Source organism: Lactuca virosa, chromosome 7, assembly GCF_052849685.1.
Source record: "Lactuca virosa cultivar CGN04683 chromosome 7, Lactuca_virosa_CGN04683_v6, whole genome shotgun sequence".
In the NCBI taxonomy this organism is placed as follows: domain Eukaryota; kingdom Viridiplantae; phylum Streptophyta; class Magnoliopsida; order Asterales; family Asteraceae; genus Lactuca; species Lactuca virosa.
The window spans coordinates 228,472,764-229,049,479 of record NC_136432.1 but is presented as its reverse complement, the minus strand read 5'-3'; the positions used below and the strand labels follow the sequence as shown (position 1 = coordinate 229,049,479).

Sequence of the window (576,716 nt, the reverse complement as noted above, 5' to 3'; positions counted from 1 at the left end):
GGTTCAATGACCTTACGGTCATAAGGTTTACGGTTCTTGGGTTCACGGTCATGGAGTTCACGGTCTAAGGAGATTCAACCGCAAACTCACCAAATCTTTCACAAATGATGGTTTTCAAGGGCTTCAATCAAAGGTATCGGATTCTAGGGACCATGCTTAGCCTTAGGAAGGGTAAAGGCTATAAGAACACTCTTTATAAGGGTTTACGGTCTATGAAGATTCACTAGACCGTAAACACCTTTTGTTCTTGAGTTTCTTGATGTTTTCTAAGTGTTTAACAAGTGATTCAAGCATATATCAAGCTAAGGGTAGTGTACTTACTTATTAGAAGCTTGTAAGGGTGATTAGGATCCAAAACACAACCGTGTTCTTGAATATTTGGAAGCAAAAGTTTATGCTTTTTGAGAGAAAATCGGTTCTAAGGCTTGAAAGAGGGAAAAGAATGGCTGAAGTGATCACCCTCCATATATATAGGGATGGGTTTACGGTCACCATGACCGTAAACTCATGGTCTCGACCGTAAACTCCTTTTTGAGGAGGTTTACGGTTGCTAGGTAGTTTAGAACTTAAACTGACACTTCCAAATACTAATTCCTTTGATTCACTAGAGTTAGAATACTCAAAATAGGTTCCAAACAGTGATAACTGGAAGCAAAATGAGTCTAACACTGATAAATTTGAATGTTTACACAAGTTAGAAATTTCGGGTTGTCACATCATCCCCCCGTTAGAGGGAATTTCGTCCCGAAATTAGAGTTTAAGCAACTAAGTTATTACAAATAACTAAGTAAAAATATGAGGATATTTCACTTTCATTTGATCCTCGCGCTCGCAAGTGAATTCAGGTCCTCGCTTGGCGTTCCAGCGAACCTTCACTATTGGGATACGGCTTTGCTTCGTTTGCTTGACCTCTCGGTCCATGATTTCTACAGGTTCTTCCACGAAGTTGAGGCTCTCGTCGATCTCGATCTCTTCGAGTGGGATAACAAGAGTCTCGTTGGACAGACACTTTTTCAATTTTGAGACGTGGAAAACAGGATGTATGTTACTTAGTTCTTAAGGTAGACTGAGTTTGTAAGCTACGGGACCGATTCTAGCGAGAATCTCGAATGGTCCTATGTACCTTGGATTTAACTTGTCATGCTTTCCAAAGCGTATCATGCCTTTACAGGGTGAGACCTTCAACATGACGCGGTCACCAACCTGAAACTCCAAAGGTTTTCTTCTTTTGTCAGCGTAGCTTTTCTGTCTATCTCTGGAAGCTTTAAGTCGCTCCCGGATTTGTACGATTTTCTCTGTGGTTTCGCGAATGATTTTCGGACCAGTGAGGGCACCGTCAGGAACTTGACTTTTAGCTAACTGCGTATCACCCACTTCAGCCCAACACAGAGGGGATCTGCACTTACGACCATAGAGAGCTTCGAAAGGAGCAACCTTTATGCTAGTGTGATAACTATTGTTGTAAGAGAATTCGACAAGGGGTAAATGAGTATCCCATGCCTTACCAAAGTCTATCACGCAAGTTCGCAACATATCTTCTAAAGTTTGAATTGTCCTCTCACTTTGTCCGTGAGTCTGAGGATGGTAGGCTGTACTCATGTCCAGCCTAGTTCCCAAAGATTTTTGTAAAGACTGCCAGAAACGAGAAGTAAATCTACTATCTCGGTCGGAAATAATAGATATTGGAACACCATGCAGTTTAACGATTTCTTTGAGATAAGTTCTTGTTAGCTTCTCCATCTTGTCTGACTCTTTGATTGGTAAGAAGTGTGCAGATTTGGTTAATCTATCGACGATTACCCAAATAGTATCATAACCACCCGATGTCTTGGGTAACTTGGTTATGAAATCCATTGTAATCCGCTCCCACTTCCATTCAGGGATTTCAGGTTGTTGCAATAAACCTGAAGGTTTCTAGTATTCTACCTTCACCTTGGCACAAGTAAGGCATTTGCCCACAAAGGTAGCAATTTCGGCCTTCATGTTTGGCCACCAGTATAGTTTCTTGAGGTCCAGGTACATCTTGTCTGAACCTGGATGAATGGAGTATATGGTTTTATGGGCTTCATTCATGACTACTTCTCTGTAACCACCAAACTTAGGTGTCCAGATCTGGTTCATGAAACAATAGACTCCATCATCCCTGACTTTGAAATTTTTATCCATTCCTCTCAAAGTTTCACCTGCCACGTTTTCAGGTTTTAAGGCCTCGAGTTGAGCCTCTCTGATCTGTGTGGACATATGTGAATGGATTGTCATGGTCAACGACTTTACTCGGCGTCCCGAGTATTCTTTTCTGCTAAGGGCGTCAACTACAACGTTAGCTTTACCAGGGTGATAAAGAATCTCACAATCATAGTCGTTCAGTGGCTCCACCCACTGTCGTTGTCTCATGTTCAACTCTTTTTGATTGAAGATGTGCTGGAGACTTTTATGGTCCGTGAATACTGTGCATTTCGTGCCATATAAGTAATGTCTCCAGATCTTCAGAGCGAATACCACTGCTCCTAGCTCAAGATCATGTGTTGTATAGTTGACTTCATGTGTCTTTAGTTGTCTTGAGGCATAGGATATCACCTTTCCTCTTTGCATAAGAACACATCCAAGCCCTTGATTTGAAGCATCACAGTACACTACAAAATCCTCTGTCCCGTCAGGGAGAGACATGATTGGTCCACTACACAAGGCTCGTTTTAGCGTTTGGAATGTTGTTTCTTGTTTTTCTCCCCAGCTAAAAGTTACACCCTTTTGCGTCAGAGTGGTAAGAGGTTTAGCTATTCGAGAGAAATTCTGGATGAATCTGCGATAATAGCCAGCAAGACCTAAGAATTGACGAATTTATGTAGGTGTTTTGGGTGCTGACCAGTTTTCAATTGCCTTTATTTTGGAAGGGTCGAAGTGTATTCCTTCTGAACTGACCACATGACCTAGGAAATCAACCTTCCTGATCCAAAATTCACACTTTGAAAACTTCACATAAAGTTTCTCTGTTCTAAGAGTTTGCAAAACTTGACGAAGATGTTGGCTATGATCCTCTTCACTTCTTGAGTAGATAAGGATGTCGTCAATGAAAACTTTGACGAATTTGTCCAAGAATGGACGACACACTCTGTTCATTAAATCCATGAACACAGCAGGTGCATTCGTCAATCCGAATGGCATCACTACGAATTCATAATGACCATAACGAGTTCTGAACGCGGTTTTGGGAATGTCATTCTCCAAAATTCGTAACTGGTGATACCCGGATCTTAAGTCTATTTTTGAGAAGTAGCTCGCACCTTGAAGTTGGTCGAATAGATCGTCTATGCGAGGCAGAGGGTATCGATTCTTAATGGTAAGTTTATTCAGCTCGCGGTAGTCTATGCACATACGGAACGATCCATCCTTCTTCTTCACGAACAAAACCGATGCTCCCCAGGGTGAGAAGCTTGGTCTTATGAAACCTTTGCTAAGGAGTTCGTTAAGCTGGCTGGACAATTCCTACATTTCTGAAGGTGCAAGACGATAAGGAGATTTGGCGACAGGGGTAGCCCCTGGAATTAAATCGATTCTGAATTCGACTTTGTCGTTCGGGAGGTACTCCTGGAAGATCATTGGGATAAAAGTCGAGAAAGTTACAGACTTCAGGAATTTTCGCGATATCTTTCACTTCTTGCTTTTTGTCTACCACGTGAGCTAAGAAAGCACAGTACTCTTTGCGAAGGTACTTCTGTGCCTTAATGCAAGAAATGATATGGAGGTTCGTTCCAGGTTTGTCGCCATAAATAACAAGAGTTTCATTAGTTGGCAAGTTCAGACGAATGTCTTTTTCATAACATAAGATGTCAGCACGGTTAGGACACAACCAATCCATACCTATTATTACGTCAAAACTCTTGATAGAGACCGGCATAAGGTCAATTGGGAACGAAAAGTTATTCAAGGTAAGAGTACATCCTATGTATATTTCGTTGGTGGATTCGGATTTCCCGTTAGCCATTTCGACTGTGAATGTTTCTTTTAATGGTTGGGAGTTTTGATTTAGCAAGTGTTTGAAATTATGGCTCACAAAGCTCTTCTCAGCACCATAATCAAATAGAATGCATGCATAAGTGTTGTTGAGAAGGAACGTACCCGTAACTACTGCGGGACTTGCCACTGCTTCTTCCTGGCCCAAAGCTAAAATTCTCCCCACTCCACCTACATTTCCAGCTTTAGGACAATCTCTCTTGAAATGCCCCACTTCACCACACTGATAACATGCTTGACCAACTCCAGCCTCAGGTACTTGGTTAAGTGGTTGGGGTGGTGCTCTACAAAATCGGGCGGTATGCCCTTTTCTGTTGCAGTTACGACACTGCATTTCCCTGCAATTTCCATTATGGTGAAAATTGCACTTGTTGCACTTCGCAAGATTACCAGCATAAGGCTTGGCTGGTGCTGGATTAACAGGAACAGCAGCAGGTACAGTAGCAGCGTTGACTGTAGTCAGCTGTTGTTTCTTTGAGGAATCCTGTGAAAACTTGCCCTTCCTCTTGTTCCGACCCTTCTTGTTGTTGTTGTTGTTATTGTTATTGTTGTTGTTTCCCTTTGGTTGTTCTGGTGTAGCAACCACCGAGTGTTGATGGATTCCATGATCAATAAGAGATTGTGCCAGCTCTTTGGCACTGTCAAAAGTAACAGGCCTTGAAGCTAAAACACTAGATTGAATTTGGGGCGACAGTCCCCAAATATATCTCTCAATCTTTTTGCTCTCTAGAGCAACCATATCCGGGCAAAGAATTGCCAGATCACAAAATCTAGTAGTATAGGTTGATATATCAGAACCAACCATTGAGAGACCCCAGAGCTCCTCCTCAAGTTTCTGAACTTCGCCTCGCGGACAATACTCCCGCATAAGCATACCCTTGAAGTTCTCCCAGCTGATCGAATTATCCACTACCAGAGTAAGTGACTTAACGTGACCATTCCACCACGTCAAAGCTCTTTCCGAAAAAGTGCAAGCAGCGAACTTGACTTTGCTGTTGTCAGGACAGGAGCAAATTTCGAAAATTGCTTTTGTCTTCTCTATCCACTGCCTTAATGCCATAACTCCTCCAGTTCCATTAAAGGTCCTGGGTTTGGCATTGGTAAAATCTTTATAAGTGTCGCGAATGCCCATGACCTTCACCCTGGTTAGGGGGATTTATACCAGCTCCAGACCCACTAGCACCAGAAGTATTGATCTGAGCCATAGCAGCAGCTACTGCCGCCGTGACCGCCGCTTGGAACACAGTGGGGTCGAACTGAGGAGGTGATGGTGGAGGTGGTACCGGTGGTTCATTAACATTTTGACGTCTTGGATTTCTACGAGGAGGCATCTTTTTCTATAAAAGTCAAAAGATACAAGGATGATAAAATATTGTTAGATGCATTTCATGCATTCATTTTGTAGTTTTAGTTCATAAAAGTGCATTGCATTTAGGTTTAAACTCATGCATTTTGCATATTTTTCGGGATTTTTCATGATGCAATTCCATTCACACACTTTTATGATATTTCAGGGACTTTTGAAGGTTGGATCTTGATGGAGGAAGTTAAAAAGAGTAGGAGACAAAGTTTCAGAAGTTTTGGAGCATTGAAGAGAGAGAGAATGAAGAAATGAAGATTTGAGCCTTTCAGACATTTACACGGCCGTGTAAATGATGGCTTATAATTTACACGGGCCGTATAAACGCATATGCAAGAGCATTCTACTTCGAAGGCCTGGAAGGATTGAGCATTCTACTTTTCTTGTTTACACGGTCGTGTAAATGGCACCCTTTAATTTACACGGGCCGTGTAAACGTCTCGACAGTTTTTAAAGTAGTTTTACTCTCATATAATGGGGACAATCAGTTTTGTTTTGAGGGTTAGGTCGGATTTTGGGCAGAGAGAAGGCGATTTTCAGAGCTTTTGGAAGTAGATTAACACTTGGAAACACTTTAATTTCCTTTTTGTAAGTCAATTTGAAGTTTGAACTTGTTTGATTTGTAGTTTAACCTAGACATGTGTGGTTGATTTCATTATCATTTCCGAATCTGAATTCTTAAGTATGTGTTGTTAGGTTGTAACTTGAACTTGATTTGTGTTTAACATCTAGTAATCTTTGATTTGATCTTAATCATGTGTTTGGTTAGTTCTCTTTTTCACTTGATCAATGAACTAGGGTTCTTATCAATCTAGTTAATCAAATTATGAAATTCGTATATGTTTTATGATTTGATGTTAGTAACACACACTTACTTGGTTGTAATTAGATCAAAATTAGTGCAATCAAAGATTAAATGTTTATATTCCCAAGCTTAAGAGGAATGTTAAACATTGTTGGTAATTAGTGCAAAAACTTAATGTCATTTAATGATTTGATGCAAGAACTTATTTGAATTGAATCAATTAAATGAAGTTTTATTTGAAGAGCTTGTTTTGAATAAAATACTTTTGCCAATTTGGATATTAGAGTTTATTAATATCTAACTTACCAACCTAGATTGAACATGAGTTATAATCATATTACATCTTTCAACATAATACATGTATAAGAGTCAGAATCGGAAATGTACTTCTTTTACTGTGTTTTGTTATCAATCTTTCTTATTTATGAAGTTTAATTAAAGTTCAAACACAATCCCCCATTTTAATATTATTTGTATTATGTGTGAAAATATGGCAAGATAAGAAGTCCTGTATTCCTGTGGACCGACCCTGCTTACTCTATACTATCTTTAGTATAAGAAATAGCAGTGACTTGAGCTTTATTAATATTATTTTATCCCATTATTTGTTGGTTTGACACCCAAACAAATTGGCGCCGTTGCCGGGGATACGGTAGTACTAATTGTTTATGCCAAGATCTTTTCACACAGGTACACCTTTACCAGTTGATTTGGAGATAGAGAAATCTGCAAAACAAAGAAGGAAGCAAGCTAAACTTTTAAAGAAACAACAATTCGGAGCTTCTTTATCAAATCCATCAACCACATCTTCACCAACATCCAAAAGTACCACCCCACCATCTTCACCTACTCCTACTATGGCAGACAACCATGGAGGAAACCCACCTCCAAACCCACCACCTGAACAAACCTTTAGACAATGGGCCACTCAAGATGTCACCCAACAACCTTTGTGCATAAATTACCCTGCAGCAATCAACTTTGAACTCAAGTCTGGACTCATCCATTTGTTACCCTCATTCCGTGGTCTTGAGAATGAAGACCCACATAAATTCCTTAAGGAATTTCATGTTGTTTGTGTGGGTATGAAGCCACATGAAGTCACAGAAGATCAAATCAAGTTAAGGGCATTCCCCTTTGCTTTACAAGATTCAGCCAAGGAGTGGTTATATGACTTACCACCGGGGTCAGTCACAACATGGAATGAACTTGCAAGGATGTTTCTGGATAAATATTTTCCAGAAATGAGAGCTTCAGCTTTACGCAGAGAGATAATTGGTATCAAGCAACAAAAGAGAGAAGCCTTGCATACATATTGGGAACGGTTCAAGAAATTGTGTTCAAGATGTCGAAAACATGGGATTACAGAATATCAGTTGTTGCAGTATTTTTGTGAAGGAATGTCATCTTGGGATAGGAGATTACTCAATGCATCAAGTGGTGGATCTATAGCTGATAAGACTCCAACAGAAATCAGAGTTCTTATCAAGAACATGGCAGAAGAATCCAAGCATACAGTCCAAGAAGAAGAATGGTACATGGATGCACCCCGAGGTGTAAAGGAGGTCCAAACTCCTCAAATTGAAGCTCAATTGTCCGAGCTTACGAAAGTGGTTATGATGCTAGCCAAAGACAAAGGTGTGCAACCCACACCCCGTCCATGCGGTATTTGTACTAAAGTGGGGCATCCAACCGACATGTGCCCTCAACTTCAAGAGGAAGATTATGAAGAAGCAAAAGCCATGGGAGGTTTTCTTGGGTCTAATCAAAGGGAATATGAGCAGCCACGAGGTGATCAAAGATGGAAAAACAATCAAGGTTGGGGAGGAAATCAACAAGGGAACTATCAACCAAGTCAACCACATCAATACCAACAAAGACCACCTTTTCCACCACAAAACTTTCAGCCAAGGCAACCATAACACCCTCCTCAACAAGCGGGTTCATCAAGTATGTCCTTAGAGGACATAGTGAAGAGTTTGGCAACTAGTACACAAGCTTTCCAACAAGAGACAAAAGCAAGCATAAAGAACTTAGAGAAACAAGTTTCACAGCTTGCCACTTCCGTAAGCAAACTAGAATCTCAAGGAAAGTTACCTGCACAAACTGAAACAAACCCAAGGCACAACGTGTGTGCCATCACATTGAGAGGAGGAAAGAGCTATGATGATCCAAAAGTGTCGGTTGATAAAAAGGAAGAAGAAATAGTGGTCGAAGAGGCAACCAAAGAAGAGAAGGAGGAAGAGAAAACAATCGAAAAGAAGCACTTCATCACTGAGTCTAAAGCCACACCTGCTCCATTTCCCGAAAGATTAAAGAGCACGAAGAAAGAACGGGAGGAGAATGAGATCATGCAAATGTTCAAGAGAGTTCAAATTAACATTCCACTCCTCGAGGTCATCAAGCAGGTACCTAGATACGCAAGGTTCCTTAAGGATCTTTGTGTATCTAAAAAGAAATTAAAAGGAAATCAAGTCGTAACAGTTGGGGAGCATGTATCCGCGGTTTTGCAAAAGAGGATGCCCCCAAAGTGCAAGGATCCCGGTGTCTTTACCGTGCCTTGAAAGTTGGGGAATCTTTATGTACCCCGAGCTATGCTTGATCTAGGTGCATCCGTAAATGTCCTACCATATTCTCTTTTCAAATCAATTGGTGTAGGAACATTGAGCAAAACCGGTGTGATCATCCAACTTGCTGACCGGTCTTTGGTACACCCAAAGGGAGTATTAGAGGACGTGTTAGTGCAAGTCGATGAATTTGTCTTCCCGGCTGATTTTTATGTCTTAGATATGGGAGATGATGACCCTCCAAGTTCAAGTTCCATACTTTTGGGTAGACCTTTTCTTAAAACTTCTAAAACAAAAATTGATGTCTACAATGGAACTTTGAGTATGGAATTTGATGGTGAAGTTATCAACTTCAATGTGTATGAAGCAAAAAAGACTCCTTTTGATGTTCAATCTGTTAATTTTGTCAATTTGATCTAGCCCTCAACAAAAAAGGGTTTGAACTTGTCTAACAATGAATTTCTAGAGTTAGTTTTGTCACGAAAACTAGATAGGGACAAAGCCAAAGAGCTTGCAAAGAAATTTGATATGGATAATGAAGTGTTGGAGATTTTAGAGTTTATTGATGACAAGAAGCATGTGAGGAGTGATGATATAAAACCCAAGCCATCCACCAAAGTCAAAATCCTTCCACCGGTGGAACAAGCACAAAATTCAGGAGCAAAAACTCCACTGGATCCCTTAAAGAATATACATCTCAAGAAGGAGATGGCGAAGAGGTTGATGTGTTGGAGAGGCCCACGTATCAAGACTGAAGCACAAATAGTTGGGGCAAAGTCGAGCCGACGACATTAAAAAGGGGCGGCTAACCGGGAGGCAACCCGGGGGTATTTTTGTCATTTCTTATATTTTCATTGTATTTTCTTTGTTTTCAAACTTCCAAGTTGTTTTTCATGCTAAAAGAGGGTTAAAAATCATTTTTCGGGCAGTAGAGGTTTAGAGGGTTGCAAATTCGAAAAGTGAAAAAATCAATTTTTTTTTGGCCTTCTCAGAAGTTTGCACGGCCGTGTAAACCTATGCCTATAGTTTCCACGGGCCGTGTAAACGACCAGATCAGAGTTGATCAGACGCAGAGTTTACACGGGCCGTGTAAATTCTACTCTTTAATTTACACGGGCCGTGTAAACGTAAAAACAGAGCTGGTCGATTTTAAGGCTAAAACTCGATTTTTTATCTCATTCTTTTCACATAACCTGCGATTTTTCTTCTCCCTACTGCCCCTTCGAAAAAACCCTTCAAAATACTCAATATTCCTCAATTTTGCATCAAAAATCAAGCTCCAAGGTATGAAATTCTTCTCTTTTCTTCATCTTCTTTGTCTTCCACCTCTATTCCACCCTTTTCATGGCCGATTTTGGGGCTTTTGAGCAAAACCCTAGAATTTTTGAACTTCAAATCTCGACCTAATGCTTGAAATTTCTTGTAGGATAAGCTTGGGGAAGCATTGGATATCACCCTACCACCATTTTCAAGCACAAATTGGTATAATTGTTCCAACTCTTTACGTGTGCATATACTTAGATTTTGGGGTGATTTTGGTGATATTGCTGTTTATTTTTGTGCATACTCTTGAGTTTAAATTGTCCTACACTGTGTGCAAAACTTTGTTGAATCCAATTTGACCATGGCCTCCCGTGGAAAAAGGGCTAGAATTGGGACCTCACATATGGGTGGTCAAGAGTCTAATGATGAATAAGACCAACATCCCATGGAAAACCCATATGAATTTGGTCTTATTTTTGAGACCAATCAACAAAACATTTTGTATGCAAGCCTTATTGGAAGAGTAATGGCAGCTCAAAAATTTGTGGACATCCAAGCCCTCAAAGATCTTCATATCTATAAAGGTGTCCACAAGCTCTTCAAGAACATTGGTTGGGAAGGGCTATTGAATCTACATGCAGTCAGTTATCAAACACCTATGTTGGAATTCTTGTCATCCATCACTTTTGATTACCAAACACACATCCTCACTTTCCGTTTGCTCAATCAATCACATAGAATTCATGCTGATACTCTCTGTGATATTATTGGTGCCCCAAAAGCGAAAAGAGATGTATATATAGCAAAAGGAAGAAGAAATGCTGTATTTGAGCGCGAGTGTGGAACGTTTTGGAGAACTATCTCTTGTGAAGATGAGTTTCAGTCAGGCATAGCAAAAGCTTCTAGCATTATTCATCCGGTTCTGAAGGTCACCCACCGAATTATTGCTTCTCTCTTATTTCCTCAATAAGAGATTAGCAAAGCAAACAAAAAAGAATTAGAAGTTTTGTGGTGCATGATTAACAAGCCCGAGGAAGTCCCTCATTTTGGGTGTTGGGTAGTTCAGAAAATGCTCAGAAATGCCTTGAGCAATGGTGGCCAGCTACATTGTGGAGGCATGGTATCTATTATAGCTGAACATCTTGGCCTCCATCTACCCAACAATCCAACCAATATAATTCCGGGCCGCACTCGTTTATCACTTGAGGTTTTGGAAATCATGCATCTCTTTCACCGCCATCCCAATGGGGATGTTCATTGGACAGTCGATGGTAAAGAATATTTACGCGTCGATAACCGAAATAAGAAGATATTAGTCTTGGCCAATGACATCCCTTCTACCAATTGGCACCTCCAATCCAACTTGGGTGTTACTGCTGCCCGTAGACCTTCAACCACCACTTCTACTCCTCCTGCTCCTACTGCTGGTGCCTCTAGCTCATCTCGCCCCATTCCTTTTCCTGAACACAATCTTTACATGGGCGAGTTTGCACGCTTGAACTACCGTTACACCAGCATACAACAGGAAGTCGGAGAAATTTATACGGGTGTCGCTGAAATCACTTCTGAATTTCAGGACTACCGTAACTTGCAAGAAGAGCGTTGGGCCCAACAAGAACTGCGGTGGGCTGAGCAGGATCAGAGATGGATCGCTCAAGAGCAGCATAACCGCAACGTTCATCATTTGATGAGCGATATCCATCGAGTTCTTGTGCTCCCCACACAGCAGCAGCAACCATCATCATCCCAACCCCAATGGCCTCCATACTATCCTGCAGATTATCCTTCGCAGTTCCCTCCATATCCACCGCCCGGTCCTCAATAGGCCGGCTATGCCTCTCTCCAAGCATCGAGGACGATGCTTATTTTAAGCTTGGGGAGGGGCATCCATCCATGTATTATCCCGTTGCATGTAGGTTGCATGTAATTTTGTACATATTGCATTGCATTGCATTATTTTTCTTTGTCATTTTTAGAAAAAAAAAAAATTTCAAAAACCAAAAAGATTTTCTTTCTATTCTAATTTTTATTATTTTCTTTGTATCTAAACATCTAAATTTTTGCATTGCATTGATCTTAAAAAAAAAAAAAAAAAAAAAGATCCAATCCCAAGCAACCGAATCTTTTCGAAACAGTTGAGCTGGTAAATGAGTCATGTGCCTTGAGATTAGACTTGCTCTTTTTGTTGAAAATCTAAAAGCAAGTTAATCGCACACGAACACACCTCCCGAAGCTACTTGTGCAAAACAGAAAGTGAGAAGATTGTCAACATTTGAGCATAACAGCAGGTATGAGTCGATTCTTTGGGACATATGACTGGTCTTATGAGTAGTAAGTGCTCAATTGAACTTAAAATGCCAAATAAAAAAAAAGAATGCAAAATTTCAATGTCCCGAGCCTTCCAGCGCTCTAAAAAGTCCTTTCTACTCATTCCCTTTTATATACCCTGCTTGGGGACATAGCTTTCAACTATACTTACGGGTCTTTGCATGTTAATCTTTAGTCCCCTGAAAAATGTCTTAGAAGTCCTCACGGTAATAGACCGTGAGATGTCCTACAATAGAAAAGTCAAGGACGAAAATATAAAGAAATTGGCCAAATAAATAAATAAATTAATAAGAGTGTTATGTGTTAACTTAGTTATTTGTATTTGTGTTACTTAAAAAAAAAAACTATTATTAAGTTAATCTGTGACCTTTGGGATTCGAACAAGTAAACTCTGAGGGGTGTTTTACACCTAATCGCCTAAAGCTAAATTGTTTGGGACTGATTGAGTTGAAAATTCGTTACATGGGTTCCATAGAAAGTCATGAACTTAATAATAGCAAATAAAGCTAATCTGTGGCCTTTGAGGTTCGGGCAAGTAAACCCGAGGGATCTCTTTAAATCTAGCACACTAAGGTCATTTGATTTGGATGTGTTGGTTGGAAGCCCGTTACACGGATTTCAAAGAAAGCCATGAGCTTTATTTGTAAAAAAAAATTTAATTAAGAAGTTTGTATATAATTGTGTTTACAGTTTAATTGAATATTGTGTTTAGGAAAAATACTTGGCTGTCAAAAGATTCCCTTGGACTTGGATTTGAATTTATGACATTGGACTGAATGTTAATTACTTTGGCTGGTGTAAGTGGTTTGAAGTTTGTAACCAATCTGGATAAATATTAGGGAATTTTTTAGAAAAGATTTTTTCAGAAAAAGATTGTTGTTGACCAACAAGTAGCTGGAATCGGACATTGTTATATTTTATGAAACAAAGATGGTTGAGCATGTTTTGTCACATATAATTTCACGAGAGTAAGACCATAATTTGTTCCAAGAATTGACTTGATGATATTGAAAAAAAAAAAGTGTTGTGATCTTTGATTCTGTTGAGTTGTATTAGGGAGTGGCTAAAGTCTTATTTCTATTATCATATAATATTTTGAGACTAAAGCCAAGTTAACTCAAGGCATGACAGGTACATTCTCAACTATGGTACAAAACAGGGTAATTGGGTTGGATCTTTTCATGTTTGTTTTGATTTCATGCATTAAGTTTCAAATAGTTTTAACTTTAATTTTCTTTTCTTCTATTCTATTTTATTTTCTCTAGTTTAAATCTTCTTGCTCTTTCTTGAGGACAAGAAAGGTTCAAGCTTGGGGAGATTTGTTAGATGCATTTCATGCATTCATTTTGTAGTTTTAGTTCATAAAAGTGCATTGCATTTAGGTTTAAACTCATGCATTTTGCATATTTTTCGGGATGTTTCATGATGCAATTCCATTCACACACTTTTATGATATTTCAGGGACTTTTGAAGGTTGGATCTTGATGGAGGAAGTTAAAAAGAGTTGGAGACAAAGTTTCAGAAGTTTTGGAGCATTGAAGAGAGAGAGAATGAAGAAATGAAGATTTGAGCCTTTCAGACATTTACACGGCCGTGTAAATGATGGCTTATAATTTACACGGGTCGTGTAAACGCATATGCAAGAGCATTCTACTTCGAAGGCCTGGAAGGATTGAGCATTCTACTTTTCTTGTTTACACGGTCGTGTAAATGGCACCCTTTAATTTACACGGGCCGTGTAAACGTCTCGACAGTTTTTAAAGTAGTTTTACTCTCATATAATGGGGACAATCAGTTTTGTTTTGAGGGTTAGTGTCACACCCCGCTAAAGCGGAAACGCAAGATATGACAGCGATAACGGTTTCATTGCAAAAGATAAAGATACATCATAGCAATATTCAAAAGTTTACAACCCATAGCTTAATAGAAACAAGTACAAGTTTTTCCAAAATAACATTGTTCAAAATATAACTTCATAAATAACTTCAACACGATGCAGCATGCTCTATGATGATGAATCTTTATATCCACTTACTAATTATTTCCTGAAAAAGCATGTAAAACGAGCGTCAACTATGAAAATAGTTGGTGAGTTCACAAGTTTATAAAATCAAGATTTGGAATAAGGCTTTTCATAAATACAAGTACAATGCTTTAATGAGAAACAAAGTTGATTGCTATGATTGATAACAAGTTTATTGCTATAACGAGAAACGAGTTTGTATGTGTATGAGCAAACAATGAGTCTCAACCAAACCTATGACTAAAGCCCTATCAAGATCTATGCTTATCGTTCCATAGATGAATATGGTATCATGCACTCCAGCAATAGGGCGAGTGAGGAGTTGTCAATTCCTAATAGCGCTATCCATAATGACCATTGGCTCAAAGAGTTAATGGTTAGAGATAAGGGAAGGGCCTTAGTACGATAAGTTCTCATGTTCCGTGTTGCATAGACATACATAGAGAGACATAGCAATAAAATAGCAATCATGTTTGATACAAATCAATTTAAATACAACATTCAAATAATAATTTTTCGGGACATGCTTTTCCACCCCAAAACAAAAAAAAAAAAAAAAAAAAACTGAAAATAGGGGAGTGCGTGAATACTCACGATGTTTCGAGTAGATACAAGTGGTGCCTTGGAATACACCAACGTCTTAATGCCGGGATCCTACGACATCAAACACACACTAGTGAGTTTCCATGTCGAATTCTAATGCTAATATACTAAACTCTACATATAGTGAAATGCCAATTTATGTTCTAATATTGGATTTTATATTAATTGGTTACAATTTTTCTGAAATGATGAAATTCTACAAGTCATGCGATAAATACAACTTTGGGATATTAATTTTCCAGATTTAGTAATATAAATTTAAGGGTGTTTCAACACATTTAAAGGTGTTTTAATTTCCTAAAAATGTAAAATATTATCAAATAGTTTCCAAAAATTGTCAAACCTCGTATTTTTCATTCTAAATACAATAGAGGTTTTCCAGAAAATTTTCCTTGGATTTTTGATATGGTTAACTATTTTCCAAATTTTTAAGCCTTCATAACAACATAAATTCACGAAAAATAGCATTCAAAGAATAAAAATTCTCAAACTTTTTATTTTACTGTTATTACACATTACTCAGCTGGGAAAAATATAAAAATGGATTTCCAAGCTGTTTAATTATATTTTACCATTTTTGAGCATTTATTCCAATAAAAATTGAAATAAATAGAAAACAGTTTCCAAAATTACCCAAACTTTTTATTTAACTGTTATTATACATTACTAAGCTGGGAAAAATATAAAAATGGATTTGCAAGCTGTTTAATTATATTTTATGATTTTTGAGCATTTATTCTAATAAAAATTGAAATAAATAGAAAACAGTTTCCAAAATTACTCAAACTTTTTATTTGACTGTTATTATACATAACTAGGCTGGGAAAAATATAAAAGATATTTTTCAGTGGTTATTTCTATTTTTCCTTGTTTTATCCCCTTAAATAATCATTAATTGAAGAATAAATAACAAACAGTTAAACTAAATTACCAAAAATTTTTGTAACATCATTTACGGTGTAAGTAATCTGGGAAAAATACCAAAAGTGGTTTTCATATTGTATAATCCGGTTTTGGGTATTTATGTGTATTTAAGTGTATTTAACCTTAGAAAATAGGAGAAAAATAGTATACAGTAGAGGAAAATCATCAAAATTGTTATGTAACCTCCTAATGTACAACATGATGTTCTGGTAAATTTTCATGAATTTTGGATAATCAGAACTATTTTTCCTATTTTTAGGCCATTATAACTACCAAAAATTAGGAAAAATAGAAAGGCATGATGAAAAATTCTGAAATTATTTTTCTAAGTCTCCCACCACAGGTAAGAGCTGCGAAAATTGTTAGATACAATTTTCACACTCTTTAAAGTGGTTTTGTGATTTATTGCACCCAAACAAAAAGAAAATCGAAAATCATACTAAACAGCAACATAAATCGATAAAATTTAATGAGAGGTCATTATTCACCATAGGGGTCATCCATGAATTTATTCCGGATTTATAGACCTCTGGAAGTATTTTATGTGATTTATGCCCTTGTTTTCTTGCAACAATTTTAATAAATCAAGGAAACGATAAAAACTCTTGGGATTTTCCAGATATTCATATTACCTTAATGGGAATCTGGAAAAATTTTGATTTGAGCAGAAAAGAACTTTTAGATATTTTTCTAGACAAAATCATTTACATGCACTATTAACAATGTACTTTGATCATCAAGCTCTTTAGCTTGGTGTTCTTCACATGCATCACGGTTTGAAGACCATGCATGGACATATGTTTGTTATAGTGATGTTTTTAAAGGAAATACTTGAATGCATAAGGTGTATGAGCCTTTAAAACTTGTAAAAATCCGAACCTTAGTGTTTGACATAGGTTTTGGTCCTTGGATTTCACCATTAAACAACATGCATGTTGTTCTTGGGTGAAACCCTACCACCATCATCATCAAACACGACATTCATGAACATGTTCATGAATGTTCATAAAGAATGGTGTAGAAGGAGGAGAAGTACAAGAAAACCCTTTAAAACAAGAAAGAAAAGTAAGGGAAAATGAAGGATTTTCGTGAATACCTTGAAGAACAACCTTAGAAGATGAAGATTTGAGTGTGGAGAGGTGTTCTTCGCTGATGATTTTCGTGGGTTTGGAGAGAGGAAGAGAGAGTTTGAGTGTTGTAAAGAGTGGAGTGTGAGAGAGAGTGAAGGGGAAGTTGAAGTGTAAGAGAGGGATAAAATGATTAAGATTTTTGGGGAAAAGAGAGCATGGGAGAGAGTATGGACGAAATTTATGAGTATAAGAGAGGTCCTCTCTCTCCTAATTCACATTTATATAATTTCCCCTTAATTTTTATAAAACCCCAACTTTTATAAAAAGGCTTCTTTATTTAATTCTTGATTTATTAAAAATCTTTGTTTTTAACTAATAAATTATGATTAATGTTTGATAATTAAATTTTTATGTCTTTCATTATATCCCATAATTTGATTATTAAAATTTGATATTAGGAAGTTTATAGCAAGTTTTATAGAGTTTTTAAGTTTTAAAGTTTATAAATTTGGATTTTTGGGCTCTTTAGAGTTTTTGGAACATTGTTTGATATTCACCATCATATTGGGATGAAATTAGAATATTTTAATTTATTTTTAGGGTTTTATACCCTTTTTCAATTGTAACAAAGTTTGAAGTTTTATTCTAATTCGGGTATTGGCATTTCCTATTGTAGTTAAACAACTTACTAGAACCGTAAGAGTCAAGTATATTAGTCCTAGATCTTAGTTGGATCCTAGTTTATGCAAGATTTTGACCTAATTTATACTACTAGGCCATGGCATGTTGTGCATGAATGGTTTTTATAAAGATGCATTAGTCCGAGAATGACCTGAATTGACAGTTGTCACAGTATCCCCCACTTAAAAAGAATTTCGTCCTGAAATTCATTCTATGTCATCGTTTGTCATCGCATGGGAAAAGTTGTGGATACTTTTCCTTCATGAAGTCCTCACGCTCCCAGGTGTACTCCGACCCGCGTTTTGAGTTCCATCGAACTTTCACAATCGGAATCTTACTCCGCTTAAGTTGTTTCACCTCCTTGTCAAGGATTTCTATCGGTTCCTCAACAAAGTTTAGCTTATCATTGATCTTAATTTCCTCCAGAGGTACTATCAATGCTTCGTCGGCTAAACATTTCTTAAGATTGGAGACGTGGAATGTGTCGTGAATGACGCTTAACTCTTGGGGTAATCGGAGTTTTTATGCCACCGGACCAATCCTTTCAATGATCTCGAAGGGTCCAACATATCTTGGGCTTAGTTTTCCTTTCTTACCAAAACGTACAAGCCCTTTCCAAGGCGACACCTTTAGAAGTACCTTGTCTCTAACTTGGAATTCTAATGGTTTTCGACGATTATCCGCATAACGTTTCTGACGATCTCTGGCGGCTTTAAGCCTATCTTTGATGATAGCAATCTTGTCAGTTGTTTCCTGGATAAGGTCGAGTCTAGTCAATTGTCTGTCTCCGATTTCTGTCCAGCATAAGGGCGAACGACACTTGCGTCCATACAATGCTTCATATGGAGCACATTGGATACTCGTGTGGTAACTGTTATTGTAGGAGAACTCAACCAGAGGCAAATGAGTATCCCAATTTCCTTTGAACTCAATGACACACGCTCGTAGCATGTCTTCTAATGTTTGTATTGTTCTCTCTGTTTGCCCATCTGTCTGAGGGTGGTAAGCTGTGCTCAAATTTATCTTGGTTCCTAGTGCCTTCTGTAACATCCACCAAAATCGTGATGTAAAACGACTATCTCTATCAGAAATGATAGATAGGGGTATACCATGCAGATAAACAATTTTGTCGATGTAGATTTGGGCAAATTTTTCCATCTTGAAGTCTTCCCGAATGGGGAGAAAGTGAGCAGATTTCGTCAGTCGATCCACTATGACCCAAATTGAGTCGTGGCCTTTAGAAGTTCTAGGAAGTTGTCCGGACAGTTCTTGCATCTCGGATGGCGCGAGGCGATATGGTGCTTTTGCTACCGGTGCCGCTCCGGGAATTAAGTCTATCCGAAATTCGACCTGTCTGTGAGGGGGTAGACCGGGTAATTCCTCCGGAAACACTTCGGGATAGTTTTGAACCACTGGAATCTCCTTGAGTTTCTTAGCTTCGGGTTCTCTTTCTAGCACGTGGGCCATGAATGCAATACAATTCTTCTTCAGGTACTTGTGAATCTTCATGCTTGATACAATGTTTAAACTTCTTCCTGGCTTCTCACCGTGTATGATAAGGGTTTCTCCATTGGGGAGAGGTACCCTAATGACTTTCTCGTAACAACCAATGTCCGCTCTATTTTTGGATAACCAATCCATTCCTACTATTACATCAAAACTACCTAGCTCTATAGGAATTAGGTCAATGCTAAAGAGTTTATCAGCTAAATTCAGAGTACAGCCAGGAATTATTTCATTAGCCCTAATTTCATACCCATCAGCAAGTTCAATAGTATAAGTATTCCTCATCTTTCTTGATTTCAAGTCAATTAACGGTCTAAATGCTAAAGAAACGAAACTCCTATCTGCTCCCGCATCGAATATTACTGATGCAAAATGATTGTTCAGGAGAAACGTACCTGTTATCACTTCAGGGTTCTGACGAGCTTCTTCTGCACCAATCAAAAAGGCTACACCTCTTGGCCGCCCACCTAGATTTCCTTGGAAATTTTGCCTAGCTTGGCCTTGTCCATTGTTACCAGGCCCCTTGTTCAGTTTGGGACAAGCACTACGGAGATGATCAGCACTCCCGCACTCGTAACATGCCCTTTTTCCATCCTTATTCAGCTTACAATACTTCGAGTAATGGCCTGTTTGTTGAAAGTTTTGGCACACTGGGAAAGCTCCCTTGTGATGGAAGTTACACTTATTGCACTTCGGAAACGGTCCTGAGTACTGCTTTCGCTCCTGCACTTCCATGACTTCCGGTTCCTGAGTTTTCACTGGTTCTTGCTCCTGGGCTCTTACCATAAAGTTTCTTGAGACTTTCTGCTTCCTCCCTGACTTGCCTCCATACTTCTTCTCTCCCTGATCTGCTGGCTTCCTCTTGCTACTAGAGTTTTCCTTTGTCGATGCTCCCATCCTTATCACATCATTGGTTAGTCGATTTGCTAGACTTACTGTACTTTGAATGGTAGTTGGGTTTGCTGAAGTAACCATTCCCCGAATCTCTGGTGCCAGACCCCAGATGTAACGATCTATCCGTTTCTCCTCAGGAGTAACCATGTGAGGTACCAGTTTTGCTAGTTCATGAAATTGGACTGAGTACTTCTCTATTTGTGTTCCAACCATAGAATGGTTCCAGAACTCAGATTCAAGCTTCTGAATTTCATCCTTGGGACAATACTCCTCTATCAGTAGCTTCTTCAGGTCTTCCCAAGTTAGCTGATATGCCGCTGCACGACCTCGGGTTTGCAATAGAGTATTCCACCAGGTCAATGCCCTATCTTGGAGTAGACAAGTTGCATACTCAACTTTTTTGCGCTCGAGGCATTTGCTAATGTGAAGGACCGACTCCATGCTGTCAATCCATTTCAGCAACCCGACCGCACCTTCCTTTCCATGGAATTCCTTAGGTTTACAGGCCATAAAGGACTTGTAGTTGCATTCTCTTTCATTGTTTCCCCGGTTTCCTCCACTACTTCCTTGGTTAGCATTAAGTCCCGTAGTTACTTGAGTAACAATGTTTGGGATTGCTTCCAAGAGCTGTTGTGCTACAATTTGAGCAACATCGGGTGTTTCGTTCTGTGGGCGCCCGCGATTAGGCCTTCCTGACATGGTTCTAAGACACAAGAGAAGAAATACGTATGAATACATAAAATAATCTATAAAATTTTTTTTTAGTTCACTACTATTTTGAAAACCATAAGTGTTGTCAAATTAATGGTTTGCATTAATACTATGCACATAGATTTGAGAAAGGAAAGAAAAAGAAAAATCTTTTTATTCAACTATTGACTAAATAAGTTCTAGGGTTTGACCTCATAGTAAAAGTTTTCAAACATAAAATAAACTTCTTCATTACCATTTGAAATAGTCTTAAAACCAAAACAATACTTCAATCCCAAAATAAAGTTTTAATGTCTTTCCCCAAAAGATACCCAACATGGGTTTTCATTTCATGACACAATAAAATACTAAAATCAGAACCAAGTACGAATCGCTATCCCAACAAGAAACATCCACACCACAATCAGTAACAGCCCTCCAAACACATAACATGCGGTCATCGCACGACCTGCCACTCGTCTAGCAGCACTAGCAGTGTCAGCAGTCTCCATCGAATGCTGAAACAGGATTTCCATCCTTGTCAACACTTCATCTAAAACTTCCCGATGCTCAGCTATCACAGCAAGACTGTGATGTAGGCCCGCTGCCATCGAATGCATCCTCCGGGACTCCTCCGGGGTCATACCTGACCGCCTGACATGTATCCCTATAACTCGCTGAGGTGGGGGTGCTCTCGGTCCTGCCATGCTGGGTCCTACCCGACTGGTTCCAGCCGTGCCAAGTCCTGCTGTACTGGTTGCTATCCTTCCCGGGATAGGGACACTCTTCCTTGCTGTCCTCCGAATACGAAGCCCATAAAGTGGTGGTTGTGGCAACACCGATGCAGGCGATGCCTCAGATTGCTGACTCGGGGCGTTGTCATTGCTGATCTCCACCGAGTTTCCTGTATCTTCTGTGTCTTCCGAGGGGTCTTCCTCCACCGAGGCGGGGGGATCACGTCGAGGAATAACAGTGACGTAGCCGGACTCATCAGCTGAGGCGGTAGCGCGAGAAGATGACGATGTCGACATAGTGGACTGAGACATAGATTCAATGAGATATGAAATAAACGACAATGCATGCCTATAATATGCAATGCTTACACACACCAAAATTAACCTTTTTGAATTTTTTGAAATAAAGTTTTCTAAAAAATTTTGTTGAACATATTCCCATTATAATTAGCTCAAGCTTTGTATAAATCTTTCCTTAATTAAACATAGGTGATCAGGCTATGTTTAATTGAGGTCCAACGATACAATTCCCGACCTAATTATATTAGTAATATGTTTGATGTAAAAAGAATTTTTATAAGTTTTGGTTATAGGTTGTGTTTTCTTAAAGGAAAACTGATGTTCTCTATAACTTTAGCTCTGATACCACTTCTGTCACACCCCGCTAAAGCGGAAACGCAAGATATGACAGCGATAACGGTTTCATTGCAAAAGATAAAGATACATCACCATAGCAATATTCAAAAGTTTACAACCCATAGCTTAATAGAAACAAGTACAAGTTTTTCCAAAATAACATTGTTCAAAATATAACTTCATAAATAACTTCAACACGATGCAGCATGCTCTATGATGATGAATCTTTATATCCACTTACTAATTATTTCCTGAAAAAGCATGTAAAACGAGCGTCAACTATGAAAATAGTTGGTGAGTTCACAAGTTTATAAAATCAAGATTTGGAATAAGGCTTTTCATAAATACAAGTACAATGCTTTAATGAGAAACAAAGTTGATTGCTATGATTGATAACAAGTTTATTGCTATAACGAGAAACGAGTTTGTATGTGTATGAGCAAACAATGAGTCTCAACCAAACCTATGACTGAAGCCCTATCAAGATCTATGCTTATCGTTCCATAGATGAATATGGTATCATGCACTCCAGCAATAGGGCGAGTGAGGAGTTGTCAATTCCTAATAGCGCTATCCATAATGACCATTGGCTCAAAGAGTTAATGGTTAGAGATAAGGGAAGGGCCTTAGTACGATAAGTTCTCATGTTCCGTGTTGCATAGACATACATAGAGAGACATAGCAATAAAATAGCAATCATGTTTGATACAAATCAATTTAAATACAACATTCAAATAATAATTTTTCGGGACATGCTTTTCCACCCCAAAACAAAAAAAAAAAAAAAAACTGAAAATAGGGGAGTGCGTGAATACTCACGATGTTTCGAGTAGATACAAGTGGTGCCTTGGAATACACCAACGTCTTAATGCCGGGATCCTACGACATCAAACACACACTAGTGAGTTTCCATGTCGAATTCTAATGCTAATATACTAAACTCTACATATAGTGAAATGCCAATTTATGTTCTAATATTGGATTTTATATTAATTGGTTACAATTTTTCTGAAATGATGAAATTCTACAAGTCATGCGATAAATACAACTTTGGGATATTAATTTTCCAGATTTAGTAATATAAATTTAAGGATGTTTCAACACATTTAAAGGTGTTTTAAATTCCTAAAAATGTAAAATATTATCAAATAGTTTCCAAAAATTGTCAAACCTCGTATTTTTCATTCTAAATACAATAGAGGTTTTCCAGCAAATTTTCCTTGAATTTTTGATATGGTTAACTATTTTCCAAATTTTTAAGCCTTCATAACAACATAAATTCACGAAAAATAGCATTCAAAGAATAAAAATTCTCAAACTTTTTATTTTACTGTTATTACACATTACTCAGCTGGGAAAAATATAAAAATGGATTTCCAAGCTGTTTAATTATATTTTACCATTTTTGAGCATTTATTCCAATAAAAATTGAAATAAATAGAAAACAGTTTCCAAAATTACCCAAACTTTTTATTTAACTGTTATTATACATTACTAAGCTGGGAAAAATATAAAAATGGATTTGCAAGCTGTTTAATTATATTTTATGATTTTTGAGCATTTATTCTAATAAAAATTGAAATAAATAGAAAACAGTTTCCAAAATTACTCAAACTTTTTATTTGACTGTTATTATACATAACTAGGCTGGGAAAAATATAAAAGATATTTTTCAGTGGTTATTTCTATTTTTCCTTGTTTTATCCCCTTAAATAATCATTAATTGAAGAATAAATAACAAACAGTTAAACTAATTACCAAAAATTTTTGTAACATCATTTACGGTGTAAGTAATCTGGGAAAAATACCAAAAGTGGTTTTCATATTGTATAATCCGGTTTTGGGTATTTATGTGTATTTAAGTGTATTTAACCTTAGAAAATAGGAGAAAAATAGTATACAGTAGAGGAAAATCATCAAAATTGTTATGTAACCTCCTAATGTACAACATGATGTTCTGGTAAATTTTCATGAATTTTGGATAATCAGAACTATTTTTCCTATTTTTAGGCCATTATAACTACCAAAAATTAGGAAAAATAGAAAGGCATGATGAAAAATTCTGAAATTATTTTTCTGAGTCTCCCACCACAGGTAAGAGCTGCGAAAATTGTTAGATACAATTTTCACACTCTTTAAAGTGGTTTTGTGATTTATTGCACCCAAACAAAAAGAAAATCGAAAATCATACTAAACAGCAACATAAATCGATAAAATTTAATGAGAGGTCATTATTCACCATAGGGGTCATCCATGAATTTATTCCGGATTTATAGACCTCTGGAAGTATTTTATGTGATTTATGCCCTTGTTTTCTTGCAACAATTTTAATAAATCAAGGAAATGATAAAAACTCTTGGGATTTTCCAGATATTCATATTACCTTAATGGGAATCTGGAAAAATTTTGATTTGAGCAGAAAAGAACTTTTAGATATTTTTCTAGACAAAATCATTTACATGCACTATTAACAATGTACTTTGATCATCAAGCTCTTTAGCTTGGTGTTCTTCACATGCATCACGGTTTGAAGACCATGCATGGACATATGTTTGTTATAGTGATGTTTTTAAATGAAATACTTGAATGCATAAGGTGTATGAGCCTTTAAAACTTGTAAAAATCCGAACCTTAGTGTTTGACATAGGTTTTGGTCCTTGGATTTCACCATTAAACAACATGCATGTTGTTCTTGGGTGAAACCCTACCACCATCATCATCAAACACGACATTCATGAACATGTTCATGAATGTTCATAAAGAATGGTGTAGAAGGAGGAGAAGTACAAGAAAACCCTTTAAAACAAGAAAGAAAAGTAAGGGAAAATGAAGGATTTTCGTGAATACCTTGAAGAACAACCTTAGAAGATGAAGATTTGAGTGTGGAGAGGTGTTCTTCGCTGATGATTTTCGTGGGTTTGGAGAGAGGAAGAGAGAGTTTGAGTGTTGTAAAGAGTGGAGTGTGAGAGAGAGTGAAGGGGAAGTTGAAGTGTAAGAGAGGGATAAAATGATTAAGATTTTTGGGGAAAAGAGAGCATGGGAGAGAGTATGGACGAAATTTATGAGTATAAGAGAGGTCCTCTCTCTCCTAATTCACATTTATATAATTTCCCCTTAATTTTTATAAAACCCCAACTTTTATAAAAAGGCTTCTTTATTTAATTCTTGATTTATTAAAAATCTTTGTTTTTAACTAATAAATTATGATTAATGTTTGATAATTAAATTTTTATGTCTTTCATTATATCCCATAATTTGATTATTAAAATTTGATATTAGGAAGTTTATAGCAAATTTTATAGAGTTTTTAAGTTTTAAAGTTTATAAATTTGGATTTTTGGGCTCTTTAGAGTTTTTGGAACATTGTTTGATATTCACCATCATATTGGGATGAAATTAGAATATTTTAATTTATTTTTAGGGTTTTATACCCTTTTTCAATTGTAACAAAGTTTGAAGTTTTATTCTAATTCGGGTATTGGCATTTCCTATTGTAGTTAAACAACTTACTAGAACCGTAAGAGTCAAGTATATTAGTCCTAGATCTTAGTTGGATCCTAGTTTATGCAAGATTTTGACCTAATTTATACTACTAGGCCATGGCATGTTGTGCATGAATGGTTTTTATAAAGATGCATGAGTCCGAGAATGACCTGAATTGACAGTTGTCACAGTATCCCCCACTTAAAAAGAATTTCGTCCTGAAATTCATTCTATGTCATCGTTTGTCATCACATGGGAAAAGTTGTGGATACTTTTCCTTCATGAAGTCCTCACGCTCCCAGGTGTACTCCGGCCCGCGTTTTGAGTTCCATCGAACTTTCACAATCGGAATCTTACTCCGCTTAAGTTGTTTCACCTCCTTGTCAAGGATTTCTATCGGTTCCTCAACAAAGTTTAGCTTATCATTGATCTTAATTTCCTCTAGAGGTACTATCAATGCTTCGTCGGCTAAACATTTCTTAAGATTGGAGACGTGGAATGTGTCGTGAATGGCGCTTAACTCTTGGGGTAATCGGAGTTTATATGCCACCGGACCAATCCTTTCAATGATCTCGAAGGGTCCAACATATCTTGGGCTTAGTTTTCCTTTCTTACCAAAACGTACAAGCCCTTTCCAAGGCGACACCTTTAGAAGTACCTTGTCTCTAACTTGGAATTCTAATGGTTTTCGACGATTATCCGCATAACGTTTCTGACGATCTCTGGCGGCTTTAAGCCTATCTTTGATGATAGCAATCTTGTCAGTTGTTTCCTGGATAAGGTCGAGTCTAGTCAATTGTCTGTCTCCGATTTCTGTCCAGCATAAGGGCGAACGACACTTGCGTCCATACAATGCTTCATATGGAGCACATTGGATACTCGTGTGGTAACTGTTATTGTAGGAGAACTCAACCAGAGGCAAATGAGTATCCCAATTTCCTTTGAACTCAATGACACACGCTCGTAGCATGTCTTCTAATGTTTGTATTGTTCTCTCTGTTTGCCCATCTGTCTGAGGGTGGTAAGCTGTGCTCAAATTTATCTTGGTTCCTAGTGCCTTCTGTAACATCCACCAAAATCGTGATGTAAAACGACTATCTCTATCAGAAATGATAGATAGGGGTATACCATGCAGATAAACAATTTTGTCGATGTAGATTTGGGCCAATTTTTCCATCTTGAAGTCTTCCCGAATGGGGAGAAAGTGAGCAGATTTCGTCAGTCGATCCACTATGACCCAAATTGAGTCGTGGCCTTTAGAAGTTCTAGGAAGTTGTCCGGACAGTTCTTGCATCTCGGATGGCGCGAGGCGATATGGTGCTTTTGCTACCGGTGCCGCTCCGGGAATTAAGTCTATCCGAAATTCGACCTGTCTGTGAGGGGGTAGACCGGGTAATTCCTCCGGAAACACTTCGGGATAGTTTTGAACCACTGGAATCTCCTTGAGTTTCTTAGCTTCGGGTTCTCTTTCTAGCACGTGGGCCATGAATGCAATACAATTCTTCTTCAGGTACTTGTGAATCTTCATGCTTGATACAATGTTTAAACTTCTTCCTGGCTTCTCACCGTGTATGATAAGGGTTTCTCCATTGGGGAGAGGTACCCTAATGACTTTCTCGTAACAACCAATGTCCGCTCTATTTTTGGATAACCAATCCATTCCTACTATTACATCAAAACTACCTAGCTTTATAGGAATTAGGTCAATGCTAAAGAGTTTATCAGCTAAATTCAGATTACAGCCAGGAATTATTTCATTAGCCCTAATTTCATACCCATCAGCAAGTTCAATAGTATAAGTATTCCTCATCTTTCTTGATTTCAAGTCAATTAACGGTCTAAATGCTAAAGAAACGAAACTCCTATCTGCTCCCGCATCGAATATTACTGATGCAAAATGATTGTTCAGGAGAAACGTACCTGTTATCACTTCAGGGTTCTGACGAGCTTCTTCTGCACCAATCAAAAAGGCTACACCTCTTGGCCGCCCACCTAGATTTCCTTGGAAATTTTGCCTAGCTTGGCCTTGTCCATTGTTACCAGGCCCCTTGTTCAGTTTGGGACAAGCACTACGGAGATGATCAGCACTCCCGCACTCGTAACATGCCCTTTTTCCATCCTTATTCAGCTTACAATACTTCGAGTAATGGCCTGTTTGTTGACAGTTTTGGCACACTGGGCAAGCTCCCTTGTGATGGAAGTTACACTTATTGCACTTCGGAAGCGGTCCTGAGTACTGCTGTCGCTCCTACACTTAGTCCTAGATCTTAGTTGGATCCTAGTTTATGCAATATTTTGACCTAATTTATACTACTAGGCCATGGCATGTTGTGCATGAATGGTTTTTATAAAGATGCATGAGTCCGAGAATGACCTGAATTGACAGTTGTCACAGTTAGGTCGGATTTTGGGCAGAGAGAAGGCGATTTTCAGAGCTTTTGGAAGTAGATTAACACTTGGAAACACTTTAATTTCCTTTTTGTAAGTCAATTTGAAGTTTGAACTTGTTTGATTTGTAGTTTAACCTAGACATGTGTGGTTGATTTCATTATCATTTCCGAATCTGAATTCTTAAGTATGTGTTGTTAGGTTGTAACTTGAACTTGATTTGTGTTTAACATCTAGTAATCTTTGATTTGATCTTAATCATGTGTTTGGTTAGTTCTCTTTTTCACTTGATCAATGAACTAGGGTTCTTATCAATCTAGTTAATCAAATTATGAAATTCGTATATGTTTTATGATTTGATGTTAGTAACACACACTTACTTGGTTGTAATTAGATCAAAATTAGTGCAATCAAAGATTAAATGTTTATATTCCCAAGCTTAAGAGGAATGTTAAACATTGTTGGTAATTAGTGCAAAAACTTAATGTCATTTAATGATTTGATGCAAGAACTTATTTGAATTGAATCAATTAAATGAAGTTTTATTTGAAGAGCTTGTTTTGAATAAAATACTTTTGCCAATTTGGATATTAGAGTTTATTAATATCTAACTTACCAACCTAGATTGAACATGAGTTATAATCATATTACATCTTTCAACATAATACATGTATAAGAGTCAGAATCGGAAATGTACTTCTTTTACTTTGTTTTGTTATCAATCTTTCTTATTTATGAAGTTTAATTAAAGTTCAAACACAATCCCCCATTTTAATATTATTTGTATTATGTGTGAAAATATGGCAAGATAAGAAGTCCTGTATTCCTGTGGACCGACCCTGCTTACTCTATACTATCTTTAGTATAAGAAATAGCAGTGACTTGAGCTTTATTAATATTATTTTATCCCATTATTTGTTGGTTTGACACCCAAACAGATATCAAGAGTAAATATGAATTATGATATCTCTGAACTAAAACATATAGTTCGATATGAATCTTGGAATGAATTGGAAATAGAAGTCTATGACAAGTACAACTTGTAACTGAATAATATGATAGTGAATGGTTATTTTTCAATTACTAAGAAAATGCATGTCGATTACATTGGCATATTGAATACATATGTGTGGAAAACTTGACCCTAGACAGGTCTACAATACTCCAAATTCTGAGAAAAATATCGACATCATACAGACATATCGAAAATAAAATTTTCGTGGTCTTACTGAAAAACCTGAAAAATAACACTAAAACCTATCCATAGACTTAACTATAACCAAAATAGTGAAATAGGAAACGAGTAGAGTATTTCCTAATGGCGACGGGTATCATTTGGATGAAACCTCAACTCAGCCATTGTTATCTAAGCGAGAATAGGAATAAGAGATATAGAATATAGCTAGTAACGATTGACTACAAAAGAGACCTATAGTTATCAAGTAATGTATTATGTATGACTTTTTCTTAGGTATTTCTATAACTATAAAGTGTATACTAATTATATATAACTTGGGTATAACCGACTTTCGATTATATGACCCGGCTCTAAATCCACAACCAAACAAGGAACAGAAAATGAAGCTAAATCACATATTCTAAGTCTATATAACTTTAATTATATATAATTTTAATATACCCTTAATATTTATAGTTCTACCCTTAATTGTTCTATTGTTTTCACATGTTTGTTATTAGTATATAGTGCCTAAAATACCCCTATAGTATTTTAATCTTTATGTTCTGAACTAAAGTTCTTCTGAGTATGTATGGTAAGTTTTAGACATGCCACAACACCACTATCACTCTCAAACACATGTTGGTCATATCTCAAATCAATATAGTTGATCAGGCTATATTAATCCCAGATATGATTACATAACTATCCAGGTTTGACTGCAGTGTTCAACATCCAAATACTTTTAAGTTCTTATGACTGTGATACTATACTTGTAGGTATGAGTGTTAGTATACTTCTTGTAAAAATACTTAAATTTTTAAAAGTATACTTGTAGTCAGAGCTCTTAGCCCCAAATGTATTTATAGTTTGTATATCTTTTATGGATTGATATACTGAGTTCACTATAAACATTTCTCTGATACCAATCTGTCACACCCCCAAACCAGACGGCGGAAACGTCCGAGGGTGGAGGACTTCATTTGTAGTATCACAACACATGTAATATAGTAATCAAAGTACAAACAACCATTGTATTAAAAAGTAAAAATATTTACATGTGTTTCACATTGTATACTGAAACTAAAAAGTTGTACAAAAGAAGAAGACAAGACATAAATAGCTCCATCTTCTCAAAAGCTTGGGGTGTACCTGTGTACTGGTTCCCTGAGAATACAAGTAATTTGAAAAGAGAGTATCAACATAAAGTTGAGTGAGTGCATAAGTTTTTATGTATGTAAGAATATCTTCTGTTTCTTGAATATGTAAATTATTTCCAGAAAATCCTATATTTTCTGTTGTATATGAAAAGTAGTTGTATTTGTATAAAACTGTTCTATTTGTAAACCAATTATCTGTATTTGTAATCTTTATGTAAACTTGTATCTTGTTAACTGTATCTTGTTAACTGTATCTCGTAAACTGTATCTTGTAAACTAGTACTTTGAAAATGTACTTAAGTTTAGTCAATTATACACTAATGTATTGTTAATATCTTTTAAATGAGTTATTATAACCATACTGACTAGATGGCCTGACCCAACGCTATGAATGCGCTGAAAGTTGATGATAACAATTGTCACTCACAGGCGTGTATGCCTGACTGTAGCTATCAGTCCGAGTGCGGGATTGTCAATCCCAATATAGATCTATACACCCATTGTTTCGATCCCTTGCTGGAGACTCTGGTTATAATATCAGGACTTTACTATATTGTTTAAAATGAATTAAACAAACTGTACTACTTGTCTCATAAAAGCATATAAACGTTACATGTATATTAGTTATGAAAAGCCAATCATTCTGAAGTAAATGATTGATAGTATGCTCTTGAATTAGTACTCTTAACATGTATCTGAAAGAATGTATATCCTTGAATAGTTTTGAATCAATCTTTGTTCTTGTAAAACAATGTACTCTAGTATGCTTGAATCATGAATTATTGTTTTGTGAATCATAAATTATACCTATTATAATTTATATGTACTTTCTGATTTGATAACGAGTATTCATGAAAGGAATCATTTGCTCAACGTGTTACAAAGGGTAATCGAATCTAATTGAATAAACTTTTATACTTGTATACATATACAATTATATATAACTAAAATTTAAATGACACTTGGACAAACAACGGATACTTGTAATCCCACATCCAAATAAGGAAAAGGAACCAAAGTGGGTTGTCAGTCCTAAATCTTTTAAATCTTATTTATATAAATATATGTATACTAGTATGGTTTTTGGGGAAAAATATAAGTTTATAAAATATTTAAAAGAAGTTTCATATTTTGAAATCCATTTTGGTGACTTGACGTCTTTTTGAAACAATCACTTAAAACCACTTCATTTGATGATACTGAAATTCATTTTGATAATATGTTTGAAACCATTTGTTTTGATAACTGTAATCCATTTGAAATCATTTGTTATAATAACTGTAATCCATTTGAAATCATTTGTTATAACACAAAATCTTTGTGTTAGACTTGTATTCCCCCCCTTAAAACAGTAAAAACTATGAAAATACGGGAATATGAACTCAGTTGTAGTGAGTGATACAGAAGTATGTTTGGAAATAGGATGTAGAGTGTCAGGTGTAACATTGAGCACACAAAGATCCTAATAAACATATAATGATACATATAAGCATATAATTAATGTTTATAAAACTAATCATGAAAGGAACACCCTAGGACATAGGATACACTTAGATTTAAGTGCTATAATCACATGTGATTTCATACCAAAAGTGCATGGCCACCCTAAGGAGTTTACGGTCAAAGTGGCATGACCATAAGAGTTTACGGTCAAAGTGACATGACCATAAGAGTTTACGGTCAAAGTGGTTCACGGTCCTATGTGTTTACGGTTCAATGGGTTTTCGGTCCAATGGCTTTACGGTCCCATGGGTTCACGGTTCAATGACCTTACGGTCATAAGGTTTATGGTTCTTGGGTTCACGGTCATGGAGTTCACGGTCTAAGGAGATTCAACCGCAAACTCACCAAATCTTTCACAAATGATGGTTTTCAAGGGCTTCAATCAAAGGTATCGGATTCTAGGGACCATGCTTAGCCTTAGGAAGGGTAAAGGCTATAAGAACACTCTTTATAAGGGTTTACGGTCTATGAAGATTCACTAGACCGTAAACACCTTTTGTTCTTGAGTTTCTTGATGTTTTCTAAGTGTTTAACAAGTGATTCAAGCATATATCAAGCTAAGGGTAGTGTACTTACTTATTAGAAGCTTGTAAGGGTGATTATGATCCAAAACACAACCGTGTTCTTGAAGATTTGGAAGCAAAAGTTTATGCTTTTTGAGAGAAAATCGGTTCTAAGGCTTGAAAGAGGGAAAAGAATGGCTGAAGTGATCACCCTCCATATATATAGGGATGGGTTTACGGTCACCATGACCGTAAACTCAAGGTCTCGAACGTAAACTCCTTTTTGAGGAGGTTTACGGTTGCTAGGTAGTTTAGAACTTAAACTGACACTTCCAAATACTAATTACTTTGATTCACTAGAGTTAGAATACTCAAAACAGGTGCCAAACAGTGATAACTGGAAGCAAAATGAGTCTAACACTGATAAATTTAAATGTTTACACAAGTTAGAAATTTCGGGTTGTCACAATTATACTAGGATTTTCATCCATGTATGTTTTCACCTTTGAAATATCACTTACTCTTTATAGTCTTACTATATCGAGGAAGATTAATCAAGCCCGTACTTGATTATCATACATGAATGCATCTCGATGTGTTCTATTATTTTCTGATAAACTATTGAACAGATTCAACGACTGTTAAAAAACTTGCTAGTTCCAAACTATAATGCATTTAGTTTCTGGTTCTTTAGCCCTAAAGTTCCGTATTGTTCCCACTTAGAAGTTTTTTTTGTAAGTATATGTCTTTTGGAATGACAATTAATGGGATCGTAGAAACTTCATCCTAAACAGTCATTTAGGATATATGTATATATATATATATATATATATATATATATATTAGTATATTGATAATTTATTGAATTTAAATTAACCCGAAAAAGCATGAATTTATCGGTATCACTTATATATATATATATATATATATATATATATATATATATATATATATATATATATATATATATATATATATATATATATATATATATATATATATATATATATATATATATATATATATATATATATATAGAAAGGATCATTTGAGAACCTATATATTCATGAGAACCCGAGAACTAAATTAGGATCGTCAGATCAAAATAATAGAAGGTCAAGATGTCTTATGGCATTTTTGTAAATAATAGAAGAAAAAAGACACGGGGGTATGTTTATAATATGACACAAGGGACATTTTAGGAACAACATAATTCATATCCCTTTAATCAGATTAATCCCCGATTTACATCAAACTAACCTAAACTTGTAATCTCATCTTTCGTCTTCTCACTCTCTCTCAAGACACGATCTGTCATCATCGTCCGATGAATCGCCTCCGACAAATTGATATCTAGTTGATCGTCATTGTATTCTCTATTCAAAATCCTTTGTTCTTTACCTACTGGAATCTGTAGCAGCAAACCCTAGGGTGGACGAGTTATGGATTTGTTTGGTAGTTCCAGAAATAGAAGTTCATGAGAATCAAACGATTTGAAAAAGTTTATTGCAATCAATCTATGTTATTATCGAGGTCAAACTCATGATCTCTTGTGTATATTCCGAACGACAGAAGTTTACATCGATCAGATCAACTACAATCTCTAAACTCGAAAAGCTATAATGAAATCGTGAACTCACACACACACACACACACACACACACACTCTCTCTCTCTCTCTCTCTCTCTCTCTCTCTCTCTTTCTCCACTAAAATTCATTCATGATTTAAGTTTCATTTGATCTCTTCGTCGTCAATCATCTTCCCCCATAGAATGAATCTTCAATTGGCTACCATATCCTCTGCTTCACTTGCCCGCTCCTCCGCTCCACCTCTTCAGGTATACACAAACTACTGTAAAAATGTCTTCGTTTCTTGATTATATGTGTTCTATCGAGTTTATTTTGGAAAAAATTCGATACCTTAGATGTTAAAATGTCTCTGTGTCTTAATTATATGTTTTAACATGTCTCAGATTCTTTACCTTGATGTTAACCATTCGTACAGGGTTGTTACTTTAATTTTAAGGTCCAGTAACGTGCAATGATCCGTGTTTATGTTTTATAGGAAGACATCTTAATTGCAATCCAAGTAAGGAGAATGGAGTTTATGATATGACACTAGGAATCAGAGAGATTAAATGACATTCCATTTCATGGCTAATTGATGATGTATTAGAAGCCTAAAATGCAACAGTTGTCAGATCATGAAAAATGAAACTCTAAATCATATTTATCGTCTTTAAAATGATGATTAAAAATTATTCTTATTTTATTGGGTGTTCAGGTGTGCGATCAGCCTCATCTTTTACATGTGAAAATATGGTATGGAATGTTGTAGAAGGAAAATTTGATGATGCTGTTGGATTAGGTGTCTAAGCCCATAACTATAATTGGTATGTACTTGACCCGACAGTAGATGTTCAATTTGGGTTGAATATCACCAGGACAATTTGATAGGATGAACTTTTGAGAAGAAGTTATTTATGATTTATTAATATATTATAAGTTCTAATATATTAATATGAAATCATATTATTTAATTAGTATTGATCAAGAATTAATTTGGAATTAATTTTGTGATCAAAAGAGACTAATTAAATATATGCGGAATTATTTGGTAAATCATTCATTCTTATGGTGTGGGTCAATGATCCATGATTCTTTAGGTTGGGTTAAACGAATGTTACAACCCATGGATGATCCATGGGGGTTTAAACCCATGGAGCCTAAGGAATATGAAAGGTCATGCACATTAGGGTTTACATGGTGTAACCCTAATCTTGCCACACTATATAAGAAGGTCATTAGCATCCAAAGTCTACTACTAGACACACTAGTGTTCTTGGAGACCATTGAGCCGATTTTGGTGTAAGAATATTCTCTCAAAAGTTATCCTTTGTCCAAGGTGTGTTGTGATTCCATTTGAGGCATTAACACTATTGGTGCTAAGTTCTTAAAGGCCAAACTCAAGAAGTTCTACAAGTTACAACAAGGAGGTAATTCTATAACTCATTTCTATGTTGATTATGTCAATTATATGCTAGTTGTAGGCTTAATTCTTTGGAAACAATATTGCATGTATAATTAGAGAAAACATAGATCCAAAGCATTTAGGGTTGTATGTGCACCATAGGGTGTTGTAGTATACTAAAACCCTTCATTGGTATCAGAGCCTAGGATTGTTTTCTATTATACTTGATGTTTTAGTGGTTTTCAAAGTAAAAAAAAAAATCGATTTTTCTGTCTTCTGCCCAGTGAACTCGGTCCACTGGGTGACTTGTCGAGTCCCCTCCTTAAATGACCAACTCGCTGAGTCCACTGGGGGACTCGCCGAGTCCACTCAGAAAAAGTCCAACTCGACGAGTCCATTTCATGTACTCGCCGAGTTGGTGCTCCAGTGGGCAGTTTTTCGAGTTTTTTGGGCCTGTTTTGGATTAGAATCATTACCACAAAATGTTTTAGTTCATAAAATTTGATTTTGTTGATATGGTAATTTTTATTCTCATCCAAATAAAAGATAATTGACAAAGTTTCATGATTTGTATTAGTTTATATGATTAGGCAAATTTCTTGAAACTGGTTTGATATGAATTATCTTAACTTATGAGTTTAATTAGATCATTGACAAATTGTTTGATTTTGTTAGTTATAATTTTTGATGTAAATGTTTTTGATGAAATCCATAACTTGTCCTCAAGTTATGGAAAGTGAAAAGTCTCATTTTTAAATGTCATCATAAAATGGTTTTAAGTCTTTCATAACTTATCCTCTAGTTATGGAACTTGAAGAGTCTTTTACATAAATGTTTTTATGAACTCCATAACTTGTCCTCAAGTTATGGAATGTCAAGAGTCTTTTCATAAAACCTATATTAAACTCATAAGTTATGGATTCCAAACGTTTTTGAATAGTTCAAAACTTGCCCTCAAGTTTTGGAATTTGTAAATGCAAAGTCTCACTTTGAAACATTTAGTTCCAAACCCTAGAATTTTAGAAGTGTAAAACTCAACCCTTATACTATTATAATATTATAGGTTTAATATATATATATATATATATATATATATATATATATATATATATATATAAGAGTAAAGTCAGTCTTACCGTTAGTAGGCCTCATTCACGAAGCCGGTCTATAAGGGGCGTATAAGGTTACTGCCTATAAAATGGCAGTTTAATGGGTGTCCACTGTCACCCACCGCTTCCTTGACTGGTGGAGGGTCGTTAGCCGAACGGGTTTGACAGGACATTTAAATTCTCATTAAAACTATAATGAAATACTAAGTAACTAAACACTTATAAATTCTCAATCTTAGTTACTTAGGAAAAATGTGAATTTGGTGCTAACCCATGAAATTGCACTTTGCACCTTGTTAAGTCGTTAGTGGAGCGCGTGTGGTTAACCGGCACACTAATCTGGGACTAACAGTGCGTGGAAAAGGGTAGCTTGATGTTAATCATAGATCAATGGAGCGTGTGTGGTTAACCGGCACATTGATTAGGTGGTTGTAACATTGGGTGTACCAAGCTATTTTTCATGGTTATTCATACCTTGTTAGTGATCCTCGGCATCCCAGTCACAAACTTAAAGGGCACAATCGAGATTTAAACATGCCATTGAAAATTTCAATGAATCTCAAAGGATCTAGGAATTTCAATCCATTTAAAACTTAGTTATCAATTTCGTTTTTCATGGTGGAAATTTTTAAATCGTCATTTACCTACCTTCAAATATTTTGCAATTTGGATTACGACATCCCTCTTCCGAATTGTAAATTATTGTGTTGGGTCCTAGCCTTAATATTTCATTTGGGTGTTATATTAAGGACTAAAATCAACTAAACATGAATTTCTCCCATTATAGATGTCTAGTTCAGACAACTATGGTCTTCCCGAATCTTTTGAAAAAAACTTTCTTTATAAAGACGATTTTCCACAAGGCGATCAATGTGAAAGATTAATCCCTTATTCGTGCTGTAGTGGAACTTCACTTCCTTGACCTCCTCCAATAATTCTCCCTAACCCACAAGTTCAAGGTCACTCAAAACCCTATTGGCAGGAAGGAAAGTCTGTATGTGCTCGCGTCTTGGAGATGAAGTTACATATTGACAAGCTGGGAGAGTTGGGTGTCGAAGTCTCGAGGAAGTTGGCTGTTGACTGGGTTCTTTAATCACTTCCTGAGTCATATAGTGAGTTCATTAAGGACTACTATGTGACAGACCACGACATGACCCTTATTGATCTTACCTATTTGCTTGTTGCTGCTGAATCAGCAATGATTTGGCGCACTGGTAAAGCAAATTTGATTGGCAGAATCTACTTCCCAAACTTCCATGGACATTAATAATGGTTACATTAGAAGTCTAGGATAGCTTTCTCTTCCCAATGGAAAGGGATCAGCCATGGTCAAGTCATTTGACCAAATGGTAAAGAGAAAGGCTAACTCTGAGATAGTCCTATGTACCAAAGAGTCCATATGTTTTTATTGCCAAGAGAAGGGGCACCGGTTGCGAAGCTGCCAGATTTACTTGAAAGATCGCAAGGATGGTAAAGTAAAAATTTTTGACACTACTTCAGGTAAAATCCACTATCTAACTCTATTAAGTTCCTATTTGGAGATTCTTATTACATGATGTAATGTAATTACATTTTGATGTTTTGAGGAATCGAAGAAATGAAAGGAAGCTTAAAGGAAGAGTATGTTGAGTCTGATCGCGAAGAGATGGATTTCGATCACATGGTTCGATGATCAGATTTGTGAGCTGCTGCTTAAGAGTTATGATAGATTGCTTAGGAATAGATAACAACATATTTTCACTTATATTTGCATTGTAAGGATAAGTTTTCCGCAATTTTTATAATAAAGAAATTTTTTGAAATTTATCTTATTTTTAAAATTTCCTTACAATGGCATTTGTGAAAAATTGTTGCTTATATGTTTCCATTGATAGCAATATTGGAAAATGGATTTGATTCTTTCGTTTGTGGTAGTGTTATAATTTACCAAATAAGGAAAGATTCTCATCACCCAAGTTTCAATTGGATAGAAACTTGGAATCATGCAACTTGCAGTGTGTGATGAATGAGAACTTTTGGGAAATTAAGACTAATTCCTTGTTCACATGTATATGTGAGTCAAGTGAAGGACTAGGGGATTGGGTACACTGGGTGTGCGCTGGTAAGGTCCACCACAAAGAATGATAAGACTATTCACCATAATTTACTAAAGTTTAGTAAATGTGATTATGCTTACAAGTTTAAGTATAATTCTGAACATTGGAAAAGTTTCAATGTATGACAGAACGAATGGGAAGAATCAAATTAGGCAGAAAGATAAAAGTTTCTCCAATCTGAAAAGATGGGAGAGTACTTGAGTATCGTGTTTTATGATTATCTTTGTGATTATAAGACCATATCTCAATTGATCCTCTAAGGACACCTTAGTGCACTTGTATGGCTAAGAAGAGGAATCGTGAATTGTTGAAATGGTTAAATCAAAAGGTGAATCATACTTCGTTCCAAAATCAAATCTTAGAGTCACACTCCAAGATTGTAACCTTGAGTGATATAATCTTAAGGAAGGTTTAAAACACTCATCAAATGTATAGTAAAATGTTTTTTACTCTTGTACATTTTAAATTGGTAAGTTGTGATGTCTTGGTAAGGACAAAGACCAACTAAGACCAATTATGTAAAGTGTTTGTCTTGATAAGAAACCCAACTAACTCTTGAATATTTGTTTGTCAAGTAATGTTCCTTGACAAAGTGAATCTTATATGTCAAGATGTAACATCCCAAAATACGAGCCAAAAAAAATTTCATTTTTGAAACATATACTTAGCAAACATTAGAAATAAAACATTCACTGATCATATCATTTCATAAAAATGTCGCGTGTCCGGAAACCATTTTATAAAAACATAATAATGTCAGAGTACAAATCCCAGAATAACTCATGATGCGGAAATCAATGTGTGTGTATGATGTGCCGCTACCGCGCCAGCTCCTTCCCCTTCGACGAAGAGGTACCTGAAAATAAAACTATAAACTGTAAGCACAAAGCTTAGTGGGTTCCCCCATCATACCACCTACCATACAGTTACATAACATACATATATTGTCCGGCATATCTGGGTGCCCGACCTACCCCTTCGGTCCTCCCGACCGGATACTGTCTAGCATATCTGGGAGCTGGCCTCCCCTTCGGTCCTCTCGACCGGGTTCTGACTAGCATATCTGGGTGCTGGTCTCCCCTTCGGTCCTCTCGACCGGGTACTGTCTAACATATCTGGGAGCTGGCCTCCCCTTCGGTCCTCTCGACCGGGTACTGACTAGCATATATGGGCGCTGGTCTCCCCTTCGGTCCTCTCGACCGGGTACTGGGGACTATTTCACCCCCTTACTACTACCACATAACACATTTATCACATAATCTATCTAGCATGGCTGGCCACGACCGCCCCTTCGACCCTATTGGCCGGTAATCTGGGGACTATCTCCCCCTACAGTCACTAGTACATAGCATCATGTCATTTTAGCATATAAACATATCACAGGTAGTAACAACCCTAGATGAATATCACAGAGACAATCATCTATCATGCAACTCCTATTGGTGGGCCGGCATTGTGGCCGTAGACCCACCGCTACTGGAAGGTAACTCACCTCAAAGTGGCTGCTAATCTGCGTGGGAACTGACTGACTTCTGCTGCTGCTGCTCCGGAAATCCTCCGGCTATAATTCCCATAAAAACACTCAGTCAAATACTGCTAACCGCCCTCAGGGTAAAATGACAATTTACCCCTAACTAAACCAAGAGTCAAAATCAAAGTCAACTTCCAGTTGACCCGACTCGTCGAGTTGGCTTGCCAACTCGCCGAGTCCCTATCCACTCGATTGACCATAATCTCCTCTCTACTCGTCGAGTTAGGCATTGACTCGACGAGTTCCCTTCTAAGCCGATGACCACTAGTCCTTCATCCTACTCGCCGAGTTGTATGAACAACTCGCCGAGTCTGTTCTTGAGGCTCGCCGAGTCAGGGCATTGACTCGCCGAGTTCCTCCATGAGTGAGTCTGGCTTTCGACTCACTGAGTCACCCCCCCATGACTCACGACTCCACTCAGCAACACGAAAAGGGGAAAACTCGAGGACTCGCGACTCGACTCGCCGAGTCCGATGAGCGACTCGCCGAGTCGGCCACATGCCACTAATATATACTCGATTTTGCTTGGATCCAGCTCATTCCATACGTAGATCTCGGTTCCTAGGGCTTGATTAACACGTAAAGTTTCCAACTTTACGTGTAAATAAACACCAATGAAGGTTTTAGGGCTCAAAATGCACTAAAAGAGTAGATCTAGGCCTTTCATGCAATATGGCTTCATAAAGGCAGTGGATCCGAGCTCCTAGAGCTCAATCATGCCTAGATCTAAAGGTTGATCGGCTTATCACAGACCCTAGTTCATACCCAAGCTTGGAAATGGCTCAAGAAGGACTTTAATGGAGCTCTAAGGGACTATAAGCATGAGAACAGAGGGAAACTGAGTTATACCTCAAGGAAATCTCTGAAATAACACCAAGATGCCTGACCTCCTTCCTCTCCTCTTGATCTACTCTCCTTTCTCTCTCAAAGTCTTCAAGAAATCACACCAAGCACTTCAATTTCACAAGGAACGATGTTAGAACGATATATGGGGCTCAGAGGGTGAATGGGGGCGAGCTTGGGGCGCATAAGGTTGGTTTAAATAGGGTGCAAACCCTTGGAATTAGGGTTTCACCAGACAGCGGGGACTCGCCGAGTCCAGAATATGGACTCGCCGAGTCGCCAACTTAAATGTGTTCCATGTCCCGGCTCTACTCGGCGAGTCGGGCCTACAACTCGCCGAGTCCAAGGCTAAAAATGCAAAATACTTAGATAAATTTACATACCAGGAACCAGGTGCTACAAATCTCCCCCACTTATTTTAGACTTCGTCCTCGAAGTCTGCTGCTCGGTCCTGAAATAGCTCGGGGTAATGCTCCATCATTTCTTCCACCGGCTCCCAAGTCCACTCTGAAGCCTTTCGGTGCTTCCATTGCACCTTCACTAATTCCACCCTCTTGTTCCTCAGATCCTTCGACTTCCGGTCGAGGATTGCGACTGGGCGCTCAATGTAATTCAGGCTGTCGTCAACCTGGATATCCTCTAACGGCACCACCGCTGAATCATCCACTAGGCACTTCCGCAGCTGGGAGACATGGAAGGTGTTGTGGATCTGACTGAGCTCGGCTGGCAGATCCAGCCTATATGCCACCTTGCCCACCCGGGCCAGAACCCTGAAGGGTCCAATGTACCTGGGGCCCAATTTGCCCCGTTTCCTGAATCGGATGACACCCTTCCATGGTGACACCTTCAGGAGGACCATATCCCCGACCTGGAACTCCAGGTCTGATCGGCGCTTGTCAGCATAACTTTTCTGCCGACTCTGTGCAGTCTGAAGCCTGCTCCGAACCTGCTGGATCCTCTCGGTCGTCTTGAGCACCACTTCGGTGTTCCCCATGACCCTCTGGCCTACCTCACCCCAGCATATCGGGGTCCTGCACCTCCTCCCGTACAACATCTCGAAGGGAGGTCGGTCGATACTCGCGTGGTAGCTGTTGTTGTACGAAAACTTAGCTAGAGGAAGATAGGTATCCCAGCTACCACCGAAGTCTAGTACGCACGCCCGCAATATATCCTCCAGAGTCTGGATGGTCCGCTCACTCTGACCATCGGTCTGCGGGTGAAAAGCGGTGCTAAAATGTAGACGAGTACCCAGCTCGTCATGGAACTTCTTCCAAAACCTGGAAGTAAACCGTACATCTCTGTCTGAAATCACGGAGACTGGCACTCCGTGCCGCGCCACCACCTCTCGGATGTAGATTTTGGCCAACTTCTCTGCCGAGATACTCTCCTGGATCGGTATGAAGTGAGCGCTCTTGGTCAACCGATCCACGATGACCCATATAGAATCCACTCCCCGTGCGGTCCTGGGAAGCTTGGTGATAAAATCCATCGTGATGTCTTCCCATTTCCACAGCGGGATATCCAACGGCTGCATCTTGCCGTGTGGCCTCTGGTGCTCGGCCTTGACCTTCCTGCAGGTCAAGTACCGCTCAACATACCATGCTACATCCCGCTTCATGCAGGGCCACCAATAGTCTAGACGAAGTTCTCTATACATCTTCGTTGCCCCGGGATGAATGGAGAATCGGGATTTGTGCGCCTCCTCCATCAGAACCTGACGCACACCCCCGTGATACGGTACCCACACCCTACGGTGTAGTGTCAATAACCCTCGACTATCATAGTCGAAGGAGGAAACCTGTCCCACAATCCGCTCGCTCTTCCGATGTTCCTCCTTCATAGCCTCCTGCTGAGCCTCCCGGATCCGCTCCAAAAGCGGAGTCACCACTGTCATCCTCAGACAGATATCCCTGATCGGTGCCGCCTTGCGGCTAAGCACATCGGCCACCACGTTGGCCTTTCCCGGATGGTAAAGGATCTCGCAGTCGTAATCCTTTACCACGTCCAACCACCGACGCTGCCTCATGTTCAGATTCGGCTGATCCATGAGGTACCTCAAGCTCTTGTGGTCCGTGTAAATCGTACATCGAACCCCATAGAGGTAATGTCGCCATATCTTGAGGGCGAACACAACAGCCCCCAACTCCAAATCATGCGTCGGGTAGTTCGCCTTGTGAGGCTTCAGCTGCCTCGACGCGTAGGAGATGACGTGCCCTCTCTGCATCAATACTGCGCCCAAACCTGAGATGGACGCATCACAGTACACAACAAAATCCTCAATGCCCTCTGGCAGGGCTAAGATTGGCGCCTCGTATAATCTCTGCCTCAGTGTCTCGAACGCTGCCTGCTGCTCAGGCCCCCAACGAAAGACCACAGCCTTCCTCGTTAGCCTGGTCAGGGGTAATGTTATCTTGGAGAAATCCTGGATGAATCTCCGATAGTAGCCAGCTAATCCCAGGAAACTCCGAATCTCAGATGGAGACTTCGGAACCTCCTATCTCATCACGGCCTCTACCTTGGCCGGATCTACCGAAATCCCGTTCTGGTTGACAAGGTGCCCAAGAAACTGCACCTCGCGCAACCAGAAATCACACTTGGAGAACTTGGCGTACAAGTTCTCCCTCCTCAAGGTCTCTAGAACCTCTCGCAGATGCTCCTTATGCTCCTCCTGCGTCTTGGAGTAAACCAAGATATCATCAATAAACACTATCACAAACCGGTCTAACATCGATCTGCACACGCGGTTCATGAGGTCCATGAACGCGGCAGGAGCATTGGTGAGCCCGAAAGGCATCACCACAAACTCATAGTGGCCATAACGCGTCCGAAACGCCGTCTTCTGCACATCCTCCTCCCTAACCCTCATCTGATGATACCCTGAACGCAAATCTATCTTGGAGAACCAAGATGCTCCCTGAAGCTGGTCAAAGAGGTCGTCAATCCTCGGGAGTGGGTAACGGTTCTTCACCGTTACCTTGTTCAGCTCCCTATAGTCTATACACATACGATGCGACCCATCCTTCTTCTTCACAAACAGAATCGGGGCTCCCCAGGGTGAACTGCTCGGTCGAATGAAACCCTTGTCTAACAACTCCTGAAGCTGTGTAGACAACTCCTGCATCTCAGGAGGAGCCAACCGATATGGTGCATTGGTTATCGGAGCCACACCAGGGACTAGGTCGATCCTGAACTCCACCTGTCGCTCCGGAGGTATCCCTGGCAACTCCTCGGGGAATACATCCGCGAATTCTCGTACTACGGGCACATTGCCCACCGTCGCCCTACCCGCCTCCCGGGTATCCATAACATACGCGACATAACCTGCGCAACCCTGCTGAAGATAACGCCTAGCTCTCGCTGCTGAACATAAGGCCGGTCCTCGCTGTGGCCTCTCGCCCTGAATCACCAGCTCTCCCCCACTTGGGGTCCTGATCCGCACCAACTGCCGCGCGCAGTCGACACTGCCCCATTAGGGCTGAGCCAATCCATGCCTATAATCACCTTGTTCCCACGCAATGGAATGGGAACCAAGTCTACCAAGTAGCGCTCCTCAAATAACCTCAGCACACAATCTCGGAAGACCTCAGATGCTCGCACTGATCGGTCGTCCGCAATCTCGACCTCTAGAGGGCAATCCAACATACCCGAAGACTCAGAAAACTTCTTGCTAAGCGCAAGAGAAACGAATGATCGGGTAGCGCCCGAATCAAAGAGTACCTATACTGGGATACCGTTCACATGGAACGATCCTAAACAGAGCACATATCAATAACATAAACGTCATAAAAATAAACCAGAGGGAAAGAATCATACCCGTCACTACATCGGGTGCAGCGCGTGCCTCCTCGGTAGTCAACTGAAATGCCCGACTCCTCACCACTGGAGCCTCTGCCTTGCCCTGCCGGCCATCGGTAATCCACAGGGTCGCTGGAGCTGGCGCCTTTACTGGCGCTGCTGCTGTCAACTGGGGGCAATTGGCCTTCTTGTGGCCCCTCTGGTTGCAGTGGAAACACAACAACTCTGACGTCTGTAACACGGGTGCAGGGGCGGTACAATCCCTGCTGAAGTGCCCTAACTTGCCGCACTTGTAGCAGCCTGACGATCCCAACTTGCACGCTCCCTCGTGCGTCTTGCCGCATTTCCTGCAGCGGCCCCGTCCCTGTTGGCCTTTCGGCCCCGCATCTGGTCCCTTGGGCTTCTTCCCCGAAGCCCCCATAACATGCCCCTCTTCCGCCTTTCTCTTCCGAATGTGCTCCAGGTCTATCTCCCTCTCCCTTGCCCTAGCAACCATAGAGTCCAGGGTAGGGCAAGCTGAAAAACTGACATGCTCCCGAATGTCAGCTCGTAGCATGTCATGATAGCGGGTCCTCCTCATATCCTCATCACCCGCGTACTGGGGCACCAGTAACGCTCTCTCCCGGAACTTGGCGGTGATTTCCGCCACAGTCTCCGTCGTCTGTCTCATATCTAGGAACTCCCTGGCCAGCTGCTGAAGCTCGACAGCCGGCGCAAACTCTGCCCTGAACCTGGTCACGAAGTCCGACCAGGTCATAGCCTCGACAGCCGAGGCTCCCAACGAGTCACCAACGGATTCCCACCAATCCCTAGCTCGATCTCTCAAACATCCTGCTGCAAATCTCACCTTTGACCCCTCGGGGCAGAAGCTAGTCAACTGTGCAGACTCAATGTTTGCAATCCATCGCCTGGCAGCTATGGGGTCCTTCGCCCCGTGAAAATCCGGCGCACCACTGCCCTGGAAGTCCTTGAAGGACAGTGTGCGAGATCCTGACTGGCCAGATGCCATGTCGCTCCTGAATGCCCTGAGGCGATCATCCATCAACTCCACTATCCCTTCCTTGATCGACCCGAAGATAATGAGAGTCGAATCAAGGATGCCTCTGGTGATCTCTGACGCGATGAACTCGCGTAGCCTCTCGTCTATTGGCTCGGAACCTGATCCCGAACCCGATCCCTCTCCTGAACTGCTAACTGCTGGCCTCGAGCGTAGTACCACCATTCTGCAATACATAATGACAACTGTCAGTGGTACTGATACATCTAAAGGGATCACGTCTACTGCAAGGTTCCTGGTCTCGCCTCAGCCTCCCTTAATTCAAGTACGGATCCTCTGCTTTCAGTAGTACGGGCCCATACTACCTTCCACATCTATCCGTACTTTCCTCAAGAACTGCCTCGACTCCACCAAGTCCCTACTACTACTGTTGATCTCATGCTAATCTCATCCTAGGCTCGCGCTAGGAAGTCGCCAACCCACTCTCCGCCCTCAGCTGCATAAGAAGTCCCTGCTTTCTTCCCCTAACTAGCTTGTGAATACTATTACATATTACTCAGACTAGATAATTCTTCGAATAAGGGATCCTACCCTACAACGGTTGGACTCAAACAAGAGCTGCGAAATAGGGCTAGACCCAACCCTCTGAAATTATTTAGTCCTTGCAATATGTATATTAACCTATTCGTTTACTAGTTAGTGAAAGACAACTAGAACTCCTAAAAGCACATAGCAAGCAGCATTCGGACATTGAGTACACATAATCAAGTATGTACTACTCTGGCTATCATATCGACTGATCTGTACTAGCATACACTGCTAAGCTCATACTATCAGGCATAACCTAAACAGGCTATCCTACTACTGTCTACTCGGTACTAGCATGCAATTCTCATAAAGCTGGAACACATAAAGCAGGCACATAAGGCATCATTCCTAGATCCTTAGTCCTATTCTAGCATGTTGTTCTACTGAAACTGAAACTGATAATCATAACATAAACTTGTATGGGTACTTTGGGGAAAACTTACTTGAGCTCGGCCGGTCGCGCACATCACACACCTCGTTCTTTCTCGAAACACTTTTACCCAGTCTTTAGAAAATCGTTTCTTTATAAAAATCTTTTAATCCCTCGATTTGAGTCCAGACATCCCCCGAAGGTGTGTCCGAATCCCTCAAACCAGGGCTCTGATACCAACTTGTAACATCCCAAAATACGAGCCAAAAAAAATTTCATTTTTGAAACATATACTTAGCAAACATTAGAAATAAAACATTCACTGATCATATCATTTCATAAAAATGTCGCGTGTCCGGAAACCATTTTATAAAAACATAATAATGTCAGAGTACAAATTCCAGAATAACTCATGATGCGGAAATCAATGTGTGTGTATGATGTGCCGCTACCGCGCCAGCTCCTTCCCCTTCGACGAAGAGGTACCTGAAAATAAAACTATAAACTGTAAGCACAAATCTTAGTGGGTTCCCCCATCATACCACCTACCATACAGTTACATAACATACATATATTGTCCGGCATATCTGGGTGCCCGACCTACCCCTTCGGTCCTCCCGACCGGATACTGTCTAGCATATCTGGGAGCTGGCCTCCCCTTCAGTCCTCTCGACCGGGTTCTGACTAGCATATCTGGGTGCTGGTCTCCCCTTCAGTCCTCTCGACCGGGTACTGTCTAACATATCTGGGAGCTGGCCTCCCCTTCGGTCCTCTCGACCGGGTACTGACTAGCATATATGGGCGCTGGTCTCCCCTTCGGTCCTCTCGACCGGGTACTGGGGACTATTTCACCCCCTTACTACTACCACATAACACATTTATCACATAATCTATCTAGCATGGCTGGGCAGGACCGCCCCTTCGACCCTATTGGCCGGTAATCTGGGGACTATCTCCCCCTACAGTCACTAGTACATAGCATCATGTCATTTTAGCACATAAACATATCACAGGTAGTAACAACCCTAGATGAATATCACAGAGACAATCATCTATCATGCAACTCCTATTGGTGGGCCGGCATTGTGGTCGTAGACCCACCGCTACTGGAAGGTAACTCACCTCAAAGTGGCTGCTAATCTGCGTGGGAACTGACTGACTTCTGCTGCTGCTGCTGCTCCGGAAATCCTCCGGCTATAATTCCCACAAAAACACTCAGTCAAATACTGCTAACCGCCCTCAGGGTAAAATGACCATTTACCCCTAACTAAACCAAGAGTCAAAATCAAAGTCAACTTCCAGTTGACCCGACTCGCCGAGTTGGCTTGCCAACTCGCCGAGTCCCTATCCACTCGATTGACCATAATCTCGTCTCTACTCGTCGAGTTAGGCATTGACTCGACGAGTTCCCTTCTAAGCCGATGACCACTAGTCCTTCATCCTACTCGCCGAGTTGTATGAACAACTCGCCGAGTCTGTTCTTGAGGCTCGCCGAGTCAGGGCATTGACTCGTCGAGTTCCTCCATGAGTGAGTCTGGCTTTCGACTCACTGAGTCACCCCCCCATGACTCACGACTCCACTCAGCAACACGAAAAGGGGAAAACTCGAGGACTCGCGACTCGACTCGCCGAGTCCGATGAACGACTCGCCGAGTCGGCCACATGCCACTAATATATACTCGATTTTGCTTGGATCCAGCTCATTCCATATGTAGATCTCGGTTCCTAGGGCTTGATTAACACGTAAAGTTTCCAACTTTACGTGTAAATAAACACCAATGAAGGTTTTAGGGCTCAAAATGCACTAAAAGAGTAGATCTAGGGCTTTCATGCAATATGGCTTCATAAAGGCAGTGGATCCGAGCTCCTAGAGCTCAATCATGCCTAGATCTAAAGGTTGATCGGCTTATCACAGACCCTAGTTCATACCCAAGCTTGGAAATGGCTCAAGAAGGACTTTAATGGAGCTCTAAGGGACTATAAGCATGAGAACAGAGGGAAACTGAGTTATACCTCAAGGAAATCTCTGAAATAACACCAAGATGCCTGACCTCCTTCCTCTCCTCTTGATCTACTCTCCTTTCTCTCTCAAAGTCTTCAAGAAATCACACCAAGCACTTCAATTTCACAAGGAACGATGTTAGAACGATATAGGGGGCTCTGAGGGTGAATGGGGGCGAGCTTGGGGCGCATAAGGTTGGTTTAAATAGGGTGCAAACCCTTGGAATTAGGGTTTCACCAGACAGTGGGGACTCGCCGAGTCCAGAATATGGACTCGCCGAGTCGCCAACTTAAACGTGTTCCATGTCCCGGCTCTACTCGGCGAGTCGGGCCTACAACTCGCCGAGTCCAAGGCTAAAAATGCAAAATACTTAGATAAATTTACATACCAGGAACCAGGTGCTACACAAGAGGTCAGTGGGAGTCTTAAAGATCTTGGAAGTTTCAAGAACTAATCAAGAGTAAACCTATTGTTAAACACTAGCACACGACTTGAAGTTTGTAACCTATCGTGTTGACATATTCTTGTTTTTGTGCCCATTCCAGTTAAAGTTAACTATGCATATGAGTTCTATGAGTTCTCAGTTGTTTGCATAACAACCTTGGAAGCGATGGTATGCCCTTGTGCTGCCAAGTGGCAAGAACTTAAGATTGAACAAATTCAGTCCATATGTGTTTGGATTTGTCGCTAACCATGTCTTGTGATTATGGTTATGACAAATTCACATGGATAGGAACACATATACCATAAAATCTAAGTGTCATAAGGTTTCTCTCCAATTCATGAAAATGATTGTGAGGAAATGCTTTCACTAAGTAGATTTTAAGGAGATAGAAATTGTGATATTTGCATTCTCAAATTCGATTATGATTACGACATCCCTCTTCATAACCCGAATTGTGAGAAATGGAAAAGGTTTAAACATTTCAGACTTATGACTGTAGGTTCTAAAGTTGTTTAGACAAACATGTGAGCTATCTAAGGAAAGGTGTATGAGTTTGAGAAGCCTAGATAAAGTCTTATCGAAGCATCCCGTATCGGAAATCCGAACTTTGGTATTGAAAGTCAATAAGTATTGATTTCTAGAAGTCCAACTGATTTCAGAGTGCATGTCAAAGCTAGTGGGAGCATAAGTGTTATGCTAGTAAGATAATAATTATTATGCTAGTGGGTGCATAATTATTATGGTAAGTGTTGCAAGTTAGCAATGTTAATTATAGAAAACAAAGGTTTCAATTCGCAAGTTGTAGGGTTTCAAAAGTTGTTTTGCTATAATTAAGGGAAAGGAATTTATACTTCATTTCATTTCTAAAAGCTTAGATTGAGTTTTAATCAAATTTAGTCAAGGAAATATATGAATGTTATGTTGAAAAAGATTCGACATAAGGAAATTCTATATGGAAATGTTGATTGCGTTCTCAAAATTCAATTATGATTACGACATCCCTCTTCATAATTTAAATTGTGAGAACATGGCAAATAGAAATATTATAGCCAAAGGTGATCAAGTATCATGTCTTTATGTTAGACATTATGAATCGCATCCCATATGCTTCGGGTATAGGATCGATTGCATATGCTATAATATTCTTGTGTTCTAATTTTCCAAATGCCTAGGGCATTAAGAGGGAAAAAGGAATAGAACCGGATATGACTAAAGTGGTTAAACAACTGTTAAGGACAATCTAAGGTTCGCCAAATATTGGTCGCTTAAGGACAGCTGGAAGTATAGTAATGGATGGATCATATTGACATTATTATGAATAGACAAGATTTTATTGATAATGAGTTGTCGTGTGGCAAATATGGAATGTTTCCATATTAGGAGTTGGATGTTAAGAATAGATCAGAAAGTTAGAAACTTTTATGCAAGAAGGATGTTCAGAGGAATGTACTTTGAATCTGATGGAATTGTCTTGTAACAATCTCCAAAGGAATATTTTGTAATATTGTTGGTCAAGTGTCTGTGACTTTTGGTACCTAGACATTACAGAAGATTCATTGCATGATAGTTTAGAATCTAACACTTTCTAGCAGTGACAAGAATTTGGAATTCTTACACTTGCAATAAAGATTTGGAATTGTGAAATGAGCATCATTGAAATGTTTTTCAATTGATCTATTTCACAAAGTCAGGACCATAGACAAACATAGTGTGCATGCTTGGAGCATGGCATAACTATTGTTTTAATTCAAGTATTAAGTTGATAAATCAAAACATTATACAATGAATAATGAGTAATCAATATGACACTCAAAAGTTTTGGGGCCATATAGGATTAGTATTATTCTTGTGTTTCACTTTGCATGTTTTGACTTCTCGGATAACTAGGTTATTCAAACCGTCCACAGTCGATCATACTTTGGAAGTAGGTATTGAGGCAAGACTGTCGTGAATGAGTCTGTAGTTTGTCTAGGTGTTTTAGACATAGCTGCAGTGTTCATGAGTATTCCTGGAATAAGATTCGAGTATTGGATTCAACCCACACTCATCTGAATCACTTCATGGATTTTATCACGAGTGATTGTGAGACGATAATATCTTATATTCTTCAAACGGAGACATGTGAGTTGTAGTTGCAAGTCGGTTGCACATTGACATATGTACACGCACCAGTAACTTGGTGTTATAAAACATATCGTTCTGTGTGATTTGATGAGTAAGTAAAAGCGAGCATTTGGGTCGAAGTTTATCCGTTCCTTTTACCCCATGTGGGTAAAAGCGATATCTGTGGGCCCCTCGATGATTTAGTGATGACAAACCTAAGCGCTTGGCCAAGCCTGGACTGATTTGATTTGTTCAATTAGTCAGTCGTCATAAATCGTAAATCGGGAAACAACAGATGGACAGAGAGAATGATTACAATCCATGTCTCAATCCATATGATATCTAGAATGGAGGAATACATAATCCCTTATCTAATGGACGCGTCATTGACTAGGTCAGAGTTCGACAACGAATTTTAAGAACTACGATTGCTAGTCGGGTTGTGGAGTCGTACTTGCAATAATAGTTATTAGACTTATCCAAGTGGGAGACTGTTGGATTAGGTGTCTAAGCCCATAACTATAATTGGTATGTACTTGACTCGAGAGTAGCATGGTCCATTTGGGTTGCATATCACCAGGACAATTTGATAGGATGGACTTTTGAGAAAAAGTTATTTATGATTTATTAATATATTATAAGTTCTAATATATTAATATGAAATCATATTATTTAATTAGTATTGATCAAGAATTAATTTGGAATTAATTTTGTGATCAAAAGAGACTAATTAAATATATGGGGATTGATTTGGTAAATCATTCATTCTTATGGTATGGGCCAATGATCCATGATTCTGTAGGTTGGGCTAAACCAATGTTACAACCCATGGATGATCCATGGGGGTTTAAACCCATGGAGCCTAAGGAATATGGAAGGTCATGCACATTAGGGTTTACATGGTGTAACGCTAATCTTCCCACACTATATAAGAAGCCCCTTAGCATCCAAAGTTGACTACTAGACACACTAGTGTTCATGGAGACCATTGAGCTGATTTTGGTGTAAGAATATTCTCTCAAAAGTTATCCTTTGTCCAAGGTGTGTTGTGATTCCATTTGAGGCATTCACACTATTGGTGCTAAGTTCTTAAACGTCAAACTCAAGAAGTTCTACAAGGTACAACAAGGAGGTAATTCTATAACTCATTTCTATGTTGATTATGTCAATTATATGCTAGTTGTAGGCTTAATTCTTTGGAAACATATTGCATGTATAATTAGAGAAAACATAGATCCAAAGCATTTAGGGTTGTATGTGCACCATAGGATGTTGTAGTATACTAAAACCCTTCAGATGCTTGTTCTGGTCTGAAGCAGCTTTATGATTTTGGATATTCACCAAATGATGTCATCACTACCCTTTTCAGAATCATAAAGAATCATGACATGGCAGAGTATCTGAAACCGGAATTTATGAAGGTAAGAACTTCAGTTTTTATAAATTTTAAAAGCTTTATTTATAAAATATAAAAAATTCAAGGGAACTAGATTTGCACATATGAGGATTTGTGAGGGAGTTGGTTCATATCTTCAACTATGTGGTCTGCTTTCAAAGCTCTCTATTGTTTGTATTACACCTAAAGCAACATAAGAGCAAGGCAATGACAAAAAAACCTTTCTTTCATGTACTTTCTTTATTTTTTTATTTGACATTGATTCTTTTTCGAACGTCTGTAAGTGATCTCAAACTCTAAATCAAGATTTTATTTATACAAAATGAATACCGCAGATTGCTGCAACATTAACATTTATGGATTTTGTTCCCTCAACAAAGACTATTGCTTCATTCAAACTCCCTGATTTTACATCTCTCAAGGTATAGTGACTATATTCATTATCTGTTTATTCATTTCTTGATTTAATATTAGAGTTTTGACTTTTGACTTTTTTTCTCACAGCTTGGGATTCATTACTTCCATTATCATGCTACTTTAATGTTTGCAGTTGTTTTGACTTATCATCGAATAACTGCAGGAGCTTACAATCTTCTTGCTGTGGTTTTGTATCATATTGGAGACTTCAACCATGTCATGATTTATTATTATTATTATTAATAAATAATGTAGATATACTATTTTGTTGTTTTGTCTATCTTTCAAGTTCTCAAAATCTTTGGATGGAATTGTAGGCTACAATCTACTAACAGAAAGCTTTAGACATCAATGAGAGAGAACTGGGATTGGATCATCCTCACACCATGAAAAGTTATAGTGACTTGTTATGTTCTATTATCGCCTTCAACATACAAAGTTGGCTCTCAAGTATGTTTTATTTTTATATTTATGTCCCCTTTATACAACTTGGTTTTCTTACTTACTACAATATTAGGTATGTAGTGATTCACATGTAAATCACAAGTGAATCATATATGAATTACATGTGATTCACATGTAAATCACACGTGATTCACATGTAAATCACACGTGATTCACATGTAAATCACACGTGTTTCACATGTGAATCACACGTGTTTCACATGTGAATCACATGTGATTCACATGTAATTCACATATGACTCACATGTAATTCACATGTAAATCACAAGTAAGTCAAATATGAATTACATGTGTTTCAAATGTAAATAACATGTGAATTACATTTATATGCACACATGCATTTTGTGCGAGTGTTCTTCGCTTAAATATTTTTTAAAATTTTCTTGTGAATTTCACATTTGAATCTTAAAAGATACTATCACATGCAAAATATACATTATATAATCACATGTGAATCTTACATGATATAATCACATGTGAATCTTATATTATATATTCACATGAAATTTGTGAATCTTACATTATATATTCATATGAAATTTTATGAGTGTTTTTGCATTTATAATTTTTTTTTAATGTTTTTGTAGATTTAAAAGAATTTGTGGAAAATATTGAAGAGGTGAAAAGTGATAAATTGAAGAAATATGAAAATCATGACACGAAGAAATGATAACACTTTCAATCTTTGTAGAATTTTTTATATATATTTAATTTTGTATCGAATAAAATACTTGTACTATTGTATTTATAATTAGTAAATAAAACTGATTTTTATTTTATTTTATTTTTATTTTTTTACTTATGAATATTATAGTATAAGAAATATGCATATATGCACTTGAAAAAAATATGTATGTATGTACTTGAAAAAATATGTATATACGCTCTTGAAATGTTAATTTTTTTGGTTAAATTATATATATATATATATATATATATATATATATATATATATATATATATATATATATTAAATATTCCAATTATTTTTAAATGTACTGATTTTTAAAAATTTACTGTTTTTAGAAAAATTGCAGACTTAAAAAAATATTTTTTTTTTCAATTTTGTTTTAAAAAAATTCATACTTTCTAAAAAAATAAAAAAAATCTGCATTTTTTAAAAACATTGAAAATTACTACTTTTATAAAAAATCCGAAAATTTGATTTATTGTGTTAATTAGACATTTTTATTAATAATTCCACTAACGCAAATAATTAAAAATTAAATGAGATTGCAAACTTGACGATCATACCCTTAATGGGTTGATTTTGATATAATGTTCCACCTTTAGTTCTCAGGTTCTCGGGAAACTATGATTTCTAAATGGATCACACATATATAAATATATATATATATATATATATATATATATATATATATATATATATATATATATATATATATATATATATATTGCTCCGTATACCAATATCAAATTATGTTTTGCATCCCTAATTCAAAGAGTATTACTTAGCAAACCAGACACATTATCCCTCACATGTGATACAAATAGTTTAAAATGAATTATAGATGCTCAACATTATCAATTTTATTGTAATTAAAAGTAAATTAAATTTAAATGTTATGCCCAAAATGTAAATAAACATCATGCATGCTGAATTTAGTAAGATAACTGAAAAGTAAGAAGGAAAGAATTTTCTATATTGAATGGATTGGGTTTGTTTTGATGATTGTTAAATTTTATGATCAATGAAAACACAAATATATTATTACTTATGGTTTTGGTTGCTTATTATATATATATATATATATATATATATATATATATATATATATATATATATATATATATATATATATATATATATATATATATATATATAGGGAAGGGTTATTTGGAAAACAAAAAAACCCTAAAAAAAACCCTAAAAATCATAAAAATGCATAAAAAATACCTAGAGATCACAAAACTTTTTTTTGATTTTTTTTATGAAAAAATCGCAGGTTTTTAAAGAAATTCGTTGAAAAAAAAATTTGAATGTTTTTTTATAATAAAAAATTGATTTTTTTTCCAGTGAATTTTAATAAAAAGCTGCGATTTTTTATAAAAAAAAATTCAAAAAAAAGTTTTGTGATCTCTAAGTATTTTTTTATGCCTTTTTATGATTTTTAAGGTTTTTTTAGGGTTTTTGTTTTCCATAGAACCTAAAGCTATATATATATATATATATATATATATATATATATATATATATATATATATATATATATATATATATATATATATATATATATATATATATATATATATATATATATAAAGGAAAGAATTTTCTATATTGAATGGATTGGGTTTGTTTTGATGATTGTTAAATTTTATAATCAATGAAAACACAAATGTATTATTACTTATGGTTTTGGTTGCTTATATATATATATATATATATATATATATATATATATATATATATATATATATATATATATATATATATATATATATATATTGCGTAAGTTGAATTTTTTATATTGATACATAGTTTGAACTAGTATGGTGACCGATTCCCGGTTCATCCATGTTTCTAGAATTGTCATGTTTTGTCTTATTTTTCTGCACACACAAACACACAAGTTTAAACATTAGAAACACATATTAAAACACGTTTAAACATTAAAAATACACATGAAAACAAGTTGTAAATCACCTCAAAACATTAAAAAAATACAAAACCATAAGTTTTACATCAATCAATATACATAAAAAAAAATATAATATTGAAAAGAAATATTGTTTTAGATGAATACATACGCTTCAAAAAGTTTCATAACATTTGAATGTGACTAAGAAGGATGTGGTGATCTCTATTGCAATGACGGTGCTGTAAGTCTCGAGATTGGAATGTTTTGCTCTAACACCCTTTGAACTTGTAATTTTTATTTTGGTTTGGTTTACTAGTTTTTTGCTAGCTTTGTTTTTTTTTTTCAAATATACATGCCGTTCAAAAAAAAAATTAAGAGAAGTCTAAAGAGATGTGAAAAGGCCACCAAATATTGTCATGCAAAATGTTTCATTTTCACGTGTTTTTATTCAGTTTAACAGGTTTAATTAGACTTCTCTTAATCTTTAGACTTCATTTTCATGTGTTTTTTTTTCAGTATTAATTTGAAGATCTAAAAAGCATGCGTTTAATTAAACATATTGTTTTTCCGGTAACTAAATAAAAAGCATGTGAAAACGCATGCTTTTTAGATCTTCAAATTAAAACTGAAAAAAAAAACGAAAACTAAAAACCAAAAACGACAAATGGAAAATAAAAATTGTTTTTCGGTAACTAAAATCAACCTTCTTTTTTTCTAGAACTATAATTTGTACATTTTGTGTACGGTGATTGAAGTTAAATAGAACATTTATTAAACAAGGTTTCAAAAATTAAAAAACAAACAATATAGCAGCAAAACATCTTGATATAATTATTGTGTATTCAGCCACAGTCGTCGTAAATCGTAACTTTTTTGCAACACATTAACCACTAGCAACGAAATGCAGTGTTCATTTTCTGATCAATAGCACCTCACTAACTAATTTATCAAAGTTGAGATAAGAAGATCCACCAATAGCAACAGCTTCTTCGGCTTTCTTCTTCCACTCTGAGGCCTTGCTTTTCATCATCTTCCCTTTCTTCCCATCCATCATCTCCCTCACCTGAGCCTCCACCTCCTCTCTCTTCACATCTGTGTCAATTTCCATTCCTATCCCCCATTCTACACAACTATATCGACAATTTGTTTGCTGTTCTGCAAAAAACGGCCAACAAATCACTGGAACACCGCTGCTAATACTCTCAATAGTTGAGTTCCATCCACTATGTGTCAAGAATCCCCCAATTGCTGGGTGCTTTAAAACCTTCATACGTAGATCAATCAAACGACTTTTCAGTATTCAGATTATACATTATGCATGTCATGATTAAAAGGTGCACACAAAACCATGCTCATATGATGACTTAAGTTTTTTTTTTTTTTTTTTTTTTTTTTTTTTTTTTTTTTTTTTTTTTTAATAGAACGGCAAATCTACACTACTCCTAATACCACCTATGTCTCCAATAAAACTTGAACCCTCAACCTCTAGGAGGGAGGGCAACACGGGTACCGCTGGGCTAGAAGCCGTTTGGTATATGATGACTTAAGTACTCTCCTTAATTTATTCTTCTTATTTTTTTTTATTTACTTTTCTAGTATTGCATGTGTAATTCCGAAACAAAGTTGATGTCACAAATCACAATTTGCAATGGGGTCGCCGTTTTTTGTCCTGTTTCTTTTTCAACGAGATGGTTCTTTTTGTTTTATTTGTTGAATACCAACATGGATAAGAATCATGATGGTACGTGATCGTTTATCGTCTTATTCACTTTTATATCGAAGAAACTAAGTGGTAACAAAAAACTTATAGATATGTAATTTATCTACTAATACTATTACTTTTTATACTCTAGAACATATATTTTGTCTGTAGTACCTGTTCTTGAGGGCACCAACTGGTCATCATGGCTCTCTCTTTGGTCTCATCAACGAATTCAGGTGGCATCATGGCTTCATTGCCACCCACGATGTCTGGCCTCGTTACCCACAAGAAATCCTTCTTGCTATTAGCAAGTCCCCACCCAAACTCAGTGAGTTGTTCTTTCGTCATAACTGTAATACTTCCAAAGTTGACAAAAACAACTGATCCAGGATCTTTCGTGTCAAGCCAATTGATGCAGCTCACATCTTCCTTCCACAGATTGGACCCAATTTGTTTGAGTCGTTCATCATGCACATGTTCTTGCATCAGGTGAAGTGGGCCTATGGTGAATGTTCGTGGGTTCATGGCAAGTATGGGATTAACGCTGTCTTGTTCTAAGGCATCAAATGTGTTAAGGACCACAGCAGAGCCTCTAGGGAGAGTCTCAGCTTCCGTCATGAGATAGTTGAGCATGATGTCGTTTATATCTGTGGTTCGAATGAAGCTTGGGAAGTCCCTTAATTTGATGTTTTTCATCCCAGGAACCCAATCTAACGTTGTTTCTAAATATCCATTTGTTACGTAGCTCATATCTAGTTAACATTCAGATACGTGAGATAACTAGCATTGAGTAATTAAATAAAGTGAAATTCAGAAATATTATACAAAATAAAATAAATAATAGTCTAAAAGCAATATATCAAATTAGTGTTGAGTAATTATTTGTAGAAAGTTTATGATATCCAATTTAACACATAATCATCTAAGCCAAATATTGAGGATAATATATTATATATCCTGATCCTGATGTGCAATTAAAAAGAAATGTCTACGAAAGACTATTTTTGTAATTAGTAAAATCATGATATATATCTTACATTTTTAATTTAATTTAATTTTTTTTAAACGGTAAATACAGTATAATCATAAACTATTCCTAAATCCACCTATGTCTCCAACGAGATTTGAACCCTCACCGTTACTCAACCTTAAGGAAGAAGGGCAACATCTGATACCGTTGAACTAGAAACCCTTTGATATAATTCAAATAAATTCTAGACTTTCTAACATTTCACAATAATCTTTCAATGATTTGATCACCTAGATTTTCAACCATATATAGATAATGATAACCTAGATTTTCAACCATATATAGATAAGGGACAAAAGAATTCAATTAAGATCCAAAATAGTGGTCCAATTAATGGGTTATGTGAAATAAATGACAATAATTGCGATTTTTATGGTGAAAACGTACGTGCATTTTCTTTCTTTGTTTTTTTTTCCAAAAATATAAATAAATAAATTTAGAGTGGACAAAACCATGTCATATAAATTGAACATGTTTTTTTTTATTCTGGATTTTTTTTTTTATAAAACTACATGAAATTTTGTTGAAAATAACAACCAGCTATTAAAAATGTTTATATTAGCCACATTATACTAGCTTGTTTCATCTACTTGTTTGTGATTGTTTTTTGAAAATACTTATGAGGATGTCAATTTTTTTTTTAATTTTATTTTAATGTTGGAATTGTGGAAAAAACTTTATAATTGTAAATGACTAAAAGGTGCATAAGAAAAGGGAAGTAACGAAAACGAAAAATCAAAAAGTTCATTAAAGATAATATAAACATTTTATCTAAAAAGTCATAATTAGTTAATTAAAAAAGTCTATACTCTTTAAATAACTATTTTTTAAGGTATTAAAAATTGTTTTCAAAAAATACTTCTAAATTTGTCAAACATTTTTTTAATAGGCAAATTAAATACCCTTCTTAATTTTTATTCATACCTATGCTTCTATCATTTTTAGATGATATCAAACATAAAAAAAAATATTAATTTAATTAAATATGACAGATATCATAATAGAAATATAATCTTGTATCACAATCTAAAATCTACTATAATAAATGAAAATAATTTTGTCATATGTCAATCTCTAATAAGTTTTGACAGTTGTTATTTTGTGATTTTTTCAAATAAACAATATCCACATGTCAATTTATGGTTTTTTGCAATTTTTAAAATTAAAAAGTCGCATAAACTTATACCTATATATGTAAATTATCAAATGTAATAAATATTATACTAAATTGCAATTAATATGTTTCTTCATTTCTTATATCGAAATTTTATTTTAAAAAATACTTATTAATTACATTTAATATTTTATTTTTCTTTAATGAAAATGTGTAATAAATATTTGATTTTTTTTAATAAGTTAGAAAAACAATCCCAAACACCCTATAATTAAATATTAAAAAGATTTCGATGTTCGCAACAAATCAAAGACCATCATGCATACACAAAATTTAACGTTATTTATCTAAACCTTAAGTTTATTATAACTACAAAAAATGAAGATTATATAAAAAACCGAGAAAAGGAAGAAATATATGAGAACAGAAACAGTACTTTAATTTATGGTTTTACCTTTGAGCGGAGTATACTCCTTTCGAACAAATTCGCGATAGTGAGTGTAAGCCAAAAGCCCACAAGCACTTGTCGTCCAGAATAGCACCTCAGGCAGCCCAAATCTCTTTGCAGCTTCAAGTGTAAAGCTCATGCATCCGTCGGAAATTATACAGCTCACCGGCAGCACACAGTTAAGCTTGGTAATCAGCTCACAGAATGGTTCCAGACTGTGTTTAGGAACAGATTCACAGAGGTCAGGGATTGACTGGGTGGCTTCTGCGTCAGATGGCGGAAGACCATCGGGAATGGAGTGAAAACGAAAATCTGGGAGGCCGTCGAGGGAGGAAGGACCTCGGGATCGGAGCAGGCGCTTATGGTTGTAGTGGGTGTTGACGAAGGAGATATGGAAGCCCTTAAAGTGAAGGAGCTTCGCAAGTTTCATCATGGGATTGATGTGGCCTTGTGCTGGATAGGGGATACATATGGCATGTGGCTTTTCCATTGCTCCAATGGTACCCATTTAATGCTCTGTGTATGTGTGTTTGTGTATTTGTGTGTAGCTACGGTGATATTATAATTGAGCTGGAAGCGGGTAGAAGGGAAGAGTGGTTGCCTGTATTTATAGCTTAGGAGAGAGCAAAAAGGGAATTGTATTGTGATACATTATTTTTATTTGGAACGATACATTTGTTTTCTTGATATTTAAATTTACATACTTATTTTTCAACAACAACTAGATATTTAGATCACATGAATTAGGGGATTGTGTATCATGATTTCGAACATATATAATTTACAAAGTTAGAAAGGAAAACAGATGAACATATATAATTTACAAAATTAGAAAAGGAAACAGATATTTTATCAGGATTGTTGTGGTGCATAATTGCTCTATATCTTGATTAAATATTCAACAAATGCAAGTTGATCCCTTTTTTTATCCTTCATGTACCTGGGTTTCCGAATCAAGTCAGATGATATCATCTATTAATAATATTGTCTTTAACGCTAAAAATAAACAATCATATTTTTTTCTCATAATCTTTACAAATTGTGTGAACCAAAGACATACATGTTGTACGTAGTAAATGTCTAGTTACGTTGACCTCTTTTTTAAGTCAATACCAAGTAAAGTTTCCAATACTTTTTATGACGATATTAATAACTATTAGAATTGAATATTGACTTCACTTTCTCAAGAGAACCTCAGTAACTAATTTATCAAAGTTGAGATAAGACGACCCCTCAATAGCAACTGCTTCTTCCGCTTTCTTCTTCCATTCCAAAGCCTTATGTTTCATCATTTTCCCTTTCTTCCCATCCATCATCTCCCTCACCTGAGCTTCCACCTCCTCTCTCTTTACATTGGAATCAATTTCCATTCCAATCCCCCATTCTACACAACTATAACGACAATTCGTTTGTTGCTCTGCAAAAAACGGCCAACAAATCACTGGAACACCGCTGCTAATACTCTCAATAGTCGAGTTCCATCCACTATGAGTCAAGAATGCTCCAATTGCTGGGTGCTTTAAAACCTTCAAATATAGACCAATAAAGAAACTTTTTAGTGACAGATTTAAATTTATGCGTGATATGGTAAGCATATTTCCATCAAGGCTAAATCTTGAACTCCTTCTTAAATGATGCTTCTGAACTATTTAAATATTTTGTATATAGTTTTGGTTTTATTACTCAGTGATTAGAAAGAATAAACATCACCTGTTCTTGAGGGCACCAACTAGTCACCATGCCTCTCCCTTTTGTCTCGTCAACAAACTCCGGTGGCATCATGGCCTCATCGCCTCCGACAATGTCGGGCCTTGTAATCCACAAGAAATCTTTCTTGCTATTCGCCAGTCCCCACCCAAACTCGATGAGTTGTTCTTTTGTCATGACTGTAATGCTTCCAAAGTTAACGTAAACAACTGAACCAGGGTCTTTTGTGTCAAGCCAACTGATGCAACTCTCATCTTCCTTCCAGAGGTTGGAGCCAATGTGTTTGACTCGGTCATTTTCAATATGTTGTTGCATCAAGTGTAGTGGGCCTATGGTGAAGGTTCTTGGATTTAAGGCAATTAAAGGGTTAACACTATCTTGTTCTAAAGCATCGAAAGTGTTGAGCACCACAGCGGAGCCGCTAGGGATAGCTGCAGTTTCGGTGATGAGATAGTTCAACATGGTGTCGTGCATGTCTGTGGTTCGAATGAAACTGGGGAAATCCTTTAATTGGATGTTATTCATTCCAGGAATCCAATCTAAGTTTGTCTCTAAGTACCCATTTGTTATCTCGCTCATATCTGTATCATTACAGCAGTTACTATTTATAAGTATCTAAATGTAGAAACTAGAAAGGTAAAACCAAATTTATTTATAGGAAATAATATATACTATATAAATGAAAATCTATTTTGTTACGTGTCAACCTCTGACTTTTGATACTTATCAATATTTTTGAACTAAATAATATTTACATGTCAATTTCAGTTTTTTTTTTAATTTTTAAAATTAAAAAGCCACATAATACTTATATTTATATATGCAAAGTATTAAACTTAATAAATATCAGAAGAAATTGCAATTAATCATTTTTTATTTCGAAATTTAATTTTAAAAAATATATTGTTTAGAATTTGAATTTAATCATTTTTTAATCAATCCGTGTAATACACGAGTTTTACCTAGTTCATATGAAAACTTAATTAATAGATAAGTGTATATATAAAGTGACAATTAAAAAGAAAATGCTTATTATCGTTTTTATTAAATCTATTGACAAGAAAAGGTTTTAGGGTCTTGTTATATATATATATATATATATATATATATATATATATATATATATATATATATATATATATATATATATATATATATATATATATATTTTGGTGTTCCAAAAAAATTATATATAAAATGATGTCAACAAGTAAGACAAATGACATCGCTATATATGCATTATTTAGGTTGTCTTTTGACAAAGTAGGCATTGAAATATAATAAAACCGTTATAATGAAATAGCAAAACTTATAGTACAAAATAATAATATCATTGGAAAAGATAAACAAGTTCAATCATTTGACAGGAAAAGGCCAGTGATCACAGTGACACAAATATGGTTTTGGGAATTTGGAACTCAAGAAAACAAGTACAATTAGGATAGTAATTTCACCTTTGAGGGGAGTATAACCCTTTTCAACAAGATCATGATAGTGAGTGTAAGCCAAAACTCCGCAAGTACTCGGCGTCCAGAATAATACTTCTGGCAACCCAAACTTTTGGGCAACTTTAAGCGTAAAGCTCATGCACCCATCGGATATTATACAGGTTGGAGGTGGCACGTCAGACTCCTCGCCACCTTTAAGCATATTAATCAGCTCACAGAAAGGTTCGAAACTGTGCTTAGGAACAGATTCACAGAGGGCCGGGATGGACTGGGTGGCTTCAGCATCAGATGGCGGAAGACCGTCGGGGATGGCGTAGAAACGAAAATCAGGCAGACCATCAAGGGATGAAGGACCTCGGGATCGGAGCAGGCGGCTATGGTTGTAGTGGGTGTTGACGAAGGAAATATGGAAGCCCTTAAAATGAAGGAGCTTGGCAAGTTTCATCATTGGGTTGATGTGGCCTTGTGCTGGATAGGGGATACATATAGCATGTGGCTTCTCCATTTCTGCTATGGAACCCATCTTCTCCGGTATGTATTTTATGTGTATTGAGGGAGAAAGAAAGAAGCGGTGGTAGTATTTATAGGAGAAAAATTAAAAGCATAAATGGAAGGTTAGCTTAATTACAATTAGGCTAAGGGGAGTCGTAACACTCCTAACACCTTGCCACATAAGATCTTTGACTGACACATCATTTTTCACTATTTAATACCTAATCTTAACATTTGGTATGGAGTGGTAACACTTCTAGCATTTTATTTTTTTTATTTTCTTTTTCTAATTTAATTAAATTATTTTATTTTAATATATAAATATTTTTTGTGCATAAATATTAAACAATTTTTATTTTTTTAAACAAAAAACAATTAATATAATATAAATAGTATTTATAGAGGTTGGATTGAATATTTTGATTCTTATTTTATAAAAGTGTTTTTTTTAATACAAGTTGGTATAACTAGAGGAAACAAAAATATCTTTTATAAAAATTTAATATAAAGAATATGTTAGCAGATCTTTTTAATCCAATTCATTTTAATTATTAAAAAAATTAGCTCAGGTATTAGCCCATCTTGAAGCCCAATCCACCCCATATAAATACCTCAAAACCCCAATTGATTCCTCAGCCTCCACTCCAAAAATCGATCATCTCTCTACATCAACCAAACCCCAAATCTCAATTCTAGTGTCCACTGATTTAATCACATTTTCTCAATGGTTAAGTTGCAGGCCTGTTAGCAACCCTCCTAACGAGTTGTAGGGGGCGGTGTAAGAAGATTGCTAGCGAGCTTAGCGAGGTCGGTGGCGACCTCCACTCCGTTTAGCCTTACCTATTACTATTATCAAAGGGTTTCTAACCCAACTGAATCAGATGTCTTTTCTTTCTTGAAGTTGAGTATCTAAGTTACGGTGAGCATATTTTGGTTTGGTACGGTTTTTTACTAAAATCGAAACTGAACCGATAATTTCCATTTTTTATTTTAGAAAAACCAAATCATGTTTTTTTTATTCAGTTTCGGTTTTTTCAGTTTCTATCGGTTTTTCGATTTTTTTTTTTTATTTTGGTTTTCGGTTTTTTCCTTTAACAAATAACATAAATACAACTTTTGGTGGGCATCAACATATACTCTCCCTATATGTTTATGAACTATTTGAAATACTTTTTAATTTACGTCGAAACTTCTTTCATATGTTAGAATGACTCACTAATATCTAATATGTAACTAGACAACGTTGCAAGTTGTGTACATTTCTTATACTTTCTTTCTTTTTACTTTACTTATAACTTCAACAAAAATGAGACAGTTTTATACAAGTATTACACAATATATGTTCAATTTATATACGTGTAACGTGCTTATAAATATTTTATTAAAGTATAATATAAAAATAATTTGGATATTATAAATACTTTAATGCAAGAAATCGAACGGATGTTTGATAAAAAAAATATCGTTGTAGTTTTTTGAAGAACATCACAGTAACATTTTCATAAAAAAAAACATTACAATCAAAGCAATTGTCGGAGTAAACTAAAACATATATATTGGTAGTTCAATTTTTTTGGTTTTTATATTTAAAAAACAAAACAAAACGAACCGAAAGAAATCGGTTTTTATAAAAAGCAAAAACCAAACCGTAGGTTTTTCAAATGGTTTGGTTTTTCGGTTTCAATTATTTGGTTTTTTTCTGCTTTTGGTTCGGTTTTGGTTATTGTACACACCTCTAGTTCAAATTTTGTTGTTGACATTAGGGCCGGCAAGATTGTACCATGAACAACCAACTAACATGTTACCAACCGAACCAAGAAAGTTGATAGCCAATATAGTTGGTAGCCAACATGCTTGGTTGGTAGTACCATACCAATTGAGCGATGTTGGTACGGTAATGGTATAAAAGTTAGAATACTATGGTAATACTGTACCAACCAATTCTTTTGTTATATATATATATATATATATATATATATATATATATATATATATATATATAAACAAAATCGTATATTTCATCTGCTAATTGTGTTTAGTGTTTACATTTTTAAAAACATTATACAATTCATTTGGTCGCATTAGTCAATAGTTACTACCACGTTAAAGCACAAAAGGAAAACGTTACTTTAACGTTAGTTCAATAGAATTCTTTTATAAACTAAAAGAATTATGAAACTATTTTCTATATTAAACATCAAAAGTACTCAATGTATTTGCTTATTTTTAAATCTTACAATAGAAATTAAAAGAAATTGGTATATATCATTACCAATTTGTACCAACCAAACTTGTTGGTAGCCAACTATATTGGTACCAAGTATACTTGGTACGGTACCGGTAGCATTTTTTTGTTACCAATTATAGTTGGTACGGTACACGGTTTAGAGAAAAATAAAATGATACCGTACCAATTCCACCCCTAGTTGACATAGATGAAATTAGATGTTAGCTTAATAGTAAATTAGATTTGCTGGTTAAAAAAATATTGATAAATAAAAATAAAAAAATTAATTCCTAGTTTGACCTAATTTTATTCGCCATGTGATATTTTATGTACCCAATAAAAATATAGCATGTTTCCAGTTACCGAAAATTTCTTATAACTAATTGTGGGCGGCTCCAAAAATGAAGCCACAACTTCAAAATTAAGTCGGCGTTACTATTCATTAATGCTTTTTACACACTTTCGATTGTTAAATTATTAAAATTACAAATAAGTTTAATAAGATACAACAAAAGACAAAGAAGTTTCACCTCTTTATCTTTTTTAGAAGTTGCACCGCTTTATTCTTTTGGACATTGGAGGAAAGAATCTGGGGTGCCAAATACCTGCAAATCACAACAAACACTATAATAATCATATCCATATCCAATTTGACTACTTTTTGGTGGGATTAGATTGAGATGAATGTGTAGCAGCCTTAGACTTCCATAGTGAGATGGATTTAAGAAGGGCAAATAATGATCCAATCAAATCCTAACTCACGACAACTTGCATCATACAAACATATTTTAATTATTAAAAGAGATTACAACACTAAAAAAGCTCAATACAAAAGTTAATATATTATTTATTTATAAAGAAATTTCATTAAATAACCATATCTTAAGGGGTGTTTTCACATTTTAAACATAAAGTTTTGAAATTTGTAAAATGATCATCAGATCCGCAGAGGGTGCTCTGTGGATCTATTTACCCTTCTGAGGATCTTAGCACACCTCTGCGGAAATGAGGTGTCAGCACTAAATGACAAAAATTTTCAAGTGTTTTTAAGGTTTTGCAGAGGTAGCTCTAAGGATCGCTTAATGACTATGAGGATCGGTTAATCGCTCTGAGGATCTGTTCTTGAGCAAAACATAGTGTCAAAATCAACAAATCTATTTTTTTAAATAACTTTTGTTACTTAATAATCCTTTTTAATAATTTTTGTTACTTAATAATCCTTTTTGCATATAAAATCAAACAAAAAAATTAATAATTTCGCTGAGATGAACATCGATCCTCAGAGGGGGCTATGTGGATCTGTTCGTGAGCAAAACACATATACGGATCTGTTCTTTGCCGAAACGATATTTCCATGGCAAAAATCGGGCAAAAATTTGGGATTTACTAATCACTAAACTATCATACACCCTAACAACATACAGTTAACTCAAAAAACGGGCAATTGCGTTTTCATACCTAAAAATTTGGCATTATGCGTAACATCCCAATTTTCAAGGCTAAAAATTCCATTTTTAATTAAGTAACATGTAAAATCATTTGTCAAAACATTGCTAATAGTATATTAATTCATAAAACCATTACGTCGCGTCTCAAAAACATATCATCGAATAATAATAAAATCAGAGTACGATCCCAGAAAACTCAATGCGGAAATCATGCGTGTGTGGGATGTGTCGCTACCGCACCGGCTCCTTCCCCTTCGCTGAAGAGGTACCTGAAACAAAACTGAAAACTGTAAGCATGAAGCTTAGTGAGTTCCCCCATCATACCACATACCATACAAACACATAACATACATACTGCCAGACATATCTGGGTGCCCGACCTACCCCTTCGGTCCTCTCGACCGGTGACCTTGCCTAGCATATCTGGGTGCTGGCCTACCCCTTCAGTCCTCTCGACCGGTCTATCACATACTATCACGTAATCATAATCTAGCATAGTTGGGTACTAAACTACCCCTTCGGCCATATCGGCCGGTAACTTGGGGACTATCTCCCCCTACTACTACCACCATCACGTAACATCATATCATGCTAGCACATAAAACATAACAGGTAGCAGCAAACCTAGATGAATATCACAAAGACAATCATCTAACATACAACTCCTACAAGTGGGCCCGCATTGTGGCCGTAGACTCACCACTACTGTGAGGTAACTCACCTCAATGTCGCGTAGTGTCTGCACTGATCTCGATGTGGAAATCGACTCACCCCGACTCCTCAATCCCTGTACGACAACTCTTCCAAATTATCAACTCATACTCATACTCGTAACCCTTACCAGGGTCAACCCAATCCCAATCCATGTCCAAGTCAAATCCATGGTCAAAGTCAACTTTGGTCAAAGCCAACATCTGGTTGACTCGACTCACCGAGTTGGCCAGCCAACTCGTCGAGTCCGCATAATCACAAAATGTCTTAATCTCGTCCCTACCCGTCGAGTCTAGCAAGAGCCCGACGATTTCGCCTTCAACAACACATCGAACAATCTTCAACCGACTCGTCGAGTTTGTTCTTGAACTCGCCGAGTTCATCTTCATCCATAAGAAGATGTTCAGTCTATGACTCGCCGAGTTCCTCTTGAACTCGACGAGTCCGTCTTCATAAGTTGGGAGATTGCCTTGGACTCACCGAGTCTGTTCATACACTCGCCGAGTCCTATGATTTCCAAATCCAAAACAACCCCTAGCAGGCTGAGTGTTCCTTCCACTCAACCAAAACCATTTCCAGAAGTCGTTTTTGGGGGATAAAGCGTCCCGACTCACCGAGTCACCCAAGTGACTCGCCGAGTCCCTCTTTGTCCAACACTATACAGTCGATTATAATGGGTCTTAACACGTCAAAACCATAGATCTGGCCTCCTAGGGTCCATTTTATACGTAAAGCTACGAGCTTGATGTCCATGCATGGGGTTTTTGGCTCAAAAGGCTATAAAATGGGGTCTATAAGATGCATGGGCTTCCCATAGCCATAAATTTGGCACCTTTATGCCATGGGAGCCCTTAATGGTTCCAGATCTGAAGCACACACCCACATATACAAGCAAATCTGAGCATAGCCTCTCAAAAGCTTAGAAAATGTAAAAAATAGCCCCAAAACAAGATCTAGGAGATAGATGGTCAAGGTTCAAGCTTTTTACCTTGAATGAATTGAGAATGAAGCAAAACCTCTGGATCTATTAGCTTCCACTTCAACTCCTAAGCTTTCTTTTTCTCCTCCAACTTCAAATGCACAAAAAGTCACCAACAAGCTTCAAGAACACTCAATAATGGTTTAGGGTTTCAATCTAGGGTTTCTCTGAGTTGGGAGGGTGATGGAGGCTGGTTTGGGACGAGATAAAGTGTTTAAATAGGGTGAAAACCCTAAATATTAGGGTTTTGTCCAGACAGCTCCTACTCGTCGAGTTGGTCTTCCGACTCGTCGAGTAGGTCACTTAAACCCCCGATCCAACAGTCGAGTCTACTCGGCGAGTTGGGCCCCCAACTCACCGAGTCCCAGAGTAAATTTCCACATTTCTATGAAATTAAACACGTACTAGGAATCGGTTGCTACAAATCTCCCCCACTTATTTTAGACTTCGTCCTCGAAGTCTGCTGCTGATTCTGGAAAAAGCTCGGGGTAGTGCTCCCTCATCTCTTCCTCCGGTTCCCAAGTCCATTCTGATCCCTTGCGGTGCTTCCATTGCACCTTCACCAGCTCCACCCTCTTGTTCCTCAGGTCCTTCGACTTCCTGTCGAGGATCACTACTGGCCGATCGATGTAATTCAGGCTGTCATCCACCTGAATATCCTCCAAGGGTACCACTGCTGAGTCGTCCACCAGGCACTTCCGTAACTGGGAGACGTGAAACGTACTGTGAATCTAACTGAGTTCGGCTGACAGGTACAACCTATATGCCACCTTGCCCACCCGGGCTACAACCTTAAAAGGTCCAATGTACCTGGGGCCCAACTTGCCCCGCTTCCTGAATCGGATGATGCCTTTCCAAGGCGACACCTTCAGGAGGACCATATCCCCGACCTGGAACTCCAGGTCTGAGCGGCGCTTGTCGGCGTAACTTTTCTGCCGACTCTGAGCAGTCTGAAGCCTGCTCCTAACCTGCTGAATCCTCTCTGTCATCTTGAGCACCACTTCGGTGCTCCCCATGACCCTCTGTCCGACTTCGCCCCAACATATCGGGGTCCTGCACTTCCTCCCGTACAACATCTTGAAGGGAGGACGATCGATACTCGCGTGATAGCTGTTGTTGTAGGAGAACTCAGCTAATGGAAGGTAGGTATCCCAGTTACCACCAAAGTCTAGAACACATGCCCGCATCATATCCCCCAAAGTCTGGATAGTCCGCTCACTCTGACCATCCGTCTGTAGGTGGAACGCTGTGCTGAAATGCAGACGAGTACCCAAATCATCGTGAAACTTCTTCCAGAACCTGGAAGTAAACCGCACATCTCGGTCCGAAATCACCGAAATTGGAACTCTGTGCCGAGCTACTACCTCTTGGATGTAGATATTGGCCAACTTCTCGGCCGAGATGCTCTCCTGGATCGGTATGAAATGGGCACTCTTGGTCAACCGATCCACGATGACCCAAATCGAATCCACTCCCCGCGCGGTCCTGGGAAGCTTTGTGATGAAATCCATAGTAATATCTTCCCATTTCCACATAGGGATATCCAACGGCTGCATCTTTCCGTGAGGCCTTTGGTTCTCGGCCTTGACCTTCCTACAGGTCAGGCATCTCTCAACATACCAGGCTACATCCCGCTTCATGCATGGCCACCAATAATCAGGACGAAGATCTCTGTACATCTTCGTCGCCCCGGGATGAATGGAAAATCGGGATTTGTACGCCTCTTCCATCAGAACCTGGCGCACATCCCCGTGGTATGGAACCCACACCCTGCGGTGTAGCGTCAATAATACACGGCTATCATAGTCGAAGGAGGAAACCTGTCCCACAATACACTCGCTCTTCCGATGTTCCTCCTTTATATCCTCCTACTGGGCCTCTCGGATCTGCTCCAAAAGATGAGTCACCACCGTCATACTCATGCATACGTCTCTGATCGGCGCTGCCTTGCGGCTAAGGGCATCGACCACGACATTAGCCTTCCCCGGGTGGTAGAGGATCTCACAATCGTAATCCTTCACCACATCTAACCACCGACGCTGCCTCATGTTTAGATTCGGTTGATCCATGAGGTACCTCAAACTCTTGTGGTCTGTGTAGATGGTACAACGGACCCCATAGAGGTAGTGTCGCCAAATCTTGAGGGCGAAGACGACCACCCCCAACTCCAAATCATGCGTCGGGTAGTTCGCCTCGTGAGACTTCAGCTGCCTCGAGGCGTAGGCGATGACATGCCATCTCTGCATCAAAACTGCGCCCAAACCTGAAATGGACGCATCACAGTATACCACAAAATCTTCCACACCCTCTGGCAGGGCGAGGATCGGCGCCTCGCACAGTCTCTGTCTCAATATCTCAAACGCTGCCTGTTGATCAGGCCCCCAGCGAAAAACAACGGCTTTCTTCGTCAGCCGGGTCAGAGGTACGGCTATCTTGGATAAGTCCTGAATGAATCTCTGATAATAGCCTACCAATCCGAGGAAACTCCGAATCGCAGATGGAGATTTCGGAACCTCCCATCTCATCACAGCCTCCACCTTGGCCGGGTCAACCAATATCCCGTTCTGGTTGACAAGGTGCCCAAGAAACTGCACCTCGCGCAACCAGAACTCGCACTTGGAGAACTTGGCATACAAGCTCTCCTTCCTCAAGGTATCCAAAACCTCCCGTAGATGCTCCTCATGCTGCTCCCGCGTCTTGGAGTAAACCAAAATGTCATCAATGAAAACTATTGTTGGGTTATGAGCATTCTAACACTCCTAAGTGTACATGCAACCCTAAATACCTTGGATCTATGTTTTCTCTATTATACATACAATTATGAACATCCAAGGTATTATCCTAATCTAGCATACAAAATAATAAATATAACAAGATAGAATACATACCTCTTTGATGTAGAATGTCTTCATGAAGCTTGAGTGCCTAGTGCCCCAAGTGTGACACCTCAAATGGTTCACACAACACCAAATACACTTGGAATAACTTGAGATAAACTTGAACACTCCTTGAAATCGTCTAGCCCTCACACTCACACATTAGTGCACGATTTCTTGAGCCATGGGATTCTTTTATATGGTGACTATTAGGGTTACACCATGTAACTCATAACTTTACCCATTCCTTATGCTCCATGGATTTTAACCTCCATGGAGTATCCATGGGTCACCCCATGGACTTAGTCCAACATAAGGAATCTTGGATCACAAGCCCACTTATATAAAAATGAATGATTTACAAAATCAACCCATATATTTAATTAGTCTCCTTTTGATCACTTAATTAATTCCAAATTAATTCTTGATCAATACTAATTAAATAACCTTATTAATATATTAGAACTTATAATATATTAACCAACCTTAAGTGTTATTTCTCTCATTATAGTCTATCCAAATGCATGATGCCATGCAACCCAAATGGACCATGCCGGGTCGGGTCAAGTCTTACCAATTATAGTTATGGACTTAGACATTAATCCAACAGTCTCCCACTTGGATAAGTCTAAAACTATTATTACGTATGACTTCAGGAACCGATCAGCAATCGTAGCTCTCAAAAGCTTCTGTCGAACTCTGACCTTGTCGATGAACTCTGACCTTTATCAATGACTTGTCCATTAGATAAGGGATCATATATTCCTCCATTCTAGATATCATATGGACTGAGACATGGATTATCAACCATTCTCTCTGTCCATTTGTTGTTTCCCGATTTCCGATTCATGATGACTGACTGATTGAACAAATCAAATCAGTCCTGGCTTGGCCAAGCACTCACATGTATCATCTTTAAATCATCGAGGGGCCCACAGATATCGCTTTTATCCCAAAGGTAAAAGGAATGGATAAACTTCGACTCATATGGCTTGTTCTACTACTTGTTGAATCATACACAAAGGCACGTTTTATAACATCGAGTTACCAATGCGTTTTCGTGCAATCAATGTATAACCAACTCATAGTAACAACTCATATCTCTAGGTTTGAAGAATATAAGATATTATCGTCTCATGATCACTCGTGATAAAATCCATGAAGTGATTCAAATGAGCGCGGGTTGAATCCAATACTCAGAACTTATGAGCACTCATGAGTGTTGTAGCACCACTTTGTCCACCAACTTGGACCTCTACAAACCAACCCATGACAGTCTTGATTCATATCTACTTCCAACATATGACCGACTGTGGATGGTTTGAATAACTTAATCATTCAGGAAGAGCGACTTAGTTATTCTGGAAGTCAAAACATGCAAAGTGAAACACAAGAATAAATGAATCAAATATGGTATCAAACCCTATGAATATAAATAAACACTTTTATTTATCACCATACTGATTACTCATTATTCATTGTTTCGGTTTTATCAACTTTATACTTGAATTTAAAACAATAGTTGTCCCATGCTCCAAGCATGTACACTATGTTTTCTAAACACTAGTCATGCCATACACCAAGTATGCATACTATGTTTGTCTATGATCTTTACTTTGTAAAATAGATAAATTGAACATCACTCCAATGATCCTCTTTTCACAGTCCCAAATCCTTACTGCAAATGCAAGAATTCCAAATTCATGCCATTTACTGAAATCTGTTAGATTCTAAACTTATATGCATTGATCCTCTTAATGATTATGCACAAAGTCAGAAAGACTTGACAACAGTCATTACAGAGCATTCCAAAGGAGATCAGCTCCTTGGAAACATCCTTCTTTCATTAAGTTTCCTAATCTTACACAGATTGAATAATTTCTAACTTTGAAACATTTCCATATTCCATTTTGACTATCACTTCTGAACAAGAGTTGCCTCCTTACAGATTATGTCAATATGGTCCTTCCAGAAATAATATTATACTTCCAACTGTCCTTGAGCAACCAATCTTTGGTAAACCTTAGATTGTCCTCGACAATTGCTTAATCATTTTAGTCATATCCAATTCTAGACCTTTTCCCTTCATAATGCCCCAGGCATTTGGAAAACTTTAGAAAGGATGAATATAGCACATGTAATCGATCCTATATCCGAAGCATATGGGACACGATTCATGATGTCTCACATAAAGACTAAACCAGTCTTTTGCTATAATATTTCCATTTCAATTTGCCAAGTTCTCAAAATTCAGATTATGAAAAGGGATGCCGTAATCATAATCGAATTTTAGAACGCAAATAATGGACCCATATATAGAATTTCCTTATGTTGAGCCATTCCAACATGAAATTCATATATATATCCTTGATTAAATACGATTAAAATCTCAATCTAAGCTTTTAGAATTGAAATGAAGTATAATTTCCTCTCCCTTAATTATAACAAAACAACTTTTTCAACCCCTGCAACCTCACGAATTGAAACTTTTGTTTTCTATAATAAACATTGCTAACTTGCAACCTTTGTCATAATTATCATGATCCCACTAACATGATGATTATTAGCATAACACTTATGCTCCCACTAGCTTTGACATGTACTCAGAAATCAGCTGACTTTCTTACCAAAGTTCAGATTTCTGATACTAGATTGTTTTGATAAAACTTTATCAAAATCATACACCTCTCTTAGATAGCTCACATGTGTGTCTAAACAATTTTAGAACTATGAAAAGGGATGCCGTAATCATATTCTCAATTGTTTAGACCTTTGACACTTCTCACAAGTCCATGTTAGTGTGCCGGTAAACCACACACGCTCCACTAACGACTTTGAGAATGCAAATATCACAATTGCTATCTAGCTAAAATCTACTTAGTGAAAGTGTTTCCTCACCATCATTTTCATGAATCGGAGAGAAACCTTATGACACTTAGATTTAATAGTGTATGTGTTCTTATCCATGTGAATTTGTCAAAACCATAATCACAAGACAAGGTTAGTGACAAATCCAAACTCATATTGATTAAACTTGTGCAATCTTAAATTCTTGCCATTTGGCAGCTCAGGTGCCTGCCATTGCTTCCAAGTAGTTGTGCAACCAATTGAGAACTCTCAGAACTCTTATGCAAAGCCAACTTGAATAGGCACAAAAATTTCAACATGATAGGTTATAAACCTCAAGTCGTGTGCTAGTGAAGGACTTTAGGTTTTATTCTTGATTAAGTCTTGAAACTTTCAAGAGCTTTAAGACTCCCACTGTCCTCTTGACATATAAGACTCCCTTGTCAAATATTCAAGAGATAGTGCGGATTCTTTATCAAGACTAACACTTTACACAATTGGCCTAAGTTGGTCTCTGTTTTATCCAAAACATCACAACTTACCAATTTCAAATGTACAAGAGTAGATAACATTTTACTCTTACATTTGACTAGTGTTAACAAACCCTCTTTAAGATATGTCACTCAAGTTACAATCTTGGAGTATGACTCTAAGAATTGTTTTGGAACGAAGTATGACTCATCTTTTTGATTTAACCATTTCAACAATTCATGACTCCTCTTCTTAGTCATAAGAATGCACTAAGATGACTTTAGAGGACCAATTGTGATATGGTATCTTAATCATTAAGATGATCATAAACATGATACTAAAGTACTCTCCCATCTTTTCAGATTTGAGAAACTTTTATCTTTCTGCCATACTTTGATTCTTCTTATTCGTTCTGTCTCACATTGAAACTTCTCCAATGCTACAGACTTATACTTAAACTTATAAGTATAACCCTATTTACTGAACTTAAGTAAATCATGACGAATAGTCTTCTTGATCTTTTGTGGTGGACTTGACTAGTGCACAAGAATGTGTACTCGATCCCTTAGTCCTTTCCTTATTCACATAAGGAATTAGTCTTAATTTTCCAAGCTGAAAGTTCTCATTCATCATACTATACAACTTGCATGATTCCAAGTTTCGGTCCAGTTGAACCTTGGGTGATGAGAATCTTTCCTTATTTGGTAATATTAGACACTACCACAACCGAAAGAATCAAATCCATTTTTCCAATATTGCTATCAATGGAATCTTATAAGCAACAACTTTTCACAAATGCCATTGTAAGGATACTTAAAATAAATAAAATCAAAACCTTTTTCTTTTATTTTAAAACTTTGCGAAAAAACTTATCCTTACAATCCATATGAAAACCTTGTTGTTATCTATTAATAAGCAATATAAATATCATAACTCTTAAGTAATAGCCCAAAATTCTGATCACCGAACCATGCGATTGAAATCCATCTTCGCGATCAGAATGAGTATGTACTTAATAGAGTTAGACAATGGACTTTACCTAAAGTAGAGCCAAACTTATTGACTTTAACATCCTTAGGAAAATTTGGCAGCTTCGTAACCAATGCCCCTTCCTTTGGCAATAGTTACCTATGGACCCTTGATAATGAGACTATCTCAGACTTCGCCTCTCTCTTTACCATTGTGTCAACCGAGTTGACTATGGTCGATCCCTTTCCATTGGGAAGAGAGAGCTTTACTGGATATCCAATGTCATCATTATCAATGTCCATAGCGTTTTAGGAAGTTGATCTTAGCAAATAGATAAGATCATTAAGGGTCTTGTCTTAGTCTGTTTCATAGGATTCCCAAAAGAACTCACTATGTGACTTAGAAAGTAGTTGAGCCACCAACTTTCTCAAGACTTTGACACCCAACTCTCCCGGCTTGTCAATATGTGACTACATCTCCAAGATGTGATCACACCTAGACCTTGCCTTGCCAATAGGGCTTGAGTGGCCTTAAACTTTTTAGGAACTTGTGGGTTAGGGAGAATAATTGGAGGAGGTGAAAGAAGTATGATATCCATGGGACATCATCTTCATTTAGGAAAGCTTGTTTCAAGAGATTTGGGAAGATCATAAATGTCTAGACCAGACATCTTTTTGGGAGATATTCAAGATAGTTGATTTAAAATCCTTAATATGACACCCAATATGAAATATTAAGGCTAGGACCCAACAAACTATTTTATAACTTAGAAGAGGGATGCCGTAATCCAAGCTATAAAATATTTGAAGGTAGGTGAATGACGATTCACCAATTTCCACCATGAAAAACGAAATAATTTATTAGGTTTTAATTGGATTTGAAAGTCCTAGATCTTTGAGATTCATTGAACTGTTCAAAGGCATGTTTCAATCTCGAGTGTGCCCTTCAGGTTTTGTGACTGGGATGCCGAGGATCACAAAACAAGGTGTGAATAACCATGCAAATATACTTGGTACCCTTAATATTTACCCCTTAATCAGTGTGCCGGTTAACCACACACGCTCCACCGATACTATGATAAATATTAAGTTACCCTTTGCCTACCTTGTTAAGTCCAGGTTAGTGTGCCGGTTAACCACACATGCTCCACTAACGACTTAAGCAAAGTGCAAAGTGTAATTTCATGGGTTAGCACCAAATTCACATTTTCCTAAGTAACTAAGATTGGGTATTAATAAGAGTTTAGTTACTTAGTATTTATCATTAATACTTTTAATGAAAGGAGAATTATAGTCCTTGTCCTACCCGTTCGGCTAACGACCCTCCACCAGTCAAGGAAGCGGTGGGTGAGAGTGGACACCCATTAAATTGCCATTTTATAGGCAGTAACCTTATACCCCCCTTATAGACCGGCTTCGTGAATGAGGCCTAATAACGGTAAGACTGACTTTACTCTTATACATATATATAAATATTATTAACTTATAATATTATAAAGTATAAGGGTTGAATTTTAACTTTTAAAATTCTAAGGGCTAACTTGGAATTAAAGTATTCATAAGTGAAAACTTTTCAAATTCCAAAACTTGAGGGCAAGTTTTGAAACTATTCAAAACTAATTAATTCCATAATTTATGAGTTTAAATTAGTTTTAATTAAAAAAAAAACTCTTCAAGTTCCATAACTTGAGGACAAGTTATGGAAGACTTTAAACTAATTAATAAAAAAAATAACTTTTTTTTATTGTAACTTATGGAACTAATTAAGGTTACACTTTTTTTTAATTTAATGAAGAGACTCTTGAACCTCCATAACTTGAGGACAAGTTATGGAGTCATAAAACCATTTAATTAGAACTAGACTCTTCATTTTGTAACATTTTCCAAGTTTTATGAGTTTTATGATTCTTAAATGTGACTTTTCATATAACTTGAGGACAAGTTACAAAAACACACTTTGGAATCAACTCTTAGATTAAAATGGATTGAAAACAACTATTTCACACAACTTTTCTATTAATCTAAGAACCTCATAAGAACAAGATAATTCAAATCATCAATCTTCAAGAAATTAGCATGAACATACAAACTAATACAAATCTTGAAATTATGACAATTATCTTAGAAATTGGATTAGCATGAACATTACCACATCAAAAACAAGTTTATAAGTCCAAAAACATCTTAGGGTAATGTTCCTAGTCCAATTCCAGCCAAAACAATCGAATATATGCATCCAACTCGATTTTTCAGCTACTTTTGCAAGTATAACAAGAAAACAAGCCTAGGCTCTGATACCACTGTTGGGTTATGAGCATTCTAACACTCCTAAGTGTACATGCAACCCTAAATACCTTGGATCTATGTTTTCTCTATTATACATACAATTATGAACATCCAAGGTATTATCCTAATCTAGCATACAAAATAATAAATATAACAAGATAGAATACATACCTCTTTGATGTAGAATGTCTTCATGAAGCTTGAGTGCCTAGTGCCCCAAGTGTGACACCTCAAATGGTTCACACAACACCAAATACACTTGGAATAACTTGAGAGAAACTTGAACACTCCTTGAAATCGTCTAGCCCTCACACTCACACATTAGTGCACGATTTCTTGAGCCATGGGATTCTTTTATATGGTGGCTATTAGGGTTACACCATGTAACTCATAACTTTACCTATTCCTTATGCTCCATGGATTTTAACCTCCATGGAGTATCCATGGGTCACCCCATGGACTTAGTCCAACATAAGGAATCTTGGATCACAAGCCCACATATATAAGAATGAATGATTTACACAATCAACCCATATATTTAATTAGTCTCCTTTTGATCACTTAATTAATTCCAAATTAATTCTTGATCAATACTAATTAAATAACCTTATTAATATATTAGAACTTATAATATATTAACCAACCTTAAGTGTTATTTCTCTCATTATAGTCTATCCAAATGCATGATGTCATGCAACCCAAATGGACCATGCCGGGTCGGGTCAAGTCTTACCAATTATAGTTATGGACTTAGACATTAATCCAACAACTATCACAGACCGATCTAGCATCGGTCTGCACACGCGGTTCATGAGGTCCATGAACGCGGCAGGAGCATTGGTGAGCCCGAAGGGCATCACCACGAACTCGTAGTGACCATAGCGAGTCCAGAAAGCAGTCTTCTGTATATCCTCATCCCTGACCCTCATCTGATGGTAGCCTGACCGCAAGTCAATATTGGAAAACCAAGATGCTCCCTGAAGCTGTTCGAACAAGTCATCTATCCTCGGGAGTGGGTAACGGTTCTTCACCGTTACCTTGTTATCTCCCGGTAATCTATGCACATGCGATGCGACCCGTCCTTCTTCTTGACAAACAGGATCGGGGCTCCCCAAGGCGAACTACTCGGCCTGATAAATCCCTTGTCTAACAACTCCTGCAGCTGCGTAGACAACTCCTGTATCTCGGGAGGAGCCAACCGATATGGTGCCTTGGCTATCGGAGCCGCACCAGGGACTAGGTCAATCCTGAACTCCACCTTTCGCTCTGGAGGTATCCCAGGCAGCTCCTCTGGGAATACATCCGCGTAATCTCGCACCACCGGAACATCTTTCACTGTCGTCTTACCCGCCTCCCGGGTATCCATAACATAGGCGACATACCCAGTGCAGCCCTACTGAAGATAGCGCCTAGCCCTCGCTGCTGAACATAGTACTGGTCCGCGCTGTGGCCTCTCGCCCTGAATCACCAGCTCTCCCCCACTCGGGGTTCTGATCCGAACCAACTGCTGCGCGCAGTCGATCACTGCCCCGTTGGGGCTCAACCAATCCATGCCTATAATCACTTTGTTCCCACGCAATGGAATGGGAACCAAGTATACCAAATAACACTCCTCGAACAACCTCAAAACACAGTCCCTGAAAACCTCTGACGCTCGCACTGATCGATCATCTGCAATCTCAACCTCTAGAGGGCAACCCAACATGCCCGAAGACTCAAGGAACCTCTTGCTAAGCGCAAGAGAGACAAATTATTGGGTAGCACCCGAATCAAACAACACCTGAACTGGGATACCGTTCACATGGAACGATCCTAAACAAGACATATCATATGGCAGATCAATATCATAAGCAACATAAAATAAAAGCTAGAGAGAAGAAATCATACACGTCACCACATCGGGTGCGGCGCGTGCCTCCTCGCTAGTAAACTGGAAGGCTCGGCTCCTCACCACTGGAGCCTCTGTCTTTCCCTTCCGACCATCAGTGATTCGCAGGGTCGCTGGGGCTGGCGCCTTCACTGGCGCTGCTGCTGTCAACTGAGGGCAATTGGCCTTTTTATGGCCTCGCTGGTTGCAGTGGAAGCACATCAACTCTGATGTCTAGAAGGTGGGCGCTGGGGCGGTACAATCCCTGCTAAAGTGCCCCAACTTGCCACACTTGTAGCAGCTCGATAATCCCAACCGACAAACCCCCTTGTGAGTCTTGCCGCACTTTCCGCAGTGGCCACGGCCCTGCTGGCCCTTCGACCTAGAGTCGGATCCCTTGGGCTTCTTCCCCGAAGCCCCAGTAACATGCCCCTCTTCCGCCTTCCTCTTCCTGAGGTGCTCCAAGTCTATCTCCCTCTCCCTCGCCCTGGCAATCATGGAATCCAAGGTCGGGCATGCCGAGAAGTTGACATGCTCCCGGATGTCTGCCCTCAACATATCATGATAGCGGGTTTTCCGCAAATCCTCGTCTCCCGCATACTGGGGCACCAACAATGTCCTCTCCCGGAATTTGGCGGTAATCTCCGCCACTGACTCCGTCGTCTGCATTATATCCAAAAACTCCATGGCCAGCTGCTGAAGCTCTACAGCTGGCGCACACTCAGACCTGAACCTGATCACAAAGTCCGACCAAGTCATAGCCTCAATCGCCGAGGCTCCCAACGAGTCACCAACCGACTCCCACCAATCCCTGGACCGGTCTCTCAAACAACCCGCAGCATATCGCACCTTCGACCCCTCAGGGCGGAAGCTCGTCAGCTGTGCAGACTCAATGTCTGAAATCCATCTCCTGGCTACGATGGGGTCCTTAGCCCCATGGAAATCCGGCGCACCACTACTCCTGAAGTCCTTGAAGGACAGTGTGTGTGATCCTGACTGATTGAATGTCATATCGCTCCTGAATGCCCTGAGGTGATCCTCCATCAACTCAATGATCCCTTCCTTGATCGACCCGAAAATTACCGGGTCGACTCAAGGATACCTCTCGTGATCTCAGACGCGATAAACTCGCGTAATCCCTCGTCCACTGGCTCGTAACCTGCCCCCATGCCCGATCCTAAACTGGATCCTGTCCCTGAACCTCCTCCTCCGTGACGTGTGATCATCACCATTCTGAAACATAATCATATAACTGTCAGAATCATACATAAACCTCGGGAGGTATCATACACTCTACAAGTTTCCTGGTTCAATCTCGGCCCTCCTTGGTTCGAGTACGGATCCTCTGCTTTCAGTAGTACGGGCCCATACTACCTTCCACATCTATCCGTACTTTCCTCAAGGATTGCTTTGACTTCACCAAGTCCCTTCTACTACTGTTGCACTCTTTTCCAATCTCGTCCTAGGCTTACCCTAGGGTAACTCTCCGACCTACTCTTCGCCATCAGCTGCATAAGGAACCCCTGCTACCTTTACCTAACTAGCTTGCGAATACCACTACATATTACTGAGACCAGATAATTCTTCGAATGAAAGGTCCTACCCCACAACAGTTGGACTCAAACAAGAGCTGCTCAGTAGGGCTAGACCTAACCTTCTTGAATTATTTCGTCCTCGCAATATGTAACTGAACGTATTCGTTTACTAGTTAGCTAAGGATAACTAGGACACCCGAAGCACAAAGCAACAACATTCGGGCATTGAGTAACCCAATCCAATCATACTCTATCCAAGCTATCATATAACTGACTAATCAGTAACATCTTGCAGCTCAAAAACACATATAGCAGGCACATCAGGCATCTTCCTAGATCCTTAGCCCTAATTGTTGGATTAGTGTCTAAGTCCATAACTATAATTGGTATGTACTTGACCCGACTCGGCATGGTCCATTTGGGTTGCATGGCATCGGAACATTTGGATAGACCGTTTATGAGGAAAAGACATTTTGTGACATATTAATATATTATAAGTTCTAATATATTAATATGAAATCATGTTATTTAATTAGTGTTGATCAAGAATTAATTTGCACTTAATTTAGTGATCAAAAAGAGACTAATTAAATATATGGGGATTGATTGTGTAAATCATTCATTCTTATATATGTGGGCTTATGATCCAAGATTCCTTTATGTTGGGTTTAACCCATGTGGTGATCCATGGATACTCCATGGAGGTTAAAACCCATGGAGCATAAGGAATGGGTAAAGTCATGAGTTACATGGTGTAACCCTAATAGCCACACTATATAAGAACCCCTTTAGTTCAAGAAATTGGCACTAGTGATACATATTTTGAGGGCTAGCCGATTTGAACATTTATGTCTTCTTCTCATGGTTATTCCAAGAGTTCATGATGTTGTGTGAACCATTTGAGGTGTCACACTTGGGGCACTAGGCTCTCAAGCTTCATGGAGTCAAGCAACAACAACAAGGTATGTATTCTATCTATTTTAGTATCCTAGTATCAATGTTTTGGTATGCTAGTTAGGATAATACCTTGGATAATCATATTTGCATGTATAATAGAGAAAACATAGATCCAAGGTATTTAGGGTTTCATGTACACTTAGGAGTGTTAGAATGCTCAAAACCCATCAGTGGTATCAGAGCCTAGGCATGTTTTCAATTATACTTGATGCAAATTGCTGAAAAATGCTGAAAAAGTCGAATTTCGGGCATTCTGGGCACTGGACTCGCCGAGTTCACTGATGAACTCGCCGAGTCCATGAAGAAAATCATCCTACTCGGCGAGTAGGTTGATACACTCGACGAGTAGGAGCCCCTGACAGCATATCTTCGAGTTTTTTGGCTAGAAATGGACTAGGAACATTACCATAAGCTGTTTTTGAACCTATAATCCTGTTTTTGATGTGGTAATGTTCATACTAATCCAATTTCAAAGATAATTGTCAATAGATTCATGTTTTGTATTAGTTTAGTGATTAGGCTAATTACATGAAAAAGTTTGATTAAATTATCTTGTTCTTATGAGTTGCTTAGATTAATAGAAAAGTTAATTGATTATGTGTTTTCAATCCATTTTAATCTAAGAGTTGATTCTAAAATGTGTTTTTGTAACTTGTCCTCAAGTTATATGAAAAGTCACATTTAAGTTTCATAAAACTCATAAAAGTTGGTAATGGTTACAAAAATGAAGAGTCTTGTCCTCAAGTTATGGAGGTTCAAGAGTCACTTCATTAAGTAATAAAATGTGTAACCTTAATTAATTCCATAAATTACAAAATAAAGAAAAGTTACATTCTTTTATTAGTTTAAAGTCTTCCATAAGTTGTCCTCAAGTTATGGAACTTGAAGAGTTTTTTTTTTTAATTAAAACTACTTTAAACACATAAGTTATGGAATTAATTAGTTTTGAATAGTTTCAAAACTTGCCCTCAAGTTTTGGAATTTGAAAAGTTTTCTCTTATGAATACTTTAATTCCAAGTTAGCCCTTAGAATTTTAAAAGTTAAAATTCAAACCCTTATACTATTATTATAATTTTAATTATATAGATATGTATAAGATAAAGTCAATCTTACCGTTAGTAGGCCTCATTCACAAAGCCGGTCTATAAGGGGGGTATAAGGTTACTACCTATAAAATGGCAGTTTAATGGGTGTCCACTCTCACCCACCGCTTCCTTGACTGGTGGAGGGTCGTTAGCCGAACGGGTAGGAAAGGACTATAATTCTCCCTTCATTAAAAGTATTAATGATAAATACTAAGTAACTAAACACTTGTACATTCCCAATCTTAGTTACTTAGGAAAATGTGAAAAGGTGCTAACCCATGAAATTACACTTTGTACCTTACCAAGTCATTAGTGGAGCGTGTGTGGTTAACCGGCACACTAATAAGGACTAGTAAGAGTGGCAAAGGGTAACTTGACTCTATTGTAGATCGATGGAGCGTGTGTGGTTAACCGGCACATCCATTAGGTGATAAAGTTAAGGGTACCAAGTCAATTTGCATGGTTATTCACACCTTGTTTGTGATCATCGGCATCCCAGTCACAAACTTGAGAGGGCACAATCGAGATTCAAACATGCCATTGAAAGTTCAATGTATCTCAAAAGATCTAGGAGTTTCAAATCCAATTAAAACTTAATTATATTTCATTTTTCATGGTGGAAATTGGTAAATCGTCATTTACCTACCTTCAACTATTTTATAACTTGGATTACGGCATCCCTCTTCCAGTTATAAATAGGTTGTTGGGTCCTAGCCTTAATATTTCATATTGGGTGTTATATTAAGGACTTTAAATCAACTCTCTTGAATATCTCCCAAAAGATGATCTTCCCAAATCTCTTGAAATAAGCTTTCCTAAATGAAGATGATGTCCCATGGAAATCATACTTCTTTCACCTCCTCCAATTATTCTCCCTAACCCACAAGTTCCTGAAAAGTTTAAGGTCACTCAAGCAAAGGTCTATATGTGATCACATCTTGGAGATGTAGTCAGATATTGACAAGCCGGGAGAGTTGGGTGTCAAAGTCTTGAGAAAGTTGGTGACTCAACTATTTTCTAAGTCACATAGTGAGTTCCTTTGGGACTCCTATGAAACAGACTATGACAAGACCCTTAATGATCTTATCTATTTGCTAAGATCAACTTCCTAAAACTTTATGGTCATTGACAATGATGACATTGGATATCCAGTAAAGCTCTCTCTTCCCAATGGAAAGGGATCGGCCATAGTCAACTCGGTTGACCAAATGGTAAAGAGAACGACTAAGTCTGAGATAGTCCCATTATCAAGGGTCTATTGCCAAAGAAAGGGGCATTGGTTGTGAAGCTGCCAAATTTACCTAAGGATATTAAAGTCAATAAGTTTGACTCTACTTCGGGTAAAGTCCACTATCTAACTCTGCTAAGTTTCTATTCTGAGATTCTTGATACATGATGTGACTGGGTCACATGTTGATGTTTTAAGAATCAAAGAAAAAGTGAAGAAACTTAAAGAAAGAATATGCTGAATCTGATGGCATAGATGGATTTCTATCGCATAGTTTGAAGATCGGATTCTTGAGCTACTTCTTAAGAGTTATGATATATTGCTTAGGAATAAATAACAACAAAGTTTTCATGTGCTTTTGCATTGTAAGGATAGTTTTTCCGCAAAGTTTTAAAATAAAAGAAATTTTTTTTTTGATTTTATTTATTTTAAAATATCCTTACAATGGCATTTGTGAAAACTTTTATTGCTTATAAGATTCCATTAAGAGCAAGAGTGGAAATATGAATTTGATTCTTTCATTTGTGGTAGTGTCTAAATTTACCAAATAAGGAAAGATTCTCATCACCTAAGTTTCAGTTGGATAGAAACTTGGAATCATGCAAGTTGTATAGCATGATGAATAAGAACTTTCAACCATTGGAAAAATTAAGACTAACTACTTGTTCACATGGATGTGTGAGTCAAGTAAAGGATCGAGTACACATTCTTGTGCACTGATCAAGCCCACCACAAATAATCGTTAAGTCTATTCGTCATTATTTACTAAAATTCAGTAAATATGGTTATACTTACAAGCTTAAGTGTAATTCTGAGACATTGGAAAAGGTTTCAATGTATGGCAGAACGAATAAGAAGAATCAACTTACGCAGAAAGATAAAAGTTTCTCAAATCTGAAAAGATGGGAGAGTACTTTAGTATCATGTTTATGATCATCTTAATGATTAAGATACCATATCACAATTCATCCTCTAAGTGCATTCTGGTAGCTAAGAAGAGGAGCTATGAATTGTTGAAGTGGTTAAATCAAGAAGATGATTTATACTTCGTTCCAAAAACAATTCTTAGAGTTATACTCTAAGATTGTAACTTGAGTGACATGTCTTAAAGAAGGTTTAAAACACTTGTCGAATGTAAGAGTAAAAGTTTTCTACTCTTGTACATTTGAAATTGGTAAGTTGTGATATTTTGGATAAAACAAAGACCAACTAAGGCCAATTGTGTGAAGTGTTTGTCTTGATTAGAATCCACACTATCTCTTGAATATCTGAAAAGAAAGTCTTATATGTCAAGAGGACAGTGGGAGTCTTAAAGGTCTTGAAAGTCTCAAGAACTAATCAAGAATAAAACCTGAAGTTCTTCACTAGCACACGACTTGAGGTTTATAACCTATTGTGTCGACATGTCTGTGCCTATTCAAGTTGGCTTTGCATAGGAGTTCTGAGAGTTCTCAATTGGTTGCACAGCTACTTGGAAGCAATGGCAGACCCTTGAGATGCCAAATGGCAAGAATTTAAGATTGCACAAGTTTAATCCATGTAAGTGTGGATTTGTCAGTAACCTTGTCTTGTGATTATGGTTTTGACAAAATTCATATGGATAGGAACTCATACACCATAAAATCTAAGTGTCATAAGGTTTCTCTCCGATTCATGAAAATGATGGTGAGGAAACACTTTCACTAAGTAGATTTTAGCTAGATAGCAATTGTGATATTTGCATTCTCAAAGTCGTTAGTGGAGCGTGTGTGGTTAACCAGCACACTAACATGGACTTGTGAGAAGTGGTAAAGGTCTAAACAATTGAGACTATGATTACGGCATCCCTTTTCATAGTTCTTAAAATTGTTTAGACACACCTGTGAGCTATCTAAGATAAGGTGTATGATATTGATAAAGTTTTATCAAAGCAATCTAGTATCAAAAATCTGAACTTTGGTAAGAAAGTCAATAAAGTATTGATTTCTAGAAGTCCAGCTGATTTCTGATTACATGTCGAAGCTAGTGGGAGCATGAGTGTTATTCTAATAATCATCATGTTAGTGGGAGCATGATAATTATGATAAAGATTGCAAGTTAACAATGTTAATTATAGAAAACAAAAGTTTCAATTCGTGAGGCTGCAGGGGTTGAAAAAGTTGTTTTGCTATAATTAAGGGAGATGAAATTATACTTCATTTCAATTCTAAAAGCTTAGATTGAGGTTTTAAGTCGTATTTAGTCAAGGATATATATATGAATTTCATGTTGGAATGACTCAACATAAGGAATTCTATATATGGGTCCATTATTTGCGTTCTAAAATTCGATTATGATTACGGCATCCCTTTTCATAATCTGAATTATGAGAGCTTGGCAAATAGAAATGGAAATGTTATAGCAAAAGACTGGTTTAGTCTTTATGTGAGACATCATGACTCGTGTCCCATATGCTTCGGATATAGGATCGATTACATGTGCTATATTTATCCTTTCTAAAATTTTCCAAATGCCTGGGGCATTAAGAAGGGAAAAGGTCTAGAACTGGATACGACTAAAAGGATTAAGCAATTGTCGAGGACAATCTAAGGTTTACCAAAGATTGGTTGCTCAAGGACAGTTGGAAGTATAGTGTTAATTCTGGAAGGACCATATTGACATAATCTGTAAGGAGGCAACTCTTGTTCAGAAGTGATAGTCAAAATGGAATATGGAAATGTTTCAAAGTTGGAAATTATTCAATCTGTGTAAGATTAGGAAAATTAATGCAAGAAGGATGTTTCCAAGGAGTTGATCTCCTTGGAATGCTCTGTAATGGTTGTTGTCAAGTCTTTCTGACTCTGTGCATAATGATTACAGGAGGATCAATGCATATAAGTTTAGAATCTAACAGATTTTAGTAAATGGCATGAATTTGGAATTCTTGCATTTGCAGTAAGGATTTGGGACTGTGAAAGAGGATCATTGGAGTTATGTTCAATTGATCTAATTCACAAAGTGAAGATCATAGACAAACATAGTATGCATACTTGGTGTATGGCATGACTAGTGTTTAGAAAACATAGTGTACATGCTTGGAGCATGGGACAACTATTGTTTTAAATTCAAGAATAAAGTTGATAGCTGAAACAGTATACAATGAATAATGTGTAATCATATGGTGATAAATAAAAGGTGTTTTATTTATGTTCATAGGTTTTGATACCATATTAGATTCTATTATTATTGTGTTTCATTTTGCATGTTTTGACTTCCAAAATAACTAGGTCGTTCTTCCTGATTGACTAAGTTATTCAAACTATCCACAGTCGGTCATATGTTGGAAGTAGATATGAATCAAGACTGTCATGGGTTGGCTTGTAGAGGTCTAAGATGTTGGACAAGGGGCTACAACACTCATGAGTGCTCATAAGTTCTGAGTATTGGATTCAAACCGCGCTCATTGGAATCACTTCATGGATTTTATCACGAGTGATCATGAGACGATAATATCTTATATTCTTCAAACCTAGAGATATGAGTTGTTACTATGAGTTGGTTGTACATTGATTGCACGAAAACACATTCGGTAACTCGGTGTTATAAAACGTGCCTTTGTGTATGATTCAACAAGTAGTAGAACAAGCCATATGAGTCGAAGTTTATCCATTCCTTTTACCTTCGGGATAAAAGCGATATCTGTGGGCCCCTCGATGATTTTATGATGACAAATGGAAGTGCTCGGCCGAGCCAGGACTGATTTGATTTGTTCAATTAGTCAGTCGTCATAAATCGGAAATCGGGAAACAACAAATGGACAGAGAGAATGATTATAATCCATGTCTCAGTCCATATGATATCTAGAATGGAGGAATATATGATCCCTTATCTAATGGACAAGTCATTGACAAAGGTCAGAGTTCATCTACAAGGTCAGAGTTCGACAGCGGCTTTTGAGAGCTACGATTGCCAGTTGGTTCCTGAAGTCATACACAATAATAGTTTTAGACTTATCCAAGTGGGAGACTGTTGGATTAGTGTCTAAGTCCATAACTATAACTGGTATGTACTTGACCCGACTCGGCATGGTCCATTTGGGTTGCATGGCATCGGAACATTTGGATAGACCGTTTATGAGGAAAAGACATTTTGTGACATATTAATATATTATAAGTTCTAATATATTAATATGAAATCATGTTATTTAATTAGTATTGATCAAGAATTAATTTGGAATTAATTTAGTGATCAAAAAGAGACTAATTAAATATATGGGGATTGATTGTGTAAATCATTCATTCTTATATATGTGGGCTTATGATCCAAGATTCCTTTATGTTGGGTTTAACCCATGTGGTGATCCATGGATACTCCATGGAGGTTAAAACCCATGGAGCATAAGGAATGGGTAAAGTCATGAGTTACATGGTGTAACCCTAATAGCCACACTATATAAGAACCCCTTTAGTTCAAGAAATTGGCACTAGTGATACATATTTTGAGGGCTAGCCGATTTGAACATGTATGTCTTCTTCTCATGGTTATTCCAAGAGTTCATGATGTTGTGTGAACCATTTGAGGTGTCACACTTGGGGCACTAGGCTCTCAAGCTTCATGGAGTCAAGCAAAAACAACAAGGTATGTATTCTATCTATTTTAGTATCCTAGTATCAATGTTTTGGTATGCTAGTTAGGATAATACCTTGGATAATCATATTTGCATGTATAATAGAGAAAACATAGATCCAAGGTATTTAGGGTTGCATGTACACTTAGGAGTGTTAGAATGCTCAAAACCCATCACTAATCTAGCATGCAATTCTCATAATCATATCATATCATAACATAACGTGTATGGGTATATTGGAGAAAACTTACTTGAGCTCGGCCGGTCGCGCACATCACACATCTTGTTCTTTTTCAAAGTTCCTTTTTCTCTTTTCAAACTTCTTTTCATAAAATGATTTTATTTTTGAAAATTTTCATACCAAGTCCTCAGTTTGAGTTCAGACACACCCGAGAGTGTATCCGAATCACTCAAACTAAGGCTCTGATACCAACTTGTAACATCCCAATTTTCAAGGCTAAAAATTTCATTTTTTAATTAAGTAACATGTAAAATCATTTGTCAAAACATTGCTAATATTATATTAATTCACAAAACCATTATGTCGCGTCTCGAAAACATATCATCAAATAATAATAAAATCAGAGTACGATCCCAGAAAACTCAATGCGGAAATCATGTGTGTGTGTGATGTGCCGCTACCGCGCCGGCTCCTTCCCCTTCGCTGAAGAGGTACCTGAAACAAAACTAAAAACTGTAAGCATGAAGCTTAGTGAGTTCCCCCATCATACCACATACCATACAAACACATAACATACATACTGCCAGGCATATCTGGGTGCCCGACCTACCCCTTCGGTCCTCTCGACCGGTGACCTTGCCTAGCATACCTGGGTGCTGGCCTACCCCTTTGGTCCACTTGACCGGTGACCTTGCCTAGCATACCTGGGTGCTGGCCTACCCCTTCGGTCCTCTCGACCGGTCTATCACATACTATCACGTAATCATAATCTAGCATAGTTGGGTACTAAACTACCCCTTCGGCCATATCGGCCGGTAACTTGGGGACTATCTCCCCCTGCGACTACCACCATCACGTAACATCATATCATGCTAGCACATAAAACATAACAGGTAGCAGCAAACCTATATGAATATCACAAAGACAATCATCTAACATACAACTCCTACTAGTGGGCCGACATTGTGGCCGTAGACCCACCACTAGTGTGAGGTAACTCACCTCAATGTCGCGTAGTTTCTGCACTGATCTCGATGTGGAAATCGACTCCCCCCGACTCCTCAATCCCTGTACGACAACTCTTCCAAATTATCAACTCATACTCATACTGGTAACCATTACCAGGGTCAACCCAATCCCAATCCATGTCTAAGTCAAATCCATGGTCAATGTCAGCTTTGGTCAAAGTTAACATCTGGTTGACTCGACTCGCCGAGTTGGCCAGCCAACTCGTCGAGTCCCCATAATCACAAAATGTCTTAATCCCGTCCCTACCCGTCGAGTCTAGCAAGAGCCCGACGAGTTCACCTTTAACAACACATCGGATAATCTTCAACCGACTCGCCGAGTTCGTTCTTGAACTCGACGAGTTCATCTTCATCCATAAGAAGATGTTCAGTCTATGACTCGCTGAGTTCCTCTTGAACTCGCCGAGTCCGTCTTCATAAGTTGGGAGATTGACTTGGACTCACCGAGTCTGTTCATACACTCGCCGAGTCCTATGATTTCTAGATCCAAAACAACCCCTAGCAGGCTGAGTGTTCCTTCCATTCAACCAAAACCATTTCCAGAAGTCGTTTTTGGGGGATAAAGCGTCCCGACTCACCAAGTCACCCAAGTGACTCGCCGAGTCCCTCTTTGTCCAACACTACATAGTTGGTTATAATGGGTCTTAACACGTCAAAACCATAGATCTGGCCTCCTAGGGTCCATTTTATACGTAAAGCTACGAACTTGATGTCCTTGCATGGGGTTTTTGGCTCAAAAGGCTATAAAATGGGGTCTATAAGATGCATGGGCTTCCCATGGCCATAAAGTTGGCACCTTTATGCCATGGGAACCCTCAATGGTTCCAGATCTGAAGCACACACCCACATATACAAGCAAATCTGAGCATAGCCTCTCAAAAGATTAGAAACGGTAGAAAATAGCCCCAAAAAAAGATCTAGGAGATAGATGGTCAAGGTTCAAGCTTTTTACCTTGAATGAACTAAGAATGAAGCAAAACCTCTGGATCTATTAGCTTCCACTTCAACGCCTAAGATTTATTCTTCTCCTCCAACTTCAAATGCACAAAAAGTCACCAACAAGCTTCAAGAACACTCAATAATGGTTTAGGGTTTCAATATAGGGTTTCTCTGAGTTGGGTGGGTGATGGAGGCTGGTTTGGGACGAGATAAAGTGTTTAAATAGGTTGCAAACCCTAAATATTAGGGTTTTGTCCAGACAGCTCCTACTCGTCGAGTCGGTCTTCTGACTCGTCGAGTAGGTCACTTAAACCCCCGATCCAACAGTCGAGTCTACTCGACGAGTTCGGCCCCCAACTCGCCGAGTCCTAGAGTAAATTGCCATATTTCTATGAAATTAAACATGTACCAGGAATCGGGTGCTACACTATGTTTTGCTCAAGAACAGATCCTTAGAACCATTAAGCGATCCTCAGAGCCATTAAGCGATCCTCAGAGCACCCTCCGCAGATCTGATGGTCATTTTATGAATTTTGGAATTTTACGGTTAAAAGGGGAAAACTGAAGGGGTTTGACCATTCTAGCACTCCTATGGTGTACATGCAACCTATAAACCTTGGATCTATGTTTTCTCTATTATACATGCAAATATTCAATATTCCAAGCTTTCATCCTAACTAGCATAATAAGAAGTAACTATACTACAAGAATCTAGTACAATGACATACCTTTTGATATTGTAGCTTGATTCCATGGAGCTTAAGAGCCTAGTGCCTCAAGTGTGACACCTCAAATGGTTCACACAACACCAAGAACCCTTGGAATAACTAGAGAATAAGGATACTTAGGTTCACACTCTTGAAATCGGTTTGCCCTCTTTGTGTACACACACTAGTGCTTAGTACTCAACAACCATTTCATGAACCATAGCCCTCTTTATATAGTGTGGAGGATTAGGGTTACATTCATGTAAACCCTAATACCCATGACCTTTCATTTCCATAGGATCCATAGGTTAAACACTCCATGGACTATCCATGAAAGCTTAGCCCAACCTAAATGAACTTGGTCCACCACATATATATATATATATATATATATATATATATATATATATATATATATATATATATATATATATATATATATATATATATATATATATATAAGAGTCCATATTTAATTAGTTCCTTTTTTATCACTAGATTAATTCTAAATTAATTCTTGATCAATACTAATTAAATAATATGATTTCATATTAATATATTAGAACTTATAATATATTAATATAAATCATAAGTATCCTTTTTCTCATTTTGTCTATCCTTTTTCTCATTTTGTCTATCCAATTGTTCTGATGCCATGCAACCCAAATGGACCATGCCAAATTGGGTCAAGTACATACCAATTATAGTTATGGACTTAGACACTAATCCAACAGTCTCCCACTTGAATAAGTCTAAAACTATTATTGCGTATGACTCCAAAACCCGACTGGCAATCGTAGCTCTTAAAAGCTGCTGTCGAACTCTGAACCAATCAATGACGCGTCCATTAGATAAGGGATCATATATTCCTCCATTCTAGATATCATATGGACTGAGACATGGATTATAATCATTCTCTCTGTCCATTTGTTGTTTCCCGATTTCCGATTTATGACGACTGACTAATTGAACAAATAGTCCAGGCTTGGCCAAGCACTTCGGGGTGTCATCACTAAATCATCGAGGGGCCCAATATCGCTTTTATCCCATCAAGGGTAAAAGGAATGGATAAACTTCGACTCATATGCTTGTTCTACTACTTTTTGAATCATACACAAAGGCACGTTTTATAACATCGAGTTACCAATGAGTTTTCGTACAATCAATGTATAACCAACTCATAGGCAACAACTCATATCTCTAGGTTTGAAGAATATAAGATGTTATCGTCTCATGATCACTCGTGATAAAATCCATGTAGTGAGTCAAATGAGCGTGGGTTTAATCCAATACTCAGAACTTATGAGTAGTCATGAATGTTGTAGCAACTCTTGCTATGTCCAATACCTTGGACATCTACAAACCAGCTTCATGACAGTCTTGCCTTAATACCTACTTCCAACGTATTATCGATTGTGGATGGTTTCAATAACTTATTCATTCAGGAAGAATGACCTAGTTATTCTGGAAGTCAAAACATGCAAAGTGAAACACAAGAATAATCGAATCCAATATGGTCTCAGAACTTATGAATATAAATAGAACACCTTTTATTTATCACCATATTGATTACACATCATTCATTGTATACTGTTTCAAATTATCAACTTTATACTTGAATTAAAACAATAGTTGTCCCATGCTCCAAGCATGTACACTATGTTTTCTAAACAATAGTCATGCCATAAACCAAGTATGCATACTATGTTTATCTATGATCTTTACTTTGTGGAATAGATCGATTGAACATAATTCCAATGATTCTTATTTCACAATCCCAAATCCTTACCGCAAATGCAAGAATTCCAAATTCCTGCCATTTACCGAAATCTGTTAGATTTTAAACTTATATGCACTGATCCTCTGTAATGATTATGCACAAAGTCACAAAGACTTGTCAACAGACATTACAGAGTATTCCAATGGAGAACAACTCCATGAAAACGAAGTCTCATATTCAAAGTACATTGCTTTGAACATCCTTCTCGCATTAAGTTTTCTAATCTTACACAGATTGAATAGTTTCTACCCATGGAGACATTTCCATATTCCCATTTTGACTATCACTTCTGAACACGAGTTGCCTCTTTTTCAGAATATGTCAATATGATCCTTCCAAAATTAACAATATACTTCCAACTCTCCATGAGCAACCAATCTTTGGTAAACCGTAGATTGTTCTCGACAATTTCTTAATTATTTTAGTCATATCCAATTCTAGACTTTTCCCCTCTTAATGCCCTGAGCATTTGGAAACTTTAGAAAGGATGAATATTATAGAACATGCAATCGATCCTATATCCGAAGCATATGGGATACGATTCATGATGTCTCACATAAATACATGATACTAGACTAGTCTTTTTGCTATAATATTTCTATTTTCCATGTTCTCATAATTCAGATTATGAAAAGGGATGCCGTAATCATAATCGAATTTTAGAACGCAAATAATGTTCCCATATATAGAATTTCCTTATGTTGAACCATTCCAACATAACATTCATATATATACTTGACTAAATTTGATTAAAATCTCACGATCTAAGCTTTTAGATTTGAAATGAAGTATAATTTCCTCTCCCTTAATTATAGCAAAACAACTTTCCCCAATTGAAACTTTTGTTTTCTATAATTAACATTGCTAACTACCAACACTTATTATAATTATCATGCTCCCACTTGCATGATGATTATTAGCATAACACTTATGCTCCCACTAGCTTTGACATGTACTCAGAAATCAGCTGGACTTCTAGAAATCAATACTTTATTGACTTTCTTACCAAAGTTCAGATTTCTAATACGAGATACTTTGATAAAACTTTATCAAAATCATACACCTTTCCTTAGATAGCACACATGTGTGTCTAAACAATTTCAGAACTATGAAAAGGGATGCCGTAATCATAGTCTCAATTGTTTAGACCTTTGCCATTTCTCACAAGTCCATGTTAGTGTGTCGGTTAACCACACACACTCCACTAACGACTTTGAGAATGCAAATATCACAATTTCTATCTATTTAAAATCTACTTAGTGAAAGCGTTTCCTCACCATCATTTTCATGAATCGGAGAGAAACCTTATGACACTTAGATTTTATGGTGTATTTGTTCCTATCCATGTGAATTTTTCAAAACCATAATCACATGACAAGGTTAGTGACAAATCCAAACTCATATGGACTGAACTTGTGCAGCCTTAACTTCTTGCCACCTAGCAGCACAAGGGCCTGCTATTGCTTCCAAGTAGTTGTCCCAACACTGACAACTTGTAGAACTCAGATGTATAGTCAACTTTAACTGGAATGGGCACAGAAATAAGAGTATGTCAACACGATAGGTTACAAACCTCAAGTCGTGCGCTGGTGATAAACTACAGGTTTTATTCTTGATTAGACTCTTTCAAGATCTTTTAGACTCCCACTGTCCTCTTGACATATAAGACTCTCTTTCCAAGACCCATTGCTTGACAAACAAATATTCAAGAGATAGTGCAGACTCTTATCAAGACAAACACTTCACACAATTGGCCTAAGTTGGTCTCTGTTTTATCCAAAACATCACAACTTACCAATTTCAAATGTACAAGAGTAGGACACATTTTACTCTTACATTTGATAAGTGTTAATAAACCTTCTTGAAGATGTATCACTCAAATTACAATCTTGGAGCATGACTCTAAGACTTGTTTTGGAACGAAGTATGTATCACCTTCTTGATTTAACCATTTCAATAATTACTCCTCTTCTTAGCCATAAGAATGCACTAAGATGTCCCTAGAGGATGAATTGTGATATGGTCTCACAATCATTAAGATGATCATAAAACATGATACTAAAGTACTCTCCCATCTTTTCAGATTTGAGAAACTTTTATCTTTCTGCCAAATTTAATTCTTCTCATTCGTTTTGCCATACATCGAAACTTTTCCAATGCTTCAGAATTATACTTAAACTTGTAAGTATAACCATATTTACTAAACTTTAGTAAATCTCGACGAATAGTCTTATCGATCTTTTGTGGTGGACTTGACCAGTGCACAAGAATGTGTACTCGATCCCTTAGTCCTTCACTTGACTCACATATACATGTGAACAAGGAACTAGTCTTAATTTTCCAAAGATGAAAATTCTCATTCACCATACAATACAACTTGCATAATTCCAAGTTTCTATCCAACTGAAACTTGGTTGATGAGAATCTTTCCTTATTTGGTAAATTATGACACTACCACAAACGAAAGAATCAAATCCATTTTCCAATGTTGCTATCAATGGAATCATATAAACAACAATTTTTCGACAAATGCCACTGTAAGGATATTTCAAATAAATAAAAAGGAAACTTTTCTTTTATTTAAAACTTGCGGAAAAACTTATCCTTACAATGCAAATGCATATGAAAACTATATTGTTATCTATTCCTAAGAAATCTATCACAACTCTTAAGAAACAGCTCAAAAATTCTGATCACCGAACCATGCGATCGAAATCCATCTTCGCGATCAGAATCAGCTTACTCTTATTTAAGCTTCCTCTCTTTTCTTTGATTCTTAAAACTTCAACATGTGACCCAGTCACATCATGTAATAAGAATCTCCAAATAGGAACTTAACAGAGTTAGATAGTGGACTTTTCCCGAAGTAGACTTAAACTTTGACTTTTACCATCATAGTGAACTTTCAGGTAAATAGGGAAGCTTCGCAACCAATGCCCCTTCTTTTGGAAATAGAAACTTATGGACTCTTTAGTCATGGTACACGGGACTATCTCAGACTCACCCTTTGTCTTTACCATTTGGTCAACCGAGTTGACTATGGCCGATCCCTTTCCATTGGGAAGAGAAAGCTTTTTTGGATTTCCAATGTCACCATTGTCAATTTCCATAGAAGTTTGGGAAGTTGATCTTCCAATCAAATTTGCGTTACCAGTGCTTCAAATCATTGCTGATAAAGTAGCATCAAGCAAATAGGTAAGATCATTAAGGGTCATGTCATAGTCTGTTTCATAGTAGTCCCAAAGGAAACTCACTATGTGACTTAGAAAGTGATTGAACAACCAACTTTCTCAAGACTTTGACACCCAACTCTCCCGGCTTGTCAATATGTGACTTCATCTCCAAGATTTGAGCACACATGGACCTTGCTTGCCAATAGGGCTTGAGTGAACTTGAACTATTTAAGAACTTGTGGGTTAGGGAGAATAATTGGAGGAGGTGAAGGAAGAGAAGTATGATTTCCATGAACCAACCATGGGACATCATCTTCATTAGGAAAGCTTGTTCCAAGGGATTTGGGAAGATCATAGATGTCTAAACTAGACATCTAATATATGAGATATTCAAGTCAGTTGATTTAAGTCCTTAATATAACACCCAATATGAAATATTAAGTCTAGGACCCAACACAATACTTTTATAACTTGGAAGAGGGATGTCGTAATCCAAGCTATAAAATATTTGAAGGTAGGCGAAGGACGATTCACCAATTTCCACCAAGAAAAACGAAATAATTTATTAGGTTTTTAATCGGATTTGAAATTCCTAGATCTTTTGAGATTCATTGAACTTTTCAATGACATGTTTCAATCTTGATTGTGCCCTCTCAAGCTTTGTGACTGGGATGCCGAGGATCACAAAACAAGGTGTGAATAACTATGCAAATATACTTGGTACCCTTAATATTTATCACTTAATCGATGTGCCGGTTAACCACACGCGCTTCACCGATCCTATGATAAACATTAAGTTACCCTTTGCCTACCTTGTTAAATCCAAGTTAGTGTGCCGGTTAACCACACACGCTTCACTAACGACTTAAACAAAGTGCAAAGTTTAATTTCATGGGTTAGCACCAAATTCACATTTTCCTAAAGTAACTAAGAAAAGGTTTAGTTACTTTATATTTATCATTATACTTATAATGAAGGGAGAATTATAGTCCTTGTCCTACCCGTTCGGCTAACGACCCTCCACCAATCAAGGAAGCGGTGGGTGAGAGTGGACACCCATTAAACTGCCATTTTATAGGCAGTAACCTTATACCCCTCCCCCCCCCCCCCCTTATAGATCGACTTCGTGAATGAGGCCTACTAACGGTAAGACTGACTTTGATCTTATACATATATATATATATATATATATATATATATATATATATATATATATATATATATATATTATTCACTTATAATACTATAAAGTGTAAGGGTTGAATTTTAACTTTTAAAATTCTAAGGGTTTAACTTGGAATTAAAATATTCATAAGGGAAAACTTTACAAATTCCAAAACTTGAGGGAAAGTTTTGAACTATTCAAAAATTTTTGGATTTTCATAACTTATGAGTTTAATTAAGGTTTTAAAAACTTTAATGAAGAGACACTTGAACATCCATAACTTGAGGACAAGTTATGGAGTTCATAAACAAAAAGACTATTCAATTTTGTAACCTATGCATTTTAATGGATATTTAAAAGAAATGACTTTTGGTAATCCATAACTTGAGGACAAATTATGGACTCCATTAAAAACACATTTAGACTAAGGATTAACTAACAAACAATTTTGCAAATAATTCCTATGATCTACCAAAACTCATAAGTGTATGAACAATCATATCAAGAATTTCAAGAATTGCATAAACACACATAAAACTTGAAATTTTGATTACAACCTTGAAATTGGTTTACCATAATCATTACCACATCAAAAATAGGTTTATAAGTTCAAAAACAGCTTAGGGTAATGATTCTAGTCCAATTTCATCCAAAAACATCGAAAATCTGCAAACTGGAAGACCAACTCGTTGAGTTCTCTAAGGAACTCGTCGACTTCATGCTTTAACTCATGAACTCGTCGAGTTTTTGGCCAGAACTCGTCGAGTTTTTAGTCTGGGCAGATTCTTGGTTTTGAAAAATAAGTTGCATCAAGTATAAATGAAAACAAGCCTAGGCTCTGATACCACTGAAGGGTTTTGAGCATTCTAATACTCTCATGGCGTACATGCAACCCTATAAACCTTAGATCTATGTTTTCTCTATTATACATGCAAATATTCAATATTCCAAGCTTTCATCCTAACTAGCATAATAAGAAGTAACTATACTACAAGAATCTAGTAGAATGACATACCTTTTGATGTTGTAGCTTGATTCCATGGAGCTTAAGAGCCTAGTGCCTCAAGTGTGACACCTCAAATGGTTCACACAACACCAAGAACCCTTGGAATAACTAGAGAATAAGGATACTTAGGTTCACACTCATGAAATCGGTTTGCCCTCTTTGTGTACACACACTAGTGCTTAGTACTCAACAACCATTTCATGAACCATAGCCTTCTTTATATAGTGTGGATGATTAGGGTTACATTCATGTAAACCCTAATACCCATGACCTTTCATTTCCATAGGATCCATGGGTTAAACACTCTATGGACTATCCATGAAAGCTTAGCCCAACCTAAATGAACTTGGTCCACCACACACACACACACACACACACACACATATATATATATATATATATATATATATATATATATATATATATATATATATATATATATAAGAGTCCATATTTAATTAGTTCCTTTTTTATCATTAGATTAATTCTAAATTAATTCTTGATCAATACTAATTAAATAATATGATTTCATATTAATATATTAGAACTTATAATATATTAATATAAATTATAAGTATCATTTTTCTCATTTTGTCTATCCAATTGTTCCGATGTCATGCAACCCAAATGGACCATGCCAAATCGGGTCAAGTACATACCAATTATAGTTATGGACTTAGACACTAATCCAACAAAAACACCCCTTAAGATATGGTTATTTCATGAAATTTCTATTATTTATATTATAAGATTAAGAAGCAACATGAAAATTATTATTTATTGTTAAATTTCATCAAGTTATCCAGCAAACGGAAAAATTTTGGTATATCGAAACAAACTCAGTTTACCATTGCTTCTAATCAAGTCCTTGATGATGGAATGTGTTGTGGGACCCACGTTAAGTTCCTACAACATCGTGATTATTAATTAATAGATAGTAATTAATAATATAAATACATGAGCAATTTCCTCGACAGAGACGGTCTGCTCTCCTATTCAAAGTAGTCAAATGTTGTTGACCCGATCTGGTCCCATGTCCCCAACGCTTCCAATTGGTATGTGTTGATGGTTGCTGCACAGAGCTCTTCAAAAGTCCATCTTCCTGTAAGACAGGGGTGCCATCTACAAGACCACACCACACATTAATCATTAATTATCCATCCTATCATTCTAATTCTATCATATAAAGTAAACCCAAGGTTAGATGACCGACCGCATTTAGAATATCAGGGACCCTGGACTCCTTCATCACATCTGTAGCATTCCGCAGGAGAGCTTGAATCCAAGCACCAAATGAAATAAATGGATATTATTATTATTATTATTATTATTATTATTATTATTATTATTTATGTTCTTTTCTGTTTTGTTTACCATTCTGAAGTTGTCAAGTGATACACTACATCCTTGTTTGGTTCCAAAGGCATAAAATGAGCTCTTAGGTAAACCAATTCATCATGTGTCAGGGCTTTCGAGAGTGCCTTCCAGTTCAAACAAATAAAATATTCAAAAAGCAAAAATAAAGACACCAAAATCCAATTAAATTAATATATTCACTGTAGCCCGTCTGAATGGAGATGCATGAAGATACGACTTCACCAATTTATATATCCATATATCTAACGAAATTGGATGGTTTTCGCTCGACACCCATGGATGAGATGCTGGTGTGGTGGTGTTAGTTTTCAAAAGATTGGAAATAGTAATAATAATAATAATAAAATTTGTAAAAACTTACTCAGCTTGAGCGGTACTAATTCTCTTTCGGTTGTCTTTATTCAAGAGCCTTTCAACAAAATCTTTGGCTTCCGGTGATACAGAATGCCATGGGGTAAAATGGTCATGTAGTGTCATCATCACAGTTTATAAAAAGTAAAGTTCCGAGTCTTTTAAAGCAAATGGAATTTCAACTATTCTTTTTGGAAACTTCTCCACAGTTCCAAGGTGAGATAAATCTCCATCATATTGTCTTAACTTCATTTCTCTTCTACAGTTGGTGTCATTTTCGACAATGTTTAAATAAAGTGTACTTGGAGCTCATTTCCTAACAAAAATGCATCATTATGAAAGTATATTTAACCTAATAAAAACGCATCATATGAAATTGCAACGTATTTTTTTACTGATATGGGCAAAATATTTTAGAGTTTACTCATAATAACAACGCACTATGATTACAATCATTTTTACAATGAATTTTTTTTTCAACTTTTTTAGGTTATGTAGCATGCAACATATGATTATAGAAATTATAAAAAATGCAGTATAGCTCATATAATGAAACTCTGCTTCGTTATAATAGAGATTTGGGGATCGATCCCCCACATCTCTATTACTTCATTATAAATTACTTCGTAATGCTTTGAATAATGATTTGACATTTATATTGCTAAAATGATCATTGACTGAATGCCACATAAACAAAAAGTTAAGGTTACTGCACCATCTACTTTGCATTCTGGAAATACAAAACTGATTCAGTGATCATATACTCACATTTTAAGGTTACTGCAAAGTGTTTATACAAGCTATTTCTGTTAGGGAAGATATAAAAGCTTCATTTAAAAAGTAGACACAATGATATATATATATATATATATATATATATATATATATATATATATATATATATATATATATATATATAGAGGTTCAACTATTCTAACTAATTATTATGTGGATGTATGATTGATTGTGGACTCATTATTTGTTAGCTATAATTATTTATGGTAATTGTTAAATTAATTAACAACCCTTTTAAATGGAAATCAATTTTAGTTCACCCATGGTTCATCTTTATTAACATTTAACCCTACCCGCCGATGATTGAAGAAGATAAGAGGGTTGTAAATCAATTTCAATCTCCTATTCTCTCCTAAACCATTACCCTTTCCAAATATACAAGGAGGAATTAATCGGCTGTGGACATCGGATTTCAAGAAACAAGTCCAAGCATCACCCGTCGACTTCAAGCAACAAGTCGCCATTGCCAATCCTTAAATTGATCGATTCAAGGTATCAAGAAATACCCGTCTCGATGAATAATTGTTAAGGTTTGATATCCATTTATATTTTTATTGTTGTTAACTTTGACCACAATCTGATAATTGATGAATATTGGTTAGGGGTTTGACATCTCTATATAATAGTTTATTAATTATTAATTGTTGTATGTCTAAACTGAATTGACGTATTGGAAAACAAAAGTATACATGAATATATATGATCAAGCGAATGACAATCTTTATCGATTTATTGATAAATTAATTGTATTATTAATGATTTTTCATGTTCAAACTTTTGATAATTTAAGCACAAATACGAAGACCGAGATTCAAGATCCAATTTATAAAAGTTAAGTTATACAATTTGAATCTCGTTTCAAATGATAAAAAATCAATTACTAAAATGGTTATAAAAAATGAATTACGAACATGGTTAAGAACTACAAACAACAGAAAAACTAGCAAATAAAAGCCATGTTTTCCATTGCATAAGCAGCAGCTTTAATTCCTTATTCCATTCATCATTCATTCTTACGATTCCCATTTTTTTTAACATTTTCTGATTTTTAAAGCTAATTTAGTATTTGATCATTTTGTCTTTTCATAGTGAATTTCGTTCTTTGGTTTGTTTTATTCTAGAGTAATGAAATTATTTTATTTACCTGATGAATGTTATTTAAAACCTGTAAATATTTTTTCAGGATAACGAAGACTTTAGAATGAGGAAGGCCCTTATTTTGTAGAATACGAAATGGCAATATTCTTTAGGTCCTCAACATGTGAAACATAACAATTGTATTCTTACATTGTGGATTAGTAGTAGAATCTTTTAGAATGGGTTGACAACAATATTCTCTGAGAATGTAATAGTGTTTTACCTAGATTTCAATGTTTTTATTTGATTTTAAACCATGCTCAGTTTTATTCTTTAAGAATAAATGTAATTGTTAACAATTATTAGTTATATTCTTTCAGAATGAATGTAATTTATGTTCATAGTTGTATTCTTTATGAATAAATGTAATCAGTGATTCTAAAATATTAAAATTCATTTCATTTCATTAAAAATTAATAATTTAGATAATATATGTTTATTAGGGGTGTTCGCGGTGCGGTTTGGTGCGGTTTAGAGTTGAAACCGCAAACCGCACCGCACATGCGGTTTGAGTTTTTTGGAAACCGCAAACCGCATTATGCGGTGCGGTTTCATGCGGGCGGTTTGTGCGGTTTATGTGCGGTTTATTCGGTTTGATAAGTTGTTTCAATTTATAACTTTGGTTGTTATTTATTCCATTTAAACACTTTCAAAATTTATTAATTATATTGCATACCCTTTAAAAGGCATAGATATTGCATACAAAAAAACCACATAATGTTTTGCTAAATTGTTATGACTTATGAAATTTGATATCATAGTCTTTTAAGTATTTAATTACCATATTTAACCATCGGAAAAAAGTTATTGGACAGTATGAAGTATTTGGTGATTGGAAACTTTAATATATATATATATATATATATATATATATATATATATATATATATATATATATATATATATATATATATATATATATATATATATATATATATATATATATATATATACGACGCGGTGCGGTTTGAACTGCGGTTTGGTAACTATAAACCGCAAACCGCACTGCATAGTGCGGTTTGACAAAATTACGAACCGCAAACTGCACTGCGAAATTCTAAACCGCATTATGCGGTGCGGTTTGGTGCGGTATGGGCGGTTTGTGCGGTTTATGCGGTTTTTTGCACACCCTTAATGTTTATAGTATTCTGTTAGAATATAATGTATTTTCAAGATAATCATGAACACATTATTCTAGAATGTCCGAATTAATATAATTATTATCAAGAAAAATCATAATTTTAAAGTTTAGAGAATTACTTATCCCTAAAATCTGGAATTTTTCTTTTTTAAATTTATGTTAATTGACTAAAATACTCTTACAACGAAATTAGATGGTATATTTCAATTATCTTTAATTCAATAATATTAATTATTCACTTTCTTAAAATAACCAAAATGAATGGTCCACAATCAACCATACATCCACACAATAGATAGTTAAAATACAATATCTAAGCCTATATATATATATATATATATATATATATATATATATATATATATATATATATATATATATATATATATATATATTAGTAACTATTGTGTGCCAGAATGCACAGATCTGGACCATCGGATGGAATAGAATCAAAGGTTGATCTGAAGGTCTATGATATTACAATAGAGTAACATGTACCATATAATCACACAAATTTCAGCATAAGAGCATTTTAGTCAATTAACTTATATTAAAAAAGGAAAATTTCGGATTTTTAGGGATAATTAATTCATTTATTTTTAAAAATCTGAATATTTTAAATTAATTCAAATTTAAAAATCCAATTTTATTCTGTCAGAATGACAGAATGCCAACCATAAACTAGTAAATATATTTTTGATATTATTCTTGCAGAATATATTTCCAATGAAGATATTTTTGATAATTAACTTGATTTAAGAATTCTAGATATTATTCATATACATCGAAGTTGGGTCTATGATTTTATTCTTAATACACGTCTGAAAATAAAATACAAATTCATACATATTCTTACAAACTAATATCGTTATCCATTTTAATATAGTTATACATATTCTAATAGAATATCATAAAAAATGAATACAATTCTTAAAAAATAGCATTCTTGAATATAATCCACTTGATCTTCGCATATATGCTTGTTGTTGAACTCGATTCCAAATATTTCTCTTGTATGATCAATATTGAATTCCTTCTCCATGCAATTCTGAAAGAATAAGATACATTACTCGTTGATATTACCAGTTAAACAAATATACTTGTTGTTAACAAACATTCTCAAAAGACAATCTAACAGAATGCATTTATATAAATAAATTCTAACAGAATACATTACATAATGCACTTAAATCATAGTCTTTTGTTCTATATGCATAAACATTCTAAAGCATGTATAAATGTATTCTGTCAGAATTACTAGCAACACATGTTTTATGTAATATTTATATTCTCATAGAATGAACATGTGTTTGCATTCTGATATAAAAAAAATCCCCAACTTAACCCTTTTCATCAAAGACAAATTTAGAACAATCAAGTATCAAAAACAAAGTAGTATATACTTTAATTCTAACAGAATACTTCAACACAAGTATAAACATATTACTGTAATTCTAACAAAATAGTATATTGTTTACCTTAACATATTCTGACAGAATTTCCCAGATTATCACAAAATAGTATACTGTAATTTCGCCATGTTTTCTCTCTTTTCCATATCAGAATGCAAAAATCTGTTCATTCCATGGGAATATAAAAATATTACATAAAACATGTGTTGCTAGTAATTCTGACAGAATGCTTACCATATTGTTAGATTTTTTAGATTCTCTTTCAGGCATTTCAACAAACACTTGTTAGGCATTATCATAATCGGATTATCAATTGTCAAATATTGACACTGATTTACAAAATTACATAATTAGAGATGTGAATCAAATAAATTGGGATATAAGATATATGAATCCTGAGAAGGGCATATACAAAGGAGATATCGATTTTGATTTAATGAAATTGTAAGAACTGATCAGGAAAGGAAAAGAAATTTACCGTTTCATTGGAAATGGAATCCCCAGTCGATTGAACAATGTACGATCGCCTTGATTACTTGAAGAACGAAAGTCGCAAAATATGGGTTAATTATTAGGTTACCCGTATTATGTTAAGTATCCCTTCTCCTGTACTTGTACGCTCTTCTCTTCTACGATTCATGCTCAAAATATGGGCCTATATATTGTATATGTAAACTGGACCAGACTTGGATGAGAGTATTTGACGAAGAAGAAAAGAATGGGAGCAAGACGATTGTGTATTAGATGAAGAAGACGATAATGGATGTTTGTGGGGTGAAAAACTAACGCATGTTGATGGTGATGAGGATTCAGTGTTTTTGTAGGGTTGAGAATTCCCCTAATTTAAGGGATAATAAACTTTTTTAATATTTACCATAATTAAATGTAGCAAGATTACTATTATACCCTTTTTATTATTTATTATTGAATTTATTTTTCTTAATTTTGATTGGTTGTTAGAGGCACACAATAGTTGCTAGAAACATTTGAACCTAGCTCTCTCTCTCTCTCTATATATATATATATATATATATATATATATATATATATATATATATATATATATATATATATATATAGATCCAGAAACATTTGCTTGACTGAGCCCACCATTAGTAAGCACAAGCTAATAGCCTCGAGTTTCCTGTGAAGTTGAGATCATTAACTAAGTGGAAAAAGAATTAATCTTTTTAATACATTTAAAAAGAAAAATAGACGTTCCTAACCTAATACATAGTAACATACATACATACACACATATGCACACAACTCAAAACAGATACACACACCTACGCATACTTCAACTACTGTAAGTTATAATTAAGCTTTATACGGTTCTTAAGCTATATGGAAGCAGATAAAAATATATCTTTAAGTCATTTTGTTCTTAATCAAAAAATAGAGTTTAAATAATTTCTAGAATATATGCTTACTTTGTTTCCAAGTGCTACTAACCCATCTTCCTTTAAATAAGAATCATTTCAAAAACGCACCTTTACTCATGATCTTGTTCCTGTTATATTTGGATCAAAAGGAAACAAATCCATAAGCTTTGTAGAAAAAAATCACTAATTTTATGGTTCATCAGCAATAGTTTTATATCATAACACCACAATTAACCTAGTTGATGGCTTTGGGGCATTACATCAATCTTATGGTGCACATGCAAACCCTAAAGCTTTCGATCTAGTTTTCTCTATTGTACATGCAAATCATCCAAAGCTTATAAACCCTAATTCTAGGATACTAAAATTGAAATCTATAACTAAACAGGTTTAGATGATTACCTTTCAATAGTAGCAAGAATCTTAAACCTTCAAGTGCTTGAGTATCATAAATGTAATACCTGTAATCGATCACAAACACCAAAGAAAGTTGGATGATCTTGGAGAGAGGGGAAGGAGGCTCAAAATTGGCTCTAGATCTCTAGGGTTTCTTTGGTAGCCGATTTCTGATGCCCTAGGGTTCCTTTTATAGGTGAGCTACTAGGGTTTCAGTCAAAACCCTAATTGGGTAGCTTAGACCTTAAGCAGTCCAAAGGAACCTTCTAGAATAAGGCCCTGAACGAATTCAAGGTGGGCTTCCTCCTTAATTTCGTCCATCCCATTTGCTAAGGATCCACAACCCAAAATTCAATTATCTTATAATTGCAATTCCAGTCCCCTAAGTTCAATTAATATCTTTTGATCACAAAATTAATTCTTAATTAATTCTTAATTAATTCTTGACCAATATTAATTAATCAATATGATTTCTCTTTTAATATATTATTCATATAAGATATTAATAAACCATAATATCCCCTTTCTCCACTAATCATCCAGTCAAGTTGCTTTGGTGAAGGCAACCCAAAAGGACCATGCTACTATCGGGTCAAGTACATACCAAATATAGTTATGGGCTTAGACACCTAATCAAATAGTCTCCCACTTGGATAAGTCTAATAGCTATAATTGCAAGTACGACTTCAAAATCCGATTAGCAATCGTAGCTCTCAAAAGCCGTTGTCAACTCTGACCTAGTCAAATGACACGTCCTCTAGATAAGGGATAGTATAGTCCTCTGTTCTCAAGATATCGTGTGGACAATCACATGGAACATAGTCATACTTATTGTCCAGCAGTTTGATTCTCGATCACTGATTTGTCTGACATAGAACTTAATTGAACACATCAACTTAGTACTGACCGGGCCCGGCACATAAGTCAAACCAAATCATTGAGGGGCCCAAGATATCACTTTTATCCTTGTGGGACAAAAGGAACAGATAAACTTCGACTCATATGCTTGTACTATTTGCTCATCGAATTGTACACAACAATACATTTTATAACATCAAGTTACTGATGCGTTTACACATTATCAATGCACAACCAACTCGCAAACAACAACTCATATATCTAGGTTTAAAGACTATATGATATTATCGTCTTACAATCACTCGTGATTAAATTCCATGAAGTGATTCAGGTAAGCGCGAGTTTAATCCAATACTCAATTCTCTTTTCAGGAGCACTCATGAACGTTGCATCAATCTTTTGCTATGTCCAAACACTTTATATAGTCTACAAGCCAATTCATGACAGTGTTCTTTCATACCTACTTCCAATGTATGATCGACTGCAGATGGTTCGAATAATCTTATTATTTAGGAAGTCAAAACATGCAAAGTGAAACAATAGTAAATAATTAACACAAGACAGTAACTTTACTTATAAATAAAACACCTTTTATTTAATCATCAAATGTTAATTACAATTTATCTATTACAAGTTTCTAAAAACTATCTAATCACAAAAACTAATATCGTCCTTCAGCCCAATGCTCCTAGCGTGCTGTAAGTGCTTAAACCTACTCAGTCCCTTTGTAAGGGGATCTGTTGGATTATCCTCTGACGATACCCTCTTCACTACGAGGAGTCCCTCTTCTACGTAATGTCTAATAAAGTGATATTTCCTGTCGATATGCCTGGATCTGCCATGATCCCTTGGTTCCTTGGTCAAGGCAACCACACCTTCGTTATCGCAGAAAATCTCCATAGGCTCCTTTATGGCAGGTACAACTCCAAGGTCTCCGATGAAGTTCTTTAGCCATATTGCCTCCTTTGACGCTTCACTCGCTGCAATGTACTCTGATTCGTACGTTGAATCAGCCACAGTTTCCTACTAGGAACTTTTCCAAGTCACTGCCCCTCCATTAAGAGTAAAGACCCAGCCTGACTGAGATCGGTAATTATCTCGGTCTGTCTGAAAACTGGCGTCACTGTACCCTCGTACTCTAAAGTCATCACTCCTACCGAGGATAAGAAACCATTCCTTGGTCCTTCGTAGGTACTTAAGAATATTCTTGATGTTGGATAAGGTGTCTAAGTCCATAACTATATTTGGTATGTACTTGACCTGATAGTAGCATGGTCCATTTGGGTTGCACTTCCCGGGACAATTTGAAGGATGGACTTTTGAGAAGAGGTTATTTTGATTTATTAATATATTATAAGTTCTAATATATTAATATGAAATCATATTATTTAATTAGTATTGATCAAGAATTAATTTTGTGATCAAAAGACACTAATTAAATATATGGGGATTGATTGTGTAAGTCATTCATTCTTATGAAGTGGGCAAATGATCCATGATTCCTTATGTTGGGCTAAACCCATGTGGTAACCCATGGATACTCCATTGAGGGTTAAAACCCATGGAGCATGAGGAATGTGGAAAGTCATGCACATTAGGGTTTGCATGGGGTAACCCTAATTAAGCCACACTATATAAGAACCCCTCTAGCTAGCAAAATCGGCACTAAGCATACACACAAGAATGCTAGCCGAAATTGAGTACAAGTAATACTCTCTCAATTTCATCCATTTTTTGGTGGTGATTTGTGGTTCCATTTGAGGCATTCACATTATTGGTGCTACGCTTTTAAAGGCTTAATGAATCAAGCTACAAGAAAAGGTATGTCATTCTACTAGATTTTTGTATTACATATACTTCATGGTATGCTAGTTAGGATGAAACCTTGGAAAATGAAAGTTTACATGTATAATAAAGAAAACATAGATCCAATGTTTCTAGGGTTGCATGTACACTGTAGGAGTGTTAGAATGCTCAAAACCAATCAGTGGTATCAGAGCCTAGGCTTGTTTTTAGTTATACTTGATGCTACTTGTTTTCAAAGCTTGAAAAAATCGATTTTCTGTTGTCTGAACAGTGAACTCGTCGAGTCCACTGACAGACTCGCCGAGTCCACCTTAAAAACTGATCAACTTGCTGAGTCAGTTCATGCACTCGACGAGTTGGTGCTCCTGGATGCAGAATTTCGAGTTTTAAAGATGGAATTGGACTAGAGTCATTACCCTAAACTGTTTTTGAACAAATAAACCTGTTTTTGATGTGGTAATGATTGTGCTTATCCAATTTCAAAGATAATTGTCAAAGTTTCAAGTTTTATATTAGTTTATATGATTTTGAAAATTGTTGATGTGAATTATCCATGCTTATGAGTTTTGCTAGATCATAGATATTATTTGACATTTCTTGTTAGTTTAATTATTGATCTAAATGCCTTTGAATGGACTCCATAACTTGTCCTCAAGTTATGGAATTCCAAAAGTCTTTTCCTTAAAAGTCATTAAAACTCATAAGTTATAGAAATGAAAGGTTTTGAATAGTTTCAAAACTTGCCCTCCAGTTTTGGAATTTGTAAAGTCACTTTAAAATACTTTAATTCCAAACCCTAGAATTTTAAAAGCTTAAAATTCAACCCTTATACTTTATAGTATTATAAGTTAATAATATATATATGTGTGTATAAGATCAAGTCAGTCTTACCGTTAGTAGGCCTCATTTATGAAGCTGGTCTATAAAAGGGGTATAAGGTTACTGCCTATAAAATGGCAGTTTAATGGGTGTCCACTCTCACCCACCGCTTCCTTGACTTGTGAAGGGTCGTTAGCCGAACGGGTAGGACAAAGACTATAATTCTCATTAAAAGTGTAATGATAACTATAAAGTAACTAAACCTTTTATAAACTCCCAATCTTAGTTACTTTAGGAAAATGTGAAATTGATGCTAATCCATGAAATTACACTTTGCACCGTACCAAGTCGTTAATGGAGCGTGTGTGGTTAACCGACACATTAACTTGGACTAGTAAGGGTGGCAAATGGTAGCTTAATGTTTATCATAAGGTCAATGGAGCGTGTGTAGTTAACCGACACATTGATAATTGACATTGAGAGTACCAAGTACATTTGCATGGTTATTCACACCTTGTTTGTGATCCTCGGTATCCCAATCACAAACCTGAAGGACATAATCGAGATTTAAACATGCCATTGAATTGTTCAATGAATCTCAAAGGATCTAGGAATTTTAATCCAATTAAAACTTAATAACTATTTCGTTTTTTCATGGTGGAAATTGGTAAATCGTCATTTACCTACCTTCAAATATTTTGCAAGTTAGATTACGGCATCCCTCTTGCAAATTGTAAAATATTGTGTTGGGTCCTAGCCTTAATATTTCATTTTGGGTGTTATATTAAGGACTCTTTATCTAATCTAAACTTTGTCTTTCTTCCTTTTCAGATGTCTCCCAACACTGCTTCTGGCTCAAACCCTACCGACTCCTTCTTTCTCATGAACCTTTGTGGGAGAGTCATCTTTGATGGGACTAATTTAATTGATTGGATTAGGAACATCAGGATGGTCACTCGCTACAAGGACAAGGAATAAGTCCTCGACAAGGAGCTCAAGGAAATAGATGAGTCTACTGCTACTCCTCAGGAGATTGCTAATTTCAGGGCACATGAGAAAGATGCCACCAATGTAGCTTGTATCATGCTTGCCATCATGTCTCCTGAACTCCAAAAGTCATATGAGGACTTCTACCCTTTTGATATGCACCAGGACCTGATGGAAAGATACCATCAGAGTGCTCGTCAAGAGCAGTATGAAATCATCTGCTCCATGATTACAACAAAGATGAAGGATGGTGAACCCATCACGGGCCACTTGCAGAAAATGCAAAGGTTTGTGGGCCGTCTGCTCAAATTGAATGTGAAGTTTGATGAGGAGTTGGCTATATATATATATATATATATATATATATATATATATATATATATATATATATATATATATATATATATATATATATATATATATATATATATATATATATATATATATATATATATATATATATATATATGTGTGTGTGTATGTGTGTGTGTGTATATATATATATATATATATATATATATATATATATATATATATATATATATATATATATATGTGTGTGTGTATATATATATATATATATATATATATATATGTGTGTGTGTATATATATATATATATATATATATATATATATATATATATATATATATATATTATTCTACACTCCTTACCTCCATGTTATGATCAGTTTCGCATGAGTTATCATATGAACAAAGAGGAAGTCACTCTGAGAAAGCTTCAGGGCCTTTTGAGGACTGCCGAAAGTGGTCTCAAAGGTAAATCTGTTGTAACCACTCCTATTGCTAATGCCCCTGTTCTGGAAATTGGGCAAGGTAAGGGGAAGAAGAGGAAGGCTCCTTCCAAGAGCCGCACGGGAAAGTCTCTTGATGGATCCTCTTCAAGTGGAACCAAAGGAGGTTCTGCTACTCCCACGGCCATCCCAAAAGAAGCAGAGTGTTTCTATTGCCATGAAAAGGGGCACTGGAAGCGAAGATGCCCGAAGTACTTGCAGGATGTTAAGGATGGGAAGGTTAAACCCACCCATGCAGGTATTTACACTATTCTATCTAAAAACTCATCACATTCTAACTCTTGGGTTCTTGACACAGGTTGTGGAATTCACATTTGTTCTTATGTGCAGGGCCTAAAAAGAAGTAAGGATGTGGAGCACGGGAAGATAAACTTGATCATGGGGAATAAGAAGGTTTCACCAGTCACCAAGATTGGAGTTTACTCTTTATTGCTTAGTAGTGGGTTAGAAATAGATTTGAATAATTGTTGCTTCTCATCTGAAATGGCGAGAAATGTTATTTCCTTTCATGGTTTGTACAAACAAGGTTTCAGATTTTCGTTTGATAATGAAATTGGTGCTATTAATTCTGATTATAATGGTGTTTTTTATTTTAGAGCATTACCTTGTAATGGTGTATATGAAACTGTGATGGTTGTAGACAATTTAGGAAATAATATGTTACATATCGATTCTTCTAATGATTTGGATAAGGCATCCTTGTCGCATGTCGTCTTGGACATGTCAACAAGAAGCGCATAGACCAACTCCAGAAGGCAGGAGTTTTGGAGTCATTCGACTTAAGGTCGAATGACACTTGCGAGTCTTGTTTGCTTGGAAAAATGACTAAGTCACCCTTCACTAGTACTTGTGAAAGGGGTGAAGGTTTGTTGGATCTCATACACACCGATGTATGTGGACCCTTCAGAACCACCACAAGGGATGCTAACCGCTTCTATGTGACTTTTACTGATGATTACAACAGATATGGCTATATCTACTTAATCAAGCATAAGTCAGAAACCTTTGAGAAATTCAAAGAGTTTAAGCAAGAAGTGGAGAATCAGTTGGTCAGGAAGATAAAGATGCTCCGATTCGATCGGGGTGGTGAGTATCTTAGTATCGAGTTCCTGGACTATCTTAAGGAGTGTGGAATTGTTTCACAGTTGACGCCACCTATGACACCACAGCTTAATGGTGTGGCTGAGAGCCGCAACCGAACCTTGTTAGACATGGTTCGTTCCATGATGAGTCGAGCTTTGTTACCAATCTCATTATAGGGGTATGCCTTGGAGACTGTCGCCCATATCCTTAATCGAGTCCCAACTAAAAAGGTTTCCAAAACACCTCACGAGATGTGGATAGGGAAGGCTCCCTCGTTAGCACACTTCAAGGTTTGGGGTTGCAAGGCTTTCGTGAGGCGCGAGACTCACGAAAAGCTCGAACCTCGGAGTGAGCGGTGTATTTTCATCGGCTACCCGTAAAAGTCCTTTTGTTATCTCTTCTATAGAACGAGCGACAATGTTGTCTTCATTGCGAGGAGAGGGGTTTTCCGAGAGAGGGAACTTATATTCCAAGGGGACAGTGGGAGGAATATTGACCTTGAAGAACTTCGAGAGTTAACCGATGAAGGAACCTCAAACACTAGCGATCAACCTGAGGAGGAAACTCATGTCGATCCAATTGACGAGTCCGTACTTCTGAGACGTTCCAGTAGAGTTAGTGTTCCACCTGTGTTATATGGTTTCATATAACATCTGAGGGTGATACATTTATCAGTGATAGCACACTGATAAATTTGGATGAACCTAACAACTACAAGGAAGCCATGGCAGGCCCCGAGTCTGCTAAATGGAAAGAGGCTATGGACAGCGAGATTCAGTACATGTATGACAATCAAGTTTGGAACTTGGTTGACAATGTACCGGGTCGTAAGACAGTCAGGTGCAGATGGATCTTCAAGAAGAAGACCGACATGGATGGGAAGGTACACACTTATAAGGCGTGACTGGTTGCGAAGGGCTTTACTCAAACTCCGGGAGTTGACTATGATGAGACCTTCTCACCAGTAGCAAAAATTAAGTCTATTAGGGTTATGCTAGCCATTGCTGCATTTCATGACTATGAAATATGGCAAATGGATGTCAAAATCGCTTTCCTTAATGGGAAGTTGGCTGAGGATGTTTACATGAATCAGCCAGAGGGTTTTGTCAATGCAGAGTTCCCTAATAGAGTGTGTAAGCTTGAGAAATCCATTTATGGATTGAAACAAGCATCTCACAGATGGAATATTTGTTTCGATGAGAAAGTCAAAGAGTTTGGCTTTTCGAGAAGTGAGGATGAGTCCTGTGTATATGTCAGAGCTAGTGGGAGTATAGTTAGCTTTTTGGTACTGTATGTGGATGACATACTACTCATAGGAAATGACATCCCAACCTTGCAGGAGGTGAAATTCTGGCTTGGGAAGTGTTTCGCTATGAAGGACCTTGGAGAAGCTGCCTATATCCTAGGGATAAGGATATTGAGAGACAAGAGTAAGAGACTAATTGGACTTAGTCAAAGTACCTACTTGGACAAGGTGTTGAAAAGGTTCAACATGCATAATTCCAAGAAAGGTGACATACCGATCCAGAGCAATGCCAAATTGTGCAAGGCTCAGAGTCCGAGTATAGAGGTTGAGATAGCTGAGATGAGTCGATTACCATATGCTTCCGCTATTGCCTCGATCATGTATGCTATGACTTATACTCGCCCTGATGTGGCCTTTGCTTTGAGCATGGTTAGCATATATCAAAGGAATCCTAGCAAGGCTCACTAGACTGCGGTGAAAAACATTCTCAAGTACCCGCGGAGAACTAAGGACTGGGTCCTTACCCTCGGTGGGAGTGATGACTTGAGAGTGGTGGGGTATAGTGACGCCAACTTTCAAACCGACAGAGATAATTTCCGCTCTCAGTCGGGCTGGGTGTTTACCCTGAATGAAGGAGAAATTAATTGGAAAAGTTCCAAGCAGGAGACTGTAGCTGATTCAACGTGCGAATCAGAGTACATAGCAGCAAGCGAAGCGACGAAGGAGGCGATATGGCTGAAGAACTTCATCGGAGACCTTGGAGTTGTACCAGCTATAAAAGAGCACGTGGAGATTTTCTGTGACAGCGATAGTGCGGTTGCCTTCGCCAAGGAACTAAGGGATCATGGCATGTCCAGACACATCGACAGGAAATATCACTTCATAAGACATAAGATAGAAGAAGGACTCCTCGTGGAAAAGAGGGTATCATCAGATGAGAACCTGACAGATCCCCTCACGAAGGGATTGAGTAGGGTTAAGCATTTACAGCATGCGAGGCGCATTGGGCTGAGGGATAATATTAGTTTTAATTATTAGATAGCTATTTCGAAACTTGTAATAGATAAACAGTAATTGACATTTGATTCTTAAATAAAAGGTGTTTTTATTTACTAGCATGGTACTGTCTCATGTCAATTGTTTTACTATTGTTTCATTTTTGCATATTTTGACTCTAGAATAATTGGATTATTCAAACCATCCACAGTCGATCATACTTTGGAAGTTGGTATTGAAGCAAGATTGTCATGAATTTGGCTTGTAGATTGTCAGAAATGGTTAGACATTGCTATGACATTCATGATTGCTCATAAGGTCTGAGTATTGGATTTAACCCACGCTCACTTGTATCACTTCATGGAATTTATCTCGAGTGATCGTGAAACGATAATATCATATAATCTTCAAACCTAGATATATGAGTTGTTGACTATGAGTTGGTCGTACATTAACAGTACGAAAACGCATCGGTAACTCGATGTTATAAAATGTGCTGTTGTGTATGGTTCAGTGAATAGTTAGTACAAGCATATACTGTCAAAGTTTATCTGTTCCTTTTAGTCATTGGAGGATTAAATGCGATATCTTGGGCCCCTCGATGATTTTGTTTTGACTTATGTGTCGGGCCTGGTCAGAACTAAACTGCTGTGTTCGATTAAGTTCTATGTCAAACGAATCAGAAATCGGGAAACAAACTGCTGGACAATAAGATTGACTGTGTTCCATGTGTTTGTCCGGCTGATATCTTAAGAACAGAGGATTCTATGATCACTTATCTAAAATGGTACGTCTGAGTTCGACAAACGCATTCAAGATCCACGATTGCTAGTCGGATCTTGAAGTTATACTCACAAATATAGTTGCAAGACTTATCCAAGTGGGAGACTATTGGATAAGGTGTCTAAGTCCATAACTATATTTGGTATTTACTTGACCCGAAAGTAGCATGGTCCATTTGGGTTGCACTTCACCGGGACAATTTGAAGGATGGACTTTTGAGAAGAGGTTATTTATGATTTATTAATATATTATAAGTTCTACTATATTAATATGAAATCATATTATTTAATTAGTATTGATCAAGAATTAATTTGGAATTAATTTTGTGATCAAAAGAGACTAATTAAATATATGGGGATTGATTGTGTAAATCATTCATTCTTATGAAGTGGGCTAATGATCCATGATTCCTTATGTTTGGCTAAACCCATGTGGTAACCCATGGATACTCCATTTAGGGTTAAAACCCATGGAGCATGAGGAATGTGGAAAGTCATGCACATTAGGGTTTTCATGGTGTAACCCTAATTAAGCCACACTATATAAGAACCCCTCTAGCTAGCAAAATTGGAACTAAGCATACACACAAGAGTGCTAGCCGAAATTGAGTGCAAGTAATACTCTCTCAAGTTCATCCATTTGTTGGTGGTGATTTGTGGTTCCATTTGAGGCATTCACATTATTGGTGCTAGGCTCTTAAAGGCTTAAGGAATCAAGCTACAAGAAAAGGTATGTCATTCTACTAGATTTTTGTATTACATATACTTCATGGTATGCTAGATAGGATGAAACCTTGGAAAATGAAAGTTTGCATGTATAATAGAGAAAACATAGATCCAAGGTTTCTAGGGTTGTATGTACACTGTAGGAGTGTTAGAATGCTCAAAACCCATCACTTGACTGCGGTCCAATGGGCTCTACCAGGGTTCCCTTGATATCTGCTGACCATGCTCAAAGGGAAGGCCACGTCAGGGCGAGTACAAGTCATAGCATACATGATTGAGCGAACTGCAGAAGCGTATGGCAATCAACTCAACTCTGCTATCTCAGTCTCTGTACTCGGGCTCCGAGTCTTACTCAGTTTGGTATTGCTTTGGATTGGAAACTCCACTTTCTTCGAGTTCTCCATGCAGAAACGTTTCAGCACTTTATCCAAGTATGTACTTTGACTAAGTCCTATTAGTCTATTACTCCTATTTCTTATTATCCTTATCCCTAAAATATAGGTAGCTTCTCCGAGGTCCTTCATAGCGAAGCACTTCCCAAGCCAGGACTTAACCTCCTGCAAGGTTGGGATGTCGTTTCCTATGAGAAGTATGTCATCCACATACAACACGAGAAAACTAACTATGCTCTCACTAGCTTTGACATATACGCATGACTCATCCTCGCTCCTTGTAAAGCCAAACTCTTTGACTTTCTTATCAAAACAAAGATTCCATCTGCGAGATTCTTGTTTCAATCCGTAAATGGATTTATCAAGCTTTCACACTCTATTAGGATGCTTCGCATCGACAAAATCCTCTGGCTGACTCATGTAAACATCCTCAACCAACTTCCCATTAAGGAAAGCGGTTTTGACATCCATCTGCCATATTTCATAGTCATGAAACGCAGCTATGGCTAGCATCATCCTAATAGACTTTATCTTCGCAACTAGTGAGAGGTATCATCATAGTCAACTCCAGGATTTTGAGTGAAGCCCTTCGCGACCAATCGCGCCTTATATGTGTGCATTTTCTTATCTATGTTGGTCTTCTTCTTGAAGATCCACTTGCACCCAACCCTCTTACAACCTGGTACATTGTCAACCAAGTTCCAAACTTGATTGTCATACATGAACTGAATCTCGCTGTACATCGCCTCTTTCCACTTCGCAGACTCCGGGCCTGCCATGGCTTCCTTGTAGCTGTTAGGTTCATCCAAATTTACTAGTGTACTATCACTAATAAACATATCACCCTCATTAGTGATATGGAAACCATAAAACTCAGGTGGAACACTAACTCTACTGGAACTTGTAAGAGGTAAGGACTCGTCAACTAGTTCAACAGGAGTTTCCTCCTCGGGTTGATTGCTAGTGTTAGAGGTTCCTTCATCGCTTGACTCTTGAAGCTCTTCAAGATCAATCTGCCTCCCACTGCCCTCTTGGCATATGAGTTCTCTCTCGCGAAAGACTCCTCTCCTCGCAACGAAGACAACATTATCACTTGGTCTATACAAGAGATATCCAAAGTACTTCTGTAGATAGCCGATGAAAATACACTGCTCACTACGAGGTTCGAGCTTGTGGTGAGTCTCTCGTCTTATGAAAGCCTCGCAACCCCAAACCTTGATATGTGCCAACGAGGGAGATTTCCCTGTCCACATCTCGTGAGGTGTTTTGGCAACCTTCTTGGTAGGGACTAGGTTAAGGATATGGGCGGCAGTCTCTAAGGCATACCCCCAGAATGAGATAGGTAGCAAAGCACGACTCATCATGGAACGAACCATGTCCAACAAGGTCCGATTGCGTCTCTCAGCCACACCATTGAGTTGTGGTGTCCTAGGTGGCATCAGTTGTGAAACTATTCCACATTCCTTTAGATACTCGAGAAAATCGATACTAAGATACTCACCTCCCCGATCGGAGTGTGGCATCTTTATCTTCCTGCCCAACTGATTCTCCACTTCTTGTTTAAACTCTTTGAATTTTTCAAAAGTTTCTGACTTATACTTGATTAAGTAGATATACCCATATCTACTATAATCATCAGTAAAAGTCACATAGAAGCGACAAGCGTCCCTTGTGGTGGATCTGAAGGGCCCACATACATCAGTATGTATGAGATCCAACAAACCCTCACCCCTTTCACAAGTACCAGTGAAGGGTGACTTGGTCATCTTTCCAAGTAAACAAGACTCGCAAGTGTCATCTGATTTTAGGTCAAACGATTCTAACACTCCATCCTTTTGGAGTTGGGCGATGCGTTTCTTGTTGACATGTCCAAGACGACAATGCCACAAGCATGCTTTGTCCAAACCATTGGACGAATCGATTTGCAATACATTATTTCCTAGGTTATCAACAATCATCACAGTTTCATATATTCCATTACAAGGAAATGCTTCAAAATAGAAAACACCATTCAAATAAGCATTAACAGAACTAATTTCATTATTAAATGAAAATCTAAAACCTTGTTTATACAAACCATGAAAAGAAATAATGTTTCTCGCCATATCAGACGAGTAGCAACAATTATTCAAATCTAATCCTAACCCACTACTAAGCACTAAAGAGTAAACCCCAATCTTGGTGACAGACGACACTTTCCTATTCCCCATGATCAGGTTCATCTTCCTATGCTCCACATCCCTACTTCTTCTTAGACCCTGCAAATCAGAACAAATGTGAAAACCACATCCTGTATCAAGGACCCAAGAACTAGCATGTGATGAGTTATTAGGTTGAATAGTATAAATACCTGCGGAGGTGGGCTTTATCTTCCCATCCTTGATATCCTGCAAGTACTTTGGGCAGCTTTGCTTCCAATGCCCTTTGTCGTGGCAGTAGAAGCACTTTGCTTCTTTAGGGTTGGTGGAGGGGTAGTAGAACCAACTTTGGTCCCATTAGAAGAGGATCCATCATGAGGCTTGCACTTGAAGCTCTTAGAAGGAGCCTTCCTCTTCTTCCCTTTACCTTGCCCAATAGCCAGAACAGGGGCAGCAGCAGCAGGCGTTGATGCAATAGACATACCTTTTAAACTGCTCTCAACAGTTCGTAAGAGACCTTGAAGCTTGCTAAGTGTAACCTCCTCTTTTTTCATGTGATGGGTCATACGAAACTGGTCGTAGCAAGGAGGTAAGGAGTGGAGAATGATATCAATCGCCAGCTCCTCATCGAAGTTGACATTTAACTTCAGCAAGCGGTCCACATATCTTTGAATCTTTTGTAAGTCGGCTGTGATGGACTCTCAATCCTTCATTTTGGTAGTGATCATCGAGGCGATGATCTCATACCTCTCTTTCCTGGCACTTTGATGGTACCTTTCCATCAAGTCCTAGTGCATCTCATAGGGATAGTAGTCCTCATAGGACTTCTGGAGTTCAGTAGTCATAGTAGCTAGCATGATGCAATGGACTTTCGTTGCATCCCTTTCATGTGCCACGTAGGCAGCTATTTCTTCAGGAGTGGCAGTATTGACATAAAATCCTTGAGCTCCTTATCGAGGACATATTCTTTGTCCTCGTATCTAGTCACCATTCGTATGTTACGAATCCAGTCGTTAAAGTTGGTGCCATTAAAGATCACTCTCCCACAAAGGTTCATAAGAGAGAAGGAGCCAGAGGCGTTAGAGCCTGAAGCGTTGTTGTTGTTTTGATTAGACATCTGAAAAAAAAGAGACAAAGTTTTGATTAGATATGAATCCCCAATTAAACACCCAAATGAGAAACTATGGCTAGGATCCAACAACATTATTTACAATTCAGAAAAGGGATGTCGTAATCTAATTGCAAATAATTTGAAGGTAGGTAAATGACGATTTACCAATTTCCGCCATGAAAAACGAAAAAAAACTTTAAGTTTTAAATGAATTGAAATTCCTATATTCTTTTGAGATTCATTGAACTTTTCAATGGCATGTTTAAATCTCGATTATACCCTTCAAGTTTGTGACTGGGATACCGAGGATCACAAACAAGGTGTGAATAACCATGCAAATGTGTTTGGTGCTCTCGATGTCATTTACCACCTAACCAATGTGTCGGTTAACCACACACGCTCCATTAGTCTATGATAAACATCGAGCCACCCTTTGCCACCCAAGCTAGTCCCAAATTAGTGTGTCGGTTAGCCACGCACGCTCCACTAATGACTTGGCAAGGTGCAAAGTGCAATTTCATGGAATAACATACAATTTCACATTTTTCCTAAAGTAACTAAGATTGGGAATTTTATAAAAAACATTTAGTTACTTTATTAACCATTATACTTTTAACGAGGAATTAGTTGCCCTATACTACCCGTTCGGCTAACGACCCTCCACCAATCAAGGAAGCGGTAGGTGAGAGTGGGCACCCATTAAACTGCCATTTTATAGGCAGCAACCTTATACCCCCCTTATAGATCAGATTCGTGAATGAGGCCTACTAACAATAAGACTAGCTTAATCTTATACATATATATATATATATATATATATATATATATATATATATATATATATATATTATAAATCTTATAATATCATAATAGTATAAGGGTTGAATTTTAAATTTGTAAAATTCTAGGGTTTAGAATTTAAATATTTCAAAATTAAACTTTTAATCAAAAATTTAAATTCCAAAACTTGAGGGCAAGTTTTTGAAACTTTTCAAAACTATTTAGATCAAATTACAAATAATTTAATTAAACAATTAATTAGTGATTATCTAAATTTGACTTAATTCAATTTTATGGCAAGATAATTCAATCAAATAATTCAAATAATTAAAGTTATTATATAAGGCAATGATTATCCAATTAATTAACAATTATCTTCTATTTTGATAAGGATAATTATATCAATTTAATAAAAATCGAATTTTATTAAACAAAAACGTTTTTGGTAATTATCCCAACTCAAAACAGGTCAAAATCCCGAAGTATCTGCTCTCTGACTCTCCGACTCGCCGAGTCACTGTCTGGACTCGTCGAGTTCATCTGACTTGTCGAGTTCATCAGGTGACTCGACGAGTTTATCAGTCAGAAGGCAGAAATTTCGATTTCAAGCAAAGAATGATCATACAAGGCATTAAATACAATAGAAAACAGTCTAGGCTGTGATACCACTGATGGGTTTGGGGCATTACATCAATCCTATGGTGCACATGCAAACCCTAAAGCTTTGGATCTAGTTTTCTCTATTGTACATGCAAATCATCCAAAGCTTATAAACCCTAATTCTAGCATACTAAAATCGAAATCTATAACTAAACAGGTTTAGATGATTACCTTTCAATAGTAGCAAGAATCTTCAACCTTCAAGAGTTTGAGTATCACAAATGTAATACCTCTAATCGATCATAAACACCAAAGCAAGTTGGATGATCTTGGAGAGAGGGGAAGGAGGCTCAAAATCGGCTCTAGATCTCTAAGGTTTCTCTGGTAGCCGATTTCTGATGCCCTAGGGTTCCTTTTATAGGTGAGCTACTAGGGTTTCAGTCAAAACCCTAATTGGATAGCTTATACCTTAAGCAGTCCAAAGGAACCTTCTAGAATAAGGCCCTGGATGAATTCAAGGTCGGCTTCCTCCTTAATTTCGTCCATCCCCTTTTCTAAGGATCCACAAACCAAAATTCAATTATCTTATAATTGCAATTCCAGTCCCCTAAGTTCAGTTAATATCTTTTGATCACAAAATTAATTCTTAATTAATTCTTCACCAATATTAATTAATCAATATGATTTCTCTTTTAGCATATTATACATATAATATATTAATAAACCTTAATATCCTCTTTCTCCACTAATCATCCAGTCAAGCTGCTTTAGTGAAGGCAACCCAAAAGGACCATGCTACTATCGGGTCAAGTACATACCAAATATAGTTATGGGCTTAGACGCCTAATCCAACACTAGTAACTAAAAACAAACAAAAACTTACAAAATTGGTGGCTCTTAATCATCTTCATCTCTTATGAATTATCTTCATCTCATGTGATGAAATCCCCTGTAATCAAGAACAATTAAAAAAATAAACATAAAGAAATTGGAAATCAAACAAAAATAACGAACCCTAAGCATCTTCAAAACATACATCATTGATTATGGTTATTGGTTTGATCTTGCTGTAATACCGATTTCTTTCTCCATAACACTCCACAAAATCCTTATTTATTACAAAAAAAAAAGCAAGTCAAAACCTCATTAGGAGAAGATATTAATCCAAATGAAAAAAATAGAAACAAAATCATACGCAAATTAACAATAGCTCTCTTTAAGTCCAAAATTAGACCTTACTTCCATCTCTCTTCTGATATACAGAAGCAAATGAAAAAAATGAAAAAATGATTGTGATTTGTTTGGAAGGAGAATGATTCTATGAAGAACTGCCCGATTTGTAACGAGTGCAGATGGGTGGACGCAACCACAAAGGGGAAGAAAGTACCACAAAAAGTGTTGTGGTACTTTCCTTTGACTCCAAGGCCTTGACGAATGTATAGCTCTAGATCCACAACTAAAGATATGGGTTGGCATAATAATGGACGCTCAGTGGATGGTATGATGCGTCATCCGGTTGATGGGAAATCATGGCAAGAGTGGAGAGAAATAACCACGAGGTTAGAGTGGAGAGAAATGGGTGCAAGTATAAGGACTTTATGACTTGCAAGCCATCAACCTTCACTGGAAAAGAAGATCATGTCGGAGTAATGGATTGGATCTCGGAAATGGAATTGGCTTTCATGACTTGTGATTGCCAAGGAAAGTTACAAACCACCTTTGCAGTGCGTCAATTCAGGGGTAGTGCTGCTCGTTGGTGGAACACTTTGGGGAAAACCCTAAGACCTAATGAGCCACTGCAACTGACTTGGGCAGAGTTCTTGGTGCACTTCAAGCGCAAGTACTGCTCGGCCCAAAACGTACTTGAGTTAGAAAACCAATTTCTAACGTTGAAGAAGGAGAGTATGACCGTTGACGAATATACGAATAACTTCACAGACAAAATGGAGTTTGCTTTACGTATTGTCCCAGATGAGTTGGCAAAAATTGACAGGTACACAAAGGGACTTCCATGGGAGTACGCGGTGCCAGTACGTCAGACACTTACTTTGGAGGCAGCTATCTGGGCTGCCAAGTCTGTTGAAGATATGATAAAGGGGAGAGCCGCCAGCAAGGTTGAAGTTGGCGAAAAGAGAAAGTTTGAAGGAAATTTAGGTTCCAATAAAAAGAACAAGTTCTCGAAGACTCGTTCGAGAAAATCCGGAGGAGGAGCCGAAGCCAAGTGGTGTGACAAGTGTAAGAAGAAACATGCTGGGAAGTGCAGCGTGGAAGTCACTTGTTACTAGTGTGGAAAGCCAGGGCATTATGCCAATGAATGCACCTTCGATAAGAACGTTTGTTATGGGTGCCATGAAGAAGGGCATATTTTGAGGGATTACCCGAAGAAGAAGGATGCAGCAAAACCCAATCTTCCACCAAAGCCGAAGGCGAGAGCCTTTCAGATGACACTCGAATCTGCGAAAGAAAAAGCCGATGTCGCTTCAGGTACCTTTCTCATAAATGAATTGCCTGCCCAAATTTTGTTTGATTCTGGAGCCAATTACTCCTTTATTTCGCATGAATTTGGTAGAAAACTAGATTTGCCTGTAGATAGACTAGTTAATGCTATAATAGTCGAGATTGCTAGTGGCAAGTTTGTACCTGTTAGCCATCGTATGAAAAACATTTTCATTGACTTGGATGGGAATAAGTTCCACGAGGAATTATTGCCTATCGAGTTAAATGGATTCGACATAGTTTTAGGAATGGATTGGCTTAGCGCCAATGATGCCGAAATATTGTGTAGGAAGAAGATGGTAAAAGTAAACCCGCCAGGGAAAGAGTCGTTTATGGTGTATGGAGACAAACGCAGAGTAAATTCTGGAATCATTTCCCTAATGAAAGCCAGAAAGTGTTTGGCCAAGGCGTGTACATCATATCTAGCGTTCGTGATCGATGCTACGAAGGAAAAGAAGGAGGTGCAGGATATTCCGGTGGTGTGTGATTATCCGGAAGTCTTTCCCGAAGATCTTCCCGGATTGCCCCTGATCGACAAGTAGAATTCCGTATCGACTTGTTACCAGGAACGACGCCGATAGCAAAATCACTGTATCGATTAGCACCAACAGAGATGAAAGAACTTATGACACAACTTCAGGAGTTATTGGACAAAGGTTTCATTCGACCTAGTTCATCACCCTGGGGAGCCCCTATGTTATTTGTAAAGAAGAAAGACGGGAGCATGAGAATGTGCATCGATTACAGAGAGCTGAATAAAGCAACAATAAAGAACAAGTACCCGTTGCCGAGGATCGATGACCTGTTCGACCAGTTGCAAGGTTCGAGCTATTTCTCAAAGATCGATCTTAGGTCTGGATACCATCAACTAAAGGTGAGAGAGCAGGATATCGAGAAGACTGCGTTCAGAACAAGATATGGACACTATGAATTTTCGGTTATGTCGTTCGGACTAACCAATGCCCCAACAGCTTTCATGGATTTGATGAACAGGGTTTGTAAACCATACCTTGATAAATCCAGGATAGTATTCATAGACGATATCTTGATCTATTCGAAAAGCAAGCAGGAGCATGAGAAGCATCTGCGCGAAGTGCTAGAAGTTCTGAAAAAGGAGAAGCTGTATGCAAAGTTCTCCAAATGTGAATTTTGGATTCAAGAAGTCCAATTTTTAGGTCATGTGGTTAACCAAGAAGGAATAATGGTTGACCAAGCAAATATTGAAGCTGTAATGAAGTGGGAACAACCAAAAAGTCCTACGGAGATTCAAAGCTTTTTAGGATTAGCCGGATATTATCGCCGATTTATCCAAGGCTTTTCTTCGATTGCTACTCCATTAACAGCTTTGACCCACAAAGGAGCTACTTATGCTTGGAATGAAAAGCATAAGGAAGCCTTTGAAAAGTTAAAGAAGAGATTGTGTGAAGCACCGATTCTTTCGTTACCTGAAGGAGTTGATGACTTCGCAGTTTATAGTGATGCCTCTGGAGTTGGGTTAGGATTTGTTCTGACCTAAAGGGATAAAGTGATAGTGTATGCATCGAGGCAATTGAAAGAGCATGAAAAGAACTACCCCACTCATGATCTGGAGTTGGCAGCGGTAGTATTCGCCTTAAAGATATGGAGGCATTATCTTTATGGTACTAAATGCAAACTTTTCACTGATCATAAGAGTCTTCAATATCTCTTTAATCAGAAGGAATTGAACATGAGGCAACAGCGCTGGCTGGAGTTACTCAAGGACTACGACTGTGAGATACTTTACCACCCTGGTAAAGCAAATGTTGTTGCTGATGCTCTCAGTCGGAAGGTGAATCTTGAAAAGAAAAGGCCAAGAGCATTGAGGATTGAAGTTGTCTCTACAATTGTGGAAAGTATAAAGAAAGTTCAGGAGGAAGCTTTAGAGAAAAATGACCGGAAGGAGGAACGTTTGGGCAAAACGTTGGGGTTTGATACAAACGGTCAAGGACTGAAGGTATTCAAAGATAGGATTTAGGTACCTAAGACGGGAGGAGTAAGAGATCTTCTGATGGAAGAAGCTCACAAGACCATATACTCGATTCATCCCAGCAGTACGAAAATGTATAGGGATCTAAAACCCTATTACTGGTGGCCGACGATGAAGCTTGATGTTGCTAAGTATGTGGCCGAGTGTGTAACTTGTGCTAGGGTTAAGGCACAACATCAGAAACCATATGGGAGTTTAGAACCTTTACCTGTACCCATGGGTAAATGGGAGGACATCACCATGGATTTTATGACTAAACTGCCCAGAACAAGGAACGGTCACGACATGATTTGGGTGGTCGTTGATCGCTTCACTAAGAGTGCGCATTTCATAGCCGCTAACGAGAAATGGTCTATGGATAAACTTACGAATTCTTATGTGAAGGAAATTGTGAGGCTTCACGGTGTTCCGTTAACGATTGTATCCGATCGTGACAGCCGTTTTACCTCAAGGTTTTGGAGGAGTCTACAAGAGGAATTGGGTACCAAGTTGTGTTTGAGTACAGCTTACCATCCTCAAACCGATGGTCAAAGCGAATGAACGATTCAAACATTGGAGGATATGCTGAGAGCATGTACCCTAGAATTCCAAGGTAACTGGGATGAACACTTACCTCTAGTAGAATTTTCCTATAATAATAGTTTCCACTCAAGCATCAAGATGGTACCTTATCACGCCTTGTATGGAGAAAAGTGTCTAACGCCATCATGTTAGTTGGAAGCTGGGGAAAAGCAGTTTATGGGACCTGAAATAGTCCATCAGACTGCTGAAAAGTTGAAAGTGATAAGGGAAAGGATGTTAGCTGCTCAAGATCGACAAAAGAGTTATGCTGACAAGAAAAGACAACCGATATCCTTCGAAGTTGGAGATTCGGTTTTACTTAAAGTCTCGCCGTGGAAGGGACTTATAAGATTTGGTAAAAGGGGAAAGTTGAGTCCAAAGTTAATTGGACCATTTAAAGTTCTTCAGAGGATCGGGAAACAAGCTTACAAGTTAGAATTACCGGAAGAACTGGAGGGTATTCATAACACTTTTCATGTGTGTTATTTGAGAAAGTTCACGGGAGATGTGCCCGACATAATTCCGATTTCTGAATTAAGGGTGGATGAAAACAAGAGGTTGATTGATGAACCTGAGGCAATCGTTGACCGTAAGACTAAGAAGTTGGGACGCAAGATGGTCGATTTAGTGCTTATGCGTTGGAAACATACGAATGGGCCAAATCTCACCTGGGAAACGGAGAGTGACATAATGAGTCGCTACCCGCAGCTGTTTGGTGATATGTGATTCTGGGGACGGAATCATCCTAAGGGGGAGAGAATTGTAATGCCCGTGTTTCTAGGCTAGCCATTAATATTGATATGATAGTCTAGGTTAACCTTTGTAACTCATTTTGAAAAAATGAAAAGGAATTATGTGAATATTATGTGTTTTATGTGTTTTATGCTTAATTACTAGGAGTTAATTAATTAAGAATAAAAATGAGCGTCGAAAATAAATATTAGATAAAGCGGATATCTATTAAGAAAGTTGTAGTGGTCGTGACAAGGATTACAGATATATAAAGAATACCAAAATCCGAGTTATAACGAAGAAGTTATGACCTGTCGAAGTTTCACGACAAAACCGGCACGATGCTGAATGTCGTAAAAAGTGAGTTTTTGATAAACTAATTTTTAGCCTTAGTGATCTAAACAAAACTCGTATTGTTCGTTAAACCGAGAGTAGGTATAAAAAGAATGCCCAAATCTGACTTCGTATGAGGAAGTTATGATTTTTCGAAGTTTCAGCTTAGCAGTAGACAGCTAAAAACTCGAATTTTAGATCGAGCGATTTTAGCCGACACGACCTAAACGAGAATCGAAGTTCTCGTCAATAGTAGCACAACGGTAAAAAGACAGACGAAAACGGATGTCGGATGAAGAAGTTATGAATTTTTAACGGATTTCCTGTCCCGGTCTGTTAAAAATAATAATTTAAAAATAAAAGTCAAAATTAGCTGACGAAGTCTAAACGAAAGTTGTAGAGCGTAATTTTACCTACGCGTGCACATAAAGAACGTCAAAAACGGAGCTCGTATGCGAAAGTAATGGATTTTAGAAGTTTTGGCTCGAAAATCGAGAAAACTCCCCAAAACCGAGAAATCACGCATACGTGGACTTCGGCCACGTGTCCTCGCTTCGCATCCGACGCGTGTCCGAGAGTGGCTGGGTCATCCGAGCAGCTGGCAGACACGTGTTCGAATCCGGAGAGCTGTCCGAAGCCGCCTCGCCTACGTCCTACGCGTGTACAGTGACTCAGCGCATCCGAGCCTTCGCATGAGCCACGAGCCCCCCTCATCGGATCCGGAATTCGGTCCAATCAGAAGCTGCCACCGGACCCCTCGCATGCGCAGCCCATGTGACCCCTTCTCGTATCTGATGCCACCTGGAGGCTTCTCAACCGTTGGATCAGGAGGCTCGCACCTATAAATAGGAGGTTGCGAGACCTCCCAGGTATATTTTGGAAAAGTGACACTTTTAGCCCCTAAACCCATATTTCTTTCATTCCAACTTCCTCCAAAGCCCCGGTATCGATTATAACCCCCAGAATACGCCACGAAGTGCCTGAGAAGCCTGCAAAATTTATCTTTTCGGTTTCGAAGCCCGAGCTTCGCAGAGCTCGGTTTCTCAATAAAAAACTCCCGGTTTTATTAGAAACGATCGTTTTAGGAAACGAATTGCTGCCCGATTTTCATCAAAACACGTGAGTGTGTAGTTACTTTCACTTTACACATAAATATGAAGTATTTACCTTAAAATATGTGCTATGTGTAAATATATTAATTGTTTATTTGAGGTGACTGTTGAACATATGTTTTATGCAAGTTTTAAACTGTATATGTATTTTATCTACAAATATGTTGGGTAGAACATGGGTAGATGAAATAGTCGATGGGTGTTAAAATGATGAGAGGCCTCGATGTTGTTGTTGTTGTTGTTGTTGTTGTAGTCATCTAGCAGAGTATAGATGACGATCACAGACCTTTCTAGACAGTCCAGTGGTACACTAGCAAGTTCACAACTTGTAGGTGTTGATGAACTATATGTTCATTGGCGTACTCCAATCCCCCTCATGGTTGCCTTTAGGACATGTATGGCTGAGGAAACCCCTTAGCAGTAGTGTCCATCCCGATGATATTCCTTAGGCTAGGTCCCTTGTGATAGGTGTTTAGGGACGTAAAGTGAGGACAAGGGGAATGGGTAATCAGGGTGATTGTTGATTGGTGAACTTAATAACTTTATTATTATTGTGGGTTGAAAACCCAATATGCTTACCAGGCTCCCAAGCCTGACCCACTCAGCTTTTTATGTTACAGGTAGTGGACCCCGAGCATAGTCGGAGGACGATGAGAGATTTTTTATTATAGGCCATTAGTTGTAAATAACTGTTGTAAGGCTTATAGTGTCTTGTTTATGCTTTTGATCTGTATCGGAACATGACATCCTGAGATTTTGATATGAAATGAAACTATACATTTCTTAAAGAAAGGTTTTGATAAACTTTTATCATGTTTTGTTTTGGGGACCTATTCCGCAACATCTTTTGAAAAGATTTCTCTGATTTTAGTTTAAAAAGCATAAATTAAATCGGTCTTTTCTGGCCGAGAAATTAGGGGATGTAACATATATATATATATATATATATATATATATATATATATATATATATATATATATATATATATATATATATATATATATATATATATATATATATATATATATATAACAGATAAACATATAATTAACCAGCCAATCAGGATAACAATCCAAAAGGGCCGGCCTTGGTGCCTTCGACCTAAAAGTACAGTGAGGAACACTCACCTCACACTGCTGAATAACACTGAAAGTCTTCGGCTGCCAGCTCACTAAAATCCTGTGACAACCGTCAAAATTGAGTCAAGTCAAAGTCAAACAAAGTCAACAAGTCAAAACCAATCGACTCAATTAACCCTTGTATATTAGGGTTTACACTATGTAATTACTGTACAATGCAATATTTTAATAAGAGAAACATTATTTGGAAAGTTCGTGTGTTGAATTTCCTAAGTCTCAAATGCAGTAAACATTGAACCAAAACGATAAAAAAAATTATTGCACACTCATCGGGAGTGTGTACGACACTAAAACACGGTTTAACGGGGTTTACGAACCTTGCGTTGTGAAGCCGGACACTCAAATCAACACACTTCCTACCGATAAAAGAAACCGACAAAAGAAACCGATTTACGAACCTTGAGTGGAAGTGGGAACGAATAACCATGGACTTCATAACCAAGCTGCCTAAGACATCGGGCGGGCTTGACACCATATGGGTAATCGTAGACAGATTGACCAAATCAACACACTTCCTACCGATAAAAGAAACCGACAAGATGGAGAAGCTGACTAGAATGTACATCAAAGAGATTGTACGACTCCATGGTATGCCGATATCCATTATCTCCGATAGAGATAGTAGATTTACCTCACGGTTTTGGCAGTCTCTACAAAAATCCTTGGGAACTAGGCTTGACATGAGTACGGCCTACCACCCACAAACCGACGGACAGAGCGAACGAACCATTCAAACGTTGGAAGACATGTTAAGAGCTTGTGTGATAGACTTCGGTAAAGCATGGGATACCCATCTACCGCTTATCGAATTCTCCTACAATAACAGCTATCATACTAGCATCAAAGTCGCTCCATTCGAAGCTCTTTATGGTCGCAAATGCAGATCACCCATGTGTTGGGCTGAGGTGGGGGATACACAGCTAGCTAGAGGACAAGTCTCTAATAGCACCCTCACTGGCCCTGAAATCATAAGGGAAAAGAGTCTCGAGATCGGCAAAAGAGTTACGCAGACAAACAACGCAAACCCTTGGAATTCCAGGTGGGTGATCGTGTACTACTAAACGTTTCCCCTTGGAAAGGAATGATACGATTCGGCAAACGCGGGAAACTAAATCCAAGGTACATCGGGCCATTCGAAATCCTTGCTAGGATTAGGCCAGTAGCATACAAACTTCGATTACCTCAGGAACTCGACAAAGTACATCCCACATTTCACGTGTCGAACCTAAAGAAGTGTTTGTCTGGTGAGACACTCGTAATACCACTCGACGAAATCGAAGTTAACAAAAATCTCCACTTCGTGGAGGAACCAGTCAAAATCATGGATCGGGAAATCAAACGAACGAAACAAAGTCGTATTCCCATCGTGAAGGTCCGTTGGAACGCTAAACGAGGGCCTGAGTTCACCTGGGAACGCGAAGATCAAATGAAACAAAAATACCCACATCTTTTCCCAAACTCTTGATGTCCCAGTCAAATGCAAATTTCGGGACGAAATTCCTTCTAACGGGGGGATGATGTGACAACCGTCAAAATTGAGTCAAGTCAAAGTCAAACAAAGTCAACAAGTCAAAACCAATCGACTCAATTAACCCTTGTATATTAGGGTTTACACTATGTAATTACTGTACAATGCAATATTTTAATGAGAGAAACATTATTTGGAAAGTTCGTGTGTTGAATTTCCTAAGTCTCAAATGCAGTAAACATTGAACCAAAACGATAAAAAAATTATTGCACACTCATCGGGAGTGTGTACGACACTAAAACACGTTTTAACGGGGTTTACGAACCTTGCGTTGTGAAGCCGGACACTCAAATTAATCACAAACGAAACCTCTCTAAATCGTTTTCACTCTATCTCTTTCTATTTGAAATCTCTCCCAAATCTCTCTCAAAAGTTACTTTAACTTTTTGTAATCATTCGGGCCATCCCGACCCTTAACCGGGTCAAAAACCACTTGAAACGGGGTAAAAACGGGTAAAATAACCTTAAGGAACCAAAACCCTTCTATTAGAAGCGAAAACTCTCATGAGAAGCCTCTCAGGACCGAAGCCTCTCAGGACCGAAGCCTCTCATGAGAAGCCTCTCAGGACCGAAGCCTCTCATTAGAAGCCTCTCAGGACAGAAGCCTCGCATGAGAAGCCTCTCAGACAGCCCATGCGAGAGGTCTCGCAGACGACCCTTTTTTACCGGTTTTTCGACTACGACTTCGTTTTAACTCCGTTTTTCATTATTTTAACGTGGGATTTTCACCCAAAACTTTATTTTATAAACTAAGGCCACAAAATATATAAATCTCCAGGGTTTTTATAAAAATGTATTAAAAGAATTGGTGGTTGGACTAATTATTGAGGGAATATTTGCTTTTCCTTATTTTATGACAAAAGCAAGCCACCACCACCTCACTCTATGATCAACCATTCTTTCCAACCACCCCTTGTCTCCTTGGGGGACCTTTACACCCTATCTCCAGCTCTTCCCATGTTCTAAGAGCTGGAGGATTGGTCCTCTCTCCTCATTCTCCTTAAAAGCCTTTTCATTCTACACTTAGCAACCAAGAACACTCTCCAAAATTTTCTCATCTTTTCTCTCAACTCCAAGAACTTCAAGGCTTTCTCCAGGGATTTCTTTCTTCAATTAGTAAGTATCTTCATCATTCACATAATTATTAAACTCCATTCTACTCAAATCATTGATATCTTACACAAATTCTATCTTATTCGGTGTTAGATTCTCGAATCATCAAGACATCTTCTTCGTGTTCTTGGGTTGAACACTTCCTCTCTCTCACTTTCATCTACTGAAACCACATAAGGTGAGTTCATACCCCTACATTTACATGTTTTTCTTAAGTTTTAAGGGGGGGATACAAGTAAAATCATCAAGAACACAATTAAACTTTTTCTATCAGATTACATCAGAAAAGATAAACTTCGATCACGGACTGTTTTGGTCAACGTAAATATTTTAGTTTTCAAAACTGTTCCAGGTGAAAGTAGTTCAAACTCTTAGCTTTAAAATGGCTACTTGCACATCTCCATATGATTTTTCTACAATTTATGGTGATTTTTACAAAACTGCCTATCATTTCAGAGGGAAACCCGGACCAGTCTGTGATTATGAACATTTTCACCTCTGTTAGAGATCACTAAAAATCATGATAACATTTACGAACAAACTAGACTCATATTCCAAACTCTCAGAATTTGCGGATTTGGATTTAGAGCTTTGATGATTTTTCTATAAATTTTCTAAGAACAGTAACCGAAACTGTATACAACAAAAAGTTGATGTCAATTTCATTTCACCTTGTAACATGTTGAGCAAGGTGTATATCTTTATGTGATTATATGTTATTGCAATATATGACATTTTATCTTAATATTTAGACACACATCAGTTTACAAATGGATTTGGACATATAAAATATAAAGAATAACAAGTGATTATAATCAAAGTACAACCGATACATTCAAACATTTAATAAACTATTTTGAATATAGTTTGCATACATTACTACGTACTACCCTTGGTTGATAAACTATAATAGGTATAGTTTATGATACATTACATAATACATACATTTAAAAAGGGTACATTTATACAAAGGATATTTTCATTAAGCAAGGTACGGCCATACGGTACCAAGTTTTCATAACACGTAATTCCGTTAATGACTTTATGAAACATTACATAACACATACATTTAAAAAGGGTACATTTATACAAAGGATATTTTCATTAAGCAAGGTACGGCCATACGGTACCAAGTTTTCATTACACTACACGTAAATTCGTTAATGACTTCTGTGAGACATTCGATTCAATTTACAAATAAGTCTTGTATTATAACCAGAGTCTCCTCGAGGGAGAGCGTGATACTTGTGTATAGATCTATATTGGGTTTGACAAACCCACACCTAAACTGCATGCAACAGTTAGACCGATAGGTCTGGGGTGACAAATGTCATAACATTTCCGACGCCTGAAGAACGTCGTTTCAGGCCAACTAGGTCATAGCATGGTTATAATAACTCACATGTGGTATTAACAAACATAGAATTTACGGGGATTTCACTAAAATCAAACGAGTTTATGTCGATTTAAACTTGCATTGTTTTACTATAAGGAACGAACACTACTTGTACATTTCGGTCTTTGGGTTTTAAGACTACATTTACACATTAAGGAAAATATTGGATTTTTTGGAACGAACACTACTTTTACAAGAAAAGGCTTTAATAAACTCACATAAAGTATTAATGAATATTGGAATTTACGGGAACTTCATTAAAATTAAACGAGTTTATGTCGATTTAAACTTACATTATTTATTATAAGTAAGAAAAGTTACTTATACATTTCGGTCTTTGGATTTAAGACTACATATACATTTTAAGGAAAATATTGGATTTTTCTAAAACAAATACTACTTTTACAAACGAAAGGCTTTTAATAATACCAAACAAAAGCTTATGAACTCACCAACCTTTGTGTTGACACTTTTTCAAACAACTTGTATTCTCAGGAAATCATTAAACAGGTAACCAAGTGCTTTTGAGGATGGGACGCTAAGGCGTCTACTATTTCATATTTTGTCAACATATTGTAATTGATTCGTAAACATGTAATTCATACAATGATGTAACTTTTTCAATTATATATATGTTGGTTGTGTTTGCTTGAATTACTATTACAATTGTTGTTATGATACTATACATGAAGTCCTCCACCCCCGGACATTTCCGCCATCCTTGGTTTGGGGGTGTGACAGATTGGTATCAGAGCACAGTTTATAGTGAATTAAGTATATCAAACCACATAAGATATACAAACTATAAACACAATTGGGACTAATAGTCTCTGATTTGTGCATTTTTCAAATAAATATACTTTTAGAAAATAAATGATTTTCTTGATTAAAGTATACATACATACATTACATGCTCGCATGGTATCATAACTAGCGAAAACATAAAGCAAAAGAAGAAGAGTTGAACATTTTGAGTATGCCTTAGTATATGTGGATTAAGTCTGGGAAGGATATAGCCTGATCAACTATATATGTCCGGGAATTGACTTGCATATACCGAGGGATGGTCAGGATGGGCAACAAATCTAACAAACCTAATAACATACTACAAAGGATACTTTAAGAACTCAAAACTAAACATTTACAAATACTATAGGAGTATTTTGTGTTACTATAATAAATTATCTGAGAATTAAATAGGTCTTTATTTATAGATCAATAGCTGCTAAGTGGATGCGCTAAGGTCATATGTAACTAAGATGCTATAGACTTAGAATTTATGTATCTTTGTTTCACTTCCTGTCCTTGTTTGGTTGTGGTCTTGGAGTTAGGGTCATCTATTCGAAGGACTATTATATCTTAATCACATATGACTGGTATGCACTTTGCAACTAATGAAGTAACCGATAAAGATCTTTTTAAAACATAAATATATTAATTATGTCCCGACTAAATTAGTATGTGTGAAACTTTTACAAACGGTCATATACTTGGAAACAAGAAGCTGCTTTCCAAATGTTAAAACAAGCCCTATGCAGAGCACCGATCTTGTCTCTCCCAGAGGGAACCGAAGACTTCGTAGTGTACTGTGATGCTTCGAATCAAGGCCTCGGATGTGTGCTCATGCAGAGAGGGAAGGTTATCGCGTATGCATCAAGAAAGCTTAAGACGCACGAGGTTAATTATACTACGCACGACCTGGAATTAGGAGCAGTAGTATTCGCTTTGAAGATCTGGAGACACTACCTCTATGGCACGAAATGCACTATCTTCACTGATCACAAAAGTCTTCAGCATATCCTCAATCAGAAAGAGCTCAACATGCGACAGAGGAGATGGGTAGAGTTGCTGAATGACTACGAGTGCGAAATTCGTTATCATCTGGGCAAGGCCAATGTAGTGGCCGATGCTCTAAGCAGGAAGGAGTACTCGGGCCGCCGAGTAAAATCCTTAACAATGACAATCCATTCCCACCTGACCATACAAATCAAGGAAGCCCAACTGGAAGCTTTGAAACCAGAAAAGGTGGCAGGAGAGACATTAAGGGGAATGGATAAAAACTTAGAAGTCAAGGATGATGGAGCACGTTATCTCATGAACCGGATTTGGACACCGAAGTTCGGTGGACTCCGAGACGTCGTCATGAATGAAGCACACAAGACTCGATACTCCATCCATCCCGGGTCGGATAAGATGTATCTGGACCTCAAGAAATTATACTGGTGGCCGAACATGAAAGCTGAGATTGCTACCTATGTGAGCAAGTGCCTGACTTGCGCCAAGGTCAAAATCGAATACCAGAAACCATCCGGGCTATTACAACAGCCGGATATACCTGAGTGGAAGTGGGAACGAATAACCATGGACTTCATAACCAAGCTGCCTAATACATCGGGCGGGCTTGACACCATATGGGTAATCGTAGACAGATTGACCAAATCAACACACTTCCTACCGATAAAAGAAACCGACAAGATGGAGAAGCTGACTAGAATGTACATCAAAGAGATTGTACGACTCCATGGTATGCCGATATCCATTATCTCCGATAGAGATAGTAGATTTACCTCACGGTTTTGGCAGTCTCTACAAAAATCCTTGGGAACTAGGCTTGACATGAGTACGGCCTACCACCCACAAACCGACGGACAGAGCGAACGAACCATTCAAACGTTGGAAGACATGTTAAGAGCTTGTGTGATAGACTTCGGTAAAGCATGGGATACCCATCTACCGCTTATCGAATTCTCCTACAATAACAGCTATCATACTAGCATCAAAGTCGCTCCATTCGAAGCTCTTTATGGTCGCAAATGCAGATCACCCCTGTGTTGGGCTGAGGTGGGGGATACACAGCTAGCTAGAGGACAAGTCTCTAATAGCACCCTCACTGGCCCTGAAATCATAAGGGAAAAGAGTCTCGAGATCGGCAAAAGAGTTACGCAGACAAACAACGCAAACCCTTGGAATTCCAGGTGGGTGATCGTGTACTACTAAACGTTTCCCCTTGGAAAGGAATGATACGATTCGGCAAACGCGGGAAACTAAATCCAAGGTACATCGGGCCATTCGAAATCCTTGCTAGGATTAGGCCAGTAGCATACAAACTTCGATTACCTCAGGAACTCGACAAAGTACATCCCACATTTCACGTGTCGAACCTAAAGAAGTGTTTGTCTGGTGAGACACTCGTAATACCACTCGACGAAATCGAAGTTAACAAAAATCTCCACTTCGTGGAGGAACCAGTCAAAATCATGGATCGGGAAATCAAACGAACGAAACAAAGTCGTATTCCCATCGTGAAGGTCCGTTGGAACGCTAAACGAGGGCCTGAGTTCACCTGGGAACGCGAAGATCAAATGAAACAAAAATACCCACATCTTTTCCCAAACTCTTGATGTCCCAGTCAAATGCAAATTTCGGGACGAAATTCCTTCTAACGGGGGGATGATGTGACAACCGTCAAAATTGAGTCAAGTCAAAGTCAAACAAAGTCAACAAGTCAAAACCAATCGACTCAATTAACCCTTGTATATTAGGGTTTACACTATGTAATTACTGTACAATGCAATATTTTAATGAGAGAAACATTATTTGGAAAGTTCGTGTGTTGAATTTCCTAAGTCTCAAATGCAGTAAACATTGAACCAAAACGATAAAAAAATTATTGCACACTCATCGGGAGTGTGTACGACACTAAAACACGGTTTAACGGGGTTTACGAACCTTGCGTTGTGAAGCCGGACACTCAAATTAATCACAAACGAAACCTCTCTAAATCGTTTTCACTCTATCTCTTTCTATTTGAAATCTCTCCCAAATCTCTCTCAAAAGTTACTTTAACTTTTTGTAATCATTCGGGCCATCCCGACCCTTAACCGGGTCAAAAACCACTTGAAACGGGGTAAAAACGGGTAAAATAACCTTAAGGAACCAAAACCCTCCTATTAGAAGCGAAAACTCTCATGAGAAGCCTCTCAGGACCGAAGCCTCTCAGGACCGAAGCCTCTCATGAGAAGCCTCTCAGGACCGAAGCCTCTCATTAGAAGCCTCGCATGAGAAGCCTCTCAGACAGCCCATGCGAGAGGTCTCGCAGACGACCCTTTTTTACCGGTTTTTCGACTACGACTTCGTTTTAACTCCGTTTTTCATTATTTTAACGTGAGATTTTCACCCAAAACTTTATTTTATAAACTAAGGCCCCAAAATATATAAATCTCCAGGGTTTTTATAAAAATGTATTAAAAGAATTGGTGGTTGGACTAATTATTGAGGGAATATTTGCTTTTCCTTATTTTATGACAAAAGCAAGCCACCACCACCTCACTCTATGATCAGCCATTCTTTCCAACCACCCCTTGTCTCCTTGGGGGACCTTTACACCCTATCTCCAGCTCTTCCCACGTTCTAAGAGCTGGAGGATTGGTCCTCTCTCCTCATTCTCCTTAAAAGCCTTTTCATTCTACACTTAGCAACCAAGAACACTCTCCAAAATTTTCTCATCTTTTCTCTCAACTCCAAGAACTTCAAGGCTTTCTCCAGGAATTTCTTTCTTCAATTAGTAAGTATCTTCATCATTCACATAATTATTAAACTCCATTCTACTCAAATCATTGATATCTTACACAAATTCCATCTTATTCGGTGTTAGATTCTCGAATCATCAAGACATCTTCTTCGTGTTCTTGGGTTGAACACTTCCTCTCTCTCACTTTCATCTACTGAAACCACATAAGGTGAGTTCATACCCCTACATTTACATGTTTTTCTTAAGTTTTAAGGGGGGGATACAAGTAAAATCATCAAGAACACAATTAAACTTTTTCTATCAGATTACATCAGAAAAGATAAACTTCGATCACGGACTGTTTTGGTCAACGTAAATATTTTAGTTTTCAAAACTGTTCCAGGTGAAAGTAGTTCAAACTCTTAGCTTTAAAATGGCTACTTGCACATCTCCATATGATTTTTCTACAATTTATGGTGATTTTTACAAAACTGCCTATCATTTCAGAGGGAAACCCGGACCAGTCTGTGATTATGAGCATTTTCACCTCTGTTAGAGATCACTAAAAATCATGATAACATTTACGAACAAACTAGACTCATATTCCAAACTCTCAGAATTTGCGGATTTGGATTTAGAGCTTTGATGATTTTTCTATAAATTTTCTAAGAACAGTAACCGAAACTGTATACAACAAAAAGTTGATGTCAATTTCATTTCACCTTGTAACATGTTGAGCAAGGTGTATATCTTTATGTGATTATATGTTATTGCAATATATGAAATTTTATCTTAATATTTAGACACACATCAGTTTACAAATGGATTTGGACATATAAAATATAAAGAATAACAAGTGATTATAATCAAAGTACAACCGATACATTCAAACATTTAATAAACTATTTTGAATATAGTTTGCATACATTACTACGTACTACCCTTGGTTGATAAACTATAATAGGTATAGTTTATGATACATTACATAATACATACATTTAAAAAGGGTACATTTATACAAAGGATATTTTCATTAAGCAAGGTACGGCCATACGGTACCAAGTTTTCATAACACGTAATTCCGTTAATGACTTTATGAAACATTACATAACACATACATTTAAAAAGGGTACATTTATACAAAGGATATTTTCATTAAGCAAGGTACGGCCATACGGTACCAAGTTTTCATTACACTACACGTAAATTCGTTAATGACTTCTGTGAGACATTCGATTCAATTTACAAATAAGTCTTGTATTATAACCAGAGTCTCCTCGAGGGAGAGCGTGATACTTGTGTATAGATCTATATTGGGTTTGACAAACCCACACCTAAACTGCATGCAACAGTTAGACCGATAGGTCTGGGGTGACAAATGTCATAACATTTCCGACGCCTGAAGAACGTCGTTTCAGGCCAACTAGGTCATAGCATGGTTATAATAACTCACATGTGGTATTAACAAACATAGAATTTACGGGGATTTCACTAAAATCAAACGAGTTTATGTCGATTTAAACTTGCATTGTTTTACTATAAGGAACGAACACTACTTGTACATTTCGGTCTTTGGGTTATAAGACTACATTTACACATTAAGGAAAATATTGGATTTTCTGGAACGAACACTACTTTTACAAGAAAAGGCTTTAATAAACTCACATAAAGTATTAATGAATATTGGAATTTACGGGAACTTCATTAAAATTAAACGAGTTTATGTCGATTTAAACTTACATTATTTATTATAAGTAAGAAAAGTTACTTATACATTTCGGTCTTTGGATTTAAGACTACATATACATTTTAAGGAAAATATTGGATTTTTCTAAAACAAATACTACTTTTACAAACGAAAGGCTTTTAATAATACCAAACAAAAGCTTATGAACTCACCAACCTTTGTGTTGACACTTTTTCAAACAACTTGTATTCTCAGGAAATCATTAAACAGGTAACCAAGTGCTTTTGAGGATGGGACGCTAAGGCGTCTACTATTTCATATTTTGTCAACATATTGTAATTGATTCGTAAACATGTAATTCATACAATGATGTAACTTTTTCAATTATATATATGTTGGTTGTGTTTGCTTGAATTACTATTACAATTGTTGTTATGATACTATACATGAAGTCCTCCACCCCCGGACATTTCCGCCATCCTTGGTTTGGGGGTGTGACAGATCCCCGCACTATCACAACATAAAATTCATCCAATTAACACACTTGCTTTTGGTTTAGGAATGTTACTGGGACTCGATTGAATCGGAGAAAGCGGGTTTTCAGCCAAGTTCACCACTTAGGAGGGTTTGCGGCCGTGAAGGGGATTACGGCCGTGAACAGCCCCTTGAAGGGTTTACGGTCGTGAACGGTGTTCTTGAAGGAAATACGAACTTTTGAAGGGTGTACGGCCGTAAACGGTTTGCGGCCCTTGAAGGCTTGAAGATTTGAAGGGTGTACGACCGTAAACTCAAAAACAGCAACACTTGATCTGACGAAAAACTGATGTTTTGATGCTCCCCAACGAGTTCTAAGGTGGGTAGAGTGATAGATGAAGAGAAATCTTGAGTTTTCTTTGGTTTTCGGGTGGGGGTTTCTAGAGAGAGGGAGTGTGTTCGCGGCCAGAAAAGTTCAAATCAGGGTGGGAGTCTCGTATATATAGGCTGTGGGGGGTATGATCGGTGGTGGGGTCCAGCCATGAACGGACCACCAGCCGTGAACGGTTTACGGCCATGATCGGGTTCACGGCCGTGAAAACCAGTCACGCCGGGAACTGTTGATTTTCGACGGAAACTCGAGTTTTTTTTCACGCGATTTTGGTTCCGCCTCTTATATAAATTTAATTATATAAAACTTAAATGACTTTCCAAAGCATAGAATTTGACGGAACAAATAAAATGTGAAATTTATTTAACAGAAAACGGCTAACTTTAACGGAAAAAGGTTCGGGTTGTCACATCATCCCCTCGATAGAGGGAATTTCGTCCCGAAATTCAAACGTAGAATACACTCATGGACTCGGAAAAAGATGCGGGTACTTCTGTTTCATCTGATCTTCGCGCTCCCAGGTGAATTCAGGTTCCCGCTTGGCATTCCAGCGGACCTTCACTATCGGTATGCGACTTTATTTCGTTCGTTTGACTTCCCGATCCGTGATGTCGACTGGTTCTTCCACGAAATTAAGTTTCTCATTGATCTCGATATCATCAAGAGGGATCACTAACGTTTCATCGGATAAACACTTTTTAAGGTTCGACACGTGAAAGACAAGATGAATGTTGCTAAGTTCTTGGGGTAAACGAAGTTTGTATGCTACGGGACCGATCCTAGCGATCATGCCTTTCAGGTGATTGTCATATCAAATTGTGAATCCTTGGAATTCTCAAGATCGAATGAAAGGACCGATTCAAGCCAATGTGTGCTTGGAGATTCAATTACCTCCTTCAGAAGTTTTTCCATCGTCCACAGAGGGAACATAGATTTCCTTCGTTTTAATGTATCGTTCGCTTCTTTTTGTTTCCTCTCCCTTTCAGCTTCTTCATTTGCTTTACGAAGCTTTTCCTCAAGCTCTCGATCAGTTCACTTGATTTTGAGGTCTTCGATTTTGGAAGCTTTTTCTTCAGTTTCAACTACATCTTCGATTTCAACCTCATCATTATCACCAATTTTCTTCTTTCGTTTGTCCTTCATACTGCCCGAAGCTTCATTACCCTTCGGTTCAGTAGTGACTTTTGGTTGGGTGATGGGTTTTCTTTTTGGAGGTTATTGAGGTTGACCCTGGCTGACATCTTCTCCCCCTTGTTTCGGAGGGACAACGGTCTCCGGAACTCCTTCAATCCTTCTTAGAATGTCTAGAGCAGGTCTCAATTTCTCAGCCAAGTGGCGTCGAACCGAGATAGTAAGGACCGAGTGATGTGCGTCCAGAAGATGTAAAAGAATGGAATGCACATCACCAACGTAGCTTTTGATGACTGCTCGCTCAGACTTAAGTTCATCAATTTCCTTGGTCGCCATAGTGAGCTTCAAGTTCCGATTTTTGAGCTGAGCAGTGCGACGCTCCAACTCATCCATTATCTTGTTTTCCACAGCTAGTTCGGCTTCGAGTTGAGTAAGACGAGCATCAACAGATGTGTGAAGCTCGGTGTTGGCAGACTGGATAGCTTGGCGTGCCTCCTCAAAGTGCTTCTTTTTAGCTTGAAGCGAGCTTGTAAGATTATCAACAGAAGCATTCACCATTTGAGCATTCTTCTGAGCTGCAGCCTGAAGAGAATCAAGAAAAACTTGAGCATCAGAAATTAGTTTTTCGACTTTTGCGGTTGCTTGCTTGCAATCTTTGGTGGATTCTTCAACTGTAATAGAAGCTTTCTGGCATGAGGAAGTGGAAGCATCTATATCTTTGACATATTTAGAAATGGAAGTGTCATGCTCCTTGACAAAGGTTGCCAACAGAGCCTTGATTGCGGCTTCAGAGTATGCCCCACTTGGAGTAGAAAAGGAAGAAGAAAGCAATTGGTCGAGCTTGTCATTCAGATCCTTTAAATGCCTCTTCGTGACAGGAGCGTCCTCATCATCATCATCGCTCTGAACTCGATATGGGCTAAAATAGACGGAATCAAATTCCATTTCTGCTCCGCCAAGAACAGTGTCAGATTCGTGTGAGGGAGGTGGGGATAGAGGTTTTGAGGTAATTGGGGGTTCAGATTCGAAAGTAGGTGCCCCCATATCAGATATGTTGACACGAACTTGAGGTTCGGTTGTAGTAGTAGTAGTTGTGGTAACTTCGGTGAATAAAGGGGTGGGAATTGGAATTGAGGTTGTAGTTGAAGATGATATGGGAGGTAGGCACGGAGCAATGGTAATAGGAAACGGTTGTGTAGGAGAAGGAGGAGGTGAGTTTTGGTTACCTTCATGAGCTGGTGAGGGTGGAGGCGAATTACCTCGAAGCGAACTCTCGTTTTGAGAAACGTCATCATCAGTAGACTCTAGTTCGGGCTGTTGGTTAGATAGAACGTAGTCAGAATCACTTGAAGAAGGAGCCTTCGGCTTGTGTGCCTTCTTCTTGGTCTTGCGTTTCTTTGGAGCAGAAGGAGCTGCTTGTTCAGACTTTCGCTTCTTGGGAGTAGAAACTTTATAGGATTGACCTTCCTTCTCCCCTTTTCTTTCAGGCTTCTTCCCTCGTGTTGCTGGTTTATCTGCTGTATCTAGGGAGCTTTGCATTTCGGGAGTAAGCTGTCTTGGTCCTGAAGGAGGTAGCTTCTTGTACTCATTCATCAATTTGCTTTCACTAGAAGCACACCTGTACATGGATTCCGAAACCGAACCAATAAACATAAACTTCGATGGATCAGAAACTATTATCTTCGTCGTGTGGAAGGTAGCAATAGACGACATCAATGAGTCTGCCATTGTTGGAACTTGAAGCTTCTCCATCGCCCATTGAGTAACAAGAGTCCAAAACCTAGCACAAGATATGTCAGAGTAGTGTGAAGTAGAACTAAGACTTTGAACCAGTTGAGACCATAAGATAGACCCAAAGTCCATGTTGACCCCATGGTACATACCGTAGAGAAGGGTCATGAACGCCTTGCTCGCCCTATCAGACCCTACAACCCTCTCCGATAAACCCTTAAAGAGGAGGGTAAAAAGCCCATTCCATTGAGGAGGAAGGCATGATTTCTTGAACTTTGTGACAGTGGTGAGAATCTCAGTGTACCCCATATCATAGAACATTGTGAAGAGTTGATTGGTGGTAATGGAATCAGGGTTGATCATGGAGTCGTCGATAGCAATCCTTAGCAACAAAAAAAACCTAGTTTTTGAAATCGACGCCTTTTGATTGAAGATCTCAAAGAAAATTCTCTCCTTGACATTATCGTAGACAGCTCATTTTCAGTGACTTTGTGAGTTTTGTAGAAATCTCAAAAACAAAAATAAACTGGATCTTATGGGAAGAAAAGCCTTGGTGTCAGACAATTTCATAAAGATCGCACAAAAATTAAAAAGAGATTTCTTGGTACCTTCCACTAAAGTGGTTTCGTTAATACTTGGGTGAAAACTAAAACGCTTGATTGTTCACCGTCAATTAGTTATAGGTATTGGATTTTGGGTTTCACTTAGCACGTGGTGAAACGAAGCTAAGATCATTAACACAGATGTTGTGTAACCATAAACCTCAGTGGTAAATTCTGAGAGTCTCAAGGGTTACAATTATGAACTGAAGTGTGATGGAGAAAAGTGATAAGGAGGTTAAAGAACCGAAAGTACCTCTGCTATATAGTAAGGACCGAGCAGACAACTCTTAACTCAATGTGAGACGAGTAAGGTAGCTCATGACATAAGTGATTTTATTAGCCTGATTGGGAAGAATTGATTTGTGTATATCAAATCAGTAAGGCTTCACTTGAAGTCTTTGAGGCTTTGGTCAACATACAACAGCATGCTTCTAGGGACACTTAACTAGTACAAAGATAAAGAGATTTATACCTGTCCCAGCTCCATCATTTGAATGATCCATGATACCTTTCAGTGATATCTTTGGTATTTCTAATTTTTGATAAAAAGCAACAAAAACAACAAAAAAAATTGGATTTTATGAATTTTCTGAAAAAGAAATAAAAACAAAAAGGAAAATATTTTTGAGTTTTATGAATTTTCTGAAAAAGAAATAAAAACAGAAAGGAAAATATTTTTGAATTTTATGAAAAGAAATGAATTAAGAAAAGATATACATATTTTACAAAGTATACAACCGAAACTTCACCTAAAAGTAGTGAAGCGAAATGGACCGAGCGTTCGGTTCATTTCGGTTCCCGAAAAATCTGGAGCCGAAATAGACCGAGCGTTCGCTCTATTTCGCTTGTTCAGTTTTAATGAGGCGAAAGTAGTTTCGGTACTGATTCAGCTTCCATCATTCCTAAGCCTTGGAGTATTTTATTAAAACTTACTTCAGGTAAGGCTTTCGTGAAGATGTCAGCTAGTTAATCAGCAGATCTAACAAAGTGGATTTCCACATTACCTTCTTCAACGTGATCTTTGATGAAGTGGTATCTCAGTGCTATATGTTTCGTTTTGGAGTGTTGCACTGGATTGTGACATATCCGAATAGCGCTTTCTGAGTCACAATAAAGTGGAATTTTCTTCATGTTTAGGCCATAGTCTCTAAGTTGGCTTTGTATCCAAATGACCTGTGAAGTACAAGATGCAGCATCAATATACTCAGCTTCAGCTGTAAAAAGAGACACACATGTTTGCTTCTTGGATTTCCAGCTAACGAGTTTTCCATCAAGGAATTGACACCCGCCAGTTGTGCTCTTTTGGTCTAAACCACATCCTCCAAGACCAGCGTCAGAGAAAGCTTGAAGAAAGAAGCCGGATTTCGCCGGGTACCAAAGACCGAGAGATGAGGTTCGCTTCAAATACTGGAAGATATTTTTCATAGCAACCATATGAGGTTCTCGTGGATTAGCTTGGAACCTGGCACAATAGCAGACAGAAAACATGATATCTGGTCTACTAGCTGTTAGATACATAAAAGACCCAATCATTTGACGATAGAGAGTCATATCAGCAGCCGGTTTCTCCAGAGATGGTGTTAGTTTCGTTCTGAATGCCATTAGAACCTTCACTTTAGAATCTCCCAACATACCGAACTTCGCCAGTAGTGTCTTAGTATAAGCCTCCTGATTGATGAATATGCCTTCGGGTCCCTTTCTTATATTCAGTCCAAGGAAAAAGTTAACCGGACCCATTGAGCTCATCTCAAATTTAGTCTCCATAAACTTCCGGAATTCAGCTGTTAAGCTAGGATTCGTGGAACCGAAGATGATGTCATCGACATAAATTTGGACGATCATTAGGTGTTCGCCCTCTTTCTTGCGAAAGAAGGTTGGGTCAACCGAACCTTATTTGAATTTAGACATGTTCAGAAAACGAGTTAATGTTTCATACCAGGCTCTCGGCGCTTGCTTCAGACCGTAAACTGCCTTGTCCAGGATGTAGCAATGATTGGGAAACTTTTTGTTCACAAACCCAGGAGGTTGCTCGACGTACACTGTCTCTTCCAGTTCTCCATTCAAGAAGGCACATTTGACGTCCATTTGAAAAACTTCAAAATTCTTGTGAACAACGTATGCCAGAAAGATCCGAACGGATTCTAACCTTGCTATAGGAGCGAAGGTTTCTTCGTAATATATACCTTCTTCCTGACAATATCCCTTAACAACCAGCCTTGCCTTGTTGCAAATTACGTTCCCTTCTTTATCCATCTTGTTCCTGAATACCCATTTCAATCCAACCACAGATGCATCCTTTGGTGTGGGAATTAGTCTTCAGACTCGATTTCGCTCAAACTCATTGAGTTCGTCTTGCATGGCCTGTACCCAATCGGAGTGATCAAATGCAGTATTCACTGTTTTTGGCTCAATCTTGGAAACAAACGAATTAAACATGCAGAATTCTAGTTGAGAGAATAAAGCAGTTTGCTTCTCTTTCAGTTGAGAACATGTGAGAACTCCCTCAGATGATTCGCTAATTACTTGAGTTTTTGGATGATCGCGTGTCCATTTTACAAGTGGAGGATAATCTGGATCATAAGCAGGATCCAATTCAACATTTATTTCTTCTTCGAATTCTGATTGAGAATCTTCGTCATTTGTATTGTTATTCTCCCCTTCGAATGACGAAACAATCTCAACATCCGGTTCAGAATTTTCCCCCTCGATTGGACTTTCATGGGTCATTGTTGGAGATGGGTTCTCCCCCTGGAATGGCAAGTCAGATCACCTTGGTGTAGATGAACTCTCCCCCTGAAGTTTAGAACATCTATGAGTAGGATTGCTCGAGCTTTGGGGTTCGCCTTGATCTTGAGGTTCGCTTGAGCTTTGAGGTTCGCTTTGATCTTGAGGTTCGCTTGAGCTTTGAGGTTCGCTTTCCATGTCTTGGGCCGCTTTGTTTATTATCTCTTTCAGGTTGTCAACTTTATTATCTGCTGATTTTGCTTCAGAGAGAATAGCCTTCTCCATTTCATTAAAGAGCATTATGTACTCTTCAAACAGATTTGATATTGGAACCGTGACATAACCTTTTTGTAGAAAGATCTCCCTCATTGGACTTTCCCTTTATTGAAGTTTCTTCACGTAACTATCATCGAATGTGACATAATAGGTTTTTTCAATCTTCTTTGATTTTCTATTCAAAATCTTATATGCCTTGGAGGTCAGAGAGTAGCCAAGAAAGATCCCTTCATCTGCCTTCACATCAAACTTGTTTTGGTTCTCTTTAGAATTGAAGATGAAGCACCTACAACTGAAGACATGGAAGAATTTCACATTAGGCTTGCGATTATTCAGAATTTCATACGGTGTGATTGAAAATCGCTTATTGAGGAAGGTTCGGTTCTGGGTATAGCAGGCAGCTACAATTGCATCAGCCCAGAAGTATAGAGGTAGGGAAGCGAAACTGAGCATAGTTCAGGCCGCTTCACACAACGAACGGTTTCGCCTTTCAACTACACCATTTTGTTGTCGAGTATAGGGAGCAGAGAAGTTGTGAGACACTCCCTTTTCAGTGAGAAATTCTTCAAACTCTTGGTTTTTGAATTCCAGCCCATTGTCACTTCGGACATTTCTAACCACCTTTCGCAGTTGAAGCTCCACTTGCTTAATAAAGTTCTTGAGCTTTGGAGTCGCCTCTGATTTCTGTTTAAGAAAGAAAACCCAGGTGAAGAGTGAAAAGCATCAACTATAACGAGAATGTACTTACTACCACCAATGCTTTCTATGACAGAAGGACCACATAGATCGATGTGAAGAAGCTCAAGAGGTTCGATGATCTTTGTGTTGACAATTGTGGGATGACTCTTTCGGATTTACTTTCCCATTTCACATGCAGCACACAGATGTTCCTTGTCAAACTTTAGAAGTGGCAATCCTCGCACATGATCACCAAGAACTAACTTGTTGATGTCTTTGAAGTTAAGGTGCGAAAGTCGTCGATGCCACAGCCAGCTTTCATCAGAATGAGCTTTCGTTAGGAGACATACAGCAGGCTTTCCACGTATCGGGTTCAGATTTAATGGATACATTTCGCCTTTACGCTGTGACTTCAGCAGAACCGTCTTAGTTTTCTTCTCAATGATCTCTGATCCTTCATCATCAAATGAGACCTTCAAGCCAGTCCCTACAACAAATTGTGAGACACTGATGAGATTGTGTTGCAATCCTTCCACGTATGCCACCTTTCGAATCGAGAAATCTCCGTTTGTGATCATTCCATAGCCTTTTATTGTGCCATATGAGTTGTTACCATATTTGACACATCCAACATCTTTTAGACCCCGAAACTCCCTCAGCTCTTCCTTTCTTCCTGTCATATGACGCGATCAGCCACTATCTATGTACCATTCGTCGTCGAACTGCTCGTCACTGATAACCTGCAAAAATCAAGCAGATTTAGGAACCCAAAGTTGCTTTGGTCCACGTGAGCCTTTTTACAGAACAGGGAATAGCAATTGAAAGATCAACCATATAAGTTCTTTTTATTAGAGTGGTTTCGTCTTTCCTTTTGATGGTAAAGACCTTGAGTTTGTTTAAATCAGGTTGAGGATTTTTATTTTGATTCTTAGCGGACTTGATTTCGTGTTTCCTAGGGTTGGCTGACGTGTTCTTTGTTTGCGTTTTGTCTTTAGAGACGAGCTTCCCTTTTCCCTTTCCATCCTTGACATCCTTGTTAGGATTCTGCTTTGGTCGAGAATGAGGAGGATGGGGTTTAGGACCGAAGTTGGGCTTTCGGTTCTTGTCACCACTTGATCTGGGACCGAAACTTCTTTTTCGGTTCATCTGACTGCAAGATTGGCAATGAGTGCATGGACCAAAATTATCCTTTGATCCTGCTTTCGCCTTGAGAGTTGATGCCTTTTCTGTGCGAACATAATTGGACCTTTGGTATTGCCAAAACTGCTTCCTTTCATTGAGATTCTTTTGATATCTCCTGTTTCGCTGGCGTTTTTGTTCAGCAAGTTGCTTTTGAGAGTTGTGAATATTTACTTTCGCCTTTGGTCTCTCAGCATGAGGTTCACACTTCATTGAAGATGTTTCGCTTGTCACCTTCGCAGGTTTGCTTGGAATTTCTTTAGTACCACTTGTGCTTGGTACATTAAAGCTTGTAGGCTTATTGAGTGGTTCTGCCACGTATCTGCCTTTAACCCTCCATGAGGTTCTCTCTGATAAACCGACAGTCTCATCTGCATTGTCGATTGGAGCGGACCAGAAATGATCATCACAGCCACCAGCGTTGTCTTCGTTTACTATGGTTGTAAGTTCGGTTGTGTGTTTCTGAGTAACTCCTGTGGTGGTGTATACCTGATTTGGTAGTGTTTGTACTTTTTGATAAACCACTATCTTCGGTTTCAGAACTTTGGATTTATCTTGGGATATTCGAGCGAACTCAACTGAATTTTCAGATATAAGACCTTTGGTAGGTTCGGTTTTGACAAATTCTAAGCAGTCAACCACATCCTGTATAGAAATTTCACTCATATCACTGTCCTCCTCAAATTCAGAAGTGTTTTCAATGTTTATTTTGTTTTCTGAACTTAACTTGGCATTCAATGAGTCAAATTTATGCATGGTTTCGGTCTTTATTTTCAATTTATCATTTTCGTCCAAAAGGTTTTTAAGCATGTCCTTATGGTCTTTGGATTTAACAAAAGACTTGATTTTGTCCAGACCAATCTTATAGGCGTCAGAGATTTTATCTGAAGAAACAATAGATTCACAGTTATAACCATCAATATCAACTTCGTCCTCCTTTAACTCCAGGAAGAGCAAAATCATTTAGTGAATCTTTTTGTCAATTTCACAGTCTAAATGCAATTGAGTGATATTAGTATATAAACGTTTAGCAATTAAGCAAAAAATGTTTCTTTGTTTCAAAAGCTTCAAGTTATCACATTGCAAATAAATAACTTCATCTTTCGCCCTAACTAACTCTACCTCCTTCTGCTCTATCCAAATTCTTCTTTCCTCACTCTTTGAAGACACCTTGCTGATTTGATCAGTTAGGTTAGAATTTTCTAGGCGATTTTGTTTTAGACTACCACTTAAACTAGAAAACTTGAATTTTAAATCATTTAATTCCTTTTCATAGCTATTAACTGGTATTTTCAGAGACTCGAGGATAGATTGTACCTTCTTGATCAACTTATCACATTGGTTGATCTGTTCTCCCATTGGTTTGGCTGCGAAGCACTTGTCTTCTCTTTCCTTCTCTTCCTCACCTTCTCCTTCGGTTGTATAGCCTCTCATCTGTGACACTCCAGCAGTCACCATCAAACATCTTCCACCAAGCTCAGAGTTTCCTTCCTTCGCCACAAAAGTTCTGCCATGTGTGGGCTTACGAACTTCTTCATCTTCAGAGTCTGCAGACCAGACTTCTACACCACCGAACTCATCATCAGCAATGTTTCCCTGCACAATCAAAGCATTAATAGTTTTGTTAGATGTTTTCTTCTTCTTTATTTCCTCCAGCGTGCGTGAATAGTATGCTTCATCATCTTCTCCATCCTTCTTCTCAGCCAGCTTTCTCAACATGCAATCTTTGGCAAAGTGATTTTTGTCGTGGCAGAAATTGCAATCATATCCGGAGTCACCAACAAGCTTGTTCTCCTTCTTCGTTTCTTCATGCTGAGGAGCGCTTTTAGGTTCCTCTTTCGCCTTTTCGTAGTTGTAGCTACCCTGCTAGTTTCGGTTCTTAATGGTAGGGAACTTTTTGCGAGCAAACTTTTTGGGATTGGAGACCATTAAAGCATATTCATCATTCGTCAGATCACATTCAGAGAGATCCAACTCTTCTTCTTCTTCATCCACATTCTTTCCTTTGGAAAGAAGAGCCAACGATCCCATGCTAGAGATCACATTTGTTTCCTTAGTCACAACGCTTTCGTGTGATTTCAGTATTCCCACAAGTTTCGCCAACGAATAGGATTTGAACTGTTCATGGGCTTTTACAGTCGAAACCACCGCCATCCATTCGGGTCTTAGGCCATTCATAAAGGTGACCTTCTGCTCAATTACTTCTCTGCCAATTCCATGCTTGATCATTTTGCTGAGGAGATGATTGAATCGATCAAAGGCCTGGATGAGTTTTTCTTCAGGCTTCTGCTTGAAATCACCGAACTCAGAGAGCAAAAGAATTTGTATTGAATGCTCTAAATCTTCATCTGTAGAATAAAGCTCTTTAATTCTATCCCAGATTTGTTTCGTTGTTGTGCATGTACTAACCAGACGAAAGGTATCTGATTGCAATGGAAATCTGATCATTCTCATAGCTTTAATGTTGCAAAGCAGCTTGTCCTTCTCGTCTTTAGCAACATCTTTCACGTCAATCATCAGCTGGTTGTACTCCTTTTGAGTCTTGATGACTCTTTCGGTTCCAGTATGAGAAAAAGGACCCACGGTGATCGCTTCCCATATTAGATAACCATTGTCTTCTGAACCAAGAACATAGTCTTCAAAGTGATGCGTCCAAACTTTGTAATCTTGAGTATACAAGATTGGGATTCTCGTAGTAGATCCAATGTTGTTGGATATGTTGATGGGTTTGGTTTGTGAATCATCGAGAGACATGACGACCTGTTTAGAATGTTTGTCAAGAATCAGACTTGTAAAGATTGAATAGAGTAATATCGAGATCTATGAACAACGTCAATGAAGGAATGACGGCTCAACAGATTCAATAAAAGCGGAAACCCTAAGAAAATTCTTCAAACATAAGAGATGCGTATGATTTACACAGCCTCCTGCTCTGATACCAATTGATGAGTTGAAAACTCTTTTAAGATCGATAAGATTCTTAACAAATAAAATAGAAAGCAAACCAAAGAACAAACACAAAATGAATCAAACGGATGTCGAATGATTAAAACAGCAACACCTCAGAAGAGCTCGATGAAGAACTTCTACTGTAGAGGTGTGCTAGGGTTACAGTACTGTTAAAGAAAATATTCAAGAACATTTCTAATGTGATGCATGCATGCACCATAAATACTAAACCCCAAAAAAAATACACGGTTGGACAGGCCCAAACCGTGAATACATTGGACTAAACTAACGAAGCCTAATGGTGCAACCCATAGACTCAACAGTATATCATCAATGAATACTATCACGAACTTGTCTAGGAAAGGGCGGCACACCCGATTCTTCAGATCCATGAATACTGCGGGTGCGTTGGTTAGACCAAAGGGCATTACTACAAACTCGTAGTGATCATAGCGAGTTCGAAATGTTGTCTTGGGAACATCACTCTCATGAACTCGCAACTGGTGGTACCCTGATCTCAGGTCTATCTTTGAGAAATAGCCGGCTCCTTGGAGTTGATCGAAGAGGCCGTCGATTATGGGTAGGGGATAACGGTTTTTGATGGTAAGCTTGTTCAGTTCACGATAATCTATGCCCATCCGAAAGGATCCATATTTCTTTTTCACAAACAAGACCGGGGCTCCCCAGGGTGAGGAACTTGGTTTGATGAATCCCTTGCTGAGTAGGTCATCGAGCTGGCTGGATAACTCTTGCATTTCTAACGGCGCTAGACGGTATGGGGATTTAGCTACAGGAGTAGCTTCGCGGATTAAGTCGATACGAAACTCGACTTGGCACTCGGGAGGGATTCCGGGAAGATCTTCGGGAAAGACATCAGGAATGTTGCAGACTTCGGGGATGCTCTCGAGGTCTTTAACTTACTGCTTCTCATTGACGACATGAGCTAGGAATGCATGGCACTCCTTTCGTAGATACTTCTGGGCTTTGATGCATGAGATGATACGAAGGTTTGAGCTAAGTTTATCACCGTAAATAACGAGGGCTTCGCCAGATGGCAGATTGAGACGAATGGCTTTTTCATAACAAAGGATATCAGCACGATTGGGGCTCAACCAATCCATGCCAATGATGACATTGAAGCTTTTTATGGAAACTGGCATAAGGTCGATTTGAAAGGAATGATCGTTTAAGGTAAGGGTACAGCCTATGAATACGTCGTTAGTGCTCTCTTTCTTTCCGTTAGCCATCTCGACGGTAAATGTTTCAGTTAAAGGTTGGGATTCATATTTGAGAGGATGCTTAAATGCATGACTAACAAAACTTCTCTCATAAGAGTTGTCGAGGAGGAACGTACCCATAATAACGGTGGGATCAGCAACTGCCTCCTCTTGGCCCATTGCTAGCACTCTCCCTGTGTTGGCAGATGTTGTTGTCTTGGGGCAATTCCTCTTGAAGTGCCCAATCTCCCCACAGCCATAACAGTCTTGACCAACGCCCGCTCCAGGAGCCTGTGGTTGGGCTGGCGTTTTAAAAAATCGAGTTGTGTGTCCCTTCTTACCACAGCTATTGCACAACATCTCACGACATTGCCCATGATGATGAAAGTTGCACTTGTCGCACCTTGGAAGAGTACCATCATAACTACTGGCAGGTGTTGGCAGCTGTTGTTGTCTTGGGGCAATTCCTCTTGAAGTGCCCAATCTCCCCACAGCCATAACAGGCTTGACCAACGCCCGCTCCAGGAGCCTGTGGTTGGGCTGGCGTTTTAAAAAATCGAGTTGTGTGTCCCTTCTTACCACAGCTATTGCACAACATCTCACGACACTGCCCATGATGATGAAAGTTGCACTTGTCGCACCTTGGAAGAGTACCATCATAACTACTGGCAGGTGCTTGAGCTGCAGGAACAGCTGCAGGAGTGGTAGCAGCATGAACTGCCACTACTTGTGCAGTGTTATTGAATCATAAAATACTCCTATAGTATTTTAACTATTTGTTCTATTAGTATAAGATTTGGTGAGTTTTAGACTCGTCGCACACCACAGTCACTCCCAAACACATGTTGGTCATATCTCGGACAAATATAGTTGATCATGTTATATTGGCCCCACATATGACTACATAACTATTCAGGTTTAACCGTAGTGTCCAACTCGTCCTAAATACTTTTATGTAGTTCTTACTCTGTTATAGCTTCTTGTACATATGTATACTTGTATACTTTTTGTAAAAATACTTGTATTTTTAAAGTATACATTTAGTTTCAGAGCACTTCGGCCCATTTAGTGTTTATAGTTGTATACCATGTAAGGTTCGGTATACTTAGTTCAATATAAACAATAGCTCTGATACCAATCTTTCACACCCCCAAACCGGAACGGCGGAAACATTCGGGGGTGGATGACGTCATATGTAGTATCACAACAATTGCATCATAGTAATCAAAGTAAACACAACCATTACATTGAATATATATATATATATATATATATATATATATATATATATATATATATATAAAGGTATTTACATCTGTTTGATTCATGTTTATATACATCAAAAGCAACAAAATAAATACGTGACTCTATATGCTCCGTATTCTCAAAAGTCTGCTGAGGTACCTGTCTACAGATTTCCTGAGAATACAAGCGGTTTTGAAAAGAATATCAGCATTAAGCTGGTGAGTTCATAAGCATGTTTTTGTAATGAAATCTTGTTAATGAATCAGTAAAAGCTGTTTACATATTTCCAAGAAAATCTAATATTTTCTAACATATGAGTTTGTTACAACGTTCCATAAAGTACTAGTTTGATTTCCTGTTTACCATCAGATGAATTGTATAAAACTGTTTTGAATGTAAAACCCCTTTTTGTATGAATAACCATGGTTATCACCAATATGTATAGAATGCTCTGTTGGAAAACCCTGGTTACCACCAGTATAATGTATAGTAGTTCTATTAGTTAAAATAAAACTAATGAAGAATGAAATCCCGTAAACAAAAGATTAGTTTATACAATTGTGAGTCGTATAACCATGCTTGATATGACATAGTGACCTTTACGACGTTCTTCAACATTTGTCACCCCAGGCATGCCTGCCTAACTGTAGCTAGCAGTTCAGGTGTGGGATTATCAGTCCCGAATAGATCTATTCACAAATCTCACGCTCTCCCTCCAGGAGACTCTGGTTATATTATGATAGGATTTAGTTCAGTACACCAAAGGGTACAAATTTGAAGTAGAGTCTCACAATTCTATATAATCTAGTTTACGTGCAGTTCTGTATTGATCTATTATATTTAAACCAGTGTGCATACTTTATAGAGTAATAATTATACTTAAATAATTATATAATAAAGTATCCTTGTTACCCGAGTATGTCATAAACTACGTCTGTCATAGTTTATATGTTAAACAATGTACTAACTCTGACTTTGTGATGCTGAATTTTGAAATCCCAAACTATACCTATTATAGTTTGCATGAATATTATGTATTTGGTTCATGAATTAATCTGAAAACTATGCAATTTGGCCGTGAGTCGAAAAACATCCCTTATGCTCAGCATAATACAAAAGAGATAAAATATCTAATATTTTATGAAATATGGAAACCATATGACTATATACATTGCATCAGTTTTCAAGTGTTTTGAAATCCTTTTGTATAAGTGCACAAAATCATTTGTGTTTGGCTTGTACTCTCCCCCCGAAAACATTAAAACAATAAAAGCATAGGGGTATGAACTCACCGTTAGTTGCGGGAAAGTGTCGGACAACGAAACGGTGAATGGAAATCCTCGGGCTAGTGTATGCAGCACTTAACGGAATCCTGATAACTATTAAATACATATATGTATTTTATTAGCGAAACCATTATTTATAGTGTTGGAAACACACTTGCTTTTGGTTTAGGAATGTTACCGAGACTCGATTGAATCGGAGAAAGCGGGTTTTCAGCCAAGTTCACCACTTAGGAGGGTTTGCGACCGTGAAGGGGATTACGGTCGTGAACTGTTCTCGGCCGTGAACAGCCCCTTGAAGGGTTTACGGCTGTGAACGGTGTTCTTGAAGGAAATACAAACTTTTTAAGGGTGTACGGCCGTAAACGGTTTGCGGCCCTTGAAGGTTTGAATATTTGAAGGGTGTACGGCCGTAAACTCAAAAACAGCAACACTTGATTTGACGAAAAACTGATGTTTTGATGCTCCCCAACGAGTTCTAAGGCGGGTAGAGTGATAGATGAAGAGAAATCTTGAGTTTTCTTGGGTTTTCGGGTGGGGGTTTCTAAAGAGAGGGAGTGTGTTCGCGGCTAGAAAAGTTTAAATAAGGGTGGGAGTCTCGTATATATAGGCTGGGGGGAGTATGGTCGGTGGTGGGGTCCAGTCGTAAACGGCCCACCAGCCGTGAACGGTTTACGGCCGTGATTGGGTTCACGGCCGTGAACACCAGTCAGGCCGGGAACTGTTGATTTTCGACAGAAACTCGAGTTTTTTTTTCACGCGATTTTGGCTCCGCCTCTTATATAAATTTAATTATACAACACTTAAATGACTTTCCAAACCATAGAATTTGGCGGAACAAATAAAATGTGAAATTTATTTAACAGAAAACGGCTAACTTTAACGGAAAAAGGTTCGGGTTGTCACAATATGTATGCTAGATCTAAGGTTCATAAGTCATGGATGAATTGCATGTACAATAGAGAAACCTAGATCCAAGATTTTAGGGTTTTGCATGTGCACATAGGATGTTCTTTTGCTCAAAACCATCAGTGGTATCAAAGCTTTGATTGGTTTCTATTGTATTTGATGCATTGTATGATTATTCATTGCTTGAATTCGTTTTTTTTACCTTCTGTCTGACAGACTCGTCGAGTCCCAAAGAGGACTCGCCGAGTAGGATGAACTCGACGAGTCCAGTAAGGGACTCGACGAGTCGAGCAGTCAGACAGAGGAAATTTCGGGATGTTGCTTAATTTTGACTTGGGATAATTACCATATGTGTTTCTAATTGATAAAATCCGAATTTTATTAATTCTATGTGATTATCCTTGCCAAAATAAAAGATAATGTCAAATTAATTGAATAATTATTTGCTTATATGATAAATGTTAATTGTTTGAATTATTTGGACAGTTATCTTGCATGAAATTGGATTAGGTCAAAATTAGATAATCACCAAAATTAATTGTTTAATTATTTATTTGAATTTTGATCTAGATAGTTTTGAAATGTTTCAAAACTTGCTCTCAAGTTTTGGAATTTAAATTTTTGGATTAAAAGTTTAATTTTGAAATAATTAAATTCCAAACCCTAGAATTTTACAAGTTTAAAATTCACCCCCATACTATTATAATATTATAAGAATAATTATTATATATGTATAAGTTAAATGCTAGTCTTACCGTTAGTAGGCCTCATTCACGAAGCCGATCTATAAAGGGGGGTATAAGGTTATGGCCAATAAAATGGCCGTTTAATGGGTGTCCACTCTCACCCACCGCTTCCTTGATTGGTGGAGGGTCGTTAGCCGAACGGTTAGGATAGGGCAACCTAATTCCTCATTAAAAGTATAATGATTAATAAAGTAACTAAATGTTTTTACAAAATTCTCAATCTTAGTTACTTTAGGCAAAATTTGAATTTAATGCTATTCCATGAAATTACACTTTTTACCCTTGCAAAGACGTTAGTGAAGCGTGTGTGGTTAACCGGCACACTAATTTGGCTCTAAGCAAAGGTGGCAAAGGGTGACTCGATGTTTGTCATAGATCGATGGAGCGTGTGTGGTTAACCGGCACATCGATTAGGTGACTGTAACATTGGGGGCACCATGTATATTTGCATGGTTATTCACACCTTGTTTGTGATCCTCGGTATCCCAATCACAAACTTGAGGGGCATATCAAGATTTAACATGCCATTGAAAAGTTCAATGAATCTCAAAAGATGTAGGAGTTTTCAATACATTTAAAACTTAATTCTCTTTTGTTTTTCATGGTGGAAATTAGTGAATCGTCATTCACTTACCTTCAAATTATTTGCAATTTAAATTACGACATCCCACTTTTAAGTTGTAAATAATGTTGTTGGATCCTAGCCCTAATTTCTCATTTGGGTGTTTCATTGGGGATTCTTATCTAATCAAACTTTGTCTCTTTTCTTTTCAGATGTCTAACTCGAACAACAACAACGCTTCTGGATCAACCTCTTCAGGCTCATTCTCACTCATTAATTTGTATGGGAGGGTAATTTTCGATGGGACCAATTTCAATGATTGGATCCGCAACATTCGAATGGTTACCCGCTACGAGGTCAAATAATATGTCCTCGACAAGGAGCTGAAGGAGGTGAATGTCAACACTGCTACTCCAGAATTGTTGCTATTCGCCAGAAATGGCTAGAAACATCATTTCTTTTCATGGTTTGTATAGACAAGGATTTAGATATTCATTTGATAATGAAAAGGGTTCTATTAATGCTTATCTTAATGGTATTTTCTATTTTTAAGCATTGCCTTGTAATGGAATATATGAAACTGTGATGGTTATAGACAATTTAGGAAATGATGTATTTCATATCGATTCTTCCAATGATTTGGATAAAGCATTCTTGTGGCATTGTCGTCTTGGACATGTCAACAAGAAACGCATAGCGTAACTCCAAAAGGATGGAGTGTTGGAGTCATTCGACCTTAGGGACGATGACGTGAGCGAGTATTGTTTACTTGAAAAGATGACCAAGTCACCCTTCACTGGTTCTTCTGAAAGGGGTGAGGGTTTATTGGATCTCATATATACAGATGTATGTGGACCCTTTAGATCCACCACAAGGGATGGAAGACGCTTCTACGTGACTTTTACCGATGATTATAGCAGATATGGCTATATCTACTTAATCAGGCATAAGTCAGAAACCTTTGAAAAGTTCAAAGAGTTCAAGCAAGAAATGGAGAATCAGTTGGGCAGGAAAATCAAGATGCTTCGATCTGATCGAGGTGGAGAGTACCTAAGTCTTGAATTCCATGACTACCTCAAGGAATGCGGAATCGTTTCGCAATTGATGCCACCTAGGACACCGTAGTTGAATGGTGTAGCTGAGAGGCGCAATCGAACCTTGCTGGACATGGTTCGTTCCATGATGAGTCGTGCTTCGCTACCTATCTCATTCTGGGGGTATGCCTTAGAGACTGCCGCCCATATCCTTAACTTAGTCCCTACGAAGAAGGTTGCCAAAACACCTCACGAGATGTGGACAGGGAAAGCTCCCTCGTTGACACATATGAAGGTTTGGGGTTGCGAGGCTTTCGTAAGAGGAGAGACTCATGACAAGCTCGAACCTCGTAGTGAGCGATGTATTTTCATCGGCTACCCGCAGAAGTCCTTTGGATATCTCTTCTACAGACCGAGTGACAATGTTGTCTTCGTTGCGAGGAGAGGGGTTTTCCAAGAACGAGAACTTATAAGCCAAGGAGATAGTGGGAGGCATATCGATCTTAAAGAGCTTCAAGAATCGAACGATGAAGGAACCTCCAACACTAGCGCTCAACCTGAGGAGGAAACTCCTGTTGAACGGATTGACGAGTCCCTACCTCTTAGACATTCCAGTAGATTTAGTGTTCCACTTGTGTTATATGTTTTTCATATAACAAGTGAAGGTGATACGTTTATTAGTGACAGTACACTGATAAATTTGGATGAACCTAACAGCTACAAGGAAGCCATGGCATGCCCAGAGTCTGCGAAATGGAAAGAGGCTATGGACATGTATGACAACCAAGTTTGGAATTTGGTTGACAATGTGCCAGGTCGTAAGACGGTCGGGTGCAAGTGGATCTTCAAGAAGAATACAGACATGGATGGGAAAGTACACACTTATAAGGCACGATTGGTTGCGAAGGGCTTTACTCAAACTCCAGGAGTTGACTATGATGATACCTTCTCACCAGTTGCGAAGATAAAGTCTATTAGGGTGATTCTAGCTATTGTTGCATTTCATGACTATGAAATATGGCACATGGATGTCAAAACCGCTTTCCTTAACAGGAAGTTGGCTGAGGATGTTTACATGAGTCAGCCAGAGGGTTTTGTCGATGCGAAGCATCCTAATAGAGTGTGTAAGCTTGAGAAATCCATTTATGGATGGAAACAAGCGTCTTGCAGATGGAATCTTTGTTTCGATGAGAAAGTCAAAGAGTTTGGCTTCCTGCGAAGCGAGGATGAGTCATGTGTATATGTCAAAGCCAGTGGGAGTATAGTTAGCTTCCTCGTATTGTATGTCGATGACATACTGCTCATAGGAAATGACATCCCGACCCTGCAGGAGGTTAAGTCCTGACTTAGGAAGTGTTTCGCTATGAAGGACCTCGGAGAGGCTACCTATATTTTGGGAATAAGGATAGTGAGAAACAGGAGTAAGAGACTAATAGGACTTAGTCAGAATACTTACTTAGATAAAGTACTAAAACGTTTTACTATAAAGAGAATTCTAAGAAAGGGGAGTTACCAATCCAAAGCAATGCCAAACTGAGTAAGACTCAAAGTCCGAGTACCGAAGTCGAGATAGCAGGGATGAGCCGAGTACCTTACGCTTCTGTAGTTGGCTCGATCATGTATGCTATGACTTATACTCGCCCTGATGTGGCCTTCGCTTTGAGAATGGTCAGCAGATATCAGGGAAACCCTAGCAGAGCACTTTGGACCGCAGTCAAGAATATTCTTAAGTACCTTTGGAGGACCAAGGAATGGTTTCTAGTCCTCGGTCGGAGTGATGACTTAAGGGTGCGAGGGTATAGTGACGCCAGTTTTCAGACAGACCGAGATAATTATCGATCTAAGTCAGGCTGGGTCTTTACCCTAAATGGAGGAGCAGTGACTTGGAAAAGTTCCAAGCAGGAGACCGTAGCAGATTCAATGTGCGAATCAGAGTACATAGCGGCGAGCGAAGCGTCAAAGGAGGCGATATGGTTGAAGAACTTCATTGGAGACCTTGGAGTTGTGCCAGCCATAAAGGAGCCTATGGAGATTTTCTGTGATAATGAAGGAGCGGTTGCCTTAACCAAGGAACCGAGGGATTATGGCAGATCTCGACATATCGATAGAAAATATCACTTTATTAGACATCGGGTAGAATAGGGACTCCTCGTAGTGAAGAGGGTATCGTCATAAGATAACCCAGCAGACCCCCTTACGAAGGGACTGAGTAGGGTTAAACACTTGCAGCACGCTAGGAGCATTGGGCTGAAGGACGATATTAGTTTAGATTAGATAGCTTCGAAACGTGTAATAGATAAATTGTATTAACATTTGATGATTAAATAAAGGCATATTATTTATAAGTAAAGTTACTGTCTCGTGTTAATCATTTACCTATTGTTTCACTTTGCATGTTTTGACTTCCTGAATAATAAGATTATTCGAACAGTCCATAGTCGCTCGTACTTTGGAAGTAGGTATGAAAGAAGACTGTCATGAATTGGCTTGTAGATTGTCTGAAGTGTATTAGACATAGCAAAAGTTTGCTACAACGTTCATGAGTGCTTATGAACTAGGATTTGAGGATTGCATTAAACCCGCGCTTGCTAGTATCACTTCATGGAATTTGTCACGAGTGATCGCAGGACGATAATATCATATAGTCTTTAAACCTAGATATATGGTTTATTGTTTGCAAGTTGGTTGTGCATTGATAATGCGTAAACGCATCAGTAACTTGATGTTATAAAACGCATTGTTGTGTATAATTTGATGAGTGAATAGTGAATGCATATAAGTCGAAGTTTATCTGTTCCTTTTATCCTAAGAGGGTAAAAGCGATATCTGGGCCCCTCGATGATTTGGTTTGACTTATGTGCCGGGCCCGGTCAGGACTGAATTGATGTGTTCAATTAAGTTCTATGTCAGACGAATCAAAGATCAAGAAACAAACTGTTGGACAATAAGTATAACTATGTTCCATGTATTTGTCCGCACGATATCTTGAACGGAGGATTATACGATCCCTTATCTAAAGGACAGGTTACTGATAAGATCAGAGTTCGACAGCGTCTTTGATAGCTACGATTGCTAATCGGATCCTAAAGTCGTAGTTGCATTTATAGTTACTAGACTTATCCAAGTGGGAGACTGTTGGATTAGTGTCTAAGCCCGTAACTATATTTGGTATGTACTTGACCCGGTTGTGCATGGTCCTTTTGGGTTGCCTTCACCGAAGCAACTGGATAGGATGATTTACGGAGAGAGAGAGAGAGAGGTTATTATGGTTTATTAATATATTATATGAATAATATAGTAAAGGAGAAATAATATAGTTTAATTAATATTAGTCAAGAATTAATTAAGAATTAATTTTGTGGCTAAAAGAGATTAATTAAATAAAGGGGACTGGAACTGCCAGTTGTGTGATAGTTAGTTATTGGGCTGAGAATCCTTATGGATTAGGGCATGGATGAAATTAAGATGGAGTCCATCTTGAATTCGTCCAATGAGGCCTTATTCCAGAAGGTTCCTTGGACTGCTTAAGGCCTAAGCTGTCCATTAGGGTTTTGAATGAAACCCTAGCAGCACAAGTATAAATAGAACCCTAAGGGCATCAGATTTCGGACACTTGAAAACCCTAAAGAGTTCATAGCCGAAATTGTGCCTCCTTCCCTTCTCTCCAATATCATCCTCTTGCTTGTGGTGTTTGTAAACCATTAGATGTGTGACATTTGTGACACCAAGCTCCAAGAGTTGAAGATTCAAGCTATTCAAAAAAGGTAATCTTCTAGATCTGATATATTAGGTTAATTTCGAAATATGTATGCTAGATCTAAGGTTCATAAGTCTTGGATGAATTGCATGTACAATAGAGAAACCTAGATCCAAGCTTTTAGGGTTTTGCATGTGCACATAGGATGTTCTTTTGCTCAAAACCCATCAGGTTCTTCAAATATGGACCAAAACAACACAAATTTCTCTTCAAAAGCTCAAAGATGCAAGAATTGAGTCTAAGGGGACGTTTAGGGTTTTCTAGAGGTTTAGGGACAAGAAATAAGGCCAATCCTAAAGGTTAAGGATGAATATATAGGGTGCAACACCCCAAATTAGGGTTTCTGGAAGGCACACGTACGCCCATCGTACATAAGCGTAAGCCCAACATATGCACCTACTGTCCCGATCCAACTCTAGCCAGTACGCTAAGCGCACCAAGTGCCCCGCATACCAGCTTAATGGGCGAAAATGCAAATCTTGATAATTGAAGGGGCAAAAGCATGCATACCAAGATCGGGGAGTTACAATCTATTTTTTAATGGTGAACCTTAGACAAGACCACATCCAAGACGATTCAATAATGCAGCTATATTAAAGAAACTAACTCGTCTCCCTGATCGTATTCTAGGGAAACATCCTGAGCATAGTGGTGAAAAAATAAGGCGCGAAGATGAAAGAAAAAAAGAGTTGAATTAGAATAAACGGAGTATTTTCTTTGAGCTTGTGTATTGGTCTTCCCTCGATCTAAAACGCAATATGGATGTTATGTACGTGGAGAAAAATGTGAGTGATAGTGTGATGATACTACACTGATGAACGAAAAAACCAAATACACAAAAGGAGCAAGAGATGACTTCAAAAAAAATTGGCATTTAGCCAGATCAATGGCCAAAAGAGAAAGTCAACAACAAGAAGAAAGAAAATACTACCACATATTGATAACACTTTCAGAACAATTGATCGACAACGAAATTGTCAATTCATTAATGAGTGAGACTACCTGATGGTTTTGGATTGAACTTTAAGAAGAAGGTTTTTGATACTAAATCAAATATGGTTAGGCTAAGGTCTCACAATCATCACATCCTCATGCAACAATTGCTACCTATAGGGTTTTAAGCAGGTCTCACAACAAATTTTTCAACAAAAATCATTGACATGTGTACATTCTTTCAAAAAATTTGTGCACTGTCATTGGATGTTTTTTTTTTCGAAAGAGCATTGCCATTGGATGTTAACGACATGAGAAATGCAAAACCGGAACTGGTAAAGATATTAGGCAATCTTGAGTTGATATATCCTCTAACATTTTTTGACATAATAATTCATCTAGTTCTTCATTTACCTGAAGAATCCATTTCTTGGAGGGCTTGTACACATAAGATGGATGTACCCATTTGAAAGATAGATGAAAAAACTTAAAAATTATGTCAGAAAGAAAAGCCATGCCAGAAGGTTCAATAGAACAAGGCTATGTTGCAGACGAAGCTCTGGAATTCTCCTCTATGTATCTTGAGGGCATGTAAACAAAATTAAACAATGTTGATAGAAATGATAATCTCAGCTTTCTAAAAAGGCAATTTTTTGTGTTCTCATCACAATGTTGAGCAATGTCCACTAAGAAACTCGTCAAACTTTGTAAATAGGCCAAAAAATCATTGCAATGGTTTGTACTAAACAACTGTGATGAGGATGAGATGAAAGGATACAAATCGTAAGTTTTGTGATCTATTAACTACATTTTCGATAGTGTTATAATATATTTAAACTATTCTAATTGTTTTGTCCCACATCTAACGAATTCGAATCTAAATCGCCTGAAAGTGATTTCAAAATGGAATTTCCTTCATGGTTCGAAATAAAGCTAAATACCTTATAAATTTATAATGTAAAAATAATTTATATTATTACTTAAATGTATAATGTTATATTTTCTTACAGATTTATCGTCTCAAAAATGATATGCATTCAGATCGTACTGACGAATTAAAGGTGTTGGCATATGCTCCGTTGAATGCATAATCTTTCACTGCGTGCATAGAAATGGTGTTCAATTTTTCATGCGTAGTCGTGATCTACAATACACTACTCAAAATAGTGGTGTTGTAAAATTAGGAGAAGACGGTACACCATTCTATGGTAAACTGGAGGACATCATAGAGTTGTAATATTTAAATGGTTACTAAGTTGTACAATTTTGTGGTAAATGGTTCAATGCGCAATTAAGTAATGAACGTTTAATTACTAAAAAGAATATGGTTGTCATCGATACCAGTAATGAATGGTATGTTGGTAAAACATGGTATGATGTTTCACAATACATCTTAGCCACACACGCTAAACAAGTGTTTTATCTCCAAGATCCTACACGAAACAATAACTGGAGAGCTGTGAACGAAACTCAATCCACATATTTTACCTTGGTTGTCAACTTTGGCACCTTACCTATGAAGACGACTTTAGGTGAAGTATGTGAATCATGTGTGGCCGCTAAGAGGAATGTTGCTCATACTATAAATGGTGACGATTTCATTAATGATGATGATGACGGTGGTGATACGTACTCTTTAGATAATGATGATGATTTCATTAATGATGATGGTGTACATGTATATTGTTCTAGTGATGATTATGATTAACAAAATGTTACGGTTATTATATATTCTGATTTCTTATAATATTTGTTAAATTTTCAAGTGTTGTTTATTAGTTTTGTTTAAAGTATGTTTATTATATATTTTGAATGTTTATAATATTTTTTTAAACAGATGCCAGAACATGTCGCGAGGGGACATGGAAGAGATAGGGAGGAAAGACCTCCACACGGGGGTGCACACAAAATATAGCTGCGGCTTGAGAATCTTGTAAGTTACATGAAATTCTTAATTATTGGATATATTTTTAAAGTTCTAAATTTATAAATTTCCAATTCTATATGTCAATGTAGCAAACCAAAAGAAAGTGTGTGGCAAAGGAAGAATTTGAATATGTATGAGGTGTATAGAAACAACGGTGAGAAGCCTTTACCCGTGCAGATTGATACCACTGGGGAGACCTTTCGATTCCTAGGAAAAACGAAAAAAACGTTAGCGAGGTTAATCTAAAATAAAAGGTGGCATAAAATGTATCACTCCATTATAGGTCTTGGCAGCGTGTTCTTGTCTAGTACAATGAATCTATATATCTTGAGTTAGAAGTAAGTATACAATACTTTTTAAATGTATTAAATTTTATACTTTTAAATATATTTTTTTACTAATCAAATATGTTTTATTTTCCAGACCTATTTTGATCTTCATAACTACAAGGTACAAATTTGTGGTAATCCATGTGAGCGGGTATCCAAGCCGATTGACAAAGAACATATAAAGAACACAAGCATAAGGCGAAATGTCACTTGACAAAGTCGGTGGATATGTGGATGTGGAAACTGCAAGAAGACATCCACCACGTGATTAGGACGCCAATACTTGAAAATGAATTTGTTGATCAACTGTTTTTTACCTCGACTTATATAATCAATCCACAAAAGGTAAATAAAGTAAGGCGTAACTTCCGCGTACAAGTGTTCATGGTTGTAGGTCATATACGGAAAGATGCCATATAGAGGTAATAAAATTTATTTGTATTATATAAATTTTTTATTAACTCTTATATAAATATATTAATTGTTTTTGGCTTATTATAGGAAGAGCAAGGACATAAGCCACACCATATTTAGGGTTGGAAACAAATGCGCTTCAAGATTGAGTAAGTAATAAATGAAGTTAATACATTGTTTAAATATGTTACTATTATTATATTTTTTGTTTAAGGCATATTATTATTATTTTAGTATTTAAATTTAGTTTTTTGTTATAATTAATTTATGTTTATCATTATCTTTATTTTAGGAAAAAATTCAAGAGGAGTTTAGGAAAATGCAAGAAAAGGTCGCAGAGGGCGAAGATGTAAATGAGTCTCAATGTCTCACGTGCCCTCGGTGAGAGACGCAGACATACTCGTAGAGTTGGAAGGAAACCAAGAAACAATAATTTATATCCAAATCAACCCTCTGCCACATGGTCCCAATCTCAATCCCAAAATATGAGTGATTCCTAATTTGTTGCATTAACCAACAAATGCAACACAATTAGCAACAAACGCATCAAGGGTATATAATGACCCGTTAGCGGCCGCAATTCCTAACTACCAACCACCACCAATCTCACAATTTCAATACGGTCTCAATATGTTTAAAATAAATTCCGCTGAACAAACCGACGAGACCAATGAAACCGAGGAGACGGAAGAAGGTAATGATGATTGATATTATTTGTCATTTTGAACAATGTTTCTGAACAAACTGACGAGACCAATGAAATCGAGGAGACTTTAAGTCTTGAATTCGAACTATGTGAGTTTGTTATGTTTATTTAGTTATGAAATTATACTGCATATTGTCTGGTTTTGTTTTAAAAAACAAGTGTGGTAATTACAAAATCTGTAGAAAATATTTAAAAAAAATAGGCTATACCAACGACTTGTCGTATATAGGTCTTAACTATAAAACGGATTTGACCTATACCGATGACATGTCGTCACTATAGCTCAAACTGTAAAAACGATTACAAACTTGTGTCGATGACATGTCGTCGCTATAGAGTCGACCTATCCTGATGACATGTCGTCGGTATAGAGTTGACATATGGCGACAGCTTGTCGCATGTACAATAAATAATAACTTTATTTTTTTCAAAAATATGTCCTGGCGGAGCCTGTGCAGACGACATGTCGTCGATATAGGGGTGTCTATCCCGACGACTTTTTCCATTTCCACCGACGAGGCTATGACGACGACTTGTTGTCGGTATAGGCTTTCTCGGCGACTTGTCGTCGGCATAGGGTTTGTAAAAGTCGTCAGCATAGGCTTTCCCGACGACTTGTCGTCGGCCTATGGGAAGGCGTGGGTGGTAATTTTCATAATGGTTTTGAAAAAAATGGCTTTATTTAAGAGGTTTTAAGAAATATACAAAAAGAATTTATATGGACATGTTACATATGAACTGGACGACTTTTGCCACATAATATGGAGCTAACACTCCCATGTAATCATTTTACCCGCAAAAATTTGAAAAATAAGAATATAAGAAATTTCATAAATGATCTTATATTTTGGTCTCGTAATTGATTTAGTCATTATATACTTTTTTTATTAAGTTATGTCCCAAAAACTAACAACTGTATTCATTTTGACCTTTTTGTCCGGTCAACAGGTTACCCCACTTTCAAATTTCATACTTTTGGCTTATAATTTAAATTTTATTACAAATTTGGTCCAAAATTTACATTTTTGGCCTATATTTCAAAATTTTGTTACGAATTCATCATAAATCTAGTTTTTCCATATATTTTTTTTCAAAATTATTTTCGAATATGTTTTTTTGTTGTATAAAATCATGTTTATACAAAAAAAACATATTTTCACATAAAAATCCTTTTTTGTTCTATATAAAATTGTTTTTTAAAAAGTATTTTTGTATGCGGAATATATATATATATATATATATATATATATATATATATATATATATATTAAATGCCTATTTTCAAAAACTTAGTTATGTAAGAATGTATGCATATAAATACATAAATATATAAAAAAAATCCATTTTTATAAAAAATATATATAAACACCTATTTTATAATAAATGCATTTGTATACAAACACATTTAAAAAAAATATATGTATACAAACATGTATTTATTAAAATATATACAAACACGTTTTTATAAAAAAATGTATACAAACACCTATTTCATTGTAAATGTATTTGCATATATTTATGTATTTATATGCACACAAATAGGTGTTTATATATATATTTTTTAATAAAAACGTATTTGTATATACTTTTTATAAATACCTATTTTATAATAAATGTCTTTTTATACAAACACGTTTTTATAAAAAATTGTATACAAACACGTGTTTACTAAAAATGTATACAAACGCATTTTTATAAATAGTTATTTAAAATAAAAAAATTTATAAATATGTATTTTGCATACAAAAATGTTTTTTTCAAATTATATAGAAAAAAGAAGGTTTTTTATGTAAAATATGTTTTTTATAAATATGAATTTATATAGAAGAAAACATATTCGAAATAAAATTTTGAAAATAAAGATGTAAAAAAACAAAAATGAGGATGAATTTGTAATAAAGTGTTGAAATCTGAGCCAAAAGTGTAAATTTTGGACCAAATTTGTAATAAAATTTAAAAAATCCAAGTCAAAAGTGTTAATTCTGAAAGTGGGATAATCTATTGACCGATTAAAATGAATACAATTGTCGTTTTTTAGAACTAATTGAATAAAAAAATATATAAAAATTAAATCAATAATGAGACATAAATATAAAGACTTTTATAGAGTTTCATAAAAATATGGATATAATTAATATGTCACCGATATATTTCATGGTCTAAAAGAAAACAAAATTTAAAGGTTTCCTAAAAATACTTTTATATAATTAATACTTTTATAGAGTTTCCTTTTCTTTTATATAATTAATACTTTTATAGAGTTTCCTAAAAATATGGATACAATTAATATGTCAAAAAGAAAACAAACTTAAAGGTTTTTGTGTTGGGTTGAGGTCTTATGACCACTTTTGAAGATATGCTATTATATTAGAGCTTTTAATTTGTATGTTTGTTATACTAATTCGTTTTTATATTTTCTTCATTTATGGATTATTGTAATACATTTGTTGTATATTGTAGTTTAATCGTTAATATATTGATCATATATTATATAGGGTGATGTCGAAAATATTTAATTAAATATTTTAAATATGTTTTTTTTTGTTTTGTAATTGTACCGTTTCAAAAAGATAATTAATTAAAACTCATACATATGTTATACTTTCCATCTCTCTCTCTCTCTCTTTCTCTCTCCCTCTATATATATATATATATATATATATATATATATATATATATATATATATATATATATTAATAGAGGTGAAGACACTTCAACTAAAATTCATTTAAAATCTAATATTTCAAATGCTTTTTAATAATGATTGTAAAAATTTCAACATGTGTTAATTGATTGATTAATAAAAATATTAATGTTTTGAAACTCCTAACTCTTAAACTTATATTATTTAATTTGTTAGTTAACTAAACTATTTTTCCTACATAAAGATAATATTTTTTTTGTTTGGTTACTCATATTTGTTTATGTAATTAGAAAACAAGGTGTACATAGAATGACTACTACAATTTCACATAGGAATCAATACCACTAGAGAGGTATGTTGTCTTTAACCGGTGGTAGGAGATACACATACCTTTTTTAATTATTTATATTAATGCTTAGTAATATCTATTTTATATTCCTATTCACCTTAATTTTTTAGGTATAGATTAAGGAAGAGGATTCTCTGCGCACCAACATAAAGTCAAACGTACGCCTTGCAAAATATGTAATTAAAATTAAATATCATATTTACTAATCGACTTATTTTAAAACTCTTGATGACATTTATGTATAATGATATATTTTGTATGACTTCATTCTTAATTTCAATGTTTAATATTTGAAAGTTCATATATGAAACATTGGATGTTTTGGTGTAATATAAATAGTGTAATACAAAGTTTATTAGTTCAATATTGTTTATTAATAGCTCATTCAAAACAACTTATTTATTATTTTATCCAAAAAAATATTATCGAACATAAGAAAAGTAGATTATATTAATGTTATACAAAAACTTATAATATATATTGGATATTATAAAAGTAAAAGTAAATTTTATAAGGTATGGACTATATTAGATAGTATCAAAATATAAGTTGATGGATTTTTTTGTTATTTGATAATTCGGTTAACGCCCAAAACATGACTAAAAATGTAAATTTCAACATATTTCTATTTTTTCCCATAATTATTTTAACCACTTAAATGCATTCTTGCGCAACGCGCGAGGTTACGCCTAGTATACTTATAAAGGAAACATTTTTCCTTTCACCACATTCATTTGAAACTCTCATGTATTTTTCCTTTCACCACATTCATTTGAAACTCCCATGACTTTTCAATTTCTTTCTAATAATGATTATAAGTTGGTTAATAAGATTAAATAAATATCAAACCTAAAGTATAATCATATATAAACTAAATTTCAATATTAAAAAAAAATCTTTACTTCTACATATAAAGTTATGTTTTTTAACTTTTAACATATTATACTTAATTTATTAGTTTTAATAAATTATTAGATGTAAACCATTGTCATTTTAAAGCTACAACTTTTGAACAATTTGTAAAAAATACTTAAATTATAAATTTAAATATAACATTATAGGATAAACTTAAACTAAATTTTGGTTTAACTTAAACAATCCAAAGAATATTTTGTAAATAGTTAAAAGTGATAAATTGTACTGTCTTTCTAATAATGGTTATAAGTTGGTTAATAAGGTTAAATAAATATCAAACCTAAAGTGTAATCATAAATAAACTAAATTTCAATATTAAAATAATATATTTACTTCTACTTATAAAGTTATATATTTAACTTTTAACATATTATACTTAATTTATTAGATTTAATATGTTGTTGTATGTAAACCATTATCACTTTAAAGCTACAACTTTTGAACAGTTTGGAAAAAATACTTAAATTGTTAATTTAAATATAACATTACAGTGCCAACTTAAATATAAATTTCAGTTCCACTTAAAAATCTCAATGAATATTTTGTGAATAGTTAAAAGTGATAAATTGTAGTGCTAAATGCAAAAACAAAATTATAATCTCAAATTAACTAAAATATTTCCTAAAGATATTTATATAATCGTTAAAAGTTTTCAAATAAGTAGCTTAAAATAACTTCCTATAACAATATTTAAAAATAATTCTATTTAAATGATTATATTGTTACCTTTAAAATCAAAAAACAATGCTTGATGTTTTAAATAATTATATACTTAAAAGGAAGCATTTTTCCTTTTACCATATTCATTTGAAACTCTCATGCATTTTTCCTTTCACCACATTCATTTGAAACTCTCATTACTTTTCAATTTCTTTCTAATAATGATTATAAGTTGATTAATAAGATTAAATAAATATAAATCCTAAAGTATAGTCATATATAAACTAAATTTCAATATTAAAAGAATATCTTTACTTCTACATATAAAGTTATGTTTTTTAAGTTTTAACATATTAAACTTAGTTTATTAGTTTTAATATATTATCAGATGTAAACCATTATCATTTTAAAGCTACAACTTTTGAACAATTTGTATAAAATACTTAAATTATAAAATTAAATATAACACTATAGGATCAACTTAAACTAAGTTTTTGTTTAACTTAAACAACCCAAAGAATATATTTTGTAAATAGTTAAAAGTGATAAATTGTAGTGTATTTCTAATAATGATTATAAGTTGGTTGATAAGGTTAAATAAATATCAAACCTAAAGTGTAATCATAAATAAACTATATTTCATTATTAAAATAATATATTTACTTCTACTTATAAAGTTATGTTTTTAACTTTTAACATATTATACTTAATTTATTAGATTTAATATGTTGTTGTATGTAAACCATTATCAATTTAAAGCTACAACTTTTGAAAAGTTTGGAAAAAAATACTTAAATTGTTAACTTAAATATAACATTACAGTGTCAAATTAAATATAAATTTTAGTTCCACTTAAAAAACCCAATGAATACTTAAATTATTAATTTAAATATAACATTACAGTGTCAACTTAAATATAAATTTTAATTCCACTTAAAAATCCCAATGAATATTTTGTGAATAGTTAAAAGTGATAAATTGTAGTGCTAAATGCAAAAACAAAATTATAAACTCAAATTAACTAAAAATTTTCCTAAAGATATTTATATAATCGTTAAAAATTTTCAAATAAGTAGCTTAAAATAACTTATAAACAATATTTAAAATAACTCTATTTTAATGATTATATTGTTACCTTTAAAATCAAAAAAACAATGCTTGATGTTTTAAATAATTATATACTTAAAAGGAAGCATTTTTCCTTTCACCATATTCATTTGAAACTCTCATGCATTTTTCCTTTCACCACATTCATTTGAAACTCTCATGACTTTTCAATTTCTTTCTAATAATGATTATAAGTTGATTAATAAGATTAAATAAATATAAATCCTAAAGTATAGTCATATATAAACTAAATTTCAATATTAAAAGAATATCTTTACTTCTACATACAAAGTTATGTTTTTTTAACTTTTAACATATTCAACTTAGTTTATTAGTTTTAATATATTATTAGATGTAAACCATTATCATTTTAAAGCTACAACTTTTGAACAATTTGTATAAAATACTTATATTATAAAATTAAATATAACATTATAGGATCAACTTAAACTAAGTTTTGGTTTAACTTAAATAACCCAAAGAATATATTTTGTAAATAGTTAAAAGTGATAAATTGTAGTGTCTTTCTAATAATGATTATAAGTTGGTTGATAAGGTTAAATAAATATCAAACCTAAAGTGTAATCATAAATACACTATATTTCAATATTAAAGTAATATATTTACTTCTACTTATAAAGTTATGACTTTAAGTTTTAACATATTATACTTAATTTATTAGATTTAATATGTTGTTGTATGTAAACCATTATCAATTTAAAGCTACAACTTTTGAAAAATTTGGAAAAAATACTTAAATTGTTAACTTAAATATAACATTACAGTGTCAACTTAAATATAAATTTCAGTTCCACTTAAAAAACCCAATAAATATTTTGTGAATAGTTAAAAGTGATAAATTGTAGTGCTAAATGCAAAAACAAAATTATAATCTCAAATTAACTAAAATATTTCCTAAAGATATTTGTATAATCGTTAAAAGTTTTCAAATAAGTAACTTAAAATAACTTACAATAACATATTTAAAAATAACTCAATATAAATGATTATATTGTTATCTTTAAAATCAAAAAACAATGTTTGATGGTTTAAATAATTATAGTGATAGAAATTAAAACGTTAAGCAAATAAATTTTAAAAAATTAATTAACAATAACAACAACTATAAATAACATTAAACCATATATTATATTTAATTTTTTCCATGAATAACTCACGGGTAGAATCATTCAAACGGTTGAGATTATGCAGTTATAATAGATGTATATATTATCATATAATTCAAAATAATCAATATATTATATCAATTTAGTATACGAATTATTATATCAAATTTAACAACAAAGTTATTGTTATATTGAAAAAAAAAACATATGTTTGTAAAGATTTTAACTATATAGGTGTTTCTGCGCAACGCGCGGGCACTCGCCTAGTACTATATTATAAAGGAAACATTTTTTCTTTCACCACATTCATTTGAAACTCTTATCTATTTTTTCTTTCACCACATTCATTTGAAACTCCCATGACGTTTCAATTTCTTTCTAATAATGATTATAAGTTGGTTAATAAGATTAAATAAATATCAAACCTAAAGTGTAATCATATATAAACTAAATTTCAATATTAAAAGAATATCTTTACTTCTACTTATAGAGTTATGTTTTTTAACTTTTTACATATTATACTTAATTTATTAGTTTTAATATATTGTTGGATGTAAACCATTATCATTTTAAAGCTACAACTTTTGAACAATTTGTGTAAAATATTTAAATTATAAATTTAAATATAACATTACAGGACCAACTTAAATATAATTTTTTTTTAACTTAAACAACCCACATAATATTTTGTAAATAGTTAAAAGTGATAAATTGTAATGTCATTCTAATAATGATTATAATTTGGTTAATAAGGTTAAATAAACATCAAACCTAAAGTGTAATCATAAATAAACTAAATTACAATATTAAAATAATATTTTTAGTTATACTTATAAAGTTATGTTTTTAACTTTTTACATATTATACTTAGTTTATTAAATTTAATATGTTGTTGTATTTAACCATTGTCAATTTAAAGCTACAACTTTTGAACAGTTCGGACAAAATATTTAAACTGTTAATTTAAATATAACATTTAAGTGTCAACTTAAATATAAATTTCAGTCCACTTAACAAACCCAATAAATATTTTGTGAATAGTTAAAAGTGATAAATTGTAGTGTTAAATGCAGAAACTAAATTATAATCTCAATTTAACTAAAATATTTTCTAAAGATATTTGTATAATCGTTAAAAGTTTTCAAATAAGTAGTTTAAAATAATTTGCAATAACAATAGTTAAAAATAAATTTATATAAATAATTATATTGTTACCTTTAAAATCAAAAAACAATGTCTGATGTTTTAAATAATTATAACGATAGAAAGTAAAATGTTAAGAAAATAAAATTAAAAAAATTAATTAACAATAACAAAAACTATAAATAACATTAAGCCATATATTATGTTTAATTTTATTCATGATTAACTCGCGGGTAGAAGTCATTCAAACGGTTGAGATTATATATTTATAATAGATGTATATATTATCCTATAATTCAAAATAATCAATATATTATATTAATTTAGTATACGGATTATTATATCAAATTTAAAAACAACGTTATTGTTATATTTAAAAAAAACATATATTTGTAAAGATTTCAACTATATAGGTATTTCTGCGCAACGCGCGGGCATTAGCCTAGTATACTTATAAATGAAGCATTTTTTTTCCTTTCACCACATTCATTTGAAACTCCTATGTATTTTTGTTTTCACCACATTCATTTGAAACTCCCATGAATTTTCAATTTCTTTCTAATAATGATTATAATTTGGTTAATAATGTTAAATAAATATCAAAACCTAAAGTGTAATCATATATAAACTAAATTCAATATTAAAAAAATATCTTTACTTCTACTTATAAAGTTATGTTTTTTAAACTTTTAACATATTATATTTAATTTATTAGTTTTAATATAATGTTGGATGTAAACCATTATCATTTTAAAGCTACAACTTTTGAACAATTTGTATAAAATACTTAAATTATTAATTTAAATATAATATTACAAGGTCAACTTAAATATAAATTTTAGTTGAATTTAAACAACCCAAAGAATATTTTTGTAAATAGTTAAAAGTGATAAATTGTAGAGTCTTTCTAATAATGATTATAAGTTGGTTAATAAGGTTAAATAAATATCAAACCTAAAGTGTAAACATAAATAAACTAAATTTCAATATTAAAATAATATATTTACTTATATTTATAACGTTATGTCTTTAACTTTTAACATATTATACTTAATTTATTAGATATAATATGTTGTTGTATGTAAACCATTATCAATTTAAAGATACGACTTTTGAATAGTTTGGACAAAATACTTAAACTGTTAATTTAAATATAACATTACAGTGTCAACTTAAATATAAATTTCATTCCACTTAAAAAAACCCAAAGAATATTTTGTGAGTAGTTAAAAGTGATAAATTGTAGTGCTAAATGCAAAACTAAATTGTAATCTTAATTTCACTAAAATATTTCCTAAAGATATTTTTATAATCGTTAAAAGTTTTCAAATAAGTAGCTTAAAATAACTTATAATAACAATAGTTAAAAATAAATTTGTATAAATTATTATATTGTTACCTTTAAATCAAAAAATAATGTTTGATGTTTTGAATAATTATAATGATAGAAATTAAAACGTTAAGCAAATAAATTTTAAAAAATTAATTAACAATAACAACAACTATAAATAACATTAAATCATATATTATATTTAATTTTATTCATGAGTAACTCGCGGGTAGAAGTCATTCAAACGATTGAGAATATGTAGTTATAATAGATGTATATATTATCATATAATTCAAAATAATCAATATAGTATATCAATTTAGCATACGAATTATTATATCAAATTTAATAACAACACTATTGTTATATTTACAAAAAACATATATTTGTAAATATTTCAACTATATATGTGTTTCTGCGCAACGCGCGGGCATTCATCTATATCATACATACTTATAAAGCTAGCATTTTTTCTTGAATCTCATGCATTTGAAACTCCCTTTTATTAACTTCCTTTCACCACATTCATTTGAAACTTCCATGACTTTTCAATTTCTTTACAATAATATTATAAATAAGTTGAATAATGTTCAATAAACAAGAAAGGGTGTTTTATTACAATGTCTTCATCCCACATCGATGGTGAGAGTAAACAAGAGAATGTTTCCTCTTCTATAAATAGGAAAGGTTGTGAAATGTTTCAAAGGGACCAAACCATGAGAACTTCCTCATGCCTACCTTTGTAGGATTTTGAAGGTATTATTTGGTGAGATTGTCTATATTGGCAAGTGTCCAGTTAACTTTTAGATTTCCAAAAATGGTTTTGAACCGAATTTTTTCAGGTTTAAACCGTGTTTCAGTTAGAAAAAAATTTGTGTAGTTGGGTATATTGAGTTGAACCGGATCTGGATCAATTTGGACTGATAAAGGAATCATTTTCCTTTCACAACAAACATTTGAAACTCCCATGATTTTTTGAATTATTTCTAATCATATTATAAATAAGTTACATAATTTTATATAAATATAAAAAAACATCTACCTAAACCTAAAATTATAACTGTTTGAAAAATCACTTTGATTTAAAAACACAAAATATATACAAACCGGGTTTCACTAGAAAAAAAATATGTAGTTTGGTATATGTAGTTGAATCGGTCCGAGTTTGATCTATTTGGACCATAAAAGAAGCATTTTCCTTTCACTACATACATTTGAAACTCCCATGATTTTTTAAATTGTTTCCAATGATATTTTAAAAAAGTTACATAATGTTATATAAATATAAAAAAACATCTACCTAAACATAAAATTATAATTGTTTGAAAATTCGATTTGATCAAAAGCACGAAATATATACGCAGATTATATTTTATAAATGAATTCTTTTTATAATGAACTTTTGAATCTTGAAAATGCATATAAACAAACTTTCTATATTAAGTACCTAACTGAATTTATGATTTTAGAATTGAACAAAAAGTTATTCACTAAAAACTTATTTTTTTGGATAGCAACTTACGAGATTATAGAAAAATGGAACTATTGAACAATAAAGAAAGGGTAAACAAGAGAAAGGGTGTTTTACTAAATAAGTTGAATAATGTTTTATAAACAAGAAAGCGTGTTTTATTACAATGTCTTCATCCCACATCGATGGTGAGAGTAAACAAGAGAACGTTTCCTCTTCTATAAATAGGAAAGGTTGTGAAATGTTTCAAAGGGACCAAACCATGAGAACTTCCTTATGCCTACCTTTTTAGGATGTTGAGGGTATTCTTTGGTGAGATTGTCTTTATTGGCAACTGTCCATTTAAGTTTTAGAATCCCGAAAATGGTTTTGAACAAGATTTTTTTAGGTTCAAACAGAGTTTCAGTTGAAAAACCGTTATATAGTTTGGTATATTGAGTTGAATCGGTCTGAGTTTGATCAATTTGGACCGATAGAGGAAGCATTTTCCTTTCAGCACATACATTTGAAACTCTCATGATTTTTCAAATTGTTTCTAATAATATTATAAATAAGTTACCTAAATATAAAATTATAATTGTTTGAAAAATAAATTTGATTCAAAAACACAAAATATATACAAACCGGGTTTCAATAGAAAAAACGTTATGTAGTTTGGTATATTAAGCTGAATCGGTCCGAGTTTGATCAATTTGGACCGATAAATGAAACATTTTCCTTTCACCACATACATTTGAAACTCCCATGATTATTCAAATTGTTTATAATAATATTATAAGTTACATAATGTTATATAAATATAAAAAAAATCTAACTAAACATAAAATTATAATTGTTTGAAAAATCACTTTGATTCAAAAGCACGAAATATATACTCGATTATATTTTATAAATGAATTCATTTTATAATGACATTTTGAATCATGAAAATACATATAAACAAACTTTCTATATTAAGTACCTAACTGAATTTATGATTTTAGAATTTAACAAAAAGTTATTCAATAAAAACTTAATTTTTTATAGCAACTTACGAGATTACTGAAAAATGGAACTATTGAACAATAAATTTTCTGGATAACGTTTTATTTTTATTATTTAATATTTTATTTAACAAAATGAAATTATTGGCAAATAAAGAAATGAGTTTAATTAAAATGTATTCATCCCATATTGATCGTGATAGTAAACAAGAGAATGTATCCTCCTCTATAAATAGGAAAGGTTGTGAAATATTTCAAAGGGACTAAGCCATGAGATCTTCCTTGCATCTAATTTTGTAGGACGTTGAGTGTATTCTTTGGTGAGATTGTCTTTGTCGACAAGTGACCAATTAAATTTCAGAATTTCAAAAATGATTTTGGACCGTATTTTTTAGATTTGGATTGAGTTTAATAAGGATCCGAGTGTCTTCTGGCTGAGTTAGGCAAACTCGCTTCCATTGGAGGCCGAATTTAAGTAACATGCCGAATATTTGGTTGTGTTAGACAAATTTTACAACCCTGTATGTAATACAATTTAAAGTTTTAACCTTATAAAAGACGTCACTATTATCATATGCTCTACATAATTATGGTAATATTTATGATACAAAACATTTTTTTTTTACTATTTAAGATAAAAAGTTGTCTCTATTATCATATGTTGTATAGAATGATAAAATTTAAGATAGATAAAAAGATGTCTCTATTATCGTATTTTCTACATAATGATAATATTTAATATAAACGTTTTAATTTAATATGAAATTATTATTTAATAGATAACAATAACGATTTATTTATTTTTAAAAAATAATTTTTTTTTCTGTTTTAATCATATAACTTTGTATATGCAAAACAACTTCAAGTTCCAACCTTATCTCTTATAATATAGTTCAACATAATAACAATACTAAAAATCATTTTTTATATTTTTTATTAAATTATTATTTAATTGTTAATAACAATGATTTAGTTATTTTTAATATAAAATATTTTTTTTATATCCCACGCAACGCGCGAGCATTCGTCTAGTATACTTATAAAAGAAACATTTTTCCTTTCACCACATTCATTTGAAACTCTCATGAGGCATTTTTACTCAAACTATATTTATTTGAAACCTCCTATTTGAATGAATACTATTTAAAAGTCTCTTAATAATGATTTACCATTCAAAAAATTTATAACTTATATAATATGTTTAATAAGCAATTAATGGATAGTATACTATAAAAGACCAATCTGTTTGAGTAGACACACAAATACCAATCATATACAAAATTCACAAAGAAAACAAATTTAAAGGTTTTTGTGTTGGTTTGAGGGCTTTGGACCATTTTTCGAGCCATATTATTATGTTAAAGTTTTTAATTTGTAAGTTTGTTATATACTAATTCTTTTTTTTTCTTGATTTAAGTATTCTTTTAAGACAATCATTGTATGTTGTGGTTGAAATTTTAATGTAAATTAGATTAGATTCATGTTATCGATCATATGTTATGGAATATTATATATATTATTTAATTAAATATTGTGTATATGTTTGTATGTTTGTTTTGCATTAAAGCAATAATTAATTAAAAGTCATAGATATGTCATATTATCCATATTATCCATGTAAGTCTCTTTAATAATGCAAATTGTCTATCTTATTACTTTATATTTTAGTATATGTTTAACATTTTAAGTATAATAATAATTGTTTTTTAAAAGTTTTCTTTTACTTATTAATAATAATAAGTGGTTTTAAAATTAACGACCAATAGTTATAAATAACAAAATCAAATTATAAAAATCATAAATATGTCATATGCAAGTCTCTTTTAAAATGCAAATTGTCAATCTTATCACTTTATTATTTAGTATATGTTTCATATTTGAATAATAATATTAAGTGTTTCTTAAAAGTTTTCTTTTAACTTATTAATAATAATAAGTGGTTTAAAATTAATGATCAATAATTTTAAATGATAATAACATCAAATTATAAATTACATAACGTTAACTACATACAAATAATTTTATTTTAAATGAACATCATTAATGAAATTAGAAAATAATTGCATAAGTAAAAATTTAAATTAATCAATCATAACAATTGTTAAAAATAATATTAAATAGATAATTATATTTAATTTTATTAATGAGGAAGGTAGGTTGATGTCAATGAATATTATTGTTCAAAATAGTTGAAATTATATATATATATATATATATATATATATATATATATATATATATAAGTTAGTCTAATAATATTATGTCAAAGTTAATGTGAATAACGTAACCATTATAAACATATATTTTTCAACATTATAACAATATATTCTTAACCTGCGTTACGCAACTCATGGAAATTCGTTTATTTAGTATTATATAAAGGGGAAAAATACAAATGTAGCGAAAATCTTTAATTACTTAACAAAAATTAGCCAAAAAAAACCACTTAGCCAAAAATAGCCCACAAAAGAGTAGTCAACTGTAGGTTGACTACTGTTTCGCCAAATCGTCTACTGTTTCGTTTTTGTATAATTTTTTTTTTTCATTTTTAGGATACAAAACCTTAGGTTTTAAAAAACCTACGCTTTCCTCTCGAAACCTACGGTTTCCCCAAAACAGTAGTTAAAACCCCCAAAACAGTAGATTTAAAAAAAAAAAAACGTATTTTTTCACCCAAAACCGTAGGTATGGTTTGGGAAACTGTAGGTTTCGAGAGGAAACCAAGGTTTTAAAAAACCTACGGTTTTGTATCCTAAAAATGAAAAAAAAAAAAATTATACAAAACACGAAACAGTAGACGATTTGGCGAAACAGTTGACGAATATCAAAACCTACGGTTTCGTGGGCTATAATTGGACATTTACAAATTTTTGGCTATAAATTGCTAATGACTTCCTTAATTTGGCTAGATTAGTAATTGTCCCTTATATAAATAGAAGAGAAACTTTAGCTTGTAATTTTAGAACCTTTTTAGCTAGGTCCTTACCACTGACTTGCATTTAAGGGTTTGTGCCCTTTTTCTAATATATCATTGCCGTTAAAATACAAAAAAGGTAACATCTTCAATTTATTTACTTATATTCAGTAATCAAATAAAGATACGCTTATACACCAAAGTCAAAACTAACATGTCTACACCACACAGTGCAACAGATAATATACAAAAGTAGTTATTTTATTTTGAGCTATTAAAAGTTTTGGCCGGTTGCTCGTGATTCTTGAGTTACGCATAAACAATAATTATAGCCAGGTCTTTTGGATTGGAAATGGAAGAGAACATAAAATATAGTTGGTGATTTGAACCTCATCCTTATTAATATTAAGAGTAAATTACACGAATGGTCCCCTATGGTTTGAGGTAGTTTAAACACTTGGTCCCTAACTTATTTTTTTAATTCGGAAGGTCCCTACTGTTGTTTTTGTTACAAATTTGGTCCCTAATGTTTGATTTTGTTATACGTTTGGTTCCTATCTTATCTAAAAAGACTATTATTTGAATAGGGAAAAATAGTATGGTAGGTAAGGTAAGGTGAGAGGGTGGGATTGGATGTATGTTTACTTTAATAAATCAAAAAATCAATGGCAAAATAGTCTTTTTAGGTAAGACAGGGACCAAACGCGTAACAAAAACAAACAGTAGCGACCTTTCAAATTAAAAAAATAAGTTAGGGACCAAATACGCAAATTAACCTAAACGATAAGGACTAGTCATGTAATTTACTCTAATATTAAATGCCTACAAATCAATACACGCATACTATTCCATTGTATCCGCATTGTGTATCGATCGAAAGAACAATTAATTTTATTTTATTTTTCAACGGCAAAAAGAGGTGATATAATAATAATATTAATATTATAATAATATACACAACACAAGACTAAGTACAAATGGATAGCTCAACGGACACAAAAGAACACGACAAATTACAAAAAAAAAACTCAAAGGAGAGAGACACCACACCTACCACGATCCACGGACCATGGGTCAATATTTGGAATTTCCCCTCTGTGTTAATACATACTCTTGAATAGATATATTTTTAGGTCTAAGCAAATCTTTTTAGTTGAATGGACCCTAAAAACAGTTTAATTTACCAAAAAATATTGGTTTTTCCGGTAAGATGTCTTTTCCAAAAAAAACCTAAAAACTATATCTTTAATGGGTCGGAAAGATAATTATATCTAAACCTCATCTTTCTTTTTTGGATTATTAATTTATTTTAAATAATTTTTAAAATTTTTTTTTTTGGATTATTATTTTTTACTGGATTATTATATATTAATAAATATTATTTTTAATATATAATACTTATGTATTAATAAATATTACTTTATTGGATTATTAATTTCTTTTAAATAATTCTTTTTTTAATTTTCTTTTTATGGATTAATTATTTTTATATTGGATTACTATATATTAATAAATATTATTTTTAATATATAATATTTATTTATTAATAAATATTAATTTATTGGATTATTATTATTTTTTAATTCATTTTTATTGGATTTTTTGGGACAACATCACCATCATCTTAATTTATTTTAAAATTTTTCATCAATTCCACCACTATCGGACATAAATCGGGTCAAGAATCATACGTTGGGTTATAAAAAAACTAAAATGGCTAGAAAGAATAACAATATAACATCAACTTGAAAAACAAATAACTAAAAACAACCTAATCAACATTCTATTTGGATTTTAATTGATTTATGTTAAATTAATTTGTTTGGAAATTTGATTTTTTGAATTTTTAAATGATTATTGCGTAATTTTGATTTTGTATGACAATTTGTATGTTTTTATAATTACTCAGCAACTTCATCCATCACAGCATAGAATAAAAGGATAATATGGTAATTTTTCTTCATTTATCACAGTCAGTCAGATGTACAATCAAACATCATGATTTCTTTACCAGTCAGAAAACTTTTTCAGACAATACTTTTTTCATACAACATTTTCCCGGATAGCAACTATCAAACGAGACCTATATCCATTTTGGATGATATTTGTGTGGGTCTTGTTATAAATAATTAATATGAGTTATTCATTTGATATTAATTAATTTTTACAATAGTTTTTTTAATGTAACTAATTTATCATTATTAATCTAAAATGTTCTATAAAATTCTTTAATATAATTAGTCATTTTTACATATACATCATCTAAAATGTCACAAAAGAATAAAAATATAGATATAACTATGCCGAGACTTCATTTTGTAAACATAAAATATGAAAAAAAATTATAAGGTTATAGTTATAAAAAATTAAAAATGTTATATGATCGTTATAAAACTTATATTTTATGAAATATCATTAAATATTTAATAGAATTACTTAATTAGTAAAAACAATATAATTAAAGGAGGAGGGTTAGATGTAAAAACATAAAAGTAACGGTGGCACACATGTTTTGTCGTGTCGTTTGTCTCGGATTGAAAATACTTATATAGATTGAGATAGTTTGACTAACGCGACACGTTTAATTATCACGTCGTGTCAAGTTGTTTATTTTCGTGTCGGGTTGGCATGTTTAAAGTTTAGACATTGTAACATGCCGTGTCGTGTTAGATTGATACGCAAAATAGGTTGAAAGAGTAAGAGTTAAAGAGGTGAAAAAGAAAAAAAGTGAAAAACATAAAGTAGTAGTTTGAGAGGCGGAGGAGCGAAATTCATAATAAGTTTAGAGGATGGAAGTCACATTGAAGGGGAAGTGGGCGAATGAGATTGTGAACCAGGAGATATTAATGAAAAAGTGAAAATCTAAATATAAGTATGGAGCGGGGCAACTAATTTGTAGATTCGAGATTACCAAACAACCCAACTCAAATTTTTGTTTTTCTATTTGGTTTTGGTTTTCAGATTACCTAAATATTAAAAAAAGTTGCATATGAATAAAGATGTCATTTTTGTGTTCGAATTTTGATTCGTAACTTTACCGTTTAATTTTCATGTTATGACGTGTCAAACCGTTTAATCACACGGGTCAAAATCTCTTGCCCAAACTTGTTATTTGAGTGATAGATTCTATCATGTTTCGTGTCGTGTCGAGCGGTCACCCATACATAAAAGTATATTGACTACGCAATATAAATTGAATGTTCAATAAAGAAAAGAAAAATACGTTCAAATGGTATTGAATGATTAATTAAAAAAATATGAATTAATTATAGAAAAAACTCTTAGTTGTAAGTCCCATCTATAATTAATTATGTTAAAAAATAGAGTTATGTATATGAAATAATTGGACAACATAGAATTAAGAAAATTAATGCTATAAGTACCCATTCTTTTCCAATTCCACCCATGTGACTTTTTTTGTTTTTTGTTGTTTTTTTTTGTTTTTTTCCCTATTTTGTTTTTTTGTTGTTTTTAATTTTTTAATTTATTATTATTATTATTATTATTATAAATTTCGATAGCCGTATAAAATTCGGACAACATTTTAAAATTGGGATGACATTTTAAAATTCGGACGATATTATAAATTTGGACGACATAATAAAATTTGAACGACTATATAAAATGGAACAAAAACAAAGTTTGTCTTTATTTATCACAGATATTAATTGGTTCGTTATTACAGTTATGTGGTGCGTTACGAGGATTGAAAGCATTTAGTCAAACAATTGTATACCCATGTTGCCTAATGTTCTGATTTGTATGTACGGAGAAGCCTGGACAAAACATCAGACATCAGATATGCTCCTTGTAAATCAACCATTACATAATGGTCAGGATGAATTGCAATTTATCAACAGACGATAATGGTATCAGTTTGTTTCTAAAATAAAGACAAATTTTGCTTTTGTTCCATTTTATATAGTTGTTTGAATTTTATAATGTCGTCCGAATTTATAATGTTGTTGTCCGAATTTCAAAATGTCATCCGAATTTTAAAATATTGTCCGAATTTATATGGTTATCGGAATTTATAATAATAATAATAATAATTGTTGGGTTTAAAGGGTTGCGCCATTGGGCCTTAGTAGTTCGGTCCATTTTGTATTCTCGGTTTGGGCCTGTCCAACCGTGCTTATCTTTCTAGGGTTTAGTATATAAGATGCATGCATGCATTCTTATCATTAACTCTTTCATTAATTATTTTATCAAGTGTACTGTAAACCGTTGCACACCTCTACAGTAGAATTTCTTAATCGAGCTCTGCTGAGATGTGACTACATTTTAATCATTCGACATACGGATTGATTCATTGTGTGTTCCAGTATTTATTGTTCTTGCTTATTTACATGTTAAAGATCTATCGATCTAAAGAGTTTTTGACTCATCAATAATAATAATATATAAAAGAAAAGAAAAGAAAAAACAGCAAAAAAACAAAAATAGAAAAAAAGGGAAAGAAAAAAAATGATGTCAAATCAAAAGTAAGTGATTAATTTGATTGATATTAGGGGGGTAAAATTGGTTAAGGGGATACTTATAGCACAACCCTATAGTTATTTATAATAAAATAATTGGATGATATACAATGGTTGAAAGTCATATGTCAACTCAAAATACTAAAATTCGAGGAACTCAAGGAGATAGACAGCTCAACGTTCTTCCATTAAATTTGAATCGTAAAAGACCAAGAGTCATTCGTGATATTATATGGATGATAAGGGTAGCTTATTGAGCCAATTAGAATGCAGCGTGAATTTTCCTTGGGGTTGTTTGATACTTTACAGATCGGGTCCGGTTAACATGTTTTTCATATGTTTTTAATCGATTATGACCCGGCTGGCATTTATTATTATTATTATTATTTATTTCTTTATTTATTTTTTTGAAAAAGGAAATAAGTATATAAATGATCAAAACCAAACAAAGCAAGATGCTATGTTTGAGGGTACAAAAACATAAAGTGTGAAAACATGAAAATTGAGAAAAAGAAATTATAAAGAACAAATACTCCGGTCTACCCAATTTATTCCATTTCTACCCATTCGTTTATGCCATTCAAAAGTTTGAGTGATTATTATATAAGCGATTTTGGTCGGATGGATCACCGCTTTCTTGAAAACTTTTTCATTTCTTGCTCGCCAGATATTCCACATTGTCCGATAAAATATCATATACCCGGCTGAGTTGGGCCTAAAGAAAAAAGAGACTGATCGAGCCATTTTATGGAATCTGACATTTGTTCCCTGATAAAACATAAAGTTTCCTCCTTCAACCCATCGGACCTCCTCATCGTACTCAAGCAGAGCCACTAGAAGCAGCCGACCATCACCTTGGCAACGCTCCCCTTTTCTTCTCCTTTCCCTAGACGCCTTCTTCTACTCCTTGCCTGACTTCCGACAATGCTCCTCCCTTCTCTATCTCCCATATCTACGCCACTCCTCGCACCTCTGACCTACAGGCATCGCCGCCGTCCAACACCATCCAACTTCACTCCTCCATCTTGAATGAAAACCCACACCAACTGCTTCACCTTCGACATACTTCCATCTTGTCGATTATTAGTGAGTTTTTTCCTGTAAATTGGGGTTTGAATTGGAAATTTCTAGATATAATTAGTTCTAATCTAGCATTTTCCTATTAATGTGGGTATTTTAATTTGGTAGATTTCAGTTTCTTTTTGATTGACAATGCTTGGAGTGGAAGCATTAATTGAGTTCGATGATGGAAGAAAAGGATGAAGAGGCAGGAGATGATCAGGGCTTCAGATAGCTGCAAGTGGAAAAGGTGTGGTAATCTTTAGAAATAATCAATTTAAGGTTTACCCATCTTCAAATGGTGTGTTATTCGAAAGATATGTTATTTATGATTAGCTTTAAATGAAATATGTGTATTGGTTTCCATCGTTGAACTTCGTTATCATCGTTGTTAATTAATGATTTGTATCGGTAGCATATTCATGTTAATGTAATGATGTATGAAGTTTTTAGGCTTTTCTTTAGGCTTCTCTATTGCTTGGTTACATAATCATGGTGAAAATTATAAAGTTAACCGTTTTAAAGAATCAATATTCTTTATGGTGTCTCATTATGTTCATGAAAGATTTGTTTACATTTTATCAAACTAATAACAATGTATTAATAATTCCTATCAAAATTGAGGCAATTGTACTTTGGTGGATTACTAAAGGTGAAGTTCTACTTTCATTTTTCTTCAAAATTCAAGCCTCCCCTTGAGGACTCAAAGACTACAAAGGTTTTTATCTTCTTCTTCTTCCTCTTTGGTTGTTGCTTTCTTTCCAAAATTTTGAAGAAGATCCTTGGTGGGTTTAAACTGGTTTTAAGTTTATGCAAATTTTAAAGTTTTCTGTTTGCTAAAATATTGAGTTTTTGAAACTATTTTTGAATAAAAACTCAACAATTGGTATTAGAGTCATCCTTGTAAGTTTGGTTAGATTTTATGTTATTTGGAAATCTTGTTTTTTTTTTTGGAAAATATGGATAACTTGTTTTTGTAAGAAAATGAGTTCATACATATTTCCATGACAACTTTACAATTGTTATTTTATGTGACAAAAGTTTTCATGTATATTTTATCATAAAAGTTTTCTTAGAAAAACAAAGCTTGTTTTATATGTTAGATGTATTTTAGAATGCATAAACAAGCCGTGAACCTTATTTACGTTGTTATTTTATGTGGACTTTTAAAATGGTTTGTAATATTCTTTTATTCGTAAAGTATGTAATAAAAAATGTAGCTAGTTTTTCATATTTTTTATTTATGTAATAGATTAGTTTTATACAAGATTCATTTTATATAAATGTAACAAGATGAAGATGAAGGCCTCTTTGAAGATCAAAGATCATACCCACGGTTTTATAAGAAGTTTATAAAAGTTCATAACTTTTATAAAAGTATTATAAAATTGCAACAATGTTGGTTCTTATTGCATGTGGGAGCTTGAAGTCTACATGAAGTCCACATGAAGATTATTTGGTATCCTTCTCCCTTTAGGAAAGGACTTGACACTTTTGTGTTGGCTCACAAAAGTGTTAACTAGATCATAGCTTGTTTCAGTCTTAATGCATACATGTGTTTGTTTATTTTCATGTAAACTGTTTGTGTGGTTTATAAATTAGCTTTTCTCAAACTCAAACTTTTTTGGACAAAATAAACATCACATGGAGTTTGGTTTTCAAAATTTACAATGTGAACACAAGATGTAACAAGTTATAGTTTTAAAATAAAATCTGGTTTTATAAAAATGTTAATAACAACAAATTTTGAAATACTAAAATTATAAGTCATAAAATAGTGATTTTTTTGCAAATTATACAAACTCCTATATCTAAATAATAAAAGGAAGTTTGATTAAAGATATAAAGGTTCTAAAGCACTAAAACTCAAAACTAATATTGGTTATTAAAATTAAAATTGAACTGCGTCAAATTATATAAAAACTAGCTTCTTATATAGAACCATAAAAGTGATTTCTTTTAAAAATTGGTACCATGGCTTAATATATACATGTAATAACCATGATATCATATGTTTTTAGAACTAAAATTGTAAAACATATTAAATGTGACTCGAGCATTTAGATCATGTTCATGGAGCATTTGGATCATGTTCATGGAGCATTTGGAGCACTTAGAACTAAATGGAGCACTTAAGGTTCATGGAGCATGTGACAAAGGAACAGATCAACTTAGAAAGGAATGTACCGTCTGATATAGGAGCGGATCAAGTGCCAAAGGAACGAATTGTACAGAAGGGGGTTTGGAGCACCTGGAAGAGGTTTGGGGCACTTGGGAGTGATATGGAGCAACAAGGGAACCTTGTTGCGCCATATGTTGAAGGGATGGGCCAAGAAGGATGCTGTTGCGCCAAGTGCATTCCTTCTTGCGCCATTATACTCCCTCTTACGCCATGATGAGTTCCTCTTACGCCATGAGGATCCCTCTTGCGCCATGGGGTACTCCTGTAGAGCCATGGAGTATGCTCTTTTGCCATGCATGGCCTTGTTGTGCCATGTATGTTCCTATTGCGCCAAGGTGGTGTTGTTACTCCAATATTGATGTTCTCGTGCCACACTTGAAGCCTGTTGCGCCGTCCATACACTTGTTGCGCCATCATGGTGCAAGTTGGACCATCTTGGTCCTTGATGAGCCAACTATGTTATGAAGTCGTCTATGATGTTCAAGAATGTTCCAGAAGATGCTGCATGGTGGAGTATGATTGATTGCCTCCATAGGGTTTTAGGTATGATCCCTCAAGTATAAATAGGGATGCATCCTAGGTCATTTTTCTATCTTGAATTCTAGAGTGATATGCGAATATCTGTGTAATTTTAATTGTAACCCTTGTTTGAGAGCATTGAAATAAAAGAATACTCCCCTCCTACCCGTGGACGTAGATCAACTTGACCAAACCACGTAAATACTGTGTCTTGTGTGCTTATAGTTTTACTAGCTATCCGCTTTACTTCCTAACAAGTGGTATCAGAGCTGTGGTTTGTATTCCTGTGATTGAAGATGTCTACTCATAAGTTTGATTTGGAGAAATTTAATGGTTCAAATGACTTCACATTGTGGAAAGTGAAGATGAATGCTCTTCTGGTTTAACAAGGATGTGCAGCGGCACTGGAAGAAGAAGCGAAATTGCCAAAGGACATGGTGGATGAAAAGAAGGTGGACATTCTGACGAAGGCACATAGTGCCATTCTATTGAGCTTAACAGATGAAGTACTGAGGGAGGTCCTGGATTAAACAACTGCTTCTGGCTCTGGGATAAACTTTGTGACAAGCACCAAAATAACTCACTGACTAACAGGTTATATCAGAAGCAAAGGTTGTACACTCTCATAATGTCTGAAAGTACCCAAGTGAAAGATTATATGGATAACTTCAATCACATAATCTTGGATCTACAAGGGGTTTATGTGAAGATTGAAGATGGAGATCAGACGCTAATTCTCTTATGTTCTCTTTCAAACTTATACGAGAATTTCGTTGATACCATGCTCTATGGTAGGACAACGATCACTTTGAATGATGTGAAGGACTCTCTGATGTCTAAGGAACTGAAAAGAAAAGTTTTAGTTGGAGAGGAGGTGTCCAGTTCTGGTTTTTTCTCATGAAGAGGAAGGACAGACGAGAGGAAGGGGGAAACAGAGGGAGATCACGTTCTAAATCAAAGTCTAAAGGTTCATCGAATGCCAAGTGTTATAACTATAAAGAGAAAGGGCACTTCAAGAGAAATTATCCACAACTGAAGAATAGGAAGTCTAAGAGTGAATCAAGCAGCAATAACACTGTTGTTGTGGTTCAGGAATGTTCTGATGAAGGGGATAATGGTGATGTATTGGTTGTATTTACATCAAGTTCTGTTGATGCTTGGGTCTTGGATTCTGGAGCATCCTATCACATGACATATAATCGTGACTAGTTCGACTCCTTCACAGAGTGGGATGACACAGTCAAGATGGGTGATGATTGGGTGAGAAATATCTAAGGTAGTGGCACGGTTCATATCAAGAAGCACAATGTCATGGTCAGGAAGTTCGATTGATGGTACGTTCCTGAAATTTGGAAGAATTTAATTTCTCTTCTAACATTGGCTAAGAATGGGATGACGTCCGCTGGTGAAGGTGACTGGGTCAAAGTGACCAAAGGATCTCTGGTTATAATAAAAGGAAATATGAATCGTGGAGGAATCTATATCCTAGAAGGCAGTATGGTTATGGGAACGATGGCTATCTCCCAATCCTTGAATGAAGGTGATGATAAGACGAAGTTATGGCATCATAGGTTGGGGCGCATGAGTAAGAAAGGCATGTCAGTTCTAAGTAAAAAATGACTGCTTTGTGGAGAGGCTATTGGAACGATAAAGTTTTGTGAAGCTTGCGTCAAGGGAAAGCATCACAAAGTGAAGTACGGTACCGGTCAACACACAAGCAAGGAAATCCTAGAGTATGTTCACTCAGATCTGTGGGGTCCTGCACTAGTGAAGTCTTAAGGAGGATGCTCATACTCTGTGACGTTCATTGATGATTATTCAAGGAATATTTGGTTGTACTGAGGTTTTTGGGAAGTTCAAGGAGTGGAAGACCATGGTTGAGAAAAGGACTGGAAAACAAGTCAAGACTCTAAGGCCTGACAATGGTTTGGAATTCTGCAATGCTCCATTTGATAATTTCTGCCAGGCAGAAGGTATAGTCAGGCATCGCATTGTACGACACACACCATATAAAAATGGAGTGGAAGACTGGATACACCAAACTCTCATGCATCATGCAAGGAGCATGCATATATTTGCTAACTTATCCAAGCAATTCTAGACAGAAGTAGTTAACACTGCTTGCTATTTGGTGAACATATCACCATTAACTGCAATAAACTTGAAAACTCCTCATGAGGTATGGTCCGGGAAACCCTCTAACTATTCTGGTTTACGTATATTTAGATGTCCCACATATGCTCATATGAATGATGGTAAACTTGAGCCAAGAGCAATGAAGTGCATATTTATAGGATATGCGACAGGAGTAAAAGGTTATCGACTGTGGAGTACAGAAGAAGGAAGACCTCCTAAATTTATCTTGAGCAGAGATTTAACCTTTGATGAATCTGCCATGGGTAACCAGTGATGAGGTGATACAAGTCAAGCATGGAACAAAGATCAGGGTGCTAGCCAGAAGGTGGATTTTTCAACTCAAACTACAGACAAAGTTATGATAAGTGACAATGAGCAAGGGGGCAATGAACAACCTGGACAAGATGAAACGCAAGAGCAACCCATGGGATTTTCTTCTAGTAGTGTTGATGCCGGGAAGGATGATGGGTCAAAATCAATAGCAAAGAGAAGATCAAGGAGGGTCATTCGACAACCTAATAGATATATGGGATGTGTGAATTCAGGTGAACTTGAATCCATTGATTTTTCTTTAGAAACTGGAGAAGACATTGATACTGAGGATCCTCAATCATATAAAGAGGCTGTGGCGAGTAAAGAAGCAAATGACTGGTTGATGGCCATGAATGAAGAAATGCAATCTTTAAAGAAGAATGAAACATGGGATCTTGTTCCATTACCAAAGGGAGCGAAGCCAGTGGGATGAAAATAGATCTTTAAGAAGAAGGAAGGGATACCAGGAGTTGAACTGGCTAGGTTCAAGGCATGGTTGGTGGTGAAAGGGTTTTCTTATAAATAAGGAATTGATTACCACGAGCTGTTCTCACCGGTCGTGAAGCACAAGACAATTTGGGTTCTTTTGGCAATGGTGAGTGCATTTGATCTGGAGCTTGAACAACTTGATGTGAAAACTGCATTTCTTCATGGGAACTTAGAAGAGAAGATTTATATTGTTGGATTAGATGTCTAAGCCCATAACTATTATTGGTATGTACTCCACCCGAGAGTAGCATGGTCCATTTGGGTTGCATAACATCAGGACAATTTGTTAGGATGGACTTTTGAGAAGAGGTTATATATGATTTATTAATATATTATAAGTTCTAATATATTAATATAAAATCATATGATTTAATTAGTATTGATAAAGAATTAGTTTGGAATTAATTTAGTGATCAAAAGAGACTAATTAAATATATGGGGACTAATTATGGTAATTGGTTATATTTATATGTGTTGGGCTTATGATCCATATTGGACTAAGTTTATGTATGGATACATAAAGAGTTGGGCCACATGAACCATGGATCATAAAACCCATGGGTATGGATTTGGGTTATACCCATGACTCTTGGAATCCTACATATAAATATAAGCTCCATAACCTAAAAACTACTTCTAGTTCTTGGAGTTTATGGAGGTGTTTTTGGTGCATGGAAATTCTCTCTCAAGAGTCACCTTTGTCCTAGGTGAGTTGTGATTCCATTTGAGGTGCAACACTTGGGGCACTAAGCTCTTAAGGCCAAATACAACAAGGTTTTAAGCTACATAAAAGGTATGTCATCCTAACTAGTATTATATATTGTTTATGTCAATTGCATGCTAGTTATAGGTTTAATGGTTTGGAAACAGCATTACATGTATAATTAGAGAAAACATAGATCCAAGGCATTTAGGGTTGTATGTGCACCATATGATGTTGTAGTATACCAAAACCCAATAGTGGTATCAGAGCCATGGGTTGTTTTGTATTATATTTGATGTTATTATTGGTTTTCGAAGCACAAAAATCGTATTTTCTGCATTCTGTTAGCAGGACTCACCGAGTCCACTGGGTGACTCGACGAGTTGCTTGAAGATACTCTTGGACTCGTCGAGTGCATCAAAGGGACTCGACGAGTTGGCTGTCCTGAGTGCAGATTTTCGAGTTTTTTTGGCCTGTTTTGGATTTAGAATCATTACCACAAAATGTTTTTGTTCATAAAATTTGATTTTGATGCTATGGTAATGATTATCCTCATCCAAATAAAGGATAATTGTCAAAGTTTCAAGAGTTGTGTTAGTTTATGTGATTAGCTAAGTTCTTGAAAATTGTTGATATGAATTATCTTTACTTATGAGTTTGATCTAGATCATAGAATAAATTATTTGATTATTATGTTAATTGAAATAATTGATTTTAATGGTTTTTATGAACTCCATAACTTGTCCTCAAGTTATTAAAAATGAAGAGTTTTTCCTTTTAAAAGATTCATTAAAGTTCATAGGTTATGAAAAATGAAAGGTCTTATTTTTTTTAAATGTCATCATAAAATAGTTTTATGTCTTCCATAACTTGTCCTCAAGTTATGGAACTTGAAAAGTCTTCCATAAAAACCATATTAAACCCATAAGTTATGGAAACCAAAAGTTTTTGAATTGTTCAAAACTTTCCCTCAAGTTTTGGAATTTGTAAAAGTAACCCTCCCATGTATACTTTAATTCCAAACCCTTAGAATTTTAAAAACCCTTATACTATTATAATATTATAGGTTTAATATTTATATATATATGTATAAAAGTAAGTCAGTCTTACCGTTAGTAGGCCTCATTCACGAAGCCAGTCTATAAGGAGGGTATAAGGTTACTGCTTATAAAATGGCAGTTTAATGGGTGTCCATTCTCACCCACCGCTTCCTTGACTGGTGGAGGGTCGTTAGCCGAACGGGTAGGATAGGACATTAATTCTCCCTTCATTAAAAGTATAATGATAAATATAAAGTAACTACACTTTATTAAATTCCCAATCTTAGTTACTTTAGGAAAATGTGAATTTGGGGCTAACCCATGAAATTGCACTTTGCACCTTGTTAAGTCGTTAGTGGAGCGTGTGTGGTTAACCGACACACTAATCTGAGACTGAAAATGTGTGGCAAAGGGTAGCTTGATGTTAATCATAGATCAATGGAGCGTGTGTGGTTAACCGGCACATTGATTAAGTGGTTGTAACATTAAGTGTACCAAGTTAATTTGCATGGTTATTCACTCATTGTTTGTGATCCTCGGCATCCCAGTCACAAACTTGAAGGGCACAATCGAGATTTAAACATGCCATTGAATAGTTCAATGAATCTCAAAAGATCTAGGAGTTTTAATTCATTTAGAACCTAATGTTAAATTTCGTTTTTCATGGTGGAAATTAGTAAATCGTCATTTACCTGCCTCAAATATTTTGTAGCTTGGATTACGGCATCCCTCTTCCAATTTATAAAATATTGTGTTGGGTCCTAGCCTTAATATTTCATATTGGGTGTTATATTAAGGGCTTAAATCAACTAAACTTGAATTTCTCCCTCATAGATGTCTAGTTATGACAACTATGGTCTTCCTTATCCTTTTGGATAAAGCTATCCTAATTAAGAAGATATCCCAAATGGTGATCAAGGTGAAAGATTAATCCCTTTGTTGTGCATTAATGGTACTGGAAATCATACTTCACTTCCTCTACCTCTTCCAATTGTTCTCCCTAACCCACAAGTTCCTGAAAAGTTCAAGGTCACTCAATCCCTATTGGCAAGCAGTGTCTATATGTACTCACATCTTGGAGATGAAGTCTCATATTGACAAGCTGAGAAAGTTGGGTGTCGAAGTCTCAAGGAAGTTGACTGTTGACTGGGTTCTTCAATCACTTTTCGAGTCATATATTGAGTTCATTAAGGGCTACTATGTGAAAGACCACGACATGACCCTTAATGATCTTTCCTATTTGCTTGGTGCTGCTGAATCAGCAATGATTTGGAGCACTGGTAAAGCAAAATTTGATTGGAAGATCTACTTCCCAAACTTACATGGACATTGACAATGGAAACATTGGACGTCCAGAAAAGTCTTCTCTTCCCAATGGAAAGGGATCGGCCATAGTCAACTCGGTTGGCCAAATGGTAAAGAGAAAGGCTAAGTCTGAGATAGTCCCATGTACCATTACTAAAGAATCCATATGTTTTATTGCCAAAAGAGGGGGCATTAGTTGCGAAGCTGCCATATTTACCTGAAAGTTCACTAGGATGGTAAAAGTCAAAAATTTGACTATGCTTCAGGTAAAGTCCACTATCTAACTTTATTAAGTTCCTATTTGGAGATTCTTATTACATGATGTGACTAGGTTGCATTTTGATGTTTTGTAGAATCGGAAAAAGAGAGGAAGCTTAGAAGAAGAGTATGCTGAATCTAATTGCGAAAATGGATTTCGAATTGCATGATTCGAAGATCAAGATTTGTGAGCTGCTGCTTAAGATTTATGGATTTGATTCTTTCATTTGTGGTAGTGTCATAATTTACCAAATAAGGAATGATTCTCATCACCCAAGTTTCAGTTGGATAGAAAGTTGGAATCATGCAACCTATGTTGTATGATGAATGAGAATTTTCATCCTTGAGAAATTAAGACTAATTCCTTGTTCACATGTATATGTGAATCAAGTGAAGGACTGAGAGACGGGGTACACTTGGTTGTGCGCTGATCAGGTCCACCACAAAGAACGATAAGGTTGTTCGTCATGATTTACTAAAGTTTAGTAAATATGGTTATGCTTACAAGTTTAAGTATAATTCTGGAACATTGGAAAAGAAGAACCAAATTAGGCAGAAAGATAAAAGTTTCTCCAATCTGAAAAGATGGGAGAGTACTTTAGTATCATGTTTATGATCATCTTAATGGTTATGGAAAACCATATCACAATTGATCCTCTAAAGACATCTTAGTGCATTTGTATGGCTAAGAAGAGGAATCGTGAATTGTTGAAATGGTTAAATCAAGAAGATGAGTCATACTTTGTTCCCAAAACAAGTCTTAGAGTCATACTCCAAGATTGTAACCTTGAGTGACATAATCTTAAGAAGGTTTAAAACACTTGTCAAATGTAGAGTAAAATGCTTTCTACTCTTGTACATTTGAGATTGGTAAGTTGTGATGTTTTGGATAAAACAAAGACCAACTAAGGCCAATTGTGTGAAGTGTTTGTCTTGATTAGAATCCGCACTAACTCTTGAATATTTGTTTTTCAAGTAATGTTCATTGACAAAGTGAATCATATATGTCAAGAGGTCAGTGGGAGTCTTAAAGATCTTGACAAGTTTCAAGAAGTTATCAAGAATAAACCTATTGTTTATCACTAGCACACGACTTGAGGTTTATAGCTAGTTGTGTTGACATATTCTTATTTCTATGCCCATTCCAGTTAAAGTTGACTATGCATGTGAGTTCTATGAGTTCTCTGTTGTTTGCATAACTACTTGGAAGCAATGGTAGGCCCTTGTGCTGCCAGGTGGCAAGAAATTAAGATTGAACAAGTTCAGTCCATATGAGTTTGGATTTGTCACTAACCTTGTCTTATGATTATGGTTATGACAAATTCACATGGATAGGAACACATACACCATAAAATCTAAGTGTCATAAGGTTTCTCTTCGATTCATGAAAATGATGGTGAGGAAACGCTTTCACTAAGTAGATTTTAAAGAAATAGCAGTTGTGATATTTGCATTCTCAAATTTGATTATGATTACGACATACCTTTTCATAATTCGAATTGTGAGGAATGGCAAAAGGTCTAAACATTTGAGACTTATTGCTGTAAGTTCTTAAATTGTTTAGACACACATGTGAGCAATCTAAGGAAATGTGTATGAGTTTGAGAAGCCTAGATAAAGTCTTATCAAAACATCTCGTATCAGAAATCTGAACTTTGGTAATGAAAGTCAATAAGTATTGATTTCTAGAAGTCCAGCTGATTTCTAGGTACATGTCAAAGCTAGTGGGAGCATAAATGTTATGCTAGTAAAAGGAATGATTATTATGCTAGTGGGAGCATAATCAATTATGATGGATGTTGCAAGTTAGCAATGTTAATTATAGAAAAAAAGTTTCAATTTTCAAGTTGCAGAGTTTGAAAAGTTGTTTTGCTATAATTAAGGGAGAGGAATTTATACTTTATTTCAATTCTAAAAGCTTAAATTGAAATTTTAATCAATTTAGTCAAGTATATATATGAATGTTATGTTGGAATGGTTCAACATAAGGAAATTCTGTATATTGAAATATTATTTGCGTTCTAAATTTCGATTATGATTACGGCATCCCTTTTCATAATTCGAATTATGAGAACATGGAAAATAGAAATATTATAGAAAAAGACTGGTCTAGTATCATGTCTTTATGTGAGACATCATGAATCGCGTCCCATATGCTTCATATTTAGGATCGATTACATGTGTTGTGATATTCATCCGTTCTAATTTTTCCAAATGCCTAGGGCATTAAGAGGGAAAAAGTAATAGAACTGGATATGACTAAAATGATTAAGCAATTGTCGAGGACAATCCGAGGTTTACCAAAGATTGGTTGCTCATGGACAGTTGGAAGTATGGTGTAAATTTTGGAAGGACCATATTGACATATTCTGAAAAGAGGCAACTCTTGTTCAGAAGTGATAGTCAAAATGGGAATATGGAAATATTTCCATAAGTGGAAGTTATTCTTTAAATCTATGTAAGATTAGAAAACTTAATGCAAGAAGGATGTTCAAAGGAATGTACTTTGAATGTGATACTTCGTTTCCATGGAATTTCTCTCCATTGGAATACTTTGTAATGTCTGTAGCCAAGTCTTTGTCACTTTTTGTGCATAGTCATTACAAGAGGATCATTGCATATAAGTTTAGAATCTAACAGATTGGGAAAGAATCTTGTATTCTTATATTTGTCATAAGGATTTGGAATTGTGAAATGAGAATCATTGAAATGTTTTCAATTGATCTATTCCACAAAGAAAGGACCATAGACAAACATAGTGTGCATTCTTGGAGCATGGCATAGCTATTGTTTTAATTCATGTATTAAGTTGATTATTTGAAACATATACAATGAATAATGAGTAATCAATATGACTCAAAAGTCTTGGGGCCATATAGGATTAGTATTATTCTTGTCTTTCACTTTGCATGTTTTGACTTACCGAATAACTAGATTATTCAAATCGTACACAGTCGATCATACTTTGGAAGTAGGTATTGAGGCAAGACTGTCATGAATGGGTCTGTAGTATGTCTTGGTGTTTTAGACATAGCTGCAGTATTCATGAGTGCTCCTGGAATATGATTCGAGTATTGGATTAAACCCACGCTCATTTGAATCACTTCATGGATTTTATCACAAGTGATCATGAGACGATAATATCTTATATTCTTCAAACGGAGACGTGTGAGTTGTAGTTGCGAGTCGGTTGCACATTGACATATGTAAACACACCAGTAACTTGGATGTTATAAAACATATCGTTGGTGTAATTTGATGAGTGAGTACAAGCGAGCATTTGGGTCGAAGTTTATCCATTCCTTTTATCCCATGTGGATAAAAGCGATATTTGTGGGCCCCTCGATGATTTAGTGATGACAACCCTAAGTGCTCGGACGGGCCTAGACTGATTTGATTTGTTAAATTAGTCGGTCGTCATAAATCAGAAATCGGGAAACAACAGATGGACAGAGAGAATGATTATAATCCATGTCTCAGTCCATATGATATCTCGAATGGAGGAATATATGATCCCTTATCTAATGGACACGTCATTGACTAGATCAGAGTTCGACAGCGGCTTTTAAGAGCTACACTTGCTAGTCGGGATTTTGGAGTCATATTTGCAATAATAGTTTTAGACTTATCTAAGTGGGAGACTGTTAGATTAGATGTCTAAGCCCATAACTATTATTGGTATGTACTCGACTCGAGAGTAGCATGGTCCATTTGGGTTGCATAACATAAGGACAATTTGTTAGGATGGACTTTTGAGAAGAGGTTATATATGATTTATTAATATATTATAAGTTCTAATATATTAATATAAAATCATATGATTTAATTAGTATTGATCAAGAATTAGTTTGGAATTAATTTAGTGATCAAAAGAGACTAATTAAATCTATGGGGACTAATTATGGTAATTGGTTATATTTATATGTGTTGGGCTTATGATCCATATTGGACTAAGTTTATGTATGGATACATAAAGAGTTGGGCCACATGAACCATGGATCATAAAACCCATGACTCTTAGAATCCTTGGAATCCTAAAACCATGGATTTGGGTTATACCCATGACTCTTGGAATCCTACATATAAATATAAGCTCCATAACCTAAAAACTACTTCTAGTTCTTGGAGTTTATGGAGGTTTTTTTGGTGCATGGAAATTCTCTCTCAAGAGTCACCTTTGTCCTAGGTGAGTTGTGATTCCATTTGAGGTGCAACACTTGGGGCACTAAGCTCTTAAGGCCAAATACAACAAGGTTTCAAGCTACATAAAAGGTATGTCATCCTAACTAGTATTATATATTGTTTATGTCAATTGCATGCTAGTTATAGGTTTAATGCTTTGGAAACACCATTACATGTATAATTAGTGAAACCATAGATCCAAGGCATTTAGGGTTGTATGTGAACCATAGGATATTGTAGTATACCAAAACCCAAAATATATGTCCCAGCCAGAAGGTTCATGTATGTTTGCTGAAGAAATCCCTGTATGGGTTGAACCAGTCTCCAAGACAATGGTACAAGAGATTTGATTCATTCATGATCTCGAATGGCTATACTCGGAACTAGTTTGACAATTGTGTTTCCTCAAAGGAATTGTCAAAAGATTCCCACATATGTCTGTTGCTATATGTTGATGATATGCTCATCGCAACCAAAGACAAGGCTGGAATAAATGGCTTGAAGGCGACCCTGAAGAGTGAGTTTCGGATGAAGGATTTGGGAGCAGCAAAGAAGATAATGGGAATGGAGATTCAAATGGACAGAAGATCGGGGTGGTTATGTATTTCTCAACTAAAGTACATTGAGAAAGTTCTGCAGTCCTTCAATTGTGATCAATCCAAGCCAGTTGGAACTCCTTTGGAAGCTAACTTGAAACTTGATCCAAGCACTATCTCCCACTACTAATGAAGAAAGGAAGTATATGAGCAGGGTTCCATACTCAAGTGTTGTTGGAAGTCTCATGTATGATATGGTCTGTACTAGACCTGATTTTGCTCATATAGTTAGTGTGGTTAGCGGGTTATGAGTAATCCAGGGAAGACTCATTGGGAAGCTGTAAAGTGGATCTTGCGATACTTGAAAGGAACAAAAGATGTTTGCTTGGTGTATGGAGCTAATACGGAGAGTGACTTAGTGGGATATGTTGACTCTGATTATGGTGGTGACTTGTTGAAGCACAGGTCACATACATGCTACATATTCACTTTATTCGGATGTGTCATCAGTTACAAGTCAACGTTACAAGATATGGTTGCTTTGTCTACAACTGAATCTGAGTACATGTCCATGACGGAAGGAATAAAGGAGGAGATACGGTTGAAAGGGATTATTTAGAGTCTTCGTCTGAAGGTGAAGAAGCATGTCATGTATTGTGAAAGTCAAAGTGCTTTGAGTCTTGCAAAGAACCCTGTGTATCACGAGAAAATGAAGCACATTGATGTCTGGCTGAATTTCATTCGGGATATTCTGGAAGGAGACAAGTTTTCAATACTGATGATTGATACCAAGGTCAACCCACCAGATATGTTGACAAAGTCTTTGCCTACGGAGAAGTTCAAGCTTTGCTTGGACTTGGTTGATGGTCGTAGGAGGTAGGTCCCTTTGGGGAGGGATGGCAGGAAGGGATAAGAAGTTATTGTTCGAGTTGGAGCTTAGAGGATGCTCAAGTCAAGGTGGAGATTGTTAAATGTGACTCGAGCATTTGGATCATGTTCATGGAGCATATGGATCATGTTTATGGTGCATTTGGAGCACTTGGAACTCAATGGAGCACTTGGGGTTCATGGAGCATGTGACAAAGGAACAAATCATCTGAAAAGGAATTGATCATCTGATAAAGGAACGGATCAAGTTCCAAAGGAACGAATCGTACAGAAGGGGGTTTGGAGTAACTGGAAGAGGTTTGGAGCACTTGGTAGTGATATGGAGTAACAAGGGAACCTTGTTGCTCCATATGTTGAAGGGATGGGACAAGAAGGATGCTGTTGCGCCAAGGGAATTCCTTCTTACGCCATTATACTCCCTCTTGCACCATGAGGAGTTCCTCTTGCGCCATGGGGTACTCCTGTTGAGCCATAGAGTATGCTCTTGTGCCATGCATGGCCTTGTTGTCCTATGTATGTTCCTGTTGCGCCAAGTGTTGCTCCAATTTTGATGTTCTTGTGCCACACTTGAAGCCTGTTGCGCCATCCATACATTTATTGCGCCATCATGGTGTAAGTTAGACCATCTTGGTCCTTGATGAGCCAAATATACTATGAAGTCCTCTATGATGCTCAAAAATGTTCCAGAAGATGTTGCATGGCGGAATATGACAAGTTGCCTCCATTCATGGGCCTATGGGCTAATGGGCTTGGATCATTAGGGTTTTAGGTCTCATCCCTCAAGTATAAATAAGGATGTATGCTAGGTTATTTTGTATCTTGAATTCTAGAGTGATAGGCGAATCTCTGTGTAGTTTTGCTTGTAACCTCTATTTGAGATCTCTGAAATAAAAGAGTACTCCCCTCCTGCCCATGGACGTAGGTCACCTTGACCGAACCATGTAGATAATGTGTCTTGTGTTCTTATAGTTTTGCTAGTTATCCGCTTTACTTCCTAACAAAACATAAAAAGACCCCTTATAAACCTCAAATATGTGCCATCCTTTTTGAAAGCACTCGCACATCTCTTGATACGCTAGTGGAATAAATGATATCTAACCGCTTAGTGTTATCTTTTGATGGTTGGGGTGTATTCGTGATTTCTATAACCAAGTTATGGGCCGATTACACTAGTTTTTCATATTGGATGGTTTGATAGGAAATCTTTTGTGATGAAGGATACATAAGCAAGAGAATTCAGAGCCATAGATGGGATCAAACATGTCTGTTAAAATTTGTTATTAGCGACCCCATAAAACTATGAATTATATAGTAGAATATAATTGATAATTGATATCTACCTAGTTGAATTCAAATGAATGGGATAAAGGATAACTAACATTTTTTTTCAACTTGGATCCTAGACTTTGATAATTAATGTTTTTTGGAAACCAAAAGGGTATTAATTATTAAAGATTTAAATATCGAAAATATTAAATGAAGTTTGTTAAAATTTTGTAGATAAATAATCCATTTTCATTACCATAAATCGTCGTTTCTTTAAATGATGTAACTAACAATAACATTCAATTGATACAATTTCAATGAATGGGTTTATGTCTTGAGAGACCGGAAATTGTACACTCATAAAGGACATATTACTAAACCATCTACTTTGAGCAATATACCTAAACATAATACTTGGTAGAGGCATAACTGTGATGCTTAAGATGATTCTAACATCATACTAGGAATACTTATTCCTAACTTCCAGGAAGTCTTGGATAATTTAAATGTATATCTGATGATATAGCACGTTAAACAAATATTCGAACAATACAATGATATTTTGTGATATTTTGTTTTAAGCAAGTGCAAACAATGGATTAATACAAGGCTGAAAATAGTCACCCTGTGTGATTTAAGAGGCCCATAGTTTATGGAATGAATACGTTTAGGCACAAGAAATCCAAAAGGCCCACATAGATGGATCTTGTTAGTTTTATGGAGAAACAGGATACTGGAACAAGGATATGCTCCTTTGTCTGAAAACAAAGTTTGGGAGAGACTAGTACTTCAGGTATCTACTGTCACACCCCCAAAACGGAGTGGCGGAAACGTCCGGGGGTGGATGACTTCATGTTTAAGTATCACAACACATGCATCATAGTAATCAAAGTACAACAACCATTGTATAAAAGAAATAATAGTTTTACATGTGTGTTCAATCATTGTATATTGACACCAAAACAAATATAACAAAACAAAAGACGCAACTCTGTACTGATCCGTCTTCAAAAGCTTGGAATATTCCTGTTTATTGATTCCCTGGGAATACAAGTATTTTGAAAAAGATAGTATCAACATTTAAGTTGAGTGAGTGCATAAGTATTTATGTTTAAAAGTTTGCTATCTGATCCTTGAAAGAGAGAGTATTTATATTGTTCCAGAAAATCCAATATTTTCTGATGTAACAGAAAAGTAGTTTTAATCCCATAAAACCGTAAAAAGAATGTTTTCTGTATTGTTTACGTTTTTCCCAGTTTTGTAATTGTATTCTTTAAAAAGCCTGTAAAAGTGAGTATGCTTGGCTCCACCAGCTGTAAACTGTAATGTAATACTATAAATCGTATTATTGTAAAACCAGTACTTTGTATTCGTACTCTTTGGTTTAATTAATTATACACTAATCGTATTTGTTCATATCTTTTTAGTGAGTTATTATAACCATACTATGATTGGCTGGCCTAAAAAGACGCTTTAAAGGCGTCAGAACTGTTAACGATATTTGTCACTCATAGGCATGCCTGCCTAACTGTAGCTAACAGTATGAGTGCGGGATTGTCAATACCGTATAGATCTATACACATTTATCTCGCTCTCTATCTGGAGATTCTGGTTATAATATCAGAACTTTAACTGTATTGCTTAAATGAATAAGCAACTAAACATTGTCTCACAAAAAGCATATTGACGATTATGTATATAACAAATGATGAAAATTCATTCTGAAGTAAATGAACTGATAATATGATATTTCTTTAGTATTCTTGAACGTCAAGTATTTGTACAATAGTAATATGTTAATCTTTGTATAACTGATTCATGAAAATAGTTTGAGAGTTCCATAAATTATACCTATTATAATTTATATGTGTATTCTGTTTGATATGTAATATTCATGAAAGTATCCCCTTTGCTCGACATGTTACAAGGGGAATATGAATCTGATTGAAACAACTTTTATATATATATATATATATATATATATATATATATATATATATATAAAATTAAAATAGAAACGACATTCGGACAAATAATTCTACCCTGAGCCCACATCCAAATAAGGAAAAGGGAAATAAAGCGAATTATTAGTCCTAAGCCCTTTAAACCTTATTTATATAAATATATACATATATATATATATATATATATATATATATATATATATATATATATGAATATGATTTTTTGGCAAAATATAAGTGAAAAAGAGTTTTTAAAATATTTAAAAGAGTTTGACAATATTTAAAAGAATTTTAGTAGTTTAAAATCGTTTTAGAAATATTTAGAAATCATTTGATTGTAAACACAATATTCTTGTGTTAGACTTGTATCCCCCCTAAAACAGTGAAAAATAGTAAAAATGCAGGGGTATGAACTCACCTTTTGGGTGAGTTCGTGACTATTTGTGTAGATCACCGGGTTAGAACTTGTGACAATACCGAATCCTAATTTATATTAATATTAAAATCAAATATAAATTAGATGTTATAATGATGTTTAAAGTTTTTAACAACACTAAATTATTGTAAGAAGACTTACAATAATACTTAGAATATCGTTTGGGCGTTTTTCAGGTTCTTCGTGTTCTTCGCGTTCTTCGTGTTTTTCGTGAAAACTATTGATTTTATAAGTTGTCGGCCCAATTTAAGATGATTGGAAGGTGTTTGTAAACTGATTACAAGATCAAGGTATGATACTTGCAAGATTCTAAGATGAATCAAGTGATTTTCGTGTGTTCTTGAGAGGAGAGGGGAGGCTTCGCATGTTCTTGAGGAGAGAGGAGGAAGTTTTCGATCAGCTTCTTTGAGAGAGAATGGGTAGTTTTCGGCTGATATGAAAAGAAATGAGAGAAAAATTCGGACTTCTCATATATATACCTACGAGGGTTTTCGACCGTAAATAGTTCTCGACCGAAAACACAAAACGAGGAGATAAGATGCGAGGGTTTGCAGCCGAGAACACATACCGAGGCTTTGGTTTTCGACTGTGAACTTAAACCGAGGAGATAAGTCTTCTAGAAACCACCTCACAGTTTGCGGTCTGAATGGTTTGTGGCCGAAAGCTGTTTGCGGCTGCGAAGGCTGTTTGCGGTCCGAGGAAAGAAAGGAAAAAGCGAGGGTTTTCGGTCATGCGAGAATTCTCGGATTTTTGTGTGATTCAACTTCTAATTTCTACAACACTTTTACTAAGTGTTTATACTGATGGCATCAGCTACTTTGATCTTTGCGGACAAATGTGAATGGATAGTCATGGTCAACGACTTTACTCGACGTCCCGAGTATTCTTTTCTACTGATGGCATCAGCTACTACATTGGCTTTAACAGGGTGATAAAAAATTTCGCATTCGTAATCATTTAGTAGTTCCACCCAACGTCGTTGTTTCATGTTCAGATCTTTCTGATCGAAGATATGCTGAAGACTTTTATGGTCTGTGAATATTGTGCATTTCGTACCATATAAATAGTGTCTCCAGATCTTCAGAGCAAATATCACTGCTCCCAGTTCAAGGTCGTGAGTTGTATAGTTGACATCGTGTGTCTTAAGCTGTATCGAGGCATAGGATATGACCTTTCCTCGCTGCATAAGAACATAGCCTAGCCCTTGGTTAGATGCATCGCAGTACACTACGGAGTCTTCTATTCCTTCCGGAAGGGACAAGATAGGTGCACTGCACAGAGCTTGTTTTAGTGTTTGGAATGCTGTTTCTTGTTTCTCTCCCCAACTAAAAGTTACACCCTTTTGAGTCAGGGTGGTAAGTGGCTTAGCAATTCGGGAGAAATTCTGAATGAATCTGCGACAGTAGCCATCAAGGCCTAAGAATTGGCGAATTTCTGTAGGCGTTTTGGGTGCTGACCAGTTCTCGATTGCCTTTATTTTGGGTGGGTCCATGTGTATTCCCTCTTCACTGATCACATGACCTAGGAAACCTACCTTCCTAATCCAAAAATCGCACTTTGAGAACATCGCATATAACTTCTCTGCCCTCAATGTTTTCAAGATTTGTCGGAGATGTTGGCTATGCTCCTCCTCACTTCATGAGTAGATAAGGATATCGTCTATGAAGACTATTACGAATTTGTCCAGGTAATGACAACACACTCTGTTCATCAAATCCATGAACACTGCAGGTGCATTCATTAATCCGAAAGGCATCACTACAAACTCGGAGTGACCATAACGAGTTCGGAAGGCTGTTTTGGGAATATCTTCCTCTAAAACTCGTAACTGGTGATACCCGGATCTTAAGTCAATTTTTGAGAAGTAGTTTGCTCCTTGAAGTTGGTCGAACAAGTCGTCTATCCGTGGTAGAGGGTATCGGTTTTGATGGTAAGTTTGTTTAGCTCGCGATAGTCTATGCACATGCGGAAAGATCCATCCTTCTTCTTCACGAATAAGACCGGTGCTCCCCAAAGTGAGAAGCTTGGTCTAATGAATCCTTTCCTAAGGAGTTCGTTCAGCTGGCTGGATAGTTCCTGCATTTCTGCTGGTGCAAGACGATAAGGTGATTTGGCTACGGGGGTAGCTCCAAGAATTAAGTCGATTCTGAATTCGACTTGTCTTTCAAGAGGGACTCCTAGAAGATCATCGGGAAAAATGTCGGGGAAATTACAGACTTCAGGAATGCTCTCGAAGTATTTCACTTCTTGATTCTTATCTACCACATGAGTTAGAAAAGCACAGTATTCCTTACGAAGATACTTTTGCACCTTGATACAAGAGATGATTTGTAGGTTCGCTCCGGATTTGTCGCCGTAAACGATAAGAGTTTCGTTACTGGGTAGGTTAAGGCGAATGACTTTCTCGTAACATAGGAAGTCGGCACGATTAGGACTTAACCAATCCATACCAATGATGACGTCGAAACCTTTTATGGAAACCGACATCAGGTTGATTGGGAAGCAAAAGTTATTTAGAGTAAGGGTACATCCTATGTATATATTGTTAGTGTTCTCGGTTTTCCCATTGGCCATTTCTACAGTGAAATTATCTTTTAGTGGTTGAGAATTTTGTTTAAGTTGGTGTTCGAATTTATAACTCACAAAGCTTTTCTCTGCACCACTATCAAATAGAATGCATGCGTATGAATTGTTGAGAAGAAACGTACCCATGACTACAGTAGGATCTGCCACGGATTCCTCATGACCAATGGCTAGTATTCTTCCCACACCACCGACATTCTTCAGCTTTGGACAATCCTTTTTGAAGTGCCGAATTTCACCGCATTCATAACATGCCCGACTTACTCCAACGCCAGGAACTTGAGAGACCGGTTGCGGAGGTGACCTACAGAATTGAGTTGTGTGTCCTTTTCTGTTGCAGTTCCTACATTGCATATCACGGAAATTTCCATTGTGATGGAAATTACACTTGTTGCACTTCGGTAATTTACCAGCATACTGCTTTGCTGGTGTAGGAGTAGCAGGAATGGAAGTAGGAGCAGTAGCAGTATGGACTGCCACTATCTGTTGTTTCTTGGAAGGCTCTTGGGAAGATTGACCCTTCCGTTTGTTCCATGGCTTTTTCTTGTTGTTGTTGTTTTTTTTATTGTTGTTGTTGTTGTTGTTGTTGTTGTTTGTTTTGGGTTGTTCTGGAACAGCAGTCATGAAACCCTGACGAACTCCATGATCTACTAGAGAATGTGCTAGTTGTTTGGCACTATCGAAAGTAACAGGCTTAGAAGCTAACGCACTTCCTTGGATCTGAGGTGATAACCCCCAGATATACCTTTCGATTTTCTTGCTCTCCAAAGGAACCATTCCATGACATAAGATCGCTGAACCTATTGGTATAGGATACTATGTCTGTACCAGTCATGGTAAGACCCCAGAGCTCTTGCTCGAGCTTTTTTACTTCACCCCTCGGGCAGTACTCTTGCATCATCAATGATTTTAATTGTTCCCAGCTCATTGAATTAACAACTGTAAGAGTCAGTGACTTAACATGGCCATTCCACCATGTGAGAGCTCGATCAGAAAAAGTGCAGGCAGCAAATTTCACCTTGCTACCTTTAGGGCACGAACAGATTTCAAAAACTGCTTCAGTTTTCTCTATCCATTGAGTTAGAGCCAAAACTCCTCCAGTCCCATTAAAGGTCCTAGGTTTGGCATTTGTGAAGTCCTTATATGTACACTCCCTTGGGCGTCCATGACTTTCACCATGATTTAAGGGATGAGCACCACTCCCAGATCTGCTGGCACCGGTTGTATTTATGTGTGACATGGCGGCTGCCACAACTGCTATGACCGTTGACTGAAACATATTAGCGTCAAATTGTGGAGGTGGCGGCGGAGGAGGTGGAGGTGGTGTTGGTGCTGTGTTGACATTTATACGTTGTGAATTTCTTCTCGGAGGCATCTTTTGCTTTAACATTTAAAAGATGAAAAGATAGTAAGAGATCACTAGTGATTATAAATAAGATGTCTATGAACTAATTACATTAATTCAGCATGTATTCTAAAAGAATTTATATAAGTCTACCACAAGGAATGACTTGTAAAGTGATAACATGAAATTGAATAGTGATTTTTCAAAGGAAATAAGATGCCTGTCAATTTTCATTGGTATTTTAGACACATAGAGTTCGGAAAATGTGACCTTGAAATAGGTCTACACCATACCACCTTAACAGAAAAATTGACAGCATACCGACCTATCGAAAGTGAAATTTCGAGATTATAATATGTACATGAAAACATCACTAGTGTATATATATAGACTTAAACAATATACAAAAGAGTGAGTAGCGTATGCTCTACTCGCGAGGAGTGTTGTTTGATTTCCTACTAGATTCAGCCTCAGATCTAGCCAACTGGCGTTCTGTTGCAAACACACGCTTGTCTAATGTCACTTGGTGTTCTCGAAGTTCTCCGATTTCAGTTCGATTTGTAGCCAGTTCTCTTCGCAAGGCTTCGTCATGATTCCTAGTTGTTCCATGGTTTTCAATAACGTGATGTAGGCACACTGTGTTAACTCTAGTGGTAGCATCAATCTGTAAGACTCAGTCGATGGTAGCTCTTTCTTGTTCATCGTTACGCGCAACACGACAGATTATCACAGGGAGGGCTCTATCTGCTGAGCCTCGTTTATTAAGGTTGTAGAAACTTCGGTATCCATTTTAAGGGCGGTTCTGACCCTGCTCATGACTCCACCTGTCTAAGTTCACTGCCCACTGCGGTGTCAGACCTTGGAAGTTCTGACGGGGGTTGAGATTTTGGGCAATTTGAGGTGGATTATAGACTTCAGAATCTGAGTTAGAATCTTCTGAAGAATCTTCTTCGAATTCTTCTTCAATCCAACCATTGTTTTCTTGGTTAGGAAAGTACGGGTCTCCTGGTAGATGAAATCCAACAATGTTATATATGCGAGAAATAAGGGTGTAAGAAGCATCTAATGGATTTATTTAAGACGAGTAAATACTTTCAAATTTCTATATAAGATAACTTACAGTTAACAGTTAATGTATTCTGTATGGTGTAACTCATATTGGATCCTCCTATAATCACAAAGTGCATACCAATTATATATAATTTGGGTCAAATAGACCTTCGAATTAATGATCCTATTCTACCCCCACATCCAAACAAGGAAAAGGGAAGTAAAGTTAAACCACACCTTCCAAGTATATAAAACCTTAATTATATATAGTCGTAATATATACACTTAGTGCTTATAGATCTACCAGCAGGAGTTCTTTGTTTTCACATAGTTGATTCTTAGTATTATAGTGTCTAAAATACTCCTATAGTATTTTAACTTTATGTTCTGTTCTAGAATTTTTCTGTATATGCAGAGTTGGTAAGTTTTAGACTTATTGCAACACTACTATCACTCCCAAACACATGTTGGTCGTATCTCAAATAAATATAGTTGATCAGGTTATATTTATCCCATATATGATTACATAACTATCCAGGTTTAACTGCAGTGTCCAACATCCAATTACTTTTATGTTGTTATGACTATGATGTTGTTCTTGTATGTATGAGTGTTAGTATACTTCTTATGAAATACTTATATTTTAAAAGTATACTTGTAGTAAGAGCTCTTTAGCCCCAATGTATTTATAATTGTATATTTTTTATGTGTTGATATACTGAGTTCACTATAAACAATGCTCTGATACCAATCTGTCACACCCCCAAACCGAAGCGGCGGAAACGTCCGGGGGTGGATGACTTCATGTTTAAGTATCACAACACATGCATCATAGTAATCAAAGTACAACAACCATTGTATTAAAGAAATAATAGTTTTACATGTGTGTTTAATAAATGTATATTGACACCAAAATAGATATAACAACACAAAAGACGCAACTATGTACTGCTCCGTCTTCAAAAGCTTGGGAATATTCCTATTTATTGATTCCCTGAGAATACAAGTATTTTGAAAAAGAGAGTATCAACATTTAAGTTGAGTGAGTGCATACGTATTTATGTTTAAAAGCTTGCTATCTGATCCTTGAAAGAGAGAGTATGTATATTGTTCCATAAAATCCAATATTTTCTGATGTAACTGAAAAGTAGTTTTAATCCCATAAAATCGTAGAAAGAATGTTTTCTGTATTGTTTACGTTTTTCCCAATTTTGTAATTGTATTCTTTGAAAACCCTGTAAAAGTGAGTAAGCCTGGCTCCACCAGCTGTAAACTGTAATGTAATACTGTAAATCGTATTATTGTAAAACCAGTAATTTGTATTTGTACTCTTTGGTTTAATTAATTATACACTAATCGTATTTATTCATATCTTCTTAGTGAGTTATTATAACCATACTATGACTGGCTGGCCTGAAAAGACGCTTTAAAGGCGTCAGAACTGTTAACGATATTTGTCACTCATAGACATGCCTGCCCAACTGTAGCTAACAGTCTGAGTGCGAGATTGTCAATCCCGTATAGATCTATACACATTTGTCTCGCTCTCTATCTGGAGATTCTGGTTATAATATCAGGACTTTAACTGTATTGCTTAAATGAATAAGCAACTAAACATTGTCTCACAAAAAGCATATTGACGATTATGTATATAACAAATGATGAAAAGTCATTTTGAAGTAAATGAACTAATAATATGATCTTTCTCTAGTATTCTTGAATGTAAAGTATTTGTACAAAAGTAATCTGTTAATCTTTGTATAACTGATTCATGAAAATAGTTTGAGAGTTCCATAAATTATACCTATTATAATTTATATGTTTATTCTGTTTGATATGTAATATTCATGAAAGTATCCCCTTTTCTCGACATGTTACAAAGGGAATATGAATCTAATTGAAATAACTTTTATGTTCATATATATATATATATATATATATATATATATATATATATATATATATATATATATATATATATATATATATATATATATAATTAAAATTGAAATGACATTCGAATAAATAATTCTACCCTTAGCCCAAATCCAAACAAGGAAAAGAGAAATAAAGCGAATTATTAGTCCTAAGCGCTTGAAACCTTATATATATATATATATATATATATATATATATATATATATATATATATATATATATATATATATATATATATATATGTGTGTGTGTGTGTGTGTCACACCCCCAAACCGGAACGACGGAAACGTTCGGGGGTGGATGACGTCATGTGTAGTATCACAACCATTGTATCATAGCAATCATAGTAAACACAACCATTACATTGAATACATATATAAAAAAGATTACATCTGTTTAAGTCTTGTTTGAATACATCAAAAGTGTAAGTAAAATATAAAGACATGACTTTAATCACTCCGACTTCTCAAAACTCCAGGAGATACCTGTCTACTGATTTCCTGAGAATACAAGCAGTTTTGAAAGAGTATCAGCATAAAGCTGGTGAGTTCATAAGCGATATTTGTGTATTGAAAACCTGTTGATGACTTTGTAAAATGTTTGCATGATTCCAAGAAAATCCAATATTTTCTTTTGTAAAAATGAGACAATGTTAGTAAAAATGTTTGTATGATTGGATTACTACTAGATGTAACGTATGATGAACTTTGTATGAAAAATCCCTGTATGAAGTGTTCCGTTTGAAAACCCTGGTTACTACCAGCATGTATAGTATATTACTACGTAAATATATTGGTGTTATCTACATTGCGAGCTTTATGACCATACATTAACTTGATATGGTGCGAATCGGGCACCAGTATCCTTTATGACTTTGTCACCCGTAGACCTGCCGGTCCTACTGTAGCTAGCAGTAAGGTGCGGGATAGTCAGTCCCGTATAGATCTATACACAAAAATCACGCTCTCCCTCGGGGAGATTCTGGATCATAAGGGGTAGTCCTCCACTTAGTTAAGTTTGTAAGCGCCCAAGGACGTGTCTCCAAACTATACCTAATATAGTTTGTGTGTTTCTATATGTATAACCTTGTATGTATCCCCCAAACTATACCTATTATAGTTTGTATGTTTGTATATGTATAACCTTGTATGTATTCCCAAACTATACTTAATATAGTTCGTGTGTATGTATATGTATAACCTTGTATGAATTCCCAAACTATACCTATTATAGTTTGTGTGTTTGTATATGTATAAACTTGTATGAATTCCCAAACTATACCTTTTATAGTTTGTGTGTTTGTATATGTATAACTTTGTATTGATCTGAAAACTGTACGGTTAACTTGTAAGTTGAAAATGTCCCTTATGCTCAGCACAAAAGAGAAGGGATAAAATATCTAAATATTTTGTAAAACTGTAGAAACTGTGTGCTTGTATTGATTGTATCCGTTTTAAGTTTATTGAAATCCTTTTGTAAAAGTTTCATAAACTCACTTATGTTTGGCTTGTATTCCCCCCTGAAAACATTAAAAATTCGAAAAAATGTAGGGGTATGAACTCACCTCGAGTGAGTGGTTTGTATGAAAGGCCGATATGAGTTGCTGAGTGTCAAGTGAAACCTCGAACACAATTGGATCCTATTTAACATGTAATAACACATATATGATTCAAATTAGGGTATTTCTCAACTAGACATGATAGGAAACCACCCTAAGGACTTGGAAACACTTGAACTAAGTGTTAAAACCATATGAGATTGAGTGAGGGAGGTGTACGGCCACCCTAAGGGTGTGTACGGCCATGGGTGTGCGGCCCATGAGTGTACGGCCGTACACTCATGATGAGATGTGCTTTTGAGGTGTTTCCAAGGTTCTAACTAGCATCCAAGGAGTGTTCTAGGTCCCATGCTTAGCTGTAATGCAAGTTTGAGGCCTAATATGATCATCAAAGTGGGTTTACGGCCCTAAGAGGTGTGTACGGCCGTACAAAGGGGTGTGTGGCCGTACACCCTTCATGTTCATGCCAAATTTGTCGACTTTAAGGTGTATCAAGGCTAGGATCATGTCCAACTAGAAGATAGGGGCCAAACTCTCACTTTGGAGGGCCTTTAAGGGGTGTACGGCCAACCTTATGAAGGTGTGCGGCCGTACTCCTTCAAAGGATGAAGAACATGATGAAACTTTGAAGAATCAAGGCTTAGATCAAGAGGTCTTTCAAGTATAACAAGCTAGAGGATGGAATACTCACGTTTTTGAAGCCTTGGAGGGTTCACGGTTGAATAAGCTTAAGAGAAAAGGAAGTAGTGTGCAGCCAAGAGGAGAAAGGAATGAAGGAAGCGAAGTCCACTCATATATATAGGGGTGGGTGACCCACCACCTTGGGTGTGCGGCCATGAGGGGGTGTACGGCCGTACATCCATGTGTACGGCCGTACACTCCTCCTAAAAGAGTGTATGGCCCGAAATGCTACTTTACGACCTCGTTAACTCATCCCTAAACTCAAAATTGGTTGTACTCAAGCTTAGAACACTTAAACGAACCCTTAAACAGTGCTAAAAGATAACAGAAATGAGTTTAACATTGATTGAACTGAATAGATGTACAAGATAGGGGTTTCGGGTTGTCACAATATGAATATGATTTTTGGCAAAATATAAGTTAAAAAGAGTTTTTAAAATATTTAAAAGAGTTTAACAATATTTAAAAGATTTTCAGTAGTTTAAAATCGTTTTAGAAATATTTAGAAATCATTTGATTGTAAACACAATATTCTTGTGTTAGACTTGTATCCCCCCTAAAATAGTGAAAAATACTAAAACTGCGGGGGTATGAATTCACCTTTTGTGTGAGTTCCTGACTATTTGTGTAGATCACCGGGTTAGAACTCGTGACAATACCGAATCCTAATTTATATTAATATTAAAATCAAATATAAATTAGATGTTATAATGATGTTTAAAGTGTTTTACAACACTAAATTATCGTAAGAAGACTTACAATAATACTTGGAATATCGTTTGGGCGTTTTTCGGGTTCTTCGTGTTCTTTGTGAAAAATATTGATTTTATAAGTTTTCGACCCAACTTAAGATGATTGGAAGGTGTTTGTGAACTGATTACAAGATCAAGGTATGATACTTGCAAGATTCTAATCTCCAGAACAAACTACTGATTTTTTGATTTGTGCATTTCGGAAATCCTGTGTAAGCATCCAATTAGCAATTTCACACCTCCTGATTCGAGAATCACCCTCTCCACCACCTCCTTTGGCTCTTCTTTCTGTTAACAAATTAAAAAGATTACCACAAATCAAACTTCAAATAACGAAAATCAAGTTGAAAATTAAGTTCAGGGATTAGGTAAGGCAATCTTGTTCTTACTTCGAGATCTTTGAACTCGAAATAAGCTCTCCAACAACTATTTGATGGGTCTCCTTCAAGTGTTGAACATTAATCTGATCACCAAGGAGATAAACTTCAATAATTAGAATGAAACAAATGGAAATTAAAGTTGATCTACCAAATCCGGTGGCTTTTAGGGTTAAACAGCGAACTGCAATCCGTTTTGCTTCATCGTGACTCAAAATCAATTATTATAATTAAAAAAGAGTACCTGTTATATCGTTTTCAGATTTCTGGATTAACGGGGGATCCTTAACGATTATCTCAGGCTTGCTCCAGCTAAACTATTCGAGTTTAGCATCGCAGTGCACAAAATATACACATGGGCTTTCGGAAACTGTTGACTATCAAAAAGTCAATGTCCACATAAGCAATATAACCGGTAACCTGCTAACTTTAAATAAAATGGTATTTTAGACAGGTAAATTTCAAGTTTAATGATCTAATCGGTCCAAAAAAAGTTAGATGGTCATTTCAAGCCAATGGTGAAACTTTGATGTGTTGTTATGACAATAACCCTAAATTATAATAGAGCATGTAAGATTTTATAAAAGTCCGACCTCTTTTATTTCTTAAAAACCGTAGGCATGCATGACTTGTGCATGCATGGCCATTTGATTATTTGAAGTATACGAGTTCATGGCTTAAGGGGCATGGGAGACAATTAGACCTTAAGCACATGATGTGCTTAAAGTTTTAAGGACTTATGGTTAAAATGAATGCTTTATGTGAAAGCTTTCACTCTCTTTTGGCTTATTCACTCCAAAACGGTAACATGCACTAGAGTGCATGTTCTCTCTAGTTTTTGGTTCTTCACATGAAAGAATACTTGAATTTTTACTCTCTTGAAGTTCAAACTATGGTTATAAACTTTAAGCTTAAGAGCTTAAGAGTTTAGGACTACCATCTACATCAAGTCAATGCATTGTTGGTGGATTACTAAAGGGGAAGTTCTACTTTCATTCTTCTTTAACATTAAAGTCTTCTCTTGAGGACTTAAAGACTACAAAGGTTTTTATCTTCTTCTTCTTCCTCTTTGGTTGTTTTTTTCTTTATAAAATTTTCAAGAAGATCATTGTTGGGTTTAAACCACTTTTAAGTTTATTCAAATTTTAAAGTCTTCCGTTTGCTAAAACATTAAGTTTTTGAAACTATTTTTAAATAAAAACCCAACAGTATAAGCATCGTTAGAATCATGTGATATTTTATCTCGCATCCAATGTCAAAAATAAGTTTCGAAAATCAAGTTAGTAAGTGTGAAAGGAATCCTATAATGAAGTTGAAGATGTTTTTGTTCTTATTGAATTCTCTCATTATGATTTCCTTTCATGTAATTCAAGTTGCATGTTGGTAACAATATGTATTGAATAGGCTGTGGACAATGGTCATTGACAAGCTCACAACCAAACATTTATATTGGAAAGTTGAAACCTTGTGTATGGGTAGTCCAATTAATCTCCTAAAGTTGGTTTTGGGGTATTGGAGTTTATTATATGTCAATTTTCAAAAGCGCCACTAATGGTCATTAGCATGTGGAATGTCTTTGAAGTTGTTTATTTTGTGGAGGTGATTTTAAGGAGAACTAATTATTAACAAATTATCTTCCACGAAATGGAAGAATGTTATTGTTTGTAAAGAAGTAAAATTGGTGTTGGAAGTTTATCTGAATTTCATAACTCTTCTTTTTAAATATATATATGATGTTTTATTAGAAGTAAGTAGTAATTTAAGACTGTCATGGAGTACTAGTAGATTGTCCATAGTGATTTGACATGGCATAGAATTTGCGACTAACACTCATGAGTACTTAATTCATATTTAAGTATTGGAACAACCCGTAATTAGAGATTACTTTATGGAGAAAGTCACAAGTAATTTTAAGATGAAAATATTTACTATTCTTCAAATAGATATACCCGAGGCTTTTTGCCTGTCAAATCTGTTATGCATTGGTATGCTCTAACGTAATCTATAAATGGAAGTAATAAAGAGTATGTCCATGTATGACATCATGAGTAGATGAAAACTATATAGTCGAAGTATATTTGTTCCTTTTTTCCTAATAGGAGAAGCGATATCTATGGGGCCCTCGATGATTTGGTGCTGACATCTAAAGTGATTGGCCGTGCTCTAACTAAAAGTGATGTGTTTAATTTAGTAGTCTGATGTGGTCATCCCAAATCTTTATTCTGTCACACCCCCAAACAGGAAGGCGGAAACGTCCGGGGTGGAGGACTTTATTTGTAGTATCACAACATATGCATTATAGTAATCAGAGTACAAACAACCAATGTATTTAAAAAGTATAAGTATTTACATGTGTTTCATCATTGTATACTGAAACCAAATAGTTATACAAAAGAAGAAGACAAGACATAAATAGCTCCATCTTCTCAAAAGCACGGGGAGTACCTGTCTACTGGTTCCCTGAGAATACAAGTAATTTGAAAAGAGAGTATCAACATAAAGTTGAGTGAGTGCATAAGTATTTATGTTTGAAAGAATGTTTTCTGTTTCTTGAATATGTAAACTGTTCGAGAAAATCCTATATTTTCTGTTGTATATGAAAAGTAGTTTTAGTTACATAAAACTGTACTATTTGTTAACCATTGTTCTGTATTTGTAATCCTTTTGTAAACTTGTATCTGAGAGTGTACCTGGTTTCATCAACTGTTATTGTAAACTGTAATGTAATACTGTAAATTGTATCTTGTAAACTAGTACTTTGAAAAATGTACTTATGTTTAGTTAATTATACACTAACGTATTGATAATATCTTTTATATGAGTTATTATAACCATACTGACTAGATGGTCTGACCGAACGCTATGAATGCGTTGAAAGTTGTTGATAACAACTGTCACTCGTAGGCGTGTATGCCTGACTGTAGCTAGCAGTCTGAGTGTGGGGTTGTCAATCCCAATATAGATCTATACGCGCATTGTTTCGATCCCCGGCTGCAGATTCTAGTTATAATGTCAGGATTTTAAGTATATTTTTTAAATGAATTAAACAACCTGTATCAACTGACCCATAAAAAGCATATAAACGTTACATGTATAATATTTATGAAAACCCAATCATTCAGAGATAATGATTGGCAATATGTTCTTGAATTAGTATTCTTAACATGTATCTGAAAGATGTATATCCTTGATTAGTTTTGAATCAAACCTTTGTTCTTGTAAAACAATGTACTTTAGTATACTTGAATCGTGAATTAATGTTCCGTGAATCATAAATTATACTTATTATAATTTATATGTACTTTCTGAATTGATAACGAGTATTCATGAATGCAACCCCTTGCTCAACATGTTACAAAGGGTAGTTGAACTTAATGAACTAACTTTTATACTTGTATACATATACAAATATATATAAGTAAAGTTTAAATGACACTCGAACAAATAACTGATACTTATAATCTCACATCCAAACAAGGAAAAGGAACCAAAGTGGGTTATCAGTCCTAAGCCTTTTAAATCTTATTTATATAAATATATATATATATATATATATATATATATATATATATATATATATATATATATATATATATATATATATATATATATATATATATATATATATGTAAACAAATATGATTTTTGGGAGAAATATAAGTTTATAAAACCATTTAAAAGAAGCTTGATATTTTGAAATTCATTTTGGTGACTTGATGTCATTTTGATACAATCATTGAAAACCATTTGATTTGATGATAACTGAAATCCATTTTGATAAGATATTAGAAACCATTTGTTTATAACACAAAATCTTTGTGTTAGACTTGTATTCCCCCCCTTAAAACAGTAAAAACTGTGAAAATACGGGGGTATGAACTCACTTGTAGTGAGTGATTCAAATGTAAGATCGATGTAGGATGCTAAGTGTCAAGTGAAGTCTCGAGCACAAACGAATCCTATTAAGCATATAATGACACATATATGGATATAATTAGTGTATATAACAACTAATTATGATAGGAAACCACTTTAGGGACTAGGAAACACTTGAATTGAAGTGTTACAATCACATGTGATTGCATTAAAGAGGTTCACGGCCACACAAATGTGTATACGACCAAGATGTGTACGGCCCATGGAGTGTACGGCCATTGAGTGCACGGTCATGGAGTGTACGACCGTACACTCATGGAAGAAACATAAAAAAACGGTTGTTTGATCCATGGAGAAACTAGTGTGTCATATGTACAACAAGAAGATGAACAAAACTCTCATTTTGGAGGGTCTTTAGGTGTGTACAGTCATGGATCTATGAAGGGTGTACAGCCTTACTCCCTTCGAGATCATGAAAGGATGTTGAAACATGATAAATTAAGGCTTGGATCAAAGGGTCTTCAAGTATAACAAGGTACATGAAGAATCACTTACCACTTTTGAAGATTAGAAGGAGTGTTCTTGATTGTAGTTGAGAGAGAATGGAAGTTCTTGAGGTGAAAGTGTGAGAAAGTGTGAAAGAATGAGGGAAAAGCTTATATATGGGTTTGGGTTCACGGCCACCTTGGGTGTACGGCCGTACACCCATGTGTACGGCCGTACACTCCTCTTGAAGGAGTGTTTGGCCCGAATGAAATACGAAGAACATAAGATAACTCATCTTTAAACCCAAACCTTGAATGTACTAGGCTTAGAACACTCAAACAGACCCTAAAGAATGCTAAAAGATAGCAGAAACGAGTCTAACTTTGATTGAATTGAATGATTGTACAAGATACAAATTTTGGGTTGTTACATATTGGGAAACATAATCTTCAACATTGAGATTTACCCTCATCCATGTCTCACATTTCTCCCAACTCCACCGACATTTCCAGCTTTTGGACAATCTCTCTTGAAATGCCCCACATCACCACATTGGTAGCATGCTTGACCTACTCCAGCGGCAGGTACTTGGTTAATTGGTTGAGGTGGTGATCTACATAATCGGGCAGTATGCCCTTTTCTGTTGCAGTTACAACACTGCATTTCCCTGCAATTTCCATTATGGTGATAATTGCACTTGTTGCACTTGGGGAGGTTACCAACATAAGGCTTAGCTGCTGCACGATTAGCAGGAACAACAATAGGTACAGTAGCAGCATTGAGTGCAACTAGTTGTTGCTTCTTTGAGGATTCCTGTGAAGACTTTCCCTTCCTCTTGTTCCAACCCTTCTTCTTGCTGTTGTTGTTGTTGTTTCCATTCGGTTGTTCTGGTGCAGCAACCACTGAGTTTTGAAGGACTCCGTGGTCAATAAGAGATTGTGCCAGCTCTTTGGCGCTGTCAAAAGTAACAGGCCTTGAAGCTAAAACACTTGACTGAATTTGGGGCGACAGACCCCAAATATATCTCTCAATATTTTTTCTCTCCAGAGCAACCATATCCGGACAAAGAATTGCCAAATCACAGAATCTACGAGTTTCTGAACTTCCCCTCGCGGATAGTACTCCCGCATTAGCATGGCTTTTAAGTTCTCCCAGCTTATCGAGTTAGCCACTAACAGAGTAAGTGACTTAACATGGTCATTCCACCACGTTAAAGCTCTATCCAAAAAGGTACAAGCAGCGAATTTGACTTTGCTGCTCTCTTGACAGGAGCAGATTTCGAAAATTGCTTCTGTCTTCTCAATCCACTGCCTTAATGCCATAACTCCTCCAGTCCCATTAAAGGTCCTAGGTTTGGCATTCGAAAAATCTTTGTAAGTACACTCTCGCGAGTGCTCATGACTCTCGCCATGGTTAGAAGGATGTGCACCAGCTCCCGACCCACTACTACCAGGAGTATTGATATGAGACATGGTAGCCGCAACCGCTGCCGTGACCGCCGCTTGAAACATAGCGGCGTTGAATTGAGGAGGTGGTGGCGGAAGTGGCGTCGGTGCTTCATTAACAGTGTTGCGTCTAGGATTTCTACGAGGAGGCATCTTTCTCTATAAAAGTTAAAAGATACAAAGATGGTAAGATATCAAGAGTGAATATGAATTTTGATATCTCTGAACTAAAACATTTAGTTCAACATGAATCTAGTAATGAACTGGAAATAGAAGTCTATGACAAGTACAACTTGTAACAGGATGATATGGAATTGAGTGGTTATTTTTCAAAAAGTATGAAAATACATGTCGATTATATTAGCATATTGAATATATAAAGTCTGGAAAACTTGACCCTAAACAGGTCTACAATATACCAAATTCTGGGAAAAACATCGACATCATACTGACCTACCGAAAATGAAAATTTTCGCGGTCTTACTGAAAAACATGAAAAATAACGCTAAAATAGGGATAAGAGATATAGAATATAGTGATTTTCTTGATTTTCTTCTGACTTTGCATCTTGTCCTTGACCGGGGAAGTACGGGTCTCCAGGTAAGTGAAATCCAGTCATTGTTATCTAAGCGAGAATAGGGATAAGAGATATAGAATATAGTTAATAACGATAGGTTAAGGATACAGTTTCTACAAGAGAGACTTACATTTAACAAGTAAAGTATTCTTTATGACTTGTTCAAGGTATTAATATAACTATAAAGTGTATACTAATTATATATAACTTGGGTATAACTGACCTTCGATTAAATGACCCGGCTCTAAATCCACAACCGAACAAGGAACAAGAAATGAAGCTAGACCACATATTCTAAGTCCATATAACTTTAATTATATATAACTGTAATATACCCTTAATATTTATAGTTCTACCCTCAATTGTTCTATTGTTTTCACATGTTTGTTATTAGTATATAGTGCCTAAAATACCCCTATAGTATTTTAATCTTTATGTTCTGTTCTAGAGTTCTTCTGAATATGTATGGTTGGTAAGTTTTAGACAGGCTGCAACACCACTATCACTCCCAAACACATGTTGGTCATATCTCAAATCAATATAGTTGATCAGGCTATATTAATCCCATATATGATTACATAACTGCCCAGGTTTGACTGTAATGTCCAACATCCAAATACTTTTAAGTTCTTATGACTGTAATATTGTACTTGTAGGTATGAGTGTTAGTATACTTTTTGTAAAAATACTTAAAATTTTTAAAAAGTATACTTGTAGCCAGAGCTCTTAGCCCCAAATGTATTTATAGTTTGTAAATCTTTTATGGATTGATATACTAAGTTCACTATAAACAATGCTCTGATACCAATCTGTCACACCCCCAAACCAGACGGCGGAAACGTCCGGGGGTGGAGGACTTCATTTGTAGTATCACAACACATGCATTATAGTAATCAGAGTACAAACAACCACTGTATTTAAAAAGTATAAGTATTTACATGTGTTTCATCATTGTATACTGAAACCAAATAGTTATACAAAAGAAGAAGACATGACATAAATAGCTCCATCTTCTCAAAAGCACGGGGAGTACCTGTCTACTGGTTCCCTGAGAATACAAGTAATTTGAAAAGAGAGTATCAACATAAAGTTGAGTGAGTGCATAAGTATTTAGGTTTGAAAGAATGTTTTCTGTTTCTTGAATATGTAAACTGTTCGAGAAAATCCTATATTTTCTGTTGTATATGAAAAGTAGTTTTAGTTACATAAAACTGTACTATTTGTTAACCATTGTTCTGTATTTGTAATCCTTTTGTAAACTTGTATCTGAGAGTGTACCTGGTTTCATCAACTGCTATTGTAAACTATAATGTAATACTGTAAATTGTATCTTGTAAACTAGTACTTTAAAAAATGTACTTATGTTTAGTTAATTATACACTAACATATTGATAATATCTTTTATATGAGTAATTATAACCATACTGACTAGATGGCCTGACCGAACGCTATGAATGCATTGAAAGATGTTGACAACAACTGTCACTTGTAGGCGTGTATGCCTGACGGTAGCTAGCAGTCTGAGTGCATGGTTGTCAATCCCAATATAGATCTATACACACATTGTTTTGATCCCCGACTGGAGATTCTGGTTATAATGTCAGGACTTTAACTATATTGTTTAAATGAATTAAACAACCTGTATCAACTGACTCATAAAAAGCATATAAACGTTACATGTATAATAGTTATGAAAACCCAATCATTCTGAAATAATGATTGACAGTATGTTCTTGAATTAGTATTCTTAACATGTATCTGAAAGATGTATATTCTTGGTTAGTTTTGAATCAAACCTTTGTTCTTGTAAAACAATGTACTTTAGTATACTTGAATCGTGAATTAATGTTCCGTGAATCATAAATTATACTTATTATAATTTATATGTACTTTCTGAATTGATAACGGGTATTCATGAATGCAACCCCTTGCTCAACATGTTACAAAGGGTAGTTGAACTTAATGAACTAACTTTTATACTTGTATACATATACAAATATATATAAGTAAAGTTTAAATGACACTCGGACAAATAACTGATACTTATAATCTCACATCCAAACAAGGAAAAGGAACCAAAGTGGGTTATCAGTCCTAAGCCTTTTAAATCTTATTTATACAAATATATATATATATATATATATATATATATATATATATATATGATTTTTGGGAGAAATATAAGTTTATAAAAACATCAAAAGAAACTTGATATTTTGAAATTCATTTTGGTGACTTGATGTCATTTTGATACAATCATTGAAAACCATTTGATTTGATGATAACTGAAATCCATTTTGATAAGATATTATAAACCATTTGTTTATAACACAAAATCTATATGTTAGAATTGTATTCCCCCCCCCCCCCCCCTTAAAATAGTAAAAACTATGAAAATACGGGGGTATGAACTCACCTGTAGTGAGTGATTCAAATGTAAGATCGATGTAGGATGCTAAGTGTCAAGTGAAGTCTCGAGCACAAACGGATCCTATTAAGCATATAATGACACATATATGGATATAATTAGTGTATATAACAACTAATTATGATAGGAAACCACTTTAGGGACTAGGAAACACTTGAATTGAAGTGTTACAATCACATGTGATTGCATTAAAGGGGTTCACGACCACACAAAGGTGTGTACGGCCAAGATGTGTACGGCCCATGGAGTGTACGACCATTGAGTGTATGGTCATGGAGTGTACGGTGGTACACTCATGGAAGAAACATGCAAAAATGGTTGTTTGGTCCATGGAGAAACTAGTGTGTCATATGTACAACAAGAAGATGAACAAAACTCTCATTTTGGAGGGTCTTTAGGTGTCTACGGTCATGGATCTATGAAGGGTGTAGGGCCGTACTCCCTTAAAGATCATGAAAGGATGTTGAAACATGATGAATTAAGGCTTGGATCAAAGGGCCTTTCAAGTATAACAAGGTACATGAAGAATCACTTACCACTTTTGAAGATTAGAAGGAGTGTTCTTGATTGTAGTTATGGAAGTTCTTGAGGTGAAAGTGTGAGAAGTGTGAAAGAATGAGGGAAAAGCTTATATATGGGTTTGGGTTCACGGACACCTTGGGTGTACGGTCGTACACCCATGTGTACGACCGTACAGTCCTCTGAAAGGAGTGTTTGGCCCGAATGAAATACGAAGAACATAAGATAACTCATCTTTAAACCCAAACCTTGAATGTACTAGGCTTAGAACACTCAAACAGACCCTAAACAATGCTAAAAGATAGCAGAAATGAGTCTGACTTTGATTGAATTGAATGATTGTACAAGATAGAAATTTCGGGTTGTTACATATTGGGAAACATAATCTTCAACATTGATATTTACCCTCATCCATGTCTCACATTTATACAAATATCTTGTGGAACAAAGGAATAATTGATAACTTATCTAAAGGATGAATCTTGATATTGTCAGAGTTCAACAGTTGCTTTGGATGGCATACTCTATGTTGATTATTTGAGAAGTATTAGACCTTGTATAGTTAATGACTTGTCCAAGTGGGAGGCTGTTGGAAAGAGTGTCCATGGTCATTATGTATTGGTAATATTTCTAATAACAACAAGGTCCTTTTGGGTTTCCTTAAAAACCAATTTGAGCAATCAAACTACATAAAAATATAGGAGAAATTAGTTTATTAATTTGTCATGTTTTGTTAAATTAATTAGAAACTGTTTTGGAATAAATTTGGAATTAATTAAATAAAGGGGTTGAATGTTAATTATTTAAAATTTATTTAATTGAACATTCCAGAACACTCAAAATAGGGTGGATGAATTTGTTAAGGATTCCCTAGGGTTTTGGAGTTGCTTTAGGACTAAGCAACTAAAACCTATAAATAGGGAGATAGGGATCAAACCCTAGATGCTCATTTTTCCCTTGTAAATTTTGTTTTCTGGAGCTATTTGTAACACCCATTTCCCGGTTTGTTCCTTGTGGTAAATGTGAAAATTCAATTTTGGGTCTACACCACACGTAGTTCTAAACCTTGCATAGGTGTATGTGGCGTGTAGGTTTAGCTACGCCACACGTAGCCGCTGTTTTCATGAAGCCCTAATTTTGGGATTTAGGCACTATATAATTACCTTAACTCCTACTGTTTGGTGCCGTTCTCAGTCTCCATCCTATGAAAATGAAACCCTAGCCTCCCTCTCTTGTGTTCTTGAATTTTGAGTATTAAAACCTTATTTTTTGTGCTTGAAGAAGAAGAAAGACTTTGGTGGTGCGTAGAAGTTTGATTAACTAAATATCCAACTTTTCTATGTGCTTCTATAGCTTTGTAAGTCATAGTTCTCTACTTTGTTCAAATCCATGTAGAGGTTAACACTTTGGTTGGGTTTTGGTCGCTTTTGGTCCTTTATACTTGATGTTCATGGAGTTTGAGAAAATCCAAAACCTTAGAATGGATATGAGTTATTTTCTCATCATATGAAAATAAAAAAAAACTATGTGACTGGATTCCCTTTGAGCGACAAATATGTGAATTTTATGAACCTATTTTGCATGTTTAATTCCTTTATTTCATTGCATTTTACTTCTTAATTCTTGCATTTAGTTAATAGTTGGGACGCTTCCATGTTTTAATCATAATGCATGTTACTTCATTAGTTTTGAATTATTTCATGGGCATTGCGAGTATGCAAAGCAAGGAGCTTGGAGGCGAGAATGGAGCTTGGATGATGGAACTAGGAGTATGGATCTTGTAGCATTGGAGCATGAAGAGATGATGGACCGGTCGCTTCACGGAAGAAAACTTGAAGACATAACCCGAGTCATTGCACTTCATGATAGCAAATGACTACATTCAAATGCGATCCATGTTACACCAACATGGGTCATGTTTTTCCTTTTCATCATTTATTTGAGCAACATGACTTGGGTTGAAGATAAAATGAAGGCATAATGAAAATCAAAGGTCAATTGAAGTTTTAGCAAAAGCGCAGCCTACTGCAAAAACTCATGGCCATGAATTCTGAAACTCATACGCATGATTCAAAAGGCACAATGTGGTGCAATCCCGTGCGTTTCACTCTATAGTAGTTACCAATTGTGCTAGAGTTGAGGAATTTGGCTCATTGTTGATATGAATGGTTTTTGGAACAACTAGGGGCAATTTTTGGCGATTTTTAGAGGATTTTGAAGACTTATAATTATTGGAAACACTTATAATTTCAATTTGTAAGCATTCAACATTTCCAATTTCATATCTTTGTTTAAATTGTTTTTAACCATGTGTCGCTAAAAACCCTAGTTTCTAGTTCTTGTCCAAAACATGTTGATTGTTTGACTTGAAAGATATGTCTTGATGTTTAGTTTATGATTCTATTCTTGTGATTATGTTCTTGTTTAAACTAGAATTCTTCAATTTGATTTTAGTTTGATTGGCTACTTATAAGAATTGATTTCTTGTGTAGTTAATTGAATTATTTTTGACACCTAATCTCCTTATAGATTTAATGATAGGTAACAAGCAATAGGTTTTGTTATTGTAGAACATTTATCACATGTTTTCACACTTTGGGGCGTATGAGAATAAATGAACATTGTTGGGAAGCTTGTAGCAAAATTAATGCGAATTTTCAATACAATCTAAGAGTGTGTTTATGTTGAATTAGTAAAGCTATGTTTAGTCAAAGAGTTGGTCTTGATTAGATAACTTGGCAAGCGAGAGGTATTAGAGTGTGTTAATATCTTTCATTAACAACTTAAAATAGTAATCATGAACTTCGTCAAGGCATAATCAAGTTAAATGAAAACATTGAGAACTGGAACTAGAAACATTTAATTTATTGTTTATGATTTTATTTCAATTTTTTCATGTTTTCAAAGGAGATTTTTATTTACATTACTTAACATTTTGCATACAAAACCTCCATTGTGACCAAAGTAACTTACGCAAAGAGGTATATACATTAGCCTTGTGTCTCTGTGGATCGACCCTGCTTGCCTTGTACTACTTTTAGTACATTATATCACTGTGTTTGGAGGCTATTTTACCCCTATTATTTGTTGGGTTTGACACCCTAACAGCCACGCACAAGATATTGACAATTTTTAGGACACTTTTAAGTTAGGTTATAGATTGGGATTGTTTGAGCCATTGATCTAGATGAATTTGAAAAGTTTATCCATTAAGACACTTAAATGATTGACATCTGGAACTTTGCACCACCAGTTTAATGGATTAAGGACTTAATGAGATTTGAATATGGCTACTCTATGATATGCGTATATCGAATCTACGCAATCCATATGGTGTGTATCCCACATTTGTTTTGTCCTATAGTGCTACACTTCATATAGGTTGAAGCTATGCCATGCGTAGCATGAGACCGTTGACTTTTATACCAATTTGACTTTTGATCAACATTGCGTAAATTTAGTGTTTTAGACATAAGATTGACCCTTTGTTGGTTTGGTTTACTAACCTATGCGTAATGATGATCTAGGATGTTTGTGAAATCGATTTCCTATGAGTATGTGCATGTAGTTGTGATTCCTCAGCTTTCGGTTCAGGTGACTCTTCTCATTATATTACTTATTTCATGTTTCAATTCTCTATGTGTTGAATGCATGTGTGATACTATGACATGTTAATATGCTTAACTAGACCAACACAGTCTTGGTTATGGATTGTAGTTTGATGCTTATTGATTGGTATATTATGTGCTTTGTTGGGCTGATGACAAGATTAGGATAGGCCGTGAGTCATATAGTGCTTGGTGGGTTGATGATGAGATCGAGGTAGGCCATAAGTCAAAGAGTACCCAATTGGGATGATAGTGAGACCGAGATCGGTCATGAGCTAAATAGACCCAATACTTTCATATATATATATATATATATATATATATATATATATATATATATATATATATATATATATATATTATTGTGATGTTTGTGATAGTTTGGGGAACTCATTAAGCTTTGTGCTTACAATTGTGGATTAAATATTTTCAGGTTGTGCTTTTGGCAGTAGGAAAGCACCAGCTTGATCTTGACGCATGCGGATCTCCCATCTATTATGTTAGTTGGCTTCCACATTTTCTGATACATTTTACTAGTTTATCTTGATTTTAACCTTTGGTACTTGGGATTTTTATGAAATATGGTGTCACGCCCGCAAATTTGGGCTGGACGTTTAAAGTATAATAATAATTATTATTATTATACATTTTATCGAACAATTAAATTCCTTGAATAAGGTAATTGTTTTTCATATGCATTACGAGCTAATAAATATTTATGGTATACACATTATCTGGACAAATATTATGAGTATATAATATTTGTAGAAAATATTAATATAAAAATTATCGTTAAGTGATAAAATAACATTAAAATAAAAGAATATTTAGGATAAATAATCTTAAGCAAAGTTGTACTAGTCATGATCACGAGCACGGGAATATAATGAATGCTTAAATATGACTTCATATGAGGAAGTTATGATTTTTCGATGTTTCGCAACCACCCTGCACGACAACGTGTGTCATAATATATGAATCAGAGACAAGTTGCTTATTAGCCTAAGTGATCTAAACAAAAGTCTTAGTAATTGTAATTATGAAAGCGTGCATGTAAAGAATGACTAAATCTGACTTTATATGATGAAGTTATGATTCTTCGAAGTTTTGGTGTGACACAATACAGCAGTGTGCAACATAGAAAACGAAATAAAAATCGGTTGATTGTTAGCCAAAAGAATCTAAACAAAAGTCGGAGTTCTCATAATTATGAAACCGTCGATATAGAGAACGTCGAGAACAGAGTTTGTATGAAGAAGTTATGAATTTCAAAACGTCTTTCGTAGTGTAATCTTTATAGGTTTGTAAATTTAAAATAGAATGAGAATCAGCTTACGAATTCTGAATGAAAGTAGTAGTACTCAACGATATGAAAATAGGGATATAAAGAACGTTGAAAACGGAGCTCTTAGGCGAAAGATATGATTTTTTAAAATTTTCAAGAAATACTTGCGAATACCATGTATCAACACATGTAACGCCCGTAAGTTAGGGCTAGATGTTTTAGTCATAGTTATTCATTTTATTGAATTATTAAAATCCAAAAATAGGATGATTGTTAGTTATACACGTTATCGACCTTTTATCACTAAGTGATAAAACTAATATTTTTTATATGAGATTATTTAGGATAAATAATCTTGATAAAAGTTGTAGTAGTCATAATAAGGATGACGTGAGTATAAATAATGCTCAAATCTGACTTCGTATGAAGAAGTTATGATTGTTCAAAGTTTCGCGTTCAGCCTTATACGACAACGTGTGTCATAAAATATGAATCGGAGATAGGATGCTTATTATCCTAAGTAATCTAAATGAAGTTTTAGTAATCGTAATTCCGAGAGCGTTCATATAAAGAACGTCTAAATCTGACTTCGTATGAAGAAATTATGATTTTTTGAAGTTTCGGTGCAGCAGCGTGCTACATAGAAATCGAAATTAAAATTGGTTGAGTGTTAGCCAAAGCAATGTAAATGAGAGTTAAACAACTCTTAAATACCAATCCATCGATATAAAGAACATTGAGAACGGATTTAATACGAGGAAGTTATGAATTTTACACGGTCTTTTGCAGTATAATTTTCATAGACTGTTAAATTTAAGATAGGATGAGAATTAGCCTACAGAGCCTAAATGAAAGTTGTAGTACTCATCGATAGCTACGCATGGAAAAATAAAACTTCTAAAACGGAGCTCGTATGAAATAGATACAATTTTTAGAAGATTGGTCTCTTTACCTGATGATTGTGACATTGCACCACTGCGCGTCTGCCACGCGTCAGCTTTTCAATTGAGGGATGGCCTACCTACCGCAGACGCAGCGTGAACTGGGTTGGTGGCGTGGTGCGCCTCCCCATAATTCAACCTATAAATAACAGGTAAGGGCACATCATTTCTCACATCCAACTTCTTTCTCTCTGAATTTTTCTCAGATTATAAGCTCGAGTTTTTCTAGTTATTAGGAGTATTTAGCAAGGCTATATGCATCAGAGAGCCTGGAAATAGAAGCTTTTGGGTCAGAGTTCTGCCTGCAAACTTGCTGGTTTTCAGTAGAATTTTTTGTAAGTTAAGTTGCACTTATTATACTTTTAGTGTAACTTATATTTATATTCGTAGTCGTTATAATGAATTAATAAATAAGATTTCTCAATGATTCCATATCATAATACTGATTGATCTACTTACGAGAGTGATTTCTGGGCTAGATCTAGCGAGGTGTTTAAAGTGGATTTTCCAAACATTATGTATTATATATATACCAAGCGGATCCTACCTCCGATATGATCTTACCTAGTTATTCCTTATTTAACAGATCTTGATGTATTTATTCAGATTGTTGAGGAATTCGGGAAATAGTATAAATATGAACGAATACTAAAGCATAGTAATATTCATATTTAGGTTGTTTAAAAAGGATAAAGCTGAAGTATTAGCCAAGAAGCTAGCTTTCCTAAGGATATTCGACCTCAATCAAGTGAGTGCATTATTGCTTTCATGAACATGATTTTAATACAAGTATTATTAAAAGTATTAGAAATCTGTAGAAAGTTATATGTGAAATATATGCCTATTGCCTGAAATATGTGTTGGAGGTATATTTGATGATATTCATTGTGTGAACCAGATATGGTTCTGTATGTTCTTAGATGTATATATGATATTATCACATGATATTAATAATAGAAGTATTATTACTGATAGGGTGAACCTAATACTCCGTGTTAAATATGTACACTAAACTAGCATAGTGTTGCCTATGTAGAGTTGGTATTGGAAGTTGATTTTAAGCATTGTAGTTTTGTATAGTTTTGGGATAAGGCTTACAAAGGATGCTTAGTTTTGAGTTAAGTTGAAGAAATTTTAGAGGTAACCTATGTTGTAAAGATATTATATAAGCAAGAACTTCATGATGATTTTGGGTATTACAATATTGTTTAGTTATAACCTAAGACTTAAAAGGGATGCTTATTTAGATTAAGTATGGATATTGGGTAGCATCTTACAAAGGGATACTTGTGAGATGGGAACGGAGAGTAGAACTCTGTTCGATGATATTGATGATCGGTGGGGTATGTTTTACGTACACGAGTATTATATTTGTATTCCCCCTCCTAAAATAGTGTTGGATGAAATTGATGATTGTTTGCGCGTGTTTCACGAACAGGAGTTCTATATTAGTATTCCCATTCCGTTTATTTTTTATAAGCTTGCGTGTCATCGTTTCCATTTACGAAGTGAGCGGATGAGCTTCGTGTGTTATCGTTTCCATTCATGAAGTAACTGAGGGAACTTCGTAGTCTTCCAAATAGGGTTTGCCTGTATTAGAACACTACTAGGTATGCTTGATGTTATCTGCCATATAGGGTGGTTCTGAGAATGGAGAACTGTACAATAACACTTGGGATCATACCACTATAATCATATAAGGGAGTATAGATGACCACTCCTGACTTAACTGTCATATGGTGTTATTGAATTATTCTAATCCAGTGATGAGGATTATATGTTCATTCGGGTACTCCATTCCCCTCATTTGTTGTCTTTATTGATCCTCGTTCACTGTTAGGGAATCCCTGAAGCAGCATATTCAATTCTTTATTGTCAAATGATCCATCAAGATAGATTTCATAGGATCATTGTTATAGGAATAATGTGTGAGGATCGATGGGATGGGGTAGATTGTTTTCTGTAATTGATGACAGTTTGTTTTGTAGGTTTGAGATATATGATAATATCATAATAACATTGTAGGATTGAAAACACTATGTATCTCACCGGGTTTCCCAACCTGACCCACTCATTTTTATACATCACATGTAGCGGTGTTTAGATTGCTGAAGATTTAGGATGTTGAGTGATTAAAGAGAAGACATGGAATAGTGTTCAGGACCGTTAGATCTCTAGGCTGTAACATATGTTGTGTATCGATTATGTAATCCTTAGGATTTTGTTATTACAAACAATCATTTGTACTTAAAAGAATTTAATGTAACTAGGATTTTCCACAAATAACAGATATTATGATTTTCAAAGCGTAAAGAAAATATATTTTTTTGGCTCCGAAAATAGGGGATGTCACAGAACCACAAGAAAACTTGCTCCATACGTTGAAGACACAGTGCACTATAGGTGTGGCACGCCCTCCCTCCAGCCTCCTATAAATAGAAATCCAAGCCTCCTTCATTTCTTGCTCATTCCATTCTTGAGTTTCTCTCTCTAGAAACTGCTTTCTCTTTCTAGAATTCTGGTTTTTTGAGCCCCAAAGTATTCATGATGAAGTGATGCAGCAATGGAAAGCCGACAGGAAGAAGTCTTCGGTGTCGAAGTTCTATACACGACTTTCCTAGTTTTGCGCTAGTAAACCTGTAAGTTTTCACATACTTACTGTGCTTTAACTATAACTTATATTTATTTTCATAATCTTTATTATGAACTTGTAAATAAGATTTATCAGTAATATCGATCATTATACTGATTGAGCTACTTACGGGAGTGATGTCAAGGCTAGATCTATGAGGTGTTTAAAGTGGATTTTCCAAACAGTGTATCTCTATATGCCAAAGGGATCCTACCTCTTATACGATCTTAGTTGGACATTCCTTATCATCTATAAGTAAATGTTCTTTGGGATTATTGATAAATCTAAGAAAAACATTATCATGATTAAACTTTATAAATACAAACGAATACTAAAGCTTAGTAATATTCGTTTTTAGGTCGTTTTAAAGAGAAAATTTAAGTGTCAGTCAAATAGCCTACTTTCCCGCGAGTCTTCCACCTAAATCAGGTGAGTGCATAGTTACTTTCATTAAAATTATTTTAATACAAAGTATTTTTTAAAAAAGTATTAAATATCTATTGAAAGTTTATATTAAATGTTATGCTTAGTATTTGGATTATTTTTTAAATGTATATTTGATAACATGTACTGTGTGAACCAAATATGGTTATATATATATATATATATATATATATATATATATATATATATATATGTCTGTGTGTGTGTATGTTAAATGGTATTATTACCTGATAATCTTAATAAAAGTATTATTACTTAAAATATCAATGTATATTAAAGACTTGATACTCTATGTTAAATATATACACAAAATAATATAATGTTGTCTAAACATGGTCAGTATTGGAAGTTGATTACAAGGATTGTAATCTTGTCTAAGTTTTAAACTGATACGTATAAAGGATTTTTAAATCCAATTAAGTGTGATAATAGTATAGACATACTCTATAGTGCGATAGTATTGTGAGGACTTTATTGATAATGAATAGTGAACTGGTCTAGTTACAAACTATGGTTTATCAAGGATATTTCGTTTAAATTGAGTTAAAGGAATACTTAGTCATAATATTGTTATAATGCTATTACACTAACATGGAATCCTTACTGAAAGTTGACTATTTATATTATAGTCGGATCTAGTTATACCCTAAAGACATACAAGGATGCTTAGTTCAAATAAGTTGGATATTGGGTAGTCTCAATCTTGGGTAAGATGTGATATTAAAGCGGAGTGTTGTATTCCTCCTCCTTCTAGTCAAGCAGAAATGGTGGGTCTGTATCAAGCAACCGGGGGGTATGTATGGTCATCTATTAGAGTAAGATGACAACACTTGATCATTCTAGACACTCTTGCGAATCACGGTACTAGTGTGGACTTATAACCTACATACATAGATAAAATGGGATACCATATTTATCAAATACTCTGAAGGCTCGGGTGCCTTTATGATTTTCACTAGCCAAGGACTCCCCTAGCTGTGTAGTCAACCATTATTCTAAACGACTCATCAGGTAAGGTGTTTCTTCTAGATTATCGTGGACTAGGATTTGTGAGAATCTATTGGGATGAGTATGTATGGTTGTAGTGGCTTATAGATAGCTTCGTTGGATTATATATATATATATATATATATATATATATATATATATATATATATATATATTGTGTGGTAATAGTTGGTTTTGCAGGTTTGATAATTATGGATTATTATCATAATAATATTGTGGGATTGAAAACCCTATGTGTCTCACCAGGTTTCGCAACATGACCCACACATATTATATGTATCACATGTAATAAAGCTAAAGTTGCTACAACTTGATTAGGATGTCGGGTGATTAAGAGACAACCTGGAATGTCGTTTAGACGATTATGTCTTTACGTTGTAACATATGTTGTGTATTGATTATGAAATCCTTAAGGTTTTTTATTTTGAAACAACATCTTTACTCAAGTTATTTTAATAAAACGAGAGAGTTTCCGCAAAAAGTTTTATTGTATTGGGATTTTCCTCAAACAAAGATATTGTAAATTTTTAAAGCGTAATGAAAATATATATATTTTTTTGTTCTGAAAAATAGGGGATGTCACAGTTGGTATCAGATGATTAGTTTAAGAGAACTAGGAATAGTGATTATTTTTAGACTTAAACTTAGAAGCTAAGTGATGATGGTGAGTGGTGTGTGTAGTATATTTTTGGTTGAATACCTAAATTAATATTATATAGACACAAGCACTAGAATATTTTAGGGTATATGCCTTGATTGTTATTATGTGCTAGTAGATTTATATCATGCTTTAGGTTATGTACCTTACTTGTTATTATGTGCAATAGAATACTTTAGGAGAGATGCCTTATATGCCAATATGTGCTAACTAACATGTATTAGAGCATGCCTTAGGTTTCCTACCTAGATTGCTATTACTTGAAGAAATTTGAGGTTTCTTTCTGAACATGATATGGAAAAGGAACTGTTATGTGTACATGATTCTAAACGTTTAATTACTATATTATAACTGGCATGTAACTTTTCTAGAAGATAAGGAAAATAACGATAGTTTACATCAGTAACCTTGTAAATAGTGTCTTAATACCTATAGAGTGGTATCGTACTTTAGAGTATGCTTGGTAAAAATAATAGTACCTTTGGTGGAGTATTGTACGAATAAACTACATTTTCAATTGGCGGGATAATAGAACTTTGGTGTGATCCATGAAGTAATCCTACCACCTGGCAATTTCGCCGTCGACCAAATTGAAGCAGTAATTGCTTACGGAGTTAGAAGTATTGAATATAGTGATAAATACTTCAACAATATTGAAATTGGAGTTATATGGGATGCTATGAAGAACTCAGAGAATTTGAGAAAGACAAAAGGAAAGGGCGATAGAGTTTTCTTACTAATTAGGACGAGACGTTGTCTATCTTTATGATGTAGTATGCAGTTCGAGTGGTGTGTTGAGCGTTTATACGTACCATATATATGGTGCTTTGACTTGGTATTTAATAATATTGAGTGACAATTGACTTCTCTTACATCCTTACAAGAATTCCATGGTGTGTTAATCCGAATTTAACACACATGGCTAGGATGGTGAAAATAGTCATTGGTTTGTGAAGTGTTGATGAACTTGCTTGTTTAAGTAAAGTTAGAACATTTAGCCGAAGACGGGATACATCTATAGTATTGCACGCGGAGAAATCTTAATTTCAGGATATGACAAAGAACTAAGTGACAGGTAGGGAAACATGCTTAGATGTAGCCTAGAGGCAGGTTTTTAGGATTGAAAACTATAAAGTAAAGGATGATGAAGTGAAGAGATAGAACGATATGCATGGTGACTTGCATATGTCGACAAGTGGTACAAATAAGTTGAAGAGTACTTATCTCCATACTACCAGAATAAATTTAGATGTATTATGCCCTACAAACTGAGCACTATACTGGAAGGAATTTATACGAAGAGTTTGGAGGAGGAGTTCCTAGCAAACTGAGAAAAAAGTGTTAGAATATGCTAGATCGAGCATATGCGCGAGAAGAATTCTTGAATATTAGTCTAGTAAATTTAGAATGTGTTTCATAAAGCACATGGTTGTTGTTAGAGCCCTTGGTAGAGACGTGAAAAATCCTAGTAGAGTCTATTACAAGTTTGTTGCATGCACTCCCTTGTAACGCCCACATTTCTTGTTAGAAATAGCCATATTCTGTAATCATTTTGGTCAACTATTTTAATCTTGTTATGAATGAATAAGAAATGATTATTGATGTATTGAATAATAATTAGTACAAATAACCTTAATTGAATAATAATTAGTACGAATAACATTAATGAAATAAGAATTAGTTGCGATGAGAATTCTGGAGATATAAGGAACGCTCAATCCGACTTAGAATGAAGAAGTTATGCTTCTTCGAAATTCCGCGATTAAATCGGCACGGCTCTGCGTATCGTAAAAAGTGAAATTTTGAAAAATTACTTTTTAGCCTAAGTAATCTAAACGAAAGTCATAGTAGTCATTAAACCGAGAGTGTGCATATAAAGAACACCCAAATCTGACTTTATATAAGGAAGTTATGATTTTTTGAAGTTTCAGGGTAGTTGTGTTAGCAAAGAAATTGAATTTTAGATCAGTCGATTTTTAGCAAAGACAATCTAAACGAAAATTGAAGATATCGTTAATAGGAGTCCAACGATATAAAGACAGTCGAAAACAGACGCCGGATGAGAAAGTTATGCATTTTATACGAGCTTTATCAGTCTAAGCCTGTGTGAAATAAATAAATTCAAAATTAGCCAACATAGTCTAAATGAATGTTGTAGATCCCATCAATAGCTATGCGCAAATATAAAGAATATCACAAATGGAGCTCGTATGAAGACGTTACATAATTTTGAAAATCTAAAAATCGGTACGCGTGCGGCGCGCATAGTTTTCCAGAAGCTAGCCACGCAGCCCCACCCAGTTTAGGACACGTATCAACAGCTCCATGGGGCCACGTCACTAGGCATGGTGTGCTTTTCAAAAAGTACTATAAATATCCCTCATTCCATATATGTTGCTCATATCTAGCCCATACTTTCTCTCTCTGAAAGTTCTCTCAGTTTTAGCCCATTTTTCTCTTAAGTTTTGTGCACTTTGGCGAAGCCCTGAGATCCCTAAGTGCTCGAAAAGTATTAGTTGTCAAGTAGAAACTCTGCCAGTGCAATGTCTGGACTTTTGTCTAGGAAATGTCTGTATGTTAAATTACACTCAACGTTATTTTAGTGTGTATATATTTATAGTCATAAGTCGTTATTATGAACCTATAAATAAGATTTGTCAGTGATTCCAAGTCGTTATACTGATTGATCTATTTATGGGAATAATGCCTAGGATGGATTTAATGAGGTGTTTAAAGTGGGATTTCCAAACTGTATACTCTGTATACCAAACGAACCCTACCTCCGATATGATCATACCTGGTTATTCCTTATTTGATAGATCTTAAGGTAGATATTGGGAGTGTTGAGGAATCTAAACCATTAGGATAATAGAAACCGAACTAAGACTTAGTGTTATGTACATATAGGTCTTTTGGAAAAGTGTTAAGGCGAAGCGCTGCCCTAACCCCGATTCATCTTCTTTTGTCAGGTGAGTGCATAGTTACTTTCAAGAACATAATTTAATAAAAGTATTTATTAAATGCTATTTGTATTAATTATACTATGTGCTAGTTGTATAACTATATTAGTACTGCTTATTAGGAACTATATCAGAATTAAAATTGCCTTTAGATATAGTGTGGGTTAGTTATGGATTTATAAAATTTACTTCGTTCTAAATAAGATTGATATTGGTTAGGTCTCATTCTGAGGGTAGAGTGTGTGATCAGAGCAAAGTGTAGTAGTCCTCCTCTTTCTTAAATAACCAGAAATTGTGGATCCAGATCAGACAAGTGACAAGAATGTCTCGGTCATCGACCAGAGTAGATGACAACATTTGACTATTCTAGGCGGCCTAGTGAATTACGTTGCTAGTATGGACTTATAAACCACACACGCAGGTAGAATGGGATAACATATCTATTAATTGTCTGAACATTGGTTGCCTTTATATGACTTACACTAGCCAAGGACTCCCCTAGCTATGTAGTCAAGCAGTTGCTCAAACGATTTATCAGGTTGTGTGATGTTAGATCTATATGCCCAAGAATCATTATTGAGTGACATTGCTAATTACATATGATCCTATAGGGTCACACCTTAATCAAGTTGGTACTTACTGAATATTTATTAAGTAATTTGTTATTAATAAATAAATTCAACTCTTATATTTAATTAGAGAAAAATTATTGTTTTATGAAAACAATATTGTAAGAAGTCAAAAAAATAGTCCTTATATGATAAGGTATCATATAATAAGTCATGTACAAAGTTTTGGACACTTTGGTTAACCATGATTAAATCAAAGGCTTACTCTACCATGGTTAAAAGACTAGTAAACAATTTTTGTCCTCTTTAGGGCCTATGGCTGAAAGTTATAGAGGAATGGAGGTTGCTTGTCAACCTCCATAATCTTGTTCCCCATGCCTCCGTTTTATAGCCCATACTTTTGAATATTAATTCAAGAGGCCATGCTTGCATGGGGTTATAAATAGAGGGTCTCTTACATGGAGAAGTTGCTAGTTTTTTGGTCTAAAAAATTTCTTCTTCCTTTCTCTCAAAACTGTGAGCATCTAAGAGCTTGGAGCTCTTTCCTCTTTTGAAGACATTACTTGATTTTAGTGTTTACTTTGTGTCTTCCTTCTAGTTTTTAATTAATTAAGCACATAATGCTTAAAGAACAAAGTTGTACAAGATGAAATCTAGCAGTTTTGGTACCTTATTCTTGTTGGTGGATTACTTGTAGAGAAGATCAAGCTTCTTGTTCTTGCCATCTACTTCAACACCCCAATTCAAAGAGGGTCCAAAGGCGACAAAGGTTGTTATTTTTAAACACCCTATGGTTGTTGTAATATCATTCTAATCTCTTTAAAAGGATCCTTGATGGTTTGTGTTGTTGTCACACTCAAAATTTGTAAGAACTTTTAAAGCTTCTGTTGCCGGTTTTTGTGGAAAACTATTTACTTATGCAACAAAACCCATCAGTGGTATCAAAGCCATCTTTTAAATGTTAGAATGATTTTCATGTTATGATAATCTTTGGTTTTTGGAAAAAAGCATGGATTTCTGTTTGGCTAAAGAAATGTCCACATTTGTTTTCTTTGGCAACTTGTAGTAAAAGGTGTTTATTTTTATTATAACCATTTTTCCATGCATTTTGGTTATATAAAAGTTTCCTTAGAAAAAACAAAGTGTTGTTTATATTTATATGTTTTTTGTGTATAAATAAGCCATTAGGACATTTGTAGTTTGTATTTATTTATTCATATGATGATGTAATAGATAAATAAGTATTATTTCATTTGTTCATCTTTATATGTAATAAATTAGTTTTTAGACTAGTTGTATTTTATTTTTATAAAAATGTAACAAAATGGAGCAAGAAGTTCTTATGAAGACATGGAGCCTTTTGAAGACCTTGAAGTGTCCTAATAAGTCCTCTAGGAAATGACTTAATATTTGTTGTGATGGGTCACAATAATTATTAATAGAAAATGGCTTTGTTTATACACTTTAAATGCATGCTTGTGATGATTAATTTTGTTGTTATAAAATGTTGTATGTATGAAAATTTGTTTGCCATGCTAAAAACATTTTCAAAAAAAAATAACATCAAACTTGGGGTTTAGAGTTTTATATAAAAGTTTCAACATAAGATGTCAAAATTGAGTTTTTCGTTAAAAAGAGTTTTTGAATTTTTAAACTCTAAAGTAGCCAAACTTTTAAAGATATAAAAAGTTTAGAATATTTTTTTAAACTTAATCTAAACTCCATAAATCAATAATAAAAGGTTGTTTTATTTACAAAGTTAGAAACCAATTCCAATCCGTATAACGTCGAATTGCAATTGAATATAAATTATAATCGGTAAAATTTTATATGTAATAAATTCAACTTTATGTTTTTTGGAACACTTTGAATGTACCATGAAATATTTTATGCATGAAATATTCATGATACAAAATGTTTTAAAATGCTAGAATAAAAAAACATTGACAAAAAACCATTATTTAAAAAACTTCAAATTTATTCAATCCATATAAAAATCACTTGAGATTTTTGTGCAATTCATGTGGATTTTAGGGTCACCTTATTCATCCGAGTTGTCGAAAATAGTCAAGGTGTTTTAGTATTTGCTTATGAGATAAAGGTCACCTAACCATTTGTGAAATATAACTGACATGTTTTTTAAATGGATGATTTGATCAATTTCTTATGTGATAAGGGTCACCCAAGCATAAGAGTTTTGAGGCATAGATGGGATGAACATGCCATTTAAAAAACAAAGTAATGTTTTTGGATCCCATAAATCTAAGAATTACATAAGAGTTGTAATTGGTTATCGTAACCTACCGATCAACAAAATCACTTGAGTAGTGGGTCACCTCCTCAAGTTGGGTGATGTGGATCTTAGCTTTTCAAAATTTAATTTGAAGCGTAATTATTTTTCAAAAAAAATTATATCAAATATATTAAAATGAATCTTATTATTTTGTAGATGACTACCCCAACTGTAACCACCTCATCACTCACCATCCAATCCATCCTCGAAAAGGAAAAACTAAGTGAACCCAACTTTCTTGATTGGTTCAGACAACTGAGAATTGTCCTCAAGCTTGAGAAAAAGGTATGTCATTGATGAACCTATCTCAGAAGAGCTCCCAGCTAATGCTGCCAAAGCATCGAAAGATGCCCGGGCAATACATGTTAATGATTCAACCGAAGTGGCTTGCATTATGCTTGCAACTATGACTCCTGAACTTCAGAAAACTTTTGAGTTTCATGAAGCATTTGAAATGATTGAACAACTGAGATTCATGTTTCAAGTTCAGGCTAAGCAAGAGAGGTTTGAGACCTTGGATGCTTTCATTGGTTGCAAGATGGCCGAGGGATCTTCTGTGAGTGGCCATGTACTCAAAATGAAAGCTTATGCTGAGCAACTTTCCCGCCTCGGATTCCCATTTGGGGATGAGCTAGCGACCAATTTGATCCTAGCCTCATTTCCTAAGTCATTTAACCTATTTGTGATGAACTTCACAATGAATAACTGGGAGAGGATCATCAATGAGCTTCATAACATGCTCAAAAATGTTGAGGCAAACATCAAGAAGTCTGGGAACAATCAAGTGTTGATGATCCGTGAGGGTCAAATCTCCAAGAAGAAAATCGGTAATAATACCGGTAAGGGGAAAGGCAAAGCTGCCAAAAAAGGCAAGGACAAAGGAAAGGGTAAAGGGAAGCCTCCTTGTACTAACCCAACTCCTAAACCCAAGCCTGCTGCTGACTCGGATTGCTTTCACGGTAATGAAAGGGACACTGGAAACGCAACTATCCCACATACCTAGAGGAACTTAAGAAGATCAAGGCCAACCAGGTTGGCACCTTAGGTATATATGTGATTGAATTACATGTATTCCGTACTAATTCTTGGGTATTCGATACTGGAAGTGGTACTAACATCTAGAATGATTTGCAGGGACAAAAGAATGTTATAGAACTAAGAGATGGTGATTTGGAACTTCATGTTGGCAATGTCAATCGAGTAACTGTCAAAGCCATAGGACAATATCATCTTTTGCTTCCAAGTGGCCTTAATCTTATTTTGAACAATTGTTTTTATGTACCTAGTATAACTAGGAATATTATCTCTATTTCTCGCTTGTATAAACAAGGTTTTTGTTATAAGTTTGACTTTGATTCTGAAAAAATTTATGTGTTTAAAGATAATGTGTTCTATTTTGAGACTAGTCCCAAAAATGGAATATATGAAATCGATTTAAATGGTTCATACACAAAGGATAATTCAATGTTCAACTTAAATAAGAAGACAAAGTTAGACTCAAATAAAACTTATTTATGGAATTGTCGACTTGGGCACATTAGTAAAACTCACATTGCTAAGCTCCAAAAGGATGAGATCTTAGAGTCAACAGGCTCTAAGTCTTTTGATGTATGTGAATCATGTCTATGTGGCAAGATGACCAAAGCTCCTTTTACCGGTGTTGGTGAAAGAGCTTCGGATCTATTAGGACTCATACATACTGATGTATGTGGACCTTTTAGAACAATAACCAGAAGCGGTGAAAGATACTTCATTAAATTTACTGATGATTACAGTAGATTTGGATATGTGTATATCATGAAACATAAATATGAAGCATTCAATGTCTTCAAGGTTTTCCAAATTGAAGTACATAATCAACTTGGTAAAAAGACTAAAACCATACGATCATATCGTGGTGCTGAAAATTTGAGCTATAAGTTTGATGAACATATGAAGAATTGTGGCATAGTGTCACAACTCACTCCACCGGGAACACCTTAGCATAATGGTGTCTCAGAAAGGAGAAATCGTACTCTACTTGATATGGTGTGATCGATGATGAGTCATACTTCCCTTCCTCATTCATTTTGAGGTTATGCCCTTGAAACCGCAGCTTGAACTGTAAACATGGTCCCAACTAAAAAGGTTAGTAAGACTCCCTACGAGTTATGGCATGGAAAGGTTCCATCAATGTCTTACTTAAAGATATGGGGTTGTGAAGAATATGTTAAAAGAGAAACTTCTGAAAAGCTTGACCCTATATCTCAAAAGTGTATCTTTGTGGGATACCCAAAAGAAACCATGGGTTATTACTTCTTCCGGAAATATGAATACCAGGTGTTTATAGCTCGTAAAGCAATGTTTTTTGAAATTGACTTTATCTCGCATAAAGTAAATGGGAGCCCCATTTACCTTGAAGAAATTCGAGAGACACAACCTTTAGTTGAGAATGATAATCAACAATGCATTATTGAACCTGAAATTATTGTTCATATGCCGGAAACCACACCAGCTGTATGATGCTCCAGTAGAACTCGTCAGGAACCTAACAGATTTGGATTTGTCATTCCTGAAGAGGAAGTCTTCTTGATGGATCAATGTGAGCCCATCAATTACAAGGCTGCTACTGCAGACCCAACATCTGACAAATGGCTTGAAGCCATGAGAACTAAAATTCAATCCGTGAATGACAATCAAGTATGGGACTTGGTTTACTTACCTCCTACCAGCAGGGCTGTTGGAAGCAAGTGGATCTTCAAGAAGAAGATCGACATGGATGGAACTAATTTCAAAGCATGACTTGTTGTGTAAGGATATACTCAAATTAGGGTGTTGACTATGAAGATACTTTCTTTCCAGTTGCTAAGATTAAGTCTATTAGGATTATCATGGCCATAACTACATATTATGATTATAAGATATGGCAAATGGATGTCAAAACCACTTTCCTTAACGGATATCTTGAGGAAGATGTTTATATGGAACAACTAGAATGTTTTGTTAAACCGGATAACCTAAAGAAGGTGTGTAAACTGAAGAAGCCCATTTATGGATTGAAACAAGCATCTAGGTCCTGGTATCATTGTTTTGATGAAGACATCAAAAAGTTTGGTTTCTCAGAAAGTCCCGATGAACCATGTGTATACATCAAAGCAAGTGGGATCCATATTGTTTTTCTAATTTTATATGTTGATGACATATTATTGATCGGGAAAGATATCCCGACATTGAAAGAGACTAAGGCCTACCTTAGTAAGTCCTTTCAAATGAAAGATCTAGAGGATGCTACATACATACTCGATATTAGGATCTATAGATATAGATCCTAAAGACTCATTGGTTTGAGTCAGAGTACATACATTGACAAAATCTTAAAAGGTTTTTCAATGGATAAGTCGAAACGAGGAATTGTTCCCATACTGTCTAGAACCATTCTTTCTAAGGATGACAACCCTAGTACTGAAGATGAGATCAAAAGAATGAAATGCATACTGTATGCTTCAGTAGTAGGTTCAATTATGTATGCCATGACATATACAAGGCTGGATATAGCTTATGCTATTAGTATAACTAGTAGGTATCAAGATAATCCTGGCGAAAAACATTGGGTGGCTGTTAAGAACATACTTAAGTACTTAAGAAGAACTAAAGATATGTTTCTGGTCTATGGAGGAGTTGAAGAAGAGCTTACTGTAAGATGTTACACTGAAGCTGGTTTCAACACTGATCGAGATAACTCACGATCACAGTCGGGATATGTGTTCACACTTAATGAAGGAGCCATTGTCTGGAAAAGTTCAAAGAAAGAAGTAGTTGCACTTTCTACAACAGAATCAGAGTACATAGTTGTGTGTGAAGCGGATCAAGAATTTGATTGAAATAAGAAATTCATCGGTGATCTGGGTGTTCCAAGCATCAAAAATGCCATTGAGATGCTTTGTGAGAACACTGGTGCCATCGCTATCACAAAAGACCCGATGATTACCAACAAGACTAGACACATTCAACGAAAATTCAATTTCATTCGTCAGGAATTCGAATTGGGAAATGTACGCATTGAAAGATTCATACGGATGATAATCTAGCAGATCCGTTCACAAAGGCTCTACCTCAAAGAAAGTTTGAGAGTCATCCAAAAGGAATCGGTCTACGATTAGCTAGTGATTGGATTTAAATATGTACTTGACTAATATCTGGATATTCAGAACTATATAGCAATGATATGTAATCTCCTCTAAATATGAGACATCACTTTTGTGTTGAATATTATTGTGTTCTATATTAGCATGTTACTCAATCCTTGAATAATGTAATTATTCAAAATTTTTCCATAGTCAGGCACTGTTGCGGGAGCAACTGTGAATTAAGACTAATATGAATCGTCTTGGTTGATTTCAAGAGGTGAAATAGCAAGGTGTTGTATCTAAATTCATATGTACTTGTTTGAGAGCAACTATTGGAAATGACCCGCATCAAGAGCCACTTCATGGATCAATATCATAAGTCAATCTTGATCACATGTAATATCTTTATGTCTGTCGACCTGAGATGCATATTGGAGAACTCAAGTATGGGGATTGCTATACTTTGACATGGTTAAACGCTGTTCGTAACCATGTAGTTATAAAAGCCTTCGTTGGGTAGAGCATGAACTATATGAGAGTATGTAAGTAGTCAAGATGGGATTTGTTCCTCTTATGTGTTGAGAGTTAGACATCTAAGGCGCCTTTCTTATAATTTGGATGACAAATGAGGATGATCACGTTCCATGTCTCATATCCAACATGATGTCTGTAACAAAGAGAATATTGATACACTTACCTTATACTTCAATTGTAGCTAGTGAGCTCCTGTAATTGGATGTTTATTGATGGCACCCCTTCGTGTGTTATTAGGGGTAGTAGCCCGTTGCTAGATGCCAACTACTGTCTATGTCAGTCTATAATGAATCTTGTGCAAGTGGGAGATTGTTAAATCTATATGCCCAAGAATCATTATTGAGTGATATTGCTAATGACATATGATCCTATAGGGTCACACCTTAATCAAGTTCGTACTTATTGAATATTTATTAAGTAATTTGTTATTAATAAATAAATTCAACTCTTGTATTTAATTAGAGTAAAATTATTGTTCTATGAAAAAAATATTGTAAGAAGTAAAAAAATAGTCTTTATAAGATAAGTATCATATAATAATTCATGTACAAAGTTTTGGACACTTTGGTTAACCATGATTAAATCAAAGGCTTACTCTACCATGGTTAAACAACTAGTAAACACTTTTTGTCCTCTTTAGGTCCTATAACCAAAAGTTGTAGAGGAATGGAGGTTGCTTGTCAACCTCCATCATCTTGTTCCCCATGCCTATCTTTTATATCCCATACTTTTGAATATTATATTCAAGAGGCCATGCTTGCATGAGGTTATAAATAGAGGGTCTCTTACATGGAGAAGTTGCTAGTTTTTTGGTCTAAAAAATCTCTTCTTCCTTTCTCTCAAAACCGTGAGCATCTAAGAGCTTGGAGCTCTTTCCTCTTTTGAATACATTACTTGCTTTTAGTGTTTACTTTGTGTCTTCCTTCTAGTGTTTAATTAATTAAGCACTTAAGGCTTAAAGAACAAAGTTGTACATGAAGAAATCTAGTAATTTTGGTACCTTATTCTTGTTGGTGGATTACTTGCATAGAAGATCAAGCTTTTTGTTCTTGCCATCTACTTCAACACCCCAAATCCAAGAGGGTCCAAAGGCTACACAGATTGTTATTTATAAACACCTTATGGTTGTTGTAATATCATTCTAACCTCTTTAAATTTATCCTTAATGGTTTGTGTTGTTGTCACACTCGAAATTTGTAAGAAATTTTAAATCTTCCGTTGCCGGTTTTTGTGAAAAACTATTTACTTATGCAACAAAACCCATCATGTGATTCCTCCAGATAATAGTTGCTTTAGGATTTGTGAGATTCGATTGGGAAGGGTAGGTGGTCTTATATCAGATTATACCTATATTGTTTGTTTGCAGGTATGTTATTATATATTATTATTAACATATTATGGGCTTGAAAACCCTATGGATCTCACCAGGTTTCCCAATCCTAGCCCACTCATTTTATGTGCATCACAGGTAGTGGATGAAAGACTATCGAAATCTAGTTAGTATGATGAGTGGAATAAAGAGATGTGCATGTAATAAGTAGTTTCAGGACATATTATATTTATGCTATAATGTACGTTTGGATATGAATGATGACATCCTCAAAGTTTTAATAAAATGAAATAACTTTTGTTATCTCCTAAATGTTTTATTTAACTGGGAATTTCCGCATCTCGATTTATTAAAGCCTAAAGAAAATGATTTAATTGGTTCTGAAAAATAGGAGATGTGACAGTTGGTATTAAAGCATTAGTTTTAGCAGACTAGGAATTTAAATAAATTCTAGACTTAAACTTAGAAGCTAAGTATGATCGGTAAGTTGTGCGATAGAATGCTTTAGGATTGATGCCTAAATTGCTATAGACATAAGCTTTAGCAAGATATAGGAAGATGCCTTAATTGCTAAAGTGCCTTCGCTACTATCTATGTATGTATGTGTGTATGTATGTATATATATATATATATATATATATATATATATATATATATATATATATATATATATATATATATATATATATATATATATATATATATATCGCCATATTGAACTACTCGCCTCTACGACTATAGAGCGACATGACGATCGCAAGGAGTGACAGAGTCATCGATAATGAAGGAGGTCCAACACCTCAGAACGACGAAGCAAGAGCATCTCAAATTTCGATAAATGAAGCACTAGAGATGATGCCAGATCTTCTCGATAAACAACGAATTGAGTTTAGGAATCTACTAACTCAGGAGCTAGCAAATTCTAGAGGCGGAGCGACAGTGGTCAATGAACTAATACTCGTCGAGCAAGTCAACAATGGATCGGTTCCCTCTTATCCAACAATAGTCCAGGTAGGAAATAATGACTCTGAGAGTTATCAGGGTCTAGAAGAACAAGAGGTCCATAGGAATGATGAAACTAAAGACTATTGCAAGTATAAGAATTTCATGACTTGCAAGTCGTTATCATTCAATGAGGAGGATCCAACGGGAATAATGGACTGGATCTCAGAAATGGAGCTAACTTTTGTCATATGTGGTTGCACTGGCAAGATTCAAACCATCTACAATGTGAGGCAATTTAAGGGTTCAACGATCCGTTGGTGGAACACGTTGGGGAAGACGCTAAGCCCTAAAAAGTTGTTGCAACTGACATGAGAAGATTTTTTTGACATACTTCAAGAGGAAGTTTTGTTCAGCTGAAGATATGTTGGAGTTGGAGAATCTGCTCCTAATGTTGAAAAAGGGAAGCATGACGGTTGAAGAGTACACTAATGCTTTCACTGATAAAATGGAGTTTGCACCACGTGTGGTCCCCGACGAGCTGGCTAAGATTGATAGGTACTCCAAAGGATTTCCATGGGAGTATTCTATGCCAGTTAAGCAAGAATCGACTTTTAAGGTAGTTATCTGGGATGCGAATTCTGTGGAGAATATGATTAAGAAGAGGACTGCCAACAAAGCTGAAATCGGTGAGAAGAGGAAAGCTGATGGGTCCTCAGGAAACAATAACAACAACATCAAGAAGAAGAAGAGGTTTTCGAAGTCAAACAACAAGCCTGGAAGTAACCAAGAAGGGAAGTGGTGCGATCAGTGCAAGAAAAATCACTTCGACGAATGTGTCGTCCGCTACATGTGCAAGAAGCCGGAGCATATTTCTACAAATTGCCCAGTGAAAGGAAAAATTTGTTTCAATTATAGAGAGGAAGTGCACATGAAGGTGGAGTGCCTAATAGCTGAGAAACCAATCCCAAGGATCATGCCGACAAAGTCCAAGGGTCGAAGTTAACAGATGACCCTCAATGAAGCAAAGGAAGAGACTGATGTTGCTTCAGTACATTCTTAGTTAATCGAATTCCTGCTAAGCTATTATTTGATTACGGATTAGATCATTGCTTTATATCACACGAATTTGGTAGAAAACATAGATTATCACCACTTAGACTAAATACCCCTATTTTAGTAGAAGTAGTTGGTGGTAGGAATGTATTTGTTAGCAATAGGTTAGAGGCCGTAACCATCAATTTGAACGGAAACAATTTTAATCGAGAGCTTTTACCTTTCGAGTTAAGTGAGTTCGATGTAATTCTCGGAATGAATTGGTTGGGAGAAAACTTCGCGGATATTTTATGCAGAAGGAAGATGGTGCGTATCAATCCCCGTGGAGAGTGCCATTCATAGTATACGGAGATAAGAGTAGAGTGAAGTCTGGAATCATCACGATGATGAAAGCCAGAAAATGCCTAGTCCAGGGATGTACAACATTCTTAGCATATGTGACAGACGCGAAGAACGAGAAGAAGGCAATAACTTATATACCTGTGGTGCGAGATTTTCCTGAGGTATTTCCAGATAAATTACCAGGATTACCACCTGATAGGCAGATAGAAATCAAAATTGACTAATTGCCCGACACGACGATGATTGCGAAAGCACCGTATCGTTTAGCGCCGACAGAGATGAAAGATTCGATGACACAACTCCAAGAATTGATGGAAAAATGGTGGTTGTCGAGACCACCAAATAAAAAAAAAACTAAATACGATTACATACAAAACGAATTGTAGTATCGGTAATAGAGATTGAATCCTCAGGGATTGGTTTAAATCAAATCTATGCATTCAGTTTCTATATAATAAAAAAATAAAATGAAAGGCGAGTTTTCTTATACCGTTAAATGCGATGAAAACTATTATACAAAAATAACTAAAATGGAAAAATACAAAATCTATAAAACAAAACTATCAAATGTCGGGATGAATCGTAAGTTCAACTATTTAACTAATCATCATAATTTTGTGGTGCAATGAGTTTGATAGATCTTAATTTGGCTATAGCAATCTAAGATGTTAGAGATCACCTAGACTTTTCTTAGTTAATACAATGGTTAGAGAAGCTCATAATACATTTTCTTAGTTAAAGTCACAATTCCCATGAAACATGCAATTAATGAAAATTAACTAGCATTAATATTTAAAAGTCACGAAATACAAATGAGTCAAAATGTTTTCACTGCCATGTTGGAGAAAATAATTTTATGATTATGTGAAAGGAAAACAATCATAAAAACCATTTTGTTGCTTGTTAATTTGAAGATCTATTACGTAATTAAGAAATTAACCAACTAATTAAACATTCATATATCTAAACTCATATGAACATAAATAGATATTTTACTGGATAAATCATTACAATAGTAATACAAAATTTAACATAATCTAATCTAAAGATAAATCATTAAAATATTAATATCATTAAAAATATATTAATGTTCCAAAGAAAGGAGACACCTAGAGGTGCCGTCCCTTCTTTTCTTTCCAGCCGGCGAATATAAAAATGTGATGCCCTACTCCTTTTTGATTGCTGCGTTGATTCCACATCCCACACACAAGATCAATGGGCCAACATTTAATTTAAAGGTGCTGCTAGAAAAATTGAAGTTGGGCTGCCGTATTTCTTGAAAGGAATCTAGACAATGGGCTTCTATAATCAAAGCTGGCAGCATTCTGTACTTCTGTTCATGAGGCCAAAAATCGTATTAAAACATATCCGAATCAATTCTTTTTATGTGTGATGAAAGATCAACGAGTTCGGAAGACTCATGTAAATTTTCAGCTCAATTGGACATCGTTTGCCCTTCTGTCCCAACGCTTCAATGCTGCCAAAAATCCAAAAATTAATATATATTGTTTTGTTTTTCTTTTCGTTCATGGATTTTGCTATGAGACTTCAATCGTGGTTGCAAGACATCCTATATGACTTTAACGATGCTCCAAAATACCATCTTGCTCATACAAATCTACACAAAAATAGCTTAAACGAGTAAAAATATTCAAAACAATAAATCTAAAAATTTAATGCAAAAAGAATATTAAAAATGCTAAAACTAAAAGAAAACGGATGCTAAAATATATACAAAAAACCAAACTATCAAAATCCCCCACGCTTAACATTTCTTTATCCTCGAGGAAGATAATACGGAAACTCAAACCGAAGAAAAACAACAACAAAAAAAATATAACAAATACTAATTCATCAAGGCTAATAAAAAAAATCTATTTTCTTTAATACTTCGTCATGAAAAAAAAAATCCAACTTATACCCAATTGTTGATAAAAAAAAAACGGAAATCAAAAATTTCAACAAAACGGAGACAAGCAACATAACCACTAAGCCTAACATGTCAATTTCAACAAACATAAACTAGTTAAATAAACTTAAAGTATCATAAAACAAAAATTATCATACTAATGCCACATAAGAATGCTAAAAAATTGTTTTTTTTTTATCATATAAAAACATGAAATTAACTAAATACAATGCATAAAAAAACTATTCTAAATGAAAAAAATTATAATAATAAAAATAAAACATCATCCCCCAAGCATTAACTTTTACTTGTTCTCAAGGAAAACAAGAACGGGACAAACCGGAAATGACAAAACAAACAAAATAAAAAGAATGAACATCTTCAGTAGCAAATCAAAACAACATCATTTGGAAATAAAAACCTTCAATTTAGATTTAAGAATCACTTTAAGGGACGAACATTTGTTACATTTCTAGCAAAGAGACACATATAAAAGAGATATAAAGCTACCTATGCATACTTCACTAATATGAGGCACATGACACAATTTATGGTCCGAGCTAGCCTTCACATCACAAGAGGTTGTCCCCCATTTGCATGCCACTAACCATTCACAATTCTCTTCCAAATCAAGGAATAAGACAAGAAAACAACTCTATCTAAACGAAAAAAAGAGAAAACAAGCTATAAACAAAGGTTGTCAAAACTGTACTCATCTAAAAGTACTAGTGCTACTAACAAAATGAGATCTATGTAAACTGAATGCTCGCACAAAAGATGATCATGTAATGCTATCGTAGTTGCCAACAAAAGATAAACTTCAAACTAAAAATACATCAAAATAGAAATGAACAAGATGAAATCCAAAATAATCTAAACATCTAATGAACGAAAAAGATACAACAAAACCCCAAAGATACAATTACAAATACAAATGCTTAAGCTACTAACAAAAAATCTATAAAAACGGAGAAAATACTAAAAACATCTAACTATATTCATATTTTATGTCACAATAATATTCGATTTTTCTAAATTTTTAAAGATTTTTAAAGACTAAAATCAACAAAAATGAACTTAAAACTTTACATAAGATCAAAACTTGACTTTTCTAACAAAAATAAAAACATATCAAACTTCACATAACACATACTAAATACTAGGCTTCTTCCAAAAATTGTCGAAAATTAGCCGAACAACAATTTAAAACAACTAGTATTTAATTTACAAAAACACAAAAATAACTACATAGACACTTACATAAAAACTGAACAATACTAAAAAGGGGTAGTTGTCTTTTTTTTTTTTCTTTTTTTTTTTACAATTTTTTTTCTTTTATTTTTTCATTTTTTTTGTTTTTTTAGGCTCACTTTTTTGGTGTACCAAAAAGTTTTACAAATATCACATCAAATAAATATACAAAACACAACTATATACAAGCTATAACTAACAAAACTAACTAACAAAGGTAAGCACAAAAACTAAGTAAAAATTAAATTGAAATCAAATCGGAAAATGTGTCTATATCATGAAGTAGTTTGACATGGAATGTAATAGCTAGACACGAAAGATCTCAAAATAGCAACGTTCTAGTTCTTGTTACCTTCTTTGGAATATCGGTATTCTTAATAAGTAATATGCTCGTCGGGGACGGATTCTAAGACTTTAGGGATAACTTCTCCCACACGTCATGTCATGCTTGAAATAAATTGATTTATTTTCATAAATTGCTTGTACTCTATCCTATGTGTGTTATAAGAAGATGTGACAAATGAATGTCTCTAAGAGCAATTCTATTGTATTAAAAAGATTACACATTTGGCATATTAAAACTTGCAATTAAAGATGTTCGGCGGTGAGAATAAAGAGACAACAAAAATGCATGAGAATGAACCTAAACTAAATATTATGCTATAATAAAAATTTGATAAAAATAAACTAAAATATTTTTGGGTTTTCGATAAAAATAAGAAAAATGCATGCAACACTTAAGCTAAATACAATGCTAAAATTAAAATCTAAAAAATAAAATAATTTTTTTTTTCTTTTTGGGGATTATCTATATAAAATGCTCTAAAATGGAAACTAAAAATTCGAATATATATATATATATATATATATATATATATATATATATATATATATATATATATATATATATATAACCTAGAATACATAAAAACAAAAATAATAATAGAAGAAAGAGAAACATAAAAAATATATACATATAGAAACTTGAGTATAGAAAAAAAATCAATCAAAGATAACCAATCTCCGACAACGACTTAAAAAATTTGGTGACTGTCGAAACCATCAAATAAAAAAAAAAATCTAAATACGACGACATACAAAACGAATTGTAGTAACGGTAATAGGGATCGAATCCTCAGGGATGGATTCGAATCAAATATATGCATTCAGTTCCTATAAAATAAAAATATAAAATGAAAGACGAGTTTTCTTATAACGCTAAATGCGATAAAAACTATTTTACAAAAATAACTAAAATGGAAAAAATACTATATCTATAAAACAAAACGTTCCAATGTTGGGATGAATCGTATGTTCAACTATTTGACTAATCATCATAGTTTTGTGGTGCAATGAGTTTGATGGATCCTAATTTGACTATAACAATCTAAGATGCTAGACATCACTTAGACTTTTTTTAGTTAATACAATGGTTAGAGAAGCTCATAACATATTTTCTTAGTTAAAGTCACAATTCCCATGAAGCATGCAAGTAATGAAAATTAACTAGCATGAAGATTTAAAAGTCACCAAATACAAGATGAGTCAAAATGTTTTCACTGCCATGTTGGAGAAAATAATTTCATGATTATGTAAAAGGAAAACAATCACAAGAGCCATTTTGTTGCTTGTTAATTTGAAGATCTATTACGTAATCAAGAAATTAACCAACTAACTAAACATTTAAATATCTAAACTCATGATTAAAGACATGAACATAAATAGATATTTGACTAGAAAATATTTTCATAGAATACAATCAAAACCATGTAAAATTTTTCCTAATCAATTAAATGTTCTATAGATTCACCAAATATTGGACATATAAACTAACTAGACAAAATAATAATAACCATAAAAAATATAGAAATTATACCAATATCGATTACGAAACGAAGATGACAAAAGCTTCTTGAAATCGTTACTTTTTGTTGCTCAAAAAACTCTATCCATAATCAAAATATTAATAAAAATCTTAACCTAGAAAATAATTACAATAATAATATCATGAACGATATATCAATGTTCCAAAAATATGAAGTAGCAAAAGAAAGGAGACACCAAGAAGGGCCGTTCCTTCTTTTCTTTCCTGCTAGTGAATATGAAAATGTGATGCCCTACTCCTATTTGATTGTTGCGTTGATTCCACAGCCCACACACAAGATAATTAGGCCAATATTTAATTTAAAAGCGCTGCTGGAAAAATTGAAGTTGAGCTGCCATATTTCTTAAATGGATTCTAGACATTGGGTTGCCATAATTAAAGCTGGCAGCTTTCTACACATCTGTTCATGAGGCCAAAAATCATATCAATAAATAACTGAATCAATTCATTTTTTGTGTGATCGAATATCAACGAGTTGGGGAGACTCTTGTGGCTGCTGGAAAAATTGAAGTTGGGTTGCCATATTTCTTGAATGGACTCTAGACAATGGTCTGCCATAATTAAAGCTGACAGCTTTCTGCATTTCTGTTCACGAGGCCAAAAATTGTATCAAACAATATGCGAATCAATTTATTTTTTGTGTGTCGAAGATCAATGAGTTGGGAAGACTCGTGTAAATTTTCAGTTCAATTGGGCATCGTTTGCCTCTCTGTCTCATCGCTTGAAGAAAGTCGTGCAATGCTTGCCAAAAATCAAAATATTAATTTATATAGTTTTGTTTTTCTTTTCGCTCATGGATTTTGCTACGAGACTTCAATCGTGGTTGCAAGGTATTCTATATGGCTTTAACGATGCTCTAAAATACCATATTGCTCGTACAAATCTACACAAAAGTAGCTTAAACGAGTAAAAATATCCAAAACAATAAATCTAACGGTTTAATGCAAAAAAAAATATTAAAAATGCTAATACTTAAAGAAAACGAATGCTAAAATATATACAAAAAACCAAACTATCAAAATCTCTCAAGCTTAACATTTCCTTATCCTCAAAGGAAAACGATACGGAAAACTCTAACCAAAGAAAAACAACAAAAAGAAAAATATACAAATACAAATTCATCAAGACTAATAATTTTTTTTTAATTCTTCATAAAAAAACTAGACCAAGATTATGTAAGTTGTAACTAAGACACCGGTTTAATAGTCATGAAAAAAATCCAACTTATATCCAATTGTTGAAAAAAAAAACGAAAATTAGAAATTTCAACAAAATGGAGACAAACAATATAACCATTAAGGCTAACATGTCAATTTCAACAAACATAAACTAGCTAAATAAACTTAAAGTATCGTAAAACAAAAATTATCATATTAATGCCACATGAGTATGCTAAAAAAAGGGCTTTTTGACATATAACAACAAGAAATTAATTAAATACAATGCATAAAAAAACTATCCTAAATGAAAAAATAATAATAATAAAAATAAAACATCATCCCTCAAGCTTGAACTTTTACCTTTCCTCAAGGAAAACAAGAACGGGAGAAATCGGGAATGACAAAACAAACAAAATAAAAAGATTGAATATCTTCAGTAGCAAATCAAAACATCATCATTTAGAAACAAAAACTTTCATTTTAGATTTAAGAATCACTTTAAAGGACGGACATTTGTCACACTTCTAACAAAGGTTATATAGCCAAGAATATTAAAAATGCTAAAACTAAAAGAAAATGAATGCTAAAATATATACAAAAATCCAAACTATCAACAAAGGTTTTATAAGACGTAGTTCATCACCCTGGGGAGCTCCCGTATTGTTCGTAAAGAAGAAGGACAGTACGATGAAAATGTGCATTGATTATAGAGAGCTAAACAACGATACGATAAAGAATCGCTACCCCCAACCTAGGATAGATGACTTGTTCGATTAATTGCAGGGAGCAACCATATTCTCCACGATTGATCTCAGGTCATGCTATCACTAGTTGAAGATAAGGGAGCAAGACATTAAAAAGAGAGCCTTTAGAACAAGGTATGGAAACTATGAATTCCTTGTTATGTCCTTTGGACTAACAAATGCTCCAGCGACATTCATGGATCTGATGCATCGATTTTGTAAACCTTTCCTTTATAAATCAGTAATAGTGTTCATTGATGATATCTTGATTTACTGCAAAACAATCAAGATCATGGTAAAATATCTCTAAGAAGTATTAGAAGTCCTAAAGAGAGAGAAGCTTTATGTAAAGTTCTCCAAATGTGACTTTTGGATACGGGAGATACAATTCTTAGGTCATATTTTTAACCAGGAAGGCATTATGGCTGACCCAACAAAAATAGAAGCCATTCTGAAATGGGAAAAGCCAAAGAGTCAGATAGAAATTCGTAGTTTTTTGGGATTGACAGGCTATACTAGCGAAGGTTCATCCAAAATTTCTCTTATATCGTGGCTCCATTGACAACCCTGAACAAAAAGGGAGTTTCCTATACTTGGAGCGAGAAGTAAAAAAAAGCTTTTTGGTGAATTGAAGAAGAGGTTGTGTGAAGCACCAATCCTCGTCCTAGCAGAAGGAACTAATCACTTTTTCGGTTTTCAGTGATGCTTCTAAGATTGGATTGGGATGTGTACTTACCTAAAGAGACAAAGTAGTAGATTACGCCTCGAGACAATTGAAACCTCGCGAGCAGAATTTCTAACTCATGATCTAGAGCTTGCAGTAGTGGTTTTTGCCCTAAAGATTTGGATACACTATCTTTATGGAACCAAATCAAAACTATATAAGGATCATAAAAGGCTTAAATATCTCATTGCTCAGAAAGAATTGAACATGAGACAAAGGAGATGGATGCAGCTACACAAGGACTACGATTGCGAGATATGTTACCACCTAGGTAAAGCGAATATCATAGCCGATGCCTTAAGTAGAAAGGTGATTCCGCAAGGGAAAAGCGCTAGATCATTGAAGATTAAAGTGATCTCAACGATTGTGGAAAGGATCAAAGAAGCTCAAACAAGGGCTCTAACAAAAGGCGATAAGAAGGAAGAACGTCTAGGCAAGACGTTAGTATTTGGAGAAGACAAGCAAGGGTTAAAGACGTTTAAGGATCGCATTTGGCTGCAAAATTTGGGTGGTATATGAGATCTTCTTATGGAAGAATCTCATAAGACCATGTATTCTATACACCCAGGCAACACCAAAATGTACTTGGACTTAAAACCCTATTACTGGTGGCTGACAATGAAGGTTGATGTGGCAACTTACGTAGCGGAATGCGTAAATTGTGCAAGGGTAAAGGCTTCAGAAGCCATATGTGGAATTGGAACCCTTACCGGCACCCATGGGGGAAGTGGGATGATGTTACCATGGACTTTATAACCAAGCTGCCAAAGAGGAAGAGAGGTCACAACATGATTTGGGTTGTAGTAGACCGATTTAAAAAAGTGCGCATTTCATAGCCGCATGAGAGAATTGGTCCATGGAGAAGTTTCCAGAGACCTATGTAAAGGAAATCGTCATTATACATGGAGTACCCTTATCTATCGTGTCAGATAGGGACAGTCGATTCACTTCCAGATTCTAGAAGAGTTTGGAGGAAGTAATGGGCACGAAGTAGTGTTTGTGTACTGCATATCATACACAAACGGATGGACAGAGTTAGAGAACTATCCAAACCTTGGAAGATATGTTGTGGGCATGTGCCTTAGAATTTCCTAGTAGCTGGGATGACCACCTATCACTGGACGAGTTTTCCTATGACAATAGTTGCCACTCGACCATCAAGATGCTTTCGTATGAAACAATGTACGGAATGAAGTGTTGAACGTCATCGTGTTGGTTAGAAGCAGGAGAGAAACACTTTGTGGGTCTATAGGTAGTGCATCAGACCACCGAAAAGCTAAAAATCATTAGGGAAAGGATGCTAGTTGCTCAAAGTCATCAGAAAAGCTGCGTAGACAGTACGTAGCGACCGATAACATTTGATGTGGGTGATCAAGTGTTACTTAAAGTCTGACCATGGAAGGGAGTTATTTGATTCGAAAAGCATGGAAATTTGAGTCCTCATTTTATAGGACCATTCAAAGTACTTCAAAGGATAGGGAATCAAGCATACAAGCTTGAATTTCCCGTTGAACTGGAAGGTGTCCATAATACCTTTCACGTTTGTTAGTTGAGGAAGTACTCTAGATAAGAATTTGATATGATCCCACTTTAAAAATTAAGGATCGCTGAAGATAGAAGGCTAGTTGAAGAGCCCGAATTAATCATTGATTATAAGAAGAAGAAATTACGCCATAAGCTGATTGAATTGTGCTAGTGCGATGGAAACACACGATAGGGCCAAATCTCACATAGGAAACAGAAAGCGAAATGAAGAGTCGCTATCCTCATCTGTTTCCTAAAGATGAGATAATTTTAACACCCGTTTTTCCTTCTAGAAATAGCCATATTCTGTAATCACTTTGGTCAACTATTGTAATCTTTTTATGAATAAATAACAAACGATTATTCATGTATTTTAGTGCTTATGTATTTTATATGATGTTTTGTATATATTATATATGTATTTAATAATATAAAAAATAAGATTAAAACATGTGTCAAACTAGAATAATAATTATGATGAATAACCTTAATGAAAGAAGTGGTTACAATGAGGATTCTGGAGATATAAGGAACGCTCAAATCCGACTTAGAATGAAGAAGTTATGCTTCTTTGAAATTTTGCGATTAAACTAACACGACTCTGCGTATCGTACTAAGTAAAATTTTGATAAATTACTTTTTAGCCTAAGTAATCTAAACTAAATTTGTAGTAGTCGTTAAACCGAGAGCATGCATATAAAGAATGCCCAAATCTGAGTTCATTTGAGGAAGTTATGATTTTTGGAAGTTTCAACATAGATGTGTTAGCACAAAAATCGAATTTTAGATCGGACGATTTCTAGCCAAAACAATCTAACGAGAATTAAAGATCTCGTTAATAAGACTCAAACAATATAAAGACAGTCGAAAACGGACGTCGAATGAGAAAGTTAAGTAGTTTATACGGGCTTTAACAGTCTAAGTCCGTGTGAAATAAATAAAGTCAAAATTAGCCGACTGAGTCTAAATGAAAGTTGTAGATGTAATTGATAGCTATGAGTTGATATAAAGAACGTAAAAAATGAATCTCGTATGAAGAAGTTACACAATTTTGAAAATCTTAAAATCGGTACACGCGCGATGCGCGACGTGCATAATGTTTCAGAAGCCTGCCACACAGCCCCACCTGGTTTAGGACACATGTCAACAGCTCCATGGGGGCAACGTCACCGGCATGGCACGATTTTCAAAAAGTACTATAAATAGCCCTCATTCCGTATGTGTTGCTCATATCTCGCCCCTACACCCTCTCTCTCAAAGTTCTCTCTCTTTTATCCCATTTTCCCTTAAGTTTTCTGCATTCCGGCGAGCCCTGAGATCCCTGAGTGCTCGACATGTAGTAGCTATCAAGTAGAAGCTCTGCCAGTGCATTTTCTAGACTTTTTTCTAGGAAATCTATGTAAGTTCAATTACACTCAACCTATTTTAGTGTAATTTATATTTATCGTCATAATTCGTTATTATGAACCTATAAATAAGATTTATCAGTGATTCTAAGTCGTTATACTAATTGATCTACTTATGGGAGTAATGCCTAGGCTGGATTTAGTGAGGTGTTTAGAGTGAGATTTGAAAACAATATACTATGTATACCAAACGAACGTTACCTCTGATATGATCATACATGGTTATTCCTTATTTGATAGATCTTAAGGTAGATATTGGAATCGTTGAGGAATCCAAACCATTGGGATAATAGGAACTGGACTAAGACTTAGCGTTATGTACGTCTAACTCTTTAGGAAAAGTGTTAAGGCGATGCACTAGCCTAACCCCGAGTCATCTTCTTTTGTTAGGTGAGTGCGTAGTTATTTTCAAGAGCATAATTTATAAAAGTATTTATTTAATGCTATTTGTATTAATTATACTGTATGCTACTTCTATAACTATAATAGTACTACTTATTAGGAACTATGTAAGAATCAAAATTTCCTTTAGATATAGTCTGGGTTAGTTAAGGACTTATAAAAGGTACTTAGTTCTAAATAATGTGGATATTGGTTAGGTCTCATTCTGAGGATAAAGTTTGTGATTAGAGCGGAGTGTAGTAGTCCTCCTCTTTCTTGTATGACCAGAAATGGTGGGTCCAGATGAAACAACTAGCAAGTATGTCGGGGTCATTGACCCGCGTAGATGACACCAATTCACTATTCTAGGCGGTCTAGTGAATTACATTGCTAGTGTGGACTTATAATCCACATATGTAGGTAGAATGGGATACCATATCTATCAATTACAATGAATTTTTTTTGCCTTTATATGACTTACATTGGCCAAAGACTCCCTAGCTGTGTGGTTAAGCAGTTGCTCAAACGATTCATCAGGTTGGGTGATTACTCCATATAATCGTTGCTTTAGGATTTGTGAGAATTAGTTGGGCAGGGTAGATGGTCTTATATCATATTATACCTATATTGTTCGTTTGCAGGAATGTTATTATATATTATTATTAACATATTATGGGCTTGAAAACCATATGCATCTCACCAGGTTTCCCAAACCTGACCCACTCATTTTATGTGCATCATAGGTAGTGGATGTAAGATTGTCGAAGTCTAGTTAGGATGCTGAATGGAATAAAGAAAAGTGCATGTGATAAGTAGTTTCATGACCTATTATATTTACGTTATAATGTATGGTTGGATATGAACAATGACATCCTCGAAGTTTTAATAAAATGAAATAACTTTTTTTATCTCAAATTTGTTTTATTGAATTTGGAATTTCCGCATCTCGATGTATTAAAGCGTAAGGAAAATGCTTTTATTGGTTCTAAAAAATAGGGTATGTCACATCCCTTGGGCACATACATATATGTTAAATGGCTTTGTGGTTTTTATGTGTAGTGAGTTGGGAACTGCGAGGCACATATTGGGATGAGTATAAGTAGGTGTAAATGGTAGTATAGACATGTACTAATGGAAGCACAAGATTCACATTCGGATCAGGAAAAGTCGCAAGGTTACCAGGGAACTGGTAGTTGAGCCTGTTCTGTATGTTTCCGTCGTTACCCGCGTTATGGTGATTACATGGAATAAGATATTGGTTTGTCTAAATTACCGGCCTATAGGCATCATATAATACATAAGCATAAACGAAATAATACAGTCCTTACACTAGTTTGTCTAAATTACCGGCCTATAGGCATCCATAAATCTTTCATCATATCATCAAACCTGTGCTCTTGTGCGACTACATATAATATAAGAAACCAAGTGGGTCAGGATTGATGGCGTGCTGAGCACATAGGGTTTTCAACCCACATAAAATTAAATCTTTATTTATTATTATCAAATGATCCACCCGATTACCCCTTCCCTCTATCCTCACTCTTTGTCCCTAACATCTAATTTCAAGGGACGTATTGTAAGGATCATCTTCGGGATAGACAATAATGCTTAGGGGAGTCCATCGAAATATATGTTAGTTAGGCAACCATGGGGGGGATCGAGTACACCTGGTGAACACTAAGTTCAAAAACACATACATGTGCGAGCCTGCTAGCGTTCTACTGGACTGTTTAGAATAGTCTGTGGTCGTTATCTATTCTCTGGTAGAAAATCAAATCATCTTTAAAGTCAAGGCCTCTAATTATCTATATCATCTTTCATCTCTCATCCTCTATATCACCTTTCATCTCTCATCATCTATGCCATCTTATATCTACCCATCTTTACCAAACATATTTGTAGGTAATAAAATACATATACAGTTTAAAATCAAGTAAAACATGTATAAATATGTTAAAGAAAAAAGTGAACCTCTTAAACTTAACGATCCGTAGTCCTGTTTTGCTACCGTATCTACCTTTGTCTACCACAGTTGGAATTGCTACCGCAATCAAGATGTGTCTACCGCAGCCAATACTGAAGAAGTTATTCTCAAACCATAGTGATGTCCAGTCACTACTGCAGTGAAGATTTTTGAAGACTCTTATTATCTGACTTAGCGTATTTGAATTTCTTTGTCCAGTGAACCTTGCACGGTCACTTAAGTCAGTACAATATTAGTTTTTTTATCTCAATTGTAACTTTATGGAACTCTATAAATAGAGTCTCCTTTCTTCATGTATATTTACCTCTTTACCACTACTTCTTATCACATCTCTCTTTTCACGATATATTGAACTTTCACTGAAATACTAAGATCATTCTCTCAAATCTATATCTTATTATCTTCGAGATCCTCTTCACCTTAAACTGGTCACACTTACTAACTTGTGTTTGAATGCAAACCTCGTTATGAACCAGTTTGGTGTATACTTGATATAACTTGTTGTCATTTACATTTCCTTTACACTTTAGCACTTTATATTTCCGCAACTAACTATCTAACAAATCTAACTTATTATTGTTGAGTATAATGATCCTTTGAGATTAACTAATTTCGGAACTATTATCTTGTACTAACGTTTGTTCAAGTGTTTTCCCAAGTTTTTCTCTCAACAGTTGGTATCAGAGCCAAAGTGGTTGCTTTTTAAACAAAACTCTGATTTTGAAAAGCCTTCTATACCACTAAAGCTCATTCTTAAAAAAAATTAAAAAAAACAAAAAAAATCAAAGGAAATATTGTACAAGCTTTATCACTAAACATTTCCAACAGTGACGGAGGCTCGAACAGAGCACCAATACTTGTTGCAAATGAATACCACCATTGGTCACAAAGAATGGAAAGGTATCTTAAGAGGCTCGGAAGAGATGTATAGAAATCAGTAGAAGAAGGACCCCGTGTCCCTATTCTTACTCCCATTCAAGTAGATGGTGCTCAAGCACGACTAGGTGGAGGTCCAGCCGCAATGAATTGACCAACCAAAGATGATCTTGAGAAAATGGAGAATGATGACATAGCCTTCTACGAAATCTTGTGTGGTGTTGCTCCTGATAATTTTGACATCATCATCAACTGCAAATTTGCTAAAGAAATATGGGATGTGCTCAAAAACCTCTATCAAGGGCCTGAACAATCTTAGGACAAGAAACTCACTACTGCTCTCAATGAGTTTAACAACTTTAAAGCTCTTCCTGGTGAAAGTCTTGATGAATCGTTCAAACGTTTCAACCTCATCATCACAAAGTTATCAAATGTTGATAAAGTTCGAAGCAACCATGAAACAAATTTATAGTTTCTCAATGGTTTGGGAAGACATTGGTCTACTGCAAAGATGATTGTGCAAGGAGATAGAAAGATTTATACTTTGTCTTTGTTCAAGCTGTATGGAGAACTCCAGGCACAAGAATCAACAGTGCTGAAAGACTGTGCTGATCTAGGTGGTCCGCTTGGCCTGATAGCTCAAACTTCACAAGTCAAAAATCAACAGTACTCATACCCTACTGAACCATCTTATCCACTATCATATGACAACCCACCGCATTCATATGAAGTTGATGCTGAAATGGATGACGAAGAAGAATTCCAAAATGCCATCGCCCTGGTTAGCCAACAATTCAACAGGCTACCACTATCATCTTTTCGTAAAAATCAGCAGTTCACAAAACCACCTTTTAATCGCAACTTCAATCCGCAGTCTAACCACTCACGATATCCCCTAAACCCACACTATCCACCACAACCACAGAATGCACATCATTCCAATGAGGGACCGCAATATAACAAATCATCAAACTCCGGTACTTCAACTGAAGAGAAAAATGAAGTCATTATTTGCCACAAGTGTCATAAAGAGAATCACTTTGCAAAGGATTGCAAAGAAAATGTGGTTAAGGATAAGGCATTCTACCTGAGAATGGCCCAAGAGATGGAAGAAAAAGAAAAGGCAAGAGTATATGTTGCTCAAGTGAAGAGGGATCATCAAGTGTGGTCATCCGGAGATGAGGATGAAGATCTTAACAACAACAAGAGAAAATGGAAGATCTGCATGGTTTCAGCTGCTGAAGAGGACGAATCGACGAACTTGGAGAGGAACTACTGTTACATGGCCAAAGATGGCACTCTCAGCATCATCGAGCAGGTAAAAATCATGATCCATTCTAATAATTTCAGCATGCATGATTGTGAACCATACTTAGAAAGACTTAATGACACCTGTGCTTCCATCCTTTCAGACTACAACAAGGCTCTAGATGAAAAGAATATAGCGTCCCAAGAGGTATATCATGTGAGAGGAAGACTTGAGGATAAGAGACTTAAAGTTGCCATGCTAGAGAAAGATTTGTTATTAGAAAAGGATGCCAGGATGTTGAATGAAACTCAGTTAGATATTGCTTTAAATCAAAGGAATTTAGCCCAGAAAGAAAATGTACGGTTGAATCAATTAATAGAAAAACTTTTTAATGAATCTGAACCAATTGAAAAATTAGTGAACAATGGGACCGTAGACAACACTTATAAATGGGGATTGTCCGATGGGTACTCAGCCAATGGGAACTTAACTCCCCGGTTCAATGCTGATCGACCATATGTCCCACCTTATCATGAGTTTCATTATACAGTCAATGGTAAAACGTTCCCTGAAGACATTCAATGTCGCTTCGGTAGACTTCATGAATTGAGTAACAGTTGTGTCATCGAGAAAATTCTTCCTGAATCATCGGGTAATCCAAGTGAACAATTACCCATCATTGGCACAGTTTGTCCTGATTCTCAATCTTCTTCATATGTAGATGAAGAAATCATTGTGGAAGGACCAGACGTAGCTGTAAATTGTCCATCCTTACCTTCCATAAAATGTCCCATTAATGAACCATCTTTGACATACTCTGCAGTTGTCTAGTCATCTGCACCGCAGACCGCAGTCAAAAGAACAGTGACCATTCAACCCATTCTTCATGAATTACCAATTGAAAATTTTGAATATGGTAAATGTTCACAGTGTCCTGAACTCTCTAGTTCTGATGAATCAAGTCCTCGTTTTTCAAATCAGTCAAAGGTTTTCAAGAAACCACAGTTGAACATTTCTTACTACGATTCTCCTAAAACACAAGTAAAATTGGCTTTCAAAGAGGAACTCAGGTCCCGAGGCAAAAAGCGGGATACTGACTACAAAAACAAAAGTATCAAACATGTCAAGATTTCAAATCAAAGGAACTTAGAAAAACCCACTACTGTCAAAAATCTTTCAAAAATCACGGCAGTCAATGGATCAAACAAAAAGGAATGTATAGTAATAAAAACTTTTTCAAACACTCCTGCAAAATCCCAAAAGAAAGTCACGTCTTTTCAGAAGTATTCTTTTCAAAAATATTCCTTAAACGGTCCAAAGTGGAAGGGTATTTTACCAACTCCTGAACCTTCAAAATCACTTCAGTTAGTTCTCAGGTCAAAACCTAGGAGTAATTCACGTGCAAAAACTTTTTCAAATTCCAAGGGCACTGCATCCAAAAGTCACTTACAGACCGGACACAAGACTCAAAGTACACCCTCCGGACCATTGACCAAGTACGGTGTCTGGATAAACGAGAAAAATCTTTCCTTTGGATTTTATCTCCTGAAAACGTCTTGTTCAATCCAACCTCTTAACATTCCAAAAGTTACCAAACACCCAGGACTAGGCCTAAAGACTGACACAAAATCTGTTCCTACAACCCACGTGCATGCATCCAATAAGAAAACTTCACATGTGACCCCAGGCTCCAAACTTATTTGGGTGCCCAAACTAACCGTTTAATTTTCAGGCAATGTGCAAGGAGGAACAAGAAGAGGAGTGGTTAATTGATAGTGCCTGCTCCTTACACATGACCGGAAGGTTAGAATACCTTCGCGACTTCAGGCCTATTTGTAATGGTGGGCACGTCACATCCAGGAACAATGCAAATGGAATCATCAGGGGTTATGGTGTATTGACCACGAGAAATTTCTCAATTCAAAAGGTTGCTTATGTAGAAGGCCTCAAGCACAACTTGATCAGTGTGGGCCAACTATGTAAGGTTGGTCATCAGGTTGAATTTGATAGTGAATATTGCTACATAATGACGAATGATAGAAGCACCTGCTTGATCAAATCCAAATCCGAAGGGACAATGTATCCTTTGGATGTCTCATTGATAATTGGCAAACCGCAGTTGTGTCTTCTATTAGAAGCAGTATCTAAAGCTAGCTGGTTATGGCACCGCAAGGTGGCTCATCTGAAATTCCAGTATATCAACAACCTGGTCACCGAAGAACTGGTCCGTGGTCTCCCCATTGTGAAATACAACAATGATACACTTTGTCCAGCTTGTGAGTGTGGAAAACAAACAAAGGGAAGCCATCCACTGGTTATTGATTCTTCAATTCCTGAACCGTTAGAGCTACTTCACATTGATCTCCGCGGTCCATCTACCGTAGCCAATCTTCATCAAAAAAAGTACATTCTGGTTATAGTTGATGACTTTACACGTTTCACTTGGGTCTTCTTCTTGAGACTCAAATTCGATACACTGCAAATCATGATCAACTTTATAAAAGAAATAGACCTCCAAATCAAATTACAAGTCAGAAGAATTAGAAGTGACAATGGGACTGAATTTACTAATCACCTCTTGAATAGTTTTTTGGTTTCAGAGGGCATCCGTCACAACTTTTCAGCTCCCTATACACCGTAGCAAAATGGAGTAGTAGAGTGAAGAAACCGCATACTGGTCGAAGCAGCTAGATCAATGTTAAACTTTGTCAACCTTCCTATATACTTCTGGGCCGAAGCAGTAGCAACTGCATGCTTTGCTCAAAACCGAAGCATCATTTTCAAGCGTATTAACAAGACTCCATATGAGGGTCTCAACAACCGCAAACCCAATGTCAGATTCTTCCATATCTTTGGATGCATATGTTTTCTGATCAACAACAAAGATCACCTTAACAAATTTGCACCGAAATCAGATGAAGGCATTTTTCTTGGCTACTCAACCAATAAGGTGTCCTACATGGTTCTCATTAGACATACGAGACTGATAGTGGAAAGCTTCGATGTCAAATTTGATGACTATTATATCCGAAACACTACTCCGTGAAGTAAAACAAAAGCTATCCTGTAAACTGATATCTCAGCCTCTTCGGGTCCCTTAAACATAGTTGAAATCAACTATGATGATCTTTTTGACCCCGTAGAGACAACTCATCTCTCTGAAATCCTGGTGTCTCCGGTAGCTCAACAACATGCTGAAGTATCTGTCCCAACCTTATCTGAAGATTTGATAATCAATACTTCCACCTCGCCGGTTGAGGGGGAAAGTTCAACTCCGGTTCCAGTGATTGTTGGATATAGTGTCTAAGTCCATAACTATATTTGGTATGTACTTGACCCGACCCGACATGGTCCATTTGGGTTGCACTTCACCCGAACAATTTATGGATAATCGTTTGAGAATAGTATAAGTTATGATTTATTAATATATTATAAGTCCTAATATATTAATATAAAATCATATTATTTAATTAGTATTGATCTATAATTAATCTAGAATTAATTTAGAGATCAAAAGTATGACTAATTAAATATGGGCTTTTGTATTTATATAGTGTGGGCTAATGCTTATTTGGAATGGGCTAGGCTTGCATGGAAAGTCCATGGATACTCCATGGAGCTTTAACCCATGGATCTCATGGAAATGAAAAGACATGGGTATTAGGGTTTACATGAATGTAACCCTAATCCACCACACTATATAAAGGAGGCTTTGGTTCTTGAAATCACATGAGTTGTGGTGAGTAAAGTAAGAGGGCCGATTTCAAGAAGGTGATTACTATTCTCTCAAAGTTCCAAGTTTGTGGTGATTTGTGATTTCCATTTGAGGCATCCACACTATTGGTGCTAGGCTCTAAAACTCCAAGCAATCAACTACAACTACAAGGTAAGTAATTCTACTAGCTTTATTTGATTCAAGTTCCCCATGCCATGTTAGATAGGATAAGAACCTTGGAAAAATAATTATTTGCATGTATCATAGTCAAACATAGATCCAAGGTTTCTAGGGTTGTATGTACACCATAGGAGTGTTAGAATGCTCAAACACCCATCAGTGGTATCAGAGCCTGGTTTGTTTTATTTGATACTTGATGCAAACAAAAAAAAAAAATTGAAAATCGAAGTTTTGTTCAAAAGCTCGTATCAAAATTTCAATTTTGTATATGTACTTACGATTCTTGAAATTTTTGATATGAACATTCATAAACATATGAGTTTAGAAGATCATAGAAATTATGTGCTAATAATTGATTAGATTAATTCTTGATCTTTATGTGTTTTAATGGAGTCCATAACTAGTTCTTAAGTTAGGGATAACCAAAAGTCACATTTATAAATAACCATTAAAAGAACACATAGGTTACAAAAAATGAAGAGTCTTCATTTTTAATAACCATTAACTCATAAGTTATGAGAAATGAAAAGTTTTGAAAGTTTACAAAACTTGCCCTCAAGTTTTGGAACATGTAAAGTCATATTAAAAACTTTAGTTCCAACCCCTAGAATTTTAAAAGTTAAAATTCAACCCTTATACTTTATAATATTATAAGTTTAATAATATTTATATATGTATAAGATCAAGTCGTCTTACCGCTAGTATGCCTCATTCACGAAGCCGGTCTATAAGGGGGGTATAAGGTTGTTGCCTATAAAATGGAAACTTAATGGGTGTCCACTCTCACCCACCGCTTCCTTGATCGGTGGAGGGTCGTTAGCCGAACGGGTAGGACAAGGACTTATAAATTATCATTAAAAGTATAATGATAATACTAAAGTAACTAAACTTTATTGAATTCCCAATCTTAGTTATTTTAGGAAAATGTGAATAAGGTGCTAATCCATGAAATTACACTTTACACTTTGTTTAAGTCGTTAGTGGAGCGTGTGTGGTTAACCGGCACACTAACTTGAACTTAACAAGGTAGGTAAAGGGTGACTTAATGTTTATCATAGTATCGATGGAGCGTGGGTGGTTAACCCGCACATCGATTGAGGGGTAATACATTAAGGGTACCAAGTAATTTGCATGGTTACTTCACACCTTGTTTTGTGATCGTCGGCATCCCAGTCACAAAACTTGAAGGGCACACTCGAGATTGAAACATGCCATTGAATAAAGTTCAATGAATCTCAAAGAATCTAGGAGTTTCTAAACCAATTAAAACCTAATTAAATATTTCGTTTTTCATGGTGGATATTGGTGAATCGTCATTCACCTACCTTCAAATATCTTATAGCTTAGATTACGGCATCCCTCTTATAAGTTATAAAATATTGTGTTGGGTCCTAGCCTTAATATTACATTTGGGTGTTTTGTTAAGGACTATCTCTATATCTAATTTAATCTATTCCCTCTTCTTTTCAGATGTCTTCCAATAACAATGCTTCTGGCTCAAACCCTACTAGCTTCTTCTCTCTCATGAATCTTTGTGGGAGAGTCATCTTTGATGGGTCCAACTTTACAGATTGGATCAGAAACATCAGGATGGTCACTCGGTATGAGAACAAAGAATATGTTCTCGAAAAGGAGCTGAAGGTACCCGAGCCAACTGCTACTCCTGAAGAGCTTGCTGAATATGAGGTACATGAAAGAGATGCTACAAAAGTGGCATGCATCATGATGGCCACCATGACAGCCGAGCTCCAAAAGTCCTATGAGGACTATTATCCTTTTGAGATGCACTAGGACTTGATGGACCGCTACCATAAAAGTGCTCGTCAAGAGCGATATGAAATAATCTCCTCCATGATAACAACCCGAATGAAGGATGGTGAACCCATCACGGGCCACATGCAGAAAATGCAAAGGTATGTGGACCGTTTACTGAAGCTGAATGTGAACTTCCCTGAGGAGTTAGCAATAGACATCATTTTGCACTCCTTGCCATCGTGTTATGATCAATTCCGCATGACATATCACATGAACAAGGAAGAAGTCACCCTCAGCAAACTGCAAGGACTCTTGAAGACCGCCGAAAGTGGTCTAAAGGGTAAGTCGGTTGTTACTACTCCTACCCTTCTAAGGGTACCAAGGGTAAGACCCTTGAAGGCTCCTCTTCAAGCAAAACCAAGAAAGGTTTTGTCACTCCTTCTACTAACCCTAATGAGGTTGAATGCTTCTATTGCCATGAAAAGTCGCACTGGAAGCGAAACTGCCCAAAGTACCAGCAAGATTTGAAGGATGGGAAAGTAAAACCCAACCATGCAGGTATATACACTATATTGTCTAATAACTCACCTCATTCTAAGTCTTGGGTCCTTGATACAGGTTGTGGTATTCACATATGTTGTGATTTGCAGGGACTAAAAAGAAGTGAGAATGTAGAGCAGGGAAAGATAAACTTGATCATGGGAAATAGGAAAGCTTCACCTGTCACCAAGATAGGAGTTTATTCCTTAGTGCTAAATAGTGGGTTTACATTAGATTTGAATAAATGTTATTATTCGCTAGAAATGGCAAGAAATGTTATTTCCTTTCATGCATTGTATAAAAAAGGTTTTACCTTTTATTTTGATAATAATAATGGTAGTATTGATGCTTTCTTTAATAATGTTCTTTATTTTAAATCATTACCTTGTGATGGCGTGTATGAAACTGTATCTGTTGTAGATAATCTAGGAAATAATGTATTGTGTATTAACTCTTCCACTAGCTTAGATAAAGCATCCTTATGGCATTGTCGTCTTGGACATGTAAGCAAGAAACGCATAGGACAACTCCAAAAGGATGGAGTCTTGGAGTCATTTGACCTAAAGTCAGATGATAGTTGTGAATCTTGTTTGCTTGGTAAAATGACAAAGTCACCTTTTACTGGCACTTGTGCTAGGGGTGAAGGTTTGTTGGACCTCATACACACGGATGTGTGTGGACCCTTCAGAACCGCCACAAGAGATGCTAATCGGTTCTATGTGACTTTTACTGATGATTTTAGTAGATATGGATATGTCTACCTAATCAAGCATAAGTCAGAAACCTTTGAGAAATTCAAAGATCTTAAGCAAGAAGTGGAGAATCAGTTGGGCAGGAACATTAAGATGCTTCGATCCGATCGTGGTGGTGAGTATCTTAGTATTGAGTTCCTTGACTATCTTAAGGAATGTGGGATTGTCTCACAATTGACACCTCCTAGGACACCACAGTTGAATGGTGTAGCTGAGAGGCGCAATCGGACCTTGTTGGACATGGTTCGTTCCATGATGAGTCGAGCTTCGCTACCAATCTCATTTTGGGGGTATGCCTTAGAGACTGCCGCCCATATCCTTAATCTAGTCCCTACAAAGAAGGTTGCCAAAACACCTCACGAGGTGTGGACTGGAAAAGTTCCCAATCTAGACCACATCAAGATTTGGGGTTGCGAGGCTTTCGTGAGACGCGAGACTCATGATATGCTCGAACCCTAAAGCGAAAGGTGTATTTTCACCGGCTACCCACATAAATCCTTTGGTTACATCTTCTACAGACCTAGTGATAATGTGGTCTTTGTAGCAAGAAGAGGATTCTTTCGAGAGAGAGAATTCATGAGCCAAGGAGACAGTGGGAGGCAAATTGACCTTGAGGAAATTCAAGAGTCAAGTGGTGAAGGAACCTCAAAAACCTAGCCCTCAACCTGAGGAGAAAACTCCTGTTGAGCCGACTGAAGAATCTATACCTATGAGGCGTTCCACCAGAGTTAGGAATGCACCTGAGCATTATTATGGTTTTCATATTACTGTAGAAGGTGAGACACTTATCAGTGATAACACACTGGTAAATCTGGATGAGCCTAACAGCTACACGGAAGCCATGGCAGGCCCTGAGGCTGCTAAATGGAAAGAGGCTATGGATAGCGAGATATAGTCCATGTATGACAATCAAGTTTGGAACTTGGTTGACAATGTACCTGATCGTAAGATAGTTGGGTGCAAATGGATCTTCAAGAAGAAGACCGACATGGATGGTAATGTACACACTTATAAGGCACGACTGGTTGCAAAGGGTTATTCTCAAACTCTGGGAGTTGATTATGATGAGACCTTTTCACCAGTGGCCAAGATTAAGTCTATTAGGGTTCTGTTAGCCATTGCTGCATTTCATGATTATGAAATATGGCAAATGGATGTTAAAACCGCTTTCCTTAATGGAAAGTTGGCTGAAGATGTTTACATGGTTCAGCCAGAGGGTTTTGTCAGTACAGAGTACCCCAGTAGAGTGTGTAAGCTCGAGAAATCCATTTATGGATTAAAACAGGCACCTCGCAGATGGAATCTTTGCTTTGATGAGAAAGTCAAAGAATTTGGCTTTTCAAGGAGTGAAGATGAATCTTGTGTCTATATCAAGGCTAGTGGGAGTATAGTCAGCTTTTTGGTACTGTATGTGGATGACATACTACTCATAGGAAATAACATCCCAACCCTGCAGGAAGTAAAGTCCTGGCTTGGGAAGTGTTTCACTATGAAGGACCATGGAGAAGCTGCCTATATCCTAGGGATAAGGATTTTGAGAAACAGGAGTAAAAGACTAATTGGACTTAGTCAAAGCACCTATGTGGACAAAGTGTTGAAAAGGTTCAACATGCATAACTCCAAGAAAGGAGAGTTACCCATCCAGAGTAACGCCAGATTGAGTAAGACACAAAGCCCTAGTACTGAGGCTGAGATAGCAGAAATGAGTCGAATACCTTATGCTTCAGCTGTAGGATCGATCATGTATGCTATGACGTGTACTCGACCTGATGTAGCCTTTGCTTTGAGCATGGTTAGCAGGTATCAGGGGAACCCTGGCAAGGCACACTGGACTGCGGTAAAGAATATCCTCAAGTACCTACGGAGGACTAAGGACTGGGTCCTTACCCTCGGTGGCAGTGAGGACTTGAGAGTTGTAGGGTATAGTGATGCTAGCTTTCAGACTGACAAGGATAATTTCCGCTCTCAGTCGGTCTGGGTCTTTACTCTAAACGAAGGGGAAATTACTTGGAAAAGTTCCAAGCAAGAGATAGTAGCTGATTCCATTTGTGAATCAGAGTATATAGCAGCAAGCGAGGCAGCAAAGGAGGCTATATGGCTAAAGAACTTCATCGGAGACCTTGGAGTTGTACCAGCTATAAAGGAGCCAATGGAGATTTTCTGTGACAGCAATAGTGCGGTTGCCTTAGCCAAGGAACCAAGAGATCATGGGAGATCTAGACACATTGACAGAAAATATCACTTCATCAGACATCGAATAGAAGAAGGAATCCTCGTGGCAAAGAGGGTATCATCGGATGAGAACCCAGCAGATCCCCTCACGAAGGGACTGACTCGGGCTAAGCATCTCCAGCATGCTCGGAGCATAGGGCTGAAGGATGATATTAGTTTTAGTAGTTAGATAATCTTGAAATTTGTAAAATGTAATTGACATTTGATGATAAATAAAAGCTGTTATTTATGAGTAAAGTGTTGCTATCTCTTGTCAATCGTTTACTATTATTTCTTTTTGCATGTTTTGACTTCCAGAATAATTATGTTATGGTTTATATCATATTATTCAAACTCTCCACAGTCGGTCATATGTTGGAAGTAGATATGAATCAAGACTGTCATGGGTTGGCTTGTAGAGGTCTAAGATGTTAGACAAAGCGGGGCTACACCACTCATGAGTGCTCATAAGTTCTGAGTATTGGATTCAACCCACGCTCACTTGTATCACTTCATGGAATTTATCTCGAGTGATCGTGAGACGGTAATATCATATAAGTCTTCAAACCTAGAGATATGATTTGTTGCCTATGAGTTGGTTATGCATTGATTGCACGAAAACGCATTGGTAACTCGATGTTATAAACCGTGCTTTTGTGTGTAATTCAACAAGTAGTAGAGCAAACATATGAGTCGAAGTTTATCTGTTCCTTCTAGGATTAGAAGCGATATCTGGGCCCCTCGATGATTTTGTTTTGACCTATGTACCGGGCCCGGTCAGAACTAAATTGATGTGTTCAGTTAAGTTCTATGTCAAACAAATCGGAAATCGGGAAATAAATGCTGGACAATAAGCAAGACCATGTTCCATGTATTTGTCCGGCTGATATCTAGAACAGAGGATTATATGATCACTTATCTAAAATGACGCTTCATAGTTCAACAGAGTTTAAAGAGCTACGTTGCTGATCGGTTCCTGAAGTCATACTTGCAACTATAGTTATTAGACTTATCCAAGTGGGAGACTGTTGGATATAGTGTCTAAGTCCATAACTATATTTTGTATGTACTTGACCCGACCCGACATGGTCCATTTGGGTTGCACTTCACCCGAACAATTTATGGATAATCGTTTGAGAATAGTATAAGTTATGATTTATTAATATATTATAAGTCCTAATATATTAATATAAAATCATATTATTTAATTAGTATTGATCTATAATTAATCTAGAATTAATTTAGAGATCAAAAGTATGACTAATTAAATATGGGCTCTTGTATTTATATAGTGTGGGCTAATGCTTATTTGGAATGGGCTAGGCTTGCATGGAAAGTCCATGGATACTCCATGGAGCTTTAACCCATGGATCTCATGGAAATGAAAAGACATGGGTATTAGGGTTTACATGAATGTAACCCTAATCCACCACACTATATAAAGGAGGCTTTGGTTCTTGAAATCACATGAGTTGTGGTGAGTAAAGTAAGAGGGCCGATTTCAAGAAGGTGATTACTATTCTCTCAAAGTTCCAAGTTTGTGGTGATTTGTGATTTCCATTTGAGGCATCCACACTATTGGTGCTAGGCTCTAAAACTCCAAGCAATCAACTACAACTACAAGGTAAGTAATTCTACTAGCTTTATTTGATTCAAGTTCCCCATGCCATGTTAGATAGGATAAGAACCTTGGAAAAATAATTATTTGCATGTATCATAGTCAAACATAGATCCAAGGTTTCTAGGGTTGTATGTACACCATAGGAGTGTTAGAATGCTCAAACACCCATCAGTGATAACCATCGAGGTTCCAATACTAGAAGATGCAGCTCCGGTGTCTACCCGCAGAGTCAATATCCAATCAAATATTTCCTCAGAATCTGAAGATGAAGAAGCTGATAACATAGACACAAGATTAGATCCAAGGGTTATCACTCATTCATCAACCCAGGGGGAACCATCTTCGGTTCAGGGGTAACTCCCATCCTCAATTCATGGGAACCTCCTTCAACTGCTGCTGCTCTGATTCCTATAGTCCAAGATACTTCTGCGGGCTGCTCCCAGGTAAGGGGGAACTACATTCTTCTATCACAGAGTCCTCTGACGTTGAAGATAATCCCTCTACCGCAGTCGCTGATCACCAACAAACTCGTCTTAACATCTGGACGGAGGATCACCCACCGGGTCAAATCATTGGAAACCCATCCATAGGTATACGAACTCGATCCTTTAGTGATTTAACGGACCACTGCCACTATGCAGTTTTCATGTCCTCAGTCGAGCCTCGAACCATAAAAGAATCCTTCATGGAGCCCGAATGGATCAACACAATGCAAGAAGAATTACCTGAGTTTGAAATGAACAAAGTGTGGAAACTGGTACCGAAGCCAAAAGGCCATACAATTGTTGGTACTAGATAGGTATACAAAAACAAACTTGATGAGTCCGGTGCGGTAGTAAGAAACAAAGCAAGATTAGTGGCTAAAGGGTACAACCAACTTGAAGGCATTGACTACGATGAAACCTATGCCCCCGTAGCCAGAATGGAAGCAATACACATTTTCTTAAAGTATACGGCACACAAGAATATCGAAGTACATCAAATGGATGTAAAAAATGCCTTTCTGAATGGAGAATTGAAGGAAGAAGTTTACTTGCAACAACCTCCAGGCTTTGAGAGTTAAGAATTTCCAAATCATTGCTACAAGCTAGAAAAAGCAGTATACGGTCTTAAACATGCTCCAAGGGCATGGTATGAGACTCTTTCTGAGTTTCTTGTCACGTCTGGATACAAAAGAGGTGTGATTGATACCACATTGTTTAGAAGGGAAAATGGTAATCACTTGATGCTTGTCCAAATATATGTGGGTGATATAATTTTTGGCTCTACGGATCAAGGTATGGTGAATGATTGTGCAAAGCTCATGACAAGTATATTCCAAATGAACATGAATAGAGAGATCAACTTCTTTCTAAGACTTCAAGTAAAACAAGTCCCTCAAGGGATATTCATTCATCAAGAAAAATATAGCTCTGAGCTGTTGAAGAAATTCTCAATGGACAATTGTTCCTCAGCCAAGGTCCTGATGGCATTCAGATATAAAATTTCAGCTGATCCTACCAGAGAATCAGTGGCCCACAAAATCTATCGTGGAATGATTAGGTCATTGATGTACCTCACCACAAGTAGACCGAATATTGTCATTGCAACATGCTTATATGTTAGGTACGAAGCGGACCCCAAAGTGTCTCACTTGACTGCAGTCAAGCAAATCTTTAGATACTTAAAGGGAAGTAAAGCGTTAGGCCTATGGTACCCCACAGGAAATGACTTCATTCTTCAAGCTTTCACAGATGTGGATTATGCTGGATGTAGATTTGTGACAACCCGTAATTTCGGTCTTGTAAAAGTCAACAAAAGTCAAACATATCGTGTAAAGGTCAAACTCATTTCTTTTATTATCTTATATGGCTAGATTAATGGGTTTTAAGTGTATAAACCTTGTACCAAAGGTGTTGGTTGTTTAAGAAGTGAAACACTTGGAACCGAGAACACCTCACAGCCTTCTTCATTCGGGCCGCAAACCCTCGGACCGTGAACGGGGTTCACGACCGTGAACGGGGGTCACGACCGCAAAGGGGGTCACGACCGAAAACTCTAGCCTATATATATATATATATATATATATATATATATATATATATATATATATATATGTTTGGCCGAAAATAACCTCACTTCTTCACTTCTGGCCGTGAACTCGACCATTCTCTCTCAAGTATCATCAGCTGAAAACCCTCCTCTCTCCTCTAGATCAAGAGAAACGCCTTCTTTTCTTGTGAAATCCTCTAGGATTCAACTTAGAATCGACTTAGATCATCAAGTGTTCATATTTCATCAAGATCTTCAAGGGCCGAAAACCCTATTTACGGTCGTGAACGCTTGTATCTCTTTCTTTTCACCAAGAACACCAAGAACACACACTTGTGTTTGCGTCCGTGAACACCCAAGCTTGGGTCGTGAACTCCTTTCAGCCTTCCATTTTCGATTCTAACACTTCTTTTTGTAAGTATTCCTTACATTATAGGTTGTTTCCTTTACACCTTTGATGTTATATTCACTAATTATACGCCTTTATACTACGCGAAATGTACTTTAGGACTTATTTTGTCTCGGGATCTACCTTGTAGAGACAAACAACCTATATTGAACGTCTAATCAAATCACTCACACAAGGTGAGTTCATACCCCTACAAATTTACCTTTTTAAATGCTTTTAGGGGGGAATACAAGTTGAACACAATAGAATTGTGTTATCATTTACATGTGGAAACAAACAAAGGATTTCTAATGCTTTTATAAGTTGTTAAAATCATTTCAAAACTTGTTTGAAACTATCATAGATTGTTGTTTATTATCAAAATTGTATTCATTTATATATTTATGTATAAGTATGCTTTAATGGACTTAGGACTATTGCTAAACACCTTGACTCCTGTTCCTTGTTTGGTTGTGGGCTTAGGGTAGGATCACTAGTCCGACTGTCGGTTAAATCATAGTTATACTTGCTAAATATATGCATGAATATTAAACCCCATTTTTACAAAACAAACTTAACTCAGTTGCAAACATTGGGCCATTGAGTCTTTTCTACAAATTAATTACCGTTCAAACAAAGATACTAGTAAACTATAATAGGTATAGTTTAGAGGATCAATACATACTATTTCTAGAACAGAGGAACAATACATGAGTCAGTACATACATACTACTACTATTCATTACAAAATATACTATTCATTTACCAGAACAAAAAGGAACTTACATACTATAACAAGAACAAGACAACTAGAATGTAAGATACTATTTCTTGGCATAGCAATATTCTTACTATGTTACGTTTTGTAACCAGAGTCTCCTGGAGGGAGAGCGTGAGTTTGTGTGTAGATCTATATGGGATTGACGATCCCACACATTGCTGACAGCTACAGTGGGACTTGCAGGTCTACGGGTGACAGATGTCATATCATTTTCGACGCCTGAAGAACGTCGTGTATTATACTAGTCAATCAAGTATGGTTATAACCTAATCACATTTAACCTAAATTAACTAGTTTGGTTACAAGGTAGTTAATGCATTCGTAGGTTATTTTACAAAATACTACTGTAAACCTTCATTTTCCATTACATTCATACAGTGATATTCTCACATAAGAAATGCATACTATTTTTCTAGTAAAGTTGGTCTTACAAATATGGAAAACTTACACTTGATACTATTTCAAGTACAAACATACTTTTTACAAGAGAAAAAACATACTAAACAGTCGGGTCTTGGGTAGAAGACTACATTTCATTTTTAGAAGAAAATATAGGATTTTCTGAGAAGTATACAAACGTTTTACTAAACAAACACAAATATTTTCATGAGACAAACACAAAATTTGACATTAAATACTTATGAACTTACCAACTTAAATGTTGATACTCTCTTTCAAAATAACTTGTATTCTCAGGGAACCAGTAGACAGGTACACTGGACCAGGTTTGAGAAGACGGAGCATGTTCAAGACTCGTCTTTTATTTTGATGTTATATTTTGGTGTCTTACAACTATACAAAGAACACACATGTATTAACTATTCTATTAATGCAATGGATGTTGTTGCTTGTTTTACTATTGTGCATTGTTATGATACTGTACATGATTTCCTCCGCCCCCGAATGTTTCCGCCAAGTAGGTTTGGGGGTGTGACAGATTGGTATCAGAGCATTGTTTATAGTGAACTAAGTATATCAACCCATAAAAGATATACAACTATAAACACAACAGGATTAAAACACTATGACCAAGAGATTATACTTTTTAAATAATAAAATACTTTACTAAAGTATACATACATGCATTTATACTAAGAAGAGTGTCATACTAGAACAGAACTGTAACATCCCGAAATTCAGGTGCATCTCTTAAACCCTTCTTCTTTTCCAAGTTGTCAAGTTAAGCCCTTAATAGAAAGTTATGGCAAATGAGTACGCTGGGCGTACTGAAGAGTACGCTGCGCGTACTCATGCGCTTAAGTTGGACGCATACTCGATTAGGTACGCTGGGCGTACCAAGGTTACTCCGGGCGTAACCGGCCCAGATGCAAAACCCTAATGAGACTTGAGGACTATAAAAGGAATGATATGGTCTTATCCTCAGCCACCATTTCACAGAGAAAGAAACCCTAAGAGAGCAATACCATCGTTCTAGGCTTGTGTGTGTGTTTTTGAGCTAGAAAGTGTCTTGGTGTGGTAGTGAAGAAGAAGAGGAAGTTGTTGTGGAGGCTAGAAGTTGGAGTACAAGCTTGGATCAGAGTTCTACAGAGAGTGGAGCTTCACTTGGAGGTAAAAAGCTCGAATCTTTCCTTATCATTTTTGTTTTGTGCTTGATGGACCAACTTTTAGGGTTTTTGGTCCCAAGATGGAGACGTTATGAGCAAATGGCCTCCATAAGCTTAGATCTGCCTTATTTCAGTGTAATATTCGTTGTGGGTTCATAAAAATCCAATCTTCGACGTTAAGATTAAGACATGCATGAGATTAGGGCTTAATGGGCAAAGATGTTATATGTTTGAAGTGGTTGGTGACCTTTATAGCCATGTAAGGCTTAAAGGTTTCCACTTTATGACTTAAGAGGCAGTAGAGAGCCTAGATATGTGATATGAGCCCATGACTTAACCTATTCAGACCAAAAATGAAGAAAGGATGAATCTGGGACTTACGCTGGGCGTAATCCCAGTACGCGCCGCGTAGGGGGTCGAGTTCCCCGACTCTGGATGATCGCGGAGTACGGCCCGCGTACAGATCTGGTACGCGCCGCGTACCACCCTTCAGTTGACTTTCGTTGACTTTTAGGGTTTGGTCAAACAATTGGACTTTTGGGACCATTGAGGGGTAAAATGGTCTTTTAGCCTTCTGAGAGGACATAGGAAGGGATTAGTCTAGCCTTGAGAGCCGTTGATGATTTGAAATAATTACTTTATGTGATTAGGCGGGGCTAGGTCGTTGTTTCGAGATTCAGGGATATCGAGCACGTGAGTTACTAGACATCATACGAGGTGAGTCTTCTCACTATACTTTACCTAGAGTGGTAATATGTGTGACCGGAAGGTCTTATATGTTATGAGAAGTATGTGTTGTATGCTGTTATTGGATATGTATGTGCTATGTTATGTATGCGTAGTAAGCTATGGACCGGAAGGTCGTTATGATGTGGACCGGAAAGTCATTATGATATGGACCGGAAGGTCAAGATGAAATGGACCGGAAGGTCGCTACGGGTAGGGCCGGAAGGTCTACTGGGATTGTGGGACGGAAGTCCCCTAAGACACATTGACCGGAAGGTCTTGTAGAGCTACAGCCTTGAGTGGCGTATGTGCGTATGTGGTATTTTTGGGAACTCACTAAGCATTTATGCTTACAGTGTTTGTGTGATGTGTTTCAGGTACCAGTGAGGATCGCGGGAAGGCGCCAGCATGATCTGTACACACCGATGGGATTTATGTATTAGAGATCTTGGGATTTGTTTTATTATGATGACATGTGATACAATGGATTTTTATGATATCTTATGAATGAAATTATGTTTTAAAAAATGAAAAATTGTTTTGAAAATTACGTTGTTACAATTTGGTATCAGAGCCTTGGTTTGAGGGATTCAGATGCACCTTCGGGCGTATCTGAACTCAAACTGAGGATTTGAGAAAATTTTTCATAAAAGAAACAATTTTTCTAAAAAAGAGCAAAAGATTTTTGAGAAAAGCAGAACGGAGCAGTGTGTACGATCAGCCAGCGCCCGAACGGTGATTTTCCAAAATACCCTTACATTATGTGTTATGAGATATGATATGATATGTTATGCATGCTAGAGTAGGCAAGGTATTTCTATTAGGACTAGAGTGGCCTGATTTGTGATGCCTTAGCCTAGGAGATTACTGCTGCTATGAGATGCTTCGAGAGTAAGTGATAGGCTATACTTTTATGGTTTGGGCTAGGCATTCTAATGTATAGGTCTTGGTAGGATGTTAGAGTATGTTGTGGTGGTTGTGATTTGTTAGTGGGTGTGTGCGGCCATACACGTGTGTGCGGCCGCACACACTGTGTGTGGCCGTACACGTGTGTGCGGCTGCACACTTGTGTGCTGCTTCATGTGGTATAAATAGTCTGTGTCTGTGTGTCAGAAAGGGTGACGTATGTGTTTGTGTTTCCAAGGTGTACCTGACATTTGTACGTTATAGATGTGTGCATGCTTGGCTTTATTCTCCTTCTACTCCTTCTACACTCTGTTTGATTGTTTGCAATTCATTGATTACTGATTTGGATCTTCAGATCGGGACTTACAATTGGTATCAAAGCCTGATTAGGTGTCAATTCGAAGGCTAATAGAGTGTGCGGTTGAAAAAATTCATCGTTTTTGAGGCTTATTCACTTTTCATTAGTTAAGAAAACGCTATTGATCATCCTTTTCAACAGTTTGAAATCAAATTTAGTTCAAAAAGTTCTCAAATTTCAAGGTGTGCGGTTAAGACTTTGAAGGTGTACAGTTGAACGAGTGCTGCCAAGTGTACGGTTAGGTGTGCTGCCAAGTGTACGGTTGGGTGTGCGGTTGGCGTGTGCTGTTAACGTGTACGGTTAGGTGTGCGGTTGGCGTGTGCGATTGAGTGTGCGGTTGGCGTGTGCGGTTGAGTGTGCTGTTGACGTGTGCGGTTGGAGTGTGCGGCCACACTGATATTAATTAACGAAACTTTTGTTGTTCAAAAATGGAATCTCAAAGCATGTCTGCTCATCATGAACTGGATGCTATTATGGGTACCACTTCTCGCATTCCCCGGTTGTTGTCAGTAGAAGGATTTCCTGAATGGAAATATCGGATTGAGAAATACATCAAAATGAAGGATTTTAAAATTTGGAGAAGTATTCTGAGAGGTCCAATCCGTATCACAACAACATTGGAAGACGGCACCATAATTGATAAGCAAGTTGAGAACTACACCGATGATGATTTCGAGAGAGTCGAGGAACAAGAAAAAGCTCTTGCCACACTCACTATGGCATTATCCCCAGAAATTGCTCAAGGTTTCCGTGAGTACACTTCAACAAAGGCATTATGGGAAGCATTGATCGAAGTTTACGAAGGAAATGAAGACATGAAACAAAGTCGCCAAGACATGTTGCGACAAAAGTTCAACATGTTTAACCATGTCTTGGGGGAGACTCTTGAGAATCAATTGCAAAGGTTTATCACACTCACAACCGAGATGAGTTCTGCTGGTGTTATGGTTACAAAATCTGAGATCAATAAGAAGCTTTTGAATTCTTTACCAAAATCTTGGGACATGAATGTCTCAGTGATCAAAAAGACCAAAGATTTGAACAGGTTGAGTTTAGCTGAAACGATGGCAATCATTACGGCTTGCGATCTCGATGATAAGCAAAGGGAGATTAATCATGTTAATTCATACTCCACAGCAAATCTTGGGATCCAAACCACCAACAACACTGCTTTTTCAAGCTTTTCTACCCCTCAAGCTCCTCCAGTTTTTCATGTTCCTATGTGACTCATCAGCCCACTTCATATGTTATGCCTCAAATGCAACACATTCAAGTTCCTCAACCTCAAACTTTAGCTCAACAAGTTAGTTCTAGTGTTGGTTCATCCACAGCTGCACCCGTTCAATCTCATAGAATCAGTCCTCAAGCTTCATCTTTAAAAGAAAAGGAAGAAAATCTGGCCCTCGCCACTGGTTTGGTAAACTGCTGCAACGCTTTTGTGGCCGGAGAGCTTTCCCCACAACTATCTTTTGCTGACCTAGACCAGATCCATCCAGAGGATGTGGAGGAGATGGACATCACTTGGAAAATGGCCATGGCTGTTTTTAGGGCAAAGCAGTTCTCCAAGAAAACCGGAAAGAACAATTGGAGTGTAAATTCAGACAAGAAAGTGGGGTTCAACAAAGGGAAGCTGAGATGCTACAATTTTCATGAACCTGGTCACTTTGTTCGAGAATGTCCAAAGCCAGATCGAAGGGAGAATTCTGAGCGAACCATGGTGCCGGTGACCTATGTCAACAAGGGATCTTCTTCAAGCAATCAGACTGGTAACTTGGCGATGGTGACCCAATCCTTTGATTGGGAAGATCAAATTCAGGCTCTGAATATTTCAGGACCTGAAAATGCGCATCTTGCTCAAATCAAGGATTGTGTGGAGGAAGAAGCAGAGAAAGACCCTGAAGAAGAGATGATGAATCTTCAGTTTGCGTTCATGGTGCAAACTACTCCTGAGCCAGCCAAACCCGAGGTCAGTGAATTTGGTTTCTCTCAATCTTTCATTAAAACTGTTAAATTCTTACGTGACCAAATTGAATTAATCAAGAGAGAGAACGAGGACCTTAAGTATGAGGGTTACACACTTAGGAAAAATCAAAATCCTTTAAAAACACAATTAGAGAATAAAACAAAGGACTTTAAGAAACTGCAAGAGGATTACAGCAACAAATGCGAGAACTATGATCATCTCAAAAGAAAATTTGCTGCTGTGACCGCTGAACTTGACACATTGAAAAATCGTCTTGAAAATACTGAATTTATTTTTAACAAATTCGATGGGTCAAGTGAAGTAGTTGCAAAAATGATAGAGGAACAAATGCAGTGGAAGGACATTACATGTGGAAACCAAAAGAAAGTGGGATTAGGTTTTGAGAGTGTCCCTCCTCCATTCAATCATACCTATACTGTCATTCCTTTATCTCAAGAAGAAATTGACAGAGAACCTTTTATGGTTTATGGGAAATCAGTTTCTGAACAAGCAACACGGTCTAATGATAAAATTTTGGATACTAACATTTCTACCTCAAGTGCAGATATGTCAGTAGTTCAGGGGGAGCAAGAAGCTGAAAAGTCCGAGTCGAATAATTCAATGTCAAAATTTGGTGTTGAGTTTTGTGATGAGTCTTTTTTAAATTCTAAAACTGATGTTTTTGTTTCTGGTGGTGTGTTATTTCAGAATGATAAAATTGAAAATAATGATGTTGTTTCTGAAAAAGTTGCTAAATCTGATTCGAGTGCTTCTACATCTTCCTTGTTTGCTACACAATCTAGTGCTTGCAAATGTGAAAATGCTAGAAAAGATAATAAAAACCAGAAATCTGACAAGAGCAGTACCCAATCCAATGATAATAAACAAATCTGTTTCAACTGTGGTACTGCTGGTCATATTGCCAGAAATTGTTTTAATCGGATGTTTGTGCATTATCTGTCACAAAGAGGAGTGAATGAGTCTCGAGCACGATCTTTAATTAGAAAATCCTTCAGAACTCGCTCTCGAGATGATGACTGGAAAACAAATCAAAACAAGAAAATGGCAGGTTTTCAAAAGAACAAACAGGTTTTCAATAAATTCACAAACAGTTTCCCAAAATCGACCCAAGCTAAGCCAAAGTCGATTTCGTTAAAGAGTAGGTCTGGATCTTCAAACTCTTCGAGTAGAAAATCCACCGGCTCGAAGCAAACTGAAAAGAAAATTGTTTCAAAACCTAAATATTAGTGGATGCCAAAATTAAAATCTGATCAGTCATCATCCTCCACTGTATCTGTTGAAAAAGAAATATCAAAGGAGAAATTGAAAGATGAATCTGTGAAAGTTAAGGGTCAACCCAGGACTGTAATGACCTGGGTCCCCAAATCTAAATGATTCCGCTCATCATGCAGGGACAGTTGCGGAGGAATGTCGTCCGACCATGGTATGTCGACAGCGGCTGCTCCCGGCACATCACTGGAGATATCTCCCAACTGCACGACATTCAAACATTTAATGGGGGATATGTCTCCTTCGCGGGCGGAGAAGGCGGAAAGATAACGCAAAAAGGAATGGTGACCAACGGAGTGCTCAGTTTTGAGAATATCAACTATGCTCCTGAGCTGAAGCACAGTCTACTGAGTGTCTCTCAAATCTGTGACAAGGGTTACTCGACACACTTCACCGATAAAGAATGTCTAATTTTAAAGCCGGACATTGTCATTCTGGAGGAGTGGATTCTCGTCAAATCTAAGCGGGATGGGAATGCCTATATTATTGACATGAACAACAATGTACCCGATAAAGTCACTTGTCTCTTTTACAAAGTCTCAGAACAAAACGCAATGTTGTGGCATCGTCGACTTGGCCATGCAAATGCAAAGAACCTGAACCGTCTTGCTAAGAATGAAATGGTCCGCGGTCTTCCTGTCAGAGATTTCATCACCTTTGAAAAATGTGTTTCCTGTGCTCAAGGCAAACACCATCGGAAACCACATCTGCCAAAGCAGGTCAACTCCATCAGTCAGGTGCTCCAATTGTTGCATATGGACTTGTTTGGTCCGGTCAACGTTCTCAGCATCATCCGAAATTCATATTGTCTCGTTGTGATAGATGATTTCTCTCGTTTCACGTGGGTCTTCTTTCTGTCCAACAAAGCTGGGATCGCTGACCTCATCAAGAAGTTCATTGTAATGATCGAGAACCAAACCAACCACCGAGTGAAAGCGCTACGCACAGATAATGGAACAGAGTTCAAGAACGCCGTTCTTGATCATTTTTGCGTTGAGAAAGGGATCGTGCATCAATTCAGTTCTGTTCGGACACCACAACAAAATGGTGTTGCTGAACGGAGGAATCGAACATTACAAGACGCCGCAAGGACGATGCTTTGTGATTCTAAACTTCCAGTTTTCTTTTGGGCGGAGGCGATCAACACAGCTTGTTACGTTCAAAATCGTGTCCTGATCAACAAAGCCCAGATGAAAACACAGTATGAGATTTTCTATGGACACAAGCCAGCTGTCAGCCATTTCCGAGTATTTGGCTGCCCTTGCACCCTTCTCCACTTGGAATCCAACCTAAAGTTCAATGCAAAAGCGGATGATTGCTATTTCGTCGGATACACTGCTCGTAATGCTTACAGGGTATACAACAAGAAGACGAAGCAAATCGTGGAGTCTTTCAATGTTCGTTGGCTTGAAGAGAATGAGACGGATGCTAGGGTGGGTCCTGATTGGCTATTTGACTACACATCACTATTCAAATCTTTTAGTGTGTCGACTGATAACCAAGCTGGGTCTAGCTCTGACTCGAAGACTATAATTGAAGACGAAGATGAAGAGGTTGTCTACAGACCTCCATTGGTTTCTACTGATCCTCCGGTGGTGTCTACTGTTCCAATCACTTCTTCTGAATCCTCAACACAACAACATGCTCCAGATGCTGATGCTACTCCTCTAACTCCAGTTGAAAGAGAGTTCATGAACCAAGATACTTCCTCTGTCACTTAAAATTTGATGGACCTTCTCTTTCCCGATCATATCGCAGATGAGTTTGTAGCAAATCCAACAAATGAAACTGTTTCATCTACCGTGGATTCTTCAGCAAATGAAGGAGCTATTAATATCCATAATCTTCCCGTTTCATTCCATGACATCAGTCACGAAATCCCCTCTCGCATACAGTGCGATCATCCGATAGAAAACGTCATTGGCCAGCTGGGCGACGGAGTTCAAACGAGAAGTCAGAGTGGAGACGTCAACACATGTCTCTATTCTTGCTTCATTTCTCAAATGGGGCCCAAGAACGTCGAAATGGCTTTGAATGAGCCCAGCTGGGTGGATGCCATGCATGACGAGCTAAATAAATTCGAAAAGCTCGGGGTTTGGAAGTTGGTGGAGCTGCCTAAAGGCAAGAAATCTCTCGACACTAGATGGGTGTTTCGGAACAAGCAAGACGATTCGGGTGTCATTGTCCGTAATAAGGCGAGATTGGTGGTCCGTGGGTTCAGACAAATTGAGGGTCTTGATTATACAGAAGTCTATGCTCCGGTGGCGTGCTTGGAGGCTATTCGTATCTTCCTCGCCTATGCTTCCTACATGAATTTCACCGTATATCAAATGGATGTCAAGACGGCTTTCTTATACGGCAAGGTGAAGGAGGTGATTTATGTTGACCAACCTCCTGGGTTTGTTAACGCAAAACTTCCCAACCATGTCTACAAGTTAGACAAGGCTTTGTATGGGCTGCATCAAGCTCCTAGAGCCATGTATGCTACCCTAACACATCATTTGCTCAATCATGGCTACTCACGCGACACTATCGATCAGACCCTATTCATCAAGCATGTCGGTGCAGACCAGATTCTTGTCCAAATATACGTGGACGATATCATTTTCGGGTCGACGAGTTCTCAGCTATGCAAGGAGTTCGAGGACATCATGAAAAAGCGGTTTGAGATGAGTTCATTGGGGGGGGGGGGAAATGACCATGTTTTTGGGGCTTCAGGTCAAACAATGTTCAGCCGGAATCCTGATTCATCAAGCCAAATATGTGGATGATATGCTCGAGAAGTTCGGGTTCAGAGACGCCAAACCTGATTTGACGCCCATGGCGGAGAGACGACTGCTGACTCCTGATCTTGAAAGCGAATCCGTAGATCAAACGTACTACAGATCGATGATCGGATCGCTGATGTATCTGACTGCAAGTCGCCCAGACATTATGTTTGCGGTCTGTCAATGCGCGCGGTACCAGGCTAATCCTAAACTATCTCATCTTATTGCTATTAAAAGGATTTTTCGGTACCTCAAAGGCAGCCCAAAACTGGGTCTTTGGTATCCGAAAAATTCCGAATTTGATCTTTATGCTTTTGCAGACAGCAATTACGGAGGCTGCGAACTTGACAGGAAATTGACTTCAGGCGGATGTCAATATCTCGGAGATAGGCTGGTGTCTTGGTAATGCAAGAAGCAGCATACTGTCTCGACCTCAACAGCAGAAGCAGAATACGTAGCTGCGTCTGCCTGTTGTTCTCAAGTCATATGGATCCAACATCAGCTGTTGGATTATGGTTTGAACTTTCAAGAAACCCCTATATTCTTTGATAATGAGGCTGCGATCCAAATTGCTAAAAATCTGGTCCAGCATTCAAAAACCAAGCACATCGACATCAAAGTTCATTTTAGCCGAGATTGTTATGAGCGCTCGCTCATTCGGCTAGAAAAGGTTCCCACTTCTAATAATGTGGCAGACTTGTTCACCAAGCCGTTTAACAAAGCTCGATTCGATGTGCTGGTAAACTTTTTGAAAATGATTCGCTTTGAGGATTAATTTTTGATTAGGTTAGTTTAAATTTGCGCATTTTAAATTCATTCTCACCCATGCACAAATTTAGGGGGAGAAATAAACAAAAACCAAACAAAAATTAAAAAATTAAAAAAACCAAAAACAACAGAAAATCAGAAAATCCAAAAACATTAGAAAAACAGAAAAATAAAAAATATCGCTGTGAAATGATGTGTTGGGAAGTGATATCAGCTTGTGATAACAGACAATCTGTGTCTATATAAAGTACCAAAGCTAAATTGTCTAGGTTCTGTGTTCGATGTGCTGGTAGGCACGAAAAGTTTAATGGACTTGACTAGGTACAGATGAACTTCAGGAATCTAGAGATTTGACAATTTCTGATCTAGATAGTTCCATTTAGCCTGACAATACGACGCTTGGATAGGTTGAGCAAAGAGATATACATGAGAATCCATCAGTCACATTAAAGAACCCGTATCTAGAACTGTGGTTTAACTTTTCCTCGATGTACGGATTATGTCCTTAATTCCGGTATTGACGGAGCGACTGGGGAATTCCGATAAAGTAGGTCTATAGGAAATTATTTTCTTTCTCTCCTACTGTTAGTCATATGTTGCCTCCTCTGTGTGATCGAAAGATCCGACCTGGAATGCAGCATATGCAACTCTATTTCTCTGCATCTTCTATCTATGCAATTCTTCCTGTCTGTTAGTTATATGATGTCTCCTTTGCGTGATTGAAATACATCCGACCTGGTACACAGCATATGCAACCTTTTACTTCTCAATCCCTCTGAAATTTGAGTCAGTCATATGGTTCACTCTCTGCGTGATTGAAAGATCCGACCTGAGTGTACAACATATGCAATATAAATATATTCTCTCTATGAATAATCGTTTGCTCACCTAAAGTAAGGAGTATCTCGGAAGTCCATGATTATTGGGGTATATCAGGAAGCGGGAAACATGTTCTAGTACATCTAAAAATTGAACAATTATAGATTGTCTGTAGATCTCGCTGCTCAATTTAGGTGGACAACAATATCCTTGGTCGCCGTCAGATAAATGGTCCTTAGGTATTTTTATCTAGTAACTTAGGATCAATCTGTCCTGTCACTGATAGCATTCCTAAAATTTGTCACAATTTTTCGTGCTTAAGTGGACCACAATACCGGCGATCGACCAGATCTATTCATGAAATGAGAGGTGCTGACAAATAGAGAGTGATTGTCCAACAACTTTGATCCCACATCTCAAAAGGTTATTAATCTCATATAAAGGCGAAATTTAGGTTAAATTCAAATTTTAATATCACTTTATTTTATTTTTATTTTTAGTTTTAATTTTTTTTATGTTATTTTAGGATTGGTAAATCTTAGAAATTATTTCATTTTTAATTTTAATTTTATTTTAATTTTTTAATTAATCCTCAAAAAGTTTCATTTTTAAATATTTTTGGGTATTGGGTTTTTATTTTTAAGAGTGGTAAATGGCAGCCCTTTATTGGAAAGTATAAAAGGGGGTGTGCGGTAAAAATCCTTTCACTTTTTCCTCTTCTAAAAGATCAACCGCACACTGCTCCCTCTTCTCTCTCTCTATCTCGAATTTCAAAACTCCATCTTTCTTGAAATTAACCATTCATTCGTGCAGGTATTACTTAATCGACTATCGAAATAACGTTTTGAGGCTTAATCGACTGAAAAACAGTGTCGAATTGAAGGAAATTTGGTTGTCGGGATGTGTACGGCTGGACCGCACACGTGTGATTGACCGCACACTCTGTGTGCGGTTGCACACTCGGTGTACGGTCACACACTCCGTGTGCGGTCGCATACTTGGTGTACGGTTGCGTCCTCCGTGTGCGGTTGTACTCCTCGTGTACGGTTGACCTTCAGTGTGCGGCCGTACACTCCAATTTGCCTTTTAAACTTTGAGATTAAGCCTGTAAATGTTTAATATTGCTTATTAATGGGATATACTACATGATCATTGATAAATTTTTGTTGTTTGTTCAGCATGTCAGGACTTGAATTCGTAAAGGTTCACAACTTGGCCATTTTTCTTGATGATCCTCCAACAGCTCACTCAGAATTTCAATTTATTGTCAATGGTTTAAGAAGATGCTGCTTGCTGACTGCTTTCACCACATACCCGTTCATCTACCAACAATTAATTAAAGACTTCTGGAACAACGCGGCTGCAAAGAAGGATGACCGAGGAGCAAAGTATCTTGAAGCTACTATACAAGGAAAGAAAGTGTTGGTGTCTAAAGATATCATTAGAGAAGCTCTGCAAATTGGTGATAAGCATGAATTTCCAAAGGAAATTGAAATTGACCAGATACAAGGAGTTCTAGATCAAATGGGCTATGAAGGAACCTTTCCACCCACTCACAAGAAGCTGTTGCCGCTATGTTGGAAATATCTGGCCCATGCATTTGTGAGCTGCATCTCAGGACGAAGATCCGGTGCAAATGAGATATCGTTGGTGAACACTGGTGCTATTGCTGCCTTGGCCTCTGGAGTAGACTTCAACTTTTCAAAATTTATCTTGCATGAGATGATTTTAAATGTTGAAGGAAACAAAAGGGACAAGTTTCTGATGTATCCAAGGTTTATTCAGCTGATCCTAAATGTCATGCATCTCGAGATTGAAAGGAAAGGAGAGACCCTGGACATCAAGTCAGTTGGCTCAAGTGCTTTTGGATTAATAAAACAAAACCGATCAGGAAAGCTTAACTTTGAAGGAAAACATCCATTGATCAGATTTGGTATATTTGCTGAGGAGAGTGATCAGTCTGAACCCAACGAATCTTCTTGTCCTACGGAGACCGACGATGTAGTTATCTCTACTTCTGAACATGAAACCGAGGAAGGTCTTATCTCTCCTGTGGCAAAGGTTGCAGAGGAGCATGAACAGCTACAGAATGTGGAAGATGAGAGTGATTTTGATCAAGAGGGAGATAAAGGAGAACATGATGGAAATGACGAGTTTCTCCATAATATGGATTTCTCAGGCCTCGACAATGTAGCCCTTCCCCTTAACTTCGATTTTGAACAAGAAGGTGGATTTGACACAGGTCTGGATCTCTCCGACAGGTTCTTTGATAAAGTCGATGAAGTTGTTCAAACTACAACTGAGACTAGGGCTGCGAAGAAGACTCTTGAAACTATGCCTCCTTCGTCTACCTCAATGGAAGAAACTTCAAGCCAACAGGGTGCGGATTCAAGGATTCCTCCCCTTGATTATGCTATTCCTACATCAATTCCGTTTTCAAGTAACCCGAAACAGGCACAGACCTCTCTGACCCCTGTAAAAAGAAGGCATCAAAATTCGAGGCAGGGAGTGTCTTTTCAAGGCCAACCACCACCTGTTTCAGCTACAGTCATTACCACAACTGTTTATACACCACCTCTTCAATCTAAAGAAGGTCCAAGTACCGTACTTGAGACAAGCGGACCATCTGCTGTTCGAGAATATTCCCCATCAAGACCTTTGCTAGATGAGGCTTCTATCAGACTCGCTAAGCACGTTTCTCAATTTAGCCCAGAACCTTCCTCCCATGGAAAGGGAATATCTTTCGAGGAAGGTCGCTCAGGGTATGATAATACTTTAGTGTCCAAACTTCAAGAAGAAATTGGTATTCTGAAACAACAGAACATTGAAAAGGACATCCTGCTTGAACAACACGGTAACTTTATCGCTGAGCTTCAAGCAGAAAATGCTTCAAAGACAAAACAAATTACTGATATGCAAACCAATCTTGGATCAATAACTTCCATTTACTTCGATTTGAAGAACAAGTTATTTGAAGCTTTTAGGGATAAGCTTAAATCTTTGTTTCAGCAGCCTCATGGTATAGAAGACCCTCCCACTGCTTCCGACCAGCCTTCCGAAAATGAAGCTTCTTTTGACCAACCTCCTCCTACAACAAGAATCGTTGATCGATTTGAAAAAGAGCCTGAAAATGCCAGATCTCGGATCACGATCAAACATGGAAAAAGGACCGTCACTGCCAATAAAAGTGAAGGATTACTTTTTATGAAGAATTCGAACGAAAATCGCAAAGCAAAAGATCCTGTATTGACAGTGACGGATCTTAAAAAGAGAAAGTTTGGTGACATGTATGATGATCGCTCAGGGATCAAAATGTGGGCCTTTGATCATGAGTTGAACATGTGGGTTGTAAAGAGACACTCTGGAATTTCTGAATACTACCAGAGCATCCATGACTTCAACTCACGGACGAAAGTTGATCTTGCCGAACTTTCAAGGGCCCCATTACATAATCATTCACAGGATCCCAGTGCTTTCAACTTCAAACAATTTTGTAGACATGCAGGTCAAATAAAACTTCTCAAAGATGAAAACTGCAAAAGCCCTGTACAGAAAAGATGCGGATGTTATTGATCCTGAATCTGGTGAGCCAATGAAGATCATACTATGGCCAGCAACAAAACAACTGAAAGAAATTCCTATCCCTCAACACTTCCATGATGGATTTCTTGACGACCTGGAATTTTGGGCATATGATGATGAAACTGCTACTGCTGCCATCAAGCTCAAGAGTAGCGAAAAAGTGATAAGGCTTATCAGTGCAAAAGATCTTCTCAGATTTAGAGAAAGAGACATTCGTACCTTGGCTCGTCACCAAATCATTTGCAGAAAAGAAGTCATGGAGGCTGCTGCCAAGGAATTCACTGGAATGGTCGCCACAATCATCAATAGAAAGCTATGGATGGGATCCATGGGAAAATCCGACCTAAAGCTGTTCAAAAAACCTGGAGAATGAAGACCAAGTCTATGCTAGCCACAAACCAAGGGGAGATTGATAGGCTATACTTTTGTGGTTTGGGCTAGGCATTCTAATGTGTAGGTCTTGGTAGGATGTTAGAGTATGTTGTGGTGGTTGTGATTTGTTAGTGGGTGTGTGCGGCCGCACAAGCTGTGTGTGGCCGTACACGTGTGTGCGGCTGCACACTTGTGTGCTGCTTCATGTGGTATAAATAGTCTGTGTCTGTGTTTCAGAAAGGGTGACGTATGTGTGTGTGTTTCCCAAGGTGTACCTGACATTTGTACGTTATAGATGTGTGCATGCTTGGCTTTATTCTCCTTCTACTCCTTCTACACTATGTTTGATTGTTTGCAATTCATTGATTACTGATTTGGATCTTTAGATCGGGACTTACAGTAAGTAGGTAGCAGTGAGGAGTTTATGAGGAGTCTACCGAAGGGTAGCCTATGCTTAGCGAGATGTAGAGTACTTGTGATCTGGGATCCTAGGAGGAGGACTTGGAATGAATGCTGATGCGGTGTGGAAGGTAGTATAGGGCCCGTACTACTGAAAACACTGGATCAGTGCGCAGTCCAAGTAAGAATCCTTAGGGTACTAGGGAACAAGTAGGGTTGAGTTATTGAGTGCGAGTATACTCGAGCGAGTCTCTGATATTTTTGTGTCATATTTCAGAGACATCATGGTTGGGACACGCCACAGACCAGAGACTAGCGGCGTGAGTGACGAGGAGCTTCGTTAGATGATCCACGATGAGGTAGCTGCGGCTATCCAAGTAGAGATATCGGAGATGTTTGGGTCTATTAAGACCACGTTGATTGAGACATTCGATGAGCGGTACGCCGCGGTTACTGAGGCTGCAGACGCTGCAGCTACGGCAGCTGTTGCTGCTGCTAGACCTTAGGGGGGTGACTCGTTGCTGTTCCGGGAGTTCAGCAACACGAAGCCACCAGAGTTTGATGGGACACAGGACCCAATTGCTGCGATGAGATGGATTTCTGATATTAAGGGATGCTTCTACACCTGTTCGTGTCCGGAGCATATGAGGGTACGGTTCGCTCTGAACCAACTCCGCTTGGGAGCGAAGTATTGGTGGAAGTTTGTGACAGCAAACTTCACTCTTGCAGAGATCTCAGAGGTGACCTGGGAGAGGTTCACCACCATGTTCAGAGACGAGTATGTTCCCCCGGTGGAGAGGGAACGGTTGACACAGGAGTTCTTGTCCCTCAAGCAGGGGACGGAGTCCGTGACTGTGATTACACGGATGTTCCATGAGAGGGCGTTGTTTTGCCCTGAGCACGTGTCGTCTGAGCAGGCACGCATGAGTCGGTACTTGAGCATTCTGAGAAGGGACATTCGGGAGTTCGTGGCGAACTCGACTTACCGGACATTTGCTGAGCTCTAGGAAAATGCCCGAAAGAGGGAGATTGAGCTAGAGACTCAGGCCAGGGAGGAGGCCGAGTCTCAGAGGAGGGACAGACGACCGGTACAGGTACATCTGACAGCCAAGCGGGCTAAGCCCGCTGATACGAGATCTGGAGGCCAGAAGGGCCACACTTGTGGGAAGTGCGGAAAGGGACATGATGGAGTGTGTCGAGCGGGTGCTTGCTACAAATGTGGAAAGGAGGGGCATATAGCCAAGGACTGCCCCAAGGGATTTATGGTTTTCTTTCATTGCAACCAGACGGGTCACCGGAGGGCCGAGTGCCCACAGCTGTTATAGGGATCAGCGCAGGGATCTGCCCCTACTACTGCACGAGCTACTGAGAGTCGGCCAGTGAAGGCCGAGGCACCAAAGGCTCACGGGAGAGCCTTCCAGTTGACAACAGAGGAGGTCCGCGCAACGCCCAATGTCGTGGCTGGTATGTATTCTTTCATTTATTTATGCTGAGTTGAGATATTGTGCTTATATTATGATATGCGTAGGTACTTTTCTTGTGAGTTCTGTACCTGCTTTGGTGTTATTTGACTCGGGTGCGAGTCGATCATTTGTGTCGTTAGCGTTTAGTCGGCACATCAGTATTCGACGAGAGGCGTTGAGTCGACCTTTACGAGTTTCCATAGCTGACGAGCGAGTGGTGTATGCTACTGACGTGATTCGAGGATGTGTACTCGAGATCTTCGGTGTTGAGTTCCCGATAGATCTGGTCCCGATTGCGATGGGGGACGTTTGCGTTATAGTGGGCATCGATTGGTTGAGCCGATTTGGGGCGGTTATAGACTGCGAGCGGCAGATGGTGACGATACAAGACCCTAGTGGGGGAGTGCTGACTGTATATAGCGAGGGTACCCGATGTGGGTCAGCATTTTGTTAGGCTGCCAGAGCGAGACAGAGTCTACAGCAAGGCTGTGGAGGGTTTGTAGCCTATGTGATGGATATACGAGCTGCTGCAGAGAGGCCTAGTTCTGTCAGCGAGGTACCGATAGTGCGAGAGTTTCTGGATGTTTTCCCCGAGGAGTTGCCGGGTGTGCCTCCCGAGAGGCAGGTGGAGTTTCGCATCGATTTGATTCCGGGGGCAGCACCTATTGTCAAGGCACCCTATCGCCTTGCGCCACCGGAGATGCAGGAGTTATCCTCGCATATTCAGGAGCTGCTGGGGAAGGGATTCATCCGACCAAGTAGCTCGCCGTGGGGAGCGCTGATCCTTTTTGTCAAGAAAAAGGATGGTTCACACCGGATGTGCATTGATTACCGGGAGTTGAACAAATTAACGGTCAAGAACTGTTATCCATTACTAAGGATCGACGATCTGTTCGATCAGTTGCAGGGTGCCTCTTGGTTTTCCAAGATAGACTTGAGGTCTGGATATCACCAGATGAGGGTGCGTGATGAGGATATCCAGAAGACAGCGTTTAGGACTTGTTATGGGCATTACGAGTTCGTGGTGATGCCTTTCGGGCTCACCAATGCACCAACGACGTTCATGGACCTCATGAACCGAGTATAAAGGCCGATGTTGGATCGATCGGTGATTGTGTTCATCGACGACATTCTAGTGTATTCGAGGACCAGAGAGCAGCATGAGGAGCACCTAAGGGAGATCCTTGGAGTATTGAGATCGGAGAGGCTTTATGCCAAATTCTCCAAGTGTGATTTCTAGTTACGAGAGGTCCAGTTCTTGGGACATCTCGTTAATCAGAATGGGATATTGGTCGATCTGGCCAAGATTGAGGATGTGATGATTTGGGAGGTACCGAGATCCCCCACCGAGATCAGGATTTTTCTGGGGTCGGCCGGCTACTATCGGAGATTTATCCGGAATTTCTCGAAGATTGTCGTTCCCCTCACCAGATTGACCCGGAAAGGCGTTGCTTTTTCTTGGGATCCAGAGCATCAGACCTCGTTTGAGACCCTTCGCCAGAGACTATGCGAAGCCCCGGTGTTAGCCCTTCCGGAGGGAATGGAGGATTTTATGGTGTATTGTGATGCGTCCATAACGGGATTGGGCGCGATGCTTATGTAGAGAGGGCACGTGATAGCATACGCATCGAGGCAGCGGAAGCCACATGAGGCGAGGTACCCCACCCACGATTTGGAGTTGGGGGCAGTGGTGTTTGACCTCAAGATATGGCGCCATTATCTGTATGGGGTTCGATGTACCATATACACGGACCACAAGAGTTTGAAGTATCTGATGGATCAGCCCAACCTGAATATGCGCCAGAGGAGATGGTTGGATGTGGTAAAGGATTACGACTGTGAGATCCTGTACCACCCGGGAAAGGCTAACATGGTAGCCGATGCTCTGAGCCATAGGGCGGAGAGTGCCCCAATTCGAGATACATGTATGTGGATAACGGTGATGACTCCGGTGTTGGATAGTATTCGAGAGGCCCAGGCAGAGGTTGTGAGACCGGAGAACTGCAAGAGAGAAGGGGTGATTGGACAGGTGTCCAAGTTTGTGACGGATAGCCGAGGGCTTATGACCTTTCGTGGTCGGATTTGGGTGCCGTATAGAGGCGAGGCACGTAGCACTTTATTGGAGGAGGCGCATAGATCGAGGTTTTCGATCCATCCCGGGGCCACTAAGATGTATTTGGACCTGAAAAGAGACTACTAGTGGCCGTGTATGAAGAGGGATGTTGCATGGGTAGTAGAGAGGTGCTTGACCTGTCGTCGGGTTAAGGTCGAGCACCAGCGTCCGCATGGCAAGTTGCAGCCATTAGAGATTCCCCAGTGGAAGTGGGAACAAATTTCTATGGATTTTATCACCAAATTGCCGAGGACCGCGAGGGGTGTTGATGCAATTTGGGTGATTGTGGATCGGCTGACGAAGAGCGCTCACTTCCTTGCTATCAGTGAGAGCTCTTCTGCAGAGAGACTGGCAGAGATGTATGTGAGAGAGGTGGTGTCGCGGCATGGAGTGCCGATATCGATTGTGTCAGACTGAGATGTATGCTTTACTTCCAGGTTCTGGAAGAAGTTTAATGAGGAGTTGGGTACGAGATTGCACTTCAGTACAACTTATCACCCACAGACGGACGGGCAGAGTGAGCGGACGATACAGACTCTCGAGGACATGCTTCGAGCATGTGTTATGGACTTCGGTGGAAGTTGGGACACATATCTACCTTTGGCTGAGTTTTCTTACAACAATAGCCACCATTCGAGTATTGGTATGCCTCCCTTTGAGCTTCTTTATGGGAGGAGGTGTCGGACCCCCATCTGTTGGGGAGAGGTGGGGCAGCGAGTGATGGGTAGCACTGAGATAGTGCTTAAGACGACTGAGCAGATACAACAGGTCAGACAGAGGTTACTGACAACCCAGAGCCATCAGAAGAGTTATGCGGATAGGCGGCGATCCGAGCTCGAGTTCCAGGTTGGAGATTTCGTACTCCTGATGGTATCTCCTTGGAAAGGAGTGATCCGATTCAGGAAGAGGGGCAAGCTGGGGCCCCGATACATTGGTCCGTTCAGGGTGACCGCGAGGGTGGGTAAGGTAGCTTATCGTCTGGAGCTGCCCGAGGAGTTGAGTCAGATCCATGATACCTTCCACGTATCCCAGTTGAGGAAGTGTATAGCCGATGAGACGACGGTTATGCCGCTAGAGTATATTCAGGTGGATGCGAGTCTGAATTACATTGAGAGGCCGATCGCGATCTTGGATCGGAAGATCAAGGTTCTGAGGAACAAGGAGGTGCCTCTGGTTCAGGTCCAGTGGCAACATCGGAGAGGGTCCGAGCTGACTTGGGAGCCGGAGTCGGAGATACGGGAGCAGCATCCAGAGTTGTTCGCGGCATGAGACTTCGGGGGTAAAGTCTGGTTCTAGTGGGGGAGAATTGAAACATCCCGAAATTCAGGTTCATCTCTTAAACCCTTCTTCTTTTCCAAGTTGTCAAGTTTAGCCCTTAAAAGAAAGTTATGGCAAATGAGTACGCTGGGCGTACTGAAGAGTACGCTGCGCGTATTCAATGGCTTAAGTTGGACGCGGACTCGATTAGGTACGCTGGGCGTACCAAGGTTACGCCGGACGTAACCGGCCCAGATGCAAAACCCTAATGAGACTTGAGGACTATAAAAGGAATGATATGGTCTTATCCTCAGCCACCATTTCACAGAGAAAGAAACCCTAAGAGAGCAATACCATCGTTCTAGGCCTGTGTGTGTGTTTTTGAGCTAGAAAGTGTCTTGGTGTGGTAGTGAAGAAGAAGAAGAAGTTCTTGTGGAGGCTATAAGTTGGAGTACAAGCTTGGATCCGAGTTCTACAGAGAGTGGAGCTTCACTTGGAGGTAAAAAGCTCGAATCTTTCCTTATCATTTTTGTTTTGTGCTTGATAGACCAACTTTTAGGGTTTTTGGTCCCAAGATGGAGACTTTATGAGCAAATGGCCTCCATAAGCTTAGATCTGCCTTATTTCAGTGTAATATGCGTTGTGGGTTCATAAAAATCCAATCTAGGACGTTATGATTAAGACATGCATGAGATTAGGGCTTAATGGGGAAAGATGTTATATGTTTGAAGTGGTTGGTGACCTTTATAGCCATGCAAGGCTTAAAGGTTTCGACTTTATGACTTAAGAGGCAGTAGAGAGCCTAGATCTGTGATATAAGCCCATGACTTAACCTATTCAGACCAAAAATGAAGAAAGGATGAATCTGGGACTTACGTTGGGCGTAATCCCAGTACGCGCCGCGTAGGGGGTCGAGTTCCCCGACTCTGGATGATCGCGGAGTACGCCCCGCGTACAGATCTGGTACGCGCCACGTACCACCCTTCAGTTGACTTTCGTTGACTTTTAGGGTTTGGTCAAACAATTGGACTTTTGGGACCATTAAGGGGTAAAATGGTCTTTTAGCCTTCTGAGAGGACATAGGAAGGGATTAGTCTAGCCTTGAGAGCCGTTAATAATTTGAAATAATTACTTTATGTGATTAGGCGGGGCTAGGTCGTTGTTTCGAGATTTAGGGATATCGAGCACGTGAGTTACTAGACATCATACGAGGTGAGTCTTCTCACTATACTTTACCTAGAGTGGTAATATGTGTGACCGGAAGGTCTTATATGTTATGAGAAGTATGTGTTGTATGCTGTTATTGGATATGTATGTGCTATGTTATGTATGCGTAGTAAGCTATGGACCGGAAGGTCGTTATGATGTGGACCGGATGGTCATTATGATATGGACCGGAAGGTGAAGATGATATGGACCGGAAGGTCGCTACGGGTAGGACCGGAAGGTCTACTGGGATTGTGGGACGGAAGTCCCCTGAGACACATTGACCGGAAGGTCTTGTAGAGCTATAGCCTTGAGTGGCGTATGTGCGTATGTGGTATTTTGGGGAACTCACTAAGCATTTATGCTTACAGTGTTTGTGTGATGTGTTTCAGGTACCAGTGAGGATCGCGGGAAGGCGCCGGCATGATCTGTACACACTGATGGGATTTATGTATTAGAGATCTTGGGATTTGTTTTATTATGATGGCATGTGATACAATGGAGTTTTATGATATCTTATGAATGGAATTATGTTTTAAAAAATGAAAAATTGTTTTGAAAATTACGTTGTTACAAGAACAAAAGTATTGCGGTTGTTGAACAGCACAAGTAGGCTTGGGGACATATAATCAAGTCTGGGATTGATATAGCCTGATCAACTACATCTATCTGATAAGTGATTAGCATTTGCCTGGGAATGGTTGTGGTGTTGCAACAAGTCTAAAAACTTACCAACCATATTACAATGAAACACTAGAACATGACATAAAATTAAAATACTATAGGAGTATTTTGTTATACTATAATTAGTTATGTGAAAACTAAAAACGACCCTTACTAGTAGGTCAATAGTTACTGAGTGGATGCACTAAGGTTATATGCGACTAAGATGTTATAGACTTAGAATCTGTGATCTTCGCTTTACTTCCTGTTCCTTGTTTGGTTGTGGTCTTAGAGTTGGATCACTTATTTGAAGGTCTATTCTATCTCGGTTATATATAGCTGGTATGCACTACGTAAGTATTGAAGTAACTGGTAAGGATCATCTTATAAATATCTTTAGTAATACATCTATTATATGTCTCTTACACCCCTTTTCTCGTTTAGATAACATGGCTGGATTCCACCTACCTGGTGATCCGTACTTTCCCGGTCAAGGGAACGGTGTATGGCTTGAAGCTGAACCTGAAGAAGAGAACCCGGTGGTCCCAGCAGAAGAAGACCCCGAGGAGAGTTCTGAGGAAGAGAACGAAGACGATGAGCAGGAAGACTCTGACTCAGAACCCGAGGTCTTTAATCCACCTCAAGTTGCCTAAAATCCTAACCCTCGACAGGATTTTCAAGGCCCGACGCCTCTATGGGCAGTGAAATTGGGAAGGTGGAGCCATGAACAGGAACACCCACCTCCTTATAATGGATACCGAAGCTTCTACAACTTAAACGAGGGAGGCCCAACAGACAAAGTCCTTCCTATATTGGTTCGTCGTGTTGCTCGTAATGCTGAACAAGGAAGAGCGACCATCGACCAAGTCATGGAAATTACGGCTAACTCCGGAGTCAACACAGTTTGTCTTCGCCATCTGACCGATGACCTAGAGTTAACAAGGACTCGCACTGACGCACTACAGATGGAACTGAATGCCAGTCGATCCAAAGTTAGAGAACTTCGACAGGGTCAAGTTGCATTGGAAAGGCGTGTGTGGGAAACAGAATACCAGCTGGCTGAGTCCAGGGCAGAATCTAGTACCAACCAGAACAACACTCCTCGCGAGTAGAGCATACTCTACTCACTCTTTTGGATATAGATTAGGTCTACTTTTAGACTCTAGTATTATTTTCCTGTTTATACCTAGGCCTTGAACTTTCAGTACGTTAGGTCGTAATGCTATCAATGTTTTCTCTGTATTGGTATATGTAGACCTATTACAAGGTCAAATTTTCCTGAACTCCATACATCTATTATACCAACAATATTGACAGACATCCAATCCTCTTGGAAAATCTTTATCCAAATTCTTTCATCTTTCTAGTGGTAATTCTCTATTGAAAACACTCAAACAATTACATGTTGAACTATGGTGATATACTTCAAGGAGCACTCTCATTATTTTCACTGTTGAATACTTACAATTATTTTCATATTTTTAAACTTATAGTTGAAAGATGCCTCATCGTAGATCAAACCGACGCAATCCACCAATAACTCCAACTCAACCACCACCTCCTCCACAATTCGATCCTGTAGTTTTTCAAGCTGCAGTGACCACGGCTGTAATGGCAGCCTTAGCTCAGGTCAATGCTAGCGGTAATAGCAGAGGTGGAACGGGTACTAACTCCACCTAAGGTGAAAGTCATGGACACCCTAGGGAGTGTTCATACAAAGACTTCACCAACTGCAAACCCAAAGCCTTTAACGGCAACGGCGGAATCATTGCGCTATCGCAATGGTTTGAGAAACGGAGTGTATCTTCAAGATATGCTCCGCCCAGAAGGAAGCAAAGTAAAATTTGCTGCCTGCACCTTCTCAGATAGGGCCCTCACGTGGTGGAATGGCCATGTCAAGTCACTTACTCTCGTAGTGGCAAACTCATTGGGCTGGGAGAATCTAAAGATACTGATGACAGAAGAATACTGCCCGAGGGGTGAAGTTCAGAAGCTCAAACAGGAGCTTTGGAGCCTGGCCATGAAAGGCTCTAACATAGTAGCCTACATGACTAGGTTTGGTGACCTAGTGGCTCTATGTCTGGGGATGGTCCCTACGGAGAGCAAAAAGATCGATAGGTACATTTGGGGACTGGTACCTCCATTTCAGGGAAATGTCTTGTCTTCAAACCCCGCTATGTTCGACAGTGCCAAACGATTGGCACAACAACTCATTGACCATGGAGTCCGCATGCCAACAACAACCCCTGTCCTAGAACCAGCCATAACGATCGACAACAAGAGGAAGTTTTGGGATGGAAAGAAGAACAAATCAGCGCAGAACTCTGCCAAGAAACAGCAAACTGTGGCTGTTCATGCCGTAACAACCCATGTTGTCCCTGTGCCAGCAAAACAGTAAGCTGGGAGTTGCCGAAGTGCAACAAGTGCAACTTCCACCACAACGGCCCCTGCCGGGAGATGCAATGTGCTAACTACAACAAGAAAGGGCACACAGCCCGATTCTGTAAGGCTTCGGCATGACCAATGACCCAGGTCCCTGGTGTTGGAGTAGGCCAGGCCTGCTACGGGTGCGGTGAAGTGGGACACTACAAGAGGAACTGCTCGAAAGCAGGAAATACTGGTGGAGTAGCGAGAGTACTCGCTATTGGTCATGATGAAGCCGTGGCAGACCCTACGGTGGTCACGGGTACGTTTCTCCTTGATAACTCTTATGCATGCATACTATTTGATAGTGGAGTAGAGAGGAGTTTCGTGAATCAAAAATTTAAACACTTACTTAAACAACCACCACAAGCACTAAAAGAAACGTTCATTGTAGAATGGCTAACGGGAAGACTGAGAGCACTAACAAAATATACATAGGATGCCCCCTAACTCTAGATAGCTATTCATTTCAAATCGACCTCATGCCTGTCTCAATTAAAAGTTTCGACGTCATTATCGGCATGGACTGGTTGAGTCTTCATCGTGCTGATATCATGTGTTTTGAAAAATCCGTTCGTCTTAATCTACCGAATAGCAAAACTCTAGTTATCTATGGCGACAAACCAGGCTCGAACCTTCGAATCATCTCGAGTATTCAAGCACAAAAGTATTTATGAAAGGAATATCATGCGTTCCTTGCTCACGTGGTTGATATGAGCCAAAAGTTGAATGACATAAAGAACATCCCATAAGTCCGTGACTTTCCCGACATCTTTCCCGATGATATTCTAGGATTACCGCCACAACGTCAAGTTGAGTTCAGAATCGACTTAATTCCAGGAGCTACCCCTGTAGCCAAATTGCCTTACCGACTAGCACCAGCTGAGATGCAGCAACTATCTAGTCAACTGAACAAACTTATAAGAAAGGGATTCATTAGACCAAGATTTTCACCGTGGGGAGCACTGATCTTGTTCGTGAAGAAGAAGGATGGATCGTTCTGTACGTGCATCGACTATCGCGAGCTAAACAAACTTACCATTAAGAACCGATACCCTCTACCACGGATAGACGACTTGTTCGGCTGACTTCAAGGCGAAATCTACTTTTCAAAGATCGACTTAAGATCCGGGTATCACCAGTTACAAGTTTTAGAGGAAGATCTTCCCAAGACAGTCTTTCGAACTCGTTATGGTCACTACGAGTTTGTAGTGATGCCTTTCAGATTGACCAATACGCTCGTAGTGTTCATGGACTTAATGAATTGGGTCTGCCGTCCTTACTTAGATAAGTTCGTGATCGTATTCATTGACGACATACTCATCTACTCTCGCACTAAGGAGGAACATAGTCAACACTTACGGCATATCCTAGAAACACTACAAGTAGAGAAGCTTTATGTGAAGTTCTCTAAGTACGAATTTTGGATTCGAAGAGTCGAATTCTTGGGTCACGTGGTTAGCGAATAGGGAATTCACGTGGATCCTTCCAAAATCAAGGCCATTGAGAACTGGTCAGCACCAAAGATGCCTATAAAAATTCCCCAATTTCTAGGCCTCGCTGGCTACTATCGCAGGTTCATTCAAAACTTTTCAAAAATTGCGAAACCACTTACCACTTTGACCCAGAAAGGTGTGACCTTTGACTGTGAAGAGAAACAAGAAAAGGCGTTCCAAACGCTTAAGCAAGCCTTATGCAGCGCATCGATATTATCCCTCCCAGAAGGGATAGAGGATTTCGTGGTATACTGCGATGCATCCAACCAAGGGCTTGGCTGTCTTCTTATGCAACGAGGAAAGGTTATCACCTATGCCTCAAGACAGCTTAAGACACACGAAGTCAACTACACTACACATGATCTTCAGTTAGGAGCAGTGATATTTGCTCTGAAGATCTGGAGACACTACGTGTATGGTACGAAAAACACCATCTTTACAGACCACAAAAGCCTCCAGCACATATTCGACCAGAAAGAGCTCAACATGAGACAACAACGGTGGGTCGAGCTACTAAATGACTACGAATGCGAAATTCGTTATCATCCCGGTAAAGCCAATGTAGTAGCTGACACCCTAAGTCGGAAAGAATACTCAAGTCGTAGAGTCAAGACATTGACTATGACAATCCATTCACATCTTTCCATACAAATTAAGGTTGCTCAGCAGGAAGCCTTGAAACCTGAAAATGTGGCAGGTGAAACCCTAAGATGGATGGATAAGAACTTAGTGGTCAAGGGTGACAGAGTCTTATATCTCATGGATCGGATCTGGACACCGAAGTTTGGTGGCTTCAGAGACATTGTCCTGAACGAAGCATACAATACTCGATTCTCCGTTCATCCAGGTTCATATAAGATGTATATGGTGTTGGATTAGTGTCTAAGTCCATAACTATAATTGGTAAGACTTGACCCGACTCGGCATGGTCCATTTGGGTTGCATGGCATCGGGACATTTGGATAGACCGTTTGTGAGAAGAGGACATTTGTGACATATTAATATATTATAAGTTCTAATATATTAATATAAAATTATGTTATTTAATTAGTATTGATCAAGAATAAATTTGGACTTAATTTATTGATCAAAAGAGACTAATTAAATATATGGGGATTGATTGTGTAAATCATTCATTCTTATATATGTGGGCTTATGATCCAAGATTCCTTATGTTGGGTTTAACCCATGTGGTGGTCCATGGATACTCCATGGAGGTTAAAACCCATGGAGCATAAGGAATGGGTAAAGTCATGGGTTACATGGTGTAACCCTAATGTGCACACTATATAAGGACCCCTTTAGCTCAAGAAATTGACACAAGTAATACACATATGAGGGCTAGTCAATTTGAGCTTGGAGTGTCTTCTTCTCATGGTTATTCCAAGTGTTCATGATTTTGTGTGAACCATTTGAGGTGTCACACTTGGGGCACTAGGCTCTCAAGCTTCATGGAGTCAAGCAACAACAACAAGGTATGTATTCTATTTATTTTATTACCCAAGTATATGATATTTGTATGCTAGTATAGGGTAATATCTTGGAAACTTCATATTTGCATGTATAATAGAGAAAACATAGATCCAAGGTATTTAGGGTTGTATGTGCACCATAGGATGTTGTAGTATGCTCAAAACCCAACAGTGGTATCAGAGCCATGGGTTGTTTTCTGTTATATTCATGCAAATGTTTGATTTTCAAAAGTGAAAAACTAATTATTTGTAAAATTTGAATCATTTGCTATATGAGTTGAATTAGGTCAAATTTAGTAAAAGATAAAATTATATGATTATTTTATTAGTTTTAAAAGTTTGATCTAAATGTTTTAAGGAGTTACAAATTTTGTCATAAAGTTTTGGAGCTCAAAAAGTTTTTTTAAAGTTGTGATCTTATGTGTTTTGAAACCTCCATAAGTTATGGATATGAAAAGGTTTTAAAAAAAAAATTGATTCAAAGTTTTTATGGAGTTACAATATTTGATGTTAATGTTTTAAAGAATTCCATAACTTATTCTTCAGTTATGGAACATGAAAAGTTTCATCATAAAACAAGCATTTAACTCCATAAGTTATGGATTACCAAAAGTTCTATGTTTCCTTGATTTATGAGTTAATTTAGATTAATGGAAAAAAAAATTGTGTTTTAGTTGTTTTCAATCCTAATTAATCTAAAAGTTGTTCATAAAATGTGTTTTTTTTTGTAACTTGTCCTCAAGTTATATGAAAAGTCACATTTATGAATCTTAAAAACTCATAAATATGCCTTAGGTTACAAAAAAAAATGAAGAGTCTTTTCTTATAAATAGTTTTTATGGCTCCATAACTTGTCCTCAAGTTATGGATGTCCAAGAGTCTCTTCATTAAAAGTTTTAAAGCTTTACTTAAAACTCATAAGTTATGAAAATCCAAGAGTTTTGAATAGTTTCAAAACTTGCCCTCAAGTTTTGGAATTTGAAAAGTTATCTCTAATGAATACTTTAATTCCAAGTTAAGCCCTTAGAATTTTAAAAGTTAAAATTCAACCCTTATACTTTATAATATTATAATTTAATAATATATATATATATATATATATATATATATATATATATATATATATATATATATATATATATATATATGTATGTATAAGAGCAAGTCAGTCTTACCATTAGTAGGCCTCATTCACGAAACCGATCTATAAGGGGGGTATAAGGTTGTTGCCTATAAAATGGCAGCTTAATGGGTGTCCACTCTCACCCACCGCTTCCTTGACTGGTGGAGGGTCGTTAGCCGAACAGGTAGGACAAGGACTATAATTCTCCCTTCATTAAAAGTATTAATGATAAATAGTAAGTAACTAAACACTTATAAATTCCCAATCTTAGTTACTTAGGAAAATGTAAATAAGGTGCTAATCCATGAAATTACACTTTGCACTTTGCTTAAACCGTTAGTGGAGCGTGTGTGGTTAACCGGCACACTAACCTAGATTTAACAAGGTAGGCAAAGGGTAACTTAATATTTATCATAGTATCGGTGGAGCTCGTGTGGTTAACCGGCACATCGATTGAGGGGTAAATATTAAGGGTACCAAGTATATTTGCATGGTTACTTCACACCTTGTTTTGTGATCCTCGGCATCCCAGTCAGAAAACCTGAAGGGCACACTCGAGATTGAAACATGCCATTGAAAAGTTCAATGAATCTCAAAAAGATCTAGGAGTTTCAAATCCAAGTAAAAACCTAATTAAATTGTTTCGTTTTTCATGGTGGAAATTGGTAAATCGTCATTTACCAACCTTCAACTATTTTATAACTTGGATTACGACATCCCTCTTCCAGTTATAAATAGGTTGTTGGGTCCTAGCCTTAATATTTCATATTGGGTGTTATATTAAGGACTTTAAATCAACTAAACTTGAATGTCTCCCAAAAGATGTCTAGTTCAGACGTCTATGATCTTCCCAAATCTCTTGGAACTTCACTTCCTCCACCTCCTCCAATTATTCTCCCTAACCCACAAGTTCATGGTCACTCAAGCCCTATTGGCAAGGCAAGGTCTAGGTGTGATCACATCTTGGAGATGAAGTCACATATTGACAAGCCGGGAGAGTTAGGTGTCAAAGTCTTGAGAAAGTTGGTGGTTCGATCACTTTCTAAGTCACATAGTGAGTTCCTTTGGGACTCCTATGAAACAGACTATGACAAGACCCTTAATGATCTTATCTATTTGCTTGGTACTGCTGAATCAGCTATGATTTGGAAGGCTAGTAAAGCAAATTTGATTAGAAGATCGACTTCCCAAAACTTTATGGATATTGACTATGATGACACTGGAAATCCAGAAAAAGGATTCCCTTCCCAATAGAAGGGATCGGCCATAGTCAACTCGGTTGACCAAATGGTAAAGAGAAAAGCTAAGTCTGTGATAGTCCCATGTACCATTACCAAAGGGTCCATTTGTTAAAATTTCCAAAGGAAGGGGCACTGTTTGCGAAGCTGCCAAATTTAACTAAGGATGTTAAAGTCAATAAGTTTGACTCTACTTCAGGTAAAGTCCATTGTCTAACTCTGTTAAGCTCCTATTTGGAGATTCTTATTACATAATGTGACTGAGTCACATGGTGATGTTATAAGAATCAAAGAAAAGAATGAAAGCTTAAAGGAAGTATATGCTGCTTCTGATCGCGAAGATGGACTTCGATCGCATCAGAATTTTGAAGCTGTTACTTAGGAGTTATGACACATTGCTTAGGAATATATAACAACAAGGTTTTCATATGGATTGTAAGGATAAGTTTTTCCGCAAAGTTTTTAAAATAAAAGGAAATTTTTGATTTTATTTATTTTAAGTATCCTTACAATGGCATTTGTGAAAAAAATTGTTGTTTATATGATTCCATTGCTAGAATTATAGGAAAATGGTTTTGATTCTTTCATTTGTGGTAGTGTCTAAATTTACCAAATAAAGAAAGTTTCTCATCACCCAAGTTTCAATTGGACCGAAACTTGGAATCATGCAAGTTGTATAGTATGATGAATGAGAACTTTCAAGCATTGGAAAATTAAGACTAATTACTTGTTCACATGGATGTGTGAGTCAAGTAAAGGACTAAGGGATCGAGTACACATTCTTGTGCACTGATCAAGCCCACCACAAATGTAACTTGAGTGACACATCTTAAAGAAGGTTTATTAACACTAGTGAAATGTAAGAGTAAAAGGTTTTCTACTCTTGTACATTTGAATTTGGTAAGTTGTGATGTTTTGGATAAAACAGAGACCAACTTAGGCCAATTGTGTTAAGTGTTTGTCTTGATTAGAATCCACACTATCTCTTGAATATTTGCCAAGAAAGTCTTATAGGTCAAGGAGACAGTGAGAGTCTAAAAGATCCTGAAAGGGTTTGAAGAAGTAATCAAGAATAAAACCTGTATTTCATCACTAGCACACAACTAGAGGTTTATAACCTATCGTGTTGACATTTCTATGCCCATTCCAGTTAAGTTGGCTATACATTTGAGTTCTACATGTTCTCAATTGTTTGCATAGCTACTTGGAAGCAATGGCAGGCCCTTGTGCTGCCAGGTGGCAAGAGGTTAAGATTGCACAAGTTCAATCCATATGAGTTAGGATTTGTCACTAACCTAGTCTTGTGATTATGGTTTGACAAATTCACATGGATAAGAACACATACACCATAAAATCTAAGTGTCATAAGGTTTCTCTCCGATTCATGAAATTGATGGTGAGGAAATTCTTTCACTAAGTAGATTTTAAGTAGATAGCGATTGTGATATTTGCAGTTCTCAAAGTCGTTAGTGGAGTGTGCGTGGTTAACCGGCACACTAACATGGACTTATGAGAAATGGAAAATGTCTAAACAATTGAGACTATGATTACGACATCCCTTTTCATAGTTCTGAAATTGTTTAGACACACCTGTGAGCTATCTAAGATAAGGTGTATAATTTTGATAAAGCCTTATCAAAGCAATCTAGTATCAGAAATCTGAACTTTAGTAAGAATGTAAATAAAGTATTGACTTTTAGAGGTCCAGCTGTTTTCTGGATACATGTCAAAGCTAGTGGGAGCATAAGTGTTATGCTAATAATCATCATGTTAGTAGGAGCATGATAATTATGACAAGTATTGCAAGTTAGCAATGTTAATTATAGAAAACAAAAGTTTCAATTCGTGAGGTTCCAGGGGTTGAAAAAGTTGTTTTGCTATAATTAAGGGAGAGGAAATTATACTTCATTTCAATTCTAAAAGGCTTAGATTAAGATTTTAATCATCTTAGTCAAGAATATATATATATATGAATTTTATGTTGGTTTGGTTCAACTTAAGAAAATTCTATATATTGCGTTCTCAAAATTCGATTATGATTACGGCATCCCTTTTCATAGTCAAATTTTGAGAATATGGCAAACAAAAAATTATTATGGCAAAAGACTGGTCTAGAACCATGTCTTTATGTGACACATCATGAATCGTGTCCCATTTACTTTGGGTACAAGATCGATTACATGTGCTATAATATTTATCCTTTCTGAATTTTCCAAATGCCTTGGGGCATTAAGGAGGAAAATGTCTAGAATTGGATATGACTAAAGTGATTAAGCAATTGTCGAGGACAATCTAAGGTTTACCAAAGATTGGTTGCTCAAGGACAGTTGGAAGTATACTGTTAATATTGGAAGGACCATATTGACATAGTCTGAAAAGAGGCAACTCTTGTTCAGAAGTTGTAGTCAAAATGGGAATATAGAGTTGTCTTCATAGAAGGAAGTAATCTGTGTAAGGTTAAAGAAACTTAATGCAAGAAGCATGTTCAAAGCAATGCGCTTTGAATTTGAGACATCGTTTCCATGGAATTGCTCTCCATTGGAATACTTTGTAATGATTGTTGCCAAGTCTTTGTGGCTTTGTGCATAATCATTACAAGAGGAACAGTGCATATAAGTTTAAAATCTAAACAGATTTCGATAAATGTTAGGAATTCTTACATTTACGACAAGGATTTGGGAGTGTGAAAAGAGAATCATTGAAATTATGTTCAATTGATCTAGTTCACAAAGAAAAGGATCATAGATAAACATAGAGTGCATACTTGGTGTATGGCAAAGCTATTGATTAGAAAAACATAGTGTCCATGCTTGGAGCATGGGACAACTAGTGTTTTTAATTCATGTATAAAGTTGATAAAACCGAAAAAATGAATAATGAGTAATCAGTATGGTGATAAATAAAAATGGTCTATTTATATTCATAGGGTTTGATACCATATTTGATTCATTTATTCTTGTGTTTCACTTTGCATGTTTTGACTTCCATAATAACTAGGTTATTCTTCCGGAATGGCTAAGTTATTCAAACCATCCACAGTCGGTCATATGTTGGAAGTAGATATGAATCAAGACTGTCATGGGTTGGCTTGTAGAGGTCCAAGTTGGTGGACAAAGTTGTGCTACAATACTCATGAGTGCTCATAAGTTCTGAGTACTGGATTCAACCCGCGCTCATTTGAATCACTTCATGGATTTTATCATGAGTGATCATGAGACGATAATATCTTATATTCTTCAAACCTAGAGATATGAGTTGTTACTATGAGTTGGTTGTACATTGATTGCACGAAAACGCATTCGGTAACTCGATGTTATAAAACGTGCCTTTGTGTATGATTCAACAAGTAGTAGAACAAGCCATATGAGTCGAAGTTTATCCATTCCTTTTACCTTCGGGATAAAAGCGATATCTGTGGGCCCCTCGATGATTTAGTGATGACACATGTGAGTGCTTGGCCAAGCCAGGACTGATTTGATTTGTTCAATCAGTCAGTCATCATAAATCGGAAATCGGGAAACAACAAATGGATAGAGAGAATGATTGATAATCCATGTCTCAGTCCATATGATATCTAGAATGGAGGAATATATGATCCCTTATCTAATGGACAAGTCATTGACAAAGGTCAGAGTTCATCGACAAGGTCAGAGTTCGACAACAGCTTTTGAGAGCTACGATTGCCAGTTAGGTTTGAAGTCATACGCAATAATAGTTTTAGACTTATCCAAGTGGGAGACTGTTGGATTAGTGTCTAAGTCCATAACTATAATTGGTAAGACTTGACCCGACTCGGAATGGTCCATTTGGGTTGCATGGCATCGGGACATTTGGATAGACCGTTTGTGAGAAGAGGACATTTGTGACATATTAATATATTATAAGTTCTAATATATTAATATAAAATTATGTTATTTAATTAGTATTGATCAAGAATAAATTTGGACTTAATTTATTGATCAAAAGAGACTAATTAAATATATGGGGATTGATTGTGTAAATCATTCATTCTTATATATGTGGGCTTATGATCCAAGATTCCTTATGTTGGGTTTAACCCATGTGGTGGTCCATGGATACTCCGTGTAGGGTAAAACCCATGGAGCATAAGGAATGGGTAAAGTCATGGGTTACATGGTGTAACCCTAATGTGCACACTATATAAGGACCCCTTTAGCTCAAGAAATTGACACAAGTAATACACATATGAGGGCTAGTCAATTTGAGCTTGGAGTCTCTTCTTCTCATGGTTATTCCAAGTGTTCATGATGTTGTGTCAACCATTTGAGGTGTCACACTTGGGGCACTAGGCTCTCAAGCTTCATGGAGTCAAGCAACAACAACAAGGTATGTATTTTATTTATTTTATTACCCAAGTATATGATATTTGTATGCTAGTATAGGGTAATATCTTGGAAACTTCATATTTGCATGTATAATAGAGAAAACATAGATCCAAGGTATTTAGGGTTGTATGTGCACCATAAGATGTTGTAGTATGCTCAAAACCCAACATATGGATCTCAAAAAGTTATGTTGGTGGCCTAACATGAAAGCAGATACTGCTACCTTTGTAGGCAAGTGTCTTACTTGCACCAAAGTTAAAGTAGAATATCAAAAGCCCTGATGTTTACAACAACAACCGGAGATACCTGAGTGGAAGTGGGAGCGGATTACAATGGACTTTATAACCAAATTGCCCAAGAAAATGGGTGGTCTCGATACCATTTGGGTGATCGTAGATAGTTTAACGAAGTCCGCACACTTACTGCCAATCAAAGAAACCGACAAGATGGGGAAACTGATGAGAACGTACATTAGGGAGATCATACGACTGCATGGTGTGCCCATATATATTATCTTTGATAGAGACAGTAGGTTCACCTCAAGATTCTAGCAGTCGCTACAAAAATCTATGGGAAGTAGGTTGTACATGAGTACAACCTACCACCCACAAAATAATGGACAGAGTGAGAGGACTATACAAACGTTGGAAGACATGTTGAGAGCTTATGTGATCGACTTTGGTAAATCGTGGGATACCCACTTACCATTGGTCAAGTTTTCATACAACAACAGCTACCATACTAGTATCAAAGTTGCTCCATTTGAAGCCCTCTATGGTCGTAAGTGCAGATCCCCTCTCTGCTGGGCTGAGGTGGGTGACACGCAACTAGCTAAAGGGCAAGTTCCTGACAGTACTCTCATTGGTCTGGAAATCATCCGAGAAACGACAGAGAAGATTGTTCAGATTCGTGAATGATTGAAAGCCTCTAGAGACCGACAGAAAAGCTACGCTGACAAAAGACGGAAACCGTTGGAATTTCAGGTTGGTGACCTTGTTCTATTGAAGGTCTCGCCCTGGAAGGGCTTGATACGCTTCAGAAAACATGGAAAGCTAAATTGAAGGTATATTGGGCCTTTCGAGATTCTAGCTAGAATCGGCCCTGTAGCTTACAAACTCCGACTACCTCAAGAACTTAACAACGTACACCCTACTTTGCACGTATCGAACCTTAAGAAGTGTCTATCTGATGAGACTCTTGTTATCCCACTCGATGAAATAGAGGTCGATGAGAGTCTTAACTTCGTGGAAGAAACGGTAGAAATCATGGACAGGGAAATCAAACAAACAAAACAAAGCCGAATCCCGATAGTGAAGGTTCGTTGGAATGCAAAGCGAGGACCTGAATTCACTTGGGAGCGAGAGGATCAAATGAAACATCAGTATCCGCATCTTTTACCTTAGTCCATGTGCTTTTCTTAGTCTTAATTTCGGGACGAAATTCCCTCTAACGGGGGGATGATGTGACAACCCGTAATTTCGGTCTTGTAATACTCAACAAAAGTCAAACATATCGTGTAAAGGTCAAACTCATTTCTTTTGTTATCTTATATGGCTAGATTAATGGGTTTTAAGTGTATAAACCTTGTACCAATGGTGTTGGTTGTTTAAGAAGTGAAACAATTGGAACCGAGAACACCTCACAGCCTTATTCATCGGGGCCACAAACCCTCGGACCGTGAACGAGGTTCACGACCATGAACGGGGTTCACGACCACAGAGGGGTTCATGGCCACAAACGCTAGCCGATATATATATATATATATATATATATATATATATATATATATATATATATATATATATATATATATATATATATATATATATATATATATATATATATATATATATATATATATGTTCGGCCGAAAATAACCTCACTTCTTCACTTCTGGCCGTGAACTCGACTATTCTCTCTCAAGTATCATCAGCCGAAAACCCTACTCTCTCCTCTAGATCAAGAGAAACGCCTTCTTTTCTTGATTTTCTTGTGAAATCCTCTAGGATTCAACTTAGAATCGAGTTAGATCATCAAGTGTTCATAGTTCATCAAGATCTTCAAGGGCCGAAAACCCCATTTACGGCCGTGAATGCTTGCATCTCCTTCTTTTCACCAAGAACACCAAGAACACACACTTCTGTTTGCGGCCGTGAACACCCAAGCTTGGGCCGTGAACTCCTTTCAGCCTTTCATTTTCGATTCTAACACTTCTTTTGTAAGTATTCCTTACATTATAGGTTGTTTCCTTTACACCTTTGAGGTTATATTCACTAATTGTATGCCTTTATACTATGCGAAATGCACTTTAGGACTTGTCTTGTCTCGGGATGTACCTTGTGGAGACCAACAACCTATATCGAACGTCTAAACGAATCACTCACACAAGGTGAGTTCATACCCCTACAAATTTACCTTTTTAAATGCTTTTAGGGGGGAATACAAGTTGAACACAATAGAATTGTGTTATCATTTACATGTGGAAACAAACAATGGATTTCTAATGCTATTATAAGTTGTTAAAATCATTTCAAAAACTCTTTTGAAACTATCATAGATTGTTGTTTATTATCAAAATCGTATTCATTTATATATTTATGTATAAGTATGCTTTAATGGACGTAGGACTATTACTAAACACCTTGACTCCTGTTCCTTGTTTGGTTGTGGGCTTAGGGTAAGATCACTAGTCCGACTGTCGGTTAAATCATAGTTATACTTGCTAAATATATGCATGAATATTAAACCCCATTTTTACAAAACAAACTTAACTCAGTTGCAAAGAATGGGCCATTGAGTCTTTTCTACAAATTAATTACCGTTCAAACAAAGATACTAGTAAACTATAATAGGTATAGTTTAGAGGATCAATACATACTATTTCTAGAACAGAGGAACAATACATGAGTCAGTACATACATACTACTACTATTCATTACAAAATATACTATTCATTTACGAGAACAAAAAGGAACTTACATACTATAACAAGAACAAGACAACTAGAATGTGAGATACTATTTCTTGGCATAGCAATATTCTTACTATGTTACGTTTTGTAACCAGAGTCTCCTGGAGGGAGAGCGTAAGTTTGTGTATAGATGTATACGGGATATACGATCCCACACCTTGCTGATAGCTACAGTGGGACTTGCAGGTCTACGGGTGACAAATGTAATATCATTTTCGATGCCTGAAGAACGTCGTGTTTTATACTAGTCAATCAAGCATGGTTATAACCTAATCACATTTAACCTAAATTAACCAGCTTGGTTACAAGGTAGTTAATGCATCAGTAGGTTATTTTACAAAATACTACTGTAAACCTTCATTTTCCATTACATTCATACAGTGATATTCTCATATAAGAAATGCATACTATTTTTCTAGTAAAGATGGTCTTACAAATATGGAAAACTTACACTTGATACTATTTCAAGTACAAACATACTTTTTACAAGAGAAAAAACATACTAAACAGTCGGGTCTTGGGTAGAAGACTACATTTCATTTTTAGAAGAAAATATAGGATTTTATGAGAAGTATACAAATGTTTTACTAAAGAAACACAAACATTTTCATGAGACAAACACACACATTTGACATTAAATACTTATGAACTCACCAACTTAAATGTTGATACTCTCTTTCAAAATAACTTGTATTCTCAGGGAACCAGTAGACATGTACACTAGACCAGGTTTGAGAAGATGGAGCATGTTCAAGACTCGTCTTTTATTTTGATGTTTTATTTTGGTGTCTTACAACTATACAAAGAACACACATGTATTAAGTATTCTATTAATGCAATGGATGTTGTTGCTTGTTTTACTATTGTGCATTATTATGATACTGTACATGACGTCCTCCGCCCCCGAATGTTTCCGCCAAGTAGGTTTGGCGGTGTGACAAGTTTAGATCGAAAAAGTATTTCTGGTGGATGCCAATTTCTAGGAGGAAGACTAGTTATCTGGTCTTCAAGGAAGCAAAATTGTGTCTCGTTGTGTACCGCAGAAGCAGAGTATGTGGCCGTAGCCAGTTGTTGTTCCCAAGTTCTATGGATGAAGACTCAACTCACGGACTACGGAAACAGAATGTTGCGGGTACCTATTTATTGTGATTCATAGAGTACTATAGCGATTTCTCATAATCCTGTTCACCACTCTAAGACAAAGCACATTGAACTACGGTACCACTTCATCAAGGATCATATTCTCAAAGGTAACATCAAACTCATTTTTGTTCTTACTCACGAAGAAATAGCTGATGTTTTTACTAAGGAACCTGATGCTACAAAATTGAATAGATTTTTGGAAATGCTAGGAATGATGAATCCAGACGTGCAATTCTTTTTGAATTGATAGGTACCGCAGACCACATCTGGTCTCAAAGAGTGAAAGAGTTGCTTCTTTTCTATTCAAAGAAAAACTCTTGAAGCATTCTCTTCACTGCGGTTCTATAATAATATATTCCTCATATATCTTTTCAGTATACCTAGTATACCGCAATCATATATTCTCTATATATTCTTTCGGTCTTTTTTTTTCTTTTATTTCTAACTTTATTATCAAGTGTTCTTTCAGCTAATGCTACCGCAGTCAAACTGCATTCCACTGCAATCATCTGAATCCATCTGCATATATAATAAATGATCCCGCAATCATAACTTCATAAAAGTCGTGATTAATGTTGTGTGCTATTTAATGTTCTTCAATAAATAAAAGCATTCCTCATAAACGTTCATTTTGTAGCATGCAATGTTTCAGTCTCTTTCAAAATCACTTTTTGTTAGTCAGGCCTATTTTAGGCTAAAATTCAAATAAATCATTTTTCCATAAAACACAATCTTTTAAGAAATATCTTTTCTCAATCAGTCATGTCTCACAGCTGTTTATTGTCAAATCCGTTTACACTTCCCACATTTTCACAACGGATAAAAACCCTTCACTACACGATCTACCGCGCTTGTGATCATGGATCCGACATGCATTTAATGCTCCGCTTTTCTAGTAAAATAATTTCTTTTTGATTTTCTTTATTTGTGGCCGATAATGGTAAAAACCCAAAGGTTTTTAACTTTAACAACTGTGAATAAATTAATTACAATAAGATTTCAAATCCGGAGGTATAAAACCCCCCCAATTTCTCCTAAGAATGATTTATGCGTTCTGAACCTTATAGACGATCTTCATCTTCTCCATCTTCTTGATCAAACTCTTTCCTGCAAGTTCTAAAAACTTTTTAATACAATCATGGTGAAATCGAGAATTTCCAAGAAACAATCGAAGGCATCTGGGTCTGCTCGTCCCACCGGCTCAGAAACCACCATCAAAGACCAATCGCCGTCCATTGCCTCGAGCAACTTCAGAGCGATCTTTGAAGATCATCCTTCATATAATGAGGCTATCAGATTGATGATCAAGTTCCTTCCCAAACACCCACTGTTTGGTGCATTCAACTCTTTCACTGAAGTAGTTCCATTGCCGACTCTATTCAAATGTTCTTTTTTTTGCTTTCTATCCAAGTCACAACCTTCAAGAAGTAAATCTCAACCTTGTCGATGATTCACTGGCTGTTCTCACCAAAGACAAATTCCTGGAAGCAATTAATCTTAGGGTTCTTCCGTCGATGAATTTTTTTTCTCCAAGCCCTAATGATGTGATTTCAACCCTGTACCAGATGGGTTACCAGAAGAAATTGAAAGGGATCGGCGAGTTCAAGAAGAATCAACTCCCGACGGTGTGGCAGTTCGTGTGCCACTTCATCATCAGAAGTCTTTCCGGCAGAACTCGTGGTACTGACAACATGGGTATCAAACTGTTAGAGATTGTTTGGAGCATTTTCACCGGTAACGCTGTCAACTACGGTCAAATACTTTGGAATGATTTCTTGCAGTACATTCCCAAGGAAGCTCCACGTGAAGATGCAACTCAGCTCACCTTTGCGCGATTTTGGTCACTATTCATCTTTGATCTACACAAGGATGCCAAGCTGGATATGGGCGATGACACTACTCTCTTTGCTACTTGCGATCTGAAAAGGTACACAGTCTCTAAAGATCAAACAATTTATGGACCACTTAGGAGACTGCGTAGATATATATTGGAGTCACTTGGACTCACAACTCTTGATGTAGCTGATGACATCATGGCTACGAGTGGTATTGACCCACACCATTCTTCCCCGCCCAGACCAAGTCAGACTACCGCAGCCCTTACCGCAACCCAAGTTCCTCCCAATACCGCAATCCCTACCGCAACTCAAGTCCCTCCTACCGTAGACCACATAGTCCAACCCAAATTCAAACGAGTCAAGCAAAACTGTGACTTAAAAGAAAGCACCCCGTAACACTATCAAGAAAGGAGGCGTTCCTTCTAGGAAACGTAAGTCCAAAATCGCAGAATCCTCTACTGCGGTCCATCACTCTCCATCTAAATCTCAGGACTCCCCAGTCAATGTTGAAGATGAGACTCATCATGAGTCCTCAGCTTCAGGAGATGTGTTCAAACGGAAGAAACTAAAGTTAACCCATAGTCAAAGCCAAATGCGTACCACGACTCATACTGCAGTCTCTCAAAAGACACCGGTAGTCATTAGAGCTACCGCAGGATCACCCATTCATACCCCATCCCACCAGTCAGATACAATAAGTGTATCTGTTTCATCCCATCATGGAGACACACCCCCAGTTGGATCCCAAGTGGATCCTATTGGATCGAGTTGCCCTATGGTCTCCAGGGTATCATGCTTACACTATTTTGAGCCTGAGGAGTTGCACTCCATACTTGTTCGCATCACAAAACACTTCAAACACAAGTCGCACTGAAAGGCAATTCTTCCGCATTTTCCAGAACTGAGCCAAGGCCAGACTTGACTTCAGGTTAAGGTGTAACATCCCAAAATTCAAGACCAAAAATTCCATTTTAATTAAGTTATTACGTAAAACCATCAGTATAAAAAAATTCAAAATAATATCTCATGTCAAAAACCAAAGTAGAAATAATCAAAACATGTTATCATAAAACAATATCAGAGTGTAATCCCAAAGATCTCATGTGCGGAAAACCATGGTGTGATGTGCTGCGATCAAGCCGACTTCTATCCTTTGAAAACGAGTACCTGAAACCAAAACTATAAACTGTAAGCACAAAGCTTAGTGAGTTCCTCCATCAAACCACATACCACATAATGCCTATCCATCGGTATCTTTCAACCGGTATCTGTCTGGCATAACTGGGAGCTGGGCTTCCCTTCGGTATCTTTCAACCGGTAACCGGGAACTAACCTCCCCTTCAGTATCTTTCAACCGGTAACCGGGAGCTAACCTCCCCTTCGGTATCTTTCAACCGGTAACCGGGAGCTAACCTCCCCTTCGGTACCTTTCAACTGGTAACCCGAAACTAACCTCCCCTTCGGTATCTTTCAACCGGTAACCGGGAGCTAACCTCCCCTTCGGTATCTTTCAACCAGTAAACGGGGACTATTTCACCCCCTACCACTATCACATAGTAACATATCATAAGCATACTGATCACTTTATAACATATCATGCATGGGTTCTGTCTACCCCTTCAGTATCTTTCAACCGGTAACTGCCTTCAGTATCTTCCAATCGGTAACCGGGGACTATTTCACCCCTACCATTATCTCATAATAACATATCATAATCATACTGAACAATTTATAACATATCATGCATGGGTTCTGTCTACCCCTTTGGTATCTTTCTACCGGTAACTGCCTTCGGTATCTTTCAACCGGTAACCGGGGACTATTTCACCCCCTACCACTATCTCGTAATAACATATCATAATCATACTGCTAGGCATGCATGGGTGCTATCTACCCCTTCGGTATCTTTCAACCGGTAACTAGGGGTTATATCACCCCTACCACTACTAACACATATATCATATCATCCTAGCACATAAAGCATATCAGATAGCAACACACCAGATAATTATCACAAAGACAATCATCTAACAAACAATTCCTACTAGTGGGTCGGCATTGTGCCCGTAGACCCACTCCTACTGGAAGGTAACTCACCTCACACTGCTGAAGTCCCACAGACACAATCCCACACTACTGAAGTCCCGCAGACTCAACCCCAGCTGCTGGATGACAGATTCCCGAACTGTCAACACCAAAATAACACCCAATCAATAATTGGGTTCCACTACATAACCATGAGTGCATACTTTGGATAATTACTACATTACCCCAAGTTTGGCTTTATGCAAGCCCAAGGCCCAATCCGTAGACCCAAAAGTCAATTATGAGTCAAAGCCCAACATATGGCCTAATTTTCCAAATTGGGCCCAAACCTTTACAAGGTCTTACCATAAGGCCCAACCATTTAGTCCAATCCAACATTCAACATTCCAATGGCCCAATATCATATAATCATTAAGGCCCAAACTATGACCCATTTTTTCAAATTGGGCCCAAACCCCTTACATGGGCCTTACCCCAGGCCCATTAGATTATTCTAGTCCATTTGCTTGACTTTGGATGGCCCATTAATAACCCAATCATCAAGGCCCAATAGAAAGGCCCAACAATAAACCCAAGTGAAATTAAGGTTTCACATAAAATGACGATTAGGGTTAAGTTTCCTACTTAACCCATTAAGGACTTAATCCATTAAGTCCAATGTTGCTTAGATTAATTTTTTTGCCAATGATTATTATTTAATATTTCAAGTTATTAAATAATTCCCGTGTGTCCCGGTTAATTCCCCAAAATTAGGGTTTTATTGGCATTAGGGTTTTCCAAACCCTAATTAGGGTTTCCAACCCAAATACTAGCCCATTTATCAATTTGTGGGGCTTTTAGGTCAATTAGGGCTTTATTGGGCCTATTAGGCCCACTAGAATATCATTAAGTCCATTAGGGTTTTATTTGGGTCAATTAGGGTCCATTAGAGCTTACAAGGCCCATTAGGGTTTCAAGCACCCCAAACGAATCAAACTCAACGAGGTAAGCACACCGCCACCCGACACGGCGGTCGATGGTGGCAGGAGGCGGCAGCCACCACCCTACGGTGGTGGTTTGAGTTTCATTTCATTATTCCAATTTATGATTACATTTTACAAACTCTAATCCCAAAATAAACACACTAAACAAACTAATCACACACATACAACCACCTTGTGGTGGCCGGCGGCGGCAAATGGTGGCAGCCACCACCTCACGGTGGTGGCAGCGGGGTTTTCTTCAAATCTTCGACCATGAAACGATCCTCCAGACATCATGTTTAGTGAAACACACGCATACAAAAATTGGATCACACTCACAGCCACCCATAGACGACGGCATGTGGCGCTTGGACGACATGGAGGCATCGGAACAACAGATGGAGCGGCAGTGGCGGCGTAGCAGCAACACAGAACGGAGCGGAGAAGAGAGGAGATCCATCGCCGGGAGCAGTGGAGGAAGAACCAAACGACGATGTCAGCGGCCTCCAGCTTCGTCGTCGTCGGCGGCGGTTGAGAAAACAACGACATCAGCCACGATGTCGAACTTCGATCCCTTCGCCGGAGTCGTGATGACAGTCGCTCGTTAGCTGACTGGAGTGTTACGGAGGCGACGTCGGAGGTGGGTGAAGGAGGGGTGGCGGCTGGTGTGGAGGGAGGCATAAGGGGTGACGGCTGGAAGGGTTTAGCTAGGTTTAGTGTTTCATATTCTATATATACGAAGGGGTGACAGGTTCACACTCGGTGATGCATCTTCCCCATAATTACAACTTCGGTCCCTCCTTCCCCCCTTCCTTTCAATATGAGGCCAATATTTACCATTTAAACCCTGAATCCATAAATTTCTTTCATAATAAGTCCGGATTCACTAAACAACCCCTATCTTCTAAAATCTTTACAAAACTAATCCAGAATTTACAAAACCGCCCCTTGCTTGACAAATTATTTTCAACTAAGGTCCAGAATTTACCCTTCAGCCCTCAACTTCTAAATTCATGACAATTAGCCCCTCGAGACCATCCTTTGATATATAATTATTTATTTTAGGGCTACTATTCGTTCATTATTTTATTTATTTATTTAATAAATAAACGGGTGTTACAACTCTCCCCCACATAAATCAGATTTCGTCCTCGAAATCATTTATTACCATTTCTTATACGCCAAACCACTCTAGTAACATGGTCACCGTCTTGGGCACACCCTAGCCTTCTCAGTGTAGCCGTGACCAATCATCGTAAGCCCTAAAATCCGTAGGTGAACGAGTTCCTCGCAAAAAGATCATGTGTACAATGTCCGGAATCTGCTGTCCCGAGATGGTCTGAATCCCTGACAGACCATTCGTACAGAATCATTATCGTTGAATCTAGTCCGTTTACCTCACAACTGACTACTTAACTTCTGAGCACTCGCGGTTCCCACTATAAAACAAGGTCACATACCTAAATATCCTTGCATATCACTTATACTTGGCCAAGGCTCAACTAATCCTGTTGCGAATGACTTAGCATAGCCCAAGAAATCCGTTATTCCGTCCATACTTGCAACCCAAACACAACTAATAATACTGCCCAAAACACTGGAACTGCCCGAATACTGAACTGCCTGTAGCAGTAAGCTGCTACATAGCTGCTTCCCAAAACCTAACGAGACCTCCCTAGTCTCAACTCGTTCGCCAATCATCTGAAATATCGGGTTACGGCCCGACTGCGGAGCCAAAGGACTCCCACTTAGTCGCCTCACACGACTTCTGAACGAAATCCTCTCTGTAACTAGTTGCCACTAGTTATCATGCCACTGTGGCTCAAACAACCTTCTGATCTAACCGGTCGGGTCCATGCGTCGAATCCTGTCATCATCAAATCCAAGACTAAAAGTGATTGCTACCTGACCAATGGTAGCCTTATCTCACAAGCAATCTTATATAGTCCATTGCTTTCCTGATCCCATAACTGTAGTGGCGCTCCTACAGTCTTATCACTGGCTCAAACAGATCTAATCCATCTGGGTAACACCGAAATCCAATCTGTGGATTTCCATATCCTCACTGCTGCACCCGAACTGGTGGGTACTACTGTTCCTTCCGCGTTCTAACAACACGGTCATGCCATCTACCAACCTAGTGAATGCTACGACTACACCCGCAGTCACATGACACTCTATCACTATCTGACCGCTAGTGAATGCTACGGCTACCCCCGCAGTTTTACAACACTTCCCATGCTAACTAACCACTAGTGAATGCTATGGCTACCCCCGTAGTCTTACAACACTTTCCATACTATCTGACTGCTAGTAAATGCTACGACTACCCCCGTAGTCGTACAACACTTTCCAAACTATCTGACTGCTAGTGAATGCTACAGCTACCCCCGTAGTCTTACAACACTTTCCAAACTATCTGACTGCTAGTGTATGCTACGACTACCCCCGTACTCTTACAACACTTTCCAAGCTGGGTCGAACACGCACTCGACCTAACACACCACTGAACTTGGGTCCTAACTAAAGCTCTAATCTGGTTTCCAAAACCTACTGCCTGAGAGTCTCGAAGGCTGTCTGTTGGTCAGGCCCCCAATGAAAGGTCACCGACTTCTTGGTCAGTCGGGTCAAAGTTACTGCAATCTCGAAGAAGTCCCGTATAAATCTCCGGTAATAACCCGGTACACCCAGGAAACTCTGAATCTTAGTTGGAGACCTTGGAATCTCTCACTGCATCACGACCTCTATCTTGGACGGATCGACTAGAATATCCTTCTGGTTGACATGGTGCCTAAGGGATTGCACCTCGCGCAACCAGAACTCACATTTGGAGAACTTTACAAAAAGCTCTCCCCCACTTAGATTCGACTAAATCTTCACTGTACATGAGAATTGAAGGATTCCCAATCCTTCTCGCTTTCTAATATCCCACTGATGACAACCTGTTCCTGCCAATGCTAGCGTTTAATCACCGATTAAACCTTGAGATCTCCTATCCTCGGAAATCTTGATGAGTACTCTTGAAATCTGATCCAGTCTGACAACTCAATCCATCTCCCATGCTGTCAACTGAAGGCCTTAATCTTCACTCTGGCTGACGAATCCTCATTCCCACTTCCAATCTTGCAGTACCACTGAACTCTAACCGAACACAGCCCATGCGAAAATGCAATTCTCTTGAACATGCGATGACCAACCACTTATGCATCTAACACCCGCGACTGACACTACACTCTTCATGTCACCAGCTCTGTCCTAGCAACGGTAATGCCTTGAACTCCAAAGTTGATCCATAGACAATTGTTGACCATACCTGAACCATGATAGAATCACTGAACGCTGACTTCACTGGAGAACTATCGCTCTAATCCTGACCGAGTATCCTCTAAATAATAATCCCGCACAGATCCCGAAAAAGATCCGGAATGATAACGGTACACGCAGAACCCACTCTGCAAGATGCGTCCCTTTATGGGTTCATCAAGGACCCTTCGGCATGCATGCTGGCATATATGATCCTTGATAACCCAAACAGTAGCAGGAAAACCGACCCGAGGTCTGACTTATCCAAACTCACTCACAATTCCAAAGCGATATGTATTCCCAACATCCATCTATCACCAGTAGAAGACGACATACCCACAACATCTGGAGGAATACTGATCACCTTCAACTGTCCTGATCAACCCTGCCACACATGTAGCAGCCTAAACCCTTGGAGTGACAAAGTCCCTCGTGCACTTTCTCGTACGCGTTGCACTGACTCCGGTCCTGCTGGCCTTTCACCCGATGATCAGAAGTCATCGGTCTCTTCCCGGGACCCTCTACTATGCACACCTGGCACGAACCTCTCTTTCCAGGGTGCTCCAAATCGATCTCGCATCTACAACTTCTTGGATATCATATCCTTCAGGGTCTGACACCCTGTCACGCTCGCTAGCTCACTTGCCAATTGCCAAGCTGCAACACTGGAACATCCTCTGTCCCCAAACTGGGTCACAAACTTCTCCCCGAAGCTTTTCAGATTCTCCAAGACTCTCACCTATTCGAGTATGGATCCTGTGCTTTCAGTAGTACGGATCCAATACTACCTTCCACACCTATCCCTACTTTCCTCAACAATCCTCCCGAATCGTCCAAGTCACTTCCTCAAACTGGTACACCCAAGTCTCACTAAGCCTCACCACTAACCTACTGAAGCATATCCTAGGCTTTCCTAGGTTCCCGAACTCACCCAGTCCTCAACTGCTGAATGATTCCTAGTAATGTCAACTAGCTACCTTATGAATATAGCCACATCCAACAGAGATCAGATAATCCTTTGAGTAAGAGACCCATCCCTAGAACGGTTGGACTCAGACAAGAGCTGCGCAATAGGGTCAAGTCCATCACTCTGAGATTATCCGGCCTGTGTCCCATGTGACTTAGCATATTCACTTAGTAGCTAACTCACATCACAAAGAGTCCCACAAAGCACAAAGCAGACATCATTGAGACAATGGAAAATCTAACCATCATAATCCAATCAAATCGTTCTATCCTCTAATCAGGAATCTGTACATGCAATTCAAAGGCTCATACAATCAGGCGTAACCTATACAGGCTATCCTATCACTGACTGATCAGTACTAGCATGCAAGTCTACAAGCACATACAATAGTCATATAAGGCATCCTCCTAGATCCTTAGCCCTAATCTAGCATGCAATTCTCATAATCATATCATAACATAACATATCATAACATGTATGGGTATCTTGGGGAAAACTTACTTGAGCTCGGCTGATTGCACGCATCACACACCTTGTTTTTTTCGAAGTTCCTTTTTCTCTTTTCAAATCATTTTCAAAGTTCTTTTTATAAAATGATTTTACTTTTGAATATTTTCATACCAAGTCCTTAGTTTGAGTTCAAACACACCCGGGAGTGTGCCCGAATCCCTCAAACCAAGGCTCTGATACCAACTTGTAACCTCCCAAAATTCAAGACCAAAAATTCCATTTTAATTAAGTTATTACATAAAACCATCAGTATAAAAACATTCAAAATAATATCTCAAGTCAAAAACCAAAGTAGAAATAATCAAAACATGTTATCATAAAACAATATCAGAGTGTAATCCCAAAGATCTCATGTGCGGAAAACCATGGTGTGATGCGCTGCGATCAAGCCGGCTCCTATCCTTTGAAAACGAGTACTTGAAACCAAAATTGTAAACCGTAAGCACGAAGCGTAGTGAGTTCCCCCATCATACCACATACCATATAATGCCTATCCCTCGGTATCTTTCAACCGGTATCTGTCTGGCATAACTGGGAGCTGGGCTCCCCTTCGGTATCTTTCAACCGGTAACCGGGAACTAACCTCCCCTTTGGTATCTTTCAACCGGTAACCGGGAGCTAACGTCGCCTTCGGTATCTTTCAACCGGTAACCGGGAGCTAACCTCCCCTTCGGTATCTTTCAACCGGTAACTGGGAACTAACCTCCCCTTCGGTATCTTTCAACCGGTAACCGGGAGCAAACCTCCCCTTCGGTATCTTTCACCTGGTAAACGGGGACTATTTCACCCCCTACCACTATCACATAATAACATATCATAAGAATACTGATCACTTTATAACATATCATGCATTGGTTCTGTCTACCCCTTCAGTATCTTTCAACCGGTAACTGCCTTCAGTATCTTCCAATCGGTAACCGGGGACTATTTCACCCCTACCATTATCTCATAATAACATATCCTAATCATACTGATCACTTTATAACATATCATGCATGGGTTCTGTCTACCCCTTCGGTATCTTTCAACCGGTAACTGCCTTCGGTATCTTTCAACCGGTAACCGGGGACTATTTCACCCCTACCACTATCTCATAATAACATATCATAATCATACTGCTAGGCATGCATGGGTACTGTCTAACCCTTCGGTATCTTTCAACCGGTAACTAGGGGTTATATCACCCCTACCACTACTAACACATATATCATAGCATCCTACCACATAAAGCATGTTAGATAGCAACACACCAGATAATTATCACAAAGACAATCATCTAACTAACAATTCCTACTAGTGGGTCGGCATTGTGGCCGTAGACCCACTCCTACTGGAAGGTAACTCACCTCACACTGTTGAAGTCCCACAGACACAATCCCACTCTGTTGAAGTCCCGCAGACTCAACCCCAGCTGATGGATGACAGATTCCCGAACTGTCAACACCAAAATAACACCCAATTAATAATTGGGTTCCACTACATAACCATGAGTGCATACTTTGGATAATTACTACATTACCCCAAGCTTGGCTTTATGCAAGCCCAAGGCCCAATCCGTAGACCTAAAAGTCAATTATGAGTCAAAGCCCAACATATGGCCTAATTTTCCAAATTGGCCCCAAACCTTTACAAGGTCTTACCATAAGGCCCAACCATTTAGTCCAATCCAACATTCAACATTCCAATGGCCCAATATCATATAATCATTAAGGCCCAAACTATGGCCCATTTTTTCAAATTGGGCCCAAACCCCTTATATGGGCCTTACCCCAGGCCCATTAGATTATTCTAGTCCATTTGCTTGACTTTGGATGACCCATTAATAACCCAATCATCAAGGCCCAATAGAGAGGCCTAACAATAAACCCAAGTGAAATTAGGGTTTCACATAAAATGACGATTAGGGTTAAGTTTCCTACCTAACCCATTAAGGACTTAATCCATTAAGTCCAATGTTGCTTAGATTAATTTTTTTGCCAATGATTATTATTTAATATTTCAAGTTATTAAATAATTCTCATGTGTCCCGGTTAATTTCCCAAAAATTAGGGTTTTATTGGCATTAGGGTTTTCCAAACCCTAATTAGGGTTTTCCAAACCCTAATTAGGGTTTCCAACCCAAATACTAGCCCATTTATCAATTTATGGGGCTTTTAGGTCAATTAGGGCTTTATTGGGCCTATTAGGCCCACTAGAATATCATTAAGTCCATTAGGGTTTTATTTGGGTCAATTAGGATCCATTAGAGCTTATAAGGCCCATTAGGGTTTCAAGCACCCCAAACGAATCAAACTCAACGAGGTAAGCACACCGCCACCTGACACTGCGGCCGGTGGCGGCAGCCACCACCCTACAGTGGTGGTTTGAGTTTCATATCATTATTCCAATTTATGATTACATTTTACAAACTTTAATCCCAAAATAAACACACTAAACAAACTAATCACACACATACAACCACCTTGTGGTGGCCGGCGGCGGCAGATGGTGGCAGCCACCACGTTACGGTGGTGGCAGCGGGGTTATCTTCAAATCTTCGACCATGAAACGATCCTCCAGACCTCACGATTGAAACACACACATACAAACATTGGATCACACTCACAGCCACCCATACACGGCGGCGTGTGGCGCTTGGACGACATGGAGGCATCAGAACAACGGCTGGACGACATGGAGATCCGTCGCCGGGAGCAGTGGAGGAAGAACCAAACGACGGTGGCAACGGCCTCCGGCTTTGTCGTCATCGGTGGCGGTTGAGAAAACAACGACATCAGCCACGATGTCGAACTTCGATCCCTTCGCCGGAGTCATGATGGCAGTCGCTCGTTGGCTCACTGGAGTGTTACGGATGCGACACCGGAGGTGGGTGAAGGAGGGGTGGCGGCTAGTGTGGAGGGAGGCATAAGGGGCGACAGCTGGAAGGGTTTAGCTAGGTTTAGGGTTTCATATTCTATATATACGAAGGGGTGACGGGTTCACACCCGGTGATGCATCTTCTCCATAATTACAACTTCGGTCCCTCCTTCCCCCTTCCTTTCAATATGAGGCCAATATTTACCATTAAAACCCTGAATCCATAAATTTCATTCATAATAAGTCCGGATTTACTAAACAGCCTCTATCTTCTAAAATCTTTACAAAACTAATCAAGAATTTACAAAACCGCCCCTTGCTTGACAAATTCTTTTCAATTAAGGTCCAAAATTTACCCTTCAGCCTTCAACTTCTAAATTCATGACAATTAGCCCCTCGGGAGCATCCTTTGATATATAATCATTTATTTTAGGGCTACGAAACGTTCTTTATTTTATTTATTTATTTAATAAATAAACGGGTGTTACACAAGGAGACCGAGGAAGCTCAGGAAATCCTATTCCACCAATATATCACACAAGTGGTCTAGGCGTGGGGAGCACAACTATGTAAGGAACCACGGACCCGAAGGACACCTCGGTGCGAATTTAAGGAATTGAATGTGTTAGTTCTGATGATTCTTGGTCTCGGTACCGTCCAAGTACTGAGTTCAGAATCAGAAAATTTCAAGCATTTCAGAGAGCACTTAAAGCAAGAAGGGCACAACAGAAACAACAACAACAACAAAAATATGAAGCCCTTCAAACAGTTGCAAAGTACTGGGCAGACTCCTTCAGCAACGCAAAAACTGTTCATGATATTTTGAAGATTCAAGATTGGATGTTTCAAATGGAAGCAACAGTTCAACAAGCTCAAGATCTATAAGGTGGTGCTGGTCTATCCAAGCCTCCTCCAAGTAATGAAAATCATGACTCCAATGACAATGGAACCGTAGTTGAAATCAACTCAGGTCCAATGTTTGGACTTGATGACATTGATCTTGATGATGTTCAACAACCCCCAACTCATAATTTTTTTTGATGGTATTTGACGATGAAAAGTCCAGTGGGACCCAACATTCCACTTCAAAACCCAAGGCGAAGAAGATGAAGATGTTGGCTGTCACAAGAAAGGAATTCCTTAGCCTCCAATCAAAAGTCGACCAAATCTTGGCCGCAGTCACCACTAGCCAACCGTAGAACACAGAGACTCCTACACCGCAGTCTCTCGCTGAAAGAGTGGAAAGACTTGAAACGAGAGAACGACTGGCCGTAGAACACATAACTCTAAAGTTGAAATGGTAATTCGAGCTTAGGATAATAGCCGCACTGCTGACCACAAGCAGTTTATGGCAACTGCTGAAAGACTAGTCGAAGAGGTCACTGCATTCAAGAATGAACTCAAAACAACTCTTGATAATCAAGAGGTTCATTCTAAACAGCTGGTAGAAGAAACTCACAATGATTGTGAATCTACCATTGCGGTTCTCGAATCAACCATTCACAGCTTGAGGCGTTCACTCTCTGCAAACTCCCATGCTGATGAGATTCTCAAACTCACTAAGGAAATCCACCAACTTCTTTTCAACAAAGAGATTCCCAATAACCAACAACAGTGTGATGCAATGAAGTCCTAATTCAATGATGCTTTTTCAAAGATTGATCGACTGAGAGAATGGTTTGAGGAGCAACAAATTGTTTCTTCCTCAAAAGGGGAAGTGAGTCCCTTATGCATTCTCATCCGCATTTTCATCAAGGTCACTCACATCAAAGTCCTCCAAGAATTCAAATTCCTCATCCAATTCATCAAAGGATTGTGACTCCGCAACCAACTCCACAACCTTCACCGCAACCATTCCCTAAACAACCAACTCCACAACCTTCACCGCAACCATCCCCTAAACAAATAACTCTGGTGCCTTCTCCAAAGAAAACTCCACCACAAAAGGATCCGCAACAATATTTTGATCAGACTCCCCCGCAGTTCAAAAACTTGGAACCCATGATGTCCTCAATTCATTCAAGTGATTCCCCGGCCACTCAACAATGAAAAAGTGACTGGAGGGCCGCAAAGTTCGCTGAACAGATATGGAAAGAGCATGGTTTTGATACAACCATAGATGAGACCTTAATCAATTCGTGGGTAAACCCTATCCGAAGCCTTCTCGACGATGATTACAGGCCTATCTTAACTTATGCTAAACCTCCGTCCAACGGATATTGGGATATTCTAATCTCTCCCAACTCCAAATTATTCCCCGTCTTCGAGCCTTTTGATCTTAGCCTTCCTGATAATCAAAGACTCCCCCTCGAATTTGAACGTTTAAATCAGTTTCATGCTAAGCATTGAACTGCCTTCGAAAAGATATGGTCTAATGACAGACCAGAAGTGGTCAAGAGTTACAAGGTGAGAAAGTTCATGAAAATTGACTTTGTTAAGTATACACTCACCCAGAGAGGAGCTGATTACATCCGGATGCAGGTTGATTTTCACTGCATGAACCCCGAAGAAGTGTTCCTGATTGCAAGGGTTTTCCATATCAAGGCTGAGAAGCATCAAAAAATGAAGATAGCATGTGAAAAAGCCACTGATTTCCTCAAATAATTGGTCAGTGATTTCGGGAAAATTGATGCTGAAGTTCACCCCATTTTGGCCAAGAAGTTTAACTTTCTAGCTCTTGAGCCCACACCAAGCTTCAATGAAGGTTATCAAGAAATGTCACTCGGAGCAACAAACTTTCCAGAGTTAGGAGTGATTTTCAAGAAAACAAACATTGGCCTCAAATACTTCATTCCTATCACCGCAATGTATAGGCTGACCAAGAAGAAACTGGAAATAACTCTAGCTTCGGTCCATAGATCCAAGAGTACGACTGAAGAGGTGAAGTTTGAAATCACCCGGAGGATCCAGTGTTTAGGTTAAGTAAGGAAATTTTGGTGGCTCATTATCGTTTTCCTGAAGCTCAACAAGTGAAGAAGTAAAGTTGAAGATGTCACTTTGGGGGAAATTGTTAAAGCAAAAATTGACCCTCTTAAAGTTAACGATCCACAGTCCTGTTTTCCTATCATATCTACTTTTGTCTACCGCAGTTGGAATTGCTACCGCAATCAAGATGTGTCTACCGCAGCTAATACTGAAGAAGTTATTCTAAAATCGTAGTGATACCCAGTAACTATCGCAGTGAAGATTTTTGAAGACTCTTATTATCTGACTTAGCGTATTTGCATTTCTTTGTCTAGTGAACCTTGCATGGTCACTTAAGTTAGTAGAATATTAGTTTTTTTTATCTCAGTTGTAACTTTATGGAACTCTATAAATTGAGTCTCCTTTCTTCATGTATCTTTACCTCCTTACCACTACTTATTATCACATCTCTCTTTTCACGATCTATTGAACTTTCACTGAAATACTAAGATCATTCTCTCATATCTCTATGTTATTATCTTCGAGATCATCTTCACCTTAAACTGATCACACTTACTAACTTGTGTTTAATTGCAAACCTCGTTATAAACCAGTTTGGTGTATACTTGATATAACTTGTTGCCATTTACATTTCCTTTACATTACGACACTTTATATTTCCGCAACTAACTATCTAACAAATCTAACTTATTATTGTTGAGCGTACATGATCCTTTGAGATTAACTAATTCCGCAACTATTATCTTTTACTAACGTTTTTTCAAGTGTTTTTCACAAGTTTTTCTCTCAACAAAATCGTTTATCTAACATAGATATCAGGAACACAGATAATAGGCACATATATAATGTAATTATTTTAAATACTTCATATCCATGTGTAAGATGAAAGTAACTATGCACTCACATGATAAAATGCATGACTGGTGATCTGGGCAGAGATTCGTCTAACACCTCATATATTCCTTGACGTGGCCTAAGTGTAATTACTACAAAGTTTTAGTATAATGATCCTGGAGGGTAAGAATAGTCTAGATCCTCGCTAATACCAATGTCCACATTGAGATCTATCAAGTAAGGATCAGCTAGGCAGGACAGTTGGGAGGCAGGATCATTTCGGCATAACAACTTTTCTGAAATCCAACAACTAAACCAACATGACCATTGTAGACACCTCTCCCGTAAGTGGTTCAATAAGTATAACGACATGATATTACTGATAAATCTTATTTATAGGTTCATAATGATGACTTGTGACTATAAATATAAGTTACACATAAAATACTAGAGTGTAGCGTAACTTACAGAGGTTCTTCCTGACAGAAGTTAGGAAATTGAACTGGCAGAGATTCAACTCACTAGCTACTACTTCTTCAGGGATCCCAGGGCTTCGCCGAAGGCTAAAAGTAAGGGAAATGGGCTAAAATCAAGATAGTTTCGAGAGAGAGGATGATGGGTAGTGAAGAAGAAAATGAGTAGCCGTAGTCTATTTATAGCGCAAATGCATGCCTCACATAACTGAGACGTTGCTTCTCCCATTTTTCTGCCACGTGTCGAAAATATGGTGGTACACGCCCCACCTTCTAGAAGGTGCGCGCCGTGCAATCCACCTACGCATGACGTTTCTCGGAAAACTTTAGAAAATCATATCTTCTTCATATGAGCTCAATTTTCGATGTTATTTATATCCCCTGAAAGCTCTCGACGAGATCTACAACTTTCGTTTAGACTCCGTCGGCTAATTATGACTTTATTTTTAAAGCTATATTTTTAACAGGCTTAGACTGTTAAAGGATGTTAAAAATTCATAACTTCCTCATATGATATCCATTCTTGACTGTCTTTATATCGACATAACCATATGAACGAGATCTCCAACCCTAGTTTAGATTGCTTTTCCTATCAATCAACCGATTTCTACTTCGGTTTCTGAGCCATATATTGCTACGCTGAATCTTCTAAAAATCCTAACTTCATCTTATGAAGTCAGATTGGGGTGTTCTCTATATATACAATCTCCGTTTAATGACTACTATGGATTTTATTTATATTACTAAGGCTAATAATCGTCCTAACTCCGAATTTCTATTTACGATATCGTAGCGTGCCAGTTTGAACTTGGAAGTTCAACCGGTCATAACTCATCCATTATAAGTCTGTTTTGAGCGCTCCTTATATCTCCAGAATCTTTATTACAACTACTTCGTCTCACTCATAGGCTATTCGTCTTTAATCTTTAATCTGTTTAGACGCGAATTCTATCCGTAATTTATTATGTAGCTATAAACACACAATGTATACATATATATATATATATACATATATATATATATATATATATATATATATATATATATATATATATATACACATACATACAAATACCACGTAATAATCAAATAACCCTATTTTATTAACCTCAAAAGATTTCAATTATTGAACCTAACCACTTCATCATCTTTATTTATTTCTACTAGGAAACATTGGCGTTAGATGTCTTTTTTTTAGATAAAAGAGTTTAGTTCATTATGTAACTGTTGCGTTATGAAATATTGGGTAATTATAGTACGAACATTCTTTGTGTTATTCTAGATGAAGTAAAGACCATATTTGTCACATCCCCAAAACGGAACGGCAGAAACGTTCAGGGGCGGAGGACGTCATGTACAGTATCACAACAATTGCATAATAGTAATCAAAGCAAACACAACAATTACATTGATAGAATATAATATTTACATTTGTTCAATACATAGTTTGTATGATATCCAAAAATGTATAACAAAAGTATAAAAGACGCGACTCTAGAATCTCCGTCTTCTCAAAAACCTGTGGGTGTACCTGTCTACCGGTTCCCTGAGAATACAAGTGGTTTTGAAAGTGTATCAACATTTAAGTGTGTGAGTTCATAAGTATGTATTTGTGATGGAAAGCTTGTCTTTGTTCTTTGAAAATGTTGTAGTGTACTTCAGAAAATCCAATATTTTCTTAGTGAATGGAATGTAGTCTTAGGCCTTAAGATCAAAATGTATGTTTGTTACTGTACTCTGTAATAGTATATGTAGTCTTATTAATGAATAAAACCATATTATGTATGTTTTCCCTAAACTGTATGTAGTACTAGTGTACTCGATACTAGGAAAGTAGTGTTTTGTAGTAATGTTTGTTATGAAAACCTTTGTATGAATGTCTGGATACCACCAACTGTAATGTATAGTAGTGTACTATATGAAAACCTTTGTATGAAAGACTGGATAACACCAGCTGTAATGTATAGTAGTGTACTGTAGTTTCATTAATTAAAATAAAACCATTGAAGTAGAGTTAATCCCGTAAACAAATGTTTTAGTTAATACTATTGTGAGTTTCATATAACCATGCTTGATATGACCTAGTGACCTCTACGACGTTCTTCAGGCATCGGAATGTTATGACGTTTGTCACCCCAAGCCTGCCGGCCTAACTATAGCTAACAGTTTAGGTGCGGGGTTGTCAATCCCGTATAGATCAATACACAAACTCACGCTCTCCCTCCAGGAGACTCTGGCTATACTTTATAGGATTTTGAACCTGTACTCTGATGGGTACAATTGAAGTAGTGCCTCACAACCCTGTAATAACTAGTTTACATGTAGTGTTGTAGTGTTCTCTTGTACTTGAAAACTATATGTATCAACTCATAGTAGTGTACTTTGTAATGTAAAATAATTATACTTAAATAATAATTTAATAATGAATCCTTGAAGTATTGAAATCGAGTAGTGTTCCATAAACTATACCTATTATAGTTTATATACTTGTTTCTGTATAGTGTTCTAGAGTTTACAAATTAGTGTAGTGTTTCCCAAACTATACCTATTATAGTTTGTGTGTATGTTCTTGTATCATTTGTCGTACTTGGCAAAATAGTGTAGTGATCCCCAAACTACACCTATTATAGTTTGTATGTATGCTCCGTAATGAATTGAAAACCTTTGCAATTTAATAGTGTATATAATTCGGAAATACAAGAATTATGAAATCACCCTTTTGCTCAAGATATTACAAAAGGGTTAAAATATATATAAATATATTTTGATAAATGCAGTGATACATCGTTTTGAACAATTGCAAATGGTTTGAAGTGTTTTGAAATCATTTGTATGTTAACACAAGAGTCCTTGTGTTTAACTTGTATTCCCCCCCCCCTAAAAACATTGAAAAGTAGTGAAAACATAGGGGTATGAACTCACCTCTAGTGCGTGTTTGCGTTCGAATAGAAAAACTGTAGAGACGATCCTCGGGATAGTGTACATGAGAATAGCGTTACCCTAAGAATAATTATATCTGACGTTGTATTTAAATTAATAATATATTAATTTAGATAATATATTGAATAATGATTTAAATAATAATTAAAGTGTTAGACAACACTTTAATTATGTAAGGAATACTTACAAAATTATTTGGAATTATTTGAATTGTTGAAAGGAGTTTTCGGTGGAAAATTGGGGTTTTCGGTGTGTTCTTTGGGTGTTTTCGGTTGGAGCTTGAAGATTTGAAGATTTGAATGAATGTTATTGGTGTTCTTGGTGAAAATATGAAGATCTGGGTTGAAATCTCTTGAAGATAAGTTGTTTACGGATGATACTTAAGAGCAAAATAGGAAGTGTTTACGGTTGGGAAATTGAGAAATGAAGTGGGTTCACGGTTGAAACTAATTATATACGGGTGGTTTACGGTTCATATTGGGCCTTAGGCTTTGGGTTTTCGGTCCACTAATGGAACTTTGGTTGTGTTTTCGGCCCAATAAAGGGTGTTCTCGGTCAAACTTGACCGAAAACTCTTATTCTTGACTTATTCCAACCGTAAACTGCATATGAAATAGATTACTTGGCCGTAAAATACTTGCTTTTTGATTTCCTTGGACCGAAAACCATTATATGGTTGTTTATTTTATAGTTTAGACCTTTGTCTTTCACTTATGTTGATTTATACTAAGAATAATCAACTTAGGTTTCAAACTATACTTAGTTATTAGCTTATAAACATGCCCTTAAGGAAATATAGAATAACATACAACAAGGATTGAAATGTGGTTTAGACTTTTATTGATTTGAAAATGACGGGTTGTTACAATATTGTGACGAATTTACGATCCAACTTAGAAAGATGCAGTAGTCTCTGATGAAAGTCAAGTTTGTTACTCAAGAGTTAGGGCTGAAGGTTCATCGGTGGATGAAAGAACAAGTGCACGTTCAAGCTCCACCATCAGCAAATAGGTTCAAACCTATAGATTTTCCTTTAGGAAGTTAGGGGATTTGCAATCATTATAGATAGAACATGAGGTGCATGCAAGTGTCTTTTGTGCGTTTGCACCTAAATTCTTCATATATGATCGGAAGGATCATTACTAGAGGATAAATTAGAATGTGACAAGGATAATCATCCCATGGAAGATAGAGGAATGGTACTGAGCTTAGAAACAGGTGATGCTACTAGTAAATTTACATTACTCTAGTAAAACCCTCTTATACCATTTTGTATATGTGTACGTTGGTGGACGACATCGTGCTTATTGTGATCTTGATCATACTATGATCGTGTTACACGAGAAGATCACTCGTTGTAGGCAAAGTAGTGATACTATGCTAGAGATGTTAAGGTCATTGATATGAAAATCAAGAAGTTTCTTCCAAAAAGGAAGAAGGGTACAAGTCACCAAGATAAAGCCAACTTGGGCTTTGATCAGTTGTGAGTAGCAGTAGGTAAGGGTTCAAACCCAAGTAAGGGAGAACAAACCCTTAAGGAAAAAGTGTGAAAGGCAACTCGACTTCAGATTCGACATCGAGATCCTGGAGAGTTGCAGCACAAGAAGCTAGGAGAATAATTATTAGCTTCTATTGTTGTTATTTAGATGATAGAATGGATGCTTTGGTTGGAAAGTAAGAAACAACATCAAATATCGTGAGGAAACTCGAGATCTTTACCTATGCCTATAGGTAAATGGGGCGATGTTATCTTAGATTTTATCGTCAAGTGTCCCAAGATTGTATAGAACCATGAAATGTTATGGGTCAGAGTTGACCAAAGGATAAGAGTATACCTTCCTAGGTATCACTTATGTAGAGGATTGGTCTAAAGTGAATTTTTTTGTAGGCTAATTATCATGACTAAGTAAAGATTTTGATTTGAGATAATTCTCATATTTTCTTTAAAATAATTATGTAAGTGATAATGTGAAAACTATTGTAGTCTAACAAAGTCGAAACCCAAAAGGGTACACAGAGCAGTTAAGTCTGTGAACTTTGTCATTTTCGGATAAGGAGAAATGGTCGTGTGAGGAATTCGACGTAACAAGGTTGCTTAAATGAAACCTTAATCAATAGAGTTAATGTTATGGAATTAGGTCGGCAGGCTGTTAAGTTACCGTAAAGGAACGTAAAACTTTATTTTATGTATAACATTGTAACGTCCCAAAATACTAAGCAAAAATTTCAATTTAAATAAATCAAAATCATTCATTCGTTTGTTTCAAAAGACAACCAGAGTAACAACATTCTCAAAACATCAGAGTAAAATCCAAAAACAACCAATGCAGAATAAATCTCGAGGGGATGCAGTGCGATCAAGTCGGACCCTTTCCTTTGGAACTAGATGTACCTGAAAACATTTTAAACATAAACTTTAAGCACACAGCTTAGTGAGTTCTCCAAAATACCACATATGTAACACCCCGACTCTCAGGTATAAACTTTTCAGTCTTATATTTCCAATTTTTTAAGGTCGACTTGACGAGTTGGATGCCCTGACTCGTCGAGTAGGCACGGATTGGGCCGCATGTTTAAATGACCAACTCGGCGAGTTGGAGGACCGACTCGATGATTTGGAGCTGGAGGATGAAACCCTAATTTCCGGGGTTTTGCACCCTATTTAAAGGGTCATTAGCCTCCATTAGCCTCCCTCACACCCCTCTTTGAGTCCAGATTCCCTAAATATCATTTTCTCTTCATTTTGTGTGATATTAAGCTTTGAAGGTGGATTGTGCTGAGAAGAGTTTGAAGTACTAGAGCTTGAAGCAAGAAGAGGTTGTGGATCCGAGTCCTACTTCATCTTAGCATCGTTTTGGAGGTAACAAGTCGTTACCTTGGAGGTTGCTAGATCTTATCCTAGTTGGGATTAAGGCCAACTTTAGCATATTTGGGTATCATTTCGGGTGTTGGGGTAAGATCTGAAGTTGTAACTTCAAATATGGATTTCCCTAGGTCTCTATAGTCATAAAGCTTAAGCCTTTAGCAAGATAATGCCTTTTCCTCACCTAGAACCTCTCCTTTAGCTTGATTTGGCCCCAAGCACCTTGCATGTACGTAAAGTTTGTAACTTTACATAGGAAGTATGCCCTAGGAACTCAGATATTCAATTTGGAGCCTTGGGGTGGCTTAAATTCGTCTGAATAGGTAATGGACTAAAGGGACTCGACGAGTTGCATGATCAACTCAACGAGTCGGATGAAGATTGCCTGAAGGTGGTTTCGACATGGACTCGGCGAGTCAGTAAGCTGACTCGACGAGTCAGATGGGGTTTTCGCAACTTTTGGACACGCTTGAACTCGACGAGTTGCCTAGAAACTCGGCGATTCGACTAGGGTTTTATGACTTTGTGAGTTCTGAATGAACTCGATGAGTCAGTATGCTGCACTCGACGAGTCAGGTCAACATGGACTGTTAACCTTAACCGTTGCCTTTGACTTTGACCAGTTTGACTTCTGGGGGTATTCTACTAAATTGGAAATTTATAGGAGTGGTCTCACGGCAAATATAGGTGGTGGAGTTCGTGAGTGTGATTCAAGTGTTTGAGCTTATCACTTCATTTCGATAGTTGTGAGGTGAGTTATCCTCGCTATACTAAGGGATCGAAGGCACCAATGCCGACCCATAAGATCTGATATCCTAGTAGTAGGTGTTATGATTGAGTATGAATTAGTTATGCATGCTAGTTTTCTATACCAGTTGGTAGATCTGTAGGACTACCTTTGTCACTACCTGATTATCTGTATGTACACTAGTTATGTTATCTATCGATCTATTATATGGGACGGGTTGAGGTTATACTGCTCCGTGCGATAGCCGACAAACCCTAGAGTATTCCAGATATGAGGTGAGGGTCGGGTAGGGCATGCCAGACTCATACTGAGGACTCAAGAGCATTCCAGATACGAGCTGAGGGCTGGGCATGACATACCTGACTCGTGCTGTGGGCTCAGTGGTAAGCCAGATGTGAGTTGTGAGCCCGGAAGGCAAGCTAGACTCACATTGTGGGCCCAGGGGTAATCCAGTCTATAAAGTTGTCGACCCATTACATGCTGTTATTTGTATATGTGCTATGTGTTGTGTATCAGTATTTTGGGGGAACTCACTAATCTTCGGGCTTACACTTTTACTTTTGGTTTCAGGTACCTCAAATGATCACAGGAAGGAAAGGGCGTGATCGTACAACTCCTCACTTTTTATGATTTTGTTTCTGGGAGGCTCTGATATAGAACTATTTTGAAAACAAATTTGTAACAACGGTTGGTTTCAAAATGTTTTAAAAAGTTTAAATTTGGCATGATTTTTCTGGATGTTACAAGTTGGTATCAGAGCCTTGGTTTAAGTGAATTGGAGGAACACTCGTGTGAATCCAGTCTCAAAATCAAGGAAAGGATTTTCAAAATGATTTTCAATGGCTTTCAAATTACTAAAGGTGGATGGAGAGTGTACGATCAGCCGGAGCCAGTAAGTAAACCCCAAAATACCATACGGATATTTGATATTATGATATGGTAGAACAACATGCTAGTACTAGGCTAGAGATCTTCAGGAATTACATGATAGGATTTCCTGATTGTATGATGCCTGATAGCCTAGGGTTTTTCCTTATATGAAATTGGCATCATTACTGTAGTTGCTTAGTGTATGCATCACGGCTGTACATAATTAAGATCTTATAGCCTGAGAATGTTTGGTTTTGCCTTCTTTCCTATTATTGTTTGATGAAGGGATTAGGGTAGGATCAGGTATTCGAAAGTCTATAGGGTCCAACGTTATATATGGTTAGCATACACGAGTGCTGTAGGGTTGGTGGAAGTTTCATGGATGGGTGGGTTGTGCGAGGTCGGTAGGCTAGTATGAGATATTTAGCATTCCTCTAGGAGTGAGGATTAAGCGCTCGCTAGGTTGTTGTATATTGATAGGGCGTTGTGATGATACTTCAGACAAATATGGGTAGGTGTGGAAGGTAGAATGGGCATGTACTACTGAAAGCACAGGACCCGTACGCGTAGGAAGGAAGTCACAACCCCTAGGGTTTAGATTGAGAGTTGGTTCCCAGTTATTTATGCGGATTATCTGATATCTTCTTAGTGTATTTTCAGCATGGTTGTTACGAGGCAATTTGTGACTGGATCCGGATCAGGAGAGGGTGGTCAGGAGAGACCGACAACGCCCGAGATTATTGGTCAGATGAGGACGAATGAGCTAGATGCTAGGATTCGAGAGATCCTGCATGATGAGGTTGCTACTTTGTTCTGGGCACAGCTGCCGGAGATGTATGGGTCTATTAAGACCGCCATGGTTGAGTATTTCGACGAGCACTACGCAGCCCTTGCAGATTCGGCTGCCGCAACAGCTGTAACAGCGGCATGGGGAGGAGCCATTCGGGCTTTTCAGTACAGGGACTTCGATAACATGAAGCCCCATACTTTTGATGGGACTCAGGACCCCATCAAAGCCATGAGTTGGATTTATAACGTGGAGGGGTGCTTCTTTACATGTTTATGTCCTACTGACCAGAAGGTCAGATGTGCCCTGAACCTGCTGAGGTTCAGGGCAAAGGATTGGTGGAGGTTGACGACTGGGTCATACTCGGATGATCAGGGAGTTGCAGTTACTTGGAAGCAGTTCAAGGATATGTTCCGCGCTCGCTACATTCCATGAGTCGAGCGGGAATGGTTAGCTCAGGAGTTTCTGGATCTGAGACTGGATGGTGAGATGGTGACGGAGATCACCCGCATGTTCACTGAGAAGGCTATGTTTTGCCTGGAGTTTGCTTCTGAGAAGGCTCAGATGACTCGTTATATGAGCATGCTCAAGACTGATATTCAGCAATTTTTGGCGACCCAACGTTGTGATACGCTTCTAGATCTACAGGAGGCCGCTGGGCGGTGTGATTTGGAGATTGATTTGCAGATGATGGAGCAACGACAGGCCCTGAAACAGTCACAGCCGGCACCGAAGCGGTCTAAGACCGCTGATTCTAGGACCGGGGGTCAGCAGGGCCGCACTTGTGGAAAATGCGGCAAGGGTCATTCTGGGGTTTGTCGAGTAGGTAGCGGGTGCCACAAGTGTGGCAAGGAGGGGCATTATGCGAAGGATTGTCGTCAGCCCGCCTCGGTTCCGAGTATGAGGCTATGTTACCATTGTGATCAGGTTGGCCACTTGAAGGCCAACTGTCCGTTACTCGCCGCCAAGCCAGCGCAGGATCCCGCTCCAGCTACACTCATGATTACAGATGGGAGACCAGGTAGAGAAGAGCCCCCGAGGGCCCAGGGACGCGCCTTCCAACTTATAGCCGAGGAGGCCAGAGCAGCACCGGATGTGGTTGCTGGTATGTTTCTATCCTTTATCTTACTGACTATATCTTTTTTATGCTTATATGTTTATGTCTGTGGTTAGGTACGTTTTTAGTGAACTCTTTACCTGCTTTGGTATTATTTGACTCGGGGGCGAGTCGGTCGTTTGTCTCTCAGTCTTTTTGTCGGGGGTTCAGTTTTCCAGTAGGAGAACTAGAGTGTCCGTTGCGAGTTTCTGTCGCCAACGAACACAAGATTTCCGCTTCTTCGGTCTATCGGGGTTGCGTATTGTAGATCTTCGGAGTGTCTTTCCCGATAGACCTGATCCTGATTCCCATGGGGGATGTATGTGTGATCGTGGGTATGGACTGGCATAGTCGCTTCGGTGCCATGATCGACTGCGAGCGTCAGCGGGTAGTAGTTCGAACCCCAAGTGGGGGAGAAATGATTGTTTATGGCGAGGGCACCAGATTGGGATCAGGGTTTTGTTCGGCTGCAAGGGCTCGACAGTACATTCAGCACATGTGTACAACTTATCTACCGTATGTGTTGGATACGCTGGTCAGGGATCAGGGTTCAGTATTAGAGGTTCCAGTGGTCAGAGAGTTTGCTGACGTGTTTCCGGAGGAGTTTCCCGGAGTGCCTCCGGAGAGGCAGTTTGAGTTTAGGATCGACCTAGTGCCGGGTGCGGCCCCTATTGCCAACGCGTCGTACCGGTTGGCACCACCAGAGATGCAAGAGCTATCATCACACCTGCAGGAACCGCTGGGGGGGGGGGGGGCAGTTCATTCATCCGAGCAGTTCCCCATGGGGAGCGTCGATACTCTTCGTCAGGAAGAAGGATGGTTCACACCGGATGTGCATTGATTATCGGGAGTTGAACAAGTTAACGGTGAAAAACCGTTATCCACTCCCAAGGATAGATGATCTTTTCGATCAGTTGCAGGGAGCATCTTGGTTCTCCAAGATAGACCTGAGGTCTGGTTACCATCAGGTCAGTGTCAGGGAGGAGGACGTGGAGAAGACAGCGTTCCGAACTCGTTATGGACATTACGAGTCGTGGTTATGCCGTTTGGGCTCACCAACGTGCCAGTAGTATTTATAGACCTGATGAATTGAGTCTGCAGACCAATGCTCGATCGCTCAATCATAGTGTTCATAGACGATATCTTGGTGTATTCCAAGACCCGTGAGCAGTATGAGGAGAATCTGTGGGAGTTATTAGGAGTTCTGAGGCTAGAACGGCTTCATGCCAAGTTCTCGAAATGCGAGTTTTGGTTACGAGAGGTCCATTTCCTGGGACACCTCGTTAACCAAGAGGGGATTTTGGTCGATCCGGCGATAATCAAGGCAGTTATGCAGTGGGAGGTTCCGAAATCTCCCTCAGACATCATGAGCTTTTTGGGATTGGCGGGGTACTACTGGAGATTCATACATGATTTCTACAATATTGTAGTACCTCTCACTCATCTGACGATGAAGGTGGTGGATTTCCGGTGGGGCCCCGACCAGCAGAGGGCGTTTGAGACCCTCAGACAGCAACTATGCGAGGCTCCAGTCTTGACTCTTTCAGAGGGAGTTGAGGATTTTGTGGTGTTCTGTGATGCATCCATCACGGGACTGGGAGTGGTTGTCATGCAGAGAGGACGGGTGATAGCCTATGCATCACGACAGTTGAAGCCACATGAGACGAGATACCCTACTCATGATTTGGAGTTGGGAGCGGTGGTGTTCGCTCTCAAGATTTGGAGACATTACCTCTATGGGGTCTGCTATACCATTTACACGGACCACAAGAGCTTGAGACACATCATGGATCAGCCGAACCTGAACATGAGACAGCGCAGATGGCTGGATGTAGTCAAGGACTACGACTGTGAGATCCTTTACCTCCCAGGTAAAGCGAACGTGGTTGCGGACGCTCTAAGCTGCAAGTCAGATGGGTCTTCCACTCCAGTGACGTGCATGAGGATTTTAGTGGATTCTCCTCTTGTGGGCTTGATCAGGGAAGCCCAAACAGAGGGTATGCGTTAGGAGAATTGGAAGCTTGAGAGGATTAGGGGTGAGAACACCCGGTTTGTTCAGGATAGCCGGGGATTATTGACCCGTTGTGGTCGAGTCTGGGTTCCGATGTCTGGTGGGGTCAGACGGACTATATTAGAGGAGGCTCATAAGTCTCGCTTCTATATTCACCCGGGGGCCACCAAGATGTACGGGGACTTGCGATTGAGTTACTGGTGGCCGTGCATGAAGCGAGAAATCGCTTGGTATGTTGAGAGGTGCTTGACCTGCAGGATGGTCAAGGCCGAGCACCAGAGGCCGCATGGCAAACTGCAGCCGCTGGAGATTCCCATGTGGAAATGGGAGCAAATCACAATGGACTTCACCACCAAGCTACCGAGAACGGTGAAGGGGTCCGACGCTATTTGGGTCATCGTGGATCGATTGACCAAGAGTGCTCATTTTCTACCCATTCGGGAGAGCTCATCGGCCGAGAAGTTGGCCGATGTGTATATACGCGACATTTTCGCTCATCATGGGGTTCCGGTCTCTATCATCTCAGACCGTGATGTTCGGTTTACCTCCCGATTTTGGCAGATCTTCTACGAGGAACTGGGCACACGACTGCACTTTAGTACAGCCTATCATCTGCAGACGGACGGCCAGAGTGAGTGGACCATACAGACTCTCGAGGATATGTTGAGGGCCTGCGTTATCGACTTTGGTGGGAGTTGAGACTCCTACCTACCCCTCATAGAGTTCTCCTACAACAACAACTTTCACTCCAGCATTGGTGCTCCACCTTATGAGATGTTGTATGGACGGAGATGCCTCACCCAAGTCTGTTGGGGCGAGGTGGGTCATAGGGTGATGGGTTGGACCGAGGTAGTCCTACAGATTACCGAGATGATTCAGCAGATTAGACAGCGGCTGCAGACTGCATAGAGTCGGCAGAAGAGCTACGCCGAACGACGCCCATCTGAGTTCGAATTTCAGGTCGGTGACATGGTACTCCTGAAGGTCTCACCCTGGAAGGGTTTGATCCGCTTCAGGAAGAGGGGGAAATTGGGTCCCCGATACATTGGACCGTTCCGGATCATTGCCAGGGTTGGCAAGGTGGCATATAGACTCGAGCTACCAGCGGAGCCTAGTCAGATCCACAGTACATTCCACATTTCGCAATTACGGAAGTGCGTTCTGGATGAGGAGGCGGTGGTGTTATTAAATGATATTTATGTCGATGAGCGCCTGAATTATGTAGAGATGCCGGTAGCCATTCTGGAGAGGAAGGTAAAGGTTCTACGAAACAAGGAAGTACCTTTGGTGGAGGTACAATGGGAGCACCGAAAGGGATCTGAGTGGACTTGGGAGCCGGAGGCTGAGATGCGGGAGCATTACCCGGAGTTATTCACCGTAGCAGACTTCGAGGACGAAGTCGAGTTTAAGTGGGGGATAATTTTAACACCCCGACTCTTAGGTATAAACTTTCCAGTCTTATATTTTCAATTATTTCAAGGTCGACTCGACGAGTTGAATGCACTGACTCGTCGAGTAGGCACGGATTGGGTCGCGTGTTTAAGTGACCAACTTGGCGAGTTGGAGGACCGAGTCGACGAGTTGGAGCTGGTGGATGAAACCCTAATTTCTGGAGTTTTGCACCCTATTTAAAGGGTCATTAGCCTCCCTTAGCCTCCCTTACAGCCCTATTTGAGTCCAGAAACCCTAAATCTCGTTTTCTCTTCATTTTGTGTGATACTAAGCTTTGAAGGTGGATTGTGGTGAGATGAGCTTGAAGTAGTGGAGCTTGAAGCAAGAAGAGGTTGTGGATCCGAGTGCTACTTCATCTTAGCATCGTTTTGGAGGTAACAAGTCGTTACCTTGGCTTCACATTAGCTAGATCTTCTCCTTGTTGGGATTAAGGCCAACTTTAGCATATTTGGGTATCATTTCGGGTGTTGGGGTAAGATTTGAAGTTGTAACTTTAGATCTGGTTTTCCCTAGGTCTCTATAGTCATAAAGCTTCAGCCTTTAGCAAGATAATGCCTTTTCCTCACCTAGAACCTCTCCTTTAGCTTGATTTGGCCCCAAGCACCTTGCATGTATGTAAAGTTTGCAACTTTGCGTAGGAAGTATGCCCTAGGAACTCAGATCTGCAATTTGGAGCCATGGGGTGGCTTAAAATCGTTTGAATGGGTAATGGACTAAAGGGACTCGACGAGTTGCATGGTCAACTCGACGAGTCGGATGAAGATTTCCTGAGGGTGGTTTCTACATGGAATCGACGAGTCAGTATGATGACTCAACAAGTCAGATGGGGTTTTCCTGACTTTTGGACACGCTTGAACTCGATGAGTTGCCTGGAAACTCGGCGAGTCGACTAGGGTTTTATGATTTTGTGAGTTCTGAATGAACTCGACGAGTCAGTATGCTGCACTCGACGAGTCAGGTCTGTCATACCCCCAAACCGGAATGGAAGAAATGTTCAGGGGCGGAGGACGTCATGTACAGTATCACAGCAATGCATAATAGTAATCAAAGTCCAACAACCATTGTATTTACAAAGTTATAAGTTTTACATGTGTGTTCAAAACATAGTATATATGACACCAAAAGTATAAGTTTAAAAGACATGAGTTTATAGAGCTCCGTCTTCTCAAACGCTGTGGGTGTACCTGTCTACTGATTTCCTGAGAATACAAGTAGTTTTGAAAAGGTGTCAACAAATAAGTTGGTGAGTTCATAAGCATGTTTATAACTTAAATCTATTTTCTTGTTCTTTGATCATGTAATCATGTTTTCCCAGAAAATCCTATATTTTCTGTTGTAGTATAATGTAATTAATACGTGTGAAAGTTACTGTACTCTGATGTGCTTGTTGAAACATAAAAGTGACCCTCTTAAACATGACAGATCCGAAGCCATCTTAGATTTGCAGTCAGCATCTCCACCGCAATCTAGAACAGCATCCGCAGTCGACGTCGTCAATCTTAGTTTTAGTTTTATCTGTTATCTTATGTCTTTACATTTCATTATCCAGTGTGCCTTGCATGGCCACCTTAGACAGATTTAGCATTGTAATCTTCGAGACTCTATAAATAGAGCTCTCATTTTCTGAATGAAACATCGATTTCAACTCATATCTTGAATCTTATATCTTACTCTTTCTCTGTTATTTCTTCAGAACTCAAATCGTTACATTAAGATCGTAATTTCTCCTTCGGAGCAAGTTAGTCTTGACTTAATCACTCTAAGTCTGATCTCCCTTACTAACTTGGATTGAGTGCAATCCTTGTTAAGAATCAGCTTATGTGTATACTTGATATAATACTTGTTGTCATTTATATTTCCTTACATTTCTGCATCTAATTATCTAACTATCTAACTCTAGCTTATTATTATTGTTGAGCTTTATGATCCTTTGAGTTAAACTTTAATTCCGTAATATAAACTTCTACTAAAGTTTCTTCAAGTGTGTTTCTCAATTTTTTCTCTCAACAATTGGTATCAGAGCCAAAGTGGTTGCTTTTTGAACAATAACTCTGATTTCAAAAGGCCTTCTATACCACTGAAGCTCATTTTTAAAACAAAAATATTTTTAAAAAAAAAAACACAAGGAAATATGGCACAAGCATTAACACTCAATGTTTCCAACAGTGTTGGTGGTTCGAATAGATCCCAAATACTAGTGGGAACGAGTATCATCACTGGTCACAAAGGATGGAAAGATATCTTAGAAGACTTGGGAGAGATGTATGGAGATTTGTAGAAGAAGGACCTCATGTCCCTGTTCTTACTCCAGTTCAAACCGACGGCGCTCAAGTCAGACTGGGAGGAGGCCAACCAGCCATGAATCGTCCCACCAAAGACGATCTTGATAAGATGGATAATGTTGTTGTTGCTTTTTATGAGATATCTTGCAGAGTTGCTCCTGACAACTTCGACATCATCATAAATTTCAAGTCAGCTAAAGAGATTTGGGATGTCCTTAAGAACCTGTATGAAGGCTCAGAAGAAGCTCAAGATAAGAAGCTTACAACCGCACTCAACGAGTTCAACAACTTCAAAACCCTTGCTGGTGAAAGTCTAGAAGACTCCTTCAAAAGGTTCAATCTGATTGTTACGAGGCTATCAAATGCTGGCACCATCCGAAGTAACCATGAGACAAACCTACAGTTTCTCAATGGTTTGGGTAGACACTCGACAACGGCTGAAATGATTGTCCAAGGAGATAGAAAGATCCATTCTCTATCACTCTACAAGTTATATGGTGAACTGCAAGCACAAGAGTGAACCGTGCTCAAATAATGTGCAGACTTCGGAGGCCCACTCGCTCTCATAACTCAAGCACCTCAATCCTCACTTTACTCACCCTCGTATGACAACACACCACAGTCATACGAAGCAGATTGAGAATACCATGATGAAGAGGAATTCCAAAACGCTATTGCTCTGGTTAGCCAACAGTTCAACAGGCTACCACCCTCATCCTTTCGTAAAAATCAGTAGTATACTAAACCTCCCTTTAACCGCAACTTTCAGAATAATCACTCTCGCTACCCCAAAAATCCTCACCAATCACCGCAAAACCCTCATCAAACCAAGGAGATACCGCAACCTTCTAGACCAACTGACTCTGGTCCCTCGACTGAAGTTAAAGAAGATGTTGTTATTTGTCACAAATACAACAAAGAGAATCATTTTGCTAAGGGCTATAAAGCAAATGTTGTGAAGGACAAAGCCTTTTATCTCCGAATGACACAAGAGATGGATGACAAAGAAAAGGGAAGGGCATATGTGGCCCAAGTGAAAAGAAATCACCAAGTATTGTCTTCGGGTGATGAGGATGAAGACGTGAACATAAAGGGCAAAGGAAAGATTTGAATGTTGGAAACTGCGGATAAAGATGGATCAATCAAGTCTGAAAAGAACTACTGCTACATGGCCAAGGACGGAACTCTAAGCATAGTCGAACAGGTAAAACTTATGATTCAAACTCTTGATTATAGCATGCATGACTGTCAACCATTCCTTGATAACCTTAATGAAACATGTGATGCCGTCCTTTCAGACTATAACAAAGCCCTAGACGAAAAGAACATAGCGTCCCAGGAAATGTTCCATGTTCGAGGACGTCTAGAAGATAAAAGACTCAAACTGGCCATGCTAGACAGAGACTTAGGATTAGAAAAGGATGCAAAAATGTTGTGTGAAACCCAATGAGGAATAACTTTAGATGAGAGGGATTTAGCACAAAAGGAAATTGTACGCTTGAACTTATTAATTGAAAAATTGTTTAATGAAAGCGAGGCCATTGAGAATCTTGTGAACAATGGAATAACTGACAATACATACAATTGGGGTTGGTCCAATGGGTATCCTACCACAAAGGATTCTTCACCCCGATTTAACAAAGACCGTCTTTATGTCCCTCCAGATCGAGAGTTCCATTTCCCAGTCAGTGACAAAACCTTTCCCGAGGACATCAGAGCTCATTTTGGTCGACTTCATACTCTGAGCAATAATTGTGTTATTGAGGAAATTCTTCCTGAATTTTCGGGTCACTCAAGTGATCAAATTCCTATCTCTGACACAATTTATCCCAATTCTCAGACTTCATGAGTTATTGATGAAGAAATTCTTATAGACAAACCCGAAGTTCTTGTGAACTTCCCGTCTCTGCCTTCGAACCACAGCAGTCTTGAACCGCAGTCTGATCAACTGCCTCTCATCAAATGTCCCAGAAAGAATTCAACTCATACTTATTATGCGGTAGTACAATCTTCCTTACCACAGACCATAGTTAAGAGTTTTGTGGCCATTCAGCCAATTCATCCTGAGTTACCTATAGAAAACTTTGAGTATGTTCAATGTTCCCAGAATCCTGAACTTTCTAGCTCAGATGAGTCAAGTCCACGTTTTCCAAAGCAACCTAAGGATTCTAAGAAACCGCAGTTGAACCTCAATGATTGCGGTTCTCCAAAAAACCAGGCAAAAATGGCCTTCAAAGAGGAACTTCAATCTCATGCTAAAAAACGGGAAATCTTTTCAAAAAACAAAAGGCAAACCAAAATTTCAAAACCCAAGAGTTCAGATTACTTTTCTAAAAACTTTACAATCGAGAAAACAAACAAAAAGGGATGTACAGTTCCAAAAACCTTTTCAAACTCCTCTGACACAATCCAAGAGAAAGTAAAGTCTTTTCGAAGCAATGGTTTTCAGATCTATTCCTCAGATGATCCAAAATGGAAGGGGACACAACCTAGGAGATTTGCACGCACTCACACTTTGTCAAAAGATACTTTTTCAAATTCCAAGAGCACCACTGTCAGGTCTCAGTCTCGGACTGGTCACAAGACTAATCCCACACCCTCCGGACCACTGACCAAGCATAATGTCCGGATAAACAATAAAAATCTTTCACCTGTATTTCATCATCAAAAAGGGTCATTTCGAGCCCCACATCGCTCTTCTCAAGGAACACACAATTTCCAAAGACCTTGTACTTGTCAAAAACCTCATACTTTTCGTGCACCTCACACTGTTCAAAAATCTCATAACTCTTCAAAAACTCACAACACTCCAAAAGTTCACAAACATCTAGGTCTAGGTCTCAAAATTGACATAAAACCTGTCCCTGCAACCTCGGTTCATGTATCTTTGAATAACCCACCAGTGGCCTCGGGATCCAAACTTGTTTCGGTGCCCAAACTAACCGTGTAATTTTCAGGCAATGTGCAAGGTGAATCAAGAAGAGGAGTGGTTAATAGATAGTGCCTGCTCCTTGCACATGACCGGAAGGTTAGAATACCTTCGGGATTTCAGGCCTATATGCAACGGTGGAAATGTAACATTTGGGAACAATGCAAATGGAATAATTCGTGGTTACGGTGTGCTTACTACAGGGAACTTCTCTATTCAAAAGGTTGCTTACGTAGATGGCCTCAAACACAATCTCATCAGTGTAGGCCAACTATGTAAAGAAGGCCATCGGGTTGAATTTGACAATGACTACTGCTACATAATGACAAGTGATAGAAGCACCTACTTGATCAAATCCAAGTCCGAAGGGACCATGTATCCTTTGGATGTTTATCTGGTCATCGAGAAATCGCAGCTGTGCTTTCTGTCCAAAGCAGTATACGAAGTCAGCTGGCTATGGCACCGCAAGCTAGCTCACCTCAACTTCCGATATATCAACAATCTACTCACTGGAGAACTAGTGTGAGGCATCGCCATTCTCAAATTCAACAATGATACCCTCTGCACAGCTTGTGAATGTGGCAAACAGTCAAAAGCAAGCCATCCCATGGTGATTGATTCTTCAATTTCTTAACCACTGGAACTCTTACATATTGATCTCTGCGGTCCATCTACCGTAGCCAGTCTCCACCACAAAAAAATACATACTGGTTATAGTTAATGACTTCACTCGTTTCACTTGGGTCTTCTTCTTTAGACTCAAATCAGAAACACCGCAGGTGCGGATCAATTTTATCAAAGAAATTGAACTTCAAATCAAATTACCAGTGTGCCGCATCCAAAGTGATAATGGAACCGATTCAGTAATCATCTCCTGAACATTTTCTTGGTTTCAAAAGGTATCAGTCACAATTTCTCAGCTCCTTTCACACCGCAGCAGAATGGAGTAGTAGAGCGAAGAAACCGAACTCCGGTATAAGCAGCCAGATCTATGCTCAATTTCACAAACCTTCCTCTCTACTTATGGGCTGAAGCAGTGGCCACAACATGCTTTGTTCAAAACCGAAGCATTGTCTGCAAGCGTCTTAACAAACCTCCGTATGAGGGCCTTAACAACCGCAAACCAAATGTCATCTTTGGATGTAGATGTTTTGTGATCAATAACAAGGATCATCTTAACAAATTTGCACCGAAGTCAGAAGAAGGCATTTTCCTTGGCTACTCAAAAAACAAGGTAGCCTATAGGGTTCTCATCAGACGCACTAGACTAATAGTTGAAATCTTCGACGTCAAATTCGATGACTATTATGTCCAAAACACTACTCCTTCAAATGAAACAAAAGAAATCTTGGAATGTGATATCCCAGCCTCCTCGGGTCCCTTAAACATAGTTGAAATAAACTATGAAGATCTCTTTGACCCCGTAGAGACTGCTCAACTATCAGAAGTTCTTGTGATTCCGGAAGCTCAACAGCAGCATGCCGAAGTTTCTGGTCCTACTCTATCCGATGATGCATCACTCAATACTTCTACCTCGCCGGTTGAGGGGGAAAGCTTTACTCCGGATCAGGTAACAACCCTCGAGGTTCCAGTGCCTGATGAAGCAGCTTCGGTTCCATCTCGCAAAGTCACTCTCCCATCAACTATCTCCTCAGACTCAGACGATGAAGATATAGAAAACATTGACACAAGAACCAATCCTAGGATTATCACTTTCTCAACAATCCAGGGGGAACCATCTCAGGTTCAAGGGGAACTCCCATCCGCAATCCAGGGGAACCTCACCCATTTGCTCATGAAAATGCTGATCAAGCTCCCTTAGTCCAAGACAATTTTGCGGGCTGCTCTCAAATCGAAAGGGAACTGCCATCTCCAACCGCAGAGTCCTCTGATACTGAAGACGTTCCATCCACCGCAACCGCTGACCATCTGCAACCCTGTCTACATGTATGGACGAAGGACCACCCACCGGGTAAAATCATCGGCAATCCGTCCGCAGGTGTTCAAACTCGATCCTCAAGAGATTTATCTGACCATTGTCACTATGCATCATTTATGCCCTCGGTCGAACCTCGAACCATAAAAGAAGCATTAATGGAGCCCGAATGGATAGCTGTAATGCAAGAGGAACTGGAAGAATTTAAAAGAAATAAAGTATGGCAACTCGTTCCAAATCCAAAAGGTCACACTGTTGTTGGTACAAGATGGGTGTACAAGAAAAAAATGGATGAATCCGGTGCGGTCGTCAGAAACAAAGTGAGACCGGTCGCTAAGGGGTATAGTCAACTTGAAGGTGTTGGTTATGATGAAACATACGCCCCCGTAGCCAGGATGGATGACATATGCATCTTCTTAGCGTATGTTGCTCACAGGAATATCAATGTACATCAAATGGATGTAAAGAGTGCCTTCTTGAATGGTGAATTGAAAGGGGAGGTTTATCTTCAACAACCTCTGGGTGTTGAATGTCTTGAATTCCCAGATCACTGTTACAAGCTTGAGAAAGCAGTCTATGTTCTAAAGCAAGCACCAAGAGCATGGTACGAGACTCTCTCAAAATTCATTGTCTCATCCGGTTACAAAAGAGGAGTGATTGAACCCACTTTATTTAAAAAGGCAAACGGTAATCACCTTATGCTTGTACAAATATATGTGGATGATATGATCTTCGGATCAACGGATCAAAGGATGGTGCATGAATTTGCAAAGCTCATGACCAACAAGTTCCAAATGAGCATGAATAGAGAGATTAATTTCTTTCTAGGAATTTAAGTAAAACAGGTCCCTCAAGGGATATTCATCCATCAAGAGAAATACACCTCTGAACTGCTGAAGAAATACTCAATGGACAACTGTTCCTCTGCCAAGGTCCCTATGGCCTTCGGATATAAGATTTCTACTGATCCTTCCGGAGAATCAGTAGACCACAAAACTTATAGAGGAATGATTGGCTCATTGATGTACCTCACCGCAAGCCGATCACACATTGTCTTCGCAACAGGTGTATACGCAAGACACCAAGCCGATCCGAAAGTATCTCACATAACCGCAATTAAGCAAATTCTTAGATACTTAAAGGGCAGCAAAGCTCTAGGCCTCTGGTATCCTGCAGGGAATGACTTCATTCTACAAGCATTCACAGATGCAGATCATGTTGGATGTAGATTGGATAGAAAAAGCACTTCCGTGTGGCTGTCAATTTCTCGGTGGAAGATTCGTCAGCTGGTCATCAAGGAAACAAAATTGTGTCTCATTGTCTACCGTAGAAGCTGAATATGTGGCCGCAGCTAGCTGTTGTTCACAAGTGTTGTGAATGAAAACGCAACTTATGGACTGTGGATACCTATTTACTGTGACTCAGAGAGTGCTATAACAATTTCCCACAATCCTATTCATCACTCTAAGACGAAGCATATTGAACTACGGTATCATTTCATCAAAGACCACATTCTGAAAGGTAACATTGAACTAATTTTTGTTAACACTCATGAAGAGATTGCTGATGTATTCACAAAGGCACTTGAATCTACAAAAATCAACAGTTTCTTACAAATGTTAGGAATGATAAATCCGAACCCGCAATTCTTTTTGAATTGATAGGTACCGCAGACCATCTCTGGTCCCAGTTGCGGTCCTAACAAAATATATATATCATACATGGTTTCAGTATACCTTGTGTACCGCAACCATATATCATACCTATATTTCTCCGGTCCTTAATGTTTGTTATTTCTGATTTTGTTCAAGTGTTTCTCTCATTTCCTTCTACCACAGTCTTATCACCATCAACCGCAACGACGAATCCATCCGCAATGATGATCTAATCCGCAATGACTGATCAATCCGCAGTCACATTGAATGAACCTTCAACTACTTCATAAATTCCAAAGAATTGTTGTGTGCTATTTAATGATCCTTCATTAAATAAGAAAAACATTCTAAAAAAACATTCGTTGTGTAGCACATCACCGTTTCAGTTCTTCTTTTTCAAATAATCCTTTTTGTCAGACCTATTTTGGGTTTGATACCAAATAAAACAGTTTCCCAATAAAAGAAATCTTTTAGAAATCTTTTTCCTTAAACTGTCTAATCCTCTTTCTCCAAGATGTCAAATCCGTTACAAATTCCTCCTTTATTCAACGGACTTTTGCCCCTCACCACACGATCTTCGGGCGTGTGATATTGGGCCTGACACTTCATTAAATGCAACATTTTTGGAAAATCAAAAACATTAAATCTTTTCTTCTCTTTAATCTTATTTGTGGCTGTTAATCCCTTTTCCCTTAAAGATAAAAACTCAAGGGTTTTTATATTTAACCGCCACATATAGGGTAAAAACAATAATGGTTTGAGATCCGCCCCTATAAAAACTTTTTTTCCAACCCAAGAAAGTTTTACGCTTTCTGAACCTTCTTAGGCGATCTTCATCTTCTTCACCCTCTTGCACTCAAGCTTTTTCTGCAAGTTCTTCAAACCTTTTTCTCAAAATGGTGAAGTCTGGTATTTCGAAGAAGCAATCGAAAGCTTCTAGTTCCGATCAACCTGTTGTTTCTGATTCTGCAACAAGAAACCAATCACCTTCAATTGCTTCTAGCAATTTTAGGGCTATCTTTGACGATCACTCCACATACAATGAATTCATTCGACTCATGATCAAGTTCATCTCTAATCACCCTCTGTTTGGACCATTTGATTCAATCACCGATACTGTTCCAATTTCAACCCTTTTTAAGTGTGCATTCTCGGCATACCGTCCCCTCAACAATCTACAAGAAGTTCATCTGAACTTACTGGATGATTCCCTGGTCATCTTGACCAAAGACAAATTTTTGACTGCTATCAATCTACTGGTACATCCTTCTACACAGTTCTTCTCTCCAAGTGTGACAGACATCATCACTTCACTTTACCAAATGGGATACCAGAAGAAGATCAAGGGGATAGGAGAGTTCAAGAAAAATCAACTCCCTGCATTCTGGCCGTTTGTCTGTCACTTCGTGATCCGCAGTCTGTCAGGAAGAACCGGAGGCACTGATAACATGGGCCTCAAACTGTTGGAGCTAGTATGGAGCATCTTCACGGTCCACGACGGCAACTACGGCCAGATCTTATGGGATGACTTCCTTCAGTACATCCCTAAGGAGCATCCGAGAGAAAATCCCACAGAGCTCACATTTGCAAGATTTTGGTCCCTATGCATTTCAGACCTTCACTGCGACGCAAAGATCAACATGGGAAACGACATCAACTTCTTTGTCACACGTGATCTCAAAAGGTACTCTCCTTCTAAAGATCAATCTATCTTTGGACCTCTACGACGCTTACCTATACACATTTTGACTACTGTTGGACTTGAGACTCAACAAGTCATAGATCACATTGAGGCTACGGAAGGTATTGACCCATACCCTTCTACCCCGCCTCTACCCAGTCAGACTATACTAGACTCTACCGCACCCTGTGATCCAAAACATACCGCAACTCCATCTTCCACTACACTGTCTAATATTCCTTGGGCAAGACGACTTAAGAAGCTCTCTTCGAGAAAAACCTCCCGTGGAAAGTCCAAGAAAACTGAACCATACAAGAAAGAAGAACCATCCTAAAAATGCAAACTCGTGCATGTTGTATCTTCTGATGAAGATTATGATCCTATTCCGACCCCCGCGGTCAATGTTGAAGATTAGTCTGATGATGACTCTGTCCCAATTCTCATCCTCAAGAAACGAAAAACCAACCCGAGTTCTAGCCAAATGTGTGACCGGACTAATACCGCAGTCTCTCGAAAGACTTTGGTAGTCCTTGGGGTCCCCGCAGACCCATTAGTCTCAACCCTCCCCAGCTACTCAGACACAGTAAGTGTGTCTGCTTCATCGGAACATGGAGACTCACCCCCAACTAAATCCCAAGAGGATTTAATTGGTTCTTCTCGCCCTAAGGTCTCCAGGGCTTCCCGACTTCATTTCTTTGAGGAACAGGAGTTGCGCTCCATACTTGATTTGGTAATCCAAACACTAGATACACCTTCCCAACTGCAGGGCAATTCTTCAGCCCATGCCGAGGACGCTCAGGAAATCCTACTCTGCTTACCTTACATACAGGTGGTTTAGGCACGATGAGAACCAATGTGCAAGGATCCGTGAACCCGAGGGACACCTCTGTGCGAAATCAAGGATTTGACGGATATTATTCTGATGATACCTTCACTCGGGAATGTCCCACTACCGAGTCTGGTATAAAAAAGTATGAAGCTTTTCGCAGGGCTTTTCAGGCTAGGAAAGATCAACAAACCAAACAGCTTCAACAAAAGGAGAAAGAGATTCAAATTGTGGCTAAGTACTGGGCAGACACAAGTAATAACGCCAACACCATAGCCATCATTCTCAAAGTTCAAGATTGGATGACCACAATGGCTGAGACAATCCGCAACGCACAGTCTACTCCCGATGGTGTTGGTCCATCCCAACCCCCTCCAACAAAAGTTGTTCATGACTCCCAAGATGACGGACCCGCAATCGAAGTCAGTTCCGAACCTACATTTGGTTTTGATGACTTTGACATGAATGAAGTCAACCAAACATAACGATCAGATGATATGATGAAGATCTGCAACGAAGAAGAAGAATCAAGCGGATCCCAGCACTCTACATCAAAGCCCAAGGAGAAGAAAAAGAAGAAGAAAATGGCTGTCTCAAGAAAGGTATTTCTAAGTCTCCAAGACAAGGTCGATCAGATTCTGGCTGCAGTAAAACCTAGCCAACCGCAACAAGAAGAAGCACCTGGTCCGCAATCTCTCATTGATATAATCGAGCGTCTTGAAGCCAGAGAAAGATTAGCTGCTGAAAGAATCTCTCTCAAAGTCGAAATGGGTATTCGAGCCCTGGACACAAACTGTTGCATTAGATGTCTAAGCCCATAACTATTATTGGTATGAACTCGACCCGAGAGTAGCATGGTCCATTTGGGTTGCATATCATCAAGACAATTTGTTAGGATGGACTTTTGAGGGAAGAGGTTGTATATGATTTATTAATATATTATAAGCTATAACATATTAATATGAAATCATATGTTTTAATTAGTATTGATCAAGAATTAATTTTGAATTAATTTAGTGATCAAAAGAGAATAATTAAATCTATGGGGACTAATTATGGTAATTAGTGATATTTATATGTATTGGGATTATGATCCATTTTGGACCAAGTTTATGTATGGATACATAAAGAGTTGGGCCACATGAACCATGGATCATAAAACACATGGGTATGGATTTGGGTTATACCCATGACCCTTGAAGTACCACACATATAAATACAAGCATGTTGACCTAAAACCGCCACCTTTATGTGTGTGTGTGTGTGTGTGTGCATGGTCATGGAGTTCATGGAGGTGTTTTGGGTTCATGAAGATTCTCTCTAAAGTTCTTCATTTGTCCTTGATGTGTTATGAATTCATTTGAGGCTTCCACACTATTGGGGCTAAGCTCTTAAGGCCAAATACATCAAGACTTCCAGCCATATAAAAGGTATGTTACACTAACTAGTATCTTGTGTAGTTTACATCTTTGCGTGTTAGTTATTGGCTTAATACCTTGGAAACACCTTTGCATGTATAATTAGTGAAAACATAGATCCAAGGTATTAAGGGTTGTATGTGCACCATAGGATGTTGTATTATACCAAAACCCATCAGTGGTATCAGAGCCAAGGCTTGTTTTCAATTATACTTGATGCAAATGGCTGAAATTCGAAGTTTTTTACTATCTGGACAGGGGACTCGACGAGTCCATCTACACATTCATCCAACTCGTCGAGTTGGCTCTTGCACTCGGCGAGTTCGACCCCCTGACAGCATATCTTCGAGGTTTTTGGCTGGAATTGGACTAGGAACATTACCCTAAGCTGTTTTTGAACTTATAAACCTGTTTTTGATGTGGTAATGATCATGCTAATCCAATTTCAAAGATAATTGTCAATGGATTCATGTTTTGTATTAGTTTAATGGTTAGACAAATTACATGAAAATTGTTTGATTTGAATTATCCTATTCTTATGAGTTGGTTTAGATTAATAGAAAAATTATGTGATAATTTGTTTTCAATCCAAATTGATCTAAAAGTTGTTCATAAAATTTATTTTTGTAACTTGTCCTCAAGTTATATGAAAAGTCACATTTATGATTTTTAAAACTCGTAAGATTTTCATAAGTTATGAAAATGAAGAGTCTCATTCTTTTAATGTTTTTAAAGTCTTACATAACTTGTCCTCAAGTTATGGAACTTGAAGAGTTTTTTCATTAAAACTACTTTAACCTCATAAGTTATGGAAACCATAAGTCTTGAATTGTTCAAAACATGCCCTCAAGTTTTGGAATTTGTAAAGTTACCCCCCATGTATTCTTTAGTTCCAAACCCTAGATTTTAAATAGTTTAAAATTCAACCCTTATACTATTATAATATTATAGGTTTAATATATATATATATATATATATATATATATATATATATATATATATATATGTATAAGAGTATGTCAGTCTTACCGTTAGTAGGCCTCATTCACGAAGCCGGTCTATAAGGGGGGTATAAGGTTACTGCCTATAAAATGGTAGTTTAAGGGGTGTCCACTCTCACCCACCGCTTCCTTGACTGGTGCAGGGTCGTTAGCCTAACGGGTTTGACAGGACATTAATTCTCCCTTCATTAAAAGTATAATGATAAATACTAAGTAACTAAACACTTATAAATTCTCAATCTTAGTTACTTAGGAAAATGTGAAATTGGTGCTAAACCATGAAATTACACTTTGTACCTTACCAAGTCGTTGGTGGAGCGTGTGTGGGTAACCGACACACTAACATGGACTAGTAAGGGTGGCAAAGGGTGACTTAATGTTTATCATAGATCGGTGGAGCGCATGTGGGTAACCGACACATCGATTAGGTGATAAAATTAAGGGTACCAAGTTAATTTGCATGGTTATTCACACCTTGTTTGTGATCTTCGGCATCCCAGTCACAAACTTGAGAGGGCATATTCGAGATTTAAACATGCCATTGAATAGTTCAATGAATCTCAAAAGATCTAGGAGTTTCAAACCAATTAAAAACTAATACCTTTTTCGTTTTTCATGGTTTAAATTGGTGAATCGTCATTCGCCTACCTTTAAATATTTTATAGCTTTGATTACGGCATCCCTCTTCCAAGTTATAAAATATTGTGTTGGGTCTTAGCCTTAATATTTCATATTGGGTGTTATATTAAGGACTTAAATCAACAAACTTGAATTTCTCCCATTGTCTAGTTCAGACAACTATGATCTTCCCAAATCCCTTGGAACAAGTTTTCCTAATGAAGATGATGTCTCGTTGTTGGATCATGGAAATCATACTTCAATTCCTCCACCTCCTCCAATTATTCTCCCTAACCCTCAAGTTCTTGAAAAGTTCAAGGTCACTCAAGCCCTATTGGCAAGCAAAGTCTATGTGTGCTCACATCTTGGAGATAAAGTCACATATTGACAAGCCGGGAGAGTTGGGTGTCAAGGTCTTGAGGAAGTTGGTTGTTGACTAGGTTCTTCAATCACTTTTTAAGGCACATAGTGAGTTCCTTTAGGACTACTACATGACATACCATGACATGACCCTAATGATCTTACATATTTGCTTGATGCTGCTGAATCAGCAATGATTTGGAGCACTGGTAAAGCAAATTTGATTAGAAGATCGATTTCCCAAACTTCCATGGACATTGACAATGGTAACATTGGAAATACATAAAAACTTTCTCTTCCCAATGGAAAGGGAAAGGCCATAGTCAACTCGGTTGACCAAATGGTAAAGAGAAAGGCTAAGTCTGAGATAGTCCCATGTACCATTACCAAAGAGTCCATAAGTCTCTATTGCCAAAGGAAGGGCATTGGTTGCGAAGCTGCCCTATTTACCTGAGAGATCATAAGGATGGTAAAGTCAAAAGTTTGACTCTACTTCGGGAAAAGTCCACTATCTAACTCTATTAAGTTCCTATTTTGATATTCTTATTACATGATGTGACTGGGTCGCATTTTGATGTTTTAAGAATCAAAGAAAAAAGAGGAAGCTTAAAGGAAGAGTATGCTGATTCTGATCGCGAAGATGGATTTCGGTCACATGGTTCGGTGATCAGAAATTTGAGCTGTTGCTTAAGAGTTGTGATAGATTGCTTAGGAATAGATAACAACATTGTTTTCATATGCATTTGCATTGTATGGATAAGTTCTTTTTCGGCATAGGAGAAAAGGTTTTAATTTTATTTATTTTAAATATCTTTACAGTGGCATTTGTGTAAAATTGTTGTTTATAAGATTCCATTGATATCAATATTGGAAAATAGATTTGATTCTTTGGTTTGTGGTAGTGTCATAATTTACCAAATAAGGAAAGATTCTCATCACCCAAGTTTCAGTTGGATAGAAACTTGGAATCATGCAACTTGTATTGTATGATGAATGAGAATTTTCATCTTTGGGAAAATAAGACAAATTCCTTGTTCACATGTATATATGAGTCAAGTGAAATTCTGAAACATTGGAAAAGTTTTAATGTATGGAAGAACGAATGAGAAGAATCAAATTAGGCAGAAAGATAAAAGTTTCTCCAATCTGAATAGATGGGAGAGTACTTGAGTATCTTGTTTTATGATTATCTTAGTGATTATGATACCATATCACAATTGATCCTCTAAGGACGTCTTAGTGCATTCGTATGACTAAGAAGAGGAATCGTGGATTGTTGAAATGGTTAAATCAAAAGATGAATCACACTTCGTTCCAAAATTGAGTCTTAGAGTAATACTCAAAGATTGTAACTTGAGTGACATAATCTTAAGAAGGTTTATAACACTTGTCAAATGTAGAGTACAATGTTTTCTTACTCTTGAACATTTGAAATTGGTAGGTTGTGATGTTTTGGATAAAACAAAAACCAACTAAGGTCAATTGTGTGAAGTGTTTGTCTTTATAAGAATCCGCACTAACTCTTGAATATTTGCTTTGTCAAGAAATGGTTCTTGACAAGAGAATCTTATATGTCAACAGGCCAGTGGGAGTCTTAAAGATCTTGAAAAGTTTCAAGAACTAATCAAGAATAAAACCTATTGTTTATCGCTACCACACGACTTGAGGTTTATAGCCTATCGTGTTGACATATTCTTGTTTCAGTGCCCATTCCAGTTAAATTTGACTATGAATGTGAGTTCTATGAGTTCTCAGTTGTTTGCATCACTACTTGGAAGCAATGGTAGGCCTTGTGCTGCCAAGTGTCAAGAAGTTAAGATTGCACAAGTTCAGTCCATATGAGTTTGGATTTGTCACTAACCTTGTCTTATGATTGTGGTTATGACAAATTCACATGGTTAGGAACACATACACCATAGAAATCTAAGTGTCATAAGGTTTCTCTTCGATTCATGAAAATGATGGTGAGGAAACGCTTTCACAAAGTAGATTTGAAGTAGATAGCAATTGTGGTATTTGCATTCTCAAAGTCGTTAGTGGAGCGTGTGTGGGTAACTGGCACACTAACATGGACTTGTGAGAAATGGCAAAGGTCTAAACAGTTGAGACTATGATTACGGCATCCCTTTTCATAGTTCTAAAATTTGTTTAGACACACATGTGAGCTATCTAAGAAAAGGTGTATGATTTTGATAAAGTATTATCAAAGCATCTCGTATCAGAAATCTGAACTTTGGAAAGAAAGTCAATAGTATTGATTTCTAGAAGTCCAACTGATTTCTGGATACATATCAAAGCTAGTGGGAGCATAAGTGTTATGCTAATAATTATCATGTTAGTGGGAGCATGATTATTATGTTAAGTTTTGCAAGTTAGCAATGTTAATTATAGAAAAAGAAAAGTTTCAATTTGCAAAGCTGCAGGGGTTTGAAAAGTTGTTTTGCTATAATTAAGGGAGAGGAAATTATACTTCATTTCAATTCTAAAAGCTTATATTGAGATTTTAATCATCTTTAGTCAAAGATATATATATGGATTTTATGTTGGAATGGTTCAACATAAGGAAATTCTATATATATTGCGTTCTCAAAATACGATTATGATTACAGCATCCCTCTTCATAGTCGAATTATGAAAACATGGAAAATAAAAAATATTATAGCAAAAGACTGGTCTGGGATCATGTCTCTATGTGAGACATCGTGAATCGTGTCCCATATGCTTCGGATATAGGATCGATTACATGTGCTATAATATTCATCCTTTCTAAATGATTAAACAATTGTCAAGGGCAATCTGAGGTTTACCAAATATTGGTTGCTCATGGACAGTTTGGAAGGACCATATTGACATATTTTGAAAAAGAGGCAACTCTTATTCAGAAGTGATAGTCAAAATAGGAATATGGAAATGTTTCCATAGATGGAAGTTATTCTTCAAATCTGTGTAAGATTAGAAAACTTAATGCAAGAAGGATGTTCAAAGGAATGTACTTTGAATGTGAGACTTCGTTTCCATGGAATTGCTCTCCACTGGAATACTTGTTAATGTCTGTTGCCAAGTCTTTGTGACTTTTGTGCATAGTCATTACAAGAGGATCATGGCATATAAGTTTAGAATCTAACAAATTACAGTAAATGGCAAGAATCTTGTACTCTTACAATTGCGGGAAGGATTTGGGATTGTTAAATGAGAATCATTGGAATTATGTTCAATTGATCTATTCCAAAAAGTAAGGATCATAGACAAACAAAGTGTGTATACTTGGAGTATGGCATATCTATTGTTTAGATAAACATAGTGTGCATGCTTGGAGCATGGCATAACTATTGTTTTAATTCAAGTATTAATTTGATAAATCGAAACATTATACAATGAATAATGTGTAATCAATGTGGTGATTAAATAAAAGGTGTTTTATTTATATTCATAAGGTCTGAGACCATATTGGATTCGATTATTCTTGTGTTTCACTTTGCATGTTTTGACTTCCAGAATAACTAGGTTATTCTTTCCGAATGACTAAGTTATTCAAACCATCCACAGTCAGTCATACTTTAGAAGTAGGTATGAATCAAGACTGTCATGAATTGGGCTTGTAGATGTCTAAAAGTGTTTAGACATAGCAAAAGTCGCTACAACATTCATGAGTTCTCCTGGAATGAGATTCGAGTATTGGATTAAACCCACGCTCATTTGACTTACTTCATGGATTTTATCACGAGTGATCATGAGACGATAATATCTTGTAGTCTTCAAACCAAGAGATATGAGTTTCAGTCTACAAGTCGGTTACACATTGATTATGTGAAAACACACCAATAACTTGGTGTTATAAAGCACATTTTTGTGTGTGATTTGGTGCGTATATAGAGCAAGCATATGAGTCGAGGTTTATCCATTCCTTTTACCCTTAGAGGGATAAAAGCGATATATGTGGGCCCCTCGATGATTTAGTGATGATAAACGTAAGTGCTTGGCCGGGCCTGGACTAATTTGATTTTTTCAGATAGTCAGTCGTCATAAATCGGGAATCGGGAAACAACAAATGGACAGAGAAAATGATTATAATCCATGTCTCAGTCCATATGATATCTAGAATGGAGGCATCTATGATCCCTTATCTAATGGACATGTCATTGACTAGGTCAGAGTTCGACAGCGGCTTTTAAGAGCTACGATTGCTAGTCAGGATCTTGGAGTCATACGCAATAATAGTTTTAGACTTATCCAAGTGGGAGACTGTTGGATTAGATGTCTAAGCCCATAACTATTATTGGTATGAACTCGACCCGAGAGTAGCATGGTCCATTTGGGTTGCATATCATCAGGACAATTTGTTAGGATGGACTTTTGAGACAAGAAGTTGTATATGAGTTATTAATATATTATAAGCTATAATATATTAATATGAAATCATATGTTTCAATTAGTATTGATCAAGAATTAATTTAGAATTAATTTAGTGATCAAAAGAGACTAATTAAATCTATAGGGACTAATTATGGTAATTAGTTATATTTATATGTGTTGGGCTTATGATCCATTTTGGACCAAGTTTATGTATGGATACATAAAGAGTTGGGCCACATGAACCATGGATCATAAAACACATCGGTATGGAATTGGGTTATACCCATGACCCTTGAAGTACCACACATATAAATACAAGCATCTTGACCTAAAACCGCCACCCTTATGTGTGTGTGCATGTTCTTGGAGTTCATGGAGGTGTTTTGGGTGCATGAAGATTCTCTCTCAAATTCTTCCTTTGTCCTTGATGTGTTGTGACTTCATTTGAGGCTTCCACACTATTGGGGCTAAGCTCTTAAGGCCAAATACATCAAGACTTCCAGCCATATAAAAGGTATGTTACACTAACTAGTATCTTGTGTAGTTTACATCTTTGCATGCTAGTTATAGGCTTAATACCGTGGAAACACCTTTGCATGTATAATTAGTGAAAACATACATCCAAGGTATTAAGGGTTGTATGTGCACCATAGGATGTTGTATTATACCAAAACCCATCACAAACCGCAAAGCTGATCATCAGCAATTCCTTGCCACTGCGGAGCGCCTCATCACTGAAGTGTCCGACATCAAAGCTGCACTTGAAACAACCATTGCGGATCAATCTACTCAGTCAAAGAAGCTTGTTGAGGAAACTTACAATGCTTATAAGTCCACAATCTCTGTACTGCAATCAACCATCAACAGCCTTCTCCGTTCTTTATCTTCAAATTTTCATGGCCAGGAGATTTTACAACTTACCAAGGAGATCCACAAACTGTTCTTTAACACCGCAATCCCCAACAATCAGCAGCATGCTGCGGCACTCAAAGCCCAATTTAATGACGTCTGTGAAAAGATAGACGGTCTTAAACAATGGCTTGAGGAGGAATCAGGTGTTCCTTCCTCAAGAGGGCGAAGTTAAGACCGCAATTCAGACCGTATTTCTCAGCAACACTCACATCTGCATCAACACATAGGTGCTGTTTGTTTTTTTTAAAAAACCTCTTCAAACTACTTTCTGTTGCGCGGCACAGCACACGCGCAACACTTTCCCTCTCGCAGCAGTTTGTGTTTTGGAAGACTTCAGACTGCAAAACCTCTGCGCGTGTGCTCCGTGGCGCAACACTTGACTTGCCTCTTCAAACCTCTCCAACTTTCAATTTTTTGAAGTGTTTTTTTTTGAATTTTGGTATAACTTATTTTTTTAAACTTTTATTTACAGATTACAATTTCTTATTATAGTTCCCACAAATTTTTTTAACTTGATTTTTTTAATTTTTTTACCGTTTCTGTTAATAATATTTTTAGTTTCAGTTTCATCTTTTTTAACGTGTGTAATTTTTTACGAATTTTGTAGACATCGTTTGCAATACTTTCTTAATTTTTTTTATTATTTTATTTTTTATGTTTTTTAAAATTAGTTTTTTTCTAGAATAAAGTTGTTAGCTTCTTTTATATTTTTGTTTTTTTACATGTTCTTTTTAGTACTCTTTCAATGTTTTAAGACTAGAATTATTAAAATTTTGGTGTTGATAACTATTTTCAGTTTTTAAAATTAGTTTATTTAAATTTCAGTTTACTGCAGATGTTAAAAAACAAACATGCTTCTTATTATGGGCTGCAGCCGTTTGTTCCACCTCTTCTACTGCAGAGGATTGCAGATGTGGTCCGCAGACTTCATGAATTTTCGCTTCGAAAAAACAAACAACACCTTACAAACTCCCATCCAATTCGGTCAGCATCCAATCATATCTGAACTCATCACTCAACAAAAGGTTCCTACCACGCAACCTTGCCCGCAACCATCTCCATAAAAGAAAACTCCTGTGCCCTCTCCTCTTAAAAGCCAATTCAATATCCCCATCAGTCTCCACCGCACCATCCTTCTTCTCAGCATCCGGAGACTCCCTCTCATTTCAGAAACTTAGCCCCAACAATGTCATCCGAAAACTCGTACGACTCTCCCAAAACCAAGCAAAGGAAAGCTGACTGGAAAGCAACTAAGTTTGCAGAGTTGATATGGAAGGATCACGGATTCGACATTACTATGGATGAATCCCTCATCAATTCCTGGGTTAATCCTATCAGAAGATTTCTTGATGACGATTACAAGCCTTATCTCAACTATGCGGAACCCCCATCAGACGGTTATTGGGACAGTCTCATCTCTCCCAACGCAAAATTCTTTATCGTCTTCGAGTCGTTTGACAGAAGCCTCCCTGATGATCAGAGGTTGCCACTGGAATTTGAAAGACTTAACAGATTCCATGCTAAGCATGGATCTGCAATTGAAAACATCTAGTCAAACGACATACCCACCGCAGTCAAGAACTAAAAGCCCAAAAAGTTTATGAAAGCAGAATTCATCCAGTGTAATCTCACAAGAAGAAATTCTGACTACATTCGAACCCAAGCTGATTTTCCTTTCATGAACCCGGAGGAAATCTTTCTGATCGCTAAGGTTTTTCAACACAAGTGTGAGAAGCATCCAAAGATGAAGACTGCGTATGAAAGGGCTTGTACGTTTCTAAAAGAAATTGTTTGTGATTTTGCGAGGATTGACGCGGACATCCACCCAGTTATTGCTCAGAAGTTCAACTTCCCTCCTCTTGAACCAGCTCTGGTGCTGACCGAAGGTTTTCAAGGAAGATCCCTTCGAGCAACTAACTTTCCATATCTTGGAGTCATTTTAAAACGCAAGGATGATGAGACAAAATATTTCATTCCAATGACTGCCATGAACCGCATGAACCGGAAGCAACTAGAGATCACTCAAACTGCAGTCAACAGGTCAAAACACACAACTGCTAAAGTAAAGTTTGAAATCTCCAGGAGAATTGTTTGGCTCAGAGAAGTCCGAAAGTTCTGGTGGATTCTCATCAAATTCCTGAAGCTTGACAAATGAAAGGAATGTTGAAGAGGTTACTTAGGGGGAAATTGTTGAAACATAAAAGTGACCCTCTTAAAATTGACAGATCCGAAGCCATCTCAGATCCACAGTCAGCATCTCCACCGCAATCTAGAACCGCATCCACAGTCGACGTCATCAATCTTAGTTTTAGTTTTATCTGTTATCTTATGTCTTTACATTTCTTTATCTAGTGTACCTTGCATGGCCACCTTAGACAGGTTTAACTTTGTAATCTTTGAGACTCTATAAATAGAGCTCTCATTTTCTGAATGAAACATCGATCTCAACTCATCTCTTGAGTCTTATATCTTACTATTTCTCTCTTATTTCTTCAGAACTTAAATCGTTACATTAAGATCATAATTTCTCCTTCGGAGCAAGTCAGTCTTGACTTAATCACTCTAAGTCTGATCTCCCTTACTAACTTGGATTGAGTGCAATCCTTGTTAAGAATTAGCTTATGTGTATACTTGATATAATACTTGTTATCATTTATATTTCCTTACATTTCCTCATCTAATTATCTAACTATCTAACTCTAACTTATTATTATTGTTGAGCTTTATCATCCTTTGAGTTAAACTTTAATTCCGCAATATAAACTTGTACTAACGTTTCTTCAAGTGTGTTTCTCAAGTTTTTCTCTCAACAGTGGTAAATTGTAATTTAGTTCTGTCACACCCCCAAACCGCAACGGCGGAAACGTTCGGGGGCAGAGGACGGCATGTTTAGCATCACAACCAATGAATAATAGGAAACATAGCAACACAACCAATACAGTGGATACATATATAAGTAAAACGTTTACGTCAGTTTGAATTCTTGTTTTAGGTACATCAAAAGTATGTAAAGTAATAACATAAGACTCTTATTGCTCCAGCTTCTCAAATTCCAGCAAGTACCTGTCTACTGATTTCCTGAGAATACAAGCAATTTTGAAAGAATATCAGCATAAAGCTGGTGAGTTCATAAGCATTTAGTTTTTGTGGAAAATGTTTCTTTGATCCTTTTTGAAAAGTGTTCCTCAAGAAAATCCAATATTTTCTTATGAAAAGCAGTTTTGAAAGAGTATCTGTTGGTAGAAAGTAAACCATCAGTTTTAGAAATGTCAGTGTTATCCTGGGAAAATCCTATATTTTCCCTAAAAGCAAGTTATCCGTCTTAGAGGTAGAGATGTAAGTTTAGAAATTCCTGATTACTATCAGTGTATATGTGAAGCTAGTTTTATTATTAAAAATAAAACAAATGAAGAGTAGAGTCCGTAAACCAGAGTTAGTTTATACTTATTTGCGAGTCGTATAACATACTTGATATGACCTAGAGACCTTTATAACGTTCTTCAGGCATTAAGCTAAATGACATTTGTTCACCCCAGGCGTGCCCGCCTAACTGTACTTAGCAGTTTAGGTGTGGGATTGTCAGTCCCGAATAGATCTATTCACAAATCTCACGCTCTCCCTCCAGGAGACTCTGGTTATACTATGATAGGATTTAGTTCAGTACACTAAAGGGTACTGTATTGAAGTAGAGCCTCACAATTCTGTATAATCTAGTTTACTAGCGAGAAACAGTATAAAAACAATAATTAACCTTGAATAATAGTACGTTATACTCCTGAGAAAATATATAACATAAACTAAATCGGCCATAGTTTATATATATATATTCATCCATGAAATCTGATTTGGTAGATACTGCCTAGAGGGTTATCCCAAACTATACCCATTATAGTTTACTAGTGTTGTTATGGAAAATTTTTTGTAAAACCTTTCTGAAAGCTATGAAGTGAGATTTCCAAAATAACAATTTCCCTTATGCTCAACATATTACAGAAGGGATAAAATATCTGAGTAAGTTATTAAACATGGAAATCGTTGAGTTGTATTAATAAGTTTAAAACTTAATAAAATACTTTGAGTTTGGCTTGTATTCCCCCCTGAAAACATTAAAAACATGGAAAATGTAGGGGTATGAACTCACCGTTGATGTGTGAAAACGTTGACTGGAAACGAAGATCCTCGAGTGGTTGTACTTGGCACTTAACGGAATCCTAATATCAAATAAATACACATATGTATCTAAATTAGCGATTTCGCTGTATAAAGTGTTAGAAAACACTTAATTACGGTTAAGGAATGTTACGCGGACTTGATCGAATCGGGGAAAGTGGGTTTTCGGACAACTGCACTACTTAAGAGGTGTTTATGGTCGACAGGCAGTTTACGGCCGTGAACAGGGTTTACGGTCGTAAACTGAGTTTACGGCCTTTGAAGATCTGGTGAGTTTACGGTCGGAAATGGGTTTACGGTCTATGAAGATTGACCGTAAACTCAAGAACAGTGATGTTGTTTTCGATGAAAACACGTTTTAGATGCTCGTAAACAACCTCCAGGAGTGTTTTCTGATGATTTTTAGAGAGAAAAGAGGGTGTTACGGAGTTTACGGCCAGAGGTTCTAGAGAGAGAATGAGAGAGTTTTCGGTCAGAAATGTTCAAATGAGGCTGGGGGTCTCATATTTATAGGGGATTTTGTGGTCGGTGGGTGGGATCCACCCGACACTGGCCGCAAACGAGTTTATGGCCGTAAACAGGTTTACGGCCGTGAACTCCAGTCATGCCGTGAACATGATGATTTTCAAGGATATTTTCGAGTTTCGCACGGTTTTTGGTTCCGACTTGCATATATAAGTTTAATTATATAATACTAGATGATTTTCTAAATCCAAGGTTCGCCGGAAGATTAATAAAATTCAAATTTTATTAACGGAAATTGCATAATGGAAACGGAAAAAGTTTCGGGTTGTCACATCATCCCCCCGTTAGAGGGAATTTCGTCCCGAAATTCAAGAATAGAGATACAATTATAGACTTGGAAAAAGATGAGGGTACTTCTGCTTCATTGAATCCTCACGCTCCCAAGTGAATTCAGGTCCCACTTAGCATTCCAGCAAACCTTCACTATCGGGATGCGACTTTGTTTCGTTCGTTTGACTTCCCGGTCCATGATTTCCACCGGTTCTTCCACGAAGTGTAGACTTTCGTCTAGATCGATCTCCTCGAGGGGAATGACAAGTGTCTCATCGGACAGACACTTCTTTAGGTTAGAGACGTGAAAGTCAGGATGTACGTTGCTAAGTTCTCGAGGTAACTGGAGTTTGTATGCTACGGGACCGATCCTAGCGAGGATCTCGAATGGTCCGATGTATCTTGGATTCAGCTTTCCAGTGATAGTCCTGTCAGCGACTTGACCCTTGGCTAGCTGCGTGTCACCCACTACAGCCCATCACAGAGGGGATCTGCACTTATGACCATAGAGGGCTTCAAATGGCGCAGCCTTGATGCTGGTATGATAGCTGTTGCTGTAGGAAAATTCGACCAAGGGTAAGTGAATGTCCCATGACATGCTGAAATTGATGACGCAGGCTCTCAACATGTCTTCCAATGTTTGAATTGTTCTCTCACTCTGGCCGTTTGTCTGTGGATGATAAGTCGTGCTCATATCCAGCTTAGTTCCAAGAGCCTTCTGTAGTGATTGCCAGAATCTCGAGGTAAACCTGCTATGTCGATCGGAGATAATGGATACAGGTACACCATGAAGGCGAATTATCTCTCGAATGTAGATTTGTGTGAGTCTCTCCATCCTGAAGTTTTCTTTGATTGGCAGGAAGTGGGCGGATTTTGTCAACCGATCGACAATTACCCAGATGGCGTCGTGCCCACTCGGAGATCTGGGTAGCTTAGTGATAAAATCCATTGTTATCCTTTCCCACTTCCACTCGAGTATTTCTGGCTGCTGAAGTAAACCTGAGGGCTTTTTATACTCCACCTTCACCTTGGCACAAGTCAAGCACTTACCCACGAAGGTTGCAATTTCCGCTTTCATGTTTGGCTACCAATAGAGCTGTTTGAGATCCATATACATCTTATCTGAACCTGGGTGAACGGAGTATTTTGTCTTGTGAGCCTCATTCATGATAACCTCTCTGTACCCGCCGAACTTTGGGGTCCAGATCCGGTTCATAAAATAGTACACTCCGTCTCCCTTGACCTCTAAGTTCTTATCCATTCCACGCAATGTTTCATCCGCCACTTTCTCTGGTTTTAAGGCTTCCAATTGAGCCTTTCTGATTTGCACGGATAGATAGGAATGAATGGCCATTGTTAATGCCTTTACCTTACGCCCTGAATACTCCTTTCGGCTGAGGGCATCCGCTACCACATTGGCCTTGCCGGGATGGTAACGAATTTCGCACTCGTAGTCACTGAGTAGCTCTACCCATCGCCGTTGTCTCATGTTTAGCTCCTTCTGATCAAAGATATGCTGCAAGCTCTTATGGTCGGTGAAGATAGTGCACTTGGTTCCATAGAGATACTGCCTCCAGATATTTAACGCGAAGACCACTGCTCCCAACTCTAGATCGTGAGTTATGTAATTTACCTCGTGTGTTTTCAACTGCCTCGAGGCATAGGCGATAACCTTTCCGCATTGCATGAGCACACAACCTACGCCCTGATTGGATGCATCACAGTAGACAACGAAGTCTTCCGTCCCTTCGGGCAGGGATAAGATAGGTGCGCTGCATAAGGCCTGTTTCAATGTTAGAAACGCAGTGTCTTTCTCGACTCCCCAACTAAAGGTTACACCTTTCTGTGTTAGGGTAGTAAAAGTCTTAGCGATTCTGGAGAAGTTCTGGATGAACCTGCGATAATAGCCAGCGAGACCCAAGAATTGCCTAATTTCTGTGGGTGTCTTTGGTGCCGACCAATTCTCGATCGCTTTGATTTTGGAAGGGTCCAGATGTATGCCTTCCTCGCTAACCACGTGACCGAGGAAAGTTACCTTCCTGATCCAGAACTCACACTTTGAGAATTTTGCATATAGTTTCTCCGCCCTTAGTGTTTCGAGTACCTGCCTCAAGTGTTGTTTATGATCATCTTCGCTCCGCGAATAAACAAGTATGTCGTCAATGAACATGATCATGAACTTGTCTAGGAAAGGGCGGCACACCCGATTCATCAGGTCCATGAATACTGTCGGTGCGTTGGTTAGACCAAAGGGCATTACTACAAATCGTAGTGTCCATAGCGAGTTCAGAATGCTGTCTTGGGCACATCATTCTCGTGAACCCGCAACTGATGATACCCTGATCTTAGGTCTATCGTCGAAAAGTAACTGGCTCCTTGAAGTTGATCGAAGAGGTCGTCGATTATGGGTAGGGGATAACGGTTCTTGATGGTAAGCTTGTTCAGTTCTTGGTAGTCGATGCACATCCGGAAAGATCCGTCTTTCTTTTTCACGAATAAGATCGGAGCTCCCCAGGGTGAGGAACTCGGTCTTATGAATCCTTTTCTAATCAGCTCATTGAGCGGGCTGGATAATTCTTGCATTTCCGCTGGCGTTAAACGATAAGGAGATTTATCTATGGGAGTAGCTCCGGGGATTAAATAGATACGAAACTCGACTTGACGCTCGGGAGGAATTCCTGGGAGATCTTCGGGGAAGACATCAGGAAAGTTGCAGACTTCGGGGATGTTCTCGAGGTCTTTAACTTTTTGCGTCTCGTCGACAACATGAGCTAGGAATGCATGGCACTCCTTCCGCAGATACTTCTGGGCCTTGATGCATGAAATAATACGAAGGCTCGAACTGAGTTTATCACCGAAAATATGAGGGCTTCGCCAGAGGGAAGATTGAGATGGATAGTCTTCTCGTAGCAAAGGATATCAGCACGATTGGGGCTTAACCAATCCATGCCGATAATGACATCGAAACTCTTAATGGATACAGGCATAAGGTCGATGGGAAAGGAATGACCGTCTAGGGTAAGAGTACAGCCTATGAATATATCGTTAGTGCTCTCCTTCTTTCCGTTAGCCATCTCGATGGTAAATGTTTTGGTTAGAGGTTGGGATTTACATTTGATTAGATGTTTGAATGCATGGCTAACAAAACTCCTTTCCGCACCAGAATCGAAAAGAATGCATGCATAAGAGTTCTCAAGGAGGAACGTACCCGTAACAACGGTAGGATCAGCGACTGCTTCCTCCTGGCCCATCGCCAACACTCTTCCTGTATTGCTGCCCGTTGTCGCTTTGGGGCAGTTTCTTTTGAAATGCCCAACTTCTCCACATCCATAGCAGGCTTGGCTGGCACCCGCTCCAGGATTCGGATTGGTTGGTTGGGCTGGTGCTCTGCAGTATCGAGTCGTGTGTCCCCTCCTTCCACAGTTGTTGCAATTCAAATCATAGCAAGGTCCGTGATGATGAAAGGTATACTTATTGCACAGAGGTAATATCCCTGAATAACCACCGGTAGGAGCTTGGGTGGTTGGAACAGCAGTGGGAGAAACTGTAGGAGTAGTAGCAGCGTGGACTCCCACTGTTTGTTGCTTCTTGGAGGGCTCCTGAGGAGACTGGCCCTTGCATTTGTTCCAAAATTTGTTCTTCTTCTCGCCACTCTCCTTTTGTGGCTCGGCGACCGCTGATGCCTCATCCAAATCGATCCCATGATCGATCAGAGTCTGTGCCAGATCCTTGGCGCTCTCAAACGTGGTCGGTCTAGCAGCCAAGATATTTCCTTTGGTTGGTTGTGTCAGTCCCCATATGTACCTCTTGATTTTCTTGCTTTCCGGGGTGACCATTCCCGGACAGAGGAGAGCCAGATCGCAGAATCTAGCGGTGTAGGCAGCGATGTCGGAACCCTTCATCTTCAAGTTCCAGAGTTCGTGCTCCAACTTTTGTACTTCGCCCCTCGGGCAGTATTCCGCAAGCATGAGTTCCCTCAATCTTTCCCAACCCATGACATTAGCCACTGGTAGGGTTAGGGTTTTGACTCGACCATTCCACCAGGTCAAGGCTCTGTCGGTGAAGGTGCGGGCGTCGAACTTCACCTTGTTGGCTTCAGAACAGGCGCAAATTTCGAAGATGGATTCGATCTTCTCGAACCATCGAGTCAGGGCGATAAAGCCTCCGTTTCCGTCGAAGGGCTTGGGTTTTGCGGTCATGAAGTCCTTGTAGGAACACTCCTTTTGATGTCCCTGACTTCCGTCTTGCCGTTGGGGGTCAGTTCCACCTCTAGCCCCACCAGAGTTCACTTGTGCCATCGCTGCGGTTACGGCGGCAGTAATTGCTGCCTGGAACATGACGGGGTCGAACTGAGGGGGTGGTGGTGGTGAACTGTCGTCGTTTCTTCTGATGGATCTTGGTCCAGGAGGCATCTTGTTGCAAGTAAGTTATCGCTTAACAAGAAAGTGGTATCAACATTTGGAATGAATCTGTATACTGAATTTGGATCTAGCTAAAATACTCCTATAGTATTTTATGTTGGATGTTTTTGTTCTTGGTAAGTGTTAGGCTTGATGTAACACCACAGTCACTCCCAAGCACATGTTGGTCATGACTCGAATGAATATAGTTGATCAGGCTATATTGACCCCTAGACATGATTACATAACTGCCCAGGTTTAACCGTAGTGTCCCAACATCCAAATACTTTTGTTTCGTTCCATCTATGACTTTGGTTCTGTTATGTATGCGTACTAGTATACTCGTTACAAAATACTTTAAATTTTGAAAATATACTTTTAGTTTAGAGTACGTAGGCCCCTTAGTGTTTATAGTTGTATACCATGTAAGGTTCGGTATACTTAGTTCGCTATAAACAAGGGCTCTGATACCAATCTGTCACACCCCCAAACCGGAACGGCGGAAACGTTCGGGGGCGTAGGACGTCATGTTTAGCATCACAACTAATGAATAATAGGAAACATAGCAACACAACCAATACAGTGGATACATATAAAAGTAAAACGTTTACATCAGTTTGAATTCTTGTTTTAGGTACATCAAAAGTATGTAAAGTAATAACATAAGACTCTTATTGCTCCAACTTCTCAAATTCAGCAGGTACCTGTCTACTGATTTCCTGAGAATACAAGCAGTTTTGAAAGAATATCAACATAAAGCTGGTGAGTTCATAAGCATTTAGTTTTTGTGGAAAATGTTTCTTTGATCCTTTTTGAAAAGTGTTCCAAAAGAAAATCCTATATTTTCTTATGAAAAGCAGTTTTGAAAGAGTATTAATAAGTTTAAAACTTAATAAAATACTTTGAGTTTGGCTTCTACTCCCCCCCTGAAAACATTGAAAACATGGAAAATGTAGGGGTATGAACTCACCGTTCATGTGTGAAAACGTCGACTGGAAACGAAGATCCTCGAGTGGTTGTACTTGGCACTTAACGGAATCCTAATATCAAATAAATACACATGTATCTAAATTAGCGATTTTGCTATATAAAGTGTTATAAAACACTTAGTTTCGGTTAAGGAATGTTACCGGGACTTGATCGAATCGGGGAAAGTGGGTTTTCGGACAACTGCACTACTTAAAAGGTGTTTACGGTCGACAGGCAGTTTACGGCCGTGAACAGGGTTTACGGTCGTAAACTGAGTTTACGGCCTTTGAAGATCTGGTGAGTTTACGGTCAGAAATGGGTTTACGGTCTATGAAGATTGACCGTAAACTCAAGAACAGTGATGCTGTTTTCGATGAAAACACGTTTTTGATGCTCTTAAACAACCTCCAGGAGTATTTTCTGATGATTTTTAGAGAGAAAAGAGGGTGTTACGGAGTTTACGGCCAGAGGATCTAGAGAGAGATTGAGAGAGTTTTCGGTCAGAAATGTTCAAATGAGGCTGGGGGTCTCATATTTATAGGGGATTTAGTGGTCGGTGGTTGGGGTCCACCCGACGCTGGCCGCAAACGAGTTTATGGCTGTAAACAGGTTTACGGTCGTGAACTCCAGTCAGGCCGTGAACATGATGATTTTCGATGATATTTCGAGTTTCGGGCGGTGTTTAGTTCCGACTTGCATATATAAGTTTAATTATATAATACCAAATGATTTTCTAAATCAAAGGTTCGACGGAAGATTCATAAAATTCAAATTTTATTAACGGAAATTGCATAATGGAAACGGAAAAAGTTTCGGGTTGTCACAAGTTCACTTGAAATCATGAAAAGTATGTTTTCTCTGTAATGAAATAGTAGTATGTACTTATACTTGTAAAATGTTGTATTATAGTTTCATTTTAATGGAACTATGTGAAGTTTTTTCCTTATTCATACACTAATCATTTTGTTCAATACCAAATTGTGAGTTATTATAACCATGATAGATGACCTAAGATGGCATGAACACAGTGTTCTTCAGGCGTCACAAATGTGACGACATTTGTCACCACAGGTCTGCTGACCTAGCTGTTGCAAGCAGCTCTGGTGCGAGATTGTCAGTCCCATATAGATCTATACACAAGTGTCACACTCTCTTTCCAGGAGATTCTGGTTATAATTTCAGGACTTGGTTGGTACTTTGAAAAGTACGTGAAGATTTTCTCACAAATGCTATATTGATGAGTACGTGTGAAATAATGAAATGTTACTTTGAAATAAATACACTCTAAGTAAGTTTCATAAACTACATTAATATAGTTTATATGTTTCTCTTCAGTAAGATACTCTGTTTATTTTCTGTTATATATTCTGTTTGTTTTCTGTTATCTGAACCTTGAAATCAATGAATAAGTTCCATAAACTATACCTATTATAGTTTATATATTTGTTTTACTGTAATCAAAACCTTTTGTTAACTTTTGTAAAAATCTGTAATACTGTTCTTCCATGAATTTCACTGTCTGTACTCATATAGTACAAAACAGTTTGAAAACCATTTTATATTTATATAAATATAATATTTATATAATTGTGATTAATTAGACATTCGAATAAATAACTTTACGCCAAGCCCACAACCAAAAAAGGAACAGGAAATGGGGTCAAATTACATATTCTAAATCTTCTAAATCCAAATTATATAATTTACACATATATAAATATATAATTTTGATAATGATAACAATTTCAAAAACATTTAAAAACATTTTAGATATCAACACAATTTTTATATTGTTTTTCACTTGTATTCCCCCCCTAAAACAGTTAAAGATCATAAAAATGTAGGGGTATGAACTCACCTTATGTAAGTGATTCGTTTGATGGTTCGATATAGAATGTTATTTCCACGAGTGAAGTCCCATAGCAAAACCGAATCCTAATTAGCATTTTATGTAATAAAAATGTATACAATTAGTGTATATAAACTTAAGAATGAAAAGGAATTGCACTAATTTGTAAGTTTAACTTACAAATAAGAGTGTTAGAAGCAAAATGGAAGGTTGCAAGGGGTTTACGGTTATCCCTGTGGGTTCACGGTCGAAGAAGATCTTGGTGTTCTTGGGTTTACGGTTGAGTGTTCTTGATGAATGAAGGAGATTCAAGGGTTTACGGTTAAGTGTTCTTGATGAAATGAAGAACACTTGAAGATTCAAGTGTTTTCGACTCAAAGATATGAAGATTGGAAGGTGATTGCTTGATAAAGTGAAGAGAACTTGGTGTTCTTGGCAAGATCCTAAGAAGATTCAAAGGATTTTGGATGATACTTGAGAGAGAACAAAGGGTTTTCGGTTGATGATCTTGAGAGAAAAGCTTGAGTTTTCGACTGGGAATGTAAGAATTAGGGAAAAATTCGGACTTCTCATATATATACCCATTAGTTTTCGGCTGTAAACGTTTCCTGAGGAGATATGGTTTAGTTCCCGAAGAGATAAAGTCCGAGGGTGTGCGGTCCGAGAAGTGGTTCTTGGCTGTGAACCAAGGTTTACGGCAACGAACCTCGTTTGCGGCCGTGAACTCCGTTTGCGGTCTGAGGGTTTACATCCCAAGTGAAGGTTTGCGGCTCGGATGAAGGAGGCTGCGAAGGTTTGTGGTTCTAACATGTCTTTTCTGTGGTTTCATGAATGATCTCAGGACCGGTTAGAGTACTATCAGGTACTTGGTTCTTGGCTAGTTGCGTATCGCCCACTTCAGCCCAACACAGAGGGGATCTGCACTTACGGCAATAGAGAGCTTAAAAGGGTGCAACTTTGATGCTAGTATGATAGTTGTTGTTGTAGGAGAATTCAACAAGTGGTAAATGAGTATCCCAAGCTTTACCAAAATCTATCACACATGCCCTTAACATGTCTTCCATCGTTTGAATTGTTCTCTCGCTTTGCCCATCGGTCTACGGATGGTACGCTGTACTCCTGTCAAGATTTGTTCCCAAGGACTTTTGAAATGATTGCCAAAACCGTGAGGTAAATCTACTATCTCTATCAGAGATAATAGATATTGGCACACCATGCAATCGTACTATCTCTTTAATGTACGTCCTTGTTAACTTCTCCATTTTACCAGTTTCTTTTATTGTCAGGAAGTGTGCGGATATTGTTAATCTGTCGATAATAACCCAAATGGTTTCATGACCACCCGTTGTCTTGGGTAACTTTGTTATGAAATCCATTGTAATCCGCTCACACTTCCACTCAGGTATTTCTGGCTGTTGAAGTAAACCTGAGGGCTTTTGATATTGTAATTTGACTTTGGCGCAAGTTAGACACTTGCCCACAAACGTAGCTATCTCAGCTTTCGTGTTTGGCCACTAATAGAGTTTCTTTAGGTCCATATACATATTTTCTGAACACGGGTGGACGGAGTATCGAGTTTTATAGGCTTTATTCATGACAACATCTCTGTAGCCACCGAACTTCGGTGTCCAGATTCGATTCATGAAATAACGAACTCCATCACCCTTGATTTCCAAGTTCTTTTCCATTCCCCTTAAGGCTTCACTTGTCATGTTCTCAGGTTTCAAGGCTTCTAGCTGAGCCTCCTTGATCTGTGTAGATAGGTGGGAATGGATAGTCATGGTTAGAGACTTTATTCGGCGACCCGAGTACTCTTTCCGACTAAGGGCATCTGCTACCACATTGGCCTTGCCGGGGTGATAACGAATCTCACATTCGTAATCATTTAGTAGCTCTACCCATCGTCGTTGTCTCATGTTGTGTTCTTTCTGATCAAAGATATGCTGAAGGCATTTATGATAAGTAAAGAATGTGCATTTTGTACCGTATAGGTAATGCCTCCAGTTCTTCAAGGCAAAAATCATTGCTCCCATTTCGAGATCGTGTGTAGTATAATTCACTTCATGGTTCTTAAGCTATCTCGAGGCATAGGATATAACCTTTCCTCGCTGCATAAGAACGCAACCTAGCCCTTGCTTGGATACATCGCAGTAAACTACAAAATCTTCCGTCCCTTTTGGGAGGGATTGGATCGGTGCGCTGCAAAGGGCTTGTTTTAGTGTCTTGAAAGCAGCTTCTTGTTTTTCCTCCCATTCGAATGTCACACCTTTTTGGGTCAAGGTGGTGAGCGGCTTTTCGATCTTTGAAATTTTTTGAATGAATCTCCTATAGTAGCCAGCGATACCTAGAAACTGACGAATTTCTATTGGGGTTCGTGGGGTCGCCCAACTTTCAATAGCCTTGATCTTGGAGGGGCCAACATGTATCCCATCCTTGATGACTATATGACCTACGAACTCCACCTTTCGAATCCAGAATTCACATTTTGAGAACTTCGCGTACAATTTCTCTGCCCTTAAGGTTTCCAAGACTTGTCGCAAGTGTTGGCTGTGTTCTTCCTTACTTTGGGAATAGACCAGTAATCGTCAATGAAGACTATAACGAAGTTGTCTAAGTAAGGTCGACATACTCGATTCATCAGGTCCATGAATACTGCGGGCGCATTCGTTAGACCAAAGGGCATCACTACAAATTCGTAGTGACCGTAGCGAGTTCTTATAGCAGTCTTTGGAATGTCGGCCTCCTGGAATCCTAGCTGATGGTATCCTGATCTCAGGTCAATCTTGGAGAAGAACTAGCTCCTTGGAGTTGATCGAAGAGGTCATCTATTCGTGGTAAAGGGCATCGGTTTTTAACGGTAAGTTTGTTTAATTCCCGGTAGTCTATACACATACGAAACAATCCATCCTTCTTTTTCACGAACAAGACTGGTGCTCCCCAAGGTGAGAAGCTTGGTCTTATAAAGCCTTTACTGAGAAGTTCGTTCAACTGGCTGGATAGTTCCTACATTTTCAGAAGGTGCAAGACGATACGGGGATTTAGCTACAGGGGTAGCTCCGAGAATTAAGTCGATTCGGAATTCGACTTGGCGTTCAGGAGGAACTCCTGAGATATCTTCTGGGAACACATCAGGGAAATCACAGACTTCAGGAATATCCTTGATGGTTTTTACTTCTAGTGTCTTATCAACTACGTGAGCTAAGAAGGCACAGTAATCTTTGCGAAGATACTTTTGGGCCTTGACGCAAGAAATGATTTAGACATTTGCACCAGATTTGTCGCCATAGATAACGAGAGATTCGTTACTTGGCAGATTAACACAGATGGCTTTTTCGTAACATAGAATATCAGCACGGTGAAGACTTAACCAATCCATGCCGATTATGATGTCAAAACTTTTAATGGAGAACGGCATAAGGTGAATTTGGAATGAATAGTTATTTAGAGTAAGTGTGCATCCTATGTATATGTCAGTGGTACTCTCGGTTTTTCCGTTGGCCATCTCAACGGTGAATGTATCTTTTAGTGCTTTGGGATTTCGTTTTAGTAGATGTTTGAATTTATGGCTTACGAAACTTTTCTTCGCACCGGTATCGAAAAGAATGCACGCGTAAGAGTTGTTGAGAAGAAACGTACCGGTGACCACATTAGGATCCACTACGGCTTCTTCATAGCCAATCGCCAAGACTCTTCCTGTATTACCAACATTATTTGACTTAGGATAGTTTCTCTTGAAATGTCCTACTTCCCCACATTCATAGCAGGCTTGGCTCACTCCCGCGGCAGGGACTTGAGAAATGGGTTGTGCTGGTGCTTTACAAAAACGGGCAGTGTGCCCTTTTCTGTTACAGTTCTTGCAGTACATTTCTCTACAAGCTCCTGTATGATGGAAGTTGCATTTATTGCACTTTGGCAAAGTTCCAGCGTATCTACTTGGGGTTGTTGGAGTAACAGAAACAGTGGTAGGAACAGGGGCTGGAACAGCAGCATGAACAATAGCAGCGTGTGCTGGTACTGTTTGTTGCTTTTTCGAGGGCTCTTGAGACGATTGCCCCTTTCTCTTATTCCAGAATTTCTTCTTGTTGTTCCCTTCCTTGGGTTGCTCCGGGATGGGTACCATGAAGCCCGGACGAACTCCATGGTCAACTAATGTCTGTGCTAAAAACTTGGCACTGTCAAAAGTAATAGGGTTTGCGGCTATTACATTCCCTTGTATCTGAGGAGAAAGTCCCCAGATAAATCTCTCTAACTTCTTGCTTTCAGTGGGAACCATCCCTGGACACAGAATAGCCAGATCACTGAACTTGGTAGTATATGCAACAATATTGGAGTCTTTCATCGTCAGACCCCAGAGTTCCTGCTCTAACTTTTGAATTTCGCCACGGGGGAAATATTCTGTTAGCATTAGAATTTGTAAGTCATCCGAGCCCATGGCATTGGCTACCGGGAGAGATAATGATTTGACATAGCCATTCCACCGGGAAAGGGCTCTGTCTTGGAAGGTGCATGTTGCAAACTTTACTTTGCTTGCCTCGGGGCAAGCACATATTTCAAACACTGATTATGTTTTCTTGAACCAGCGTGTCAGAGTAATGACACCTCTGGTGCCATCAAAATTTTTAGGTTTTGCATTTGTAAAGTCTTTATACGAACACTCACGAGGTTGTCCTAGACTTTCCCCATGATTAGAGTTATGAGCCCCACTGCCAGCTCCACTTGTACTGCTGACATTAATTTGCGTCATGGCAGCAGCCACGACAGCGGTCACTGCTGGTTGAAAGACGGCATCATCATATTTTGGAGGTGGTGGTGGTTGTGCATTTTGTGGATTGTTCTTGTTCTTTCTGTTAGACTTTCTGGGAGGCATCTTTCTCTAGAATAATTTAAGAGAAAAATGATGATATGTTTTTATAGTAATTATGAGTCAGTTGATATTGAACAAATATATTTAGTTCTAAACACATCATATCCTGACTTTCATAGTATTCTGCGATTTACAACAGGAGTTTACTAATATAAGTAAACAATCATAATGGTACTTGTGGTATCTCTTCAAATGAATACATATAATGAAATCCGTACTCAGCCTTTCTATAATCACTTAGTGTATACGAATCATACATAATCAATACTAAAAAGATCTTCGAATAAGTGATCCTACTCTAAGTCCACAACCAAATAAGGAACGGGAAATAAAGCTAAATCACAGATTCTAAGTCTATAAAATGTTAATTATATATCACTTTATGTATACACTTAGTAATTATAGCTTTACCAGTAATGATCCTTTGTTTTCACATGTTTGTTTCTAGTAAGGATGACTCTCTTGTATCTTGTTGTTTCTGTGTTATAGTGTCATTAAATACTCTTATAGTATTTTATCTTTATGTTTGATTCTAGAGTTCTTCTTGTACTTAGGTAAGTTTTAGACTTGTTGCAACACCACTATCACTCCCAAACACATGTTGGTCATATCTCAAATAAATATAATTGATCAGGCTATATTGATCCTAGATATGATTACATAACTGTCCAGGTTTAACTGTAGTGTCCAACATCCAAATACTTTTGTATAGTTCTTACTGTGACACTGTTTCTTGTATGTATGCATGTTAGTATACTTCTTATAAAATACTTATATTTTAAAAATATACTTTTAGTCAGAGCGTTTCATCCCCATAGCATTTATAGTTTGTATATCCTTTATGGTCTGATATACTTAGTTCACTATAAACAGTGCTCTGATACCAATCTGTCACACCCCCAAACCGGAACGGCGGAAACGTTCGGGGGCGGAGGACGTCATGTACAGTATCATAACAATGCATAATACTAATCAAAGTACAACAACCATTGTATTTACAAAGTTATAAGTTTTACACTTGTGTTCAAACTATAGTATAAATGACACCAAAAGTATAAGTTTAAAAGACATGAGTTTATAGAGCTCCATCTTCTCAAAAGCTGTGGGTGTACCTGTCTACTGATTTCCTGAGACGACAATTAGTATTGAAAAGGTGTCAACGATTAAGTTGGTGTGTTCATAAGCATGTTCATAACTAAAATCTGTTTTCTTGTTCTTTGATAATGTAATCATGTTTTCCCAGAAAATCATATATTTTATGTTGTAGTATAATGTAAGTTAAAGGTGTGAAAGTTACTGTACTCTGATGTGGTAAATTGTAATTTAGTTCATTTGAAATTATGAAAAGTATGTTTTCTCTGTAGTGGAATAGTATTATGTACTTATACTTGTAAAATGTTGTATTATAGTTTCATTTTAATAGAACTATGTGAAGTTGTTTCCTTATTCATACACTAATAATTTTGTTCAATACCAAATTGTGAGTTATTATAACCATGCTAAATGACCTAAGATGGACTGAACAAGACGTTCTCCAGGCGTCGCAAATGTTACGACATTTGTCACCACAGGTCTGCCGACCTAGCTGTTGCAACCAGCTCTGGTGCGAGATTGTCAGTCCCGTATAGATCTATACACAAGTGTCAAGCTCTCTCTCTCCAGGAGATTCTGGTTATAATTTCAGGACTTGGTTGGTAGTTAGAAAAGTACGTGAAGATTTCCTCACAACTGCTATATTGATGATTACATGTGAAATAATGAAATGTTACTTTGAAATAAAATATATTGTAAGTAAGTTTTATAAACTATATTAATATACTTTATATGTTTCGTTTCAGTAAGATACTCTGTTTGTTTTCTGTTATCTATTCTCTTTGTTTTCTGTTATCTATTCTGTTTGTTTTCTGTTATCTGAACCTTGAAATCAATGAATAAGTTCCATAAACTATACCTATTATAGTTTATATATTTGTTTTACTGTAATGAAAACTTTTGTTAACTTTTGTAAAAATCTATAATACTGTTGTTCCATGAATTTCACTCTTTGTACTCATATAGTACAAAACAGTTTGAAAACCATTTTATATTTATATAAATATAATATTTATATAATTGTAATTAATTAGACATTCGAATAAATAACTTTACCCCAAGCCCACAACCAAACAAGGAACAGGAAATGGGGTCAAATTACATATTCTAAATCTTCTGAATCCAAATTATATAATTTACACATATATAAATATCTAATTTTGATAATGATAACAATTTAAAAACATTTAAAAACATTTTAGATATCAACACAATTTTTATATTGTTTTTCACTTGTTTCCCCCCCCCCCCTAAAACAGTTAAAGATCATAAAAATGTAGGGGTATGAACTCACCTTATGTGAGTGATTCTTTTGAAGGTTCGATATAGAATGTTATTTCCACGAGTGAAGTCCTCTAGCAAAAGCGAGTCCTAATTAGCATTTTATGTAATAAAAATGTATACAATTAGTGTATATAAACATAAGAATGATAAGGAATTGGACTAATTTGTAAGTTTAACTTACAAATAAGAGTGTTAGAAGCAAAATGGAAGGCTACAAGGGGTTTACGACCAGCCCTATGGGTTCACGGTCCAAAAAGATCTTGGTGTTCTTGTGTTTACGGTTGAGTGTTCTTGATGAATGAAGGAGATTCAATGGTTTACAGTTAAGTGTTCTTGATGAAATGAAGAACACTTGAAGATTCAAGTGTTTTCGGCTCAAAGATATGAAGATTGGAAGGTGATTGCTTGATAAAGTGAAGAACACTTGGTGTTCTTGGCAAGATCCTAAGAAGATTTAAAGGATTTTGGATGATACTTGAGAGAGAACAAAGGGTTTTCGGTTGATGATCTTGAGAGAAAAGCTTGAGTTTTCGGCTGGAAATGTAAGAATGAGGGAAAAATTCGGACTTCTCAAATATATACCCATTAGTTTTCAGCTATAAACGTTTCCCGAGGAGATATGGTTTAGTTCCCGAAGGGATAAAGTTCGAGGGTTTGCGGTCCGAGAAGTGGTTCTCGCCTGTGAACCGAGGTTTACAGCGGCGAACCTCGTTTGCGGCCGTGAACTCCGTTTGCGGTCCGAGGGTTTACCGCCCAAGCGAAGGTTTGCGGCTTGGATGAAGGAGGCTGCGAAGTGTTCTCGGTTCTAACATGTCTTGACTTCTTAAACACACAACTCTTAAAAAGGTTTATACACCCATAGATTGTTAATCTAACTTAATAATATAATTAAAGAAATAGGTTTGACTTTTAATTGACATCCTTGACTTTCGTTGACCACGGTTGACTTTTACAAGACTGAAAATAACGGGATGTTACAAGGTCAACATGGACTGTTAACCTTAATCGTTGCCTTTGAATTTGACCAAGGGTTGACCAGTTTGACTTCTGGGGGGTAGTTTAGTAAATTGGAAATTTATGGGAGTGGTCTCATGGAAAATATAGGTGGTGGAGTTCGTGGCTGTGATTCGAGAGTTTGAGCTTATCAATTCAGTTCGACAGTTGTGAGGTGAGTTATCCTCACTATACTAAGGGGTCGAAGGCACCAATGTCGGCCCATATGATCTGATATCCTAGTAGTAGGTGTTATGATTGAGTATGAATTAGTTATGCATGCTAGTTTGGTACGCCAGTTGGTAGATCTGTAGGACTACCATTGTCACTTCTTGATTATCTGTATGTACACTAGTTATGTTATATGTCGACATATTATGTGGGACGGGTTGAGGTTGTACTGCTCCGTGCGGTAGCCGACAAACCCTAGAGTATTCTAGATATGAGCTAAGGGCTGGGTAGGGCATGTCAGACTCATACTCAGGACTCGGGAGCATTCCAACAGTTGGTTTCTAAATGTTTTAAAAAGTTTAAATTTGGCATGATTTTTATGGATGTTACAACATACGATACATAGGATAGGGAATGCAATGGGTTGACCCATAGTCTTACTTTCATTATCAACTCTAAGCCAAATCATGGTCTTTCCTTGCAACGCCAGGAACCAAACCCTGGTCTTATATACAAGTGCCAAGAGCCACATCCTGGTTTTCCATGCAAGCATCACAAAGATAACTAGTATCCTACATATAAATGTCGGGGCCAGACTCTGGTCTTACATATAATTCCCAGGAGCCAGATCCTGGTCTTTCATGCATATTCCAGGAGCCACATCCTAGTCTTTCATATATATTCCAGGAGTCACATCATCGTCTTCCATGCAAGTACCATGAAGACAACTAGCATCCAACATAGTATAGTGAGAAGACTCACCTGTCAGACGAAATCCATAGCTATCAACTCACACCGAGGAAAAGTGCGTGCTACACACCTCCTAATAAACCATACAAGGTAAACCCTTAGTCTACCTTCTAAAACCAACAATCTTACCAATATTCTGTCGGGTTTTAGTATACTACAACATCCTATGGTGCACATACAACCCTAAATACCTTGGATCTATGTTTTCTCTATTATACATGCAAATGGTTTCCAAGGCATTAAACCTATAACTAGCATGTATTTGACATAAACCATATAATATACTAGTTAGGAAAACATACCTTTTATGTGGCTTGAAGTCTTGATGTATTTGGCCTTAAGAGCTTAGCACCAATAGTATGAAATGCCTCAAATGGAATCACAACACACCTAGGACAAAGGTGGCTCTTGAGAGAGAATTGCATGCACCAAAACACCTCCATATTTCTCTAAGAAAAGAAGTAGTGATTTTGGCTATGGAGTAACCTATTTATATGTAGGATTCCAAGGGTCATGGGTATAACCCATAATCCATACCCATGGGTTTTATGATCCATGGTTCATGTGGCCCAACTCTTTATGTATCCATACATAAACTTGGTCCAACATGGATCATAAGCCCAACACATATAAATATAACTAATTATCATAATTAGTCCCCATAGATTTAATAAGTCTCTTTTGATCACTAAATTAATTCCAAATTAATTCTTGATCGATACTAATTAAAACATATGATTTCATATTAATATATTATACCTTATAATATATTAATAAACCATAAATAACCTTCTCTCAAAAGTCCATCCTAACAAATTGTCCTGATGATATGCAACCCAAATGGACCATGCTACTCTCGGGTCAAGTACATACCAATAATAGTTATGGGCTTAGACATCTAATCCAACAGTCTCCCACTTGGATAAGTCTAAAACTATTATTACAAGTACGACTTCATAACCCGACTAGCAATCGTAGCTCTTAAAGCCACTGTCGAACTCTGAACAAATCAATGACGCGTCCATTAGATAAGGGATCATATATTCCTCCATTCTAGATATCATATGGACTGAGACATGGATTATAATCATTCTCTCTGTCCATTTGTTGTTTCCCGATTTTCGATTTATGATGACTGACTGATTGAACAAATCAAATCAGTCCTGGCTTGGCCAAGCACTCACATGTGTCATCGCTAAATCATCGAGGGGCCCACAGATATCGCTTTTATCCTGAAGGTAAAAGGAATGGATAAACTTCGACTCATATGGCTTGTTCTACTACTTGTTGAATCATACGCAAAGGCACGTTTTATATCATCGAGTTACCAAATGCGTTTTCACGCAATCAATGTATAACCAACTCATAGTAACAACTCATATCTCTAGGTTTGAAGAATATAATATATTATTGTCTCATGATCACTCGTGATAAAATCCATGAAGTGATTCAAATGGGCGCGGGTTGAATCCAATACTCAGAACTTATGAGCACTCATGAGTGTTGTAGCACCACTTTGTCCACCAACTTGGACCTCTACAAACCAACCCATGAGAATCTTGATTCATATCTACTTCCAACATATGACCGACTGTAGATGGTTTGAATAAGTTAATCATTCAGGAAGAGCGACTTAGTTATTCTGGAAGTCAAAACATGCAAAGTGAAACACAAGAATAAATGGATCAAATATGGTATCAAACCCTATGAATATAAATAAACACTTTTATTTATCACCATACTGATTACTCGTTATTCATTGTTTCGGTTTTATCAACTTTATACTTGAATTAAAAACACTAGTTGTCCCATCCTCCAAGCAAGTACACTATGTTTTTCTTAAACAATAGCTTTGCCATACACCAAGTATGCACTCTATGTTTGTCTATGATCCTTACTTTGTGAAATAAACCAATTGAACATAATTTCAATGATTCTAATTTCACACTCCCAAATCCTTATCGAAAAATGTGAGAATTTCAAATACCTATCATTTATCGAAATCTGTTTAGATTTTAAACTTACATGCACTGACCCTCCTGTAATGAATATGTACAAAGTCACAAAGACTTGTCAACAGTCATTATAAGGTATTCCAATGGAGATCAACTCCATGGAAACTAAGTCTCATATTCAAAGTACATTGCTTTGGACATGCTTCTTGCATTAAGTTTTCTAATCGTACACAGATAACATCCACCTATGGAGACAACTCCATATTCTCATTTTGACTATCACTTTTGAATAAGAGATGCCTCTTTTCAGAATATGTCAATATGGTCCTTCCAAAATTAGCATTATACTACCAACTGTCCCTGAGCAACCAATCTTTGGTAAACCTCAGATTGTCCTCGACAATTGCTTAATCATTTTAGTCATATCCAATTCTAGACCTTTTTCCCTTCTTAATACCTCTGAGCATTTGGAAAAATTTAGAAATGACAAATATTATAGCACATGCAATCGATCCTGTACCCAAAGCAAATGATACACGATTCATGATGTCTCACATAAAGACATGATTCTAGACCAGTCTTTTGCTACAATATTTTTATTTTCCTTGTTTTCAAAATTTGACTATGAAGAGGGATGCCGTAATCATAATCGAATTTTGAGAACGCAATATATAGAATTTCCTTAAGTTGAACCAATCCAACATGAAATTCATATATATATTCTTGACTAAAGATGATTAAGGTCTCAATCTAAGCCTTTAGAACTGAAATGAAGTATATCCTCTCCCTTAATTATAGCAAAACAACTTTTTCAATCCCTGCATTCTCACGAATTGAAACTTTTGTTTTCTATAATTAACATTGCTAACTTGCAATACTAACAATAATTATCATGCTCCCACTAACATGATGATTATTAGCATAACACTTATGCTCCCACTAGCTTTGACATGTACTCAGAAATCAGCTGGACTTCTAGAAATCAATACTTTATTGACTTTCTTACCAAAGTTCAGATTTCTGATACGAGATGCTTTGATAAAACTTTATCAAAATCATACACCTTTCCTTAGATAGCATGCATGTGTGTCTAAACAATTTCAGAACTATGAAAAGGGATGTCGTAATCATAGTCTCAATTGTTTAGACCTTTTGCCATCTGCTTCAAATCTACTTGGTGGAAGTGTTTCCTCACCATCATTTTCATGAATCGGAGAGAAACCTTTTGACCCTTAGATTTTATGGTGTATGTGTTCTTATCCATGTGAATCGTCAAAACCATAGTCACAAGACAAGGATAATGACAAATCCAAACTCATATGGACTGAACTTATGCAATCTTAACTTCTTGCCACCTGGCAGTACAGGGCCTGCCATTGCTTTCAAGTTGTTATGCAACCAATTGAGAACTTTCAGAACTCCTATGCAAAGCCAACTTTAACTGGAATGGGCACAGAATATGTCAACACGATAGGTTATAAACCTCAAGTCGTGTGCTAGTGAAGAACCTCAGGTTTTATTCTTGATTAGTTCTTGAAACTCTTTTTAGGATCTTTAAGACTCCCACTATCCTCTTGACATATAAGACTATCTTGTCAAATATTCAAGAGATAGTGCGGATTCTTTATCAAGACAAACACTTCACACAATTGGCCTTAGTTGGTCTTTGTTTTATCCAAAACATCACAACTTACCAATTTCAAATGTACAAGAGTAGGACACTTTTACTCTTACATTTGACAAGTGTTTTAAACCTTTCGTTAAGATATGTCACTCAAGTTACAATCTTGGAGTATGACTCTAAGAATTGTTTTGGAACGAAGTATGACTCATCTTCCTGATCTAACCATTTCAACAATTCATGACTCCTCTTCTTAGTCATAATAACGCACTAAGATGACCTTTAGAGGACTAATTGTGATATGATTTCTAAATCATTAAGATGATCACAAACATGATACTAAAGTACTCTCCCATCTTTTCAGATTTGAGAAACCTTTATCTTTCTGCCTAATTTGATTCTTCCCATTCGTTCTGCCATACATTGAGACTTTTCCAATGTTTCAGATTATACTTAAACTTGTAAGTATAACCATATTTACTAAACTTTAGTAAATCAAATAGTCTTAACGAGCTTTGTGGTGGACATGACCAGTGCACATGAATGTGTACTCGATCCCTTTAGTCCTTCACATGACTCACACATCCATGTGAACAAGTACTTAGTCTTGATTTTCCAATGCTTGAATGTTCTCATTCATCATACTATTCAACTTGCATGATTCCAAGTTTCAGTCCAAATGAAACTTGGGTGATGAGGAACTTTCCTGATTTGGTAAATTTAGACACTACCGCAAATGAAAGAATCAAATCTATTTTCCAATATTGCTGTCAGTGGAATCATATAAGCAACAATTTTCCACAAATGTCATTGTAAGGATACTTCAAATAAATAAAATTAAACAATTTTCTTTTATTTTAAAACATTGCGGAAAAACTTATCCTTACAATCCACATGGAAAATTGTTGTTATCTATTCCTTAGCAATATATCATAACTTCTTAAGCAACTGCTCAAAATTCTGATGCGATCGAAATCCACCTTCGCGATCAGAATCAGCATATACTTCCTTTAAGATTTCTCTCTATTCTTTGATTCTTAAAACATCAACATGTGACCCAGTCACATCATGTAATGAGGATCTCAGAATAGAACTTAACAGAGTTAGATAATGGGCTCTACCTGATGTAGAGTCAAACTTATTGACTTTAACATCCTTAGGTAAATTTGGCAGCTTTGCAATCAACGCCCCTTCCTTTGGCAAAATAAACATATGGACCCTTTGGTAATGGGACTATCTCAGACTTAGCCTTTCTCTTTACCATTTGGTCAACCGGGTTGACTATGGCCAATCTCTTTCCATTGGGAAGAGAATGCTTTTTCTGGATTTCCAATGTCACCATTGTCACTGTCCATAAATTTTTTTGGAAGTTGATCTTCTAATCAAATTTGCTTTACTATCGTTCCAAATCATTGCTGATTCAGCAGCACCAAGCAAATAGATATGATCATTAAGGTTCATGTCATAGTCTGTTTCATAGTAGTCCCAAAGGAACTCACTATGTGACTTAGAAAGTGATTGAACATCCAACTTTCTCAAGACTTTGACACCTAACTCTCCCGGCTTGTCAATATGTGACTTCATCTCTAAGATGTGATCACACATAGACCTTGCTTGCCATTAGGGCTTGACTGACCTTGAACTTGTGGGTTAGGGAGAATAATTGGAGGAGGTGGAGGAATAGAAGTATGACTTCCATGAGCCAAACTCGGGAAGTCATATTCATTAGGAAAGCTTGGTTTAGGAAGATCATTGTTGTCTAAACCAGACATCAACAATGGGAGAAATTCACGTAAAGTTGATTTAAGTCCTTAATATAACACCCAATATGATATATTAAGGCTAGGACCCAACAAACTATTTTATAACTTGGAAGAGGGATGCCGTAATCCAAGCTATAAAATATTTAAAGATAGGTGAATGACGATTCACCAATTTCCACCAAGATAAACGAAATGTATTATTAGGTATTAATTGGTTTTGAAACTCCTAGATTCTTTTGAGATTCATTAAACTTTTCAATGGCATGTTTCAATCTCGAGTGTGCCCTTCAGGTTTTGTGACTGGGATGCCGAGGATTACAAAACAAGGTGTGAAGTAACCATGCAAATATACTTGGTACCCTTAATATTTACCCCTCAATCGATGTGCCGGTTAACCACACACGCTCCAACGATACTATGATAAACATTAAGTTACCCTTTGCCTACCTTGTTAAGTCCAGGTTAGTGTGCCGGTTAACCACACACGCTCCACTAACAGCTTAAACAAAGTGCAAAGTGTAATTTCATGGATTAGCACCTTCTTCACATTTTCCTAAGTAACTTAGATTGGGAATTGATAAGTGTTTAGTTACTTAGTATTTATCATTATACTTATAATGAAGGGAGAATTATAGTCCTTGTCCTACTTGTTCGGCTAACGACCCTCCACCGGTCAAGGAAGCGGTGAGTGAGAGTGGACACCCATTAAACTGCCATTTTATAGGCAGTAACCTTATACCCCCCTTATAGACCGGCTTCGTGATTGAGGCCTACTAATGGTAAGACGACTTTATTTTATACATATCTATATAATTAAAATTATAATAATAGTATAAGGGTTGAATTTTAAACTTTTAAAATTCTAAGGTCTAGTTTGGAATTAAAGTATACATGGGGGGTAACTTTACAAATTCCAAAACTTGAGGACAAGTTTTGAAACCTTTCAAAACTCTTGGATTTTTCATAACTTATGAGTTTAATTAAGGTTTAATGAAAAAAAAAATTCAAGTTCCATAACTTGAGGACAAGTTATGGAAGACATTAAATCATTTAATGATGACATTAAAAATAGTGACTCTTCTATTTTCATAACGTATGAGACTTAATGACACTTTAAAAAGAAAAACTCTTCACTTTCCATAACTTGGGGACAAGTTATGGAGTTCATAAAAACCATTAAGATCAAATATTCCAATTAACACAATAATCAAATAATTTTTCTATGATCTAGATTAAACTCATAGGTAAAGATAATTCACATCAACAATTTTCAAGAAATTAGATAATCATATAAACTAATACAAATCTTGTAACTTTGACAATTATCCTTTGAAGACTCTTGGAATTCATAAACTAAAGAGTTAATAAATGAGACATTTCACATCCATAACTTATGGAAGTTTCAAAACTCTTAAGATCATAACTTTAAAAAAAACTTTTGAGTTCCAAAATTTTATGACAAAATTTGTAACTCCTTAAAACCATTTAGATCAAACTTTTAAAACAAATAAAATAATCATATCATTCTATCTTTTAATAAATTGACCTAATTCAAGTCTTGTAGTAAAGTGACTCAAATTTTATAAATAATTAGTTTTTCATAAAATCAAGTAATTATCATAAAATTTGACAAACTTCATGTTTTTTTTCTTTTTTTTTTCCTTCAACTTGAAAAAAAAAATACATTTGCATCAAATATAATAGAAAAACAACCCATGGCTCTGATACCACTGTTGGGTTTTAGTATACTACAACATCCTATGGTGCACATACAACCCTAAATACCTTGGATCTATGTTTTCTCTATTATACATGCAAATGGTTTCCAAGGCATTAAACCTATAACTAGCATGCATTTGACATAAACCATATAATATACTAGTTAGGGAAACATACCTTTTATGTGGCTTGAAGTCTTGACGTATTTGGCCTTAAGAGCTTAGCACCAATAGTATGAAATGCCTCAAATGGAATCACAACACACCTAGGACAAAGGTGGCTCTTGAGAGAGAATTGCATGCACCAAAACACCTCCATATTTCTCTAAGAAAAGAAGTAGTGATTTTGGCTATGGAGTAACCTATTTATATGTAGGATTCCAAGGGTCATGGGTATAACCCATAATCCATACCCATGGGTTTTATGATCCATGGTTCATGTGGCCCAACTCTTTATGTATCCATACATAAACTTGGTCCAACATGGATCATAAGCCCAACACATATAGATATAACTAATTATCAAAATTAGTCCCCATAGATTTAATTAGTCTCTTTTGATCACTAAATTATTTCCAAATTAATTCTTGATCGATACTAATTAAAACATATGATTTCATATTAATATATTATAACTTATAATATATTAATAAACCATAAATAACCTTCTCTCAAAAGTCCATCCTAACAAATTGTCCTGATGATATGCAACCCAAATAGATCATGCTACTCGGGTCAAGTACATACCAATAATAGTTATGGGCTTAGACATCTAATCCAACATATTCAACCCATGCCAAAAATCAAAGTTCAAGGTCAAAATCATCATTAATTGACTTCTATGTCGTGGTCATTCCATGGCCACATCGTGGCTGACGAACTCAGTCCTAATCCAAAACTCTAGTTATGAATAAATCAGCCGCGAATAATCCGATCCCCACGTCATGGCAGACATGTTGGATATAGTGTCTAAGTCCATAACTACATTTGGTATGTACTTGACCCGACCCGGCGTGGTCTATTTGGGTTGCATGGCATTGCAATGCTTGGATAGACCAAAATGAGAAAAAGGACACTTAAGGTTATTAATATATTATAAGTTCTAATATATTAATAATATTATTTAATTAGTATTGATCAAAGAATTAATTTGGAATTAATTAAGTGATCAAAAGGAGACTAATTAAATATATGGGGTTGATTGTGTAAATCATCTATTCTTGTATAGTGGGCTAATGATCCATGGTTTGTATGGATTGGGTTAAAACCCATTAGGTGCTCCATGGATAGTCCACGGAGGTTACAAACCCATGGATCATGGAATATGGAAATCCATGACAATTAGGGTTTACATGGTGTAACCCTAATTGTGCCACAACTATATAAAGACCCCTAGACTAGCAAAATCGGCACTTGTACAACCAAGAAAGAGGGATAGCCGATTTTGAGGTGTTAGTGAACTTCTCTCAAGGTTATTCCAAGTATTAGTAGTGTTGTGTGAGACATTTGAGACATCACACTTGAGGTGCTAGGCTCACAAGGTTTTCAAGAAATCCAAACAACATAAGGTATGTTCTACAACTAGCATTTATGTTTAAAAGTTCCCCATGCTATGCTAGATAGGTTATGAACCTTGGAAATCAAATTTGCATGTATCATAGTAAAACATAGATCCAAGGTTTCTAGGGTTGCATTTACACCATAGGAGTGTTAGTATGCTCAAACCCCATCAGTGGTATCAGAGCCTAGGGTTGTTTGTTTCATACATGATGCAAACTTGATGAAAAAACTCAGTTTTCTGCATTCTGCAACATGAACTCGCCGATTCCATGGGGGGGACTCGATGAGTCCATGTGATAATTCATCCTACTCGTCGAGTAGGTTCTTGCACTCGACGAGTAGGAGCCCCTGAATGCAGATTTTCGATTTTTGCTGCTGGAAATGGACTAGAAACATTATCCTAAACTGTTTTAGTGTTTTAAAACTTGTTTTAGATGGTGTAATACTTATGCTAATCCATTTACAATGGCTAATATCAAAATTCCATGTTTTATATGTGATATTATGATTCTTGAAATTTTTATATGAATGTTCATGTTCTTATGAGTTTTAGAAGATCATAGGAATTATGTGTAACTTGCTTGTGTAATATGATTCTTGATCTTAATGCCTAATGATGGAGTCCATAACTTGTCCTCAAGTTATGGATAACCAAAAGTCACTTCTTTAAAAGTGCTATTAAAGAATAAGAGGTTATATAAAATGAAGAGTCTTCATTTTAATGGACCATTAAACTCATAAGTTATGAAATGAAAAGTCTTGAATAGTTTCAATACTTGCCTTCAAGTTTTGAAATTTGTAAAGTCTTACACCCTAAGACTTTTATTTCAAATTGAACCTTAGAGTTTTAAAAAGTTTAAAATTAAACCCTTATACTATTATTATATTAAAAGTTTAAATATATAGATATGTATAAGAATAAGTCATTCTTATCGTTAGTAGGCCTCATTCACGAAGACGGTCTATAAGGGGGGTATAAGGTTGTTGCCTATAAAATGGCAGCTTAATGGGTGTCCACTCTCACCCACCGCTTCCTTGACTGGTGGAAGGTCGTTAGCCAAATGGGTAGGATAGGACCTTAATTCTCATTAAAAGTATAATGAAATTATAAAGTAACTAAACCTTTATTAATTCCCAATATTAGTTACTTTAGGAAAATGTGAAATAGGTGCTAACCCATGAAATTACACTTTGTACCTTACCAAGTCGTTAGTGGAGCGCGTGTGGGTAGCCAGCACACTAACAAGGACTAGTAAGAGTGGCAAGGGGTAACTTAATTTTATCATAGATCAGTGGAGCGCGTGTGGTTAACCGGCATATCGATTAGGTGATAAAAGTTAAGGGTACCAAGTCAATTTGCATGGTTATTCACACCTTGTTTGTGATCCTCGGCATTCCAGTCACAAACTTGAGAGGGCACAATCAAGATTCAAACATGTCATTGAAAGTTCAATGTATCTGAAAATATCTAGGAATTTCAAATCCAATAAAACTTAACAATCTATTTCGTTTTTGTTGTGGAAATTGGTAAATCGTCATTTACCTACCTTCAAATATTTTATAACTTGGATTACGGCATCCCTCTTCCAACTATAAATAGTTTGTTGGGTCCTAGCCTTAATATTTCATTTTGGGTGACTTATTAAGGACTCTTTATCTAATAAAACTTGTCTTTCTTTCTTTCAGATGTCTTCCAACACTGCTACTGGCTCAAAACCTATAGGCTCCTTTTCCCTAATGAACTTGTGTGGGAAAGTCACTTTTGATGGTTCCAATTTCAATGAATGGATTAGGAACATTATAATGATTACTCGCTATGAGGGCAAAGAGTATGTCCTTGATAAGGAGCTAAAGGTTATCGATGAGTCAACTGCTACTCCTGAGGAGATTGTTGAGTACACTACCCATGAGAAAGATGCCACTAAGGTGTCTTGCATCATGTTGGCCACAATAACAGCAGAACTCCAGAAATCCTATGAAGATTTCTACCCTTTTGAGATGCACCAGGATCTGATGGATAGGTACCATCAGAGTGCTCGTCAGGAGAGGTATGAAATCATTTCCTCCATGATAACAGTTAGGATGAAGGAGGGAGAATCCATCACCGGTCACTTGCAGAAAATGCAAAGGTTTGTGGACCGATTTTTGAAGCTTAATGTGGACTTCCCTGAGGACATGGCGATTGACATCATTCTCCATTCCTTACCTCCAAGTTATGATCAGTTTCGTATGACTTATCATATGAACAAGGAGGAAATCACATTGAGTAAGCTTCAAGGACTTCTATGGATCGCTGAAAGTGGTCTTAAAAGTAAATCAGTTGTTACTCCTACTCCTACTACTGCTCTTGTCCTGGTTATTGGGCAGGGAAATGGGAAGAAGAGGAAGACCCCTTCGAAGGGTACCAAGGTAAAGTCTCTTGATGGCTCCTCTTCAATTGGAACCAAGAAAGGTTCCATTCCTCCTTCTTCAAACCCAAAGGAAGCACAATGCTTCTACTGCCAGGAAAAGGGGCACTGGAAGCGAAGCTGCCCCAAATACTTGCAGGATGTAAAGGATGGGAAAGTTAAACCCACCCATGCAGGTATTTACACTATATTGTCTAAAAACTCATTGAATACTAACTATTGGGTGCTTGATACAGGTTGTGGTATTCACATTTGTACTGATTTTGCAGGGCCTAAGAAGAAGTGAGAAAGTGGAGCACGGGAAGATAAACTTAATCATGGGGAATAGGAAAGCATAACCTGTTACCAAGATAAGAGTTTATTATTTATTGCTTAATAATGGGTTAATGTTAGATTTGAATAAATGTTGTTACTCGTCTGAAATGGCGAGTAATATTATTTCCTTTCATGGCTTGTACAAACAAGGGTTTACTTTTTCATTTGATAATGATAATGGTGCTATTAATTTTTATTACAATGATTTATTTTACTTTAAAGCACTACCTTGTGATGGTGTATATGAAGCTGTGAATGTTGTAGATAATCCAGGAAATAATGTGTTGTGAATTGATTCTTCAAATAATTTGGATAAGGCATCCTTGTGGCATTGTCGTTTTGGACATGTTAACAAGAAGCACATGGGCCAACTCCAAAAGACTGGAGTTTTGGAATCATTTGACCTAAAGTTGGATGATAGTTGCGAGTCTTGTTACAAAGTCACCCTTCACTGGTACTTGTGATAGGGGTGAGGGTTTGTTGGACCTCATACACACTGATCTGTGTGGACCCTTCAAAACTGCAACAAGGGATGCTAATCGCTATTATGTGACTTTTACTGATGATTTTAGTAGATATGGATATATCTACTTAATCAAGCAAAAGTCAGAAACCTTTGAAAAGTTCAAAGAGTTTAAGCAAGAAGTGGAGAATCAACTGGGCAGGAACATCAAGATGCTCCAATCCGATCGGGGAGGAGAGTATCTTAGTATCGAGTTCCTTGACTATCTTAAGGAATGTAGGATTGTCTCACAATTGACACCTCCTAGGACACCACAGCTGAACGAGGTGGCTGAGAGGCACAATCGAACCTTGTTGGATATGGTTCGTTCCATGATGAGTCGAGCTTCGTAACCAATCTCATTCTGGGGGTATGCCTTAGAGACTGCCGCCCACATTCTGAATCTAGTCCCTACTAAAAAGGTTGCCAAAACACCTCATGAGATGTGGACTGGGAAAGTTCCCAATTTGGACCACATCAAGATTTGGGGTTGCGAGGATTTTGTGAGGCGCGAGACTCACGATAAGCTCGAACCTCGAAGTGAGAGGTGTATTTTCATCGGCTACCCACAGAAATCCTTTGGTTACCTCTTCTACAGACCCAATGATAATGTGGTCTTTGTAGCAAGGAGAGGAGTCTTTCGTGAGAGAGATTTCATAATCCAAGGAAACAGTGGGAGGCAAATTGATCTTGAAGAAATTCAAGAGTCAAGTGGTGAAGGAACCTCAAACCCGAGCAATCAACCTGAGGAGGAAACTCCTGTTGATCCTACTGACGAGCCCATACCTCTGAGGCGTTCCACGAGAGTTAGGAATGCACCTGAGCATTACTATGGATTCCATATTACTGCGGAAGGTGATACGCTTATCAGTGATAGTACACTGGCAAGTCTGGATGAACCTGTCACACCCCCAAACCAAGGATGGCGGAAATGTCCGGGGGTGGAGGACTTCATGTATAGTATCATAACAACAATTGTAATAGTAATTCAAGCAAACACAACCAACATATATATAATTGAAAAAGTTACATCATTGTATGAATTACATGTTTACGAATCAATTACAATATGTTGACAAAATATGAAATAGTAGACGCCTTAGCGTCCCATCCTCAAAAGCACTTGGTTACCTGTTTAATGATTTCCTGAGAATACAAGTTGTTTGAAAAAGTGTCAACACAAAGGTTGGCGAGTTCATAAGCTTTTGTTTGGTATTATTAAAAGCCTTTCGTTTGTAAAAGTAGTATTTGTGTTAGAAAATCCAATACTTTCCTTAATGTGTAAATGTAGTCTTAAAACCCAAAGACCGAAATGTACAAGCAATTTGTCATATTTATAGTAAAACAATGCAAGTTTAAATCGACATAAACTTGTTAAATTTTAATGAAGTTCCCGTAAATTCCAATGTTTATTAATACTTTATGTGAGTTTATTATAACCATACTATGACCAAGGTTGCCTAAAACGACGTTCTTCAGGCGTCGGAAATGTTATGACATTTGTCACCCCAGACCTATCGGTCTAACTGTTGCATGCAGTTTAGGTGTGGGTTTGTCAAACCCAATATAGATCTATACACAACTATCACGCTCTCCCTCAAGGAGACTCTGGTTACAATACAGGACTTAATGGTAATTTGAAGTAAATGTCTCACAAAGTCATTAACGGAATTACGTGTTATGAAAACTTGGTACCGTATGGCCGTACCTTGCTTAATGAAAATATCCTTTGTATAAATGTACCCTTTTTAAATGTATGTGTTATGTAATGTATCATAAACTATACCTATTATAGTTTATCAACCAAGGGTAGTACGTAGTAATGTATGCAAACTATATTCAAAATAGTTTATTAAATGTTTGAATGTATCGGTTGTACTTTGATTATAATCACTTGTTATTCTTTATATTTTATATGTCCAAATCCATTTGTAAACTGATGTGTGTCTAAATATTAAGATAAAATGTCATATATTGCAATAACATATAATCACATAAAGATATACACCTTGCTCAACATGTTACAAGGTGAAATGAAATTGACAACAACTTTTCGTTGAATACAGTTTCTGTTACGTTTCTTAGAAAATTTATAGAAAAATCATCAAAGCTCTAAATCCAAATCCGCAAAATCTGAGAGTTTGGAATATGAGTCTAGTTTGTTCTTAAATTTTATCATGATTTTTAGTGATCTCTAATAGAGGTGAAAATGTTCATAATCACAGACTGGTACGGGTTTGCCTCTGAAATGACAGGCAGTTTTGTAAAAATCACCATAAATTGTAGAAAAATCATATGGAGATGTGCAAGTAGCCATTTTAAATCTAAGAGTTTGAACTACTTGCACCTGGAATATTTTTGAAAACTAAAATATTTAAGTTGACCAAAACAGTCCGTGATTGAAGTTCATCTTTTCTGATGTAATCTGATAGAAAACGTTTAATTGTGTTTTTGATGATTTTACTTGTATTCCCCCCTTAAAACTTAAGAAAAACATGTAAATGTAGGGGTATGAACTCACCTTATATGGTTTCAGTAGATGAAAGTGAGAGAGAGGAAGTATTCAACCCAAGAACACTAAGAAGATGTCTTGATGATTCGAGAATCTAACACCGAATAAGATGGAATTTGTGTAAGATATCAATGATTTGAGTAGAATGGAGTGTAATAATTATATGAATGATGAAGATACTTACTAATTGAAGAAATAAATCCCTGAAGAAAGCCTTGAAGTTCTTGAAGTTGAGAGAAAAGATGAGAGAATTTTGGAGAGTGTCCTTTGGTTGCTAAGTGTAGAATGAAAGAACTTTATGGAGAATGAGGAGAGAGGATCAATCCTCCAACTCTTAGAACGTGGGAAGAGCTAGAGATTGGGTGTAAAGGTCCACTAAGGAGACAAGGGGTAGTGGGAAAGAGTGGTTGATCATAGAGTGAGGTGGTGGTGGTTTGCTTTTGCCATAAATAAAGGAAAAGCAAATATTCCCTCAATAATTAGTTCAACCACTAATTCTTTTAATATATTTTTATAAAAATCCTGGAGATTTATATATTTTGGGGCCTTAGTTTATAAAATAAAGTTTTGGGTGAAAATCTCACGTTAGAATAATGAAAAACGGAGTTAAAACGAAGTCGTAGTCGAAAAACCGGTAAAAAGGGGCCGTCTGCGAGACCCCTCGCATGGGGGCCGAAGATGCGAGGCTTCGGACCCTTGCATGCGAGGCTTCGGTCTGCTGGCTTCGGTCCTAGTCTCGTGAGAAGCCTCGGCTTCGGATCAGAGGCCTCGGATGGGAGGCTTCGGTCCTGAAGCTTCGGTTTCGGGTCCTTAAAGCTATTTTACTCGTTTTTACCCCGTTTCAAGCGGTTTTTGACCCGGTTAAGGGTCGAGATGACCCAAATGATTACAAAAAGTTAAAGTAACTTTTGAGAGAGATTTGGGAGAGATTTGGGAGAGATTTTTAAATAGAAAGAGATAGAGTGAAAACGATTTAGAGAGGTTTCGTTTGTGATTAATTTGAGTGTCCGGCTTCACAACGCAAGGTTCGTAAACCCCGTTAAACCGTGTTTTAGTGTCGTACACAATCCCGATGATTGTGCAATAGTGTTTTATCACTTTGGTTCGTTGTTTAGCACTGTTAAGGCTAAGGAAAATCAAACACATGAACTTTCCAAATGATGATTTCTCATTAAAATAGCGAATTGTATAGTGATTACATAACGTAAACCCTAACATACAAGGGTTATTGGAGTTGACCGGTTTGACTTGTTGACTTTGTTTGACTTTGACTTGACCAAAATTTGACGGTTGTCACATCATCCCCCCGTTAGAAGGAATTTCGTCCCGAAATTTTCATTTTGACTGGGATTTCAAGAGTTTGGGAAGAGATGTGGATACTTTTGTTTCATCTGATCTTCACGTTCCCAGGTGAATTCGGGTCCTCGTTTAGCGTTCCAACGGACCTTCATGATGGGAATACGACTTTGTTTCGTTCGTTTGATTTCCCGATCCATGATTTCGACTGGTTCCTCCATGAAGTGGAGATTTTCGTTAACTTCGATTTCGTCGAGTGGTATTACGAGTGTCTCATCAGACAAACACTTCTTTAGGTTCGACACGTGAAATGTGGGATGTACTTTGTCGAGTTCCTGAGGTAATCGAAGTTTGTATGCTACTGGCCCAATCCTAGCAAGGATTTCGAATGGCCCGATGTACCTTGGATTTAGTTTCCCGCGTTTGCCGAATCGTATCATTCCTTTCCAAGGGGAAACTTTTAGTAGTACACGATCACCCACCTGGAATTCAAAGGGTTTGCGTCGTTTGTCTGCGTAACTCTTTTGCCGATCGCGAGACGCTTTCAGTCTTTCTCGAATTTGAACGATCTTTTCTGTGGTTTCCCTTATGATTTCAGGGCCAGTGAGGGTGCTATTAGAGACTTGCCCTCTAGCTAGCTGTGTATCCCCCACCTCAGCCCAACACAGGGGTGATCTGCATTTGCGACCGTAAAGAGCTTCGAATGGAGCGACTTTGATGCTAGTATGATAGCTGTTATTGTAGGAGAATTCGATAAGCGGTAGATGGGTATCCCATGCTTTACCGAAGTCTATCACACAAGCTCTTAACATGTCTTCCAACGTTTGAATGGTTCGTTCGCTCTGTCCGTCAGTTTGTGGGTGGTAGGCCGTACTCATGTCAAGCCTAGTTCCCAATGATTTTTGTAGAGACTGCCAAAACCGTGAGGTAAATCTACTATCTCTATCGGAGATAATGGATATCGGCACACCATGGAGTCGTACAATCTCTCTGATGTACGTTCTAGTCAGCTTCTCCATCTTGTCGGTTTCTTTTATCGGTAGGAAGTGTGTTGATTTGGTCAATCTGTCTACGATTACCCATATGGTGTCAAGCCCGCCCGATGTCTTAGGCAGGTTGGTTATGAAGTCCATGGTTATTCGTTCCCACTTCCACTCAGGTATATCCGGCGGTTGTAATAGCCCAGATGGTTTCTGGTATTCGATTTTGACCTTGGCGCAAGTCAGACACTTGCTCACATAGGTAGCAATCTCAGCTTTCATGTTCGGCCACCAGTATAATTTCTTGAGGTCTAGATACATCTTATCTGACCCGGGAAGGATGGAATATCGAGTCTTGTGTGCTTCATTCATGATGACGTCTCGGAGTCCACCGAACTTCGGTGTCCAGATTTGATTCATGAGATAACGTACTCCATCATCCTTGACTTCTAAGTTTTTATCCATTCCCCTTAATGTCTCTCCTGCCACCTTTTCTGGTTTCAAAGCTTCTAGTTGAGCTTCCTTGATTTGTATGGTCGTGTGGGAATGGATCGTCATTGTTAAGGATTTTACTCGGCGGCCCGAGTACTCCTTCCTGCTTAGAGCATCAGCCACTACATTGGCCTTGCCCGGATGATAACGAATTTCACACTCGTAGTCATTCAGCAACTCTACCCATCTCCTCTGTCGCATGTTGAGCTCTTTCTGATTGAGGATATGCTGAAGACTTTTGTGATCAGTGAAGATAGTGCATTTTGTGCCGTAGAGGTAGTGTCTCCGGATCTTCAAAGCGAATACCACTGCTCCTAATTCCAGGTCGTGCGTAGTATAATTAACTTCGTGCGTCTTAAGCTGTCTTGATGCATACGCGATAACCTTCCCTCTCTGCATGAGCACACATCCGAGGCCTTGATTCGAAGCATCACAGTACACTACGAAGTCCTCGGTTCCCTCTGGGAGAGACAAGATCGGTGCGCTGCATAGGGCTTGTTTTAACGTTTGGAAAGCAGTTTCTTGTTTATTTTCCCACTTGAATATCACACCTTTCTGCGTCAAGGTGGTGAGTGGTTTCGCAATCTTGGAGAAGTTTTGTATAAATCTTCGGTAGTAGCCAGCAAGCCCAAGGAATTGTCGAATTTCGGTTGGCGTCTTGGGTGCTGACCAATTCTCGATTGCCTTGATCTTGGAGGGATCCACATGTATGCCTTTCTCACTTACCACATGGCCAAGGAAATCCACTTCTCTAATCCAGAATTCACACTTAGAGAACTTAGCATAAAGCTTCTCCGCTCTTAGTGTCTCTAGCACTTGGCGTAGATGTAGGCGATGCTCTTCTTCGCTTCGCGAGTAGATCAAGATATCGTCGATGAATACGATTACAAACTTGTCTAGGTAGGGTCGACACACTCTATTCATTAGGTCCATGAATACCGCAGGTGCGTTTGTTAAACCGAAGGATATCACCACAAACTCGTAGTGCCCATAGCGAGTTCTGAATGCAGTTTTGGGAATATCTTCTTCTTGAACTCGTAGCTGATGGTAACCTGACCTTAGGTCGATCTTTGAGAAGAAATTTGCTCCTTGGAGTTGGTTGAAAAGGTCGTCGATTCGGGGTAGAGGATATCGGTTCTTGATGGTGAGTTTGTTTAGTTCCCGATAGTCGATGCACATTCGAAAGGATCCGTCCTTCTTCTTTACAAAAAGGACTGGTGCTCCCCATGGTGAGAAGCTTGGTCTGATGAACCCTTTGCTCAAAAGCTCGTTCAACTGACTGGACAACTCTTGCATTTCTGTTGGTGCGAGGCGGTATGGAGCTCTGGCTACGGGGGTAGCTCCGGGTATTAAGTCAATTCTGAAATCGACTTGTCGTGCGAGTGGTACACCAGGAAGATCTTCTGGGAACACATCCGGGAAGTTACACACTTCGGGGATGTCTTTGATGTCTTTCACGTCTTGTTTCTTGTCTACTACGTGGGCCAAGAAGGCGTGGTACTCCTTCCGGAGATACTTTTGGGCTTTGATGCATGAGATGATTTGTAAATTCGCACTAGGTTTGTCACCATAGATGAGAAGGGTTTCGTTATTTGGTAGATTGAGGCGAACGGCCCTTTCGTAACATAGAATGTCGACACGGTGAGGAACTAACCAATCCATCCCGATGATTACGTCGAAGCTTTTTATGGTGACCGGCATCAGGTCAATTTTAAATGTATGGTTGTCTAGAGTGAGAGTACACTCTGAGTATATATCGCTAGTGCGTTCTACTTTCCCATTTGCCATTTCTACTACATAAGTATCCTTTAGTGATTGGGGATTTTGTTCAAGTAATTGTTTATATTGGTGGCTCACGAAACTCCTCTCCGCTCCACTATCGAATAGTACGCATGCATAAGAGTTATTGAGGAGAAACGTACCGGTAACCACCGTGGGATCCTCAACTGCTTCCCCATGTCCTATTGCCAGGATTCTTCCTACTCCACCAGCATTAGGAGCTTGTGCTTTGGGGCAGTTTCTTTTGAAGTGACCTGCGTCTCCACAGTTGTAGCAGGTTCGGGTTGCCCCCGTACTGGCGACTTGGTTGATTGGTTGAGCCGGCGCTTTACAGAAACGAGCAGTGTGCCCCTTCCTGTCGCAGTTGTTACAGTGCATCTCCCTACAAGCACCATTGTGGTGAAAGTTGCACTTGTTGCACTTGGGTAGGGTTCCAGCATATGGCTTCGGTGGTGCAGTAGTGGCAGCATTAGTGGCAGCATGGACAGCAACAGTTTGTTGCTTCTTAGCGGGGTCCTGTGCTGGTTGGCTCTTCTTTTGGTTCCAGAACTTCCTTTTGTTGTTTCCCCCTTTTGATTGATCAGTGGTGGTGGTTGTAGTATTATGACCGGCTCGGTGGTCAACAAGTTGTTGTGCCAGCTCCCTGGCACTGTCAAAAGTAGTTGGCCTTGAAGCCAGGACACTACTTTGCACTTGGGGAGACAGTCCCCAAAGATATCGCTCCACCTTTTTCTCCTCCGGAGTAACCATTGTTGGGCAGAGGAGAGCCAATTCATTAAATCGGGTGGTGTAGGTTTCAAGGTCGGAGCCCGTCATCCTGAGGTTCCAAAGTTCTTGTTCCAGCTTTTGAATTTCACCTCTCGGGCAGTACTCCTTCATCATCAAGGTTTTTAGTTCTGCCCAGGATATGGAGCTAGCCACTTCGAGAGTAAGTGAATTAATCCGACAGTTCCACCAAGTAAGGGCCCGGCCGGTGAAAGTGAAGGCTGCGAACTTAACTTTGCTCGCTTCGGGGCAAGAGCACACTTGAAAGACTACTTCAGTCTTTTCAAACCATTGCATTAAAGTGATGACTCCCCCGCTCCCATTGAAGTTGTCGGGTTTGCCATTGGTGAAGTCTTTGTAGGAACACTCTCTTGTACGCCACGTACTGTCTCCGTGGTTAGAGTTTGTAGCACCCGATCCAGAACCACCAGCTCCGTTTGTCCCTATCTGCGATATTGCGGCCGCTACGGCTGCTGTTACTGCAGCCTGGAACATCGCAGGATCAAACTGTGGAGGCAGCGGCGGAGGAGGTGTTGCTGTGTTGCCGGATGGTCTTGGTCTTCTCCTTGGCGGCATGGTTCTGTCATAAGTCGTAAACCAATGTACTTTTAGTAAAAGTATATTTATAGGAAGAGAAATCTTTTATACATAAAGTATATTATTACATTGTTTTCCGGTATGTTTACGATACATACGATTTTATACTTTTAATTAACCCAATACATTGGGTTATGAGGTAAAATGAAAGTATAAAATATTTTATTTGAGTTTCCTTGTTTCCAAGTATATGACTGTTTGTAAAAGTTTCACATATACTAATTTAGTCGGGACATAATTAATATATTATATTTTAAAATGATCTTTATCGGTTACTTAATTAGTTGCAAAGTGCATACCAGTCATATGTGATTAAGATATAATAGTCCTTCGAATAGATGACCCTAACTCCAAAACCACAACCAAACAAGGACAGGAAGTGAAACAAAGATACATAAATTCTAAGTCTATAGCATCTTAGTTACATATGACCTTAGCGCATCCACTTAGCAGCTATTGATCTATAAATAAAGACCTATTTAATTCTCAGATAATTTATTATAGTAACACAAAATACTCCGATAGTATTTGTAAATGTTTAGTTTTGAGTTCTTAAAGTATCCTTTGTAGTGTGTTATTAGGTTTGTTAGATTTGTTGCCCATCCTGACCATCCCCCGGTATATGCAAGTCAATTCCCGGACAGATATAGTTAATCAGGCTATATCCTTCCCAGATTTAATCCACATATACTAAGGCATACTCAAAATGTTCAACTCTTCTTCTTTTGCTTTATGTTTTCGCTAGTTATGATACCATGCGAGCATGTAATGTATGTATGTATACTTTAATCAAGAAAATCATTTATTTTCTAAGAGTATATTTATTTGAAAAATGCACAAATCAGAGACTATTAGTCCCAATTGTGTTTATAGTTTGTATATCTTATGTGGTTTGATATACTTAATTCACTATAAACCGTGCTCTGATACCAATCTGTCACACCCCCAAACCAAGGATGGCGGAAATGTCCGGGGGTGAAGGACTTCATGTATAGTATCATAACAACAATTGTAATAGTAATTCAAGCAAACACAACCAACATATATATAATTGAAAAAGTTACATCATTGTATGAATTACATGTTTACGAATCAATTACAATATGTTGACAAAATATGAAATAGTAGACGCCTTAGCGTCCCATCCTCAAAAGCACTTGGTTACCTGTTTAATGATTTCCTGAGAATACAAGTTGTTTGAAAAAGTGTCAACACAAAGGTTGGTGAGTTCATAAGCTTTTGTTTGGCATTATTAAAAGCCTTTCGTTTGTAAAAGTAGTATTTGTGTTAGAAAATCCAATATTTTCCTTAATGTGTAAATGTAGTCTTAAAACCCAAAGACCGAAATGTACAAGTAATTTGTCATATTTATAGTAAAACAATGCAAGTTTAAATCGACATAAACTCGTTAAATTTTAATGAAGTTCCCGTAAATTCCAATGTTTATTAATACTTTATGTGAGTTTATTATAACCATACTATGACCAAGGTTGCCTAAAACGACGTTCTTCAGGCGTCGGAAATGTTATGACATTTGTCACCCCAGACCTATCGGTCTAACTGTTGCATGCAGTTTAGGTGTGGGTTTGTCAAACCCAATATAGATCTATACACAACTATCACGCTCTCCCTCAAGGAGACTCTGGTTACAATACAGGACTTAATGGTAATTTGAAGTAAATGTCTCACAAAGTCATTAACGGAATTACGTGTTATGAAAACTTGGTACCGTATGACCGTACCTTGCTTAATGAAAATATCCTTTGTATAAATGTACCCTTTTTAAATGTATGTGTTATGTAATGTATCATAAACTATACCTATTATAGTTTATCAACCAAGGGTAGTACGTAGTAATGTATGCAAACTATATTCAAAATAGTTTATTAAATGTTTGAATGTATCGGTTGTACTTTGATTATAATCACTTGTTATTCTTTATATTTTATATGTCCAAATCCATTTGTAAACTGATGTGTGTCTAAATATTAAGATAAAATGTCATATATTGCAATAACATATAATCACATAAAGATATACACCTTGCTCAACATGTTACAAGGTGAAATGAAATTGACAGCAACTTTTCGTTGAATACAGTTTCTGTTACGTTTCTTAGAAAATTTATAGAAAAAATCATCAAAGCTCTAAATCCAAATCCGCAAATTCTGAGAGTTTGGAATATGAGTCTAGTTTGTTCGTAAATTTTATCATGATTTTTAGTGATCTCTAACAGAGGTGAAAATGTTCATAATCACATACTGGTCCGGGTTTGCCTCTGAAATGACAGGCAGTTTTGTAAAAATCACCATAAATTGTAGAAAAATCATATGGAGATGTGCAAGTAGCCATTTTAAAGCTAAGAGTTTGAACTACTTGCACCTGGAACAGTTTTGAAAACTAAAATATTTAAGTTGACCAAAACAGTCCGTGATCGAAGTTCATCTTTTCTGATGTAATCTGATAGAAAAAGTTTAATTGTGTTTTTGATGATTTTACATGTATTCCCCCCTTAAAACTTAAGAAAAACATGTAAATGTAGGGGTATGAACTCACCTTATGTGGTTTCAGTAGATGAAAGTGAGAGAGAGGAAGTATTCAACCCAAGAACACTAAGAAGATGTCTTGATGATTCGAGAATCTAACACCGAATAAGATGGAATTTGTGTAAGATATCAATGATTTGAGTAGAATGGAGTGTAATAATTATATGAATGATGAAGATACTTACTAATTGAAGAAAGAAATCCCTGAAGAAAGCCTTGAAGTTCTTGAAGTTGAGAGAAAAGATGAGAGAATTTTGGAGAGTGTCCTTTGGTTGCTAAGTGTAGAATGAAAGAACTTTATGGAGAATGAGGAGAGAGGATCAATCCTCCAGCTCTTAGAACGTGGGAAGAGCTGGAGATTGGGTGTAAAGGTCCACTAAGGAGACAAGGGGTAGTGGGAAAGAGTGGCTGATCATAGAGTAAGGTAGTGGTGGTTTGCTTTTGCCATAAATTAAGGAAAAGCAAATATTCCCTCAATAATTAGTTCAACCACTAATTCTTTTAATATATTTTTATAAAAACCCTAGAGATTTATATATTTTGGGGGCTTAGTTTATAAAATAAAGTTTTGGGTGAAAATCCCACGTTAAAATAATGAAAAACGGAGTTAAAACGAAGTCGTAGTCGAAAAACCGGTAAAAAGGGGCCGTCTGCGAGACCCCTCGCATGGGGGCCGAAGATGCGAGGCTTCGGACCCTTGCATGCGAGGCTTCGGTCTGCTGGCTTCGGTCCTAGTCTCGTGAGAAGCCTCGGCTTCGGATCAGAGGCCTCAGATGGGAGGCTTCGGTCCTGAAGCTTCGGTTTCGGGTCCTTAAAGCTATTTTACTCGTTTTTACCCCGTTTCAAGCGGTTTTTGACCCGGTTAAGGGTCGAGATGACCCAAATGATTACAAAAAGTTAAAGTAACTTTTGAGAGAGATTTGGGAGAGATTTCAAATAGAAAGAGATAGAGTGAAAACGATTTAGAGAGGTTTCGTTTCTGATTAATTTGAGTGTCCGGCTTCACAACGCAAGGTTCGTAAACCCCGTTAAACTGTGTTTTAGTGTCGTACACAATCCCGATGATTGTGCAATAGTGTTTTATCGCTTTGGTTCGTTGTTTAGCACTGTTAAGGCTAAGGAAAATCAAACACATGAACTTTCCAAATGATGATTTCTCATTAAAATAGCGAATTGTATAGTGATTACATCATGTAAACCCTAACATAGAAGGGTTATTGGAGTTGACCGGTTTGACTTGTTGACTTTGTTTGACTTTGACTTGACCGAAATTTGACGGTTGTCACAGAACCTAACAGCTACACGGAAGCCAAGGCAGGCCCTGAGGCTGCTAAATGGAAAGAGGCTATGGACAGCGAGATACAGTCCATGTATGACAATCAAGTTTCGACCTTGGTTGAAAATGTACCAGGTCGTAAGACAGTTGGGTGCAAATGGATCTTCAAGAAGAAGACCGACATGGATGGTAATGTATGTTGGGTTATGAGCATTCTAACACTCCTAAGTGTACATGCAACCCTAAATACCTTGGATCTATGTTTTCTCTATTATACATACAATTATAAACATCCAAGGTATTATCCTAATCTAGCATACAAAATAATAAATATAACAAGATAGAATACATACCTCTTTGATGTAGAATGTCTTCATGAAGCTTGAGTGCCTAGTGCCCCAAGTGTGACACCTCAAATGGTTCACACAACACCAAATACACTTGGAATAACTTGAGAGAAACTTGAACACTCCTTGAAATCGTCTAGCCCTCACACTCACACATTAGTGCACGATTTCTTGAGCCATGAGATTCTTTTATATGGTGGCTATTAGGGTTACACCATGTAACTCATAACTTTACCCATTCCTTATGCTCCATGGATTTTAACCTCCATGGGTCACCTCATTGACTTAGTCCAACATAAGGAATCTTAGATCACAAGCCCACATATATAAGAATGAATGATTTACACAATCAACCCATATATTTAATTAGTCTCCTTTTGATCACTTAATTAATTCCAAATTAATTCTTGATCAATACTAATTAAATAACCTTATTAATATATTAGAACTTATAATATATTAACCAACCTTAAGTGTTATTTCTCTCATTATAGTCTATCCAAATGCATGATGCCATGCAACCCAAATGGACCATGCCGGGTCGGGTCAAGTCTTACCAATTATAGTTATGGACTTAGACATTAATCCAACAGTCTCCCACTTGGATAAGTCTAAAACTATTATTGCGTATGACTTCAGGAACCGATCAACAATCGTAGCTCTCAAAACCTTCTGTCGAACTCTGACCTTGTCGATGAACTCTGACCTTTGTCAATGACTTGTCCATTAGATAAGGGATCATACATTCCTCCATTCTAGATATCATATGGACTGAGACATGGATTATCAATCATTCTCTCTGTCCATTTGTTGTTTCCCGATTTCCGATTCATGATGACTGACTGATTGAACAAATCAAATCAGTCCTGGCTTGGACAAGCACTCACATGTATCATCTTTAAATCATCGAGGGGCCCACAGATATCGCTTTTATCCCGAAGGTAAAAGGAATGGATAAACTTCGACTCATATGGCTTGTTCTACTACTTGTTGAATCATACACAAAGGCACGTTTTATAACATCGAGTTACCAAATGCGTTTTCGTGCAATCAATGTACAACCAACTCATAGTAACAACTCATATCTCTAGGTTTGAAGAATATAAGATATTATCGTCTCATGATCACTCGTGATAAAATCCATGAAGTGATTCAAATGAGCGCGGGTTGAATCCAATACTCAGAACTTATGAGCACTCATGAGTGTTGTAGCACCACTTTGTCCACTAACTTGGACCTCTACAAACCAACCCATGACAGTCTTGATTCATATCTACTTCCAACATATGACCGACTGTGGATGGTTTGAATAACTTAATCATTCAGGAAGAGCGACTTAGTTATTCTGGAAGTCAAAACATGCAAAGTGAAACACAAGAATAAATGAATCAAATATGGTATCAAACCCTATGAATATAAATAAACACTTTTATTTATCACCATACTGATTACTCATTATTCATTGTTTCGGTTTTATCAACTTTATACTTGAATTAAAAACACTAGTTGTCCCATGCTCCAAGCATGTACACTATGTTTTTCTTAAACAATAGCTTTGCTATACACCAAGTATGCACTCTATGTTTGTCTATGATCCTTACTTTGTGAAATAAACCAATTGAACATAATTTCAATGATTCTAATTTCACACTCCCAAATCCTTATCGAAAAATGTGAGAATTTCAAATTCCTATCATTTATCGAAATCTGTTTAGATTTTAAACTTATATGCACTGACCCTCCTGTAATGAATATGTACAAAGTCACAAAGACTTGTCAACAGTCATTATAAGGTATTCCAATGGAGATCAACTCCATGGAAACTAAGTCTCATATTCAAAGTACATTGCTTTGGACATGCTTCTTGCATTAAGTTTTCTAATCTTACACATATAACTTCCACCTATGGAGACAACTCCATATTCTCATTTTGACTATCACTTCTGAATAAGAGATGCCTCTTTTCAGAATATGTCAATATGGTCCTTCCAAAATTAGCACTATACTTCCAACTGTCCCTGAGCAACCAATCTTTGGTAAACCTCAGATTGTCCTCGACAATTGCTTAATCATTTTAGTCATATCCAATTCTAGACCTTTTCCCTTCTTAATGCCTCTGGGCATTTGGAAAAATTTAGAAATGACAAATATTATAGCACATGCAATCGATCCTGTACCCAAAGCAAATGGTACACGATTCATGATGTCTCACATAAAGACATGATTCTAGACCAGTCTTTTGCTACAATATTTTTATTTGCCATGTTTTCAAAATTTGACTATGAAGAGGGATGCCGTAATCATAATCGAATTTTGAGAACGCAATATATAGAATTTCCTTAAGTTGAACCAATCCAACATGAAATTCATATATATATTCTTGACTAAAGATGACTAAGGTCTCAATCTAAGCCTTTAGAACTGAAATGAAGTATATCCTCTCCCTTAATTATAGCAAAACAACTTTTTCAATCCCTGCAGCCTCACGAATTGAAACTTTTGTTTTCTATAATTAACATTGCTAACTTGCAACACTAACAATAATTATCATGCTCCCACTAACATGATGATTATTAGCATAACACTTATGCTCCCACTAGCTTTGACATGTACTCAGAAATCAGCTGGACTTCTAGAAATCAATACTTTATTGACTTTCTTACCAAAGTTCAGATTTCTGATATGAGATGCTTTGATAAAACTTTATCAAAATCATACACCTTTCCTTAGATAGCAAGCATGTGTGGCTAAATAATTTCAGAACTATGAAAAGGGATGTCGTAATCATAGTCTCAATTGTTTAGACCTTTTGCCATCTGCTTCAAATCTACTTGGTGGAAGTGTTTCCTCACCATCATTTTCATGAATCGGAGAGAAACCTTATGACCCTTAGATTCTAATAGTGTATGTGTTCTTATCCATGTGAATTTGTCAAAACCATAATCACAAGACAAGGTTAGTGACAAATCTAAACTCATATTGATTAAACTTGTGCAATCTTAAATTCTTGCCATTTGGCAGCTCAGGTGCCTGCCATTGCTTCCAAGTAGCTGTGCAACCAATTGAGAACTCTCAGAACTCCTATGCAAAGCCAACTTGAATAGGCACAAAAATTTCAACACGATAGGTTATAAACCTCAAGTCGTGTGCTAGTGAAGGACTTTAGGTTTTATTCTTGATTAAGTCTTGAAACTTTCAAGAGCTTTAAGACTCCCACTGTCCTCTTGACATATAAGACTCCCTTGTCAAATATTCAAGAGATAGTGCAGATTCTTTATCAAGAAAAACACTTTACACAATTGGCCTAAGTTGGTCTCTGTTTTATCCAAAACATTAGAACTTACCAATTTCAAATGTACAAGAGTAGATAACCTTTTACTCTTACATTTGACTAGTGTTAACAAACCCTCTTTAAGATATGTCACTCAAGTTACAATCTTGGAGTATGACTCTAAGAATTGTTTTGGAACGAAGTATGACTCATCTTTTTGATTTAACCATTTCAACAATTCATGACTCCTCTTCTTAGTCATAAGAATGCACTAAGATGACTTTAGAGGACCAATTGTGATATGGTATCTTAATCATTAAGATGATCATAAACATGATACTAAAGTACTCTCCCATCTTTTCAGATTTGAGAAACTTTTATCTTTCTGCCATGCTTTGATTCTTCTTATTCGTTCTGTCTCACATTGAAACTTCTCCAATGCAACAGACTTATACTTAAACTTATAAGTATAACCATATTTACTGAACTTAAGTAAATCATGACGAATAGTCTTCTTGATCTTTTGTGGTGGACTTGACCAGTGCACAAGAATGTGTACTCGATCCCTTAGTCCATTAGGAAGAGAGAGCTTTACTGGATATCCAATGTCATCATTGTCAATGTCCATAGAGTTTTAGGAAGTTGACCTTAGCAAATAGATAAGATCATTAAGGGTCTTGTCTTAGTCTGTTTCATAGGATTCCCAAAAGAACTCACTATGTGACTTAGAAAGTAGTTGAGCCACCAACTTTCTCAAGACTTTGACACCCAACTCTCCCGGCTTGTCAATATGTGACTACATCTCCAAGATGTGATCACACCTAGACCTTGCCTTGCCAATAGGGATTGAGTGACCTTAAACTTTTTAGGAACTTGTGGGTTAGGGAGAATAATTGGAGGAGGTGAAAGAAGTATGATATCCATGGGACATCATCTTCATTTAGGAAAGCTTGTTTCAAGAGATTTGGGAAGATCATAAATGTCTAGACCAGACATCTTTTTGGGAGATATTCAAGATAGTTGATTTAAAGTCCTTAATATGACACCCAATATGAAATATTAAGGCTAGGACCCAACAAACTATTTTATAACTTAGAAGAGGGATGCCGTAATCCAAACTATAAAATATTTGAAGGTAGGTGAATGACGATTCACCAATTTCCACCATGAAAAACGAAATAATTTATTAGGTTTTAATTGGATTTGAAAGTCCTAGATCTTTGAGATTCATTGAACTATTCAAAGGCATGTTTCAATCTCGAGTGTGCCCTTCAGGTTTTGTGACTGGGATGCCGAGGATCACAAAACAAGGTGTGAATAACCATGCAAATATACTTGGTACCCTTAATATTTACCCCTTAATCAGTGTGCCGGTTAACCACACACGCTCCACCGATACTATGATAAATATTAAGTTACCCTTTGCCTACCTTGTTAAGTCCAGGTTAGTGTGCCGGCTAACCAAACACGCTCCACTAACGACTTAAGCAAAGTGCAAAGTGTAATTTCATGGGTTAGCACCAAATTCACATTTTCCTAAGTAACTAAGATTGGGTATTAATAAGAGTTTAGTTACTTAGTATTTATCATTAATACTTTTAATGAAAGGAGAATTATAGTCCTTGTCCTACCCGTTCGGCTAACGACCCTCCACCAGTCAAGGAAGCGGTGGGTGAGAGTGGACACCCATTAAACTGCCATTTTATAGGCAGTAACCTTATACCCCCCTTATAGACCGACTTCATGAATGAGGCCTACTAACGGTAAGACTGACTTTACTCTTATACATATATATATAAATATTATTAACTTATAATATTATAAAAAGTATAAGGGTTGAATTTTAACTTTTAAAATTCTAAGGGCTAACTTGGAATTAAAGTATTCATAAGTGAAAACTTTTCAAATTCCAAAACTTGAGGGCAAGTTTTGAAACTATTCAAAACTAATTAATTCCATAACTTATGAGTTTAAAGTAGTTTTAATTAAAAAAAAAAAAAACTCTTCAAGTTCCATAACTTGAGGACAAGTTATGGAAGACTTTAAACTAATTAATAAAAAAAATAACTTTTTTTTTATTGTAACTTATGGAACTAATTAAGGTTACACTTTTTTTTTTTAATTTAATGAAGAGACTCTTGAACCTCCATAACTTGAGGACAAGTTATGGAGTCATAAAACCATTTAATTAGAACTAGACTCTTCATTTTGTAACCTTTGCCAACTTTTATGAGTTTTATGATTCTTAAATGTGACTTTTCATATAACTTGAGGACAAGTTACAAAAACACACTTTGGAATCAACTCTTAGATTAAAATGGATTGAAAACAACTATTTCACACAACTTTTGACCCGGCATGGTCCATTTGGGTTGCATGGCATCATGCATTTGGATAGACTATAATGAGAGAAATAACACTTAAGGTTGGTTAATATATTATAAGTTCTAATATATTAATAAGGTTATTTAATTAGTATTGATCAAGAATTAATTTGGAATTAATTAAGTAATCAAAAGGAGACTAATTAAATATATGGGTTGATTGTGTAAATCATTCATTCTTATATATGTGGGCTTGTGATCCAAGATTCCTTATGTTGGACTAAGTCCATGGGGTGACCCATGGATACTCCATGGAGGTTAAAATCCATGGAGCATAAGGAATGGGTAAAGTTATGAGTTACATGGTGTAACCCTAATAGCCACCATATAAAAGAATCCCATGGCTCAAGAAATCGTGCACAAATGTGTGAGTGTGAGGGCTAGACGATTTCAAGGAGTGTTCAAGTTTCTCTCAAGTTATTCCAAGTGTATTTGGTGTTGTGTGAACCATTTGAGGTGTCACACTTGGGGCACTAGGCACTCAAGCTTCATGAAGACATTCTACATCAAAGAGGTATGTATTCTATCTTGTTATATTTATTATTTTGTATGCTAGATTAGGATAATACCTTGGATGTTCATAATTGTATGTATAATAGAGAAAACATAGATCCAAGGTATTTAGGGTTGCATGTACACTTAGGAGTGTTAGAATGCTCATAACCCAACAATTACATCCCAACCTTGCAGGACGTGAAGTCCTGGCTTGGGAAGTGTTTCGCTATGAAGGACCTTGGGGAAGCTGCCTATATCCTAGGGATAAGGATTTTGAGAGACAAGAGTAAGAGACTAATTGGACTTAGTAAGAGTACCTACTTGGATAAGGTGCTGAATAGGTTCAGCATGCAGAATTCCAACAAAGGGGAATTACCGATCCAGAGTAACGCCAAACTAAGTAAGACTCAGAGTCCGAGTACAGAGGCTGAGATAGCTGAGATGAGTCATGTACCATATGCTTCTGTTGTGGGCTCAATCATGTATGTTATGACTTGTACTCGCCCTGATGTGGCCTTTGCCTTGAGCATGGTCAGTAGATATCAAGGGAACCCTGGCAAGGCTCACTGGACTACGGTAAAGAACATTCTCAAGTATCTGCGAAGAACTAAGGACTGGGTCTTTACCATTGGTGGCAATGATGACTTGAGAGTGGCAGGGTATAGCGATGTTAGCTTTTAGACTGATAGGGATAATTTCCGCTCTCAGTCAGGCTGGGTCTTTATCCTAAATGGAGGAGCAATTACTTGGAAAAGTTCCAAGCAGGAGATGATAGCTGATTGAAATTGCGTATCAGAGTATATAGCAGCAAACGAGGCAGCAAAAGAGGCAATATGGCTAAAGAACTGCATTGGAGACCTTGGAGTTGTACCGGATATAAAAGAGCCAATGGAAATTTTCTGTGACAGCGAAAGTATGGTTGCTTTAGCTAAGGAACCAAGGGATCACGGGAGATCCAGAAACATTGACAGAAAATACCATTTCATTAGAAATCGAATAGAAGGACTCCTCGTGGCAAAGAGGGTCTCATCAGATGAGAACCCAGCAGATCCCCTCACGAAGGGACTGAGTAGGGTTAAGCATTTACAGCATGCGAGGCGCATCGGGTTGAAGGATGATATTAGTTTTAATAATTAGATAGTTCTGAAACTTGTAAAATGTAATTGACATTTGATGATTAAATAAAAGTTGTTATTTATTTATGAGTAACATGTTACTATCTTATGTTAATCGTTTACTATTGTTTCAACTTTGCATGTTTTGACTTCCAGAATAATTATATTATTCAAACTCTCCACAGTCAGTCATAATTTCGAAGTAGGTATTGAATTAAGACTGTCAAGAATTGGGTTTGTAGATTGTCTAAGGTGTATTAGACATAGCAATGGTTGCTGCAACATTCATGAGTGCTCATAAGGCCTGAGTATTGGACTCAACCCACGCTCACTTGTATCACTTCATGGAATTTATCTCGAGTGATCGTGAGACGGTAATATCATATAAATCTTCAAACCTAGAGACATGAGTTGTTGACTATGAGTTGGTTATACATTGATTGTACGAAAACGCATTGGTAACTCGATGTTATAAAACGTGCTTTTGCGCATAATTCAACAAGTAGTCAGTACAAGCATATGAGTCGAAGTTTATCTGTTCCTTCTAGGATTAGAAGCGATATCTGGGCCCCTCGATGATTTTGTTTTGACCTATGTACCGGGCCCGGTCAGAACCTAATTGATGTGTTCAATTTAGTTCTATGTCAAACAGATCAGAGATCGAGAAACAAATGTTGGACAATAAGTAAGACCATGTTCCATGTATTTGTCCGGCTGATATCTTGAGAACAGAGGATTATATGATCACTTATCTTAAATGGCGTATCATCATCATCTCAGTTCCGCGAGACCTTGAAAGAGCTACGATTGCTAGTCGGGTTCTGAAGTCATATCTGCAACTATAGTTATTAGCCTTATCCAAGTGGGAGACTGTTGGATATAGTGTCTAAGTCCATAACTATATTTGGTATGTACTTGACCTGACCCGGCATGGTCCATTTGGGTTGCATGGCATTGCAATGCTTGGATAGACCAAAATGAGAGAAAGGACACTTAAGGTTATTAATATATTATAAATTCTAATATATTAATAATATTATTTAATTAGTATTGATCAAAGAATTAATTTGGAATTAATTAAGTGATCAAAAGGAGACTAATTAAATATATGGGGTTGATTGTGTAAATCATGTATTCTTGTATAGTGGGCTAATGATCCATGGTTTGTATGGATTGGGTTAAAACCCATTAGGTGCTCCATGGATAGTCCATGGAGGTTACAAACCCATGGATCATGGAATATGGAAAGCCATGACAATTAAGGTTTACATGGTGTAACCCTAATTGTGCCACAACTATATAAAGACCGCTAGACTAGCAAAATCGGCACTTGTACAAGTAAGAAAGAGGGCTAGCCAATTTTGAGGTGTTATTGAACTTCTCTCAAGGTTATTCCAAGTATTAGTAGTGTTGTGTGAGACATTTGAGGCATCACACTTGAGGTGCTAGACTCACAAGGTTTTCAAGGAATCCGAACAACATAAGGTATGTTCTACAACTAGCATTTATGTTTGAAAGTTCCCCATGCTATGTTAGATAGGTTATGAACTTTGGAAATCAAATTTGCATGTATCATAGTAAAACATAGATCCAAGGTTTCTAGGGTTGAATGTACACCATAGGAGTGTTAGTATGCTCAAAACCCATCAAGACATGTCACCAAGTCATGGATAAATCCAAACAAAATAGTCGCAGAAACTAGATCGACCACATTGAGGCCCCAAATGGCCACGTCATGAAGTCTAGCTGAAGACAACTTATTTTCATAAGCTCTTAATCCATTAAGCCCTTAGCTTAAACTTTCCAGGAGGATTCCTAATGTCCAATGCCATCTAAAGATCTATGCTTTTTAGTCATTCATGTCCAATGCAAGTCTAGAGCAAAAACTAGGTCAAAATGGAGAAATAACACCCAAAACTTCCTGCATGGAGCTCAAAACACTGACACACTTCAGATTTGAAACTTATGTTTATCAAGGGACCTCAAGGACCCATAAAGTTTCCAACTTTAAGGAATCCCACTATTCTAACTAGCTCATCCTTGAATAAAAAGGGACAAAAACCTACATCTAGAGACATATAGAGCAATAAATATTGGACCGTGTACACTTACAAAGGTCTAGAATATAAGATAGAAGATAATGATGATGCTTGCTTTCTAGATCTACACACCAAGTGTGCTTCGTTCTCCTTTAAAACACCAAAATACCAACCAAAGCTCAAGATCTTCAACAATGGAGTCTAGGGTTTCGTTGCAAGGGTTAGATGCTAAATAGGATGCCCTAAACCTTGAGTTTAGGGGCTTAAATATGGAGAAAAGCCTAAAGATTATGGGTTTAGGCTGAAACATCCGGTACATTGTGACACCCTGCATGTCACGTTATGGAGTCCATCCGAGACAAACGTTCTTCACTTTGCATGCGACATCGTGACACTCCATATGTCACATTGTGGCATATGGTTTTCCTTAAAAACCATTCCTTTGACTCCTTTCCCCACTTAAATTTGATTTCATCCTCGAAATTTATCCTTAAATATTACTCCTAAACACCCTACGGACCCCTTGTGTGTTCTTGCTAAGTCCACTCCCTTATGCACGAGGCGATGGCATACTGAGTTGTTGGAACTTGCAACGACATTCGCCAGGCTTCCCAAACCCAATGTGCATGCCGAAACTGACGAGAACTCCTAAAGGTCAAAATCACGCTTGTTGCAGCACTAGACCAATGATCCACGCATACACTTTCTTCAAACCCAACTGCCAATTCAATCCTTAGAGGAAAGAGAATACACAACCCGACACCAAAACATCACGACTAACTGACCTCGAGAATAGCTAACTCCTTCATGTTGGAACATGAAAATGATCTACAATGATGAGTGATTTATTAGGTTAGAATATTCCCTTATATGAAAGCATATCCCCTCCACTAGTATATAAAGTGGAGGTGAGTAATCATTTGTTTATGAGTGCACTATGTAGACTTTATAAAGAGAGTTTTTTTTGGGTGGGGATTCTCCCTAGCCATGAGGGTTGTTCATGTAACATTTGATATTTCTCTATCTATCCATTATCAGTTTACTCATATGTTTTGTTCTTCATGTTCATACATGATTATCTTCTTGATATTATCTTTCCGCACAAATCCAATCGAGAAATGGGAACCTATAATTGATATCAGAGCGATACCTTGAAGATCTAAGCGATTATTTCAAGGGAAAGATCCTGATTGGTTTACTATCTTGAAGATTTTTGTCTTTGTTGAAGTATTTCTCAGCCTTCGCAACTGAAAAATCTTTTGTGAGTATTTTACTGTTTTTGTTAGTGATGTTGCTTGAAAAATAAAAATCATGTTGTTCTGTTCATTACATATTTGTTGTTAAATCTAAGATCATGAAGATATTTATTTTGTGTTGAAGAAGATGAAGTTCTTTGTAACAAAGGTGGTGCTTGATCTTTTTTATCCTATGCAAAAATGTGTTTTGAAAAAGACAAAAATATGGTTATGGGGTAAGTGATTGAACAGAGGCTATGAGTTCAGAAGAAATGAATTTTTGGTATGCTTGGTTATCTATTTCGGAATGTAGAAATTTGATGCGTAGATGGTACAAGTTGGTGTAGCTTAGTGGGTATGGATATGCATTTTCCGAGAGCTTATTTATTTTCCGAGGGTACAGATTGTCTAGCTGTTCGTACATGGTTTAACGCATGGTTTACGAGATAATAAATTTCGTATCACTCTTCTTTTTTTGGTGCGTGCAATTGAAAGGTGGTGCATGAATGTGTTGTCCATAAGTCAACCACTAAGAACTCCTTACCAGTCTTATTGCATATGGAGTTAGACACGTGCTTTGCTGCCATTTCTTATCCATTGCGTGAGAACGACACTTCCAACAATATTGCAACACGTCAGATTGTGCCAGCTGTGGCTTTTATTGGAGTAAAAACATGCATCTGTCAGCCTTGTCTTTTGCTCTCTCCAGATATATGCATGCTGCCGAGCCTTGTCTTTTGCTCTCTTCAGATATATGCATGCTGCCGAGAGTTTATCCATGCCTCCATTCAACATTCGACACATCATCGATTGGTCCCACCTTAACTAAAGGTAATGCATATGTCTCTCTCCCATGCATACGCATGCATCCATCTGCCCACCTGTCATGTGCTTTAAATGAACCTGACAACCTGTTGTCAACATAGCCTTTTGACTTTTCTTTTACGTGCATTTATCCTTTTTGTTGGCTTGTGAATGCATTTCCGAGAATGGAAGTGTTGGCCCACTGTACCATTTCCGAGATTAATGTCTCGTCCAACTCACCTCGCCAATGAACATACTTGTCACATTTTCCAAGATAACACATTCCGAGACTTCAATCTCGACCTCCAAAGATGAATCCACTTTTTGATTATAGATCCGAGAACCCATTTCATTTAACCCATCTTAGGTCATCTCCAATGCATTGAACTCTTAAGAGTTTAATGGATTGCCACATCAGCATTCCACTAACTATATCATTTTATTCATTAAACTCTACACTCCATTAAACTCTTAAGAGTTTAATGAATTTCCACATCAACATTTAATTATATCTTTTTATAAATAATATTGTAAAACTATAATATTACATTAATTAGAAATAAAAAGTTACAAATTGTAAATTATTAATTAATGATTGTTGTATATGTTATTGTTTGAAAATATTTTTAAGATTTAAATATTTTTGTTTAGAATACTATAATATAAATTACCTTGATGATTTAAATTATTCAATATAACATAAAGTAAATTACAAATATTATAAATAAGAAAATAATGACATATACCTTGTGTATCTATGTAGGGTGTAATTATTTAAATACAGAGTTTTATTGGTGAAATGGTTTAAAAAAAAAAGAAAAAAAGAAAATTGCATACCACCGTTCAATGGGGATTAAACCCCACTTCATTGAACTCCACATACAATGGTGGGTTTATGTATTGAACTCCATTTTTCCCCATTAAACTCACCATTAAATCCCCATTGGGGATGGCCTTAGATTCATCTAATTTTTTTTATTTCTTTTCAGAGAATTAATTCTTCTTCTAATATTAATTATTTTTAATCAATTTCTTTCTTTAATTATTTTAACCAATTATTTTTGTAAAACCCACTATTTTATTTTAACACCAATTAATCCCTTCTTTTTTTTTAAAACCAATTAATTTTTTTTAAAAACCATTTATTTTTTTTAACACCAATTTTAGCCACATGGTTCAATGTTTCCTTCTTTTTGCTGATTTCATGTAAACACACAATTGTTTTAGAGATTATTATTTGTGTGTTCTTCCTTCTACCGAACAACTCACATTTGCAGCTTCGGACTTATGTGCTTCAGAGATTCAGATCCATAGATTTTTATTTAGTAACTTGTCTGATCAGCAATGTTTTTTGAGGTTCGCATTTTTACTTCCTTCAAACTGGTTACATAAGGTCTTGGACCATCATTCGGACCAAAGATCTTCGGATTTGAGGTCTAGACCAGTTCACTTCTACCTTGATTAACAAGTTATTAGTCATGCTTCGGGAGTTTGGGTTTGCATTTCGGTCATCTGCATCACTTCGGTTTAGCATTATGATTCTTCAGCTGTGGATTTTATCATATATAATTTGTAGTGTTTGTTCAGTTCAATAATACATCACCAAGTCTAGCCATCACCCGAAAAGTAATATCGTCGTTTTACGGGTAGATGCTCACATCAAAGAGGAGCGTGCGATGCTCCATCATATCCTGTAACGACCCAAATTTTTTTTTCAAAGAAGTTTTTCATTTTTAATTAACCAAACACATTTCCACAAATCAAGAATTTCCAAACAATTGTTTCAATCCATATTCATTACAACTTTATTTTCAAATATCATAGTGCCCCATAAAGTTGTCTGAGAGAGAGTGCACGCCGCGCCATCAAGCTTTGCCCTTTCCCTTGGACTCAGATGAACCTGAAACAAATCCACAAATTGTAAGCGAATGCTTAGTGAGTCCCCCAGAGCGTACCACACACATACGCATATCTTGTTAGCTAATCAAAGCTACGTACATAACACATAAGCCATGCATACATAAAACCTGTAAGAATGCCATGGGCTACCCCACATGGTCTTTACCTAGGACTACCATGGGCTACCCCACATGGTCTTACATCCAATGTCATGGGCTCCCCCACATGGTCTTTACCTAGGAATGCCATGAGCTACCCACAGGGTCTTATATCCAATGCCACGAGCTCCTCCCGGGGTCTTCCATGCAAAAACACACAATCACATATCATAACAAATCACATGTCATATCAAATTACGTAATGACCAACATATATAACATAATCACATAATGGGCCGGCCTTGGTACCTTAGACCCCTGGGTATGGTGAGAAGACTCACCTCTCAAAGGCTGAACTGGCGAACAGAAAACAGATATATCCCACGCTGCTCCTCCCAAACTTCCTATATTCAATGAGTAAATAACTCAACATATACCCACAACTACCCCCAGGGTCAACCCTGGTCAAAGTCAAGGTCTATAGTCAAGGTCAACAGTCCATATTGACCTTGACTCGTCGAGTACAATCAGTCACAAGTCGGGTTCCCTGCTTACTCATCGACTTGCCGAGTCACCCGAGGGACTCGTCGAGTTCCTTGATGTTCACGGTCGTAAACTACCAACCGTACACCCTTGACCGTGAACCCTTGGCCGTAAACCATTGGTCGTGAATGAGAGAACCCTCTCGACTCGCCGAGTCAATAGAGGGACTCAACGAGTTCTCACGTATTCAGTTCTTTCCATTGGGATTTAAGGTTTCAAACTTCAAATCCAAACTCTCCTAGTGTGGATAACACGTAAAGTTGCAAACTTTACATGCATGCAAAGCCTCACATGGCCATAACACCAAAACTATCCTTCAAACAAGGTTTTCATGCATGGAGAGGAAATGAGCTTAATAAAAGGTGAAACTTTATGATATTTGGGACCCAAGAAGGTCCAGATCTGGAACCATATCCTTGTGATAGGTCCAGATCTAAGCTTGCTTCCATTTCCTCAAAGTTGGTCATAACCCTCAAATAGAATCTAGGCTTAAGGTAACAGATTCATACCTCAATTCAATGCCCAAGACGAACTAGATGCTAGATCTAGTGCTTTTCCCCCTTAATACTTCTTCTTCAAGCTTGGAATTCCTTCCACAATCTCAAGTTCTATGCTCCCAAAGCTCTTACTTCACACCCCCAAGTGTTTGCGGCCGAAAACAATCTCTTTTGATGTGAATGGAGGCTACAAAGGCGTATAATGTCGTTTATATACGGGGAAAACCCCAAAATTTAGGGTTTTATTTAAACAGCTCGGACTCGCCGAGTCGACCCTTCGACTCGCCGAGTCGGTCCTGTCCCGCGTTCCATAATACCACGACCCTACTCGACAAGTTGATCTCCCAACTCGCTGAGTCCATGCATAAAACCTTCCAAAATCAAACCAGGTGTTACAAGTCTCCCCACTTGAACTAGACTTCGTCCTCGAAGTCTGCTGACCCAAGCAAATCGGGGTAATGTTCTCGTATCTCCTCTTCCGGTTCCGAAGTCCATTCGGAACCCTTCCGATGTTTCCATTGCACCTTTACTAGTTTTACTTCCTTATTCCGAAGAACCTTCGTCTTCTTATCCAATATGGCAACGAGCTTCTCGATGTAGTTCAAGCTCTCATCCACCTGGATATCACCCAACGAGACAACCGCAGCCTCGTCTGTGACACACTTCCGAATTTGCGACACATGGAATGTGTTGTGAATCTGGCTAAGCTCCTCTGGCAGATCGAAGCGATATGCCACACTGCCCACCTGGGCCGTGATCCTGAACGGGCCTATATACCGAGGACCCAACTTTCCGCTCTTCCAAAAGATGATGATCCCTTTCCAGGGAGATACCTTCAGCAACACGAAATCCCCCACCTGAAACTCAAGATCTGATCGCCGTCGGTCAACATAGCTTTTCTGACGTCTCTACGCGACCCGCAACCGGTCGTGCACCTGCTGAATCAATCTGGTAGTCTTGAGCACTACCTCAGTGCTCCCCATGACCCGGTGTGCAACCTCATCCCAACAAACCGGGGTCCTGCACCTCCGACCGTATAACATCTCGAACGGAGCTCGATCGATACTGGCATGATAACTGTTGTTGTACGAAAACTCTGCCAATGGGAGATACATATCCCAACTCCCTCCAAAATCCAACACGCATGCCCGTAGCATATCCTCCAGTATCTGGATCGTTCTCTCACTCTGATCGTCGGTCTGGGGTGGTACGCCGTGCTAAAATGTAGCTGAGTGCCCAGCTCCTCGTGGAATTTCTTCCAGAACCTAGATGTGAACCAAACATCACGATCAGAAACTACCAACATAGGAATCCCATGTCTAGCCACCACCTCACGCACGTAAATATCCGCCAACTTCTCTGCGGATATACTTTCTCATATCGGAATGAAATGGGCACTCTTCGTCAGTCTATCCACAATCACCCATATGGCATCCACACCCCTCGCCGTCCTTGGCAACTTCATAATGAAGTCCTTCGTGATCTCCTCCCACTTCCACATGGGAATGGGTAGCGGCTGGACCTTACCATGAGGCCGCTGATGTTCGGCCTTTACCTTCCTGCAAGTCAAGCACCGCTCTACAAACCAAGCAATTTCCCGCTTCATGCATGGCGACCAATAGGTCAGCTTCAAGTCCCTATACATTTTCGTAGCTCCTAGATGTATAGATAACTTGGACTTATGCGCTTCCTCTAATATCTTCTGTCTCACTCCCCCGGTCACCGGTACCCATACCCGGCCACACTAGGTCAAGAGATCATGACTATCCTTAACAAACAAAGGATATTGTCCTCGGGTCCTCTCTACCTTCCAATTCTCTTTCAACCTGGGCCTCTTTGATCATCTCCAACAATGGAGAGATCACCGTCATCCTCAAACACACACTTCCAATCGGGGAACCTGCTGTCTTACGGCTCAAAGCGTCGGCCACTACGTTGGCCTTCCCTGGGTGGTATAGAATCTCGCAATCATAGTCTTTAGCATGTCCAACCACCTTCTTTGTTGGATGTTGAGGTTCTGTTGGTCCATCAAATACTTCAGACTCTTGTGGTCGGTGTAAATGGTACACCGCACTACATACAAGTAATGCCTCCAAATCTTGAGGGCAAACACCACTGCTCCTCGTTCCAGATCGTGAGTAGGGTAATTTGCCTCATGCGGCTTCAACTGTCGCGAGGCATATGCTATCACGTGTCCTCTCTGCATCAGTACCGCACCTAAACTTGAAATCGATGCGTCACAGAACACCACCAGATCATGTAATCCCTCTGGTAGAACAAGGATCGGAGCCTCACACAATTTCCGCCTCAAGATCTCGAAGGCCAACTGCTGATCTGTACCCCACCGAAACGTCACATTAATTTTGGTCAGACGGGTCAATGACACTGCAATCTTGGAGAAATCATGGATAAATCTTCGGTAATAACCCGCTAAACCCAGGAAGCTATGAATCTCTGACGCATTCTTTGGTACTTCCCACCGCATCACAGCCTCAACCTTGGATGGATCAACCGAAATACCCTCCTAGTTGATAATATGCCCCAAGAATTGTACCTCTCGCAGCCAGAAATCACACTTGGAGAACTTGGAATACAACTTCTCCGCCCTTAGGGTCTCCAGCACCTCCCTTAAGTGCGTTTCGTGCTGCTCTCTGGTCTTAGAATATACTAGGATATCATCAATGAAAACGATCACCGATTGATCCATCATCGGTCTACACACCCTGTTCATAAGATCCATGAACGCTGCTAGGGAATTGGTGAGCCCAAACGGCATCACTACAAACTCATATTGGCCATACCGAGTCCTGAAAGCCGTCTTCGGTATATCCTCATCCCGAATTCTCATCTGATGGTACCCCGACCGAATATCAATCTTGGAAAACCAAGACGCACCTTGCAGCTGATCGAACAAATCATCGATCCTTGGCAACGGATAACGGTCTTCACCGTTAGCTTGTTCAGCTCCCTATAAATGATGCACATCCTATGCGATCCATCCTTCTTTTTCACGAAAATAATTGGTGCTCCCCACGGGGAACTGCTCGGACGAATGAACCCTCGGTCTAGCAGCTCCTGAAGCTGCGTAGAGAGTTCCTGCATCTGTGGTGGTTACAACCGGTATGGTGCCTTTGCTATCGGAGCGGCACCCGGCACCAAGTCAATGCGAAACTCCACCTGCCTCTCCGGAAGCACTCCTAGTAACTCTTCGGGGAAAACATCTCGAAAATCCTGAACAACCGGCACACTGCCTACATCCTTCGTGATCTCTATTGTGACAACCGTCAAAATTGAGTCAAGTCAAAGTCAAACAAAGTCAACAAGTCAAAACCAATCGACTCAATTAACCCTTGTATATTAGGGTTTACACTATGTAATTACTGTACAATGCAATATTTTAATGAGAGAAACATTATTTGGAAAGTTCGTGTGTTGAATTTCCTAAGTCTCAAATGCAGTAAACATTGAACCAAAACGATAAAAAAATTATTGCACACTCATCGGGAGTGTGTACGACACTAAAACACGGTTTAACGGGGTTTACGAACCTTGCGTTGTGAAGCTGGACACTCAAATTAATCACAAACGAAACCTCTCTAAATCGTTTTCACTCTATCTCTTTCTATTTGAAATCTCTCTCAAATCTCTCTCAAAAGTTACTTTAACTTTTTGTAATCATTCGGGCCATCCCGACCCTTAACCTGGTCAAAAACCACTTGAAACGGGGTAAAAACGGGTAAAATAACCTTAAGGAACCAAAACCCTCCTATGAGAAGCGAAAACTCTCATGAGAAGCCTCTCAGGACCGAAGCCTCTCAGGACCGAAACTCTCATGAGAAGCCTCTCAGGACCGAAGCCTCTCATGAGAAGCCTCTCAGGACCGAAGCCTCTCATTAGAAGCCTCTCAGGATAGAAGCCTCGCATGAGAAGCCTCTCAGACAGCCCATGCGAGAGGTCTCGCAGACGGCCCCTTTTTACCGGTTTTTCGACTACGATTTCGTTTTAACTCCGTTTTTCATTATTTTAACGTGGGATTTTCACCCAAAACTTTATTTTATAAACTAAGGCCCCAAAATATATAAATCCCCAGGGCTTTTATAAAAATATATTAAAAGAATTAGTGGTTGAACTAATTATTGAGGGAATATTTGCTTTTCCTTAATTTATGGCAAAAGCAAACCACCACCACCTCACTCCATGATCAGCCACTCTTTCCCACTACTCCTTGTCACCTTAGTGGACCTTTACACCTAATCTCCAGCTCTTCCCACGTTCTAAGAGCTGGAGGATTGATCCTCTCTCCTCATTCTCCATAAAGTTCTTTCATTCTACACTTAGCAACCAAAGGACACTCTCCAAAATTCTCTCATCTTTTCTCTCAACTTCAAGAACTTCAAGGCTTTCTTCAGGGATTTCTTTCTTCAATTAGTAAGTATCTTCATCATTCATATAATTATTACACTCCATTCTACTCAAATCATTGATATCTTACACAAATTCCATCTTATTCGATGTTAGATTCTCGAATCATCAAGACATCTTCTTAGTGTTCTTGGGTTGAACACTTCCTCTCTCTCACTTTCATCTACTGAAACCACATAGGGTGAGTTCATACCCCTACATTTATATGTTTTTCTTAAGTTTTAAGGGGGGAATACAAGTAAAATCATCAAGAACACAATTAAACTTTTTCTATCAGATTACATCAGAAAAGATGAACTTCGATCACGGACTGTTTTGGTCAACTTAAATATTTTAGTTTTCAAAACCGTTCCAGGTGCAAGTAGTTCAAACTCTTAGCTTTAAAATGGCTACTTGCACATCTCCATATGATTGTTCTAAAATTTATGGTAATTTTTACAAAACTGCCTATCATTTCAGAGGCAAACCCGGACCAGTCTGTGATTATGAACATTTTCACCTCTGTTAGAAATCACTAAAAATCATGATAAAATTGACGAACAAACTAGACTCATATTCCAAGCTCTCAGAATTTGCGGATTTGGATTTAGAGCTTTGATGATTTTTCTATAAATTTTCTAAGAACAGTAACAGAAAGTATATACAACAAAAAGTTGCTGTCAATTTCATTTCACCTTGTAACATGTTGAGCAAGGTGTATATCTTTATGTGATTATATGTTATTGCAATATATGACATTTTATCTTAATATTTAGACGCACATCAGTTTACAAATGGATTTGGACATATAAAATATAAAGAATAACAAGTGATTATAATCAAAGTACAACCGATACATTCAAACATTTAATAAACTATTTTGAATATAGTTTGCATACATTACTACGTACTACCCTTGGTTGATAAACTATAATAGGTATAGTTTATGATACATTACATAACACATACATTTAAAAAGGGTACATTTATACAAAGGATATTTTCATTAAGCAAGGTACGGCCATACGGTACCAAGTTTTCATAACACGTAATTCCGTTAATGACTTTGTGAGACATTTACTTCAAATTACCATTAAGTCCTGTATTGTAACCAGAGTCTCCTTGAGGGAGAGCGTGATAGTTGTGTATAGATCTATATTGGGTTTGACAAACCCACACCTAAACTGCATGTAACAGTTAGACCGATAGGTCTGGGGTGACAAATGTCATAACATTTCCGACGCCCGAAGAACGTCGTTTTAGGCAACCTTGGTCATAGCATGGTTATAATAAACTCACACAAAGTATTAATAAATATTGGAATTTACGGGAACTTCATTAAAATTAAATGAGTTTATGTCGATTTAAACTTACATTATTTATTATAAGTAAGAAAAGTTACTTATACATTTCGGTCTTTGAATTTAAGACTACATATACATTTTAAGGAAAATATTGGATTTTCTAAAACAAATACTACTTTTACAAACGAAAGGCTTTTAATAATACCAAACAAAAGCTTATGAACTCACCAACCTTTGTGTTGACACTCTTTCAAAACAACTTGTATTCTCAGGAAATCATTAAACAGGTAACCAAGTGCTTTTGTGGATGGGGCGCTAAGGCGTCTACTATTTCATATTTTGTCAACATATTGTAATTGATTCGTAAACATGTAATTCATACAATGATGTAACTTTTTCAATTATATATATGTTGGTTGTGTTTGCTTCAATTACTATTACAATTGTTGTTATGATACTATACATGAAGTCCTCCACCCCTGGACGTTTCCGCCATCCTTGGTTTGGGGGTGTGACAGATTGGTATCAGAGCACAGTTTATAGTGAATTAAGTATATCAAACCACATAAGATATACAAACTATAAACACAATTGGGACTAATAGTCTCTGATTTGTGCATTTTTCAAATAAATATACTCTTAGAAAATAAATGATTTTCTTGATTAAAGTATACATACATACATTACATGCTCGCATGGTATCATAACTAGCGAAAACATAAAGCAAAAGAAGAAGAGTTGAACATTTTGAGTATGCCTTAGTATATGTGGATTAAATCTGGGAAGGATATAGCCTGATCAACTATATCTGTCCGGGAATTGACTTGCATATACCGGGGGATGGTCAGGATGGGCAACAAATCTAACAAACCTAATAACACACTACAAAGGATACTTTAAGAACTCAAAACTAAACATTTACAAATACTATAGGAGTATTTTGTGTTACTATAATAAATTATCTGAGAATTAAATAGGTCTTTATTTATAGATCAATAGCTGCTAAGTGGATGCGCTAAGGTCATATGTAACTAAGATGCTATAGACTTAGAATTTATGTATCTTTGTTTCACTTCCTGTCCTTGTTTGGTTGTGGTCTTGGAGTTAGGGTCATCTATTCGAAGGACTATTATATCTTAATCACATATGACTGGTATGCACTTTGCAACTAATGAAGTAACCGATAAAGATTTTTTTAAAACATAAATATATTAATTATGTCCCGACTAATTTAGTATGTGAGAAACTTTTACAAACGGTCATATACTTGGAAACAAGGAAAACTCAAATAAAATATTTTATACTTTCATTTTACCTCATAACCCAATGTATTGGGTCAATTAAAAGTATAAAATCGTATGTATCGTAAACATACCGGAAAAGAACGTAATAATATACTTTATGTATAAAATATTTTCCTATAAATATACTTTTACTAAAAGAACATTGGTTTACAACTTATGACAAAACCATGCCGCCAAGGAAGGAGACTAGACTATCTAGCAGCACATCACCACCCCCACTACCACTACCAACACCACCATCACCATCACCGACACTTCCACCACCACTACCAACACCACCATCACCATCACCGACACCTCCACCACCATCACCATCACTGACACCTCCACCACCATCACCAACACCTCTGCCGCCGCTTCCACAATTTGATCCAACAATACTCCAAGCTGCAATAGCAGCAGCAGTAGCGGCAGCCGTGTCCCAAATTGTCTCTAATGGGAATGGTGGATCTGGGCCAGGTTTTACACCCTCTAACCAGGGCGACAGATGGGTGCGCACAAGAGAGTGTTCTTACAAAGACTTCACCAATGGCAAACCCGACAGTTTCAATGGGAGCGGGGGAGTCATCGCTTTAATGCAATGGTTTGAAAGGACCGAAGTAGTCTTTCAAGTGTGCTCTTGCCCCGAAGCAAACAAAGTTAAGTTCGCAGCCTTCACATTCATCGGTCGGGCCCTTACTTGGTGGAACTGCCGGATTAGTTCACTTATAGCTCCATAACCTGGGCAGAACGAAAAACCTTGATGATGAAGGAGTACTGCCCGAGAGGCGAAATTCAAAAGCTGGAACAAGAACTTTGGAACCTCAGGATGACGGGCTCCGACCTTGAAACCTACACCACCCGATTCAATGAATTGGCCCTCTTCTGCTCAGCAATGGTCACTCCAAAAGATAAGAAGGTGGAACGATACCTCTGGGGACTAACATCCCGGATTCACGATAGCGTACTAGCCTCGAAACCCACTACTTTTTCAAGTGCCAAAGAATTGGCACAACAACTTATCGACCATAGAGCCAGCCAAGGCACTATAGCGACCACCACTGATCAACCAAAAGGGGGAAACAACAAAAGGAAGTTTTGGAACCAAAAGAAGAGCCAACCAGCACAAGACCCCGCTAAGAAGCAACAAACTGTTGCTGTCTATGCTGCCACTACTGCTACCACTCCAGCACCACCGAAGCCATATGCTGGAACCCTACCCAAGTGCAACAAGTGCAACTTTCACCACAATGGTGCTTGTAGGGAGATGCACTGTAACAACTGCGACAGGAAGGGGCACACTGCTCGTTTCTGTAAAGCGCCGACTCGACCAATCAACCAAGTCGCCAGTACAGGGGCAACCCGAACCTGCTACAACTGTGGAGACGCAGGTCACTTCAAAAGAAACTGCCCCAAAGCACAAGCCCCTAATGCTGGTGGAGTAGGAAGAATCCTGGCAATAGGACATGGGGAAGCAGTTGAGGATCCCGCGGTGGTTACCGGTACGTTTCTCCTGAATAACTCTTATGCATGCGTACTATTCGATAGTGGAGCGGAGAGGAGTTTCATGAGCCACCAATATAAACAATTACTTGAACAAAATCCCCAATCACTAAAGGATACTTATGTAGTAGAAATGGCAAATGGGAAAGTAGAACGCACTAGCGATATATACTCAAAGTGTACTCTCACTCTAGACAACCATACATTTAAAATTGACCTGATGCCGGTCACCAAAAAAACTTCGACGTAATCATCGGGATGGATTGGTTAGTTCCTCACCGTGCTGACATTCTATGTTACGAAAGGGCCGTTCGCCTCAATCTACCAAATGGCGAAACCCTTCTCATCTATGGTGACAAACCTAGTGCGAATTTACAAATCATCTCATGCATCAAAGCCCAAAAGTATCTCCGGAAGGAGTACCACGCCTTCTTGGCCCACGTAGTAGACAAGAAACAAGACGTGAAAGACATCAAAGACATCCCCGAAGTGTGTAACTTCCCGGATGTGTTCCCAGAAGATCTTCCTGGTGTACCACTCGCACGACAAGTCGATTTCAGAATTGACTTAATACCCGGAGCTACCCCCGTAGCCAGAGCTCCATACCGCATCGCACCAACAGAAATGCAAGAGTTGTCCAGTTAGTTGAACGAGCTTTTGAGCAAAGGGTTCATCAGACCAAGCTTCTCACCTTGGGGAGCACCAGTCCTTTTTGTAAAGAAGAAGGACGGATCCTTTCGCATGTGCATCGACTATCGGGAACTAAACAAACTCACCATCAAGAACCGATATCCTCTACCCCGAATCGACGACCTTTTCGACCAACTCCAAGGAGCAAATTTCTTCTCAAAGATCGACCTAAGGTCAGGTTACCATCAGCTACGAGTTCAAGAAGAAGATATTCCCAAAACTGCATTCAGAACTTGCTATGGGCACTACGAGTTTGTGGTGATGTCCTTCGGTTTAACAAACGCACCTGCGGTATTCATGGACCTAATGAATAGAGTGTGTCGACCCTACCTAGACAAGTTTGTAATCGTATTCATCGACGATATCTTGATCTACTCGCGAAGCGAAGAAGAGCATCGCCTACATCTACGCCAAGTGCTAGAGACACTAAGAGCGGAGAAGCTTTATGCTAAGTTCTCTAAGTGTGAATTCTGGATTAGAGAAGTGGATTTCCTTGGCCATGTGGTAAGTGAGAAAGGCATACATGTGGATCCCTCCAAGATCAAGGCAATCGAGAATTGGTCAGCACCCAAGACGCCAACCGAAATTCGACAATTCCTTGGGCTTGCTGGCTACTACCGAAGATTTATACAAAACTTCTCCAAGATTGCGAAACCACTCACCACCTTGACGCAGAAAGGTGTGATATTCAAGTGGGAAAATAAACAAGAAACTGCTTTCCAAACGTTAAAACAAGCCCTATGCAGCGCACCGATCTTGTCTCTCCCAGAGGGAACCGAAGACTTCGTAGTGTACTGTGATGCTTCGAATCAAGGCCTCGGATGTGTGCTCATGCAGAGAGGGAAGGTTATCGCGTATGCATCAAGACAGCTTAAGACGCACGAGGTTAATTATACTACGCACGACCTGGAATTAGGAGCAGTGGTATTCGCTTTGAAGATCTGGAGACACTACCTCTACGGCACGAAATGCACTATCTTCACTGATCACAAAAGTCTTCAGCATATCCTCAATCAGAAAGAGCTCAACATGCGACAGAGGAGATGGGTAGAGTTGCTGAATGACTACGAGTGTGAAATTCGTTATCATCCGGGCAAGGCCAATGTAGTGGCTGATGCTCTAAGCAGGAAGGAGTACTCGGGCCGCCGAGTAAAATCCTTAACAATGACGATCCATTCCCACACGACCATACAAATCAAGGAAGCTCAACTAGAAGCTTTGAAACCAGAAAAGGTGGCAGGAGAGACATTAAGGGGAATGGATAAAAACTTAGAAGTCAAGGATGATGGAGTACGTTATCTCATGAATCGAATCTGGACACCGAAGTTCGGTGGACTCCGAGACGTCATCATGAATGAAGCACACAAGACTCGATATTCCATCCATCCCGGGTCAGATAAGATGTATCTGGACCTCAAGAAATTATACTGGTGGCCGAACATGAAAGCTGAGATTGCTACCTATGTGAGCAAGTGTCTGACTTGCGCCAAGGTCAAAATCGAATACCAGAAACCATCCGGGCTGTTACAACAGCCGGATATACCTGAGTGGAAGTGGGAACGAATAACCATGGACTTCATAACCAAGCTGCCTAAGACATTCGGCGGGCTTGACACCATATGGGTAATCGTAGACAGATTGACCAAATCAGCACACTTCCTACCAATAAAAGAAGCCGACAAGATGGAGAAGCTGACTAGAACGTACATCAAAGAGATTGTACGACTCCATGGTGTGCCGATATCCATTATCTCCGATAGAGAGAGTAGATTTACCTCACAGTTTTGGCAGTCTCTACAAAAATCATTGGGAACTAGGCTTGACATGAGTACGGCCTACCACCCACAAACCGACGGACAGAGCGAACGAACCATTCAAACGTTGGAAGACATGTTAAGAGCTTGTGTGATAGACTTCGGTAAAGCATGGGATACCCATCTACCGCTTATCGAATTCTCCTACAATAACAGCTATCATACTAGCATCAAAGTCGCTCCATTCGAAGCTCTTTATGGTCGCAAATGCAGATCACCCCTGTGTTGGGCTGAGGTGGGGGATACACAGCTAGCTAGAGGGCAAGTCTCTAATAGCACCCTCACTGGCCCTGAAATCATAAGGGAAACCACAGAAAAGATCGTTCAAATTCGAGAAAGACTGAAAGCGTCTCGCGATCGGCAAAAGAGTTACGCAGACAAACGACGCAAACCCTTGGAATTCCAGGTGGGTGATCGTGTACTACTAAAAGTTTCCCCTTGGAAAGGAATGATACGATTCGGCAAACGCGGGAAACTAAATCCAAGGTACATCGGGCCATTCGAAATCCTTGCTAGGATTGGGCCAGTAGCATACAAACTTCGATTACCTCAGGAACTCGACAAAGTACATCCCACATTTCACGTGTCGAACCTAAAGAAGTGTTTGTCTGATGAGACACTCGTAATACCACTCGACGAAATCGAAGTTAACAAAAATCTCCACTTCGTGGAGGAACCAGTCGAAATCATGGATCGGGAAATCAAACGAACGAAACAAAGTCGTATTCCCATCGTGAAGGTCCGTTGGAATGCTAAACGAGGGCCTGAGTTCACCTGGGAACGCGAAGATCAAATGAAACAAAAATACCCACATCTTTTCCCAAACTCTTGATGTCCCAGTCAAACGCAAATTTCGGGACGAAATTCCTTCTAACGGGGGGATGATGTGACAACCGTCAAAATTGAGTCAAGTCAAAGTCAAACAAAGTCAACAAGTCAAAACCAATCGACTCAATTAACCCTTGTATATTAGGGTTACACTATGTAATTACTGTATAATGCAATATTTTAATGAGAGAAACATTATTTGGAAAGTTCGTGTGTTGAATTTCCTAAGTCTCAAATGCAGTAAACATTGAACCAAAACGATAAAAAAATTATTTCACACTCATTGGGAGTGTGTACGACACTAAAACACGGTTTAACGGGGTTTACGAACCTTGCGTTGTGAAGCCGGACACTCAAATTAATCACAAACGAAACCTCTCTAAATCGTTTTCACTCTATCTCTTTCTATTTGAAATCTCTCCCAAATCTCTCCCAAATCTCTCTTAAAAGTTACTTTAAATTTTTGTAATCATTCGGGCCATCCCGACCCTTAACCTGGTCAAAAACCACTTGAAACGGGGTAAAAACGGGTAAAATAACCTTAAGGAACCAAAACCCTCCTATTAGAAGCGAAAACTCTCATGAGAAGCCTCTCAGGACCGAAGCCTCTCAAGACCAAAACTCTCATGAGAAGCCTCTCAGGACCGAAGCCTCTCATTACAAGCCTCTCAGGACAGAAGCCTCGCATGAGAAGCCTCTCAGACAGCCCATGCGAGAGGTCTCGCAGACGGCCCCTTTTTACCGGTTTTTCGACTACGACTTCGTTTTAACTCCGTTTTTCATTATTTTAACGTGGGATTTTCACCCAAAACTTTATTTTATAAACTAAGGCCCCAAAATATATAAATCCCCAGGGCTTTTATAAAAATATATTAAAAGAATTAGTGGTTGAACTAATTATTGAGGGAATATTTGCTTTTCCTTAATTTATGGCAAAAGCAAACCACCACCACCTCACTCCATGATCAGCCACTCTTTCCCACTACTCCTTGTCACCTTAGTGGACCTTTACACCCAATCTCCAGCTCTTCCCACGTTCTAAGAGCTGGAGGATTGATCCTCTCTCCTCATTCTCCATAAAGTTTTTTCATTCTACACTTAGCAACCAAAGGACACTCTCCAAAATTCTCTCATCTTTTCTCTCAACTTCAAGAACTTCAAGGCTTTCTTCAGGGATTTCTTTCTTCAATTAGTAAGTATCTTCATCATTCATATAATTATTACACTCCATTCTACTCAAATCATTGATATCTTACACAAATTCCATCTTATTCGATGTTAGATTCTCGAATCATCAAGACATCTTCTTAGTGTTCTTGGGTTGAACACTTCCTCTCTCTCACTTTCATCTACTGAAACCACATAGTGTGAGTTCATACCCCTACATTTACATGTTTTTCTTAAGTTTTAAGGGGGGAATACAAGTAAAATCATCAAGAACACAATTAAACTTTTTCTATCAGATTACATCAGAAAAGATGAACTTCGATCACGGACTGTTTTGGTCAACTTAAATATTTTAGTTTTCAAAACCGTTCGAGGTGCAAGTAGTTCAAACTCTTAGCTTTAAAATGGCTACTTGCACATCTCCATATGATTGTTCTACAATTTATGGTGATTTTTACAAAACTGCCTATCATTTCAGAGGCAAACCCGGACCAGTCTGTGATTATGAACATTTTCACCTCTGTTAGAAATCACTAAAAATCATGATAAAATTGACGAACAAACTAGACTCATATTCCAAGCTCTCAGAATTTGCGGATTTGGATTTAGAGCTTTGATGATTTTTCTATAAATTTTCTAAGAACAGTAACAGAAAGTATATACAACAAAAAGTTGCTGTCAATTTCATTTCACCTTGTAACATGTTGAGCAAGGTGTATATCTTTATGTGATTATATGTTATTGCAATATATGACATTTTATCTTAATATTTAGACACACATCAGTTTACAAATGGATTTGGACATATAAAATATAAAGAATAACAAGTGATTATAATCAAAGTACAACCGATACATTCAAACATTTAATAAACTATTTTGAATATAGTTTGCATACATTACTACGTACTACCCTTGGTTGATAAACGATAATAGGTATAGTTTATGATACATTACATAACACATACATTTAAAAAGGGTACATTTATACAAAGGATATTTTCATTAAGCAAGGTACGGCCATACGGTACCAAGTTTTCATAACACGTAATTCCGTTAATGACTTTGTGAGACATTTACTTCAAATTACCATTAAGTCCTGTATTGTAACCAGAGTCTCCTTGAGGGAGAGCGTGATAGTTGTGTATAGATCTATATTGGGTTTGACAAACCCACACCTAAACTGCATGCAACAGTTAGACCGATAGGTCTGGGGTGACAAATGTCATAACATTTCCGACGCCCGAAGAACGTCGTTTTAGGCAACCTTGGTCATAGCATGGTTATAATAAACTCACACAAAGTATTAATAAATATTGGAATTTACGGGAACTTCATTAAAATTAAATGAGTTTATGTCGATTTAAACTTACATTATTTATTATAAGTAAGAAAAGTTACTTATACATTTCGGTCTTTGAATTTAAGACTACATATACATTTTAAGGAAAATATTGGATTTTCTAAAACAAATACTACTTTTACAAACGAAAGGCTTTTAATAATACCAAACAAAAGCTTATGAACTCACCAACCTTTGTGTTGACACTCTTTCAAAACAACTTGTATTCTCAGGAAATCATTAAACAGGTAACCAAGTGCTTTTGAGGATGGGACGCTAAGGCGTCTACTATTTCATATTTTGTCAACATATTGTAATTGATTCGTAAACATGTAATTCATACAATGATGTAACTTTTTCAATTATATATATGTTGGTTGTGTTTGCTTCAATTACTATTACAATTGTTGTTATGATACTATACATGAAGTCCTCCACCCCTGGACGTTTCCGCCATCCTTGGTTTGGGGGTGTGACATCTATCCTTGTATCCGAGATATAAGCCAGGAATACCGAACAACCCTGCTGCAGGAACCTCTTAGCCCTCGTAGCCGAACAGAGGGTCGGCCCCTGCGATGCCCTATCACCATGTACTACCAATTCTCCCCCAGTTGGGGTTCGAACCCTCACCAACTGCTGCTCACAATCAATCATGGCCCCGTTGGCCCCCAACCAATGCATTCCGATAATCACTTTCAACCCTCGCAACGGTATCGGGACTAGGTCGACACGGAATCTCTCACCAAGCACATTTAGGACACATACCCGATACACTCCTACATCACTAATGGTGCGGTCATCTGCAATCTCCACCTCGAGCGGAGAATCCAATGTTCCCGGTGCGTCCCTGAACTTATTGCTAAGCGCAAGAGATATGAACGATATGATAACACCCGAATCAAACAAGACATGAGCAGACATACCATTGAAAAAAAAGGTCCCTATACAACCATATAGTACACATAAGCGAAACAGATATATAGAGTAGAGAAGAACAATTACGTACCAACCACAACGTCTGGCGTTGCCCGTGCCTCCTCTGTGGTCAACTGGAAGGCGCGACTCCTCACCGTTGGAGCATCCGCCTTAGCAGGGCGGCCATATGTGATCCTCATTGTGGCGGGCGCGGGCGCCACCACTGCTCCTCCCCCTCCCTGCAACCTCGGACAATCGGCCTTTTTATGGCCAGTCTGGTTGTAGTGGAAGCATATCAAGCCCTTCTTGGGGCAATCCCTGCTCACGTGGCCATGTTGACCATAGGAGTAACATCCCGATATCCCAGCTGTCCGACACTCCCCACTATGAAACCTCCTGCACTTGGCACATCGGCCCCGGCCCTGCTCGCCTCTACCCGAAGAATCAGTGGTCTTAGGCTTCTTAGCCTGAGGCCCTGCTGCCTGCACCTGCTTAGTGCGGGAATCCAACTCCATCTCCCTCTCACAGGCCTTCTCCACCATCTCGTTCAAGGTTTTGCACCCCGTAAAGCTCACGAACTCCCGGATATCATCCCTCAGCATGGAATGATATCGGGTCTGTCTCATCTCCTCATCGGTAGCATACTGTGGGATCAACAAATCTCGTTCCCGAAACTTGGCGGTGATCTCTGCCACAGTCTCGGTGGTCTGCTGCAAAGCATGAAACTCTCGCACTAGTCGTTGTACCTTAATGGGTGGTGCAAACTCCAAATCAAATCTCCGGACAAACTCGGCCCATGTCATCTCAGCCACCCTGGCTGGTCCTACCTGTCTAGTAACCTCGCCCCACCAATCCCGGGCTCTGTCTCTCAGCATGCAAGAAGCAAACCCAACCTTTGCCACATTCGGGCAAGAACTCGTGCGCTGGGCGTTTTCGATATTCACCACCCAGCGTCGGCTGACAATGCGGTCCCTGACCCCGAAAAACTCCGACACCCCACACGCCTTGAACTCCCAGAACGAGGGAATCCGGGCCCCAATCTGGCCCGAAGCAATCTCATCCCTAAATGATCTGAGTCTCTCCTACATGATCTCCATAATGCCCTCCTTGACCGTCCCAAAGATGACTAGGGTAGCATCAAGGATGCCCTTTGTAACCTCAGCTGCAATCATATCGCACAGTCTCTCATCAATAGGCTCGGTACCGATGCCTGATCCATACCCAGACCCCGATCCCGATCCCCCTGTCCTGAATCGTGTCACCACCATGCTGAACTGAAATGTCATAAGTCAGGACATCTATAAAGGGGATCTTCCCACATCAGTCCTCCTTAGAGTGATCAGATCTAGGATTGGCTCGGGCACAAGTCCTGTGCTTTCAGTAGTACGGGCCCAATACCACCTTCCACACCTACCCGTACCTTTCCCCAAGGCTCTACCTGATAACTCCAATTCGTCCCGATAAACCATATACTACCGACCACCGCATATCCCAAATCCTAGGTTGTCCTAAGATTTGCTCTATCCATATCAATCAGATCAATCATAACAGGTTGCCTTTATACATGCAAATTATACACAGAAAAGGATCAAATAGACTTTCGAATAAAAGATTCTACCCTAGTACCACAACCAAACAAGGACCAGAAAATAAGGCCATATCAATCATTCTGAGGCTATAAGCTCCTAACCGTATACAATTTTAAAGCATACACATAACAAGTCTCATACGAACATCAAGCTCAAATATTAGTATAACATGGCTAACACATTGGGAACTACTTACTTGACTCGGCCGATCACGCGCGTTGCACTCTCTTCTTTTCATTTCTTAAAAATTTTTACTTTTAATTTGAAAACAATTTATCATTTCCTTAGTTTGAGTCCTGACACACCCGAGAGTGTGCCCGAATCCCTCAAACCAAGGCTCTGATACCAACTTGTAACGACCAAAATTTTTTTTCAAAGAAGTTTTTCATTTTTAATTAACCAAACACATTTCCACAAATCAAGAATTTCCACAATAATTGTTTCAATCCATATTTATTACAACTTTATTTTCAAATATCAGAGTGCCCCATAAAGTTGCCTAAGAGAGAGAGAGCACGCCGCACCATCAAGCATTGCCCTTGCCCTTGGACTTAGATGAACCTGAAACAAATCGACAAACTGTAAGCGAATGCTTAGTGAGTCCCCCAGAGCATACCACACACATACACATATCCTGTTAGCTAATCAAAGCTATGCACATAACACATAAGCCATGCATACATAAAACCTATAAGAATGCCATGGGCTACCCCACATGGTCTTTACCTAGGACTGCCATGGGATACCCCACATGGTCTTACATCCAATGTCATGGGCTCCCCCACATGGTCTTTACTTAGGAATGTCATGAGCTACCCACATGGTCTTATATCCAATGCCACGAGCTCCTCCCGGGGTCTTCCATGCAAAAACACACAATCACATATCATAACAAATCACATGTCATATCAAATTACATAATGACCAACACATATAACATAATCACATAATGGGCCGGCCTTGGTGCCTTAGACCCCTGGGTATGGTGAGAACACTCACCTCTCAAAGGCTGAACTGACGAACAGAAAACAGATATATCCCACGCTGCTCCTCCCAAACTTCCTATATTCAATGAGTAAATAACTCAACATATACCCATAACTACCCCCAGGGTCAACCCTGGTCAAAGTCAAGGTCTATAGTCAAGGTCAACAGTCCATATTGACCTTGACTCGTCGAGTACAATCAGTCACACGTCGGGTTCCCTGCTTACTCATCGACTTGCCGAGTCACCCGAGGGACTCGTCGAGTTCCTTGATGTTCACGGCCGTAAACTACCAACCATACACCCTTGACCGTGAACCTTTGGCCGTGAATGAGAGAACCCTCTCGACTCACCGAGTCACCAGAGGGACTCGACGAGTTCTCACGTATTCAGTTCTTTCCAGTGGGATTTAAGGTTTCAAACTTCAGATCCAAACTCTCCTAGTGTGGATAACACGTAAAGTTGCAAACTTTACGTGCATGCAAAGCCTCACATGGCCATAACACCTAAACTATCCTTCAAACAAGGTTTTCATGCATGGAGAGGGAATGAGCTTAATAAAAGGTGCAACTTTATGATATTTGGGACCCAAGAAGGTCCAGATCTGGAACCATATCCTTGTGATAGGTCCAGATCTAAGCTTGCTTCCATTTCCTCAAAGTTGGTCATAACCCTCAAATAGAATCTAGGCTTAAGGTAACAGATTCATACCTCAATTCAATGCCCAAGACGAACTAGATGCTAGATCTAGTTCTTTTACCCCTTAATACTTCTTCTTCAAGCTTGGAATTCCTTCCACAATCCCAAGTTCTAAGCTCCTAAAGCTCTTACTTCACACCCCCAAGTGTTTGCGGCCGAAAACGATCTATTATGATGCTAAGGGAGGCTAAAAAGGCGTATAATGTCGTTTATATAGGGGGCAAACCCCAAAATTTAGGGTTTTCTTTAAACAGCTCGGACTCGCTGAGTCGACCCTTCGACTCGCCGAGTCGGTCCTGTCCCGCATTCCATAATAGCACGACCCTACTCGACGAGTTGATCTCCCAACTCGCCGAGTCTATGCATAAAACCTTCCAAAATCAAACCAGCTGTTACATATCCGATACATTCTCTTTCCCGGTTTCATGATTTTTTTATCTTTATGGCCTTTTCGATAAAAAAAAATAGGGGGAGAATCATGAGCATTTGAGCATTCTTTGTGAGTTTTAGAGTTTATATTATTGAAAAAATATGGGAAAGGAGATCAATTAGTATTGGAGGTATCTAATTGGTCTTGGCCTATTATCTATATGGTAGTAGTCGTGCTGATTGAAGTATGATCTTCACCTTTTGAGTTGAAAAATCCTCGGTGGAAATCTTGGGCAAGATTCAGCTCCGGATTCAGATTTTTTGGTATTCCTTACACCTATTTGTTACAACAATCTTTTGGATGTCTCATTTTTATTAGCATCCGTGTCATATTTTATGATTACTCGAGTTTGGATTTGCGATACTTTGAAGACAAAGATTCTTTTGGCGATAGGATGTGGCACTGAGTTTTGATCTTCCGATCAAAATTTTGGCATTGCTAAACCCTTATTTGGATTCACATTATTCATCATTTGGACTTTACTTTGGGATACTTCACATTTTTAGCAGGTTATTCTTCTGCGACATCCTATCTCAACCTAGTGGATACTACAGGCCATATCGTAGTTTTATATCACTCCCATAATGACCTATCTTAACTTAGTAAATGCTACGAGCCAAACGATAGTATTACAACACTACCATGATTGCCATGGGCCCACCCCATGGTCTTGCCATCAATGAACAAGAATACCAAACCAAAAATAAACATGAGCCAGAACCCTAGCTTGCTAGACCCTATCAAGCGTTCGGGTCGTGCTTCAAACTCCAAATCCTTAATCAGAAAAAAGCCAGGCAGTAAGGACCTCGCACAACCCTCAACCTGAACGTAGACACTAACCCAAAAGGCGTTTCCGATTTAACACTTCAACATCTACTTCCCCAATTACAACTGACTAATGAACATCATTCCTTGCATAAGCTCCGATTCATACAACAACCAACACTGGCTATCCTCTTTTCCTTGGTCATGGAACTCTGGGTTGACCCGCACTTGGAAATATTTCCATTATGTAACATCCCCAAATTTCGAGGCCAAAAATTTTCATTTTTAATTAAGTAATTCATAAAACGGTTCATCCAAACATTGTCAATATTACATCAACTTATAAAAACCATAATGTCGTGTCTCAAAACCATATCATCAGAAGTAATGAAAATCAGAGTATAATCCCAGAAACTCAATGCGGAAACCATGTGTGTGTGATGCGCTACTACACCGCCAGCTACTTCCCCTTAGACGAAGAGGTACCTGAAACAAAAACTAAAAGTATAAGCACGAAGCCTAGTGAGTTCCCCCATCATACGCATACCAAAATAATACATTGACCCTTAGTATCTTTCAACCGGTAACTGTCAAGCATGACCGGGAGGTGGACTCCCCCTCGGTATCTTTCAACCGGTAACCGGGAGCTACCCTCCCCTTCGGTATCTTTCAACCGATATCTGGGAACTACCCTCCCCTTCGGTATCTTTCAACCGTTAACCAGGGACTATTTCACCCCTCCTACTGCTAACACATAATAAGCACAATAAGCATAACAATCATAACCATATCAAGAACAGTAAGCATAACAAATATCAAGTCCTAGATAATTATCACAAAGACAATCATCTAACCAGTACACTTACTTGTGGGCCGGCATTGTGGCCGTAGACCCACCCCTACTAGGAGAAGACTCACCTCAAAGTCGTGTAGTGTCCAAACTGTCCTCGGCGTGAAAACCGACTCTCCTCGACTCCTAAATCCCTACACGACAACCCCATCCAAGTTATCAACTTGTACTGGCAACCCTAACCAGGGTCAACTCAAATCCGGTCAAAGTCAACTTTGGTCAAAATCAACATCCAGTTGACTTGACTCACCGAGTTGGTCTACCAGCTCGTCGAGTCCATACTTCTCTAACCCAAACCAATCCCCGTCTCTACTCGTCGAGTCTAGCAAGAACTCGACGGGTTCTTCTTCAATCATACCATCGGGACCATCTTCATCCGAATCGCCGAGTTCGACCTTGAACTCGTCGAGTTCATATCCCTCATAAGAATGTGTCCAGTATATGACTCGCCGAGTTGTATGAACAACTCGTCGAGTCCATCTTCAAAGATTGGAGGATTGTCTTGGACTCGCCGAGTCTGCTCAAACACTCGTCAAGGCCCATGATTCCCAGGTCTATAATCTCGTCCATCTTTTTTGAGTCCTTCTCTAGACTCAACCAGACCCCCAAAATAGCAAGGGTTGGACAACCACTACCCAACTCGTCGAGTCCCAAGAACAACTCGCCGAGTCCACTAAAGTCCATGTCCATAAACTCGATTTCTGTCAAGCTCATCTCATCCAAAGGGTAGATCTGACCTCCTAGGGCCGATATAGCACGTAAAGCCACAAACTTTACGTCCATGCATGGGTCTTTTAGCCCTAAAGGAATACAAATGATGTCTAAAAGATGTATGGGGCTCTCATAGCCCTAAAGTTGGCACCTTTATGCCATGAGACCCCTCCAATGACCAAAATCTGAAGTCAATACTCCCTATAACACTTCACAACCCGAAAATGACATAGAAAGCCCTAAATATACCCAAAATCCAAGACCTAAAGATGAATAAACACATGGAAGATCAAGGCAGGAGCTTTTTACCTTAAATGAGCTGGAAATGGAACACAATCTTTGGATCTCCAAGATCCAACTTGAACTCCCAAGCTCCTTTCTGTTGGATTAATGTCTAAGTCCATAACTATATTTGGTATGTACTTGACCCGACCCGGCATGGTCCATTTGGGTTGCACTTCACCGGCACAATTTATATGGATAGTCTTTTGAGAATAGTATATTTATGATTTACATTAATATATTATAAGTTCTAATATATTAATATGGAAACATATTATTTAATTAGTATTGATCAAGAATTAATTTAGAATTAATTAAGTGATCAAAAAGAACTAATTAAATATGGACTCTTATATATATGGAATGGGCCAAGTTCATTTAGGTTGGGCTAAGCTTTCATGGATGGTCCATGGAGCTTTTAACCCATGGATCCTATGTAAATCAAAGGTCATGGGTATTAGGGTTTACATGGATGTAACCCTAATCCTCCATAATATATAAAGGGGTCTTTGGCTCACAAAATTGGCACAAGTGTGTGAAAATAAGAGTGGGCCGATTTTAGTGTGCATACATATTCTCTCAAGTTCTTCCAAGGTGTTTTGGTGATTTGTGATTCCATTTGAGGCTTCCACACTATTGGGGCTAAGCTCTTAAAGCTTGAAGACATCAAGCTACATCAAAAGGTATGTCATCTAACTAGAACTTTGTAGTATAGGTGCTTCATAATATGCTAGTTAGGATGAAACCTTGGAATATTTAATATTTGCATGTATAATAGAGAAAACATAGATCCAAGGTTTATAGGGTTGCATGCACACCATATGAGTGTTAGAATGCTCAAAACCCAACAGTGGTATCAGAGCCATGGGTTGTTTTCTGTTATATTGATGCAAATGTTTTATTTTCAAGTTGAAAAAAAAAATTTGATTCAAATTTTTTATGGAGTTAAAAAATTTGGTGTTAATGTTTTAAAGAATTCCATAACTTGTTCTTAAGTTATGGAACATGGAAAGTTTCATCATAAAACACCATTAATTCCATAAGTTATGGAATCCAAAGGTTTTCAAGAGTTACAAAACTTGCCCTCAAGTTTTGGAATTTCAGAAAAGTTTTTATGAAAAAAAGAATTGAATTCTAAAACTCTTGGGTTCATAACTTAAACAATTAATTAAATGGTTTTAATTTTAAGTTTAATAATTGGAATTATGATGTTTTGTTGAATAGTTCAAATTAACTCTTATGGACTTTATTAATAGTTAATTAAAGCGTTTAATTAAAAGAGTATAGTTTAAATTTAATTAAATTAAGAGTATAGTTTAATTAATAGATTAAACCACCAAGTATTTTAAATGTCTAAAATACACCCTTATACTATTATACTATTAAAAGTTTAATATATTATATGTATAAGAGCAAGTCGTCTTACCATTAGTAGGCCTCATTCACGAAGCCGGTCTATAAGGGGGGTATAAGGTTACTGCCTATAAAATGGCAGTTTAATGGGTGTCCACTCTCACTCACCGCTTCCTTGACCGGTGGAGGGTCGTTAGCCGAACAGGTAGGACAAGGACTATAATTCTCCCTTCATTAAAAGTATTAATGATAAATACTAAGTAACTAAACTTTTTATAAATTCCCAATCTTAGTTACTTAGGAAAATGTGATTAAGGTGCTAATCCATGAAATTACACTTTGCACTTTGTTTAAGTTGTTAGTGGAGCGTGTGTGGTTAACCGGCACACTAACCTGGACTTAACAAGGTAGGCAAAGGGTAACTTAATGTTTATCATAGTATCGTTGGAGCGTGTGTGGTTAACCGGCACATCGATTGAGGGGTAAATATTAAGGGTACCAAGTATATTTGCATGGTTACTTCACACCTTGTTTTGTGATCCTCGGCATCCCAGTCACAAAACCTGAAGGGCACACTCAAGATTGAAACATGCCATTGAAAAGTTCAATGAATCTCAAAAGAATCTAGGAGTTTCAAAACCAATTAAAACCTAATAATACATTTCGTTTATCTTGGTGGAAATTGGTGAATCGTCATTCACCTACCTTCAAATATTTTATAGCTTGGATTACGGCATCCCTCTTCCAAGTTATAAAATAGTTTGTTGGGTCCTAGCCTTAATATATCATATTGGGTGTTATATTAAGGACTTAAATCAACTTTACGTGAATTTATCCCATTGTTGATGTCTGGTTTAGACAACAATGATCTTCCCAAACCAAGCTTTCCTAATGAATATGACTTCCCGAGTTTGGCTCATGGAAGTCATACTTCTCTTCCTCCACCTCCTCCAATTATTCTCCCTAACCCACAAGTTCAAGGTCACTCAAGCCCTAATGGCAAGGAAGGTCTATGTGTGATCACATCTTAGAGATGAAGTCACATATTGACAAGCCGGGAGAGTTGGGTGTCAAAGTCTTGAGAAAGTTGGATGTTCAATCACTTTCTAAGTCACATAGTGAGTTCCTTTGGGACTACTATGAAACAGACTATGACATGAACCTTAATGATCATATCTATTTGCTTGGTGCTGCTGAATCAGCAATGATTTGGAACGATAGTAAAGCAAATTTGATTAGAAGATCAACTTCCCAAAAACTTTATGGACAGTGACAATGGTGACACTGGAAATCCAGAAAAAGCATTCTCTTCCCAATGGAAAGGGATTGGCCATAGTCAACCCAGTTGACCAAATGGTAAAGAGAAAGGCTAAGTCTGAGATAGTCCCATTAGCAAAGGGTCCATATGTTTATTTTGCCAAAGGAAGGGGCGTTGATTGCAAAGCTGCCAAATTTACCTAAGGATGTTAAAGTCAATAAGTTTGACTATACATCAGGTAGAGCCCATTATCTAACTCTGTTAAGTTCTATTCTAAGATCCACATTACATGATGTGACTGGGTCACATGTTGATGTTTTAAGAATCAAAGAATAGAGAGAAATCTTAAAGGAAGTATATGCTGATTCTGATCGCGAAGGTGGATTTCGATCGCATCAGAATTTTGGGCAGTTGCTTAAGAAGTTATGATATATTGCTAAGGAATAGATAACAACAATTTTCCATGTGGATTGTAAGGATAAGTTTTTCCGCAAAGTTTTAAAATAAAAGAAAATTGTTTAATTTTATTTATTTGAAGTATCCTTACAATGGCATTTGTGGAAAATTGTTGCTTATATGATTCCACTGACAGCAATATTGGAAAATGGATTTGATTCTTTCATTTGTGGTAGTGTCTAAATTTACAAAATCAGGAACGTTCCTCATCGCCCAAGTTTCAATTGGACCGAAACTTGGAATCATGCAAGTTGAATAATATGATGAATGAGAACTTTCAAGCATTGGAAAATCAAGACTAATTACTTGTTCACATGGATGTGTGAGTCAAGTGAAGGACTAAAGGGATCGAGTACACATTCTTGTGCACTGGTCATGTCCACCACAAAGCTCGTTCAAACTATTTGATTTACTAAAGTTTAGTAAATATGGTTATACTTACAAGTTTAAGTATAATTCTGAAACATTGGAAAAGTCTCAATGTATGGCAGAACGAATGGGAAGAATCAAATTAGGCAGAAAGTTAAAAGTTTCTCAAATCTGAAAAGATGGGAGAGTACTTTAGTATCATGTTTGTGATCATCTTAATGGTTTAGAAATCATATCACAATTAGTCCTCTAAAGGTCATCTTAGTGCATTCTTATGACTAAGAAGAGGAGTCATGAATTGTTGAAATGGTTAGATCAGGAAGATGAGTCATACTTCGTTCCAAAACAATTCTTAGAGTCATACTCCAAGATTGTAACTTGAGTGACATATCTTAAAGAAAGGTTTAAAACACTTGTCAAATGTAAGAGTAAAAGTGTCCTACTATTGTACATTTGAAATTGGTAAGTTGTGATGTTTTGGATAAAACAAAGACCAACTAAGGCCAATTGTGTGAAGTGCTTGTCTTGATAAAGAATCCGCACTATCTCTTGAATATTTGACAAGATAGTCTTGTATGTCAAGAGGATAGTGGAGTCTTAAAGATCCTAAAAAGAGTTTCAAGAACTAATCAAGAATAAAACATGAGGTTCTTCACTAGCACACGACTTGAGGTTTATAGCCTATCGTGTTGACATATTTTGTGCCCATTCCAGTTAAAGTTGGCTTTGCATAGGAGTTCTGAAAGTTCTCAATTGGTTGCATAACAACTTGAAAGCAATGGCAGGCCCTGTACTGCCAAGTGGCAAGAAGTTAAGATTGCATAAGTTCAGTCCATATGAGTTTGGATTTGTCATTATCCTTGTCTTGTGACTATGGTTTTGACGATTCACATGGATAAGAACACATACACCATAAAATCTAAGGGTCATAAGGTTTCTCTCCGATTCATAAAAATGATGGTGAGGAAACACTTCCACCAAGTAGATTTGAAGCAGATGGCAAAAGGTCTAAACAATTGAGACTATGATTACGACATCCATTTTCATAGTTCTGAAATTGTTTAGACACACATGCATGCTATCTAAGGAAAGGTGTATGATTTTAATAAAGTTTTATCAAAGCATCTCGTATCAGAAATCTGAACTTTGGTAAGAAAGTCAATAAAGTATTGATTTCTAGAAGTCCAGCTGATTTCTGAGTACATGTCAAAGCTAGTGGGAGCATAAGTGTTATCCTAATAATCATCATGTTAATGGGAGCATGATAATTACTATTAGTGTTGCAAGTTAGCAATGTTAATTATAGAAAACAAAAGTTTCAATTCGTGAGGCTGCAGGGATTGAAAAAGTTGTTTTGCTATAATTAAAGGAGAGGATATACTTCATTTCAGTTCTAAAGGCTTAGATTGAGACCTTAATAATCTTTAGTCAAGAATATATATATGAATTTCATGTTGGATTGGTTCAACTTAAGGAAATTCTATATATTGCGTTGTCAAAATTCGATTATGATTACGACATCCTTCTTCATAGTCAAAATTTGAAAACATGGCAAATACAAATATTGTAACAAAAGACTAGTCTAGAATCATGCCTTTATGTGAGACATCATGAATCGTGTCCCATTTGCTTTGGGTACAGGATCGATTGCATGTGCTATAATATTTGTCCTTTCTAAAATTTTCCAAATGCCTGGGGCATTAAGAAGGGAAAAGGTCTAGAATTGGATATGACTAAAAGGATTAAGCAATTGCCGAGGACAATCTAAGGTTTACCAAAGATTGGTTGCTCAAGGACAGTTGGAAGTATATTGTTAATATTGGAAGGACCATATTGACATATTCTGAAAAAAGAGGCATCTCTTGTTCAGAAGTGATAGTCAAAATGAGAATATGGAGTTGTCTGTGTAAGATTAGAAAACTTAATGCAAGAAGCATGTTCAAAGCAATGTACTTTGAATATGAGACTTAGTTTCCATGGAGTTGAACCCCATTGGAATACCTTATAATGACTGCTGACAAGTCTTTGTGACTTTGTACATATTCATTATAGGAGGGTCAGTGCATATAAGTTTAAAATCTAAACAGATTTCGATAAATGATAGGAATTTGAAATTCTCACATTTTTCGATAAGGATTTGGGAGTGTGAAAAGAGAATCATTGAAATTATGTTCAATTGATCTAGTTCACAAAGAAAAGGATCATAGACAAACATAGAGTTCATACTTGGTGAATGGCAAAGCTATTGTTTAAGAAAAACATAGGGTACATGCTTGGTGCATGGGACAACTAGTGTTTTTAATTCAAGTATAAAGTTGATAAAACCGAAACAATGAATAATGAGTAATCGGTATGGTGATAAATAAAAGTGTTTATTTATATTCATAGGGTTTGATACCATATTTGATTCATTTATTCTTGTGTTTCACTTTGCATGTTTTGACTTCCAGAATAACTAAGTCGCTCTTCCTGAATGATTAAGTTATTCAAACCATCCACAGCCGGTCATATGTTGGAAGTAGATATGAATCAAGACTGTCATGGGTTGGTTTGTAGAGGTCCAAGTTGGTGGACAAAGTGGTGCTACAACACTCATGAGTGCTCATAAGTTCTGAGTGTTGGATTCAACCCGCGCTCATTTGAATCACTTCATGGATTTTATCACGAGTGATCATGAGACGATAATATCTTATATTCTTCAAACCTAGAGATATGAGTTGTTACTATGAATTGGTTATACATTGATTGCACGAAAACGCATTCGGTAACTCGATGTTATAAAACGTGCCTTTGTGTATGATTCAACAAGTAGTAGAAGAAGCCATATGAGTCGAAGTTTATCCATTCCTTTTACCTTTGGGATAAAAGCGATATCTGTGGGCCCCTCGATGATTTAGCGATGACACATGTGAGTGCTTGGCCAAGCCAGGACTGATTTGATTTGTTCAATCAGTCAGTCATCATAACTCGAAAATCGGGAAACAACAAATGGACAGAGAGAATGATTATAATCCATGTCTCAGTCCATATGATATCTAGAATGGAGGAATATATGATCCCTTATCTAATGGACAAGTCATTGACAAGGTCAGAGTTCGACAGCGGCTTTAAGAGCTATGATTCCAGTTAGGTTTTGAAGTCATACTCAATAATAGTTTTAGACTTATCCAAGTGGGAGACTGTTGGATTAATGTCTAAGTCCATAACTATATTTGGTATGTACTTGACCCGACCCGGCATGGTCCATTTGGGTTGCACTTCACCGGCACAATTTATATGGATAGTCTTTTGAGAATAGTATATTTATGATTTATATTAATATATTATAAGTTCTAATATATTAATATGGAATCATATTATTTAATTAGTATTGATCAAGAATTAATTTAGAATTAATTAAGTGATCAAAAAGAACTAATTAAATACGGACTCTTATATATATGGAATGGGCCAAGTTCATTTAGGTTGGGCTAAGCTTTCATGGATGGTCCATGGAGCTTTTAACCCATGGATCCTATGTAAATGAAAGGTCATGGGTATTAGGGTTTACATGGATGTAACCCTAATCCTCCATAATATATAAAGGGGTCCTTGGCTCACAAAATTGGCACAAGTGTGTGAAAATAAGAGTGGGCCGATTTTAATGTGCATACATATTCTCTCAAGTTCTTCCAAGGTGTTTTGGTGATTTGTGATTCCATTTGAGGCTTCCACACTATTGGGGCTAAGCTCTTAAAGCTTGAAGACATCAAGCTACATCAAAAGGTATGTCATCTAACTAGAACTTTGTAGTATAGGTGCTTCATAATATGCTAGTTAGGATGAAACCTTGGAATATTTAATATTTGCATGTATAATAGAGAAAACAAAGATCCAAGGTTTATAGGGTTGCATGTACACCATAGGAGTGTTAGAATGCTCAAAACCCAACACTTTCCCCTTCTCAAACTTGATAATGCACCAAAATGCACCAAAATGGCCTTAGAATACTCAAACAAGGCTAGGGTTTCGATATGATGTCTTCTGGGAGTATAAGGGACGATGGATGCTGAGATAAGTTGTTTAAATAGGGTGCAAACCCTCAAATTTATTGTTTCACTCAATCAACACCTACTCGCCGAGTCGGTCTCCCGACTCGTCGAGTAGGTCACTTAAACTCCCCGCGGATCACGACTCTACTCGACGAGTTGGGCCACCAACTCGTCGACTCCCAGAGTAAAATACATGAAATTCTTAAATTAAATACGTACCAGGAATCAGGTGTTACAAATCTCCCCCACTTATTTTAGACTTCGTCCTCGAAGTCTGCTGCTGAGTCTGGAAAAAGCTCGGGGTAGTGCTCCCTCATCTCGTCCTCCGGCTCCCAGGTCTATTCCGAGCCCTTGCGGTGCTGCCACTGCACCTTTACCAGCTCCACTCTCTTGTTCCTCAGATCCTTCGACTTCCTGTCAAGGATCACCACTAGTCGCTCGATATAGTTCAGGCTATCGTCTACCTGAATATCCTCTAAAGGTACCACTGCCAAATCGCCCACCAGACACTTCCACAACTAGGAGACGTGAAAAGTTCTATGAATCTGACTGAGTTCGGCTGGCAGGTCCAACCTATATGCCACCTTGCCCACCCGAGCTACAACCCTGAAAGGTCCAATATACCTGGGGCCCAGATTGCCCCGCTTCCTGAATCGAATGACGCCCTTACAAGGCGACACCTTCAGGAGTACCATATCCCCGACCTGGAACTCCAACTCCGATCGACGCTTGTCGGCATAACTTTTCTGCCGACTCTGAGTAGTCTGAAGCCTGCTCCAAACCTGCTGGATCCTCTCGGTAGTCTTGAGTACCACTTCGGTGCTCCCTATGACCCTCTGTCCAACCTCACCCCAACATATCGGGTCTCGAAAGGAGGACAGTCAATACTCGCATGATAGCGGTTATTGTAGGAGAACTCGGCCAAAGGAAGGTAAGTATCCTAACTATCTCCGAAATCTAAAACACATGCCCACAGCATGTCCTCCAGAGTCTGGATGGTCCGCTCACTCTGACCATCCATCTGCGGGTGAAACACAGTGCTGAAATGCCGACGAGTACCCAACTCGTCGTGAAACTTCTTCCAGAATCTGGAAGTAAACCGCACGTCCCTGTCGGAAATCACCGAGACCGGTACCCCGTGCCGTGCCACTACCTCCCTGATATAGATATCGGACAACCTTTCGGCCGAAATGCTCTCCTGAATCAGAATAAAATGGGTGCTCTTGGTCAATCGATCAACGATGACCCAAATCGAATTCACCCCTCGCGCGGTCCTGGGATACTTCGTTATAAAATCCATAGTAATATCTTCCCATTTCCACATGGGAATGTTCAATGGCTGCGTCTTTTCGTGCAGCCTCTCGTGCTCGGCCTTGACCTTCCTGCAGGTCAGGCATCTCTCAACAAACCAGGCTACGTCCCTCTTCATGCAGGGCCACCAATACTCAGGACGAAGAACCCTGTACATCTTCGTCGCTCTGGGATGAATAGAAAACCTGGATTTGTGCGCCTCCTCCATCAATACCTGGTGCACACCCCCATGATATGGGACCCACACTCTACGATATAGCGTCAACAATCCACGGCTGTCATAATCAAAGGAGGAAACTTGACCCACAATACGCTCGCTCTTACAGTGTTCCTCTTTCATGGCCTCCTGCTGGGCCTCCCGAATCCGATCCAACAGCGGAGTCACAACCGTCATCCTCATACAGATATCCCTGATCAGAGCTGCCTTGCGGCTAAGCGCGTCGGCCATGACATTGGCCTTCCCCGGGTGGTAGAGGATCTCGCAATCATAATCCTTCACCACATCGAGCCACCGACGCTGCCTCATATTCAGATTTGGCTGATCCATGAGATACCTCAGGATCTTGTGGTCCGTGTAAATGGTACAACGAACCCCGTAGATGTAATGACGCCAAATCTTAAGGGCGAAAACAACAGCCCCCAGCTCCAAATCATGCGTCGGATAGTTCGCCTCATGAGGCTTCAGCTGCCTCGAAGCGTAAGCGATGACATGCCCTCTCTGCATCAATACCGCGCCCAAACCCGAGATGGACGCATCGCAATATACTACAAAATCCTCCATGCCCTCCGGCAGGGCTAAGATTGTCGCCTCGCACAATCTCTGTCTCAACGTCTCAAATGCGGTCTGCTGCTCAGGCCCCCAACGAAAGACCACGACTTTCCTTGTCAACCGGGTCAGGGGAACAACTATCTTGTAGAAGTCCTGAATTAATCTCCGATAATAGCCTGCCAGTCCCAGAAAGCTCCGAATCTCAAATGGAGACCTCAGAACCTCCCATCTCATCACGACCTCCACCTTGGCCGGGTCGACCGAAATCCCGTTCTGGTCGACAAGGTGCCCAAGAAACTGCACCTCGCACAACCAGAACTCACACTTGGAGAACTTAGCATACAAGCTCTCCCTCCTCAAAGTATCCAAAACCTCTCGCAAGTGCTCCTCATGCTGCTCTCGCGTCTTGGAATAAACCAAGATGTCATCGATGAAAACTATCACAGACCGATCCAACATCGGTCTGCACACGCGGTTCATGAGATCCATGAACGCGACAGGAGCATTGGTGAGCCCGAAGGGCATCACCACAAACTCATAGTGACCATAATGCGTCCGAAAGGCAGTCTTCTGCACATCCTCCTCTCTGACCCTCATCTGATGATAGCCTGAATGCAAATCAATCACGGAGAACCAAGATGCTCCTTGCAGCTGGTCAAAGAGGTCATCAATCCTCGGGAGTGGGTAACGGTTATTTACTGTTACCTTATTCAGCTCCCGGTAATCTATACACATCCGATGCGACCCGTCCTTCTTCTTCACAAACAGAATCGGGGCTCCCCAGGGTGAACAGCTCGTTCTAATGAATCCCTTGTCTAACAGCTCCTGCAGCTATGTAGACAACTCCTGCATCTCATGAGGAGCCAACCGATACGATGCCTTGGCTGCCGGAGCCGCACCAGGGACTAGGTCGATCCTGAACTCCACTTGCCTCTCCGGAGGTATCCCAGGCAGCTCCTCTAGGAATACATCCGCGAACTCTCGTACTACTGGCACATCGCCCACCGTCACCTTACCCGTCTCCCAGGTATCCATAATATAGGCGACATATCATGCGCAACCCTACTGAAGGTAGCGCCTAGCCCTCGCTGCTGAACATAAACCTGGTCCTTGCTGTGGCCTCTCGCCCTGAATCACCAGCTCTCCCCCACTTGGGGTCCTGATCCACACCAACTGCTGCGCGCACTCAATAACCTCCCCATTGAGGCTTAGCCAATCCATACCGATAATAACCTTGTTCCCCCGCAAAGGTATGGGAACCAAGTCTACCAGGTAATGCTCCTCCAACAATCTCAAAATACAGTCCCTGAAGACCTCTGATGCTCGCACGGACCGGTCATCCGCGATCTCGACCTCTAGAGGGTAATCCAACATGCCCGAGGACTCATGAAACTTCTTGCTAAGCGCAGGAGAGACAAACGATCGGGTAGCACCTGAATCAAATAACAGCTGAACTGGGATACCGTTCACATGGAACGATCCTAAACAGAGCATACATATATCATATCAAAATCACAGCGACATAACATAAAAGAGCAAAGAGAAGAAATCATACCCGTGACCACATCGGGTGCGGCGCATGCCTCCTCGGCTGTCAACTGAAACGCTTGGCTCTGCACCACTGGAGCCTCTGACTTGACCTTCCGGCCATCCATAACCCGTGTAGTCGCCGGAGTTGGCGCTACTGCCGGCGCCGCTGCTGCTTTCGTCAATCTGGGGCAGTTGGCCATTTTATGGCCCCTCTGATTGCAATGAAAGCAAATCAGGTCTGATGTTTGAACCGTAGGAGCAGGGGTAGTACAATCCCTGCCAAAATGCCCAGTCTTGCCGCACTTATAGCAGCCGGAACCCGACCCAGTGCGGAAAAATCCCTCATGTGACCGACTGCACTTCCCACAGCGGTCCCGACCCTGCTGGCCCTTCGACCTAGCGTCGAATCCCTTGGGTTTCTTCCCCGAAACCCCTGTAACCTGCTCAGTCTCTGCCTTCCTCTTCCTGAGGTGCTCCAAATCAATCTCCCTCTCCCGCGCCTTGGCAATCATGGACTCCAAGGTCGGGCAGGACGAATAGCTGACATGCTCCCGAATGTCGACTCTCAACATATCATGATAGCGGGTCTTCCGCATCTCCTCATCCCCGGCATACTGAGGTACCAACAAAGCCCTCTCCCGAAACTTGGCGGTGATCTCCGCCACAGTCTCCGTAGTCTGTCTCATATCCCGGAACTCCTTGGACAACTGCTGAAGCTCCACAGCTGGCACAAACTCGTCCCTGAACCTGGTCATAAAACCTGACCAAGTCATAGCCTCGATGGCTGGGGCCCCCAATGAATCCCCAATTAACTCCCACCAATCTCTGGCTCGATCCCTCAAACAACCTACAGCAAAACGGACCTTCGACCCTTCCGGGCAGAAGCTCGTCAACTGCGCAGACTCGATGTCTGCGATCCATCTCCTGGCTGCAATGGGGTCCTTCACCCCATGAAAGTCCGGCGCACCACTCCCTCTAAAGTCCTTGAATGAAAGTGTGCGTGTACCCGACTGGCTGGAAGCCGCGCCCTCCTGAATGCCTGGAGGCGATCGTCCATCAACTCAATAATCCCCTCCTTGATCGACCCGAAGATGATAGGGGTCGACTCAAGGATACCTCTAGTGATCTCTTACGTGATGAACTCGAGTAACCCGTGATCAACCTGCTCGGATCCCGTGCCCGAGCCTGACCCTGATCCTGACCCAGATCCTACTCCATGTCGTGTAATCACCATACCGAAAATAAACACATAAACGTCAGGATCATACATATCCTCGAGAGGTCTCGCACACTCTCCAAGTTTCCCGGTTCTGTCTCAGCCTTCCTTGATTCGAGTACGGATCCTCTGCTTCCAGTAGTACGGGCCCAAACTACCTTCCACATCTATCCGTACTTTCCTCAAGAACTGCCTTGACTTCACCAAGTCCCTTTCTACTAATACAACTTCCTAACTAAGCTCATCCTAGGCTTTCCCAGGACACTCTCCGACCTACTCTCCGCCGTCAGCTGCACTAGGAGTCCCTACCACCTTTCCCTAACTAGCTTGCGAATACTGTTACATATCCGCTCACTAGTTAGTTAAAGTTAGCCAGAACCCCTATAGCACAAAGCAAGCAGCATTCGTGCATCGAGTAACCACATCAAGCCTAACCTAATCAGGATATCCTACCGCTGACTAAACAGTCCAAGCATACAGCTCATATAACATGCATTTAAGGCATCTTTCCTAGATCCTTAGCCCTATTCTAGCATGAAGTTCTCAGAATCATACATCAGGCATACAGGGCATCCTCCTAGATCCTTAGCCTTAATCTAGCATGCAGTTCTCAGAATCATAAATCATATAACATAACATAACATAACAAGTATGGGTATCTTGGGGAAAACTTACTTGAGCTCGGCCGGTCGCACGCATCACACACCTTGTTCTTTCTCAAAATTCTTTAACTTAAATTTTAGAAAACTGCTTTCTTTGTGAAAAATCTTTTAATCCCTCGGTTTGAGTCCAGACACCCCCGAGGGTGTGTCCGAATCCCTCAAACCAAGGCTCTGATACCAACTTGTAACATCCCCAAATTTCGAGGCCAAAAATTTTCATTTTTAATTAAGTAATTCATAAAACAGTTCACCCAAACATTGTCAATATTACATCAACTTATAAAAACCATAATGTCGTGTCTCAAAACCATATCATCAGAAGTAATGAAAAGCAGAGTACAATCCCAGAAACTCAATGCGGAAACCATGTGTGTGTGATGCGCTGCTACACCGCCGACTCCTTCCCCTTAGACGAAGAGGTACCTGAAACCAAAACTAAAACTGTAAGCACGAAGCTTAGTGAGTTCCACCATCATACCCATACCAAAATAATACATGAGCCTCGGTATCTTTCAACCGGTAACTGTCAAGCGTGACCGGGAGCTGGACTCCCCCTCGATATCTTTCAACCGGTAACCGGGAACTACCCTCCCCTTTGGTATCTTTCAACCGGTATCTGGGAACTACCCTCCCCTTCGGTATCTTTCAACCGGTAACCAGGGACTATTTCACCCCTCCTACTGCTAACACATAATAAGCATAACAATCATAACCATATCAAGCACAATAAGCATAACACATATCAACTCCCAGATAATTATCACAAAGACAATCATCTAACCAGTACTCTTACTTGTGGGCCGACATTGTGGCCGTAGACACAAATCCGATCAAAGTCAATGTCACACCCCCAGCCATCGGTGGAAACACTGGGTAGTGTAACGTCATTCTTCGTATCACAGTTATTTAACATACATTGAACAGTACTAAGAAAATACATACCTTTATTGATAATTGAAAGTTACATAACTGTTTTTCTAGAACCTATTACATAATATCCGACTATGGCATACTTCTTAATGAACAGAAAGGTAATAGTAAAACTTCTTCTGTTCGAATACATACCAACTTTTCAAGTTCCTAAAAACACATGCATTTTAAAATACGGCAACATAAATTTGGTGAGTCCACAGGTTTTGACTCCATAAAATAATACATTTTTCCACGTTCAAAAGTATAGTTTTGAAAGTATCATTTTGACTCTCCAACATTTAGTAGGTATATTAGGTATAATAGTTTACTTATCAATTAAGTGTTATACCTAAAAATTCCTTAAACCTAAGGTATAAGTAGGGGAAACTTATACTTAACATTAATACTTGTATACGACAAAGTATAATGTTTCTAACAATTTGCTACCATGATCCTGTAACCGCTGCTATGACATAATACCTATGATAAAATACACTCATGATTTACCATGAGAAACAAACACACTCATGATTTACCATGAGAACAACACCGTACGCTTCATCGATGCCGGAACAATAACAAGTAAAAGGATAGTTCATCACTCGCTTTTGGTTGACTGTAGCTAACAGTCACAAGTGGGGTGGTCAACCCGTATACTAATTATACACGACTTCCTCGCTCACACGGGATTAACGGTTACAGTTCAGAGGATTTCCGCTAAGATCCCCAATCTTAGTTGATGAATACAACTACTCATGTAGACTTCGACGGCTTCCTATAGCTCTAACAACAAAAGCATTTTCATGTCTAAAACCCTAAGTTACTAGACTATGCTTTTAAACATTACTCCTAATTTCATAACAATTAGGCAGTATAACAGCTATATCTTGAAGTAAAACCAGGTTTTATCTTGACATAAAACCAATAATAACAACATATAACGTTCCTAGTTTTATCTTTACATAAAACTATCAATAATAATATATAACATACTAAGTTTTATCTTGACATAAAACTAACAATAACAACATATAACATACTAAGTTTTATCTTGACATAAAACCAATAATAGCAACATACTTTATAACTTAACATATAGAACTTCCGAATATAACTTTGGAACTATATCGCACACAACATATATATAGAATCCTAAGTATAACTAAAGATCTACATTAGTAAATTAACATGCTGACAAGTTGATAATAGTTGTATATATTCAAAATATTATATTTAGAACAACTATACCCCGACTATTATAACTATATACTATCATATAGACATAATAATAACGTGTATATAATATTTAGCATGCGTTTTCCCTCGAAATATTAGAAAGTGGGGCCGTGAAACTCACCCTAGTAGCGTGATTTTATGTAATCTAAGCAGAAACGGTCAGCATACAAGGTCGTCGGGGCCCGGGATGCAAGATGGTCTGAGCAAAGGAGAGAGGAGAAAGAAGTTTACGTGTAAGAATGGATGAAGTCGGACCTGATATTATAGTAAGGATTTTGGACCCTTACGTCGTGAGTTTTATAAGGCTCACGTCGTGAGTCATGCATGCTTATCCCGTAGACTTGCCATTTGCGTCCCTAGCTTCGGAAGGTGGCCATGTGACTCCTCACGTCGTGAGATATCCTTGCTCACATCGTGAGTTTGGATTCTATCCCCTCGCAGCCTCGTCACACACCTTCTAGATTCCGAGATGTGGATAAATGACTCCTCACGTCGTGAGTTTCTGTGCTCACGTCGTGAGCTCAGTCAGATTAGGGTTTCTGACAGCTGAATCTTCGGGAGGTCGTAAGTTTCACATACGAACTCCGTTTTTGACGTTCTTTATATGCACGCATAGGTATTTACATGTACTACAACTCTCTTGTAGACTCCAATAGTTAATTCTAAGTCTATTTTAAATTCCTCTTATTATAGATATTTATAGTGTTCGGTTTATCATAACTTCTTCATGCGAAGTCAGATTCAGACATTCTCTATATTTTTGGAATCGTATGGACGTATACTTTGAGTTGTATCATAAAGAAAGTTCATATTTGTATTAGAATTTAACATGAACTACATAGTACTCTTATCACATTACTAGTTTAACAAAATCACATTACATGATTGGCATAATCACATGTGATTGTCTATTGACCTATTTTGACTAGTGTTACATTCTCCTCCCGTTAGAATAATTTTGTCCCGAAATTTATCTTTTGGATGGGGTTTTGTCAAACAGTTGGGGGTTTTTTTCTTTTATTTGATCTTCACGTTCCCAAGTAAATTCAGGTCCTCGTAAAGAGTTCCATCGAACTTTCACCATGGGAATACAACTTTGCTTTAATCGTTTGACTTCTCGATCCATGATCTCAATAGGTTCTTCTACAAGGTTGAGTTTTGTATTGACTTGTATCTCTTCGAGAGGTATAAAAAGAGTGTCATCGGAAAGACATCTTTTGAGATTTGATACGTGAAAAACATCGTGCACATTACTTAGCTCTTGAGGCAACTTAAGTTGGTATGTGACAGAACCAATTCTTGCTAGAATTTCAAAAGGTCCTATATACCGTGGGTTTAGTTTGCCTCGTTTCCCGAATCGAATTACGCCTTTCCAAGGAGAGACCTTCAACATTACTTTATCTCCAACTTGAAATTATAAAGGCTTACGTCTTACGTCAGCATAGCTCTTTTAACGATCACGTGCATCCTTTAATCGATCCTTAATTTGCACGATCTTTTCAGTTGTCTCGTGGATTATTTCTGGTCCAGTAAGTAAGGTATCGCCTGTACATTCTCTGGCCATCTGTGTGTCTCCAACTTCTGCCCAACACACTGGGGAACGACATTTTCGTCCATAAAGAACGTTAAACGGTGCAGCCTTGATGCTGGTGTGATGACTATTGTTTTAGGAAAACTCAGTTAACGTTAAATGAGTATCCCACGCATTTCCAAAGTCTATTACACAGGCTCAGAGCATATCTTCTAAAGTCTGAATGGTTCTCTCTCTCTGACCATCAGTCTGTGGATGGTAAGCTGTACTCATATCTAGACGTGTTCCTAAGGATTTTTGTAGACATTGCCAAAATCGTGAAGTGAATCTACTATCTCGGTCAGAAATAATAGAATTTGGAACTCCATGCAATCTGACAATTTCCTTAAGATAAATTCTAGTTAGCTTTTCCATCTTATCGTTCTCCTTAATTGGTAAGAAATGGGCAGACTTAGTCAATCTATCGACTATTACCCAAATAGTGTCGAACCCACTAGTAGTTTTAGGTAACTTAGTGATGAAGTCCATTGATATCTGCTCCCATTTCCATTCAGGTATTTTCGGTTGTTGAAGTAAACCTGAAGGCTTTTGATGTTCTGCCTTTACTCTAGAACAAGTCAAACATTTGCTCACATAAGTAGCAATTTCTGCCTTCATGTTTGGCCACCAATAATGTACCTTTAAATCTAAGTACATTTTGTCAGAGCCTGGATGTACGGAATATCTGGACTTATGGGCTTCTTCTAAGACCAAGTCCCTGACTCCACCGAACTTAGGCATCCAAATTCGGTTCATAAAGTGTCGCGTTCCGTAATCTCTTTGTATAAGTTGCTTTTCCATTCCTCGCAAAGCTTCGTTCTTGATGTTTTCTTCTTTTACATCCTCAAGTTAAGCTTCTCTTATTTGTACGGTAAAGTTAGAATGGATAGTTATAGTTAATGCTCGTACCCGTCGGGTTTTTAATATATTCTTTCCGGCTCATGGCATCTGCTACCATATTTGCCTTTCCGGGATGATAACGAATCTCACATTCGTAATCATTCAACAATTCGACCCATCTTCGTTGTCTCATATTATGATCTTTTTGGTTGAAGATATGCTGGAGACTCTTGTGGTCGGTAAAAATAGTACACTTAGTACGGTATAAGTAATGTCTCCAAATTTTTAGTGCAAAAATTACAGCTCCCAATTTAAGATCATGGGTAGTGTAATTATTCTCATGCACCTTAAGTTGTCGTGATGCATAGGCGATAAATTTTCCTCTTTGCATCAACACACATCCCAATCCTTGATTTGATGCGTCGCAGTATACAACGAAATCTTCTGTTCCATCTGGAAGGGATAGGATTGGTGCACTACACAACATTTGCTTCAGTTTCTAAAAAGCAGCTTCTTATTTGTCTTCCCAGTTAAACGTCGTATCCTTCTGGGTTAGTGTTGTAAGCGGCTTGGCTATTTTGGAGAAATTCTCTATGAATCTACGGTAATAGCCAGCAAGTCCTAGGAATTGACGCACCTCGTTTTGCGTCTTTGGTGCTTCCCAATTCCTGATTGCTTCAACTTTGGATGGGTCAACATGAATTCCTTCATTGCTAACTACATGACCTAAAAATTGTACTTCTCTAATCCAAAACTCACATTTGGAGAATTTAGCGTACAACTTTTCTTTTCTTAGTAGTTCCAAGATTATTTGCAGGTGTTGACCATGTTCTTCCTTGGTTCGTGAATATATCAATATATCATCGACAAATACGATCACGAATTTATCCAGGTATGGTTTGCAAACACGATTCATGAGATCCATAAACACTGCTGGGGCATTGGTCAATCCAAAAGACATAACTAGGAACAGATAATGACCATAACGAGTTCTAAATGCTGTCTTTGGAATGTCGTCTTCTTGTACTCTAAGTTGATGGTATCCTGATCTAAGATCTATCTTTGAGTAGTAGCTGGATCCTTGCAGTTGATCGAATTGATCATAAATTCTCGGAAGCGGATAACGATTCTTGATCGTTAGCTTGTTCAGCTCCCGATAATCAATACACATTCGAAAGGATCCGTCCTTCTTCTTGACAAACAAGATTGGTGCTCCCCAAGGTGAAAAACTTGGTCGGATAAAGCCTTTATCAAGAAGTTATTGTAGTTGGCTAGACAATTCTTGCATTTCAGATCGAGCCAACCGATATGGAGATTTCGCTACTGGTGCTTCTCCTGGAATTAAGTCGATTCGAAACTCGACTTGTCGGACGGGAGGTATTCCAGGTAGATCTTCAGGAAACACGTCAGGGAAATCACATACTTGAGGTATGTACTTGATTTCTTTTGTCTTTCTCTTCCTATCTACAATGTGGGCTAAGAATGCGCTACATTTCTTATGTAGATATTTCTGGGTCTTAGTACAAGAGATGACTTTGAGGTTCTTCCCAGATTCATCACCATAGATAATCAGGGCTTCGCCGTTTGGTAAGGGTAGTCGTATGGCTTTCTCATGACATAGAATTTCAGCGCGGTGTGAAGATAACCAATCCATGCCAATTATGACATCAAAACTACCGATAGGCATTGGCATGAGGTTGACGTGAAAAATGTAGTTATTAAGAGTTAACAGACAGTTTTCTAGGATTTCATGTGTTTTCTCAGTTTGACCATTAGCGATTTCTACTTCATAGATTTCTTTTAATCTGCTAGACTTATGACTTAACAATTTTCTAAACGTCGGAGTTATAAAACTTTGATCTGCTCCAGAGTCGAAGAGTATAGTAATATATAAAGTATCTATGAGAAACGTACCAGATACGACCGAAGGGTGCTGGATAGCCTCTATGCTTCCGATCACAAACGCCCTGCCACGTCCGATGCCTCCTTGACTCCTTAACTTTGGACATTCTTTCTTGATGTGTCCAACCTCTCTACACTCATAGCACTTTCTTCCTTCACAACGACCTGCTCCAGTATTTGTTCCCTGATTCACTGTTGTAGGTGTTCCGCTCTTGCAGTAACTAGCAGTATGCTCCTTTTTCTTGCACGTCGTGCCGACAAAACAGTCACCTGGATGATGACGTTTGCACTGATTGCACCATGAAGATTTTGGTTGTGTGGGTACTGCTGTCATGCCTGCATTATTGGTTTCCACTTCTTGTCTTTTCTCAGATGATTGTTTGGGATTCTTCCTATTAAACTTGCGCTTGTTTGTCCCAGATTTGGGAGACTCAGCCTTTGAGACCACTTCTGTTCCTTGGATCTCTGTGAGGGTTAGCTGATGAGCTATTCTCTTGGTGTTGTCATAAGTCGTAGGCTTTGATGCGATCACCATGCCTTTAATTTGCGATGCTAAACCCCAGATATATCGCTCAATTTTATTATATTCGGTGGTTACAAGTGTTGGACACATTACAGCAAGATCATTAAATCTAGCGGTATAAGCTTTTATCTCTGAACCCTTCATGGTTAGAGTCCACAGTTCTTGTTCCAGTTTATGTATCTCCTCCCTAGGACAATACTCCTCCACTAGCATCATTTTTAGCTCCTCCCATTCCATGTAATTTGCAATATCAATTCCCATTGTATTCACATGGTTGTTCCACCATGTAAGTGTTGCATCAGCGAAAGTACATGCTGCAAATCGTACTTTACAATCATCTGGACAGAAGCTTATTTGAAAGACGGACTCTGTCTTTTCTATCTACCTTGTCAAATTAACTACCCCTTCATTTCCATGAAAGCTTTTTGGCCTACAATTCATAAAATCTTTGTAGGGACACGTTCTAGCGGTCCCTACATGGCCTTCATTTCTAACTCCATCTCTTGTGATGTTTGATAGAGCCGCAACAATTCTTTGAGCTATGATTTCTTCCAGTTGTGTTGTACCTATTGGGGGGTTTGGTTCTGGTGGTTGTTGTGGTGCTGATGGTTGGTTAGGGTTTAGCCGATTACTCCTTCTAGGCATTTTGTTTTAGTTCCTATTGTAAATAATAAGAATTTTATGAAGAATTAGTCATTTACTATATGAGTACTAAATACTTTCATTATTCTTCAAAGTGTAAAACATAATGGATAACACAATGGTTACATCAGTTTATTTAGGTTTATAAGAGAAAAGTTTATATAAACATTGCAAAACTTGCAAGGTTTTCTACATCCTTGCTATAAAATTTCCTCTTTTCGCCTTAACTAGTCTAATTTCTCTATTTACACAACCACTAGTTGTAGCTTATCTACCAGAAACCTAAATGATGACCTAGCACGTCAGTAACATTAACCACTTGCTCCTCAAGTGCTTGAGTTCTCTGCTCAAGACTTCCCGTGCCTTCTTTATTTCTTGAGGTTTAATTGTAGAGTTCTAACTCTGCAATCCTTGCATCATGAGTAATCATGCCGTTATAGGCGAAATTTATACGATGATGGACATCCATCACCGATTCCTGATCTCGCGTCCTTTGTCCTTCTAGCCTTTGTACTCTTCCGGAGAGATAAGTAGCCCTTCCTTCTACAATTTCCATCTTATCTTCAATTTTCACACTCTTCTCAAACAATTGAGATAGAGTGTTATCTTCAGAAGAATGTGGGAGATGTGGTCGAGATGATTGACCAGTCTCACACATCTTAGCAGCTCTTTCTTCCGCCACCCACCTATCAACGGTTTGTGCGATCCGTGCAGGTTCATCTTGAACTCTATGACTTTCTGAAGATGTTGCCTTCTGATTCTTCTTAATCTTTTTCCATATCGGTATGGATTTACGTGCCGTGCGTTTCATTTTTACTCCTCCTGGAAGTTTACGGTAAAGAGTGTTCAGTGGTGGTAAACATGATGCCACCGACTCTGTTTCCTCCATGGATTCGCTTTCTTCCATTGGTTCACTCTCTTCCCATTCGTTGGAGGGTAAAGGTGCTCCATCGTCAGAAGGTATTGGATTAAAGGTGGTTGGATTTATAGGGTAGTAAGGTGTTGGATTAATGTGTAAGTCCATAACTATATTTGGTATGTACTTGACCCGACCCGGCATGGTCCATTTGGGTTGCACTTCACCGGCACAATTTATATGGATAGTCTTTTGAGAATAGTATATTTATGAGTTATATTAATATATTATAAGTTCTAATATATTAATATGGAATCATATTATTTAATTAGTATTGATCAAGAATTAATTTAGAATTAATTAAGTGATCAAAAAGCACTAATTAAATATGGACTCTTATATATATGGAATGGGCCAAGTTCATTTAGGTTGGGCTAAGCTTTCATGGATGGTCCATGGAGCTTTTAACCCATGGATCCTATGTAAATGAAAGGTCATGGGTATTAGGGTTTACATGGATGTAATCCTAATCCTCCATAATATATAAAGGGGTCCTTGGCTCACAAAATTGGCACAAGTGTGTGAAAATAAGAGTGGGCCGATTTTAGTGTGCATACATATTCTCTCAAGTTCTACCAAGGTGTTTTGGTGATTTGTGATTCCATTTGAGGCTTCCACACTATTGGGGCTAAGCTCTTAAAGCTTGACGACATCAAGCTACATCAAAAGGTATGTCAACTAACTAGAACTTTGTAGTATAGGTGCTTCATAATATGCTAGTTAGGATGAAACCTTGGAATAGTTAATATTTGCATGTATAATAGAGAAAACATAGATCCAAGGTTTATAGGGTTGCATGTACACCATAGGAGTGTTAGAATGCTCAAAACCCAACAGTGGTATCAGAGCCATGGGTTGTTTTCTGTTATATTGATGCAAATGTTTTATTTTCAAGTTGAAAAAAAAGGAAAAAAAACATGACGTTTGTCAAATTTTAAGATAATTACTTGTTTTGTGAAAAACGAATTATTTGTAAAATTTGAATCATTTGTTATATGAGTTGAATTAGGTCAAACTTAGTAAAAGATAAAATGATATGATTATTTTATTAGTTTTAAAAGTTTGATCTAAATGTTTTAAGGAGTTACATATTTTGTCATAAAATTTTGGAGCTCAAAAGTTTTTTTAAAGTTGTGATCTTAAGGGTTTTTGAAACTTCCATAAGTTATGGATATGAAAGTTTTTTTTTAAAAAAAAAATTTGATTCAAAGTTTTTATGGAGTTACAAAATTTGGTATTAATGTTTTAAAGAATTCCATAACTTGTTCTTAAGTTATGGAACATGGAAAGTTTCATCATAAAACACCATTAATTCCATAAGTTATGGAATCCAAAGGTTTTCAAGAATTACAAAACTTTCCCTCAAGTTTTGGAATTTGAGAAAAGTTTTTTATGAAAAAAAAGAATTGAATTCTAAAACTCTTGGGTTCATAAGTTAAACAATTAATTAAATGGTTTTAATTTTGTGTTTAATAATTGGAATTATGATGTTTTGTTGAATAGTTCAAATGAACTCTTATGGACTTTATTAATAGTTAATTAAAGCGTTTAATTAAAAGAGTATTATTAAATCCATAAATATATGGTTTGAGTTTAATTAAATTAAAAGTCTAGTTTAATTAATAGATTAAACCACCAAGTATTTTAAATGTCTAAAATACACCCTTATACTATTATAATATTAAAAGTTTAATATATTATATGTATAAGAGCAAGTCGTCTTACCATTAGTAGGCCTCATTCACGAAGCCGGTCTATAAGGGGGGTATAAGGTTACTGCCTATAAAATGGCAGTTTAATGGGTGTCCACTCTCACTCACCGCTTCCTTGACCAGTGGAGGGTCGTTAGCCGAACAGGTAGGACAAGGACTATAATTCTCCCTTCATTATAAGTATAATGATAAATACTAAGTAACTAAACACTTATAAATTCCCAATCTTAGTTACTTAGGAAAATGTGAATAAGGTGCTAATCCATGAAATTACACTTTGCACTTTGTTTAAACTGTTAGTGGAGCGTGTGTGGTTAACCGACACACTAACCTGGACTTAACAAGGTAGGCAAAGGGTAACTTAATGTTTATCATAGTATCGTTGGAGCGTGTGTGGTTAACCGGCACATCGATTGAGGGGTAAATATTAAGGGTACCAAGTATATTTGCATGGTTACTTCACACCTTGTTTTGTGATCCTCGGCATCCCAGTCACAAAACCTGAAGGGCACACTCGAGATTGAAACATGCCATTGAAAAGTTCAATGAATCTCAAAAGAATCTAGGAGTTTCAAAACCAATTAAAACCTAATAATACATTTCGTTTATCTTGGTGGAAATTGTTGAACCGTCATTCACCTACCTTCAAATATTTTATAGCTTGGATTACGACATCCCTCTTCCAAGTTATAAAATAGTTTGTTGGGTCCTAGCCTTAATATATCATATTGGGTGTTATATTAAGGACTTAAATCAACTTTACGTGAATTTCTCCCATTGTTGATGTCTGGTTTAGACAACAATGATCTTCCCAAACCAAGCTTTCCTAATTAATATGACTTCCCGAGTTTGGCTCATGGAAGTCATACTTCTCTTCCTCCACCTCCTCCAATTATTCTCCCTAACCCACAAGTTTAAGGTCACTCAAGCCCTAATGGCAAGGAAGGTCTATGTGTGATCACATCTTAGAGATGAAGTCACATATTGACAAGCCGGGAGAGTTGGGTGTCAAAGTCTTGAGAAAGTTGGATGTTCAATCACTTTCTAAGTCACATAGTGAGTTCCTTTGGGACTACTACGAAACAGACTATGACATGAACCTTAATGATCATATCTATTTGCTTGGTGCTGCTGAATCAGCAATGATTTGGAACGATAGTAAAGCAAATTTGATTAGAATATCAACTTCCCAAAAACTTTATGGACAGTGACAATGGTGACACTGGAAATCCAGAAAAAGCATTCTCTTCCCAATGGAAAGGGATTGGCCATAGTCAACCCGGTTGACCAAATGGTAAAGAGAAAGGCTAAGTCTGAGATAGTCCCATTACCAAAGGGTCCATATGTTTATTTTGCCAAAGGAAGGGGCGTTGATTGCAAAGCTGCCAAATTTACCTAAGGATGTTAAAGTCAATAAGTTTGACTCTACATCAGGTAGAGCCCATTATCTAACTCTGTTAAGTTCTATTCTGAGATCCTCATTACATGATGTGACTGGGTCACATGTTGATGTTTTAAGAATCAAAGAATAGAGAGAAATCTTAAAGGAAGTATATGCTGATTCTGATCACGAAGGTGGATTTCGATCACATCAGAATTTCGAGCAGTTGCTTAAGAAGTTATGATATATTGCTAAAGAATAGATAACAACAATTTTCCATGTGGATTGTAAGGATAAGTTTTTCCGTAAAGTTTTAAAATAAAAGAAAATTGTTTAATTTTATTTATTTGAAGTATCCTTACAATGGCATTTGTGGAAAATTGTTGCTTATATTATTCCACTGACAGCAATATTGGAAAATGGATTTGATTCTTTCATTTGTGGTAGTGTCTAAATTTACAAAATCAGGAAAGTTCCTCATTGCCCAAGTTTCAATTGGACCGAAACTTGGAATCATGCAAGTTGAATAGTATGATGAATGAGAACTTTCAAGCATTGGAAAATCAAGACTAATTACTTGTTCACATGGATGTGTGAGTCAAGTGAAGGACTAAAGGGATCGAGTACACATTCTTGTGCACTGGTCATGTCCACCACAAAGCTCGTTCAGACTGTTTGATTTACTAAAGTTTAGTAAATATGGTTATACTTACAAGTTTAAGTATAATTCTGAAACATTGGAAAAGTCTCAATGTATGGCAGAACGAATGGGAATAATCAAATTAGGCAGAATGATAAAAGTTTCTCAAATCTGAAAAGATGGGAGAGTACTTTAGTATCATGTTTGTGATCATCTTAATGATTTAGAAATCATATCACAATTAGTCCTCTAAAGGTCATCTTAGTGCATTCTTATGACTAAGAAGAGGAGTCATGAATTGTTGAAATGGTTAGATCAGGAAGATGAGTCATACTTCGTTCCAAAACAATTCTTAGAGTCATACTCCAAGATTGTAACTTGAGTGACATATCTTAAAGAAAGGTTTAAAACACTTGTCAAATCTAAGAGTAAAAGTGTCCTACTATTGTACATTTGAAATTGGTAAGTTGTGATGTTTTGGATAAACAATGACCAACTAAGGCCAATTGTGTGAAGTGTTTGTCTTGATAAAGAATCCACACTATCTCTTGAATATTTGGCAAGATAGTCTTATATGTCAAGAGGATAGTGGGAGTCTTAAAGATCCTAAAAAGAATTTCAAGAACTAATCAAGAATAAAAACTGAGGTTCTTCACTAGCACACGACTTGAGATTTATAACCTATCGTGTTGACATATTCTATGCCCATTCCAGTTAAAGTTGGCTTTGCATAGGAGTTCTGAAAGTTCTCAATTGGTTGCATAGCAACTTGGAAGCAATGGCAGGCCCTGTACTGCCAGGTGGCAAGAAGTAAAGATTGCATAAGTTCAGTCCATATAATTTTGGATTTGTCATTATCCTTGTCTTGTGACTATGGTTTTGACGATTCACATGGATAAGAACACATACACCATAAAATCTAAGGGTCATAAGGTTTCTCTCTGATTCATGAAAATGATGGTGCGGAAACACTTCCACCAAGTAGATTTGAAGCAGATGGCAAAAGGTCTAAATAATTGAGACTATGATTACGGCATCCCTTTTTGATAGTTCTGAAATTGTTTAGACACACATGCATGCTATCTAAGGAAAGGTGTATGATTTTGATCAAGTTTTATCAAAGCATCTCGTATCAGAAATCTGAACTTTGGTAAGAAAGTCAATAAAGTATTGATTTCTAGAAGTCCAGCTGATTTCTGAGTACATGTCAAAGCTAGTGGGAGCATAAGTGTTATGCTAATAATCATCATGTTAATGGGAGCATGATAATTATTGTTAGTGCTGCAAGTTAGCAATGTTAATTATAGAAAACAAAAGTTTCAATTCGTGAGGCTGTAGGGATTGAAAAAGTTGTTTTGCCATAATTAAGGGAGAGGATATACTTCATTTCATTTCTAAAGGCTTAGATTGAGACCTTAATCATCTTTAGTCAAGAATATATATATGAATTTCATGTTGGATTGGTTCAACTTAAGGAAATTCTATATATTGCGTTCTCAAAATTCGATTATGATTACGACATCCCTCTTCATAGTCAAATTTTGAAAACATGGCAAATAAAAATATTATAGCAAAAGACTGGTCTAGAATCATGTCTTTATGTGAGACATCATGAATCGTGTACCATTTGCTTTGGGTACAGGATCGATTGCATGTGCTATAATATTTGTCATTTCTAAATTTTTCCAAATGCCCAGAGGCATTAAGAAGGGAAAAGGTCTAGAATTGGATATGACTAAAATGATTAAGCAATTGTCGAGGACAATCTGAGGTTTACCAAAGATTGGTTGCTCAGGGACAGTTGGAAGTATAGTGCTAATTTTTGAAGGACCATATTGACATATTCTGAAAAGAGGCATCTCTTATTTAGAAGTGATAGTCAAAATGAGAATATGGAGTTGTCTCCATAGGTGGAAGTTATCTGTGTAAGATTAGAAAACTTAATGCAAGAAGCATGTCCAAAGCAATGTATTTTGAATATGAGACTTAGTCTCCATGGAGTTGATCTCCATTGGAATACCTTATAATGACTGTTGACAAGTCTTTGTGACTTTGTACATATTCATTACAGGAGGGTCAGTGCATATAAGTTTAAAATCTAAACAGATTTCGATAAATGATAGGAATTTGAAATTCTCACATTTTACGATAAGGATTTGGGAGTGTGAAATTAGAATCATTGAAATTATGTTCAATTGGTTTATTTCACAAAGTAAGGATCATAGACAAACATAGAGTGCATACTTGGTGTATGGAAAAGCTATTGTTTAAGAAAAACATAGTGTACATGCTTGGAGCATGGGACAACTAGTGTTTTTAATTCAAGTATAAAGTTGATAAAACCGAAACAATGAATAATGAGTAATCAGTATGGTGATAAATAAAAGTGTTTATTTATATTCATAGGGTTTGATACCATATTTGATTCATTTATTCTTGTGTTTCACTTTGCATGTTTTGACTTCCAGAATAACTAAGTCGCTCTTCCTGAATGATTAAGTTATTCAAACCATCCATAGTCGGTCATATGTTGGAAGTAGATAAGAATCAAGACTGTCATGGGTTGGTTTGTAGAGGTCCAAGTTGGTGGACAAAGTGGTGCTACAACACTCATGAGTGCTCATAAGTTCTAAGTATTGGATTCAACCCGCGCTCATTTGAATCACTTCATGGATTTTATCACGAGTGATCATGAGATGATAATATCTTATATTCTTCAAACCTAGAGATATGAGTTGTTACTATGAGTTGGTTATACATTGATTGCACGAAAACGCATTTGGTAACTCGATGTTATAAAACGTGCCTTTGTGTATGATTCAACAAGTAGTAGAACAAGCCATATGAGTCGAAGTTTATCCATTCCTTTTACCTTCGGGATAAAAGCGATATATGTGGGCCCCTCGATGATTTAGCGATGACACATGTGAGTGCTTGGCCAAGCCAGGACTGATTTGATTTGTTCAATCAGTCAGTCATCATAAATCGAAAATCAGGAAACAACAAATGGACAGAGAGAATGATTATAATCCATGTCTCAGTCCATATGATATCTAGAATGGAGGAATATATGATCCCTTATCTAATGGACAAGTCATTGACAAGGTCAGAGTTCGACAGCGGCTTTAAGAACTACGATTGCCAGTTAGGTTTTGAAGTCATACTCATAAATAGTTTTAGACTTATCCAAGTGGGAGACTGTTGGATTAATGTCTAAGTCCATAACTATATTTGGTATGTACTTGATCCGACCCAGCATGGTCCATTTGGGTTGCACTTAACCGACACAATTTATATGGATAGTCTTTTGAGAATAGTATATTTATGATTTATATTAATATATTATAAGTTCTAATATATTAATATGGAATCATATTATTTAATTTGTATTGATGAAGAATTAATTTAGAATTAATTAAGTGATCAAAAAGAACTAATTAAATATGGACTCTTATATATATGGAATGGGCCAAGTTCATTTAGGTTGGGCTAAGCTTTCATGGATGGTCCATGGAGCTTTTAACCCATGGATCCTATATAAATGAAAAGTCATGGGTATTAGGGTTTACATGGATGTAAGCCTAATCCTCCATAATATATAAAGGGGTCCTTGGCTCACAAAATTGGCACAAGTGTGTGAAAATAAGAGTGGGCCGATTTTAGTGTGCATACATATTCTCTCAAGTTCTTCCAAGGTGTTTTGGTTATTTGTGATTCCATTTGAGGCCTCCACACTATTGGGGCTAAGCTCTTAAAGCTTGAAGACATCAAGCTACATCAAAAGGTATGTCATCTAACTAGAACTTTGTAGTATAGGTGCTTCATAATATGCTATTTAGGATGAAACCTTGGAATATTAAATATTTGCATGTATAATAGAGAAAACATAGATCCAAGGTTTATAGGGTTTCATGTACACCATAGGAGTGTTAGAATGCTCAAAACCCAACATAAGGATCTCCTACCATCATGGGGAATGAAACTTCCTTTTCTTCATCCGTATCCTCGATGATTATCCATTCTTGTGAATGTGCCATGTCGAATTCCTATACGTTTTAGATCACCAAGAGTTTTAGTCTATCAAATATTACTCTTAAATTAAATAGTTCATATGATATGATCATAATAAAATGTAGTTGCGTACCTACACCTAATTGTGATAGGATATACGCACATATAAACTTTAGTTGGAATATTTGATCTAAATCCTTGAGATCAAAAACATTCCGGGTATTAAGGTGTATTCTCATCGCGGGTCTGAGTCTTTATATAGGACTCTATATTCTTATTTATTGTACTCACGCTTTAACTATTGTTTGTTACATCAGGTATATCTGATAAGGCTCCGGCCAGTCAGGACAGTCGAAAGGGCAGGATCATTTTAGCATATAGCCGTTCTGGAATCCAGCAACCCAAATCGACATGCCTATCCTTGTCACCGCTCCCGTAAGTAGTCCTTCTGTAGAATAATTAATAATACTTTTTATTGTAGGCTAAGGGATATACCTAAACCTAATAGAGTAAGCCCTAAACTATAGTCGCGCTTTCCTAAGAAAGTACTAGTTCACTATAGTTAATAGCTCTGATACCAATTTCTGTCACACCCCCAGCCATCGACGGAAACACCGGGTAGTGTAACGTCATTCTTCGTATCACAGTTATATAACATACATTGAACAGTACTAAGAAAATACATACCTTTATTGATAATTGAAAGTTACATAACTGTTTTTCTAGAACCTATTACATAATATCCGACTATGGCATACTTCTTAATGAACAGATAGGTAATAGTAAAACTTCTTTTGTTCGAATACATACCAGCTTTTCAAGTTCCTCAAAACACATGCATTTTAAAATACGTCAACATAAAGTTGGTGAGTCCACAGGGTTTGACTCCATAAAATAATACATTTTTCCACGTTCAAAAGTATAGTTTTGAAAGTATCATTTTGACTCTCCAACATTTAGTAGGTATATTAGGTATAATAGTTTACTTATCAATTAAGTGTTATACCTAAACATTCCTTAAACCTAAGGTATAAGTAGGGGAAACTTATACTTAACATTAATACTTGTATACGACAAAGTATAATGTTTCTAACAATTTGCTACCATGATCCTGTAACCGCTGCTATGACATAATACCTCTGATAAAGTACACTCATGATTTACCATGAGAAACAAACACACTCATGATTTACCATGAGAACAACACCGTACGCTTCATCGACGCCAGAACAATAACAAGTAAAAGGATAGTTCATCACTCGCTTTTGGGTGACTATAGCTAACAGTCACAAGTGGGGTGGTTAACCCGTATACTAAATATACACGACTTCCTCGCTCACACGGGATTAACGGTTACAGTTCAGAGGATTTCCGCTAAGATCCCCAATCTTAGTTGATGAATACAACTACTCATGTAGACTTCGACGGCTTCCTATAGCTCTAACAACAAAAGCATTTTCATGTCTAAAACCCTAAGTTACTAGACTATGCTTTTAAACATTACTCCTAATTTCATAACATTTAGGCAGTATAACAGCTATATCTTGAAGTAAAACCAGGTTTTATCTTGACATAAAACCAATAATAACAACATATAACGTTCCTAGTTTTATCTTGACATAAAACTATCAATAACAATATATAACATACTAAGTTTTATCTTGACATAAAACTAACAATAACAACATATAACATACCAAGTTTATTCTTGACATAAAACCAATAATAGCAACATACTTTATAACTTAACATATAGAACTTCCGAATATAACTTCGGAACTATATCGCACATAACATATATATAGAATCCTAAGAATAACTCAAGATCTACATTAGTAAATTAACATGCTGACAAGTTGATAATAGTTGTATATATTCAAAATATTATATTTAGAACAACTATACCCCGGTTATTATAACTATATACTATCATATAGACGTAATAATAACGTGTATAAAATATTTAGCATGCGTTTTCCCCTGAAATATTAGAAAGTGGGGCAGTGAAACTCACCCTAATAGCGTGATTTTATGTAATCTAAGCAGAAACGGTCAGCGTACAAGGTCGTCGGGGCCCGGGATGCAAGATGGCCTCAGCAAAGGAGAGAGGAGAAAGAAGTTTAGGTGTAAGAATGGCTAAAGTCGGACCTGCTATTTATAGTAAGGATTTTGGACCCTCCCGTCGTGAGTTTTATAAGGCTCACGTCGTGAGTCAAGCATGCTTATCCCGTAGACTTGCCATTTGCGTCCCTAGCTTCGGAAGGTGGCCATGTGACTCTTCACGTCGTGAGATATCCTTGCTCACGTCCTGAGTTTGGATCCTATCCCCTTGCAGCCTTGTCACACACCTTCTAGATTCCGAGATGTGGATAAATGACTCCTCACGTCGTGAGTTCCTGTGCTCACGTCGTGAGCTCAGTCAGATTAGGGTTTCTGACAGCTGAATCTTCGGGAGGTCGTAACTTTCACATACGAACTCTGTTTTTGACGTTCTTTATATGCACGCATAGGTATTTACATGTACTACAACTCTCTTTTAGACTCCAATAGCTAATTCTAAGTCTATTGTAAATTCCACTTATTATAGAGATTTATAGTGTTCGGTTTATCATGACTTCTTCATGCGAAGTCAGATTCAGACATTCTCTATATTTTTGGAATCGTATGGACGTATACTTTGAGTTGTATCATAAAGAAAGTTCATATTTGTATTTGAATTTATCATGAACTACATAGTACTCTTATCACATTACTAGTTTAACAAAATCACATTACATGATTGGCATAATCACATGTGATTGTCTATTGACCTATTTTGACTAGTGTTACAGTCAACTTTGGTCAAAGTCAACATCCAGTTGACTTGACTCACCGAGTTGGTCTACCAGCTCGTCGAGTCCATACTTCTCTAACCCACACCAATCCCCGTCTCTACTCATCGAGTCCAACAAGAACTCGACGGGTTCTTCTTCAATCATACCATCGGGACCATCTTCATCCGACTCGTCGAGTTCGACCTTGAACTCGTCGAGTTCATCTCCCTCATAAGAATATGTCCAGTCTATGACTCGCCGATTTGTATAAACAACTCGTCGAGTCCATCTTCAAAGATTGGAAGATTGCCTTGGACTCGCCGAGTCTGCTCAAACACTCGTCGAGGCCCATGATTCCAAGGTCTATAATCTCGTCCATCTTTGTTGAGTCCTTCTCTAGACTCAACCAGACCCCCAAAACAGCAAGGGTTCGAGAACTACTACCCGACTCGTCGAGTCCCAAGAACAACTCGCCGAGTCCACTAAAGTCCATGTTTATAAACTCGATTTTTGTCAAGCTCATCTCATCTAAAGGGTAGATCTGACCTCCTAGGGCCGATATAGCACGTAAAGCCACGAACTTTACATCCATGCATGGGTCTTTTAGCCCTAAACGACTACAAATGATGTCTAAAAGATGCATGGGGCTCTCATTGCCATAAAGTTGGCACCTTTATGCCATGAGACCCCTCCAATGACCAAGATCTGAGGTCAATACTCCCTATAACACTTCACAACCCAAAAATGGATTAGAAAGCCCTAAATATACCAAAATCCAAGCCCTAAAGATGAATAAACACATGGAAGATCAAGACAGGAGCTTTTTACCTTAAATGAGCTGGAAATGGAACACAATCTATGGAACTCCAAGCTCCAACTTGAACTCCCAAGCTCCTTTCCCCTTCTCAAGCTTCACAATCCACCAAAATGCACCAAAATAGCCTTAGAATACTCAAACAAGGCTAGGGTTTCGATATGATGTCTTCTGGGAGTATAAGGGACGATGGAGGCTGAGATAAGTTGTTTAAATAGGGTGTAAACCCTCAAATTTAGGGTTTCACTGAAACAGCACCTACTCGCCGAGTCGGTCTCCCAACTCGTCGAGTAGGTCACTTAAATTCTTGAATTAAATACGTACCAGGAATCATGTGTTACACATTAATCCCAAGAGATTCTCCCCTAATTGGATTTTGCTACACTCTAACAACTTCATAACCATTCAAATTTCCAAGCCAACCCAAAACTTCACCACTTGGTTGTAAACATCCACGCCTGACATTACTGGGAAAAAGAGAGTAAGATGTCACCCTTGATCAATGTCGCTGTAACATCCGAACTTCACTATTCAAGACCACCACCAACCCAAGCTTTCCAAAACAAAGATCCCAAGAGTTCCAACGTGTGATCACAACCCCACATCAATAAGCAACTAAACAATAAAATCTTCCCAAATAAAAGCAATAGCAAGATCTTAGATAAATTGAACAATCCTACCAATGCACAAATTACCTGATAAAGCTTCCTGCTCGGAGGGAAAATTCCAAAATCAACCAGAATGTTTCCAGAATCACGGTCAGGTGTCACACCCCCAAGCCAGACGGCGGAAACGTCCGGGGGTGGAGGACTTCAATTCTAGTATCACAACACATGCATCATAGTAATCAAAGTACAAACAACCATTGTATTTAAAAAGTATAAGTATTTACATGTGTTCAATCATTGTATATTGAACCAAAATAGTTATACAAAAGAAGATATGACTCAAAATAGCTCCATCTTATCAAAAAGCTCGGGGAGTACCTGTGTATTATTTCCCTGAGAATACAAGTAATTTGAAAAGAGAGTATCAACATAAAGTTGAGTGAGTGCATAAGTGTTTATGTTTGAAAGGAGGTCTCTGTATCTAGCATATGTAAAACTGTTCCAGAAAATCCTATATTTTCTGTTGTATATGAAAAGTAGTTTTATTCCCATAAAACCGTTCTCTTTTTAAATCAATGTTTTGTATTTGTATTCCTTTATGTAAAACTTGTAACTGAGAGTGTGTCTGGCTCCACCAGCTGTTATTGAAAACTGTATTGAACCATTGTAGTTTGTATTCTGTAAACTGGTACTTTGAAGGTGTACTTTCGTTTAGTTGTTTATACATTAACGTATTGTTAATATCTTTTTAATGAGTTATTATAACCATACTATGACAGGATGGCCTGAAAAAAACGCTTTGTGGGCGTTTAAACTGTTGGTAACAATTGCCACTCATTGGCATGTATGCCTGTCTGTAGCTAGCAGCCTGAGTGCGGGGTTGTCAATCGCGATATAGATCTACACACAACTTGTTTCGATCCCCTAGCTGGAGATTCTGGTTATAATGTCAGGACTTTACCTTCGTTGTCTAAATGAATTAAACAACCTGAATTGAATGTCTCATAAAAAGCATATAAACGTTACATGTATATTAGTCATGAAAACCCAATCATTCTGAAATAAATGACTGACAGTATGTTCTTGAATTAGTATTCCGAACATGTATTTGACAAGTGTAAACCCTTGTTTTGTTCTGAATCAAAACCCTTGTTTCTTGTAAAACAGTGTATTCTAGTATGCTTGAATCATTAATTATTGTTCTATGTATCATAAATTATACCAATTATAATTTATATGTACTTTCTGAATCGGTATTTAACTGGTTTTAGCATTTAACCCCTTGCTAAACTGTTACAAAGGTATTTGAACTGATTAAAGTACTTTTATATTTATATACATACACAATTTTATATATAAGTAAAATTTAAACGACACTCGGACAAATAACCGGTACTATAAGCCCAGATCCAAACACGGAAAAGGACCCATAATGAGTTATCAGTCCTAAGCCTTTTAAATCTTATATATATATATATATATATATATATATATATATATATATATATATATATATATATATATATATATATATATATATATATATACTAATATGAATTTTGGGGAAAAATATAAGTTTATAAAAGAGTTTAATGTTTTGAGTATTTTTGATGATTTTAATGTCGTTTTATCATGATTTGAAATCATGATTTTATATCACAAAGTTCTTGTGTTATGCTTGTATTTCCCCCCTTAAAACAATAGAAATTATGAAAATACGGGGGTATGAACTCACATGAATGGTGGTGATTCGGACAACGTTTCGTTTCTCGGAAAGGAGTTTATTTGACGAAAAACCAGCTTGAATCGGGCAGAGTTTCGACCGGAGAGAGGTTAACTTCTTAGGAATCTCAGGGCTTCGAGGCTTGCTTAGGGTTTGAGACTTGATACCGGGGCTTTAGGGACTGTTAATATGCTTGTGGGGGTAGAAAGTGTGAAGAAAGATGAATTTTGGGGTGAAATATGTGTGAAATCCGAGAGATCTCGCACCCTTTATATAGGGTGCGAGGGGCGGTCTGAAGGAAGATTCAGCAACACACGCGTCGATCATGCAAAGGGGACACTGGTCCGAGGCTCGGTCGTGTTGGCTTCTAAATGGACCGAACTTCGGTCCAATGGGAACAGGGCATGTGTTCGAGGGGTGTCCGGGGGTGTTTCCTGCGAAGGTTGTCGGCTGCTTATTGGACCTCGGTATCGGTTCAATCAGATGGTGACACGGCGAACTTCGGTATAATCCGATGGTTACACGTGGAGGCCTCGCATGCGAGGTGACGTGGCCGAAGGTCAGCCTTGCGAAATTGCCCGGTTTTCAATATTTCTTGATTTTTGTGCCAAAAACTTGCGAAAATCACAACTTTCGCATACGAGCTCCGTTTTTGACGTTCTTTATATGCACACGTAGGTAAAATCATACTCTACGACTTTCGTTTAGACTTCGTCGGCAAATTTTGAATTTATTTTTAATATTATTATTTTTAACAGACCGGGACATGAAATCTGTTAAAAATTCATAACTTCTTTATCCGACGTCCGTTTTTGTCTGTCTTTTTACCGTTGTACTACTATTGACGAGACCTTCAGTTCTCATTTAGGTTGTGTTGGCTAAAAATCCCTCGATCATTATTTCGAGTTTTTAGCTGTACACTTCTATACTGAAACTTAGAAAAATCATAACTTCTTCATACAAAGTCAGATTTTGACGTTCTTTTTATGAAAGTTCTCGGTTTAACATAAACTACAACTTTCATTTAGATTGTTATGGCTAAAAAGCCTTTTATTGAAAATTCAGTTTTTACACTGAACAGTGTTTTGCCGGTTTTGTCGCGGATCTTTGATTGGTCATAACTTCTTCGTTATAACTCGGATTTTAGTGTTCTTTATGTTTTTGGAAACCTTGTTACAATCTCTATCACTTGGTTCATCCCAATCGAGATTGTTTAATAATTTATTTTTGAGGGTCAATTATGTAAATATACACAGTATGCTAAAATATCTCTTTATTATTTTAAAAAGAAATACAAATTGACCTACATTATTACACAGGTTTGAAATAACGGTTTGTTACATTATCCCCCCGTTAGAGAGAATTTTGTCCCGAAATTAACATTACAGATAGACTAGGGAAAAAGATGTGGATATTTCTGTTGCATTTGATCCTCCCGTTCCCAGGTGAATTCAGGTCCCCGTTTTGCATTCCCGCGAACCTTCACTATCAGGATACGGCTTTGTTTGGTTTTCTTAACTTCCCTGTCTAGAATCTCTACGGGTTCTTCCACAAAGTTGAGGCTCTCGTTTAACTCGATTTCCTCGAGTGGGATCACAAGAGTCTTGTCGGATAGACACTTTTTCAATTTCTAAACGTAGAAGGTAGGATGAATGTTATTTAGTTCTTGGGGTACTCGAAGTTTGTAAGCTACAGGATCGATTCTGGCAAGAATCTCGAATGGTCCTATGTACCTTGGATTTAATTTGTCACGCTTTCCAAAGCGTATCATGCCCTTCCAGGGTGAGACCTTTAACAAGACGCGGTCACCAACCTAGAATTCCAAGGGTTTTCTACTTTTGTCAGCGTAGCTTTTCTGTCTATCTCAGGAAGCTTTAAGTCGCTCCCGAATTTATACGATGTTGTTGGTGGTTTCTCGAATAATTTTCGGACCAGTGAGAGCACTGTCAGGAGTTTGACCTCTAGCTAGCTGCATGTCACCCACTTCAGCCCAGCATAGAGGGGATCCGCACTTGCGGCCATAGAGGGCTTCGAATGGAGCAGCCTTTATGCTAGAGTGATAACTATTGTTATAAGAGAATTCAACAAGGGGTAAATGAATATCCCATGCTTTTCCAAAGTCTATCATACAAGCTCGCAACATGTCTTCTAATGTTTGAATCGTCCTCTCACTTTGTCCGTCGGTTTGTGGATGGTAGGCTGTACTCATGTCCAACCTGGTTCCCAAAGAGTTTTGTAAAGATTGCCAGAAACGAGAGGTGAATCTACTATCTCGGTCCGAAATAATAGATATTGGTACACCATGCAGTCTAACAATATCCCTGAGGTAAGTTCTGGTTAGCTTCTCCATCTTGTCGGCTTCTTTTATTGGCAAGAAGTGTGCAGATTTGGTTAATCTGTCGATGATTACCAAAATAGTATCATAACCACCCGAAGTCTTGGGTAATTTGGTTATGAAATCCATTGTAATCCGCTCCCACTTCCATTCAGGGATTTCAGGTTGTTGTAATAAACCTGAAGGTTTTTGGTACTCTACCTTGACTTTGGCACAAGTAAGGCACTTACCCATAAAGGTAGCGATTTCGGCCTTCATGTTAGGCCACCAATATAGTTTCTTAAGTTCCAGATTCATCTTGTCTGAACCTGGATGAATGGAGTATCGGGTTTTGTGTGCTTCATTCATAACCACATCTCTGTATCCACCGAACTTTGGCGTCCAGATCCGGTTCATGAAATAATAGACTCCATTATCCCTGACTTCAAAGTTTTTATCCATTCCTCTCAGGGTTTCACCTGCCATGTTTTCGGGTTTCAAGGCTTCAAGTTGAGCTTCTTTCATCTGTGTGGACAGATGTGAATGGATTGTCATGGTCAACGACTTTACCCGGCGTCCCGAGTATTCTTTTCTGCTAAGGGCATCAGCTACTACGTTTGCTTTACCAGGGTGATAAAGGATTTGACAATCATAGTCATTCAATAGCTCCACCCATCGTCGTTGTCTCATGTTCAGCTCTTTTTGATCGAAGATATGCTGGAGAATTTTATCGTCCGTGAATATTGTGCATTTCGTGCCATATAAGTAATGTCTCCAGATCGTCAGAGCAAACACCACCGCTCCTAGTTCAAGGTCGTGTGTTGTCTAGTTGACTTCATGCGTCTTAAGTTGTCTTGAGGCGTAGGAGATAACCTTTCCTCTTTGCATAAGTACACACCCAAGCCCTTGATTTGAAGCATCACAGTACACTACAAAGTCTTCTGTCCCTTTGGGTAGAGACAAGATCGGTGCACTGCACAAGGCTTGTTTAAGCGTTTGGAATGCTGTTTCTTGCTTCTATCCCCAACTAAAAGTTACACCCTTTTGCGTCAGGGTGGTAAGCGGTTTAGCGATTCGGGAGAAATTTTGGATGAATCTGCGATAGTAGCCAACAAGACCTAAGAATTGTCGGATTTCTGTAGGTGTTTTGGGTGCTGGCCAGTTTTCAATTGCTTTGATTTTGGAAGGGTCCACGTGTATTCCTTCGAAACTGACCACGTGACCTAGGAATTCAACATTCCTAATCCAAAATTCGCACTTTGAAAACTTCGCATAGAGTTTTTCTGTCCTAAGGGTTTGTAATACTTGACGAAGATGTTGGCCATGTTCCTCTTTGCTTCTTGAGTAGATAAGGATGTCGTCGATGAAGACTATGAAGAATTTGTCCAGGAATGGACGACACACTCTGTTCATTAGATCCATGAACGCAGCAGGTGCATTCGTCAATCCGAATGGCATCACTATAAACTCGTAATGACCATAACGAGTTCTAAACGTAGTCTTGGGAATGTCTTCCTCCAAAATCCATAACTGGTGATACCCGGATCTTAAGTCTATTTTCGAGAAGTAGTTCGCACCTTGGAGTTGGTCGAACAGATCGTCAATGCGAGGCAGAGGATATCGATTCTTGATGGTAAGTTTATTCAGCTCGCGGTAGTCTATGCACATGCGGAATGATCCATCCTTCTTCTTTACGAACAAAACCGGTGCTCCCCAAGGTGAGAAGCTTGGTCTTATGAAACCTTTGCTAAGGAGTTCGTTAAGTTGGCTGGATAATTCTTGCATTTCAGAAGGTGCAAGACGATAGGGGGATTTGGCTACAGGGGTAGCTCCAGGGATTTAGTCGATTCGGAATTCGACTTGTCGGTCGAGAGGTACTCCTGGAAGATCATCGGGAAAAATATCGGGAAAGTTGCAGACCTCTGGAATGCTCGCGATATCTTTCACTTCTTGGTTTTTGTCTACGACGTGAGCTAAGAATGCATAGTACTCCTTGCGAAGGTATTTATGTGCCTTGATGCAAGAAATGATCTGAAGGTTCGTTTCGGGTTTGTCGCCATAGATAATAAGAGTTTCATTAGTTGGCAAGTTCAAACGAATAGCTCTTTCATAACATAGGACGTCGGCATGGTTGGGGCACAACCAATCCATACCTATTATGAGGTCAAAACTTTTGATAGAGAATGGCATAAGGTCTATTGGGAAAGACAAGTCATTTAAGGTAAGGATACATCCTATGTATATATCGTTGGTGGATTCAGATTTCCCGTTTGCCATTTCTACTGTAAACCTTTCATTTAGTGGTTGGGAGTTTTGATTTAGTAGATGTTTAAAATTATGGCTCACGAAGCTCCTCTCAGCACCACAATCAAATAGAATGCATGCATAAGTATTGTTGAGAAGGAACGTACATGTGACCACTGCAGGGTCTACCACCGCTTCTTCATGACCCACTGCTAGAATCCTCCTAACTCCACCGGCATTTCCAGCTTTTGGACAATCTTTCTTGAAATGCCCCACATCACCGCATTGGTAGCATGCTCGGCCTACTCCAGCGGCAGGTACTTTGTTAAGTGGTTGGGGTGGTATTCTACAGAATCAAGCAGTATGCCCTTTCCTGTTGTAGTTACGGCACTGAATTTCTTGGCAATTTCCGTTGTGGTGAAAATTGCACTTGTTGCATTTAGGGAGGGTACCAACATAGGGCTTAGTCGGTGCAAGATTATTAGGGACAGCAGCCGGTTCAGTAGGTATGGTAGCAGGTACAGTAGTAGCATGGACTTCCACTACTTTTTGCTTCTTTGAAGGTTCCAAAGGAGATTTGCCCTTCCTCTTGTTCCAAACCTTCTTGTTGTTGTTGTTGTTTTTCTCCTTAGGTTGTTCTGGAGTAGTAACCACAGAATTTTGACGATTTTCGTGGTCATTAAGTGACTGTGCCAATTCCTTGGCACTGTCAAAGGTAACAGGTCTAGAGGCAATGACACTTGCATGTATCTGGGGCGACAGTCCCCAAATATACCTTTCGATCTTTTTGCTCTCCAGAGCAACCATTTCAGGACACAGAATCGCCAAGTCACAGAACCGATTCGTGTAAGTTGTTATGTCTGCACCGGCCATGATAAGACCCCAGAATTCCTGCTCAAGTTTTTGAATTTCACCGCGCGAACAGTATTCCCGCTTTAGCATGGCTTTTAAGTTCTCCGAGTTCATCGAATTAGCCACTACCAAAGTTAGTGACTTAACATGGCCATTCCACCATGTTAGGGCCCTATCTGAAAAAGTACAGGCAACAAATTTAACTTTGCTACCCTCCGAACAGGAGCAAATTTCAAATATTGCTTCTGTCTTCTCAATCCACTGCCTTAAAACCATCACACCCCCAGTTCCATTAAAGGTCATGGGTTTCGCATTCGAGAAGTCTTTATAAGTGCTCGCGAGTGCTCATGACCCTTGCCATGGTTAGAAGGACGTGCACCAGCTCCCGACCCACTAGCACCAGGAGTATTGATATGAGCCATGGCAGCCGCTACAACCGCCATGACCGCTTCTTGAAACATAGCGGGGTCGAATTGAGGAGGTGGTGGTGGGGGTGGCGTTGGTGATTCATTGTCACGTCTTGGATTTCTACGAAGAGGCATCTTTTCTATAATAGTTAAAAGATAAAAGATGGTAAGATATCAAGAATGAATATGAATTTGATATCTCTGAACGAAACACTTAATTCAACGTGAATCTTGTAAAGGATTGGAAATAGAAATCCACTGCAAGTACAACTTGCAACAGGATAATATGAAATTGAAGTGTTATTTTTGAAAGAGTATGAATGTACATGTCGAATGTATTGGTATATTAAGTGTATGTAATCTGGAACACTTGACCTTAAAGAAGGTCTATAATATACCACAATACTGAGGAAGTGTCGACATCAAACCGACCTACCGAAAATAAAATTTCCGCGGTCGTATTGAAAGCATGAAAAATAACACTGGAACATTTCTGTGATCCAAAACTTTGGAATAGGATGTTTATGAGAATTGTACTAACTCTTGTTGAAGTAAAATGCTTATTGTTTTATTGATACTCGGTTTTGTACATATCATGAAAAGTAGTATATACATTCGATATAGAAAGTAGAAAGTAGAAGTAGTGCGAACACTACTTGCGGCGGTTGCTACGACGGTTGCTGGGTTCCGCTTCGTCTTGTGCTTTCCAGCGCCTTTCTTGGGCAGCTTGATGCTCCCTCAATTCTCTTATCTCTGATTCAGCAGCATTTAGTTTCCTTTGAAGGGCTTCAATATGGTGCTGGGTGTCATCCTGCATTTCATCAAGACGTAGGATATCTGCAGTGTTAGCCTGTGCAACCGTATTCACTTGAAGGATTCGATTAATAGAAATCCTTGATTGATCGAATTGCCGGGCTATTCGGTTTACTATAACTGGAAGAGCTCTATCAGCTGTTCCTCCTCCAGAGACGTTATAGAAACCTTGTGCCATTCCGTAAGGAGGGCTTTGACCGTCTTGTCGACTCCAATGGTTTATGCATTGGCCCCACTCAGGTATGGGTTCGGGTTCATCTTGTCTCAGGGGACGCTCCCCAGGGTTTCATACTTGTGGCTCTGTATCCGTACCACTTGATTTGCTATCCTCAAAGGGTTCTTCATCTGAGTCTGAGATCCAGCCATAGGTTCTGTATTAGAAGTAAGGTTAGTAAAATACTCTCCGTAGTATTTTAATCTTTGTGTTCTGTTCTATAATTCTTCTGAATATGTAGGGTAAGTTTTAGACATGTCGCAACACTACTATCACTCCCAAACACATGTTTGTCATATCTCAAATTAATATAGTTGATCAGGCTATATTAATTCTAGATATGATTACATAACTGCCCAGGTTTGACTATAGTGTTCAACATCCAAATACTTTTAAGTTCTTATGACTGTGATACTGTACTTGTAGGTATGAGTGTTAGTATACTTCTTGTAAAAATACTTAAATCTTTAAAAAGTATACTTGTAGTCAGAGCTCTTAGCCCCGATGTATTTATTGTTTGTATATCTTTTATGGTTTGATATACTGAGTTCACTATAAACAATGCTCTGATACCAATCTGTCACACCCCCAAACCAGACGGCGGAAACGTCCGGGGGTGGAGGACTTCAATTGTAGTATCACAACACATGCATCATAGTAATCAAAGTACAAACAACCATTGTATTTAAAAAGTATAAGTATTTACATGTGTTAAATCATTGTAGATTGAACCAAAATAGTTATATCCCTGAGAATAGCTCCATCTTCTCAAAAAGCTTGGGGAGTACCTGTGTATTATTTCCTTTAGAATACAAGTAATTTGAAAAGAGAGTATCAACATAAAGTTGAGTGAGTGCATAAGTGTTTATGTTTGAAAGGGTGTCTCTGTATCTAGCATATGTAAAACTGTTCCAGAAAATCCTATATTTTCTGTTGTATATAAAAAGTAGTTTTATTCCCATAAAACCGTACTCTTTATAAATCCATGTTTTGTATTTGTATTCCTTTATGTAAAACTTGTAAATGAGAGTGTGCCTGGCTCCACCAGCTGTTATTGAAAACTGTATTGAACCATTGTAGTTTGTATTTTGTAAACTAGTACTTTGAAGGTGTACTTTCGTTTAGTTGTTTATACATTAACGTATTGTTAATATCTTTTTAATGAGTTATTATAACCATACTATGACAGGATGGCCTGAAACAAACGCTTTGTGGGCATTTAAACTGTTGATAACAATTGCCACTCATTGGCGTGTATGCCTGACTGTAGCTAGCAGCCTGAGTACGGGGTTGTCAATCCCGATATAAATCTACACACAACTTGTTTCGATCACCTGGCTGGAGATTCTGGTTATAATGTCAGGACTTTACCTTGGTTGTCTAAATGAATTAAACAACCTGAATTGAATGTCTCATAAAAAGCATATAAACGTTACATGTATATTAGTCATGAAAACCCAATCATTCTGAAATAAATGATTGACAGTATGTTCTTGAATTAGTATTCTGAACATGTATTTGACAAGTGTAAACCCTTGTTTTGTTCTGAATCAAAACCCTTGTTTCTTGTAAAACAATGTATTCTAGTATGCTTGAATCATGAATTATTGTTCTATGTATCATAAATTATACCAATTATAATTTATATGTACTTTCTGAATCGGTATTTAACTGTTTTCAGCATGTAACCCCTTGCTCAACATGTTACAAAGGTATTTGAACTGATGAAATAACTTTTATATTTATATATATACACAATTTTATATATAAGTAAAATTTAAACGACACTCGGACAAATAACCGGTACTATAAGCCCACATCCAAACAAGGAAAAGGACCCAGAATGAGTTATCAGTCCTAAGCCTTTTAAATCTTATATATATATATATATATATATATATATATATATATATATATATATATATATATATATATATATATATATATACAAATATGAATTTTGGGGAAAAATATAAGTTTATAAAAGAGTTTAATGTTTTGAGTATTTTTGATGATTTTAATGTCGTTTTATCATGATTTGTAATCATGATTTGATAACACAAAGTTTTTATGTTATGCTTGTATTCCCCCCCTTATAACAGTTGAAATTATGAAAATACGGGGGTATGAACTCACATGCTTGTATTCCCCCCCCCTTTAAAACAGTAGAAATTTTGACTAAAAAACAGCTTAAATCGGGCAGAGTTTCGACTGGAGAGAGGTTAACTTCTCGGGAATCTCGGGGCTTCGAGGCTTGCTTAGGGTTTGAGACTTGATACCGGGGCTTTTAGGATTGTTAATATGCTTGTGGGGGTAGAAAGTGTGAAGAAAGATGAATTTTGGGGTGAAATCTGTGTGAAATCCGAGAGAACTCGCACCCTTTATATAGGGTGTGAGGGGCGGTCCGAAGGAAGAGTCAGCAACACACGCGTCGGTCATCCGAAGGGGACACGGGTCCGAGGCTCGGTCGTGTTGTCTTCTGAATGGACCGAACTTCGGTCCAATGGGAAGAGGGCATGTGTCCGAGGGGGTGTCCGGGGTTGTCTCATGCGAAGGTTGTCAGCTGCTTATTGGACCTCGGTCTCGGTCCAATCAGATGGTGACACGGCGAACTTCGGTCCAATCCGATGGTGACACGTGGAAGCCTCGCATGCGAGGTGTCGTGCCCGAAGGTCAGCCTTGCGAAATTGCCCGGTTTTCAATATTTCTTGATTTTTGTGCCAAAAACTTGCGAAAATCATAACTTTCGCATACGAGCTCCATTTTTGACGTTCTTTATATGCACGCGTAGGTAAAATCATACTCTACGACTTTCGTTTAGATTTCGTCGGCAAATTTTGAATTTATTTTTAATATTATTATTTTTAACAGACCGGGACAGGAAATCCGTTAAAAATTCATAACTTCTTTATCCGACGTCCGTTTTTGTCTGTCTTTTTACCGTTGTACTACTATTGACGAGACCTTCAATTCTCGTTTAGGTTGTGTTGGCTAAACATCACTTGATCATTATTTCGAATTTTTAGCTATACACTACTATACTGAAACTTAGAAAAATCATAACTTCTTCATACGAAGTCAGATTTTGACGTTCTTTTTATGAAAGTTCTCGGTTTAACATAAACTACAACATTCATTTAGATTGTTATGGCTAGAAATCCTTTTATTGAAAATTCAGTTTTTACACTGAATAGTGTTTTGCCGGTTTTGTTGCCGATCTTCGATTGGCCATAACTTCTTCGTTATAACTCGGATTTTAGTGTTCTTTATGTTTTCGGAAACCTTGTTACAATCTCTATCACTTGGTTCATCCCAATCGAGATTGTTTAATAATTTATTTTTTAGGGTCAATTATGTAAATATACACAGTATGCTAAAATTTCTCTTTATTATTTTAAAAAGAAATACAAATTGACCTACATTATTACATAGGTTGGAAATAACGGTTTGTTACATCAGGTCATCCCCATTATTAACCATGCTGATACGACCTGCCAAAATTGAATTCTGTGCAGATTTGAGGTCTTACCTAAAAACGGAACAATACAACTCCATTATCCTAACTTCCCGAAACCAAAGGACAACTTCCAAACTTGAGTCTGCAAGGACTAACAATTTCACAACCAGGAATTGAGGGTGCACTGTAACATCCCAATTTCCAGGTGTGAATTTATTTCCATTTATGTGTGACCTTCCCTTGGAACACGGCGTTGTGAAGCCTCACCACGGCGTGTTGAGAACTTTTGGGCCGCATATTTTCATGGACCAACACGATGTATTGGCGGCTGATTGAGAAAACCGTAATTTTTAGAGTTTTACATCCTATATAACCTCCTTAAGCCCCGAGAGCTGACCTTTTATCAGCCTCCAGTTCCCCAAACCGACCCTTGAAAACCCTAATCATCTTTCCCTCTCATTTGTGAGCTAGTGTGGTGTTTAGAAGCCAAATAAGGAAGAAGTTGGAAGAAGGAAGTAAGGATCCAGCAAGCAAGCCCTTATCATTTATTTTGGTACTCTTTTGGACCTTTCTAAGTGTCCAAGATCCGATTTTTATTTTTCCATGTTGCTAGATCTTGAGTTTTGTCCCTTTAGCGTCTTGTTATTAAAGGTTAGGATGGTTAGATCTCATAAAGTTTGCAACTGTATGAATCTCCATGTCTAGGTGACCTAGTAGAGTCTTGGATCTGCTTATAGTTGAGTTTCGATACTATGCATAGAGATTAGGTCATAAATCGCCATTTTGACCTAATATGGGTTCAATACATGCATTGGACATGCATGTCTATAAAGCTCCGACCATTGGGATGGTTTTGGTGCTAGAAACTATTCTGGAAAGGATGGTTTCAGACTTCAAGGATTAAGTGCTTATTGGTTAAGCCCATGTACCTTCAAGCTTTGTGATTGGGTTGTTGAACCCTTTAAGTAGTCTCAGTGGATAATGTTGGAAACTTTAACCTTCTTAATAGCATTTTGGACTAGATCTAATCTTTAGAGCTCTTGGAATCGAAGAAAGCAGTTGAATGTATTAAGCTGTTGGAACCCGGGCAAACACGGTGTGTTTGAAAGACAACACGGTGTGTCGGATGAGGTTTTCCCGACCGTCTGGTCACTACTGAACACGACGTGTTTGCAAGAAAACACGGCGTGTTGGGTCAACGTGGACTGTTGACCTTGACCTTTGACCAAGTTTAACCTCGAGGGTATTTTGGAGTTTTTATTGAAATTGGTCATTTGATGGAATCAAGTATCGTATAGAGAGTTGAGATGTGGAGTAGGGCCTCATTAGTTCTATAAATAGCATACATAATGGTCATCGGGCCCCGCCCAGTAAACATATACACATATAACATAAGCAAGACTCACGCACACATCTAGCATCCTAAACATAACAAATCATGGGCCGACATTGGTGCCTTCGACCCGCTAAACACAGTGAGGAAACTCACCTCTAGATGCCGAAACACTCAAATGAATCTCGGTCAGCTGGTCCGGAAAATCCTCGCGCTAACATCATCAAAACAATATCCAATTAATAATAGGACCTCGACCCATAAACAAGAATCTAAGCTACTTAACCCATAACCAGGGTAAAAGACTGTCACACCCCAAAACCAAGAACGGCGGAAACGTTCAGGGGTGGAGGACGTCATATAAAGTATCATAACAGTGAAAAGTAGTAAACAAGCAACAACATCATCCATTGCATTAAAAGTAAAGTTTTAATACATGAGTGTTCTTTCTTTGTAATATGACACCAAAATATGTAAACAAAATAAAGACGAGTCTTGTCTGTGCTCCGTCTTCTCAAAACCCTGGCCATCGTACCTGTCTACTGGTGACCTGAGGATACAAGTTATTTTGAAAGTGTAGATCAGCATAAAGCTGGTGAATTCATAAGTATTTTAGTGTCATTGATTTGAAAAGTTGTTATGAAAGACTTGTAAATGTTAAGTGAAACATTTAGTATAAGTGTGAAAACACAGTTTGAAAAGTAATAAATCCACTAGATTGGTAGTTATTAATCACATGTGATTGATATAATAACTATAATTGATCAACTTGTATCCCCCCATAAAAGCATTTAAAAACATTGGAAAACATTTAAAAGGTTAATTAAGGGGGTATGAACTCACCTGTAGTGACTAACTCGAATGAAAGATCGATATAGGATTGTTGGGTGTCAATTGGAGTCTTGAGCACAAACGAATCCTATTTAACATATAATTACACATATATGAATACATTCCATGTATATAACCACCAAAAGTGTTAGGGACACGCCTTAGGGACATAAAAACAATTAGAATTAAGTGTTACAACCATATATGATTGTATATAAGGGTTATATGGCTAAACAAGGGAGTGTATGGTCAAAATGCACAACATTTATGTGTGCGCGGCCAGGGTGTGCGGACAGGATGTGTGTGCGGCCGCACACTCCCTCTGGAATGTGCCAAAACGTATTTTAAGGCTTTAGGACTCATCTAGGAAGGTTTCTTACTTCATGCTTCAGCCTTATAAGAAGTTTATTGCCATTTTTGGACGTAAAAAGGGTGTGTGCAGCCACCATGATGTGTGCGGCCGCACACCCTTTATGAACATGATAAAATCATGTTTTTCTAGCATATCATCAAGTGTTCTTAGCATATAACAAGTTATGATAAGGGTATACACGTTATAGAGGCTTGAAAGGATGATTAAGGTCCAAAACTAGTGTGTGTTCTTGGTGTTCTTGACTAAAAATGGATGTTTTCATGGATCAGGCCAAAGGGTTTTGCTAGTTAGGGTCGTGTATCAACAAATAAAAAGGAAGGATTACTACCTTTTTTTGAAGATCAAGATGAAGATTTGGATGATACTTGAGAGGATTTCGCGTTCTAGCTTAGAAGAAGTGGAAAAGTGTTCAAAAATAACTAAGTCTTGAATATATAGGGGAGAGTGTGCGGCTGGGATGCGTGTGCGGTCGGCTGTGTGCGGCTGGCCGGCCGCACACTCGGGTGTGCGGCCGCACACACCTTGTGTTGGTGTATTTGGCTCATTTGCAAGGTGTTACACTCACAAAACTCATCCCACAACTCCTACCCCGATTATACTAGATTTTAAACACTCTAAATGACTCTAAACAGTGCTAGATAAAAAATTTCGGATTGTCACATCATTCCCTCGTTAGAGGGAATTTCGTCCCGAAATTAGAGTTTAAGCAATAAGTAGTTACAAATACTAAGTAAAAAGATGAGGATATTTCAGTTTCATCTGATCCTCTCGCTCCCAAGTGAATCCAGGTCCTCGCTTGGCGTTCCAGCGAACCTTCACTATCGGGATACGGCTTTGTTTCGTTTGCTTGACCTCCCGGTCCATGATCTCTACAGGTTCTTCCATAAAGTTGAGGCCCTTGTTGATCTCGATCTCGTCGAGTGGGATTACAAGAGTCTCGTCGGACAGACACTTTTTCAAGTTCGAGACGTGGAAAGTAGAATGTACGTTACTGAGTTCGCGCGGTAAGTTAATTTTGTAAGCTACAGGGCCGATTCTGGCAAGAATCTCGAAAGCCCCTAAGTACCTTGGATTTAGCTTTCCCCGCTTTCCGAAGCGTATCAAGCCCTTCCAGGGTGAGACCTTCAATAGAACACGGTCACCCACCTGGAATTCCAACGGTTTCCTTCGCTTATTAGCGTAGCTTTTCTGCCGGTCTCTAGAGGCTTTCAATCGTTCACGAATCTGAACGATCTTCTCTGTCGTTTCCCGAATGATCTTCGGAGCTGTGAGAGTGCTTTCAGGAACTCATCCTTTAGCTAACTGGGTATTACCCACCTCAGCCCAGCATAGAGGGGATTTGCACTTTCGGCCATAGAGGGCTTCGAATGGAGCAGCCTTTATGCTCGTGTGATAACTGTTGTTGTAGGAAAATTCGACAAGGGGGTAAATGAGTATCCCATGCTTTCCCAAAGTCGATCACACAGGCTCGCATCATATCTTCTAAGGTTTGGATAGTTCTCTCACTTTGTTCGTCGGTCTGTGGATGGTAGGTTGTACTCATGTCCAGCCTAGTTCCTAGGGAACTTTGCAGCGACTGCCAGAACCTCGAAGTGAACCTACTATCTCTGTCCGAGATAATGGATATGGGAACTGTTGGGATTTGAGCATTCTAACACTCCTATGGTGTACATGCAACCCTATAAACCTTGGATCTATGTTTTCTCTATTATACATGCAATTGGTCTCCAAGGCATTAAACCTATAACTAGCATGCATTTGACATAAACCATATAATATACTAGTTAGGGAAACATACCTTTTATGTGGCTTGAAGTCTTGATGTATTTGGCCTTAAGAGCTTAGCACCAATAGTTTGAAATGCCTCAAATGGAATCACAACACACCTAGGACAAAGGTGGCTCTTGAGAGAGAATTCCATGCACCAAAACACCTCCATATTTCTCTAAGAAAAGAAGTGGTGATTTTGGCTATGGAGTAACCTATTTATATGTAGGATTCCAAGGGTCATGGGTATAACCCATAATCCATACCCATGGGTTTTATGATCCATGGTTCATGTGGCCCAACTCTTTATGTATCCATACATAAACTTGGTCCAACATGGATCATAAGCCCAACACATATAAATATAACTAATTATCATAATTAGTCCCCATAGATTTAATTAGTCTCTTTTGATCACAAAATTAATTCTTGATCGATACTAATTAAAACATATGATTTCATATTAATATATTATAACTTATAATATATTAATAAACCATAAATAACCTTCTCTCAAAAGTCCATCCTAACAAATTGTCCTGATGATATGCAACCCAAATGGACCATGCTACTCTCGGGTCAAGTACATACCAATAATATTTATGGGCTTAGACATCTAATCCAACAGTCTCCCACTTAGATAAGTCTAAAACTATTATTGCAAGTACGACTTCATAACCCGACTAGGAATCGTAGCTCTTAAAGCCACTGTCGAACTCTGAACAAATCAATGATGCGTCCATTAGATAAGGGATCATATATTCCTCCATTCTAGATATCATATGGATTGAGACATGGATTATAATCATTCTCTCTGTCCATTTGTTGTTTCCCGATTTTCGATTTATGATGACTGACTGATTGAACAAATCAAATCAGTCCTGGCTTGGCCAAGCACTCACATGTGTCATCGCTAAATCATCGAGGGGCCAACATATATCGCTTTTATCCCGAAGGTAAAAGGAATGGATAAACTTCGACTCATATGGCTTGTTCTCCTACTTGTTGAATCATACACAAAGGCACGTTTTATAACATCGAGTTACCAAATGCGTTTTCGTGCAATCAATGTATAACCAACTCATAGTAACAACTCATATCTCTAGGTTTGAAGAATATAAGATATTATCGTCTCATGATCACTCGTGATAAAATCCATGAAGTGATTCAAATGAGCGCGGGTTGAATCCAATACTCAGAACTTATGAGCACTCATGAGTGTTGTAGCACCACTTTGTCCACCAACTTGGACCTCTACAAACCAACCCATGACAGTATTGATTCATATCTACTTCCAACATATGACCGACTGTGGATGGTTTGAATAACTTAATCATTCAGGAAGAGCGACTTAGTTATTCTGGAAGTCAAAACATGCAAAGTGAAACACAAGAATAAATGAATCAAATATGGTATCAAACCCTATGAATATAAATAAACACTTTTATTTATCACCATACTGATTACTCATTATTCATTGTTTCGGTTTTATCAACTTTATACTTGAATTAAAAACACTAGTTGTCCCATTCTCCAAGCATGTACACTATGTTTTTCTTAAACAATAGCTTTGCCATACACCAAGTATGCACTCTATGTTTGTCTATGATCCTTACTTTGTGAAATAAACCAATTGAACATAATTTCAATGATTCTAATTTCACACTCCCAAATCCTTATCGAAAAATGTGAGAATTTCAAATTCCTATCATTTATCGAAATCTGTTTAGATTTTAAACTTATATGCACTGACCCTCCTGTAATGAATATGTACAAAGTCACAAAGACTTGTCAACAGTCATTATAAGGTATTCCAATGGAGATCAACTCCATGGAAACTAAGTCTCATATTCAAAGTACATTGCTTTGGACATGCTTCTTGCATTAAGTTTTCTAATCTTACACAGATAACTTCCACCTGTGGAGACAACTCCATATTCTCATTTTGACTATCACTTCTGAATAAGAGATGCCTCTTTTCAGAATATGTCAATATGGTCATTCGAAAATTAGCACTATACTTCCAACTGTCCCTGAGAAACCAATCTTTGGTAAACCTCAGATTGTCCTCGACAATTGCTTAATCATTTTAGTCATATCCAATTCTAGACCTTTTCCCTTCTTAATGCCTCTGGGCATTTGTAAAAATTTAGAAATGACAGATATTATAGCACATGAAATCGATCCTGTACCCAAAGCAAATGGTACACGATTCATGATGTCTCACATAAAGACATGATTCTAGACCAGTCTTTTGCTACAATATTTTTATTTGCCATGTTTTCAAAATTTGACTATGAAGAGGGATGTCGTAATCATAATCGAATTTTGAGAACACAATATATAGAATTTCCTTAAGTTGAACCAATCCAACATGAAATTCATATATATATTCTTGACTAAAGATGATTAAGGTCTCAATCTAAGCCTTTAGAACTGAAATGAAGTATATCCTCTCCCTTAATTATAGCAAAACAACTTTTTCAATCCCTGCAGCCTCACGAATTGAAACTTTTGTTTTCTATAATTAACATTGCTAACTTGCAACACTAACAATAATTATCATGCTCCCACTAACATGATGATTATTAGCATAACACTTATGCTCCCACTAGCTTTGACATGTACTCAGAAATCAGTTGGACTTCTAGAAATCAATACTTTATTGACTTTCTTACCAAAGTTCAGATTTCTGATACGATATGCTTTGATAAAACTTTATCAAAATCATACACCTTTCCTTAGATAGCATGCATGTGTGTCTAAACAATTTCAGAACTATGAAAAGGGATGCCGTAATCATAGTCTCAATTGTTTAGACCTTTTGCCATCTGCTTCAAATCTACTTGGTGGAAGTGTTTCCTCACCATCATTTTCATGAATCGGAGAGAAACCTTATGACCCTTAGATTTTATGGTGTATGTGTTCTTATCCATGTGAATCGTCAAAACCATAGTCACAAGACAAGGATAATGACAAATCCAAACTCATATGGACTGAACTTATGCAATCTTAACTTCTTGCCACCTGGCAGTACAGGGCCTGCCATTGCTTCCAAGTTGTTATGCAACCAATTGAGAACTTTCAGAACTCCTATGCAAAGCCAACTTTAACTGGAATGGGCACAGAATATGTCAACACGATAGGTTATAAACCTCAAGTCGTGTGCTAGTGAAGAACCTCAGGTTTTATTCTTGATTAGTTCTTGAAATTCTTTTTAGGATCTTTAAGACTCCCCCTATCCTCTTGACATATAAGACTATCTTGCCAAATATTCAAGAGATAGTGCGGATTCTTTATCAAGACAAACACTTCACACAATTGGCCTTAGTTGGTCTTTGTTTTATCCAAAACATCACGACTTACCAATTTCAAATGTTCAAGAGTAGGACACTTTTACTCTTACATTTGACAAGTGTTTTAAACCTTTCTTTAAGATATGTCACTCAAGTTACAATCTTGGAGTATGACTCTAAGAATTGTTTTGGAACGAAGTATGACTCATCTTCCTGATCTAACCATTTCAACAATTCATGATTCCTCTTCTTAGTCATAAGAATGCACTAAGATGACCTTTAGAGGACTAATTGTGATATGATTTCTAAATCATTAAGATGATCACAAACATGATACTAAAGTACTCTCCCATCTTTTCAGATTTGAGAAACTTTTATCTTTCTGCCTAATTTGATTCTTCCCATTCGTTCTGCCATACATTGAGACTTTTCCAATGTTTCAGAATTATACTTAAACTTGTAAGTATAACCATATTTACTAAACTTTAGTAAATCAGATAGTCTTAACGAGCTTTGTGGTGGACATGACCAGTGCACAAGAATGTGTACTCGATCCCTTTAGTCCTTCACTTGACTCACACATCCATCTGAACAAGTAATTAGTCTTGATTTTCCAATGCTTGAAAGTTCTCATTCATCATACTATTCAACTTGCATGATTCCAAGTTTCGGTCCAATTGAAACTTGGGCGATGAGGAACTTTCCTGATTTGGTAAATTCAGACACTACCACAAATGAAAGAATCAAATCCATTTTCCAATATTGCTGTCAGTGGAATCATATAAGCAATAATTTTCCACAAATGCCATTGTAAGGATACTTCAAATAAATAGAATGAAACAATTTTCTTTTATTTTAAAACTTTGCGGAAAAAGTTATCCTTACAATCCACATGGAAAATTGTTGTTATCTATTCCTTAGCAATATATCATAACTTCTTAAGCAACTGCTCAAAATTCTGATGCGATCGAAATCCACCTTCGCGATCAGAATCATCATATACTTACTTTAAGATTTCTCTCTATTCTTTGATTCTTAAAACATCAACATGTGACCCAGTCACATCATGTAATGAGGGTCTCAGAATAGAACTTAGTAGAGTTAGATAATGGGCTCTACCTGATGTAGAGTCAAACTTATTGACTTTAACATCCTTAGGTAAATTTGGCAGCTTTGCAATCAACGCCCCTTCCTTTGGCAAAATAAACATATGGACCCTTTGGTAATGGGACTATCTCAGACTTAGCCTTTCTCTTTACCATTTGGTCAACCGGGTTCACTATGGTCAATCCCTTTCCATTGGGAAGAGAATGTTTTTTCTAGATTTCCAGTGTCACCATTATCACTGTCCATAATGTTTTTGGGAAGTTGATCTTCTAATCAAATTTGCTTTACTATCGTTCCAAATCATTGCTGATTCAGCAGCACCAAGCAAATAGATATGATCATTAAGGTTCATGTCATAGTCTGTTTCATAGTAGTCCCAAAGGAACTCACTATGTGACTTAGAAAGTGATTGAACATCCAACTTTCTCAAGACTTTGACACCCAACTCTCCCGGCTTGTCAATATGTGACTTCATCTCTAAGATGTGATCACACATAGACCTTGCTTGCCATTAGGGCTTGAGTGACCTTGAACTTGTGGGTTAGGGAGAATAATTGGAGGAGGTGGAGGAAGAGAAGTATGACTTCCATGAGCCAAACTCGGGAAGTCATATTCATTAGGAAAGCTTGGTTTGGAAAGATCATTGTTGTCTAAACCAGACATCAACAATGGGAGAAATTCACGTAAAGTTGATTTAAGTCCTTAATATAACACCCAATATGATATATTAAGGCTAGGACCCAACAAACTATTTTATAACTTGGAAGAGGGATGCCGTAATCCAAGCTATAAAATATTTGAAGGTAGGTGAATGACGATTCACCAATTTCCACCAAGATAAACGAAATGTATTATTAGGTTTTAATTGGTTTTGAAACTCCTAGATTCTTTTGAGATTCATTGAACTTTTCAATGACATGTTTCAATCTCGAGTGTGCCCTTCAGGTTTTGTGATTGGGATGCCGAGGATCACAAAACAAGGTGTGAAGTAACCATGCAAATATACTTGGTACCCTTAATATTTACCCCTCAATCGATGTGCCGGTTAACCACACACACTCCAACGATAATATGATAAACATTAAGTTACCATTTGCCTACCTTGTTAAGTCCAGGTTAGTGTGCCGGTTAACCACACACGCTCCACTAACAGCTTAAACAAAGTGCAAAGTGTAATTTCATGGATTAGCACCTTATTCACATTTTCCTAAGTAACTAAGATTGGGAATTTATAAAAAGTTTAGTTACTTAGTATTTATCATTAATACTTTTAATGAAGGGAGAATTATAGTCCTTGTCCTACCTGTTCGGCTAACGACCCTCCACCGGTCAAGGAAGCGGTGAGTGAGAGTGGACACCCATTAAACTGTAATTTTATAGGCAGTAACCTTATACCCCCCTTATAGATTGACTTCGTGAATGAGGCCTACTAATGGTAAGACGACTTGCTCTTATACATATAATATATTAAACTTTTAATAGTATAATAGTATAAGGGTGTATTTTAGACATTTAAAATACTTGGTGGTTTAATCTATTAATTAAACTATACTCTTAATTTAATTAAATTTAAACCATGTCATTATGGAATTATTAATTCTCTTTTAATTAAACACTTTAATTATCTATTAATAAAGTCCATAAGAGTTAATTGAATTATTCAATAAAAAAATCATAATTCCAATTACTAAATTTAAAATTAAAACCATTTAATTAATTGTTTAAGTTATGAACCCAATAGTTTTAGAATTCAGTTATTTTTTTTTATCATAAAAAAACTTTTTCCAAATTCCAAAACTTGAGGGCAAGTTTTGTAACTCTTGAAAACTTTTGGATTCCATAACTTATGGACTTAAATACTTATTTTATGATGAAACTTTTCATGTTCCATAACTTAAGAACAAGTTATGGAATTCTTTGAAACATTAAGACCATGTTTTGTAACTCCATAAAAACTTTGAATCAAATTTTTTTTTTTAAAAAAAACTTTCATATCCATAACTTATGGAAGTTTCAAAAACCCTTAAGATCACAACTTTAAAAAAAACTTTTGAGCTCCAAAATTTTATGACAAAATATGTAACTCCTTAAAACATTTAGATCAAACTTTTAAAAGTAATAAAATAATCATATCATTTTATCTTTTACTAAATTTGACTTAATTTAACTCATATAGCAAATGATTCAAATTTTACAAATAATTATTTTTTCACAAAAACAAGTAATTATCTTAAAATTTGACAAACGTCATGTTTTTTTTTTCCTTTTTTTTTCAACTTTGAAAATAAAACATTTGCATCAATATAACAGAAGACAACCCATGGCTCTGATACCACTGTTGGGATTTGAGCATTCTAACACTCCTATGGTGTACATGCAACCCTATAAACCTTGGATCTATGTTTTCTCTATTATACATGCAAATGGTCTCCAAGGCATTAAACCTATAACTAGCATGCATTTTACATAAACCATATAATATACTAGTTAGGGAAACATACCTTTTATGTGGCTTGAAGTCTTGATGTATTTGGCCTTAAAAGCTTAGCACCAATAGTATGAAATGCCTCAAATGGAATCACAACACACATAGGACAAAGGTGGCTCTTGAGAGAGAATTCCATGCACCAAAACACCTCCATATTTCTCTAAGAAAAGAAGTGGTGATTTTGGCTATGGAGTAACCTATTTATATGTAGGATTCCAAGGGTCATGGGTATAACTCATAATCCATACCCATGGGTTTTATGATCCATGGTTCATGTGGCCCAAGTCTTTATGTATCCATACATAAACTTGGTCCAACATGGATCATAAGCCCAACACATATAAATATAACTAATTATCATAATTAGTCCCCATTGATTTAATTAGTCTCTTTTGATCACTAAATTAATTCCAAATTAATTCTTGATCGATACTAATTAAAACATATGATTTCATATTAATATATTATAACTTATAATATATTAATAAACCATAAATAACCTTCTCTCAAAAGTCCATCCTAACAAATTGTCCTGATGATATGCAACCCAAATGGATCATGCTACTCTCGGGTCAAGTACATACCAATAATAGTTATGGGCTTAGACATCTAATCCAACAGGAACACCGTGCTGTCGTACAATCTCCCTAATGTAAGTTCTTGTAAGTTTCTCCATCTTGTCTGTTTCCTTGATAGGCAGGAAGTGTGCGGACTTGGTCAATCTATCGACGATGACCTATATGGTATCAAGTCCTTCCGTTGTCTTGGGCAACTTGGTTATGAAATCCATAATGATCCTGTCCCACTTCCATTCCGGTATCTCCGGCTGTTGTAGAAGACCAGAGGGTTTTTGGTATTCGACCTTGACCTTTGCGCAAGTAAGGCATTTACTTACAAAGGTAGAGGCCACCAGTATAGCTTTTTAAGACCTAGAAAAATCTTATCTGATCCTGACATAGATGCTTACTATGCTCTTCCTTACTTCAAATGTAGATAAGTGTGTCATGTAAGGAGGCGACGACTACTGATCCAAGTAAGGACGGTATACCCTATTCATTAATTCCATGAATACTTCGGGCGCATTAGTCAATCTGAAAGGTACTACTAGAAACCTGTTGTATCCGTAATGAGTTCGGAAGGCTGTCTTCTTGACGAACAAGACTGGAGCTCCCCAGGGTGAGAAGCTTGGTCATATAAAGCCCTTGTTGAGAAGTTCGTTAAGTTTACAGGACAGTCCTTGCATCTCTACAGGTGCTAGATGATAGGGCGAATTGGATACGGGGGTAGCCCCTAGAACTAAGTCGATTCTGAATTCGACTTGACGTTGCGGAGGTAATCCTGGGAGTTTTCTGTTCTATGCGAATCTATTTTCTTGATTGGTGGGAAAAGTATCTGATTGGGTTCTAAGTTTCTCTGCATGGCAGTACTATCACTCGTAGTCTTGGGCAGTCTCCGTCCTAAAGTTCCTATCAGAAGTCATATTTAGTTCATCAATCACAGCTTCGGGTATACGAGTCGTATATAATTAAGACTGAAAAGGTAGTCGAATAAATGATTCTTCCTTAAGTTCACATCCAAACAAGGAAAAGAAGTTAAAGCGGAATCATCAATTCTAAGCCTTTAGAACCTTGATTATATAGATCAATCGTATGGGTCTTCGGGTTGAACTTGACGTACTGTACGAGTGGTACTCCGGGGAGGTTTTGCTGAAGTGTCTTCGGGAAGGACACGAGACATAAGTTACTCTCTGCATGCGTACCTCGGAGTTCTGGAATGACGGCTTCGCTAGAAAGGCGATTTCGGAGAAAAGAATTTACACACGAAATTGGCATTGTGAGGATCGTATTTACTCAAGTTAAACGATAATGTCGGACTACTCGGAATAAAAGGCGTTAGACTAGATAATAAAGGTGTTACAAAACATCACGGTGCAACTTTTATAGAATTTAAGTACTTTAGTTTTATCTATAAAACTACTGCTGCGAACAGGGTATACTACAAAAGGCAAGTACACGCAGCACGAGAGTCCCTTGACTGGCGGGGTCTCGCAAAAGATAAGGCTCGAGTTGCACTAGTTTTTTAACCGTTTATAAGTCTACTTAAAAGAAACGCCCTAGTATTTCAACGTGGGTCTGAAGTAGTTTCTCCTGTGGCAGTGATCCTTAGAATCTTCCCGTCAGCGCCGGAGTTCTTTGCTATTGGACAATGCTTCTTGAGATGTCCTATCTCACCACATAAATGACATATCTGGCTTGCACCAGCATCAGTGGTGGAAGTGATGTGTCGGGTTAGGGTTATTTAGACACGGTCTCTTTCGCTGCTCCTCCTTCTCAAACAATTCCTCTTAAGGTGTCCGATTTCACCGGCACGATAGGAAGCCTGGCTGACTCCGATGTCAGGGACATGAGTGATGGGTCGTGCTGGTGCTTCACAGCTACGAGCATGGTGCCCTATTTTCAGGCAATTGCAACATTGCATTTCATGGCAAGCCCTATTATGATGAAAGCTACACTTCTCACACTTCGGAAGTTTTCCCTCGTATGGTCTGATCGGTACTGGGATGGCAGGGGTTGCCACTTGTTGTTGTTGCATGGCAAGTCTTTGGGATCGCTTGCGCTCCTTCTAGGCTTGGCGCTTTCGTTTCTTGTTCTCTGTTTTTCGGCTTTGTGAGTCTGTGCCTGTTCTCATTTGTTGGCTTCCCGTATCGATACAACGATCGGAATTTTCAACCCCCTCGCCAGCCTGGCTCGTGTTGTTAGCGTTGAGGTTTGCAAGGACAGCTACCACGGCAGCTGTTACCACGGCTTGGAATGTAGCGGAGTCGATATGAAGGATAGTGGTTTCGTTGCTCGGCTGGTTATTTCTGGGTGACGACATGATTCTGTTATGCAAAAGAAAATAAGTTCGTGAGTCGTTAGGGTTGAACTTAGGAGTATTTCGACCATTCATGTAAAGAGTAGGAGTAAGTTCTCGAGAGTTTGACCTACATCCCTATGATGCAGTCCTAGTAAAGAGTAGAAGTAAGTTCCTAGAATGGTTATAAGACAATTGCTATCCAACCTTCAACAAGGATTGGAAGGAATCCTTGAGCTAATTCACCATAGCTCATTAATTCGACGAAGTGAGGGTTTAGATAGGATTCTAACGATAGCAAAACGAAAGTATTTGAACAAGGATTGGCACAGAATTTAGCCGACTATCAATATCATTGATATTTAAGATGTAATACATTTGGGAAAATGACCTTGGAGTAGGTCTTACATCATATCCGAAGTAACAAAAGTGTTGACGGCATACAGGCCTAACTAGAAGGTACTTATAGTACAAAGTTAGTTACGTAGAAAAGTAGTACTTAGAGCATAGCTAGGAAGACTATTCTTTCAACCAGGGAAAGAAATGTAGAATATCTCCTACTGGGGACGGTTATCCCTTGGGTGAACCCTTAGTTCAGCCAGTTGACGCTCCATATCAATTAGGTGCCTTTCGTACACCCTTTGGCGTACTCGGAGCTCTATGACTTCAGCTCAAGTTTCAGCTAGGTCTTGCTGCAGGGTCTCATGGTCTACTCTAGATCTGTCACGAGCATCTTCCAGACGAATGGTGCGGAGGGTATGCATTCTCGCATTGGTGACAACTTCCGTGATTTGATGGAGAGTTGTCCTGCCTTGAATCTCATTTCGGGCTACTCTGCGGACCAGGATTGGCAAGACTCTGTCTGCTGAGCCCCCTTCACTCAGGTCATAAAAGCTTCGGTCTCCATTGAATGGCATGGGCTGATCCTGCCCTTGGCTCCATGTTTCCAAACTTTCCACCCACGGAGGCATCGGGCCTTGAAAAGCCGGACGAGGGTTAGGATTTGGAACAAGAGCCATTGGGGGTAGGTTCTCAACTTCAGGCTCGGAGTCAGAACCATCTGCGAAGCCTTCGACTTGGTGACCATCCACGGGGATTGGGTGGTCATTTTCTGGATCAGCTTCAAACCCTCCTCCATTACCTTGGTTAGGGGAGTATAAGTTGCCGTAGGGATGGAATCCAGCCATGATTTACCCCAGAAAAGGGATATAAGAATCTAGCACATAAGTAGTTTATAGTAGCACAAAATACCCCAATAGTATTTTAGGTTTATGTTCTATTGTTCTCATTGTGGTATTGTGGGTAAGTTTTTATACTTGTTGCAACCTCGCAACCACACTTAGGCACATGCTAGTCAACCCTCGGATAGTATAGTTGATCAGGCTATATCTTCCCAGTTTTGACTATATGTCTCTAAGTCTACTTGTGCTGCCCAACAATCATAATACTTTTGTTATGTCCTAGTGACATTGATTTTAGTATGAATGCAGGCACGTATACTTAATTAAATATTTTATTATTTAAAAGTATAAACTCTTGGTCAGAGTATTTTAATCCCATTGTATTTATAGTCTGTATATCTTTTATGGGTTGATATACTCAATTCACTATAAACAATGCTCTGATACCAATCTGTCACACCCCAAAACCAAGAACGGCGGAAACATTCAGGGGTGGAGGACGTCATGTAAAGTATCATAACAGTGAAAAGTAGTAAACAAGCAACAACATCATCCGTTGCATTAAAAGTAAAGTTTTAATACATGAGTGTTCTTTCTTTGTAATATGACACCAAAATATGTAAACAAAATAAAGAAAAGTCTTGTCTGTGCTCCGTCTTCTCAAAACCCTCGCCATCATACCTGTCTACTGGTGACCTGACGATACAAGTTATTTTGAAAGCGTAGATCAGCATCAAGCTGGTGAATTCATAAGTATTTTAGTGTCATTGATTTGAAAAGCTGTTATGAAAGACTTGTAAATGTTAAGTGAAACATTTAGTATAAGTGTGAAAACCCTAGAAAATCCCATATTTCCTACTAGTATAAAAGGTAGTCTTCTACCAAGACCTGAATGCTTTGAAAGTTGCATTTCTGTATCAATGAAAGTTTTTCCCATGTGAAACTATTATTATAAATATATAGTCTACCTCATCGTTTATGTGAATGTGTCACAAAATAAAAGTAATAAGGAAAATTATATAATCATTGAAATCGTATCCTTTTGCCTTAGGATAATCACGACGTGGAAACTCGCCGAACAGTACAACCGAGAACATCCGTCGATGAACAGGTCCCGCTGTAGCTAGCAGCCAGGTGTAGGATGGCCAGTCCCGTATAGTATATATAGTATCTCTCTCTGTATAGTATATAGTATTTCTCTCTGTATAACAAGTAATAGTATCACTTCATATAGTAGTATAGACTCATGAATGAACTGACTCTTGTGTAATTCCTTGTAATAGGAATAGAAATTTGTATCCCCTAAACTATACCTATAATAGTTTACTGGGATGTAAATTGAATGTCCAAGTAGGTTTATACACCCTTGCTACTCAAGAGTGTTGGAACTGAATAAAGAATGAAGGAACCTTTATATCTATATCCATATACATGATATATAACTAGGATTCAAACGACCTTCGGACAAATAGCCGATACCCTAAGTCCATAGCCCAACGAGGAACAGGAGGTAGGGTGAGTTATCAGTTCTAAGTCATTTCAATCCTACTTATATAACTATATCTATAAAGATATACATTTAACAGAATATAAGTGTAAAAGATTTGAAGTAAAAGTATTTGACATGTAAAAGAGTTTGATAAAACCATTTGATATGTAAAAGAGCTTGTAACACCGTTTGAAAAGTAGTTTGTTGAAAATACAGTTTGAAAAGTAATAAATCCACTAGATTGGTAGTTATTAATCACATGTGATTGATATAATAACTATAATTGATCAACTTGTATCCCCCCATAAAAGCATTTAAAAACATTGGAAAACATTTAAAAGGTTAATTAAGGGGGTATGAACTCACCTGTAGTGAGTAACTCGAATGAAAGATCGATATAGGATTGTTGGGTGTCAATTGGAGTCTTGAGCACAAACGAATCCTATTTAACATATAATTACACATATATGAATACATTCCATGTATATAACCACCAAAATTGTTAGGGATACGCCTTAGGGACATAAAAACACTTAGAATTAAGTGTTACAACCATATATGATTGTATATAAGGGTTATATGGCTAAACAAGGGAGTGTATGGTCAAAATGCACAACATTTATGTGTGTGCGGCCAGGTTGTGCGGCCAGGATGTGTGTGCGGCCGCACACTCCCTATGGAATGTGCCAAAACGTTTTTTAAGGCTTTAGGACTCATCTAGGAAGGTTTCTTACTTCATGCTTCAGCCTTATAAGAAGTTTATTGCCATTTTTGGACCTAAAAAGGGTGTGTGCGGCGACCATGATGTATGCGGCTGCACACCCATTATGAACATGATAAAATCATGTTTTTCTAGCATATCATCAAGTGTTCTTAGCATATAGCAAGTTATGATAAGGGTATACACGTTATAGAGGCTTGAAAGGATGATTAAGGTCCAAAACTAGTGTGTGTTCTTGGTGTTCTTGGTGTTCTTGACTAAAAATGGATGTTTTCATGGATCAAACCAAAGGGTTTTGCTAGTTAGGGTCGTGTATCAACAAATAAAAAGGAAGGATTACTACCTTTTTTTGAAGATCAAGATTAAGATTTGGATGATACTTGAGAGGATTTCGAGTTCTAGCTTTGAAGAAGTGGAAAAGTGTTCAAAAATGACTAGGTCTTGAATATATAGGGGAGAGTGTGCGGCTGGGATGGGTGTGCGGTCGGCTGTGTGCGGCTGGCTGGCCGCACACTCGGGTGTGCGGCCGCACACACTTTGTGTTGGTGTGTTTGGCTCATTTGCAAGGTGTTACACTCATAAAACTCATCCCACGACTCCTACCCTGATTATACTAGATTTTAAACACTCTAAATGACTCTAAACAGTGCTAGAAAATAGCAAAAACGAGTCTGACCTTCCTTGATTTGAATAAGTGTATAAGATAAAAAATTTCGGATTGTCACAAAGACCATTTTACCCTTTTTATTACTTGGCCCAAAACCAAGGCCCGACCCAACTACTCAAAAGGCCCAAATCCAAAATGGCAACCTGAAGCCCAATATAGCCCAATCTTCCAAATTGGTCCCAAACCCATCATGGGCCTAAATCCAAGGGAGCCCAATATACTAGCAGAAGCCCAAAATCAGAAGTCTCATGGCCCGACAAGGCCCAATCTTAAAAGTTCAAAGCATGGCCCAATACTAAGAATGGCTAAGCCCAAGAGTGCATCTGCTGAGTACGCGAGGCGTACTCAGCTCGTAAGCCCAACGTACGCCCCAGACTCCCAATCCACTCTGTTAAGCTCTTGATCTGTTAAGACCTCTTGCCAAACTCTCAGATGTGGTCCTAAAGGGCGACTTAATACGTAAAGTTGGTAACTTTACATCCATGCACGACTTAATGGGACCAACACTCAAAAAGAAGCTTAATAAACCTCTTAACGCTTGTATGGACCAATATCTTTCACAAAGTTTGCATTTTTATGAATGAGGGTCCTCCATGGAGCTAAGATCTAAATTTTGGATTAGGTGTCTAAGCCAATAACTATCATTGGTATGTAGTTGATCCGAGAGTAGCATGGTTCATTTTGGGTTGCATATCTCCAGGACAATTTGTTAGGATGGACTTTTGAGAAGAGGTTATTTATGATTTATTAATATATTATAAGTTCTAATATATTAATATGAAATCATATGATTTAATTAGTATTGATCAAGAATTAATTTGGAATTAATTTTGTGATCAAAAGAGACTTATTAAATTAATGGGGACTAATTATGGTAATTAGTGAAACATATTGATTGGGCTATTGATCCATTTAGACTAAGTTTACGTAAGGATCCATAAAGAGTTAGCCCACATGAACCATGGATCATAACCCATGTGTATGGATTAGGGTTTGACCTTTGGAATCCTACACAATATATATGTTTCTCATACCCTAAAATCGGCTAGACATGTTCTTGGAGTTCATAGGAGACGATTTTGAAGCTAGCAACCTTTCTCTCAAGTTCTCCTTTGTCCTAGGTGTGTTGTGAACCGTTTGAGGCGTCACACATGGGGTGCTAAGTTCTTACAGGCCAAATACAACAAGTTCTACAAGCTACATAAATAGGTAAACTCCTAACTAGTATTTTATGTTGTTTATGTGAATTGTTTGCTAGTTGTAGGTTTAATGCTTTGGAAACAATATTGCATGTATAATTAGAGAAAACATAGATCCAAAGCATTTAGGGTTGTATGTGCACCATATGATGTTGTAGTATACAAAACCCAACAGTTGTATCAGAGCCTAGGATTGTTTTCTATTATATTTGATGCATGGCTTATTTTTCAAAGCTGAAAAAATCGATTTTCTGGCCTCTGACTGATGAACTCGCCGAGTCCACTGGCTGACTCGCCAAGTCCACTCAATAAAAAGGCCAACTCGACGAGTCAGGTTCATGCACTCGACGAGTTGGTGCTTCTGGTTGCAGTTTTTCAGGTTTTTTGGCCTGTTTTGGATTAGGATCATTACCACAAAATGTTTTAGTTCGTAAAATTTGATTTTATTGGTATGGTAATGATTATCCTCATCCAATTAAAAGATAATTGTCAAAATTTCAAGATTTGTATTAGTTTATATGTTAGGCTAATTTCTTGAATATTGTTGATGTGAATTATCTTGACTTATGAGTTAAATTAGATCAAGAAAATTATATGATATTTTTGCTTGGTAAATTTGATCTTAAATGTTTTTTAAAGTACTCCATAACTTGTCCTCAAGTTATGGAACATGAAAAGTTTTTTCATAAAAACCATATTAACTCGTAAGTTATGGAAAACCAAAACTTTTCAAGAGTTACAAAACATGCCCTCAAGTTTTGGTATTTGAAAAGTCTCAAATTAAGAAACTCTTGTAATTAAAAAGGTGTAACTCTTGGGTTCATAAATTAAAAAAATTAATTAAATAGTTGCTAATTTTGAATTTTTATTTATAACCTTGATGTCTTAAATAGTTCATTTACACCTTATGGACTTTATTAAATTAATTAAAGTGTTTAATTAAAAGAAAATTAATAATTGTATAATGACATGGTTTAAGTTTAATTAAATTAAAAGTATAATTTATTTAATAAATATAAACCATCAAGTATTTTAAATGTGTAAAACACACCCTTATACTATTATAATATTAAAAGTTTAATAATTATCTATATGTATAAGTAAAAGGTAAGTCTTACCGTTAGTAGGCCTCATTCACGAAGCCGGTCTATAAGGGGGTATAAGGTTACTGCCTATAAAATGACAGATTAATGGGTGTCCACTCTCACCCACCGCTTCCTTGACTGGTGGAGGGTCGTTAGCCGAACGGGTAGGATAGGTCATTAATTCTCATTAAAAGTATAATGAAAATACCAAGTAACTAAACACTTATAAATTCCCAATCTTAGTTACTTAGGAAAATATGAATTCGGTGCTAACCCATGAAATTGCACTTTGCACCTTGTTATGTCGTTAGTGGAGCGTGTGTGGTTAATCTGCACATTAATCTGGGACTGGCAGTGTGTGTCAAAGGGTAGCTTGATGTTAATCATAGATCAATGGAGCGTGTGTGGTTAACCGGAACATTGATTAGGTGATCTGTAACATTAAGAGTACCAAGCACATTTGCATGGTTATTCACACCTTGTTTGTGATCCTCGGCATCCCAGTCACAAACTTAAAGGGCACAATCGAAATTTAAACATGTCATTGAAAAGTTCAATGAATCTCAAAGGATCTAGGAATTTCAATTCATTTAAAACTTAATAATCAATTTCGTTTTTCATGGTGGAAATTGGTAAATCGTCATTTACCTCCCTTCAAATATTTTTCAATTGGATTACAGCATTGTGACAACCCGAAATTTCTATCTTGTACAGTCTTTCAAATTCAATCACAGTCAGACTCATTTCTGCTATCTTTTAGCATTGTTCAGGGTCTGTTTGAATGATCTAAGTCTAGTACATTCAAGATTTGATTTTAGGAATAAGATAACTTAAGTCATCGTATAGCATTCGGGCCAAACACTCCAACTAGAGGAGTGTACGGCCGTACACGTGTGTACAACCGTACACAGGAGTGTACAACCGTACACATGGGTGTACGGCCGTACACCCAAGTGTGGCCGTGAACCCAAACGTATATATAGATTTTTCCTTCATTTTCTCTCGTTTTTCACACTTTCACCTCAAGAAATTCCAATTCTCTCTCAAAGTTCATTAAGATTTACACCTTGATCTTCAAATAAGTAAGCATTCCTTCCATTTAATTGTTGATACATGGCTTTATCTAGTGAAGATCCATGTTTTCATCCATGAAAACTTCTCTTTTGATTAGATCTTCAAATCTTCATCCATTTCACCAAGAACACACACTTGTTCTTGAGTCTTGAACTCCTTTGAAGCCCTAAAAAGTGTGAGTACTCCTTCTATAATCTGGTAAGACATGTTAAACACTGGATTCAAAGCCTTAAAATGATATCTGACTCGAGATCATCAAGGGTCTACGGTCGTACACACCTGGGGTGGCCGTACACACCTGAAAACACCCCTAAAGGGCCTCCAAATTGAGAAACTAGTACATAACAATGATGAGCAATAGACCCACAAGCTTCCCTAAGGTTTAAACACCCTCTTGAGCATATTTCACCATGAGTGTACGGCCGTACACTCCCTAGCCGTACACCCATGGCCGTACACTCCATGGTTGGACACTAAACACTCCTTAGATGAATCATATGTGATTCTAACACTTAGTCCAAGTGATTCCTAGTCCCTAACATCGTTTCTTAGCATATTGCCACACCCCAAAACCGAGAACGGCGAAATACGTTATGGGGTGGAGGACGTCATGTACAGTATCATAACAATGCATAATAGTAAAGACAAGCAACAACATCCATTGCATTAATATAATAATTGTAATACAAGCGTGTTTTGTACAGTTTGTAAGACACCAAAAGTATAATCAAAATAAAAGATGAGTCTTATATGTGCTCCATCTTCTCAAAAGTTGCATCTGTACCTGTCTACTGATAACCTGAGAATACAAGTTATTTTGGAAGAGTTTATCAGCATAAAGTTGGTGAGTTCATAAGTATTTAGTGTCATTGCTTGTATAAATATGTTTACAACAATGTAGCATAATAACTGACTTCAATGTTTGAAAATAGTATGCTCCCTAGAAAATCCTATATTTTCCCATAAAAGTAGTCTTCTACCAAGACCCGGTTGGTTACACGTTTGGTCCTTTGAAAATGTAAAAGTTTTCCCAGTGAAACTATCAGTATGAAAATATAGTTTTAGACTTCATTCATATAAAGTAATTGGGAAAATAATGCTTTACCCCAGCAGTGTCACTGCCGGCTTAATGTAATGAAAATGCAGATTCCAGGTAGTATTAAATGTACAATACACCTCTGGGAATCCGTTTTGCCTTTATTTCTTAAAGTGTTAATTAAAGGTCTGAATGTAAACTCGTATGTAACCATGCTGATTGACGATCGAATAACTGATGACCCTCCGAGTCATGTGTAGAAATGTGACATTCTGTCACCCCTTGGCCTTTCGGCTGGGACTGTAGCTAGCAGTCAAGATGTGGGAGTGTCTGTCCCATATAGATCTATACACATAATGCCCGCTCTCCCTCCAGGAGACTCTGGTTACACGGCGATAGCACAATGAAGTGTTGTATCGAGAAGTAGTATGTCACATTCTGTATTAGTATATTCTCTTATATATTGTATAATGTATTTTCTGGTATAATGTATAGAGTGTTCTCTTGGATAGCATATAGTATTCTCTTTGTATAGTATTTATCATGTATTGACTCATAACGGTACTGACTCTGGTAGATGTCATTGTAATAGGAGTAATGAGTAATATTCCTTAACTATACCTATTATAGTTAAATAGTAATGTTGGTTGCATGCCTTTGTTACACAAAGGTACTGAACTGAAGTGAAGACTTTTATATCCAACACAAATATATATGATATATAACTAAGAATTCAATGACAGTCGGACAAATAACAGAATATCCTAAGTCCACAACCAAACAAGGAACAGGAAATAAGGTGAGCTATCAGTCCTAAGTCCTTCAAGTCTTACTTATATAAATATATTAGTATAGATATGGTTTTGAAGATAAAACAAGTTTAAAAGAGTTTGAAAACAGTTTTAACATTTAAAGAATTTGATAAAAGGTTTGAAACACTTGAAAAACCCAAAGTTTGATGGAAATATGAAAGTAGCAATAAATTATGTAGTCTGTTCTAGTTATTAATCACATGTGATTGATACAATAACTATAACAGTTCAACTTGTATTCCCCCCCCCCCCCAATAAAAGCATTTAAAATCATTTAAAAAGTTTGATTTAGGGGTATGAACTCACCTGCAGTGAGTGGAGTGGATTGAAGCGCCGGGTCAGATGCTAGGTGTCAAGTGAGGACTTAAACACACACGGATCCTATGTAACATGTAGTGATACATAAATGTATCTAATTAGTTATTTAATCCCTAATTAATCAAGTAAAGACACTCTAATGCATGAAAACACTTTGTTTCAAGTGCTAGGAGTGCTAAGGGTTGCATCTAAGGAGAGTATGGCCTCACATTGGAGTTTACTCCTCAAATGGTGGCCCTTATGTGTGTTTACGGTTTCTGGACCATTTCCCCCATGAGTGTACGGCCGTAAACTCATGGAAATGGTGCATTTGTGTGTTTCAAGGTCCTATATCTCACAAAGAAAGGTTCTAAGTTCGAAACAAAGGCTTAGGAAGTGGTTAGGGCACAAAAGGATCCCTCATTGGAGTTTACGGTCCTTGGACCATCCTTGAGAGTTTACGGTCGTAAACCCATCCGTTTACGGCCATAAACTCATGTATGCCTCAATCTTTTCGTGTTTTGGTGTTTCTAGCTCATGCATGCAAGTTTCTAGCCCTTTATCCAAGCATTCGAAGGTGTTAGGGGCATCAAAACACCCCTTGGGGGTGTTTACGGTTTTGGGAGATCCCCAAACCGTAAACACATATGTTCTTGGGGTTTTTGATGATTTTCCATGGATTAACAAGTATACTAAGAAAATAACTAGCTAGAAGGAGTATACTTACTTATATAAAGCTTGTAACAGTGTTTAGGACCCAAAAACACTAGTGTGTGTTCTTGGTGTTTTGAAGAACACTTGAAGATCTAAGTAAAAACCAAGAATCCATGGATGAAATGATGTATAAACACTAGATTAAGTGTTGTATGAAAGAATCTAGGAAGGAAACACTTACATTTTCGCGGATTTGAAGAAATGAAATTATGATACTTGAGAGAAAAAGCTTGGTGTTCTTGAGGTGGGAAGTGGAAAAATGAGGAAAAAGTGTGTAAACTCATGCTATATGCATGAGTTTTCGGGAAAATGGTGTTTACGGCCCAAACACCTCTTGTTTGGCCGTAAACACCTAGCTAAGGTGTTGGTTGTTTTGTTTGCTACACCTCACTAATAACGTCACTTCCTTTTATTTAATCGTTTGACGAAATATAAAATAAAACACCCAAACGGACTTAAATCCGGCCAAAAATATACTGAAATGTTTTTGAATATTATATGAAGTGTTTAACGGTAGAGATTATACAAATGAAAATTTCGGGTTGTCACACATATTTAGGTGTATAAACACTAATTATATTCATATATGTGTGATTATATGCTATTAGGATCCGTTTGTCCTCAAGGTTTTACTTGACACTTAGCATCCTACACTGGTCGTACACTTGAATAACTTACTATAGGTGAGTACATACCCCGTATTTTCATAGTTTTTACTGTTTAAGGGGGGGGGGGATACAAGTTTAACACAATGTTTTTGTGTTATAAACAAGTGATTTTCAAAATGACATCAAGTCACCAAAATGGATTTCAAAATATCAAACTTCTTTTAAATGTTTTTATAAACTTATATTTTTTCCCAAAAATCATACTAGTATATAGATATTTATATAAATAAGATTTAAAAGGCTAAGGAGTGATAACCCACTTTGGTTCCTTTTCCTTGTCTGGATGTGGGATTACAAGTATCAGTTATTTGTCCGAGTGTCATTTAAATTTTACTTATATATATTAGTATATGTATACAAGTATAAAAGTTTATTCACTAAGTTTTAATTACCCTTTGTAATATATTGAGCAAAGGGTTACATTCATGAATACACGTTATCAAATCAGAAAGTACATATAAATTATAATAGGTATAATTTATGATTCACAGAGCATTAATTCACGATTCAAGTATACTAGAGTACATTGTTTTACAAAAACAAAGGTTTTATTCAAAACTAGTTAAGAGTATACATTCTTTCAGATATATGTTAAGAATACTAATTCAAGAACATAAAAACAGCCATTTACTTCAGAAGGGTTGAGTTTTTCATAACCATTATACATGTAACGTTTATATGCTTTTATGAGTCAAGCAGTACAGGTTGTTTAATTCATTTAAACAATATAGTAAAGTCCTGACATTATAACCAGAATCTCCAGCCGGGGACCGAAACAATTTGTGTATAGATCTATATTAGGATTGACAACCCCGCACTCGGACTGCTAGCTACAGTCAGGCATACACGTTGGTGAGTAACAAATTGTTATCAACATGTTTTCAACGCACTCATAGCGTTGGGTCGGATCATCTAGTCAGTATGGTTATAATAACTCATATAAAAGATATTAACTATACGTTAGTGTATAATTAACTAAACTTAAGTACAATTTAAAAATACTAGTTTACAAGAAACAATTTACATATTTAAGAAACAGTAAACATTCTTTCGAACATAAATACTTATGCACTCACTCAACTTTCTGTTGATACTCTCTTTTCAGATTACTTGTATTCTCAGGGAACCAGTAGACAGGTACACCCCGAGCTTTTGAGAAGATAGAGCTAATTATATTTGTCTTTTTCTTTTGTACAACTATTTAATTTCAGTATACAATGATGAAACACATGTAAATATTTATATTTTTTAAATACAATGGTTGTTTGTACTCTGATTACTATAATGCATGTATTGTGATACTACAAATGAAGTCCTCCACCCCTGGACGTTTCCGCCGTCTGGTTTGGGGGTGTGACAGGCATCCCTCTTCCGAATTGTAAAATATTGTGTTGGGTCCTAGCCTTAATATTTCATTTGGGTGTTATACTAAGGACTTAAATCAACCAACTTGAATTTCTCCATTATAGATGTCTAGTTTTGACAACTATGGTCTTCCTCATACTTTTGGAAAAAGATTTCTTCATAAAGATGATATTCCACAAGACGATCAGGGTGAAAGAGTAATCCCTTCTTCGTGATGTAGTGGAACATCACTTCCTCCACCTCCTCCAATAATCCTCCTTGACCCACAAGTTCAAAGACTTGAAAAGTTCAAGGTCACTCAAGCCATATTGGCTAGCGAACTCCAAGATGGAAGGTATGTGTGTGCACAAGTCTTGGAGATGAAGTCACACATTGACAGGCTGAGAATGTTGGGTGTCGTTGTTTTAAGGAAGTTGGATGTTGACTTGGTTCTTCAATCACTTCCTAAGTCATATAGTCGGGTTCTTTAAGGACTACTATATGGGAGATCACGACATGACCCTTATTGATCTAACATATTTGCTTGTTGCTGCTGAATCAGCAATGGTTTGGTGCACTAGTAAAGCAAATTTGATTGAAATATCTAGTTTCCAAACATCCATGGACATTGACAATGGTAACATTTGAAATCCAGAAAAGCTTTCTCTTCCCAATGGAAAGGGATCGTCCATGGTCAAGTCATTTGACAGAATGATAAAAAGAAAGGCTAAGTATGAGACAATCCCGTGTAACATTCCACAAGAGGCTGTTGGTTTCTATTGCCAAGAGAAGGGGCATTGGTTGCGAAGCTGCCATTTTTTACCTGAAAGATTGCAAGGATAGTAAAGTCAAAAAGTTTGACTCTGCTTCAGATAAGTCCGTTATCTAACTCTATTAAGTTCCTATTTGGAGATTCTTAATACATGATGTAATGTAATTACATTTCGATGTTTTGTAGAATCAAAGAAAATAAAGGAAGCTTAAAGGAAGAATAAGTTGATTCTGATCACGAAGAGATGGATTTCGATCGCATGGTTCGATGATCAGAATTTTGAGCTGCTGCTTAAGAGTTATGATAGATTGCTTAGGAATAGATAACAACATAGTTTTCATATGTATTTGCATTGTATGGAAAAGTTTTTCCGCGGTTTTATAAATAAAGGAAATTTTTTAAATTTATGTTATTTTATTTCCTTATAATGGCATTGGTGAAAATTGTTGTTTATATCTTTCCACTGATAGAAATATTGAAAAAATGTATTTGATTCTTTCGTTTGTGGTAGTGTCAAAATTTACCAAATAAGGAAAGATTCTCATCACCCAAGTTTCAGTTGGATAGAAACTTGGAATCATGAAACTTGTATTGTGTGATGAATAAGAACTTCATCTTTGGGAAATTAAGACTAATTGCTTGTTCACATGTATATGTGAGTCAGGTGAAGGACTAGGGGATCGGGTACACTGGGTTGTGCACTGGTCAGGTCCATCACAAAGAATATTCGTTATGATTTACTAAAATTTAGTAAATATGGTTATGCTTACATGATTAAGTATAATACTGAATCGTTGGAATAGTTTCAGTGTATGGCAGAACGAATATGAAGAATCAAATTAGGCAGAAAGATAAAAGTTTCTCCAATCTAAGAAGAAGGGAGAGTGCTTGAGTATCGTGTTTTATGATTATCTTAGTGATTATGAAACCATATCACAATTGATTCTCTAAGTACATCTTAGTGCATTTGTATGGCTAAGAAGAGGAATCGTGAATTGTTGAAATGGTTAAATCAAAAGGTGAATCATACTTCGTTGCAAAATCAAATCTTAGAGTCACACTCCAAGATTGAGCCTTGAGTGACATAATAATAAGAAAGGTTTATAACACTTATCAAATGTAGAGTAAAATGTTTTCTACTCTTGTACATTTGAAATTGGTAAGTTGTAATGTTTTGGATAAAACAAAGACGAACTAAGGCCAATTGTGTGAAGTGTTTGTCTTAATAAGAAATCGCACTAACTCTTCAATATTTTTTTTTCAAGTAATGTTCCTTGGCAAAGATAATATTATATGTCAAGAGGTCAGTGGGAGTCTTAAGGATCTTGAATAGCTTCAAGAACTAATCAAGAGTAAACATATTGTTAATCACTAGCCCTTCTTCGTGATGTAGTGGAACTTCACTTCCTCCACCTCCTCCAATAATCCTCCTTGAACCACAAGTTCAAAGACTTGAAAAGTTCAAGGTCACTCAAGCCATATTGGCTAGCGAACTCCAAGATGGAAGGTATGTGTGTGCACAAGTCTTGGAGATGAAGTCACACATTGACAGGCTGAGAATGTTGGGTGTCGTTGTTTTGAGGAAGTTGGATGTTGACTTGGTTCTTCAATCACTTCCTAAGTCATATAGCCGGGTTCTTTAAGGACTACTATATGGGAGATCACGACATGACCCTTATTGATCTAACATATTTGCTTGTTGCTGCTGAATCAGCAATGGTTTGGTGCACTAGTAAAGCAAATTTGATTGAAAGATCTACTTCCCAAAATTCCATGGACATTGACAATGGTAACATTGGAAGTCCAGAAAAGCTTTCTCTTCCCAATGGAAAGGGATCGTCCATGGTCAAGTCATTTGACAGAATGATAAAAAGAAAGGCTAAGTAAAAGATAATCCCGTGTAAGATTCCACAAGAGGCTGTTGGTTTCTATTGCCAAGAGAAGGGGCATTGGTTGCGAAGCTGCCATTTTTTACCTGAAAGATTGCAAGGATGGTAAAGTCAAAAAGTTTGACTCTGCTTCAGATAAGTCCGTTATCTAACTCTATTAAGTTCCTATTTGGAGATTCTTAATACATGATGTAATGTAATTACATTTTGATGTTTTGTAGAATCAAAGAAAATAAAGGAAGCTTAAAGGAAGAATAAGTTGATTCTGATCATGAAGAGTTGGATTTCGATCGCATGGTTCGATGATCAGAATTTTGAGCTGCTGCTTAAGAGTTATGATAGATTGCTTAGGAATAGATAACAACATAGTTTTCATATGTATTTGCATTGTATGGAAAAGTTTTTCCGCGGTTTCATAAATAAAGGAAATTTTTTAAATTTATGTTATTTTATTTCCTTATAATGGCATTGGTGAAAATTGTTGTTTATATGTTTCCACTGATAGAAATATTGAAAAAATGTATTTGATTCTTTCGTTTGTGGTAGTGTCAAAATTTACCAAATAAGGAAAGATTCTCATCACCCAAGTTTCAGTTGGAGAGAAACTTGGAATCGTGAGACTTGTATTGTGTGATGAATAAGAACTTCATCTTTTGGGAAATTAAGACAAATTCCTTGCTCACATGTATATGTGAGTCAGGTGAAGGACTAGGGGATCGGGTACACTGGGTTGTGCGCTGGTCAGGTCCATCACAAAGAATATCCGTTATGATTTACTAAAGTTTAGTAAATATGGTCATGCTTACATGATTAAGTATAATACTGAATCGTTGGAAAAGTTTCAGTGTATAGCAGAACGAATAAGAAGAATCAAATTAGGCAGAAAGATAAAAGTTTCTCCAATCTAAGAAGAAGGGAGAGTGCTTGAGTATCGTGTTTTATGATTATCTTAGTGATTTTGAAACCATATCACAATTGATTCTCTAAGGACATCTTAGTGCATTTGTATGGCTAAGAAGAGGAATCGTGAATTGTTGAAATGGTTAAATCAAAAGGTGAACCATACTTCGTTCCAAAATCAAATCTTAGAGTCACACTCCAAGATTGAGCCTTGAGTGACATAATAATAAGAAAGGTTTATAACACTTATCAAATGTAGAGTAAAATGTTTTCTACTCTTGTACATTTGAAATTGGTAAGTTGTAATGTTTTGGATAAAACAAAGACGAACTAAGGCCAATTGTGTGAAGTGTTTGTCTTAATAAGAAATCGCACTAACTCTTCAATATTTTTTTTTCAAGTAATGTTCCTTGGCAAAGAGAATCTTATATGTCAAGAGGTCAGTGGGAGTCTTAAGGATTTGAATAGCTTCAATAACTAATCAAGAGTAAACATATTGTTAATCACTAGCCCACGACTTGAGTTTTTTAACCTATCGTGTTGACATATTCTTGTTTCTATGACCATTACAAATGTCAAGAAATTAAGATTGAAGAAGTTCATTCCATATGAGTTTGGATTTGTCACTAACCTTGTATTGTGTTTATGGTTATGACAAATTCAGATGCATAGGAACACATACACCATACAATCTAAGTGTCATAAGGTTTCTCTCCAATTCATGGAAATGATTATGAGGAAACGCTTTCACTAAGTAGATTTTAAGGAGATAGCAATTGTGATATTTGCATTCCCAAATTCGATTATGATTACGGCATCCCTCTTCATTGTTCAAATTATGAGAAATGGCAAAAGCTCTAAACATTTGAGACTTATTGTTGTAAGTTCTAAAATTGTTTAGACACACATGTGAGCTATCTAAGGAAAGATGTAGAAGTTTGAGGAGCCTAGATAAAGTCTTATCGAAGCATCTCGTGTCAGAAATTTGAAATTTGGTAAGAAAGTCAATAAGTATTCATTTCTAGAAGTCCAGCTGATTTCTGGTTGCATGTCAAAGCTAGTGGGAGCATAAGTATTATGCTAGTAAGATAATAATTATTATGCTAGTGGGAGCATAATTATTATGGTAAGTGTTGCGAGTTAGAAATGTTAATTATAGAAAACAAAAGTTTCAATTTACAAAGTTGCAGAGTTTGAAAAGTTGTTTTGCTATAATTAAGGGAGAGGAATTTATACTTCATTTCAATTCTAAAAGCTTATATTGTGAGATTTTAATCAAATTTAGTCAAGGACATATATGAATGTTATGTTGAAAAAGATTCTACATAAGGAAATTGTATATATGGAATTGTTATAGAACGAGACTGGTAAAGTATCAGGTCATTATTATGAATCGTGCCCCATATGCTTCGGATATAGGATCGATTGCATGTGCTATAATATTCTCATGTTCTAATTTTCCATATGCCTAGGGCATTAAGAGGGAAAAAGGACTAGAACGAGATATGACTAAAATGGTTAAGCAATTGTCGAGGACAATATGAGGTTTACCAAAGACTGGTTGCTTATGGACAGTTGGAAGTATATTCTGAATTTTGGAAGGACCATATTGACATACTCTGAGAAGAGGTAACTGTTGTTCAGAAGTGATAGTCAAAATTGGAATATTGAAATGTTTCCATAACTGGAAGTTATTCTTTAAATCTGTGTAAGATTAGAAAAACTTAATGCAAGAAGGATGTTCAAAGGAATGTACTTTGAATGTGAGACTTTGTTTCCATGGAATTTCTCTCCATTGGAATACTTTGTAATGTCTGTTGGCAAGTCTCTTTGACTTTTGGACATAGTCATTACAAAAGGATCATTGCATATAAGTTTAAAATCTAACAAATTTTAGCGAATGGAAAGAATTTGGTATTCTTACATTTACGATAAGGATTTGGAATTATGAAATGAGTGTCATTGAAATGTTGTCAATCGATGTATTTCACAAAGAAAGGACCATCTGCAAACATAGTGTGCATGCTTGGAGCATGGCATAGCTATTGTTTCAATTCAAGTATTAAGTTGATAAATCGAAACATTATACAATGAATAATGTGTAATCAATATGGTGACTAAGTAAAAGGTGTTTTATTTATATTCATAAGTTCTCAGACCGTATTGGATTCGATTATTCTTGTGTTTCACTTTGCATGTTTTGACTTCCCGAATAACTAGGTTATTCAAACTATCCATAGTCGATCATACTTTGGAAGTAGGTGTTGAAGAAAGACTGTAACTGTAGATTGTCTTGGTGTTTTAGACATAGCACAAGTTTGTTGATGCGTTCATGAGTACTCCTGGAATAAGATTCAAGTATTGCATTAAACCCATACTTATTTGAATCACTTCATGGATTTTATCACGAGTGATTGTGAGACAATAATATCTTATATTCTTGAAACCAATACATGTGAGTTTTAGTTTACAAGTCGGTTGCACATTGATGATATGTTAACGCACCGGTAACTCGGTGTTATAAAACATATCATTGTGTGTGATTTGATGAGTAAATGAAGCAAGCATATGAGTCGAAGTTTATCTGTTACTTTTACCCTTAGAGGGATAACAGCGATATCTGTGGGCCCCTCGATGATTTAGTGATGACACCTTAAGCGCTTGGCCAAGCTTGGACTGATTTGATTTGTTTAATTAGTCAGTCGTCATAAATCGGAAATCAGGAAACAACAGATGGACAGAGAGAATGATTATAATCCATGTCTCAGTCCATATGATATCTTGTAGAATGGACGAATATATGATCCCTTATCTAATGGACGCGTCACTGAATAGGTCAGAGTTTGACAGCGGCTTTTAAGAGCTACGATTGCTAGTCGGGATTTTGGAGTCGCACATCCAATAATAGTTATTAGACTTATCCAAGTGGGAGACTATTGGATTAGGTGTCTAAACCCATAACTATAATTTATATGTACTTGACCCGAGAGTAGCATGGTCCATTTCGGGTTGCATATTATTTATGATTTATTAATATATTATAAGTTCTAATATATTAATTTGAAATCATATGACTTAATTAGTATTGATCAATAATTAATTTGGAATTAATTTTGTGATCAAAACATATTAATTAAATTCATGGGGACTAATTATGGTAATTAGTGAAACATATGGATTGGGCTATTGATCCATGTTGGACTAAGTTTATGTAAGGATCCATAAAGAGTTAGCCCACATGAACCATGGATCATAACCCATGTGTATGGATTAGGGTTTACCCATGACCTTTGGAATCCTACACTATATATATATATATATATATATATATATATATATATATATATATATATATATATATATATATATATATATATATATATATGTTTCTCATACCCTAAAATTGGCTAGACATGTTCTTGAAGTTCATAGGAGCCGATTTTGAAGCTAGCAACCTTTATCTCAAGTTCTCCTTTGTCCTGGGTGTATTGTGAACCGTTTGAAGCATCACACTTGGGGTGCTAAGTTCTTAAAGGCCAAATACAACAAGTTCTACAAGCTACATAAAGAGGTAAACTCCTAACTATTATTTTATGTTGTTTATATCAATTGTTTGCTAGTTGTAGGCTTAATGTTTTGGAAACAATATTGCATGTATAATTAGAGAAAACATAGATCCAAAGCATTTAGGGTTGTATGTGAACCATAGGATGTTGTAGTATACAAAACCCAACACTAACATCCATGGCTTATGAAGTATATCAAAAGCACAACTTTAACTCAAAAGACTCAAAAATGCATAAATAACCCAATAAAATAGATCTAGCACAAGGGACCATTAAGGTGAGAGATTTTTACCTTAAAAGGCTTGCTAAGGTAAAGTTAACTTTGGATCTACAAGCTCAAGTTATTCCTCCAAGTGTTACTCTTCTTCTTCTTCACCACAAAACACCAACAAACTCACTTTTAAGCTCAAAACTCACCAAATACTCTTAAGGTTTCGATATTAGGGCATAGGGTGATGGAGGTTAGTAATTAAATGTCCAAGAGGTGCTACAAAATGTTTAAATAGGGTACAAACCCTCAAAATTAGGGGTTTCCCAAACCTTGTGTACGCCCAATGTACTCCCACGTACGCCCATCGTACGTGGGAGAAGCTCGCGACTAGAAAAGAGCTAGTACGCTAAGCGTACTCATAAAGTACGCCCCGCATAATAAGCAACGACCAAAATGAAAAGGATTTTGGAATAAGGCATAAAGGAAACTTACCACATTAAGAGTGTTATAATTCTCCCCCACTTGAATCAGACTTTGTCCTCGAAGTCCGATGTCCCAAATAACTCTGGGCAGTGCTCCTTCATCTCGTCCTCCGGTTCCCACGTCCATTCTGAACCCTTGCGGTGCTTCCACTGTACTTTCACTAACTCAACAACCTTGTTCCTCAAGGTATTCATCTTCCGATCAAGAATCACCACCAATCTCTCGATATAATTCAGGCGATCATCCACCTGAATATCCTCCAATGGGACCAGCGCAGAATCATCCACTAAACATTTTCGTAACTGAGAGACGTGGAATGTGCTATGGATATGACTAAGCTCCTCGGGAAGATCCAAGTGATAAGCAACCCAGACCACCCGGGCCAAAACCCTGAAAGGACCGATGTACCTTGGACCCAATTTGCCATTCTTCCTAAATCGGATGACACATTTCCTAGGTGACACCTTCAGGAGAACCATATCCACAACCTGAAACTCTGGATCTGATCAACGCCTGTCGGCATAGATCTTCTTCCAACTCTGAGCTGTCTGGAGTCTACTCCGAACCTGAGGAATCAACTCGTTAATCTTGAGTACTACTTTGGTACTCCCCATGACTCGCTGACAGACCTAACCCCAACAAAGTGGGGTCCTGCATTTCCTTCCATAGAGCATATCAAAAGGAGGTCGATGAATGCTGGCGTGATAAATGGTTGTTATATGAAAACTCCGCCAATGGGAGATACGTATCCCAACTCCCACCAAAATCCAAAACATACGTCCGAAGCATATCCTCCAAGGTCCGAATACTCCGCTCGCTCTGAATGTAAGTGTGCGGGTGGAAAGCCATACTGAAATGAAGATGAGTACCCAACTCTTCATGGAACCTCTTCCAAAATTTGGAAGTAATCTGGACGTCCCTCTCTGAAACAATAGAAACGAAACCCCATGTCGTGCTATGAACTCCCTGATGTATACCTCAGCCAACTTCTCCATATAGATACTCTCTTGAATCGGGATAAAATGGGCTCTCTTGGTCAACCGATCCACAATGACCCAAATCGAATCCACGGGTGGAAAGCCATACTGAAATGAAATCCATGGTAATATCCTCCCATTTCCAAACGGGAATATTCAACGCGTGCATCTTGTCATGAGGTCGTTGATGCTCGGCCTTGAATTTCTTGCAAGTCAAGCACCTATCCAGATACTAAGCTACTTCCCGCTTTATGCAGGGTTACCAATAATCAGGACAAAAATCTCTATATATCTTTGTCGCCATAGGATGAATGGAGAATCTCGATTTGTGCGCTTTCTCCATCAGAACCTGATGCACACCAGCCCAACACGGAACCCATACTCTCCGATGAAGAGTCAATAACCCTCGACTATCATAATCAAAAGAAGCCACCTGACCCACTATACACTCATTCTTCTGGTGCTTTTCCTTCATAGCCTCAATCTGAGCCTCTCGAATCCAATCCAAAAGCGGAGTAATCATAGTCATCCTCAAACAAATATCCATGATTAGAGCCGCGACTAACTTGCGGCTAAGAGCATCAGCCACCACATTAGCCTTTCCCGGATGGTAAAGGATCTCGCAATCATAATCCTTCACCACTTCCAACCACCGGTACTGCCTCATGTTCAGATTCGGATGATCCATCAGATACCTCAGGCTCTTGTGATCCATGTAAATAGTACAAAGGACCCCATAGAGGTAATTTCACCAAATCTTAAGGGCGAAAACCATACCCCCAGCTCTAAATCATATATCGGATAATTCGCCTCATGGGGCTTCAACTGCCTCGAAGAGTAAGCGATCACACGACCCCTCTACATAAGAAGGATACCCAAACCTGTGATCGATGCAGCACAATCGATCACCGCCCCATTGAGGCTCAACGAGTCCATGCCAACGATAACCTTGTTCCTGCGCAAAGGAATAGGAACCAAATCAATCTGATACTGCTCCTTGAACATCTCAAGAACAAAACCCCGATGAACCCTCGACACATGTGGAATGTACTAGTTTTAATCCTAACTAACGTAAACAAAAACAAACACATGGTAGGCAGTGTACCTATCAACTATCAGTTTAGTGAAAGGTAAGTAAGGTATCGAACACAAGGAACGATAAAACATTTAAGGCTATTACTAATGTTAACTAATTAAAACAATTATTAAAGAATGGGTTTTTCTCTAGTTTTGAAAGACTAGAAACTTAAGAAATTACTTAAACACTTAGCAAATAACAATTAAGGACTCAAAGGAGAACAAAATACAACTATATTCAATAATATTAAATAGACTTCCATTTAGATTCAATTCACTTATTCCTATGGTTGATTTCGTGGCAAGTGCAATGGATTAATATATCATTAATTACAGATTTCTAATGTTATTAGGTTCATGTTCACTTTTACTAATCCTTTAGAAAACAAGTCAATTCAAGCAGTGATCAAGTGATTAAACTAAAGAGTTTACTAGTGTTCAGTTCGAATCAAGCAAGACTAGTAATAGTCGTTAATTAAATTCGTTGGTTCAATTAACTTATATATGGTTGGTCATCATATATAGCTCACACATTAACTTAGTTATTTTCTAGTTAACCATAGGTTATGTTCTCAACACTAGGCTTACAATGTTGTTTTCACAAAATCATAAGAGGTCAGCAATCAAGAAAGATGTTCATGCAATCTCAATAACTTATTAATCAACAGAAAACAATTGTCATTAACACATAAGGTTATTTTAACCAGCTTAACATGATAAATAATTAGATCAATATAATCCAAAGTGTGACAACCCGAAGTTTCAATATTGTACAAACCTTTCAATCCAATCAAAGTTAGACTTGTTCTTGCTAACTTTTAACATTATTTTGAGTCTATTTGAGCAACCCGAGCCTAGTACATCAAAGGAATAAGTGAATGGAAGTGTCAATTGAAGTTGTAACCCATCAACCATGCCATAAACCCTCAAAGAGGAGTTTACGGCCAAGGGTCATGGGTTTACGGCCGTAAACACATGGAGGTCGTAAACCCCTTCCTAAGCCTTGAAACTGAGTCTAGAATACCCCCAAGATGAGTATAGGCCCTTAAACACACAAAATGGAACATGATGACATGAGTTTACGGCCGTAAACCCTTTGGGTCGTAAACCCATTGGGTCGTAAACCCATTGGGTCGTAAACCCATGGGCCGTAAACTCATAGGCCTTACCATTTGGGTCGTAAACTCCAATGTAAGGCCCTACAACCCCGAGATGCAACCCTTTGCACTTCTAACACTTGAATCAAAGTGTTTTCCATGTCCTAGGGTGTCTTTACTTGCTTGATTAGTTGCTTAAACACTAATTAGATACATACATGTGTCATTATATGTTACATAGGATCCATGTGTGCTCAAGTCCTCACTTGACACTTAGCATCCTATCCGGCACTTCCATCCAAACTACTCACTACAGGTGAGTTCATACCCCTTAATCAACCTTTGAAATGATTTTAAATGCTTTTATATTAATCACATGTGATTAATGACTAGAACAAACAGAAAGATTTTCTATTACTTTCAAACTTTTATCAAACTTATGGATTTCAAACACTTCAAAACATTTTAAAATCTTTTACATGCTAAATCCTTTATAAAACTCTTTTTAACTTATATTATTGTCAAACTCATGTCTATACAGATATATTTATATAAGTAAGATTTGAAGGACTTAGGACTAATAGCTCACTTTACTTCCTGTTCCTTGTTTGGTTGTGGACTTAGAGTATCCTGTTATTTGTCCGAATGTCGTTGAAACCTTAGTTATATATCATATATATGTGTTTAGATATAAAAGTTTTTACTTCAGTTCAGTACCTTTGGTTAGCAAAGGCATACAAACAACATTACTAGTAAACTATAGGTATAGTTTAAGAGATTACTACTCACTATTACCAGTACAGCGAAACATACAAGAGTCAGTATAATTACAAGTCAGCAAACATACTATAACGAAATACAATACATACTATACACTAGTACAGAGAGAACATTACTACGCTATGATATACAATACAAACATACAAATATGATAACTAAAATGTGACATACTATTTTCGGATACAACAAGATCGTGTTGTATCATTTTGTAACCAGAGTCTCCAGGAGGGAGAGCGGGCATTGTGTGAATAGATCTATATGGGACAGACACTCCCACACCCCGACTGCTAGCTATAGTCCCAGCCGATAGGCCAAGGGGTGACAAAATGTCACCTCACTGCATATTGTTGGGTTTTGAGCATTCTAACACTCCTATGGTGTACATGCAACCCTATAAACCTTGGATCTATGTTTTCTCTATTATACATGCAAGTATTAAATATTCCAAGGTTTCATCCTAACTAGCATATTATGAAGCACCTATACTACAAAGTTCTAGTTAGATGACATACCTTTTGATGTAGCTTGATGTCTTCAAGCTTTAAGAGCATAGCCCCAATAGTGTGGAAGCCTCAAATGGAATCACAAATCACCAAAACACCTTGGAAAAACTTGAGAGAATATGTATGCACACTAAAATCGGCCCACTCTTATCTTCACACACTTGTGCCAATTTTGTGAGCCAAGGACCCCTTTATATATTATGGAGGATTAGGGTTACATCCATGTAAACCCTAATAACCATGACCTTTCATTTACATAGGATCCATGGGTTAAAAGCTCCATGGACCATCCATGAAAGCTTAGCCCAACCTAAATGAACTTGGCTCATTCCATATATATAAGAGTCCATATTTAATTAGTTCTTTTTGATCACTTAATTAATTCTAAATTAATTCTTGATCAATACTAATTAAATAATATGATTCCATATTAATATATTTGAACTTATAATATATTAATATAAATCATAAATATACTATTCTCAAAAGACTATCCATATAAATTGTGCCGGTGAAGTGCAACCCAAATGGACCATGTCGGGTCGGGTCAAGTACATACCAAATATAGTTATGGACTTAGACATTAGTCCAACACATATGACACCGGAGAGTCATCAATTATTCAGTCGTCGATCAGCATGGTTACATACGAGTTCACATTCCAACCTTTAATTAACCGACAAATGTTTAAAGGCAAAAAGACTCCTCGAGGTGTATTGTACATTTTATACTACCTGGAGTCTGTATTTTATCACTTATAGTCAGTAGTGTCACTGCTGAGGTAAAACATTATTTTCCCTAACACATTTACCTTGTGATCTTCTCACATAGATGCTAATGAAAACTATATTTTGATAATGATAGTCATACATGAGAAAACTCATACTTTTACAAACGAACAAACGTACAAAAGTCGGGTCTTGGTAGAAGACTACATTTCAGTAGAAAATATAGGATTTTCTAAGAAATACAAGCAATTGTAACTTTTACAAACATTTCACTAACACTTACATTACGTTGTTACAAACATTTTCATACAAGCAATGACAGTAAATACTTATGAACTCATCAGCAGTTTATGCTGATACTCTCTTTCAAAATAACTTGTACTCTCAGGGAACCAGTAAGACAGGTATACCCATGCAGCTTTTGAAGGACGAAGTGGATCCAAGACTCGTCTTCATTTTGATTGTACATTTTTGGTGTCATTTAAACTTACAAAAGAACACACTTGTACTTCACTATTATATTAATGAAATGGATGTCGTTGCTTGTCTTTACTATTATGCATTGTTATGATACTGTACATGACGTCCTCCACCCCAGAACGTTTCCGCCGTTCCGGTTTTGGGGTGTGACAGTTTGGTATCAGAGCATTGTTTATAGTGAATCAAGTATATCAACCCATAAAAGATATACAAACTATAAACGCATCGGGATTAAAACACTCTAACCAAGAATTTATACTTTTAAATAATAAAGTATTTAACTAACTATACATACTTGCGTCCATACTAAAATCAGTGTCATTAGGACAGAACAAAAGTATTACGATTGTTGAACAACATGATTAGGCTTAGAGACATATAGTCAAACCTGGGAGGATATAGCCTGATCAACTATATTTTCGAGGAGTGACTAGCATGTGCCTAAGAGTGGTCGTGAGGTTGCAACAAGTCTAAAAACTTACCAACACTACTACAACGAGAACATTAGAACAAAACATAAACCTAAAATACTATAGGAGTATTTTGTGTTACTATAATTACTTATTTGAGAACTAAAAAGGTCTTTACTAGTAGGTCAATAGTTGATAAGTGGATACGCTAAAGTTATATGTGACTAAGGTGTGATCGACTTAGAATCTGTGACCTTTGCTTTACTTCCTGTTCCTTGTTTGGTTGTGGATTTAGAGTTAGGGTCACTTATTCGAAGGTCTATCCTGTTTTGATTTCATGTAACTAGTATGCACTATACAAGTATTGAAGTAACTAGTAAGGATTATCTTATAATTATCTCAGATTAGTACGCCTATTATTATAAGATTCTTATACCCCCTTTTTTCTCGTGTAGATAGCATGGCTGGCTTACATCTCCCCGGCGATCCGTATTTTCCCAACCAAGGAAATGGTGGGTGTCTCGATGATGAGCCAGAAGAGGATCATCCAATCCCTTTGGATGATCACCTCACAGAAGGTTTTTCGGATGGTTCTGACTCCGAACCAGAAGTCAACAACCTGCCCCAAGAGGCTCCAGTACCAAACATCAACCCCCGACCGGCATTTCAAGGCCCCACACCCTTGTGGGCGACAACCTTGACCCGTTGGAGCGATGAGCAGGGTCAGCCCTTACCCTTCAACGGAGATCGAAGCTTTTACAATATAAGTGAGGAAGGCTCAGCTGACTGAGTCCTACCCATTATGGTCCGTAGGATTGCTCGGAACGTCGAGCAAGGTCGTGCAGCCATCGACCGAGTGATAGAAGTTGACGCCAACTCTGGAATTCACACGGTCCGCATTCGCCAACTCGAAGAGACTATGGAGAGAAATAGGAGAACCAACGAGGCCTTGCAGCAACAACTAGCTGCATCCCGAGCCGAAGTCATGGAACTCCGAGTGCGTCAGAGGGCGCATGAGCTACATCTTCAGGAAGTTGTTCGTCAACTGGCAGATCTGAGGGTTCACCCGAGGGATACCAGTCGTCGGTAGAAGATGCCTAGCCCATCTTTATTTTGGTTTAAGGAATAGCCTTTCTTTTCTATGCCGATCTAGCACTAGTCTATAAAATATTCCTGTCTTTCAAGTACTTTAACTAGATTCCTAAGCTGTCAACATTTTCCCTTATGGTTTGATGTAAGACCTACTGTTAGGTCATTTTTCCCAAACTCACTTACATCATTAATACCAGTAATATTGGCAGTTATCTAATCCATTGGAAAGTCCTTACTCTTGTGTTTCTCTACTCTATGGTCATGTCTCTATCTGATGTTTGGACTATGGCGATTTAATCCATAAATCACTCTCATTATGATTACAATTGATTCTTACTACTATCATCATCTCTATCAACTTTCAGTAAAAGATGTCGCCTCACAAGCGTCCGACCAGAGGCAGGCCTGTAAATCAAATTCCACCACCACCACCCCCTCCGCAGTTCGATACGGTGATGTTTCAGGCAACTGTGACCGCAGCTGTGACCGCAGCCATGGCTCAAGTAAATTCTGGTGGAGTTAGTGGAGCTGGAACGGGCACCAACTCTAGCCATGGTGAAATCCAACCACGTACACGGGAGTGTACCTATAAAGACTTCATCAGCTGCAAACCAACATACTTCAACGGAACCGGAGGGATTATTGCGCTGTCCCAATGGATCGAGAGAACATAAGCAATCTTTGAGATGTGCTCTTGCCCTGAAGGAAGTAAGATTAAGTTTGCTACTTGCACCTTCACAGAAAGGGCCCTGACATGGTGGAATGGCCATGTCAAGTCACTCTCACTAGTAGCAGCTAACGCTATGGGCTGCTAGACACTGAAGGATCTGATGGCAAAAGAGTACTGCCCGACGGGCGAGATTCAGAAGCTCGAAGAGGAACTGTGGAACCTTAAGATGAAGGGTTCCGACATAGTGGCTTATACGGCCAGATTCAGCGACTTGGTGCCTCTATGTCCCAACATGGTCCCCACCGAAAGCAAGAAAATCGAAAGATACATCTGGGGTTTGGTGCCCCCGTATCGAGGGAATGTTCTAGCATCGAACCCTGCGACCTTTGATAGTGCCAAGGAATTGGCCCAAAGGCTGATCGATCACGAGGTTCCTTCTCCTCCAACAACAACTACAACTGCTGCCTCAGCACCAAACAAAGCGGCCGATAACAAGAGAAAGCTATGGGACCGAAAGAAGGGCAAATCAGCTCAACCCACTTCTAAGAACCAACAGACTATGGCTGTCCATGCTGTCACCACCCCTGTGGCCCCTGTATTGGCAAAGCCATATGCGGGGAACCTACCCAAGTGCACCAAGTGCAATTTCCATCATAACGGCCCCTGCCGGTAAATACACTGCACCAATTGCGACCGGAAGGGCCATACCGTCCAGTTTTGCAGAGCACCACCCAAGTCCCTGGTACAGGAGTGAGCCAGGCCTGCTATGGGTGTGGCGAGACAGGGCACTTCAAAAGAAACTGCCCGAAAGCTGGGAATGCGGGAGGAACGGGAAGACTACTTGCTATTAGCCACAATGAAGCCGTGGCAGACCCCACAGTAGTCACGGGTACGTTCCTCCTTGATAACTCTTATGCATGTGTCTTATTTGATTATGGGGCAGAGAGGAGCTTCGTAAACCAAAAATTTAAACACTTACTTAATCAAGCACCGCAAACACTAAAAGAAACCTTCGCCGTAGAAATGGCTAACGGAAAGACAGAGAATTCTAACGAGATTTACATAGGTTGTTCCCTCACGCTAGATATCCTATGTTTCGAGAAATCAGTCCGCCTAAACCTACCGAATAACGAAACATTGTTGATCTACGGAGACAAACCCAGTACGAGCCTTCGTATCATCTCAAGTATTCAAGCCCGGAAGTACTTGCGTAAGGAATATCGCGCATTCCTTGCACACGTAGTCGATGTGAACCAGAAAACAAAAGACCGAAAAGACCTCCCCGTAGTACGCGACTTCCCTGACGTCTTTCCAGAAGAACTACCGGGTTTACCCCCTCAACGTCAAGTCGAATTCAGGATCGACTTAGTTCCAGGAGCTACCCCCGTAGCCAAATTGCCCTATCGTCTCGCGCCTGCAGAGATGCAAGAACTGTCCGGTCAACTTAACGAACTTCTCAGCAAGGGCTTTATAAGACCAAGCTTCTCACCCTGGGGAGCACCGGTCTTATTCGTGAAGAAGAAAGATGGATCGTTCCGTATGTGCATTGACTACAGGGAACTAAACAAGCTTACGGTCAAAAATCGTTACCCTCTACCTCGCATAGACGATTTATTCGACCAGCTGCAAGGGGCGAGCTACTTTTCTAAGATTGACTTGAGATCCGGGTATCACCAGTTGCGAGTGCTTGAGGAGGATGTTCCAAAAACAGCATTCCGAACTCGTTACGGACACTACGAGTTCGTGGTGATGCCATTCGGATTGACTAATGCGCCCGCAGTATTCATGGACTTAATGAATAGGGTATGTCGTCCTTAATTGGATCAGTTTGTCATCGTTTTCATCGATAACATACTTATCTACTCTCGAAGTAAGGAGGAACATAGCGACCATCTACGACAAGTCCTAGGAACCTTACGATCGGAGAAGCTCTATGCGAAGTTCTCTAAATGCAAATTTTGGATCCGCAGAGTCGAATTCTTAGGTCACGTGGTTAGCAAAGAAGGAATCCATGTGGACCCTTCCAAAATTAAAGTCCATCGAGAACTGGTCAGCACCGAAGACGCCTACAGAAATTCATCAATTTCTAGGCCTCGCTGGCTACTACCGCAGATTCATACAGAACTTCCCTCGAATTGTGAAACCTCTTACGATATTGACCCAGAAAGGTGTGGCCTTTGATTGGGAAGAGAAACAGGGGAAGGCGTTTCAAACACTGAAGCGAGTCTTATGCACCGCACCGATACTATCCCTCCCCGAAGGGATAGAAGACTTCGTAGTATACTGCGATGCATCCAACCAGGGGCATGGATGTGTTCTGATGCAACGAGGTAAGGTCATCGCCTATGCCTCAAGACAGCTGAAGACACACGAGGTCATCTACACCACACATGATCTCGAATTAGGAGCAGTTGTGTTTGCCCTGAAGATCTGGAGATACTACCTTTATGGTACGAAAAGCACTATCTATACAGACCACAAAAGCCTACAACACATATTCAACCAGAAGGAGCTCAATATGAGGCAACGGCGGTGGGTCGAGCTACTCAGTGACTACGAATGCGAAATTCGTTATCATTCGGGTAAAGCCAACATGGTAGCAAACGCCCTAAGTCGGAAGGAATATTCTGGTCGAAAAGTCAAGTCATTAACTATGACTATCCACTCGCATCTGTCCACGCAAATTAAGGAGGCTCAGCTCGAAGCTTTGAGGCCTGAAAATGTGGCCGGTGAATCCCTGTGAGGAATGGATAAGAACTTGGAAGTCAAGGGTGGCAGAGCTTTATACCTCATGGTGGCTTCAGATAGGATGTATCTGGATCTTAAAAAGTTATACTGGTGGCCTAACCTGAAAGCAGAAACTGCGACCTTCGTGAGTAAATGTCTTACTTGCGCCAAGGTCAAGGTCGAATACCAGAAACCCTCAGGTCTACTACAGCAACTAGAGATACCAGAGTGGAAGTGGGAGCGGATCACAATGGACTTCATAACCAAGTTACCCAAGACAACGGGTAGGCTTGACACCATTTGGGTCATCGTCGACAGATTGACCAAGTCCGCGCACTTCCTACCCATCAAAGAGACCGACAAGATGGAGAAACTCACAAGAACATACCTTCGGTAGATAGTACGACTGCATGGTGTCCCTATATCCATTATCTCCGATAGAGATAGTAGATTCACTTCGAGGTTCTGGCAGTCGCTACAAAGCTCCTTAGGAACGAGGCTGGACATGACTACAGCCTACCATCCATAGACCGACGGGCAAAGTGAGAGAACTATCCAAACCTTGGAAGATATGTTGCAGGTCTGTGTGATCGACTTTGGGAAGGCATGGGATACTCATTTACCCCTTGTCTAGTTTTCCTACAACAACAGTTATCACACGAGCATAAAGGCTGTTCCATTTGAAGCCCTCTATGCCCGGAAGTACAGATCCCCTCTGTGCTGGGCTGAGGTGGGTGACACTCAGTTAGCTAAAGGATGAGTTCCTGACAGCACTCTCACGGGTCCGGAGATCATTCAGGAAACGACAGAGAAAATCGTTCAGATTCGTGAATGATTGAAAGCCTCTAGAGACCGACAGAAAAGCTATGCAGATAAACGAAGGAAACCTTTGGAATTCCAGGTGGGAGACCGAGTCCTTTTGAAAGTCTCACCCTGGAAGGGCTTGATACGTTTCGGAAAGCGTGGAAAGCTAAATCCAAGATACATAGGGCCTTTCGAGATTCTCGCTAGAATCGTCCCTGTAGCTTACAAACTCAACCTACCCCACGAGCTTAGTAACGTACATCTGACCTTTCACGTCTCGAACTTGAAAAAGTTCCTATCCGACGAGACTCTTGTAATCCCACTCGACGAGATCGAGATCAACGAGAGCCTCAATTTCATGGAAGAACCAGTGGAGATCATGGACCGAGAGGTCAAACGAACGAAACAAAGCCGTATTCCAATAGTGAAGGTTCGTTGGAACGCCAAGCGAGGACCGGAATTCACTTGGGAGTGCGAGGATCAAACGAAACTTAAATATCTCCATCTTTTTACTTAGTTATTTGTAATAACTTAGTTGCTTGGACTCTAATTTCGGGACGAAATTCCCTCTAACGGGGGGATGATGTGACAACCCGAAGTTTCAATCTTGTACAAACCTTTCAATCCAATCAAAGTTAGACTTGTTCTTGCTAACTTTTAACATTATTTTGAGTCTATTTGAGCAACCCGAGCCTAGTACATCAAAGGAATAAGTGAATGGAAGTGAAGTCTTTTTGAGTCTATTTGAGCAACCCCATGCTATATATACGACCCTTAGTCATTTTCAGCCACTTTTCACTTTTCCAAGCCTAGAACTCGAATTCTCTCCCAAGGATCTTGAGGTTTTTGCTCCAAATCTTCAAAAATGTAAGTGAATCCTTCCTAATATGAGTTAATACATCTCTTCTTATTGATTCACTCTTGATTTCATCCATGAAATCTCTTCTTTTGGGTAGATCTTCAAGTGTTCTTCATTTCACCAAGAACACACACTAGTGTTTTTGGGCTCTAACCACCCTTTCAAGCTTCTACTACGTAAGTACACTACCCTTAGCTTGTTATATACTCAAATCACTTAGTTAACATCTAAAAATCATGACCAGAAGGGTGTTTACGGCCAAGGCAATCTCCATTGGTCGTAAACTCTAAATTGTGGTGCAAAAGTGGCCACAACCCCTTCCTAATCCTTGAAGCTGAGTCTAGAATACCCCCAAGATGAATATAGGCCCTTAAACACACAAAATGGAACATGATGACATGAGTTTACGGCCGTAAACCCTTTGGGCCGTAAACCCATGGGCAGTAAACCCATTGGGCCGTAAACCCATGGGCCGTAAACCCATGGGCCTTACCATTTGGGCCGTAAACTAAAATGTGAGGCCCTACAACCCCAAGATGCAACCCTATGCACTTCTAACACTTGAATCAAAGTGTTTTCCATGCCCTAGGGTGTCTTTACTTGCTTGATCAGTTGCTTAAACACTAATTAGATACATACATGTGTCATTATATGTTACATAGGATCCGTGTGTGCTCAAGTCCTCACTTGACACTTAGCATCCTATCCGGCACTTCCATCCAAACTACTCACTACAGGTGAGTTCATACCCCTTAATCAACCTTTGAAATGATTTTAAATGCTTTTATGGGGGGGGGGGGAATACAAGTTGAAACATTCTAGTTATTATATTAATCACATGTGATTAATGACTAGAACAAACAGAAAGATTTCTATTACTTTCAAACTTTTATCAAACTTATGGATTTCAAACACTTCAAAACATTTTAAACTCTTTTACATGCTAAATCCTTTATAAAACTCTTTTTAACTTATATTATTGTCAAACTCATGTATATACAGATATATTTATATAAGTAAGATTTGAAGGACTTAGGACTAATAGCTCACTTTACTTACTGTTCCTTGTTTGGTTGTGGACTTAGAGTATCCTGTTATTTGTCTGAATGTCGTTGAAACCTTAGTTATATATCATATATATGTGTTTAGATATAAAAGTTTTTACTTCAGTTCAGTACCTTTGGGTAGCAAAGGCATAAAAACAACATTACTAGTAAAATATAATAGGTATAGTTTAAGAGATTATTACTGAGTATTACTAGTACAACGAAACATACAAGAGTCAATAGAATTACAAGTCAGCAAACATACTATAACGAAATACAATACATAATATACACTAGTACAGAGAGAACATTACTACGCTATGATATACTATACAAACATACAAATACGATAACTAAAATGTGACCTACTATTTTCGGATACAACAAGATCGTGTTGTATCATTTTGTAACCAGAGTCTCCTGGAGGGAGAGCAGGTATTGTGTGTATAGATCTATATGGGACAGACACTCCCACACCCTGACTGCTAGCTATAGTCCCAGCCGATAGGCCAAGGGGTGACAAAATGTCACCTCACTGCATGTGACACCGGAGAGTCATCAATTATTCAGTCGTCGATCAGCATGGTTACATACGAGTTCACATTCCAACCTTTAATTAACCGACAAATGATTAAAGGCAAATAGACTCCCCGAGGTGTATTGTACATTTTATACTACCTGGAGTCTGTATTTTATCACTTATAGTCAGCAGTGTCACTGCTGAGGTAAAACATTATTTTCCCTAACACATTTACCTTGTGATCTTCTCACATAGATGTTAATGAAAACTATATTTTGATAATGATAGTCATACATGGGAAAACTCATACTTTTACAAATGAACAAACGTACAAAAGTCGGGTCTTGGTAGAAGACAACATTTCAGTAGAAAATATAGGATTTTATAAGAAGTACAAGCAATTGCAACTTTTACAGACATTTCACTAACACTTACATTACGTTGTTACAAACATTTTCATACAAGCAATGACACTAAATACTTATGAACGCACCAGCATTTTATGTTGATACTCTCTTTCAAAATAACTTGTATTCTCAGGGAACCAGTAAGACAGGTATACCCATGCAGCTTTTGAAGGACGAAGTGGATCCAAGACTCGTCTTCATTTTGATTGTACATTTTTGGTGTCATTTAAACTTACAAAAGAACACATTTGTACTTAACTATTATATTAATGAAATGGATGTTGTTGCTTGTCGTTACTATTATGCATTGTTATGATACTGTACATGACGTCCTCCACCCCAGAACGTTTCCGCCGTTCCGGTTTTAGGGTGTGACACAAAGCCACTAATCAAACCATAATCATAAGTTCCTCTACTCTAAACGAAAGTAAGGTGTTTAGCCCATGACTTTAGAAGAAATAATCACAAAAACAAAAATGATCAATGCAAAAATGATGTAAACAAAGGAATTAAGTAAGTTACTAATGATTTTTGCCTTAGATCTCTTCAATTAAAAGCTTCTAGTCGAATTCTGAAATCCACCGCTCGTAGGGATGTCTCTGGCCTCCAAAAGTCAATAAAAACTCCAAAAATTCGTTAGGATTTCGAACAGAAATGATCCTTAAATGGATGCTGAAAATCGGCGCACCACGCCGTGTTTATGGACTCTACACACCGTGTTGAGTATTAAAAACACGTGTACGACAAGGCACTATTCTATCGGAATTTTCATATACACACATCATGTTCTAGGATAACACGCCGTGTTCTTCTGCATTTTCATCTTCTTTCTTCAAAATCCAAGATCCAAGCTTCCAATCTCCAGTTCTGCTTCCTTTTCTTTCCGAACATGTCTTTGTTGCTGAAAATGAAATTTTAAACCAATTAAGTACATTTTGTTCAATATTTGAGAGAAAAACAACATAAAGTATTAAGACAATGCATGAATTATATGACTAAATATGCCCATATCAAAATACCCCACACTTGACTTTTTCTTGGCCTCAAGCCAAACTGAATTTTAGCACACTAATACCACATAAGACAATCCAAACTAAACCCATCCATTATCCCAAGACCGCAATTCATGCACTTGTGTCTAATTTTTCCTAAGGACCCCCTAACCCTAAATACTCACAGCCTTCATAAACAATCGCCCACTTTTTCCAAACAACGCTCATTTTATGCATCCCTATGAATACATCCGCACAAAACTTTCTTAACCTCAAGGTATATTTGGTTAAACCCTCAAGCATACATATGGATAAATATCCTAGAAAAGAAAATTACGAATAAATAAAAATACAACTTTTGCTTTGAATGTTTGATACTTTGTAGCTCTTCTTCATGTCTTCATACTTGTAGATTCTTTTAAACATTTCATTACACTTTTTTTTCAAACACACTTTTTTCACTCAAACCTAAAAACCTAGAAAAGCATATGATTACGCAAGGGGTTTTAACCTAAACCTTTATTGATTAAAGACATTAGTTTTAGTGTGCAATGACTACTTAAGCTTTCCTGGAAACATTTCAAGTACACAAAGCTAAACATGTTGCATCCCTCAAACAAAGCAAGGTTATGTTTTTGTTCCATAATTTCACTAGGATAAGGAGGCCACAAATGCATTATAACGTGTATTGGCTCAACTAAACATTTAGGTCCACAAAGAATCATCAAACACAATACTAGCATGGAATCCTAATTGCTTTTAATATAATTTCCTGAATTAACCTAGCAATTTTTATGTTCAAAATTTTCAAAATTATACCTGGATTCTTATTTAAGTAATGTAACCAACCCCTACCCCACACTTATTTTATGCAATGTCCTCATTTCATACTATGCATAAATAAAGAACAAGTAAAAAGAGGATAAAAGGAACGAAATCCCCTGGGATAGTAGTGGCGAGGTTGATAATTCTTCTTTTTATATCCTTCTTCAGCTGACTTTGGCATGGGATCAACTTATCCATGCCTTGGGTGTCATACATCTCGTGTTGTTGACACCTTGTAATGTACTGGAAAAGCTTCTTGGAACGCCTTAAACGGACTTCAGAAATGTGGATAATGCCCGCCTTGAATAGGATCAAATCAATGACTCGAGAAAATTGACTGAAGTCGCAACACGCCGAGTTGGTGAGGGTAACACATCGTGTTGAATATGTATTCAGATAGAAATCACGTTTTTCTACTGGAACATGTCGTGTTGTGGTATGACCACGACGTGTTTAATGTTCAGTTCATGAAATTTTTACTCTTCTGCTCTAATGTGACAACCTGAAATTTCTAGTCTGTATAACCATTCACTTCAATAGAAGTTAGAACAGTTTCTACTAACTTTAAGGCTTTCTGGAATAAGTTTGAGGGTCTTAAGATTAGTACTTCAAGAGATATCAGGAGAGAGGATGCCCTAGGGTTTATTGTACAACAATAATATTCCAAAACTCCAAAATTTTGGAGTTTACGGCCTAAACAAAGGTGTTTACGGCCTTAAACCCCAAGGGTAAGTGTTGGGCTATGAAGAGTTAGTCTATGAGTCATTTTCATCAACTTTCCTATTAAATTCTTATCAATATCTTCATCCTTCTAAACTTACAGTTAAAAGATACCTCCTCGTAGAAATCTGAGGCGTAACAATAATAACAAAACACCGATACCACCACCTCCACCACCTCCTTTGTTCGACGCTACTATGTTCCAAGCAGCTGTCACGGCGGCCATAGCGGCTGCCATGTTACACATCAATACTCCTGTCCCTAGTGGATCAGGAACTGGTGCACCTATTTCTAACCATGGCGAGAGCCATGGGCACCCCCGGGAATGCACCTACAAGGATTTTATGAATGCCAAACCCAGAAATTTCAATGGAACTGGAGGGGTTATGATCTTAAGGCAGTGGATCGAAAAGACAGAACCAGTCTTTGAAATCTGCGCCTACCCAGAGAGCAATAAGTCAAGTTTGCTACTTGTACCTTTTCTGACAGGGCTTTAACTTGGTGGAATGGCCACGTTAAGTCACTGACTCTGATAGTGGCAAATTCGATAAGCTGTGAGAACTTGAAGGCCATGCTGATGAGAGAGTACTGTCCACGAGGGGAAATTCAAAAAATCGAGCAGGAACTATGGGGTCTTGTAATGGTTGGTTCTGACATATCAACCTATACTAATAGATTCTGTGATCTGGCAATTCTTTGCCCTGATATGGTTGCTCTAGAGAGCAAGAAAATAGAGAGATATATTTGGGGACTGTCGCCCCAGATCCAGTCAAGTGTGTTAGCATCAAGGCCTGTTACTTTTGACAGCGCTAAAGAGCTGGCACAATCTCTTATAGATCACGGAAACCACCAGAACCCAACGATTTCTACACCCGAGCAACAAAAGGGAAACAACAACAACAACAACAACAAGAAAAAGGGGTGGAACAAGAGGAAAAGCGGGACTTCGCAAGAATCCGCAAAGAGACAACAACTAGTTACAATCAATGCTGCCATGGTAACTCCTGTTGTCCCTGCTAATCCCTTACCAGCGAACCCTAATGCCGATAATCTTCCGAAGTGCAACAAATGCACCTTCCATCACAACGGACCTTGTCGGGAAATGCAGTGCACCAACTGCAACAGAAGGGGGCATACTGCCCGTTTCTGCAAGACTCCATCAAGGCCGACTGATCAAGTTCCTAACGTCGGTGTGGGCCAAGCTTGCTACGGTTGTGGCGAAGTGGGCCACTACAAGAGGAACTGCCCTAAGGCAGGGATAGCTGGCGGAGTAGGAAGAGTTCTGGCCATAGGCCACGAGGAAGCCGTAGCTGATCCTACAATAGTTACTGGTACGTTTCTCCTCGATAACTCATATGCTTGCATACTTTTTGACAATGGAGCGGAGAAAAGTTTCGTAAACCAGAAATTTGCACACTTGCTTAAACAAAAACCACGTGCACTAGATAAATCTTTTACTGTAGAAATGGCAAACGGGAAAACGGAAAGTACTAACTGCACATACGTAGGTTGTACTCTTACTTTAGATGGCCATACTTTCAAGATAGACCTCATGCCGGTCCCAATTAAAAGTTTCGACGTCATTATCGGCATGGACTGGTTGAGTCTTCATCGCGCCGACATCTTGTGCTTTGAAAAAGCAGTTCGTCTTAACCTCCCTAACATCGAAACCCTAGTTATCTACGGCAACAAACCTAGTACAAACCTTCGCATCATTTCATGCATATAAGCTCAAAAGTGCTTGCGAAAGGAATATCATGCATTCCTCGCACACATCGTCGATACGAGTCAAGAAGTGAAAGATATTCAGAACATCCCAGAAGTACGCGACTTTCTCGACATCTTTCCAGATGAACTTCCAGGATTACCACCCCAATGCCAAGTCGATTTAAGAATCCACTTAGTGCCAGGAGCTACTCCAGTAGCCAAATCTCCATAACGTCTGGCACCAGCGGAGATGCAGGAACTTTCCAGTCAGCTTAACGAACTTCTCCAGAAGGGATCCATTAGGCCAAGCTTCTCACCATGGGGAGCACCGGTCTTGTTCGTCAAGAAGAAAGACGGATCGTTTCGTATGTGCATCGACTACAGAGAACTCAACAAGCTTACCATTAAGAATCGTTATCCCTTACCCCGCATTGACGATTTATTTGATCAACTTCAAGGAGCCAACTACTTCTCGAAGATAGATCTACGATCCGGGTACCACTAACTATGAGTGTTAGAGGAGGATGTTCCCAAGACAGCCTTCCGAACTCGTTATGGGCACTACGAATTCGTAGTGATGCCATTCGGATTAACTAACGCACCCGCAGTATTCATGGATTTAATGAATAGGGTGTGTCGTCCTTACTTGGACCAATTCGTCATCGTCTTCATCGATGACATACTCATCTACTCTCGTAGTAAGGAAGAACATAGTCAACATCTTCGTCAAGTCTTAGAAACATTGCGATCGGAGAAGCTCTATGCGAAGTTCTCCAAGTGCGAATTTTGGATTCGAAGAGTCGAATTCTTGGGCCACGTAGTTAGTGAAAAGGGAATTCACGTGGACCCTTCCAAAATCAAAGCCATTGAGAACTGGTCAGCACCGAAGACACCTATAGAAATTCGTCAATTTCTAGGTCTCGCTAGCTACTATCGCAGGTTCATTCAGAACTTCTCCCGAATTGCGAAACCTCTTACAACACTGACCCAGAAGGACGTGGCCTTTGACTGGGAAGAGAAGCAAGAGAGAGCGTTCCAAATGCTCAAGCGAGCCTTGTGCACCGCACCAATACTATCCCTCCCCGAAGGGATAGAAGACACACGAGGTAAGGTCAAATCAAGGGCTCGGCTGTGTTCTGATGCAACGAGGTAAGGTCATCGCCTATGCCTCGAGACAGCTGAAGACACACGAGGTCAACTACACCACCCACGATCTTGAACTAGGAGCAATTGTGTTTGCTCTGAAGATCTGGAGACACTACCTGTATGGTACAAAAAGTACTATCTTTACAGACCACAAAAGCTTACAACATATATTCGACCAGAAGGAGCTCAACATGACACAACGACGGTGGGTCGAGCTACTCAGTGATTACGAATGTGAAATTCGTTATCATCCGGGTAAGGCCAACGTAGTAGCCGACGCCCTAAGTCGGAAAGAATACTCTGGTCGTAGAGTCAAATCATTGACTATGACTATCCATTCACACTTGTCCACGCAAATTAAGGAGGCTCAACTCGACGCTTTGAAACCTAAAAATGTAGCGAGTGAAACCCTAAGAGGGATGGATAAGAATTTGGAAGTCAAGGGTGGCGGAGCCTTATACCTCATGAATCGGATCTGGACACCGAAACACAGTGGCTTCAAAGACTTGGTCATGACCGAGGCACACAACACTCGTTATTCCGTCCACCCAGGTTCAGATAAGATATATATGGTTCTTAAAAAGCTATACTGGTGGCCTAACATGAAAGCAGAGGTTGCTACCTTCGTAAGTAAATGTCGTACTTGCGCCAAGGTCAAGGTCGAATACCAGAAACCCTCCGGTCTTCTACAACAGCCGGAGGTACCTGAATGGAAGTGGGAGCGGATCACTATGGACTTCATAACCAAGTTGCCCAAGACAACGGGTGGACTTGATACCATATGGGTCATCATCGACAGATTGACCAAGTCCGCACACTTCCTGTCTATCAAAGAAACAGACAAGATGGAGAAGCTTACAAGAACCTACATTCGGGAGATTGTACGCCTACACGGTGTTCCCATATCCATTATCTCGGACAGAGATAGTAGATTCACTTCGAGGTTCTGGCAGTCGCTACAAAGTTCCCTAGGAACTAGGCTGGACATGAGTACAACCTACCATCCAAAGACCGACGGACAAAGTGAGAGAACTATCCAAACCTTGGAAGATATGTTGCGAGCCTGTGTGATTGACTTTGGGAAGGCATGAGATACTCATTTACCCCTTGTCGAATTTTCCTACAACAACAGTTATCACACGAGCATAAAGGCTGCTCCATTCGAAGCCCTCTATGGCTGAAAGTGCAGATCCCCTCTGTTCTGGGCTGAGGTGGGAGATACCCAGTTAGCTAAAGGACGAGTTCCTGAAAGCACTCTCACAGGTCCGGAGATCATTCGGGAAACGACAGAGAAGATCGTTCAGATTCGTGAACGATTGAAAGCCTCTAGAGACCGACAGAAAAGCTACGCTGATAAGCGAAGGAAACCGTTGGAATTCCAGGTGGGCGACCGTGTTCTATTGAAGGTCTCACCCTGGAAGGGCTTGATACGCTTCGGAAAGCTTGGAAAGCTAAATCCAAGGTACATAGGGCCTTTCGAGATTCTCGCAAGAATCGGCCCTGTAGCTTACAAACTTAACTTACCACGCGAACTCAGTAATGTACATTCTACTTTCCACGTCTCGAACTTGAAAAAGTGTCTGTCCGACGAGACTCTTGTAATCCCACTCGATGAGATCGATATCAACGAGAGCCTCAACTTCATGGAAGAACCGGTAGAGATCATGGACCGGGAGGTTAAGCAAACGAAACAAAGCCGCATCCCGATAGTGAAGGTTCGCTGGAACGCCAAGCGAGGACCAGAATTCACTTGTGAGCGAGAGGATCAGATGAAACTAAAATATCCTCGTCTTTTTTACTTAGTAATTTGTAACTACTTATTTGCTTAAACTCTAATTTCGGGACGAAATTCCTTCTAACGGGGGGATGATGTGACAACCCGAAATTTCTAGTTTGTATAACCATTCACTTCAATAGAAGTCAGAACAGTTTCTACTAACTTTCAAGCTTTCTGGAATAAGTTTAAGGGTTTTAAGATTAGTACTTCAGGAGATATCAGGAGAGAGGATGCCCTAGGGTTTATTGTGCAACAATAATATTCCAAAACTCCAAGAGTTTGGATTTTACGGCCTAAACAAAGCTGTTTACGGCCGTAAACCCCAAGGGTATAAATATGGCACTTAGCCATTTTTAACACTTTTTCACAATTTCAAAGCTAGAACTCAAATCCTCTCAAGTATCATCCAATTTTTCTTCTTGATCTTCAACTTTGTAAGTGTTTCTGTCCCTAAAAAGTTTATATCTTACTTAATCTAGTGATCTTACATGATTCCATCCGTGAAATCATTCCAAAAGTGTAGATCTTCAAGTTTCACCAAGAACACCAAGAACACACACTAGTGTTCTTGGACTTTTTGCACCTTTCAAGCTTCTCTATTGTAAGTACTCTTATCCTAGTGTGTTATAAGGCTAGTTACACTTCTTAATCACCTAGAAAACACATGGAATCAAAGGATCAAAGGTGTTTACGGTCCAAGAACACCTTGGACCGTAAACCCTAACAAAGGGGCCAAAGTGGCCCCAGTCCCTTACCAAGCCTTGGAAACTAGCCTAGACCCCTTCCTTGATGTGCTTAGTACTTGAAAACATCAAAAGACCATAACCATTTGGGTTTACGGCCGTAAACCCAAGGAGAAGTGGTCCAAGGACCTTAAACTCCCTAAAGGAGTGAAATGGTGCCCTAATCTCTTCCTAAGGCTTAAACATGAAGTAGGAATGCTTCTTATGATCTTGATGGATTCAAAACACAAAATGGTCGAGTACCATGAATTTACGGCCGTAAACTCATGGGTTTACGACCGTAAACTCAATGAGTTATGGGTTTACGACCATAAACTCAATAAGAGTTGGTCACAAAACCGTAAACTCCAAAGGAGTTTACCCTTGAACCCTAAACTCAATTACAAGGTCCTACCACCCTTAGATGCAATCCTTAGGACTTATAGCACTTAAATCAAGTGTTTTACATGTCTTAGGATGTCTTAAATTTGGTTAATTAGTTGTTTTATGACTAATTGGATACATATATGTGTGATTATATGTTAACTGGGATCTTTGTGTGTGTACAAGTCTTCACTTGACACCTAGCATCCTATACATTCCGTTCATCCAAACCACCCACTACAGGTGAGTTCATACCCCCTTAATCAATCTTTTAAATGATTTTAAATGCTTTCATGCGGGGGGGGGGGGGGAATACAAGTAGAAAACAGGAAGTTATAGAATCAATCACATGTGATTTATAACTGTGTTTTCAAACAACTGATTTCACATACTTCAAAATGTGATAAATACAATGCTTTTCAGTTATTTTTACTTTGTTATCGACAAATTACTTTTGAATTATTTTATAAACTGACATCAAGTCATTATTATTTATTGTTCAAAACTCTTAAATGTTTTACAAAACCTCTTTCAATTTACTGTTAAAACCATATCTATACACTTATGTTTCATGTATATATGTATTGATATGAGAGCTTTCATTCTTTCTTCAGTTCCAACACTCCTGAGTAGCAAGGGTGTATAAACCTACTTGGACATTCAATTTACATTCCAGTAAACTATTATAGGTATAGTTTAGGGGATACAAATTACTATTCCTATTACAAGGAATTACACAAGAGTCGGTTCATTCATGAGTCTATACTACTATATGAAGAGATACTATTACATGTTTCTAGAGAGAAATATTATATCTATACGAGAAATACTATATATATACTATACGGGACTGACCATCCTACACCTGGCTGCTAGCTATAGCGGGACCTGTTCATCGACGGATGATCTCGGTTGTACTGTTCGACGAGTTTCCACGCCGAGATTATCCTAAGGCAAAAGGATACGATTTCAATGATTATATTATTTCCCTTTTACTTTGATTTTGTGACACATTCACATAAACGATGAGGTAGACTATATATTTATAATAATAGTCACACATGGGAAAAACTTTCATTGATACAGAAATGTAAACTTCAAAGCATTCGGGTCTTGGTAGAAGACTACTTTTTATACTAGTAGGAAATATGGGATTTTCTAGGGTTTTCACACTTATACTAAATGTTTTATTAAACATTTACAAGTCTTTCATAACAGCTTTTCGAATCAATGACACCATAATACTTATGAATTCACCAGCTTTATGCTGATCTACACTTTCAAAATAACTTGTATTCTCAGGTCACCAGTAAACAGGTACGATGACCAGGTTTTGAGAAGACGGAGCACAGACAAGACTCGTCTTTTATTTTGATTACATATTTTGGTGTCTTATTACTATGAAAGAACACTCATGTATTAAAACTTTACTTTTAATGCAATGGATGATGTTGTTGCTTGTTTACTACTTTGCACTGTTATGATACTTTACATGACGTTCTCCACCCCCGAACGTTTCCGCCGTTCCGGTTTTGGGGTGTGACATCTAACGACGATTCTTTGGTTCACAAAGGGTATTAATGCAATACACCTTATGTATCTTCTGTAACGTGATCCTTTTCTTGCAATTATAATCACCGGACTCAAAAATTGCTCTCAAAATCTTCTAATCTCTCGTTACTGAATCGACCCCTCACTTTTCCTCTCACGCTTTAAATACTCATTCTATTCTCAACCTAACTTCTGCAAAGATCAAAAACAAAAACTACATAATAAAAGGAAACGAAACATTAAATTTAAAGTTCCTACATTACCCTAATTACTATAAGTTTTAAAATAAACCAACCAAACACACAAATAAAATAAAACAAACAAAAAGAAAATTGTCTTAAAACACTTCCAACACAAATTAAGGAAAAAGGATAATTAGTCTTCATCTTCTCCCCCGACTCCACTCCCGCTGGCTCCACCTTGTCGCACCCTCCACAACTCTTCCCAACTCGGGACGTACAGATAAGTAGTCGGATGAGTATCAGGTCGATGGATGTTCATTTGGTGCATCATGAAGTCCAAAGTCATGTTCGTATGATTGACACCTCTTGCAAAGTTGTCTTGGAGCTGCTTCATTGCCATATTATACAGATGCATGGGTAACTCGTCCTCAACTGGAATGACCGACGACTCCTCATGAACGACTGGGGGTCTAGGCCTCACTCTTCTCCCTGAGTGCTCCGGTACCACCACCTCATCTTCATTGGGGATAGAAAAATTACCTCCTCCATTATCCTCCACAATCCGCACTTGTTTTTGGAGAATAGGGCTAAAAGGATGTGTGTGCATCATAGTCAAAAAAAACTCCTCGTCCATCTCTCAAATAATCCATAAGACATGGCCAATCTCGTCACTAACATACCACCACAAATGGACGACCCCTTCTATCTTTTGCGCCCCTTTCCGCCAAGAATTTTGATACACAATGTGGGATGTTGCATAAAACACCCGCTGTGAGAATACTCCATAAGAAAAATAAATCAAGGTTTGGAACCTTATCATCATCCTTTCTCATGTTGATTGTGCTCGAAATGAATCAGTGAATGAGTCGGTGGATTGGTGACCAGATGTCGCCCTCTTGGGCCACTGATGGTATGTGTACTCCATTAGCAATCGTGGTCTACTAATTTGTCCCATTAACACCCTACGGGGATTCTTTGTGATAATACTCCAAAAAGACACAAAAGGCTTCAGTCATGGCTTCCAATCGGTTGTAGATATCCAACATCAATGCCAACTCGGCCACACTACATTGTCTTCATTCTCCACCCAAACAGAAAGTCAGGCTTTCCGTGTTAAAAGCGTCATCTTCCTCTCTAAAGTGAACAGTAGGATAGAATTCCAAGCAAAGTTCCTTGTAAACCGGTTCTTGTAATTGAAACAATCTCCTCCAACCAGGGCATGTAATATGTACCCCCTCATGTTGGAAAACCTTGGTTAGGTATAGGTTCATCACCTCAACTAATCAAACTTGCTCCAGCCATTCCCAGCTCACCTCATTGGCAATGTAAAATTCTCTTTTCTTCAGCTTTTCCAACTTACTCCTCCATTCTGTTAGAACCCTTTGAGACAAAGACGCTGGAAAATTATACCAAGGAAAGTCCCCTTGTTCTTTTGGAGCTCGTTGGCCTCTTTTTCCTCTCCTTATTTTTTCCTCCACAAATCAACAACACAAGAGAAAACCAAATACCAAAAGAAGTTAAAAATAAAATTTTCAGGAAAACTAGGCTCTCTGAACATCAAACACGCAGTGTTCGATGAACACTTCGTGTAGCAAATTACGATTTGAACCCATACGACCAAATTAACACAAAACAAGTTCAAGGGTTTGTTTAGAATACTATGTTATGCCAAAAATCACAAGAAAATCCGGTTGAAACACCCCAATTTAAACAAAATCGGAACCCTATAAATTTATGAAAAGTTTCTAAAATCCTTTCTAAACTACAATTTTGACACAAAAAAACCTTGAATATCCTTACTTAAACAAGTTTGGGTGAGAAAAAAATCTTACCTTTTTGTGAAGAACACGAAGCAAACACCAAAGGAGTGGAATACTTATGTCACACCCCCAAACCAGACGGCGGAAACGTCCGGGGGTGGATGACGTCATTTGTATTATCACAACACATGCATTATAGTAATCAGAGTACAAACAATTATTATATTTAAAAAGTATAAGTATTTACATGTGTTTTATCATTGTATACTGAAACCAAATAGTTATACAAAAGAAGAAGACAAGACTTAAATAGCGCCATCTTCTCAAAAACTCGGGGAGTACCTGTCTACCGGTTCCCTGAGAATACAAGTAATTTTAAAAGAGAGTATCAACATAAAGTTGAGTGAGTGCATAAGTATTTATGTTTGAATGTATGTTTCTGTTTCTTGAATGTGTTTACTGTTCCAGAAAATCCTATATTTTCTGCTGTATATACGAAAGTAGTTTTAATCTCATAAAATCGTTCTGTTTGTAAACCAATGTTCTGTATTTGTATTCCTTTATGTAAAACTTGTATCTGTGAGTGTGCCTGGATCTAACAACTGTTATTGTAAACTGTAATGTAATACTGTAAATTGTATCTTGTAAAACTAGTACTTTGGAAATGTACTTAAGTTTAGTTAATTATACACTAACGTATTGTTAATGTCTTTTTAATGAGTTATTATAACCATACTAAGACTAGATGGCCTGAACCAACGCATTGAAGGCGTTGAAAGGTGTTGATAACAATTGTCACTCGTAGGCGTGTATGCCTGACTGTAGCTAGCAGTCGGAGTGCATGATTGTCAATCCCAATATAGATCTATACACACATTGTTTCGATCCCCGACTGGAGATTCTGGTTATAATGTCAGGACTTTAACTATATTGCTTAAATGAATTAAACAACCTGTATCAAATGACTCATAAAAAGCATATAAATGTTACATGTATAATGGTTATAAAAACCCAATCATTCTGAAATAAATGACTGACAGTATGTTCTTGAATGGGTATTCTTAACATGTATTAGAAAGATGTATATCCTTGATTAGTTTTGAATAAAACCTTTGTTCTTGTAAAACAATGTACTTTAGTATACTTGAATTATGAACTAATGTTCTGTGAATCATAAATTATACCTATTATAATTTATATGTACTTTCTGAATTGATACTGAGTATTCATGAATGCAACCCCTTGCTCAACATGTTACAAAGGGTATAAATAAAAGTTAAATGACACTCGGACAAATAACTGATACTTATAATCCCACATCCAAACAAGGAAAAGGAACCAAAGTGGGTTATCAGTCCTAAGCCTTTTAAATCTTATATATATATATATATATATATATATATATATATATATATATATATATATATATATATATATATATAAGATTTCTGGGAAAAATATAAGTTTATAAAAACATTTAAAAGATTTTTAATATTTTGAAATACTTGTGGTGACTTGATGTCATTTTAATACAATCTTTGAAAACTATTTGATTTGATGATAACTGAAATCCATTTTGATAAGATATTTGAAACCATTTGTTTATAACACAAAATCTTTGTATTAGACTTGTATCCCCCCCCCCCCTTTTAAAACAGTAAAAACTATGAAAATACGGGGGTATGAACTCACCTGAAGTGAATGATCTGGAAGGTGAGATAGATATAGGATGCTTGAGTTCACAATTGAGGTTCCAAAGAACAGTTGGATCCTATAAGGCATATATTCACATATATGTGTATTCAATTAATGGTTATAACTACTAACAAGTATAGGAAACCACCTAAGATTGTAGGAAACACCATACATGAAGTGTTAGGCTCACAAATGGAAGCTTGGAAGGGGTTTACGGCCACCCATAGATGGGTTTGCGGCCTTAAGGAATTCACGGCCTCATGAGGTGTTCACGGTCCTTATGAATCTATGAAGGGTTCACGACCCTTATGAAGGGTTCACGGCCGTGATCCCTTCAAGCTCATGAAGATGATGATGAAACTTGGCAAATCAAGGCTAGGATCTAGTAGTCCTTCAAGTATGACAAGATTAAGGATGAAACACTTACGTTTTTGAGGTTTTAGAGTGTTCACGGTTGAATCTTTTTGAGAGAGAATGGATGTGTTCATGGTTGGGAGGAGGAGAAATGAGAAGAAAATGAGGTCACTCTAATATATATAGGAGGTGGTTCACGATCGTGAACCTAGTTTGCGGCCATGAACACCTTGTGAGTGATTTTCTGGTTCGAATTTAACCTCCTGATCTCAAGCTAACTAATCCTAGCATTCATTCATACATTACACTAGGCTCGGAAACTCACAAACAGATCCTTAACAGTGCTAAAAGATAGCAGAAACTAGTCTGAATTTGATTGAATTGAATGACTGTACAAGATAGAAATTTCGGGTTGTCACATCATCCCCCCGTTAGAGAGAATTTTGTCCCAAAATTACACTTTAATCAATTAATCAATTACAAATAACTAAGTAAAAAGATGAGGATATTTCAGCTTCATTTGATCCTCACGCTCCCAAGTGAATTCAGGTCCCTGCTTGGCATTTCAGCGAACCTTCACTATAGGGATACGACTTTGCTTCGTTTGCTTGACCTCTCGGTCCATGATCTCTACTGGTTCTTCCACAAAGTTGAGATTCTCGTTTATTTCGATTTCACCGAATGGGATAACAAAAGTGTCATCGGATAAACACTTTTTCAAGTTAGAGACATGGAAAACAGGATGTATGTTCCATAGTTCTAGAGGTAGTTGGAGTTTGTAAGCTACTGGACCGATTCTAGAAAGAATATCGAACGGTCCTATGTACCTTGGATTCAGCTTGTCACGCTTTCCAAAGCGTATCATGCCCTTCCAGGGTGAGACCTTCAACATGACGCGGTCACCAACCTGGAATTCCAATGGTTTTCTTCTTTTATCAGCGTAGCTTTTCTGTCTATCTCTGGAAGCTTTAAGTCGCTCCCGGAGTTGTATGATTTTCTCCGTAGTTTCACGAATGATTTCTGGACCAGTGAGAGCACTGTCAGGAACTTGACTTCTAGCTAGCTGCGTGTCACCCACTTCAGCCCAGCATAGAGGTAATCTGCACTTGTGGCCTGAAGGGTCTAGTTTATGGTCTGGGCTAGGCTATCTGATGTATAGGTCTTAATGGGTCTTTTTTCATGTAATAGAGTCTTTTGGATGTGTTTACGACCAATAGTCTGTTTACGGCCATAAACAGGTTTACGGTCGTAAACCTGTTTACGGCCAACCTTTCCCTATATATAGGGCTTGTCAGTGTCTGTCAGTTGTTGTTGTCGAGTGATACAATTTACGGTCCATAGTGTGTGTGTCCAAGTTGTACCTGATGTTTCTTTGATATAAACGTGTGCAAAGCTTGGTTTAATCTTCTTCTACTCCATTCTAATCTTGTTTGATTGTTGTTTGTTTGATTACTGGTTCGAATCCTAGATTTCAGGGCCTTACAATTGGTATCAGAGCCTATCTATTGTCAAATCATCTTACAATCGAGTTCACGGTCAAAGGAGCTTAGTTTCGTCATTGTTTGAGGCCTGATTTGGTGTCTTCGTAGCAAAAGGGGATCAGATCTGCTTAAAATTCGTGTTTTAGTCAAAATCTGGGCATTTACGGTCAAGAGTTCACGACCGTAAACTCCTTATCACGGCCGTATCCTAGCAATCTTCAATAACCGTATATTGTGTATCTTCAGAAACCGTAAAAAGGCAATCTTCAAAGACCGTAAACTACCAACCGTAAACTACCTCCTCAACCGTAAACTACCTCCTCAACTATAAACTACCTCTACAACCATAAACCACCTCCTCAACCGTAAATTACCTTTCAACCATAAACTACCTTCCAACTGTAAACTAACTACCAACCGTAAACCCAACCATAATCAGCCAACCGTAAACTTGTTTACGGTCAAGTAGATTTTTAGTGTTTTAGTTCAATTTTAAAGTCATTTTCAACTTAAAAAAAACAACAAAAATGGATTCTCAAATCCCAGCAATTCATCAGGAATTGGATTCAATCATGGGAACAACCACTCGCATTCCACGCTTGTTATTTGCGGAAGGTTTCCCGGAATGGAAATACCGGATCAAGAAATACATCAAGATGAAAGATTTTAAGGTTTGGCGAAGCATTCTCAGAGGACCAGTCAGAGTCACTACTACTCTTGCGAATGGACAAATAATTGACAAACTGTATGTTGATTACACTGATGAAGATTTCGAAAAGATTGAAGAGCAGGAAAGGGCGTTGGCTACTTTAACTACGACTTTATCTCCTGATATTGCTCAAGGATTCAGAGAGTATGATTCAGCCAAGGCATTGTGGGAAGCTTTAATTGAGGTTTATGAGGGTAATAAAGACATGAAACAGAGTCGCCAAGACATGTTAAGACAGAAATTCAATATGTTTAATTATGTTCTTGGAGAAACTCTAGAAGCCCAATTGCAGCATTTTACCACACTCACCACTGAAATGAGTTCAGCTGGGATTTATGTGACTAAGTCTGAGATAAACAAAAAGCTGTTGAATTCACTTCCGAAGGCATGGGATATGAACGTGGTTGTCATCAAGAAGACGAAAGATCTCAATCGTCTCAGTCTTGCTGAAACTATGGCAATAATCAAAGCCTGTGATCTTGATGATAAGCAAAGAGAGATCAATCATGTGAATTCCTACTCGACTGGAAATCTTGGGATTTATTCAAATAATGCCTTTTCATCTTTTACCTCCTCTCCAAGTCAAGCTTTTGCCATTCAACAACCTCAGAATCAAACCTTTGTTGCTCCATCAGCTGCACCATTTGTTGCTTCATCATCTATGTCTCATCCACAAAGTCAATCTTTTGTTGTTCCACAAGCTGTTTCCTCCTCCAAAGCACCAGTTATGGTTCCTGCTCCCAATCCCAAAGAAAGCGATGAAAACTTAGCTCTTACCACTGGACTTGTCAATTGCTACAATGCTTTTGTAGCTGGAGAGCTTCCACCTCAACTCTCATTTGCTGATCTGGATCAAATTCATCCAGAAGATGTGGAAGAAATGGATATTACTTGGCAGATAGATATGGCAGTGTTCAGGGCAAAGCAATTTGCAAAGAAGACGGGAAAGAACAACAGGGGAATGAATGCTGACAAGAAGGTTGGGTTTAACAAGGGCAAGCTTCGATGTTACAATTGCCACGAGCCAGGTCATTTTGCTCGTGAGTGTCCGAAGCCAGACAGAAGGATAAGCAATGATAGAGCAATGGTTCCAGTGGGAAATAGTCGTGGAAGTGCTGCTATCAACATTGAGACTGCTAATCTAGCAGTGGTTACTCAGTCCTTTGACTGGGAGGACCAGATTCAGGCACTGAATTTTTCAGGACCTGAGAATGCTCACTTTGCTCAAATCGATGATGCTCCAGAAGAGAAAGCTGAGGTTGATCCTGAAGAAGAGATGATGGAGTTGCAGTTTGCCTTTATGGTATCTTCTACTCCAGAACCTGAGAAGAAAGAGGTAAGTTGGTCTTCCTGTTGTCAATCTTGTGAAACTACTATTAAATTTCTTCGTGAACAAATTGAGTTACTAAAAAGGGAAAATGAGGACCTAAAATACAAAGGATATCAACTTAGGAAAGGACAGAAACTCCTAAAAGAACAATTAGAGACCAAAACCAAGGACTTCCTAAAACTTCAGGAAGAGTATAGCAATAAGTGTGCCAATTATAGATTTGTGACAGACAACTTGCAGAGTTAACTGCTGAACTTGACGCATTGAAACATAAGTTTGAAAATGCGGATTTTTATTTCATAAAATTTGATGCGTCGACTGAAGTAGTTGCATCAATGATAGAAAATAATTTGAGATTTAAAAATAATCATTCAAAGGGTTTAGGGTATGATAAAGTGCCTCCTCCTTTTAATCATACCTATCAGTGTAACACTTTGACAAAAGAGGAAAAGGACAGAGAGCCACATCTTAAATATGGATTTGTGTCAGGCGGTAGTATTAATGTTGAAAATACTAATGTTTCTACTTCCCATGCAGATCAATCTTTAAGTCAATCAAAGCAAGATGTTGAAGGATGTGTTTCTGAAAATAAAAATGTTTCTGAACCTGCTGTTTTTATTTCAAATGATAACATTTTTGTTCTGATGTTAAAATAAATGATGTATCTTGTGATGATTCTGCATCGCAAAATGATAACTCAAACTTTTTCGATATATTTGATGATTTGTTTGACAATACCGATGTTTCTGTATCAAGCACATCCACTTCACCAATCACACAACATGGTTCACCCTCATCAATCACACAATCTGATTCTTGCACATGTTCTTGTGGGAAAAGTAAGGGTGTCAGTAAAGAAAGTAAATTAGACAATGACAGTATCAGTTACAATAATAATAAGAAAGTAAATCAGACAATGGTAGTACTAGAAAGTCCTCGAGATCTCGCCCTCGAGATGATGATTGGAAGGCTAATCAAAACAAGAAAAGGGCAGTTTTTCAAAAGAACAAACAGGTTTTCAATAATAAAGTCACAAATAGTTTGCCAAAATCGAACAAGGCTAAGCCGAGGTCGGTTTCGTCAAAGAGCAGATCTGGATCTTCAACCACTTCTGGTAGAAAATGTTGGATTAGGTGTCTAAGCCCATAACTATAATTGGTATGTACTTGAATTGATAGCAGCACAGTCCTTTTGGGTTGCCCTCAACCTAGCAACTGGACAAGGAAATTATGAAAGGAGAGATATTAATTTATAAGATTAATAAATTAATATATATATAAATGATTTATTAATATGTTATTGGATTAATATATTAAGTAGAAATCATTATGTTTAATTAATTGTTAGCCAGAAATTAATCAGAATTGATTTTGGGGTTAAAAGAATTAATTATAAGGTGCAGGGACTAGTTTGCAATTATCTAATAGTTGAGTGGAAGGCTCTAGAACCCCCTTGGAAGAGGGTGGACGAAATCTTTAGGGGAAACCCTAATAATTTCGTCCATAGGGGCTTGGATAAGGCCCTTGGGTTTGCTTAGGCCCTAAGCAAAGGATAACTAGGGTTTCCCTTAAACCCTAAATCCCTCAGCTATATAAGGAGCCTCCTGGTTCATGTTTTTGGTGACTGATTTCTTTGGAAGAAACCCTAAGGCCGAAATTGCATACTCTCTCCATCCTCTCTCCTCCAAGTTTCCTTCTTGCTAGTTCTTGGGTGTGATTCCATTAGAGGCATTACATTTGTGGTGCTAAGCTTCCAAGAAGATCAAGATCAAGATCAAGAGGATTATCAATTGTTTGCTATAACAATTGAAAGGTATGTAACTCCTAAACCCTAGTTTGTTAATTTCGAAATTAGCCTCTCTCCTCTAGGGTTCTTGTTTTGCAATTCAAAGTTGTATGTTCAATAGTTAAAACATAGATCCAAAGTAGGTTGCATGTGAACTTAGGAATTGTTTCTAGTTTATTTATTTTATCTAAAACCCATCAGTGGTATCAGAGCCATTGTTGTTTTAAATTGAATTGCTACAATTGTTGAATTGCAAATTAGGGTTTATAGCTATTAAACCCTAAAGGCCAAAATTTTCGATTTCTAGGGTTTTGGATCAAAGGGTTTTTTCGAAAACCCTAGCCTCCAAAGAACCCTAATCGAAATTAGGGTTAGGGTTTTGAAAACCCTAGCCTCCTCCCTTGTAAATTTCGAAATTTGCTTAGAAGTTTTAGGGTTTCTTGTTTTGGATAATTGTTGCTTAATTAGATTAATTGGATAATTATCCTTACCCTATTTTTCGAAATTTAGAGGGATAAGGATTAGGATTAAATTAATGGATTAATTTAATTAGATAATCCTTACAAGATTTAATAATTTGATTAATAGTTAATTAAAAGATAAATATTAAATCTAGTTAATTGGTTTATTTAAATTTAAATTTAATAGCTTAAATTTCGAAATTCATAAACCCTTGAAGTTTTAAAATGTTTTGAAACACACCTTATATATATATTATAATTAAAAGTTTAATATTATATATGTATAAGAACATGGTCAGTCAAATCGCTAGTATGCCTCATTCACGAAGCTAATCTATAAGGGGGTATAAGGAAACTGCCTATAAAATGGTAGTTGAATGGGTGTCCACTCTCACCCACCGCTTCCTTGATTAGTGGAGGGTCGTTAGCAGAACGGATTTGATAGGACAACTACTTCTCATTAAAAGTATAATGATATTAAAGAAAGTACTAGAACATTATTTTCAAAATCCCAACTCTAGTTACTTTAGGAAAAATGTGAAAAGTATGCTAATCCATGAAATTGCACATTATGCTTTATTGGTCGTTAGTGGAGCGTGTGTGGTTAACCAGCACACTAAAAGGCACTAATAAAGAGTAGTAATGGGTATCTCATAATTGTCATTTTGATGGAGCGTGTGTGGTTTACCAGCACATCAATAGTTAATGATAAAGACAATGAGGTTACCAAGCACATTTGCATGGTTATTCACATCTTGTTTGTGATCCTCGGCATCCCAGTCACAAATAGAAGAGCATAATCTGAGATTAAAACATGTCATTGAATAGTTTCAATGTATCTCAAAAGAATTAGGAATTTCACTTCGTTTGTTTCGTCTAATGGTGGAATTGGTGAATCGTCATTCACCTACCTTTATGAAATTTGCACTTGGATCTCGGCATCCCATTTCTAAGTTGTGAATCTTCATAGTTGGATCCTAACCTTGATATTATATCTTTGGGTTATTCTATTAAGGTATCTTGAAATCTAACTAAAACTTTCTTTCTTTTAAGATGTCTACTCCTGGAAACACTTCTGCTTCATCCTCCTCCAACCAAAACTTCTCTTTGCTCAATATCTGCTCCAAAGTCGTTATGGATGGCTCAAACTATAACGATTGGATGCGCAACATCAAGATGGCTCTTCGTTTCGAGAACAAAGAATATGTTCTTGAAAAGGAACTCAAAGAGCTTGATGAGAATGAAGCTACTCCTGAATGTTATGGTCAGTTTATTACCATTTGAACAATACAGAGCAGACCTTGGCCCAATTGCACAACTTGTTGCAGACAGCTGAGGCAGGGATGAAGGGTAAAAGTATACCCTCCACACCTACGAGTGCCCCTGTTTTGGCTATTGGACAGGGAAAGGGGAAAAAGAGGAAAGGTCCTCCCAAGCAAAACTGGAAGAGCAAGGCTCAAGCTGGGTCATCTAGTAATGGCCCAAAGGCTAAGCCCAATGGTTCCACTCCCCATGTTTCTGATCCAAAAGAGGCAGTTTGCTTTTACTGCAACCAAAAGGGGCATTGGAAGAGATCTTGCCCACAATATCTGCAAGATATCAAGGATGGCAAAGTGAAGCCATCTTCGGCGGGTATTTACACTATTTCTGCTAATAACTCATTATCTTCTCGTTCATGGGTCCTTGATACAGGATGTGGTTTTCATATCTGTTCTGATTTGCAGGGACTAAAGGAAAGTGAGGAGATAGAGCGAGGAAGGATAAACTTGATCATGGGAAACAGAAAATCTTCACCAGTAACCAAGATCGGAGTTTATCAGCTTCTGCTTAGTAATGATGTTAGATTAGATTTAATAAATTGTTGCTATTCGTCTGAGATGACGAGAAACATTATTTCATTTCATGCATTGTTCAGACAAGGTTTTACATATTCTTTTAATGATTTGAATGGTTCAATTTCCGTTTATAAGAATGGTGTTTTTATGTTTGAAGCTTTGCCTTGTAATGGTGTGTATGAAACAGTGACTTGTGTTGATAGCCTAGGAAATAGTGTACTTAATATTGACTTGTCTAATAGTGTAGACAAGGCATGCTTGTGGCATTATCGTCTTGGACACATTAACAAGAAACGCATAGCCCAACTCCAAAAAGATGGAGTGTTGGAATCATTTGACCTAAAATCAGATGATATGTGTGAATCTTATCTTTTGGGAAAGATGACAAAATCACCATTCACAGGGTCTTGTGAAAGAGGTGAAGGTCTGTTGGATCTCATACACACAGATGTGTGTGGGCCATTCAGATCAACTACAAGAGATGCTAATCGATTCTATGTGACTTTCACTGACGATTATAGCAGATATGGATATATCTACTTGATCAAGCATAAGTCAGAAACTTTTGAAAAGTTCAAAGAGTTTAAGCATGAAGTCGAAAATCAATTGGGCAAAAAGATAAAGATACTTAGATCCGATAGAGGCGGGGAGTATCTTAGTATCGAGTTTAACGACTATCTGAAAGAATGTGGGATAGTCTCACAATTGACTCCTCCTAGGACACCACAGTTAAATGGTGTAGCTGAGAGGCGTAATCGAACCTTGTTAGACATGGTTCGTTCTATGATGAGTCGGGCTTCGCTTCCTATTCACTTCTGGGGGTATGCCTTAGAGACAGCCGCCCACATCCTCAATCTTGTCCCTACAAAGAAGGTTGCCAAAACACCTCACGAAATGTGGACAGGGAAAGTTCCCTCGTTAGCACATATTAAAGTCTGGGGTTGTGAAGCTTTCGTAAGACGAGAGACTCACGACAAGCTAGCAGCTAGAAGTGAGAAATGTGTTTTCATTGGTTACCCAAAGCAGTCTTTTGGATATTTGTTCTACAGGCCTAGTGAGAACGTGGTCTTTGTAGCACGAAGAGGAGTCTTTCTTGAAAGAGAGCTCATATTCAAAGAGGACAGTGGGAGCACTATTGACCTTGAAGAAATTCAAGAGTCAGCCAATGAAGGAACCTTAGATGACACTAGCATTCAACCAGAGGAAACAGTTCCTGTTGAACCAATTGATAACTCATTACCTCTTAGAAGATCCACTAGGGTGAGTGTGCCACCTGAGTTGTATGGTTTTCATATTACTTCAGATGGTGACACATTCATAAGTGACAGAACACTGGTAAACTTAGATGAACCAGTCACTTATAAGGAAGCAATGGTAGGCCCAGAGGCTTCCAAGTGGAAGGAGGCAATGGACAGCGAGATTAAGTCCATGTATGACAACCAAGTTTGGAATTTGGTTGATAGTGCACCAGGTCGCAAGACAGTTGGGTGCAAATGGATCTTCAAGAAGAAGACAGACATGGATGGGAATGTGCACACATTCAAAGCTCGACTGGTTGCAAAAGGTTTCACTCAAACCCCAGGGGTTGACTATGATGAGACCTTCTCACCAGTAGCTAAGATTAAATCTATTAGGATATTGCTCGCCATAGCTGCCTTTCATGATTATGAAATCTGGCAGATGGATGTCAAAACTGCTTTCCTTAATGGGAAGTTGGCTGAAGATGTTTACATGAGTCAGCCAGAGGGTTTTGTTGATGCAAAGTTCCCCAATAGAGTGTGCAAGCTTGAGAAATCCATTTATGGATTGAAACAAGCATCTCGCAGTTGGAATCTTTGCTTCCATGAGAAAGTCAAAGAGTTTGGTTTCTCTAGAAGTGAAGATGAGTTTTGTGTGTATATCAAGGCTAGTGGGAGTATAGTAACTTTTCTGGTGTTGTATGTCGATGACATATTACTCATTGGTAACGACGTTCCAACCTTGAAAGAGGTTAAGTCTTGGCTTGGAAAGTGTTTTGCCATGAAAGACCTTGGAGAAGCTGCCTATATTCTTGGGATTAGAATATTGAGAGATAGAAAGAAGAGACTAATTGGACTTAGTCAGAGCACATACTTGGATAAGGTACTAAAGAGGTTTAGTATGGAAAATTCCAAGAAGGGAGAGCTACCTATCCAGAGCAATACCAAATTGAGTAAGACTCAATGTCCGAGTACAGATGTTGAAATAGATGACATGAATCGTGTACCTTATGCTTCCGCTGTCGGATCGATCATGTACGCTATGACATGTACTCGCCCTGATGTGGCATTTGCTTTGAGCATGGTCAGTCGCTATCAGGGAAACCCAGGTAGAGCTCATTGGATAGCAGTTAAGAATATACTCAAGTATTTGCGAAGGACAAAGGACTGGGTCCTTGTGCTTGGTGGCAGTGATACTTTGAGAGTAGATGGTTACAGTGATGCCAGCTTTCAGACGGATAGAGATAACTTCCGTTCTCAGTCAGGCTGGGTGTTTTTACTGAATGGAGGAGCAGTTACTTGGAAGAGTTCCAAGCAAAATACGGTGGCTGATTCTACTTGTGAATCAGAGTACATAGCAGCAAGTGAAGCGTCGAAAGAAGCAGCTTGGTTGAGGAACTTCATCGGGGATCTCGGAGTTGTTCCAACCATCCAGGAGCCTATGGAACTGTTCTGCGATAATGAAGGAGCGGTTGCCTTGACAAAGGAACCGAGAGATCATGGTAAGACCAGACATATCGACAGAAAGTACCATTTCATCAGACATAGAGTTGAAGAAGGCCATCTTATAGTAAAGAGGGTGTCATCTGAAGATAACCCAGCAGATCCCCTCACAAAGGGTCTGAGTAGGGCTAAGCATATTCAGCATGCTCGGAGCATAGGACTGAAAGATGATATTAGTTTTAGTAGTTAGATTAGTTTTTGAAACTTGTAACAAAGTAAATGTAATTGACCTTTGGTGATTAAATAATAAAGTATTATTTACAAGTTTGGCTACTACCTTTTGTCGATTGTTTATTATTGTGTTTCATTTTTGCATGTTTTACTTCCTGAATAATGAGATTATTCAAACTCCACAGTCGCTCGTACTCTTGGAAGTAAGTAGTGAATTAAGACTGTCATGAATTGGATTGCAGATTGTCTAAGGATAGACATGGCAATAGAATTGCTGCAATGTTCATGAGTACTCAGAAATTGAGATTTGAGTATTGGATAAACCCTCGCTTAGAGTATTACTTCATGGAATTCATCACAAGTAATACTGAGACGATAATATCTTATAATCTTGAAACGAAGATATATGAGTTGTAATTTACAAGTCGGTTGTGCATTGGTGATATGAAAACGCATCAGTAACTTGGTGTTATAAAACATATTGTCATGCATAATTTGATGAGTAAAAGATACAAGCATATGAGTCAACGTTTATTCGTTCCTTTTGCCCTAACAGGAAAAGCGATATCTGTGGGCCCCTCGATGATTTGGTGTTGACTTATGTGCTGGGCCCAGCCAGGACTAAATTGATGTGTTCGATTAGAAGTCCTACATCATCACAAATCAGGAATCGGGAAACATAGATTCTGGACAAACAGATTGATTACATTCCATGTCTTTTGTCTGGGGATATCAAGCAGAAAGAAGGGTTATATGATCACTTATCTTAGGACACGTAACTGACTGAGTCAGAGTTCGGCAGCAGCTTTTTGGAAGCTACAATTTGCTGGTCAAATTTAGAAGGCATACTAGCAATTATAGTTACAAACTTATCCAAGTGGGAGACTGTTGGATTAGGTGTCTAAGCCCATAACTATAATTGGTATGTACTTGAATTGATAGCAGCACAGTCCTTTTGGGTTGCCCTCAACCTAGCAACTGGACAAGGAAATTATGAAAGGAGAGATATTAATTTATAAGATTAATAAATTAATATATATATATAAATGATTTATTAATATGTTATTGGATTAATATATTAAGTAGAAATCATTATGTTTAATTAATTGTTAGCCAGAAATTAATCAGAATTGATTTTGGGGTTAAAAGAATTAATTATAAGGTGCAGGGACTAGTTTGCAATTATCTAATAGTTGAGTGGAAGGCTCTAGAACCCCCTTGGAAGAGGGTGGACGAAATCTTTAGGGGAAACCCTAATAATTTCGTCCATAGGGGCTTGGATAAGGCCCTTGGGTTTGCTTAGGCCCTAAGCAAAGGATAACTAGGGTTTCCCTTAAACCCTAAATCCCTCAGCTATATAAGGAGCCTCCTGGTTCATGTTTTTGGTGACTGATTTCTTTGGAAGAAACCCTAAGGCCGAAATTGCATACTCTCTCCATCCTCTCTCCTCCAAGTTTCCTTCTTGCTAGTTCTTGGGTGTGATTCCATTAGAGGCATTACATTTGTGGTGCTAAGCTTCCAAGAAGATCAAGATCAAGATCAAGAGGATTATCAATTGTTTGCTATAACAATTGAAAGGTATGTAACTCCTAAACCCTAGTTTGTTAATTTCGAAATTAGCCTCTCTCCTCTAGGGTTCTTGTTTTGCAATTCAAAATTGTATGTTCAATAGTTAAAACATAGATCCAAAGTAGGTTGCATGTGAACTTAGGAATTGTTTCTAGTTTATTTGTTTTATCTAAAACCCATCAGAAAATCCAAATGCCCAAAGCAAACAGGAAGGAAAAATGTTCAAAATCACCCGTGATTTTAAAAAAAAACTAAATACCAGTGGGTGCCCAAATTAAGTTCCAACCAATCATCGTCATCCTCTGAAAGTGTTTTAAATGATGATTCAAAATCAAAAAATTCAAAAGATAAATCTGTGATCGTAAAGGGTCAACCCATGAAAGTAATGACCTGGGTCCCCAAATCTAAATGATCCCACTCATTTTGCAGGGACAGTTGCAGAGGAATTTCATCAGACCTTGGTATGTCGACAACGGCTGCTCCCGGCATATGACATGAGACATCTCCCAGTTGAACGACATTCAAACTTTTAATGGGGGATTTGTTTCCTTTGCGGGCGGAGAAGGCGGAAAAATCACTCAGAAAGGAACTGTGTCAAATGGAGTGTTGTTTTTCGAGAACGTCAACTATGCTCCCGAGTTAAAGCATAGCCTGTTGAGCATCTCCCAGATTTGTGACAAGGGTTATTCAACTCACTTCACTGATAAGGAATGTCTGATTCTGAAGCCAGGCATTGTCATCCCGGATGAGTGGATTCTTGTTAAATCAAAGCGGGATGGAATTGCATACATCATCGACATGAATAGCAACATTCCTGAACAAGTCACCTGCCTCTATTCAAAAGTCTCAGAACAAAATGCTATGTTGTGGCACCGACGACTCGGTCATGCGGACGCTAAGAATCTGAATCGTCTTGCTAAAAATGAAATGGTGCGTGGCTTACCTGTTAGAGACTTCATAACATTCAAAAAGTGTGTGTCATGTGCCCAGGGAAAGCATCACAGAAAACCACACCTGCCAAAACAGTTTAATTCAATCAGCTAGGTGCTCCAATTATTGCACATGGATTTATTTGGTTCAGTCAATGTCCTAAGCATCAACAGAAATTCATATTGTCTAGTTGTGATCGATGACTTCTTGCGTTTCACATGGGTCTTCTTCTTATCCAACAAAGTTGGGGTATCTGATCTGATTAAGAAGTTCATCGTAATGATAGAGAACCAAACCAACAACCGGGTGAAGGCGCTTCCAACTGATAATGGAACAGAATTCAAGAATGCGGTTCTTCATCACTTTTGCGTGGAAAAGGGAATCGCGCATCGATATAGTTCCGTTCGCACGCCTCAACAAAACAGTGTTGCTGAACGGAGGAATCGAACATTGCAAGATGCTGCAAGGACGATGTTGTGTGACTCAAAGTTGCCAGTTTTCTTTTGGGCTGAGGCAATCAACACAGCATGTTATGTTCAAAATCGTGTTCTGATCAACAAAGCTCAGATAAAGACTCTGTACGAAATTCTATATGGTCACAAGCAATCTGTCAGTCACTTCCGCGTATTTGGCTGCCCTTGTACCCTTCTTCACCTGGAGTCCAACCCGAAGTTCAATGCCAAAGCTGATGACTGCTATTTTGTGGGGTATGTTGCTCGCACTACGTACACGGTCTACAACAAAAGAACAAAGAAAATCGTAGAATCCTTCGATGTGCGCTCGTTATAGGAGAATAAAACGGATGCTAGAGTGGGTCCTGATTGGCTGTTTAATTACACATCTTTGTTCAAATCATTCAGTGTATGTTCAGATAGTTTATCTGGTTCTACTTATGGTTCGAAGACTGTACCTGAAGAAGAAGACGAAGAAGTTGTTTACAGACCGCCGAAAGTGCCTTCTGCAATTCCTTCGATGGAGTCATCTGTTCCAATTGCTTCTCCAGAATCTCCAAGTCAACAACACGCTCCAGATGCTGATGTCACACCTCTTACTCCTGTTGAAAGAGAGTTCATGTCCAGAGATGCTTCCGCTGTAACTCAAACTTTTATGGAACTTCTCTTTCCTGAGCAAATTGCTAATGAGTTTGTGGCAGATCCTTCTAACGAGACAGGTTCATCTGAAGTGGATCATTCAACAAATGATGGAGTTATCAACATTCACAATCTTCCTGTTTTATTCAATGACATCAGCCAAGAGATACCTTCTCGTCTTCAATGCGATCATCCGATCGAAAATGTCATTGGCCAGCTGGGTGATGGTGTTAGAACAAGAAGTCAGAGTGGAGATGTTAATACATGTCTCTATTCTTGCTTTATCTCTCAAATGGAGCCAATGAATGTTGAAATGGCTTTGAATGAGCCCAGCTGGGTAGATGCTATGCACGAAGAGTTAAATCAATTTGAAAAGCCCGAGGTTTGGATGCTGGTTGAACTACCTAAGGGCAAAAAGTCTCTTGACACACGCTGGGTATATCGCAATAACCAGGATGATTCCGGAGTCATAGTGCGCAATAAGGCGAGATTGGTGGTTCGTGGGTTTAGACAGATCGATGGTCTTGACTACACCTAGGTTTATGCTCCGGTGGCTCGCTTGGAGGCTATCTGTATCTTCCTTGCATACGCTTCCTACATGAACTTCACGGTTTACCAGATGGATGTCAAGACAGCCTTCTTGTATGGCAAGGTAAAGGAAGAAATCTACGTTGATCAACCCCCTGGGTTTGTTAACTCGAAGTTTCCTAATCATGTCTACAAGTTGGACAAGGCGTTGTATGGGTTACATCAAGCTCCTCGAGCATGGTATGCAACTCTCACAAAGCACTTGCTCGAGCATGGATATTCTCGTGGCACTATCGATCAAACCTTGTTCATCAAGCATGTGGGTAATGATCAGATTCTAGTTCAAATCTATGTTGATGACATTATCCTCGGATCTACAAGTCCACAGCTATGCAAGGAGTTTGAAGGCGTTATGAAAAAGAGGTTTGAGATGAGTTCGTTGGGTGAAATGACCATGTTTTTGGGGCTTCAGGTCAAACAATATTCAACCGGAATCCTGATTCGTCAAGAAAAGTATGTTGAAGATATGTTGGAGAAGTTTGGGTTCAGAGACGCTAAACCTGCATTGACACCGATGGCCGAAAGATCCCTACTGACTCTAGATACTGATGGCGAACCCGTAGATCAGACCGACTACAAATCGATGATCGGATCGTTGATGTATCTAACTGCAAGCAGACCAGACATTATGTTTGCAGTTTGTCAATGCGCTCGATATCAGGCCAATCCTAAACTTTCACATCTTATTGCTGTCAAAAGAATCTTTCGGTATCTCAAAGGCAAAGCAAAATTGGGTCTTTGGTATCCGAAAAATTCTGAATTTGATTTATATGCTTTTGCTGACAGTAATTATGGAGACTGTGAGCTTGACAGGAAATCAACTTCAGGAGGGTGTCAATTTCTCAGTGATCGTCTGGTGTCATGGCAGTGTAAGAAACAGCACACCGTCTCAACCTCAACAGTAGAAGCGGAATATGTCGCTGCCTCTGCTTGTTGTTCTCAAGTTATCTGATCCAACATCAGTTGTTGGATTACAGTTTGAATTATCTTGAAACCCCTATTTTTTGTGATAATGAGGCTGCAATTTAGATTGCTAAAAATCCAGTCCAGCATTCGAAAACCAAGCACATTGATATCAAAATTAATTTCATCAGAGATTGTTATCAGTGCTCGCTCATTCGGCTGGACCACGTTCCCACTGCAAATAATGTGGCGGATCTGTTCACAAAGCCGTTTAACAAAGCTCGATTCAATGTGCTTGTGAGCTTTTTGAAAATGCTATGTTTTGAGGACTAATTTTTGCTTTAGGTTAGTTTAAATTTGCGCATTTTAATTTCATTCTCACCCATGCACAAATTTAGGGGGAGAAATAAACAAAAACCAAACAAAAATTTAAAAATTCAAAAATCCAAAAAAAAAAATAGTGTCATTTCGGCTTAATTTCTTTTTCAGAAAATATGAAAAATCCAAAAACATCAAAAAATCAAAAAATATGTTGCTGATAGTTTTTGTTTGTAGGTGATGTGTTGGGAAGTGATATAATTAGATAACATGCAATCTGAATCTGTGTAAGGTACCAAAGTTGAATTGTCTAAGCTCTGTGTTCGATGCGCTGGTAGGCACGAAAGTTTTTAAAATGGACTTGACTAGGATCAGATGAACTTAAGGAATTTAGAGACCTGACAAATCTTGACCTAGATAGTTCCATTTAGCCTGACAATACGACACTTGGGTAGGTTGAGCAGAGAGATATACATGGGAATCTGCGGATACATTAAATGATATGTATCTAGAACTGTGGATTAACTTTTCCTCGATGTGCGGACTTTGTCCTTAATTCCGGTATTGATGGGGCAACTGGGGAATTTCGATAAATTAGGTCTGTAGAAAGTTATTTTCTTTCTTTCTTACTGTCAGTCATATGTTACCTCCTCTGTGTGATCGAAAGATCCAACCTGGACTGCAACATATGCAACTCTGTCTCTCTGCATCTTCTATGCTATTCTTCCTACATGTTAGCCATATGTTGTCTCCTTTGCGTGATTAACAATCCGACCTGGTACACAGCATATGTAACCTTCTACTTCTCAATCCCTCTAAACTCTAGTTAGTCATATGTTTCACTCTCTGCATGATTGGAAGAGATCCGACCTGAGTGTACAACATATGCATTCTAAATCTGATTTATTCCTTAATAATTGTCTGCTCATCTGAAGTAAAGAGTATTCTGGAAGTCCTTGATTATTGGGGTATATCAGGAAGCGGGAAACACGTTCTAGTACAACTAAAATTGAGCATTTATAGGTTGTCTGTAGATCTCGCTGCTCAATTTAGGTGGACAACAATATCCCTGGTCGTCGTCAGCTGAATGGTCCTTAGGAAGTTTATCTAGGAACATAGGATCAAAATTTCTTGTCACTTATAGCATGTCCAAAAAATTTGTCACAAGTTTTCGTGCTTAAGTGGACCACAATACCGACGATCGACCAGACATGGACATGAAGGTAGAAATACCGATAAGCAGATTAAGGCTGTCTAACAACTTTGATCCCAATATCACAAAAATATTATTAGCGTTAGTTGAGGTGAAATTGGTGTTAATTCATTTTAATTTCAATTTTATTTTTATTTTATTTTCATTTTTTTCAAATATTAAAATTTTTAATATTTTAGTTTGACTTTTAAAATTTGTTTCATTTTATTTTTATTTTATTTTTATTTTTATTTTTTTTGTCCTCAAAATGCTTTATTTTTAAAAGCCTTTAAATTTTTATTGGGCTTTATTTTTATGCATTGTGGATTATAGCCCATGGATCTTTTCTTAGGCATGGACCGAGTATATAAGGTTTAAGCTCCAGCCGAAAACACTTTACATCTTCATTTTGCTTCTCTCGGCCGTAAACCATCTTTTTCTCTCTCTCTCTAAAAAAATTTCATGATTTTTTTTGTGAAGTTGATCGTTTGAATCTAAAGGTATGCTAATTTCGATCATCAATAGGCCATTCTCGCATCAAATCGACATGTATTGAGGTTGTAATCGACGAAAATCGAACTGTCGGAGTTTACGGCCATGAGCTTACGGCCAGAGCTTACGGCCAGGAGCTTATAGCCATGAGTTTACGGTCGTTGACTATTTACGATCAATGGGTTGTTTACGGGCAATGGGTTGTTTACGGTCATGACTGTTTACGGCCATTGACTGTTTACGGTCAATGGGCTATTCACGGTCATTGACTGTTTACGGCCTTAAACTCCCTTTGACCGTAAACTCAGTTTTGGTCATCAAAATTTGATTTTTCTTCATTTGTTTCCTTTACAAGCCTAATTAATCTATTTCAAGAGTAAAACAAAAATTTTAAATGTTTAAATACATTGTTTTCTCACTTGGCTTGGTTTGTGCAGGTTGAAATGGCAGACGTAAAATTCGCTGACAGTCACAACTTGGCAATTCTTTTGGCTGATCCTCATGTGGCTCATGGAGAGTTCAAGTCAATGATACATGGTTTAAGGGAATGTTGCCTGAACACTGCTCTTACTGTGAATCCAGCAATTTATCAAGGCATAATCAAAGAATTCTGGAGGTCAGCTGACGTAAAGAAAGGAGAAGATGGATATGTGTCTGTTGAAGCTACCGTAAAGGGTTGCAAAATCATCATAACAGAACAATTCATCAAGGACGTTCTGAAAATCGACGATCAATCTACCTTCCCTACTGAGATTGAAACCGATCAAGTTCAGGAATTTCTCAACAAGATGGGCTATGAAGGCGAATTTCCTCCGACAATGAAGAAACTGCTACCACCTTACTGGAGGTTCTTAGCTCATGTCTTTGTGAGCTGCATATCAGGAAGAAAGTTTGGCTCGGATGAAATTTATTTAAGGAACATAGTTGCTATCATTTCACTTGCTGCGGAACTGGATTTCAACTTCTCCAAGTTCATCCTTGACGAGCTGACTGTAAACATCAAAGGAAAAACAAGGGACAAGTTCTTGATGTATCCAAGGTTTATTTAAGTGTTCATCAACGAGCAATTTCCTGCGATGGTTAAAGAAGGAGAAACCGAAGGGGAAAAGTTACTTTTC

The 576,716-nt window shown here is 37.8% G+C and overlaps 2 protein-coding genes and 2 pseudogenes across 2 annotated transcripts; 2 read left to right on the top strand and 2 right to left on the bottom strand.

Annotated features, from left to right (window-relative positions):
- Positions 1-56,790: 56,790 nt before the first annotated feature.
- On the bottom strand, positions 56,791-61,000 carry LOC145123747 (UDP-glycosyltransferase 85A8-like). Its single transcript, XM_079058961.1, has 3 exons — positions 60,342-61,000; positions 57,918-58,495; positions 56,791-57,305 (listed from the first exon to the last, which is right to left on the bottom strand). Exons 1-3 carry the CDS (start codon positions 60,841-60,843, stop codon positions 56,952-56,954), a joined length of 1,434 nt encoding a protein of 477 aa, XP_078915087.1. The 5' UTR covers positions 60,844-61,000; the 3' UTR covers positions 56,791-56,951.
- Positions 61,001-61,332: 332 nt separating this feature from the next.
- On the bottom strand, positions 61,333-64,057 carry LOC145123746 (UDP-glycosyltransferase 85A8-like). The gene is made up of 3 exons (XM_079058960.1): positions 63,497-64,057; positions 62,046-62,623; positions 61,333-61,861 (listed from the first exon to the last, which is right to left on the bottom strand). Exons 1-3 carry the CDS (start codon positions 64,011-64,013, stop codon positions 61,511-61,513), a joined length of 1,446 nt encoding a protein of 481 aa, XP_078915086.1. The 5' UTR covers positions 64,014-64,057; the 3' UTR covers positions 61,333-61,510.
- A 139,070-nt stretch (positions 64,058-203,127) lies between these two features.
- LOC145127624 (secreted RxLR effector protein 161 pseudogene) lies at positions 203,128-203,439 on the top strand (annotated as a pseudogene).
- Positions 203,440-246,755: 43,316 nt separating this feature from the next.
- LOC145127623 (secreted RxLR effector protein 161 pseudogene) lies at positions 246,756-247,247 on the top strand (annotated as a pseudogene).
- Positions 247,248-576,716: the final 329,469 nt, after the last annotated feature.

What these genes read in the sequence shown, in the direction of transcription:
- LOC145123747 (XM_079058961.1), bottom strand. Translation starts at nt 60,843, where the DNA reads ATGGGTACCATTGGAGCAATGGAAAAGCCACATGCCATATGTATCCCC. An exon ending in GGAGTATACTCCGCTCAAAG is followed by an intron (nt 58,496 to 60,341) that starts GTAAAACCATAA and finishes AATGTTAACTAG; the next exon opens with ATATGAGCTACGTAACAAAT. An exon ending in GTTGGTGCCCTCAAGAACAG is followed by an intron (nt 57,306 to 57,917) that starts GTACTACAGACA and finishes CTACGTATGAAG; the next exon opens with GTTTTAAAGCACCCAGCAAT.
- LOC145123746 (XM_079058960.1), bottom strand. Translation starts at nt 64,013, where the DNA reads ATGGGTTCCATAGCAGAAATGGAGAAGCCACATGCTATATGTATCCCC. An exon ending in GGGTTATACTCCCCTCAAAG is followed by an intron (nt 62,624 to 63,496) that starts GTGAAATTACTA and finishes GTAATGATACAG; the next exon opens with ATATGAGCGAGATAACAAAT. An exon ending in GTTGGTGCCCTCAAGAACAG is followed by an intron (nt 61,862 to 62,045) that starts GTGATGTTTATT and finishes CTATATTTGAAG; the next exon opens with GTTTTAAAGCACCCAGCAAT.